A 574,306-nucleotide genomic window follows, 5' to 3' on the forward strand; every position below is an offset into this window, starting at 1 on the left:
GCAGGCAGTTAATGAGCTCTAACTCCTAAATTCAACACATGCATAAAACTCATATCTAGCCCCCATTCCTATTGGAGAAAATTCTTAGGAATGTTGCATCTCTCAATTACTCTTCAGTTTTTTTCTTCAGCCTTGGAACAGATTCCTGTTTCTTTGGTTGAATACCAGATGTACTTCAATTTACAAAGTCATGTCATGCAAAGAATGTTTACTCTAAAATTTACTACATAAATTTTATAAATGTATGGTACGGCAAGAGGCTAGAACTAATTTATTTTGGTACAAATTTGGATTCATGTTAAAGATTAAGTGCATTTGTGATGTGCAATTCCTCTGTAACAGTACTTCTAACATAGCTCTGCGCAAGGCACTATTCTAAGCACTTTAACATGATCACATTTCAAACTCAAAGAGTAATCTTATGAGGTGGGTACTACCGTATTACAGATGAGGAAACTAGGTACAGATCAAGTAACTTTCTCATGGTCAACCAGCCAGTATGTGATAGAGCTGGGATTTGAACCCAGGCAGTCTGGTCTTTTAGCCAATAACTATACTATCCCTTAAGAGATGTTAAGGGATTGAGTTCAGTTTTAAAATTCTACTGAACTTAAATATTCATCCCAATTTGTGAAAATACCATGTTGATTGAGTTTTATATAGACTTGTGTCTATCCAGTGAAGAGGTTTTCACTATTTTTCACTTTTTTTTGTAATGTAAACAAGTAAAGTCTGGATATAGGAACACTCTCATCTCTGATAGAAAGCACTCTTGACTTATAAACCAATTTTTTTCCCCTTCCTAGAAATATCCTTGAGTCTGTACAGACACATACCCCAAAATTAAAAAGTTCCATGAATATGAATAACTTCTGAAACTGATCTAAAAATTCTTCCTCATGTAGGTGGAAGGTAGTGGAGAGGAAAGCTATTGAAGGTGGCTTATTTAGTAAGTCTGTTGTGTGCCCAGTAAACAAGGTACCTATCTTAATTTATTCATTTAGTACTCTTTTAGAAGACAGAAGCCTGGGGCTCAAAAAACAATTTAGAGTTACGTCTAAGGTAACCTCAATTCTCCCAGGTTTTAAGAGAGATCAAGTTTTTAGGTCTTGGTGGTGTTTATTACAATTCCTTTCTACTGCATTCAGCAATGCAGAGTCCCAAAGGAATCTGGTATGTGGGGATTATGTATGTAAACAGAGAAGTCCATAGGTGGAAAGCCATTAAAGGTAAATGAAATTGTCCATAGGACAGGGGCCTTGTGCAAAGATGGTAGCCCTGTTACTTCAGTTCCCATCTAGTTAGGGAAAAACTAAACTGTTGTCTGATATGGGGAAATTCTAGTTATCTTGTTCCAGTATATGATATAGAACACAAAGATATATTAGAAACACACAGCTGTGTGTGCTGTTTGTTCAGTAATTTCTCCCCACCATCACTACAGGTTTTTAAAATAATTTTGTCAATAATATCCTGAGGTTTTTAAGTTTTCTGTTCATAGCATGGACTAGGGCTTTCTTTTAGTTGGGCCCAAAAGATGAACAAGATGCACCCTATACAAAACTCTCTTAGCTCAGCAACATTAGTTCCTTGCTGGTTGAAATCAAGAGCCCTGGAAGGAAAAGCTCCAAGTTTCCTCTTTGGCATATGGAGGACTCAGACTTGGGCTAGAAGCCTGCATGGACTGTCAGGAACTCTGCCATTGACTTAGTGCTAAAGCTTGGCCACAAGATGCTTTTGTTTACCAGTGACTTCTGGAATTGTATATTTGGAAAGACTCTAAATATAGAGTGTACTTTGCTGAGTAAAATCAAATAACCTTTTAGCTGGTTAGAGAGGTCTTTACGTGGTGATGGTCTTCATTTGGTTACAAGTGTGATGCTTCTGTAGTCCTTTGGGGGGATATTAGAGCTGACCTCAGGCTCCATCAACCTGAACCATTTAGTTGCCATTCTTCCTGGAATGCAGGAGGGCTTTTGTGGTGTCTTAAGGGCTGCCAAAGTGCAAGTGTAAGCACACTTAAGGCAGACCTCTTAATGCTGCTTCCTGTCTGAAGCCCTCTTCCCTTCCCCCTTTACAAACAAGGCCTTGTGCCAAGAATACTGCAGCCCACCAGCTAAATTGGACTAGCAGCACTTGAACAGAAGAATGTCAAAGGCAGCTCTTTGGCTGGCCTCTGCATAAAGTCATTCTACAAAACTTGAGTTGGGAGATTTTATGTTTTTATGTTTTATGTTTTTGTGTTGGTGCTAGTACAAAGACAACAGGAACAGGAAGCTTCTTGTTCTTATAACTATCCTGAGCAGAGAATAGGAAAGAATCCAGAGACTAGCTCATGGCTTCAGCTTCAGCTAAAGGCCTAGAATATCGCCTCCAAAGAAAATCTAGATTAGTGACCTTGCTGTATTGTAGTGGGCCTTGGCTATAGGACTGTACCTGCATGAGCACATAAGGCTGTGGTTTCAGATGGAGACTCCCTGGAACATCGGCTGGAAAGCTGCCTTTAGAATGAAGACTGTCAATCCCAGGGGTGGGTACAAGAGATCTCTCGCAAGCCAGAAAGATCAGCGAGGGCAGTACTGGGGCCTGGTGGTAAGTTGATGATACCATCTGTTAGGGAGAAAGTTTCCTTCCTAGCTTTCATTAGCCCTTACACATTGGTTCTTTGGCAGGGGCTGGATATTGTGCACAGAGCAGCTTGAGAACAGACCACGATCACCATGGCGCCCTCTCAAGACCTAAGTTTGAGGGATCAGGCTGTAAGAGCAACAATATAAGTACCAAAGATTGGAGCCAAACACTGGGAACTGCTCTCCAGATAACCTCTGGCAGTACATGCACAGGCCTAGGGAGGAGGCCAACAGGACAGCAGTGGACCTCCAAGAGTCCAAGCTCTGAATCCTCTGGGACACTCTTTAATTAGCGGCTTTGTTTTTTGTTATAAAAGTAGAACCTAGTCATAAAAAATAAATTTGGTAAGCACAAAGGTAGAAGGAAGCATGAGTCATTCTCACCACCTGAGAAGTTGAGAACAGCTGGTTTAAGGGGAAGCGAGGACTGTAGGTGTTGGTCCAAGCCCAAATGTTTCCAATAGTCTGGGGCCCAAAATTCACACCCAAAGTGATAAGGAATCTAGTCAGTTTACAGTGTGAGACTCCAGGGCAAGCCTTCTGCCAGGCAGCTATGTTCATGGAGAAAGGAGCAAACCCACAGCCTTTGCAAGCTCCAGACCCCTAGAGGTAGGGATTCCAAGGCTGGCCACGTGCTGACCCCTTTCCCCATCCTGCTTCTGCCCCCTGTCCAAAACAGCCTGGCATTTAATTTGTGCTGCATTGTTCAGTGCCTGCTGCCATTTGTTCTGTCAACATAACTACTGATACGTTGGCACCTAATGGGTGCCAAGCTGCATGTTAGGTCCACCCTTTTGCAGCTTTGGGAATGGAGACTGGTCTGGTGGGGTGATTATGGGTGGTCATTTTTATTTTATGTAAATTTTATTTGAAACATTTCATATCCTCCCAGCGTGGCCTCAAAGGGAAAGTAGGGCAGAAATGAAGCAATTCACTAAGTGCCAGGTACTTATACAGACATTGGTTTTTCTACGGAATCCTCCAATAAAGTAGGAATCATCCACACAGTGCAGATCCCTATACTGAGGAACTCAAGAGGAAGGAATTACTACCAGTTCACAACTGCTGGGGATAATTAAACATTCTTAATAAGAGAAAATGCTGAAGGGAAGGAAAAATGCAGCCCTAACAGCATGAGATTTTGGTGCATTCACAGCAAAGCAAGGACTTTAATCACTAGGCCCATGCAGTTCAAGGTTGACCTTACTGTTAATTGCCCCTCCACTAAAGCAGGGGTGGACCAAGACCTGCCTCAAGGGGCTTGCCTGGTGGTCTAGTGGTTAAGAATCCGCCTTGCAATGCAGGAGATGTGGGATCAATCCCTGGTCAGGGAACCAAGATCCCACATGCTGCAGGGCAGCTAAGCCCACGCGCTACAACTATTGAGCTTGCATGCCGCAACTAGAAAGAAGCCTGCGTGCCACAACTCAGACCCGACACAGCCAAAAATAAGATTAAAAAAGAAAAAAAAAGATCTGCCTCACGCCCCTAACAGCTTCTTTCTCCTAGGCAAATAAGTTCAAGGGCCATATTCAAGGATATTTTTGGTTCACTGGCCTTTTTTTTTTACTAGGCTGGGAAAGAAGGATGGGACTTGGGCTGTGACTACCTGGATTATGTTCTAAAGAGGTATCCTTGTCTGACAGCACTGTCAAGGAAAAAAGCTCTGGTTCACATGCCCAGGTCTAGAACAGGTAGGAATTAGCTCCATTCTAATAGGAGCTTAATAGTCTCAACTTTTACTTTCTATTTGATTTCCAAGGGAATCTGTTCAGGTGATGTAGTCTTTGTTACCCCACCTCCTCAGCTGGTACTCTTGTCTATGAGCAAGCCTTCAGGCCCACCTCCATCTCTGATAGGAGCACATGCAAAGGACTCTGCCTCTACTGCTGGCGGTGTGAAAAAAAACCTTCCAAACCAAAATGAGAAAGGCAGTCAATACTGCCACCCCTTGCCCTGGGTGTCATAACTTAGAAGGGACAGAGTAAACTTTGGGAAAGAAATTAGCAGCCTTGCTTTTCATTTAAATAAATAGGTTCTCTGGCTAGCTATTTTAATGAAAAGCAAGCCAGGCAAGGTTCTGTTTCTTAAGAGGGAGAGGGAGAGCATGCATTTATTTGTTGAAGGAAGCAATTTCCATACGACCACCAACCTGTTTAAGTTCTAAAATTCTTGCCTCTTAAGGATTATGTTTACTCTTATTCCTACAGAACTGAAAGGTATCCCTAAACTAGTCAAGAATGAGAGCCAGGACTAGATGATAAGATAACTAAATGACAGGCCTCAGACCCCAGAAGTTGACAGTCTCCTTCCAGACATAAGGGTACCCAGGCAGAGACTTTAGAGCTGGACAGCTGGGAAACAAGTCACCTGACGGTTAGGGTATATATATCTCATGTCAGATACAACAATGTGTATTTTCACTGCCATTTACTACAGATAGCAAAGCAAAAGAGGATGGGCAGTGATAGTTAATGTGATTCCTCCCAGTGCCCACAGAATAGGTAAGCCACAGGTCCAAATGGATCCTGGAAAAGTTCAGAGGGAATCCTTTCCTTTGCAAAGGCAGAATATTGATCAGATGGGCCACAGACTCTGAGGAATGTTTCAAAAAGCAACTTTCTGGATAACATAAAAGGGCATCACTATTAACTGAGCACCCTAAACTGTACCGTTAGTATAGGTCACCCAAACACAGGTCTGAAATGCACAGGTCCATTTATATGTAAATTGTTTTCAATAAATATGTACAGGATCTGCAGTTGGTTGAATCCATGGGTTGTTCAAGGATCAACTGTAGTTGCTTCTCAAAAGGTCTTGAGACTTAGGTCTTTAACAGATAAGATCCTCTCCTAGTCATTACTTGCAGTAATACTTTACCATGTCCCTTCCTGTGATCTCACTTGATCCTCACCCCATCTTGTGGAGGGCTGTATATATGAAGAGACCAGTAGCTTGCAGCTTATATCTGGTGTGAGCTCCAGTTTCAGATCTAAGAGTGGGCCATTTTACTTGCACAAGGAGTGCTGCAATGCAAATTTTAGATTTCTATGCCACTTTCCACTCCAAAAAAACAAAGGATAAAATTCTAAAATACTGATTAATTTCATAGGTGAGATAGCCACAGAGGTTGTGAAGGTAAGATGAAAAACAGGCAGCTTATCCTGGGAAGAGTAATGGGATCCTGAAACAGAAAAAGGATATTAAGTGAAAACTAAGGAAGTCTCAATGAAGTGTGGACATTAGTTAATAGTGTACCAATATTGGTTCATTAATTATAACAAATGTACCATACTAATGTAAGATGCTAGTAATAGGGGAAACTGTGCAGAGTATATGGGAACTCTGAACTATCTTTGCAGACTTCCTGTAAATCTAGAATTGTTTTAAAATAAAAGCTTATTTTTAAAAAGTTTAAAAAAAAGGGCAGCTTAAACTGAGGAAACAGAGAAAACCCACTAGAAAATGGCACCAGAAAATTTGATTAACTAGAGAAGTCTTCAAAAACTATAAAGACTGCAATGGATATGTTCCTGAGAGGACATTTTATTTTATATCTTATAGAGAGGCCAAGGCTCACTGAGCACCGTGCTTGGCCCTCTAACATCTTAATCCTTGCCATAGGTCTTTGTGGTAGGTATTTCTACGATCTTCATTTTCCAGGAAAGGCCACAGGAGAAAAGTGGCTTGTCAGAGGTCCTGAGGTCTTCATTTGGCCCACCCTAGTGGTCACTACAGATTAGAGCTAGAAGCTGCACAGAGATGTGGTATGCTGTTTGGCCTTAACCTTGAGCCATGGGTGAGAGTCGTCCTACTTCTCTGCTCCCAGACACCACGCTCCCACAGTTGCTCTCCTCTCAGCACTTCAGTGACCTGAGTTTACCAGTAGATTAAGCTAAGGCAGGTCCACTGTCGTATTCTGCCACCCTCTCCTGTACAGTGATAAGTGAATCCTGCTGTGACTGTTACATTGTTGCCCCCCAAATGAAGTCCCTCTCGGTATTTATGCCTGGAGGTAAGTGCTTAAGAGTGGGTATTAAATAAGAAAGAGGAACAGGGAGGGGGTAAGAAACACACATCAACTGAAAGGGGGAAATTAATAAAACCAGAATTTCTGAGCAAAGCAGCACTGCACTAATAAGCAAGTATTTCTTGAGGGACTTTGTACAAGGCAATTCCTCAAGCCTAGAATACTGAAGCCTCAGGCTCCCTGCAGAAAAAGAGAATATGGGCTTTATTCAGCGGCCTGGAAGGCTTTCTAGAGAACCTACAATCAACTGGCTGCCTGGAAAAGCTGTGGAATCTTGTGTCAATGAGTTTTAAAATAAGGCTTTTTTATAGGCTGCCTCTTCCCATGAGCTGGTAGATGCCTGAAGCCTATGATTTGATTTTCACTCAACTCTTTAAAAAAAGATGAAGTGTGTGTGGCAATAGGGTACATGGATGGTGTAAACTTCAGGTAGAAATAAGGGATATAGTTTACCTCAGTCGGCGGGGAAAAAAGACCATAAAGCAGAATCACACATAAAGGTACGTTGTTGAAAAATCCAAAGTGTAAAATTCACTACCTGCCATTATTACATCAACATTAAAAAAAAAAACAGGCATTTTTAACATTTTGACCAACATTCAAAACCTGAAAATAAAAAAGAGGGCATGATTTATAAATACATAAATATCCATGCATACTTTTACAATGATAGCTACTAGAAGAATGAGAACTTTTAAAACGTCAATCTAGACAGATTCCCTTTCATTCCAATTGCCTCTTTCCTACATGTTGTTAATATCAAGAGTCTTAAGAGAGCTGCTGAGGTCAATGTCATATTCATCCCAGCCTCCTTTCCAAGCCTGTAACTAATGATGAAAATGTGATGAATCTTCTGCCTTAGCTTTGATGCTAGGAAAAAAAGAAAAAGTTAGTAGCCATGTAGTCTAATGAATCAAACTCATAAATTAAAATACAGCAGTGATGCAATATTTATGTACTACCCAGATGGTAGGTAGACTCAGAAATTATTAAGATTTTACTACATACAGAAAATTCAGCAAAACACTGACCATACTACCCATTTGGAAGCCAGAGTCTAATTTTTTTGTCTTGTCACTTGTGATCTATAAATGTTCACAATTTAAAGTGATAACAGAAATACTTAAAAAATAACTTTTTCCATGGCATGCTCTGCAATGAAGGCTTCTAAAAACAGAATCACAGGGCTTCCCTGGTGGCGCAGTGGCTGAGAGTCTGCCTGCCAGTGCAGGGGACAAGGGTTCGAGCGCTGGTCTGGGAAGATCCCACATGCCGCAGAGCAACTGGGCCCACAACTACTGAGCCTGCGCGTCTGGAGCCTGTGCTCCGCAACAAGAGAGGCCACGATAGTGAGAGGCCCGCACACCACGATGAAGAGTGGCCCCCGCTTGCCACAACTAGGGGAAGCCCTCACACAGAAACGAAGACCCAACACAGCCATAAATTAATTAATTTAAAAAAAAAACAAAAAAAAAAACAGAATCACATAAACACTTATTGTTCTAAATTAAAATCAGTTGAATCCAGGTAGTAATTTACAACATTTCACATTGAGTCAGGATATTTAGGAGATGTGAAGGTTATAGGTTTCTGGATTTCACACTATTAGAAACTACAGAAACTGCATGTTTTCTAACAGTGGTGAACTGAAGCAGATATATTCTTTCTGGGTACTCTCTAGCACCATTGGTAAATTTAAACTTGGCTTTAGACAACTTTTTTTTTTTTTTTTTTTTTTAATTTTTTTAATGCTATTCTTGTCTGCTTACATTCTTTTTATTTATGTATGTATGTATGTATGTATGGCTTTGTTGGGTCTTTGTTTCTGTGCAAGGGCTTTCTCTAGTTGTGGCAAGCGGGGGCCACTCTTCATCACGGTGCGCGGGTCTCTCACTATCGCGGCCTCTCCCGTTGCGGAGCACAGGCTCCAGACGCGCAGGCTCAGTAGCTGTGGCTCACGGGCCCAGTTGCTCCGCGGCATGTGGGATCCTCCCAGACCAGGGCCCGAACCCGCGCCCCCTGCATTGGCAGGCAGACTCTCAACCACTGCACCACCAGGGAAGCCCCTAGACAACTTTTAAGCAGGGTGCAAAGAAATCATTTTGTCTGTCACCTTCTATTTGAATGGATTTCCTTAACATTTAGCAGTGCAAGTGAATCAGTCTGAGACACTTTTTAGTAAGCAGAGTTTTCAAGGTATGACCTATTTCCTAGCTTAAGCCTGTCACTCCAGTCTTTGAGAAGTGAAGAAGCGAAATTCCTCAGCAAAAGCAAAATATAAGAGGGCTTTGTCTTTTTAGGAGAATGCAGTATCACCTAAAGAATCCATCTTTAGTCCAAAAGGAAAGAGAATCCCCTAAGCCATCTCTCAAATTTCCAATAGGATAGACCAAGGCTATAGCAGAAGAGTTGCCACTGGCTTTGGCTGCTGCAAGTATGGTCTTTGACTCAAGGTGCTGGCAGGTGATTCACTCAGCCTGGGCACCAGGCAACAGACTGGCCTGTGGGGTCAGACAGAGCTTTTCTGGCTTCTTCTATTTCTGTGGATAAAGGGAAAAGAAAGGTAGCTCCATGGAGCATTTATCTTAGGATACAAGACAAAACCTGATTTAACTAATCTGACAAGCTGAAAAAAAATTTTTTTAAATACTCACAAATAGTTGCCATCGTATTAGAATCACATCTCCTTCCACCAATGGAGTGGCTGCTCCATTACTTTAGAGCTTGCCAAGACTGTATATAATGCACAAAAAGCCTCTTGAAAGGCAGGCACACTTGTTTTTCCAACTTCTCTTTCACATTTCATATTTAGTCACTTTCCATACTGCCACTTTCCCTCTTGGACAAAAATGTTCTTAGGGGGACTTCCCTGGTGGCGCAGTGGTTAAGAATACGCCTGCCAATGCAGGGGACCCAGGTTCGAGCCCTGGTCTGGGAAGATCCCACATGCTGCGGAGCAACTAAGCCCATGTGCCACAACGACTAAGCCTGCAGTCTAGAGCCCGTGTGCCACAACTACTGAAGCCTGCGCGCCTAAAGCCTGTGCTCTGCAACAAGACAAGCCACCGCAATTAGAAGCCCGCGCGCCACAATGAAGAGTAGCCCCTGCTCGCCGCAACTAGAGAAAGCCTGCGCGCAGCAACGAAGACTCAACGCAGCCAAAAATAAATAAAAGTAAATTTATAAAAAACAAATGTTCTTAGGAAAAATGGAGTAATTAAGTGGACAGATTTTTTGAGCCAATAATGATAGCTTCTTAGTCAATCACTCCTCTTTCTCCTTAAGACAATGCCTAGGAAATATAAACTCTGACAGTCTTAGTAATAACATCATTCCTGAGTGAGTGGCTGCTCTTTGTTAATTATTGCTCATTAATGGGTAAAGCCGGTTGGTCAATCACGAAGTCTGCTAGTAAGTACCTAGGGAGGGCTGTTAGATAACTGAGACTGTTCAATATATTTGTGTCTGAATCCCCCTTTTTCAAAAATAAATCATACACTACAAATATCTGACAAATACCACCTGTCAGAGACCAATGCTCATTTCTTTTCTCAGATTCCACATCCCCCTTTCCCCGCCAAAAAAAAAGAGTTGAACAGACCACAGAGGTGTACTACCCTTAAAACTGCAGAATAACCATGAAGTATTTTTAAAATCTTACTTTAAAGAACTTATGTCCCTAAGTTATCTTCACTATTCAGTCTCGGGATACCAATAATGCCAGGCGATTCATTTCCACTTGCTAGCTAGCTTCAAAACCCAACTGAAATAATTTTAGAGCTAGGGATCAAAGAACTATAACTGACCTTTTCAGGTGCATGGCTCAACATCAAAGATTTTTGGTTTTGTTTTTTGTTTCTGGGCTGGCAATGTTGCTTAATGTTTGCCAGCCTCTATCTATTACATGCAAAAACCTCAGGCAAGAAGACAAAAAAAAACTGCTGCAAAGCTCCCAGGGCGCTCTTTCCAGTGGGCTCTCAGGGTAGCCTTCAATAGAGAAGGGACAGCTTTCAACACAACACAATTCTGTCATGGCACACAGATCAGATGACTTGTTCTCAGGACAGGCTTATCTAAAAGACTCTTACCAACTGGCAAAACTCTACACATCCTCTAAGTATCTCACTTTTCAGGATCAACTTAGCTTCATTTTCAGTGACATCAACAGTCTAAAACGTGGTTACTAAGAAAACATAAGTTTTATTTGAAGGAAGTTCAAACATATATAATCAAAAAGTGCTATAGAAATACAGGCTCCCTGTAGGCTTCTTCCAGGTAGCTAGGTGCCAATCATCAGTCTGATGGCAGAGCTCATTTCAGGGATGCCAAAGTTCATTTCTGAGGACTCTTCTCTGGAGGCTGACGCTGTGCAGTTAAAGTGTCAAAAATGAACATCCCAGGACAGGGCTCCCTACATTTTTCAGGTTCAAGACCCCTTTACAATGTTTATAACAGTTTAGAAACTCTTCTCCTCAACACACATACATATACTTCTTCACACCAGCCTATGGATAATGTTAGGGATGTGCATATTAATTACAGAACCTCCTTAGTCTCTTCTGGAGTCTGAAGCCCAAATATCGTGAAGTGTTCTGACCTCTAACATCCCAGTATGACGGGAAAGAGACAGAGAAGTATAACAAAATTTATGTGAAAACGGATCTTACGGAGGGCAGAATACCTCTTAAGACCAAAAGGCCAAAGAAAGAATCAGCCATGAGCAGTCAGGAAGTAAAGGCTCATCCTATTCCCTGCCTGCCCCTGACGAATGGGGTGCAATCAGGTGGCCGGAAATTATCTAGACGCCCCATGCCTGGGCCCCAGGAACCTCACCGCTAGGATACTGAAGGACTTACTAGAGGTTTTTTAAAAATATTATATAAGAGAATCCAAAAAGTCACAAACTCCCAATTCACAACGGCTCCCGGGCTACAAACAATAGCCCTGTTAACAGATTTTAAAAACAAAATAGCCCCTTGAACACAACCTGAACTTTTGATTCCAGGTTCAATTAAAAAACAATACTTTTTTAAGGAAAAATATCTGAAATCAAGTGGGGTGTGCTGTTTGGGGCTGAAGTACTTTCTGGGCAGCTGAGGATTTGATTAGCTCCTGACACTCACACTGAAGGGAACCTTGTTATATGCCCAGCTTCCCAGAAAAAGACCCAGCTAGGGTGAAGCACGGGCTTACCTATGTTTCTGACGATAGAACTATAAGAGAGGCCAGCAGTCTTTACTCTTTTGCTTTGGTCAATTTTGTAAGCATTTTCTGAGCATCTTCTCTGGGTTATGCCTATACTAGGTTTTGGAATTAGAAGGACTAATATCTTAAGCACCATCTCTTCCCTCAAGAAGCTTACAATCTGCTCTTAAAAAGGTCTGGGTAAAGTGCTAAATAAATAAACTACGGGAGATGAGGAAGCAATTAATTTTGTTGCCTGAGGAGACCAGGGCAAATGAGAAAAACCATATCATATCTTGGGAGATTGTGAAAAGCAGTTGGGACACCCAGCCCCATCCTCTGAGCTTCCTTCTGCCACACTCTCCATGGCTCCAGCCAAAGGACCCAGATACAAGGCTCGACAGGCAGCAGCTCACCATGTAAAAAATCCACAGCCTCAGATCAGAACAAGCCTGGCAGAATAGGGAAAAGCTATGATGATATTACTCCATCTACATTTCCATCAGCAAGTCAGAGGGTCCAAACAGGTCTGGGGGGGTCCTCACCGATTGGGGTAAGGATGAGTTAATGTTACCAACAAGATTTTTTAATTAAGTGGGAAACTGTAGCACTCTAACCAACATTTTCTTAAAATTCAAGCAAAAAGCTCACAACAGAATTTTTCTAAAGGAACTGAAGAGGTTGAGTTTATGTGTTACTCTACCAACAATGCATAATTTATCTACTGAGTTGTTCTCTAGTTACGAAAAGGCTTATACCAATTACAGAGAAATAAAATGAAAGGGCTTAGATTGAGGTAGTAAACAAGAGCATTCAGAAAACAATATACTCTAATACATCATCATAAAGGCAGGGGCCGTTAGCTCTATACCATTTCAAATGCACTTGGAAATCCTGTTTACCTTTTTCATTAATTCACTTCTGGTAGTAAATTGTGGCAGGTCTTCCACTTCAATCCCATCAGCCATTTCCATCACCTTGTCTAAAAGGTCTTTGTTGTAACTGCACGATAAAAAGTAGTAAGATAAAAACCGTGGAAGAATTATTGTCACTGTGGGCTAAAAAGAAATTGCAGGTAGCTGGACTATAAACTCAACTCTCAGAGGAACGATCTGATACTACTGGGGAAACTGATAGATGTTCAGCTTCAAGTTAGAAAATAGTTCTTGCGCATGTGGATACAGAAGCAGCACTAGGGATGCCAATGGAGCAGGCGTTTTAAGATTTACAAAACAAACAAGACTTACAAAAATAGAGGCACTGTACCTCTGGCAGTATATATTCACGGATATGATATGAGGGCCAAAATTCTTTTTTATTTTTTTGAACATGTGGAGTATTGGTCTAACGAAAATAACATTATTTGTTCATTTGTCCAATTTTCTAACATTTGCCTAATCTTGGATCCTGTTAACCAGAATTTACTAGAGGAACCTGGAAGTCAGAAAAGGGAGGGATACAGCAGGCACTGCTTCCCCATATCCTGTTCTAATAACTCCCCAAATCTGAAAGCAAAACCAAGCAGCTTAGGGCTGGAGGGACCATGTGACCAGACAGCCATAAGGAGCACAGAAACCAGGACTAAGCCAAGTCATCTCATTATCCTAACACAATTTCAGGAAATGCTAAATAAAAGGATGTGGGAGCCTCAAGATTTGCCACCTGCTTCATGGAGTGGCAGAGGGAGTGCCATTTCAAAAAGTCCCTTGAAGGCATTTGTTATTTTGATAAAAGGAAAGGCAGAGAGGCAAAGACTGCTTCTTTGGGTCCAGCGGACTAGGACATGGGGAGAAAAAGACAAGGACCACAGATTACATCCTGCCATAAATGGTAAAATCCACCAATCCTGCTAGATGCTGCATGACCCCAGGTATGTCTCTTTCCCTCTCTCAGCTTCGTTGTAAACTGGAGATCTGAGTTTCTGTCCCTGCACGTTTGCCATGTGGAAGAAAGGAGCTAATGAACTTAAAATGCCCTCTGCAAAGGTGACAGTTTGAAGTAATTATAATAATAATATAAATAACAATGGCAACTCGAACGCCTAGCATGTATAGAGCTCTTGCGAGATGACAGCCTGTGCTAAGTGCTTTTCACCCTTTAATACTGTAGTCATCACAACTAATTTTCCATATGAGGAAACTAAAGCTCAGAGAGATTAAGTATCTTTCCAAAGGATTGGCTAGGGTGGAAACCTGCCTTAGGCCTGTCTAGTACGGTTGGAGTTTGGGGGCAGGGTCAGCCTTGGGCAGGGGTCAGCCCTGGGGGAGAACTGCGGATCGGGACAGGGTCAGCCAGCCGCCAGGGGTCCGCACCTGCAACCCAGGAAGAGGTGGTTGGCCCAGACCATGGAGAGGGATAGCAGCTGGTCCAGGCGGCCGCCGCCGTCTGGCGGGTCGCGGTAGTCGGGCAGGTGGCGCAGGATGAATTCCATGCGGGCCTTCCATTGCTTCTCGCTCTCCGAGTAGGAGCGGAACTGCTCAGCGAAGTCAGTCGCCTGCCGCACACCCGAAACCAGCTCCTCCACGGCTGCTGCCGCCTCACCACCCACCATGGCGCCCTCCGCCGCTGAGGGCCGGACCCGCCCACCGCCTTCCGTACACGCACTGCGCCACCTCCCCACGGCTAGAGGGGCCGCAGCGGCGAGCGACTGCTCAGGCGGACTGGTCTGGAGCGCCCTCGGCGGGCGCGGCGGCTTCACCCGGCCCGGCCCCTCAGACTTCTGCAGCGCGGCCCCTGGAGTGGGTCTACCCCGGGGCCTCAGGGGCAGTTCTCGGCCCACCCCGCGGGGAGCCTGAGGGAAACTGGGAAACTGAGTCCCTCCCAAGCACAGAGTAAGGGCGGCCCTCTCCAATTCGGCAGCCGGATGCCAGCCAGGACTGTACTGTGTCCTTGGCCTGGGAATTCCCCGGGCACCCGGCCCGCAGACCGATGCCCCCAGTTCTGAGGACGTATAGGTGTAGCTGCTCTGGATCCACTTTTATCGATTCCCAGAGGTCTCGACACTCCACCCAGGTTGTGGCCCGCCTTCCTGGAGCCAGTAATCCATCCAACTGAATACCTGCCAGACCCTTTGCTAGGTACTGGAGATGCAGTGAGAGCAAATTCAGAGCGCTGCTCTAATGAACTTTACAGTCGTGAATACTTAATTGCTCAAGGGTAACTTTTCAAAGTTGACAGCTTTTAATAAAGAAAGGCCCTGAGTGCTAGGACCATGAATAAGCAAGAGACCTGATCCAGACTTGGAGGTCAGGGAAATGATGCTGGAGAGCAGAGAGATGAACAAGAGTTAACTACATGAAAACGAGTAGGGCACTGCAAGAGAGCCTGGCCTGGAGAGAGAACTGCAAGATCTGTATGACAGATCCTAAAGTGGGGGACAGTGGAGGAGATGAGGCTGCAAAGATCACCAAGCACAGTAGGTCATGGAAGGAGTTGTGGTCTAGACCCTAAAAGGAATGGGGAGCCACTGAAGGATTTTAACCAGGCGTATCCAAAAGATGTTGGGAGGAGCCAAAATGGATGTGTCAAGAGGAGATGAGCAGGTGAGTTGGCCTAACTCTGCTGTCTGTCCTAGGGTCAGGTAGATCCATCGACAAACAGAAGAGCTTCCTCATAAGAGGTGCATTTCCCATCCCGTTCAAGTACAATAACTGGGAAACCACTTGAGCCTCCATCAGCCTTGGGAAATTATTGACCTAATAGGTTTCCCCATCATCCCCCATCAAATGTGGGGCAGAGTACAGAGCTGAGCCTAGAATCCAGGATCCAGGATTCCAGTGTAGGTCCTATATTGTGAATGAGGCCGAGGGGCAGAGCCACCTATGTGTTGTCTGCTGCTTCTGCAGCTTCTGATGAGACATCAGGGCCTCCAACAGGCAGAAACCCCATATAGAATGGAAATATCAGGCAGTCTTATGAGTAGACTGTGCCTGTAGAACCAGCACCAGGCTCAGTGACATCCCATTGTGGTTAAAAATAGGGAGGCATGCTACTCTCACCCTGGTGAGCAGGAAGAATGTGAACAGGGCTGTGAAACCAAAGACAGACTCAGCTACTCTACATCAGCCAGGAATAGGTGCGCAGAGCTGGGGCTCCCAAAACTGAGTGCAGATTATGTCTCCTGAGGGCCTTGTTAAAATAGCAGATTCCCAGGGAGTTTCCTGGTGCTCTAATGGTTAGGATTCGGCGCTTTCACTGCCGTGGCCCAGGTTCAGTCCCTGGTTGGGGAACTGAGATTCCACAAGCTGTGGGATGTGGCAAAAAAAAAAAAAAAAAAATAGTGGATTCCCAGGCCCATCACTGGATGTTGAGTCTAGGCTCCAGGTAATTGATTCCATCTGCAGCTGGCCAAACTTTGAAAAATGTTGATGAGGGTTCTTGAAACCAAATTCTGGGTCACCTGATTGTATGGTGGAGAGGTTGACCCAGAAATAGGAACCTGGGCTTTGTGACCAACAGCTGCAGCTACACAGCTAACTCCGCCCCCCGGGGTGTGAAAAAGCTAAGAGTTCATCCAGCAACTGGCTCATTTAGCATCATCTTTGATAATGATGAGACATATGCAGATGTGTACCTACATACAAACATATTCAGACATCCATGCAGGTTATAACAACTCAAAAGTACACAAATAGTAATTCTTTTTTTATAATATGATCTTGTTAACATTATACTTTCAAAATGTAAAGTAGCCTAAAATGATTAGATAATATTAACATTTTACCAGCCCCTACGTCAAGTCCAATTACTGCCCAGTTTATTGTTTCTAACTCGTTTCTGTGATTCAGGTTTTCTTAAAGTTACTTACTTATATAGACAAGGATCAGTTTTCCTCCTTCATCTTCGTTTTAAAACATCATTATTGATATATAATCCACATACCATAAAATTCACCAATTTAAAATACTCAATGGTTCTAGTATATTCACAGATTTGTGCAACCGTCAACACGAACTAAATATAGAACATTTTCATTACCCCAAAAAGAAACTCCATACCCATTAGCAATTGCTCCCCACTCCCTCAATCCCCTGGCAATAACTAATGAACTTTTTATCTCTATGGATTTCCTATTCTGGACGTCTAACGTAAATGGTTTCTTGTGACTAGCTCTTTCACTTACGGAATGTTTTCAAGATTCATCCATGTTGTAGCATGTGTCAGTACTTCACTCCTTTTTTATGGCTGAGTAACATTCCATTGTATGGATATACCTCATTTTGTTTATCTTTTCATCAGTTGCTAGACATTTGGGTTTTTGCTACATCTTGACTATTATGAATAATGCTGCTGTGAACATTCATGTACAAGTTTTTATGTGGACATATATTTTCAATTTTCTTGGTAGATAGTGGATTGCTAGGTCTATGTTTAGCTTTTTGAGGAACTAACAGATTGTTTTCCACAGTGTCTGCACCATTCTGCATTCCCACCAGCAATGTATGAGGGTTCCGATTTTTCTATATCCTTGTCAACTCTTATTATTTTCCCTTTTTTTGATTATAGCCATCTTAGTGGGTACAAGGCTGTATCACATTGTGGTTTTGTTTTGTATTTCCCTAAGGAATAATGATGTTGAGCATCTTTCATGTGTTTATTGGCCATTTGTATATCTTCTTTGTAGATATGTCTATTGAGATCCCTTGCCCCTGTTTTTAATATCTTTATTGGAGTATAATTGCTTTACAATGTTGTGTTAGTTTCTGCTGTACAACAAAGTGAATCAGCTATATGTATACATATATCCCCATATCCCCTCCCTCTTGAGCCTCCCTCCCACCCTCCCTATCCCACCCCTCCAGGTGGACACAAAGCATCGAGCTGATCTCCCTGTGCTATGCAGCAGCTTCCCACTAGCCATCCATTTTACATTTGGTAGTGTACATATGTCACTGCTACACTCTCACTTCGTCCCAGCTTCCCCTTCCCCTCTGTGTCCTCAAGTCCGTTCTCTACATCTGTGTCTTTATACCTGCCCTGCCGCTAGGTTCATCAGTACCGATTTTTTTAGATTCCATATATGTGCGTTAGCATACGGTATTTGTTTTTCTCTTTCTGACTTACTTCACTATGACAGACTCTAGGTCCATCCACCTCACTACAAATAACTCAATTTCGTTCCTTTTTATGGCTGAGTAATATTCCATTGTATATATGTGCCACATCTTCTTTATCCATTCATCTGTCGATGGACATTTAGGTTGCTTCCATGTCCTGGCTATTGTAAATAGAGCTACAATTAACATTGTGGTACATGACTCTGTTTGAATTATGGTTTTCTCAGGGTATATGCCCAGTAGCGGGATTGCTGGGTCATATGGTAGTTCTATTTTTAGTTTTTTAAGGAACTCTTCTCCATAGTGGCTGTATCAATTTACGTTCCCACCAACAGTGCAGGAGTGTTTCCCTTGCCCTTTTTTTAAAAAAAAAAAAAAATAGACTTTATTTTTTAGAGCAGTTTTTGGTTTACAGCAAAACTGAATGGAAAGTACAGAGAGTTTCCATATATCCCATCCTCCCCTGACCCCCACCACACACAGCCTCCTGCACTACCAACTGCTCTCACCAGAGACACATCTGTTACGTTGACACATCATTCTCATCGAAGTCCGCAGTTTACGTTAGAGTTCACACTTGGTGTTGTACATTCTGTGGGTTTTGACAAATGCATAATGACATATATCCATCATCATACTAACATGCGGAATAGTTTTACTGCCCTAAAAATCCTATCAGTGTTTTCTGAAGAGCAAAAGTTTTTAATTTTGATGAAATCAAATTTATTATTTTTTTTATGAGCCATGCTTTTTTGTCCTATCTAAGAAATCTTTGTCCTATCTAAGGACAAATCTTTGTCCTATCGAAGAAATCTTTGTCTAACTCAGTGACCTAAAAATTTCTGTATTCTTCTGGAAGTTTTATAGTTTTACGTTATACTTTTAGGTCTGTGATTCATTTCAAGTTAATTTTTGTATATGATGCAAGGTGTGAGTTGTCAAGAGCAGCAAAGAATATAAGATTTTATCCCACTTACAAGCTAATAGGTTACCCTTCCACAGTTTCAGTGGGTGCTAGCAAAATACTTAAGACTCCTAAAACAGAGACAAAGAACTTTGTGACTCAGAGCACAGCAAACATGAGTTTCATGTTTGTATTGGTTCCCCTTGTCCCCTAAGTCCCACAGGGGCTATGCCAAAGGGCCCAGGTAGATAAGGTACAAACAGGTACACACAGTGGGTTTGTATGACCACTGAGGAACCCCAAGTTTAAGGAACATCAATCTTTTTCTTTAAATTTATTTGGCTACGCTGGGTCTTAGTTGTGGCATGCAGGATCTTCAGTTGCGACATGTGGGATCTAGTTCCTTGACCAGGGATCGAACCCGGGCCCCCTGCATTGGGAGCATGGGGTCTTAGCCACTGGACCACCAGGGAAGTCCCAGGGAACATCAGTCTTTTATAAAGGACTGCAAGCAAACCTGCTCAACCTTTGCCCCAGAGCAATACATTATCTTTTTTATCTGGATGGTAAACAAATTTACCCTTTGCTCTGAAGGTAGACACTATCCCTAGGCTGCTTCATGGACAAAACATCCTTGAAAAGACAGTCTGGAACAAAAGGGCAGTTAGTGTCTAACTCTTAAGGTGTGCAGATACTTGAGAAACCCATGGAAAATTATTTCCCAGCATAGGTTGAGATTTTTTTTTGGCATATGGTTGTCTAATTGGTCCAGTACAATTTGTTGAAAAGATTATCTTTTTTCCATTCAATTACTTTGATACCTTTGTCAAGAATTAATTGACCATATATGTGTGAATCTATTAATGGACTCTCTATTCTGCTCCATTCATCTATGTGTCTATCTTTTTACAAATACCATAGTGTCTTGATTACTGTAGCTCAAGAGTTAGCAAGCTTTTTCTGTTAAGGGTGGGCTACATATAATTCCTGTTGTATACTTTTTTTTTTTTTGAATTTTAGAATTTTATTTATTTTTTTATACAGCAGGTTCTTATTAGTTATCCATTTTAAACATATTAGTGTGTATACTTTTCTTTGTTTCTTTTTTCAACCATTTAAAAACATAAAAAGCATTGTAGCTTATGGACCTTACAAAAATAAGCTGCAGGCTAATTTGGCCCATGCTGTAGCTTTATAGTCTTTCTTTTTTTTTTAATATTTATTTATTTTTTATTTGGTTGCACCGGGTCTTAGTTGCGGCACGCGGGCTCCTTAGTTGTGGTAGGTGAACTCTCATTTGCGGCATGCATGTCGAACCCAGGCACCCTGCATTGGGAGTGCAGAGTCTTATCCACTGTGCCACCAGGGAAGTCCCTATAAAGTCTTAAGATCAGGTCGTTTAAGGGGGCTTCCCTGGTGGCGCAGTGGTTAAGAATCTGCCTGCCAATGCAGGGGACACGGGTTCGAGCTCTGGTCTGGGAGGATCCCACATGCCGCGGAGCGACTAGGCCCGTGAGCCACAATTACTGAGCCTGCGCGTCTGGAGCCTGTGCTCCGCAACAAGAGAGGCCGCGATAGTGAGAGGCCCGCGCACCGCGATGAAGAGTGGCCCCCACTCACCGCAACTAGAGAAAGCCCTCGCACAGAAACGAAGACCCAACACAGCCATAAATAAATAAATAAAATTAAAAAAAAAAAAAAAGATCAGGTCGTTTAAGGACTTCCCTGATGGCTCAGTGGTTAAGAATCCTCCTGCCAATGCAGGGGACATGGGTTCAATCCCTGGTCCAGGAAGATCCCACATGCCACGGAGAAACTAAGGCCCATGCACCACAACTACTGAGCCTGTGCTCTAGAGCCCACAAGCCACAACTACTGAGCCTGCATGCCACAACTACTGAAGCCCGTGCGCCTAGAGCCCATGCTCCGCAACAAGAGAAGCCACCGCAATGAGAAGACCGTGCACTTAAACGAAGAGTAGCCCCTACTCACCACAACTAGAGAAAGCCCACGCACAGCAATGAAGACCCAACGCAGCCAAAAATAAATGAATAGATAAATAAGTTTATAAAAAAAAAAAAAGATCAGATCATTTGAGTTCTCCAGCTGTGTTCTTACACAAAATTGTTTTGGCTATTTTAATTTATTGCTTTTCAATACAAATTTTAGAATTAGTTTCTCAATTTTTAGAAAAACAAAGCTGCTAGGATTTTAACTGGGATTGTATTGAATCTATAAATCAACTGGGGGAGAATTAACATCTTAACAATATTGAATCTTCCAATTCATAAACATGGTATATTTCCATGTATTTAGGTCTTATTGTTATGGTATATTTTAAAATCCAATGAAATAGTAGATTTAAAACACACTTGCCACTTTATTTGTTCTTCCTTCATTCTCTACTTCTTACTTTCAATCTGTTTCATTTTTCTTCTACTTGAAAAATTTGTTAACATTTCCTTTAGTACAGGTCTGTTAGTGGCAAGCTCACTTTTTGTCAAGCTTAAAATGACTTTATTTTGCCTTCTGTATTAGTTGTATGGCTGCATAACAAACTACCCCAAAACTTAGTGTCTTAAAACAGTAACCATTTATTATCTCACGTTCTCCTTTTTTTAAAAAAAAATTTATTTATTTATTTGGCTGCTCCAGGTCTTAGTTGTGGCATGCAGGATCTTTAGTTGTGGCATGCAGGCTCTATAGTTGCAGCATGCACGATCTAGTTCCCTGACCAGGGATCAAATCCAGGACCCCTGCATTGGGAGTGCAGAGTCTTACCCACTGGACCACCAGGGAAGTCCCTCACAGTTTCTGTGAATTAGGAATTCAGCTATGGCTTAGCTGGGTGGTTCCGGTTCAGGGTCTCTGCTGAGGTTTCAGTACATTTGCTGGCAAGTACTTTAGTTATGTGAAGCCTTGTTTAGGGCCACAGGAGCCACCTCCAAGATGGCTCAGTCACTGAGTTGTTTGTCTCAGTTCTCAGTTTCTCACTACATGGACCTCTCCACAGGGCTGCTTGAGTGTCCTCACATGGCGGAGGTCTTCCTTCAGAGTAAGTGAACCAAGAAGGAGTAAGGCAGAGCCACAGTATCTTGTATGACATGGACTCATCAGTTACATACCATCACTCTAACCTATTTTGTTCATTAGAAGTAAATCACTAACTCCAGGGACTTCCCTGGTGGTCTGGTGGTTAAGACTTCACCTTCCAATGGAGGGGGTGCAGGTTCAATCCCTGGTCAGGGAACTAAGATCCCACATGCCTCACGGCCAAAAGACCAAAACATAAAACAGAAGCAATATTGTAACAAATTCAATAAAGACTTTAAAAATGGTCCACATCGGGCTTCCCTGGTGGCGCAGTGGTTGAGAATCTGCCTGCCAATGCAGGGGACGCGGGTTCGAGCCCTGGTCTGGGAAGATCCCACATGCCGCGGAGCAACTCGGCCCGTGAGCCACAATTACTGAGCCTGCACGTCTGGAGCCTGTGCTCGGCAACGAGAGGCCGCGATAGTGAGAGGCCCGCGCCCCGCGATGAAGAGTGGCCCCCGCACCGCGATGAAGAGTGGCCCCCGCTTGCCACAACTAGAGAAAGCCCTCGCACAGAAACGAAGACCCAACACAGCCATACATACATACATACATACATACATAAAAAGAATGTAAGCAGACAAGAATAGCATTAAAAAAAATTAAAAAAAAAAAATGGTCCACATCAAAAAAATCTTAAAAAAAAAAAAAGAAGTAAATCACTAAGTCCAGTACACATTTGAGGGCAAGGTGTTTTAGGCTCCATCTTTCAAATAGAGTGTCAAAGAATTTGTGAATGGATTTTATAAATTTATTTATTTATTTTATTTTTGGCTGCGTTGGTTCTTCATTGCTGCATGCGGGCTCTCTCTAGTTGCGGCAAGTGGGGGCTACTCTTTGTTGTGGAGCACAGGCTTCTTGTTGCGGTGCACAGGCTTCATGTTGCAGTGGCTTCTCTTGCTGCAGAGCGTGGGTTCTAGGCGCACGGGCCACAGTAGTTGTGGCACACAGACTCAGTAGCTGTGGCTCGCGGGCTCTGGAGCGCAGGCTCAGTAGTTGTGGTGCATGGGCTTAGTTGCTCCGCGGCATGTGGGATCTTCCTGGACCAGGGCTCAAACCCATGTCCCCTGCATTGGCAGGTGGATTCTTAACCACTGCGCCACCAGGGAAGCCCTGTGAATGGATTTTAAACCACCACATCTTCTTTTATTTAAAACATTTTTTTCTCTTCTCTTCTTTCCTCTTCTTCTCCTTCTTCCTCTTCTTCCTTTTTCTACCCCTCCTCTTTCCTCCTCCTCCTAAGATTATCTTCTAGAACATTCCTCACCAACTCTTTTAATCGTGGGCCTGGAAACCTTGAGAGAATTCTAGAAGATACTTTAGAAAATACTCTAGAATACTTCAATTCTTTTACCGCGAATTTATTTCTCATGTCTACATTGCATTGGTTAGTAAGTATAGCATATCCTAAATATTAGTGTCTCTAGTATTTCCTTGTTAAGTAAAGTTTTGCTTTTCTGCTGAAAGAAAAACCTATTTTTCCATTTTGAGGAAGTATCCATTGATTCCCAGTTTACTGAATGTCTTATTTTTAATCAAGAATAAGTATTTGATTTTATCAAATGCATTTTCAGTATTTATAAAGTAATTACATGATCTTCTATTTAGAACTATTAATATGATGATTTATATTGATAGATTTTCTAATATTGAACCTTATTTCCATTTCTAGAATAAACTCCATTTGGCCACTGTATATTATTCTTTCAGTGTGCTTCTCTGGATTCTGTTTGCTAGAATTTTATTTAGGGTTTTTTCATTGATATTTATGAGTGAGATAGGCCTTTTTTTTCTTTATCCTTATAATCTTTATTATATTTTAGTATTAATGTACTTATATTTGCTTTATGAAAATAATTTGTAAGCTTTTCTTCTTTTTTTAGGCTGTGGGGTGTTTTAGAAACCATTGGAATCATCTGTTCTTTTTTTTTTTTTAATGAAAGCTTATCTATTTATTTATTTATTTATTCATTTTTGGCTGTGTTGGGTCTTTGTTTCTGCGTGAGGGCTTTCCCCAGTTGTGGCAAGCGGGGGCCACCCTTCATCGCGGTGCGCGGGCCTCTCAGTATCGCGGCCTCTCTTGTTGCAGATCACAGGCTCCAGATGCACAAGCTCAGTAGCTGTGGCGCACGGGCCTAGCTGCTCTGCGGCATGTGGGATCTTCCCAGACCAGGGCTCGAACCCGTGTCCCCTGCATTGGCAGGCAGACTCTCAACCACTGAGCCACCAGGGAAGCCCTGTTCTTTAAAGATTAGTAGGCTTGTAGAATTCCCCTGTGCAATAATGAGCCTGGTGTTTCTTGGGGTTTTTTTGGGGGGGTGAAGGGTAAGTATTTGACAAGTTTTATCAATTTATTTTGACAAATTATCTAATAAATTATTTATTATAAATTATATATTACATCTGTATACATTATATTTATGTATAATATATTTCATTAAAATTATTTTGACAAATTATTTTAGGCAGATTGGTGTATTTTGGTTTTCTATCTTTAGTTTTCTGATAAAATTGTACATTTCATATAGGTTTTCAACTTTATTTGCATAAAATTGTATAATGTGTTCTGTTATGGTTTTTTGTTTTGTTTTTTACTTTCTAATGTTTGTTTGACTATTTCCCACCTGTAATTTCTTACTTGAGTTATTTGTATATTTCCTCTCCTTATTTAAATGATTAAATTCGCTTGAGACTGACCTAATTTACAGATTTTTTTTCTAAGAACAAGTTTATTTATTTATCAGTTCTACTTTATTTTTGTTATATTAACTAATTAATTTCTGTATTTGTCTTAACTTTCCTTTTGCTTGCCTTTGGTTTACTTTTAAATTATTTTTCTAGATTTTTGAATCAGCTGTTTAATTCACTTATTTTCTTTCATTTATGTTGATACAATCATTGGAGGCTATTAATTTTCCTTTGAGTACTACTTTAGCTATACTCATAGATTCTTCGATATGGTATATTCATTATTATTGTTTTCTAGAAATTCTACAGTTTTGAATTTGTATTTTCCCTTTGATCATGGAATTATTTTAGACCTCCCACACACCCCCAAATAGAAGGGCACTTTTTCTTTTCTGAATATGTTATAAATGTCAGTGTTTATTGTGTTATTATAGGATGCTATCTATATTCTTTTTACTGTGGGAATTTAATGAGGTTTGGTTTGTGGCCTAATTTATAATCTTGTGTGTATGCAGGAATATCCCAGAGCACTTGAGAAAAAAGTATGTTCTCGATTCTCAGGGCACAATATTTGATGCATATCAATAATATCTACATTTTTTATTGTGTTGGTTAGACTTCTAGATCCTCATTTAATTTTGACCACTTGATCTGTTTTGGATTGAGAAAAGTGAAATCAAAGCCTTCTATTATTAGTGTGTGTTGTGATGGGATTTCTTTTGTGTTATGATTCCTACTCATCTTGTGAGAAACTCATAGAATTTAAGCTGTGTTAAGTAGTTCAAAATGGAGTCACAGTGGCCAATGTGAATTTCCATATTAGTTGTTTTGAAACATCTGATGTAGGATTGTGAGTGTCTTAGTGTTAGAAACTAAGAGTGTTACTTTAGATAAGAAATTTGTTTGGTAACATCTTAGGAAAGACTTCACTGGAACAGAAGGTACATCAGATAGAGACTAGACTCCCTGTGATGTAACCATTATACCCTGCTGGTAGACTCCCTAAAATGAGACCCTTGAGTCAGGTGACTTGAAGGCTCTTTGCTGGAGGACCCACCTCCAGGCTGCTGAGAGCTGTTCTAGACTGACACTGCCAGAGACTGTCGGAGCAGAGGGCGACTTCTCACTCAGGCTTGTTGTGAGACCTGTTGAGGGACTGGGGACCACTGCTGAGATGCCTTCTTCTGAGGACTTCCCCTTGGAGTGGTTCATTACCCCTTTTCTATTTTCACTACTTTGACTAACCTGTGTTGTGCATTAATTGTGTGCAGTAGACCAAGTGATTGTGCATTGAGTATTGGCTATGTTTCATACATCTCCAGTCCTGTGTTCTTACCTAGCCTTACCGCTGGGCCCTACCACAATGTGTCTTTGTCTAAATCTCCTTGTATCTCTATAGTTCTATAATGTGAAAGTTCCTGCTGTGTTATTTGGTACATAGATATTCATAAGTTAAATTTTCATGATGAATTATAGCCTTTAGCATTTAAAAGTACTTCTCTTTACCTTGTTTAAAGCTTTTTGTCCTGAATTCTGTGTTGTCAGATATTAAGACTTTTAATGTTTGTATTTTTCTGGTATGCTTTTCTTTCCCCATCCTTTCATTATTAACCTTTCTGAATCATTTTGTGTATATAGTCTAGAGTTGGATTAGGCTTTGCAATCTACTTTGAAAACCATTTTTAAAATAGATGAGTTAAACCCACTTATATTTATTGAATAGACAGATATATTTCATTTCAACTCTGTCGTATTATTTTATGTTGTGTTTTCATTATATATTTTTGAATTTGCCCTTTTTATTAATGTAGTGTTTTTTGTTGTTGTTGTTTTTAAATTTATTTATTTATTTATTAATTCTTGGCTGTGTTGGGTCTTCGTTTCTGTGCAAGGGCTTTCTCCAGTTGCGGAGACCCGGGGCCACTCCTCATCGTGGTGCGCGGGCCTCACTGTCGCCGCCTCTCCCGTTGCGGAGCACAGGCTCCAGACGCGCAGGCTCAGTAGCTGTGGCTCACGGGCTTAGTTGCTCCGCGGCACGTGGGATCTTCCCAGACCAGGGCTCGAACCTGTGTCCCCCGCACTGGCAGGCAGACTCTCAACCACTGTGCCACCAGGGAAGCCCTATTAATGTAGTTCTGATATTCAGGAAGGTTTGTATTTTTGCTCTAAAAGTTACCTTTATAAAGTACCCTCAATCCACTCTTTTTGGGGACTGTATCTTGATTCCCTACTATGAGCAACAATAAAATTACCTTTTAATTTCATCCTCTCTGCCTCACCCCTCCTCCATCATTTAGTCAATAGAATTAACAATCTTAGTGTTTATGTTGCATATGATTAAGCTTCTACTTGATTTGGAAACTTTAAATACTATCCTTTGAATCAAGTAATTTGAGGTGATCAGTAAACTCATTCTTATTCCTATCTTCTCTCTTTCTTCTTCAATTTTGTATTAGTAATGAGAAATGTCTACAATATTAAGTAAGGCATGTAACATCTGCATTCTGATCTGTCACCCTAATCTCTATATTTGTTTTACTCTTATTCCTACAGTTTAATACATTCAGTGCTCAAGGAAGGTCCTTTTACCCTGATTTCCTCAGGCTTGCTTAGGGGTGCTGAGACTGCTGTCCCATAGTTCTAGCAGGTTCCTCTGAAAGGGCTCATGAGAATGATATCCTGACTTCTTACAGATTTTTAAATGTTTGTCTGCAGGGTTTATACCTGAAGATCAGTTTGGCTGGATAGAATTCTTGGTCTTGCAGGTGTGGCTCCACTGTTTGTGGTAGTGATTGTTGCCCTGGAGAAGTGGTGGAAGGGTGGAGAGGTGAGGCTGGGGGACCTCTCCGTTGCCACAGTCTTGGACTTCTGACATGGACTCCTTGAGAAGTCACCTGTTCTGTGGATTTCAGAGCTTGGTTGAGGAGCGCTTCTCTGTTTCCCAGATTTCTTTACAGCCTTTGTCTCTAGGAAAATGGACCCACTTTTAAAAGTTTTATTTTTTTCCAGTGCTTTCCAAGACTTTCCACTGTCCCCTGTAATCATGCTTTGTTCAAAATGACCTTGTTCTCACAGTTTCCTTTCAGAATAGGGTCCTTCCCTTCCAGAAGGGAATCATTGCTGGAGATTTCTGAGCTCTCTGAGGCTCTACATCCCCTCCTCACTCAAGGTTTTTCACCAGCTTTCCTGCTCATTTTCACCTCTGGCTGCTCTTAACAACACTTTGGAGGTTGCATTTTTCTCCTGGTTTCACCACATACGTAGTTGGCAGGTTTGTTGTTGTCCTTGTTGAGTGTGAGACAATTCAGAACTAAACTGCTGCCATGTTCCTTCTGAAATGGAACATTTTCCTATTTTTAAATTATAATAAATAATATTAATGCCACTAAAACATCCTTTCAACTAAACCTCAATGGACATCAGGGTTTTTTTTTTCCTTCTGAGAAACTCCTAAAAGTGAAATTCCTGGTTCAGAAGGGCATGCACACTTTTAAAGCTTTTACTATGTTTTGCCAAAGTACCCCCTAGAAAGTTTATACGTAAGTTTCCATATCTATCAGCCACAGGCTTCTTCTTTAAAGCCGGTGAACAGTTACTGCAATCACTGCTCGAACATTCTAATATTTCCAGACTGTCTTGAGCAAAACTTTCCTTCTCTTTGTGCAGGCCCCCACTTTGCGGCTGACACTCTGTAGAAGTCCCCCACCCAGAGGCCGTGGCATGGAGTCCTGAGGCTGGAAAAACAGCTTGTCATTATTTACCTTCCAACACTTTCAGCTCTTCTCTTCTGATCTTGGTCTTGAAAAGGGGGGTCAATCCAACAGGTGAAAACACTCCTGGAAATGGCTCAAGAAGGCCTCCTAGTGGGTGGTCAGATGAGAGCACTGAACCATGGACCCCCAGGGTTTCCTTTTTCTTAGCAAATAACCTAAATTCATAGCGGTCCTGGAGGTATCAAAGGGAAAAAAGTACCTAGTTCCCCTCCATACATGACAAAACTATTTCAAAATAGCCAAATGGACTGGAGAAGCGGTTTTATTCTTGCCCATCCTGCTTTGGAAAAGTTGAAAATGCAGGTGCATTAAAAATACCAAGTGGAGAGAGCTCTTGGATCTGGCTTCTCAAGCCTTTGTACAGGTTTTCCCAGCCAAAGCTGGGAAACATTAAAAGTTTTGAAACCCTGGGATCCATGGCTATTAAAGAAGTATCTAAATTCTAGATATTCCTCTCCTAGGGCTTCTCCCATATCCTGACTAGCTAACAGCAGAGGGCTCTCACAGGGACAAATAATATGCACAACTTGTTTTAGTCTGCTTATGATAATTGTCTCAAATTAACATCACAAGGCAGTGGAAATTACATTCCCCAAAGGCTTCCTACTGCAGGAAGTTACCCTGCTCCTTACTGCAAAGGTAGTAAAGATTAAAATCAGGTTAGCCTCTGTTTTGCAAAAGTTTGTTAATCCATCATTTATATTCATATAAGATGGTGTTTTTTATCAAAATGCATGAATGTTTTAACCTGTTGTAAATGTAAGCTTAAGTTTTTCCTGTTGAATTAGACAAGTCTTCTCTCTGCCAGAAACATTAAAACTGATATTCTTATAACAGCAGTTCAGCGGCTGCTTTAACCTAACTGAATGGATATTCAGCGCTCAGATCACAGAAAGTTCTAGTTCTTCACTATTTTGTATGCCTCGGGCCATACCAGGAGTTGAGTCTGAGTGCCTTATTTTAAGCACAGCACTGATGAACTGAAGTGCTCACAGGGAAGGAGATGGAGGAGGGGAGTCAGAGACCAGGTTATATGGGAGCAAAGGACACAGTTGGAGAGGCCCTAGGACTGTCTTCAGATCTTTGAAGGGCTGTTTTGTAGAATACGGCTCATTCTTCGTGGCTTTTCAAGGCAGGCATAAGGCCAAAGAGTGAGAGCTCTATAAAATTAGATTTAATCTTTAAATAGAAGAACTTTAAACAATTAGAGATGTCAGAAGAAAACAAAACGCTTCGTTGGGTTGAACCGAGCTCCCGGTCATCTCACATCTACACTAAATTCATGATTGAACTAGATACATAATTAAATATTTTACGATTAAAAAAATATGGCCACAGCTATTTGTTTTTAGGAAGACCTGAAAATGTTTAAGAAAAGCAGACTCTTTTGTTATTCTATTAGTTTTGCTGAATAGGACCCTGTGGCTGATCATCTTAATCCCAACTGGAGTTCTGAAACCTGTTGCCTGCCTGGCTGCCTTTGACATCTACTCACATAAGGAATAATTAATAGCAAAACAACAAAAATGCTTTATATTTGTGTTCTCCCTCATTTTTAAATATCTAAATTTTAGCTGTTTCTCTTTCTCTATATACATTTATGTATATGTATTTCCAAATTATGTATTTATATATTCCAGAAATAATTTTAGCTTTCAGGAGGACTCACATATCCTTTGTATTAATTCTATTAACCCCAAAGAACAGTTTCCCCAGCACAGAAGGGAGAAAATTATTACATTCCTACTGTTAGTCAGTGGTGGTAGAGGATTTCCCTACAGTTCAAGAACAAAATCCTCTTCTGAGAGTGAAACTCTTAAGTAAGCACACAGTACACTTTTTGTGTAAGAAATTTGCTTAAGGAGATAGTTTTTCCAGACAACCCAATCAAAAAATGGGCAGAAGACCTCAATAGACATTTCTCCAAAGAAGACATCCAGATGGCCAACAGGCATGAAAAGATGCTCAACATCACTAATTATAAGAGAAATGCAAATCAAAACTACATTGAGGTATCACCTCACACCAGTGAGAATGGCCATCATCAAAAAGTCTACAAATATTAAATGCTGGAGAGGGTGGAGAAAACGGAACCCTCCTACACCTTTGGTGGGAATGTAAATTGGAACAGCCACTATGGAGAACAGTATGGAGGTTCCTTAAAAAACTAAAAATAGAGTTACCATATGATACAGCAATCCCACTCCTAGGCATATATTCAGAAAAGATGAAAACTCTAATTTGAAAAAATATATGCACCCCAATGTTCATAGCAATACTATTTACAATAGCCAAGACATGGAAGCAACCTAAGTGTCCACTGACAGATGAATGGATAAAGATATGGAATATGGTACAATGGAATATTACTCAGCCATAAAAAAGAATGAAATAATGCCATTTACAGCAACATGAATGGACCTAGAGATTATCATACTGAGTGAAGTAAGTCAGACAGAGAAAGACAAATATCACAAGACATCACTCATATGTGGAATCTAAAAAAATGATACAAATGAACTTATTTACAAAACAGAAACAGACTCACAGATATAGAAAACAAACTTATGGTTACCAAAGGGGGAAGGGGAGGGGGAGGGATAAATTAGGAGCTTGGGATTAACAGATACACACTGCTGTATATAAAACAGATAAACAACAAGGAGCTACCATATAGCACAGGGAACTATATTCAATATCTTGTAATAACCTATAATGGAAAAGAATATATATATATATATATATATATATATATATATATATATATATACACATACACACATATATATGTATAACTTGATCACTTTGCTGTACACCTGAAACCAGCGCAACATTGTAAATCAACTATACTTCAATTAAAAAAAAAAAAAGAGAGATAGTTTTTCAATAAAAAGCAAGAAGGGGGAATTCCCTGGTGGTACAGTGGTTGGGACTCAGCACTTTCACTACTGGGCCCGAATTCAATCCCTGGTCGGGGAACTGAGATCCTGCAAGCCACACAGCCCGGCCAAAAAAAAAAATAAACTAGCAATTTTGGGGGTTTGGGTTTAAAAAAAAGCAAGAAGAGGTGATATGGATGTGGTTCCACTCTTGAATTTAGCTAAGTTAAATTTATTTTTTATCTTGCCCCACTCCTTCTCAAGAAAGAAAATGCAGCAAAGGGATGGTGATGACTGGCAAGAGCCCTGGGCTCATCTCCTGTGCCCTGAGGAACAGATGGAGGGAAGCAGCCAGGCATTGGACCCTGGGGTGGACACTGCTGCCAGTCACAGGGCAAGAACTGCACTCTTTTAATACTTTTGGACTCACCAAGACTGGCCAGGGACTGGTTGGCACCACACCACGACTAGATACCAGATTACTTCTCAGCATCTAACCAGGAAGTTCTGTCACCTGTTATACACTCTCCCACACTGTGAATATTAATTGCAGACAAACTTTCTGGTTCTGCCATCTCTTTAGCCACAGGATTAACCTGTGGGGCTAGTGAAAGGAGAACCACATTTTAGTGTGCCAGATTTAGCACACACAAAAAACTACTGGAAGCTAGCTTAAATTTGAATTTCAGATAAACAAATAATTTTTTAGTGTAAGTATATCCCAAATGTGTTTTCTCTGGCAACCTGCCACATTTTCCCAATCAATATTTAAGACTTTGAAAGAAAAATGAATGAGTGAATGATGAGGAAGATCAATAGGACAGAAACAAATCACAGAGGTGTAATTAATGCATATCTAACACTTTTAAAATTTCTGTTTTTGTCAATTTAAAATATTTTCTATTAATTTTTCTTAATTTTTAAATTTTCATAAAAATAACATATATACCCCCAAAATTAAAAAGTCAAGTAGTACTAAAAGAGACATGGTGAAAATAGCAGTCTCTTATCCCACCCAACCCCAGCTCCCTGTTTGATGCTCAGAGGTACCCAGTTAAATGCTTTCAGCTGTTTCTCTCAGTTTTAACCTCCTCTCCCATCTTTCTAAATCATATATTTATAGTGTTCTTTTGTTGATTTGTCAATTTTAAATATTACCCATTTTCTTGCAATCATGGGAGATGAGGATTGGTTTCTTTTACCTTCTTCCACCTACATCCTCCTTCCCTTTCCTCCAGCTTCCCAACACTGTATCACAGCCTTTGGTTAAATCAATAATCTGTGTTAACATTATTATGGCTCTGTAAATTTTTTTGTGTTGCGTTTATCTTTTACAGTTTTTGTGTTGTGGGGTTTTCTGTAGGTAGCAATTGCCTCAGATTTTTTATTGACTCAGTTTTTGGTAAACTTTTTCTCACAAACTTATTCTCACAACTAATTCTCACAACCATCTAATAGCCCCTCAACATAATTTTCCACCTAGTCACACCTGTTAGGTAATCCATCTGGCTCATCTCTGTCCTGAGTCCTCTATTCTCTGGCTCAGAGGGGGACATCCCTAGGCCTACTGCCCCCCTGGCATCCAGGTCTCCTTTACCATCATCCTGGGAATCCCTATGCCCTCTCCTGGGTATGTCTTCCTCATTCTTGGATTGTTCTCTTATTTGGGTGGAGAGCTTCCTGAGAAAGGGAGCATGAGAGGCAAATTACTTGTGATCTCCCATGTCTTCAAGTGTCTTTTATTCTACCATTTCTCTTAATGGTTTAGGTTTGGATTTCTAAGCTATAAATAATTCTCACTCAGAATTCTGAAGTCCTGACTCCATTATCTTCCATCTTCCAGTGTTGCTGCTGAGAAGTCTGGTGTCTTTCTGATCTTTTCCTGATCCTCTCAATTGACCTGTATTTCCTTTCTGAGTCCTTTTGGGGTCTTTTCTTTATCCCTGGTGTCCTGACATTTCATGAAAATGAACCTGGAGAGAGAAATCTTCTTTTCTTTCCCTGAAGATTTCATAGCATTTGTAAAGCTTTCTTCTCCTCTCTAAACTTATGCGTTCTTCCTCCCTCCCCCACACCTATCTCTCATGCCTGAGGCTTTCCTTAAATGTCTGGGGATCTTGGCTCTCAGATCATATTTAAGAGTCATGTGCTGAAGAGATGACTGGATGGTCAGCATGCTTGGGTAGAGCTTGTCTACCAGTGGATTGCCCTGTAGAAGGTGGCTGGTCATGAGCTGGCTCTTCTATTGGGCGTCTGTAACGGTATCATGTCTGTATCTGTAGGCCTTTCCCTTGAGTCTGCTCGGTTTCCTCAGAAGAGTTCTTGAGTCTTCAGCCTGGGGTGTGCCTGGTTGCCAGGCTTCCTAGAAGCAGGGTGAGGAAAAGGGGCTGGAAGTTTACCTCTTAGTATCAGGGTTTCCATTTATTCCCCATATTTTCAGTTCTGTACTCCATACTCACCCTCCATAGTGTCTGATGAGCTGACCCAAATTCCCCATGGGCACTTGAAGTCTCCTGCAGGAGCAAGCGAGGTGTGGCGACCCCACTGCCCACAGGGACTGTGCTCTCATGCAGTCTCCACCAGTTCCCCCCTCCGCACCCCATGTGCAGCTCTGCCCTCCCTGTCCCAGCAGTCTGCCCACTTCTCACCCAGAAGCCCTCTGTAGGCATCAGGCCTTCAGCCTCCCCCTTGCTGCCATGTGACTCGCCACTCCTTCCTCTGCTTCCTGCCTTCCAAAAATATGCTGACATCCTTCATCTGCTGCCATGTCCTCCCTTATTTGCATAAACCTTGTGGATTTGTAGCTCTTTTTACTCCTTTATGGTTGTTTGTAGTAGGGCTTTGGGAGGGAGCAGATGGAGATTCATGAGAGGCTCTTTTGTCACATTTAGCCAGAAGTTCTTTAGAGTCCATTTTCACTCTGAAGTACTTGAGGGGAACAATTTCCAGGCCACGTTCTGAAATGACTCCTGCTGTCAATCAACACACTTTTTATTACGTTTTGGGCTAGGTGTTTCTTTGTGGGAAATGGAGCAAAGTCCAAACACACACATTGTTTAATCATATTAGTAAAACACTTCTGACCTTTTGAACGAGATCCAAATGGGTTTCTCTGCTTTTGTCTAGGAATGGGGACAGAAAAGCATGAGAGGCACTTTGAAACATGGTCCCGGCCCCAGTGCTTACCAGACCTGCTCTGTCTTTTGGGCTTGAATAAAAGCAGGGAGAATGCTGAAATACCATCTTCTTTGAATTAATCATGAGCCCCACCTCTCCTGCTATCTTGTGTTTACACATTACTGCTATTGTGTTGTATCTGCTGGCGGATCTCCTTTCATCTGCAGCCACACAAACCCTCTTCATTTAAAGCTGCACACATGGCTCTTGAATTAAGAGGGCATTTTAGCAATGATTCCTCATTCCTCTTATTGAAGGGCTCAGAGTCTTAGGGGAGGATCACTGCTGTTTCGATTGACATCTAAAGTCCAGACAAGCTAAGGAGAGAGAGCAGGGCCAGGAGGCTGTCACAGGGAAACATGGCTCTGTGGGTGGGGCAAGGGGTTAGCAGGATGAGTAGATCAGGATGGAGAGGGCCTTGAATGCCACACCAAGGACTTTGCACTGGCCTACAGGCAGTGGGGAGCCACCAAGGAATCTTGAGCAGGACAGTGACCTGAGGTAAACTGTGCTTTAAGAAAATTAAGCTGATAGCTGTGGGTGGGAGGGTTTGGAACAGGGAGAGGCTGGAGTCTAGGTGGCCAGTTAGATAAAGTGGCTCTTAATCCTGGCTGCATAGACCACTGGGAGAGCTTTTTAAAAATCCAGAACCTGGCCTCCACCCTGCTAGATTGTTTCAGGTTTCTGGGAGGGGTGGGGACCAAGAATCTGTGTTCTAATACATTCATCAGGTGCAGCAGTGAGCTAGAAGGCTAATTTTTTAAAAATTTATTTATTTATTTTTGGCTATGTTGGGTCTTCGTTGCTGCACGCGGGCTTTCTCTAGTTGCAGCGAGCGGGGGCTACTCTCCGTTGCAGTGCGCAGGCTTCTCATTGCGGTGGCTTCTCTAGTTGTGGAGCACGGGCTCCAGGCGTGCGGGCTTCTGTAGTTGCGGCACACGGGCTCAGTAGTTGTGGCTCACGGGCTCTAGAGCACAGGCTCAGTAGTTGTGGCGCATGGGCCTTAGTTGCTCCGCGGCATGTGGGATCTTCCCAGACCAGGGATCGAACCCATGTCCCCGGCATTGGCAGGCGGATTCTTAACCACTGCGCCACCAGGGAAGCCCTAGAAGGCTATTGAGACATGCCAGTAAAGGGCTCCAGACCTCAAACACAGGGCTGTGGCTCTGGGAGGCAAAGGAGGACACAGATTGGAGTCAGGCTGCCTTCAGGGTGGGAAGTGGGGGGAGGGCAAAGGGGAGAGAGGGAGTCCCACCTGACCCCTGCCTGTTTCAGGACCTGAGGGGAGGGAGGCATGAGGAAGACCATCAAGTTGGGCCTGAAGAGCCAAATGGAGGCTGGGCCCCTCCTGCAGAAGAACCTAGAAGAAGATCAGATGTAGGAGAAGATAGCAACAGGGGACATTTAGGATGTCAAAGGGGCCTGGGACTTGGGGGAAGATGACTGCAAGCATCTGGCTCCCACTTGGAGGGGAGTATGTGAAGCTGGGAAAAGGAGACTACGATTCAGATCCCTCCAGTTGCACACGCACACGGACACACGCATGGCTACATATGGACACGGACGTGGACACACAAACAGTCTTCTTCGGCAGGAGGCAGAAAGTGTGGTGGTTCAGAGATTGGGCTCTGGAATCCAGCAGCCCTGTCCCTGTGACTCTGGGAGCCTCAGCCTCCTCACTGACAGAAAGCCAATGACGCTAGCAGTTAACTCAATATGGTTGTTGTGATGACTTGATGAGATGCTGTATGCCAAGGCTGGGCACAGAGCCTGGCACGCAGGGAACACTCCATAATGGTAGCTCTGAGTAATACTAAAAAAAATGTGATCTGACTTCTGAAGCCAAGGAGCCATAAAGTATTTCATTCAGTGTATCTCACTTCTGAAGCCAGAGAGTCATAAAGTATTTCATTCAGTGTTAGGAGACAAGTCCACGGGAAGGCATGAAACCTCTCATTTGTTGCTATCCACTCCGGGTGGCTTTCTCTGGGTGTGTCTTGATGAGTCCTTTGCCTTTTATTTCTAGGACTCCTGGAGAAATGACAGTCCCTTGCTGCTGCGTTTAATTGGAGAGGATCTCAGAGACCCGAGATTATAATTATGACACGTTAAATGCCGAGCTCTTCGAAAGTCTGCTGTTGTCCTAGCTGTCACCCTGAACAGCTCTGAGAACCCAAACCCTGCAGCCCCCAGAGTGTGCCTTGGGTCTCTCAGCCAGGCCTCACCTGGGAAATCTGAGTGATGGTGACGTGCAGGCAGCAGGAAGACACACAGTAAACCTAAGAGCCTGTGATGAGCTCAGGAGAGGTGAGTTGATGATATGCTATTTATAGCCCCACTAAGAGGCTCTGGCCGCCAGCTCCATGTGAGGCTGGGTGGAAATGATGCCTTTGTGGAGCTGAGAGCACAGAATGAAACTGGTGATTCATGGGCAGCAGCCACTTGAAATACAAACGCTCCCGCGTCCCAGCCCTGCTGGCCTTTCAGACGCCCACTTTGGAAGCATGTAGAACAGAGTTGCTAGCCTACTGTCTCCAATCTGCATGCCTTTGGACAGGATGCGAGGACAGGCAGGTTCTGCCTCACAAGGGACCTAAGAAGGGCAGCAGTGCTCCTCAGAGAACCCCAAGACCCTGAGCCCACCCCTCCCAGGGCCTGAGCCAGAGCCCAGGTCAGGGCTGAGTAAGAGGCAAGCCCTGGGCTCAGGAGGCCTGCAGGTCAGAGAGAAAGGACCATTCCTGCTCCTGCCCTCTGTCTCCAGGGGCAACACTGGCCACACAGCAGCTTCCTGATGACGCTTGTTCTGCTGAACATACAAATACGTACAATGAGGAAATCCTGGTAGTTTTAAAATTTCACCCCGCCTCCCCATTCCATAGCCCAGTACCTGTCACCTGAAATAGCTGTTGTTTATTTTCCTTGGTAATGTCTTGGCTTCCAGGCCAAAGTGTACTTGGAGGCCCCAACTCAACTCACACTCTGTGAGGAATGTGCTGGGGGTCTCTTAGCTTTGTCAACTAAGACTGGATTGAAAGGGTCGAACCAGGATAATGAGGCATAACTGAGCTCTGGAGCCAGACTGTCTGGGCTCAAATTCCATCTCCACACTTGCCAGCCATGTGGCCACCGTCACATTCTTCTCTTAGACCCAGTTTCCTCCCTGGTAAAGTGGCGGCAATAACAGAACTTACCTCAGTGGGTTGTGGGGAAGAGGAAGAGAAGGAATGTATGGGAAGCGGTCAGCGCAGTGCCTGGCCCATGGAAGGACTCAGTAAGTGGGAGCTGCCACTGCTGCGTGCTTGTTCTTGCTGCAGCGTCTCGGCCCTACACTGACACCATAGCCTGTGGCCCTGAGGCTCCTCATGGAGGTGGTGCCCTGAGCCTCAAGGGAGACCCTCTGTCCCTCACAAGCACAGCCCGCATCAGGCTGCCCGGCATGATGGAGTCCACCCCTGGCAGCTTGGCCCTTTGCGCTGCCTGCCCCTGCGCTTGCCTAGGAATCAAGTGCCTGTCTTTTGGGTTGGGCCTTGCCTGGGCTTGACCACTCTACTCTTCCACTCCTCTGGGCCTGGGGTGGCCCCTGGGGGCATTAACTATCACCGCCCAGTGGAGGACTTCACCTGAGGGCCCCAGGTATTAACTTGAGATCTGTAGCCAGCAGGTTGCCCACCAAGGTGGGGCCTGGACGGCAGACAGGTTGGGCCCACCTCACCTACCAGCTGGACATACAGCACAAACTGCTGAATCATGAAGGCCCATGAGGCCTTGGCTGTTTGTACGTTCTCTCATCTCTAGCTGTCAGCCAAAACATAATTGTAGCTGTCACTTTGGCAGCAAGATGCTGTGATGTGTCCTAATACAACTGCCTCTGCTCCATGGCAGTGAGCTTTGGGGAGGTGGGAGGAATCTGCAGCTGCTCCCATGGAGAGAGCCGTTCTGGAAAGTGACCTGTGTGACGTTCAGCCACGTGCAGCCTCAGGGGTGGTGTGAGCACCAGGGTAAGGCCCTGCATTAGAACAGGCACTGGCACGCCTGCTTCTGCATCTGTATAATGCAATTCTGAAATGAGGCATTTTGGGCAGCTACAAGGGCTTGGAAAACAGCCTTTAGACTTACACAGAAGTTGGACTCCAGTGTGCCTGGGCTGAATGAGTGGTTAGACAGGGGGGTACATGGTGTAGGGAGATGGTGCCAGAGGTATACCTAGGGCCAGATTGTGAAGCAAGGGGCTTGAAGGCCAGGCCATGGAGCTTGGACTTGATCCTGCAGGTAATGGGGAGCCACTGAAGGACTTAAGGGAGAGAGTGATGTAGTCATACGACATTGAGTGTCTGGGCTCAAACATCCAAAGTAGTGGCACTAGGCGTAAAGACCCCCCCCTCCCCACAGCAGTGGTGTGCTGCATAGGAGAGTGTTCTGGAGTGCATGGGGCAGCAGCCCCAGGATTCAGGGGTGACTGCAACTCTGTGCTTAGTGGGTAAGTGTGGGAAGGGTCAGCTCTAGTCAGGCTAGCTGCAGGTGTTCAGCACGTGAGAGGAGGCTCATGCCTTCCTTCTTCCTTGGTCCTCCTAGGCCAGAGTTCATTAATGAGGCACCTGTGTGCAGATGTGCCCAATGCAAGGGACTGCACACGCTCATGCCAAAGGTCAGGGGAGGCTCCTGGGGCTGAGAAATGGTCCCACTGCCTGTGGGTGTTGCCTCCCTCACCACACACACACTAAGAAAACAGCAGAGACAAATATCCAAGCTTGGGGAAATTCCCTAGAAGGAAGGTTCCATCCTCATGAACTTAAAAAAATGCCAATTCATAGGCTGGTTAATGAAGACAGAGAATATGAAGTGTTGGGAGCCATTACTAGTGGGTGAACCACCCATGAGCATGGAAGCCAGAGCATATCTGGACCATCATGTAAGTCAGGAGGAAGACAGGATTCAACTGACAAAAATTGTGTGTACCCTGCTCAGAAGTGCGTTGTTGTGCAAGCAGTGGTTTGGCAGTCATTCTTCCCTTTCAGCTGCAAGCCAGGGAGGGCGGGATGCCTCTCAGTTGTCAGGAGAGGAAGGGAAGGGGGAAGGAATGTTCCCATTCTGGAATGATCTTCCATCAGTGTTCCCTGAGTTGGGCTGCCAGGAAGGCGGAAGGGAGGGGATGCGACAGGTATTGAACAGTGAGGAAGGTCCCTCACCTGCACAGCCCCTGATACAAGGTGTGTGTGGAGGGAGGGTGCCTGGAACCCTTTGGCCTGTGGGTGGAGCCTGAAGCTTATCCTCTTCCCTGAGGACAGGCAGCACATTGTAACCACCACTGGCTGCCCAGGGCTGGCTTGGAGCAATATGCCAAGATGTAGTTTTTCCTATTTGGTTTGCTTTTTCCTTTAAATTTTAACATGTATCAGTTTTTTTTTTTTAATATAATATACAATCAGAAAAGTTCAAACAACCATATGTACAGCTTAACAAATAATTATAGTTAATGTTATAATTTTTTTTTAGAGAAAAGTATAAAAAAAGAAAACAGACGGCCCTTAAACCTTTGCCTGGCCAACCTCTACTGAAATTCTTTTAACATAGTTTAAAAATTAAAATAGTACAAAAAGATATAAAATGAAAAGTAAGTGCCTCCTCCCTCCCTCTTCCCCACAGGTGAACACTAACAGTTTCTTGTGTATCCTAAATTTTTTTCTCTGCATCAATAATATTTCTGGAGTATGTGATCACACAAGATTTGTCTGTATTTAACAATAAATTTTAAAAGAGGATATAATCATGTCTGTCCCAAGATATAAAATTAATATGTGTCAAAGATTTAGTTTAACTCATTAATTAATGAGAGAACCACTAAAACATTACAACCAATTCAAAGGAGAACTCAAACTATCACACATGATAGTCAGATAAGGAATGCTGAAATCATTTCAGAAATGGATGCAAAATTGGTCAGAATCCACAAGGCAATAGTCAATTGTCTTCCACTGGACACAATCTGTATAACTGTGAACAGGAATTATTTGCATTACTATCAAGGTTTTACAACTTCACTTCCATCTTTAGAGCTGAGAAATATCTAGTCAAAGACACGAAAGGCAGAAAGAACCTAGGTGGGTAAGTTATTCTGGACAACCACTAAATTTCAACATCTTTCACAGTTTTCCCTACACTTGTAATTGGCTCCCTACCTACATCCCTCCTTGGAATTCGCCTGCCGATAACCCCTGCTGCCCTGTTTGTACCAGTTGATATGCTGTACACGTTCCAGGTGATGGGCCAGGGCTGAAAGCCTAGCCTGGGAGAACCAACAATCACCCAGGCTGAGCCAGCCAAGTGCTCCCAAGGCCCTGACACTCTGCTTCTTTGGTTGCGGGCCCTGGAGTTGTGAGTCAGGCTGACTCAGAACTGGCGGTCATGTTGGGCCTTGTAAAAGATGGTTAAGGGTTTTGTGAAAAAGGGAAGAAATTAGAAATGCATGGAGAAAGGGCTTGTAGTCCAGCACAAAAGACAAAATGTTTGTCTAATGAGCTTCCAGTTCCTGGGATGACTTCGTGCATTTGGATTCTGTGAGAGTCCTCTTTATGCTGGCGTCAGCTTGGGTAGTGTCTGTTCCAATAATTCCTTACCCAAGGGAGTAGCTGACATGCAAGATGTATTATGACCTAAGGAGCTGGGGTGGTGTCTGAGGCAGTTTCCCACAGAGCCCAGGGTCTGTGTTGGCACCACGGGGCATTATGTCAGCTGCAGAGAGCAGGGGGCAGAGTGGGTCTATGATACAGTAGAAAAGAACAAATACGTGCCTCACTCTGCATCCTTGTACAATCACCTCATCTCCTATGAACAGGTTTTCTTATCTTAAAAATGGGGGACCATGCTCCTTTCTGGCTTCCTCCCTGGTCCCCATGGAGGTCCACTGGGAGGCATGGGTGTGAGTCTACTGCCCAGGCCAGTCATGTGGTAGGAACTAAGCCCACAGCACTGGCAGGATGGGAGAGCTCAGACCCTCTGTGCAAAGTGCTTTGGGAGAAGAGGTTTTGTGCAGAATGGCCAGTCATGATTAATTGATGGGAGGCTCTCAGGCAAAGGATCAGATTTCACAGATAAATACACACACACACACACACACACACACACACACACACACACACACTTTGGCTCTCTTGAGAAGGAAATGTTCATTCAGCATAAGGCAAGCATATCTAAATCAAGATTTTCCATACCTTCAACGGGTTCCTTTCCACCATCTTCATTCATTCACTGAGCATGTACTGAGCACCTACTGTATGATGAGCACTGTCCCAGACACTGAAATCATGAGACAAAGTGTTAGCTCCTGCCCTTGCAGTGTTGGGAAGCAGACACACAAAAAGAGCTTTACCAAGGAGTGTGATAAGAACAGAGAGAGGAAAACAAAGGATATTCTAGCAGCACTCACCCATGACCCCAGTGTGGCATCAAGGATCCTCAGGGCATGGCCAGAGGAAAGTCTAGTGTTGCTGGAGTGCCATGGAAAGTAAGGGGCTGGCTGCAGTGGGGCCAGTCATGTGGGGACTCGGGGGCCTCAGAAGAAAGTCCACACTTCACTCAAGAAACTGAGTGCTGTGGTCAGATTTGTACTGTAGAACTGTCACTCTGGCTGCCCGTGAAGAGTGGTTGGAGGGGAACAGACTAGAGGCATAAAGACCTGTTAGGAGGTGGCTACAGGCATCTGAGCAGGAAGTGATGACCTGAACTGAGTAAAACAAGTGGAGGGAACTGATTCAAGAAATGTTTTGGCCAGGATTTAACCTGAGAAATGAGACAACGATGACCGTCAGATTTTCAGCAAGGACAACCATGTGGTTAGGGTGTCGCCATCACAGGAGAAAGAAACCCCAGGAGGAGAAGCAGCTTTGGGGGAGGGGGATGGGCTGGACAATGGTGAGTTGAGTTTGAGACATGGTGAGTATGAAGGACCTATGTACATGCAGGTAGAAGCAGTCTGAGGCAGATGGACACACAGGTCTGAAATCTAGGGAGCAGTTCAGGCTGTGAAGCTGGAGGGAATGTGGGCACAGACAAATTTACATGAGTGTGGTTGGGGAGGAGAGGGCAGGGGAAGAAGTGGAGGGGTATCATGCCCTTCGGCCCTAAAATTCTCACCTGCTGAGAATGAGGGTGGGGAAGGGGCTGAGGGCAAAGGAGAGGATGCTTGGAACACCTGTTAGGGGAAATACCAGAGAATCTGACCTAGGCCTAGCAATACAGGGGCCCTGGTGGCTTTGGAGGTCATAAATCTGCATTGGCACTGACCTGTCCTCCTCAGGGTCTTCTCTAGGACATAGAAGGCAGGAAGGTTGGTCGGCCTGTAGTACTTGGGCTGCAGTCTTACAAGACAGTTGTGGCAGAAGGTTCATTTCCTTTTGAGTGTGTAGCAGAGAGAGCTAACTGTTCACCAAAAAAAAAAAGCGTATCCCTTGCCCTGCCACAGAACAGAGTTGAGGCTAGGAAGGGGCTTCCCAGCAGAGGCTACATTTCCCAGCATATACCCCTCCTCTCACATCTGTTACATCTGAGAGGAGTCAAGTGACACGTTCTTGCCAATGGAATGTTGATCAGGGATGACATGTATTTTCCAGCCCCAAATAGTTAAGAAGCAGATGTGCCTTCTCCACCCTTCTTTTTCTCTTCTAGTTTGAGGCCCCCTTGGAAACCACATGTTGGAGATGGCAGAGCCACAAGGTGGAAGGATCCCGGTCCCTAAATCATCACTTGGAGGACACACACCACTGATCAGGAACACGCACGTGAGTTGTTTGTGAACAAGAAATCAACTATATTGTCTGAGCCAATATACATTTGGGGATAGCATCTAGCATTATCCTAACTAATATAGGGTTTAAGAAAATTGTTGGTTGTTCAGATGACTCTGATGCGGCCAGACTGGAGAATCAATTGAAGCCTCTCGGGACAGAAAGTCTTTGTTAAAGTGCAAGGGCAGGAGTGGAGAGCAGACTGGAAAAATCTAGAAAGCAGGAGGTCAAGGCCTCTGGTAGAATTCAGGAGGCTAAGATTTCAGAGAGGCTATCCTGCAGTGTGGCAAGAGCCAATGGGAAAAGGTAAGGAACATTAAGCAGGTCCGGGAACTGTGATGCTGGGGGACAGGAATCATGTTGGATGGTTAGTCCACTTGGAAATTGTGGTCTGTGACAAAGCAAGACGTGGGGTGGAGAGAAAGTGTCAGAGGGCTGGCCACTGTCTTGCAACCAGGGCAATGGGAAGAAGTGCTTTAGTTAAAAACTAGACTAACCATCAGGACTGCCATCACTAAGCCCTGTCAGCTGCCATGGCTGAATGGATCTGAGCAGGGTGTCTCATCATTGGTGAGGATTTGTTCATTAGGCCACAGAGATGCACACCTGAAAGCTGGTCCATGAAAGGAACACCTGTAAATGCTGAGGCAGGCTAACTCCATCCAGAAACAGAAACAGCCAGACCCACAGCAAGAGTGCTTTCTTCAGTTGGTAGAGCAGCTTGGCACTCTCGAAATTGCTTATTTACACATCTGTTTGAGCCTCATGGACATCCCATATAAAGACAGTGTCCCTCTGTGCCAGGTAAGGTCACCAAAGTGTTAAATAAGTGATAGCACTCAGGAGGGAGTGGAGCCAAGGTCCCCTGATCTTTGGCCAGTGGTCCTCATTATAAAATTCCTTTTACAGACATTTTTAGACATTAACTACCCATCATCTTGGGAAGATTTAGGCCTCAACATGCCCCTGGCAGCAGGAATGACGGGGATGGCCTCCAAAGGCACTTCCAGCTAGCAATTCTTAAAAGAGTTTCTGAATGAGTAGTTCCAAAATAAGACTAGGAATAGGAATGACAGAAAACTCAAAATAATAGTTGTGAAAATAAGAGAAATTTATGTCTCTTAAAAAAAAGTCTGATGTAAATGTAAGGGTTGCTATGGCCCTCCACAATTTCAGAGGATCAAGGCTCCTTCTATTTTGTTTTTTTCCTCTGTTGTTGTGTAACAAATTACCTCAAAACTCAGTGGCTTATAACAACAATAAGCTTTTCTTACCTCACACTTTCTGTGTGTCAGGAATTCAGGAGTAATTTTGCTAGGTGATTCTGGCTTAAGCTCTCTCATAAGGTTGCAGTCAGGATGTCAGAATGGAGCTGTGGTCACCTGATGGCCTGACTGGCACTGCAACATTGGTTCTGGCTGATGGCAGGAAGCCTCAGTTCCTCACCACCTATAATGCTCCATAGGGTTGCTTGAGTGTGCTTACAACATGGCAGCTGGCTTCCACTAGCCTAGAACAAGTGCAGAAGCTGCAGTGTCCTTTATGAAGTAGTCTCAGAAATCACACTATCATTTCTGCAATATCCTGTTGGTCACACGGGTCAGTCCTGTTGAATATGGGAGAGAATGAAACAAGGACATACCAGTAGTTGAGAATTACTGGAGGCCATCTTGGAAGTTGGGCTACCACATCTGCCATCTTCAGAGAGTGGCTTCATCCTAATATTCTAATATGGCTGCTCTAACTCCAGCTATCACATCACAGAAGGTACTTTATGGCTGGCATGAAAAAAGGAGAAAGGAAGAAGGGCATGCCTTTCAAGAAGTTGCATACACTATCCTACTTATAGCTTATTGACCAAAACTTAGTCACATAGCTGGAAAGGAGGCTGGGAAATTTAGTATTTATTTTGGATGCCATATACTCAGCTAGACCAGATATTGGGGGACACTTGGCAGTCTCTGACACATCAGCAATGTCCTGTGTATATTTCAAAGGATGGTGTGGGGAGGGGAGCACAGAGGACATCACTATCTTGGGTTACTGACCTGGCTAAGGACTTCTGACCCATCTTGTCTGGGAAACGTGTGTGTGTGTGTGTGTGTGTGTGTGTGTGTGTGTGTGTTGCAGGGACAGGGGAGGAGTGCAGATAAGTGCTTTATCCTGTAATTAGTGAATCTCAGTGTCAAGAGAAAATAGTCCTTAGAAGAACTCAGGAGACAAATGAACATTAAAAACAGACTGAGTCCTAGAAACCCAGCCAAGAGTGGTCCCAAGAATTAAGATGATCCAGAAAATGAGAAGATCATCACAGGAGACACTGTGAGAGCAGCCTCATTCTGCACCCAGACCTGCAGGTTTAAATAAATTCTAGGCAGCCCAACTTATGATCCAAATGCAGAAGCCCAGATGGGCAACTCTACCAGCTGTGTTTTTAAAAGATCGTGTGATTCCTGATCAATGAACCAAAGAGACCAAATGCAAAAGTGTTTAGAGCTGAGCTGCAGATTTGCCCAGAGACCTCTTAGAGACCAGAGCCAAGGCTTGAGCAGCCAGCTGGGTGCTGACTCAAGCTGGGGGGTGAGCCCGACATTGGAGCCTGGCTAAGCAGAAGATGAGCCATCAGCCAGCCAGAGAATTCTAAGGCTTGAGAAGCCCACAGAAAAGCTGCCCTGGCAGAAGGAGGGCAAGGCTCTGACTTGGCCGAGTGGCCGGTGACAGAGGGCACTGTCATCCTAGAGGAATGCAAAGTCTGGAGCAAGAAGCCTACAGCTGGGGCATCCAAGGGGGCAGCTGGTACTGCCAAGGCCCCTGTGGCAGGGGCTGGCATTCTCTTCACTGCCAATGCCTGCCTGGACCTTGGATCCTTATCTTGAGGGTGGAAGAGATGGACTGAGGATTCAGAGGTGCTTGCTTCATGGAGGGTGACTACAGTCTCCTACCCGCCTGGCTAGTCTCGCGTGCCCTGCCCATAGCTCAAGCTGGATCACATCCTGGGTCCTGAGTCCACACCAGGCCATCTCCAGATGGGGTGTCGGGACACCCTGGGTAGGCAGCGTGCTCACTCACCCGGGTCACAACCCATGCTCCTTATCGTACATGGGTTGTCAATCATCGCCACATTGCTGCTGCACAAGGGTCAACCTCCAGAGCAGTGAGGGATCACCACGGTTCCAGCCTTCCCCGCTCTGCCTTGGCCCAAGTGCCAAGGTCACCGAGAATTTGGGGGACCTCTACAGACTGCTACTTTGAGGACCCTTTCAAGAAAGACACCTCCAGGTGTGGCTGACATCAGGCTCCAACCTCAGGTGGGGGTAGGGGGGTGTTGGAGGCTAAGGGTGGGCTGGTAGGGGGTAGTTAGGAAGGGTAAAGCATCCCAAAGTGGCCTGGAATTGGCTTGGGTAATCCAGGACTGTGCTTTGTGGCTCTGTTACAGCAATGCTTGGTGAGCACCTGCTCAATGAGGCAGACACTCGGCTACCCCCGGGGACACAGAGCAGAGGAAGGCTCATATGACATCACACCAGACCATAAATAAAGTAAAACAGCAGAGGGTGCAATATGCAGTGATAGGTTAAATACAAGACACAGAAACAACGGAGGAGGGGAATGTGCTGGTAGAGTGGTAAAGGGAAGCTTCACTTCACAGAAGAGGTGGTACCTGCAAGAAAGAACAGGAGTTCCTCAGCCACTATGGGGCCAGGTGAGGAAGGGAATCTAGGTGAGGGGAACAGCAAGCCCCAGAGCTCTTAGCTGTGAGACCACCAGCGGTAGAGGAAGAGATTTTCCTTGCCTGATGTGTTCATTAGACTCTGAAATTTCTGGGCCCTTTCAGGGTGCAGTAGCCTTGATCTCTTTCCATTAAACAACTCAGAGGAGTCAGAGAGGGGAGAAGATGCTCCCTCCCTGCTCGTCGGGTTTTCTTTCAACTTTGAGTCCTTGGTAGCTGGTCATAACAGGGGGGGGAACCATAATTATGAAGAGGAGAAGGGTTCTTTGATCTTGAAGAACCTGCCCAAGGCCCAGTCCGTCTCTATGTAGGTCCTCAAGTGACCCTGGATGGCCCCTTAGGCATGACTGCCCCCAGCAGCCTCTGATGGGGCAGGAGGCAGGGCTGGGAGGTCCACTGGGTGGGGCACTCTAGCCTACCCTCCCTGCTGTCAGACCCAGTCCGTTGAGGTGTCTGGGCCTCTCTGGAACCCTTGGGAATCCCCAGCATTGCCAAAGCACCGTCCTGCATCTTGCAGGTGGCCCTACAGTGTAAGAATCGTCATCTGGCTCATGCTGACACATCCTAGTAACTTTTTTGGTGGTGTACAGGTTTGCTTTTCCTCTAGGACCCAGGAAAACGTGATATGCAAATGAATCACCAGGTGACCCAAAATCAAACAGCTGCTCTGGAGTTCTTCTGTGAAGGCAAAAGGAACTGGAGGCCCCAAGAGGTCCACCTCCTTTCTGGGTCAAGGTGGGCAAGTGAGACTGAACCAGAGTTACACTGGGATGTCACCCTGTCTCTGGCTACAGGTGGACCAGGAACCTCAGGCAGAGCTGCCAGTGCCCAGCGAGGCTTTGGGAAGATTTGTGGTGCAGGTGGCGGGTGGGTCATCAGTGCTGAGGTCCTGGCCAGCCCAGCTCATTCATCCAGGAACCCCTTTCCCCTGACTGTTGCTCTTCTCACTGGGATATGCAAATAGCCTCCTGGCAGGCCTGGCCTTTCTCTCACCTATGCCAGCTCCAGCCCCAAGGCCTAGCTCAGGTCACATCTCTCTGGTTCAAAAACCCCTTAATATAAACTCCTTGGTCTGGCATCCAAGGCCCTACACACTACAGTACTAACTCACCTCTCACCAGTCTTCCATAAACTCCTCCTCCAGCCCAGTGTGTGCCCATCCTTTTTGTCCTCTTCCCCTAAAGCTCTCTCATCTTTGAGCCCTGGATCTTGCCTTTACCGGGTCCAAAGGTCCCCTTGCCGCTGCTGCCCTCCTGACCAGGCCCAGCTCCAGTGCCGTCTCACCTATCAAGTCTTCCTTGTCACCCTCTGCCCTCCGAACCTATGGCCTACAAGATGGAACTTTTTACTAGATTTGTATCGTTAATTATAGGAGTGATACATGCTTGTAAAAACATCCCCACATTATAGAAGCATACACAGTAAAATGACTGTGTCATCCCAACTCTCCTTTCCCTAGAACTCACCCCAGTCAACAGTCAGGCATGCACATGGGTGCCCGTTTTACACAACAGGAGAGGGGGCCCTTGAGAACTTTCCATCACCACTTGACATGGCGGTGGCAGGGTGGTGGTGGGGAGGAGCAGAGTTGGTGGAAGGTTTTAGAGAGTGGTGACTTGTGTTGACTTTGGAAAACATCACTGGCCTCGAGGTCAGTCTGTGGGACCCCTTGATTTCTTTCAAAGAACAGAGCCCCAGGGAGGCATTTCTAGTTCACGGGAGGATATTCATTCTGTTCACCCAAGAGCCAGACACTCAAGTTCAAAAGGCAGCCAGGCTGCTTGAGAATCCTCTTGGCCTAGCACAACCCCCACTATAAGCCCGGGCTGAGCTGAGCGGAAAGTCAGGCAGCTTTAATGGCACGGTCACTCGGTCAGATGGAGAGACGCAGAGTTTGAACGCTGGCCTGCCTTTCTCCAACGTGGGCCCTCGCCTGGCCCCTGTAGGTCCAGTGTTCTGGCTGGTCAGCCTGGAGCCCTCTACCCACCGTGTGCCCTGCTGGCGAAGCAGTGAGTCTCCTTACAGCATGGCTCAGAAGAAGAATCCGCCCAAGGGACTACTCACCCTCCTTAGAGTAGGAACTAGAGGAAGAAGCGGGGCTGCGCTGGCATCTCCTTCTCCAGAGGTTCCAGCCCATGTTTCTAGGCAGTTTGAGCAACAGGGGATAGACGTCTTCCTTAAATAACCCGAGGTACCACATCTTTCCCCCACACTCCAATTCAAATAAATATTTAAGGAAGAGAAGGGACTGTGGTACACTAAGGTGGGAACACCTAACCCCAATTTAGAGATGTCAGGGAAGGCTCCAAGGTATTGGCATATAAACTGACACTTAAAAAATAAGCAGGATGTGGCCAGGTGAAGGTGAGAACAGCATTCCACCCAGAAGGAACATCACTGGCAAAGGCCTAACAGTGAGAGGGAGCATGACTTTGGAGAAACTGGAAATTCACTGTGGCTGAGCCTAGTGTGTGAGGGGGACATGGAGTGGGTGGGCTTGGAGAGGTCGACTGCTTGGGTGTGCAAACCTCAGGGCTTTGTCCCAGTGGCCAAAGGGAGTCAAGGAAAGGTTTTAAGAAGATAAGTGACATTTCAGACAGATGACTCATAGACCATGAGCTGGAGGTGATAAGTTTGGAGGAAATGAATGCCTTTGGGTGAGCAATAATGGTAGCCTAGACTAGGGCAGGCACAGTGGAAGATGAGAGGAAATAGAATTCAACACAGCATGTGGGGGTGAGGAAGAGGAAGGCGACCCTGGCTTAGGTGTTGAGGACATAGATCACAGATCGACAGTCGCATTCAGCAAACAATTATTAACTGGACTGGACTCGGTGTAGGGATCTGGAGATCCCCGCACACTTTCATACATAAAGAATTGAAGGCCAGTGATAAGCCCCAATCTGGCCATCTAGCCTGCTGACATCAGTGCAGACCTGACTGGGCACCCAAATCTTGATTCGGGCATATCATGTATACACAGAGGCTGCTAGACACCATAATCCTGAAGCAGACACCCCAGGTCCACAGCCGACCACTCTCAGCCAACCCAGTGCTCCCCTGACCTACAAGCCAGATATCCCCAGTCAATCAGCAACACTCAGAAACTTTGTTTTTTGAATACAGAACAGAGATAGTTCATGACCAACCCCATTTCTCCCCCTTCCCCAACCTAGACTCTCTGCTGGAACAGTTTTTTGTTTGGCAGTAAAACTTTTCTACTCAGCACTCAATCTTTGGCCTCTAGTCTTAACTCAAGCCAGAGGCCTCCACCAGCCACAGGGCCTGAAGGGGCTTCAGCAAAGTTGGATACACCTTATATGTTCTTTGCACAATTCTGATATTCTGTACTCTGTGGTCCTTCTTTGAGCTCTCCTGGGCACCTGCGGGTGCAGTGAGCAGTCCAATAGGGGCTGAGGGTGTTATCTGAGGCCATGAAACATGTGGGCATTGGGCTGTGGCGTATGGTGGAAGAATACAGGTAGGAATCCCAAACCCTTGGTTATGGTCTCCAGCTCCCCAGGTGACCTTTCCTCTTTGGGCCTGTCCCTCCAGCCCCCAGGCCTTTGCACATGCTGTTCCCTCTACCTGGAATACTCTTCCCCTTCCCCTTTGTCTGTTTGACTCGTCCTTCAGGTCTCTGCTTTCTCAGGGAACACGTGACTTTTTTTTTTTAAATAAATTTATGTTTTTGTTGTATTTATTTTTGGCTGTGTTGGGTCTTCATTGCTGCATGGGGTTTCTCTAGTTGCGGTGAGCGGGGGCCACTCTTCGTTGCGGTGCATGGGCTTCTCATTGCGGTGGCTTCTCTTGTTGTGGAGCACGGGCTCTAGGCACAGGGGCTTCAGTAGTTGTGGCACGAGGGCTCAGCAGTTGTGGTTCGTGGGCTCTAGAGCACAGGCTCAGTAGTTGTAGCGCACGGGCTTAGTTGCTCTGTGGCATCTCACTGACTTCTTGATCCAGGTCAGATTCTTTAGTTAAATACTCCCATAGACCCATGTTCCATTACTTCTTTCCCTTCATTAGGGGTTTTTGTTTATTTGTTTGTTTGCTAGCATCTGCCTCCCCCAGCAGACTTCCATGAGAGAGAGTTTCTGTCCTACTCACTGTTGTATCCCCAGACCCTGGCAAGGGACCTCTCCAGTAGTAGGCACTGAATGAATGCATGAATGAACAGATGGATAGATTTCACTTGGTAAAACAAAAGCTCAATTGGATGAGACCCTTCCCAGCATTGACGTAACCTTCTAGGCCTCTATCGTCTCATCTCTGAAATAGGAAGAATGTTCCCTGCTGGCTGCTTTACTTCTGTATCTAAAATGACTCCAGTTAGCCTGATAAAGTTTGGGATGCTTTAAAAACAACTGGGATAAAGGTTCCTATTTGGCTCGAGGACCTTATTTTCTGACCCCTGGTCACATATATATGAACACTGAGAGAGAAATTCAGGCTGTGCCAGAAACCCCTGGGCCCTCTGTCAGAGTTGGAGTTAGACAACCCCTTCCAGAGAAGGATGCGTGGCCAGAAGCCCCAGCCATGCCTCCTAGAGTTACAGCGGTAAAGGCTCTCCTGTGTTCCCATGGCCCGGCAGGCAGGGTGGATGAGTGTCACAGCTTAGAACTGGGAATGGTGCCCCATCAGGGGCTCAGAGTCTACTCATTTATCCTTCTGTCTGTCTTCAGTGATGGACTGAGTGTAGGAGTTTTTCTGAGACAGAGCCAGAGGTATGGCTTAGGGCCCAGTGAATCATCTCCCAAGAGTCTAGGCTGCACAAGAAGGCTGCCTGTGTCCACCGTTGCTTTCACTGCTGCAGGTGGACCTCACCTGCTGAGGTCCAGATCTGCTTATAAGATGCACCAGGATGAGGACACCATCTTTATAATCTTCACGAAGAGATTCTGCCCAGCCATCCTCTCCCTGAGGGCCCAGAACTACACATTCCTATTCCCCACAGTCTTGAGGGAACTTGCTCCTCCTGGAAGGGGTAGCTGGCTGGACTGGAAGGATGACCTGGTCAGGGGCTGGAGTGAGACAGAGTCTCAGCCACATCAAAATTTGCGCTAATATCCCTAAGAGCCAGGATAGGGAGTACCAGGTCCTAATAAATCAATAAGGTTTTTCAAGAGCTGAAAAACCTAACCGAGGAAAAGGAGGAGGCATTTGATTCTGGAGGAGCCTTTTCAGTGGCTTAGGAATGCAATGCCCATTACACAAATGGGTAAACTCCTGCCATGGAGACCTGTCTCTGATGGAAACCTGGGAAGAGCCAAAGCTTTCAGTATTTTAAAGAAGGGTAGCCCCTTGCCCCCACTCTTCAATGTGCTAAGTCTGTGCCTTCTCCTTCTGCTCAGACCACCATTCATCCTTACTGCACTGCTGGTTCCTGGTCACCTTGGGACACCCTAGCTGGCCCAGGCCCTCCTTAAACAAACTCACAAGAGTCAATACAATCACTATCAAAATCCCAACAATGTTTTTTTCAGATATAGAAAAATCCATCTTAAAGTTCATATGGAATCTCAAGGGACCCTGAATAGCCAAAACGATCTTGAAAAAGAACAAACTTGGAGGTCTCGTATCACCTGATTTCAAAACTTACTTCAAAGCTATAGTAATCAAAAGAGTGTGGCACTGGCATAGAGACAGACATATAGACAAATGAAATATAATAGAGAACCAAGAAATAAATCCTCGCATATATAGTCAAATGGTTTTTGACAAGGGTGCCAAGACAATTTAACAAGGAAAGAACAGTCTTTTCAACAAACGGTATTGGGAAAACTGGATGTCTACATGCAAAAGAATGAAGTTGGATCTTTACTTTACACCATATACAAATATTAACTCAAAATGGATCAAAGAGCTAAACATAAGAGCTAAACTATAAAACTCTTAAAAGAGAACATAAGGGAAAATCTCCATGTCATGTCATTGGATTTGGCAATGATTTCTTGCAAATGACACCAAAATCACAGGCGACAAAAGGAAAAATAGATAAATTGGTCTTCATCAAAGTTAAAAACTTTTGTGCATCAAAGGACAATACCAATAGAGTGAAAAGGAAACCCATGGAATGGGAGAAATATTTGCAAATCATATAAGGGGTTAATATCCAGAATATATAAAGAACTCCCACAACTCAACAGCAAAAAACAAATGAACACCGAATTTAAAATTGGACAAAGGAATTAAACAGACACTTCTCCAAAGAAGATACACAGATGGCCAGTAAACACATGAAAAGGTGTTCAACATCACTAATTATTAGGAAATTCAAAATTAAAATCACTATGAGATACTAATTCACACCCATTTGGATGACTACTATTAAAAAACAAAAAACTAAACTGAACAGAAAATAACATGTGTTGGTAAGGATGTGGAGAAATTGGAACACTTGTGCATTGCCAGTGAGAATGTAAAATGATGCAGCTGCTGTGGGAAATGATATGGCAGTTTTTCAAACAATTAAAAAGAATTACCATATGATCCAGCAATTTTACTTCTGGGTATACACTTAAAAGAACTGAAAGTAAGGACTTGAACAGATGTTTTTACACTTGTGTTCATAGCAGTATAATTCATAATAGGCAAAAAGTGGTAATAACTCAACTGTACATCAGTGGATGAATGGACAAACGAAATGCGGTGTATACATAAAATGGAATATTATTCAGCCTTAAAAAGGAAGGCAGGGGCTTCCCTGGTGGTGCAGTGCTTAAGAATCCGCCTGCCAATGCAGGGGACACGGGTTCGAGCCCTGGTCCGGGAAGATCCCACATGCCACGATGCAGCTGAGCCCATGTGCCACAACTACTGAGCCTGCGCTCTAGAGCCCACATGCCACAACTACTGAAGCCCGTGTGCCTGGAGCCTGTGCTCCACAACAAGAGAAGCCACCACAGTGAGAAGCCTGTGCACTGCAAGGAAGAGTAGCCCCCGCTCGTTGCAACTGGAGAAAGCCTGCGTGCAGCAACGAAGACCCAACGCAGCCAAAAAATAAATAAATAAATTAATTAATTAATTAAAAAAAAAAAAAGGAAGGCAATTCTCATATATACTACACTATAGATGAACTTTGAAGACATTATGCTAGGTGAAATAAACCAGACACAAAAAAACAAATACTGTACGATTCCACTTGTATGAGCTATCTAGAGTAGAGTTCATAGAGACAGATAGTAGAATGGTGGTTGTGGGCTAGGGGGAGAAAGGTATGCAGAACTGTTGTTTAATGGGTACAGAGTTTCATTTTGGGATGATGAAAAAGTCCTGGAGATGGATGGTGATGATTGCTGTACAACAATGTGGATTTACTTAATGCCACTAAACTATACGCTTAAAAATAGCTAAAGTGGTAAATTTTATGTTATGTATATTTTACCACAATAAAAAAAGAAAAAGTTGAATGGGAGTAGGCACCTGAATCTGTAAGTGTCCTCTTCTGAGAGCTTACTCATGACCCTAGGAGATAGTGGGAGGGATGGGGGCAAAGGAAGGGGGCTGTCTGTTCCCCACCTCTACCACCAACCTCCCTTTATTTCTACCTCTCTAACTTGTGGTCATTTCACATGTCTTGTTCGATGTGTGTGGTCTAGATTGTGACTGTCATTCTCAAGTAGGTAGACTCAAGAATAAAGAAATGTGACAGCAAGAGGTGACAGGTGTTGGGGGGATAGATTCAGGTTCAGCAGGGATTCTCAGAGCCTTGGAGGGGGTTGGCAGATTGAAAAGTCTTCCTAGTCTTAAAAGATGAGTAAGTGACAGTTAAGAGGCCAGAGAGATGGAAGAATCATAGTCAAGCTAGGGGCACACAGAATGAGGCCACTGTAGCTGAGTTCTGTGGTCAAGGTAGCAGGAGATGGGGCTGGAGTCAGATTGGGCAAGACATTTACCCAAGGGGATCACAGCGCCCTGGAGGGTTTGTAGTAGGAGTGAGACCCATTTGACTTACATTTTGAGATGCTCACTCTGGCTGTTGGGTGAAGAATGGACAGCAGGGGGCATGGGTAGGAGCAAGCAGACAGTGAGAGGCTGCTGCAGGCATCCAGAAGAGAGGTGGCGGTGGCGTGGCCTGGGTGGTGGTAGTGGAGGTGGAGGGCTATGGACAGATTCTTAAGGTGTTGGGAGGGAGGGATGCCAAGGCCTGTGGCTAGATTGGACATGGGGCTGAGGGGCTCGCTGCCCAGGGGTCTTGGGTGGATAGGTGGCTGGTAATACCATTTACTGAGATCTAACCAGTGGCAGGACAGGTTGAAGGGACAAGTCTGGCACCTGGTTACTGAGAGATGAGTGGTCAGTTCACCTTTGCTGGTTACACATCACAGCTCTTATATTCAGAAAGTTCTTCGAGTCTAACCCTGACCTTCCAGCTGCAATTGGAGCTCCAGCCATTCCAGGTTGCCCTTGGTGAGTCTGCTCGGTGCTAAGAGGTGGTGGGACTGAGGCATGGGCTAGCGGCCAAGGGCTTGGGTGGCAGTTGTGCCTTTTGCATGACCGCTATTAAGCATATCAACCTGTGGTGCCTGTCAGACTCAGACCCAGGGAGCCCATGCCAAGGTGCGTGGGCTGGAGGACCCGGTACAGGAGCCTCCTGCCCCAAGCACTTCAGGTCCATACATGCCCCTCATCCTGCCTCTGGAGCCCTCTCTCAGATCAGAAGCATCCCCCAGGGCCCTCAAGAAGGGCTCTTCTTCATGATTCCTTCAGAGGTAGAAGGTGGAGAGCAAAACCTCTGATCTTGATGCCAGACACAAACTCCAAGAAATTACTCACCAGAGGGCAAAGCTTCAGAACCGCTAGAAAAGGGCCCTGCCCCACAGTCTGATCAGAATAGCTGGTCAGCAGGGGCTGCGGCACAGGGGGCTTTCAAGGTTGGGGCCAAGGCCCTGACCGGGCACAGCTCCTTCCAGAGCTGGGCTGCCCTACACCTCATCTTACCAAACTACAACTGTGACCAGGGAGCCATAGGCAGAAACCCCCTTGGATCTGCCCCCCTAGCTGACCAGTTGGGACCCTCAAAGCCCCCAGACCTACCCAAGACTGACTTGCCATGTGTTTGGGGTCCCATCAGTGGCTTCCTCATCCCTGATCCCTATCGTGCCCTTCTGGAAAGTGTCGATCAGTGCCGCAGCGGCCCCCATCCTGGAAGCCTGCTCCCTGACACCCTCAGGGAAGGGTCCCAGTATTGGCCTCTCATGAGCTTCCCATTCCCAGGAGCTGGGATCAGATGACCAGCCTACTCAGGTTTCCTTCTCCTGTCCACCCACCTACCGCTTAGCTCTCCTGGGCCTGGCTCACAGCCATGTCTGGTGTTAAGGCCTGCCAAAGGGTAAAGGGACGAGCACTGGGGAGGGAAGAGGTGACCGGGGTTCCAGCTGGCTGGGACAGAGCCAGGGAGTTGTCCCAGCAGAGATGACATTTTGGGAGTCATTAAATCTGAAGGAACAGAGTGGATTCACCAGGGTGGCAGCTCCCCACCTCCTGAGCAGAAGCTTGTGTGGTGTAGCCTTGAGAGGCAGGCCTCTAGGGGAGGAGCCCTTTGGCAGGGCGCTCTTTCCCCATGATGCCTCCTGTTCTGTGCTTTCGCAGCTTGAGTGGTGAGGACGCCTTCCTCATGGGAGCAGGGTCTCTAGGATGCTCAGCCCCAGGCCTGGTTCTGTCCTGAAGCCACACAGAAACGCCTGCCCCCGATCCTCCTCCCCACAATCCTGTGAGCTCCCTCAAACCACCCACTCCTGGCTGCGCTCCTAGATTTGCTCCAGAGAGCTGGACGGGGTAGGAGGGGCCTCACTAAGTGTCCAGGGTCCGTTTCAGGCAGGGGCTGGGCCTGGCCGTGTGCAGAAGTGTTGTGGGGTGAGGCCGGCCCGGGACCCACGAGAGGCGCCAAGAGAGGGGCTGATGGCTAGAGGGGTGGGCCATCGGGGGAGATTCAGCCAGTGTGCTCTCCCAACAGCCACCTCTGACGGCTCCAAGGGCTGCCCTAAATCCTACTGTCACCTTCATCTCCATTCTCAGCCACCGCCAAGAGCCCTGGTCTCTCAAGGGTGAGCCAGTAGGTGAGCTAGCGAAGTCGGGACCGCCCCCTCCCTTCCCGCCACCCTTCTGCCTCATGTTCTGGGCGTGGGACAGAAGTGCCCATCCCTGCTTGCCATCCTACTCTGTGTGGTAAACAATGTAACCCACATGCCAGGCCGCTTCTGCCCATGAGATTGTGTCCTGTGGCTCTCCTGGGGGCATTAGTGCTCCCCCTACTTCCATGTCCAGTCCCTGGCCAGGGTGTGCCCTCCATGCCTAGGGAGCCCCTCAGAGCTTTTCAGGGGTCAGGCCATTTGTCTCTCTGTTCCTGGTAATGCCCTGGGAGAGGAAACCCAAATTCCCTGAGGATAGAAGGCCAGGCAGTCAGGGAGAGATGGAGAAGGGCACATTACCGAGAGGAGTGAGTGGAAAGGTGCAGACCCTCTTCCCCTTGCCCCTTGTTCACCACCCTTCTCTGGCCAGGTGATTCTCCCACTTGCCACCACAGCAATCTCTGGGAGGAAAGAGGCTGAAATCTCTAGGGTCTCTGGATATTTGGAAAGATGGGGTCAGGGATAGGAGGACTGCTAGAAGAAACCTCCAGAGAACAACCATGACCTAGGATGGAGTCTCCATGGGCCTGTCAGCTTGCTCTGAAACTGGATGGAGGGCAGCTTCCATAGGGGCCTGAGGAACCCCCGCCCTCCCAAAGGATCCTGATCTTTGCTAGGTCCTGTAGGGTCAGGCTAATAACCCTGATACAGCCTCCCACGCTGTTAGATGAGCCCTCAGGGAGTCAAACATCTGGGCTTCAGTGTCACTTTGGCTACTTGCCAGAGCTTCGTGAGCTTCTGCCGCTCTCTGAGAGCCTCAGTTTCTGCATCTTTAAAATCGATATTATCATTCCAAGGGCTCAAAAGAAGTTGGCTTTGTTCCTAAATATCTCCTTTCTCTGCCAGTCATTCATTCCAAAAGCCCACTCTCCTTATTAGCGAGTTCTGGTTAAGCATTGCTCTAGTCAGATACTCTTGAAAGGTGGTTGGGGGCACAGTGAGTTTCTCATCTTTTGGGGAGGATGCATTTTTCTGATGCCATTGGGCCTTCCAGCCCCCTTCCCCAGTGCTGGCCATGCCCCCATAAATTGAGACCTCTATCTAGGCAGCACCCTTGCCAGCACCCTGTGCTATGCCCAGATGATTCCAATCCAACGGACTGCAGCCTGGGCAAAGATGTCAACACAACATTCCTTTGCTAATGGGAGCCTAAGCTGTCATTGGCCCAAGCAGGACTCTGACACTCAGCCATGCCACCCTCTATTTCAACTGACACCTGTTGGCTGAGTCCTTATTTTGCACCAGGCACCTTGATAGGCTAGGAGGCAGGGAGTGGGCAGAGAGGAAGGTTAGCCATTCCATTGCCCCGACCGGTCCCCAGAGACCAGTGGTATCCTCATACACATGGCACTGAGGTTCCATGCTAGCAAAATCCTCAAGGTGGGGACTTTCCCCTGAGAGCCAGTCAAGGAGGGCAGGGAGGGTTCAGCCAGGTCTCCAGACTCCCTCACACCCTTAATGAGGTGGCAGTGCCATCAGATGTCTGGTCCAGCAGGCTGAACAGACAGAGCAGTCCTCTCACATTTAAGAGAAAATAGGATGTTGGGTTTACTATCAGGCTCAAAAGCAGGGAGCTGGCAATAAATCAAGAACTGAAAAGCTATGTCAGTGCTTCAAACTAAATTTCCAAGCCCGGGAAACAATTGCACATTAAAATCCATTGGAGGAAAAAAAAAATCTATTAAGATTTCAGGAGAAATGCTTTGCTATAAATTAGATTTTTCTGCCAACCAGGATAATTCAATAATTTCCCCTTGACATTCCTGAGATTGCTTTTTGGGGGGAATTATGATGCTTTGAAGTTGGGAGCAATTTGTTTCCAAGAAAAGATGAAGAGTTGACTGGGAGTGGAGGTGAGAGGGCAAGGAGGGGACTCTTCTACTGAAGGGGAAGGGGGCCCCCTTTGGGGGCTCTGTGCCACTGGACAGAGATTTTCCAGGATGGCCAGGAGGACTGCAGGGCAGTGCTTTGACCAGGGGATGCCCCAGGCCAGACTTGACTCTGACAGGAGAGTGTGTGTATATGTGTGCGGGGGTGTTTGGGGAAGATCTTGGGGTCCTCCAATATCATCTTATAGTTAGGGCAGCCTCAAGTCTTACAGCTTTCCTAAATAACTGTCTAAAACCTTCCTCAACCCTGATGGAACCAGAGCTGCTTTCAGGTGCCCAAGGTCACTTCTTAGTTCTGCGTGCAGGGTAGGCAGAGGTGGCTGCCTGCCTCCCAGTCTTCCTTTCTTCCTTAGCTGTGCAAGATTCAGCACCAGCCAGGACCCCTCCCTCACATCTTATTTATCTCCTGTAATTTGAGGCTTTGATCCTAGCCCCTATCAACCCTGGTCTCTCTGTACAAGGTCCAACACAGCCATGATGCCAGACTGTCTCTGGTTGGCCAAAGCCACTCTGACTGGACAGGACAGCTGGCAGAGGAGGGTGCCAGGCAAGGGGAGGGATCTTGGAGGACTAGGCACAATCAGACAGGCCACTGGGTCCCAGCCTCCAAGACAGCTGTGGGGAAGGGGCAAGGGACCCAAGTCAGAACTTGGGTAGGACAGGGCTCCAAAGTCAGCCAGCCTGGCTGTGAATTCTGGCTCCTCCACTGGCAAGTGTCTTAACCTCTCTAAGCCTTGATATTGCTATCTGTAAAATGAGATAATACTAGTACCTACCTTATAGGTAGAACTAAATGTGACAGTGTGTGTGAAGCCCCTAGCACCATGCCTGGCACGCAGAAGTGATACACAGTAGTATCTTTAGGACAGCTCTTCCCACTGCAGGAAACCCATCCCCTGCAGCCCCTGCTCAGGCCCCCTTCTCTCTCCCTTCTCTCCCACCAAAACTTGCCTGTCCTTGCGGACTTACCTCCTCAAACAGAACCACGAAGAATGATGTTTGCCTGTAGAGCTGGGCTGCCCGCTGAGAGCCATCACACAATTGTGCTTGGGAAGACTTTACCCATGGTAGTCACTCATTGTTGCTACCAACTACCCTCACAGGAAGGTTGGTTGATGTTAAAATTCTCTCATTTTGCAGAGGACCTGGGAGGTAAAGTGACACTGTTCAAGGTCACATATCTGGGAGAAGAGGTTGGAGCTGGGACTAGGGCCCAGGTCAGACCAGCTCAACCGGAGGCAGTCATTCATCTTAAAATACATCCTTCTTTCCATCCTTCCTTCCTTCCTTTCCTCCTTCCTTTCTCCCATGAATCAGAGCCTCCCAGAGCCCACACAATGGCCACTGGGACAGAGTGGCAAACTGAGGCAGGGATGCATGGGCGTCATCTTCTTTCCAATATTCTCCGAGTCTCCAGAAGGAAGATCATGGAGCGCAGCAGAAAGAGGTCAAAGGGGAAGGAAGTGGGAGAGTCTGGGAAAGTTTCCATTAAAGCAGCTGTCAGAACAAGCCATTCACTTGGACACTGCCTGACTCATAGAATAGAGAAATTCGGGGTTTTAAAGGTCATCTCATCCCACCCTCTTTTTGAATCATTTCTTCCACAGGTGCTCCGCCACCCTAGATAACAGGGAGCTCACTACCTTCCAGGGCAGCCCCAGGGTGCTCTTTGCTCCTCCACCCCTTCTGGGGCTCAGACTTGGCTTTCTGTGGCACAGTCCTGGCCCTGACCCCACACAGGCAGGGGCCAGCCAGCAGCTTCTCACTTGGCAAGGTCCCAGGTTTGGGGAGCTAATCTGTGAGCAAGGCAGGGGCTTTCTGGAGACTGCGACTCTCCAGAGGACAGAGCTGGGTGCTGTCAGGCCAGTGTTCCCCGGGGATAGCCCTGTTCCTAGGAGTTTCCCCTCAAAGTGGAGGTCAAAGGGAAACCTAGGGCTGGGAAACTTTGCCGCCACCTGAAACCAGGCTGGGAGTTCAGCAGACACGTAATCAAGACCACTGCAATTGCCTCAAAATGATGAATATTTGAACTGAGTTAGCCCCAGACCAGGGGATGTCCAGGTTTCTGGTTTTGTCTAGGGAGGCACCCCCCAGGGGACCTGCTAGCACTTGGAGGGGCAGGACATGGGAGACATGGGAGCTGGGAAGGGGCAAGAGGTGTCTGGGGGTTTGGAAACTGTGGCCCTTACCATTCAGTAGCTGTGTGACCTTGAGCAAGTCGCTCGGCGTCTCTGAACCTCAGATTCCATGTCTCTTAATGGAGGTAATAGTGGCGCCTGCTCTGATGGAGGTAACAAGACACGATGCCGGCAAAGTGCCTAACACTTAGTGAGCGCTCTGAAAGTGCCAGCCTTTGTTACTATTTGCAGCAGATGGGGAAACCCGTGGGAAATCCGGACGCCTCTGGGAAGCTGGGGGTGGTGGGCCGGAACTTCCCGGAGCCCTGGGGCTGGGCGGGGCGTCCCGGGTTGGGCCCCGCCTCCTGTGTCCCGTTCCTCGGGGCCCGCAGAGCTTCCTTGCAGCCGCTGCAGCTGAGTCACTGCGGCCCGGCCGGCCGTTGGCCTTATCTCAAGACGTGTCTGCCCCTCGAAAGCCCCCGGCGTACCCGCCCGGCTACAGCTAATTTGCGCCAAGTCCCTCCGGCAGTTCTGGAAAAACTCCCAGGGTCCCATAGGTTTGGGGTCCTGAGGAAGGAGGGAACCTCCTTCCAGGCTGTCTGGAGGTATCCAGGAAGCCCCTTGCCTGGAAAAGTCTCCCTGTGCCTACCGGCACTGCTCCTTTCTTTCCACCATTAGCTAAACTTTCCTTGGGAGTAAGCATTGTCTTCTGCAGATTTCTCTTTTAAAATGTGCATTCCCACTCAATGCTTTAAAGGGGAAACCAGAAGACTGGAGAACGGGGCGGATAGACCCTAAGAGCCAAGAAGGGGAGGAGTACTGAGAGGCCGGCCTGGGATTTGGCTGCCTCCTAGGCTCCCTCAGGCCCCGCCTGCCGTCTCCCAGCCCCCTAGACTCTAGGGGAAGTGGTGGGAGGGGGAGGGGGAGGGGGGGGAGGGGGAAACAGAGCTGACAGACTCTGTAAACAGAGCTGGTTTGGGCCTCGGCCAAGGACTGGGTGTCCTGGCCCAGGCTGGGTGTGAGGCCCATCCGCGGCTCTCCAGGACACCCCGCCCTGCCCCGCTAACCCCGGAGGTGCCCGGCCCATAGCCAGCTCCAGCCAGGATGTGTCTTGAGTTTGGGGAAGTTGGCCAATTCCCACGTGGGAAATGTGTCCCGAACTGGGGGTAGGGGTTTCTCTCTAAGAACCATCATTGATCGTTCATTCACCAAGTGTCAGATTCAGGCATGGGGACAGCATCTGGTCCCTGCCCAGGGGAGAAGCTGGTACTGGGTTGTCACCCCACCCGCATCTCACCTCCGATCCCACCCTCTGCTCTTCTGCTGCCTGAGGCAGAGTCCCTGTGGGGTAGGAAGTTGAGTGAGGGGGCTCAGGTTCTGAGAACTCTTCAAGACCCAGTCCTGCCCCCTTGGCTTGTTGTCAGGTGTGGTATCCCATGCCCATAACCTCACAAGGGCAACTCAGAGAGCAGCAAGGAATGACCTGGAAAGGAGGAGGGAGGGAGAGAGGACAGGCATCCAGGGGTACTCAAGGATACTCAAGGTTGGAAGCAATAGCCAGCAGTGGGTATGAGGTGGGAAAAGGGGTCTTTGGGTGTTTAAGGGAACAGGTGGCTCCAGCAGGTGGAGACAGCTGTGGGCTATGCCTTGGAGGAGAAGAACATGCAAGATGTGGAGAGGACTGGTGGCAGGAGAGGAGAGAGGTTGACCAATGAAATCTGTAGGGTGGGCCCCAAATGCCAGTCATAAGTTCTGGACTTTACGGTTAGGGTGATGCGCCCCTGGATGATAGTGGGTGGGGTGGACAAAAAAAAGGGTCCCATGGAAAAATATGTTTGGGAAGCACTGCGGGCAAAAGACTTAAATACCATTTACTGTAGGCTTTATCAGAGCCTTTCTTCCATATGCTAATTAATAAACATCTTTGTTCTTCAAGAGGGGGACAGGGTATGCAGAAGGCCCTCTCCCACCTTAAGCGCAGCCCCATGGGACTTGGTGCTCTTCTGAAAACATTAGGGCCCAAGAGTATCTTACTCGCTGGCTCTGGTCCAGGTGGAATGGATGGCACATGTAGTCACCAAGGAAAACATGGTTTTCCTAGAAACCCAGATTCAATGACCATCTCCTCAAAGGGAGGTCAGCCTGTAGAAGCCCAGGCAAGGGGCAATGGTCATAAGAGAAATCTTTATGAATGAGTTTGGCAGATTCACGATTCTGGGTTACAGGCTCCAGTCAATATCCTGTTCCTCAAATCAGGTCCCCAGGTTAGCATCAGTGAATCAGGGATACCCGGTCATCGTTAGGGAATCCCATGGCCTATGCAGAGAACATACTGACTTCGAGGTTATAAGCAAGCTGTAGCATTAAGGCTGATTGAGGCTGCACTCCGTGTAGTTCCTCCACTAGGACATACCCTGAGCTAAGCTTCATATGGCCAAATGTCTGACTCCATAGAAAGCACAAGAGCAAAGGTAGTCCTTAAAAACTGGGCTTTCTCACTGCTTTAGTAAAGCAGTGACATCCAAGCTATACTGCTCAGGGACCCCTCTGACAAAGCGTAACCAACACCAACAAGACCTGCATCCTCACTGGGAGACAAGAGTGACCAGAAGATCAGCATAGGGAAGAGACAGCAGACCCTGCATGGGACCTTCCTGGACTATTCCAGAGCGTTCCCTGGGGCTCCCAGAAATCCTTGGGGCACCGAGCAGGGGGCTGCAGAAGCCCTGCTTGAGCAGGTGGGAGTTAAGAGTCAGGGATATATTAGCTGGAACCATGCCTGGGTCCCCTTGTCCTCACAGGCTAGGGAAGCAGTGTGTGTGTACCTGCATCCTCCCCATACTTGGAAGCTGCTCCAGTAAACTGTAAGATATAGTATGGTGAGGACATCTTGTGTGTAGTGTGAGCATGCTGAGAAGCAAGAGGTCAGTGGGAGCTAGCACCTCCAGGGAAGGGCTCCAAGATGAGGCAGGGTGTGTGGTAAGCCTTTCCAGGTGGCTAAGTTTTAGTGGTATAGAGAGGAGAGGACTGGCCTGGCCTGGCCAGTCCAGCCAACATCAGGATAGAGTCTGGAGAGGCCCACAGAGTCATCATCACCAACTTCTCTGAGGAACTGGATCTCAGGCTTAGGAATATAATGTGTCTCATGGGGGCCTGCAAACCCCTAAGCCCTCCCCTGCATCAGGCCTCACTCCTGCTCGTCGACAGATGAGTCTCCCCAGTCTTCTCCATGTATTTTCCTTTCTTCCTCGCTCACGTTACTCCCCAGCCTGTCACTTTTCAACACCCCGACATGGCACTGAAATGGCTTTGGCTGGGTGTCACCAGAGTCCTCCTGACTGTCAGATCCATTGAAGTTTTTTTTTTTTTTCCTAATTTTTATTTATTTATTTATGGCTGTGTTGGGTCTTCTTTGCTGCGCGAGGGCTTTCTCTAGTTGCGGCGAGTGGGGGCTATTCTTCGTCGTGGTGTGCAGGCTTCTCATTGCGGTGGCTTCTCTTGTTGTGGAGCACGGGCTCTAGGTGCGCAGGCTTCAGTAGTTGTGGCACTCAGGCTTAGTAGTTGCGGCACACAGGCTTAGTTGCTCAGCAGCATGTGGGATCTTCCCAGAATGGGGATCGAACCCGTGTCCCCTGCATTGGCAAGCGGATTCTTAACCACTCACCACCAGAGAAGTCCCAGATCCATTGAAGTTTTAAAAAATAAACAGCTTGCTTGAGATCTAATTCACACACCATACAATTCACCTATTTAAAGTATACAATTCAGTGGTTTTTAGGGTGTTCAGAGTTGTGCAACGATCACCACAATCAATTTCAGAACACTTCATCACCCTCCTCCTCAAAAACCATGCCCATTAGGAGTCATTTTACTTTTCCCCTCACACCCCACTTCTAGACCTAGATAACCACTAATCTACTTTCTGTCTTCATGGATTTGCCTATTCTGGATACTTCATTTACATGGACTCACACAGTATGTGGCTTCTTTCACTTACATAATGTTTTCAATGTTCACCCATGTTGTAGCATGTATTAAAATTTCATTCCTTTTTATGGCTGGATAATATTCCATTGTATGGATATATTTCATCTGGTTTATCCATTCATCTGTTCATGGCCATTTAGGTTGTTTCTACTTTTTGGATATTATGAATAATGCTGCTATGGAATTCATATACAAGTTTTTGTATGGGCATATATTTTCATTTCCTTGGGTATATTGCTAGGAGTAGAATTGCTAGGTTATATGGTAACTCTATGTATAATGTTCTGAGGACCTGTCATGTTGTTTTTCCAAAGCAGCTGCACTGTTTTACGTTCACATCAGCAGTGCGTGAGGGTTCCAATTTCTCCACATCCTTGCCAACATTTATTATTATCTGTCTTTTTTTTTTAATTGAGGTATAGTCGATTTACAGTGTTGTGTTAATTTCTGCAGTACAGCAAAGTGATTCGGTTATACGTATATATACATTATTTTTTTATATTCTTTTCCATCATGGTTTATCACAGGATATTGAATATAGTTCCCTGTGCTATAGAGTAGGACCTTGTTATTTGTCCATTCTACATTCTATATATAATAGTTTGCATCTACTAACCCCAAACTCTCACTCCATATATGTCCTTTTGATTATAGTCATCCAAGTAATGTGACATAGGATCTCATTATGGTTTGATTTGCTTTTCCCTGATGGCTAATGATGTTGAATGTTTTTTTCATGTGCTTATTGGCCATTTGCACTCTGTGTTCTTTGAAGAAATGTATATTCAGATCCTTTGCCCATTTTTTTAAACTGAGTATTTGTCTTTCTATTATTGAGTTGTAAGAGTCCTTTATATATTCTAGATACAAGTCTCTTGTCAGATACATGATTTGTAAAAATTTTCCACCATCATCTGGGTTGTTCTTTTTACTTTCTTGATGATGCTCTCTGCAGCACAAATTTTTTTTATTTTGATGAAGTCCAGTTTATCTCTTTCTTCTTTGGTTGCTTGTGCTTTTGATTTCATAGCTAAGAAGCCATTGCCTAATCCAAGTAACAAATATTTATTCCTATGTTTTCTTTTAAGAGTTTTACCTGTTACATTTAGGTCTTTGATCTGTTTTGAGTTAATTTTTCCATATGGTGTGAGGTAGGGCTCCAACTTGTTTCTGCATGTGAGTATTCAGTTGTGCCAGCACTATTTGTTGAAGACTGTTCTTCCCCTGTTGAACTGTCTTGATACCCTTGTCAAAAATCAGTTGACCTTAGGGAATTCCCTGGTGGCCCTGTGGTTAGGACTCTGTGCTTTTGCTGCTGAGGACCCAGGTTCAATCCCTGGTCGGGGAACTAAGGTCCTGCAAGCCATGTGGTGTGGCCAAAAAAAAAAAAAAATCAGTTGACCTTAAATGTAAGAGTTTATTTCTGAATTTTCAGTTCTATTCTGTTGATCTATATGTCTCATCCTTATGGCAGTATCACACAGTCTTGATTACTGTAGCTTTGTAATAAGTTTTGAAAGCAGGAGGTGTCAGTCCTCCTTTTTTGTTCCCCCAGCTTGTTTTGGTTGTTCTTGCTCCATTGCATTGCCACATGAATTTTAAGATCAGCTTGTCAGTTTCTGCAAAGAAGCCCATTGGAATTTGATGGGGATTGCATTCAATCTATAGAGTACCATCTCAACAACGTTAAGTCTTCTGATCCATGGACATGGGATGTCTTTCCACTTATTTAGATCTTTAATTTCTTTAAAAAATGCTTTGTAGTTTTCAGTATATATCTTACACTTCCTTGGTTAAATTTATTCCTAAGTATTTTATTCTTTGTGAATTGTTTTCTTAATTCATTTTTGGATTATGTTGTTAGTATATAGAAATACAATGGGTTTTTGTATATTGATCATTTTTTTTAAGATAATATTTTCTAAATATTTATTTATTTAGGCTGCACTGGGTCTTAGTTGTGGCATGCGGGCTTCTTAGTTGCAGCATGCATGCAGGATGTAGTTCCCCGACCAGGGATTGAACCTGGACCCCGCATTGGGAGCGTGGAGTCTTACTCACTGGACCACCAGGGAAGTCCCTGTTATTGATCTTATATCCTGAAAACTTGCTGACCTTATTTATTAGTTCTAATAGATGTTTAGTTGATTCCTTAGGATTTTCTATATACAAGATGGTGTCATCTGTGAATAAAGATGGTTTTTACTTCTTTCTGGTCCAGTGGCCTTTTATTTCTTTTTCTTGCCTAATTGCCCTGACTAGAAATTCCATTACAGTGTTGAATAGAAGTGATGAGAGTGGACATTCTTGTCTTATTTCTGATCTTCAGGGGAAAGCATTCAGCATCTCCTCATTAAATAGGATATTAGGGTTTTTTGTAGATGTTGTTTATCAGGCTGAGGAAGTTCCTGTCTATTCCTAGTTTGTTGAGTGCTTTTAGCATGAAGAGCTGTTGAATTTTGTCAAAAGTTGTTGAGATTATCATGTGGTTTTTTGTCCTTTATTCTATTGCTATAATATATACATTAATTGATTTTCAGATGTTAAACCAACCTGTGTTCCTGAAATAATCACATTTGATCATGGTTTATAAACCTTTTTATATGTTACTGGATTTGGTTTTCTAGTATTTGTTGAGGATTTTTATATCTATGTTCATTAAATATATTGGTCTATAGTTTTCTCGGTTTGATACCAGAGTAATACTGACCTCACAGAATGAGTTGGGAAGTGTTCCCTCATGTTTATATTTTTAAATGACTTGGTTTTCATATTGCAAAAATAAGAAAATACAGAAAACTACAAATAAAATTAAAGTTACTTATAATCCCACTAAGTAGAGGTAACCACTGTTAATATTTAAGTGCATTTCCTTCCCATTTTTCCTATGCTTATACATGTTAAAATACAAAATTGGCATCATGCTCTATATGGAGTTTGGTATGCTGTTTTGCTTTTTTTTTTTTTTAATGTTAAAATTACATTTGTGGGGACTTCCCTAGTGGCACAGTGGTTAAGAATCCACCTGCCAATGCAGGGGACACGGGTTCCAGTCCTGGTCCAGGAAGATCCCACATGCCATGGAGCAACTAAGCCCGTGCGCCACAACTACTGAGCCCGTGTGCCACAACTACTGAAGCCTGCACGCCTAGAGCCCGTGCTCCACAACAAGAGAAGGCACCACAATGAGAAGCCCCCGCACCACAATGAAGAGTAGCTCCCCTCACCACAACTGGAGAAAGCCTGCGTGCAGCAACAAAGACCCAATGCAGCCAAAAATGAATAAATAACTAAATATATTTATTTAAAAAAAAAATTACATTTGTGGGACTTCCCTGGTGGTCCAGTAGATAAGATTCCATGCTCCCAGTGTAGGGGCCTGGGTTCGATCCCGGGTCAGGGAACTAGATCCTGCATGCATGCCACGACTAAGAAATCTGCATGCCTCAACTAAAGATCCCACATGCCACAACTAAGACCTGGTGCAGCCAAAATAAATAAATAAATAAAATAAAATAAAGTAACATTTGTGAGCTACAGTGGAATATTATTCACCCATAAAAAGGAATGAAGTACTGACACATTCTGCAACATAGATGAACCTTAAAGACATCATGCTAAGTGAAAAACCAAACCCAAAAGGTCATATATTGTATGATTCCATTTATAGGAAATATCCATAAATTAAGGTAAATCCATAGAAACAATGCAGATTGGTGGTTGCCAGGGGCTAGAGAGTGTGTGTGTTTGGGAGGTGGGGGGAATGTGGAGTGGAGAGTATGGAATGCTTAGTGAGTACAGGGTTTCTTTTTGGGGTGAGGATAATGTTTGGAACTATTTAGAGGTGGTGGTTGCACGACATTGTGAATATACTAAATGCCACTGAATCGTTCATTTTAAAATGGTTATCTTCATGTTATGTGAATTTGACCCCAATAAAAAAAATTTCATTTGTGAGCATTAGTATATGTGATTTAAAGCTATTTAAAAGTGTGATTCTAAAATATTTTATTAGATTTTTAAAATTACAATATGTACATATTTTGTTGTTATGAAGTAAAGTAACAGTTAAGGTTTATGTGGAAATCCCAGAATCCCATAATGATTTCTCAGCAGCTACAAATATTTCATTAGAGATATACTTTGTTTTATTGTATATCTAAGTCATCTAAAATTATTATTATTATATATTATGCTATAATGAATATCCTTAAAATTGTTTCTTAGAAGTGAGTTATTATTTCCTAAGTTACTATTTCCTAAATGAGTTATCATTTACTTAGGATTGATTCCTAGAAGTGAGTGTTTGGGTCAAAAGGGAGGAATCAACATTTGTAAGATTATTCAAGTTCACTGCCAATTTTTTTACACAGCTTCAGCAATTATAATATTTTAAATAAATCTTTGCCAGAAAAGGCAAAAATATAAAGTTTTATAAGATACTATAGGAGAATATCTTCACAATTTCAGGAGAGAGAAGATTTTATTAAGCTAGACACACTCAAAAAAATAAAATTAATATGTAAATTGAATTATTCTCAAATTAAAATTTCCTGTTCATTAAAATATTACAAGAGTTAACTGGCAAGATACAGAGTCAGAGAAAATATCTGCAAAACATATAATTAGTAGATGGCTGTATCCAGAGTATATAAAGAACTTCTATAAATTCATAAGAAAAAGAACTGAGTAATAGCGAAAGTATTATGTATAAAAATTTTTGACTATACCTAAGGTAGTATTTAGAGGAAAATCTATAGCATTAAATGTATATATTTGAAAAGAATTGTTGAAAATATGAGCCAAGGATGCATTTCAGGAAGTTATATTCAAAATAGAAGAATGAACTAATAAACATAAGAGAAGAAATTAATGAAATAAAAACGAAACATACAATAAAATTTTTTAATATTAAAATTTATTTTTCAAAAAAATAAGGAAATTGAAATAACTATTATGAAGAAAAAAATAAAGAAAAAAGAGAGAATAAATAAATAATAGTAAGAATGAAGGAGGGGATATTACTAGAGATCAATACACATTTAGAAGATACTAAGAAGATATTAAGAACAACAATGCCAATAAATGTAAAAAGTTCAAATGAAATGGAAAAATCCCTAGAAATAATAATTTATCCAAGGTGGCTCATGAAGAAATGGAAAATCTGAATAGTCTCATAAATATTAAAGAGATTGAATCAGTATTTATCTATTTATTTTTTTAAATTGAAGTATAGTTGAGGCACAATATTACATAAGTTACACAATTCACAATTTTTAAAGGTTATATTCCATTTATAGTTACTACAAAATATTGACTATATTCCTTGCGTTGTACAATATATCCTTGTAGCTTATTTATGCATAATACTTTGTACCTCTTAATCCCCCTACCCCTATATTGCCCCTCCCCCCTTTCCCTCTTCCCACTGGTAACCACTAGTTTATTCTCTATATCTGTGTGTTTCTTTTTTGTTATATTCACTAGCTTGTTTTATTTTTTAGATTCCACGTATCAGAGATATCATACAGTATTTGTCTTTCTCGGTCTGACATTTCAGTTAGCATAATATCCTCCAAGTCCATCCATGTTATTGCAAATGGCAAAATGTAATTCCTTTTTTATGACTGAGTGGTATTTCACTGTGTGTATATGTGTACATATACATGTATATGTAAATATGTACACATCTCACATCTTCTTTATCCATTCTTCTGTTGATGGACATTTAGGTTGCTACCATATTTTGGCAATTGTAAATAATGCTGCTATGAACGTTGAGGTGCATATACCTTTTTGATTTAGTGTTTTTGTTTTTTATGGATATATACCCAGGAGTGGAATTGCCGAGTCATATGGTAGTTCTATTTTTAGTTTTTTGAGAAACCTCCATACTGTTTTACACAGTGGCTGCACTAATTTGCATCCCCACCAACAGTGTAGGAGGGTTCCCTTTTCTCCATATCCTCACCAACATTGTTATTTGTGTTCTTTTTGATGATAGCCATTCTGACAGGTGTGAGGTGATATCTCATTGTGGTTTTGATTTGCATTTCTCTGATGATTGATGATGTTGAGCATCTTTTCATGTGCAGGTTGGCCATCTGCATATCCTGTTTGGAAAAATGTCTATTCAGGTCTTCTGCCCATTTTTTAATCAAGTTGTTTGTTTTTTGGATGTTGAGTTGTATGAACTGTTTATATATTTTGGATATCAACACCTTATCAGTCATATCATTTGCAAATATTTTCTCCCATTCAGTAGGCTGTCTTTTTGTTTTATTGATGGTTTCCTTTGCTATGCAAAAGCTTTTCAGTTTAACTAGGTTCCATTGGTTTATTTTTGCTTTTATTGCCTTTGCTTTAGGAGACTGATCCAAAAAAATATTGCTATGATTTATGTCAAAGAGTGTTCTGCCTATGTTTTCTCCTAGGAGTTTTATGGTTTCTGGCCTAACATTTAGGTCTTTAATCCATTTTGAGTTTATTTTTGTATATGGTATTAGAGAATGTTCGAATTTCATTGTTTTACATGTAGATGTCCAGTTTCCCCAGCACCACTTATTGAAGAGACTGTCTTTTCTCCATTGTATATTCTGGCATCCTGTGTCATAGATTGTCTGACCATAACATGGGTTTATTTCTAGGCTCTCTATTCTGCTCCATTGAGCTATGTGTCTGTTTTTGTGCCAGTACCATACTGTTTGATTACTGTAGCTTTGTAGTATAGTCTGAAGTCAGGGAGCTGAAGTCATGATTCCTCCATCTCTATTCTTCTTTCTCAAGATTGTTTTGGCTGTTCGGGGTCTTTTGCATTTCCATACAAATTTTAAAATTATTTGTTCTAGTTCTGTGAAAAATGCCCTTGGTATTTTGATAGAGGTTGCATTGAATCTATAGATTGCCTTGGGTAGTATGGTCATTTTAACAATAATTAATTCTTCCAATCCATGAACACAGCTGTCTTTCCATCTGTTTGTGTCATCTTCAATTTCTTTCATCAGTATCTTATAGGTTTCCAAGTACAGGCCTTTTACCTCCTTATGTAGCTTTATTCCTAGATATTTTATTGAATCAGTAATTTAAAATCTTCCCACAAAGAAAACTTCAAATCCAGATAGCTTTACCTGTGAATTACAGTGAACATTCACAGAAAATAAAATTTCATTCATACACAAACTATTCTAGAAGTTTAGAAGTTTCTACTCTCAGAAAACCAAAGCTATCCTCCTCAACTCATTTCATGGAATTAATATGACCCTAACCCCCAAATCTGACAGGATCCATATAGGAAAATTAAGGGCCAATCTCACTTATGAACACAGATATAAAAAATGCTAACCGAAGTATTATTAAACAAAATTTAGGATCCTATGAAAAGTATTATTTAAAAAATTTAGGAGCGTCAAGCTTAGTAAGGCCTGGTAGGGCTTAGAGGCCCGGCTGGCTGCAGCCGGGGAGTCTGAGGCCAGGGCGTCGTGCGCAGGCGCTACTGGGCTGGGCCGTAAGCCGGCCGCAGCCTCGGCGAGGCCTTCCCGATGCCGGTTGGGGCTCTGCAGAGCAGAGCGGAGGCTGCGCCTGGGCCGCGGGCGGGGTAGCAGGCCAGTGGGCCAGCTCCCTCGCGCGCGGTGGATGCGGCCGCGGTGATGCATGCCCTAGAGGAAGAGAGCTTCGCGCTGTCCATCTCTTCCGCCTCTGCTGCAGAATTTGATGCTGTGGTTGGATATTTAGAGGACATTATCATGGATGATGAGTTCCAGTTATTACAGAGGAATTTCATGGACAAGTACTACCAGGAGTTTGAAGACACAAGAGAATAAGATCACCTACACACCTATTTTTATAGAATCTATTTCTTTGGTAGAAAAGTATATAGAAGAACAGCTGTTGGAGCAATTCCTGGATTTAACACGGCGGCTTTCAATTTTACAGCACCATAAAAATGAAGTGGCCGGTGATGTTTTCGACATCCTGCTCACGTTTATGGATCTTCTGGCTTTTAAAGAAATGTTTCTGGACTATTGAGCAGAAAAAGAAGACCGGGGACTGGGCTTAAGCAGCGGTTTAGTGGTGACTTCATTGTGCAAATCATCTTCTATGCCAGCTTCCCAGAACAATCTGTGGCCCTAGGTCCCATCTCCAGGTAGGTAATGGGATCTTTCTAGACATCACCAGCCCAATAGACTGGGAGAGGCTTTGGCTAATAATGTCAGAAGAATACATCTTGGAAAGACTGACTCTGTTCTGCAGCTCTTCATTAATGTTAAGTATTGATGGGTCAGAAGAAAATTAGCTGACCTTCCTGGGACACGTTCTTGTCTTCAGTAACCCTAGTACTCCTCCCCGAGTAGACACCTCTCTCAGGAGCTTCTGAGTCTGGCTCCTGCATCAAGCCCAAGTCCAGCATTCCACCTGGGGGGCACTTCCCCAGCATACATGTTGGTGTGTCCATGTTGGAAGAACCCACCATCATCAACTGTCTTGGCCCAGCAGGCCTTGCATGTCCCACGAGACTTTTTGTGCACTCACAGCTTTTTATATGGGTCAGAGTTTCAGTCCTGCAGTCTCAATGGGGTTTTTGACTGGGAGTATTTATCTAGGGTTTAACTCAAGCTAGCTGCCCATCTCAAGATTTTTGAAAATCCTACTATCACAGTTCATCTTGGCTGTAGGAATCAACTTAGAGAGATTTCCTTTACCTAAAAGGTACATGTGAAAATCAATTCCTGGTCTTACATGTACAGTCCTTGTATCACTTTCTGGTGGTCCTGATGTAGTCCCATTGTTTCTATAACTCTCGTTTACGTGTATTTTTTAAAATAAATTTATTTATTTATTTATTTTTGGCTGCATTGGGTCTTCGTTGCCGTGCACGGGCTTTCTCTAGTTGCAGCAAGCGGGGGCTACTCTTCGTTGTGGTGCACGTGCTTCTCACTGCAGTGGCTTCTCTTGTTGCGGAGCACAGGCTCTAGGCGCACGGGTTTCAGTAGTTGCAGCACACAGGCTCAGTAGTTCTGGTGCACGGTCTCCACAGTTGTGGCTCACAGGCTCAGTAGTTGTGGCTCGCAGGCTCTAGAGCACAGGCTCAGTAGGTGTGGCACACAGGCTTAGTTGCTCCGAGCCATGTGGGATCTTCCCGGACCAGGGATCAAACCCGTGTCCCCTGCATTGGCAGGCAGATTCTTAACCACTGCGCCACCAGGGAAGCCCGTTTATGTGTTTTTGGAAAAATATTTTTATAGATGAATACTCAGGCTAACCTAATGGATATAATCTTAGAACTTCCATGATTACCCACTTCAAGGTCAAAGTATTGGGGCTTCCTTGGTGGCACAGTGGTTGAGAATCTGCCTGCCAATGCAGGGGACACGGGTTCGAGCCCTGGTCTGGGAAGATCCCACATGCCGCGGAGCAACTAGGCCCGTGAGCCACAATTACTGAGCCTGCGCGTCTGGAGCCTGTGCTGCGCGACAAGAGAGGTCGCGATAGTGAGAGGCCCACGCACCGCGATGAAGAGTGGCCCCCACTTGCCGCAACTAGAGAAAGCCCTCGCACAGAAACGAAGACCCAACACAGCCATAAATAAATAAATAAAATTGAAAAAAAAAAAAAGATCAAAGTATTATATGCTGTGTGCTTTTTGGCTTTTAGTGCTATGAAAGCAAAAATGCTTTCTATGTTGGTGTTCCTATTTTACTGGGCACCAATGAATGTATGCTGGAAGTGGTCTAAAAGGTTTCCTTTTCTTAGAGCATGTTAGTATTTGGGCAGGTTTGCTTAAAACCCTTTCTTTGTAAATCAGCTCCTTAGGTTTTCTGTTGGGGTTGGGGCTCTGCACTTCCTTCTTTCTGTCAAAATAATCCTACCAAGACAGTGTTCCACTGGTCTAGCTCAGTAGGAGATAGCAAACAGCTTTACTGGCCATCTGTCTGCTTGGATTTAGTACACTGGTTTAGTACAATGTTTGATAGAACATTACTGACCAGAAAACATGGATGTCACATCTCTAGAAAGAAAAACTACAGTGGTTCAGTTCCTAATGTGTACCTTAGCTTTTTTTGTTTTGTTTTTTATTTTTTATTTCTAGTAAAAATAAGAATCTCTACTGACTTTTCACTTGGCTGTTCTGGTTTTAAAGGATGAGCTATATAGGCTGTGTGTTTTTCTGTACCAACGTGGTGCTTATTAAATACTTTTGTACCGTGAGTAAAATTTGAGGTGTTTTGCAAAAAGCAAAGGAAAAAAAAATAGGATCTTATGATCAAGTTATAATTAATTCTATGAATGCAAGTTTTGTTTAATATTCAAAAACATTAATTCATCACATTAACAGATTAAAGGAGAAAAATCTTATGGTTATCTCAATAGATGCAGAAAAAGCATTTGGTAAAACTCAACATCCACTGAATCAAATGGATGAATAATTTTTTAAAAATTTTGCCAAACTGGAACTGGAAAGAAAATTCCTTAATTTTCTAAGAGCTTCTTTTAAAAAATAACTAATGCAAACATCATACTTAGTGGTGAAACATTGAAAGTTTTTCCTTTGAGAATTGGAAAAAAACAAACATATCCATTACTACCACTTTTTTTCAACATTATACTGGAGGTTATGGCCAGCACAGTGAAGAAAGAAAAGGAATAAAGACTGGAAAAGGAAGAAACAAAACTACCATTATTTATAGATGATAGGATAGTTTACAGAGGAAATAAAAAATAATCTACCAATAATTAGAATTATTAAGAGAGTTCAGCAAGTGTCCTGGACTTTAAAAAAAATCAATGTACTTAATAGCAGCAACAAAGAGAAAATTTTAAAAGGATAGCATTTGTAATATCAATTAAAAATGCCAAATCACTAGGAATAAACCTAATAAAAGTTGAGTAAATCTCCAATGCAGAAAAAATGAAAGCATTATGGACAGAAATTAAAGATCTCAATAAGTGGAGATATGGTGTTCATGGATTGGAAGACTCAATATTACAAATATTGTCAGTTCTTTCCAAAGTGATCTACAGATTCAATTTTATTTCTAATAAAAACTCAAAAACTCATCAGGGGGCTTCCCTGGTGGCGCAGTGGTTGAGAGTCTGCCTGCCAGTGCAGGGGACACGGGTTCGGGCCCTGGTCTGGGAGGATCCCACATGCCGCGGAGCGACTGGGCCCGTGAGCCACAATTGCTGAGCCTGCGCGTCTGGAGCCTGTGCTCTGCAACGGGAGAGGCCGCGATGGTGGGGGGCCCGCGCGCCGCGATGAGGAGTGGCCCCCCGCTTGCCGCAGCTGGGGAGGGCCCTCTCGCGGAGGCGAGGACCCAGCACAGCCATAAAATAAATAAATAAATAAATAAAATTAAAAAAAAAAAAAACTCATCAGGATTTTTTTGTGGAACATGACAAGATGATTCTTAAATTTATATGGACATGCAAAAGGCCAAGAATAGCTAAGTCATTCTAGAGGAAGAACAAGGCTAGATGAATTGCTGTACCAGATTACTATACATTTGTAGTAATTAAGAGAGTATGGCATTGATTGGGGGATAGACAATTCAATGGAATAGAGAGGAAGTTATGCAAGCAGACCTGCACATCCAGATGCTTGATTTGTGACAGAGATGGCACGTGTAGCAGTGGCAAAAAGACAGACTCTCAATAGAGTTGGCTGGAACAATTCGATATCCATATCAAAAAAGAATGAAATTGGAGGGACTTCCCTGGTGGTGCAGGGGTTAAGAATCCGCCTGCCACTGCAGGAGACACAGGTCCGAGCCCTCGTCTGGGAACATCCCACATGCCGAGGAGCAAGTAAGCCCATGCGCCAGAACTACTGAGCCTGCGCTCTAGAGCCCTAGAGCGACAGCTACTGAGCCCACGTGTCAAACTACTGAAGCCCGCATGCCTAGACCCCATGCTCCACAGCAAGAGAAGCCACTGCAATGAGAAGCCCACGCACCGCAACTAAGAGTAGCCCCTGCTCGCCACAGCTAGAGAAAGCCCGCGCACAGCAACGAAGACCCAATGCAGCCAAAAATAATAAATAAATTAATTAATCAATTAATTAATTAATTAAAAAAAGAATGAAACTGGACCCCTATCTCACACCATACACCAAAATCAACTCCAGGGGCATATGGACCTAAATATAAAAGGGAAACCTGTAAAGTTTTAAAGTAATAATGTAGAAGAATATTTTCATAATCTTGGGTAAGGAAAGTTTTCTTAAACAAAACACAAAAAGCAGTACTACAAAAGAAAGATGAATAAAATGAAGAATTACCATTCATCAAAGACATTAAGGGAGTTAAAAGGCAAGCTACAGAATAGCAGAAGATAACTGCAACAGATAAGATTAACAAAGGGCTTTTATCCAGAATATATACAGAACTCATTAGAATTAATAATAAAAGACAACCTAATAGAAAAATGGGCAATTCAAACTCATCCAGTTGTATACATTAAATATGTACAGCTTTTTTTTATATCAGTCATACCTCAATAAAGTGGTTTTAAAAGAAATAAGTAATAATTTAAAAATAACTTGGCAGAAAGAAAAGGAAAATTGGACAAAAGATAGGCACTTTGAAAAATAAGAAACTCAAAGGCCAATAGCGTTAAAAAACAGTGCTCAACTTCTTTGATAATTAGGGAAAAGCAAATTAAAATCATGATGAGATACCCTTACACACTTATCAAATTGAATAAAATTTAGAAGTCACGATACCAAGGATTAGCAGAAATATTCATCCATGTAAATCTACACAAACTTGTGCAACCACTTTGGAAAACAGTTCAGCATTATTCAATTAAGCTGAAAATAACATACTCTAATGACCCAGCAATTCCACGCCTAGGCAAATATCCTACAGAAAGGAGTGCTTATAGGACAGGAAACATGGACAAGAATGATCATAGAAGCTGTGTTGTAATAGCCCTGTCATAGGTCAGGTTCCCAGGAAACAGATGCTGAGATGGAATTTGGGGTGCCAGAAGTTTATTAAGGATGTGAGGGATCAGCATCTATGAAAGGAAGGGAGAGAAGCAGGACTGAGCGGAAGAAGTCAAACTGTGATGCAGGGTCAGTGAAGTCTAGGCCATCTTGGTAGGGAACTCTGGAGCAAATATTCTGCATTTGAATACTCCTATAGCGGATAAAAATGGCCCAGACTCTATATCCTTCCTTTGTTCAGTCACACAATGCAGTCTGCTCTGGGAAGAGGCAAGGCACTATCTGCAGCTCAGGTGGACCCTGAAGAAGCTATGACTGATCACACTCCCTGCAACTGGACAGCAAATCCTTCCTTGAGGAGGGATCTGGGTGGCAGATCCAGATCTGCCACAAGGCCAAACTGGCAACAACCTAAATGTCTGTCAACTGAAGAGAGGTTAAACTCTGCTATGTTCATACAACATATGCATAATTCCCCAGTGTTTCCTCCTGTACCTCTGAGGCCCATCTGTTCTAGGGCAACCAATGATCCTATCCTTGCCAATACTTAATTTGGACGGCCCTTCTAGCATGTAGTTTTAATGAGTATTTCCCTAATGACAAATGATGTTTAGCATCTTCTCGTGTGTTTGTTATCTAAATATCTTCTTTGGTAAAGTCTTCTTCAGTTCTTCTGCCCATTTTAAAATTGAGTTGTGTATCATTTTTGTATCTTTGTATGTGTAATTTTGTATATGGCTCATACACATAAGCCTACAATCCATATCAAGCTAATTTTTGTATATGGTCTATGGTGTGAGTAAGGGTCAAGATTCATTACATTGCATATGGCTATCCAATAGTTCCAGCATGATTTGTTGGAAAGATTGTTTGCTCCCCGTTGGGTTGCCTTGGTACTGTTGAAAATCAATTGATCGGGTATGGTGTGGGTCTGTTTCTGTCTTTACACTAATATCACACTTTTTACACTAGCTTTTTAATTTACCTGAATTCATTTAGTATAAGATCTGAAGTTAAAATCTGGATTTGTTTTTTCTCAAACAGTTAACCAATTGTCCCTGGGGGGGGAAATATGCTTTCATCTCTACTGTTTTAAGGGCCAAGTTCATTATATACAGATTATACCCTATATAAGAGTCTATTTCTGGGCAATTCTCTTTCATTGACATGTCTGTGCTTTTACTCTCAGTTCTATGAAGAGTGTTTTGACTAATATTCCTACCTGGGAGTAAAGAGGGAGCCCAGAGCTCCAGCTGCTCTGGGAAGACTACCTCTCCTCAGACCTCCAGACCATCATCAGCAGGAGTGAAGAGGGCTCCTGACCTTTACTGTCTCCTCCCACCTCCCGACAAACCCAACCTGGCCACCACCCTCTGCCTCGGACTCCTCAGGCTGCTCTCATCAGTCCCTTCATCCCTGTTCATATCAGTCCCCACAAGAGGCCCAGAATTCTCAGGGCATCCCTCACCCCAGGACTCTAAGCCCCATATGGCTCTGTATTTCCCTCTTTGACCCCATTGCCCAGCCTACCCCATGTCCAGAAACCCTTTCACTGGACTCGCTGAAACTCATGATCTGGCATCAGTAAACTCCCCCATATCCTCAGACTTCATTTCGAAATGTCCCTTTTGCTTTCTTGCTCTAATGAAAAACTGCCTCTCCTGTAAGGACTCCACTCTCCCTACAGCCTCTCAAGTGGTGGCTGTTTTCCCTCTAATGGTCCTTGTGTCCCTGAGTCTAGGAGTGGGAGGTGCCCATTTTGCTCCTCAGTGCCACTTCTAGACAGTTTGCCCTCTTCCTTAGGAACACCCATGTTTGGAAGCCATGTCATCAGAGAAGACCACCCATTTCTCCCCCTTTTTGCAGTCACTTATAGACCTCCTTGTCACTCTCCATCATTCCTTCAAGATTGTAGCTCCTGGCCCACAGTCACCCTCTCCAAGGCCACTCCTGCCTTGGTTTTTTATTTCAGCATTCATGTAAATAAACAGACCCCTTGGCCTCCTCTTCATGATCTTGGCTTCCACAGTGCCTCAGCCTCTCACTCCCATACCCAGACTTTAAACTGGTTGTGATCTGTCAGTGCACTCCCTTCATCACCTCAGTTTCATGCATCCCACTCTCCAATAAACACTGCCTCTCTCTCCAGCTCACGCCATCTAGTACCCCCCCTCCAACAGTTCTTCCGGGAGTCAAGCAAGTGTTCATTGCCCCACTTCCCTCCTCACCCAGCTCAGAGTTCATGATCCAGTATTATACTCTCTCCCTTGCCCCTCACTGCACTATAGTCACCTGGCAAAACCACATCCCTGGTTAAACTCAACCCTCTAGCTACTCTCCACCTGCAGCCACAGGCTGCCCAGGACTGAAGAAAAACCTACAACTGAGCTGACCAGACTCGCTTTATTTATTTATTTATTAAAGTTGTTTAGAACCTTTTTAAAATGTTATTTTGTGAATTTGTATACAATTTTAAAAGGTTACTTTCCATTTACAGTTATTACAAAATATTGGCTCTATTCCCCGTGTTGTACAATACATCCTTGAACCTGTCTTGCATCCAGTAGTTTGTACCTCCTCCTCCCTCACCCCTATGTTGCCCCTCCCCCCCATTGGTAACCACTACTTTGTTCTCTATATCTGTGAGTCTGCTTCTTTTTTGTTACACAGCCTCACTTTAAATTAATACCACAACCCTCCCTAAGTGAGGCCTAAAAGCTTCCTAGCAATCATACTTCATCCCCAAGTCTCCTCACACCCTCTCTCCCAGCGGATTGCTCAGATCTCCTCCTCCACCTCACTCTCAGCTGACAACCTCTTCCTAGCTTAAGAAAATAGAAGAGAAGTTCCATGGGCTCCACCACTACTTCCTCCACCCACCTGCATCTGTGCTCATCAACTCTGCCTTCCATTTCGCTAATGTGGGTGAACCTTCCGTGCTCCTATTTAAGGACAGCCCTCTTTTTTGTGCACCAGATGCTATCTCTACCTGTTTACTCAAGGACTTCAGTCCAACATTTATTCCCCCTTCTCACCTGCGTCATCAAAATTCCCCTCTCTCCAGCATTATTCCCATCAACACACAAAAATACTGTAATTTTTCTACCTTAAAGAAAAACTTTCTCTTGGCCTTATATCCCCCTCAGACTGTCACCCTATTTCTCTGCTCCTATTTATGGCACAACGCCTGGAGGGAATTGACTCTTCTTGCTGCCTTCAAGTCCTTTCCTCCCTTCCTTTCTCCCATACACTCCCATCAGCCCTCACTGCTACGGCAAGACTGCCTCTGTCAAGGATTCTCCATGTTGTTGAATCTCAAGCCTCACTTTCCTTGCCTCTTCATTAGAATGTGAGAGTTCATCTGTCCCTCCTTGGCTCCCGGATTATCACCCCCCCTCTCCAGGTTTCCCTCCTGCCTCTCTGGTTGCTCCTTCACTAGCCCCTTTGCTGGCACTTCTTCATCTCTAAGGCTCAATCCCTAGACCCCTTATCTCCACTCACTCTGTTGTTAATCTCCCCCAGTGTCCTGGCTTTAAATATAATTTGGAAGTTGTTGACAACTTCCAAATTTATATCGCTGGCCTAAATCTTTTTCTGAATTCCCACTCATATTGTCTCTAGGCAGTCTCCTGAAGCTGAATCATGGCTGCCCCCCTCCAATCAGGCCCAAGCTTACCAAGTCTGCCTGGTCCAGAGCTCGCCCACATCCCATGTAGACATTTGAGTTTTAAACCCCATTAGAGGATGAAAGTTACGACTTTCCCTCTGCATGGGCCTTTGGAGCCAGGGCAGTTGGAGTGGCTGAGCAGCTCATGGGGAAGCACTCCTGGGTGGGTCAAGGTGGCCACTGTGGCTGCATCTTACATGTATACCGGTGCCTGCCCCTCGACACCTGTGCACTCTGCCTGCTCTGTGTCTCCTTCCTGCCTTCCTCCCCAGGTGCAGGGACATAGTGACTTTCCAGGAAGGCCCAATCCTGAGGACACTGCCCATCTACCTTGTGGCCTCGATGCATTGTCTCGCCTTTGGACTCCTTAGCTCTCCGGAACCCCATGGTGACCAGGACAAGTGCGGAGCTCTGTAAGACCCCTCTGGCTCCTTTCCTACCTTCTCTGGACTTACTCCTCTGGAGCCATACCTAACCTGGGGAACCCACCTAGGCTTTCATTTTTATTTAATTTTTTTTTAAATTTATTTTTGGCTGCGTTGGGTCTTTGTTGCTGCCCACAGGCTTTCTCTAGTTGTGGCGAGCAGGGGCTACTCTTCGTTGCAGTGCACGGCCTTCTCATTGCGGTGGCTTCTCTTGTTGTGGAGCACAGCCTCTAGGCGCGTGGGCTTCAGTAGTTGCAGCACGTGGGCTCAGTAGTTGTGGCACACAGGCCCTAGAGGGCACACGCTTCAGTAGTTGTGGCATGTGGGCTCAGTAGTTGCAGCACGCAGGCTCTAGGGCACACGGGCTTCAGTAGTTGCGACACATGGGCTTAGTTGCTCCGAGTCATGTGGGATCTTCCCGGACCAGGGATCAAACCCGTGTCCCCTGCATTGGCAGGCAGATTCTTAACCACTACACCACCAGGGAAGTCCCCCACCTGGGCTTTCAAGGTGGGTTACGGGTCCTCCCAGACCAGTACCCACAGATGGGAGGCCGAGAGCACTGTTCACTGCAGCAGGAGGCATCCATTTTCCAAGAAGCCTCCTGAGTGGGCTTCTTAACATCGGATGAGACATAGGGCAGTCTTCTCCTCCCCACACCACTCAAGGCTGCAATTTTGCAAACCAAGAATTAAAGGCTGCAATACTCAACGCCCTGCGGTCTCCCAAAGTGGGAGGATCCTAAAGGAGGATCAGCTTCCCTTAGAAGGCACATTGGCAGGAGGTACCCGGGTAAACAAGCAATCTTGAGGCAATGCTAATCTGCTTCTTCCTCTTCTTCAGAGTGTCTGGCTGAGTCTAAATTGAATTATTAATCTAGTCCTGTGTGCCCGTGTCACTTTTCCAGACAACCAGTTTATTCATGACTTGCCCACTATCAATTTCAACATGCAATTTGCAATGAAATTTGACTGATCAGCAATACCATAATTAGTTGCAAATGTCTGTGCTTGTATTTGTTTGGTGTAGGGGCTTTTTCATTAAAGTGACGAAGGCCAATAAATGCCATGACTTTGCTCTGGGATATAGGACTAGCAGCTGTTGTGTCTTGGGCCAGAAACAGGCGGGTTGGTAAAGAGACTGTGGGGATTTGAAGCTGCGGCACCAGGAGCTGTGTTTTCACCTTAATACGTTTCTGTTCACAAAGAGGAATCTGAGTTGGGCAGATGTGTAACCCTTGAGGAAGAAGGGAACTGGGGTTACTTTGCTTGGCCTCTCCCTCACTCTCCCCAGGTCTGCTTGTATACCTCCAGTAACGGGGGGCTTCCTACCAGGTGAGGCAGCTCTACTTAGAAATTGCTTCCTTGCCTGGGCTCCCACCTGCCAGTTGTATGTCTGTCCCACTTAGTCCAGGGTTCTGGTCTCAACACGGAAATTGGCACATTGCATGAGCTTGGGCCAGTCTCTGAGCCTCAATTTATCCATCTGGAAAAAGGGAATTATGCAGTTGTCTTATCTCAAGGATTATAACAGTCAGACTTTTTAGCTGCAAGCAACAGAAATTGACTCTTAACTTAAGCAGATCGACTTAATTGACTTAAGCTAAATTGATTTAAGCCAAAAAATAATAAGGGTGTTGAGCAGCTGAGAGAGTCGAGAATCTCTGGGCAGAACAGAGAAGCAGCTCCATAGACTACACAACTCCGAACAAAACCCCAGATCCCACTGCAGTACTCAGTCAGGACCTTGCTGCCATCACTGTCACCACTACCACCATGCACTAGGCTGTGCAGGCTGGGCTGCAGCATCCTGTCCATTCCCTCGGGTATCACAATCTCCACCACCCCAGAACGCGGACCTGCTGCACCCACGATAACCACCAAGTGCTTCTTTGGGCCTCTAGCTCCTGGGTCACAATCTGGAGCCTGTGTGTCTGACTGTCAGAGCCTAGGTCATGGGCCCTTGCCCAGCCACAGGGAGGCTGGGAAACAAATGCACGTGGTACTTTCAGCCTCTCTGGTGGGAAGTGGGCTCTGCCTCAGAATGAGGGGAATTCCCCATCACAGGAAGCGTGTTCAGATCCTGGGTAGCCAAAAAGAAGAACAAAGAATCAAATATGATAGTAGATGTTAAAGAGGTTTGAAAAGGTATCAAGCTCCACACACCTGCTAAAAGTTATTATTCCTTCTAAAAATATTTCTTCAGATACAGAGGGGAGAAAGTTGTGGTCTCTGCCCTCAGAGAGAACACAGTACAATCAGGGAGTAAGGGGGCATGGGCCAGATGACCCCTGCTCCAGGCAGGAACTGGTAACTCTTGTGGACTTCAGGGTGCCCACATTATACACTGATTAACTATGATGTACCTAGTCCCAGTGAAGTGGACAATATTTGGGGGTTTCTGATGCAATCCAACATTTTCTTGGAAGTGGCTGGTATCTCATATTCTCATTGTATCCTAGAGCTATGCATCAGTCCCCTGATGTCTTGTATAGACCCAGGCCCAAGGATTCCTGCCTATACACATCTACTCCCTGTTGAGAACTGTTGTGGTTCCCCTGCTTAGTATCCATTTCTCCTCTTCCGGTAACAGCCACCCAACTTTCACCTGAGGAACGACTCTTGTCATTTTCAGCCTGGGTACTTCAGGTGGTTAATTCCCTGTCTTGAGAGTCACATGTGAATCAGGCCTGGACAATCAGAGCAGCCTAATGCATTGTGCGCTATTCAGAGTTCCATAATAGTTGGTTTAGGGATGGGATGTGACACAAGCCAAGCCATGAGTTCTAATCGGAGCCATACCAGGTATTTGAGTGGCCTAGAAAAAGATGTTGTCCTTTCATGGACTTGGAGATGTGAGGGTGTCATCTTGGAGCTGTTTGCAGCTGTCTTGCCATCACAGTCTAAGAACAGGGTCAATTCTAAAGAAAGCAGAAATGAAGAATAGCCTGGTCCTCAACAAGGACCTACTGTATAGCACAGGGAACTATACTCAATATTTTGTAATAACCTATAAGGGAAAAGAATCTGAAAAAGAATATATATATGTATAAATGAATCACTTTGATGTATACATGAAACTAACACAACATTGTAAATCAACTATACTTCAAAAAAAAAAGGAATAACCTGGTCCTAATGGCATTTTTGAGACCCTGGACCAAGCTGTGCCTGAAGCCCCTGAACTTTTTCATTATGTAAACCAAACAAACAAACAAATAAATAGATCCCTTTTGCTTAAGCAAGTTTGGGTGAGTTTCATATTACTTAAAGCTAAAAAAGTCTAATTGATTCCCCCCCTACACACACACTCTGCTAAAGCACCAGCCTTGAGCCAACTCCTTAGGAATACCCACAATGAAATCAACAGAGGGCGTTCTCTCTGGTACTGTAGTTCTTCAGAGCCCCATGATAAGGCAAGTCTCCCAAATCATTCCATTTTACAGATAGGAACACAGAGAGACAACTAACCAACAGCCCCGGGTACACAGCATCAACCTAGAGGCCTATGAATGAGGGGACTCTGGTACCATCCCCCAACCTCCCCATATCTCAATCTCCCCAAATCTCAGAAGCCAGTCTGAGGATATATAGCTAGAAACGAGCTGATCATATGGCTGAGGCAATGGTTGGTAGGATATCCAACCAAGAACATACATGGTCTATGCAGAGTTCAAGAAACTAACCTAGATCTATTATAAAATTCTTCTTGGCATCAGGGTAATAATTAAACTGAAGGCCCCTGGCCACACCTGTCCAGGTCTTCTCAAAGACATCTCTAGGGCTTTCTCTCACAAGGCACCCCCACCACCACCCCAAAGGAGCCGTGTGTGCTGGTTGACCGTCATTGCTTTGAACAGTGAACATTAAGCTAACTATGGCGTTTGCTCTTAATGACCAGCCTTCAAAGCGTGGAAAGCATTACTCAAACTTTGAGCCGCCTTCTTTCCCAAGATACTGAGGGGAGCTTCTTTCAGAGGTGCAGTCAGCTCTGTCATTCCAGGGATTGAAGACCTGGACCAGGGAGAGTGACTTGAGGGCAGAATCTACCTCTGAGAAACCCTGCTTGAAGGTGTTGACAGTAGCATGGAATGGAGGTCCCATGAATTAGAAACTGCTCAGTAAGGGACCAGATGGGGACCTTCCTCACCAGGCTCTGAGAACAGCCTGCCAGCCCCCTAGCAGTCCTGAGCTGCTAAGTCAGTTACACAGGTGGACAAGACCTGTTCAGGCACGTGGAGCCCCTGTTGTATTTATGGCACCATATGACAATGTTGGGATGCCTAACCCTACATGGAATCTCACTGTTCTTACCCACAGTCAGAAAAATGGGTTTCCCAGAATGGTCCCAGCTTCAAATGTGCCGTCCAGTTGTCAGATCCCATGTTCCAATTTGGGCTTCTGAAATGGTAGGGCCCATTGATGCCTGAAAAGGACTCTGTTGCCTCTAGGGCCAAGGATTTGGTACTGCGTGTATCTTGCAAGTCCCAGTGCCCCCTACAAGCCCAAGCTCCGCAGAATTGTTAGCAGGCTGAGGGTAGGATCTGTGGGCCTGTGGGTATGGGGGCATCATTTCTGAATCGGTTTTGGAATTGGGCTGGCAAGTATTTGCAGCCTAAGAAATGGGTTGAGACATTGCCTTGAATCTCTCTCTCCTTCAGTTCTAAGTTTCTTCACAAAAGCATCACTGCCCACTCACACACACTCACACCCAGCCCAGGTCAGGCATCCATACCTTTTGCCTGCCTCTAGAACAGTGGCCTGCAAACTATTTGTGTACAGGGTCAGACAGTAAATATTTTAGACTTTGTGGTCCATAGGTCCATACTGTCTCTTGCAGCTACTCAACTCTGCCTTGTAATATGAAAGTAGCCAGAAACAATACATAAATTAATGGGCTTGGCTGTGTTCCTGTGTTTATGAACACTGAAATTTGAATTTCATATAATTTCTACTTGTCATGAAATACTGTTCTTCTTTAATTTTGTTTTCAACCATTAAAAAATATAAAAACAATTCTTAGCTCATGGGCTATACAAAATAGGCAGAGGGCCAGATGAGGCCCTCAGGCCATAGTTTGCCAATTCCCTGTTCTAGAATGTGCCATCCTGGGGCCCGGACTCCCAGAGTCACTGAGGCAGTTATGTCCTATAGAAATATGGGTGGTAATAAAGTAACCAACCCTTTGGTTTGCTCAGAACTGAGGGGTTTCCCAGGATGTGGGATTTTAGGTGCTAAAACCAGGACAGTTGGTCATCCTAGGTAGTAATCAATTACCCAAAGAGATGGGCTTCAGGAAGCAGCTGGCCAGGATTCCAGAGTGGCCCCTTAGAGCCTGCCCCATGCACTGCCTAGTCCTTGCGGTTTGTGGTGGGGCCTTGTCCCACTCTGCTTGGCCCTCAGCAGGGAGATGCCCCCTCCTCCAAGCGAGAAATCCTCTGTGGTCTGGGAGCTCTCAAAAGGCAGGAAGTTGAATCATCAGCTCTGGTAACGTCTCCGTCAGCCTGTGGGTCGGCCTGGGGAGCTCAGGGCTCCAGGCCCAGGGGGCTGGCTCCACACTTTGTTTGCTGTTTTCTCTGAAAGGAAAGCTCTAGAAGGAGGCTTCCATTGAGGTTTCTGAAGAAAAGAGAGCTGTTACATCAGGTGGGGGAGGAGAGCTGGATGGCAGGTCCATTGGGGCACTCACCCAGCTTTGGCCTGAGCTTGCTGCGTGACCTTCAGTTATTCTCTCACCCTCTCTGTTTCTTGGCTTTGGCATCTACCACAAAAATGCTGATTCTTGAAATCCCCTTGAATTAAGAGTGTGGATGGTGACCTAGGAGAGCATCCTAGGTTTCTGGAGGACTTATTCTAGCTTTACGACCAGGGATGAAGGATACTCAGATACACATCCTTGTCTCCCATTCACCTGGGAGCAGGACCTGACCAGCTACCCTGGTTCAGACTGCAGAGGCTTTAGGAAGGTGACAAGACTGGATTTAAGGGACTGGAGGAGAGGGGCAAAGGAGGAGTAGCAGATTAAAGAGGGATACCCACAGGTAATAACAGTGATACTCTCTACCACCTGTTCTTTATTAAGCACTCACTATGTGTCAGCCCCTGGATGATCTCATTTGATCCTCACAATGACCCTCTGAGATAACGACTATCATCATTTCCATTTTATAAGTGAGGTAAATAAGGTCCAGAGAGGTCAAGTACCTTGCCCATGTTCAAACAGCTGCCAAGTGGTGGAGCAGGCATTAACCACTTTGTTAGACTGAAGCTTTGAGGTTCGGGGGCTGTGGGCTGTACTCAGGAAGCCCACAGATGGCAGTGGGGAGGGATGAGCTTCCCAGAGAAGTCTAGGGTAGGGTGGGGGGAGAAAGTGTTCTTCCTTCCTGATACTGCACAAGGACCTCCAGAGAATACTTAGAAGTCTGGGGTTTGCTGGGCTGGGAGATCAAGCCCCTGGAGGAGACAAATGACACCCCACAGATTCTCCAGATGGTCTCCGTGGGCCTGGTGAGGAAATTGGACACACAGCAGGGTTTGCTGCAGAACCGAAGCAAAGAACAAAGACAGCCGGCCCTGCTCCAAAGGCAGCCCCTGGACACTCTGTATGCCCCTCCCCACCTGCGCGTGGGTGCCATACTCAGGGCTCAGACGGTGGGCCACAGGGTCCATGCCATGCCTTGCTGGGTTTCCCTTTTCCTCTGAAAGGAAGGGGACAATGGGAGATCAGCGGGTCTAGCCATGCTTAGCAGAGGACCAAGCCCAAGAGGGGCCACTGACAGGATGTACTTCCTGGAGTGGAGGCAGCCCCCAAATTAGGTGTCCTCAGTAACCCAGCTGGTAGATAGTCCTGGGGAAAGACACCAACCCAGCTATCCAAGCCACTGACTGGACCCCCAACATGGGCTCAGGCCAGGCCTAGAGATGCCTTCTCTGATCAGCAAGTAGGTTCCAAGCTAGGCTTAGCCAAACCTCTGAGCATACCTTATCCTCTCTGGGGCACCATGAAATTCTGCACGAATCCCTTAATCTAAAAATGGTTTTATTGATGTCCGCTATGTGGGCAGTGACTGGATTGGTAAGAGCAGGGATTTTAGAAGCTTCATTAGCTTAAGGACCTACTAGGGGCCAGGCCTGGACTGATGCCTTGGGGTGGAGGCAGGGGTTCTGGAGTCTGGGTGCAGGGGCTGAGGCTACCCTCCTGACACTTGGACATGTACTGGACCGTCACTCCCCCCTCACCCCCCTCCCCGCCACATAGGCCTCAGGAGCCAAACTCTCCTTGCAGACATTTGGCTTCTATCACCTGGCTATTTTAGACAGCCCCACTGAGCTAGACTGGATTATGGCAAAACTGAAATAGTTCCTTATTAGATGTGGCTGGCTCACCCTGCCAAAAGAGCCTTTTTAGGACCCTTGGGGTCTTACGGTGAGCACAGCCCTCACCCGACCCTCCAATCCCTCTGGCACGAATGGAGTAGCAGCCCAGGCAGCCCAGCCTCATCCAGGGCCTCCGGACAGAATAGGAGCTCCATGGGCACATGCGGGCCGGGGCAGCACAATGCTTCTGGCCCGGTCTGGGCCCTGCCCTCTTCCCTGCCCCCAGCTCCTCCCCACAGGAGAAAGGGCAGAACAGGACTGGCCGGTTGAGGACACTGTGGGACCGTGCCCTGGGAGGGACAGTTCTGGGCCTCTCCCTGCTTCCTGTGAGTGTCAGCCTGGGTGTGGGGCCTGGGAGGCCCTAGTCCTTCCCAGTCCAAAGGCCACTAACAGCCCCGGGGCGGCGTGTGGAGTAGGCTCTTCAGCCAGGGAAGTGCAGGGCGAAGGAGGGCGGGCTGGAGAGAAGGAAGAGACTGAGCTTAGTGCCCATCGTGGGGCCTGAGTGCGTCTGCCGCGGCTTTCCCTCACCCTGCAGTCTGGACAGAGCTCTGCAGAATAGTCCTTCTTCGGCTTCTCCTGCTCCTGGGTGGCACATCTCCTGTAGGACTTGAGTGAGATACCACCAGGCTGCCAGGCTCCGGAGGCAAGTCCTGCCCAGCTACTCCTGGCAAACAATCTCCCCTTCAGGGCATTTGTCCTTATCAGGGGTGAATGCTGTCAGACTTGCCAATGGTGGAATTTCTTACCCGGGGCAGGTGCGTGAGGGAGATGGGGATTGGGTCAAAGAGCGCTCTGTGGGACTTTCCTGGCAGTCCAGTGGTTAGGGCTCTGCACTTCCACTGCTGGGGGCGCAGGTTCGATCCCTGGTCTGGGAACTAAGATCCCACATGCCGCGCGGTGAGGCCAAAAAGTAAAAAAAAAACAAAAAAAAGAAGAGAGAGAGAGAGAGCCCTTTGCAAGCCCCTCCACTTGCCTCAGGTCGCCAGGGCTCCACTGTAACCCTGGTCACCGGTGGGGCCAAGTGGCGAGAGTGGGAGGACCTCAAAACTCCAAGGGATCTCCGGGGAGATGCCGTGTGGCCAGAGCAAGGGAGACGGCCACAATCCGGGCTGCTGGTGTGGGATGGTTCTGCTCCGGAGGTACTGAGTGCCCTGTCTTGGGGACAGTGAGGGGTGGTGAGGAGGGACCTTGGAAACGGCGGAGGGGCTAGCCTCAAGGCCCTCACCTGGGCACTGTGTCATAGACTAAATGAGTCCTTACTCAGACCGTGAGAGTCTCAGACTTCAGAGGAAGGTGCTGGCACTTCCAGGTCAGTGCCTGTGAGCACTTCCTGAAGACGTGGGCGTGCCAATATAGAAAGAAAAGCTCTTCAGACAGGGGGCCATGGGAGCAAAGAGTCTCGCGGTGGGAGCGTGCCCGGCAGGTGTCCGGACCAGTGAGACACCCGGGGGAAATGTGTACAAAGGTTGTGGGATTGAGGCAGCAAACAGTTGAGAGCTCTGGCCCTGAGCTCCATGCCCTTCCAAGCCTTTGCCCACTGTTAGGGTTGAATTGTGTCCCCACAAAAAGACATACTGGGGACTTCTCTGGTGGCGCAGTGGTTAAGAATCCACCTGCCAATGCAGGGGACATGGGTTCAATCCCTGGTCCGGGAAGATCCCACATGCCACGGAGCAAGTAAGCCCGTGCACCACAACTACTGAGCCTGCGCTCTAGAGCCCGCGAGCCATAACTACTGAGCCTGCGTGCCACAACTACTGAAGCCCACGCACCTAGAGCCCGTGCTCCGCAACAAGAAGCCACCGCAATGAGAAGTCCGCACACCACGACGAAGAGTAGCCCCCACTCGCCGCAACTAGAGAAAGCCCACGTGCAGCAACGAAGACCCAACACAGCCATAAATAAATAAATTAAATTAATTAAATACATTTTAAAAATAATAAAAAATTTAAAAAGACATACTGAAGTCCTAACTACCCCCCCCCCCCACCTGTGAATGTGACCTTATTTGGAAATAAGGTCTGTGCAGATTTAGTTAAGATGAGGTCATTAGGGTGGGCCCTAATCCCATACAACGCATATGCTTGTAAGACGAGGGAAATTTGGACACAGACACATGTGAAGAACACCACGTGAAGACGCAGAGACGCTTAGGCACAGAAGGAAGACAGCCTGGTGACGATGAAGGCAGAGATTGAAGTTATGCTGCCACAAGCCAAGGAACAGAGAAAAGGAAGAATCCTCCTTTAGAGGCTTTGGAGGGAGCCCGGCCTTGCCAACACCTTGATTTCGAACTTCTAGCCTCCAGAACTGTGAGAGAACCAATCTCCATTGTTTTAAGCCACTCAGTTTTCAGTACTTGGTTATGGCAGCCCCAGGAAACAAATGCACCAGGCTGGTTCTGCTGCCTGGATTACCCTTCCATCCTGTCTGTGCCCTTCTAGCTAGCCTGCTAACTGACTTCAAGTGCCACCACCTGCTCCACGTGGCAGAGTCTAATGTGGCTTCTCTGTGTCACCCGATGCTGAGACCTTGTCCAGTAGATCCGTAAGGTTTGCTGGCCAGCCTGCCTCCCAGACTAGACTGTTAGCTTCTTCAGGGCAGGGGCCTGGTACACAGTGGGTGCTCCGTCAGTGTGAGGTAAATGGAGGGGTCATCAGGACTGGCACGTGCCATCTGCTCCTTCACAGCCTAGCCCAGCTCAGGTGGGCACAGAGCTGGCCAGAGAGGTTTACAGCATCGTCCACACAGACCGCTCTCAGCTCCTCCACTCTACAGTTCCCTCCTGGTCCCACGTGAGTCTGAAGAACTTGGGGAAATTCCTAGCCTTCTCTTTCAAGGAGTTTGCTGCAACATCATTGCTCAGGTCCCTCCAACAAGGGGACTGTGTCTGTGGATTGATGACTCATGCACACTGCTCCATCCCGCAGCCTTGGGCGGGACCCAGGGCTGGGGATAATGCCAGCCAGAGCAGGCTAGGAGCTTGGACATCCCGTTGCCCCAGCCCAGTCCCAGGAACGGAGTGTTCTCAAGGCTTCGGGACAAAAATCTGGAAGCAGGGAAGCAACTCTCATTTGAACTGAGATCTGAGTGACAAAAAGGAGCAGGCAGAGGAAACAGTGTGTTCAAAGGCCCTGAGGTAGGAATGAGCTTGACATGATGAGGAACTGAACAGAAGGCAGGGGAGGCTGAAGCATGGTGAACGAGAGGTCAGTGGGAGAACATGTGATTAGATTGGGCCCATCTGGATAATACAGGATAACCCCTCCATCTCAGGTCCTTAATTTAATCATATCTGCAAAGTCCCTATTGCTATATAAGTAACATATTCCAGGTTCTGGGGAGCACAGCATAGACATCTTTAGGGGGCATTATTCTGCCTAACAGTATCTCTCTCATCCTTGTGTCTGTCTCTTTCACTCTTTCACTTCATTTCTGTTTTCCTTTCTACCTACCTATTTGGCCCTGGCCATGGATCTATTGACCTGTCACCTGGTCACAATTTATCTCTCTTCCTACCCCTTATCAGGTATCAGCAAGTTATTTACCAATCTGTCATTCCTCCATGGCTTTAATCTTTCAATCTAATAATTGCATCACCCCTCAGCCATCAATCTAATAAACTGACTTTTAAAGTCAATCTAGGGACTTCCTTGGTGGCCCAGCGGTTAAGAATCCGCCTGCCAATGCAGGGGACATGGGTTTGAGCCCTGGTCCGGGAAGATCCCACATGTGGTGGAGCAACTAAGCCCGTGTGCCACCACTACTGAGCCTGCACTCTAGAGCCCGCAAGCCACAACTACTGAGCCCGTGTGCCACAACTACTGAGCCCGCGTGCCACAACTACTGAAGCCCATGAGCCTAGAGCCTGTGTTCTGCATCAAAGACAAGCCACCACAATGAGAAGCCCGCGCACCGCAACGAAGAGTAGCTCCCGCTCGCCGCAACTAGAGAAAGCCCGTGCGCAGCAATGAAGACCCAACGCAGCCAATATATAAATAAATAAATAAATAAATAAATAAAGTCAATCTGTCATTTAGTTGTCCTCTGTCCATGATGAATTATTAATCATCTAGCTCCGTATTTGCACATGTGTCACATATGTGGACATTCTCAACGTCTGCAAATAAATTCAATGAATATTCGCTGGGTGCTTGCTATGTGCCCAATTTTATGTTGTGTATCGGTGAGATAAAGGGTTGATGACACCCCCCCAGTAGCTATATTTGGTTTGCTTTACCATCATCATCACCATCAATGCCATCAATGCCAATCCATGTGCACTGTTCAAATTTGTTATCCATATAGGGACCTTTTGTTAAAAATTTTATTTATTTATTTATTTATTTAGGCTGTGTAGGGTCTTCGCTGCTGCGCGCCAGCTTTTCTCTAGTTGGTGCGAGCCGTGGCTACTCTTCGTTGCGGTGCATGGGCTTCTCACTGCAGTAGCTTCTCTTGTTGCAGAGCACAGGCTCTAGGCGTGCGGGCTTCAGTAGTTGCGGCATGCGGGCTCCAGTAGTTGCGGCATGCGGGCTCCAGTAGTTGCAGCCTGCGGGCTCAGTAATTGTGGCTCGCAGGCTCTAGAGCACAGGCTCAGTAGTTGTGGCACACGGGCTTAGTTGCTCCACCGCATGTGGGATCTTCCCGGACCAGGGATCGAACCCATGTCCCCTGCATTGGCAGGTGGATTCTTAACCACTTGCACCACCAGGAAAGTCCATAGGGACCATTTTTATATGAACTTTCCAGACAAATCCAAGGTATTCTAGTCTGACTTTTGCTCACTAGCCATCCCATGTATGCATAAATAATGCAGACTCATTTTAACTTGATCTTAGATAAAGTGTTGGTAGAAAAGTATATCTGGCGGGCAAGCATGTTATGTATCAAATAACAAATCCTAAAGTTAAGTGGAAATTATTTTTAGGTTGTCTGGGCAAATAGCACAAAAGACAGGAACTCCAGAGATGTGGCATCAAGCATGTGTGGGTACATGCAGACACAATGACACAACACACACATACACATGGGTACACACAAATGCACACATGCACACCCAAGCACATGTGCACCCTCTCCCTTCCCTCTCTCCCCACATAACGGCTCCTTCCTTCCCCCCATGCGCACACAGGGCCAAAGCAGACACTTCTGCACTGACTCATGTCCTGCCTCATCTTGTTTCCACTCTAGGTATCTCACCTCCTTACCTGGGTTGTGAGATCTTCTGGGGCAAGGATGGTGCCTGCTCTTCCCTGGGCCTACCCTCCCTGCCTGGTTAGCCAGAGGACGGGGCACTTAAGAACTGCTTGCCTCTCCTTGAACTCTGAAAGTAGTTGGGGATCAGGGAGATAAGGAACTAGATGCCCAATGGCAGAAGCTCTCCAGCAGAGTCCCCATTGCTAAACACAGTTCCCCCTGCACCCTAGGAAACTGCCTTTCCTGCCCTAGCTGGATGCCAGGGTAATGCAGGGTTTCCTTCTTCTGTAGAACTCTCCTAAAGGACCTGTGTTAGGTGGATAAGCTGCCTGGAGCTGGCCTAGCTGGAGAGCAGCTCAACAAGAATACCCTTGTTTCCAAGCATCTCTGTTGCACAGGCATCCAGCGCCAATTCCTGTCCAAGCCTCTCCCCAGGGCCCTGGCAGGAGATCCAGCACATTTGGAAGCAGCTCGCCACCTGCCAGAGCTGTAGGTCCTAGATGTCCAGCAGTTATAGTGCCCAAGGTCACCCCAGGCTCACAAGTCACTTTGTCCATAGTCCTAAAGGAGGAATAGCTTGCTCATTAGTGCCTGCAGGAGGCTCTGAGGTAGCCACTTTGCACCCTGGAATACTTCCTGGCAATGGGAGGCTGGTCAAGGTCAGGAAGTCTTGACTGCGGTGAAGTCATTAATGAAGCCTTGACTGCGGTGAGGCATCTCAGAGCCAGCTGGCCTTGCTGCTTCTGGCTCCACATTGAGCCTTAATCCTATCTCCATATTTGACCCTATGCAAACCGGATGTATGCCCCTTCTACATCTGTGGTATCCTCAGGTCAGGGACCTCATGTAACACACCCCTGTAGCCTGAAGCCAGCCCAGACCAACCATAGGAATTGTATGCAGAACAGGTGTGCACCTGTGCACAGATCACACCAACATCCCACAGGCCCAGAGCCCAAGCCCTGGCCTCAGGCACCATCTACTTCTCTCACCCAAGCCAGAGCCCTCACTCAGTGGATTTCACTAACTGTTTAGGTACCACCAGGTAATGAATTATCCCTACATTTGTTCCCTAAGGAGACAAGCTGGACCAGGTATCCTCACGCCAGAAGTGTTGAGAAGAAAACATGCTCTACCTGTCAGAGAAGGGAGCTCCTCCCAGAGGCCATGCTGCTCAGAAACTTCTCTCTTCCCACACTGGTTCCCAGTCGCAGTCTGACTCATGCCCAAGTCTCAGCAGGCCAAAGGCCAAGTAGGGCTTTACCATGCCCTTCCTGGAGCTCAACCTCCATGGGAAGGGTCTGGAATAGACTTAGAATCTCAGACCGGGCCAGCTGGAGAAGTCCAAACAGGCTCCGGGCCACCCAGGAGTCAGCACTGGAGTTGGACCAGAGAGCAGGCTTCTTGTCCCTGCCTGCCAGGACCACAGTCTAACCATTGTTGGGCTTGGGGAGCACATCCCTCCACCCCACTGATGCTTCTGTTCTTAGAGAATTCTAAGCACCCATGGGGCAACCAGCACTGCCCAAGGGCAAAGGGCTTCTTGAGACTCCCCAACAACCACAGGGTCACCTCTTCCTCTCCATCTCCACAGCCCTACCCCAGCCCCTTACCCCTTCCCAACCTCACTCCTTATGCTCCAACATAGGCAACTGGTCATCACCAGACACTTCATTTTTTTCTATGAAATTACATATATCTGTGTGTCTGTGTTCAGATTAAAATGTAGACTTTTTAAGGTATTTTTTAAAGTAATTGGGATCATACTGTACATATTACCCTGAAACTTTCTTTTCACTTAACACTTATTAGGGTTCTTCCTACGTCAGACACACAATGCTTCTTAGTTTGATGCCTTCTTCTTTTTGCTCTTGGTTTATGTAGTGAGTTCTCTAGTGACAAATATTCAAGCTATTTCAAGTTTTCACTGTTATAAACAATACTGTAATGATGCTCTTAAACAGATCCTCTTGTGCCCACATCAGAGGATCTCTCTGGGGGAGATTCCTGGAAGTAGACTGTACATTCTCATCTCCTCCTTCCAACTTGGGACAGCCATAGGGTCTCACCTTTCAGCCTTAAGAAGCATACTAGTATATTTTCCTGTACAAAGGGTGGCTCCCTTTTCAGGAAGAATCTTGGGGCCAGCTATGAGCATCATGGTGTATACCGTACTGCACTGCTATAGACCAAGCAGACACTACCCATCTCTCTGGAACATCCTCCATCCTCTCATCATCTGAATTGCCATCTGTATGTAGGTCCATCTCCAGGCTCTTTTAAAGAAACTCTCTTGACCATTACACCTCACAGGCTCCAAGACAGTTTGTTTTACCTTGACCATCCCATCTATGCTTAAGGACTTGTCTTCCTAAATGGGCCTAGATCCATAGAAGACAGGATCTTGACCTGGAACTCACTGCCCTAAGACAGAGCCTTGTTTGTATAGGTGCTTGTAAAATGCTTGCTATTTCTAATAAAATCAAGTTACCTCCAGTATGGCTATGAACTCATCAGTAAATTCATGGGAAGGGTCTTTGTAAGGCTGCCACATTGGAGGGGGGTGCTTTGATTTATGAGAAACCCTGGGAAAAGTAGAAAGGGTTTTTCTTACACTGTTCAACTTGATTTGGAGCCAGTACCTTTGGTTCTTGGCGGTTCTTGGATTGGGCCAGACCCCTCAGCTCCGAGTGGGGTGTCTCACACTTTGACTCTGGTCAAGCTGGCCCCTGACTTGGCTGGAGTTACTGCCTGCTGCCAGTTTCTGGGGAGGTGTTTGGAGGCCCCAGGGATCTTCTTTGCCTTCTGCCATCTGTGGCCACTGGGCTGGGGCTGAGAGTCTGAGAACGGACAGGTGGCCTGGCTGGCACATCATCTAGACATCTCCTGGGGCTGGTCAATACCATCTCTAAACCAGCTGGCAAAGGCTCCAGAGGGGTTCCTCTCCCCAGCATGCATTTGTAGCACCACAGAAAAAGCCAAGGCTGGATCTTGCCAGGTCAGTGCCTTCAGCCACAGGCACAGCCCTGGGCAGCTTTTCTTTCTGTTCCAAACCCCAACTGCAGCCCCTGTTTAGAGCCTAGGAGGCAGAAGCTGCTGAATTTGTCCTCTCTTGAATGCCAAACTATGTGCTTTGCACAGGGCTTGACACAGAATAGGCAGCCAGGAAATATTTACTGAATGGCCAACAAAATTAATGTTCACCCTCCCTTAGGGGAGGCCACCTAATGCCACTGACTATATGTGGGAGGGTAAGGATTGGATTCCAGAAACAGAGGAGACAGAAGACAGTGTGAGTGAACCTCACTTATATCTATGCAATCTTCCCAGATTTCACTTTTTCCCTTCAGGATTCCCAAGAATTCTCCAGGAACTCCAATGTTAGGTTAAGTGTTGTGACCCACTTTTCCTAACCCTCTAAACTGTGCTGCTTCAAGCGTGATCCGTGGACCAGCAGCAGCAGCAGCATCTGGGAACTTGTTAGAGATGCAGAATCGCAGGCCCCACCCCAGACCTACAGAATCAGAATCTGCATTTGAACAAGATCCCAGGTGATTTATGTGCATGTTATGGTTGGACAAGTACTGCCTTAAGCAGCTAGTGAGTGAACATAGGACTTCTCACCTGGCACAGAGGTTGGCTGCTAGAGAGCAAGGCTAACTGCATCTGGGCTTCTGCCTACCTTAATGACTCAGACAAATTATTGAGTCAGATATTTTCTGTCTCTCCAGTCCTTGAATACTGTCTAGAACATAGTAGGCACTCAATAAATATTTGATAAATAAAGATTGAATAATTATCATGCTATTTTCTCAATTTAGGGTGCTTACAGTATGCTGGACCTCTGCTTCTGGACATAAATTGCAAGTTATTAGAAAGATTTTTTTTGTCTCCAATAAGAGCCCCAGGAAGAATGGCTATTATCAAATGAGCAATTAGTGAAATGCCAGGCTCATTCTTGATACCATGTGGGTAAGTTCTAAGTGTTTTAAAAAGTGTGGTTCAAGGCCAACAGCATCAAGCATGACTAGGTGCTTGTTAAAAATGCAGATCCTCAGGCCCTGTCCCAGACCTGCCCATTGAGACCCTTTAGGGATGAGGACCCAAAAATCTACATTTTTAACAAGCATCCCAGGCACACTAAAGTTTGGAAATTATTGCATCCTTAATTTACAGAGGAGGAAATTAAGGAAACTGATTTGTGCAAAGTCACAGAGCTGGTGAATGGTGGAGACAGGACCAAACCCACGACTGCCTGAATCTGGAGTCCAGTTTTAACCATATTGTCTGTTATACTGGAAAAACTGATGCCCAGGCTGTGTGTATTTAGCCACATATATCACTTTGTGTGTATTTCACGTGTCCACAAAGTTTGCTAGACTGGGAACTCTTAGGAAATCTTGGAAGACAGTGAATGTGTTTTATTTCTCTCAGTATCTGTAGCATCCATTACCATGCCTGGCAACTGGAATGTCCTCAACAAAAGTAGTTTCAATTGCATTTCTACACATATATAATTATCCATTTCTACAATCATGTATATACAGATTACCTCTCATTTTCAGGTAGTATCTTGGAATAAGCTGTAACAACTATAAATATTCCCACTGTCTTCACTCATTCAAACTTGTGCTCATGCCACTCTGTTGACATGGCTCTTGTCAAGATCACCAGTGGCCTCCATGTGGCTGAACCTAATGATCAATTGTCAGTCCTTACCTTACCTGACGCCTTTGCAGCTTTGGACATAGGGCTTTCCTCCCTCCTGAAACTCTCTTCACTTGGCTCCAGGATATTCCTTCTATCTCTCTGAATGCTGTTGCTCCTTTTTTCACTTTTTTTTTTCAATTTTTTTTTTAGTGTGGGAAAATATACATAACATAAATTTTACTATCTTAACCTTTTCTAAGTGTACAGTTCAGTGATATTAAGTCCATTCACACTGTTGTGCAACCATCACCACCATCCATCTCCAGGGCTCTTTCATCTTGTAAAATTGAAACTCTATATCCGTTAAACAATAACTCCCCATTTTCCCCTTTCCCCAGCCCCTGGCAACCACCATTCTACTTTCTGTCTCTATGAATTTCACTACTCTAGATATCTCGTACAAGCGGAATCATACAGCATTTGTCTTTTTGTGACTGGCTTATTTCACTCAGCATAAGGACCTCAAGGTCCATCCATGTTGTAGCCTACTGCAGAATTTCCTTCCTTTTTATTTTTTATTTTATTTATTTTATTATTTTTTAAAATTTTATTTATTTTTGGCTGCGTTGGGTCCTCGTTGCTGCGCGCGGGCTCTCTCTAGTTGCGGCGAGCGGGACCTACTCTTCATTGCGGTGCGCAGGTTTCTCACTGCGGTGGCTTCTCTTGTTACAGAGCATGGGCTCTAGGCGCGTGGGCTTCAGTAGTTATGGCACGCGGGCTTCAGTAGTTGCGGATCGCAGGCTCCAGAGCGCAGGCTCAGCAGTTGTGGCGCACGGGCCTAGTTGCTCCACAGCATGTAGGATCTTCCCGGACCAGGGCTCGACCCCGTGTCCCCTGCATTGGCAGGCGGATTCCCAACCACTGCACCACCGGGGAAGCCCCCTTCCTTGTTAAATTTGAAAAATATTCCATTCTGTATATATACCACATTTTGCTTATCCATTCATCCATCAGTAAACACTGGGTTTTTTCTACATTTTAGCTATTGTGAATAATGCTCTGTGAACACGAGTGTACAGATACCTGTTCAAGACCCTGCTTTCAATTCTTTTGAGTACATACCAGAAATGGAATTGCTGGATCATATGGTAATTCTATTTTGATTTTTTGAGGAATGGCCATACTGTTTTCTACAGTGGTTGTACTATTTTACATTCCCATCAACAGTGTACAATCATTCTAATTTCTCCACATCCTTGCCAACACTTGTTATTTTCTGTTCTTTATTTTATTTTTTTATTAATAGTAGCCATCCTAATGGGTGTAAGGCGGTACCTCAGTATAGCATTTCCTTAATGATTAGTGATGTTGAGCATCTTTTCTTGTGCTTATTGGTCATTTGTATCTCTTCTTTGGAGAAACATCTGGATACTTCTTTTTTAACACCATCTTGCTGATTCTTCTTCATCTTCCAGACCTCTTAACCTTGCAGTGCTCAAGGTTGCCATCCTTGGACCTCTTCTTTTTCTACACCCACTTCCTTGGTGATCTCAAACAGCCCTATAGCTTTAAATACCATTCACCTGCTGAAGACTCTCAAATGGTATCTTCCCCAGACCTCGTCCCTGGACTAAGGCTGCCATTTCTAGCTGCCTACAGGATGGCTGCATTTAGATACCTAATATGCATCTCAAGCTTAACATGTCTAATGCTGAGCTCCTTATTCTTCCCCCAAACCTACTCCTTCCACAGTTTCCCCCATCGAGGTTAATGGCAGCTCCCTCTTTGCATTGGTTCAAGGCAAAAACTCTTATTGTCATCTTTGACTTCTTGTTTTCTCACACCCCATCAACAAATCCTGTCAGAGCTATCTTCAAAATATATACAGAATTTGACCACTTCTACTGCTACTACTCTAGTCCAAGTTAACATCATCTCCCACCTGTTTTATTGTTATGACCTCCTAACTGATCTTCCTGCTTCAGCCTTTCCCCTTCAGTTTGTCCTTCATCTGGCAGCAGAGCGACCTGCAAAACCCAGTGTCAGAACATGTCATTCTTCTGCTCAAAACCCTCCATGTTATCCCTAGCAAAAGCCAAATTCCTAGCAATGCCCTATATAATCTCTTCCTTGTACGTGTACTTACTAAGCACATTCCTGCCTCAAGGTTTTTGCACTCACTGGTCTCTGTGTAGACAGTGGTTCTTAACCTTTATTTCATGCTATGGACCCCTTTGGCAGCCTGTGATGCCTGAGTATAATATCTTTAAATCCATAAAATAAGCTTCATAAATTATAAAGATGACCAACTATACTGAAATACAACTCTCAAAATATTTTTAAAATGTGTAATATAGTAAGGTATGTGTTTCTTATTAATTCATTAAATTACAAGAGCTATCAGCATAAGTTTGAAGTAGTGATGAGTGTCATGATATTTTAAGATATTTGCAACAGCTATAATGTGATATGAAAATATCTGTGATTTCTACTGGCAACAATGTCACAGGTGCTGCTAATATCACTGTGATTTGCTGTCTGCATTCATAATCAAAGAACACGCCAAATTTTAACTAGTGAAAATTAAAATATAGTTTGTTTTTGTTTCCTGTCTAAGGTTGAGACCCCCCTGAATTCTATACTCAGACCTCTGGAGGGAGGTGTCTATGACTCCAGGTTAAGAATCCCTAGCTTAGAATGCTCTTCCTCCATAAACTCTCACAGTTCATTCCTTCACCTCCTTTTACTCAAAAGCCACCTTCTCAGCCAGCTCTTCCCTGAGGACTCTATTTAAATTGCATCCTCACATTCCCTATCCCCCTTTCTACTTAATTTTTCTCCACAGCACTTACTCACCTTCAAATATAATATTTTTTTAACTTTAAAAAAAATTGTGTATTTCCTTTAACTAGAAAGTGAGTTGCATGAGAATACACATTTTTGTCTGTCATGTTTGTGCTGTGTTCCTAGCACCCAGAATGATGCCTGGCATACAGAAGGCACTCAATAAATATTTGTTGAAAAAAATGATTACATCTCCAAGGACACCACGTTTCTTCTCTCTTTTTTTTTTTTTTTCCTGTAAAAAGTTAATGAATGATTTGTGAAACTTTTAAGAAGGATTAAGGAGTTATAATTAGCTTTAATGCTATCATTCTATTTACATTTCCAAGGTTAACCTTAAACAGTAGCAGAGAGCTGTGGGAAGTCAAGGATTCTGATGGAGCGCCCGATCCTAAACAAGAAGTATCTTCCAAGGACCCTTTAGGTGACCTGGATCATACCCAAACTCAGGGAACCACCTCAGAAACAAAATGCTGCTCACAAAATTCTTTCTTGCCAATATAGCGATAAGGCTCCCATCCCCAATCAAACCAATAATACTAATACTTTTTATTTCTGGCAGTGTGGTAAAATGGAAAACACATAGGTCCTGGGGTCTGTTGGACTAGGTGCCAGTTCTGCCACCACTTGCTAGCTGTGTGACTGTTGGTAAGTTGCTAAACCTTTCTGAATAGGTAACATGGTTTTTGTGAGGATGAAATGGGATGACTAACAGTCCACAGCACAGAGCAGGTGCCCTATAAATGGTCATCCACTCCCTCTTCCTCCTCTAGGTCATTTTATAACTGCTTGCCATAGGATCCTGATGGCTAGGAGGAGGAGCCTGTCCAGTCCTCTCCTGCATGTAAACCCTCTGCAACTAGACCCAACAAGAGCAGTCCCCTTGAACTGGGCCACTGTAAATTGGTACCTCCACTCTCACCTCATATGTGTGGCTACCATCTGGATCTTGACCATGAAGGCCACAATCATTTACAGTTTTTTCTCCTGGCCTTCCCTTTTGCCCACGCTGGGAGATCTTGTGTATGTCCCTCAGTTTCTCAGTGCTAAGAGCTTTCAGGGAGTGTATTCACACCCTTCCAAAATGTAGGCACCAGGAAAAAGTGCTAATGTGCACTGCATACTCTGAGCCAGGCCCTGCTGTACACATATAGTGTGTGTGTATACACACACACACACACACACACACACACACACAGGGCCTCAGGAAGCCTCCAACTACCCCATTCTACAAAAGAGGAAAAAGAGATCCAGAGATGAATTCACTTGCCCACATGAAGCAGCCTCTGAACTGCAGAGCCAGGATTAGAGCCCAGGTATTTAACCATTTTGTTACATGCTCACAGCCTGCAACATCTGTTTCTAGGCACTGAGCTTGATGTTGGGAAAATCCTCCCAACTGACCACTAAAAGCTAGAACAGGTCTAATTGGGAGGTGATACCTAGCCCCTCAGTCTTGCCAGACAAGCCTCCCCAGACTTTGTGAATGAAGGCCAAGGAAATGTTGCAGTGACTCTCTTTGAGCTCGTATTTCTTTCCTGTTGCAAAAAGTGCTTATTTCAGCATCCATCATCTCCCTCTGTTGTGTAGACAATCCGCCCTGTCAGAGGATTTGTGCTGTTATTATGAGTTTGTATATTATTAGATTTATTTCTCCTATAAGCAAATGTGTTCACAACATTCCACCGGGGAATCTTCTTAATTGTCACATAAATGTCATCTTATGTAAATTGAATATTTATCTTTCCACACAAGGGGTGGAGGGGAAAGAAAGAATAAACAAACTTCAGTCTTGGAGAGGGAAGGTGGTTTCTGTCCCAGTTCACAACTCACCCACGTGCCTTCAAAGCCAAAGGTGAGGTGAAGAAATTATTGGACCATCTTTGAGGGGCAGCCAAAAAGGAGGGGGAAGAAAAAGTTGGCAATGATGCTTTGAGGATATTGGGCCAGGCTCCCAGGTCTTCCCCCCCCCCCCCTCCCAAACCCCGCCTGAGAGCAGACCACCCCCTCCCTAGCTGGGAGCATCTGAGAAGGCTGCAGCTTGCCCCCCACTTCTCCCCATCCAGAAGGCCAGCCCTGCTCCTTCCTCGAGAGAAGGTGAGCGCGGCGGGCGCAGCGGGTTGGGTGGGTGTGGCCCGCGGCTCCGGGAACGGACCCAAGGCCCCGCCACCGCCCGAGAGCCGCCCGACAGCCCGCCTGCCTGGCGAGCGCAAGCTCTTCTTCCAGAAACTGCGAGGATCCCAGCGCACTGTTTGTGCACCACAAGGTCAAGTCGGGAAGTGGAGCCGGAGGAGGAGGGGCGAGGAGGCGAAGGGTGGGGAGAGGGGCGCCCCGCTTCCTCGCCAAGTGCCAATCCTTGGAAGTTGCCCCTTGGTTTTTAACCCTTTAGGGGGACTGGGAAGGACGAGCAAGGGGGAGGTGGCTACCCCGGGGCAAACTCCTACCGGGCCCTGGACGTGCAGCCACCCACCCACCCATCACTGCGTTCCCTACCCCCCGGAAATGCGGGGCAGAGCTGGGCGCCAGGAGGCACTCGGGCGGGGGGAGGGGGCGACGAACCCAAGAGGGACCCTCTCTACGGACCGCCCCTCCTTCTTGAGGTCGCCCACAATTTCAAGTTTCCCCCGCCCGGCATGTTAGTTTCCATCTGCTGTGGGTGGGGGAGGAGAGCCGCGCCCCCTCCCCCAGACTCGCGCGCGCCCCTCCCCTCCGCTCCTGCCAGCACTTTCTGCTCACTTCTGGCGCTGCGAAACGCCACGCGATTTATTCGTTTCGCATTTTAAAACCAGCGATTCAGGATCAGGGCCTAGAGCGAGGGTCTTCCAGCGCTGGAACCCCGGGAGGCGGGGTGCTCAGTGCAAACCTCGTTCCCTCCGCGAGTGTCGCCTTCAGGCTGTTATTTGCAAAGAAACGTCTTTTTGACGCAGGGAGAAATGGCAAATTTTAAGTACGTCATTAATATGGCGCCAAAAGATTTTTTTAAGTATAAGCTTGCTTTTTTTTTTTTTTTTTTTTTAAGGTTGCGGGGGGCGCCGCCCGGGTCTGGGGCGCGAAGGGGGCGGGGTGTGAGCAGAAAGTGTGAGTGAGAGAGTGGAGGGGCGGGGTATGTGTGTGAGTGTGTGAAGTGTGAGCAGACCTGATGGGACTTGCACGGGCGCAGCCGCCGCTTGGGCCCGGCCCTGGGGACAGGGCGGGCTGGGGGCGCCCCAGAGCCCGTGGGGAGTCCAGGCCCGAGGTGCAGGCAAGAGGGCGGTCCGGCAGCGTACCCTCCCCCCGGAGGCCTGTAACGCTACCTGAACCCGCAGCTGAAGCCAAACAACTGGGCGGGGGGGTGGAGGGGTGAGGGGGGGGGTGTCAGGAGTGGAAATCCGAGTGAATAAGAAAAAAGTGGCTACTCCCCCTCCCTCGCTCCTCCCGCCCGCCCCCACCCCACCCCCACCCCAACACATTTTTTTTTTTTTCTAAAGAGATCACAAGGAAGTCTTGGTTTAAAAAGAAACAGAAACATACACAGGGGGGTTGGTGAATGGTGCCGACCGCGGCCATCGCAGTTGGAGGCTATTTGGGGGGGGTGGGTTAGAAGCGTCCATGGAGTTACTTTGCACCCACTCCTAGCGGCAAGGGCTTAGGTCTGGCGGGCTGACAGTCCCCGGCCGGGTGCGGTGCCGGGGACCCCACGGGCCCGGCCGCCTCCCTCGCCACGACCCCGGATGGATGCGCGCCCCCCGCCCGCCCGCGCCGGCCCCAGGAGCTCCGGGTTTCAGGAGCATCCTTCCCACGCCGGCCCCAGCCGCGGCGCGTAGCCGGGGGTAGCGGCCCTCGGAAGGGCACCGCGGAGCAAGGTAAGATCCAGCCCCCGGCGACTGGCCCTGCGCATCTCCACGGCGTTATTTTGTGTTTTTGCAACAGATCTCCAGCGCTCCTCGCTCCCTCGCGCTCTCTCTCTCTTGCTCGCTCGCTCCCTCTCTCTCCTGCTGGCTGCTTGTTCTAGGAAGCCAGCGCGCGCGGGGGGGGGGGGGGTGCCGATGCACAGCACAGGGGAGAGAGATTGCGCATGTTGGTCAGTCGTGTTTTAAAGAGTACATTGCGGGGAGGCTGAGAGGGGCGCATGCAACAACAACTTTTGGAAGGGTGAGCTTGGCGACCTTCTTTATTAATGACTGCGGCAAAGCGCCCCCGGGCCGGGGAGGGGGCGCGGGCGGGCGGGGGCGCGCCGGGGCTGCAACTTGCCCCGCGGGCTCTGGCAGGGCGGAGGGGCTGCGGCGGGAGACCTGTGCGGAGAGAAGGTCGCGCGGCCGGGTACGTGGGTTCGGAGGACCCGGGGCTATCTGCCCTCCTGTCTCCCCGAGTTTATTTTGTTGATACGCAGCACGTCCGGGCGCCGAACCGGGCTGAGCCGGTGCACATGACCCTGCGCTGGGCTCACGTGCAGCCGGTCCGGTCCCAGACACCTTCCGGGGGCCACCGCCTCCGCCCTGTCGCCCCCTCTCCGGGCTGGGTGCACGCGGGCTCTGCACGCGGGGGCAGCATGCTCAGCTCCCGGACGCGGAGGCTCTGCACAAATTAACCACAGTTTTTTGGAGGGGCGGGGGATACCCTTTCCAGGTGAGTATGGAGGGTGCGCAGTCCCAGCGCGGGGGCCACGGGCTGGGGGTCGGGGGCAGCCCCCCCTCCAGGGCTGCGCGGGAGTCCAGCGGGGGAGAAGCGCTGGGAGTGGAAATGTACCGGCGGCGGCCGGAGCGGCGGGTGCGCGCCCGCGGGGCGACGGCAGGGGGCGTGGCCCTTGTTTACCTTCTCCCAAGTCTGCCGGTTCGCGTCCCGCTCTGGGGACGGTTCTGCAGTCCCCTGCCGTCCGCCTCCACCCCTGAGTCCTGGGTAGTACCGGGAAGATGTAGGCAAGCGGCGGCCCGAGCCTGGGACCTACTCACCTGACTCCCAAATGAGTGACATTGCAGCCCCCGCCCCCACCAAGCACCGCTGCAGTCCCTCTCCCGGATCCCGGCCCCGCCCCGCCCCCGGCAGAGGCATCTTCCCGGCCTCACCTCCTTCCTCCCTCTCTCCCTCTCTCCCTCCCTCCTTCCCACCCACTCGCCTGCGCCTGCGGAGCCGCTCCTGCCCGCCTCCTCCCCGCCTGGGTGCAGACTTGTGGCTCCCTCCGGTCCATTCCCGCTTATCCCTGGGCCCTGAGACACCCTCTTCTTCAGGCCAAGGGATGAGAGGGGGTCAGCTTGATGACTCGTAGCTTTAATGTCAGAAAAGGGGAATGTCTGCGAGACAAGCAGGAAGCCTTCGCTATAGCTTCTAGAGGCCCAGGACACCCACCCTCCCTACACACACACCATCCTCACATACACAGCTGCCACCCCCAAGGGGCTCGGCTGCCCTCACCCGCTACGCCTCAGCCCCTCCTCCAGCCCCGGGGGCCAAGGCCACCTCCCGGCGCCACCCCGGGCCCGAACCGCTTCTTGCCCTTCCTTCGACTGGGCCGGAGCCCCCCGCAGCCACCTCCGGCTCCTCCTCCCAGCTCCCGCGGTCAGAATCACGCCGGCGCGCCTCCAGCCTGCTGTCCCCCGGACTGCCTTTAGGGGCAGGCTGGAGGCGCGCGCCACCCCCTCCCAATCCCCTTATCCTCTGCTGCCGGCCGGGACATTTTTCCTTAACACCTTGAACGCAGATCTCCTGCCCTGGGCTACTGGGAACGGGAAGGGCTGTGTTTCCCTTTTCTCGGTGCCAAGGGCAGGAAGCATGCGGCGCCTCTGGTCTCTGCAGACTCCCAAACCTTGCCCCGCGCTTAACATTCTCTCTCACTCCTTTACCCCATCCCCCCGCCGCCTCCATCTACTGCGGGATTCCAAGACACAAAGTTTCATATAGGGTCTGAGTTTTCAGGGTGTCCTCAGGAGGAGTCGTGTTTGCACTCCGAGCTGAGGAGCTGAGTGGGCACGACTGACCTGCCACCTTGCCTTTGTTGCAAGGGGGAGGAGCCCTGAGCTTTGAGTCCAGACAAACTGTGAGGATGTCCCTTTAACGTTTATGTTTGCAAACTGAGTCCTGGGCCTGGGTGGTGGTTGGGCTGCCTGGCCCCTCCTCCCAGGGTGGCATTAACTCCCTCCCTTCACTGGTAAAATTCCCAGTAGGACATTTGGCAGAAGATCTGGGCAGGGAGCTGCCAACCAGGCCTGGCCCTGTCTCCTGGGTTCCCAGGATGCTGGCTTCTCCCCTACCCTGACTTCTCCCACCTTAGGGCCCCAAGTGAAGGCACCATCCCTCCCATCCCATCTTCCTCAGGCGGGTTGGGACTCGCAAAGTGATCTAACAAGAAGAGAAGGAAAATAACAACAGAGTAACTGTAAGAGGAAGGAATGAGTAATAAAGCCGACCCAGGCAGGGAGGAGGGCTTTTATGTTTAAGAGATGCTATTTGCTTTTTAGGTCACAGGCTGCAAAAACAGGCTTTGATCCGAAGTGGGCGAATAATTTATTGAGAAAGTTTGCATGGTAGGGGAAAAAAGGGATGTTTGTTTGATCTGGAGGCCTCTCAGTTGTCCCAAGTGCTGTTGGCTGTTGTTTAGAGTGGAAAAGCATTTGGTTCCACAGCAAATGCCTCACCGAGGGAAGTCCTCGCCCCAGGCAGCAAGACTTGCAGTGAATGTTGGTTTTGAAATTGTTTAGCCAAGGGTCTCCCCAGCACTTTTGGAGTTGAAGTGTTTAAGGATAGAGTTGTTTGGGCTCGGGATGCAGCAAATGTGTCCAGAACATTTCCCATCCAATAGGCTTTTCCTTTCCCTAAATTGCCTGGCTAAACAGCCAATAACACTGATCCAAGAGGCTGTCAGAAATCTCCACGTAGCTTTCGTTGACAGGTGAGGTGGGACTGCTGATCCCCAGTCCCCAAGTCCTTCCAGAATCATGAGGTTAGGCTTTTGACACTGATTTCCACATCCTTGAGGTTGGGGGCAAGGTATTCTGGTTAATCAGTGTTCCAGTTAACAGGGAGGTACTTGTCTTATACCCAAGACCCAAGTCAGAGGCTTCTAGTCCAAATTCTTAACAGCTCATCCAGCAGGCTCTTTGTGGGGCTCACAGTTTTCCCTTTAGGTTCTCCAAGGGGAGGCCAAGTCAGAGTTATGAGGAGGAGGGTACCCCTTGCTTGCCCTGTCCTCCACATAGGACCCTCACTATGTGTCTCAAAGATGAGGAACCCGGGAAGATTCTCAGACAGCCCATAGGAATCTGGAATACCCCAGCCATACCTGGGAGTTGTAGGTCTGTGCACTGTACACTGTACCCCCTGGGGGGTGGGGAGGGGGGCAAGGTGCACTATTTGGAGCCAGACAGTCTAGGTTTGAATGCTAGCTTTGCAGTCACCAGCTGTGGCAATTGCTCTGTGCCTCAGTTTCTTCATCTACAATTGAGGTTAATAACAGTACCTACCTCATGGTGGGTGTGTGGATTAAACGATATATTGCATAAAGAAGACTAAGCACAAAGCCAGGCATGTGGTAAGCACTTGATTAGTATTAGCCATTCTTACTATTATTATTAATGACCTGGATAGGACCCAAATGCAGCTGACCTTTGATCTCTCCCCTTTAGGCTAGGCCAGAGAGCCAGCTCCCTTCTCTGAAGAAGGGATCAGAAGGACCCTGCAGTTGCCAATGGGCAGCCATCCATGGGAGTGAGTGGACTGAGCTTTGCCCTCTCTGAGGTGGAGGGTAGGGTGCGAAGGTGCTGAAGGACAAAGTAGACAAAGCCCCTTTCTGTCTCCCAGGATCCCCTTGGTATGTCCCCAGAACTGGGTCTGGAGGGTGGGTGTGGACAGTGTGTTCTAGGGGAGCTGGGTGCCTCCTGGGACACTTGGAATTGCAGGTGGGCAGTGGTGGGTGTTGGAGGAGGGTTAGGCTCCCGCATGATTGGAGAAGTAAGTTTGAGAATCTGTGTATACAGAATCATTTTTGTCATGGCAGTTGCTGTCCCCGAGAAGGCATCAAAGTTAATGAGAGATAGCAAAGAGTGGGGCTCTGACCCCCGTTTAAAATGGTTTAAGAGTGTGCAGCTCTTGCTTTCTGAATGTCTGGCCTTCCCGACACAAGCAGGCTCTGAGGACAGGTTTTCCAGCCGAAATATCATTAAATTGTATTAGCATCTTATTACACACACGCCTTAGTGGCCTGCCTCAGACAGGGAGAGTTTTTGTTTCTCTTTGAAAGATTGTGTCTGGAATGGTAAATTGCCTGCTTGAAAGCCTCCCCACCCCCCCTTTTTTTAAGGAGGAAGACGAAATCCTGCTGTGTGTGGTGGCAGGCTGGGTAGGCCTGGTGGCCCCCAGAGAGGAGAGGCCGGAGGCCAGGTTGGGGTGTTTTAACTGCCTAGGGAGCTGCTGCAGTAGCAGGCCTGAAAGGCCCACTGTTTCCAGGGTCAGCTGGAAGGGCGTTAATGGACGCCCAGGGTGTTTATTTGAGTTTATTTGTGGAGAGGTCTTTAAAAGGGGGCTGGCATTGGGCATTGGTGTTTCAAGTCCAGACCCGAGGCCCCCACTAAGACCAATGGCTAGTGTTGCCAAGAAAACATCTGCCACCAAATTGCTGCCCTATTACTGAGTTGACATTGATCATTAGCCAGGAGCCCAACCAAATAAAGCCTCCTGGAAAATGTGTGAGGTTAAGACAGGGAAGGCGGGCTATGCAAACGGGACGAAATCTTGGGCTGAGGTGTTTGCTCCCGCAAGCCGCGAGCAGGCCAGCTGGGCTGTGTGGTCCCACACTTCTAGAGGGAGGAGACAAGAACACACGCGGCACTCCATGTGTACCAAGCCCCTGTTATGTGCTGGGGCGCCAGCAAGGATCCAAACAGTTGCGCTTTTTACTCTCGTGGAACGTATTTTCCCAAGGAGAAGGACATTCAGCAAGTAGCTCAACAAACACAAATTATGATGGGTGCCCTGAAGAAGCGGACTGATTGGGTGGTGGGCTTTCTGTAGATAAGGCAGCTGGCATAGACCTCTGTGACGTTTAAGCCGAAACTTGAAGGATGAAAAGTCAGACGTGCCTAGGCTGCGTAGATCATCCCAGGCAGAGAGCACACCTGTGCACAGGTCTTGACCCATGGACTGTTTGGTTTGTTTCGGGAAATGAAAGGAGGCCAGTTTGGCTGGGAAGTGGTGGGGATGGGGGCGGTGGTCAGTATGTGGTAGGCAGGGGTAAGATCTCGTAGGGTCTTATGGTCAGAAGCTTGAGTTTTGCCCTTTGAGCAGCAGGAAGCCTTTGAAAGATTTTAAATAGGGCATGACATGATCTGATTTATGCTTTTTGAAGATTATTCTGGCTGCTGTGTGGATCTTGGATTATGAGGGAGCCATAGCGGAAGCTGGAAGATGAATGAGGAGTCCTGCAAGAGATGAGACTGGCTTGGACCAGTATGGTAGCAGTAGAGATAGGGGAAAGGTGGGTGGATTCTCACTGTGTCCTGGGGGGAGCGCCCACTGGACTTGCAAGGGTTGGCGGTGGGGCGGAGGAGGCTGTGGGCTGCTGCTCATTGAGGGGACTCAAAGAGGGGGCCCGAAGGAGAGCCGTGTGTGTCTCCGTGCTGGGGATGGTGTGGGAGTGCAAGTGGGCTGGTGGCAATGGCAGGAAAAGGGGACACTTTCTTTCCCAGAGTCTTCTTTGTAGGTAAGGTTTCAGGAGCACTTTCTGTCCCTAAAAGCAAGTGCCTTGTGACCCTGAGGTATTTTCCCAGAGCAGACCTTGCTTTGGGAGAGGTTGGGGGAGGCGGTGGAAAAGGAAACCCAGAGGCCAAGACCATGTCTTGGCACTCCCATCCCCCGCCTGCATGTATAGCCCTGGATTTCAGCTTTGGTAAAAGAGCCGTCTCTGTCCCCTTTGCTGGGTTGGAGAGGGCCTTCATGGGGCAAAGGGCTATGCCACAGGGGAGCCCAGGCCTCGTTTGGGGCTTCATTAGCCACTGACAGTAGAGGCTCACCTGCGGCAGGGAGGCCTTTGGAACAGACTTGGTTCAAAGGAAAGAAGCAAAGCAGTGGTTTCCCTCTGAAGCCTAGTTATTATTCAAGTTAAGCCACCGCAGATTCTGCTCCCTTAATAACACCCTGCTAAGGAGGACTCTGGGGTGTTTCACAGAGGGCAGGTTGGACGGGCGGCTGGCTGAGGGTGGGGTGCAGGTCTGCACGCTGACAGGGCACACTGGTCCTAGGCAGTGAGAAGGTCATTGGCAGTCAAGAGGTCCTGTTGTAGGGGACCTTGCTTACCGTACAGGCTCACTGCCTCGCTGAGGAGGCCTTCAGGTGGGCGCTGGTTAGGAGGACTATCCATCTGGCCCGAGTCCGCTGTGGAATTAAGAACCAGCACTCATACGGAGTGCCAGCCACTGTGCTAAGGGCTTTATACTGCTCTCATTTACTCACCAGCTGGTTCTGGCCCACAGATGTGTTTAGTTTGGCCCTCTCAGAGTGTTTTAAAAATCTGAATCAGTTGCCAACATTTTAAGTTCAGGAGATTTATGTAAAATTCCAGATCCAGTTTGTGTCCTTTGGGAGGTGTGTCTTTTCCAAGGTCCCTGGTCTAGTGAGGGGTGCAGGTAGTATTTGAACTTGGCCTCCCTGAATCCAGTGCTCCTGCTTTTATGCTATGAGAGAGCCTGGCTTGCAAGTGCCCCTTTGCTGGAAATGAAGAGAAATGCAATTCATGTAGAGGATTGCAGGAGAAAACAGGTGGATGCGCTTAGAGCACCTCTCCCCCTACTCCTGTTCCACCTGTGACAGGGCTGGGTTGGCAAGATGTAGGCTAGAGTCAGAGTTCTGCTAAAGTCACCTCATCACACTCAGACCCCGGAGGACAGCAAGGATGGGCAGCTGTGGGTGGTGGAGCATTATTGCCCCATTCAGTGTATGACCTGAGCCACTGGGCTGCTTGCACTCTGCTGCACAGAGGCAGGGTAACCTAAAGGTCAAGAACATGGTCTCCTGAGTCAGACCTCTTACGAGCACTGTGATCTTGGGCAAGTCACTTAACCTCTGAGCTTCATTTTCCTCAGCTGCAAAAGGGAAGCAGCCATCAGGCCCACCAGCACCAAAGGGCTGTTCTGAGGCCTCAGTGAGGCCTCAGTGAGGTCCCTCAGTGAGGACGCACCCCCTCCCCAAGCAATGGGTGCTTAGCAGTTTTAGCTCTTGTTCCTGCCTCCTTGGTGTCCATGCTACCACTAGGCATCCCTCCATACCCCCACACCCTCTAGAGAGTACTTTGCCTGCACCTTTGGAGCTGGGCAGCAAGCAGCCCCAGTGAACCTTCCTGTCATCCTGATCCTGCTACTGGGGACACAGGGGTGGAGAGAAGCTCCTGGCTAAGGTCAAGTATGAGGCAGGAGGGTACTTCTGAGTAGCTCAGAGTTCTGGGTAGTCACACCCCACCTTAGAGAGCCAATGCTCCCTGGTCTCTGCAGGGCCACAGTCAAATAAGGTGACCCCCAGGCTTGGGCATGAGCAGACTTGGGATGACAGCAGGTGGCAAATGGGATTCCGAGTGGGGGTGGGGAGCCTGGCTGGCCTGCAGCTGGGACGGGCAGCGGGGCTTTTTCCCTACTGACACTGGCTCCTTGTCCTTTGCTGTGGACAGTGAGGCGGCCCAGGGTCTAGACTGACAGGAGCACGGTGGGAAGCACTCTGGGCCCTGAGCCCCAGGTCTCTTCTCACATTAGGACTCGGCCACTGACTAGCTGCGAGACCCGGGGCAGGTTAACAAGCCACTCAGTGTGCTCCCCTCCAAGAGGGGACAAGAGCAGGCTCTGCCACCCAGGACTCTGCAGGATTAGAGGAAATAGTGGGTGGGAAAGCACTTCCAAGAGGCAGGAGCTGACAGGGGCACAAAGGCAGCTCAGTGTGGGCTCAGGGATCAGACCACGTGGATTCAAACCCCAGCTCAGCCAGTCACTAGCAGGACAAGGCACTGAGCCTCGTCAGTAAAAGAAGCTAATAGCTCACAACTCCCCAGGCTGTTAGGAGCTGAGATAGCATGGGGAGGGGAAAGAGCTCAGTATGGGAGAGCTGCCCTTCCTACCTCGAAGTTAAATACTGTCGTGGAGAGAAAGTTGGTTTTTACTTTTATCTGGAGAAGGCCATTGAGGGGAGGGAGGGCAGCCCAGCCCAGCCCATTCACCCTGGGCCTGGTGTGGCTCAGGGGCCCAGCTTGCAGCCTCCCTGCCCCCACCCCATTTCCACACCCCTCTGGCTGCTGCTCTCAGTATGTGCCCTCAGTGCTGTCTGGACTGGCTTGTCCCTCAACTCCGATAACCTGGTCCTCCTGGAAGAGTCAGTCTTGTTTCCTGTGCCCTCCCTCCTCAGCACCCAGCAGGGTACCACTTGTAACTTGTAGGTGAGAGTGGATTCTTCGGTGGGCCTGAGTTTCCTTGAGTAGAAGCTGGCACTGGGCAGGTCCTAGTCTCTGTTCATTCTGGGGCTGCTGACCCCCCTTGCCCTCCCTCACCTTTGACCAGACTCTCCGTTGTCTGAGGCTCTGGGCTCAGGAGGTGGGAGATGCCGCCCCCTCTCCCAGCCCCAGGGCCCTTGTAGGTGGGCGGGGAGAGGGAGAGGCTGGTGAGGAGAAGGCTAGGGCACGACCTTGTTCTCACTCTTTCTCTGCAGTGGGGTGAGCGTGGGGAGGTAGGTTATTGGGCAATTTTCTGAAAGATTGAGGATTTCCCAAGCCGCCTGTGAGTATAATGGGGCCTGCCTTTCATTGCAGATGGAAGAGAAGAGGCGAAAGTACTCCATCAGCAGCGACAACTCTGACACCACCGACAGTAAGGCCTTCCATCTCGGGCTCCTACAGGGAAAGTGTTTGCATAGTTATCAGGCCCACAGGCCCAGGTGGGGGGACACTGCCCCATGGTCTCAATGGTGATGAAAGCATAAATCAGGCCAGGTCCCTCTGCTCCTAAGAAAGTCCCCACACCACTATGGCCTCCAGGGCCTTGCCGTCCTCTTTACTCTACTCCCCTTTACCCTCTAGCTCTCAGCCCCATGTGTTTTGCTCTGGTTGGAACAGATCAACTCCCCCCTGGGCCTTTGCCTGTGCTGTTCTTGGCTGCTAGGAACACATCCCTCTCCCTCTGGCCCTGCCGTTGAGTCAGGGCCCTGTAGAAGTGTCCACACAACAGATAAAAAACCTGTCACTCTTCATTATAGTGACCTGATAAGTATCATTTCCCAACCAAGTATCATTTCCTTATTAAGGTAAGCTCCTTGATAAGAGGGGTCATGTCTTGCTGACGGCTGTATCCAGCTAGATTGGGCACATAATAGGTGATCAGTAAATGTTTGCTGAAAAAATTAATGAAAGAGTCTGACTTTCATGGGATCTTGGCAACAGAACCTCAGGGTAGACTTGTGCAGGGGCTGGGTGTGCCAGCCCTGGATGGGGGGGTGGGGCACTGTTACAGAGAAAATGAGGCTTAGGGAGCCTCTTCTGAAATACAGAGGCGAAAAGGGAGGTTTGTGTCAGGTGAGGGCTTCTTTCTGGTACTAGAAGGCAGCTCTTCTCAGATGCCCTAGGAACCTGGGCCTGCATGAGCCAGTCGGAGTAAAGAGTTCCATTCTGCCCTGTGTAGGAGAGACACTCTGCCAGGAAGATCCCACTTAGCGGTGCCCTCTGGTGAAAGCCCAGGCTGAGGAAGAGCCTGCACTGCCAGGGAGGCTGGGCCTGGAGCCCTGCAGCTGTAGACCTTAGTTTGTTCACGTATGTGGTGAGCAACTGGGATTGGGGAGATCTCCAAGGCCCCTTAGAGCTCCCGGAGTTCTCTGATCCCCCGGAGCCTGAGGACACATGCACTAGAATGAGAAATCAGGTCCCAGCCTCTTCTCTCCCTCCAGGTTTCACTCATTGTCCTTTGGGGTCTGTTTGCTCAGCTTGGCTCTGGTGTCTGACCTGGCCGGCTGTTCCTCCCTGCAGCAGTAGATCACAGTGTCCGGCCCTTTGTGGCTGCAGTCACACTGCCTGTGGCCTGTTTCAGTAGAGCCAGGAAGAACTGCATCCTCTGCTTCTAACTTTATTTCAGGCAAAGGAACTGTTGAGGGCCAGGCGCCCGCAAGGGAGAGCATCTGGGCAGCTGAGCCCTGTTTCTGCATTGGAGTTGGGCCAGGCTGAGGCATCCTCCCTTTTCACCAGTCCCCACCACTACCCATCCATAGCTGCTGCTCCTTTGACCCGTAGGAGCGGGGGCCAACCTGAGTGTAGTCCAGCGAGGGCCTCTAGACCCTAGTGATAATAGGTAGTCTTTATCAAGGCAGCGCTGTGTGCCAGGGACCGTGCTAAGACTTTACAGGCATGATGTCATTTAATTCTCACAACAACTCTTTGAAGATAGTTATTCTCTGCCCCCATTTTATAGAAAAGCAAGCTGAGGCTCAGAGAGACTAAGTCATTCGTCCAGGGCGAGGAGCTAGTAAGTGGCTGAGCCAGGGCTCAAGGTTAGTCTGTGGGTCTACTTTAGAGCAGCAGTCTTCCCACTACCTTGTCTCGCCTCTGCATACCCACTGGGCATCATCCCAGAGTGTCTAATCAGCAGTGGGGGTGGAGAGTGGCCACAGAAGGCTTATTATAGCCCTCCTTCACCAAGGAGGAAGCAGAGGACCAGAGAGGACAAGGGACTTGTCATGGATCACACACAGGAAGCTAATACTGAGTCCTTGTCCAACTGCCTTTCACCTCCCAGGCCTCTTCTGGTTGGTGAGTAGAGGAGGCATCATGTCCCCATTCATCGTTGGAAAGGCCCAGAGCAGGGTCAGTCCACCAGGTGCTTACAGAGGTCTCCACCTCCTGAACATTCAAGACAGAGCTTTCCTGACAGGCCTCCTTTCCTTGGACATGGGTGGGTGGTGTTCCTGGCCTTCCAGGGGCCCCTCATGGGCTGTGCTCTCTCTGCAGGTCACGCTACATCTGCATCAAGATGCTCCAAACTACCCAGCAGCACCAAATCAGGCTGGCCCCGGCAGAACGAAAAGAAACCCTCAGAGGTGGGTAGTGACAAGTATCCTGGAGAAAGATGAAACAGAGGTGGAAAGGAGAGGGCGGGATGTATGGGGGAAGTGCAGGTATATGGGGGGAGGGGAGAGGATTCCTGGCAGAGGGTGCAGTCATTGCAGAACAAGACCAGTATGGCTGAGTAGAGTGGATGGGAGGAAGGGGTGGGGGAGCCAGTTCTCATAACCTTGTAGGTTGTTGTGAAGATGTTCCTATTGATCTGAGTGAGAGGAGAAGCCTTTCAAGGATCATAAGCAGGGTAATAATGTAGTCTGCAGTTCTAATGAAAGATCCCACTGGCTGCTGTGAGGAGAGGGGAATATGAGGGGCAAGGGTGGGAGCGGGGAGGATTCTTTGGCAGTTGTCCAGGAGAGAAATGACGGTGGCTTAGAGCTGAGTGATGGCAGTAGGATAAGAAACAGTAAGACCTGGGACATTCTGGAGGTTGAGCCAAGAGTGACAGGATTTGCTGATGTAGGGATGAAGAGTGGAGTCCTCAAAGTCATCCAGTAGGTCATCCACTCCTTATTATGCCCATTTCACATGCATCTGCCCTTTAAGCCTTCCTTACTTTGACTCTGTTTCTTGGGACAGGTAGAGGTACTTATGGCCTCTGGAGCTGTGGAGAAGAGCTTTGGGGGTGGGTAGACAAATGGACATGCGATCCTGCCTCTGCAGCCCCTGAAAAATTGCATCCTAGAGCCTCATCGCTCCCTCTTAGGTCTTTAATGCATTGCACTGGGCACAAAAGAGACCCTTGGCACAAATGAGGCTGCCAGAGCCTTGAGTACCCAAGAAGGGGGTTGCTTTTGAATCTGACCCTTAAGAGAGAGATTGTTCTGCAGCCCAGAGAGTAGCCAGGCACTGGGCTAGACACTACTTTTTTAACCCTCCTGTTATAATGAGGAAATTGAGGATCCTAAGGTTATACAGCCAAGATGTGAGGTTCTTGGGGCCAACCGCGCCAAGGGTGGGAAGGCTTAGAGTTCTGGGGCAGAGCACTTGGCCCGGGTTGAGGGAGGATATCTTTGTTCTGAGCCTGGCAGCCTCCTCTCCCCTCCCTCACTGCAGGGGCCATCCTGGAGCTGCTATCATTAGCCAGTCCCCGGGGGGGGGGGGGGGGGGTCTTCCGAAGAACCTTGCATTTGAAAAAGGACTCCCCGCCTCCTCCGGGAGCTGGCCTACCCTGGGACTCTCCTTTTGTGGGGTTGGGGGTGGGGACACCTTTGAGACTTGAAACCTCCCATTCCCATCCCCCAACCAAGTGTCCTCCCTCGGCTCTATAGGGGAGCGGTGGAGATGGAAGGAGATATCTCCAGGAATGCAGTCAGGACTGGCATGAAAGCAGAGGGTGAGGTGGGCATGGGAGGATGCTGTTCTTGAGGCTCTTGGCACTTCCTGGTCTAGCCCTGCTCAGTGGGTGGAAGGCATGTGCTCATGTGCACTGGAAAGTAGGATGCAGAGTGTGCTGGGCCCTGGGGGTCCCTGGGACCACCCCTCCACCCCTCTACCCCCACCCCCATCTTGAGAGCTGCAGGGGCTCCCAATTACTACTAGGGTTGGATTAGTAAAACAATAGCCATCTTTTGTGCCTTTCTGGTCCTGGAAGGCAGGAATTGTTCTGCCTGTTTTGGAGCTGAGGAACCTGCCTCTCAGAATCCCACCTGCCCCCTGCTCTCAGGGGCTATTCAGATTGGAGAAAGGAGGGGAAGTTCTGGGGAGGCCCTGGGGCTGGCTTAATCCCTTCCCCTGACTCTCCCTTCATGCCCCAGTGGGAGGAAGGGCCTCCTCTCAGGGCGGAGATGCCTGGGGCAGTGCTGCCATCTACACCCGGGATAGGCAGGGGGCTGGGGGGAAACAGGTGTCAAGCAAAGGCTGAGGGGAAAGGGTGATTTGCATGGGGCTGAAAATTCCCCTGCCTCTTGGGTTTTCCAGCACAGGGCCTTTGAACCTTTCCCCACCTAAAAATAGAGTCAAACCATTGCAAGGGTGTTGATCCCCAGCCCTGCTGGGGACTGGCCATGCACGGCCCTGGGTTCAAACCCAGGAGCCTCTGCAGGGGGCTCTGAGGCCTGACTGGAGACACCCGCCCTCAAGTCTTAGGCTCCAGGAGAGCTGAGGAAGTCTTCCCCACCTTGAACTGTCGCCAAGGACAGGCTTTTCCTCCCACAGCAGGCTGGAGAGCAGCCTGCGAGGTTTCCCTCGTCCCCTAAGTGAGGAGGCTGAGCCATAGCCGGCATAAATTCCAAGTTATCGTGGGGCAGAGAGGAAACCATCAATGAAAGCTTCCAAATTATTTGGCTCATGAGAAGGCAGAGATGAAAGCGAGGATTTGGCGGCAGATAACGTTTGCAGTAAATCTCTTCACTGGGCTGTCCCTTCTCTTTCTGTGCATGGGCTGGAGAGAAAGGCCTTTATAATCTGCGGGGGCTGGGGGCCGAGGGCTGTGAACACCTGGTGAAAGGGCATCTGGAGTCCCTTCTGCTCAGTCCCCAGAGTAAGAAGCCGGAGGAGGGGGTGCTGGTTTTCAGGCTGCTCACACGGTCTGCTCCCAGTCTGGCCCAAGTTCCCAGCCTCAGTGCTTGCAACTTGAGATGTGTGTGGCGCAGGAGTCCCTTCCTGGCGGCCGCAGAGCCACGGGACCCGTGGTTTACTTCGTCTCCTCATCTGTGAAGGTGGACGGTGATGGGTGGAGATTTGAGGATTAGGAGTGTTTAGCGTAGCAGCAGCACTGGCACGTAGAGAAGCCACCAGCTATGGAAAGAGCTGGGGCTGGGTTTAGGCGACACTGGCAGGGCTGCCCCTGGAACGATCTGTGCACTCTGAGGGTGCAGATCAAGGAGCACCCTATACACCAGCGGGAGGTGCCCCAGGCTGGAACAAAGTGCTCTGACCAGGAGTCAGGACCCTGGACAGGGCCGAGGCCTTGAGGCCCAGCTTCCCTTCTGGCCCTTAACCAGTGGGTGGCCTCCCTCATCCTGAGTGAAAGGGGACTGCAGGCCTCAGTACTGGGGGCTGAAAGAACAGGCCCTGGGATTCCTGGGAGGCTGGGTTAGGATTTTTGGTGGAAGTACACTAAGTCTGCAGTTGGCCCGAGGATCCCATTTGGCAGTGGAGGGGAAAGGTGGGGCTGACCCCCAGAACACAGGCTGCTGCCTTCTTCTGCTCTGCCTGCCAGCGGGATCCCAACAAAGCTGAGATCTGACCCTTGGGGCTTAAGTCGGCCAGACTAGTCCTGAAGGAGAGGAAGGGATTAGCCTGGTTAGGGAGGTGATATTAGTACATAAACCGTGCTGAGGCGTTGGGTTTCTGGCCTGGCCTGTCTCACCAAATAGCATGAACATAACTTAGTGGGTCGTATCTGTGAGAGCCTGATAGAGATCACAGACCAGAGATTATTTTTTTAAATACCAATATCAGACCCCCATCCCTTATCATTCCCAAGAATTCTGACTTAAATGTTCTGGAGTAGGACCCCAGGTACCTGTACTTTTTAAAAGCCCTCCTGCTGGAAGCCAGGCTTAAGAACTACTGCCATAGGGTAGGAATAAAGACGCAGACGTAGAGAACGGACTTGAGGACACAGCGGGGGAAGGGGAAGCTGGGATGAAGTGAGAGAGTAGCAGTGACATATATACACTACCAAATGTAAAGTGGATGGCTAGTGGGAAGCAGCCGCATAGCACAGGGAGATCAGCTCGGTGCTTTGTGACCACCTAGAGGGGTGGGATAGGGAGGGTGGGAGGGAGGCTCAAGAGGGAGAGGATATGGGGATATATGTGTACATATAGCTGATTCACTTTGTTATACAGCAGAAACTGACACAACATTGTAAAGCAATTATACTCCAATAAAGATATTAAAAAAAAAAAAAAAAAGAACTACTGCCATAGACATTTTCTCCTGATCTGCTAAGACAGGAGTTTCTGGCTTGGTCCTCCCTGGAAGTTGAGGGAGGAAGGGAAGGCCTTCCAGCCTGGGTCTGTGACCTAAACAAAGGCTGGGAGTGTGGGTGGGGGCATCCCGCAGCTCACCCCTTCTCCCAAAGCAGCCAGGGGACTGACAGGTTTCTGCCAAGCCCTCCACCTAGCATAGGTGGGAAGGGCAGTTTGAGAAGAGACCCGGAGGCCGTCCTGTGGTTTGGAGGCTGCTGTTTGAAGCTGTATCTTCCTCAGGCCTGGGGCAGAGAGGCAGATGGAGGGGCAGGCCGAGAAGTAAGGGTTTCCCCTAGGCAGGCTGTCTTGAGGTAGAAAGCTGAAAGCTGTGTTTTCAGGAAGTCAGAGTCCCCAGAAGTCAGCCAGTGGGCAGGGACATAGGTCTTTAGGACCCTAGAACTAGTGATTAAACTCAGCAGACACTTGAGAGCACCTACTAGGCCCAGCCTACTGCTAGGGGCACAGAAAATGCAGGCCCTATCCCTGGGGAGCTTGTCCTCTGACTGTTAGCAGGATGCAGGTGCTATACAGGAAAGTGTCCGTTATGAGAGGTGCAGCCGCTTTGCCACTAAGGAGCTCTGTGACCTTGGGCAAGTAATAGTTTCTCTCTGAGCCTCAGGGTCATCATCTATAGAGCCCTGCCCTGCAGTTACTGTTCTGTAGATGTGACTGTCCTGTCCTGAGGCCTGTGGAGCCTGGGGGTGGGGGAGATCCCAGACGTGAGTGGAAGTGAAGCTTGCCTCCCTGGGATGGAAGCCTGGATGGTCCCAGAACAGGGTGGGCAGGAGCTGGCCTCCTTATTAGGCCCCGGTGACAAACTGTATATACCCCTAGATGAGAGAATGGGGCTTCTCTGCCTGTCCACAGGGGCCCTTCACCAGTGCTCAGCCTTTCACCTCTGGGACAGGGCCCAGGAGAAAGAGGTGACCCTGTGAACAGCCTCTGCCACCAGTGGAGTGTCTTCCTGACCCAGGGTCTGTGAAAGTTCCTCTATAAGGATGGCCTTCCCTAGGAAAGGCAGCGAGTGGAGAGTGAGAATGCAGTATATCTGCTTGACCCATTGCTTTTGAAAATGGACCCCTTCCTCCCTGGGTGAAGGCAAGGGTGACCAGATTGTGCTGGGGTGCGAAGCCACAGGATAAATAAGGTGCATTCTTGGAGGAGCCAGAGGTGTTACCCAAATGTTTGAAATAACATATTTTATATTAAAACAATGATGGCGTATGTTGTAGCAAAATGCTCCCAAACTTGAGAGGTAAAACAGGAGGCTCCAAAAAAAAAAAAAGTTTTTTGCTTGCCCCTGTGGTTTTGAGCGGTGTTTCTAGCCAGCAGTTCCTCTGCTACCCTGGGAAGCAGGCAGGCAGTGAAGGGGGAGCCCTTACGCTGGGCTAAGCGCCTGCTCTCTGAGCCTCCCACTGCCTTCCTCTGGGGTGGGGGGCAGAATCCACTTCTCGTATAGTTGGAAACATTGCTGCTCCCGCCAACTGGAAAGGCCTCCCGGCCTCTGGGACTTGTCTTGAAAAAGAAATGTGTGTAATAAATTCTCTTTAAGAGCAGGAAGTGCTGTTATCCTTGTGAAAGAGAAAGAGATGTTGAGTGTGTGTGTGTGTGTGTGTGTGTGTGTGTGTAAATGTCTGACCAAATTAGCCTAGTGGTAGCTTGAATGGGACTGGGAGGCTATTTCCAGAGCCCTTCTCTGGTGTTTTAGGCCTAATTTTAAGTATCTAAGTACGCTCTTGGTTGAGATAGTCTTTATCAGTTTCCAGCCCAAGAAAGAGATTTTTTTTAAAAGAAGAAATAGCTGACTGGTTTGCAGGCAGCATTACATTGGTTACAGGACAGTGCAGACCTTAGACAAGTGGTTTAACCTCTCTGAGTCTTGGCCTCCACATCTGTAAAGTGGGAGTAATATGAATTAGGTGAGATTGTATATATATAGCGTTTAGCACAGCACCTGGCATACTATAACAGGGCAATCACTTTTCACTATTAGCTGTTCTTTCTAATGAGATGAGGTGCTCAGAAAAAAACTGATTTCAAATGAGGTGCCGGTAATAATTTTACTTGGCTCTTTCAGGACAGACTGTCAAACATCCTTGGGGAGATTAGAGAGAGGGGGCACTCCTAGCTTTGCATTGGGACTTTTGATGTGGACAGAGTCAAGGAGAGGCAGTCCTGGCCAAAGCCATTTTCATTGGCTTTGGGACAGTGACCAAGACCAGTTCCTGAGTTCCACCTGGAAGAATCCTTTGGGCCAGCCCTCTGTCTCCACTCTCCCTGCTAGGAGGACAGGACAGGAAGTTTCAGAGTTTAGTCATACTTCAGACCAATCCTGGGGTTCATTCATTTACTCACTCACTTGTTCCACAAGCATTTCTTGAGTACCTGCCATGTGCCAGGCACTGTGCCACAAACAGGCACAATGATAAGCACGACACATGCAGTCTCTGCCTCTCTCAGCTTGATTATTAGAGGAGATGGACATTAAACAAATAATTACACAAATAATCATATTCTGTAATTATGATAGGTGTTGGAGCTTTTCCTTAAGTGACTGAACTTCCCCTTGTGCCTCTTGGTCTGAAATACACTATGATATAATACTTCACCCTTGAGAAAAGGAAACAGAAACTAAGGTCCCAGGATGAAATGTTCAAATAACATTCATAAATCTTGTGATCATATACAGAAACTCTTAGCATAGCAGAGTGAAAGTTGCCTGTTGTCATTGTCTTTATTTGCTTTTGGACATCATGTCAGACTCCAGATATGACATGCTTTCTGGCATAGCCTGTTTTTGGTTCTTCTGGGGAAATAGATACAGAAAGCTCAATAGACTTTTCAATGCCTGTGGTCTTCAGTCTTGGGAAAAGGAACTAGAGGGCAAGCCACGTGCAGTTTCCCCACGTCTGGGCAGAGCAGGGTCTTCAGCTCCCTTCAGAGCTGCATTGGCACCTCTGGCACTCACATTGGTTACTAGATTAGAGTTTTAGACCTTTAAACATTCTTCATACTGTTTGAAGAAGCTACAATTAACATCTCCCAAGCAGCTCAGCAGAACTTGGTTGCTAGGCAGCAGACCTTTAAAGACAATTTGTCAATTTCTGCCAAAAGAGAAAAATAGTAAACATTCACATTCTTAGAAAATTGCTTGTTTTCCAGCTTCCAACTTCCTTGCCATGGCAAGGCCTCCAGTTCATCAGTGTCCATTTTATTCCTTATTTAGTTTTCATAAATAATTCAGAGGCATTTTAGGAGAATAATCGAGCCTTTTTTTAAGCCTAACCTTTGGCAGTTCAAAACAGAAAGATGTTTGGGTTGCCGTATTTGTGGACAGGTTTTACATGAATGTACAGGGGTTCCTTTGGAAGGTACAGAGTACCGAGCTGTAGCCTTGGGCAGCTACCCAGAAAGGTGGTAGCAGATCCATGGGAGGCTCTTGAGTCATTCAGCCTTAGTTAGCACCTAGCATGTGTCAGGCCCTGCGTGCACTGCTGCAGCAAGAGACGAGGAGATTCCAGTACAGGGGCTGTGGAAGTTCAGAGGAGCCCAGAACTCAGCCTGGCATCAGGGAAGGCTTCCCAGAGCAGATGTGGGCTGGACTAATACCCTAAGCGTGAAACAGGCTGCCTCCACTTTGGCAGGGAGAAGAGTGTCCCAGCAGGGTCCTCTCATGTGCCAAGGGTGAAAGGTACTTGGGAGGGAGACTACCCGTGCATCCTTGTGGCCATGGGGCCTGGTAGACTCTGCAGCTCAGCCTGAGGGCAGTGGGAAGACAGTAGAAAGCCACTGGGGAACTTGGAACTTGCGAAGGTCACTGTCTGATTTGCATATTCCAGCCCTTGGGGAAACCACTTGATTCGGCTTAGGGTTAACTCAAGGGCATTGGCAATGAGCAGGTGGCCAAGAGGGGCTGGGGTTGTGCAGGGGTGCTGAATGGCTCCGGTGTTGTCTATCTGGGTTCCTTTGCCACTTCCAACATGAAGGACCTTGTGTAGGTTATTAAACTAACCTGAGTCCCGGGTTTCTCAACTGTAAAATAGGGATGATGGTAGCACCCACCTCACAGAGTTGGTATAGGGACTAATAATTCAAGAACAGCCATTAGACTGGCGCTGGGCACACAGTGCTCGTTAAGTGTTGACTGGTACCATTAAGATAGTGCTGCCCTTCCTGTGCTTCCATCAGTCCTCTGCCCAAAGGGGCCACTGGTGTCCAGTCTGCCCCCTGCTGCCTGAGTGACCGCAGATGAAACTTGCAACTCTCTTGGGACTGGACTCTTTTTTTTTTTCCTCTCTCTCTCTCTCTCTCTCTCCTGAATCTCCCTGACTGAATTGAGCACGGGATCCCTTCCAGCTCTGAGTTCTCAATGCCAAGCCTGTTCCTAGGTCAGGGCCACGTCTCCGCCCGCTGGTGTGGCTTGGCACTGTGTCTGTGCCTTACAGACTAGGGCTGCCTCTTGCTCCATTCAGTCCACGTGCTTGGGTTATTTCAGCTCTGGGTATATCCATGATGTGTATCACCTGTTCATGGGGGTTCAAAAAGCATTGCCAAGGAGCCAGCTGGGGGCCCTTTTATTCATTCATTCATTTAATCATCCACTCAGTCACTATTTATTGAGCACCTACTATGTGCCAGTCACCCTGCCAGGCATTGAGAATGTTGCAGAGAATAGGACAGGTGTGGCAGGAGAGATGACAAGAAGCAAGCAACATGCATACACCAGTTAATTTTCAGGAGTATAAGTACTGAGACGTGAGGCAGAATGATGGGCTGGAAAGTGGCTCTGTCGGGTGGTTGGCGGCCCTGAGTCAGGGTGATCAGGGTGATCCCTCAGAGGTGACATTTAAACTGCAGCCCAGGATCAGGGAACAGCAAGAGGTTTCAAACTCACCTGTGCCTTTTTGGAGGGGCACACAGTGACACTTGGCTCTTGAATGGTTGATTTCTGGTGCAAGATGACAGGCTTTCACTGTTGGGCGGTTCCTTTTGGCATCAGAGCAACAGGGCGTTAGATGTCGTACCACGTGGCTTGCCAGGGTTGGGAGAACTTTGAGACAGTCACCAGTACACTGTGGGTTCAGTTTACCCCCACCAGGTCCTATACTGGGCCCCAGAGGGAAATAACCCAGCCCCAGCCAGCAAAGGGAGGTGCCGAAGGATACCACAGAAGCACCCAGTACCTGAGTTTGTGTTCTTCTATCAGCCGTCTTGCTACTTGCTAGTAAGATATGCAAATTATCAGGGCTGTGAAATCTTTGCACATTTCATCTTCTGTTTAATTAGCATTTAATCGTAATCTCATTTTAATTTTTTCACACTGGCACCCTAATTAAATGTTAGGGTGTTAGTCTTAACAATTAAATTATATTGGCAAATAGAGTCTTCAAGAAACTTGACCTTTTGCAAGCCAGGGCCCTCTCTAGCTAGATGCAGACATTAATTAGTTTTCTGCAAGATGCTGCCTTGAGCCCCCTTGGTGCCCCCATTTCAGTTGTTTCCTTGTGGTTACAGCCCTAGGTTCAAGAGAGACACACAGCCAGCGGGTGGGGCCTCCTGCAGGCAGAGATTACCACTGAATGGCTTGTCACGAGCCTCTGGAAGGCCAGTGGATGCTGATTCTTCCAGGGAGGGAAGTGGGCTTGGAGCTGGGTCTGAGGCCTGGAGGACTCCTTGAAGTGGTTTCTCTTCTCTCCACAATGTGAACTCTCCTTTAACTTGTGATTCTCATGTGATGATCACTGGGAAAGTTGGTACCAAAGCAAGTCACATAGTGTCCAGTGCTGCCACCAGGTCCTACAGCAGCCCTTTGTGGAGGACCCAGTGAGGCCGAGCAGCCAGGGCAGGTGAGGCACTGCCAGTGCCACTGAGACTTGCCTTGGAGGTTGCTCTGGGGTGGGGGCAACAGACAGAATGTGGGAAGAGCTGTTTCCCCCCGAGTGAGCAGGTGCTCAAAAGAAAACCAAAGCACGAGGGTGCGTCCACTCACGGCCTAGCCCTGAGGGAATTTGGATGGGCGTGATTGAGAAGGAATTCAACACGATCCTCCTACCCCATCACAAACAGAGAATGGTACTTCAGAGCTCCCACCGAGCAGGGCTCATGGTATCCTTGTTCTTTTTTTTTTTTTTTTTTTTAATTTTTATTGGAGTAGAGCTGATTTACAATGTTATGTCAGTTTCAGGTGCACAGCAAAGTGAACCAGTTATACATATACATATATCCACTCTTCTTTAGGTTTTTTTTCCATAGATGCCATCACGGTATCCTTGTTCTTGAGAGACCACGGAGACCCTGACCCATGAGAGGCTGTTCTCTGGGCTGCCCCAAACCCTGGGCTCTCCCTCAGCTATCTGCATGAGGCCCTGGCACGTAGTTGCCTGGACTCTTTGACGCTTGTGACTGTGGTAGCAACAGCAAACATAACTTTGAATCTTCAGCAGAAATTTCTGAACAGTCACTTCACGGCAGTATTGCATTCACAGAAGCCTTTCTGCCATCTGATTTTTCCTCACTGTTTTTGCTTTTCTCGGCAAGTCTTTCCTCTTCTCTCTGAGGTCCACTACCGTCCATCACCAGATTCTGTCCTTGAGCAGGTCAGAGCACATAAATTCAGTCCAACACATTTATTGAAGATCTTCTGTGTGCAAAGCACTGTGCTGGGTTCAGAGAAGATGCATTCTTGTACTTATTGCTTTTGTGCCGTCTTCTTATTTTTGAGTGAGTGGGCTTTCTGCATTTGCCTTTTCCTGCCCTGGCCTGTGAAGCAGATCACACTGAGGCAATCTGAAGCCATTCTCTCTCCACCTTTGCTCCCCACAGGTTTTCCGGACAGACTTGATCACAGCCATGAAGATTCCAGACTCATACCAGCTCAGCCCGGATGACTACTATATCCTGGCAGACCCATGGCGACAGGAATGGGAGAAAGGTGTGCAGGTGCCCGCCGGGGCAGAGGCCATTCCAGAGCCCGTGGTGAGGTGAGCCGGGAAGCCCAGGCCAGGGGGGCCATAGGCAGGGGATGAAGGGGAGGCTAGGACCAGTCAAGGGATTCCTTTCTAGTGTGTCTCTATTCTTAGATTCTTTTGCCCTAAAAAAAACATTGCAGTGTTCCAGAAATACTGTAGCTTACCTCTGAGGCCAAGGGTTTGAGCTTGGGCTCAGCTCCGGAGCCAGACAGCCTGGGTTCAAATTGCCAGTCATATTCAGTGCGACCTTGGGCCAGAAATGTAACCTCCCTGGGTGTCAGTTTCCTTGTGTGTAAAATGGGAGCGATAACAATAGCACCTGCCCCATGCAGTGGTCGAGATGATGTAGAGAAACGATGCATGGAAGGTCCTGGACACAGGACCTGGCACACACGAGCACTCAGTGAAAACTGGCCGTGGATTAGCTTGATGTCGATCCAAACTGGGTCCCACCAGAGGATCTTCTCAGGGAAATCTCCAGGCTTTTAACTAGTCCTTAAGATAGGGATAAGCCATGCTCTTGACTTCTTAAACGTTTTTAAGGAGTTCTTAGCAGGACAGAATGCAGTGCCTGGCACACACATCAGATGTTCACGAAGCAGTTGCTCTGACCAGACTTTGAGGAGGCCCGCCTGCCAGGGCTAGGTCAGGGTTGGGTCAGGGATGAGTCCTCTTTGGGCTTTGGTGCCTTATGCTCTTGTAGGTCAGGGAGACTCCTGGTGCTCTTGTCAGGAGGTGGCCTTGTGGCCGTAAGCCTTGCATCCAGTGACAGAGTTCAGCCAAGTGCTTCTTTCTGCACCCCGGGAAACCCTCCAAGTCATGTCTTGGGATACAGGGGCCTACTGTCCTGGCCTCCTCTGCCCACCAGCTTGCCTGGGCTGGGCAGCTTGTGTTATTGGCAGTTCATTCCCGGCCTTGGCAGCCCTGTGGCTCTCACTTAGGCCCATTTTGACCAGGCCTGGGGCAAAGACCTCAGCTGTCACCTCCCTTGACGTTGGCACTGTTGCTTCCTGGCAGCCACACCTATGACTGGCTCACAGACACCCAGTGCCTGCCTGATGCCAGGCCTGTGCTGGGCATGGGATTACAGAGGCGAAGCAGACTCTAAGCCTCACTCGGTGCTCAGCGAGGATTGGGTGTTGGGCAGTGCTCAGCCTCCTGGGCTCCCAAGGGCTGAATGCCTACCAGCTCTTGTCTTCAGCCCTCTGAGAATCAGGGAAGCTCCAGGCCTCTCTGGACGGGAGTGTATGTGGGATTTAGAGAAAGAATTTATTCTACACATCCTCTGCCCAGGGCCAAAAAAACATGGGTCAGCCTCCTAGCCAGTTTCGCATCCTCACCTCTGCAGACTGAAGAACTGTTACTGACCTCTTTGAACCTCTTTCCTTCTCTGTAAAATGGGTCTAAAAACAGTACATGCCTGATACTGTGGTGGTGAGGATTAAATGAGAATTCACATGCCAAGGGCCCAGGATAATGAGGCAGAGGGGTGGGCCACCAGCTGGGCAGAGAGGAGTGAGCCCTGATTAGGCTCAGCCCAGCAGTCTGTCCTCTGTCCTTGATGTCAATGTCAGGTGGTTCCAGAAACATCCGCCGGCCTGGGTAATTACTTGCAGATGCCTCCACACCAGTAGCTTGGCTTCAGTTGGTGTTTTATCTGTTGACATCAAGACGAGAGCATGTGTTCAGACAGCTCTGGCTCTACTAGGTACATTCCCCACATACACATGGCTGCTCTAGGCTGACAGGGGCCAGGCACTCCTGGACTATCCATGCTCTTTGGAGAGGATAGACTGGAGGGGGAGAGATGCTCTCGTGGAGATACCTCTGTGCCCCATCTTTCCCTGTCTCCCTCCAGCCTGGTCCCTGCATCTTCTGGCGTGCCTTCCGCCACACAGCCCTCATCTGGAAGCCAGCACGGCAGCCACCGTGCTCAGAATTGTTATAGGAACCCTGTTCCTGAGAACTTGCTGTGCCGAGCCTGTTACTCTCATCTTCTCATTTAATTATCATGTTGGCCCTCTAAAGGGCATATTGCTGTCCCCATTCTGTAGATGAGGAAGTTGGGAAATTCTGGGGAATTCCCTGCCTGACCGCCGCCAGGGCCTTGTGGGCTGGGCCGGGAAAACACAGGCCACGGGAACAAGCCCTGGGTTGCCCCTGTGTGGCCCAAAGAGAGTCTTATGCCCTGATCACCCTGGCTTGCTGACTCTGCCCTCCCCTGCTGCTACCCTGGCTCCGTCCATCCCTCTCTCCTAGCCCAGTCCTCCCTGGCCCTTGAGCAGGTCTGCCCACCTCATGGTCTGAAACTTCTCTGGATAATGAGAACCTCTCACTCTCAGATCGTGAATTGAGGGAGGGCCTACACTGCTCCCTCGGTGTGGCCAAAAGACGCAGCTCAGGGCAAAACCAACCTCTGGTGTCTGTCTGGTCTCCTGGAGTAGAGAGCCCTCCCCTTCTCCGGATCCCAGCCCAGCCATCCACCTCCTCCCAGCTGACCTCAGTCTTACTGGCTGCAGCTGAGACTGAGGCCTTGGCCTAGGGTAAGGTCTGTCCACCGTTGATAGGAGTGTTTCCTCCATAGTCAGAGCCAGAAGAGGCCAAACAGATGAAGATGAGAGCCCCAGGAAGTACAGGAAATGCCTTTTTTGTTGTGAGCCCTTTAACCTCAGCTTCCCAGAGAAAGGAATGTGATCTTGGCCCCAAGAGGTCTGGCCAGGTGGCAGCTGACTGAGCACACAAGTGTGGGTAGTTACGCCAGTAGGTGGTGGGCATTCGGGCAAGAGTTATCCAAAACCCCAGCTAAGCATATGCTGGGGGGCACAAACAAGGCAGGGTCATGGCAAAATTATGGTGTTTTTCAAAGAATATGTTAATTTAAATAAAAGCCTCATGAGGAAAGGCAGAATTTTGTAGGACCAAGAGTACTAATATTCCTTCTATTTGGAATGATCTGGGGGTCAGGGGGCATCACATCATTATCTTTGCCTAAGACCTTCCTTTATCTGGGCATCTTGTGTGGGAAAAGGTGGTGCCAGGCCCTTTCCCTTTCTCCTTGGCTCCCTCAGTCTCCTCTGGGCCTCCCTCCTGCCTGGAGGCCATTCTGCCTCCCTGTCTCCTTCATCCTTCCTGCCCCCCTTGCTGACACCGGGGCATTTCCTGGCGCCCAGGAGCCCTCCCCACAGCTGAGCCACGTCTGTGCATCCAGAGCCCTGCCTTCTCCTCCCCAGTCGGCGCTGAGTCACAGCCCCTGGCAGCCCTGCCTTCGACCCCAGGAGGCCTCTCGGGCAAGTAAGGGGCCTCTCAGCCCTGGCAGGGCTGGCCAGATGGAGGCCAGGCTCCGCAGCAATAACCATGGCAACTGGTAGGGGGTGGGAAGAGCCGGCATTCTGAACTGGCATCAGGACCTGAGGGGCAGCACACAGCTGATCCAGGAGAGGAAGCTGTGCTCTCCCAAAAGGCAAAACACCCTCATATACCATTTCAGAAGAAGCGAAATGTATATCTTAAAATACACACTCACACACATACAGTGCTTACTACATGCCAGGCACAGTTCTAAGAGCTCTACATGTATTCATCCATTTAATCCTCATGCCAACTGTAGACGGTAGGTGCTGTTATCATTAGCCCATTTTCTGGGGCACAGAGAAGCTAAGTGGCTTACCCAGAGTCACCCATTAAGTGGTGGAGCTGGGCTTGGAGACCTCACCCTGCAGTCAGGGCACTTCCAAGCTGCCTCAGAGGCACAGCCATGGCCTGAGGGTGGGCTGACCTGGAGTGTGACCCTGAGACTGTAGCAGGTGCATCCTCTTCACCCCAGAGGAGCCCTGGCCTCAGTGCCCCTGAGGCTATTGGTGGAGGAGGGGCCAGAGCTTTTGAGGGCCTGGGAACAATCCCTGGCCTCTCCCCAGCTTTGAGGGGTATGCTGAAGGACCTGGAGGCCAGCTGGCTCTATCCTCCTGGTCCCAGAGTGGCTGGCACTGGGCATTGCCCAGGACAGCACTTGGAATGCCTCCTACAGCCTCTGCAGGGTGGGCAGGTGGGAGGAGGGAATGGAAGGAGGTGGGCCCTGCTCGGCATCGAAGTCTCACTCCTCACTTGCCCACTAGCTCCTCAGCCATGCTGGCCAACTTACTAAAGGCCCCCAGACGCAGCAAGAGTAGCAGGCTGAGGGCACCCTCCCCTCACACCTTCTCTTGATTTCCTAGGATTCTTCCACCATTGGAAGGCCCCCCTACCCAGGTGTCCCCTAGCGGCTCCGAACTTGGTGAGGGCTCCCAGCCTGATTGGCCAGGGGGCAGCCGCTATGACCTGGACGAGATTGACGCCTACTGGCTGGAACTCATCAACTCGGAGCTCAAGGAGATGGGTAGGTGACCCGCCAGCTGAGAATGGGGTGGGGGCAGGCCAAGGAGGGTTTTCTTCTGAACCCCAACATCCTCACCCTCAGAAGGGCAGTGGCCATCACTGGTCTTTGGCACTTCACAGGTCTGGGGGGAGAGTCCCTGCTGCATTACTGATTAGTGTGCTTCAATTTCTGTAGCTCTCAGATGGAGGCAATAATAGCATGTCATTTATACGGTTTGGGGGAATATTGTAGTAAGTGTGACTGTTGCATGAAGATTGAGTGAGCCCTGGGAGTCTAGGATTACAAATGGGGCCAGGGTCAGTTGGTATGGGCCTTCTGGCTGGAGCCTACCACGTCCCAAGAAGGGCCAGCTCTGCCATATTCAGCCACCTTCCCAGGTCCCCCCATACACATAGCTCAAGCAGTGGGTTCCCCACGGAGCCGGCTGCATCCCAGAGACACTTCCATGGTATCTGTGTGTACACAAGCATGTGTGTGGTCACAAGCAGGGTCTGAAGTCACAACACCACACCAGGCCCCGGGGGCCTTTGAGGTTGCGTGGTCCAGCCCAGTCAGTTTTTGGACCATGGAGCTGGGGTCCTGAGATAGTGCAACCAGTGAATGGGTGGAAACCCTCCTGTACATCTGCCCTGAGAGGCCAGGCTCCTGACACCCTGCCCTGCTGTCCTCACAGAGAGGCCAGAGCTGGATGAGCTGACGCTCGAGCGCGTGCTGGAGGAGCTGGAGACTCTGTGCCACCAGAACATGGCGCGGGCCATCGAGACGCAGGAGGGGCTGGGCATCGAGTATGATGAGGATGTCGTCTGTGACGTGTGCCGCTCTCCCGAGGGTGAAGATGGCAACGAGATGGTCTTCTGCGACAAATGCAACGTCTGCGTGCACCAGGTAGGCAGCCCCCATCGCCGTCACCATGCTGTGCGGGCAGGCCCCTGCCTGACCCGGTCACCCTGGCTGTAGGGGTGCAGCAGCACTGTGGGCACGGGCCCCTAAGAAGGAGGGCGAGGGGGTGGAAGGGAATGGCGTGAGTGCCCGTGGTGCCAGGGATACCCAGGGCCCCTCGGCTCAGCCCCCTCAGCCAGATTTGAGTAACGCCCATTGGATGGTCTTTCTGTCCTTTCCTGCCGGCGTCCCTCAGATTCCCCCCACTGAACACCCTACCCGCTCCTCCTCTGCTCCTCACCATCCTGAACTTACAACGAGGCAGCACGGTGTAGTGACTGAGGGCAGAGCCTGGAGCCAGGCCACCTGGTTTCAAACCATGGCTCTGCCCTTTTCAAGCTATTTGATTTTGGGTAAGTTTCTTAATCTCTCTGAGCCTCTGTTTCCTCAAGTGTAAATAAAAGTAAGTTGTTGTGAGGATTAAGTTCTTTGCTATGAGTCATTTGGTTAGAACGGTATGGTAAGAGTTGTTCGTGTTTGTTAACATTATTGGTATTACAAACCAGGTGCCGCCTGACTAGGCTCCCCTCTTGATCTTGGGCCCCAAGGCTCTAGGTCTGGGGCATCTCTGGGCCTTGTTTGTAGAAGATGTAGAAGACCTGACTGGAACCCAGTGGACCCACTCTGGCCCTGACTTTGAGGCCCTCCCTTACCCACTTCTGCTGGAATAGCACCCGGGGAGCTTAAAAGGGCTTCACCTGGCTGGCAGGTTGGTAGGCAGTGCACCACCCTCCTCATTCATCTACGTCCCTTATACCCAGCAGCTCTTAGGTCCATAAGCCCTGGGCATTACCAGAAGGGTGCCCAATCACAGATACCTGTGAAAAAAGATGAAAGCTCTGGGCCTTGTCCTCAGGCAGCATACATACCCAAATTTGTATTCAATTTAAGGGAGTTCATGGATGCCCCTGAAATCCATCACTGATTAGGAACCTCTGCTGAAGTGACTGTCCTCCCAGCAGAGGGCAGAGCTGAGCCCTTTCACAGAAGACTGTGAGATGGTGAAATTTCAGCGCACAACCCACGCAAAGAGAATCCCTGGAGCCCTTGCATTATAGTCCCTTAGGAGATCTCTTTGGCAGAGATGAGTAGCAGTGTCACTCTGCAGCTCCTAGCTTGGGCTGGGGCTAGGACTATTTGTAGCCGAATGCTGACCAGACGCGGATTGGCCAATGCCTCTGACCTGTGACCACCCTGCTGTCTCCCCAGGCATGCTACGGGATCCTCAAGGTGCCCACGGGCAGCTGGTTGTGCCGGACGTGTGCCCTGGGTGTCCAGCCGAAGTGCCTGCTCTGCCCCAAGCGAGGAGGAGCCTTGAAGCCCACTAGAAGTGGGACCAAGTGGGTGCACGTCAGCTGCGCTCTGTGGATTCCTGAGGTGGGCAGATGTGGGGCTGGGGCGGCCCTGGGGCACAGCCATGGGGAAGTGGGTCTGAACAGAACTCAGAACCCCGACGGCAGAGCACTAGGAAAAGAAGGTGATGGGCCACGTTAAATGGCGGATCTCAGGTGTCGAGCCTGGGAAGAGCTCAGGCAGCAGCCCACAGGGAACTTCACCCATGGACCTAGGCAGAACTTGGGTGGCTGTTTCCATGGGAAAATGGGATTATGAGCCACTGGGAGATCCAGGTGGTAGGTGTGAGAGCTGGACAGAAGTCAGGCAGCCGACTCTAGGGGAAAGTAGGTTGTGGGTCTACCCAAATCTAGGCGGTGGTCCCAACCAAAGTCAAGTGCTTTTTTTAAAACGAAAATAAGCCAAATGACCTAAAAGGAAATCAGGTGGGGAGCCTGATTAAAATCGGAGAGTAGGGCTGTGGCTGGAATGGGGGGAGGTGGGCCCAGGTCTGAGTCTAGGCTGGGGGGCGGGAACCATGGACGATGGGCTGGGCCCACAGTGAGTTAGCAGAGGCCCTGGGCTCCTGTCTTATTTGAAATGTGAAATGCTGACATTCACTGGCGTTTCAGCCCTCTCCCTGCTGTGTGCCCTGACCCAGAATGAGGCCCCACTCCAATGCTGCCTGTGCCCGGAAGCAAGCCAGGTGGCCCTGTCAGCAGGTGGCCCCTCCCCTTCCTGGGCTCGCAGTCTGAAAGTCCTTGCTGGGACCCACATCACAGGTTTCTGTGATCATAGTGGTTATGTCAGCAGTAGTCACTTGCTGCCACATCAGCATCTTGAAGTCTGGGACTACCTCTGAGTATACCCGGTCTGGGCACAGCAGGGACACAGAGGATCAACAAGGACCTACCATGGGGGCTCTTTGGTTCAGGATCTCTGGACAGGGGCCCTTTTTCCCTCCTTAGGCATGGGCAGTAGGAAGGCAAATGTACCCTGCCTCTGGGGCTGAGGAGTGGGCTGTGCCCAGGAGACGGGCATGATTATAGCCCTGTCTCCATAGGAGGGGCTAAACAAAGGCACATCCCCCTTGGCCAGGAAAGCCTTGGAGGTCCCCAGGAAGAGATCCTACCGTGGGGACCTATAGTCACCACCCAGAAAAATAAGTAAAATAAATTCAAGTTCTAATAAGAACTCTGAAGATGCTATTAACAAAGGCCTGAGGTACAGAAGAGAGGGGGACCTTGCATGTATTCATCTGCACATGGAAGCATCTCTGTCTTGAGACTCACATAGTCACAGGCACACATACACTCAGTCAGTTACACACACGGAAGCGCACTCTCCCAGTCACGGTTTAAGCCTGGCCGCTATAGAGCACACACTAACACTCACTCCATGGTCAACTTGGGAAGCCAGGAAGGACTTGGGACTCTCCCACTGCCGTGTCTGCTCACCGCCTGGTTTCAGCAGACGGGTCCCCCATTTAGGTGATCCCTGGAGGCAGGCTGGGGATGAGAGGCCTGATGCAGCTCCCTGTGTCCTGCCCCAGGTCAGCATCGGGTGCCCCGAGAAGATGGAGCCCATCACCAAGATCTCGCATATCCCAGCCAGCCGCTGGGCTCTGTCCTGCAGCCTCTGCAAGGAGTGCACGGGCACCTGCATCCAGGTACACAGCCCCTTCACCCCGCTGCTGCCCGGGAGCCCATGTAGGAGCCAGCTACACAGAGGGGTGTGTCTGGGACACCCTGTAAAACAGGCCACTGCCAGCACCCTCCACCTGCCCCATGGTGCTACAGACAGAAGCACTGATGCGCCTCGGACAGGGACCAGAGTCGGCACCCCACCTGCCAGGCACTCCTCCATCCCTAGTTCCACTAGGCACGGGGCACAGGCCTGGGGAGCCAGGCTCACCACCCCGTTACAGTACTGAGGGGGCTTTCCCCACGAGCAAGGGTCTGTGGGCTGAATAAATACGTTGACCTCTCTTCTGATGTCAAGCTTGACATGTGAGAGGGCTAAGAATCAAACTTTTCCTCCAACTAAGCTAACAGGCTCTCCCTACACAGGGCAGGGCTGTGTTAGTTTGTTGCCAGTAACGGTTCCCAAATTCTAGGGCTCATCACTATTACCCAGAGGACTTGTTAAAACACAGATTGCTTGGCCTACCCGCCAGAGGTCCTGATTCTGTAGATCTGTAGGTGGGGCTGAGAATTTGCATATTTCTAGCAAGCTCCCACGTGATATTGATGCTCCTGGCCTATAGGTTGGGAAGTGGGAGGGTCATCCTTTCTCTCCCTTGTCTCTTCAGGAACAGTTGTCATTGTAAACACTAGATGTACCTCTACCCATTTATAATACTTTCAGAGTTTGTGAGTGCAGTGTAAACGGCCACTAATATTTCGATGGGTTATTGCTGAAACAGTTGTCAGCTGCCCACAGCCATCATCCCAGGTAACCCAGGCCCTGAGTTGGCCCTAACTGCCTGGACAGGAGAAGAAGGAAGGGACCCAACTCTAGCCCCTCTTCCCAGAGGACAAGGGAGGGGCATAACTCCCCGTCTTAGATGACACTGCAGGAGTAGAGGAGGCAGGGACCCATCAACAGCCTCTTTCTTTTGATGCCTCAGATCCAAAGGCATTGTCCGCACAGAAATGCAGCTTGTCCCCAGAGGGGTTGTCAGTCATCTGATTGTTGACTTCCCCAGGGTACGTGATGCTGTCCAGCTCCCCCAGAGCTCCCCCTTCCCATCTTCCATGACTCCCTCCACAACCTGCAGGATGTTGGCAGCCCGTGCCATTTTGTTTAGGGTCTCACCAGCATTCTGCATTCTCAGTGTAACCCTGGGGGATGCCCCACATTCTTCTTCCCTCCCACCAGGGCTCCCTTCATACCTCACCCTGCCCTTCCTCTCCCTGCAGTGTTCCATGCCTTCCTGCGTCACGGCATTCCACGTCACATGCGCCTTTGACCACAGCCTGGAAATGAGGACTATATTAGCAGACAACGACGAGGTCAAGTTCAAGTCGTTCTGCCAGGAGCACAGTGATGGGGGCCCACGGGGTGAAACCACGTCCGAACCCGTGGAGCCCAGCCCAGCCAGCGAGGACCTGGAGAAGGTGACCCTGCGCAAGCAACGGCTGCAGCAGCTGGAGGAAGACTTCTATGAGCTGGTGGAGCCGGCCGAGGTGGCCGAGCGCCTGGACCTGGCTGAGGCGCTGGTCGACTTCATCTACCAGTACTGGAAGCTGAAGAGGAAAGCCAACGCCAACCAGCCACTGCTGACGCCCAAGACCGACGAGGTGGACAACCTGGCCCAGCAGGAGCAGGACGTCCTCTACCGCCGCCTGAAGCTCTTCACGCACCTGCGGCAGGACCTGGAGAGAGTGAGTCCCCCTGCCGCCCCCCAACCCGCCTGCCCGGTGGGCAGCCCAGGAGGCCTTTCCACCCCTCCCTCGCTGCCCTGGAGCAGCCATGGTTCACCAGGATTCAAATTGTGAGCTCTGGCCAAGGCGCTGAGGGCCTCCCGCTCTCAGACAGGGTTGGGGTAACTGAGAGTTTGTAGAACAGGGGAGGATCCAGCTCTGGGGTCTCTGAGTCCCTCTTGTCCCAGCCCTTTTGCAGACCTGGTGAAGGGTGGGGGCCCTGCCAGGACTGTGAGTCTGGGAAACACCAGGGCTGGGGCAAGGACCCAAGCTTCTGACTCCTAGTGGTCTCTGTGGGCCCTGCCTGGTCCCAACACACGTGCTTTGCTTGGAGCCGGAGGCAGGGGAGGAACTGGGAATCACAAGTGAGTTGAATCAGTGTAATAAGCACGTGCTGGGCCAAAGCAGGGAAGACAGGTGTGAGTGCAGCTCCTGGGGGTGCTGGATAGAGGGAACAGTGTGAGCAGAAGCACAGGGGTGTGAGGGTGGGCTGGAGACCAGCAGCGGCCTGTGTGGAGTGGAAGGATGGGGCTGGGTGGGTGGACCAAAGTGTGTCTGGAAGCTGCAGAAGTGTTTTAAGCTGGGACTGTCCTGCTGTGGTTGCAGGTTCCAAACGCTCACCCTGGAGGTGGAATCACAGGGCCCAGATGGAGTGAGTGGGTTGGCCAAAAGCCCTCAGCTGTGCCCTGGGAGGCAGGTGATCTTGCCTTGGTCCAGGCGCATCGCTTTGGGGGCTGAGTGAGATGTGGAAGATGTGCAGACACCTCGGTTTTGGGCTGGGCCGTGGAGGTTGGGGACCAGTGAGAGTTGCTTTCCTAGAGCATGGAGGCCCCCCAAAGCCTCTAATGCCTGCTGTTCCTCCCAGAAAGAAGGGGAAAGGATCCTGCCTTCTGTGGAACTTGGCTTTTTTGGTACCCCTCCCCTGACTCCTCCAGCTGATAAAGTACCACCCCCCAAGTTGGGGGCACCCCAAGGATGAAGCAGGGTGTTCCAAGTCCTTGATCCAGTCCTCTGAACCCCAAGTGCTGTTCTGGCCTCTCCTCTGGGGGACATTCAGTTCTAGGATTCGGAGTATGAGGGGTCATGTCAGGGGGACACAGACTCACATGCCCACCCGCTCCCCAGGCCATGCTGGGAAACAGCCGGGGTGGAAGCATCAAGGGGGCTTTGTGTGACTTAAGGCAAGCTGCTTTGCTTAGGCGTGTCTCAGTTGGCGAGTCTGGTTAGAGCAATTCAGCAGATGTTGTGCTGTGGGCTGTGTGGGGCGGGGCGGAGGGCATGGAGGTGGAGGCTCTGAAACTGGACCCGGCTTCTCCACCCTCCTGCACCCCACGCATCTGCCCTGAGGCCTGGTCACGTGGAAATGACCCTGCTGGCCTGGGAGGGAGCTTACTGCCTGACAGCCAGCCTGCCACCAGGTCAGAAGGTGGGGGGGCAGGGGGGTCACCAAATGTCCACGGCTCCAGCCAGGACAGAGAGCAAGGCCACCTACACTGCAGTCACCGCTTCCTGGGTAGCCCAGCCTCCTGTCTCCCAGGGCCATCAGGTACAAATCCTTCGAGACCAAAGCTGCTTCCACACTTGTCCTCAGGCCACCCTCGATTCTCCACCCCCAGGGTCTTGAGTACAGACACCCTGCTTTTAGCCCTCCTGTTTCCAAACGACTCAGCACATCTGACCTCCCTGGTCTGTGCTGCTCAGCCCACATGTCTGGCCCTGGCTAGGCTGCGTGGAGAGGTCAGGGGACGGTCTCACCTATTGAACCATCATCGTGGAAAAAGAGATGAGAGGTAGATAGTGCCATCCTTAAGGAGCAGATGGGGAAGGTGGGGCTCAGAGAGGTGAAGAAAGCCTTGGAGGAATGTGTGTTTTCTAGAGTTGAGTTGAATTGGGGCCTGAATAGGGGAGGAGTTTGTCAGAGTTGTTGGCTTATTCTCTATTCTGTACATTTCCTGGGCAAAAGTACCCCCTTATCAGTCCCCCGACCTTCCGACCCCATTGTCAACTGGTACAGGTGAAGCCAGGGGCTGAGGTTGTCATGGGCTAGGATACTGAGGTAGCTCTGGGGCTCCTGGGTCTGTTCCTCACAGACGCCTTTGGTTGAGGCACAAAGCCCTCCAAAGTCAGGTGTGAGTTGGTCCACTCTTCCCCAGGAAGAGGAGGCAGGGCCAGCCTTGGAGTCTGTGCAGCTTCTTAGGGCTCAGGAGGGCCCTGTCAAAATGCTGCTTCTCCAGCAGCCTCCAGGCTGGGCTGAAGGGCACCAGCTGAGTGCAAGGCCAGGGAGTACACAGCCCTGGCAGGCTGAGGAGAGGAGGTCAGACAGCCATGCGCCAGTTGACCCCCTCTGGTCCAGCCTCAGATCTTTTCACGGCCGTGCGTTGGTGACTCGAGTGAGTGAACAGGGCCGAGAACTATGCCATGGGGGAGGCTTTCTGCAAAGACCATGGCTGTTGGTGGCCTGGCCAGCAGGCCCAGTCTCTGACCATGACCCTGTGCCAACAGTCAAGAGTATCCAGCCTGTCACTGGGCACCACGCCAGCTTGGGCTGGATCCGTCGAGGATTCAAGGCAGGGGTTGAGACTGAGGCTGTGTGTAGCCTGGGTCTACATTCAGTTCCAGCACTTCCAGCTCTGTGCCTTCTGAGTTATAGTTTCTACTTCTCCGAGTTTCAGTTTCCTTGCCTGTAAAATGGGACTAAGGATCTAGCTGACCTTAGATCCCAGGAAAGATGGGGGACAGAGCTTAGCACACTACCGTCCATTGTTAGGGCTGGTTATTGTTGCTGTTCTGTCTCCTAGAAGGGTGGGCTGCTCAGATGGTGGGCTCCAGGGAGGACTGAAAGGGCAGGCCCAGTGCTAGGGCCCAGGAATCACGCATCCTCCCTGACTGATTTGCCTCCCAAGGCAGGAGTTTTGCTGAGAGAAGCAGGGGTCATGCTACCACCAGCATGAAATCCCATTTTACGGTCAGCCTAGAAGATGTGCTTTCCTAAAATTTCAGCCTTAGGCCTCAGCTGTGGCAGGCAGCACAGGAAAGCATGGCCACTGCAGCCTCCCAGAGTTATTCACAGCTGACAAAAAAATTGCAGCACTGATGATCAGCGATCAGCCCAACAAACACCGGCTGGTGTCCCCTAGCAACCGTGCTGGTAGTTTGGGCTACGCGGGGCCTCACTGCCTGTGGCTCTGGATCTGGTTACCAGGAGTTTATTGAAGGTTTTACCTGGCCTGAGAGGAGCCGAGAGGGCAGGGGCAGCTCTCAGACACACACGCCCCAGGGGATGGACATGTAGGAACTCCCCACAGCCTCATTCCCCATAGCTCTCTCCAGGAGAGGAAGGTTCTGCCCTCCCCCACACTCGCCACCTGTTTTCTCGGCAGTTGTCACACCCCGTTTACTCTGTCCTCAGTGCCTGGGTTGTGTCTCCTTGACCTCCCACCAAAGCCTATCTTGTCCGGGGCAGCCGTGGCCTCCAGCCTCCAGCTTGTCAACCCCATGGCTCCCAACTCTAGGATTTTTTCCAACCCATTAGCCCCTCTACCCACTCAAACCCTGTCACCCCCTCCAACTGCTTCGGGTCAGTAGCCCCAAATCCCCAATCCCCCTTCTTCACCACAGCCTCCCATTCTCCCTGCTCAGTTCCTCCTTCACTGTCCCCTGCTTTCTTCACTCCCACCCCATGTGGTATTAGCTCACTGCCAGTCCCTTGCACCTGTGCAAAGGCCACACCCCGGGCAGAGCCTCACCCAGTAGGAGGCACTCAGCCCACCAGGAGCGATCCTATAGCAGTGAGCAGGTGAGCCCCCCAGGGTGCCTGCCAGCCAGCCTTGTTGGGACACTAGCCAGCAGCATTCTGGGCCCCCCCATTACCACCTGTCTCCACCCCTGCCCCCCTCCCTCAGGGCTCTCCCGTCTCTTAGCAGACCTCACCTCCTGTTCCTCAGACCAGAACCCTCCAACTCCTTGCCCGGTGGTGCCCTCTGTACCCATTCTCTGCCCTTTTCTCCCATGTCCTCCCCTCCCCGTCCCCCCAGGGATCTCTTTCCAGCCCACACCCCGCAGCACAGGAGTATCTATCTTGTCTTCACCCCTTCTCCGTCTCCAGGATTCCTCCACTGTCCGAATTCATTTTACCTTCTCCCATCTTCAAAAACAAGTCCTCCCTCCGCATGTCCCTCTAGTCATGGGTTTCTCACCCTCGTTACTCTCTCCTTTTCTGTCATCCCTCACTGTTCTTACTTCTTTGCTTCTCACTCCGCCTAGGTTCCTGCCACCACCATATTCCAGAACCTTCCACCAGGGCCACCTACAGCCTCCATCTCCCGCTTCTCCATCCTCATCCCCCAGCCTTCTCAGCAGTGGTTGCCACAGTCAAGCATGCCCTTGGTCTTGAAACACTTTTCCTGTGGATGCTCTGACCAGATTCCCCCCGATACCCCAGTTCTGCTCCCTCTCTGAATCCTCCTTGGTCCCAGTGGTCATTCACCACACTAGGTCTGACCTCTCATTGCGCATCTGCTCCACAGCTTTACTCCCCATCAGGAGGCTGGCTCCAGCCCACACCTCCCTCCCCAGCTCCAGCATCTCGTGCCCAGTATGCCCTGTCCCCACCACAACCTCCCCAGGCTCCATAAATGCCCCCTACACTGGTCCATTCTAGCTCAAGATAACTGGCTGGGAGTCCTCCCTGCCCCTCTCCTCGCCTCAGCCCACATCCAGGTTCTCTTTGCAAAACTTGCTGTTATCAAAACAATTTTATCAAAAAGTAAAACCTGCTTTTATTACTGATCCCTGCTCTAGTTCAGGGGGACTTTTCCACTTGATTCTTTTTTGTACTCTTTGATTTTTTTTTTTTTTTTAAAGAGAACGTTTTGCCTTTATAATAAGAAAAAAACAATGTAAGGAGTCCGATAGCCTGGGTGGGCTTCTAAGGTGGTATCTATAGTTTTCCCCAAAAGCCATCAAGGAAGAGGAATTTTACAACATTCAGTAACATGTAGCTATATTACCAAGAATCTTGGGAGAAATTAGAGAAGTAATTGATGATTCCAGGGTGAAGTGGGAATAAGGGGTCACAATGTGACCAAAGTACCAACCAAAGAATGTGGGCACCATTGGGATTCTCACAGAATCTTCCATAGCAGGAATCTCCAGACATTAGTGATTGTGTAATGTAGGTACCCTTATCATGGAAAGAAAATTGAGCATTTACCTCCAATATATTGTATTTTTAATATCTCATTTATATCTTCCATGGTATATTATAAAAGCAAACCTAATCAGAATTTCTAATAGGACCAAAAAACCCCCCAACACTAGAAGTTCTAATATTTTCTTCCTATACTGTGATGAGCTGTCAAAATCAACAGCCCATGGAGCTCACTTTGGAGGCCCTCGGCCTAGGACAGTAGTTCTCAGGTTCCATGGTGCTATGTAAGATGTATACTTGAGGGCCCCCGCCTCCAGAGAGTTTGATATTCCCCCAAGCCTGCAAATCTGTATTTTTAACCAGCCACCCCAGGGATTTGGGGGTAATCTTGACCAGTAATTCATTTGAGCCTGCCTTGAGAAACCTTGCTCTAGTGTTTCGAAAAGATTTAAAAAAAGAAAGAAAGAAACTACATCTGTATTTTAATAGGAAGTAGACCTTGGCTGATCTGTTTTTAGGCTGGATATATTGACTGGTTTGTTCTTAGGCCTCCAAAGTAGCCACGAATCCATCCACCTCTCTTCATCCCTACTGTCCCCATGCGCACTTGGCCGCATGATTGCCAGGAGGAAAGAGACCAGGGTATGAGGAGAATAAGGTTGGGCTGCTTAGATGTGGTGGACAGGAATGCCCTCTGGAGGTGATATTTGAGCCAAGACCTGAAGGATGAGGTCTAGCCTTGGGAAGAGAGGGTTGAAGAGCATTATTTGGGGCCAAGAGTTGAATGTATATCAAGGCCCCAAGGCAGAAGTGGGCTGGACACAGAAAGAAGGGGACTGGAGGGCATTGCGGCTGGAGCTTGGAGAACCGTGGGACATAGACTGTGAGATGACAGTGGGAGGTCAAATTGGGCAAGGCTCTGAGCTGTGGCTCTGGTTTTTTTAAGTGTGACAGGAAGAAAGCTATATCTGTTTCCTAGGGCTACTGCGACAAAGTACTACAAACTCCGTGGCTTTAAACAACATAAATTTGTTTTCTCACAGTTCTAGAGGCCAGAAATTTTAGATCAAGGTGTTGGCAGGGTTGATTCCTCCTAGAGGCTCTGAGGCTGAAACCCTCCATACCTCTCTCCTAGCTTCTGGTGGTTGCTGGCAACCCTTGGCGTTCTGTGACTTGTAGACCCATGACTCCAGTCTCTGTCATCACATGGCATTCTCTCAGTATGTCTTCACATGGCCTTTTATAAGGACATTAGTCATTGCATTTAGGGCTCACTCATATCCAATGTGACCTCATCTTAACTAATTACATCCAAGGTTCCAGGTGGACATAAATTTTGGGAAAGGGCACCATTCAACCCAATGCAGAATCTATTGGAGATTTCAAGGGAAGGAGGATTTACATTTTAAGATTTACATTTGTATTTCAAGAATATTGCTCCAGGATAGCAGAGAGGTGAAAACAGCTGGCCATCCAGGTGAAGATGATGGGGGTGTCCAGGAGGTGGAGGGAGCTGTTGGGATGGGAGGGAGTCAAGTTCACCAGGAACGGGAATTCCCTGTGGTATTCCAGTCCAGTGGTTAGGACTCTGCGCTTTCACTGCCATGGGCCCGGCTTCGATCCCTGGTCAGGGAACTAAGATCCCGCAAGCTGTGCAGGGCGGCCAAAAAAAAAAAAGTTCACCAGGAAGGACTGATGGGACATACTGATGGATCAGCTGTGGGCGCAGATGAGGGGGAGCTGGGTCCTTAAGGATGACTCCTGGGTCTCAGCACTTACACATCCCTGCTCCCTGTCCCCACCACCACCAAAATCCCTCCACAGTTCCCGCTGACCTGGCTTAGTCAGTCCTCAGAGCCTGACACTCTAGCCACAAGGCCTTGCTCTCCTCTCCCCTACCTGGCCTTACTCTGGGTTCTTGTCTTCAGCCTGTGCCCCTCTGTGATCACCTCCCACCTGGCCTATCTGCCCCTTTCTCCAGGGAACCTTCTCCCCACCCCCAAGTCTGGGTCAGGGCTGCCTGGGTCAGTACTTGGTCAGCATCTCTCTGCTCTGCTGGGCAGCAAGCTCTCAGAAGAAAGGGGCCCTGGTGGCACTGCTCGCAGCTGAGCCCAGGGCCCAACACAAGCCTGTGCTTAGGGACATGTGGGAGGAGTCCAGGATCTGCGAGGAAGTCAGACGGTGCCAGTGAGCTGGAGCAAGGGCAGGCTGGGCCGGGTGGCTGCCCCTTGGGGAGGTGCTGGCCACAGGAGAGCCTGGTGTTCACAGTCTCGGCTGGGGTGCGGAGTGCTGCTGAGAGTCTGTGCAGAACCTGTTCTCCAGAGGCCTGCTAGCCTGGTTCAGGTGTTCCGGGGTCTCCTTCACCACTAGGCTCAGGAAGGAGAGGAGGGGGCCCACGCCAGCAGAGAGGTCTGATAACGGCTACCCCAGGGCAGTAGAAGTGATGGTCACGACGACAGGCAGGGGCTCTGGAACTCTCAAGTCATGCCCAGGCAGTTTAAGGATATGAAGACTGAACTCAGCCTTGAAGACGGAACCCAGCTGGAGGTAGAATCTGGCGGGACCCAGGATTCCAGTTCCGCACTTTCTGGCCAGCTGTCCCTGTTGCTGCTGGAGACTGTGACCAAGCTGAAGACAGTGCCAGAGCAAGGCAGTGTCCTGATGGGGAGGAGGCCTGGTCTTGTTCCCGGAGGTGTGATGCACCCTGGGAGCAGCTGGAGAGGGATGGCACACTGGGCAGAGGGAGGTGCCGGGTGGACAGGGAGCAACGTGGCCCATCCTTCAGGTGCTTCCAGACCAGCTACAGGGTGGGCCCTGTCCCATGGGCTAAGCAAGCTGGTCTCCCAGGCCCTAAGGGGCTCCTCCTAGCTGGCCTAAGGGAGTCAGAGAGGCCCTGCCCTTCCCCCTGAGGAGTTGGGTCTCTAGCCGAGCAAATATGGCTGAGTGCACTTGGGCCCTTGACCAGAGCAGCTGTGGGCCCGGCTCAGGGCCAGTGCAGCAAGTGGACACGGGTCAGCTGCAGGCTGGACCCCAGTGCATCAGGGACAGCCTGTCCGTTCAGAGCTGTTCTGCTGGAGCTCTCTCTACTTATGTGCCGGTCATTCGTGTCTCAGGATAGGAGGTGGTTTTTGCCCGGGTGCTTGTGGCTGAAGTTTCTTCAATGGAAAGAAGCCTTGGACAGGAGCCAAGGGGTGAACTTGGTGACCTCTCGAGGCCCCGACAAGCCTTGGGGCACTGTGTATACAGGGCAGGGCAGCCACGTTGGAAGGGCCTTGGGCGCTGGCATGACTCAGCCCGGAAGTTTAGGCCGAGAAGAGGAAGGCAGAGTTGACAGCCTGAGCTCCGCAGATGCTCTCCCTGCTGGCTCTGATCCAAAACACAGCCTTGGCCCCATGTTTTGGATCAGAGTATTGCAGCTCAGGGCTGAGGATGCATTCAGGGCCTGGGTATTGATTCCCAGATGTCCTGGGCAGGTCAGGCAGCGGTGGCCCCTCAGAGCTGGGAGGTCGGGGTGGTTGCTTGTGAGTAAGGTGGAAAACCTCTCTTGTGTTTCCTCAGGTTAGAAATCTGTGCTACATGGTGACAAGGCGCGAGAGAACGAAACACGCCATCTGCAAACTCCAGGAGCAGATATTCCACCTGCAGATGAAACTTATTGAACAGGATCTGTGTCGAGGTAGGCGCCCCCCCTGCCCGCCGCTGCCACCCCTCCTGTGCACACCCTCAAGGGGCTGGGTCCCAGGGAGGATGTGCATCTTCGGGGCCTGTTGTGGCATGTGTACAGGGTCAGGGGCCACTGGCCCCCACCCCTACCCTCTGTATCCAGTTAGTAGGCCCAGGCGGGGGCCTGCTGGGGTCCTAGGTGTGTGTTGGCAGGCAAGGAGCCAAAGATGCAAAGTGGGCATCGGGCCTGCCCTCGGGGAGCTTTCTGGTTCACAGGACGCTCAGGCAGTGCTGGGCCATAGTGGTTCAGGAGGAAAATGCATGTGAACAGGTACAAACCAGAAGTCCCAGCGGCTCTGTGCTGGTGGTGCTGGGGCAGGAAGGGCCCAAGCTGGCGAGCTTCCCTGAACCCCTGTGTGCCTGCATTTCGATTCTGAAGAAGGCAGCTGCCCCAGAGGTGGAAGAGGACCTGTGTATTTGTTCTCCCGGACCCTGTCTGACAGGATTCAGGCCCTGTGCCAACAGTTTTTTCCCTCTGTCTTATGCTTTTGCCATCACATGCATTTAACAGATCTGGAAATCAAAGGTCAAAGAAGCTCTGACAGTGTTCTTACTTATTAGTTGTGGATATTGCCGGACAACAGGGCCCTTCCTGGACTGTTTACATGTTAAGGAAGGCAGTGCATAGCCCAGAAAATGGTACTCTAATGTTGAATTGTATGCAGCAGAAATAGCTGGATGGAGAGATTTTTAAGCCAGGGGCTGCCACTGCCAGCTCAGCCTATGGATCAGGCTGGGCCTGGAGTAGAGAGAGGAGAGCTGCCGGGCCACCACCAAAGCCAATGACTGAGAACCTGCTACTGCCCCACCCCTGCCCAAGAGCTGAGCTGCCTCGACTGCGCTTTGGAATCACCACCCACTCTGGCCAGCACTTCCCAGGACAGGTGCTGGGTCATGGTGGGTCACAGCCATGTAGAGGTCAGGGCTGACCGTGTACCTCAAGGACTATGGCAGCTTCCTGGCTGCCCGACCTTTCCAGGCTCCCTGTCATCTGTCGGTTCCTTCGGCGAGCACTGATTGAGTGTAGACAGGATGCCAGGCTCTGTGCCGGGCACTGCGAGCACTCTGCCATGGACTGAATGGACAGGCTTCCTGTCCTCGTGGAGCTCACCATCTGGAAAGACAAAGGAAAGTGGTGTCCAAGGGGCTGCCATTGGTGCCAGTGCAGGGACAGAGGTATCAGGGATGGCTTCCTGGTGGTGGTGTTGCCGGAACATCTCAGCCTTCTTAGGACTCACTATGGCCACACATTCAACTGCAGGAAGGCAGCGGAGAGTGGTAAGGTGTGCAGTGCTCACAGGCACAGGATTCCAGAACCATGGTCAGGAGCTTGGAGGGTCGGCATCCCCGCATTGAGTCTGGAGACATTCGCAGCTCCTAGACCTGAGTGGCAGCAACAGGCCACCTTTTGGTCAGGGCAGGGCATTTGGAGAGAAGACCGATTTGCCTCTGCTTGAAGCTGGTGCCCTCAGTGTTGTGACGCTTGACCCATGGGGTGAGACATGGGCTACAGGCATATTGCTGAGGCCTGTCTGGCCAGAGGGCTAGAGAAGGTTTCCCAGGGGCGGTGTATTTAAGCTGTGAGCTGAACCAGGTGAAGGACAAGGCAAGGAAACTGCATATTTGGAGACCTGGAGGCCAGAGCTGTCTTGTTAGAGAAACTGGAAGGAAACTGGCATATCTGCAACTAGGGCAGAAGGAAAATGTCTGAAGTGAGGCCGAGGGGTTGCCAGGGTCATATGTGCAAGGTCTTGTGCCCTTGGAAGGAGCTCAGACCATGGTGAGGGCAGTGGGGGACTTGAGAAGCCTCTCTCTGAAGTATCTAGGCACTGGTCCCATGTGATAGATGAGAAGACTGAGGCCTGGCCTGAGGTTACACAGGGAATTAACAGCAGAGCTGGGAAGATTCCCGGAGTTGGGGCCACACTCCTCAACCTTCTCTTAAACGCTTACTCAGGAAGCCCTCCAGCCTCTGGCTGAAAAGCTGGGAGAAGATTCCTGGCAGCTCCCCACCACAACATGTCCCTCCCCTGCTCCATTGTGTTCTACGGCTCCCCAGACCCATGTGGTCGTGGACTAAAAGGATATGAGGGCCAGATGTGTACCCTGAGTCTCCCGTCAAAGCAGGCCAGGAGAGCAAGGCAGGGGACTTGCTCAAGGGGGCTGACCACTGTGTCAGGAGGGGAACCCAAGGCTCTTGACTCCTCAGAGTGTCCTGTCCACCTTCAGGTCTGGCTCCTTGGCCTGGCATTTAAGGCCCTGCCCTGTCCACTCACCTCCAGCCTTCCCACCCACCAGGACCCTGTGCTGAGATCTTTAGGCCATATAGATCAAACCGCAGTCCAGGTTCTACAAAGCGGTCTTCCACCCTCCGCGTGGCCCTGTGCCCCTCACCAAGCCCCTCAAGGGCAGTTACCCCACTCTCCCACACTAGCTACTCCCTGACTCACTGGAGCCCCAGTTATCCCAGGTCCCACATGGCTCAGAGCCTGGACCACAGAGGCAGGAGGAGGTGGCCTAGAAGGCAAGGCCCTGGGTGATGGGGAGGACTCCTTGGATGCCACACAGTGGTCTTAGTTCCGGCTGGGCTGCTTGGGGTAACCATCTCCCTCCTGCTCTCTCTTTCCCTGACGCAGAGCGGTCTGGGAGGAGAGCAAAGGGCAAGAAGAGCGACTCGAAAAGGAAAGGCCGCGAGGGTCCGAAGGGCAGCCCCGAGAAGAAAGAGAAAGTGAAGGCAGGGTCCGACTCAGTCCTGGGGCAGCTTGGTGAGTGGCCTGGTGCACACAGCCAGGCTCATGCCATCACTCCACTTGCAGCTCCCCACGAAAGGCCATGGGGACCACCAGCATCCCTGCTGCAGAGTGGGACACCCAAGAGGGGTAGCCAGGCCCTTGCTTGCCCACGCACTCCTTCCAGCCATAAAGGAGACTGGGATCTGGCATCCTGAGAGTTCCTCTTCTGTAGACTGGAGACTGGGCCCAAGAGCTCAGGGACTGCTAGGCCGTCCTGGCCCTTCCAGGAGCCCAGCATGCTGGGAGGTGAGGGCCTGCCATAATTCTCCGTCCCTGTCCCCCTCTGCCAGAATGTCCTCAAATGGGCCTCCCTTCTGCCCCAGCAAATCTTCTGGGAGCCACCCAGAGAGACCCATAGGAGTGGCCCTGGCCCAGCCCATCTCACTGTCACAGACCTATTTACTGCTGCCCCGTTAAGCACAGCAGTCCTAGAGGGACCCTCAGCCTTGGGCTTTGTCTCCTAGGATGTCACATGCTTCCTCTAGAGCACTTCTCAGGGCAGGCGTGGTGTCCCCTTCCCAACCTCACCTCTAGTGTAGAAGCCCCAGGTCATCTTTTATTTTCCTCAGTCTCAGGAAGGAAACAACTTGATATCTAATGGGAAGCCCAGTCTCACCAGCTGCCGCCTCCCAAGACCTCAGTGAAGGAGGGAGGACCCGTAGCTGGAGCTGGCCCTGGCATCCAAAAGGGACCTTCTACCCAGATATACCTTGCTATCCGGTTCATGCCTGATGCCCATATCCAAGTTACCTGCTTTGGAAGCTCTGAGTAGCGGCACATGAAAATCTAGTGCCCCCTGGTGGCCTGAGGGCGCTTTCCTCCTTTCCTCCATCCCTTATGCCCCCAGGATACAGGGTGATGGGCAGGCCTGGGCGTCCACCTTGTGCAATCTCGAAGGACCCTCTCTTGGTTTCATGCTCTGCTGTTGCCACTTTGAAATTCTTAATAATTTTTGAACAGGGAGCCCACATTTTCACTTTACGCTCTGCTTCTCAAACTGTGAAGCCGGTCCCAGGAGCAGGACGTCCTTCTGGGGAGATGGGTATTTGGTGTGGAGCCTGCTTTTTGGCAGTGTTGGCAGGATGGTTGGACGAAACAAGATAACTCAACAGGGTCTAGCACAGAGGGAAAGAGGGAGGAAGGCACGGTGGCGTGCAGGGGCGGGTCAGAGAGGGCTTCCTGAAGGAGAGTGGGACACACACCTGCTGGCATCTCACCTGCCTTCTTTCTCCCCTCGGCCAGGCCTGTCCACTTCATTCCCCATCGACGGCACCTTCTTCAACAGCTGGCTGGCGCAGTCGGTGCAGATCACGGCAGAGAACATGGCCATGAGCGAGTGGTCGTTAAACAATGGGCACCGCGAGGACCCTGCTCCGGGGCTGCTGTCGGAGGAGCTGCTGCAGGACGAGGAGACGCTGCTGAGCTTCATGCGGGACCCCTCACTGCGACCTGGCGACCCTGCCAGGAAGGCCCGTGGCCGCACCCGCCTGCCTGCCAAGAAGAAACCACCACAGGATGGGCCCGGTTCACGGACGACTCCAGACAAAACCCCCAAGAAGCCCTGGGGCCAGGATGCTGGCAGCGGCAAGGGGGGTCAGGGGCCACCTGCCAGGAAGCCACCACGGCGAACGCCTTCTCACCTGCCATCCAGTCCTACAGCCGAGGACTGTCCTATCCCAGCAGCTCCCGAGAGCCCCCCACCGCCGGCCCCCGAGACCCCGGACGAGGCAGCCCCAATAGCTGCCGACTCGAATGTCCAAGTGCCTGGCCCTACGGCGAGTTCCAAGCCCTCAGGCCGGCTCCGGCCGCCCCGCGAGAGCAGGGGAACCCGGAGATCGCCAAGTGCCAGGCCTGATGCCGGGACAGGACCGCCTTCTGCTGTGGCCGAGAGGCCAAAGGTCAGCCTACACTTTGACACTGAGACTGATGGCTACTTCTCTGACGGGGAGATGAGCGACTCAGATGTGGAGGCCGAGGACAGCGGGGTGCAGCGGGGTCCCCGGGAAGCAGGGGCTGAGGAGGTGGTCCGCATGGGGGTACTGGCCTCCTAAGTCACCCCCTACCCCTGTCCTGGGCCCTGCCCTGGTCCGCCCACGAGGCCTCAGCCCAGTCACAACTGCCATTTCCAATCTCTGCTGAGTGTCTCAGACCTTCGAGGCTGCCACTCTGTTGTGGTTTTATTTTTAATATAAAGAGAGTTTCGAATTCCACACTATTGTCTTTCCTCTGTGCTGGCCTAGGACATTAGGATTCCTTACATGGCTCTGGCCACAAGGACCACACCAGGTCCTGGGCACCATCCCTGCCGCGGCAGCATCCCCGCCCGGCCCACGCGGTATTGCTGGGCTCCTGGCTACACGTAGGCAAGGTGAAGAAGAGCTCAGGACTCCAGCCCGCTGCCACTGGGTGACACAGAGTGTCATTTGGGCATTATTATGGCAGATGGGCCAGCCCAGGGCCTGTCCCACCTTGCCCCCAAATCCCACTGGGGTCCATCTGGGGGGTCCTGCTGCACTCCACTGATCCCCAAGGAAGTATAATAAGTGATACCCAGCCAGAGTCTACTCACTGTCACAAGCACAACGAGCTTATACGAGAAAGCACTGAGGGGGCGAAGAGGGCCTGCTGGTTCCAAGGGAACCACAGCCGTTCCTGATCAACCCACATCATCTGAGGCCTGCCCGCCCACCCTGTGACCCTCCACTCCCTTGCTGCTCTGCCCCTGCCAGTGCCCAGCCCGGTGGCTCTGGGAAGGGCTTCCCAGAATCCTTCCTGAGCTGTGCCGTTTTCTCAGGGGACTCCCAGCCAGCCAGCCGCCAGTGCCGGCGGAGGGCTGCGAGGGAGGGCCAGTGCCCAGATGGGGGGCATGGGGCTCAGACTCGCCCACTGCAGAGAATCGCTCTGGGACTCCAACTTTCCTTCCTTCCTTTGGGGCCAGTCTCGGCCGAGGTCTGATCACTCCCAGATAGCTGACCAGACCAGACCACTTGCCTTTTCAAGTTTCCCAGTCCTGCTAAGAGATGAGCTTCTTCCTCGGTTTCCTTTTGGAAACTCCTCTTTCCAACAAGCAGTGGGATCCCGGGGCCCAGGACGTGTCAGTGACGGCCTGCTGGGGCTGTTTTAAGTCTTGCTGGATCTTCCTGGTTCCTCTCTCCCTCCGAGCCTTAACCCCCTTTCCCAGCCATTCCCTCCCTCCCCACCATCACCGTCCTGCCTTTCCCACCCCACCCTCTAGGTCCCAGGTAGTAGCTCTGAAGAGTTTCAGTGGAGTGGCCCCAGGGTGACAGCTCAGGGAACAAACAAAAAAAGGAATTCAGTGAAAATGTGTTTTTCTTTCTTTTATGAATTACTCGTGGATCACTTCTGCCACTGGTAAAGCCAGAACTTCTCCAACAAGAACCTTGCAAAAGTCCAGTGAATCAGTCGAATCATTCTGTGGATGCCAAAGAATATTTTGACCATAATACAGCACAGCCTGGACCTGACAACTTGTCACTTGGACTTTTTTTTAAATGGAGCTCTTTAGCAACCAAGTATAGAAACATGTTCATTGCACACGTCCAAGAGGCGAGCCCAAGCTCTTGGACGAGGATGCTGTTCTGCTGCTGGTGTTGGATTTCAGATCCCCGGGCTGGGCCCACTGTGAGCTCTCCTGAACTCTGAGACTCACTGTGGGAGGAGACTGATGGCGAAACCAGCGTGGCAAAAGTGTTACCATGGGGTTGCCCCCACGTGACACACAAAGCGCAAATCAGCGGGATGGGGAAGCAGCTCGAGCACCCATCCCCGACTCCAAATTTTCAAGGTACGACAGTGGCATGATCATCGACACTCAGTTTCATGTGAATTTTATCAAAACAGGAAACAAAGACAACGACTAAGTTTAAAGGGTCGGACAGATTTGTCCAGTCGGAGCAGACTCGGAGTGGGCTTCGAGGACTCTGGGCGTTGGGCTGGCATGAGCTACCATGTAGAGTTTAGTCTGCCTGCCCGCCCACCTTGGTAGTAGTGGCCAGTGCAGTGTCAGCATCAGCGTCCCAACCCCATTCTCTGTTTACTGCCTTTGAATAGACCTTCCTTCCCAGTGCTTCGGGTCACCTCGGGCCACAACCTTGTCTGTGCTGGATTGCTCGGTCTGACCTCACAGGAAGCAAAGGGACGAGCTTTCAAGAACAACCAAACTCTGCCGGGGGATGGGGGTGCCAGGAATGGCTCAGGTCCGGTAGACCCAGTACTTGCCTGTTTACCCTTCATCCATCCTGAGGCAGAGTCTGGGCTCCCTGGGGGTGAGGCTAGGGAGAGAACCAGGGTGGGAAGGTAGTGGGTCTGGCCAGGCTCTGGACTGGGTGGGCCAGGCCAGGCAGCCAGCACTCTTCAGAGGGGCTCTACTCAAGTCGGCCTCTGGATTCCGACCCTCTTCCCGATTGGCTCTTGCTTTGGATTGAACTATCCCCGGGGCCCACATCCTGCACGGAGTCCAAGTGTCTGTAAGGCTGGCTGGCCGGGGTCTCCCAGGCCACGCCCTAGAGCTGTCCTTGCCTGGCAGCTGTCCATCCCTAGGATGTCCACCGGGCTGCAAGAGGACAAGGATACCGGTTCCCACTGCTGGCCTTTCTGCTATTAGCCACGGCCCCTTCGCTCTTTTTCCAGCCTGCCGACGGCTTTGCCGCCTCGGAGGTTAAGATGGGAAGCTGGGAAGAAGGCAGCAGGCCTTTTCCAGACCAGAGGCTGAGGCAGATCTTTTGCTTGACCGTGTCTGCCCACACTCACTGGCCCTCCTCAGGGAGGGAGAAGCTGCTCTGGAACTCATCCGGGCTGTCACCACCCTCCCAGTCCCCACTGCCCACCTCCTTCCCCCTCATCACAGTGAGAGAGGATAATGTGCGAGGAAAGTATTTTTATGGATCATAAATGTATTTTAGAACAAATAAGGAGAAGAAAGGTAGAAGGGTTTATTTTACTAAATGAGCTCTGACTCAGTGACAGTGTGTGAGCATTTGCAGTGTAAAGGTCTCAGGTTCCTTGGAGAAGCCACCCAGGTTTCCAAACATGGGTGTTGGACTGTGGATGTGTGAGCCTGTTCCAGAGCACACCTTGTGTGTGTCCGAGTGCATGCGTATCTGTGTGTGTCGTGTATGGGCACACGATGGGACTTGGGGGACAATTTCTAGAGAATCACCTGCTCGATTCTAACAGACATTGGCAGCAGCTGGATTTGGCATTTCCTTGCTTACTGCCAGATGTGGCCAACCTCTGCCCATACCCGAAGCTCTGTAGAATGGCCTGGGTGCCTGTAGCAAGGCCCTTGGGGAAGCCACTTCCCATGCCCCTGGCCCAGCTGGCCACATTGGCCAAAGAGTCAGGCTGGAGTCTGGGACCTTTGGTTGTTCTTTAAGGCACTTCCTGCTACTTTGTCCCTCAGATGCACAACACTCTGTGCTCCACATCGGCTCGGGGTGGGGGGATGATATGAATGTCACAGGAGGAGACACCTTCTGTCTTTGTTTCAATGAAAGTGATGTGCCATTTGTTAATATACAAGAGAAATATTGAAAATATATTGAAAAGAGCAATTTTAAATTATTTTTGGCTTATGTTGCAATATTTATTTTCTTGTATTAGAAAAGATTCCTTTGTAGAGAAAAAAATGTATTTTTCATTAACGCAAAAACCTATTTCTCCTTTTTGTACATTGTCCATGTTCGCTACCCTTCACGAGCAATAGAATGTATGGCCGCCTGGGGGTGGCCGGTGCCCGCGTGCCCTGCATGATTCTGTGTTGCCGCTGCCGCGTAGCTCCCAGTCCCATCCTGTCCTGCTCACTCATGGGGGTCTTCCAGAGCCCAGCCCCCACTATGGCCCGTGTCTTCAGGACCCCTCTGCACTCCTCGTGTGTTGGCAAACGCAGTTAATAAAGCGATGTTTTCTGTGCTGGCTGGTGTGAGGCTCTGTTGCACCAGGGGCGGGGGGTAGGGGTTCAGTGAAACGGCGAGCGTTCCCTGGGTGTCCCAAGGGACGTAGCGAGTGCGCAGTACGCACCGGGGCTGGCGTATTTCATTTGCTCCGCACTGCTGTCGTCCCCTGGAGTTCCGAGTGGATGATGGAGCTTCCCAAAGCCACACCCCTGGTAAGAGGTGAAGTTCAGCGTTAAAGTCGGGACCCCTTGAGCCACCTACCTGGGGCAGTGGGAAGGTTTGGGAGGAAACTCGGGCCTCTGTCCCTAGATCAGGAAAGGCTTTTGCCCAGGCTTGTTTTTCACTCATTATTTCCTGAGTACTTACTCCGGACCAGGCTCTGTAAAGTGTGGGGAATGTAGCCACCATCTCTGCCCTGGGGGAGCTCACGGTCCAGCAGGGACACAATGAGGGAACTGGGAGGTACCATGGAGGCCTGGGCTGATTGGGCAGGGGTGCATTCAGGTTACTCTGAGGAAGCAACACCATTCGTTCATGCATGCATTCAATCATTCATTCATTCACTTGACAATTAGTCTACTGAGCATACATCTCGTTCTGCCAGCGTGCTGGGTCGTACACTGTGGATGGCACCAGGACCCTGCCCTCCCGGAGCTTCCAGGCTTCCAGGCGATGTAGACTTGAAGAATAACTAGTTGCTCGTCCAAGGGGAGCTGGCTGGGAGGAAGGGACAACAAGCCCTCTGGGTAGAGGGCTCGGCAAGCGCAAAGATGGATTAAGCTACGTGCAGAGGGGTTTTGAACCTCCTCTGAGAGCCCAAGGGGAGGCTGTGTGCAAAGGGGCTTGAATTGAGACTCAAGGAATCTAGCTTCTGGGGCCGCTGACTTAGTTGTTAACCACAGAGAACTGCCCCATTTCCTCACTGATGCAATAGAAGGTAAGTCCCCGAGGGCACCTCCAGATCCAAAGTTCTGTGATTCCCCCCGATGCAGAAAAGTGATGGAAAGAAACCTGGGGCGAGTGTATGTGCTTTGAACGCCTATGGAGGGAGGTGTCCCTCACCGAGGGGCCACATCCCTGCTGCTGGGACCTGGGAACCCTGTCTGACAGAGCTGTGTGAGTTCTTTCAGGGCATCCAGCTGAGAGTGAGAAGGGCTCACTCAGCATCCTCAACCGCAGTCAGCATGAGGTGCTGGTGGATCAGCCCCAGGGTTGAGGGGGCTCCTGCTCGGCCAGCCCCCCTAGCTGTGGTTTGGGGCTGTCAGCTCTCTGGGCCAGCTGCCCTGGGCTCGGCACCCCAGCCTCTCCCTCCTCCCAAATCCAGGCCCACTTGGCCACAGTGCTCCAGAAGAGTGATGCAGGGGCTCTGTGGCCAGGCCTGCAGCTGCAAAGCTGTGGGGCAGCAGAGGTCAAGGTACGTGTGGGTCCAAAGCAGCAATGGGCAGTAGAAATAAAGTGTGAGCCACATATGTAATTCTAGTAGCCACATTTTTAACAAGTAAAAAGAAACAGGTAAAATGAATTTTCATAACATATTTAATGCATTATATCCAAAATATGATCACTTGAACCTGTAATCAATATAAAATAATTACTAATGAGCCAGTGGCACAGGAATCCGAGGGGAGGCCAGGTGTCCACTCCCCCCGCTTCGTTCATGCACACATTGATTCAGCGCTCACGGGGCATCAGCTGCTAGGCCCTGAGGACTCTGGGATGACCACATGCCCCTGTGCAGAGACCAGGCCAGTGTAGGAGACAAACTTTAATCTGATAGTCCCAAAGCCATGTGCAATGACACACAGACTGCGTGGCAGCGGGGAGGGACTCTCGTGCCCACCCTGAACTTGCCTTGTTCTTGTGAAACTCCTGCAGGGTAGGATCTGGGACGCCATCTGCTGCCCAGCCCTGATGCCGGATGATATGTGGTTTTTTTGCCACAATTTTTTTAAAAAAAGAATACTATTTAGGAAAAAAAAAAGTAACCCTGCTACATTTAATAATGTATGACTGCTTTGCTGCAACAACAAACACAATGTTAAGGAAAAAGAAGCCATTCTAAAACATTAAAAAGAAAAAAGAGGGGATTCCCTGGCGGTCCAGTGGTTAGGTCTCTGTGTTCTCCCTGCCAGGGGCCCCGGCTACAATCCCAGGTTGGGGAACTATGATCTCACAAGCTGCGCAGTGCGGCCAAAAAAATTTTGTTAATTAAAAATAAAAAAGAGTTCACATTGGGCCTCTCTGCCTTTCCTAGAGCACCCATGACTCCCCTGGGCCCCCCAACTCAAACTCAAGTCTTCTTTTTATTTTAACCCAACCCTCACAGTTTTTTGCACAGCGCTGTAAGAAAATATGTCTGACCCAGGCTGAGGAAACCAGGGTTCTAGTCTTCTCTCTGCCGTTGACTTGATGTACCTCAGTTTTCCCATCTGTAAAATGGGAGAACAGGTTGGGGATACTGCTTTCTCTAGGTCCTGGGGGGGAGGGTCCATGGTCAGAGGATGTGGTCAGTGAGGATCAAGTGAGAGCCTGCCGGGGCCCTTCATTTTACCTTAAGGCCAGCTGGGTGAGGTGGGGCTGGCTGGCAGAGGGGGGCTACGTGAGCCTCCAGACTGAACTTGGACAGAGCAAGAGCAGGAAGACGCTCCAGGCTTTCACACAATCAGAATGACATCATGGCCGCTGATTCATCTGTCACCAGGTGAGGGGTCAGTAGGAGCATAGCATTAGCCATGGGTGTGATCATGAGGTGAGACACAAGGTCCGGTTGGGACGGTGACAGGGTTAAGCACTGAGCAGGGCCTGCAGGCACTGGAAGGAAGGTGAGTTGTCCATCCTCCAGGCTTGGGAATGGGACCGAGGCCTCCCTGGCAGGGCTGGGGGGGGGGGGGGGCTCTGTGATTTGGGTGACAGCAATTGTAGGGTGGGCTTGCCCAGGTCTAGGGGTTTGTGTTCAGTGGGCAATTCCCCCTTATTGTCCCTCCATCCTCAGTTAACATTAGCTGACTGTGGCCGTTCAGGTCCAGGGAATTCATCCATGAACACACCATAGAGGAGAAAGTGACTAGAAATGGATTCTTGTGGGCCTTGTGGTAATGGAGAATTAGGGACTGTGTTTTGGCCCTTTCTGGGCCTCAGTTTCCTCATCTGTCAAATGAGGATGAGAGTTCCTGCTGGGCCCACCATGCAGGGTGGCTGAGAGTCACAAAGTGGGCAAGGATGTGAAGGGAGCAGAATGAGGAACCACTGACTGGGTGAGGGGAGGGGGAACAGCGGTTTAGGCAGAGGGCGCTCTGACGCTGGCAGACTGACCAGAGGCCAGGAGACCAGAGGGATTTGTTTACTGACTCCCGGAATCCTAGAGGTGAAGCCGCGCTGTTTACAAGTTCTCACGGGCCTTCCTACGCCCAACCAGGACACCTGTGGTCTGGGGGCAGGGCAGGGACTGGCCACGTGCGGCCCGGGAGGGGCCGGCTAAGGGCGGGTTGTAAGCACCTGGTGTTCATCAGGGAAGCCACTCACGTGATGCCTGTGCCGGTCAGCTGCCTATGCCTGAGAAACACCCACCTTCCCAGCATTCCCGGTTCCTCGGTGGCCATCCTGAAACCTTGTAACCCAGGAGGCCCAAGGTAGCCGAATTCCTTCTGTCCCGCACCCTCACCGCCTTCTGCAAAGAAGGAACGTTCCATTGCTAGGGACTGAACGTTGGGAGCAACACGAAACTCAGAAGAGCGCCAGGGTTTGCAGGAGAAGCCAAGTAAGAAAAGTGACTCAGCAAAATAAACCATCACCTGTGGATATTCTGAACTGCTATCTTGGGACTCTGGGTGATTGCCCGGTTCTGGCGACAGGTGCTTGGTATACAAAACTTTGTTTCCCACATGCCAGCTGTAATATTCATGCTCATCAGCTTACAGAAGGAAGCCTAGCAGGCTTGGGAAGGAGCTGCCATGGACGGGCCTGATAGCTGCCTCGTCCAACGTAAGACTCCTAAATGGGTTCACGGCAAAGGGAGCAGTGTGCCCTGTAGGGACGTCAGGAACCAGAGGGGATGCTTAAATCTTAGGGACCCCTCTGCCCTCCAGGAGCACATCCTTCTGGTCAAGGAGGTGTATGGGACCAGTACCAACCTGCACCATCAGTCCTGGGTCCTACTTGGCCCTCATCCGGGGAGCTGCATCGGGGTGATAGGACCTCAGTGTTTAGAGGGGGGTGGAAAGCACATCTTGTCCACCACCTTCTCTAGGACAGCCTCTGAACTCTAGTGACAGAGAGCCTGTCACTTTATAAGCAACCCACTGCTAAGCCACCTGTATTAAATTAAAAAATGTCTTCCTTAAATTCAACTGTAATTGTCACTCTGAAATGATGTTTCTATTCACAGGCGGTTCTGAGCCCGGGAGCCACAGAAGTCAAGTCCAGTCCAGTGTTCGCTGGGCAGCCCTTGGGCTGTGTGATGAGTTAGGATACGCTGCCCACCTGACTTTTCAAGTTCAGGACTTTCCTAGGGGATGAGAAGGCAGGGTACTCGCCTCATCTACTCTATTACGCTTCTCCTGCTCGATGGATGGAACCACCAGATCCCCACACTGTGCAGGCAAAGCCAGTCCCAGGTAAGAGGTGCATGGAGAGGGGGGTCAGAGAGGGACAGATGTGGTCTCAGCTCCCCACTCCCAGCAGTACCCTCAGGGAGCCCCACTCCCTCAGCCCGATGTCTTGTAGGTTGTGTAGCTGTGTCAACAGCTCCAGCTTGTGTTTTATTTTGACCTCAAACATGCGTCTTCCCCGTTGTCAGCGCCACACATTCTGGTGCACATGCTCAGTGTGGCATTTTGGGGATACAAGTCTGTCCAGATGTTCTCAGCTTCAAATAGTGTATCCTGATCTGATGGCCCCATGAGCAGGCTCTCCTGGTGGATCCCCGGCTCCTGCCTTGGGTTGGAAAACATGGTCATACATCATAAAATGCTGGTTTGGGAATCAGTGTTAGAAGTAGCGTACTTATCATGACAGGTGAGAAGCAGGTTGAAAGATGGGAAAGATCAGCCCCGCTCTTCTGCCTCCTTCTCAGTTCAGGCCTCATGTTCTCGTCTTTCCCTCCACTGACATTTCCATCTAAGATGCTCTCCACACAGCACCTCTTCAGGCTCTGGGCTCCACCGGCCCCAAATCACAGCGTGCCCTTTTCTGCTGTGCCTCTGTCATTGCTGTTCTGTCTGCTCGCACTATCCTCTCTCACCCCTTCTCCACTAACCAGTTTATACACCTTCAAGATTCAGCTCTGGTGCCCCTTTTCTAGAAACCTCGATGGTGTTTGGGGGCCTTTCCCTTTTGCCTTCCATGGTGCCTTGGGCAGATCTCTGCCCGTTTTTCATCATTCCATGCCAGTCCCCAGCAGGCAGGTGTTGAGGAAATTCCTGCTGACTGACTGGTGGAAGGGCAGACAGAAAGTAAGGCCAAATGTCCCAACCTGAATCCAATACCAGCACAATACTTGCAAAGTCCCTGGTGATAACGGTTTTCCACACGTAAGGTTTTGTATATGAGAGAGAGAAAAAAAGAGAGAACCTGGTGAGTAGGGACCCCGCCTCCTATTTTGCCCAGCCCAGCCCTGCGCGTGGAGTGGTGGGCAAAGGCTGCTGCCCACATACCAGGTAATCAGAGGGTCAGGCACTGCTTCTCCAAAGATGGAAGGCAGATTGAGGCCCCAGAGAATCCAAGAGGGGTCCTCCTGCCACCCGACTGCCAGAGGCCTGTGGATTCTGAACCTGGCCCCACATAGAAGCTGAGGTGGAGAAAGACTCAGACTGTTCTCTGAATATCTTTGTGCCGCTGCCATCTGCTGCAGTCGGGAAAGAAAGCAGCGTTGTGTGGTTTCCTTCAGGAGCCGTCAGAGCTGTGTCCCCATGCAATAGAGCCCCTAGTTGTAAATAAGCTCTGGGGCCCAGAACAGGGCTGGAGCTCTCCTGTTCTGCACCTTACCCAAAGAGGGGCTCTTGGCCATTCAGATCTCGAAAGTGAAGTCCCTAGAATGGAGGAAAGTCAACGTGCTTTTCTCCAGACTGCAATCAATCTGGCGTGGCTTCCCAAACAAGAGGTGGATCTAGAGAGCTCAATCCAAACCCAAGGGCTAGGAGAAAACCCTAAAAATGGTGCTGTAACTTGGTAATGTTTATAATCTCTAGTTTCTGAGATTTTGCTAATCCCGGATGAAATGAGACTACATTTCCACTGATGAGGTTCACATTCAGTTCCTTTTAGCTCAAGAAAGTAGTAAACAAAAATCTCCATTTTTTTTTTTTTTAAATCTCCATTTTTGACCCCCAAGTGTTTCTCTGTCCACCTGTACCTCACCTCCAATTATTTCTTCCCTTTGTTTATTTTACCAGCCATGAAACATGACACCTGTGAAGATTTTTGACTGGAGGACTGTTACCCATTAACCCAGGCCCTTTCAATACAGTCAGGTAAGAAAGCTCTTCAGTTTCTTTTTGCAACATTACCAGCTTGTTTGTAGTGGCATAGTGCCATCACTGAAGTCACAGTGACTTTAATAAACATGTTAAATGGTTCACCGTAATGCCCCCAATCAAAATCCACATTCCAAAGCAAGGCTTCCTTTGTTTACTAAATAATAGCCAGAAAATTATTGTCTTGGTGTCTGATTTTAAATAAATTGAGTTAAGAGCCTTTGTAAACACAGGCTCTGACCTTTGTCAATTAACTGAATCCCCAGGTGAACCCTTTATAAGGGATGCAGCAGAAACAGGGCCTGTTTTAGGACCTTTGTTAATCATCAGGTTTCTAAGCTGTTGTTCTCACCTTTCAATTAGGAGGATGGTGGCCACCACCCAAAGGGCTTCTTTTACAGTTTCCTAGTTCCTCTATTCCCAAAAAGGTGCTTTTCACACTCTTTTAGGGGCTATGACATTGCATTACTTGTAGCTTTAGTACAAATATCAGATAGTCTAGTGGGATATTATATAGCTAAATTCAAGAAAATGAGCTAAATAAACTGGACTTTATTTTCTTAGCATTTATCCCTTCAGTGCATTCACTACCTACCTATTAGTTTCAGTTCAGCAAATAACTTGAGTCCATACTAAATCTCTATTTGATGGACCCAACTGTAATAGAATCATGATTGTTTATGTTAAGAGTTAGCACAAAGCTTGATGTCCTGCACACTGTTAGTGGGAAGGTTAAAGGGATGGCTGTAGAAAGGTTTTATATTTGGATTTAAGTCTCAAAAGTAGCTTGATAATCCTTAACAAAATGATAAAATTTTTCATTCGAATCACCTGAGGAGTTGAAAAAAGTCTGCTTCCTGAGGGCAGCCTGGGATTTGGGTAATTCTGAATTGCAGCCAAGGTTGAGAACCACCGACTACAGGTTACATCGACATAGGATTTACTAATAAATGAATTCTCAGGGGAAAAAAAGAAAAGATAAATCTTTTTCTTCACTGATTGGCCAATGACCATTTAGTGTTACTAGTATTTAGTGTTATATTACTGTTTTTCCTAAATGAAAATCCACACACTTTGGCACCAGAAAAACCTGAGAACCTTGTTGAAGATTCGGATTACTGCCCTCCACCCCACCCCGGATTTACTGAATCACAATTTTTGGTGGGATTTTTTTTCTTGTGTGTGTGTGTGTTTTAAAGCCAGCTCCCCCCTGGCCACACACACACACACACACAGGAGATTCCGATGCATACTAAAGCTAGAGAACCTTGATGTAGATAAAACCAACCAGCTGCCTTATTTTTCACATTTCAACTGAATTGGCATTGTGTAAGTCCTACTACAATGCGCCCATGAGTTGTTTTCAGTCTTACAAGGCAAATTAGGCCTCGGTACTTAATTTAAGCAAAGGTTCCTTGGAATCCTTGCACAAAGGGCACGTTCTATAATCTTGATAATTTCAAAGTCCAAGAAATTTCTAATAAGCACAATGAAAATTACAATTGGATGGTAAAAATGGGACTTGACACCAGAGTGTTTCAGAGACCAGGTAATCATTTTATTTTTCTATTACTGACACTCAAATTCATAGGGGGGTGAAAAGACAATAGAACATAATCAAAATAACACACAAACACAATTCAAGGACATTTAACCAACTATGATAGCTGTTCTTTGTAAAATATATAAAGGTAAACAAACATCTTTATATAAATTAATGCTTAACAATCTGTATACACTGTAAAACAATTGTTAAAATTCACACTAAGATGCTAGTGCAAGCAGTGGTGTACAAAAGTGCAAACAAGGTTAGTGATGAAAAACTTATCACTGACTTACCACTTCAACATACTCTGCATTCAGTCAAATACTGAAGGCCTCACCACGGAAAACACTTTGATCACTTTTAAAGTTATGTGACTACATTCACCCTGAGCGCTCTTGCCTCAGTATGGCAACTGATTACGAGTTCAGGTTAGGAGCAGCACCAGGGAATCCAGAAACCCATGTGAAGTTGGCCATTCTGATGTGAATCTTCATACTTGATAATGAAAACAATTTCAAGGACAACTTGTATGTCAGAAACTGTAGAACTGTCACCTCCCTTTACCCTGAAATATTTAAAACTAAAATTAAATCTAATTCCCCCGCTTCATTTAAAATACATGCTGAAGAAGAATTCATCCACTCCAGTGTGGCTTTTCCAGAGAAAATAATTCTGCATGAAATCACTCAAAAGCCTTTCCCATTTCTGTCCTAAGATCTATTTGGGGTGGGGGCACTCCTGAAACAAAGTTTACTTTGGATAAATTTGCTTACTTTACTGCGATTACTTTGGATTCTGTTTAAAAGTGTGGTCAAAGCCCGGAAAAATCAATCAGAGGTATTAAATATATTAGCTACTTAATGTTCTAAATTATGAGGACAAAAATTAGTTAGTTCAAAATTGCATCTTCAACAGACTCTGTAGATTCCCTTTATACTCAGGGATCTTTTTATCCAGGTGTGAGCTGGGGTATGTGAGGGGTAATGGTTTCAGGGTTCAAGAGTAGAAACATGGTTTTAACAAAATTCCAATCACTTTACACAGAGGCACAGTCCTATATTTTTAAGAGCTTGTTCTCTTTCTTTTCCTTTTCATCTTTTTTTCTGGTTAAAAAGCACTAATTTGCATTTCAAAAGGACAATGATGGAAATGACCAGAAATATAAATATGGAGCTTTGAAAATTTAGTCCTTAATTGAAGATATACTGTTTTCTGAACTCTTAACTATTTATTACAAAAAAAAAATTTTAATGTTTATAGAAAACCTTTAATTCCCTATTAATTTTGCATCCAGAAGTTTATATTTGCTAATCTCTATTTTTTTCATGCTCTCTTGGAGATTTGTTGAAGCTTCACCAACTTTTACATACGTTTAAAATGATCCAAACAGGGACTTCCCTGGCAGTCTCCACGATTCCAATGCAGGGGACACGGCGATCCCTGGTCGGGGAACTAAGATCCCGCATGCTGCACGGCACGGCCAGAAAAAAAAAAAAATCCAAACCATATACTCTAAATAAAATCAACACAAGATTTTTTGAGAGACTTCCTTTTATATTAGCTATTTTCAAGGTACTCTGGTCAAAATTTATTTGGCAATAGAAGTCTTGCAAACTTCAGTCCTGTAAGTGACTAAGACTGAAATGCTACATTGAGTCACATACCAAGTACAGTTTCAGAAAATGTAAACCTGTCTCCTGAAACTCTCAAATCATGTCAACTAGAGGTATTCTGTTTTTAAGGATGGAACTTGTGAAAATGCTGGGTTAATTAAATCATTTTGCAGAAGGCAAGAAACACTATTATCAAATATTACTCTATTTTAATGATTTACAAGTAGCTTATGTGCTGGAAAGTGCTACACAGAAGTGTGAGCCAGTTGAAAACTAAAGAAAAGAAATGTTCTGTGTATACATTGTAAACCACAGTAAATTTGTATAAGTACACAGGCACACAAAACTAAAATTTAGATCTATGCAGGCAATATCTGAATTCATACTTCTTTGGCTCTCAAAGATACTGGGTCAACTAAGCCAATGGTGAAGAATATTTTTTCATATGCTTTAGGAAATATCTGTGCCCCAATTTTTAAAAATGCTATAATCTTCAATCTAAAAATTCACCAAGATAAACTGGAATCCATCAATTTAAAGTGACACAAAAGTATAATTAACAGCAGTCATTGAAACAGGTGTGAGGTTAAGAAGCTCTTCTTTAAAAATATAAAAGCCAGCTGAGACCCTCTATTTTTCGTTTTGGACTTAAGATTTTAAAACATCTTTTGAACACTTCCTGATTTGTATGGAATCCAATCTTAACTTGTATACAATAGTGTTAATTACATTTTCACACTTTACAGTGGGAGGAACAAAATTAACCTATGTCCCCAATACTACCATTTACCCAAAAACTACTCCGCAAATGTACACACTTGCACAGGCACATACAGAGTATATGTTTTCCCCATGTGCTTTTACTGCTTCTTGGCATTCTCTTAACTTGCTTCTCCTGAAGGAAGCAGTGACTCAGTGTATATGCTCTGAGGAGCTCTCAGAGCTAGATGGTAAGCCCAGTGGCTGGGGAACTCCGAGGCCCATCTCCCTGGAGCTGGCAGGAAAGTGCAGCTTCATTTCCAGAGGTTCAGGCCATAAGACTCTTACATCATTGGGAAAATATCCACAGTTTAGCTGTGGTCCACAAAGTGACTTTGTTCCTTTGATCCCAGTGACAGACCTAGAATGAGAGTTCTGGAACAAGATATTTTGTACCAGAAAGCAAATCCCCTCTAGAGAAACCAGTAAGCTTTTTCCTTTATACCAACTTATAACACAAATAATTAACTTCTCAATTATCACAATAGATACTAGGAAATACTTGAAGAAAGGCATGTCCCTGTAAATATTGAAAAGGTACCATCAACAAGAGGCAATTACTTTTAATAAGGCTTAATTCTGTCTAGTCAAGATGTTAAAAATGAGTACTTTAAATATATCTGGCAGAATAAACCAAGAGGCTGAAATGTCATTTGCTACTTTTCCCATGGTGCTACTGACGTTTCTAGGCAGGGAGAAAGCTATTTATTTTTGTTTAGAAGGAAGCTGAAAGTGAAATAGAATAGGTGAATTCCTAAAACCAAATGTCATGGTGAAATGACCTTGTTGGTTTAGCTAACTGGTAATTCCTTCCAGGCATATCCTTCAATCCTTATTTGCTTCATATATTACATTATTGATGACAGAAAGGACTACAGTAACTCTGATTTGGACAATAGCTAGATAAAACACTAATTCTGATATTAAAATTACTCTTGATGGAATTGGAGCAATCTATTCTCAATGGAATTGGTTAAATATACTACAAAACCTTGGTTTATGACCAAGAGAGGAAACCTTAAGTTTGACAGTCTTTAAAAATAAATATTTGGCACTTGTCTTTCAGCTAATTATGGGAATCTCCGACATATGGAAAAAAAGAACTCAATTTCTCAGGAAATTAAAATGCTTTAAAAAGCTAACTAAAATCTTATCAGAAAGCCTATCAATGAGGCTTGCAGACACTATCACATGGCAAGAATTGTATCTAAAAACAAAAGCCTTTTGTGCTATAAAGTGAGAGCTAGCTGAGAATAACTAAAAAAAAAGAGAATTAAATACATGGATTCATTTTCTTTCCACCAAGAAATAAAATATGCCCAAAATGCAAAAGAGCTGTAGGACAGGAGCAAAATCCCCAAACATGTCAGTGACAAATGAAGGAGAATAGGCTCTTTTTCCTCAGATGCACGCCTCCACGATGAAACTGCGCACAAGACCCTACTTGTCGTTTGCCCTGGAGAGTACCATTAAGTATAAAGAGACTGGGGAGTACCTCTAAATGTGGGGAGACTGGTGCCTGTCACTACTTTTGGTGAAGAGGCACAGAATACCAAACCAGTAAGATGGAGCACTTCAGAATCAGACAACTGGAATGGGCCTATCAAACCAAAAATTAACCTTGGGTTGTACCAGAAGATGTGCTTTTTGGCAGAAGGCCGATCCCACAGGGACTAGGACATGGACCCCATCAGCACTGGTAATGGCAGTGTTACAGATAAAAATACACATGATTCAGAGATAAATGTGGTATAAGGTACAACCAAACACAACTTGTCTCCTGGAAAATGCAAAAGCCTCTAGGAACTTAAGCATTATTCTAAATATTCTGAAGCAGTCTCCTTTCCCAGTAACCCCCTCATATAGATAATAGTAAACATACAAAATTTCAGAGCATACTAGCCAGATAAGACACATTAAAATGAAACATTTGCCCAATAAGGGTGCCAAACATTAGGGTTTGCTTTATTGCATGACGTTTGCATAAGAAAAAATAATGAAAACTGTAAGGCATCATGCAATCATCAATAAGCTAATTATTAACTGTTCACTTAAGATAGGTGGACACATAATCTAAAATTTAAAAACTAGTTCCAAAAAAGTACATAAAAAGTTTAACATGATGAACTTTTAAATATGGTTTACATTTGTAGTTTCATATTGTTAAAAAGTGCTTCAAAGGTAGTCTGGAAAGTTGCTCTTTAAAAATGGTGCTGGGGGTAATGTTAGATTATAAACTGTAAAATCTAATTATTTTTATGGAATTAGAAAGCTACATTGTGATATTCAGCTTACTTGAATCAGTCTTCAATTCTCACTCAAATTAGGTTGATAAAATATTAATAATCTAAAAAACATCTGTTTTCTAACCAACAAGTCTATTGAGTTCAAGTTATGCATGTTGAGTGATCAAATCTCTGAGTAGGCCTGAATGGTGAGACCTTGAACTGATGCAGGCTGGTGTTAATCAATGTACTGAGCCATCCAGCGGAAGCCTTCTCCATAGCCTTGTCTTTTGAGCACACTACACATAAAAACTTCTAAGGGCCGGGCATTCAGTTCTTTCAGAGATACACTGCCCTAGAAGAGAAGATAGACATTATGTTGAATGACCCCTTAATGAAATAAAAGCTCCACTCCCCAGGAGAACTGCAGCTCGTACATCTTAGAACAAAGGGTGACTGTGATAAAGCCACGGCTGTTTGGCATCCGAGTACCCTCCCCTAAACACACAGGACGTCTCCTCTCACTCTACTGGAGGACAGGATGTCTGCTCAGTGGGACAGAGGTGAGCTTGTGAGGCACACAAGAATGAAAATAATCTGTGACTTAGAAAAAATTCAAGTTACCTGGGACAACTGGCTTCACTTATATTAAAAACAAACATTCTCTGAGTAGGTTTATGACTAAACAAGGCATTTCTTAAAATTAATGTGGAGCAGTGACTTTCCTGGCGGTCCAGTGGGTAAGACTCTGAGCTCCCAATGTGGGGGGCGCCAGTTCGACCCCTGGTTGGGGAACTAGGATCCCACATGCAATGCAGCATGGCAAAAAAAAAAAAAAAAAAATTAATGTGGAATTGAGTTATTAAAAAGAAGAAACAGAAAATAGACCAAAGTCTACCACATCTAACATAAGAGTCTCCTTCCATAGGCTGCAATATTTCTCTACTCTGGGATTTTTCAATACTAAGGTCCTTCCCCAAAACAAATACCAGTAAAAATGAATGCAAAAATAATGTGTCTTAAAGCTTATTATAAAGTATATGTTCAGAAAACCCCAACACTGCTATGGCCAAGTTTACATTTTATTTTTATCTCTGTTGAACTCAGGGCTTAAACACTGAACTGAGGGCCTAAATACACTACTGGTATGCTTAAACATTCAAGTATATTATTTAGTGGCTAATTCTGAAAAATTATGACAAATAAAACTTTGAAAGCTTTCATGTAGTTTCTCATAAGCATAGGCTTTGACATTTTTGATATCACCAAGAAAAGGTTTCATTTCATTCAGTGGTAGAAAGAAAATAAATGAGAACATTAAAAAAAGACCCAAATGTACAAATGACAGTTTTTAAGAAAAAAAATGAAAATGGGCTTATGAGGTAGGACAATAGTAATTTAAAGACATCTGGTTATACACCTGAAACTAGTATAATGTTGTATGTCAACTATACCCCAATTAAAAAAAAAAAAAAAGCCAGACTGTACCAATTAAACCGATAAGCATGATTACTGTTAGGGGTAGTGTGGGAACAAACTATTTCAGAAGATTAAAAATAAATAAAAAGATATTTATACTACTGAATGAAATATTCACACTTGTCAAAAATTTTCCTTTTTTTTTTTTACCTTTCCTGTTGTCTGACCATATAAACCAAACATCTCTCGCAACCTCTCTTCACTGATGGCTTCAGGTCTGTCAATCTTATTTCCAAGAATCAGTATAGGCACATTAGCAACAGTTTCATCTGTCATTAGTGACTGAAAAAACAAAACAAAACAAAATGAACAACAAGATGTTGATATGAAACCATCTAAAGGGTTCATTGTGACAAGCTACCAAATGGGTATCAAGGACTGATTCTCTATCATACCCGTCAGTTTGGCTAACTTTCTTTGGCAAACTCTCCCTACATTTTAAAGTGAGCTCAACAAACCCAAAGCTCAATTCTTCTGCCTCCCTAAGTCTCCTTCTGTAAATGCTCACTCTGTGAACAGACCCAACACTTAAAGCATGCAGACCTGGTTTCATTTCTAGTTCTGCTGCTTTTGAGTTGTGAGATCTTACACAAATAAGGCTCATTGAAGTTCAAAGAGAATTTGCAATAGTACCACCTACCTTATGGAGTTAATTTGAGAATTAAATGAGGTAATATGCACAGTGTCGGGCACAAAGTAGGAACTCAGGAATTCCCTGACCCTGTTCCATGACCAGAGAACCTATCTGGACTTTTCCACATGAATAAGTACTTGTTTGCTTGCTCTAGGCAGAGGCATGGTCAGGTCAACCTTCCATCAAATCATGGACCTGCTTTCTCTGTGGACCCAGATCTAGCACTGACCTTGCCTACTGCTTCTGAGCCCCTTTACGAAGCATGTGACCTGGGAGACGGGAGAGGAGGTGGCTACACATGGCCCTGATCACTCCTGGGAGCGGTGACAAAGATAGCATGTTATGCCATTTCCAGGTTCTGGCTAACTCCTAAAGAAACCAGCATCCTAGGAGGACCAGGGGCTTAAGACAAAGCCACTACAGGAATGTAGCAGACATGAAATATACTACAAGGGCACACTCTGCACAGAGTGAGCCCAAGCCTTCAGGAAGGAGGTCTGCATTAGTACCTCCTCAATAGCTACAATTACTCCAAGCTACTCCCCCTACATTCTAAGTAGAATAATCTCAGAACTCCACAAATTGTCAGGAGTTACATCAGAGGCTGCAAAAAAGCCACACTCTGATACCTACATATCCAACCTATTTCCTCAGGCTTACCAGTGATTCAACTATGTTTAGTTTTAATTATTTAACTTACATCAAGTTCTTCTTTTGATTCTAACAGCCTTTCATGGTCTGCACAATCCACCAGAAATACAATGCCATTGATAGCAGGAAGGTAGTTTTTCCACACTCTTCGAGCTAATAAAAACAATCAGGAGTTAGATTTTATTTGCTGGTCAAACCTAGCAGATAGTTTGAGGGAAGAGTCCAATAAGATATCAAGTGTAATTATCCCTTAGCTGCTGCTACTTCACTATATACTCAAGTTAATCTTTCACCCAATATTGCCAAAATCTTTCCAGGTGACCAAAGAAGAAATAACAGGTTTTCCTTGATTGTGGGCAAGTCAAATACTTCACTCTGCCCCAATTTTCCTATGTTAGAAGAAGAATTAATATTTGCTACTAATGGACAAGGATGCACATTAAGTTCATTGGAGGGACCACTACTATTTCTTATATGCAGTATTCATTTTTCTGACATTCCTGGTTTATCAGTTTTTTGCCAGTGATAAATCTGGAGTCAGTGACAGAAGGAAATTCGTATCGGGTACAGACTTGTTAAGTTAAAATAATAAAGCAAACTGTTCTACTCATAAGAGAAATTAAAGTTTATGAAACCATTAGGGTAATTTTTGCCATGACATTCTCTTTTAGAGGGGAAAACAGTTTTGGGGGTACCCTAGGGGAAGGTAACTTTTTTTTCTGACTTCAGTTTTATAATACACCTTAAAATAATATAGAAATGAAGTCTCAAACTCCATTAGGTTCTAAATCTAATCATTAAATTCCAGGAATTAGTTTATGTATATTTTAAACAATTGATATATGTCTCAAATGTGCTTTCACTAACCACAGGCTTTGTAATATTCATTATTTATGAATTACCATGTGGTGGATACTGCTAAGTCCTTTTGGGGATATTAAAAAATAACTAGGATTTCAGTCCCAGAAAGTTTAGTAGAGGAAATAAGACAGTCGTTCCAAACTTGCAGATATGTATACAAACGCACTAATTGCTACGTAAGTATAGTTGAGAGCACTCCCAGCTGGGAGTGGCTTCTCAGGGGAGGCAGCAGGACTTACACTGGGCCCTGAAGGTGGGTTACCTATGTGCAGATGGGGATGGCATAAGCACAGAGGTGGGAGAACACCAAGATGGTTTGGTTTGGTTGGAGTAAAGAGAATGGGAAAGGGTATAGTGGGAAATAAAGACTCAAAAAGTAAAGTGCGATCAGATCATAGAGATCCTGAGTGCCAGGTCAGTGAGTTTGGCCTTTATTTTACAGGTAATGAGTTAGCCACTGAAGGTTTTTCATACAGAGCAATAACATATTCATAACATGATTACGACAGTAAGCGAAAGGTGGACTGGAGCAGAGAAAGAATGGAGGCTAAATTTTACTCATATGCTTTACCACCAAAAGCAATTCAGACTTAAATTGGAGTACCATGAAAATCATCCTCTGCATTTAAAGCATTTATCTAGGGGTAATAACTCCGAAATTTTAAGTCTACTCTGGCTTTCTTTGAATAGAATGAGATTTCATGCACTGGAACATAATGGTCACATTTTTATTAAATAAAACAAAGCAACAGAATCTCACCTTGAATATGTCCACCCAGATCAAAAGTTGTAAATGTCATGCCAGCAATGGTTAGTTCTTCTGACGCTAAATAATAATACAAAATATTTTAACAACATGAAAATTAGAAATCCATTCCTGGTATATATTGCCACTTAAAGTTTGATTTACTTTAACTGCAAATAAGGTCAAATCAAAAAGGAATTCTCTGTTGTAACTACTATATTCCATTTCATATTGCCAATATAATGCACGTAAATGGTAATATTCATTTCTAGTATTCACTACCCACCACAAATCCAACACTTACTTATTTTTCCTTCTCTATCCTGCTGAAATTGACAATTATTTACTGTGAATTCAAGTGACTGCTCCAACCTAATAATTTTTCCTGTAATTCATCTTAAACGATAAAGGTGAAATAACAGTATTCTCTCATGGCTGTCATATTTGGCAGGAGACAGTCTTTAATGACAAACACAATTATAATAAAAAATTTGGCTATTATTTCTTCAAATATTTTTTCTGCTCCCTTCCTTCCCCTTCTGGGACTTCAATGATAGGTTTGCTAGACTACTTAATATTGTCCCACAAGTCACTGAGGCTCTGTTGATTTTTTTTTTCGTCATTTTTCTCTGTGTTTCTTTTAGTTTCTATTGCATTGACTTAAGTTCACTGGTCTTTCCTTCTGCAGTATTGGCACTAATTTGCTATTAATTCTTGGGACTTCCCTGGTGGTCCAGTGGTTAAGACTTGTGTTCCACTGCAGCGGGTGCGGGTTCAACCCCTGGTCGGAGAACTAAGATTCCACATGCCGTGCAGTGTGGGACACCCTCCACCCCACAAAAAAAATTGCTATTCATCCTATCTAGTGAAAATTTCATTTCAGATATTTTATTTTTCTTTTCTATAAGTTCCATTTGGTTCTGTCTTCTTTTTTTTTTTTTTTTTAAACAACAGCTCCTGTTTATTTTTTTAATTTTTATTTATTTATTTAATTTATGGCTGTGCTGGGTCTTCGTTTCTGTGTGAGGGCTTTCTCTAGTTGCGGCAAGTGGGGGCCACTCTTCATTGCGGTGCACGGGCCTCTCACTATCGCGGCCTCTCTTGTTGCGGAGCACAGGCTCCAGACGCGCAGGCTCAGCAATTGTGGCTCACGGGCCTAGTTGCTCCGTGGCATGTGGGATCCTCCCAGACCAGAGCTCGAACCCGTGTCCCCTGCATTGGCAGGCAGATTCTCAACCACTGCGCCACCAGGGAAGCCCTTGGTTCTGTCTTATATCTTCCATTTCTCTCCTCATTATGTTCATGTTTCCCTTAAATCCTTAAGCATATTCATAACAGCTATTTCAATGTCCTTATTTGCTAATTCCATCATCTTTTTTACTTCTGCCATCATCTTTGTTACAATCTGTTTTTACTGATTAATTTTTCTCCTGGTTATGGATCATACTTTCCTGCTTCTTTGCATGTCTAATAATTTTTTATTGAATGTTGGATTTTTTAAAAATTAATTAATTTATTTATTTTTGGCTGCACTGGGTCCTCCCTGCTGCGTGCAGGCTTTCTCTAGTTGCGGCGAGCGGGGGCTACTCTTCCTTGCAGTGCGTGGGCTTCTCATCGCGGTGGCTTCTCTTGTCGCAGAGCACGGGCTCTAGGCACACGGGCTTCAGTAGTTGTAGCTTGCGGGCTCTAGAGCACAGGCTCAGTAGTTGTGGCGCACTCGCGGGCTTAGCTGCTCCGCGGCATGTGGAATCTTCCCGGACCAGGGATCGAACCCGTGTCTCCTGCATTGGCAGGCGGATTCTTAACCACTGTGCCACCCGGGAAGTCCCTGGATGTTGTATTTTGTTGTACCCTTTTCAAGAAAGTTGGACTTTGGGAATTCCCTGGCGGTCCAGTGGTTAGGACTCAGCGCTCTCACTGCGGGGACCCTGGTCGGGAACTAAGATCCTGCAAGCCACGGGACACGGCCAAAAAAAAAAAAGAAAAGAAAGTTGGACTTTGTTCTGGCAGGCAGTTAAACTGCTTGCAGATCAGTTTTTAAGTTTTGTTAGGGCAGATCTAAAGTAACCTTTACTTTGGAGCTACTTTAGCCCCATTACTAAGATATGATCCTTTGGCGTATTCAACAAGGTCTCTCCTTTTTGGCTGGTGCGAACTTGGATTCCCGGCCCCATGTGAGCTCTGGGAATTATTTGGCTAACAACTCCACTATAACTGTTCTTCCAGAAATTATTCTTTGACTGGCCATGTGTAGTTTCACCCTATGTATGCACAGATTGGTATTCAGCCATGAAACTATCTGGAGTTCTGGGATTTCCCTGGTGGTTCAGTGGTTAAGACTCCGTACTTCTACTGCAGGGGGCCCAGGTTCAATCCCTGGTCAGGGAAATAGATCCCGAATGCATGCCACAACTAAGAGTTCGCATGCCACAACTAAGACCCGGCGCAGCCGAAATAAATATATATATATATTTAATTTCTGGAGTTCCTTCTTTGCAGAGCTCCTTCCTCTGTGGTAATCTGCCCAGCAAATTCTAGTCACCTCAGCCTCCCCAAATTCTGGTCTCTGTCTCCTCAAGTCAGTAAGACTACTGGGTTGTTTGGGTTTCCTCTCCCTACACCATGATCTGAAAATTACCTCCTGTGATAAAACTTGAATAGAGAAGTGTTTGTTTTTCTTCTCTCAGGAATCATAGCCCTGTGCTAGCTATTGCCCAATATCCGATAACAGTTGTAGTATATATTTTTGTCCAGTTTTCTAGTCATTTACAGTGGGATGGTAATTCCAGACTCTGTTATTCCCTCATGGCCAAAAGCAGAAGACCCCCTACAATTACAATGAAAGGTTCAGTATAATTGTTAACTATTCAGTATAACTATGAGACCCCAGAGTAGTTTATCTTGCTAAAAAATTCTGTATGAAGACTGCCAACTGAATGAATAAGTAATACAATTTGTGTTCAAAGCATGATCCTTTCCAATAAGGAAAAGATAATGCTTGGATGTGGTTGGCAAACTACCTCTATGGTTACAATCCTCAGTACACTCCCTGCTTTATAAAAGAAGTCCCAATTTGATTAATTAAGATACAGAACACTGTTAACATCCCAGCAAGTTCCCTCTTACCCATTCCCAGTCAGTCCACACCTCCACTCCCAGAAGCAAGCACTGATCTGAACTCTATCACCACAGGTTTGTTTTGCCTGTTTTAGAATTTTATATAAATGGTATCATATAGTATATAAATTTTGTGACCAGCCTCTTCCATGCAATATAATATGCATCGTATGTATCAGCAGTTTATTCCTCTTTCTTGTTGAGTAGAATTCCATTGTTTATCCATTCTTTTTTTGAAGGACATCTGAGCTGTTTCCAGTTTGGGGCTATTACAGATAAATAAAACTGGTATAATAAACATTCTTGTATGAGGATTTTGGTGAACACATGTTTTTCATTTCTCCTAGATAAATACCGAGCAATGGAACTGCCAGATCATAGGGTAGATATATGTTACCTTTTTCACATATGCTTTTTCTTTTTAAATTTTTATTGGAGTATAGTTGATTTGCAATGTTGTGTTAGTTTCAGGTGCACAGCAAAGTGAATCAGTTATACATATATACCCATTCTTTTTCAGATTCTTTTTTTTTAAAGATTTTTAAAAGATTTATTTTAAATATTTATTTATTATTTATTAATTTATTTTGGCTGCGCCAGGTCTTAGTTGCAGCACATGGGATCTTTGTTACCGCATGTGGGATCTTTAGTTGCGGCATACAGGATCTTTTGTTGCGGTATGCAGACTCCTTAGTTGTGGCATGTGGGCTCTAGTTCCCTGACCAGGGATCGAACCCGGGCCCCCTGCACTGGGAACACGGAATCTTACCCACTGGACCACCAGGGAAGTCCCTATTTATTTATTTATTTTGGCTGCGCCGGGTCTTAGTTGAGGCACGTGGGATCTTCGTTGCCAAGTGCAGGATCTTTAGTTCCGGCATGCGGAATCTTTCATTGCGGCATTTGAACTTTTAGTTGCGGCATGCATATGGGATCTAGTTCCCTGAACAGGGATTGAACCCGGGCCTCCTGCGTTGGGAGCGAGGCATCTTAGCTACTGGACCACCAGGGAAGTCCCCAAATTCTTTTCCCATATAGGTTATTACAGGATATTGAGTAGAGTTCCCTGTGCTATATAGTAGGTCCTTGTTAGTTATCTATTTTTTTAAATTTCTTTTTAAAAAATTAATTTATTTTTATTTTTGGCTGCATTGGGTCTTCATTGCTGCACGTGGGCTTTCTCTAGTTGCGGTGATTGGGGACTACTCTTCGTTGCGGTGCATGGGCTTCTCTTGTTGCGGAGCACGGGCTCTAGGCACGTGGGCTTCAGTAACTGTGGCATGCAGGCTCAGCACTTGTGGCTCGCGGGCTCTAGAGCGCAGGCTCAGTAGTTGTGGCGCACGGGTTAGTTGCTAAGCAGCATGTGGGATCTTCCTGGACCAGAGTTCAAACCTGTGTCCCCTGCATTGGGAGGCGGATTCTTTTTGTTTTTTTTTGAATTTTTGAATTTTATTTTATTTATTTTTTTATACAGCAGGTTCTTATTTGTTATCCATTTTATACCCATCAGTGTATACATGTCAATCCCAATCTCCCAATTCATCACACCTCCCCGCCCCCCAGCTGCCACTTTCCCCCCTTGGTATCCATATGTTTGTCCTCTACATCTGTGTCTCTATTTCTGCCCTGCAAACTGGTTCATCTGTACCATTCTTCTAGGTTCCACATATATGCATTAATATACGATATTTGTTTTTCTCTTTCTGACTTACTTCACTCTGTATGACAGTCTCTAGATCCATCCACGCCTCTACAAATGACGCAATTTCGTTCCTTTTTATGGCTGAGTAATATTCCATTGTATATATGTACCACATCTTTATCCATTTGTCTGTCAATGGGCATTTAGGTTGCTTCCATGACCTGGCTATTGTAAATAGTGCTGCAATGAACATTGGGGTGCATGTGTCTTTTTGAATTATGGTTTTCTCTGGGTATATGCCCAGTAGTGGGATTGCTGTGTCATATGCTAATTCTATTTTTAGTTTTTTAAGGAACCTCCATACTGTTCTCCATAGTGGCTGTATCAATTTACCTTCCCACCAACAGTGCAAGAAGGTTCCCTTTTCTCCATACCCTCTCCAGCATTTGTTATTTGTAGATTTTCTGATGATGCCCATTCTAACTGGTGTAAGGTGATACCTCACTGTAGTTTTAATTTTAATTTGCATTTCTCTAATAATTAGTGATGTTGAGCAGCTTTTCATGTGCTTCTTGGCCATCTGTATGTCTTCTTTGGAGAAATGTCTATTTAGGTCTTCTGCCCATTTTTGGATTGGGCTGTTTGTTTTTTTAATATTGAGCTGGCAGGCGGATTCTTTACCACTGCGCCACCAGGGAAGTCCATAGTTATCTATTTTATATATAGTAGTGTGTATATGTTAATCCCAATCTCCTAATTTATCACTTCCCCCCACGTTTCCCCTTTGGTAACCATAAGTTTGATTTCAAGATCTGTGAGTCTGTTTCTGTTTTGTAAATAAGTTCATTTGTATCATTTTTAAATTAGATTCCACATATAAGTGATATCATATATTTGTCTTTGTCTGACTTTACTTCACTTAGTATGATAATCTCTAGGTCCATCCATGCTGCTGCAAATGGCATTATTTTGTTCTTTTTTATGGCTAAGTAATATTCCACTGTATATATGTACCACATCTTCTTTATCCATTCCTCTGTCGATGGACATTTAAATTGCTTCTATGTCTTGGCTATTGAAAATAGTGCTGCAATGAACATTCAGGTTCATGTATCTTTTTGGATTATGGTTTTCTCCAGATATATACCCAGGAGTGGGATTGCTGGATCATACAGTAGTTCTATATTTAGTTTTTTAAGGAACCTCCATACTGTCCTCCATAGTGGCTGTACCAATTTACATTCCCACCAACAGTGCAAGACGGTTCCCTTTTCTCCAGACCCTCTCCAGTTCTTATTGTTTGTAGATATTTGATGATGGCTATTCTGACCAGTGTGAGGCGATACCTCATTGTAGTTTTGACTTGCATTTCTCTAATAATTAGTGATGTTGAACATCTTTTCTTGGGCTTTTTGACCATCTGTCTGTCTTCTTTGGAGAAATGTCTATTTAGATCTTCTGCCCATTTTTTGATTGGGTTGTTTGTTTTCTTGATATTGAGTGGCATGAGCTGTTTGTATATTCTGGAGATTAATCCCTTGTTGGTCTCTTCATTTGCAAATACTTTCTCCCATTCTGTGGGTTGTCTTTTTGTTTTGTTTATGGTTTCCTTTGCTGTGCAAAAGCTTTTACACTTAATTAGGTCCCATTTGTTTATTTTTGTTTTTATTTTCATTACTCTAGGAAGTGAATCAAAAAAGATATTGTGGGACTTCCCTGGTGGTGCAGTGGTTAAGAATCTGCCCGCCAACGCAGGGGACACAGGTTTGAGACCTGGTCCGGGAAGATCCCCCATGCTGCGGAGCAACTAAGCCCGTGAGCCACAACTACTGAGCCTGAGCTCTAGAGCCCGCAAGCCACAGCTACTGAGCCCGCGAGCCACAACTACTGAAGCCTGCACACCCTAGAGCCCGTGCTCCGCAACAAGAGAAGCCACTGCAATGAGAAGCCCACGCGCTGCAAACAAAGAGCAGCCCCTGCTCGCCACAACTAGAGAAAGCCTGCGCGTAGCAACAAAGACCCAACACAGCCAAAAATAAATTAATTAATTAATTTAAAAAATATATATATTGCTGAGATTTATGTCAAAGAGTGTTCTGCCTATGTTTTCCTCTAAGAGTTTTATAGTATCCAGCCTTACATTTAGGTCTTTAACCCATTTTGAGTTTATTTTTGTATATGATGTTAGAGAGTATTTTTAATTTCATTCTTAAAAATATGGAATGCTTCACGAATTTGTGTGTCATTCTTGTGCAGGGGCCATGCTAATCTTCTCTGTATCATTCCAATTTTAGTATATGTGCTGCTGAAGTGAGTACACATATGTTTTTTGATTAATTGAAAAATATTAGTTGAAATGACTGTGAGCCACAGGAAGGTTGAGATAGCATCTGTTTTGTGCCACTGCTTTTACTCCTAGTACTTAGAACAATGTCTGACATAGAGCAGGTGCTCAAAAACTATTTGTTGAATAAATTAAAAAGGGCAACATCATAAAATTTTTAAAATGACTTACACCTAATATAAGACCACTGTGTAATCTCTTCCATTTCTGTTGTTTTTGCAGATAATTTTATATACTCAATTTCACCATGATCATTTTTCTTTAACAGTATTGTTCTTGTATCAGAATCTTATTTGTCAAGCCCCACTTTCCTCTCCTAATATAAAAAAAAAAGTATCAATTTTACAAAGTCCTCCTTTTCCAACTTCACTCACTAACAGCTTTAGAGATAAAATGGTAATTTGTTTTGCTCTGTTTTCCTTCCTTGTTCTTTGTATATTTACTGAACTAAATTAACTATCATATTATTTACTTTTTAGTCCAGTTCTCAATTTTATACTCATTATTAAGGCCAACACTTATTATTTCATAATTAATCTATGGATTAACTTGTCTTTAAACTCTCTGTGTACTTGATTCATCGTCTTTTCAACAGTAAAAGTAAGTTCACAGGTATTTTAAGATTAGACTTCCGTTTCTAATAATTTTATCACTTTAACATTAACTTTACTTTCTCAAACAGTACCTATTACACAATCTTATATACAGGATGATATGTATTAAGTGATTTATAGAATCATTATTAATGTCTTTCAGGTAGTCTTTCTAAAAGGAAGCACAGTAAATTATTTTTTAATTATTTTAAAACTTTCTAGGGAATTCCCTGGTGGTCCAGTGGTTACAACTCGGCGCTTTCACTGCCGTGGGCCCAGATTCAGTCCCTGGTTGGGGAACTAAGATCCTGCAAGTCGTGGGGTGTGCTCAAAAAGAACACCAAAAACCAAAAAACAAAAACCTTTGTATAAGTGTATGAATACATGCCCTGTTTTTTGGAATAATTCTATGGTCTTTATATTAGAAATAGTTCAGGTTGTTAGGACTAGAAAAATAACTGGTTAATAAGTTGAGAGCTACCAGCAAAGTATAAGACTATAATCTGTCCATTGAATAATGATTAAAATAGTACAGTTCTAAAATTTGAAAGAAATTTAGGTTATGTAACAAGCTAATGGTGACTATTTATAACCTAAGCAATATGTTGTTGAATATCATATCATAATCCCTGAGACAATAACTTTTTAATTCCTCTAGCTGGACAATGGTATACTAACTGATAAGAAGATATGAGTATTATTTCAAGATCTAAATATACTCCCTAGAGTTGGGTCACTTATTATTTACTATACTATTTTAAGAACAGGTGAAATGACCTGATCATAATTTATCCACCAAAAAAACAAACAAAACCTTTTGGTTAGGGCCTATGAATTGGTATCACTTGATCAAGTAATATATTGTATGGGAGAATATACTTACTGGGATGTAACGTTGGGACATGTTGTCCAAGTCTATCATCTTTTAGCATGTGTAGCAATGTTGTTTTTCCCGCATTATCCAATCCAAGAAATACCAATTTACCAGTTTTCTTATATAATCCTGCAGAATAAGAGCTATGATTAGTCAAAGTGATATCTGACACAGACTACACAAATAAAATGACTTTAAATAAAAGTATAATATAATATTCACAATTTAGTTATTTAGATACTTTTCCTAATTACCCCAGATTTTTGATAAAGAAACACTTATTAACCTTTTGAACTTTTAAGATTTTATAAATTGGCCTGAAAAAGCTTGGATATCTAACCTATTTTTAGTTTTGAAGAGCTATTTTAAATCTATTATGATTTGGGAAGTCAAATCATTATAAAACTAAACTTTGCCCCGATCAATAAATGTGTGTGTGACCTAAACTTATCTTGCAATGCCAAAATGCCAATTCCCTTGACAATTTATCTTAAATCCTCTTTTATTTTATTTTCGTTTATCCCTTGATAAATATCTGTATCCTCTACTAGAGAAACACTCATAAAATACTTGACATCATGTATTTATAAAGCTAGACCAAAAGAAAAAGAGTATTTTTCCACAGATAAAAATAAATTAACCATTTTTGACAATAAAAATTACAGTGAGTTTTTTTCAGTAAAAAAGTTTAGTTCACTGTCAAATTTCCCTGAGAATAAAGTTAAACTATTCACATGATTGCATAACACTACGCAACAACAAAAATATCCAAGCACATAATTTTAAATATATCAATCAAGCATTGACAGATAAAGTGATAAACAGATAAAGACAGCATTGACCAATTTATAGTAGACTGGCATTTACTGCAAAATTCCATATTGAGCTATATATATATGTGTGTGTGTGTGTGTATGTGTGTATTTTAAAGACTTTTCTTAGAGCACTTTTAGGTTTACAACAAAACTGAAAGGAAGGTACAGAGATTTCCCATATACCTCTGTCCCCACACATACATATCCTCCCCCAAGAGGACAAAAGTTTAATGACACATATTCAACAGTATACAGAGTATTTTCACCACCCTAAAAAGTCCTCTGTGCTCTGCCTATACATCCCATCCCACCCAAGGCCCAGCAACCACTGATCTTTTTATTGTCTCCATATTTTTGCCTCTTCTAGAATGTCATGTAGTTGGAATCACTCAGTATGTAGCCTTTTCAGATTGGTTTCTTTCACTCAGTAATATGCATTTTAGTTTCTTCCATGTATTTTCATGGCTTGATAGTCCGCTTCTTTTTAGTGCTGAATAATATTCCATTGTCTGGCTATACCATAGTTTATCCATTCACCCACTAGAGGACATCTTGGTTGCTTCCAAGTTTTGGCAGTTATGACTAAAGCTGCTACAAACACCTGTGTGCAGGTTTTCGGGTGTACGTAGGTTTTCAGGTGGACGTAAGTTTTCAACTCCTTTGGGTAAATACCAAGGAGCACAACTGCTGGATTGAATGGTAAGAGTATGTTTAGTTTTATAAGAAACCAACAAACTGTCTTCCGAAGTAGCTGTACCATTTTTCATTCCCACCAGCAATGAATGAGAGTTTCTGTTGTTTCAGATCCTCACCAGCATTTGGTGTTGTCAGCGTCTGGATTTGGGGCATTCTAATAGGTGTGTAGTGGTATTGAACTTCATTTTTCATGTCTTTAATTGTCTAACACCCATGGAATTACATGAGGACAGGGAATACAGCAGCAGCTCAAAAAATACTTAATCAATAAATGAAATTTTTAAGACATTAGTCAATTACAGATTCAGGCCATCCATCTTCTAATAAGTTCATGCCAAAATTACATCTAGTTCTTTACCCACATTTAAGTTTAAGAAGTAAATTATTTAAGTCTTAATCTTTTGATCACATATTGACCAACAGTTCCAATCCTAAAGAGAAGACTGTTTTCCATATTTACTTGAGCTGGGATATTACATCTCTCCTTTAATTATAAATCTGACTAATAATCTCCTTAAACATTTCTATTTCTTAAAAGGTTTCTACATAGACTGTTTCTAACCAATGCACTCAATCTTACCACTCTTTCTTTTTTCTTAATATTTAATTTTATTTATTTTTGGCTGCATTGGGTCTTTGTTACTGTGCACGGGCTTTCTCTATTTGCGGTGAGTGGGGGCTACTCTTCGTTGCGGTGCACGGGCTTCTCATTGCGGTGGCTTCTCTTGTTGGGAGCACTGGCTCTAGGCATGCGGGCTTCAGTAGTTGTGGCTCGCGGGCTCTAGAGCGCAGGCTCAGTAGTTGTGGCACATGGGCTTAGTTGCTCCACGGCACGTGAGATCCTCCCGGACCAGGGATCAAACCTATGTCCCCTGTATTGGCAGGCAGATTCCTATCCACTGCACCACCAGGGAAGTCCCTACCACCCTAACTTTTAAATAGTAAAAGTGTACAGGATAATATACTAAAAGGGAACAACTAGAGCATTTAATCTTTAAACTGAGTTGGACTAAATTCTTATTTTGTGGTAGGCACTGTTAAGCACCTGCATACATTATTTCACTTAATCCTCAACTCTGTGAAGTAGCATTATTATTCTCTTTTTTACAGAGGGGAAATGAAGACTCAGAGTTAACTTGCTCAAATGCTGAAGTCAGATCTGAGATTTGAACCTATGTCTGATCCCAAAGCTTTGGTTCATTTTCATTTCTCTATACTGCTTCCTAAAGTTAGCACTATTAACCTTCTTGTTCCTGATTGTGATGCAATCTATTTTGCCTTTTCAACATAATTCAGCATAGATTCATTGTTCTATAAACTGAGATATAGATTCCAACATGTTATAACCCAAAGCCCCAGCAAAATAAAGTTTAAAAGCCTCTATTTCTGACCCAGTTCTTGCAAATATGTGACAAAATATTTCAGTCTGATAAAAAGATTTAAGAATTCTCTTGGAGGTAGTATAGAGAGATCTGACATTTGACCTGTAGTAGAGCAACAGTATAAAATAATGTGAGGAATTATATTTTTTAAAAGAAAAAAAAAACACTCTGGGTTTTAAAAAATTTGCAATTAAGGAAGGTTCAACTAAGAAATAAAAATACAGTGACAAAATTTGATCTTACATTTTTATCCTTTTAATATATAGTAGTCAAACAAAATTCATATTTCCCAATCAAAATTTATTTCCTCAGTCAAGATTATGTTTGTGGAGAAAGAAATATTTATATAGGAGATATCATTCCATAAGTATGGTTGTGGCCAGTTTAGAACTATGTTGACCACTCTGTAATTACATGAAATGCTTCTCTTTCTGCCAGTTTACAAGATGATGGTTATAAGGAGACTAAACTTAGGACAAAATTTGAAAATAGGAGACTAGAAATATTTTCATTAATTTTTACAATAATAAAATTGTGTATATCCCAACATAAAAGTTAATCAGAAGCCTGTTTCAGGGAAAAAAAAAAAAAAGCCTGTTTCACCGAAAAATGTGACAAGTCAAGGGTGTCAATAAAAGAATGGGAAGCAAAGATTTTTCCTATCTTTAAAATCTATAAAGAGAGGAAAATCACTAGTCAGAATTGCTGGGTAAACAAGACTCATTTAGTAGGTTATAAAATGCCATTTATAATATATGAGGTACTTTATGGAACATGCATTTTTATAATAATAATAAAAAAAGAAACAATGCATTGGATTCCTGTGAGAATTACATGAGGTAAAGCATGTAAAGCTCTTGTGCAAACTGGCTAATAAATGGTAGCTATTCCTGTTAACAATATGCTTATCAACAACCTTAAAAGATAGGAATTATTATTATTTTACAGATAAGGAAATTAAGGCTAAAGTGGAGAAAACAGTTTGTCTAAGATTACTTTGGAACAGGTAGAATGAGTAATTGAACATGTTTGTATGATTCCAGAGCCCACATTTGTAACTACTGGGTTACATACAAAGAGGCTCTGGGCAAATAAAAGATACTTTTATATAAGTAGGATTAAATGGGATAACAAAAGAGAACAAAGGGCCAACATTACCTAAAAACTGTAGCACACTGCTGAAACCACTGTAAATCCAGTCAAATATGAAGGACATAGCCAAATCTTATAGGGTCTGGAAAAAAAAGTGTTTTGAATTTAGTAGTCAACATTAAACACCAACAACATTAAACATCAACTGTGAGTAAATAATCCTACAACCTTACTACAAAGAATTAAACACTCTTTTCCATGCCAGTCTAACCTGATCTATACTGATGAATAAAAAACAAAATGTCATTAAAATACCAAGTAGAGACCATTCTTTGCCCCTCAAAGTAGCAAACATGAAAAAATTATAACAGTCAAGACTAGAAAAAATGTGGTAAAAGAAGCATTATTAGTGGCAGTATAAATTGGTACAAATCTTTTTCAAAACCAATTTGACAATAATGTATCTGTTGATACCATTTGACCCAAGAATTCTACTTTTAGAAATTGTCCTAAATATGGAAAAGCTTATGTATAAAGATGTTTATCAAAGTGTTCCATAAGAAAATTTTTAGAAATAATCTATGTTCAGTAGTAAATTAAATATAGTATCTATGGCATATGAAATATTTACCAAAACCTCGGAGTAGGGGACAGGAGAGAAGAGAGAAAAGAGGAGAAGAAAGGAAATTGATCATGAAATAAGTTTCCGAGTCTGATTTTACCGATGTGGAGTAAAAACCCTTTTTCTTTTGCTTTTGTTCTTTTGTAGCAGTTGGTACCAGATAGTAAATTTCTGGGTTTGTTATCTTTCTGCATTTTTCAAATTTTAATCATGTTACTAAATGTAAAAAAAAAAAAAAAAAAAAAAGATTAAATCACAGTAGAAAATACAGAGCATAGTTCAATTCATCATTTACTTGACATGTACTTGATAAACTAATATAGCTAATATGGAAAATATGAGAAAAAAAGCCTCTTTAGAAAAAAAAATCACTTATACAAAAATATGCTTTCAGATCAACAAAGTTCATTTTCTAGAGCTGAACAAAAAAACCCAGGCCCAAAACTTGGGCCAAGTCCAAAAAGTTTGAAGGGTTGTGCTATGTTTGATATTCTTCAGGCTAAGTATGACACACAACACTGCTTTCTATAACTGCCTCTCCCTCCAGTGGGCTGCCAAGCTGGACACAGATGGGCCCACCAAACTCAATATTCCTAGAGGGTAAGATGTTGAGAGCACATCACCTTGAGAGTCAGAAACAGAGAAAAGAGACAGCCTACCTCCAGTCTGTACAAGGCCTAGCAGTGTTTACTAGGAAATCCCCTGGATCCTGGCAATAGATTCTCCCCTCTTCTATTAACTTCTTACTTGAATTAGCATAAGCAGAATTTTGTTCTTGCAATCAGTTGATTCCTGATTAAGACAGAGTGGCTGGCAAACTATGAATAGTTTCATTTGTCAGTATCACAAGAATGAGAACTACAACAGCAACATAAATATATAAGAATCTATTATCTTAGAAGTTCTCATTTTACTCAAGTTGAAAATTATACCTCCTTCTACTATTATCATTTTAGGTCATGCAGGAATTGAAACTTAAAGTCAGAGAAAATATATACAGGTGGCTTGTCTTTTCTGAAGATTCTGAGGTATATGCTTTTCAAAGGGAATCATAATAATTTTCACTGTAGAGAATCAAATAAAGTAGTGGTGTGTTGAGATATTTTATTTAATTTAAAATACATTTACCTAGTTCATATTACATCCAAAGTCCTGAGCTAGACATCATGGGGAATACAAATATTGATGACAAACATGGCTCTTTCTCTCAAAAAGATTATAGAGTGATAAATTAGCTACACAAATGCAATTAAACTGAAAAATGTTAAAACTGAATAGGATATTATCTAAAATGGTCACAACTCACCCTATAGAGTTTCAAGACTTATTCAAACACAAGGGGAAAAAAATGTCCATACTGTAAATCCTAAGCTACTAGGGGAGTAATGATCATAAGAGCATAAAAACAAAATAATAAAAATAAATAACAGAGATATGAGGTATTTATGTGCATACCAACAGAAAGAGGTATGGTATGCTCACAAATACACTTTATATTTTGTATGAAAAAAGAAAACCAGTCCTGCTTGTCTCTACATCCGAAGTCCTATTTCCATAGTTCTATGGTGACACCAGGGTACAGCTAAGGAAAGGTTTCTTAGATGGTGTTTAGCCTGAATGGGTACAGCAAAAAGTTGGGAATTGTTAGATAATATGACTGGGGTTAAGGGACTGCAAACTGAGAGTAAAAAATCAACGGTGCTAATTAGTGATGCAGAAGCCAGATTGATAAAAAAATCTGAGACTAAATTTAGACATTAGGTCTTCATGCCTGCTACTTTTAATATATGGACATAAGAAATGATGCTGAATCCGCCTTTTAATTTAATAAAACAAAGCAAAACAAACAAACAAAAAATATCGGCTACCATTTATTGAACCCCTACGAGCATTATGGTCTAGAGGTTAAGAGCAGGAGCTCTGGTGCTAGGACTTTACTATCTACTTTAGGTAAGTTACTTCACTTTCCTCATCTGTAAAATGGGGATAACAATATTACCTGAGATGGTTATTATGAAGATTAATTACTACACGCAAAGCATTTAGTATTTCGCATGGAGGAAGCATTTAATTTTAGCTGCTGTTATTATTTCTTCTACTACATGGCCCACAGTACTAGACACTTTACAGATATCACCACTAAATACCCCAACAACCTTTCAGAGTACATATATTATTGTTCGCATTTTACAGAAGGAGCTGAGGTTACAGTAAGTAAAACTCAACTATCAGTGATAGGCACAACTAAGTTTCAAACATGAGTCGAACTTCCACGTCCATCCCCTTTCCCTTACGTTGCATTGGCTCTCTAAAGCTTTATAACAATAGTTTTAAAGGTTTAAATTTACTTAAGTCATTACATACCATTTTTAAATAACTCCAGCTCATGACTCTGACATGCAATTCCTTCCTCTCCCACACATCCCACACCCAGTCATTTCTTAGTTCTATCAATTTCTGCACTGAAGTCTCAAGCCTTCTTTGATTCTCACAGGAGCCACCTAGTCAAGAGCCTTATTGTCACTTTCCAAAACTACCGTCTTAACATCAAAATGTGTTTCTACCCATCTGTACATGCCCTCCAGAGTAGCTTCCCCAAAATGTCATCTTGGACTTGTTGCATAGTCAGGGTGACTATAACTCCCAGTTTGCTGGGGACAGTCTCAGCAAAGTTATTTCAGTGTAATTATTAACAGTGCTTCCTCTCACTCTCAAAAGGGTCCTGATTTAGGTTAAATTTTATGGCCACTCTATGCTTGTGGATGCAGAGCCACTGGAGGTTTGTTAGCTGAGAAATGATACAATCAAACTCCTAGGCCAGTATTCCACATTCCACTCTTAGCTACCTTTCCAAGTTTAATACATATTACTTCCCTACTTGTAGCTTTCCCCAGGCCAAAGTAAACTGCCTGCCATTCACCACTGGTGACCTGGACTTTACTACCTTAAAACCTCTGCTCATTATCCTTCCCAGCATCAGAATATTCTCCCACTATCTCTGCCTAAAGTCTCCTTGCCTCCAGCACCAGCCAAATGCTATGAAAGAAATTAATTCTCACTTGAGGGACAGATATAGGTGGAAGAACCAAAAGAACCCAGGAAGGGTAAAAGCACTAGAAGAGAGAGGCAAGGAAAGAAGTTAGCCACATTAAATGCAGAGATGTCACAGCTAGCTTTGGTGACAAGGAGACAACAGTTGACAGCATGAGTAGCCTGCAGTGGAGTGGTAGTACAGGAGAGCCTATGTCTGGTACTTAAAGCACAGCAGAGCTGTGTGACCTTGAACAAGTTAAAATCTCTCAGGGTGTTTTAAGAGCAAATGAGATACAATGCACAAAGTAAGTATCAATATTTAAAATCTGGCTTCTGTCATTATTGAGAAGAGAATGGGACAGGAGGTTAACAGGTGGATGGAGGCAGTGAGGAAATTCTTCTTTCAAAAAGTTTGAAATGGGATGAGGGAAATGAGATTTTCTTCTTAAGGAAGGGTGAGGCTTGAGAATGTTGATAAATTTAAAGGAAGGAGCTAGTGGCAAGGAAGAGATTAAAGATGAGAAAGAGAAGGAGTTAACCAAAAGGGTCAAAGGCTCAAGAGGAGCCTGGGCAGAGAGCACACTCTTTCTCTAAGATGAGAAGGAAGGAACCCAGGAAAGATGAAGAAGGGGTGTAACTACTGAGCCCGCGAGCCACAACTACTGAAGCCTGCATGCCTAGATCCCGTGCTCCGCAACAAGAGAAGCCACCGCAATGAGAAGCCTGCACACCGCAACAAAGAGCAGCCCCCGCTCGCCTCAACTAGAGAAAGCCTGCACAGCAACGAAGACCCAACACAGCCAAAAATAAATTAAATTAAATTAAATTAAAAAAAAAAAAAGAATAGCTATTGTGGGGAAAAGATCAAGTTAAAAGATTGCTAAAAAGAGCCAGGGACTTCCCTGGTGGCGCAGTGGTTAAGAATCCGCCTGCCAATGCAGGAGACGTGGGTTCGAGCCCTGGTCTGGGAAGATCCCACATGCCGCGGAGCAACTAAGCCCGTGCGCCACAGCTACTGAGCCTGCGCTCTAGAGCCCATAAGCCACAACTACTGAGCCCACATGCCACAACTACTGAAGCCTGCGTGCCTAGAACCCGTGCTCCGCAACAAGAGAAGCCACCGCAATGAGAAGCCTGCCTGCGCACCACAACGAAGAGTAGCCCGTAGCCCCCGCTCACCGCAACTAGAGAAAGCCCGCGCACAGCAACAAAGACCCAAGGCAGCCAAAAATAAATAAATAAAAAATAAATTAATTAAAAAAAAAAAAGCCAGTTGCTAGGGTTGAAAAACATTCACAGCAGTACCAACCTGTACTGATTTCTATACCCCACCCCCCCCACCCCCCAAGCAATGCTCAGCTTTAGAGAACAAGGAGCAAATGGGGTTTAGGGACTTCCAGAACAGCAAATGAAAAAAAGACAGGGGAGCAGAAATTTGACAGTACTAGCGACAGAGACTGAAGTAATCTGATCAGAAGTTCAGGCTGAGTGGATAAGGTATAAACGCAGATAGCACATGGAATGGGGTGGGGATCAAAGGCAGGCTCCTCACAGAACAGAAATGGAAGAATAGGGGAAGAGTCTTTAGCTAAATAGCAGGTGTAGATGTAGTAAAAGGGTGCGAGAAGTGAAAGGTGGGTCAGAATTGTGCCTGAACAGTGGAGGAAAATGTGGGGTTCAGAATTCAAGAAAGGATTGGGTCTGGGTGGTGGCCAGCTCCAAGGCCTGGCTCTGGCATGGGCAGCTGAAGAGAATTAGAGGTGAAGGATTCGGGAAGCTGGGCTATTCCACACTGACGGGCAGTGGAATCATCTAGAAGATTGGAGGGCAGGGTTTTAGAAAGCAAGACTGTGAATCAAGTGGCAAAATCCTTACTGAAGATGACTGTTGGTAGGTGAGAGCCACGAGGACTCAGGGAGGGTAGAATGGGTAAGCCATGCAGGTAAATGGATTTTTTGCATAAGGATGGTACCAATTTACTTTTGTATAATTTGTCCCAAGATAACTACTCTAATAACATATATGGGGAAACTCTTCTTTAGAAATTAATGAGATATTTACATTTCTATAAAGTCATGGTTTCTGAGATCCTTAAACAGAAACTCCTTAAGCTAGGAGTCATTAGTCATTTTAAAGTAGAGGGAGTGAAGTAAGTCAGAAAGAGAAAAACAAATACCGTACGCTAACACATATACATGGAATCTAAAAAAAAAATAAAAAGAAAAAGTTCTGATGAACCTAGGGGCAGGACAGGAATAAAGACGCCAACATAGAGAATGGACTTGAGGATGGTGCAGGGGGCGGAGTAAGCTGGGACAAAGTGAGAGAGTGGCATGGACATATATACACTACCAAATGTAAAATAGATAGCTAGTGGGAAGCAGCTGCATAGCACAGGGAGATCAGCTTGGTGCTTTGTGTCCACCTAGAGGGGTGGGATAGGGAGGGTGGGAGGGAGACGCAAGAGGGAGAGGATATGGGGATATATGTATATGTATAGCTGATTCACTTTGTTATACAGCAGAGACTAACACACCATTGTCAAGCAATTATACTCCAATAAAGATGTTAAAAAAAATAAAATAAAGTAGAGGTAAAAATGCCAACTAAGAATAAAAGTTACTTAGCCACAAACAGATACCTGAGCCCTGAGAACAGGTTACACAACACCATGAACACACTATTAAGACATGTGAAAAGCAAAGGTCAAGAACAAGGAAACATATACACGTCAGCAGATTTATTTATTGCATGAACAGCAAACAGGAAAAGTCGCTAAGCAGATTAGAAAAGTGATCTACTCAAGTAACATGAAAATCAGTGCAAAGGGTGTAATGGAACAGAAATTCTCAAATTACAAATAACTTCTGAAAGCCTTGCCTCATTAAACTCATAAGGACAATTCCATTTATATGAGATGTCCAGAATAGAACAGAATCTATTTAGAATAGATAGAATAGAATAGAATAGAATCTATTTAGAGTAAATAGGTTAGTGGTTTTCAGACTGGGGGGAAGGTGAAATGGGGAGTGGCTGCTAATAAGTACTGGGTTTCTTTTGGGGGTGATGAAAATGTTCTGAAGTTACTGGTTATGGTTGCACAACATGATGAACTAAAAAAACACTGAATTGTACACTTATAAAGGTAAGAAGTGTATGTACAAGTACCCTTTATGGTATGTACTCTCTCTCTCAATAAGGTTATTATTAAAAAACAAAGAAAATTAAATGTTGAAAATTTGCATGGACTTTTAATATTTATAAGTAATACAAGTAATTCAGCAAAATCATTTAGGTATGAACTTTTAAAAAATATACATAAGGAAAAAAAATACACATAAGATGACAAGATATAAATACTCCAAAAAGTAGTGCTGGTAGAAGATAAAAACTATTAATATTCTAAGGAGGTAAATCCTATTCAGAATAGAATTCTAGAATCAATACATTAATAACTTTGGGAAGCAAAGCATGGTAGAGCTGTGGTAAAATGGATGGAGTGCCTGTCCTAGAATTTAAAAAATCTAAACTGAATGCATCTTTTTTTTTTTTTTTTTTTGGCCACACCATGCAGCAAGGGGAACTTCCCCCACCAGGGATGAAACCTGTGCCCCCTGCAGTGGAAGCTCAGAGTCTTAACCACTGGACCACCAGGTAAGTCCTGAATGTGCATCTTTCGAAATACCATAATTTCATTCTGCGAAAGCCAATCTTTCTGAGTGCCAGTTTGCTTCTCCATATAAGGGAAATACCACCTGCCTCACAGAATGTTAAGAATGATTAACTATGATAATGTACATGAAAACACTTTGAATACTACCCCATATAAGGTGGTATTAATTCACTCAAACTAAATTAGTTAAAATTCAAAGCACAAAACTTTTAAATGCCAATTTTCAAGTTAACTTCAATATTAACAACTATTAATATGAAAAAGTATTTTTTCATAATGTTCTGATTTTACTTCAAATATTAATAGCACCATCACTGTCACCAGAAAAGGCATTAGAAGAGTTTCCTTCAAATCCAGGTAAGGAAATTTCACTAGGAGAGATTAATCACAATTTTCTACACAATTTTGTCAGGCTTATGATTAAAATATGTACAAATTCCATAAGATCAGTATACTATCTGTAAACTAATTTAGGAACTATACATACCTCTCTCTCAGATTCAAACAGTACTAGAAATACAAAGGCCAAACTCTGCTTGACCATGTTTTGTAGAATTTCAGCAAGGCCTTATGCCTTTCAGTCGTCCCTTGATGTCCTAGAGGATTGGTTCCAGGCCCCTACACCCCATCCTCAAGTTCCTTATATAAAATGTCATAGTATTTACATATAATCCACGCACATCCTCTAGTATACTTTAAATGATCTCTCAATTACTTATAATATCTAATACAATGTAAATAATAAGCGAATAGTTGTAAATACAATGTAAACGCCATGTAAATAGTCGCCAGCACTTGGCAAATTCAAGTTTTGCTTTTTCAAACTTTCTGAAATTTTTTCCCCCAAATATTTTCCATCCGTGGTTGAATCCTTAGAGTGGAACCCGTGGATACGGAGGGCCAACTCTGCTAAAAGTATGGACAGTGACAACGTTGAATGTTTTAAGACAATGTTACTTTATAAATACTCACCCCTAAAATTGTTAAATTTTCTTTTTACAACCTTTATTGAAACAGTGATGCAAATAAAAAAAAACTCTAGAAAACATTTTAGGATTGAATGTATAGCAATTATAATAATGGAACTAAAAACTAAACCTTTTAGTTCGTGTAATGAACAAAAAGTACATAATCAATTTTCCTTTAAGGGAAAGTGATGCTCGATTGAAATAAGGTTAAATCTATGACAAATATAAATAGGATTTTTTAAGAGGAAAGGAAAAAAACTCTATATTAAAAAAAGTTGTGCACCTGAGTACTGAACTTGCCTATAATGAATTAAGAAAAAAAAAAAACAACTGACATAAGCAATGACAAGTTCAATCATTAAAATACTTTTAACTCAAATTGTTCTAAAAGCTATATACAAGGAAGAGAAACTTTTCAATACCATGATTTGAAAATTATTTGCTTAGTAATATTTTGCAGAAAAATAATTTGAGTTTCAGCCAAGTGTACTTAAAGAAGAGGGTGGAAAAATAATGAATCATTACTACAGAATTCTGATTTATAAACTTCAAATGATGTGGCAGTGATTTTCATTTCTGATAGCCTACTCTTTGGTGTCAATTCTTGCTTGAAGTGCAAGGCAAAGGAGGGTTAAAATGTACCCTATTTAAACTGCTAATCTGCATAATTAATGACAATGCTTCTTTAATATTTCTAAAATGAAGGCAACACCGTCCTCTTCTGCAAACTCAGAAAACACCAATGAACTATCCTAAAGTTTTTAAAGTTCAAAATATTTTGGTGACGAACGCAAGCCCACTAAAACAACGTTTGATATACACATTGCTTTGAAATGTCAGCACCACTAATTATTGATAAAATGTAAACCTTCCTGTATTCCTCATGTGTAAAATAGAGATGATACTACTACTTCCTCACTGGATTGCTGTGTGCATAGCTAGCGCCTTACACATAGTAGAAAACAAATGTTCCTTTTCTTCTTTCATTTGCTTCATTTAGACTTACTCTAATTCGTATTCTAACACTCAACACTGAACACAGGACATTCTTCAGTGTGAGACACAGTGGTAGTATAGAACTTGATATATCAATAAAAACGTGCAACTAATATTAGGTTTAGTTTTTCAAATTAAAAGGATTTCTTCACCTCATTTTGCCCCATGTACCTAACACCTTAAATTCCTGACGAGTTCGGTTTTTTTGGTCAACAATGTCAGAGTTTTAGCTGTTGTCAGAATCAATTTCTATCTTGTTGGAAACTCTTGAAATAATCCCTAAATCATTGCAGTTTTCCCCCAACAGTGTATCTTTTTCCCAGTCAACTGGGACTTGGGCTATGGGAAGACGTTAACGACTAGTGGGAAAGGAAGTTCGATTTGTCCCCACACTAAGTGGGAGAGCTGAGAACAACACGCCGCGTCACAGCCTCTTGAGCTGTCAATGATCCCCGCCGCCTTCACCTTACTCGGTGAGGAAACTGAGGCCGAGGGGAAGGAAGGGCTTGCCTGCAGTTTAGAGTCATCTCGTTCATTCCTGAAATAACCCACCGTTTGACAGCAGCGGTGTCCTATCCGGATGACCGTCAGAGAGGCCCCGCGAAGCACGAAAGGAGCCCGTCCTCTTTCCCGCCGCCAGATTCCAGGGCAGAAAACAGGAGCCCCTTCCTCGCCCGGCTACAGGCAGGGGCATTGGGTGGGCCCAGGCCCGAAAGGCGCTCCTTCCCCGGGGCCCACAGCTGCCGCCCGCCGGTTCTCCGGGCAGGAGAGGCCGCCACTTACCTGCGATTGGAGAGAACACAATTCCTTGCTTGGCGTCGGCCCTACTCACTCCGACACCGAACTGCAAAGCGCGATGGCTGCCGCTGCCCTAGTCCGCGCTAGCTCCTTCCGGGCCGGTGGGTGCTTCTCTCCCGAAGGTTCGCAGGACAGCAGCGCCGCGCGCCTCCAGTTCCGCCTCCTGGCGGTTCCGCGGCCAGTCCTACCGCTGAATGCTCCCAGAGCTGGGGCCTGCTCCCCATACACGCCTGAAGGGGCTGCAGGGGCTGCAGGGGCTGAGGGCCTAGGCAGGGAAGGTAACACCGGTTCTTAGCTTGGGGAGATTATACGTGACATGCTTTCCTGAAAATATACATTTTCAAAGTGCACCTGTTTCTTGAGTTCAAGTAATTTACAAAATGTAACTATGAGCTTTAAACAAGACTGTCTTGACCCCGGCCGTTCTTTGCTCATGGATGTTACTTTTCTTAAACGTATTCAAATGGGAATACTTGGGTGCCTTGAATGAAAGTGTGATGATAGTGCTTCCAAGATTGCTCTTAAGCCTAGGATTCTAGGTGATGCGGACAGAACAAGGAGGTGTTTGGGGACTGAAGCGGAGTTATTTGATAGATTCCCAACAAAGCCTGTAACCGGCTCAGCTGGATCTCCCCCTCTTTCGTTCCAGCCTCAGGAAATGCCTTACCCCATTGGTCCTCCCTTCGCACTTGTTATTCTTTCTGCCAGAACTGCTTCCCCAAATCTCTCCTCTCCACCCAGGTAACTCCTATACACTCTTCAGGTCTCAGCACAGATAGCTCTCTCATCAAAGCCTCCCTCTCAGACTTGGTTAAGCCCTCTATTTCAGGTTTCCCCAGCAACTGTACAATTTACCTTATCATTGAAGTTATCTTGCTTATAATTTTACAGTTAAATATGTATGATTATTTATCTATAGCCTCCCCCAACAGGCATTCTAGAAACTTCCTTAGGTCAAGAACCATATCTGCCTTTCCCCTCTTAAACCGTTTTCAGTGCTTGGCATACAATAGGTGCTTAATACATATGAGCAAGTGATTCATTCATAATATGAAGGACTCCTAGCTACATTTTTGTCCTCAAGGGGTTAAAGAATTTCCCTGGAGTCCATTGGTCTGAGCTGGAGGAGCCTGCTGTTCCAGTCTGGGTTCACCTCTCTTCTCCTTTCCACTCACCTAGTCTTAAATTCAGTTTGGTTTAATAAATACTTTTAAGTAGCTTGAGGCACTTCACCAGGCTCCTCAAGAGTACTCCACAGCTCTTTTCCTGGATTGCCTTTCTTTCCTGATATCCCTGGCATTTTAGTGAGCCTTTAGATAGAAATCTAAATTATGATTCCTGCTGACTTCAGCAACAGATTGTAAATCCTCTAGGAATGGGGGAATGACAATAAGCAAGACAGTCTCTTTCCTCCAGGGCCTTTCGGTTTGGCAGGGAGATGTGTTCGTTCACAACTAACTATAAAAGAAGGTAGGAGGAGAGAAAGGATAGCAAAGTACAAACTTATGGTAGGGGTGAGGAGGTGGAGAGGCAGGAGATATCAGTGTTTGAGGAGAGTGTAAAGGATACATAAGATATTTACCCCCAATCTTTTTGAAGATTGTTATTGTTATAAAAGTAATACTTAGTCATGGTTAAAAAGTTTGGAAAATCCAGAAAAACATAATGGAAACAAAAATCACCCTCTGTCACACCTCACAGATATAACCAGTTTTATAAGATTATAATCATACTATGAACAGTTTTGTAAAACGTTTAAAATTAAAAACATTCCCATGTAATTAAGTATTCTTCTAAATCATGAATTTTAATGGCTGCATTTTTATTTATTTATTTATTTTTGGCTGTGTTGGGTCTTCATTGCTGTGCATGGGCTTTCTTTAGTTGAGGCGAGCGGGGGCTACTCTTCATAGTGGTGCACGGGCTTCTCATTGCGGTGGCTTCTCTTGTTGCGGAGCACGGGCTCTAGGCGCCCGGACTTCAATAGTTGTGGCTCGCAGGCTCCAGAACGCAGGCTCAGTAGTTGTGGCGCATGGGCCCAGTTGCTCCACAGCATGTGGGATCTTCCCGGACCAGGACTCAAACCCATGTCCCCTGCACTGGCAGGCAGATTCTTTTTATTATTTTTTTTTAATTTATTTATTTATCTATTTATGGCTGTGTTGGGTCTTCGTTTCTGTGCGAGGGCTTTCTCTAGTTGTGGCAAGCGGGGGCCACTCTTCCTCGCGGTGCGCGGGCCTCTCACTATCGCGGCCTCTCTTGTTGCGGAGCACAGGCTCAAGACGCGCAGGCTCAGTAATTGTGGCTCACGGGCCCAGCCGCTCTGCGGCATGTGGGATCTTCCCAGACCAGGGCTCGAACTCGTGTCCCCTGCATTGGCAGGCGGATTCTCAACCACTGTGCCACCAGGGAAGCCCTGGCAGGCAGATTCTTAACCACTGTGCCACCAGGAAAGCCCAATGGCTGCATTTTTAATAGAGTATAATAGTTAAGAGTACAACCCCCAGCTATAGACTATGGTTCTAACATTATTAGCCACTTGAAGTTTCAGTTCCTGTATATGTAATATGGGGATTAATATCCAGCAGGGATAATATATCATAATGAGAGAATAACATTCAGAAAGGAATAGAGATGGGAAAAGCATCAGGCAAGTATTATGGTTTGACTAAATAGCTTTCGACAGGACTACCAGGGACCTTGACTCCCAAACTGTAGAGCCTTTCGGAGGTTCTGAGCAGAACAGGAATATGGTCAGCCATATTTTTGAAAGTTTGCTCTGGCAGCAGTGCATGGGTTGTATTGGAACAGGTCAGGACTGAAAACTGAGATCAGTAATGAGACAGCTGCAATCACAGAGGTGAGAGGTAACGTGGGGCGGTGCTGGGTCAGTGGGAACAAAGAAATAGGGAGTCAGACATGACTCATTACATGTTGGTAGCAAAAGTAAAGGAAATACCAAAGTTCAAAGTTTTAACTTGGATTAGTGAGTCTACTTCTATCTCCACTACAACCACCTTACTGCAGGCCACCATCATCTGTGGCCTGAGTTACTGCAACAACTCTTCTTTCCCCACCAGTCAATTACCCTCACAGCTGTTGGACTGATTTTTTTTTTTAATGGATTCATCTTAAGGCATGAATTAGATCAAATTACTCTGCTGTTTACAACTCTTCAATTGCTTCCCAAAGTCTGTAAACTCTTTACAATGCCTTATAAGGCTCTTGCTGCTCTGCCTCCTGTATTTCTCGAATTTCACCTTGTGCCATTCTGCCTTGTTCACCACAGCAAGCTCATTCCTGCCTCTGGGCTTTTGTAGGTGCTGTTCCCTTTGCCCAGTGTCCTTCTTCTCCCCATCTTCTCCCTTTGTATGGCTAGCTTCCTTGTCCTTTGGATCACAGCTTAAATGTTACCTCATGTCCTAACCCTCCTATCCAAATCAGATCCCTGCTTCCTATTCTCTATGTCACTACCAATACCTCAACAGCACTTATCAAATTCGAAATTTATAAAGATATATTTATTTACATTTTTATTGCATTTCCTCCACTGTAAACTCCACAGAAGGAAGAGATCCTATCTATCCTGTTCTGTTTTTGCTTGGTGCCTGACATATGGAAGGAATTTAATCAATATTTGTTGAATGAATGAATAAATCAATGAAAGAGCTGATGAGTAGAAAGTACGATGAAAAGATAGGTTTAAAGGGGAATTTATATCTCAGATCTCTGATACCGTGGTGCCAGAGTGTGTGTAGATGGGGCAGGGACAGAGCGATATCTTCAGAGTTAGAAAAGGAAAAAGAGTTGGCATTTGATATTGTACCTCCAGCGCTACTCAGGGGAGATAGGGTCTGACCAGAGGCTAACACTATTTCAACTACACTACCAGGTCAGTATCAGATGGGACACGATGCAGCGTAATAGGTAAGAATAAAAGAATTAGAGAACAACATAGTTTAGAAACAAGTGCTAGTGGTGTGGTTTGGGCTACAGTTGCAATATGAACGTAGTGAATTAGTGAGGCTCAAAATATTCAGAATAGAAGATTGGAAGAGATGACGCTTTAAATTTATCCATTCAAAAATGTTTATTGAATACCTGTCAAGTGTGAGGCCCCAAGCCAAGTGCTGAGAATACAGAGGTAAATAGGACACTGGCCCTGGTCTCTACTTTCTTACAGTCTAAATAAGGAGACAGACATGAAATCAAAACGATTACCCTGGGCTTCCCTGGTGGCGCAGTGGTTAAGAATCCGCCTGCCAATGGAGTGGACACGGGGTTTGAGCCCTGGTCCGGGAAGATCCCACATCCTGCAGAGCAACAAAGCCCATGCGCCACAACTACTGAGCCTGTGCTCTAGAGCCCGTCAGCCACAACTACTAAAGCCCGCATGCCTAGAGCCCGTGCTCCACAACTAGAAGCCACCGCAATGAGAAGCCCGCTCACTGCAACAAAGAGTAGACCCCACTTGCCGCAACTAGAGAAAGCCCACGCACAGCAACAAAGACCCAATGCAGCCAAACATAACTAAATAAATAAAATAAACTTATATATAAAAAAAAGTTACCTTAGAATTGTCACGATATGTATAGAATTTTATTCCACTGAAGAAAGATAAACATAAACACAAGTATATAACAATGATGAGAAGTGCTATGAAGAAAAAAAGCAGGGTAAGAGGGATAGAAAGTGAGCACGGAGAGTATGTTGTTGTATAGGGTGTTCAGAAAAGGCCTCGCCATAAGGTATCATTTGACTAAAGAAGGGGTGAGAGATTGAGCTAGATGTGTGTCTTGAGGAAGAGCATCCCGGGTAATGGAAATAAGTATTAATGCAGACTTGTGCTTGGGTAGCTAGAGAGATAGCAAGTGCTGAGTGAGAGGGAGTGTAGAAGATGATGAGGGGAGAGAAGTAGCAATGTCAAGTCATCTGAGGCCTTGTAGGCTATGAGTAGGACTTCGGATTTTACTCAGAATGAGATGAGAAAAGCCATGCAGAGAAACTTTAACTTGATGGAGCAGGCAAAGGGAGCAATTACAGGTTTAGGGGTATAGGAAAATAAAAATGGAGTCAGTACTTAGGCGCTCCATTCAGCATGAAGGATGGATGGGAGAGATTGAAACCAATAAGACCATCCCAATAGCTCAGGTGCAAGATGATGATAACTGACCAGAGTGGGCAGTGAGAACTACATAAAGATGAAAAGTTTTCAAAGAAAGCAATGGGATTTACTGGTTTGGTGTGGGGTGACTGTACTTGTAATGTACCTTCAGAGCTACTGACTTCAGATACAGACAGATGTCCTGTGAGAGGCAAATGAGGCCAGAGGAACTGTTCCTAAAGTGGAGCCACAAGAGTTTCAGAACAAACCTGCTGTTTGTAATTGAAACTAGTTCTTTGTTTGTTTGAAATAGAAATAGAAAAAAAAACTCCAAAACTAGAAGACCTAATATAATTTCCTTTACCCTGAAAAGTAAACAGGATTGATCCTGCTTATCAGCTGACAATTCAAGAGTCATGAGCAGGCAGGCAAAGTGGACTTAGGCTGGTGTGAGCCTAAGTCCACTTCTGCAAATCAGCAAATTTTATTAGGAATGCATCTCCCTCTTTTGGGTCTAAATAAGTAATCAAATTTAATGAAATATTCTTTGTATAGTGTTGTCTCCTTACTCAAACACTTTTGTGTCACTTATTTTGTTGTATATAATTTTCTTAAATAGGGTTGAAGGCTCTGAAAATAATGTGCAGAAAATGTGATTCATAGATAAAAATATGAAGGGGCATATGCAGTAGAAGGGTCCTGTTGTTCTGAAAATCAAGGATAAGAAAGTAGAATATATTACTGACATTAGCTTAGAAAAGTGTATGGTAGTGTAGGGTAGATATAAATAATTGACCAAAGAAATATCGATACCCTTAACAACTGGTAATAGCACTAATAATTTTTCCATAAAATTTATGTGGCCAACTTAAAGAAGCCAGAGAAGGATTTGGTAATGTGTGGATAATATTTAATAGGAAAAGCACTTAAATGTTTAAATATGTTGTCTCACCTCAGTTATTTACACTTACCTTCCAACTATTCCTAAGGGTGTGCAGATGACAAATTATGCGTTTTTCCTCAATATTTTAAAGCTGACTACATTGAAAATGTAAAAAACACTTGAAAGACTGAACCATTAATTTTGTTTCTTGTTTTTGTTTTTGGAGTGGGGGTGATAATAGCAACAGGGATACTTAGGGGTGGAACACATTTTAGAAGAAGCACTGTTTACTTATTAGCAAATTATTTATGTTTATTTAACCTGATTTAACCAGAGGTTATTTACTTTTTAAAATGGCTAATTCTTCTTCATCAGTATTTTTTTTTCTCAATACAGATATTGCTTAAACAGAACAAAGTCCAGAGAAACCTTGATTTAACCAAATCAAATTCCTGTGCCAAGGTCAACAAACCAAGATCATTTAAAAGTTGAATTAAAAAAAAAAAAGACGAATTCAACTGAAGCAAGTTTGAGACCAGGCCTAAGGATCTGCTCTTTTGAAGAGCGACGCTGACTTTCTGTCTGACCTCAGGGAGGTTCAGTTTCTGAGGTCTATTTTCTCTTTAAACCATTAAGAGGCTTGTGTTTGTGTATCTTTTCAAGTGTTCTTGGGATATGTGATTTGGGATTTGGTTATAGGGGCTCTAAGCTGAAAACAGTTTGACCAAAAGTATCATCTTCATCTTAAAGAAGTCTTGTATATTGTACAAAGGAATTTAATTTTTCAATTTCATACACAGCAAACACATTTTTACACATCTGAGGCAAATGATAAAAAAAGGATAAAAGTTAACATTTAGTTATTTGAATTCTTACTCTTTTTCAGGCATCACACAACAGTTTAGTTCTTACTCTTTTTGTATGTAATATAACATTTCATAATAGGCATTTGATATTAAACGAATTAAGTAAGATGTATTTCACCCTTCACCGGTTTTGAAACTGTTGGCATGACATTTTAATGAACAGTACAAATCTGCAGTCTAAAGAAGGGCTTTATCATCAGCTCAGAACAGGAAAACCTAAGTATAATGAAGGTGGCTAAGATGACTACTGAGATCATTAATTATGTTGTCTAATCACTCCAGTTTCTACCTCCTTTTGGCCTCAAAAGTAAAAAAAAAAAATCTACTTGCAAGGAAAAAAAAAAGTCTCCTTGACTAGAAAGGAAGTTTGAATGTTGTACCTTACTGCAAACTCTTAGAAGAGGAAATAAAACTGCCATTTAAATATGTTGTTAATGAACTTTGGCGTGACTATGCTATATGAATCAGCGAGTTTCAAAATTAAAATTACTTCTGAATCCTCCGGTCAAAAAGCAAAGGCCTCCTCTTCGATTTGATTACTCTGAACACATGTACATAATTAACCACTCCTTTTTAAAAAATCTCTTACAATTTACACCTGGAATATGATGATGAAATGTGAAATGAAATACTGCGACGAACATTAATCGGCTCAGCTACTCGGCACAGTCTCAGCAGAGGACGATGACGTCTGTCCTCTCAGGTAATCTTCACAAAAACTCGAGGAGAGGAACTGTCATTCCCACCCCACGAAAGCTTCCACTGAAACCCTGACTGCACTCAGATCCCGGCCGTGTCGGCTAGATGACGTTCATCACGGCGGGGATTTCCGTATCGGTGACACACGCCACTTCCGGCCGACGGTGAAAGTGACGTGGCAGGAGAGGCCGAGCTCCGTCCTTCGGGCCGGGACACCCGGAGCTGTCAGGTGGCTTCAGGGCAGCCCTGCGGTGAGAGAAGAGCTTACCGATACCGGCGGCAGCTGCGAGCCCGGAGCCGGAAGTGCCACGTGTCCCGATTGCGCCTGCGCGGCCGAGGGCTGACAGGCAGTTCCGGCCAGGGCCTCCCTCCGTCTCTCTCCGCTTGGTTGCTGCCTACCAGCCCGGCGTTTTCGGCCCCACCGGCCCGACTTCCAAGCTTTAGCCCCCAGACCAGGCAGTCACCGCCGGCGGGCTAGGGAGAATGCGGCGCCATGCCTAGGGCTTCCTGCGCCGCCCTCTCTCTATCCCGCCTTCAGTCCTAAGTCGTTAGCCCCCCTCCCTCCGCTTCCAGCAGTCGTCTTTCAACTTTCGGCTTGGCGCTGCCGCAGACGCCAACCAGCCCCTTCCAACCCCGATAAACATCGTCGTCATGTCCCAGCCCGGGATACCGGCCTCTGGCGGCGCCCCCATCGGCCTCCAGGCCCAGAACGGGGCCGCCCGGGCCTCGGGGTCTCCCTACACCAACGGTAAGTGCCGCCCGGGGGTGGGAGGTGGGGACGGCGGGGGCGCTGGGGACGGCAAAGTTTGGGCCCCGGCTCGAGCTGACCTTTGGTTGCTGCCGCCGTCTGAGGGGAGGGTGACTTCCCTGCCCGGGTCAGGAACGGCTGGAGGTGGGAGGCTGAGCCACGGACACCGCGGCTCGTCTTTGTTTTTCATATTTATTTATTTATTCTTTCGTTCAGCACACAGTCGCTGAGCACTTGCTGTATGTAACGCCCTGGGTATACATGGGTGAAGAATACAGATTCGGTCCGTACTTCAAAACTGGCATACAAGGCTCATAGTGTCTGTTTATGTGCCTTTCCCCTCCTCGCCCCTATCACCCATGTCTTCTAGAGAGCAGGGTTTGGGGTCTGATTCATTTCGGTCCCGTCGGGCCTGCAGTGACTTGAGGGTCGTACTCAGTGTGAATTTAAGGAGACGAATGGATGATTGTGCCTTGGCGAGACCTCCTTAGGGCCTGCTTCATCTCTCCCTGAACCTTCCCCGAATTGTACTTAGGCCCCCTCGTTCAGTTTTTCAGCTTTAGAAGGGGAGGATCTCCTGTTTGATTTCCAGAGGTCTTTACATCACTTGGAAGGAGGTTGGACACAAGTCTCTGGACCTCTGACCAGAGTGTACATGTGGCACTATAATTTGTCATTTGGTGTGAGGGTGTCTTCTAATTTTATACCCCTTCTAGGATTCTTTAAATTGTCGTTATGTTGTGATTTGCTAAGTTTATTATAATCGTTATAATAAAGACAGATTTTCTGCCAACAGTTTGCCAAGTTACCAATTTACTTATAAATCTTTGGTTCTTGGAAACAAAACTGGTAGGATAATAGTAAATGTAATGCTTAAGTTGCCCATTGGAATCTACGATTGCTGTGAAGTTCGAGAAAATAATCAATGACTAAAATAGCTAATTTACATTGTTTTTAGAGACTACTGTTTTCTTTACAAAGAAGGCTCTAAAAGACTTTTAAAAATGTCTATGAGTAGGCAGGTATGTAGGCAGAAGCAAGAATAAGTGGGGGTAAGCACTGAAATGGTGTTAAGTTGAATCAATTGTTCTTTTTCAAATTTATGGTAACATTATGTAAACTACATTTTATTTTAGGCTCTTTAGTTACATTTTCACCGAGGATGAAATTATTTTAAGACATTTCACTTTAAGGTCAAAACTCTTAAGCAAGATGTCATATGACTGTGGCTTTTTCTTATAATCTATAAATTGCAGTTTTACATGCTTTAAATGGCAAATCCTGTAAATATGCATGTAAACTTATATGTAAGTATATTTTTGATAATTTTGAAATGTTAAAGCAATTTAGCCACTGTATGTACTGTATTGGAGATGTTGTCACTATGTTGATTTGATCCAGTCCAGCAGACATTTGTTGCACTCTTAAGTTCTGTCCTTGGGAATGTAAAAGAGAGTAAGAAAAGAGTCCCTGTACACAGGTTGCTCAGAGCCAATTCTGGAGTCAGATAGGGAAGGAAATCATAGGATTGCAAATATGTACCCCTGACTTTTTTTTTTGAAAAGATTTATTATTTATTTAATTTATTTTTGGCTGTGTTGGATCTTTGTTGAGGCACGTGGGATCTTTCTTTGCTGTGTGCGGGCTCTTCGTTGCAGTGCTCGGGCTTCTCTCTAGTTGTGGCATGCAGATTTTCTCTTCTCTAGTTGTGGCACGCAGGCTCCACGGCGTGTGGGCTCTAGTTGTGGCGTGTGGGTTCCAGAGCGCGTGGGCTCTGTAGTTTGTGGCACACGGGCTCTAGTTGAGGCGTGTGAGCACAGTAGTTGTGGCACGCAGGCTTTGTTGCCCCGCGACATGTGGGATCTTAGTTCCCTGACTAGGGATCGAACCTGAGTCCCCTGCATTGTAAGGTGGATTCTTTACCACTGGACCACCAGGGAAGTCCCTAGCCCCCACTTTTTAAAAAATAAGTTTCAAGTGTATAGCATTATAATTTGACATCTGTATACACTACAAAGTGATCACCACCACAAGTCTAGTTACCATCCATCACCATACACAGTTGACCCTTTCACCCATTTCATCCATCTCCCCAACCCCCTTCCCCTCTGGTAACCACTAATCTGATCTCTATATTGATGAGTTTTTGTTTTATTTTGTCTGTTCACTTGCTTTGTTTTTTTAGATTCCAAATATGAGTGAAATTTTATGGTATTTGTCTTTGTCTGCTTATTTCACTTAGCATAGTACCTTCAAGTTCCATCCACGTTCTTGTAAATGGCAGGATTTCATTCTTTTTATGGATGAGTAATATTCCATTGTGTGTGTGTATATTTATCACATCTTCTTTATCCATTCATCCATTGATGGACACTTAGGTTGTTTCCATATCTCGGCTGTTGTAAATAATGCTTCAGGGAACACAGGGGTACATATATCTGTCCGAATTAGTGTTTTTGTGTTCTTCAGATAAATGCCTGGAAGTGGAATAGCTGGGTCATATGGTATATACCCTTGTTAACATATAATTTTAACATTCTTTTTATAAGCCCCATTTCTAAAGTTTTTTGAAAAAGTATTCTCAGTAAAATGGCTAATGTCCTGTATTGGGTTCCTTTATTGTTCATCCCACTAATAATAAAGAGAGTAGGGATGTGGTGGAGAATTGGAGGGGAGGATATTTCTCTAGAAGGTGAAAAAAAAGTTCAGTGCTGGAATCTAATTTTTTTGGTTAATTCTTTCTAGGCACTTATTGCTGCTTAAATATTCTATTGAATTCTCTTACGCTTCAGGTTTGATGTAGCTTGCTTAAATTACATATTACAGTTTAGTTGGATCTTTTGTTTTGTTTTGTTTTTAGATTATAATCTGAAAGGTGACTGAGGAGTCACCTTTTTCATTTTTCTGTAACTTGCTTTCATATTGTATAGTGTCATTGTATTACAGAATGCCTCACATCTGGACATTTCTTTATGTGGTTGATTATTATATTGCACTACAATCCAAAGGTTGTCTAGACAGGTTTTTCTAAGTCTGTGTAGATTTGTGTACACTTATTTCCTTTGCAGAAATTGATGGTGAAATTGCAAGACTACTTAAACTGGCAGATCTTCATCTGATTACCATGTAATAAGGGTTAAAGGCAAATCGTGACTCCCACTTTTTAAAAAAATTAATTTATTTGCACAGGGTCTTAGTTGTGGCAGGCTAGCTCCTTAGTTGCAGCTCAAGGGCTCCTTAGTTGTGACATGCAAACTCCTAGTTGCGGCATGCACATGGAGTCTAGCTCCCTGGCCAGGGATTGAACCTGGGCCCCCTGCATTAGGAGCACAGAGTCTTAACCACAGCGCCACCAGGGAAGTCCCATGCCTCCAACTTCTAATTAGCTTCCTTATTGACTATTTGAGTCAATTTGCTAAGGCAGTTAGAAACTATAGTTTTATTAATAGTATTTTTTTGTAATATTATGTAATATTCAACTTTTCCCCTTATAGATTGAGTGAGGAGGATATTCTACACCCTCTCTCCCACCCAGATTACCCTGTTATAAAATAATACTAGTTTTCCCTCTAGACTGTAAGTCCTATGAGGACAAGAATATCTGTTTTTGCACATCATCCTCTCTCCAGTAGACTCACACGGTTTCTAGCACATTTAAGGAATTACCAGTTTTATCGAATGAATATCCTAGAATTGGGTATTTTGCAGTTTAGTTCACTAAACACGCATTAACTTGTTCATGATAAGATTTGAGCTCATTTTCAACTTCTTTTATTTTCTGGTGAAATTTTCTGTGGATTTTTGTACAATAGTATCAGCTAAAACACAGTAGAATATGGGGGGCTTGGTCATCAGTTTAAATGCTAGACTTGTGCTCATATCTCTATTTTAGGCATGACAGAAATGTAAATCTCTTTTAGTTTCACTATGAGGAAAACCATATTTATGATGTATTTTTAATATAGGAAGTCTTTAGTCGTGATCAAAGCATGTTGAGAATAACATGTGGTCTATAACACTGATTGTTGTGGCTGAGTTCCCCTTAATGTTTTCAGTGGGCACAGTAACTTTGGACTCTCATAAGACTCTTTGCATACCTCTAATAGAACTTACTGCATTGAGCTTCTGGTTAGTCTCTGCTGTTAGACTGGGAACTCCTGAAAGACATAAAATAGTAACAATAAGCATAACATTTACTGTTTACTTACTGTATGCCCAGTCACTGTGCTAGGTTGCATTATATGCGTCATTTCACTTAATCCTCACAACAGCCCTATGATAAGAGAACTGTTAGGTTTACTGACCAGGAAACTGAGATGAGTGGTCAAGCAACTGGTTCAAGGTCACACAGCTAATACGTTGTGGAACCTAGATTTAAACTAGGCAGTCTTATTTAACCACTGTTATTCAATTTACCTGGTAGTTATGCCTGAATCAAGGATCAGAACCTTCTCTTTGGTTTCTTTATGTAGGTGGATACATATAATTAGAGTAAACATTTGCTGATATTTTTTGAAATTGCCACCTAGCTTAGTTTCCTTTAGATTGTAATTAATATATGACCTGACCCTCACTTTTGTTAGTATTGAGTCCATTTCTTTGCTGTTTCAGTATCACATTTCATAAATGTCTCGTAGACCCTGAAATTGCCCATACCCCCACTTTGATTCTTAGCATTTGCTCTTCCCCTTTGATTGCTTTCTTAAAGCCGGTACGTATGTCTAGTGACTGACCCACAAGCTGTTTTCATGCAGTAGCATCCATTTGTTGCACTTATAGTTGCAATTGGTCAACTCTTTAAGTGATCAGAGTGTATTTTGATGTGCGGGATCTTTTTCCTCTTACCTTACTATTAAATTTATGTGAAAAGGTAGTTTATTCATTGTGTTCTTGTGACTGTTCAGTAGGCTTTCTTTTTTTTTTTTTTTTTTTATAAATTTATTTATTTATTTATTTATTTATGACTGTGTTGGGTCTTCGTTTCTGTGCGAGGGCTTTCTCTAGTTGCGGCAAGCGGGGGCCACTCTTCATCGCGGTGCGCAGGCCTCTCACTATCGCGGCCTCTCTTGTTGCGGAGCACAGGCTCCAGATGCGCAGGCTCAGTAATTGTGGCTCACGGGCCTAGTTGCTCCGCGGCATGTGGGATCTTCCCAGACCAGGGCTCGAACCCATGTCCCCTGCATTGGCAGGTGGATTCTCAACCACTACGCCACCAGGGAAGCCCCCCAGTAGGCTTTCTTGAAGAAACTTGTAAAGTTAACCTTTATTTTGTATTCATTGAGATAGTGTACCAGAAGTATCTTTTAATTTTTACATTCTAGATTTCATGAATAATAATATGTCAATCATTTTTATATGTCATTGGTTTCTAAAGTTCACAAAGTTCATTTTGAAGTATGTGAGAATCACCAGTACATGAAAATTTTATTAATGTAGATTCTGGGATTCCATTGAGTCCTATAGAATAGAAATTTACAAAGGTAGAACCTAGTATCTGTTTTTGAAGCTGCTGGTTGGGTGATTGAGAAGCAATCACCTGCATCTATTTTAATCTCTCATTTGTTTCTTTTCTACTGTTTCTAATTTGGCTTCTACTTCTATACATCCACCAAAACTGCCCTTAATAAGGCCACAAATGACTTCTTGGTTATTAAGTACGAAAAATATTTTTCATTCCTTTTTTTTTTTTAATTCTTTTTTTTTTTTATTTTTATTTATTTATTTATTTATTTATGGCTGTGTTGGGTGTTAGTTTCTGTGCGAGGGCTTTCTCTAGTTGTAGCAAGTGGGGGCCACTCTTCATCGTGGTGCGCGGGCCTCTCACTATCGTGGCCTCTCTTGTTGCGGAGCACAGGCTCCAGATGCGCAGGCTCAGTAATTGTGGCTCATGGGCTCAGTTGCTCTGCGGCATGTGGGATCTTCCCAGACCAGGACTCGAACCCGTGCCCCCTGCATTGGCAGGCAGATTCTCAACCACTGCGCCACCGGAAAGCCCTCATTCCTATCTTTTAATTGCTCTCTTTTACCTAAAATGTTGGTGTTCCTCAGAGCTTTCTGACCTGGTTCCCTTCTTTTTCTTCTTTTCTTAAAAAAAACAAAAAACAAAAAAACAATAAAGACAGTAAACATTTATTATTTCACATAGTTTCTGTGGCTGGCTCTTTTCTTACTCTGTACATACTCCCTGCATGATATTATTAATTCTCATGATAGCAAATATTGCACATATGCCAGTGAGTTCCAAAGTTATATCATAAGCTGAAACCCATCTAGATAGATGTCTTTCTATTGGACATTTCCACTTGAATCTCTTGGTGACACCTAAAGTATGTTGAAAATAATTCTTCATTCCCTCTTTCCTTTGCTATTCCCTGCTTTGTATATTCAGTCCCCATATTCAATTCCACATCAAATTCCATTGGTTCAGTTTTCTCTATCAGTTTTTTTTTTTTTTTTTGGCCACACTGCGTGGCTTGTGGGATCTTAGTTATATATACTATATACCATCTTAATAGGGGAAGGGGAGAGAGAGAAGGGTACTTATGGGAAAACAATTTTTAGGAAAGATAAATTGGTCCTTAGTAGAATAGATGGGAGACTTGATCATTTTGTGACAGTGTATGTTTAGGTGTGGTGTGGAGACTTCTCATCTCAGGTAATGAGGCAGTCTTCTCTGGTTGCTCCTGGGGAGGAGATTTATGACAACTTAATTCTTTTGAGTTCTTTTGGGAAGCTCTGCTTTTGGGCAGGTAAGTGATTCCCGAAACTCATGCCCTGTACTCAAAATAATTTTTATGCCATGGTGGTATATTCTGGACCCCTTTAATGTCTCTGATCTATTATTTTGATGGGCTACATAATTTATTAATGACTTCAAAATAATATTAAAATCCATTTAGTAAAAACTTCATTACGTATTTACTACTGCATTTCTAATGAACTATTGCAAGTTGATACATATAAAAATAAAAATTTCACATTATAAGTCACTCAAAATGGATCTATGATAATGACTACTACAAAGCAGGTTCTTTTGTATTTGTCTTTCTACTGTGTGGTCTTATGACTGCATATTCTTTTCATTTTCTTCATTGATATACTGTAAGACTTTTGCTTATTTTGTTCATTTTGATGATATTTGGCTTTCACTTGGGTGCACTTGGCTTGAAGGCCTCTAGCATGATTGGCCCGTGATAAAACAACAAATAAAATACGAGAGTGGGCCATGAAATCTTGTGGCAATACTAGGCTGTGAGATGTTGGTTTTTATCCAGATAACCCAGAATATGCTTATAAGTTAACTTTTTACAAATGTTTTCATTGATTCAAACACCTCTGTATTCCCACTGCTGCTGTTTAGTCAATTATTTCTTACCTGGATTACTGCTATAGACTCCAATCTCTTCCAATCTCTGATCTCTCCTCCAATCCCCAAGAGGTTCTTTTATGTCCTAACCTCCTGCCTCACTTCAGACATTTGACTCAGTCACTTGACTCTGCGGTGCCATACTGATTTTTCAGACTGCCCTTTCATGACCACAGGCGATTGCACATGTTGTTCCTTTTTCTTGCACATGTTGTTCCTTTTTCTGGGAACACCCTTGACAGTCCTTTTCCTGGGGCTAACTCCTATTATCTCTTAAGATTTCACTCTGTTTTGTCCCTACCTGGTTATATGTCTTCCTGTTTGGACTATAGCTACTTGAGGGCAGGGATGGAGTGGACCTTACTCACCTTGTGTCCTCAGTAGATATTTAGTAAAGTCTGTCTTTTCAATTAGTCAATGAATGGAGTGTTCCTAACCATTTGTAGTAAAATGAATGATTAGCCTAAATATAGTGTTGACAATAAAATTAATTAATAGTCTAAGATCTAAGAAAGAAATGAAAATTTTATTCCAACCAACCTGAGGATTATAACCCGGAAGACTGTGTTTTAGAGAGCTCTGAGGAATATTCCATCTGTTAGAGGTCAAAGTACAGTTATATACCTTTTTGAGACAAAGGAATATACATCAAATCACGTATTGACAGTTTACGTAATCCAGATCTGCATGTACAAAGCTAGTAGTAGAGTGTTCTTGGCAGAGTAAAAAGTGAAGAACCCTACAATAGAAGCATTTTTAAGCTTGTTGAAGGAACGTTAAGAAGGTGGATGTGGCTGGAGCTGAGCAGAGAGGAAGAGTAGGAAATTCTTTGAATAGCTTGCTAGTAACGGCCTTTGACCATTAAAACAGAGTAATTGGGGCTTCCCTGGTGGCACAGTGGTTGAGAATCTGCCTGCTAATGCAGGGGACACGGGTTTGAGCCCTGGTCTGGGAAGATCCCACATGCCGCGGAGCAACTAGGCCCGTGAGCCACAACTACTGAGCCTGCGCGTCTGGAGCCTGTGCTTCACAACAAGAGAGGCCACGATAGTGAGAGGCCCGTGCATTCGCGATGAAGAGTGGCCCCCCCTTGCCGCAACTAGAGAAAGCCCTCACAGAAACGAAGCCCCAACACAGCCAAAAATAAATAAATAAATAAATAAATAAAAAACAAACAAAAACAGAGTAATTGATGTCAGTTCACATAGTGGCCTTACCATAAGCAGTTACTAAACTCAAAGAATTGGTGTTCCATTATATGGACAGGGCTTTGAGTGTCTAGTGGAAATTATTCATTAAGCCATTTTGGATTGTATGATAAACTGTTATAAGGTAGAATTGTAAAGGTATGTGTTTATTTGGAACTGCAAGTCTGCTCCAAGTCGGCTTAAATACAGCCTGCATAGACATCTTTCCAAAGTTAGAGATATCAGATAAAAAGACCCCTTGGCCTATACAGATGAACAGATATTATTTACTAACAACAAAGTCAAATTAGGATGGAAACAGCCTAATAAGAGAAGAACCATGCATAATAAATACAACAAAGATAGAACTAATGAATCTGTGGTTCAAGACATTGGCTTATTGTCTGAGTTGACATAGTCTATGTTAAACCTAATCTTAAAGAAAAATTGAACTTTATATTAAAATTTGTTTAAAGAACAAGTAAAAAACAAATAGAATTAGAAGACGACAGGATACTTACTTCCAGATCAGAAAGAACGTATTATCCTGGCACTGTTCCATTAAAATGAAATGAACGTTCAATATTTTAAAAAAAGAAAGTCGGAAATGAGACCAGAAAGGAGGCCAGGGACATAGAGGATATTATAAGCTAAGATAAAGACTTTGAAAGTTTTGAGTAGGAAGTTGATATGATCCATGTTTTAAAAGGTAATAGGATGTGTAGGAAATAAATCATAGAGGGATAAAGGAGGATGCAAATGTATCAGTTGGTCACGGGCTTTCAGACTTTGACTATAATCTACAATAAATATTTTAGTGACCCAGTATATATATTCATATATGTATGTATTTGTAATGAAACCTTACAATACTTGCCTTATTACATGTAATGTCCTGCAATATTTTCCATTCTTAACTATGTTCTTTTTCATTACAGAAAAGATAGTTTGTAACTCATTGATATTTTCCTTTTTTTTTTTAATTAATTAATTTTATTTTTTGGCAGCATTGGGTCTTTGTTGCTGCACGCAGGGTTTCTCTAGTTGCGGTTAGCAGGGGCTACTTTTCATAGCGGTGTGCCTGCTTCTCAATGCAGTGGCTTCTCTTGTTACGGAGCACGGGCTCTAGGCGCGTGGGCTTCAGTAGTTGCGGCCCATGGGCTCAGTAGTTGTGGCTCACGGGCTCTAGAGCACAGGCTCAGTAGTTGTGGCGCACGGGCTTAGTTGCTCCGCGGCATGTGGGATCTTCCTGGACCAGGGCTCGAACCCGTGTCCCCTGCATTGGCAGGCGGATTCTTAACCACTGCTCCACCAGGGAAGCCCCTAAATTTAATTTAAATAAAGTATAAGACATCTTTACGAAAAAAGCATGAAATATAATTGGAAGATATAAAACAAGTTTTGAATAAATGGAGAGATACATACCATGTTTATGATAGAAAGGAAGCTGTTTTTGTTTTTGTTTCTTTCCTGCTGTGCTGCATGGCTTGTGGGATCTTAGTTCCCTGACCAGGGATTGAACCCTGGCCCTCGGCAGTGAAAGTGCAGAGTCCTAACCACTGGACCGCCAGGGAATTCCTGAAAGATTTTCTATCATAAAATGTCAAACAATCCAAAATGAGTATATAAATCAAATGTAATTCCTATTGACATTTTACTTTTTTTGTGTGGGAGACTGCATAGTCTTATATTTTTGTGTATGTCTGAAAATTTTCATAATAAAAAGGTTTATAAGAAAGGTATCATACTTACCTCTCTATAACTTCCTTTTTTTCTCTTGGTATTCTTTTTGTAATTTATTTCAGTTGGTAGATGTACATCTGGTTTATTCATTTTATTGATAATTAGCCCATTGTGTGACTAATCTACAAGTTATTTATTCAATCTCCTGCTGATGGATATTTAATTTGTTTCCAATTTTTCATTATTATAAACATTGCTGCAACTAACACATATGGATCTATTTCTTTTGTCCTGGAAGGATACCTGTTTTTTTTTTTGGTTTTTTTTTTTTGCAGAGCAATGCGTATAGACTCTCTCTCCCCAGCTACATATTACTTATGTGTGTATGCTTTTGTAGGCCTCCCAATCCTACCTCTCTTTCTATATGCATATGCTTATGTATGTTTGTATAAGTATTGTGTAATTTATGAAATGATTCAAATTAGGCTGATGATATTTGTACATTGGTTGCATGGATTGAGGGGGTATGATTGGAAGATATGTATTTTCTTTTTATACCTTTTGCATGTAAACAGTCCAAAGAAATTAGGTTTGTGTGCGTGCCATCTTTTAAAAAATATTCATCTTATTTCTTTTCATTGTTTTGTTTTATGGGCAAAAATGACAGCATATTCCTGAGAAGTGATTCTAGAGATTAATTTTTTAATAACAGCTTTAAAATGTACAGGTCAATGATTTTTAGTGTATTCACTGAAAATTGGAACCATCACTACAATCAGTTTTAAAATATCTTTATCACCCCAAAAAAAGAAACCCCATACCCATTAGCAGTTACTACCCATTCCCTCCTTCCAGCTGTTGTAACCACAAATCTACCTCTGTGTTTGTGGGTTTTCCTGTTCTGGACATTTTATATAAATGATTTATACAGTGTATGATCTTTTGTGACTAATGCCTTTCAGTTAGTATAAAGTTGGGACTTCCCTGGTGGTCCAGTGGTTAAGAATCCGTCTTGCAATGCAGGGGATGCCGGTTAGATCCCTGGTTGGGAAACTAAGATCCCACATGCCGCGAGGCAGCTAAGCCTGCAAGCCACAACTACTGAGCCCACACACCACAGCTAGAGAGCCCGTGTGCTGCAACTACAGAGCCCACACATTCTGGAGCCCGTGTGCCACAACTAGAGAGAAGCCCATGCACTGCAATGAAGAGCCCACGTGCCGCAACGAAGGATCCCACGAGCAACAACTAAGACCTGATGCAATAAATAAACAAATAAACATAAAATGTTAAAAAAAAACCCAAAACATTAATAATCTCAATAGTCTTTAAAAAAAAATAAAGTTTTCAAGGTTCGTCTGTATTATAGCATGTCATCAGTACTTCATTCCTGTTTATGACCAAATAATATTCTATTGTATGGTTATGCCTCTTTTGTTTATCTGTTCATTAGTTGATGGACATTTGGGTTGTTTCTCCTTTTTGGATACTACAAATAATGATGTTATGAACATTTGTGTACAAGGTTTTATGCAGACGAGGAGTGGAATTGCTGGATTGTATAACTATGTTTAACATTTGAAGAACTGCCAAACTATTTTCCAACGTAGTTGCACCGTTTTACATTTCCACTAGCAATGTATGAGCATTCCAATTTCTCCACATCCTTGTCAACATTTGTTACTTTCCAGCTTTTTATTTTTAACCATCCTAGTTGGTGTGAGTGGTATATCACTGTGGGTTTTTTTTCTTTTTTTTTTCTTGGCTGCATTGGGTCTTTGTTGCTGCGCGCGGGCTTTCTCTAGTTGTGGTGAGTGGGAGCTACTCTTCGTTGTGGTGTGCAGGCTTCTCGTTGCAATGGCTTCTCTTGTTGTGGAGCACGGGCTCTAGGTGTGCGGGCTTCAGTAGTTGCAGCACGTGGGCTTCAGTAGTTGTGGTTCCTGGGCTCTAGAGCACAGGCTCAGTAGTTGTGGTGCACAGGCTTAGTTGCTCTGTGGCATGTTGGATCTTCCTGGACCAGGGATCGAACCTGTGTGCCCTGCATTGGCAGGCGGATTCTTAACCACTGCGCCACCAGGGAAGTCCCTCATTGTGGTTTTGATTTGCAGTTCTCTAAATGACTAATAATGTTGAACATTTTTGCATGTGCTTACTGGCCATTTGTTTACCTCTTTGGAAATATATTTGAATGCTATTTAAAGCCTTTGCTCTTTTTTTTTTTAACATCTTTATTGGCGTATAATTGCTACACAATGGTGTGTTAGTTTCTGCTTTATAACAAAGTGAATCAGCTCTACATATACATATATCCCCGTATCTCCTCCCTCTTGCGTCTCCCTCCCACCCTCCCTATCCCACCCCTCTAGGTGGTCACAAATCACCGAGCTGATCTCCCTGTGTTATGTGGCTGCTTCCCACTAGCTATCTGTTTTACATTTGGTAGTGTATATATGTCCATGCCACTCTCTCACTTCGTCCCAGCTTACCCTTCCCCCTCCTGTGTCCTCAAGTCCATTCTCTACGTCTGCGTCTTTATTCCTGTCCTGCCCCTAGATTCATCAGAACCTTTTTTTTTTTTAGATTCCATATATATGTGTTAGCATACGGTATTTGTTTTTCTCTTTCTGGCTTACTTCATTCACTCTGTATGACAGACTGTAGGTCCATCCACCTCACTACAAATAACTCAATTTCGTTTCTTTTTATGGCTGAGTAATATTCCATTGTATATATGTGCCACATCTTTATCCATTCATCTGTTCTGTGGTCATTTTTAATTAGGTTATTTGTCTTTTCATTGTTGAGTTGTAAGAGCACCATATGTTTTACTGTATTTTTTAAAGTATTGCTTTATTTGTTTGTAAAACTAATTTTTCCTCCTCTTATTGGAAGGTCCTGTCCAAAATGCACTGATGTCTTCACAAGTGTCAGTGCGCCAAGGATATAATTCTCAGCTTCCAGGATCCTACCCTCATCTAATACCAGCAAAGACTTTGAATCCAGTCCCTGGACAGTCTAACTCTGGTGGTTCCCAGACTGTTTCTCCACTAAGTAATTATCAGGGACCTGGACAGACTGTTTATAGACCATCTGTGGCTTCTAATCCAGTGACACCTTCACTTTGTAGTGGTCCTGTTCCCCAAATGCCACTACCTACTTCTCAGAACCCAGCTGCTACACCAATGCCTTCTGGTAGCTTTCTTCCTGGAGCCAACATACCACCACCTTTGAATTGGCAATATAACTATTCGTCACAGACAAACCATTGTCCTCGGGCGTCATCCCAACCGACCACGTCTGGGAATACAAATTTGACAAGTCCTCAATATGTTTCTTCTGGAGATACTTCACTTCAAAACAACTTCATAAAATCAGGTAGAGTTCCTATAGGACTGCTTAAAATGTAGAGATGGGAAAATTTTGCTTGTTTAAATGTTTTTAAATTATTATTTCAACCTTAAAATCATATGGAAGGCTATTGATATTTTTGATCATTGTTAATCTTTAAATAGATTACTTCTGTAATCTTTGGGTCAACTTAAAATCATGATTGTTTCTGCTTTGCTTCTTTCCTTTGAAGGTATCCTCTGAATTTCTTTGAGTCACCCATGATATTTCAGGGTTTCAGGTATGCATGCAGAACCACTTACTTAAGTACTGGCCATTACTTTTATTAATGGGTTTTCATCTTGTATTCTAGGGAAGCTTAATCCCTGTGGTCTCTCTTTGGACTTGATCTGAGGCTTGGCTTGTCTAATTGTTATGGCATAGACAATTTTTGGCTCCAGAAACCAGAGAATCCTGGAAGGGCAGGTGAAAACAGACAGTACTTTTGGAGTGAGGAGTATTATTGAGCACATCCGTGGTCAGAAAGCAGTGCACAGAGATTTATCTCTGGTTTTTTTTTAGGAGTTTTATAACTTTAGTTCCTACATTTAGGTGTTTGATCAATTTTGAGTTAATTTTTGTGTATGGTGTTAGTAGGTAGGGATTCAGCTTCATTCTTGTGCATGTGGATATTACAGTTGTCCCAGGACTATTTGATGGAAAGACTATTCTTCCTCCCATTGAATAATCTTGACGCCCTTGTTGAAAATCAGTTGATCATAAATGTAGGGTTTATTTCTGTACTCTGAATTCTATTCCATTGATCTATATGTCTATTTTTATACTAGTACTAAACATCTTGATTAGTGTAGCTTTGTAGTAAGGTTTGAATTTGGAAAGATTGACTCCTCCACCTTTTTGGGTTTTTTTTCAAGATTGTTTTGGGTGTCCTAGGTCCCTTGCATTTCCATAAGAATTTTAGGATTAGCTTGTCAATTTTTGCAATAAAAAGACAACTGTGATTTTGATAGGGATTGTGCTGAATCTACATCAATTTGGGAAGAAAGCTATATACTCTTGGACTGACTTTGATCATTTTATTTTTTAACCTCAGTGCTTGGTCATATATGGTTCAAAAGTAGGTTCATTTAACCGTTTCACTATTCCCTTTTTTTATATTAAAATTTGTCTTAAACACTTATCAACATTAATAGTGTTACTTTGAAAAGCATTTCGGATTCTGTATTGGAATCTGCAGGTTGATTCTGCTCAGCAGACATCCTCAAGGAAATGAACTAGTAAAAGTTTCCAAGTGAAACAGTAATATCAGTCATTACCTTTTTATATTCATTTGTATTTCTGCATCTAGATACTACATGCACTTCATTAGTTTTGTAGTTTGTTAACTGCTGAAACTATTTTTCTTAGCCTCTTGACTAGCCACTGGCCCTGGTGAATGCATTTTGGACTTGTAAAGATTAAGGCTGCTTCTAGAAACTTAGTTTCTTTGGAGAGATCTTCTTATCCATAATTGTTAGACCGAAAATCCTTCTGATTACTTTTATTCTTATTCATTTGACACCATGAGTGAGCATCAGTCACTTGAAGTTAATGAACATTCACTTCTTTATTAAGGTAACATTTATTATATAGAATTTTAGGTCACATTTTAGGTAACATTTTTAGGTAACATTTATATAGGTATCATTTATTGAATGTTTGTTATTTTCCAGCAGTTTACCAAACTTTAATGTGTGTTATCTTATTTAATCTTTACAGCAGTACGTTTTTATTTATTATTTATTTATTATTTTTATATTTGGCTGTGTTGGGTCTTCGTTTCTGTGTGAGGGCTTTCTCCAGTTGCGGCGAGTGGGGGCCACTCTTCATCGCGGTGCGCGGGCCTCTCACTATCGTGGCCTCTCTTGTTGCAGAGCACAGGCTCCAGACGCGCAGGCTCAGTAGTTGTGGCTCACGGGCCCAGTTGCTCCGCGGCATGTGGGATCTTCCCAGACCAGGGCTCGAACCCGTGTCCCCTGCATTGGCAGGCAGATTCTCAACCACTGCGCCACCAGGGAAGCCCTACAGCAGTACGTTTTATAGATAAGAAATGTGAGGCTTGAATAATTTTCCCAAAGCCACAAGAGAATAGGTTGGGAAAAGGTACTATTTAAAAGTAGGTGTAGCCTCTCATTAAAAAGCACGTGATCAATAATCTGAAATATTTTTTTGTCTGTAACAGAAGCCCTCAGGTAGAGCACCTGATTACAGCACAGATGTGGTGAAAGAGACATAAGGAAGTGCCAAAACTTATGAAGGTTTCTATATAAAAGAAGGGGAAAGAAAGATACATAAACTAATAAAATGAACCTAAAAGAAATGTATGACTGCCCTTCTCTTTTCTTAATGAGAACTCTAAAAAAATTCACCAGTTTTTACCTCTGTTTTTTCATCATTGTTAGTAGGTGCCTGATTGTCTGATCTCAGAACTGTATCTAGGGATTTCCTTGGTGGTCCAGTGGTTGGGACTTCGCCTTCCAAAGCAGGGGGTGCCAGTTCTATCCCTGGTCAGGGAGCTAAGATCCCACATTCCTTGCAACCAAAAAACCAAAAAAACCCATAAAACAGAAGCAATATTGTAACAGATTCAATAAGGACTTTAAAAATGGTCCACATCAAAAAAATCTTTAAAACTCCCCCCCACCCCCGTATCTAAGTTATGCAAATTTCTAATTTGCATATTAAAATTCTCTGACTTTTTTTTCTAATGGGACGCCTTTTAGCATGTAATTAGTTTTAGGGATCTCAGAAGGCAGATTCTGAAACTCTAACTATTAGTGTTCTAAATAAGAGTCATTCAACTTGAAAAAAATAATGTCTATTTTATGAAATGTAGCCTATTCTGGATTCAACAATATTCCTCTTAAAGCTGTGAAAAATCTCTATCAGCTCACTTGTATTCTGTTAAACATTAGGTTGTTACATCTTTGTGGCCAGATGTATCAAACATTCTTATTCATGCTGAGTTGCAAATGTACCTTGCCCTTTTGTTCCTTTGACTTGTCTCTCTTGCCATAGATATGTATGGGTGCTTCTTTGATAAGGGAGTTACATGGCAGCAATCTTTGTCTTCACTTTTGACAACAGGGCACTGATTAGTCTTGTTGGGAGATCATTTTTCAATTTGGCCCTGGAGAATTGAACAGTATTGAAGAAACATTGAAATTTTTCATACTTGGGTCTTTATTCCTTTGATTTTACGAAATACAGGGTTTTACAAAATACAGGTAGAATATATTATATGTAAAATTTATTACCTATTTCACTTACAAATTCAGAGGATTAAAAGTCCTTGTAATGAAAAATTAAATCACATGTATTTTATCAGTAGTATTATCAGTAGTATTTTATCTACTTTGTAGACTTTGTTCCTCCTCTTTGGCAAATGAGACGGTGGAAGCAGTATTATTGGTTTGAATGAACAGGTGGTTGTGGGTTTTGGAACTTTCCATGTCACACAGAAGAATTTCCCCAAGAGTAACTGACAATGTTTTTACAGTAGTCAGAACTTACTGTCCTAATAGAAAATTGGTGAAATTGAGGCAGTGAGATACTGGTAGATACAAGGACAAATACCATGTCATTTCTTAGTTTAGTTTGATGGGTACTTTTAAACCTCTTGGATATCAGTGTTTCATAAGGTTTATACGTAAACTTTGGATCATTTCCTGATTTTTAAGCCTAGGGAGTGTTCTTAATATAGTATTTAAGCAATTATTGAAAGTAAACTACTTCTAATTATTATTAGGTAAACACTGAACAGTGTACACATTTATTATCTATTTTAACAGGCTATACCCCCCAAAAAATGAAACAAAATGAAATAAAACTTGGAGAATTTAGGATAACCACAGTAGTGTGTAGTTTTAGAAAGCTAACTCTAAACCTAATTGATGATAGTGAATGGACTATATTGATAGGTATTCATAAAGTTTTATTAATGTTAATTTCTACTGGAATATTTGATGTGGCCTGTTGAAACTGTGACCAGTTAATGAAAAATTAATCAATAAACAGGGCATTGTATCTACTCTATAAGTGATTTGATGCTGACTTTATACTGCTTTAATAATTGACAGGTAAAACTTATGGTAGGAGAGACTTGGAAATGTGTAAAGTATGCATATAAATTAGAAAGTCATTCATCTGGGAAGTTAACTTATTTCTAGTAATTTTTGGTTTGTAGTTGAAATATAGATTTGGAAGTTACTTAGATTCGGTAAAAGGCCGTTTTGGCTTTTTTCTTAAGTTCTTAAGTGACATGTGAAAAACCACTGTTTCCATAGGATCTGCACCCCCCTTAGTGAATCCACCTCTGCCTACCACTTTTCAACCAGGAGCTCCTCTTGGGCCCCCTCCAACTGGAGGACCACCTCCAGTGAGGGCCCTTACGCCTCAGAAATCAACACATAGAGCTGTGCCCCAGCCCACCTTTAATTCAGCTAGCAACCAAGAAGGTAAGCAAGACAAAAACCAAGTCACGTCCTAAAGTTTTGACTCAGGGTGGAAAGATGAATATTATCTGAATTCCGTGCATTCAAGTCATATTCTAACAGAAAATCTAGTTTTTTTGGTTAGGGATGCTCCTCAGGAATTTAGAGTTTAAAAAAGTTTCTCGGTATTCCACTGCCCTATCCTGGGCTGTGGAATAGCTTTTGGGATCACTGTTGACTTTTTTTGTTGCTGTGCAGATTTTAAAAATCATGGCTATAAAGTTACATGTCTATTGGGAGAGGGAGGCAAGAGAGGAACTTTTGCTTTTCTGGACAGGATGTTAGAACTATCCTTTTAATACATTGGCCCTTTTTTATGGAAGCAGTATTTTGCTTGCCACCCTTACTGTAAATGTAACAAATATTTATGAGCCTAAATAAAAAGTCAAATATACAAACATTTTGATGTTTTATAGTTTTAAAGCATTGTCTTCAGAGGTAACTTTAACATATAAGTTTATTAATTTAAACAAAATATTTTATAAAGTAAGAAATTTGATTTTAGCCGTAATATAACCATTGCAACAAGATTGGAAATAGGAAAACAGAAGAGGAGGGGAAAAAAACCACTGCTCATATCCTACTACTCAATATAATCAATATTATCATTTTTGTATTTTCTTCTACCATTTCCTTTTTTTAGTATTGTTAGTAGGGAAAAAACTGACCTGTGTATAATTTGAAAAGAATGGTGTTAACAATGAGTAACAAAATGATAAAGCCATGTCCCACTGGTTGCCACGTGATAATTTTGAATATCAAGCTACAATAAGTATTTAAACTTTTAACCAACTAAAAATATGCTCAATGTTTTTGTTTGTTTCTACAAAACAGTTTTACTAAGGTTTTCTGTATCAACTCATGGCTAAAGACCTGGTGGTCTTGAGAATTGGAAAGGAGTTACTAACTTTATTGAAACTATTAAACTTATCTATTTGGTGTTAAAACTGTTAAAAGTTAGCACCTTTATACTTAGGTGCTAGAGGTTGATGCTATTCATTGATTTTAGTTTCTTCTGTACCCAAATTAGAGCTAATAAATAGCAGAGGTACCTAATGATAAATTTTTATTATTCATTTTAGTGGTTGTTTGCCAGACCAAAGCAATTGTTCTAATTAATATATATCACCTTAAAGTTAACTCTAGATTCTACTCTGTTCCATATTTTTATTTTTTTAATTTATTTTCTTGTATTCTATTTTTTTTGAATTTTATTTTATTTATTTTTTTATACAGCAGGTTCTTATTAGTCATCCATTTTATACACATCAGTGTATACATGTCAGTCCCAATCTCCCAGTTCATCCCACCACCCCCACCCCACCCCACCCCCACCACTTTCCCCCCTTGGTGTCCATACGTTTGTTCTCTACATCTGTGTCTCAATTTCTGCCCTGCAAACCGGTTCATCTGTACCATTTTTCTAGGTTCCACATATATGCGTTAATATACGATATTTGTTTTTCTTTCTGACTTACTTACATATTTTTTAAAAAAGGTTTTTATCCTCATAAATTTATTTCATCCTTAAATAGTATTGATTTTGGTGACTTATTTTAGTGCGTACTGCTCCCTAGAAGTTTTTAATGCTGCTCTCACAACTGGTAAAATCTTTCAGACAGTATATAATTTTATAAACTACACAAAGTACCATTCTTTTTGGAAGCTTATAAAGTTATTTGAAACTTTTGTATATTTTGTATATTTAAAATCTTACATTGTTTGAAAATTTTATTTCAACATTTCACATTTCCTGGGCTGTGGTTTTAAACTATTTGTCATTTGGAAAGTTATCATAAATTTTAGACATTAGCTCAAATCTTGCAAAAATTATAATAATGGTTCTAATTTAAATATTGTTAATAAACTTCCTCCTTAGGTATTATACCAAATACCAATAATGGATCTATGGTGGTTCACAATAGTTATGATGAAATTGAAGGCGGTGGCTTCTTGGGTGAGATGCTATGAAAGTTTTTTTGTTTTTTTTGATATGTGTTCCTTGTAGGAAACAAAGAAGAAAACTTCATAATTATGTCACACAATGATACCTACTGTTAGCATTTTTTATCTCCATGCGTTTAGATTTTTTGTTAGGTTTTTTTCCCCTTTAGGATTGGGATTATGGGCTTTATTATTATTATGTTATGACCGAAGAGTATTTTTGTCAGTTAAATCTATTTAAATTTACTTATCCAGTTGAACATTTAGTATGTTTTAATTAAAGTTGTATTGACTTAAATTTTAGTCTGAATACAAAGTTTAGTACGTGATATGAGATATGAGAGTAAATTAATTATACTAAACTTATTTTTGTGTGTTTACAGCTATAGTCCACTTTAGCTAGATTTTAATCATTGCTCTTACTTTGTTACTAGTATTTATTTGTTTTATTTTACAAAATTGATGAATGAAAGTACTAAATTACCCAAAGGATTTTGGAGTTATAATTTCTATAATTTAATGGATCTGTGTGTTGATTTAAAGTACTCTGGAGTGTAAAATAGAACTTAAAAGTTATCTTGTTTCTAGCAACACCACAGCTTACTAATAAGAATCCTACAATGAGCCGAAGTGTTGGATATTCATATCCCTCCTTACCACCTGGTTATCAGAACACAATACCACCTAGTACAACAGGAATGCCACCCTCTTCCTTGAATTATCCAAGTGGTCCACAGGCATTTACTCAGGTATACTTTCTGTTTTTGTGTTTTTACCTGTATTCCACTTCAGTTTAAACTGTATTCACATGGAAAAATTTTAGGAAGGTATAATTAACATTTTTAACCAGTTAGAATGGTAATGAATATTTCATAAGGCCTTTGTCCTCTTATATATCTCCAGAACCAAAAAATTGACCAGGAAATCTAGATTACAGTGTTGTTATTTAGAGAGAAATTAAGTAACCAAGTCCTTATACTCTTCTCTTTTCAACTGAAGACATTATAAAGGCTACTTACTTTGAAATTATGTATCTTTAGACTCCCTTAGGTGCTAATCATTTACCTGCAAGCATGAGTGGATTAAGTCTACATCCAGAGGGGCTAAGGGTTATCAATCTACTTCAAGAAAGAAACATGCTTCCATTGACACCTTTGCAGCCTCCCGTTCCAAATTTGCATGAAGATATCCAGAAACTCAACTGTAACCCAGAGTAAGGCTTCAAACAGCGCTTCTTATTAAATATGACATTTTACTTGTTCTAAAATTCTTCCAGATTTTTTTTGAGCTTTATGTGTTACGAACAAGCTATACAAATGTATTAATTTATGAAAGTAGTTCTGCATGCAGAAAACAGCACTTTGTTAGTTGCTTACTTGATATTTGAAATGTTCTAAGTCAAGAAATAGAGTTGTAACCCCTGATCTGATAGCTACTCTTATCAGCTCTAATGGGACTATGATATTCATTATCATTATGGTGATTACATTATATTTTCAAAGTCCAAAGGACAGAGACTTGATTCTATATAATCCTTTATTTGCTCTCATTTTAAATTGTTTTTCATAACCAACATAATTATAATACTCTTTTCTCTCTTAAAATTGATTATGAGTTTAAGTGTATATGAAGACTTTCTGATAAATTGAATTTTGTTATTTTTATTTTTTATTTATTTTAAAAATTTATTATTTATTTGGCTGCATTGGGTCTTAGTTGCAGCATGTGGGATCTTCCGTTGCGGCGTGTGGGCTCTTCTCTAGTTGTTGTGCACAGGCTCCAGAGCGTGTGGGCTCAGTAGTTGCAGCACTCGGGCTCCAGAGTGCGTGGTCTCTCTGGTTATGGTGTGTGGGCTCCAGAGTGCATGGGCTTAGTTGCCCTGCAGTATGTGGGATCTTAGTTGCCCAACCAGGGATCGAACCATCGTCCCCTGCATTGGAAGGCGGATTCTTACCCACTGGACCACCAGGGAAGTCCCTAAATTTTTTTTTAAAAATTAATTAATTAATTAATTTTTATTTTTGGCTGCGTTGGATCTTCGTTGCTGCACGTGGGCTTTCTCTAGTTGTGGTGAGCTGGGGCTACTCTTTGTTGTGGTGTACGGGCTTCTCACTGCAGTGGCTTCTCTTGTTGCAGAGCACAGGCTCTAGGTGCACGGGCTTCAGTAGTTGTGGCACACGGGCTCAGTAGTTGTGGCACGGGGGCTCAGTAGTTGTGGCTCGCGGCTCTAGAGCGCAGGCTCAGTAGTTGTAGCACAGGGGCTTAGTTGCTCCGCGGCATGTGGGATCTTCCCAGACCAGGGCTCGAACCCATGTCCCCTGCATTGGCAGGCGGATTCTTTTTTTTTTTTTTTTTTAAATTAATAGACTTTTACTTTTTTTTTAAAAAAAAGTATTTATTTATTTATTTATGGCTGTGTTGGGTCTTCGTTTCTGTGCGAGGGCTTTCTCTAGTTGCGGCAAGCGGGGGCCACTCTTCATCGCGGTGTGCGGGCCTCTCACTATCATGGCCTCTCTTGTTGCGGAGCACAGGCTCCAGACGCGCAGGCTCAGTAATTATGGCTCACGGGCCTAGTTGCTCTGCGGCACGTGGGATCTTCCCAGACCAGGGCTCGAACCCGTGTCCCCTGCATTGGCAGGCAGACTCTCAACCACTGCACCACCAGGGAAGCCCCAGGCGGATTCTTAACCACTGTGCCACCAGGGAAACCCAATTTTGTTATTTTTAAGTAGTCTTTTTAAAACCTTCAGCAAAACTGAGCTCTTCAGTAATACACTTAACTTTTTTTTTTTTAAGATTTATTATTTATTTATTTAATTTATTTTTGGCTGCATCGGGTCTTAGTTGCAGTACTCAGAATCTTCCTTGAGGCATGCAGGATCCTTCATTTCAGTGCGTGGGCTCTTCCTTGTGGTGCACGGGCTTCTCTAATTGTGGCGAGTGGGTTTTCTCTTCTCTAGTGGCACGCAGGCTCCAGGGTGCATGGGCTCTGTAGTTGTGGCACGCAGGCTCTAGTTGAGGCGTGCGTGAGCTCAGTCGTTGTGGCACGCAGGCTTAGTTGCCCTGAGGCGTGTTGGATCTTAGTTCCCTGACCAGGGATTGAACCCATGTCCCCTGCATTGTAAGGCAGATTCTTTACCACTGGACCACCAGAGAAGTCCCAGTAATACACTTAACTTTGCATATGCAAATTTGGGTCATCACCTTGAAATTCCAGTGCAATCTAGATTTATATAAAGAAAAATAAGTTCTTTGATAGTCTAGACTGTCTTTGCACAAGCTGAGAAGAAAATATATTTTAGTTATATAAAATGGGATTATAACCGTCTTCCCTTTCTTTCTGAATAGGATTTAAATATTTAACAAGGATAAAATTTGTGAGGGCCTATTGAAATAACTTCATTTGTAATCTGATCCAGTGTTAAAATGTGTACCTTTTAATAAGTTTTTATTTTTGTCCAAAAATAGTCATGGTAACAACTGACACATGATTTTTACGTTGATATAGGTTATTTCGATGCACACTGACTAGCATTCCTCAGACTCAGGCCTTACTGAATAAAGCCAAACTTCCTTTGGGACTGCTGCTTCATCCTTTTAAAGACCTAGTGGTATGTTTTACTAGCGAAAGTAAATGTCTTGTGGAAAATTATCTTGGTGGTAAGGAATTTTTTATAATAGTGCAAGAATTTGTTTGAGCTATCTTTAGGAATTTGACCATTGGCCGATTATTTGTATTTCAACCAAAAATATTATTATCAAACACTTTCACAAAGAGATAAAATGAACATATTGTTGAAAAATTCAGGAGGTACTGAATAGAATAGAGGTACTGAAGAAAATAAATAAATGGACCATACTATTTTAACAAGTTGTAAATTGTTTACCCATTAAAATACTTTACCCATTCTCCCAGTTCTTCCATTCTTGGAGTAAATTCTGTTGCTTTAAGAAGCTGTTTCCAAAAAGAAGAAGAAAAGAAAATACGCCCTTCTACTTTTGTCCTAAGGCTCTGGGACCTTGACATGTGACCACATACGGTTTGAGAGAATCAGTCCATAAGTGAAGTGACTTTCCCATAACAAACCTCCTTTTGGTAATAGGATTGTATTGCCTTTACTGATTTTTGACTTTAACTTTAAATCTTTTAAAACGTAGGATAAACTTTAAATAGGAGCATAATTGCAAAGTCCAATAAAATATTTAAATATAATTTAACCATACCTTACTTTGTGACAATTCTTTTATGAGAACTTAGTAGCCTGTTAATATAACATGAAGAAACTTCCTAATGATTTAATTAGTCATTTTTTTAGAATATTGATCCTTCCTTCACCATTCAGCTCACAGATACGTTGTAAATTTACTATGTTGGTTTTGCAATGTAAACTTTTAATGAGAAAATAAATACTTTTTAAAAGGCAAAATTTAATGAGAATGGTCCTGGGGAAAATCACTAGGGTTTAAAAACCAATACATTTCATTACATAATTTTTTGTTTGGCAGCTTGGACACATTTTTTTACCTTAGTTTTTTCTCTAAAATTATAATATCCCAACAATTACTTGGAAGGTATGGATTAATTGCTTGACCTTTAGACATGATCATCATTGCCTTTAATAAATTAGTCCTTTTTTTTCAGCAATTGCCTGTGGTTACCTCTAGTACAATTGTGAGATGCCGTTCATGCAGGACATACATCAACCCTTTTGTCAGCTTTCTTGATCAAAGGAGATGGAAATGTAACTTATGTTACCGAGTCAATGATGGTATGTTTTTTTTTTTTTAAACGTTTAAACATTTCTACATGCGTTGTAGGGAAGTCAGATAACACAAATGTGAAGTTAAAAAACAAAACAAAACCTGGTCTTATTTACCCGTAATCTTTTCACTCAGATATAACTTCTTTTAACTTTTTTCTAGGCATTTATACTTATATATAAATAATTATATACTTCTTAAGCAAAAAATGTGATAATACTACTTTGATACCACTTTTTTACATTTATTCTATTGGGTATATAATAAATGGCATATTTCATGGTATTATTTAAGCCTGTAATTTAAGAAATATTTTTATTTAGAAATTGTCCCATGCCTTTTCTCTAGGGTGAAAGAAAATAAGTCCGCAGAGTAGCTGCCATTAGCTTCATTCACTGCTGTATGAAGGGAGGTGGGCAGTGCTAGAAGGTTAGTTGAATGTAGTTTTTTTAGTAACTGATGAGGAGGAGATCTTCTTCAGTAACTGTTTCACAATTTATATTTGAGGAATATCATCTAACCAACAACATTCTATTAGGATTAGAGAAGAAAAAAAGGGCATGCCGTTACCCACATTGAAAATTTGGTCTCTGTTTAGAAGGAAATTTCATTAAGCATTGGGAAATAGAGGAACTTGAGAGATTTTTTAAAACCATTTTTATTGTTTGTGTTTTTAGAGTAGAAGAAGTGAGGGTAGAAAAAGAGCATTCTTTTTACTCTGTAATGCAGAAAATATATGTATTTATAGTGTTTAGTACACCTTTAAAATCTTATGTATATATGCTTCAATATATGAAATTAAATTATAATAAGGATTGAAGTCACTTTTGTGTGCAGCCCAGACCATTTCATGAACTATGGCTTACCCTTTAGCATATATAGGAATTTTAATTTTTAAACAGTTACTGGGAAGACAGATGCAATGATAATTAACACATTATTGACGGGGGGATTTTTGCAGAAACTAACGCCTGTGGCCATAATATGTCTCTGGTCAAAAATGTGTTAATTTAGAAAATACTCTTTGAGCACTAGTGTTTTATAGGCAGTAGGCAACCGATATTCCATAGAGGTCTTATAACTATTGAAACTCACCATACCCTTAGGCTTTAACCTTTGAAGTATTTTACCTTAGCTTTCTAGGGGCAACCAGAGTCTGTACATTTCATATGTCAAATGTTATTATCCATGTACCACTGTGAAATTTAAGACAAAGTTTAGTCTTGCATTTAAGAAAATAATTGGCATTTAATGAATTTTTATTATCCTTTCAAACTACTTTAGGAAAGCAGCTTTCCAAGAATTAAGAGAAAAAAGGGTATTAGAAGATAGGGAAAGAAAAATCATAGTGCTTGTGGTTGTAAAAGCAAAACATACTTAGTGCCATTCAGTGTGGAGGGGAATTGAATGGGACTCAAAAACAAAGTGTATTTAGCCCTTAATATTTAGTCTATATTGAATTATTTATAAATTCCTAAATTAAGAAAACAGCCAAATACAAGCTATATTAAACTTAATCCTTTCAGTTTTAACATTATATATTGTTAACTCACATAGTTCCTGAAGAATTCATGTACAACCCTTTGACCAGAGTCTATGGAGAACCTCACAGAAGACCTGAAGTTCAAAATGCTACTATTGAGTTTATGGCTCCTTCAGAATACATGGTAAACTTTCATTTTTTATGTAGCACAAATATTTCATTATACCTGGTTTTAAATAAAATATAAAGTCCTTTAACCAAAATTTTATATTTTTAATTTATAAAAGTTATCCTTGTTCATTATAAAAGTAGTTAATTTGTATATAAGGGTAAGTTTGAAAAGTAAAAGTGTATGTAAAGTTCCACTTACGTTTCTTGGGCATCCATCCAGAAACTTGCAATATAATATTGGGATCATACTTACTTTTAGGTCACTTCCAGTTTTTTTCTGTTACAAATAATGATGTGATGCACATCCTCTTTGCAACTACTTTTATACACTTGTGTGAATATCTGAGGTCTTGCATTTGAAAAGATAATAATTATGCCTAATGTTTAACTAGCACTATGCATTTTATAAAGCACATATATTTTTGATCATCACAAATAACTCTTAATTAAGCTGTTAATCCTGTTTTACGGATGTGAAACAAATTTAGTTAGGTGACTTTCCAGATCTTCTTTAGCAGGTGCTAGAGGTCTCATAAAAATTTAGGACTTTTGACTTGATTTCTCTTTCCCCATGCAATAATTGCCTCTAAGGAAAGGGAATATGTAGATAAGATTTAATACCAACTTTTAATATTTTATTTTAGTATATTTTTGTGGGATAGTCTCTATCTGGTCAATTGGGGACATTTTAGTATAGATATTACAAAGATTCAGTCTCTTTTCATCACATAGAAATTTCAGTGTAGAAAACATTTTTGTGACACTTAAATGGCTGGTGATCGCTTTCTGTAGTGTAGCTGTCCCTCTGTTGAATTAAAACCAAAAAATCAGAAGCATTTGTTCTTTTTAATTGGCCTTCCTGGGTTTCTTTAACTCCCAGGTTTTGTAAAAATGGCTTCCTTTAAATTTGGAAATTTGCCTGTAGCAAGAGGTTTTCTTCCTTCCTGACTTACCTCTTGGGCAACAGGTTCTATGGATTTTGCAAGTGATATGTACAAAAAAATATAAAAGTTAGTATACTACACGTGGAGTTCTGATTGTGGTTATTTGGTGCTTTTTATTTTATTATTATTTTTATTGAAAACAAAATACTTTTTATTTTGAGATAATTTTAGATTTATAGAAGGGTTTCAAAAATAGCACAAAGAGTTCACCCAGCTACCCCTAATGTAAACATTTTACGTAGCTCTAGGACAATCATCAAGCTTAAATTAACACTAGCACAACACTATGAATGAAACTACGGACTTTACTTGGATTTCACTAGTTTTTCCGCTTAACATCCTTTCCCTGTCCCAGGATTCAATCCACGTTGCATTTAGTTTCTGTTCCTTTAGTCTCCTCCCATCTGTGGCAGTTCCTTAGCTTTTCCTTGTCTTTCATGACCTTGAGCTTTTTTTTTTTAATTAATTTTTATTGGAATATAGTTGTTTTACAATGTTGTGTTAGTTTCTGCTGTACAGCAAAGTGAATCAGTTATACGTATACGTATATCCCCTCTTTTTTAGATTTCCTTCCCATTTAGGTCACCACAGATCACTGAGTAGGGTTCCCTGTGCTAAACAGCAGGTGCTCATTAGTTATCTATTTTATGCACAGTAGTGTATATATGTCAATCCCAATCTCCCAATTCGTACCTGCCTCCCCACCCTCCCCGGCTTTTTATTGAATTGAAAACAAATCTTTGAACTTGGAAGTTTAAAATATACTTGTACATTTTTCTGGAACTTGGCTGAAATGTGTTGGTTAAATAACCAGCTCAGGCTAACTTGATTTGTCATTTTCAGAGCTGTACATTTCCCTAAATTGTGAAATATAATGTACATATGGAAAAGCCTATGAAACATAAATATATAGGTTACCAAATAATCATAGCACCACTGTTGCACCACACAGATCAAGAAATTGAACATTGCCGATACTCATAAATGCCTTTCTGATCACATTTCTTCCTCTTCCTGTCCTAGAAAAGATACTCTTCTGACCTATGATAATCATATCCTCATTGTCCTTTTTCTAAGTATGCATCTGAAAAAAACTTCTTTATATATTATTTTCTTAATGTATTATTATTTATTGTGGTCTCCACTTAATCTGTAAATAATGCTTATTTTATTGTTTTGCTATATATAGACACGACAAATGGTAAGTTTAAATTTAATTCTGTTAATTGTATTTAATGAGATCCTTTTTCTCCTTCAGTTACGACCACCTCAACCTCCAGTGTACCTTTTTGTATTTGATGTGTCTCACAATGCAGTTGAAACTGGATACTTGAATTCAGTTTGCCAGAGTTTGTTAGACAATCTGGATTTGTAAGTATCTTAATTCAGGTTAAATTATAAACTAACAGTGTTTGTAAAGTGAATAAGTAGTTTCAAACGATATTTTAAAAGTTATGTAATTATGTTCTAAAAGTCCACTTAAATCAGTACATAACTTTAGGCCTCACTTTCTCTGAGAAACATTAATTTATTTTAACTTTTTATTATGGAAAAATCTCAAATATGTAGTAAATAGAAAGAATGTAATGAAGTTCCAGGTACCCAGCCTTCAACTTCAATATTTTTAGCATTCAGCTGTTCTTGCCTCATCTAACCCTTCCCTTCCCCCTTTTTTCCCTAGAGTATTTTAATACAAATCTCAGTCAGTATATCATTTACCTAGAAATACTTGGAATTATTTTTAACCCTAACTAAAATATGAGAATCACATCAAACAAAATTAGCAATAATTCCATAATGTGATATAATACCCAGTTCAATTTTTGTTCCTGGTTGTCTCCAGAATGTCTTTTTACTGTGGGTTTGTTGAAATAAGAATCTAAACAGTATCTACACATTGCATTTGCTGGTCATATCTCTTAAGCCTCTTAAAATAACTGTACTTTAAGTGGTTCTTAGATACTTAGTGTAACACGTAAAAGCCAGTGTGACCTTTCAGTGTAATGAAATACTATTGTGCTCTTGTGTGTAAGGAAGAATGTGTAGGACCAAATCTCATCAGAAGTGGACTAACTCCCTCACCTTGGCGAAAGGCATTCTTGTTCTTATCAGCATTTGTATTTTTAATGTTGTAGGTTATGTATGGGGATTGTCTGTTGATGAGAGAGTTCACTGACTCACCCAAACATGAACAACAAAAATGAAAACTAGTTTGTCTTTCCCCTTATGAAACTATGGTCTACATATTTAAGTTCTTCAAAAACAGATCTTTTTGTTGATCTTCTTAAATGAATGCATTAAACAATAATTGAAAAGAGGTTTGGGCAATTTTTGTTTTAAAGATATGCAGTTCATAAATTTATATTACATTTTAGAGTTGGTGTATGGTAATTTTTTTGAAGTATTTTTTATAAATTAAAATCATCCTCAAACTTTTGTATATACTTTCCAGTATTTTTTATATATCATTTCCTAAGTGATTGATATAACTTTATATAGGTGTAATTAGTTTTGGATTGCTGTATTATTGCTGGGTTTTGTTGATTATTTGACTTATATATAGTGTTTTCTTTTGAGTAGTGTATGTTTTCATGGTGATTAAACATTGCACGGGTTAAAAACATTTATGTTGGGGCAGTTTTCATAACACAGAAGTAGATATTTGTATTTAACTCTTTGCAGATATTTTAGGTATATATGTATATGGGAAAACTATAAAATACTCTTCTGAATTTGTTTTTAGGCTTCCTGGCAACACTAGGACAAAAATTGGCTTCATAACATTTGATAGTACAATCCACTTCTACAGCCTTCAAGAAGGTCTATCTCAACCTCAGATGCTAATAGTTTCAGATATTGAAGGTATATATTATATACTTAAAATTATTGAACTGCCTGAGGAGTTTTTAGTTTTAGAAATATTTCATGACTGTTCAACAAACTAGCAGCATATGGTATGATTCTACTATACTGAGGAAAACCTTGAGTATAAAATCATAAGATTTTTGGAATTGTAAGAGTCCCTCAGTCAAATCTCTCATTTTATAGAAGAGGAAACAGAATTATGGAGGTAAAGTGAGTTCTGAACAAGTCAACAAAAAACAAGTTCATGTTAAAGCTCATTCAAGAAGTGTTTGAGGATAGACCTAGATTAATTGAACAGAATAGAGAGCCCAGAAATAAGCCCTCACATATATGTTCAGTTGATTTTTGATAAGGACGCCAAGACCATTCAATGGGGAAAAGACAGTCTTTTCAACAAATGGTTCTGGGAAAACCAAACATGCAAAAGAATGAAGTTAGATCCTTACCATAAACCATATAAAAAAAAATTAACTCAGTGGATCAAAGACCTAAACTTAAGAACTAAAACTGTAAAACTCTTAGAAGGAAACATAGGGGAAAATCTTAATGACATTGGGTTTGGCAGTGATTTCTTGGATATGACACTAAAAGCAGAAGCAACAAAAGAAAAAATAAATAAATTGGATGTTATCACTGTTAAAATACTTTTGTACATGAAAGAAAACTGTCAAGAGAGTAAAAAGAAGTCACAGAATGGGAGAAGATATATGCATATGCAAATCACACATATGATGAAGGATTAATATAAAGAGCCTCTCAACTCAGCAGCAACAACAAAAAAACACAATTCAAAAATGGACGAAGGACTTGAATAGACAATTCTCCAAAGATGTACAAATGGTCAGTAAACACATGAAAAAATGCTCAACATCATTAGTCACTAGAGAAATGCAAATCAAAATCACGAGATACCACTTCACATCCATTAGAATGGTTATTATTTTTTTAAAAATGGAAAATAACAAGGGCTGGCAAGGATGTGGAAACATTGGAACTGTCGTATATTGCTGGTGGGAATGTAGAATGGTGCAGTATTATGGAAAACAATTTGGCAGTTCCTCAAAAAGTTAGACATAGAATTACCATTATGAGCTACCAATTCTGCTTCCCAGTATATACCTAAAAGAGTTGAAAGCAAAAACTCAAACAAATACTCATACACCAATGTTCATAGCAACATTATTCACAATAGCCAAAAGTTGGAAACAACTTAAGTATCCATCAAGAGATGATTGGTTAAATAATGTGGTATATACATATAATGGAATATTATTCATCCCTAAGAATGAAATTCTGATGCATGCTACAACATGAATGAACCTTGAAAACATTATATCAATACTAAGTGAAATAAACCAGACGCAAAAGGACAAAGATTATATGATTCCGCTTATATGAGGTACCGGGAATGGGTGAATTCATAGAGATATAGGTTAGAAAGTAGATTATAGATTACCAGGAGCTTGGGGGAAGGGAGAAATTATTTAATGGGTACTGTTTAGGATGATGAAAAGGTTCTGAAAATACATAATGATGATGGTTGCACAACATTGTGAATGTACTTAATAGTACTGAATTGTACACTTAAAAATGATTAAGGTGGAGCTTCCCTGGTGGCGCAGTGGTTGAGAATCTGCCTGCCAATGCAGGGGAAACGGGTTCGAGCCCTGGTCTGGGAAGATCCCACATGCCGCAGAGCAAGTAGGCCCGTGAGCCACAATTACTGAGCCTGCGCGTCTGGAGTCTGCTCCGCAACAAGAGAGGCCGCGATAATGAGAGGCTCGTGCACCATGATGAAGAGTGGCCCCCACTTGCCGCAACCGGAGAAAGCCCTCGCACAGAAACGAAGACCCAACACAGCCATAAATAAATAAAAAATAAAAAAATAAAAAAAAATTTAAAAGTATCTTCTAAAAAAAAAAAAGATTAAGTATATTTTGTATATTTTGTATATTTTACCACAGTTTAAAAAATTAACTCCAAATGGATCATAGATCTGAGTATGAGACTAAAACTATAAAACTGTTAAAACACAAAAGTCTTCGTGACCTTGAATTAGGCAGTGATTTCTTAGATACAACACCAAAAGCACAAACACCAAAAGAAAAAACAGATAAGTTGGGCTTCCTAACAATTAAAAACTTTTGGATAAACAGCAAGGTCCTGCAGTATAGCACAGGGAACTATATTCAATATCCTGTGATAAACCATAATGGAAAAGAATATGGAAAAGAATATGTATATGTATAACTGAATCACTTTGCTGTACAGCAGAAATTAGCACAACATTGTAAATCAACTATACTTCAATAAACTAAAAAAAATTAAAATTTTTAAAAATTAAAAAAGATTAAAACCTTTTGTGTTTCAAAGGATGCCATCATGAAAGTGAAGAATGAGAGAGTGAGAGAAAATATTTGCGAGTTACGTATCTGATCAAAATATATATCTAGATTATGTAAAAAACTTCTACAACTTATTAAAAAGACAACCTAATTAAAAAGTGGGCAAAGGATTTGAATAGACATGTCTCTATTCAATACACCATACTCAATATTCTGTATATGCAGTTGGCTTACAATCCCTTGAAAAGATGCTCCATATCATGAGTTATCAGGGAAATGCAGATGAAAAACCACAGTGAAATGACACATCACACCAGTTAAAAAAAATTCTCAAAACCAAAATTTTTTGCTGCTCTGAGCATATCTGAATAGCTGGGAAGGTTCCATGAGTATTGGTTTTGGGGTTACAAATAAATTTTAATAAGTAGGCAAGTTTGCAACTATAAAATCTATGAATTAGGGGGATTGACTGTACAACTTTAAAATGAAATAGTTGAATAGAGCCCCCTTCTGTCTTGGTTGTTCCAGGTCTCACAACAGAGCAGCCAAGTCAGTCATTCATTTCCCTTATCTATTTACCCAGGTACTTATTTGGCATAAAATAAAATCACTGAACAGGTGATTCTGATGATGGGCCAAGTTGTGAATTTAATGATATGGTCCAGCCTCTCAATTTTGTACATGAGCTGATAAATGGAATATCCCTTGCTGGATGTCACATAGCAAAACTTTTTTTAAAGGACAGTGACAAGTATTTGCAAGGATGTGGAGAAATCGGAACCCTCATTAACTAGTAGTAGGAATGGAAAATGGTGCCGCCATTAGGGAAATCATTTTGTCAGTTCCTCTGTAAGTTAAACATAGAGTTACCATATAACCAGCAATTTTACTTAATAGGTATATGCTCAAGAAAATTAAAAACATGTCTATACTGTAAAAGCAACTACACTTCAATTTTTAAAAATTGCTAAATATGAATTATTAAAAATAAAACAATACAGAACATGTCCACACAAAAATGTGTACATGAATGTTGGTAGCAACTCAGCCAAGAAGTGGAAACAACCCAACATAAACAAAATGTAGAATATCCATACAATGAAATGTTTTGTTACTCAGCAATAAAAAAGAATAAAGTACTGATAAATGCTACAACATGGATGAACCTTGAACACATGAAGCTAAGTGTAAGAAGCCAGTCACAAAGGACCTCATAGTGTGACTCCATTAATATGAAATGTCGAGAATAGGCCAATCCAGAGACAGAAAGTGGCTGCCTAGAGCTGTGGGAGTTGACGGGGAATTGAGGAATGACTGTTAATTGGTGTGGGGTTCCCTTTTGGGATGATGAAAAGGATCTAGAATTAGATAGTGGTGGTAGCTGTACTACTCTGTGCATATATTAAAAAATCACTGAATTGTATCTTCTGCAAGGATAAATTTTATGGTATGTGAATTATATCGTAAAACTTTTATTAAAATCTGTTTAATTTTAAAGAAAAAGGAAGAAATCTAAAGAATAGTACATTTTTTATATGATAGTTAAAGTAAATATTTAATGTTTCAAATTATTTGTTGGTGTTATTTTTCATGAACATTATGATGAGCCTTATTTTTGTAATTTTTTAATAAAAAATAAACAGTACACAGATGTAGAAAGTGAGACCCCTCATAATCCTGCATCACCACCCACATTTCCTTCACAGTTTGCTTCCTTCTAAGAAAGGATATTTAATTCCTAAGAAAGAACAAATTTGAATCCTGAGAAGCTCTTCTGATGTGGCCATTTAGCATACCTCCTGATTCACTTGACTTTATAGTCCCATAAGTAGAATGGGGGCCTTCTTTATGAGAAAGTACGTGCTTTATGAATGACAGAGCTGTTGGTGGGCTGTATTACTTCCATGTCAAGACGCAGAATTCTTGTGTGTCATCTTAGTCAACTTTTTTTTTTAATGCCAAGAGTGTTTCTTTGGCTGGCTTCTGGGGCTAAGCAAGAATTCTAAAGCAGGATTCTAAATTGTCTTTAACCTAAGAAGCAGAGTACTTGTACAAGCCCTTACTGAGTGCTTGTGGGTCAGTATTTTCTATTTGGGAGGCTATTTACCTTTTACATGGTAATAGATAAGCTGCAGTAAAAGCCTAAATCAGTGCTCTTTTGGTGACCCTGAACATACGTAGACATTGCTGTACAAATGGAGGAGGTGGCTCTTCTCTAAGTATGGGGGTGGTTAATTATATCACTGTTAATGTATTTGGAACATCTTTAACAATTAAGTTTTGTTTAAGAGAAATATTTATTTGTTCTTTCAGATGTTTTTATACCTATGCCAGAGAACTTATTAGTAAATTTAAATGAAAGTAAAGAGGTAAGGGACACTTTCCTATCTGACATGTTTAATTGAAATGTTGAAGGAATATATTTTTAAAATGAACTTTAAGTAGAATTTTGCTTCTCTCTGTGACATTTCTAAGATGTGTAGCATTTTATATTTGCAGTTAGTTAAAATTCATCAGATGAACAGCTTTTGATTTTGCCCTTGAACTGATTGCTTTTAAGTTTAATGTATCCATTTGTAGTAGGGTAGAAGATAAGCCTATTCCATAAATGAGAGAAACCTGAAGGAAACCTGCCTTGCCAGCCATTTGGGAAATTGGGAGGGTTGCTGAGATAAGCTTCTGGTCACTACATAGAAGCACTTTAGGCTGCTTTCAGTGCCCTTTGCTTTTCTGATTCACAGAGTGTCATTGGGGTCAGTTCAGAAGAAACTCTTATTACCTGCCTGGAAATTGCCATGACATAATACAGTGAGAGGTGAACAGAATGTGTCTGAAGGGGGGATGTTGTCTACCCTGTACATGCATATATGCCGTAGGGGTAACATTTTAACTAGCAAGTCTATGGTCTCAGCTCTTGGCAACGGTGACTTCGCCATAGTGTGAAGTATTTTTTTCCCATTAACTCTCTTTATTTGTACAACCTAACCTGAATAGGTAGTTGTTTTTTGTTTTGTTTTTCTTTTGTAGTAATATTACTAGTTGGCAAATTTACTGGCTATCTTAGATTTTGCAATAGGGAAGAGTTAAACGCACTTTGGAACTGAAAAGAATAAAGTGTATAGAGGTGATTGAGAAGGCCATATTTCATGGCATTTAAATATGTAAAATCTCTAAACTGATGGTTCTTTTGGATACATTTGGACTTATAGTCTTGCTGGACTACTGCATGTGCAAGAACTGTAAGGCCCCAATTTTGATTTGTCTTGCTTGCCAATTTATAATGTTGACTTAAAATGGCTTTCTTGTCATTTGACCAACTTCATTGTTTACTGTACTGTCTGTAGATTCTCTGACCATCATCATGACTCAATGTCTTGTCTATTGTATGAGTCAGTGACTTAATGTGAAAAAAATTTTTTTTATTGTAACACTCTTGAGTTTTCTTGCTTTATTTCACAAGCTCGTCCAAGATTTACTGAAAACTTTGCCGCAAATGTTCACCAAGACCCTGGAGACCCAGAGTGCCTTGGGTCCAGCCCTTCAGGCTGCCTTTAAGCTGATGTCCCCAACTGGTGGTCGAATGTCTGTTTTTCAAACACAACTCCCAACTCTTGGAGTGGGAGCCCTGAAACCACGAGAGGAACCCAACCAAAGGTCGTCTGCTAAGGTTAGAAAGTCATCAAGTGCATGATAAGATTTATGCTGGTGCTTTGTCCCTTTGAGTACAGAGCTTATTTCAAATTTATTTTTCAGTTGTGAAAAGGAGGGAATATAAGGAAATGGATAAAGCGTTTCTCCTCTTTTATGTAGACATTTCTATTTTATTACATTATTTTCTATCTGATTCACCCATACCTTATGTATAGATCTTTAGCAGGCCATAGCAATGCCACCTGCCTTTGATGAGAAAGTCAGGCAGACTAAGAGAATGCTTGCCAGGGACAAAGTAGAACCTGGATGATGAATAAAAAGTAGTCATGGTTTGGTATATTGACTGCCATGGATTGCTTTTGAGCACCTTGTGTGTGTAAACTTAGTTTGAGATGTGTATTTCTCAAAAGATTATGATAGTGTGGCCATATACTGTAATGATTAGGGTGTCAGTCTTGGAATAAGTCTGCCTAAGTCTCACTGCTTTTTAGATGTGTGAGCTTGAATAGTTATATAATTTCTTTGCCCCTCTTTTTCCTTATATTTATAAAATGAAAATATCGATAGTACCCATCTCTTATGATAGATGAAAAGTATTACATATGAATTTAGAAGCTTCCAGAATAATAATCATTTAATAGATTATCAAAATTAGTATAATAGATGTATTTCTTTTTAAAAGTAAAACAAAATAGTAAATTCTTAAGCAGGACATGTTTCATACTGAAAAAAGAGGAAATAACACAAAAGGATTTTGTAGAATGCCCAAGGATAATTGTTAACCCTTGGTATATATGGATAGGTGTATAAATTTTATGACAATTTAATGATTTAAAATTTTTTCTCTTCGTAATTATGAATAGGAAATTCACTTGACACCATCAACTGACTTCTATAAGAAATTAGCCTTGGACTGTTCTGGTCAGCAGGTAGCTGTTGACTTATTCCTTCTCAGTGGACAGTATTCTGATTTGGCTTCTCTGGGTAAGTTCTTCCTAGTGATTATTTTTCTCATGTGAATGTCAAAATGGTATTTTTATGATGATATGTTAAAGAGAGGACAGAGTGAAAGAATTCTTATTCCCTTGGGAAGTTAGTTTAGTTTATAATAAACTTTATAGTCTTCTACTCTGAATATTTATAATAGAGAAATTTCTATATTACTATTTAAAGGGATGAAATAATTCTTTTTTGCCAATATCTTAGGAGGCTAAGGAAAGATTGATTCAAATGCTTGTAGTTACTCTGGTGTAGTAATAGTAGTTAATAGCAGAATTTAAAAGGAGTATGTGTTCTCTTCCAGGTTGTATTTCTCGGTATTCAGCAGGTAGTGTCTATTATTATCCCTCTTACCACCATCAGCACAACCCAGTGCAAGTGCAGAAATTACAGAAGGAACTACAGAGATACCTCACTCGGAAGATTGGCTTTGAGGCAGTCATGAGGATTCGGTGTACCAAAGGTGGGGGCACTTCTTTTTTTTTACACTTACAAAGGCGTAAATGTTGCTTTTGATATGAATAAATATACACATATTTTTACCTAGTCTTTTCTCATAAGATTTGTTCTTCTAAGGTATTGTACTTACTTTGATGGACTATGCAATTAAGAATAGAGAAGATACATATTGAAAAACTAAGCACTATTTTTTTTTATAGGAATTGCTATTTTTAAAAATTTATTATTTTATTTATTTATTAATTTATTTATTTTGGCTGCGTTGGGTCTTCGTTGCTGCAAGCGGGCTTTCTCTAGTTGCAGCGAGCGGACTTCTCATTGCGGTGGCTTCTCTTGTTGCGGAGCGCAGGCTCTAGGTGTGCGGGCTTCAGTAGTTGGTGGCTTGCAGGCTCTAGAGCACAGGCTCAGTAGCTGTGGCACATGGGCTTAGTTGCTCCGCGGCATGTGGGATCTTCCCAGACCAGGGCTCGAATCCGCGTCCCCTGCGTTGGCTGTCGGATTCTTAACCACTGCGCCACCTGGGAAGCCCTAGGGACTATTTTGAATATACTAAAAACCACTAAATTGTACACTTGAAAAGTGTGGGGGTTTTTGTATGTGAATTGTATCTCAGTGAAAAAATATCTCATCCCCAAACAAAATAAAACATATTACTGATGGATTTTTATTCCACTTATTGAACAGTAGTAGTGGAAGATCTTTTTTTTTTAACAACTGTTTTTTAAAATTGTGGTAAAACAGACATAACATAAAATTTACCATTTTACAGGACTTCCCTGGTGGTCCAGTGGTTAAGACTCCATGCTTCCGATGCAGGGGGCGCAGGTTCAATCCCTGGTCGGGGGACTAAGATCCCACATGCTGCACAGTGCAGCCAAAAAATTAAAAATTAAAAAAAATTTTTACCGTTTTACCATTTTTAAGTATACATTTGAGTGGCATTAAGTACATTCTCATTGTTGTGCAGCCATCACCACCATCCATCACCAGAAGTAGGGTATCTTTTAGTTTGTGTTCTTCTCATTCTGCACCTGCTACTAATACCTTGCCACACTGTTGCTTTGGAAATAGTCTCACAGTTTCAGAATGCGTATGTTCAATGTGTTTTTCAGGATAAATGTTTTGTGGTTGCTAAATGTGACAACTATTTTCTTATGAAAGTGGGAAATTATAATTCTTGATATTTCATTTCTTCGCATTATCAACCTGTTTCTACTCTTTTATTCGGATTTTAAAATATTACTGCTCTGTAAAAGGGTGTGAAGCAATAATTTTTTACAGTGGAAAGATTATGTGAAATATGTAGCAAAAAATAGGTATCAAAAGATAAGTATCCACAAACCTGTCCACTGGATAGATGTTAAAATCTGTTGATCAAATGACGTGTCAAATGAAGTATCAGATAAACACTTAAGAGGTTGCCACGTCTCCAAACAGCGCACAGATATTGGTGTCACCCATAACCGATCAGTTTCCACAATAGCATTCTGTTTCCTTTTTTTTAATAGAAGCTTTATTGAGATAAAATTTACATATCATACAATCTACCCATTTGAAATGTACAATTCAGTGCTTTTAAATATATTCACCACGATATTACCACGATCAATTTTAGAACACTTTCATCATTCCCAAAAGCTACCCTGTACTGATTAGGAGTCACTTTTCATTCCCCCACCTAGGCGACTGCCAGTCTGCTTTCTGTCTCTGGACTCGCCTGTTCTGGGTATTTCATATTAATGGAGTCATACAATATGAGGTCCTCTGTAACTGGCTTCTTACACTTTAATGTTTTCAAGGTTCATCCATGTTGTAGCATATATCAGTATTTCATTACCCCCCCCTTAAAAAAATATTTCGTTTTTATTTCTCATAGTATTCCATTGTATAGATACCTCATTTTGTTTATCCTTTTATCAGTTGATGAATATTTGGGTTGTTTCCACTTTTTGGATATTATGAATAGTATTGCTATGAACTTTTTTTTTTTTTTTTTTTTTTAAATTTTGGCCACGCTGTGTAGCATGTGGGATCTTAGTTCCCCAAGCAGGGGTCGAACCCACGCCCCCTGCAGTGGAAGCGCAGAGCCCTAACCACTGGACCGCCAGGGATGTCCCTTGCTATGAACATTTGTGTAGAGGGTTTTGGACCTGTTTTCATTTCTCTCAGGTCTATACCTAAGGTATATACTTGAGTCATATGGTAACTATGTTTAGCTTTTTGAGGAACAGCCAGACTGTCTTCTAGAAGTTGCACCATTTTACATTCCCACTAACAGTGAAAGTACTGATTTCTTCACATCCTTTTCAATACTTGTTATTGTCCTGTTTTGTTTTTTTTTTTTTTAGCCATCTTAGTGGGTGTGATGTGGTATCTTGTTGAGGTTTTGATTTGTATTTCCCTATTCATGAATGAGGTTGAACATCTTTTCTTGTGCTTATTGGTTTTATTTATCTTCTTTGGAGAAATGTCTATTCAGATCCTTTTTCCATTTCAAAACTTGATTTGTTTGTCTTTTTATTATTGAGGTTTTTTAAAAAAATAAATTTATTTATTTATTTATTAAACTAATTAATTTTTGTCTGTGTTGGGTCTTCATTTCTGTGCGAGGGCTTTCTCTAGTCGTGGCGAGCGGGGGCCACTCTTCATCGTGGTGTGCAGGCCTCTCACTGTCGTGGCCTCTCTTGTTGCGGAGCACAGGCTCCAGACGCACAGGCTCAGTAGTTGTGGGCCCAGTTGCTCTGCGGCATGTGGGATCTTCCCAGACCAGGGCTCGAACCCGTTTCCCCTGCATTGGCAGGCAGATTCTCAACCACTGCGCCACCAGGGAAGCCCTATTATTGAGTTTTAAGTGTTCCTTATATATTTTTAGATACAAGGCCTCTATCAAATATATGATTTGCAAAATTCTTTCTCCATTTTGTGGGTTGCCTTTTTCACTTTCCTAATGGTATCCTTTAAGGCACAATTGTTTTTAATTTTGGTGATGTCCCATTTATCAACTTCTTCTGTTTGTGTTTTTGGTATCTTATTGTAGCATTAAACCACTGCTTAATCCAAGGTCATGAACATTTATACATATGTTGTCTTCTAAGACTTTTATAGTTACAATTCTTATATTTAAGTCTTTGATTTATTTTTAGTTAATTTTTGTATTTGATGAGGAAGGTGTTTGACTTCATTCTTTTGCATCTGGATATGCATTTGTCCCAGCACCTTTTGTTAAAAAGACTATTCTCTCCCTGTTGAATTGTCTTGGTGTCCATGGCCCCTTGTTGAAAATTAGTTGATCATAAATGTGAGGGTTTGCTTTTGGATTCTGAATTTTATTCTTTTAATCTGTCTATCTTATGCCAGTACCAAACTTTCTTGACTGTTGTGACTTTGTAATAAGTTTGAAATTAGGAAGTATGAGTCCTCCCAACTTTTCTCTTCCTTACCAAGATTGTTATGATATTCTGGGTCCCTTGCATTTCTGTATGAATTTTAATTTCATCTTGTCAATTTCTGCAAAGAAGCCAGCTGGTATTGGATAGGAATTGTATTTAATAGGTAAATTTGGGGAATATTGGCATCTTAACAATAATAAGTCTTCCCATCCAAAAACATGGTATGTCTCTTCTTTAATTTTTTCAACAATATTTTGCAGTTTTCAGAATGTAAGTTTTGCATTTCTTTTGTTAAATTTATTCCTAAATATTTTTTTCCATTATATTGTAAATAGAATTATTTTTAAAATTTCTTTCTCCTATAAATATAATTAATTCTTTGTATACTGATCTTGTATCCAGCAACCTTGTTGAACTTGCTTGTTAATTCTAATAGTTTTTTAGTATTTATGTTTTAAAGGGCCCATTTGTTGTATCCCATTCATTCAAGATTGATGGACCTCAGAAATGATTATTTCTGCAGATATTAGCTCTAAATTAAGGGGAATGTATATCCTAAAAGTGCTTTTAAGACTTTTTCTATTTAGCAGGACAGAAGCTATTTTATATGTACCTAACTTTGCATAAAGAGCTTGGACATAGAAACCAACCTATGCCCTCTTTCTAGAGTGCTTAATTTACTAAATCTTTGTGGTTAATTTGCTTAGGTTTCTCTCTCTTTTAATGATAAATTACATTAAATTCATATTACATGAAATAATATGCTCTTGGTAAAGCTACAAAAAAAAAAGGTACAGTACAAAAAGATATAAAATGAGAAATTAAACTTAAGCCAGTATAGTCTACCTCAGAGTTTCTCATATGCCCTTGAAAAAGTTTTCCCATGCATATATAAGCATGGGAATATATTTTTGCCTTCAAATAAAAGCAGCGAGGATCACATCTGGCTTCTTTTTCTGTACATACTTTGTTTTCGTATGTACAGAACTACATCCTCCTTTTTTTCCTGATTACTGTTGTAAAGTTGGTTTTTATTTCACAAGCAAAATATATACCTGTTATTGTAAAAAATGAAAACATTATTGATAAAGCTAAAGTCCTCTTGCATAAGCTTGTGTGTGTTATTTCACTTTCACTCCGTCCTTATGTAGTCACTATTACCACATTGCGGTAATGCTAAGTTTTTCTATACATTTACATACATATGTACCTCTCCATGGAAAATATATAGTACAGTGTAGTAGCATAAATAACATTGTACATGTTTTCAGCAAGTCTTGAAGATCTAATAATATTAGTTTATGTAGATCTGTCTCATGCTTTTTAACTTCTACCCAGTATTCAGTAGAATGTAAACATCACAATTTAGTTATTTTCCTACTGGTTGTCATTGAAGATATTTCTGATTTTTTTTGTTACGCTTAATTTTTTTTTGCACATATAAATTTGGCACTTAATTGTATCTATAGAATAAATTTTTTTTTTTTTGAGTTGTCAGTGTGAGCAAATACCAGTTGTGAGATTTGTTAGTAGAAACACTGTTATGAGGATATTTTACAAGGATATTCTAGGATAAATTCTTAGTTATGGAATGACTGGAGTCGAAATAAGTACCCATTTAGAATTTTGGTAGATATTGCCAAATTATTATCGAAAAAAGTTTTTTGAAAATTTGAATTCATTTAAGAAGATATCTTTTATTCCTTCCCCACTCTCACTAACTACTTATATGATTCTGCTTCCAGTTACAATGTGTGGGTTGTTTTTCTCCACACTACCAAGCAGTTAACTCAGTTCTGACATCGTCTATGTAGAGCTAGCATCAGATCTCACAGGTTATGGGTTCAGTCTCACAAGACCGTCTCCCATCCTTCCCCCCACACCACCCCATTTCAGAAGCCAGTTGCAAGTCCAGTTTGTTAACCTGTGCTTCTGACCAACTGGCTATAGATTGGATGTTCCAACGAATCCCTCCTTTGGTTGAAATTATTGGCTAGAGTGGCTTATAGAACTCAGAGAAACATTTTAATTACTAGATTACTGGTTTATTTTAAAAGGATATAACTCAAGAACAGCAAAATAGAAAAGATGCATAGAGCAAGATATAGGGAAAGGGAAAGGGCATGGAGCTTCTGGAGATTCCTTGCTCTCTTTGAGAGCTTCACTCTCCCCAAATCTCCATGTATTCACAATCCCAGAGCTCTCTAAAGGACCCCATCCTTTTGGGTTTTTATGGAGGCTTTATTACATAGTCATGACTGATAAATCACTGACATTTGGTGATTGATTCAACCTCTAGCGCCTCTCCCTCCCTGGAGGTAGTGGTGGGGGGGTTGAACTGGAAGATCTAACCCTCTTATCATATGGTTGAATCCTCTGACAACCAGCCCCCATCCTTAGGTTACCTAAGTGCTTTCCAAAAGCCACTTTGTTAACATAGCAAAAGATACCTTTATGACTCTCAGCACTTAGGGAATTCTAAGGGTTTTAGGAGCTCTGTGCCAGAAACTGGTGAAGACCAAGTATATATTTCTTATAAACCACAATATCACATCTAAACTTTTTAATTTACTCTGTGCTATTCTGATAAGTGACAAGGATAAAATGTAAATATCTATATGTAGGTATATATAAATCATTTTGATGTATTTTTCTTTTCTAGGTCTTTCCATTCATACTTTCCATGGGAACTTCTTTGTTCGGTCCACAGACTTACTGTCTTTACCCAATGTAAACCCAGATGCTGGGTATGCAGTACAGATGTCGGTGGAAGAGAGTCTTACTGACACTCAGTTGGTTTCCTTTCAGTCAGCACTCTTGTATACATCCAGCAAAGGTAAGTTTTTTTGTTTGTTTTACTGTGGCAAAAACACATAACATGAGATCTATCCTCTTAACAAAATTTAAGTCTAAAATACCGTATTGTTAACTATAAGCACAATGATATAGCAAAGGTAAGATTTTTGATTTGGCCATGTAGTCTATGGCTTGTGATAAACTCCTTGAGAGTCTAGTTAGTGTCTGAAATATGTTCTGGTAATAACAACAGTCAATAAAACTGAATTAAAAACCTTTTTCTCATAGTGCTTATTCTAGTAGGGGAGACAAACAATAAAGAGGATACATAAGTAAAATAGTAGTATGTTACATAGTAATATCAGTTAAGGAGAAACAGAAAGCAGGTGAAGGGTTTAAGAAGTGCTGAGGGGATGGTTTTTAAAGATAGGGTTGCCAGGAAAGGTCTCACAGAGGGTGACGTTTGAGTTAAGTTTTGAAGGAGCTCAAATGGAAGATAAACACTTTTTAAGGGTATAATTTGTTTAGTACTAATTAATTTATAATGTGTTTTGTCCTAAAGATGATGTGAAGGCTGGTTAAATTTATTTTTATTATTTTAAAGATTCACAGCTCTCACCCTATTCTGTTTTGTCTCCTTAAAAAAGGTTTTGGAAGTGTTTCTGTGCTATGTCTACTGACCTTCACAGCCCCACCAAAATCTATAAAAAGTGTATAATACAGATATTTTAATGAAAACCTTTAGTATGAGAGAAGTCCAGTTTTTGTACTATGATTGTAATACTGCATACCATAAATGTAAAAGTAAGATGGCTTTCTGTCTCTAGGTATCATTTTTTATTTGACAGAAGAACATCCCAATCCTTTTTCTGCTCATTGATTTTTCTTAACATTTTTAAAAAAAACTAATATATAATTGACCTATGGTAAAAATCTACCATTTTAATATATAGTTCCACAAGTTTTGACAAATGTGTGTGTGACCACCACCACAATTTAGGTATCACAATCTGTTCTATTACCCCTCAAATCTCCTCGTGTTTTTGTAGTCATTCCTCTCCCATCCCCAGCCCCTAGCAACCATTGATCTGTTTTCTGACCCTGTAGTTTTGCCTTTGTAAGACTGTCTTGTGAATAGAATCATACAGTAGGTAGCCTTTTGTATCTGGCTCTTTCACTTAGCATAGTGCATTTGAGATTCATCCATATTGTTTCATCCAGCAGTAGTTGTTATTTTTTATTCCTAAGTAGTATTCCATTGTACCCAGTTTGTTTATTCACTTTCCAGTTGAGGTACATTTGGGTTGTTTCCAGTTTTTGGCAGTTTCAAATATAGCCCCTATGAACATTTGCATGTGGATTTTTGTGTGAGCATAAATTGTGATTTCACTTCGGTTAATACTTTTTTAGTGTTTTCGACGGATGGCTAGGTTGTATGGTGAGCTTATGTTTAACTTTTTAGGAAGTTGCCAAACTGTTTCCTAAGTGGCTGTACCATTTTGCATTCTCACCAGCAGTGTATGAGAGTTCCAGCTGCTCTGCATCCTCACCAGCATTTGCTGTTATCAGTGTTGAGTTTTTGTTTGTTGTGTTTGGTTTGAGGTTTTCTGTTTGTTTTGTTTGTCTGTTTTGCCATTTTACTAAAGTATAATGATATCACTTTTATTTCATGTTTCCCAAATAACTAACATTGGATATCTTTTTATATATTTACTATTTGAAATTTAGTTTATTTCTAATGTTTTGTTTTTATGGAAAATGTGATTATAATATCTATCCATGTCCACAAATCTTTGTCATTTCTGAAAATTTCCCTAAGATGGATTTCTAGGATTGGAAATAAAAAGTATAGAGATCAACTGTTTAGAAAAATCTTGGTATTGCCAGATTGCTTTTCAGAAATATTTTACCAATTTGTAGTCCCATCCAGTGCCCTTTTCATTTCAGCCTCTGATTTTGTGTGCGTGTATCTGTGTGTGTCTGTATCTATGTGTGTAATAGTTGTTGTTGCCAATATGATAGGCTAAATATTGTATCTTATTTCTTTTAGTTATGAATGTTTTTATCTAGACTAGAAGCACTAAACAATGTTACCCTTTTTTGTAGATATCACTTCTTCTCTTTAAAAATAATTTGTATGAGCTCCTCCTAGATACAATTTCGTTAGTCTTCATGTGTCCCTGCAGGTTGTAGTGTGGATATCCTGTCTAGTTTTTTTACTTGTTCTTTTTCTTTGTTGTTCAAGGTGTTGCTCATTAGAAATTTTTTAAAGATTGACATGATATTTGATATTTTATGGCTCTCAAAAGATTTTCATTTTTGTTTCTTGTATTTATTGATTTTTATTGTTGTGGGTAATTACCAAAGAGGAAGTATTGTGACTTTTAGTTGATTTCTTTCTCTTTTTTTTTTTTTTAATGAAAGCTTTATTTGTTTGTCTGTTTGTTTATAATTTGGCTGTGCTGAGCGGCTTTAGTCTATTTCTTTTAAATTTTTTTCCTGTGATTAAAAAGAAACAAAATTTCTCTGGACTTAAAATATCAAAACAAACTCTAGAACACATCTTGGAGTAGTGTTGTTTTACAGTATGTATATTTTCCCAAAATTGTTTTTGCGAAAAAGGATAAAGTAACCAAAAAATTCAGAAAAGAAATTTTTAAGAAGCTAGCATGTTACCATCATTTGGATATGATCCCTGTGGTCTTTTCAGTAATACCTTGAAGAAAAATAATTTTGTAGTAAAAAAAAATAAAAGAAATAATGCTTTAGAGTTTTCACGAATTAAAGTTTTGATACTGTCCCTGCTTACTATATATAACCCTGTTTGGTTCCAAATTCAAAAGAACTGATTTTTCCGAGTAACTTTAATACAAACTTTTTTTATAGTGCTGTCCCTCACTATCATTTGTGTGTTTTGTCCAAAGGTGAAAGAAGAATTCGTGTTCATACTTTGTGTTTGCCGGTAGTTTCAACTCTAAATGAAGTCTTTCTTGGAGCTGATGTTCAAGCAATTTCAGGGTTATTGGCCAATATGGGTAAGAATTGTTATCATCTATTGCAAATATGTTGCAAGTAGTAACATTTGAAATATCCACATAGTTTTGTTTTCCTTTAAATAATTAACTTTACAATTTCAATATTTTGGATCCGGTGTATGCCTGCTAAGTAAATGGATCTGCTACAGATAACCTGATCCTTTTTTTTTTTTTTTTTTTTTTTTTAATTTAAACAGCTTTATTGAAATGTAGTTTCAGTTTATTGAGATACAAGTGATACAACAATCACTTAACCCATTTAAGTATACAATTCCATTGTTTTGAGTATATATATACAGATTTGTGTGGCCATCACCTCAATCCAGTTTTAGAACATTTCTGTCACCCCCAAAAGAACCTCATGTCCATTAACACTTACTGCTCACTCCCTTCTTCTTCCCTCACTGGCCTTAGGCAACCACTAAACTGTTTTCTGCCTCACAATCTGCCTGCTGTGGACTTAAATAACCATGTTTTCCTTAATATCTTCCATCTCAGATAGAGTTGCTTTCTTGGATTTTTTTTTTTTTTTTGGATCCTTTTTTCAAATACATAGAGCTTAACATCATTTTGTTTCTTGCTCCCTTTCTCCTTCAGGGATGACTACCAGTGGGTCCATTTACTTCAAACTCAAATCTGCCTATAATAGGAATAATTACCTATTTTCTTGAATTTCCTATTGGGAAAATTTTTCTTTAATGGAACATGGTAAAGATTCTAACCTCACTTTAGTCTCATGTGTTGTCAAAACTTAAAAATTGTGACCTAAGAAATTTGAGGGTCATTGCCTTTATATTTTGTTGAACTGGTATGTTTTGGTAACAATGTGATTATTATTATTTTCAGTAACAACTATATATCAGGCAGTATTTGTGGATTTTAAAAAAATCTTCACAACAAATATTAGTTCTGTTATTAAATTTGGTTGATCCCAATAGGCACTTTTTTTTCACATTTTGTCAAAATCTTTAAAATCAAGATGTCTTCAGTTGATAGAGTCTTAGAGTTACTGTTGATCAGGTAACAGTAGTCTTCATTCTTTCTTGCTTGTGTACAAATTTGGTCATAGCAGTTAATAACATCACTTCATTGAGTGTATTTTTGATAGCACATGAATTGAGTGTAGTAGTAGTTTGAGAAGTCTTCAAAACAATTATGGTGTTTTTAGTATTGAAGAAATTTTTTGAGTATAAAGAAAAGCATAAAATAGTGGCATGACAAATGATGAAGATCATCTAAATAGCCAAGTGTTCTTTCAATAAATATGAAATTAAAATTCTCTGTGTTAAGAAAGCATGTGTGTTTAATTGCAGAGTTTTTTCTTTCTCAATGATACATAAAATAAAATGGTGGGTTACAATTAATAACATCTTAGATTTGGCGAAATACAGTTTTCCCATTTTACAGGTAAGGATACTGAGGCTCATGAAGGTTAAATTACTTGCCAAATATTCATACTGCTAGGAAATAGCAGAACAACATTTCAACACAGGTTGGTTTGATTTTCCAAAGTGTGTGCTTTTAACTGCTATGTTTGGTTCCTTGTGTATGTAATAACTTGAGAGAGAATTTGTATAATTAAAAAAAACTTTTCTTTCCTTAACAGTGGGGTAGCTAAACTTCTATCATTTTTCTCTTTTGTCCCTACCTCAACCTCTGTTAGCTGTTGACAGGTCTGTGACTGCCAGTCTGAGTGATGCTCGGGACGCCCTAGTGAATGCTGTCATAGACTCTCTTTCAGCTTATCGTTCTTCAGTCCTAAGTAACCAGCAGCATGGACTTATGGTTCCTTTTTCTTTGCGGCTTTTCCCACTGTTTGTGTTGGCTCTCCTTAAACAGGTAAAAGAATCAGAATCAGAAACTAACACAGTGAAAATGTCAACAGCCAAAGTTTTTGTCCTGTGAACCACTAAACATTGTATATATAACTTTACATCAGTTAAGTTTTCTGAGGACAGGGACCTTAACTCCTATTGTATCTTAAAGGATTTGTAACCAAAAAAATTTACAAAATACTGATTTAAAGTATGTGCTTTCTTTGTAAGAGATGCTCACTGATGAAGTATTCACTGATGTTATCAAAGATGCAAATGATCAGTTTTCCAGTTTTTCAAAACAGGAGCTGTATATTTTACTGCTAGAGCAACAAGTCACACACAAGACTCTTCTTATGATGCTTTCCTGCTCCCTACAATATTTCAGCCATATTTCATTTCTTGTTTTTTGTAATGCAATTACTATTTATTTATTTAGGCTGCGTTGGGTCTTCGTTGCTGCGCACAGGCTTTCTCTAGTTGCAGCGAGCGGGGGCTACTCTTCATTGCGGTGCATGGGCTTCTCGTTGCAGTGGCTTCTCTTGTTGAGCACAGGCTCTGGGCGCACGGGCTCAGTAGTTGTGGCACACAGGCTTAGTTGCTCTGCAACATGTGGGATCTTCCTGGAGCAGGGCTCAAACCTGTGTCCCCTGCATTGGCCGGCGGGTTCTTTAACCACTGCGCCACCAGGGAAGTCCCACATTTCATTCCTTAATCTTACAGATGCCTTCTCATACATGTGTACCTATTTCCATGATCTGCATTATGCTTTCCTATCCTTGTCTTTGAGCTCAAATGTCGTCTCTCTGGCAGTTGCCTTTCCTTCTGTGACCCAGTAGCTCTTTGTGCATATATTTATTTATAGAGGACTTTTTAAAAATATATTTATTTTTTTATTTTTTATATTATTATTTATTTGTCTCCCCTGCCTACCTTTTGCCCATACCCCTGGCTCCTGAAAAAAGAAAAAAAGGAAACTCTAGCCTGGTGGAGGAGGCTTATTTTTCTAATGTCCAAAATATAATGTCCTTAGAAAACAAACATGGTTACCAAAGGGGATAGCATGCATTGCGGGGGAGATAATTAGGAGTTTGGGATTAACATACACACTACTATATATAAGATAGGTAAATAACAAGGACCTACCGTATAGCACAGGGAACTATACTTAATATCTTATAATAACCTATACGGGGCTTCCCTGGTGGCGCAGTGGTTAAGAATCTGCCTGCCAATGTAGGGGACATGGGTTCCAGCCCTGGTTCAGGAAGATCCCACATGCCGTGGAGCAACTAAGCCCGTGCGCCACAACTACTGAGCCCGCGCGCCTAGAGCCTGTGCTCCACGACAAGAGAAGCCACCGCAATGAGAAGCCCGTGCACCACAACGAAGAGTAGCCCCCACTCGCCGCAACTAGAGAAAGCCTGCGCACAGCAACGAAGACCCAATGCAGCCAAAAATAAATAAATAAAATAAATTTATATGTATAAAAAAGTAACCTATACTGGAAAAGAATCTGAAAAAGAGGAAACTGAATCACTTTGCTGCACACTTGAAACTAACACATTGTAAATTAACTACAGTTAATAAAAAAATGTCTAAACTTGTAGACTTAGTATAACTTTCCCTTATAAAAGTTTATTAAAAAGCTCATGTTAACAGATCACCTGGGGAACCATCCCAGATTCCAGGATGAATTAAGGACTGCTCTTGTCAATTTGTATACTTTCTGAACTCCAGCATTGGCCTGTCAGGTGTATGTTGTCTCTTCCAGGCAAGAAGGGCAACCTGTTACACATTGATAGAAATAGCTTTTGAATCTACTTCTAGTTTCTTTAACTCAAATTATGTATTTCCACTTCTGAATATAATGTAAATGCACAGAGGTTACATAAATACTTAAATTTTAACATTTAAGAATCTGAGCTCTTCCCTCTTCAGGTCTTTCATTAAATGCTGTCCTTCACTGAGGCCTGCCGCCCCTCATCTCCCCATTTAATATGCAGTACTCTCATCCCATCTCACCCTGACATTCTTTATCTCTCTTTCCTCCTTTGTTTTTCTCCATAGCACTTAACACTGAAATACCACATATTTTGCTTGTTTATTATTTACTTCTCCCTTACTAGGATTTTTGTCCACAAGGACAAGGATTTTTAACTTGTTTGTCTACCACTTTGTCCCTGCATCTAGAACAGTTCTTAGTACATAGTAGGCCCTCAGTAGATATATTTTGAGTGAATAAATGGAACTTCTTTCATTTCCCATAGTACTCTTTCTTTAAGAACCTTTTCTCTTGCTTATTTATAGTCAGTGCATTTGGTTTTTTTTATTTGTTTTATAAAAAATATTTATTTATTTATTTGGCTGCACTGGGTCTTCATTGCGGCATGCAAGATCTTCGTTGAGGCATGCGGGATCCTTAGTTGTGGAATGCAGGATCTAGTTCCCTGACCAGGGATTGAACCCAGGACCCCTGCATAGGGAGCACAGAGTCTTAGCCACTGGACCACTAGGGAAGTCCCAGTGCATTTGTTTTAAGGCATACTTTCACTGCTGTTATCTCTCTGCCTCTTTCTATTCCTTTCCATCAATAGAAATGGCTAAAACTTTACCTCAGAACTTCATTATTCTTCATGGAGCTAATATTCCAGTTGAAACTCACAAGTACTTATTATCTGTATTCTGCTAAGCAGTTGTCTTCAAATTATTAATTTTCCTGATTGATTTGTGAGCTTTGTTACATTAATTTCTCTAACTGTGGGAGAAACAAGGATAGTTAACCACCATTAATCATCACCCAGCTTTTACAGAAACTTAGATCTTTGGTCCTTTATATTTCATACGTGTCTTTATTTTGTCATCTGCAATATAACTTTATCCTTCTTGCGATGTTATTTAGATTTTTACATCACTATTGCTATATGGTAGATAGAGTGTTTAGATCGATTTCATTGATTAGGAAACAAATGCTGGAGAGATTAAATGACTTTGCCATGGTCAGATAATTTGTCAAGACTTTCAGGTGAGGATATAGCCACAGTTTAATAGATGTGTGTAACTTATTAAGGTGTATATATATATATCTATATATATATCTATATCTATATATATATATATATATTTTTTTTTTTTTTTTTTTGGCTGCGTTGAGTCTTCGTTGCTGCACGTGGGCTTTCTCTAGTTGTAGTGAGCAGAGGCTACTCTTCGTTGTGGTGCACGTGCTTCTCATGCGGTGGCTTCTCGTTGTGGAGCACAGGCTCTAGGCGTGCGGGCTTCAGTAGTTGTGGCTTGCGGGCTCTAGAGTGCAGGCTCAGTAGCTGTGGGCTTAGTTGCTCTGCGGCATGTGGGATCTTCCCGGACCAGGAATGGAACCCATGTACCCTGCGTTGGCAGGCGGATTCTTAACCACTGTGCCACCAGTGAAGCCCCAAGATATATTTTTGAAAGAATAATTAACGGTAAATTTGTTAATTCTGTCTGAAGATATTCTTTTAACAACTGATATTTGCAAAATTTTTTATGTATTTGTTAAATACCTTTTCTTTTTTTTAATGGGGGTGTATTTTTTTGTTATAGAAATCATTTCAGACTGGGACAAATGCATGTCTAGATGAACGCGTTTTTGCTATGTGTCAAGTGAAAAATCAGCCTTTGGTTTACCTTATGCTCACAACTCATCCCAGTTTGTATAGAGTTGACAATCTCTCCGATGAGGTAAGATTGATTCATTTTTTAGTTGCTTTTACTTGAAGGTTTATAAGCCTAATTATATTGAATCCACTGCAGAAATGAAGAAAGGTGTTTTCTTTTTTAAAGCTTCTCATTTTATTCCTATATAAAGAAATTTTGGTTTGGGGAAGCTCCTGAAAATAGTACCTTTATTTAAGTTATTAAAATAATAAGCTTTACTGTTTATTTAAGACAAATCTTTAGAGCAGATCTAAGTAAATGAAGAGATTGTCAGATTGACCAGAGCAACCTATGATTTATTTATTTAAGCAAATTGATCTGAAAGGAGTATCCCTAGAGTAAAATTACTCTTAATTTAAATACCTCAGGTCAATGTTTAGTGTAATGGTGTTCCTGAATTAAAGAGAAAATATTTATCTAAGTTGTAACATTATTTTCCCTTGATAGGAAATTAACCTGAGTTAAAGCTACAAGCATGAAAATGTTAAATCATAACCTTTCTTCCTACATTGTGATCAAATTAGGATATATATGTTGGAAGTAATATTTTGGTTAAAACCTTTTTGGAGTTTAAAGATTTTAGGATACCTTGCATAATAAAGGAGAAATTGCCTGTGAAATTTGAGGTAACTTTTTAGCAAATGAAAACTGTTGATGACATTATTAGTTTGTATTACAAAAATAATAACTCAAGATTAATCCTGTGTTTGACAAGTTCAACTAACTGGACCTATCTTTTTCTCACATTAAAAAAAAGGCAAATTAACATAAAAATACAAATGCAATATATTAGATGTGTATAATATGGAAACCACTAGAAAGAAGAAAAATAAATCACTCATATACATTCAAAGACAAGCACTACTAGGACTTTCGGTGGTGTATTTATCAGGACTCTCTTTTTTGCAAGTAAGCTTAGGAAGGAAAGGGGACTGATGTGGCACTCAAACACAAACCACACGAAAGGCTAGGGTATAACTAAACTCAGGTCTAGCTCAGATTCATAGACTCTCTAGCATTGCCTCGTTCTTTCAGATTAGCCTTTTCTACAAGACTAGAAAACAGAGCCACTGATAGCTTCCCATCTTTATCACCAGAGAAGGACAAGGCTCTCTTTTCCTAGTTCACATTAATTTCTGAATGGCTGTATTTAAGTTATAGTCTCTCTTGCTGCCCACACACCCTAAGGCCAGAGGTCTTAAGGTGCTGTGATTAATAGTTCCTGGTAGAGCTAAAGCCTTATCAAGGTAGTACCCCTTGACAGGTCAGTACTTTATTTACTTTCTCCTTTAGATAAGGTTAATTAAGTACCAAGTTTTAGTACTTAAATCATCTTTTGGTCAAAAATGAATCGTTATAAATATTTAAAGGTGTGTGTTTGTGTGTGTCTGTTTTAAGATGGCAGTACTATACTCAATTATAACTGAAAACCTTCCATTTCTGGCCTTAATAAATATTAAATTGGAGAGAACTATTAAAAACTCATTTGCATTAGACTTACTCTTCCCTCAGAATGTGTACATTGATCTAAGCCACGCAATCATCTGTTATTATTAACTAAATTCCAGACTTTATTTGGATCTCACTAATGTCATTTATCCATTTAGGATACGTGAATATTGATTGCATTTATTGTATTAGTTTTTAAAATAATAATTAAGATCAGAAATTATTTTGGCTTTATTGGGATTCATGGTGACTTTGTTTAGATAAGTGTTACATATTTCTTCCTCTTCTTTTTATTTAAATATGAATAATTGTGATTTACCTAAATAAGTTCCAAAGTCTCAGAGGTAACACTCATTAAAATTTTTGTTTGTTTAATTGTGGCTCCCTATTACCTGTATCTAAAAGCTTTAACCTTTTTTTTTACTTTATTTATTTATGTATTTATTTTTAACATCTTTATTGGAGTATAATTGCTTTACAATGGTGTGTTAGTTTCTGTTGTATAACAAAGTGAATCAGCTATATGTATACATATATCCTCATATCCCCTCCCTCTTGCATCTCCCTCCCACCCTCCCTATCCCACCCCTCTAGGTGGTCACAAAGCACCGAGCTGATCTCCCTGTGCTATGCGGCTGCTTCCCACTAGCTATCTGTTTTACATTTGGTAGTGTATATATGTCAATGCCACTCTCTCACTTCGTCCCAGCTTACCCTTCCCCCTCCCCGTGTCCTCAAGTCCATTCTCTACGTCTGTGTCTTTATTCCTGTCCTGCCCCTAGGTTCTTCAGACCTTTTTTTTTAGATTCCATATATATGTGTTAGCATATGTATTTGTTTTTCTCTTTCTGACTTACTTCACTCTGTATGACAGACTCTGTGTCCCTCCACCTCACTACAAATAACTCAATTTTGTTTCTTTTTATGGCTGAGTAATTTTCCATTGTATATATGTGCGACATCTTTATTCATTCATCTGTTGATGGACAGTTAGGTTGCTTCCATGTCCTGGCTATTGTAAATACTGCTGCAGTGAACATTGTGGTACATGATTAAAAGCTTTAATCTTTTGCTTAATTCTTTAGGGCGCAGTCAACATCAATGATCGCACTATACCTCAGCCACCTATTCTTCAGCTTTCAGTGGAGAAGCTGAGCAGGGATGGAGCTTTCCTCATGGATGCAGGCTCTGTGAGTAGTCTTGACTGTGCTGGATTCTTCTCTCTGCATACTGTTACCTTCATTCCATTTAATATTTCTCTTCCTTAACAGATTATATGCTATTTAATCTGTGTATTTTTGTATTAGCCACTTCTCCCTCCATAGTCTCCTTTCATGCCAAGCATAAAATGTCTCATCATGGTAAATAGTAGTTATCATTACTTCAGTTGAAGGCTGTACAATCTCAGTAAACATACTCATCTTTCTGATCTTTTGAAACATAGTCAGTGGTTAAAGGTAAGTCAACAGCTCACTGTTAAACTACATCTCAAAATAGTTTTCTTCCCATCCCTAGGTACTAATGCTTTGGGTTGGAAGAAATTGTGGACAGAATTTTCTCAGTCAAGTTCTAGGAGTTGAAAACTATGCATTAATTCCACAGACTATGGTAAGATTATGTAATTATAGTGATTGTAGTAGGCTTAAAGGCATTTCAAATGTGGCAAAACATGAACATCCTATTTTGAAATCATAGCTATATTTTAAAGGCATTCTTTAGGTTATTTTGCATCTTTGACTGACTTATTCTTATGCGTGTGTACTATTTTAGGGAGAAAGTAAGGAATTTAGTTAATGGCCAAAAAAGTTTGCTGCTGTTGGCATTAGTGTTAGGGCTCTTTTGTTTCTGTGTTTTGTGTTTTTGCAAGAGATTTCATTGTTCTTTGGCAGGGTCCTTTTAACCACTGCTTTGGAGTAAGAACTAAGCTAATTTCCACACAAGCAAATGACTTGTGACCAGTGTCAGTTGGATTTATATTGATTATTGGACAATGTAATAGTGGACTCTCTGTCACTAGCTCTGTGACCTTGGTCAAGTCACTAACCTGGACTTGACCAGGTTTGTCAAACCTGGTCAAGCCTCGTTTGTAAAATAAGAATGCTATTGCTTATGGAGGAGTATTTGAAATAACACCTGAGAAAGCCTGTGTGAAACTATGTACCATTTGGATAGCTGTGAATTTTAAAGTTAGAATTAATTATAACATGGTCTTATTTCACATCACATTTTTCAATTTCAACTCTCAGTTTGTCACCAGCTTTGGAATATGTTTTATGTCAGCATCTTTTCATATTTATGGGTTTAACTTCATTTATAAAAGTCTTTAGGAGATTTATATATTTAAAAGACGTATATGTCAGGATTCTATCTAGGATAAGCAGTAGCTTAAAGGCTGGTCTGGATGACTAGGCATTTTAGATAATGAGGAGATAAGAAATGGTTATATTTGTAATAACTGCCTGAATGGATCAGTTAATTCTAGATGTCATAATGTATAGTCTATGGCTACTTCAGTGGAACAGTGGCAGAGTTGAGAATTGCAACAGAGACCAAATGACCTGCAAACCTAAAATATTTATTATCTGTCCCTTTAAGAAGTTTCCAACCCCTTACTAGAAAACTGTGGTATGCAGAATCTCAGGCTCCTCCCCAGACCTCCTAAATCAATGTCTGCAGTTCAGCAAGATCCCCAGGTGATTCATATACAAGATGAAGTTTGAAAAACACTGTAGATGATTAGAATAAGTTGGATGTTGCTGGTTTTTGTTTAATAGACAGACCTTCCAGAACTTGATACACCAGAATCTGCCAGAACAATAGCTTTCATCTCTTGGCTTAGAGAACAGAGACCATTTTACCCAATACTTTATGTAATAAGGTAAGTTGAATTTGTCATTTACTGATAGTGAAACAATTTGGCCTTGCAAGGATCTGTTTTGAGTCCTTGTGACTCAAATATGTGTGACCTTTTGCTTAAGCAAACTCTTTATTGATTGATTGATTTGGCCACACCGAGCAGCTTACAGGATGTTAGTTCCCTGACCAGGGTGGGAACCCGGGCCCCGGCAGTGAAAGTGCAAAGTCCTACCCACTGGGCCGCCAGGGAATTCCCGCAAACTCTTTAGAAGAATATAGAAAAAAAAATTTTTTTTAATAAATAGTACTAAGTTATGCTTTATATCCAGTTATTAACAAAATGTGTGTCAAAAGCTTTGTGACAAATCCACTGTTTATGTTACTATTACATTTTTGTCTAACGTATGTAAATATTTGTCTTTTATTCCTAAGGGATGAGAGTCCAATGAAAGCAAACTTCCTTCAAAACATGGTAGAAGACAGAACAGAATCTGCATTATCATATTATGAATTCCTCTTGCATATACAACAGCAAGTGAATAAATGAACAAATGAAGATACTTAGTAATTTCTAAGGAAAGTTACAATAATGCAGAACACCTGAAAATGTGTAATACTTTCCTTTCCTATTAGGTTTGTGGACTAATGTGATGATTATATGTTCTCACTGTGATCTCAACAAACTATAGCAAATAAAGGAACACAGCAAACATGCAACTCTGAAATACTGTATTTTTCAAATCAAAATATATCTACATATGATTGGATACCTTTTTTCCTTTGCTGCCAATTATGTTTGAGTTGTTATGGATCGAAATAAGACAGTATTACAGAGGCAAAGTACATTTTGTAAAATAAAGACTTCTGTGTTCCAAATGTATATTTCTCATTTTTTTCTGAATTTTTGGCTGCTACATTTAAAACCTCACAAGACTAAGTGTTGCAGGGAAGTTACAAATCCATTGATAATGATCTTTTTAAAATCAAAAAATTTCTTAAGTAAATAATATGTTAGAAAACTAGAATCCATCCCCCACAATTGTTTTTTTAAGGAAGAAAAAGGATCATTATGTTAACTAAAACTAGAGTAAACTAACTCTAGTCTAGCTTGAGAAGACAAGTGATACAGTCAAGCTTTAAAATCTGTCAGTATTCTCTATACTTGAAGAACAAAGTCACTGATTTGAAGTGAAAACTATATGTGGTTTTCTGATTTGACTGCAGAAGACTTGGTTGGACACACTGTCTTATTCTGCAGTGAAAAGAATCTGAGCTGTCTTCATAAATACGTTGGGACTGGCAATGATAATAAGGAGATGAGAAACTTAGTTATCTTGATCCTTTAAGTGGGTTTTATTTGGTACATTTTTGCTCTGTGATGTATAATAAAAGCATTATATTGGTGAAATGAGTATGAATGAAAAAAATTAAAGGTTTCTTAAATGCTGTCTCAAATGCATCAGTAACATTTTTCTAAGGCGTTTAATAATTAAATTGGAAGCTGCTCATAAGATTTATTCTTGGATATTAAAAATTAAAGCATGAATGCCACTGTTTGGTTTAGTGGATATTAAGATTATACAAATCTGATATATGAAAATTACAAAAGAAACTTGGTTTCTGAACATGCTCAAGACACTGCTTTTTTTGATTTGGCCAGAGAAATATTATAGTCAAAACTATTCAGTGAATTTTGTTTACAAATAGGTAAATTATACATCTGTATGTTTAAAGTGCCGTGATAGAATATCTTTAAAAGAGTTTGGTCCAGTTTTCACAGATTCATCTTGTCTTATATGAACTTCTTAAAGTAAAAGTTGTTCATGAGTAGTACTTGATGAAAAGATTTTTGTTTCTTTGTTTTAATGGGTTAGAAAAATGTGTTTACAATCTTGATCTCATATGATCACCAATGAAATAGTAACTTTTAGGTTTACATCAATATGAGCTGACTTTAACTGAATTGTTTTGAGGTAGCGAAGAAACAGGTCCCACTAGAGTATATACTACTGCTTGCCAGCAAGATCAAAATAATTGTGTTCTATAAAAATATTATCTCCCTTAAGCAGTGTTAAGGTTTATTTTCAGTATGCAAGTGGTACATTGAACTGGAAATTTTCTTGAAAGCTGCTTCATTTATTAGGAAGCAATTTTCAAATTGTAGCTGGTTAGAATACATTTATATTTTCCCCTCTTCTGAAGAAACTGAGAGTCATTATTATGCACTGATGTTTCTTAAAATAACTAAAATTCTGTTCATAATGTGAATTTTAAATGTTGATATTGTAGGCTCTTTTTTAATAGTAGTAAAGAATCTTCCAGAGGGAAAAGTTTGTGCTCCTAGGGACAATAATCTTCCTTGTGCCTCACTTTTATCCCTAAGTGTGTATGACTCTTGTTATTACAACATGCTTTGTTAGTGTATTACACAAATTTACTTTAAAAAATTATTTTAGATATTGCATAACATGTGCAATCCAGAATAATTTTATAATAGCCAGGTCATAAAAAACATAACTTTAGTAAGGATTCACAATATTTGTTCTCCCAGTAATGAGGGAATGAATGAAACTTTTGGAGATATTGATATTAAGCAATTATTTTTTGCAATATTGAATGTGTTGTTTAGTTTTGTTTTTTTTTTAATAGGGCACTACCTGCTATCTCATCTTGTATTACTTTTTGATGTAAAGCAACTAATATTTACACTATGCCATATTTTTTTTATTGTAGTTGTAAATTATGAAAGATCCTTGAATTTTCTACAGATCTGCAACTACTAAAATAACTGACAAGGGCAATCTTGTTATTTAAATCTGAGCATGGCAATTCTACCATAAAAAGTACTCTATTTTTCTAATTTCTAGGATTTTTAAAATAACATTTCTGTAAGTCTGGCACATTAATATTCCCTCAAGCTGTAGCATTTATTTTAGTTTGCATATATTTTATTGTTTTAATTTAATGTAATATATTGAGTCTAATAGACTGTTTTACAATAATTAGAATAAAAGATTTTCTTCTAATCAAAGATGAATAACAGCTGTTATCTAGGGGACCACCAAATGTGATTTCAAGATTTCGTTAACTATTACAAATATAATCCTTATATAGAAATTTTAATTTTGTAAAGTAGTGTATAATATTGTAACATTAAATTCTTGTTTTCAAATTCAAAAATGTATTGATCTTCAATGTGCTGTGTTAAATCTTGCTTCTCTGAAACGTTAGAGACAAGATGTCTTCCTTTTTACAGTTTGTAATTTTCACTGTTTTATTCCTGTAAAAAAAAAAGTCATTTGTAACCCATGCAAATAACCGTTTGAACTGTGCTAACTTATCAATTTGGCTATTCAATAAAGTTAATTGAAAGAGCTTACATACTGTGATTAGTTATTTAAATTGGTATGAATAACTTGACAGTCACTGAGTAGTGCTATGTTTTGCACCCAAATTAAGTAAATGGAAAACTATTGCTGAAGGTTCTTTAAACCTGAGTCAGTGTCTGGGAAGTCATAATCCAAATTCTGGATGCTCACTCTTCAAGAACAGCTAGGTTTAAAATTCTAGATTGAAAGGGTTTTCAATTTCTTTATTCTCAATATGTTTAAGATACTACTCCACTGTCTTGTGGACCCTTTTGTTACTGATAAGATGCCTACTGTAAGTCTAATTGTTGTTTATTTGAAGATAATCTGTTAGCTTTTAAGATTTTTCTTTTATCCTTAATATTCTATAGTTTTAATACTCTGAGTTTACTGTTTACCCTGCTTGCTTTTCAGAGCATGCTTTAATCTGGAGATCCTTGTCTATCTTCAATTCTGGAAAATTCTCAGTTATTTTTAAAATTTTTATTTATTTTTAAAATTTAGGTATAATTGACATATATTTTCTCTTAAAATATTTGTTTCTGTCATTCCCTCTATTCTTTTCTTACCTTCAGAATTCCTTTTTAAAAAAATATTTATATATTTATTTATTTTAAAATTTATTTTGGCTGCTCGGGTCTTAGTTGCGGCACACGGGCTCTTTGTTGCGGCATGCAGACTTCTTAGTTGTGGCATGCGTGAGGGATCTAGTTCCTTGACCAGAGATGGGACCCGGGCCCCGGGAGTGCATTGGGAGTGCAGAGTCTTACCCACTAGACCACCAGGGAAGTCTCCAGAATTCCTCTTGTGACTAATTCCTCTGTGACTATGTCCAGTTGGAGTTTAATCTCATCTATTGATTTTTATATTTGTATAACTAACTATTTTTGATTAATTTCTGCCTATTTTGTTCAATAATGTATTAAAATTGTTCTATAAAATTCTTTCTGGAGTGAATTCCAATTTTTAATTTGGCTGGCAGAATTTAAATGTTGTATTTCTTCATGTTTGTTAGAATTTGGGTTTCTAGGCTTATTTGATTGGGAGGGTTGTTATTTTCATTTTAGCACATCTCTCTCTGTCCAAGCTTTCCCCCTCCCTGTCTATGGGTTTTCTAGTTGCATTTTCCCAAAACTAGGGCTCATTGAGGTGTTTTAGGGCTCCTGTCCAGTGATTTGGGGATATCACCATTCCAGTCACCAACAGTGGGAAGTCTAGTTTTTGCCCTCTCTTCTGCCTCTCTGTTTATTAAGCTGAAGTCCAATAGCAAATGATATTTTGAATATTTTTCAGGGAGGGCAGACCTCAAGCAGCGAGTTTGTCCTGTTCATCCCTTTGTCTCACGTGGAGCACTTTCAGGTCCTCTTACACATAGAATGTGCTACCATTGCCTGCTTCTGGATCTGCAGCCCAACAGGCACCTGACTTTAGCTCCACTGTGCTGTTTCTGATACTTTGATCTGCTGAGATGTTTCTCTTGTTTTTGAGGCCAGCTATTTCTTTTTTTTCCCTTTATGTTTTTTTTTTAATATTTATTTATTTATTTGGCTGCGTCGGGTCTTAGTTGCGGTGCACGGGATGTTCGTTGCGGTGCGTGGGCTCAGTTGTTGTGGCATGTGGGCTTAGTTGCTCCGTGGCATGTGGGATCCTAGTTCCCCGACCAGGGATTGAACCCGCATCCCCTGCATTGGAAGGCGGATTCTTAACCACTGGACCACCAGGGAAGTCCCTCCCTTTATGTTTTTAACTGTTACTGATTGCTATGTGTAGTAGAGAGGTGTCCAAGCATGAACTTACTGTCTATATTTAACCCCAGAATTTGAATTCTACTTTTATTACTTATGACTCAATATGTTCATACATATTTGTCAGTTTGTAGCTACAATTTGTCAATAAAGTATTAATATTAGCCTACCTAAACAATGCTGGGATCAAATAAAAATTATACATAAAACTCATTGAAAATGCCAAGATTTGGCACAAAAGAAAAATTTCTGCAACTATTCAGGTAAATTTATTCTAGTGCTCTCAGTGCTAAGCATGGGGCAAAGTGGTCAATTTTTAAAAATGGAAAAAAAAATAATTTAAAAAATTTAAAAATTTTTTAAAGGAAAAAAAACGAAACAAAAAAATCACACACAAGAAAAAAAGATGGAGGTGGGCTTGCCCTTGTAAAGTCTATAGTGAGGGAGATAAAAATTAAGACAAGAATCGTTAAGTATGCACATCATTTAGCAAGGAATCATATACCACTGAGAAGCACAAGGAAATCTAATAACTATGGAAACCCCACAGGGAAATGGTTTCCCAGAAATAAGTAAGCATGTAATATGAAATCTTGACACTTTAAATTCTTACCTGACTCTATCAGCCATCATACATCAACACATCTATCTAAAGAATCAAAATATCCATTTGGTTTCTATGTGCTATCTCAAGTGAAAAAAATATTTTGTTTACCCTGGAACTGTTTTTGGTCTTGACTCATCAGGACTTTACCTCATCAAGTTCTGCACATTTATTACTAGTACTTAATTATTTCAATTGTAGAAGTTTTTAAGGCACAGTCTGGGCCTCAGAGATGTAGATCTGTACAGATATGCAGGGAAACCTTTTCTAATGCTTTAAAATTACTAGCTAGGGCATGTCCCTGAGATTTAGCTATCCAATCAAGAGGGAATGTTCAATGTTTATACCTGAGCTCCTTACATTGTTGAACCCAAAAGATAAGTTGCTGTTTGTTTTTACACTTTTTTTTCAAAATCCTTTTCTGTCTGAGACAGGGTCAGGTGACTAACAGTTAAAAATAGTATTTTATTACCTTCTACCTAAGCAGGGTTTCACCCACTTGCTGACTTTGAGCAGGCTTCATTGCAGGGGACACACTAGGCTGCCTCACCCCCTGCAGCCTCAGGTATGAACTGGCCATGGTGTCCTCTCAGCAAGGGTTGACAAGGGATTCAATTCCTTCATTCATTTATTCATTCACTTAGTCATTACTGTGCACCAGGGCTGCATTATGACTTTTGTGGGCTGTAGATATTTTGCTTTCGTGGGCTCCTTCCTCTATAAAAGCATATTTAAAATTATATTTTATGACTGTGTTAGTATGAGAATGACTACAATCTAGGCTGGATTCATCATTATACAAAAATTATTACTACACTTTTCTTCTGATTTAAAAAAAAATTCAAATAAATGAACTTATTTAGAAAACAAACAGACTCAACAAAGAAAACAAACTCATGGTTACCAAAGGGCAAGGGAGGGATAAATTGGGAGTATGGGGTTAACAGATGCACACTTCCATATATAAAACAGATAAACAGCAAGGGTTTACTGTATAGCTCAGGGAACTATATTCAATATCTTGTAACAAACTATAATGGAAAAGAATAATTTAAAAAAGAACATAGACATGTACATACATATATATCAATATGTATAACCAGATCACCTTGCTGTACACCTGAAACTAACACAATATTGTAAATCAACTATACTTCCATCAAAAAAAATTCAAAATAAAACATTTTCTTGGGCCCCTATTGTGGGCCCTCACCATGGCCTAATGGATAAAGCAACCCTGTTGAGCGCTCACACTGTTCTAGGAGTTGCAGCCGTGAACAAAACACATTACTTGTCTTAATGGAGCTTACATTTTAGTAAGAAGCAGATAATAAACACAAGAAGTACATTCAGCTTTCGAGTCGGTTATAACTGTTAAGGAGAAAAGGCAGATAAGGAGAATAAGGAGTGTTGAGAGGGGACGGAAAGGGAAGGCTTCACTGGGAAAGTCTTGAACAAAGACATGAGGAAAGCCTGGAATGAACCAGGTGTGTATTTGGTAGTAGCACTGCTGAAGATGAGGAATCAGCACCAATAACAAATCCCAACCGCAAGGGTCCCTAAAGCGTCGCTCTCGGAGTTACGCATTCCCGAAGCCTATAAGCGAGGCCGAAGAAGATCACTGGAAACCAGTGCCTGCCGCTGCAATCTCCATTTTGCTTCCTGGCACCAGGTGGGAGGAGTTTATTCCTCGGTCCCATACGTTTTCCGTGCGTCAGGCTAGGTGCCGGTTTTCTTCACTTCCGAGGGATCGCCACCGGGTCCCGCTGGCGCGGGGAGAGGAGCAACGCGGGCCAGCCCAGGTGGGAGGAACTGAAGCTTCCAGCGATGCCCTCACTCAAGATGGCGGCGCAAGGCTCGCGCTTGGTCCCGTCAGGCGGCGCGCGTGCTTAGGCTGCATTTGCGGCCAAGCTCTAGGGAAGGGGGCGGGTCCACAGAGGTAGAGGGACGCTCGTCCTGCGGCCCGGTCAGGACTCTTCGTCGCCGCGGCTCCCGCTGCTGTCACCGTCACCACTCCCGGATTGTGGAGGGGAAGATGGAATCGGTCACCATCGCTACCGACAGCGGGGACCGGCCGGGGGCCCCGGCGGGCTCAGGCCTGTCGGCTTCCCAGCGTCGGGCCGAGCTGCGGCGGAGAAAGCTGCTCATGAACTCGGAACAGCGCATCAACCGAATCATGGGCTTTCACAGGCCGGGGAGCGGCGCCGGTGAGAACCTCCGTTTCCCCACAGTCTCCTGCCCATCCCTTTTGAGTCTTCGGGATCATTCTTCCTTTCCCTCCTCCACCCTGCTGACCTTTTTGACCAAACCCTGCTCTCTGACCTCCCCTCTGGCCCCATCCCTTTGATGATATCCTCAGTTCTCACTTAACCCCACGACGTTTCTAGTCTCTTTCCTCAGTTTTCCGGGGGCTCCGCCCTTAGGTTGTCCCCACCTCCGCCGCCGGCTGCGAAACTCTCGCTCCTGAGACCCTGTGCCGTGGTGCCCTCTGCCCAGTTACCCTGAGACGGCCCCCTTCCTCCTTCCCCACTCCCTCGCCTCTCTTGAAGGGCGCACATTTTATCCCCAGACTGCTCTGTCTATTGTGCCCGTCGGGAAGATTGCCTGCCTTTATTTCCTTTCCAAATGCTTTCCCTTCCAGTGCCTTCCCTGGCTTGTACCTTCTTTTGCCTTTGGCTGTAACTCTGTCGGCCTGCATGAGCTTGTCTTTACTGAACTGCCCCCTGGTTCTTCCTACGTGGATCAGAGACTCTTACGGTCAAATCCTAGTGTCTGTGTTCGGTGCTCTCCACACTGTCATCTACAGGCCTTCTTAAACAGGTGAAAAAAATTGGAGGGACCATTTTTTAGAAACCCAACAAGTGGGACATGCCCATCTGAGGCGTTATCTCCTAGTGTGCTGAGATTGATGTGAGTGATGTCAGGAACTGCATTTAACACTGAAGAGAGTTCCTCGTTTCTCCCCCGATGACATGTACAATGAGTTTCTTAAAAATTTTTTTCATGTGAATATTTACTGAACACTCAGTATGAGCTAGTGTTCTCTAAATTACCATTGGGCGTCGCCTTTAATATTTGGCCTTTAGTCACTGATTGCACGTTCCTTAGATCCTTGTGATTTCTGCTCTGTGGGGCTTTAGATATATAGCTCTGAACTTTTAGACAGTTAACAGGTTTGCGACTGAAAACTGCCAAGAGAGGTAAGAGCCCTATTTCAAATTCTAGAACAATCATTAGGAGACACATTTTCCCCTTTAATGATTAGTAGTAGAATATTTATTCTTTCCCAAAACGTCTACTTTGTTATTTTGCTTTGAAATTTTTATTTTATCTGTCATTAAAGGTTTTTTTCCCCTTTGTTTTGTTTTAAACCAGAACAGCATCCTAAAACTGCTTAAATACCTGCTAATGGCTGCCAGATTACAGTAGAAGAATTACGTAAACCGTAGCTGTAGTATATGCCACACCCTATGCTGACAGGACTCTGGATTCAGAAATGTAATATTAAAAATACAGATTTTTAAAAATCTCCATCCCTAACTGTCTTTCCCAATTTGTCTAATAGCGTTATCTTCTACCCCCAAAGTTTGGGGTATATCCTCTGAAGGAATACTCTTTTTGACATTTTGAGTGTGTAGAGGAAGGAACTAGTTTGTCTTATGAAGAATCAGTATTAATTAAATTCAGAGGCTGTGAAGTTCTAGCTCTAGTGGCATATTTTTAAATACTAATAAGAAAGGTGTCTGCCAGTACGTAATACTTAAGGCTTCTAAATTTCTTTTCTCAGAAGAAGAAAGTCAAACAAAATCAAAGCAGCAGGACAGTGATAAACTGAACTCCCTCACCATTCCTTCAGTTTCAAAGCGAGTAGTGCTGGGTGATTCGGTCAGTACAGGAACAACTGACCAGCAGAGTGGTGTGGCCGAGGTAAAGGGGACTCAGCTGGGAGACAAATTGGACTCTTTCATTAAACCTCCTGAGTGCAGTATTGATGTAAGCCTTGAGCTCCGGCAGCGCAACAGAGGAGACCTGACAGCAGACACTGTCCAGAGGGGTTCTCGCCATGGCCTAGAACAGTACCTCTCCAGATTTGAAGAAGCAATGAAGCTAAGGAAACAGTTGATTAGTGAAAAACCCAACCAAGAGGATGGAAATACAACTGAAGAATTTGACTCTTTTCGAATATTTAGATTGGTGGGATGTGCTCTTCTTGCCTTTGGAGTCAGAGCTTTTGTTTGCAAATATTTGGTAAGAAACAGTGGAAAATGCAAACTGATGATAATAATGAGTGCTTTTGTAAGATTCATTGCCAACAGTAACTTAATATTTACCAGATTCGTGTGGATGTTTGGAGATGTGTTATAAACTGCTATTCGCCTTAGGTATAGAATGAGGTGTTCTGGTTAAATACAGAGCCTGATAATAATTGCTAAAATCTTTCTACATGCTAAGTAACGTTCTAAGTGCTTTACATATATTAATTCATTTAACCTCATCCTTATGAACCAGGTATCATTTTTTTTTAACATCTTTATTGGAGTATAATTGCTTTATAATGGTGTGTTAGTTTCTGCTGTATAGCAAAGTGAATCAGCTATACATATACATATATCCCCATATCCCCTCCCTCTTGCGTCTCCCTCCCACCCTCCCTATCCCACCCCTCTAGGTGGTCACAGAGCACCAAGCTGATCTCCCTGTGCTATGCGGCTGCTTCCCACTAGCTATCTATTTTACATTTGGTAGTATATATAAGTCCATGCCACTCTCTCACTTCGTTGCAGCTTACCCTTCCCCCTCCCAGTGTCCTCAAGTCCATTCTCTATGTCTGCGTCTTTTTTCCTGTCCTGCCCCTAGTGAACCAGGTATCATTTGAATCTGTTTTATAGATGAGGGAATGAAGACTCAGAGAGGTGAAATCATTTGTCCAGGGTCACACTACTAAGTGACAGCTGGGATTAAACCCAGGCACTTTGATTCCAAAACCAAAGGGTAAATTACCTACATATACTATATATTAATTACCACTTTTCAAATTTGAAATATTAAAATGCAGTTCCTATGGTCCTGAATGTGATGTAACTTTTTTATGGTTCAGAAGGCATTCTGCATTTTATAGTGTAGTATTATCATAGGAGCAGTTCATTTTTTTTTTTTTTTAATTTTTATTTATTTATTTATTTATTTTTGGCTGTGTTGGGTCTTCGTTTCTGTGCGAGGGCTTTCTCCAGTTGCGGCAAGCGGGGGCCACTCTTCATCGCGGTGCGCGGGCCTCTCACTATCGCGGCCTCTCTTGTTGGGGAGCACAGGCTCCAGACGCGCAGGCTCAGTAATTGTGGCTCACGGGCCCAGCTGCTACGCGGCATGTGGGATCTTCCCAGACCAGGGCTCGAACCCGTGTCGCGCAGAATCTCAACCACTGCGCCACCAGGGAAGCCCCAGCAGTTCATTTTTGTTGTACCTTCATATGCCATGGCTGTTCAGTGAAAGTTGGGATTTTTTGGTCCTTTTGTTTCATAGTATGTGGAGGAAAGAAGAAAAGCATAACAGTGTCTTGCTCTTTGAGGTATTTCCATTCAGTAGACATTTTAAGAATACCTACCAAGTACCAGCCACATAAGTAAATTTTCAGATAATTAAGGTTTATGTTATTAAGAAAAAAAGGGTTTTTTATTATTATTATTTTTTAAATTTATTTATTTTATTTATTTATTTTTGGCTGCATTGGGTCTTCGTTGCTGCACACGGGCTTTCTCTAGTTAGGGCGATCGGGGGCTACTCTTCGTTGCGGTGCTTGGGCTTCTCATTGTGGTGGCTTCTCTTGCTGCGGAACACAGGCTCCAGGCACGTGGACTTCACTAGTTGTGGCACGCAGGCTCAGTAGTTGTGGCTCGCGGGCTCTAGAGCACAGGCTCAGTAGTTGTGGTGCATAGGCTTAGTTGCTCCGCGGCATGTGGGATCTTCCCAGACCAGGGCTCAAACCCGTGTCCCCTGCATTGGCAGGTGGATTCTTAACCACTGTGCCCCCAGGGAAGCCCAGAAAAAAGTTTTTAAAAGCCTATTTTTTTAATGGAAATTCCCATCTTTTTAAAAAAAAATTTATTTATTTATTTTTGCCTGCATTGGGTCTTTGTTGCTGCACGTAGCCTTTCTCTAGTTGCGGCAAGTGGGGGCTATTCTTCTTTGTGGTGTGCATGCTTCTCATTGCGGTGGCTTCTCTTGTTACGGAGCATGGGCTCTAGGCACGTGGGCTTCAATAGTTGTGGCATGTGGGCTCAGTAGTTGTGGCTCACGGGCTCAGTAGTTGTGGCACACAGGCTTGGTTGCTCCACGGCATGTGAGATCTTCCCGGACCAAGGCTCGAACCCGTGTCCCCTGCGTTGGCAGGCGGATTCTTAACCACTGCGCCACCAACGAATTCCCTAAAAGTCTATTTTTATGCCAGTTTTTTCTTAAAGAGAATCTGTTGAACAGATTAGATTTTTTTTTTTTTCCTGATGATAAATTAGCATCATAGCTTTCAGCGTTTAGTGAGATGTATAGCTACTTTTTTTGTCTTATCTAAGGGGCTCTGTACTTCCATGCTTTTAAAATTATGTCCTATTTTTGTGTCTCATTTTTTGTGAGGTTTTTTGGCTTTCTGGGCTTTTTTTTTTTGCTGTCAGATTTTCAGCTATTAATCACTGCTCTCACTATTCTTCCATCTAGTAATATTTGCTCCTTCACTCCCTATTTTAACTTTAGAAATAAATGTAAATTAGGTATTATTTGGATCTTTTCTGTTTTTTTGTGTGAGAAGTGAGATAACCAAGCCATTTTATCTATAATAAAAACACCTCGGGCTTCCCTGGTGGCGCAGTGGTTGAGAATCTGCCTGCCAATGCAGGGGACACGGGTTCGAGCCCTGGTCTGGGAAGATCCCACATGCCGCGGGGCAACAGGGCCCGTGAGCCACAACTACTGAGCCTGCGCATCTGGAGCCTGTGCTCCGCAACGAGAGAGGCCGCGACAGTGAGAGGCCCACGCACCACGATGAAGAGTGGCCCCGGCTCGCAGCAACTAGAGAAAGCCCTCGCACAGAAACGAAGACCCAACACAGCCAAAAATAAATAAATAAAAATAAATAAATTTATTAAAAAAAAAAAAAAACACCTCGTCATTTGAGGGCCAGAGATGAATTCATTTCTTGCCCCGAAGTGTGAGTGAGGTATGTATGGCATCTCTTTTGCGTATTGAGCGTTTTAGGTATGCTTTCAAATTGTCAGTTAATTACCTCTAGTTGAGAGAGATGTTACTGCACGATGATTATACATCAAATCACCGCTGAGAAGTTACCTTTTAAATTATTTAAAAGGTAAGTTTTTAAGAGAGAGGGAATTTTGGGGGATGTTGAAAGAATGTGACTTGACTTGAGAAACATGTTTTATGTTAAGGAAATCAAATCTCTTTATTTTTGTCACTCATTTGCAGAAACAAGAATCCTTTCAGCCACTAAAATTAAATATTTTATTACAGTTTTTTTGCTTGGAATTTTATAACTGCTGTTAGTTTGATTTATTGTGATTTGAACGATTATGTTGGAAATATGTAACTTTATCTTCTGTCTTCACAGTCCATATTTGCTCCATTTCTTACTTTACAACTCGCATACATGGGACTATACAAATATTTTCCTAAGGTAAATTAAAATTTTTTCTGAATTATGGTGATATATTTAGATTAACAACTAGATGATTTTAAGAACTTAAAAAAAATTACTTATACTTATGGTCTGAATCAGTGCTATTCAAAGAGTGATTGGCTCACAAGTGCAGATCTTCAAACTATTTGTTTCTGTTTGTAATAAGTTCAGTTCAGAAAGTAAGTAATTAGAAACTTGTATAGCAATATGACATTGCCATAACATTTTTGTCATATTTTACAAAAATGTTGGTCCACCATGGAATAGGGGAAAAGCCTCATGACAGAGTCTGAATAGTACTTGTCTAAGAAAGTGTTCAACTTAATTACTTAGTAAATTTAGTAATATATTTTGTTTTTAACAAAGGAAGTTATTTTAAAAATGGGTTCAGTTATCTTACTGTGCTCCTTACGGAACACTTAATGACAGTGCACTTTATCTTTAATGCCAAGGGTCTGATATTTGTAAGAAATATTTGGCCATACTTACAGAACAGAATCATGGGGAGTATCAGTGTTTATCTGGTCAGCTTGACTCCAATTATACTATACAGTTTTATGGAACTTGCCTTGCCAGTAGAGAAGATAACCTTACTTGTGTAATTGAGTTTTTGTGTGAGATTTTTGCTGAAAAATGGCTACTTGACTGTTTGCTTAGTCATTTGTAATGCACTGATAGACCTCATGTGTGTGTTTAATGGGTTTGAAACATTTTTTTGAGGGGTCAAATAGTCAAATCCACAAAGTAAAAGAGTAAAGAAAGATATGTAATTTTATTTATTTACTTATTTATTATTTTATTTTTTTAATATATTTATCTATTTATTTATTTTAGGTCTGGCTGCGTTGGGTCTTTACTGTGCGCGGGCTTTCTTTAGTTGCGGCGGGTGGGGGCTACTCTTCGTTGCGGTTCGTGGGCCTCTCATTGCGGTGGCTTCTCTTGTTGCGGAGCACCGGCTCTAGGCGTGCGGGCTTCAGTAGTTGTGGCATGCAGGCTCAGTAGCTGTGGCTCGTGGGCTCTAGAGCGCAGGCTCAGTAGTTGTGGCGCATGGGCTTAGTTGCCCCGCGGCATGTGGGATCTTCCTGGACCAGGGCTCGAACCCGTGTCCCCTGCACTGGCAGGCGGATTCTTAACCACTGTGCCACCAGGGAAGCCCTGTAATTTTATTTTTTAATTAAAACTTTTTTTATGATTAGATGTATATTCATTGATCCCCTCCAAAAATGTAATTTTAATTAAAGCATTTGTTTAGAAATTTACCCTTGAAACATTGATTTTAGTTTTGCAATAGCAAAAGTTTGGAAACAACCTAAATGTCTACTAATAAGTGACTAGTTAAAAAAAATTATGGCCTATCCATTCAGAATGATAAAGGTCTCCATGTACCATGTACTGATAATGTTAAGCTCGCCAAGAAATATTAAGATATAAAAATACAGAATAGCATCTATAGTATACTCCTTTTTTTTGTAAAAAGGAGGAAAATCCTATGTATTTGATTTTGCTTGTATATGTGTAAAGAAACTCTGGAAGAATATTACATGAAATTTTTAACAGTGGTTATTTGTGATAGAGTGTGTATCGGTTACTAGGTAAACGGGGAGAGAAAAGGAAGGGAGATTACTGTATAATTTTCTTTCAACAAAACATTTTGTTGTTAATAGGTTTCAACAGAAAAGTTGAAAGAATTGTGCAGTGAACACCCGTTTATGCTTACCACCTAGATTCTGTAGTGAACATTTCATTGTATTTATCATATATTCACCCAATTTTCTATCCATTTTCAATACATCTTTTTTTAATACATCTTTTTTTTCTTGATGCATTTCAAAGTATGTTGTAGATGAAGACATCAGTAGATTTTACCCCTACACATTTCAGTTTATATATCAACTACAATTCAGTGTTTCTTTATGGTTCTTTTTAGTTATTTTGAGGTAAAATTTTCATACAGTGAAATGCTCTAGTCTTTATTATACCATTTAATGAGTTTTGACAACCTGTGAAACCCAAATCCTTTAAGATTTAGAACATTACTGTCAGGAAGTTCCATCATGTCCTTTTCCAGGCAGTCCCAACTCCTGCACCATGAAGGTCTGATTTTCTTTTTCCCACTGTAGATTAGTTTTGGTTGTTTTAGTACTTATTTTAAATGGGATCATTCCTGTATGTACTTCTTTGTGCAAGGCTTCTTTCATTCTGCATCATATTTTTGATAGTCATTCATATTGTTGAGTGCATAAGTAGTTCATTCTCTTTCTCTCTCTCTCTCTCTTTTTTTTTTTGCTGAGTAATACTCCATTGAGTGAGTATATCCATTAATTTGTCTAATTACCTATTGCTGGATGTCTTGGTTGTTTCCAATTTTTGGTTAATATGTCTAAAGCAACAAAGAACTTTCCTGAGTGGGTTTTTTTTGTGGACATAGGCTTTGATTTCTGTTGGGTAACTATAGCTTTTTATATTTAAAATGTTTTGAACCATGTGATTGGATTTGGTGATACCAAATCAATAAATTAAATGAAAATTCAGCCTTGAATCTCTTAAAGAATGAGACTAGAAAATTATATTAGGAAATAAATGTTCAGTGATATTCTGCTGCATATGTAAACAAATGTGAATTCCTTTGGATGGCAATTAGGGCTGACTCTACAGAATGTTCCTTTGATTCTGTTACAAATTATTCACTGTCCTCCAGTACACCTATCACTCTTCTGACTTTCGTTGTCATGAGACTTAACCTTACAATAAGATTTATCCTCTCACTTTTGCTCAACTTAATCTTGCTCATTCTTAAATGCCTGTTTTTAATTCCACTTCTTGTGAAATCCTTCCCTGTGCTTTACTTATATGTAAAACCCTGGAGTAATTTCTGTCTTCTTTGAGCCACTATAGCACACGTCATCCATGTCGTTCATTTAGCAATTATTTATGTCCTGTCTGGTAATGCTTTTCCTGTTTTTGTCTTGAGCTTTTGTATGTATCTTAAATTATTATTTATATCTTGCCTCCAAGATAAGACTTTTTTAAAAAGTTTTGATAGCAAGAATGGTGTCTTTTCCCTATTGCCTAGCAGTTTGCTGCTTTACATATTATATGCTCAGTAAATGTTTCTTCATATATTATTGATTGATATTTTGAAACTTCATTAACAGTTTTGAAATCAGTTAGGCAAAAATAGCAGCACTGATGTTTTTATAGAGCTTAAGTAGTCTTCTGAAAGCTGTAAGATTTATTGAAGTCTTTCTCTATGCAGGGTGAAAAGAAGATAAAGACAACAGTACTAACAGCTGCACTTCTATTATCTGGAATTCCTGCTGAAGTAATAAATCGATCAATGGATACTTACAGCAAAATGGGCGAAGTTTTCACAGATCTCTGTGTCTACTTTTTCACTTTTATCTTTTGTCATGAACTGCTTGATTATTGGGGCTCTGAAGTACCATGAAGCCTGCAGAACTCAGAAAGAGAAGCTTACAAAAAAAAATTTCTCTTCCATATTGCAGTGACTCTAAAGGAAGCATATTGGTTTACACCTTTATGAAATTCTTTTACTTTTTGAGGTTGTAAAACCACTTGATTAGGAATGGAATGGCAGGTTCCCTGACTGGAAAGGGTTGAGTTTGTATTAATACTGATGTGAAGATTAGAGTACCAATGTCAGTAATCGATTTTTCTTGTTTAATTAGAAATCCTAGTCTACACCTTTCCCTAACTTCTCAGATTTGTAATTCCTCTTTGAGAGCTGAGCTAGTGCTTTTAGGAGAGCAGATGAATGTCGTCTCAGCCAGTCCCAAGGACTGCATCTTGTATTTGTATTGTTCTGTCCTGAGAAATGGAGCCATCTTAAAAATAAAATGAAAGAAATTGAATTGTCTAGTGTTAAGTTTGCACATTTTAACTTATAAGGGCTGAATAAGGTAGCCAATTTTATCTTTTCTCGTTGAGTCAGTATCTTAATTTTTATTTCAGCATAAATATTTAATGGAGGAAATGATTAAGATTCATACATGTGAAATTAAAAGGTATTTATGAAATCTTTATTAATTTTAATTTATGAAAAATTTTATTACCAAACTCAGAATTGGAAATTTTTACTGTTGAGTTTTAGATTTTCAGAAGTATGTTTTTTAAGCAATAAGCATAGAATAATTAGATATAAAAATGGAATTTGAAGAATTGACTGACGTATTCAACCCAATAGCATAAATACCCTTTTAACTAACGTGGTAACACTGTCATATTTGGAAGGTTTGACTTAAAAGAGTATAAAGCATAAGTGTTTTATCACTTGGTATTACATTTCCCTAGTTTTTTTGTATCGTCTGTTTGATTAATTCTTGTGATATAGACTTTTTTTTTATTACTCACAAAGTTTTTTTATTTTGAACCACAGTGATGGAGAATAAGTATAACAATTTAAGTCTATTCGTTTGACTTAGGGTAAGATTACAAGCACACATTTTTCCTAATTCCATACAAATCTAATATCCAGAGGATTGGATAGTATTCTTGAATTTGTCACACTCTCCCCAATCCCTGGGAAGACACTAGGGATTTTCAATTGCACATTTTATTTCTTCCATTTTGTCACTTTACACATGCAAAGTTTTAGTAATTGTAGGTCATTATCAAATTTATTTCAAAGAGAAGACATGAGTATTTGCTTAAGCATGTTGAATAATATCAAATGGAAATGCAGGTTTATTAGTGTTTGGAATAAATAAGAAGAATTTTTTTTACTTAGAAATTTCAGGGAGGGCTTCCCTGGTGGCACAGTGGTTAAGAACCTGCCTGCCAATGCAGGGAACACGGGTTCGAGCCCTGATCCGGGAAGATCCCACATGCCATGGAGCAACTAAGCCCGTGCACCACAACTACTGAGCCTGTGCTCTAGAGCCTGTGAGCCACAACTACTGAGCCCACGTGCTGCAACTACTGAAGCCCGTACGGCCTAGAGCCCGTGCTCAGCAACAAGAGAAGTCACCGCAATGAGAAGCCTGCACACTGCAATGAAGAGTAGCCCCCGCTCACCACAACTAGAGAAAGCCCGCGCGCAGCAACAAAGACCCAATGCAACCAAATATAACTAATAAATTAATAAAAAAAAAAAGAAATTTCAGGGATTTGAAATGTTTATGAGTTAAAACTAGATTGCCAAGGATGGTTGTTGAGGACTTCCCTGGTGGTCCGGTGGTTAAGGCTCTGCGCTTCCACTGCAGGGGGCGCGGGTTCTGTCTGGGAAGTTCCTCATGCCGTGAGGTGCAGCCAAAAAAAGAAAAAACAACAACAACAAAGGATGGTTGTTGAGAGGTGACATCTTTGACCAGTAGATTTTTAGTCTTATTAGCTGTATAAGCGGATGTGTGTACACACAGTTGGTGTTAAAAACAGCAAGAGGGTTATGAGATTCAGAACTAGGTTAGTTAGAATCAAAATCTGCTTTGGAAGCCGGGGCAGTTTGCTAAATAAGTGATGTATTGGAGACATAGTAGACTATAATTAACTTCTTTCACCTCTGCTAATAGATAAAAGTAGTTTCTTCAAGGACATAGAAATGCTGTGAACTTACCGTAAATATGCTGTGGGCACAAAAAGCCAGTTAGAATTGTCACGTGAATATGTTCTCTTAAAAGGGAGTTAGAGGTACTTCCCTGGTGGTCCAGTGGTTAAGACTCTGCACTCTCAGTGTGGGGGGCCGGGGTTCGATCCCTGGTCAGGGAACTAGATCCTGCATGCATGCTGCAACTGAAGATCCTGCATGCTGCAACTAAAGACCTAGGGCAGCCACTAAATAAATGAATATTAAAAAAGAAAATAAAACTATTAAAAAAAAAAAGGGAGTTAGAAATGAAGTATCTTGGAAAGAGCTCTGGCCTGGGTATCAGATGCCTGGGTTCTGGTTCCAGTTTAGATTCCAAGAAGATTAGTGATCTGGGATTAAATTTGTTTCCCATGTCTCAGTACTCTCCCTTAAAATCAAGAAATTTGAATAACTGATTTAAAAAATCTGTTCCAGCTATATCAATTTTTGCATGGCCTCATCCAGTTCCTTGGCTTCAAATACCATATACAGAAAGTCCCTGAGTTAGGGTGGTTTGACTTACAATTTTTTGACTTTATGGTGATGTAAAAGTGACACATTCGTGGGCTTCCCTGGTGGCTCAGTGATTAAGAATCCGCCTGCCAACACAGGGGACACGGGTTCAAGCCCTGGTCCGGGAAGATCCCACATGCCGCGGAGCAACTAAGCCCATGCGCCACAACTACTGAGCCTGTGCTCTAGAACCCGTGAGCCACAACTACTGAAGCCCACATGCCACAACTACTGAGCCCTCGTGCCATAACTACTGAAGCCCATTCACCTAGAGCCCATGCTCTGCAACAAGAGAAGCCACCTCAATGAGAAGCCCGCACACCACAACGAAGAGTAGACCCCACTCGCCGCAACTAGAGAAAGCCCGCGCACAGCAACGAAGACCCAACGCAGCCAAAAATAAATAAATAAAATAAATTAATTAAAAAAAAAAGTGACACATTTGTTAGAAACCGTGCTTTGAATTTTGAATTTTGATCTCTTCCTGGGCTAGCCATCTGCAGTATGATACTCTCTAGTGATGCTGGGCAGTGGCAGAGAGCTGCAGCTCCCAGTCCATGATGATCCACTTAAAACCGTTCTGCTTTTCACTTTCAGTATAGTATTCAATAAATTACATGAGATATTCAACACTTTATTATAAAATAGGCTTTGTGTTAGATGATTCTGCCCAACTGCAGGCTAATGTGTGTGTTCTGACACGTTTAAGGTAGGCTAGGCTAAGTTATGATGGGTAGGTTAGGTATATTAAAATGCATTTTCCCCTTGCAGTGTTTTAAATTTACGATGGGTTTTATCAGGATGTAATCCCATCCTAAGTTGAGGAAGATCTGTATTATACATTCTATAAAGTGCTTATGACCCTTATCTCTCCAATCTCTATTTCTCCTTTGAACTCCAGACTCATATATTTCCTTTCAGCCATTATCTCCTTCTGGATATCTAGTAGGCAGAAACACTGATTTTCTCTCCTTTTCCCACCAAATCTGCTGCACCCAGGCCTTTTTCATCTCCACAAATTCACCACAATCCAGAGTAGCTCTGTTCAAAACCTGGGAGTCATCTTTATTCCTCCCTTACCCTTGCAGTTCACATCCATTTTATCAATTAGTGTTTGGAAAGCTGCCTGTGGAATACATCCAGAATCTGACCACTTGTCAGTGTCTCCACACTCCTTACCTTCAGCCCACATACAAGCAATTTACAATGGCTCTCATACCTGACCCTCATTGGTGTCCATTCTGTCATATATTGGCTCAGGCCTTCCTTACCCTTGGCATGGTCTGCCCTGCAGCCACAGGTGGGCAATAAATCACAGAGGAAGAGCAGAAGCCAGTCTTAGAGTCTTAAACTCGTTGGTTTCATTTTTAAAAAATTCAAATTTATCGAGGTAAGATTTACATACAATAAAACACACCAATTTAAAGCATACAGTTCAGGGAACTCACTGGCAGTCCAGTGGTTAGGACTCCACGCTTCCACTGCAGGGCCCCGGGTTGGGGAGCTAAGATACCGCAGGCTGTGGGGCACGGCCAAAAAAAATAACAATAAAATAAAAATAAAGCGTACAGTTCAATGAATCTTGACAAACATCCATGCAATGACTGCCACAGTCAAAATATGGAACTTTTCTAACATCCTTATGTGTAAGGACATAAAATAGTACAGAGGCACGTAAAGTAAGTGAGAGCCTGTCCCCAACTCCTTTACAGCTTTCTGCTAAAACAACTGAACATTGCAGCGTAAGTTCCACTAGGCGAGTCGTTCTTCGCCTTGACCAGACTGTACTTCACAATCACCTGGGAAGCTTTAAAATTCCCAATGCACTGGAAGCACTCCAGACCAATCAAATCAGAATATCAGAATGGAACACACGCATCCGTATATGTATTTTCAAGCTCCCAAGCGCAGGCAATGTTGAGAGCCATTATCTTGTGTAACGTATTTTTAGCTCTTCGTCCTCTTCACCAAGTTAACTCCTACTCAGTCTTCAAATCATACCTCAAAGTTCACTTCCTTAGGGAACTCTTTTTCTGAACCCCTTTCCTATGGTAGAATCTCTTTTCTGTTACATTACATCTGCTTATGTTTTTGTTAATGCCTATATCTGCCACGAGATTGAAAGCTCGTTGGAAGGTAGAACATGCCTGACATGTAACAATATGTTTAAATGAATGCATGTAGAAATGATGAGAGTGAATGGAGATGTTTGTAGCATCGCTTAGATGTCAGTACACTTCCTGGGACAGCTCGGGGTTGCTTATGGCGTTTCAGTGCCCGCTGTAGGAAAGACCCTCCCAGGGCTTGCATGGCTGAGGCATCACCCTCTACCTCACCAAGCCTAGGGGGCTTCCGCGGCTGTGCAGGGAAAACCCGGCCGAGGCAACCTCTTTAGGCGCAGCCGGCACTGTGCGGCCTCCAGCCGAGAGGGGGCGCTGTGGAGCGATAGCCGCTTCCGGCCCGCTTTTTCCTTCCTCCTGCCGCTGGCGCCAGCACGTCCTGTTTTCGTTGGCCGCGTTCGGATGGTGCCTGCTGCTGTGGCTGCTGCAGCTTGTTAGTGCTGCTCCTCGCCCGGCGTGCTGAGGGCTGTGCGGCCTCTTACTTTGTCCGGTTCTCCTGCGCGTGGTCCCGAAGGGCGCCGCTTTCCTGCGGCCTGCGGCATGGGCCGGGAGTCACGGTGAGGCGGCGCGCTGGGCGTGCGAGCGGGAGAGTCTCTTCCTCAGGCGGGAGTCGAGGTGGCCGCAGGGTCGGGCCTGGCTCGGTGCGGCCCCACGTGCGGCCAGCGCTGCCCGCGGCTACTGGAGGGGCTGGGGGACCTCGGCTGAGGCAGTGGGTGTGCTTGGGTCGGCGGCGGGCACAGGGTTCCCTTGCACGGCCATCGGCCGGTTCGAGTCCTTGGAGCGGGAACACACCTCCGGGACTTCGACTACATCCCGCCATTTCCGCGGAGCTTACCCGTATAGCCTCAGTCAGTAGCGATCCCAGTTAAATTTCTCACCACTTCGCGTTTGCAACATTTCTTTGGCCCCTGTCGCTCTCTACTTTAGTTTTTTGTGCGCGTGTGGTATTTTCTTAACTGAAAGGAGCGTGTGGCCAAACATTTTTACATCGCCTACTATACTACGTGACTAGGTTTGTTTTAGGCTACAATAAATGCTTGTTGCATGGGCATTTATTTCGCACATAGATTTAAAATTTCTTTGTTATGTGTTTTTTATCCTTTTTAAACTGAGAACTGGGAGGTCTTATTAGAACTCTGATATCTCTTCAACATTTCAGATTGTTACCTGGTTTGGGACCTTGAGATTTTTATCTTAAATGTGCGTATTTGCTTAATGTTTAGCTGTGACTGAAAGATCATTTATATCTAGGATATAAATAATAAGTAAGTAAGGTAATAGTAGTTTACTGAGGTATAATTAATATTCAGGGAAATGGACAACGCTTAAGGGTAGAGCTTGGTGAAATTTAGCTCATATATAAGCCGTGTAACCATCACCTGGATAAAGAGTATTTCCATAACTACAGAAAATTCGTGTAAAGGTCATTTAAATCTCCGTGAAAGCATTGCTGTTCATCTGGCCACCCAGACCAGAAACCTGGAAGTGATATTTGTTTGACTGGTTCTTCTCTCTCGCTGCCTACATCCAGTTAGATACTGCACCCTGTCACCATTCCTGCTCTCCCTGACTTAATTCAGGCCCTAATCATTTATTACTCAGACTGCTACACCTGCCTCAAGTTATCTTCCTCTGATCTTGCTCTCCCAGTTGATTCCACACTGCAGCCAGAGTGACACTTGTGAAATTAACATAAGATTATGTCATTTCCTTGCTTTCATGTCTGTTGGTTCTTACTGCTTCCAAGATGAAGTGAGACTCTTCAGCACAGCCTTTAGGGCCCTTCCCAGGAAGGTCCTTTCCATCTCTTCGGCCTTCTCCCCCACTTCTCTGCCTTGCCTTGCTTGTGTACTAGATTTGCTGTTGCACTTGACATTTAATTAGTCATTAAAATGTCCAGATTTTGACACTTCTCAACAACTCTACACATGACATTCTGATCCAAGCCAACGCTGTCTCTTACTTGGACGATTGCTGTAGCATTCTACCTGTTTTCCCTGCTTCTGTCCTTGCCTTTCTTTGGTTTGTTCTCCCCTCAGCAGCCAGAGTAATGCTTTAAAAATAGTAGGGAGGTTATGTCATTCCTCTGCTTAAAATCTTCCAGTAGCTTCTCATCTTTTCTCAAAGTAAAAGAGAAAGTCCTTATAATGGCATATAAGGCTCTCCACATTTGGCTACCATGCTGTACCTCTGACCCCATCTCATGACACTTTCTCTCACTCATTCAACTCCAAGCACATCTGGTTCCTTGCTGTTCCTTAAACACACCAATCAAGGTTCCTTTTCAGGGTCTTTGCACTTACTGTGCCTTTTGCCTGGAAAGTTTCTCCCTCACATATCTCCATGGTTCCTTCCTTTACTTCCTTTAAACCTCTGAAATGGCACTTTATTAGTGAGGCCTTCTCTAATCACCTGGTGTAAAGGAGCAAACTTCCTACCTCCCACTGTCTCTCTTTTTCCTTTACCTTCATCTGTTTTTCTCCGTAGCACCAAATACATATTGTATACTTACTTCTTTACTTGCCTGTCCTCTCTTCCTTTACCAGAATGCAAGCTGCTTGAGGCCCAAAGGCAGGAACTAGGTCTCTTTGGCTTACTGTCCTTCCTTCTTTTCCAGGACAGTGTGCTGTAGCAGAAGAGTTCATTCTTTCCCCCTAATTTTAAAAAAGTTTACGTATAAGAAGTCCTTTCAATGTTTAATTTATCTGCTGAGATTTTTTTTAGAAAATAATAAAATAAATAAAATGTAATAGAAGCTGTGTTTGCTAAGCTTAATCTTTAACTTAATAATCTAGCCACTATCGGAAGCGATCAGCATCACGGGGACGCTCTGGAAGTCGATCTAGAAGTCGCTCACCCTCAGACAAAAGAAGTAAACGTGGAGATGACAGAAGGTCTAGAAGCAGGGATAGAGATAGAAGGAGAGAGAGATCTCGTAGCAGGGATAAAAGAAGATCTCGGTCAAGAGACAGGAAGCGTCTGAGGTAAGACATTAATCTCCACAGGACTCTTGTTAAATTGGACCTTCTCAGCTAAATCAGGCTTCTTCAAAAATTTTGGACTAGAATTTAGTGGCCCTTTTGCAGGCCCTCTGCTTTACCCCAGCTTGTTTGATTAGGTACAGAAGTGATTTGCCTAGAACAAAAACTTACAGTATTTTTTTTTTTTCCCTTTCCACTGTCATTTTCAAACAGTGAAGTAAAAGCTAAGGTAATATGCCATCAGGGGGGTTCTAGTCTAATCCTGTCCCAAGAAAGCTGACCCCTGTGTTCAGAGCAACCGCTAGAGCCGACAGGAGAAGGAAACAGGGCAGAGCCATCTCCATACTCTGTTTGAAACTATTTTAAAGAACTTTTTTAGATTTAACCAAAGAACATCCTAATTTTTTTAAACTTGATTAAATATTCCATGGTACCACCCAAGCAGCCATAACTTTTCTGGAGGTAGAAAACAGTCTCTAAATAAAAATAATCTTCCCCACACCAAAAAAAGATTTCTAATAAAGTTTCTCATTAAAATGGGAAAGAGGACAAGGTTATACAGGTGCTGTGAACTGATCACAGAAAGAACTTTGACTTTATCTTTTTCAGACCTTGGAAGGAGAGATTGCCTAAGTGTCACCTGGTACTTAGGGAACATACTTACCCGTTACAATGTGGATAACGCTAACTTATTCAATTTTATATTATGAGGTACCAGGAACAGTTTCATACAATTCAGTCAAGTACTTGTTAAGTGAAATTGGTCATTTAAGATTTGGCCTTTGACTTTTTGGTGTGAAAGAATCACAAGATTTTAGAGCAAGAAGGATTTTGAGATTATTTGGTGAAGTCTCCATATTTTACAGATGAGGAAACTGAGACCCAGAGAGTTGATCTGCCCTATGTATGTCACTAATTAGTAGCACCAGGGTAGAAATTCTTATCTCTTAATTTTTCATATCTGTGATCTTTCCACAGCCCCATTCTGCCCATCCTTATACTTAGGTTTCGGCTGTCTTTGAAATTTAGATTTTCTGCTATAGGTCATAAATTTCAAACAGCTCTTGTTACATATTTCCTCTGTTTTTCACCAAACATCACTTTGAAATTAGTATCATTTATTTCATTGACCACTTGTAAGGAATGGCTTTACTTGTTCCCTGTTTAGCTGATTTGATAGTTAATTGAAATCTGTCTTTAATAATGGTAATAATTAAGAAGCTTCTTTCAACATGAGGCAGAACCATGGTCTGAAGTAGACGTTCCACTTGGTCATAGAATAAATGAAGTGTCCCCTTTCAGGCGTTCCAGAAGTAGAGAGAGAGATCGAAGTCGAGAGCGAAGAAGATCTCGAAGTCGAGACAGGAGACGTTCGAGGAGTAGAAGCCGCGGCCGGAGATCCCGATCCTCCAGTCCCGGCAATAAAAGCAAGAAAGCTGAGAATAGGTAGGTTGGGAACTGACTCTCTTCCCTACAGTTTTTTAAAAAAATCTTTATAAATACTGAATTTGGCTGCTGCCATTAGCTGTTAGCTGAATTATTTCAATAGGTTATAAAGCTTGTAATGCTTTTAGAAAATGCTAGATTCTATTAGTTTTAACACTCATAATGCATTGTTCTTTTATTTAATATCTGCTATTAATGGTCAGAAATGCATTTTGTATACATCTTTGTGGGAACTATGTTTTTTCCTTTGAAATTATTTTCTTGGCATTTCCGATGTTGATTGACAAATAACTTTTTTACTCATGGTGTGTATTGCTGAATTGCTATTCATAATGGGTGAACTTTGCTTTTGTAAGTTAAATGTACCTGTTTCCTTAAGATGTTAGTACCATTCAATTTTGAGATATTATTTATGTCTATTAGACATAATACGTTTACTCTTTTTGTTTCTCTTGTTAGTGGTTTGTTCTTTGCCTATTATTGTTTCTAAAGTGGTGTCATGGGATGTATGGATTTGTTCTGTGTTCTCTGTTTTCTCCATATTAGTTAATGAGGATTTTTGCCATGTCATTTATTATACTTTATAAATTTTACTTTTATTTTGTCAAGGTCAGTGTAATAATGCCCATTGGGATTATTTTAAATTTTAAAATATAAATGCAGAGAAATGAGTGAAATATAAACATGCAGCTTATTAAATAATTATAAAGCAAGATCCACGTAACCACCACCAAAGTCAAGAAATAGAACATTTTCTGTACCCCCGGAAGCCCTCCATTTCCCTTCTCTAACCCAGCTCCCTCCTTCCCTATATAAAATCACTCCTGACTTTTGTGCTAGTAATTTATGTCCTGATTGTTTCCTTATAGTTTTACGACCTGTGTGTATAACTGGAAAAAGAATAGTCTAGATTTATATGTTTTTTTTTTTTTTTTTTTTTTTTTTAGATTTATATGTTTTTAAACTAACTTTACATGAATGAGTCTTGTCTTCTTTTGCGTTTTTGCTCAACATTGAGAGTTATCTGTGTTGCTCATAACAGTAGTTTATTTTTATTGCTGAATATTATGCTGTGGTATAAATATACCACTATTTATTTATCCATTCTACTGAGATGGATGTTTGGGTTGTTTTAACTTTGGGGCTATTATGAACATTTTTGTATATATATCCTAGTATACGTGTGTATGAGTTTCCCTTGGGTATATAACTAGGAGTGAAGTTACATGGTCATAGAATAAACATAGCTTCATTTTAACTAAGTAATCCGAAATGCTTTCCAAGGAGTTTATACTAATTATACTTCCAGCAGTATATGAGAATTGTATCCCTCCATACCTTTGCCAGTATTAGGTATTGTCAATCCTTTTAATTTTTGTTTATTTGTTAGACATGTAATAGCAATATCATTGTGGTTTTAATTTGCATTTCCTTGATTACTAATGAAGTTGAACACTTTTTCATGTGGTTCTTGGTCATTCAGATTTCCTCTTTTCTAAAGTACATGTTTAAATGTTTTGCTCATTTTCCTATTGGGTTGTTTCTGTCGTTAAAAATTGATTTATAGGGGGTTTTTGTTTTTAAATATTTTGGATAGTTGTTTTTTGTCATTTATGTGAGGGGCAGATATATTGCTCTGGTTTGTCTTTTTACTCTGTAATGATACTTTTGAGGGACAAAGACTTAAGAAAGAAGAAACATGCATAAAATGAAGAAAATTAATAAGATGATAGAGGAAAACCTGACAAGGCAGTGTGCAAAAAGAAGATTATAGGCTATACTCAGTCTAAACATAAAGGATTAGCATGCTGCTTTTAACAATATATAAAAAAGATAATACAATCATAAACTAGTTGGATTTATTCCAGGAATGGAAGGTTAGTTTAACATTGGAAAATCAATCAGTATGGTCCTCTACATTAATAAGATTCAAGGAGAAAAGTCTTGGTTATCTAAGTAGATTCAGGAAAAGCATCTTATTAACTTCAACATATATTGATGTTTAAAAGTTCTTAGCAGACATGAATAGAAAAGTATTTGATAAACTGATTATAAAATTAGGAATGCAATGAAAAATATGAAAGTGAAATTAAGAAAACACTCCCGTTTACCATTGCAACAAAAAGAATAAAATATCTAGGAATAAACCTACCTAAGGAGACAAAAGACCTGTATGCAGAAAATTATAGGACACTGATGAAAGAAATTAAAGATGATACAAATAGATGGAGAGATATACCATGTTCTTGGATTGGAAGAATCAACATTGTGAAAATGACTCTACTACCCAAAGCAATCTACAGATTCAATGCAATCCCTATCAAACTACCACTGGCATTTTTCACAGAACTAGAACAAAAAATTTCACAATTTGTATGGAAACACAAAAGACCCCGAATAGCCAAAGCAATCTTGAGAACGAAAAATGGAGCTGGAGGAATCAGGCTCCCTGACTTCAGACTATATTACAAAGCTACAGTAATCAAGACAGTTTGGTACTGGCACAAAAACAGAAATATAGATCAATGGAACAGGATAGAAAGCCCAGAGATAAACCCACGCACATAAGGTCACCTTATCTTTGATAAAGGAGGCAAGCATATACAGTGGAGAAAAGACAGCCTCTTCAATAAGTGGTGCTGGGAAAATTGGACAGGTACATGTAAAAGTATGAAATTAGAACACTCCCTGACACCATACACAAAAATAAGCTCAAAATGGATTAAAGACCTAAGGGTAAGGCCAGACACTATCAAACTCTTAGAGGAAAACATAGGCAGAACACTCTATGACATAAATCACAGCAAGATCCTTTTTGACACAGCTCCTAGAGAAATGGAAATAAAAACACAAATAAACAAATGGGACCTAATGAAACTTAAAAGCTTTTGCACAGCAAAGGAAACCATAAACAAGACCAAAAGACAACCCTCAGAATGGGAGAAAATATTTGCAAATGAAGCAACTGACAAAGGATTAATCTCCAAGATTTACAAGCAGCTCATGCAGCTCAATAACAAAAAAACAAACAACCCAATCCAAAAATGGGCAGAAGACCTACATAGACATTTCTCCAAAGAAGATACACAGATTGCCAACAGACACATGAAAGAATGCTCAACATCATTAATCATTAGAGAAATGCAAATCAAAACTACAATGAGCTATCACCTCACACCAGTCCGAATGGCCATCATCAAAAAATCTACAAACAATAAATGCTGGAGAGGGTGGGGAGAAAAGGGAACACTCTTGCACTGTTGGTGGGAATGTAAATTGATACAGCCACTATGGAGAACAGTATGGCGGTTCCTTAAAAAACTACAAATAGTACTACCATACAACCCAGCAATCCCACTACTGGGCATATACCCTGAGAAAACCATAATTCAAAAAGAGTCATGTACCAAAATGTTCATTGCAGCTCTATTTACAATAGCCAGGACATGGAAGCAACCTAAGTGTCCATCATCGGATGAATGGATAAAGAAGATGTGGCACATATATACAATGGAATATTACTCAGCCATAAAAAGAAATGAAATGGAGGTATTTGTAGTGAGGTGGATGGAGTTAGAGTGAAGTAAGTCAGAAAAACAAATACAGTATGCTAACACATATATATGGAATCTAAGGGGAAAAAAAAGGCCATGAAGAACCTAGTGGCAAGACGGGAATAAAGACACAGACCTACTAGAGAATGGACTTGAGGAGATGGGGAGAGGGAGGGGTGAGATGTGACAGGGTGAGAGAGTGGCATGGACATATATACACTACCAAATGTAAAATAGATAGCTAGTGGGAAGCAGCCACATAGCACAGGGAGATCAGCTCTGTGCTATGTGACCACCTAGAGGGATGGGATAGGGAGGGTGGGAGGGAGGGAGATGCAAGAGGGAAGAGATATGGGAACATATGTATATGTATAACTGATTCACTTTGTTATAAAGCAGAAACTAACACACCATTGTAAAGCAATTATACTCCAATAAAGATGTTTAAAAAAAAAAAATTAGGAATGCAAAGGGCATAAACACTTTTGAAGAACAAGTTATGAGGGCTTGCACTACCAGGTATCAAGACTTGTCATAAAGTTATAGAAATTAAGAGTGTTGCTTTATTGTAAGGATAGACAAGTAGATCACTGGAACCATATCAAGAACTCAGAATCAGATCCACACATATAAGGTCGTTTGATAAATGACAGTGGTGACATTGTAAATAGTAGGAAAAAGTTTTTCCAATAAATGGTGTTAGGGACATTTGCTGTCCTTTAATAAAATAGGACCGGCTACTTCATTCTGTGCACAAAAAGCATTTCCAAACAGATTAAAAACCAAATTAGATGGCAAAGCTATAAACTTTAGGAGTTTGTACTAGAGAATATCTTCTTTACCTCTTGAGTATCTTCATCAAAGTTGGAAAAATTTCTAAGATGCTTTAAAAAGTACCAATCATAAAGGAGGGAAAAAGGTCGACTAATTTGATTACATTACAGTTAAGGGATTTTATTCATTATTAGATGCCCTAAGTAGGGTCAAAATGCAAGCCTATTGAGATTTTGAATATTATTACATATATCAATTGTCTTGTAGACTATTAATGTCTTCGTGTATTTCTCCATTTGTTAAATTTTAACTTGTTATTTAAATTTTGTAATTATTTTTATATGCTGGGTCCAGTTTTCCTTTGGTCAATTTCCAGATATCTAATCATATTTGCAGTTAGTGTCATGGGGATTAATTCTTCATTTTATTTCCAGAGTGTTTATATATATATATATATATATATATATATATATATATATATATATATATACATAAAAATTCAGTTGACTCTTGGAAGTTTATTTCTTACATAAAGAGTAAAATACAAGTCTAAGTATTCTAAAATTAATGTTTCCAAAAACAAATAGATGATGTCCCTCTCTTTCTCTCTCTTTTTTGGTAGGTCTAGGTCCAAAGAGAAAACAGATAGTGGGGAAAGTTCTAAAGAGAAGAAAAAAGACAAAGATGACAAAGAGGATGAAAAAGAAAAGGATGCCGGTGTATGTTTACTAACATAAGTAATCGTATAATATCAAATTTGTTTCTATAGTGACAAATTCTTGTTTTTTAATGCTGTGTGTTTTATTTTTAAGTAAATGATAATAGATTTGTAAAATAAACAGGTAAAATAATAGTTGTCCCATGAGAAAATTTTTCAGAAAAAAGTTGCATATCTATACAAATTATCTAATTTTATGTGCAAAATGTGATCGTACTATATGCACTATTCTGTGCCTTGCTTTTTGTCACTTTTAAATTATGAATTGTTTTATCAATATATAAGGTCTTAAGAGTAATAAGTAGCAGTATACGAACTATCTAACGTAAGAAGTAGAATGCCTTTCTGTTTTCATTTGTTAAATATTGGATATCTTTCTGTAGCTGCATACAGAGGTAGAGCTTGTTGTTTGTAATGCTTGCATAGTGTTTTGTTGAAAAAAGGTAGATGGATATTTAGTCTGTCTCCAGTCTGTAGTTATAAACAATGGTATATTAATCCTTGTACACATGTGTTTTGTGAATATAGTGTAGGGTAAATTGGTATCAGTGAAATAAATGACTTTGTCAATGGGTATATATATAGCTTTCCCTCGGTATCCTGGGGGGATTGGTTATAGGACCCCTGCAGATACCAAAATCTTCACATGTTCAAGTCCCTTATGTAAAATGATATAGTATAACTTACTCATATCCTCCCCGCATACATTGTCATCTCTAGATTTCTTATGATACCTAATATGACGTAAATGCTGTGTGAATAGTTGTAAACATAATGTAAATGCTATGTGAACAGTTGCCAGCATGGGGCAAATTCAAGTTTTGATTTTTGGAACTTTCTGGAATTTTTTTTCCTGAATACTTTTGATCCACAGTTTGTTGAATTCTGAGGATGTGAACTCACAGACACAGAGGGCTGGCCATATACATTTAACATTTTGATGAATAGTATCAAATTGCTCTCCAAAAAAGGTGTATAAGTTTTATGATTTTAGACATATGAAAATGTCTGTTTCTTCACATTCTTGCTAACATGGGTATTTCAAAATTTAATTTTTGCCAGTGTAATTGGTTTCTTGTTATTTTGAGTTGCATATCTTTAAATATGAGTAAATATTTTTAAATGCTGTGAACATAATGTAAACTAATAATTAAATAAGGTATTTTAAGTTTATTTACTATTTGCACTTTTCTTTGAATGCCTAGTCATATCTTTTGCCCATTTTAGAATATATTATAGCTTCACCTTTTTTTCTTTTTTTTTTTGAGTTCTATTTGTTTAGTGGTTTTTTTTTTTAAGGGACCTGCTTTCTGAGCAGTGTATCTAAGAAAAGATATAACACAAGAAGTCTGGGAGTCTGGTTTCTGATCTAGTTTCTACTAGTCTTGAATGAGTGGGTGATCTTGAGAAAAACATAAGCTTTCTGGGGCTCATCTTCAGAGAGGATGGAATTATTATAAAGGGTATAAATTCAGGAGCAAAGCTTTTTGTTTGTTTAAGAAATAAACTTATTTTAAAAATACAAACATAATATAACCGTATTATAAAATACTTGGAAAGTCAGAAATAATTCTCTGTAATCCCAGATGCCCAAAATGCCATCATCATTATAATTTATTAATATTTTCTTTGACTTTTATACATGTGTATTTCCATACCTACCTGTAAGGTAGCGTGTCTAAAATTTTGATTTCTATAATGCTTAATCTTTAAGTCCCTGATTATGACTGTGCAAATGATTTGCTCTCTCCTTTTAAGAGTAGTATTAATAGTCTTGATACAGGCTTTAGAATGGCTGTTCCTAGGAAACCTAGACCTAAAGACTAAAGATCAAAACTTCTTAATCATGTTGATAAATAGCTTTCATTTACTCAGTAATTTGTAATAGAAAATTGCTTTTCATGGAGGCAATCTTGGAGGAGTTTGCAGGATTTAAAGTTGAGAATAATAACTAGAGCACTTTGCTTGCTAGTTGATTTAGTTTCCACTTAGAGGGAGAAATTGAATTCATGTGTGCATATTGCTTGTAACTAAAATGAGATTAATTTATGGTGTTTGAAGTCTGTCTGCTTTCTTAGTTGAAGATGCTTTTTATTGTGATTTCATTTTGCTAGTTTATTCCTGAATATATTTAAAAGATGTGTGATCTAAATCTGGTCTAAGTTTAGGAGTTTTGTGTACATCTATTTTTAGGAGTTTTGTGTACATCTATTTTTCCTTTTTTTATACTTTGGAGAAGTTATCTGGAATGTCACTTAGAGTAAAATTGATGATCCTTATTTCCCTCTCTCTACTTCTCTTTTTTTTCCCCCAAGAACTTTGACCAGAATAAGCTAGAAGAAGAAATGAGAAAACGAAAAGAAAGGGTAGAGAAATGGCGGGAAGAGCAACGTAAAAAGGCCATGGAAAACATAGGGGAACTGAAAAAGGAAATTGAAGAGATGAAACAAGGGAAAAAATGGAGTTTAGAAGATGATGATGGTATATTCATTTGTTAGACTAATAGACTATATAACAATTCATGTAGAATATTCTAGAATTATGAGTAATAGACCATTTTTATTGTGGAAAAATATACATGATGTTTACTATTTTAACCATTTTTAAGTGTACAATTCAGTGACAATTAAGCACATTCACAGTGTTGTGCAGCCATCACCACTGTCCATTTCCAGAACTAAACAAAAACTCTGTACCTCATTCAACAATAATTCTCCATCCTGTCCCCCTCCCCCCCATTTCTGATAACTTCTAATCCACTTTCTGATTCTGTGAATTGCCTATTTTAGGTACCTCATAAAAGTGGAATCATACAATATTTGTCTTTTTGTGTCTGGCTTATTTCACTTAGCAAAGTGTCTTCAAGTTTCATCCATTTTGTAGCATGTATCAGAATTTCCTTCTTTTTTAAGGCTGGATGGTATGACATGGTACATATATACTGCATTTTGTTTACCTATTCATCTGTTGCTGCATATATAAGTTTCCATCTTTTAGGTATTGTGAATAATGCTTCTATGAGAATTGGTGTGCAAGTATCTGATTGAGTCCCAACTTCCAGTTCTTTTGGGTATATACCTAGAAGTGGAATCACTAGGTTCATTTTGAGATTTTTAAATGCCCCTTTTAATGTTTACATTAAATTTTAAGTTGTATAGTAGTGTTTGGTAAGGATCACTGATTTTACCTTAGAGTGGAGAGTTAGGTGCTTATGGGCATAGTCAGTAAATAACTCTTTAATTTTTTACTTCAAATGTTAGTAATGAGGGTAAGTTAAGGGCATGTTTTCAAGTCCCTCTGATTTTTTCATAAATTATAAGAGAAACATTTCCCCTCCACATCTGATATTGATGTTTAAGATTTTAGTAAAGTGGAAGAGTGTGAGATATTATAGGAAAAGGGAATTTTGCTCCATTTTCTGTGAAAATTCCTGTGAATTTTTCATTTTCTGTGAAAGTTGAACTAAATAGATGAATGGATTGTACCTTTAAGTGGTGATGGTATCTTAGTTATGTAAAAAACATTAGATTGTCTTTAATTAAGAATGTGCTATTATTTTTTCTTTGTGTGATTTAAAGAAAGATAATTGCAAGAAATAAACATACCATTTTAGCAGACAGAGTTTTTAGTTCTGCTTCTGCTAGTGTAGTTGTAAAACAATACCGGAGATCCATTTTTTAGACATATTAGTCTTTCTTCCTCTTTTCAGTTTAATAATTTCTAATTTATTTCTTTTATTATTAGTATTATTCAAAACTAATACCTGCTGGATTTAAAACCTTGCCAGTGTGAGTATTTGAACTGCGTTGTGCCTGGGTTAATTGGTAAGGAAGGTGTTTGGGTAGTAAGAGAAAAGGCTTTAATGGGGGGGGCAGTGTGGTCTCATTGTGAAGTATTTCCTTTTGAAACACAAATTCAAAGAAAGTGTATTCTGATATTTTAGATGATGAAGATGATCCTGCAGAGGCTGAAAAGGAAGGAAATGAAATGGAGGGTGAGGAGTTAGATCCATTAGATGCTTACATGGAAGAAGTGAAAGAGGAAGTAAAAAAGTTTAATATGAGAAGTGTGAAAGGTGGTGGGGGAAATGAAAAGGTATGGAATTTTCTCCTATTTTTAAAAATTTACATTCCTAATTGGGTAACTTGAATTCATTGTTGCATTGATCTACTACTGACATGCATGGCTTTATAAAGTTAATGATTTTGTTTCCTTCCCCGTCTCAGAAGTGTCAATACTTTTTCTAAATAGCAGAGATACTAGTGAATTTTAACTGCAAATGTTCTTTTAGAAGTCACTGTTAACTACCATCATCTTTGTTTAGTATTTTTTCTTACTTGTTGCCTTCTCAGTAGGTCCTCTTCAGTGGGTCCTCTTCAATAAGCCCCGAATAGGTCCTTCTCCAGCACTCGCATCTTTTATACTCCTGATCCTCTTTACTCTAGTTTTTCTTTTTCTTAATAGCATTTATTACCTTTTGAAAAATTATATAAATTAATTTTTTGTTGTGTTTATTGTTTGTTCCTTCTTCTAAAAACTTCCCAAGAGCAGTGATCTTTACCTTACCTGTCTTGTTTATTGATTTATCCTAAGGTCCCAGAATAGTATTTGGCTTGTTGAATGAGTGAAAAGTACCATTTAGTAGTATTTTTAAAATAAATTATATTACATAATATTATATTAAATTATGTATTATATACCACATTACCTATATATTAATGTGTTACAAAATATAATGCAATTGTATTACATTTTTTTAAAAAGTTTTAAAAAATATTTGCATCGGGTCTTAGTTGTGGCATGCAGGATCTTCGTTGCGGTGTGTGGGTTTCTCTAGTTGCGGTGTGTGGGCTTCTCTAGTTGTGGCGCGCAGGCTCAGTAGTTGCGGCATGTGGGATCTTAGTTCCCCGACCAGGGATCAAACCTACATCCCCTGCATTGGAAGGTGGATTCTTTTTTAATTTATTTATTTATTTATTTATTTATTTATTTATTTATTTATTTATTTTTGGCTGTGTTGGGTCTTCATTGCTGCATGTGGGCTTTCTCCAGTTGCTGCGAGCTGGGGCTACTCTTCGTGGTGGTGTGCGGGCTTCTCATTGCGGTGGCTTCTCTTGTTGCGGAGCACAGGCTCTAGGTGCGCGGGCTTCAGTAGTTGTGGCGTGTGGGCTCTAGAGCGCAGGCTCAGTAGTGGCTCACGGGCTTAGTTGCTCCGTGGCATGTGGGATCTTCCCAGACCAGGGCTTGAACCCGTGTCCCCTGCATTGGCAGGCGGACTCTTAACCACTGCGCCACCAGGGAAGTCCCTGGAAGGTGGATTCTTAACCACTGGACCACCAGGGAAGTACCCACACTTTTAAATTCAAGCAAGTCAGTAAGGAGAAAGCAGACTACTTTTTTTTTTTTTTTTTAATTTTAATTAATTTATTTTTTGGCTGTGTTGGGTCTTCGTTTCTGTGCGAGGGCTTTCTCTAGTTGCGGCAAGTAGGGGCCACTCTTCATCGTGGTGCATGGGCCTCTCACTATCATGGCCTCTCGTTGTGGAGCACAGGCTCCAGACGCACAGGCTCAGTAGTTGTGGCTCACGGGCCTAGTTGCTCCACAGCATGTGGGATCTTCCCAGACCAGGGCTCGAACCCGTGTCCCCTGCATTAGCAAGCAGACTCTCAACCACTGCACCACCAGGGAAGCCCCAGACTACTTTTTGTTTTTTCATTAGGTTGTCACTAACAACTAAGTTAATTCAAATTATAAATTGTGACAGTTATCATTGTGTTTCATTTGGTGTATAATTTGTGTTTCAACTTTACAATGTTTTATATTCTTTTTTTAGAAGTCTGGGCCAACAGTCACAAAAGTTGTCACTGTTGTCACAACCAAAAAAGCAGTCGTAGATTCTGATAAGAAGAAAGGTGAGCTAATGGAGAATGACCAGGATGCCATGGAGGTAATTCTTCATTAATTTTTATTTATTTATTTATTTATTTATGGCTGTGTTGGGTCTTTGTTGCTGTGTGCGGGCCTTCTCCAGTTGCGGTGAGTGGGGGCTACTCCCTGCTGTGGTGCACGGGCCTCTCATTGCGGTGGCTTCTCTTGCTGCAGAGCATGGGCTCTAGGCGCCCAGGCCTCAGGAGTTGGGGCTCGCGGGCTCTGGAGCACAGGCTCAGTAGTTGTGGCACACGGGCTTAGTTGCTCCACGGCATGTGGGATCCTCCCAGACCAGGGCTCGAACCCATGTCCCCTGCATTGGCAGATGGACTCTCAACCACTGCGCCACCAGGGAAGCCCCCTTCATTAATTTTTGACTTTGTTCGCGATACTGTCCTAGAAGTATTTATAAGAAAGCATTGATGGAAGTGTGCTTTTCAGTTACTCTTAGGAGAAATTCTTGCTATTCTCAACATTATTGTAGCCGAATATTCAAATTGGTAGAACATTCTAACATCTTTGACCTCTTGCTGTATGCCTACTTTTTTTTTTTTTTAATTGAAGTATAGTTGATTTATAATACAGTGTTAGTTTCAAGTATACAGCAAAGTGATTCAGATATATATATCTATCTATAGGTATATTTACATATATATACACATACACACAAACACATACCTATATACACACATATGTATATATATATTTGTTTTTTTAGATTCTTTTCCATTTTAGGTTATTACATGATATTGCATATAGTTCCCTGTGCTATACAGTGAATCCTTGTTGTTTATTTTATGTATAGCAGTTTGTGTCTGTTAATCCCATACTCCTAATTTATCCCTCCCCTTCCCCTTTCCCCTTTGATAGCCCTAAATTTGTTTTCTGTGTCTGTGAGTCTGTTTCTGTTTTGCAAATAAATTCATTTGTATTATTTTTTAGATTCCATGTATAAGTGATCTCATATAATATTTGTCTTTCTCTGTCTGATTAAATTCACATAGTATGATATTCTCTAGGTTCATCCGTGTTGCTGCTCAAGTGTATGCCCACTTTTTTTTTTTTAAATTAATTAATTAATTAATTAATTTATTTATTTATTTATTTATGGCTGTGTTGGGTCTTCGTTTCTGTGCGAGGGCTTTCTCTAGTTGCGGCAAGCGGGGGCCACTCTTCATCGCGGTGCGCGGGCCTCTCACTGTCGCGGCCTCTCTTGTTGCGGAGCACAGGCTCCAGACGCGCAGGCTCAGCAGTTGTGGCTCACGGGCCTAGTCGCTCCATGGCATGTGGGATCTTCCCAGATCAGGGCTCGAACCCATGTCCCCTGCATTGGCAGGCAGATTCTCAACCACTGCGCCACCAGGGAAGCCCTATGCCCACTTTTTGATTCCCCCTTGTCCCTCATCAGCTCATCCCAGACATAGAATAGGGAGAGAAGAAATGAAGTGACAGAATAAATTAAATTTTTTTCCTATTAGCACTCATTGTAAAGATTTATATAGAGAAAACTATAGGAAAACTTTATTAAAGCCGTGTTGAAATTATTTTTTTATTTTAGCTTTATATTGTTATTATAGCTTTCTATAAGGGCAAAGAAGAAATAAACTAAGTTGGAAAATTCAGAAAATAAAATAAAAGCCAAAGAATATTTTCTAGGAGAGGAGGATCTTTAAAACTAGGAATATTTCTTCCCATAGGAGAAAGTAGTAATGGATTTAGCTCTTAATTTTTCTTTTTTAATTGTAGTATTCTTCAGAGGAGGAAGAAGTTGATCTTCAGACTGCCCTTACAGGTTATCAGACAAAGCAGAGAAAGCTTCTAGAACCAGTGGATCATGGAAAAATTGAATATGAACAATTCAGAAAAAACTTTTATGTTGAAGTTCCAGAACTGGCAAAAATGTCTCAAGAGGGTAGAATTTTTTTATTCATTTATTGGTTATTGTGGGAACAGAGGGAGTACACTTCACCTTGCCTGCGAGGAATGTTGATAGGCCTGTGAGTTGATGCATGAGTAGGAGGAATTTGCCTGGCTTACCTGGAGAAATGAGAGGGAACTAGAAGGCAAGAAGTCATTCTAGAGAGTAGGACAACATCCACAAAGATTTGGAGCAGTGAAGAATTAGTGTGTTTTTGGAAACATTAAAAAAAAAGAGCAAAAATTAGTTTGGCTCATGTAGTTGATATTTTTAGCATTGAAAATACTCTTCATGTGAAGTTAGCAAATAAAATATTGTTAACCTTTTCTGATATTTGAGAGTTAGGAACCAATGTGAATCTGTGTGATATTGATAGAATAAGGATAATCTGGGCAACCCTTGCTTGAAGAACAAGTGGTTGTATTACTTGTCAATCATTGTTCTTTTATTGCTGGTTCAATTTAAGTCAAAATAAAAGCCAAATTGTAGAAATTGGAGTGTTTCTTTTGTTCCTAATTGGTTGCAACAGTAATCACTTTAGTTGTCTCTCTGAGCTGTTCAGTGCTTTGTCACGTAGCTTTTCTATGGAATTACCTTCAGGAGCACTAGAAAAGAATTGAAAATTCTTAATCTTACCATGCCTCATTGAAAAGTAGAAGGCACTAATAGAACAATATTTAAGAGTTTTTAATCTGGATTTTGTTTTGTAGAGGTGAATGTATTTCGGTTGGAAATGGAGGGCATTATTGTCAAGGGAAAAGGTTGCCCCAAACCAATTAAATCTTGGGTTCAGTGTGGGATTTCTATGAAGATCTTAAACTCTCTCAAAAAGTAAGTGTTCAGTGGTTGTCCACATTTTTCAATATCTTGCTACTAAAAATAGCCCTTTACACAAATAATTCCTTTGCTTACATTTTTACTCTAATGGAAAAACTTGATTTTTTTTCTTAAACAGTTTTATTGAGATATAATTTACATACCATAAAATTTACCCTTTAAGTTTACAATTTGATGATTTTTAGTATATTTATGGAGTTGTGCAGTCATTACCATAATCTAATTTTAGAATATTTTCATTATCCCCGAAAGAGGCCTGGATCCATTAGTAGTCAGTTTTCTCCTTTCTCCTCCACATTAGGCAACCTCTCATCTATTTTTATAGATTTTTCTATTCTGGACATTTCATATAAATAAGATCATACTAATATAGTCTTTTGTGACTGGCTTCTTTCAATTAGCGTAGTATTTTCAAATATTTCTACATCATCCATGATGTAGAATGTCTCAGTACTTCATTCCTTTTCATTGTATGGATATACATTTTGGAAAACTTTTACAGTTTGAGGGACCCAGAGATCACAGTTCTTACCTTGTCTTCCTTTGGTTTGCTTTTTAAGGCATGGTTATGAAAAGCCTACGCCAATCCAAACCCAGGCGATTCCTGCTATAATGTCTGGACGAGATTTGATTGGTATTGCCAAGACAGGAAGTGGAAAGACCATTGCCTTTCTGTTGCCCATGTTTAGACACATCATGGATCAGAGGTCATTAGAAGAAGGAGAGGGGCCAATAGGTACAATTCCTTTCATTAAACTATTTTTTCAGTTAACAACTTTGTTGTCAGTTAATCAGAAAGACCTGATGCTTTGTAATGTTAATTATAACAATAAAGATGTCTTTATGTACATTTCCTTTATAAATTTGGCACTTTGGGGCTGATTTCCCCTTACCAGCAGGTGGAGTGAGAATCTTCAGAGCTCTGGAGTGACATCTCAGAAGTACAAAAACAGCCTCTCCTGGCACAGCTCAGTTTTTAAACTCTGACTCGGCAGGTAGACTCCTCGTGCATCTATCTGTTTATTTATGTTGAGGTTTGTTCTTAGCCCATATCAATGGATCTATAAACTCAACATAGAAGATTGTAGGGAAGTGTATTTTTCTTTTCTTTTTTTTTTTGGCCTTAAAAGGCTGTAGTGCCAACATTTCATTCAGGATTAGGTCTTTAGATTCAGTTTTGTTGATTCATTTGGCAGAGATCTCTTCTCCAAATTTTAGTAGGGTTTTGGAAAGTTGTTCAACTCCTCTCTTGGCAACAGAGGGCACAGTATATTTCTCCTCTGTGTGTGCCCCTCAGACCAAGGTTGTTTCCGGAAGCCACGGCATGGCTCTTCAGCACAGTGAGTCACTTGATTATCTTTGCTCTGTGATTTGCAGTTGAGAATGATTTGCATTCTTTTCAACCAAGTATTTTCCTGATGGTTGAGTAAGGTATTTAACTCTCATTTATCTTCCTATAGCATGTTCTTAAAATCTTCTTAAAATTATCTTTCACCACAATCTCTGCTATTACAGAACTTTTGAAATAGGATTTTCAAAGGTGCATAAAACAAATTAAAACAAAAATTAGACTAAGATCTGAACTTGATTGCAGAGGTTAAATTTAACACTATAAAGCTTAGCCTCTCAAGAATTTTGGTGGTTAGGCTTTTGACATATTTATCTTTTCAGCTGTCATCATGACTCCAACTCGAGAACTGGCTTTACAAATTACTAAAGAATGTAAGAAGTTTTCGAAGACCTTGGGCCTTAGAGTGGTCTGTGTTTATGGAGGAACAGGAATCAGTGAGCAGGTAGTTATAAAAGGAACATTCCGTTTTTCCAATCTTTTTAAAAATTGAATGACTTAATAATGTAAAAGTGATTTTTTGCTTTAGTGTTTTCTGTATTGATTGCTTCTAAAATCTTTAAAATGAGGTGTGAAAATAATAGTAAGAATGAATTATATTAAAGTTATATTTTAGAATTTTTGAGCCATTTTCATATCTTAGCTTTCCTGTGCTTGTCTTTCCCCGCTCAAGGAAGCAGATTATTTTTTCCATTTTACAGATGTTCAGAAAGGTTAAGTTGACCAAAGTCTTTAGCTTAGTAAGACTTTGTCCTAGAATCTAGGTCTTATGATTCCTGGACCAACGTTTATTTTCTCTAATCTAAATGGCATCTTTAAAACGTGGTTTTCAGTGGGATGTATTAATATCAGAGTTTCATCTGCATTCTTAAATGATTTTAGTGAGAATTATTTAAACATACCTTCATTCACTCTCTTTAGATTGGCATTTCTCCATGTGTCTTCTAAAGAATGCTAGTCATCAGATATTTTGTTTTAACTAGAAGAAGGAAAAATCCTGGGTTCTGTGGTCAAATAAGTTTTGGAAATGTTGGACTATGCAAAGTTAAAATTTTCTTTCCTGCAAGACTTCTTAGTTGATAATAAGCTAATGTATATTGTGATGCTAGAAAAAATGGGATAAATTCAGTGGCGTTTTCTGAACATATTTAACCCCAAAACCCTTTCTGAGGACTTGTCTTCTCAGATTTTAGACACATCTTGGGAATATTCGCTTTTGTTATCCCAATGCTATTTTAAACACTTGAACTTAGTTTTCTGAGTTTATCTGTGTCAGTTTTTTTGGCCATAGCCTATAGTAAATACAGTTACAAAATAAGCTGGTACATGCATGCATATTTATATAGAAGTCAAACAAAGTTTTATGATGTCTAACAAAGTCTGGTGTTTTCCATTCTATTTCATTTTTATAAATTTATTTATTTATTTATTTATGGCTGTGTTGGGTCTTCGTTTCTGTGTGAGGGCTTTCTCCAGTTCTGGCAAGCAGGGGCCACTCCTCATCGCGGTGCGTGGGCCTCTCACTGCCACGGCCTCTCCCATTGCGGAGCACAGGCTCCAGACGCGCAGGCTCAGTAGTTGTGGCCCACGGGCCCAGCCGCTCTGTGGCATGTGGGATCTTCCCAGACCAGGGCTCGAACCCATGTGCCCGGCATTGGCAGGCAGATTCTCAACCACTGCGCCACCAGGGAAGCCCCTATTTCATTTTTAAAACGCAGGTTGTGACTTACTGATTTTGTGATTCACTAATGGAAACAAATCTCAATTTGAAAAACATTGATCTATCAAATTTCTTTTTTTTTTTTTTAATTTATTTTATTTATGGCTGTGTTGGGTCTTCGTTTCTGTGTGAGGGCTTTCTCTAGTTGTGGCAAGTGGGGGCCACTATTCATCGCGGTGCACGGGCCTGTCACTATCGCGGCCTCTCTTGTTGCGGAGCACAGGCTCCAGACGTGCAGGCTCAGTAATTGTGGCTCACGGGCCCAGCTGCTCCGTGGCATGTGGGATCTTCCCAGACCAGGACTCGAACCCGTGTCCCCTGCATTGGCAGGCAGATTCTCAACCACTGCGCCACCAGGGAAGCCCTCAAATTTCTTTATTTACTGCTCTCTCATATTCCTTTCTTGGTTTTGAGGAGTTGTGTCAAATTAAAATTGGTAAAAACCTCTGGTTTTCATTGATTTCAAAGTTACAGCATCATGTGGTCTTTCTGCTGCTTCCTATTCCTTTAGTAGTGCTCCAGCATTCCAAAGAATTAAGCAGGAGGCTTTGGTGTCTTCTAATCAGACCTGGCTGTCTTACCTTATGGAGCTCTGCAAGGACCTCAGTATTTTCAACTCTGTAAAGAAGCATTAGTGATAAATACACTATAAAATTTCATCTTTTCTTATTAGATTGCTGAGCTGAAAAGAGGTGCTGAAATTATTGTTTGCACACCTGGTCGAATGATTGACATGTTAGCAGCTAACAGTGGTAAGTCAGGGGTGTTGGGGGTTTTTTGTTGTTGTTGTTTGTTTTTTTGTTCTCTTTTCTCCTTTTTGAATTCTGTACATTTTTTTAAAGCAGATACAAGAAACAAGAAACCACCAAAGGGTTTCTACATTTCTTCTTGAAGCTGTAATATCTTGAAATTTGTATTGTAACAAGCTTTTGTTGCAAGTATTCATAATATTTTTGCAATTTAATTAAAAAAATTTTTTTCACAACTACTCCATCTGATTTTTTTTTTTTTTTTTTTTAAGCACTTAACGTGGATTCTTAATTCAGTTTTGGCCTAGCTTTGCTTTTAACAGGGTGGGAGACTGTATTTTTTTAATTGTACAATTTAGACTTTTTCTCCATAGGAGCTAGTACAACTCTTACAATACTAGATAAGTTAAGATCTTGCAGCTTCAAGAAAATTTATCTTTTGTAAATTTGCATGTTTTTAGCTCAAATATTGTGCTTTGTTAAATTATTCCCTATCAAAACTGTTACTAAACTGTTGACATTATTTAACTTCTGTGGAGAAAGGCCCTTCAAGATTTATAGAACTGGGCTTCCGAGACTTAAACCATCAAAGGTAGGTAATTTAATGCTGTTCCCAAACCTGCAAAACTAATTGGGGCTGCACATGTTAGTATGGAATACTTAAATATTAGAAAGCATTTATTTTGGCACATTTCTGTTTTTTGAAGAAAATGCTTTCAAAGGTTTCCATTGTAGTATTCAGTGTATATATATCGTAGAGTATTTAAAACTTTGAGTAATGCATGTTTCTAATAGCATTTTGCTTGGATTTCTGTGTACACTTAATTCTAATTCTACATGAAGTTGGTAAAGTGACATTGGTATTGATAAGTCATTGTGCTTGTATAGCATATGAAAAGTTTTGGGTTGAATGCTGATGAAATAATTCCGTGTTTTTTCTCAATGCTGCATTGATTGTCTCCTCCTGAAATTCATCTTCATTAATTTTATCTTTTCCCTTTATCTGTCCTTTTGGTTTATATTTAATAACTGTTTTATACATGTTTTTGCCAGGTGATTGAATCAACAATTGATAGAAATGCTTGTGTTAATCCTTTAGAAAGGGTTTCCTGTCTATGTATTTAGTTTTTTCTGGCTAAGAAGCCAGTTGCATTTATTTAAACCAGTGGGAGCACTGTGTAAAACAGGATTTATATCTTTGTATAGAAAAATGTATCTATGTAATACATTGATTTTTAAAATTTTTGTGTAATATGTTAGTTACCTAGTGATATTGAATAGCTTCTTATTTATGTTTTGACATGCCCATTAGAAGCTTCTAACTGTATATAAGTAGGTTATGTACTACATAAAGTATTGTAAAGAGGTTTTCTGCGTCTGAAGTAGTTAGCACTGGAACTTGCTTTCCACACATACGCTGTAATCTCTAATATGTTTTTTCCTAGGTGATGCTGTGAGATAATGGCTGATGTGGCTCGATGCTCCATCTCAGTCTTAGTTTTATGATGTGTTTTGGAGAGGGCTGTTTTCTGAATTTTACAGGTTCTTCAGGCCCTATGATGGTATGCAAGAGACGAGTTTGACAAAATAAAGGGCCTCATATACCCATTGTCAGAAAGTATTTGCCAGTAGATTAAGATATTGTAAACCAAAATTTCTTTTCACTGTTTAAAGATACCTAACTCACCCCTCTGGTTAAGTCAGGCATTTTAGTTCCCTTTACAGTTTTTTAAAGATTTTGGTAGTCATAAAATGAATTGTGACTGATTTTTAGTTTTCTTTTTGTCTTTATTTTTTTTCCTCATGTTAGGTCGGGTTACAAATCTTCGAAGAGTGACTTATGTTGTTTTAGATGAAGCAGACAGAATGTTTGACATGGGTTTTGAACCACAGGTATTTATTAAATTTCTTAGTGTTTTGAACTATAAAGTAAACCTTGTAACTGCCATGAGCATGAAATATTTGTATGGTTTCTGAAATTCTCACACACATTTCTGTTGTGTGGTCATACAGTGGATTGAGGACGTAGGGAATTGAAATAGATATTTATGTTTTGGATTCTTCATTAAACTTGTTCAGGAGGTATTTGTGCAGGCTTTCCTAAGCCATCTAAAACCATCATTGGTAAAATTAGAAGTGGAGTCCTAATAGAAACTTAAGCTTTCATATTTTATAGTTTTCATTGTACTTCCAAATAAATTGCTTTAATTCATGCTTTTCACTACCTCATGATCTAGATAGCACAGGTTGTTTACATTCTCCAAATGTAAAAACTAAGGCCCAAAGCATTTGTCTAGCTTAGATTTTATATTCTTCATATGTGCAGTTTCCTTCAATACAAAATTTTAGTGATAAAAGCCTAAAGGCTACAAAAAAAAAAAAAAGCCTAAAGAAAAACATGTTAAAAGGTGATAGAGGGACTTCCCCGGTGGTCCAGTGGGTAAGACTTCATGCTTCCAATGCATGGTGCCCAGGTTCGATCCCTGGTTGGGGAACTAGATCCCACATGCATGCTGCAACTAAGAGCCGGCATGCCACAACTAAGACCCGGCTCAGCAATCAATCAATCTACCAGTCAATAAGTAAATAAAAAAATAAATAAGTTAATTAATTAATTAATTAATTAATTGTTTAAAAAGGTGGTAGAAAGTTTTCTTAGCAAGAGGAGCTGTATGAGTTGTCAGTGTGCTATGGATGCCAAAAAAATGCTTTTAAATCACAAACTGCAGTAATAGAAATGGAATATTGGAAAGGGATATGGTTAAAGTGTTCATTCTTTTCTGTTTATTCATGTATTCTCCAAATATGTATTACCTGTCATATGATAGTGCATGTATTGTGTTTAGATTTAGGGACCACATTCTAAATGAGATACAGAGGAGCATATAAGAATAAACAGGACTATTTATATTTATAAGGACTAATACTTGAGCCATGTGAGAAACAGTTAAAGGAATGAGGAATATTTAGCTTGAAGTAGGGGATTTGGTAGCATCCTTTAACTCTTTGAATAAAGTCTATCACTTGAAAGAAGCATTAAATTTATCCTTTGGGTCCCAACAAGTTGGACTGGGATAGTGGGGAAGCTATAGGGAGCTTGATCTGAGCGTAATGTGAAAAAGGACTGGATAAGCATTTTGGGGAGATTAAACAGGTTACTTTGTAGGAGGGAGATATTGAATATGCTTTTTATCTTTGTGTTCTAGTAGAGGCAGCAGGTCCATTTGTAGAAAGAGAGTAGAGGGAGTTGAAGAAATCAGGTGGAATATGGAGCTAGGTGCCCTTTCCCAGTCAGTTCAGTGGTTTTTATTGTATTCCTGGAACTTTACAACCATCACCACTATCCAATATCCGAACATTTTCATGCCCCCTCACCAAAACTCTGTCCTAATTAGTTGCTTTTGTTTTGAGACATATCATTGTGAATTTTAAAAAATCTCCTTTCTATAATGTTTTGTCATTCTGGAGTGTGTAAAAATAGATGCATGTGTTCAATCTTTCATTTTTAACCAGAAATTGATCTCTCTGGTATATTCCTTTGTTTATGGACTGCTTTTTCAGTAGAAAGTGCTTGGAAGTACATTCTTTGAGTCTTTGCATGTCTGGAAAGTCTTTGGTCTACCCTCACATTTATTTGACATTTAGCCAGATATGAGGTGAGGATTATTTTCCCTCAGAATTTCTTTTTGTCTCCATTGGTTTTCTTTCTTCTTTTTCTTTCTTTTATTTTCTTTTTTAAAAAATATTTATTTATTTATTTATTTATTTGGCTGCGCTGGGTCTCAGTTTCAGCATACGGGATCTTTAGTTGTGGCATGTGGGATCTAGTTCCCTGACCAGGGATTGAACCCGGGCCCGCTGCATTGGGAGTGTGGAGTCTTAGCCACTGGACCACCAGGGAAGTCCCTCTATTGGTTTTCTTGAGAAATTCAGTGTTACTCAGTTATTAACCTTTTGTATTTAATTTGTACTTTTTGTCTTGAAACTTTTTGGATCTTTATCCTAATGTTCTATGTCATTTAGGTTTGTTTTCTTCAACTAGTGTCCTGACTACTTGGTGGGTTCTTTCCATCTAGAAACTCAAATCCTTCCGTTTTGAGAAATTTTCTTGAATTACTTTTTGATAATTTCTTTCTCTTTGTTTTCTGGAACTCTTATTATTTGAATGTTGGACCTTTTGGACTCATCCTTTAATTTTCTTAATTTTTCTTAAGTATTTTGCATCTCTATCATTTTGCCGTACTAGGAGATTTCCTAAACTCTTAAGCTTTCAACCTTTCTGTTGAATTTTTAAATTCTGCTTTCATAGTTTTAATTTCTAAATGTTCTTTTATTTTCTGTGAATTTTTATTTTAAATGGCATCCTGTTCTTGTCTCATAGATACAGAAATTTCTTAAGTTTCCCTGGATATTGATAGTTTTTTGAAATTTTCATCTCCTTGCATAGTCTCTTTCTCCCTTCTTGCTTTTTTTTTTTTTTTTTCTGTGTTTGCCAGTACATTTCAAAGCTTTAGGTTAAACAGATTCAAGAACACTAAAATAGTCTTACATTTGTTAAAGAAATCAACTTTTAATTTTCCTACAAGGAAAACACCAGTTCCTGACTATTTTTTACTAGCAAGTTTTACCAGACATTCAAGGAGTAAATAATTATGTTCCTAATCATACTTTATTTCAAAGTATAAAAAAGAGGGAATACTCATCAATTTATAAGGTCATTGTAATCTTTTACTTTTAAAAGAGCTCTGTTAAGGTCTAATTATATACCATAGAACTCACTTTATTAAAGTGTGTAATAAAATGGGTTTTAGTACACATACAGGTTTGTTCAGCCATCACCACAATTCAGTTTTAGAAGATTTCTTTCACCAGAAAAATGTCTTGTGCCTGTCTGCATTCATTTCCTGTTTCCATCTCAGCCCGAGGCAGCCACTAATTTGCTTTCTGTCTTAAAAGATTTGCCTTTTCTGGACATTTTATATAAATGGAATCATACAGGGAGTTCCCTAGTGGTCCAGTGGTTAGGACTCAGTGCTTTCACTGCCATAGTCCGGGTTCAGTCCCTGGTCAGGGAACTAAGATCCCGCAAGCCGTGCTGTGGGGGGTGGAGGGGGGTGGAGAATCATACAGTATACATCTAGCTTGTATTTATTTCACTTATGATATGTGTTTGAGCTTCATTTGTGTCCTAGCATTTGTCAGTACTTTATTCCTTTAATTGCTGAGTAATTAATATTCCATCATATGAATATATGTCATATTTTGTTTCTCCGTTAGCCAGCTGATGAACATTTGGATTATTTCCATGATTAGGAATAATGCTGCTAGGAACATTTGTATACAAGTCTGTGTATGGACATACGTCTTCGTATATTTTGAATAGATTACCTAGGAGTAGAATTCCTGATTGTATGGTAATTTATGTTTAACTTTCTAAGAAACTGCCAAACTTTTCCATAGTAGCTATTCCATTTTATAGGCCAATATAATATTGATACAGAAATCAAACGTTATGTTACAGTTTTATGTACAATGATGCAAAACCCCTAAAAAATATATTAAGGAACCAAATATAACAATGTTTAAAATAGATAATTAATCATATCGAAGTTAGTATCCTTTGGATGCACGGCTGGTTTAACATTAGAAAAATCAAGTAATGTAATCCACCCTGTTACCAGAATAGAGGGAAAAACCATACTATTATCTCAAATAATATAGAAAAGCATTTGATAAAATTTCACTGATGGTTTAAAAATTCAGCACACTAGGACTAGTAGGGAGCTACCAGAATAAGTCTATAGCAAACCTTACACCTAATGGTGCAACTTTGAAGCTTTTAACATAAGAAAGAAAATTAAGTAGTGAACACTCACTCAACACTTTGCTGGAGGTCCTAGCACAGTAAGCAAGAAAAAGGTATAATATTTAGAAAGGAAGAAACAAGTGTTATCTGCAGATGATATGACTATCTTTGTAGAAGACTCAAAATAATCTACAGATAAATTATTAGAATTGATAAAGAGAATAGTAAAATTCCTGGACACAAAGTCAGTAAAGAAAAGTCATTTTCAGTTCTTTTCCCAGTAAGTTAGAAAATGTTCTTCAGAAATCATATAATTAACAAAAGCTTGAAAAAATAAACTTGACAAAGATGTGTAATATGTATCTGGAGAAAACTGTGAAACTTCACTGGAAAACATTAAAGAAAACTTAACTGAAATTTATGTAAAGATCAAGTGGTAAAGAGCAATCCTCCTGAAGAAGAGAAACAGGATAGGGTGTAAGAGAAGCCACTTCTTGAAAGTCTAGTTCATTCCCATTTTAGGATTTAGTTTTCTTTGGTCTGCTAAGTCAGGTACCACTTAATCAAAATGTTGTTGCTATCATGTCCTGTCTTATTTTCTTTGTCTTTGTTGGTTTGTGTAATTTATTTATTTATTTATTTATTTTTGGCTGTGTTGGGTCTTCGTTTCTGTGCGAGGGCTTTCTCTAGTTGTGGCAAGCGGGGGCCACTCTTCATCGCAGTGCGTGGGCCTCTCACTATCGTGGCCTCTCTTGTTGCGGAGCACAGGCTCCAGACGCTCAGGCTCAGTAGTTGTGGCACACGGGCTTAGTTGCTCCGCGGCATGTGGGATCTTCCCAGACCAGGGCTCGAACCCGTGTCCCCTGCATTGGCAGGCAGATTCTCAACCACTGCGCCACCAGGGAAGCCCTGTGTAATTTTTTAAAACAATCCCTGTATTGTTACATTTTACAGGGTTTTTCAAGGGAAGAGAAGTAAGTGTGTGTGGTCAACACTGAAACATTTTTAACTGAAAATACTGGCATAAGTTTTAAAGCCATCATTTTGGCTGCTGGGTGGAGAATAGATTTCAGATTGGACAGGAGTAAAGGCAGGAAAACCTGGTAGGAGACAATTGAAATAATCCAGATGAGAGATGGTTGAGGTTTGGACCAGGAGCCCAGGATTTCCACATGCCTTGGGTAGGGCAGCCCCTTTCACAGATATCACATCATCTTTGATTGGAGTAAAAATGTGGTCCTGTGTATTCCTGGCAAGACCTTTACCCTTTACAGTTTCCAACCACTCACCCCTGTCTCTCTTGAAACCATCATTAATAATTTATTCATTATGTCTTTTTTTTCTTGTTTATGCCATAAGAATCCTAGAACTCCCTGATTCCTCCAGGGCTCTTTAGACACTGAGGTAGTTAATTGGTACCTGAATCCCACTCCCTCAACAGTATGTCCACCATCATTGTTCTTTGTTTTCCTGTAGCTCTTATTACCATTTGTAACATAATATATTTGTTTATCCATCCTCATTAGAATATAAGCTCTATTAAGACAAGTTTTTCTCTATTTTTATTGCATATTCCAAGCACTTAGAACAATGCCTGGCACATAATGGTTGCTCAGTAAAAATGTGTTGAATAAATGAAGGAAAACAGAAATAGCAGTGAGGCATAGTTGCATTGTAGGTTTAGTTTGAAGATCAAGACTACTGAATTTGTTGATGGATTGGGTGTGAGATGAGTAAGAGAGAGAGTAGTTACGGATGGCTCCTAGATTTTTGGCATAAACCAAAATGACTAGAGTTGCCATTTCTTGAGAGGGGGAAACTATGAGAGGGGCAAATTTTAGGGTAAAATCAATTATAATATTCTAAGGTAACACATTTAAAAGTCACTGAATAGATGTTCTTAAAAGTTCCTTCTACTTGGTTTTACTGTCCTACAATTTTTGGAGACTACCCTCACCATGCTTATTTGTAATGTTTTCTCAGGTCATGCGCATTGTGGATAATGTTCGTCCTGACCGACAGACAGTTATGTTTTCAGCTACTTTCCCCAGAGCTATGGAGGCCTTGGCTCGCAGAATCCTGAGTAAACCCATTGAAGTGCAGGTTGGAGGCAGAAGTGTGGTTTGCTCAGATGTGGAGCAACAAGTGGTGGGTACAGTCCTTAGGAAACCCCCAGTTCCCTGTATGTTTAGGCACTGTGTCATCCTTTTGGAATCGTTGTGATGTAGGCAGATAATTTCTAAAATTAAGTAGTACACATCAACTGCAGCCTTTAACATTTTACCAAATATATATATATATATTTTTTTTTAAATTTTTATTTACTTATTCATTTATTTCTGCATTGGGTCTTCATTGCTGCGTGCAGGCTTTCTCTAGTTGTGGTGAGTGGGGGCTACTCTTCGTTGCGGTGCGTGGGCTTCTCATTGTGGTGGTTTCTCTCGTGGAGCACGGGCTCTAGGTGCGCAGGCTTCAGTAGTTGTGGCTCACGTGCTCTAGAGCGCAGGCTCAGTAGTTGTGGTACACGGGCTTAGTTGCTCCACAGCATGTGGGATCTTCCTGGACCAGGGCTTGAACCCGTGCCCGCTGCATTGGCAGGCAGATTCTTAACCACTGTGCCACCAGGGAAGCCCTACCAAATATATTTGAATTTGCTCTTCCATGGAACTGTCTGTTTAAATGCTCTTTTAGTATTTTTCACCAGAAGTGGTGGGCTGGTGATAAAATGTCACATACCTATGTTATTCTTTGGTTAATAGGATGTGAAGTTAAGAGTCAGAGAGAGAACAGATGATCATCTGTCCGCATTTGTAAGCCTCTTAGTCTCTGAAAAGTTACAATTTTTCTTTTGGTCTTAGTGGTTTATCAATTAAAATCAACATTTTCCTACCCCTTCCTAAAGTTATAGGAAGATGTTTGTTGTTTATATATTTGCCACAAATAAAATGAATATTTTTGTTCATGAAATGTATTTGGATTTTTACTCCATTAACTTGGTACAATGTGTTGTTTTCAGATTGTGATTGAAGAAGAAAAGAAATTCTTGAAGCTACTTGAACTTCTAGGCCATTATCAAGAATCAGGATCTGTCATTATATTTGTGGATAAGCAGGAACATGCTGATGGTCTTCTGAAAGATTTAATGAGAGCTTCTTACCCTTGCATGTCTCTTCATGGAGGTAATGTTTAATGAAGTCTCTGTTAAGTACTTAACTTAGCCAAGCACTGTGCTGTGTACTTCCTTTGTCTCTAATTTAGCAGTAAATTTTATGTCATCCATGTCAGTTTTCATTCACAACAGTTCTGTGGGGGGGTAAGCATTATTTTATTTCATCTTAGCGTTAAAGAAAATAAGACAACAACACATTGGTTTGATCAAATTCTATAACCATTAATCAGCTAAGGAGGAATTGAACTTAAAAATTTTTTTTTCAGCCCAAACCCCCAATATTTATTTACAAGTTATTTATATGTACAACTAATGTAATATGCTCTTTATAAACATTAACACACAAACAAGAAATTAAAAAACACAAAAATTAGAAATATTCTAGTATTTTCTTCCACTCCCCCAACGTATCATATCACACACACCCTATGTTACCTCTCCCCCCACCACCCCCTCACCCTCCACCATCACTTCGGAGCCCCTGCTGTAATCAAAGGGAGCCTTTGGAGTTTCTGAAACAGAGGAGGGACATGGTTTCTGATGACTTTCCCGAATCCGCAAACTAAAAACAGACTGAGACATCAAAGAACTGCAGTTGCCTTAGAGCGCTTTCCACGTGCCAGGAAATGCCTCAGTGCTTTAGTATAACTCATTTAATCCCCAAAACAGCCCTATGCTGTACGTACCATTATTGTCTTTTAAGATATTTTTATCTTAAGATGGAACCGAGACATAGTGAGGTTAAGAAACTTTGCCAGGGTGACACAGAAATGGTGGAGCCAGAACTGGAACCCACCCTGGGTGGGTCCACGTTCCATGAGCTTAACCGCTACTGGAGGGAGATGAGGGGGGCTCCCTTGGTCAAGTCCCTCACCAGTCACTGCTGTCATGAGAATCCCAGGTACTGTGTGAGGAGGCAGGAGGAAATCACTAACCACCGGGGTACCTCTCACTCGGTTGTCTAGGCAAGGTTGGCTTATCTGCAGTCTCCAGAGGCCAACTCAGCTGGTCACTCAGGTGCAGATCGATAGGCTTGGTTTCTATGAACTTAAAATTTTTGATTTATGTTCTATTCTTTCCATCGTACCATGCTACCTAGAGGTTTTTATTATGATTCACATTAGAGCTTTAATTAATTTCTGTGTAATATCGCCATTGTTATATATATGTGGGACTTAGAACACTAAACATATGGAACAGAGACAGTTTGAATTAAACTCACTAACCAAGTGTTCTGGCAATATGGCTTTGTGACAAACCACCCCCAAATTTAGTGGCAACAGTCGTATTTTTTTTTTCTTTTTTAATGAATCTGCAATTTGTGTAGCTCTTAGCACACATAACTAGTCTTTCTTTCATGCTCTGTCTACTTGGATGGCTCAGTTGGGGTTAGGGATCCATTTCCAATTTGCCTTACTTAGGCAGCTGACAAGTTGGTACTGGCTCTTGACTGAGAGCTCAGTCAGGCTGTTGGCCACGAGTCCTGACTCTTTCCCTTGTGAGCCTCTCTGTGAGGCTGCTTGGCCAGAAGGCAAGAACCAGAAGCTGCCAAGACAGTTAAGGAGGATAATGGGAAGTGGTGGAAATTTTATTTCCACCATATTCTATAGGTCAAAATAGTCACTAGACTGGCCCACATTCAAAGGAATGGAGGCATAGACTCCACCGCCTTATGGGAATATGTCATTCGATATGCAGAAGAGCATGTGGGATAGGACATGCTTTTGCTGCTGTCTTTGGAAAATACAATCTACCACACAAGGCTTCATGTGGAATGCAATTAAAAGGGCTTTGAGGATATGTATTTGGTTAACTTTTAATGTTTGAAAATGACTCGTGTTTTCCTTTTCATTTATTTATTTTTAAAGTTGTGAGTTACATTTTTTAAAAGCTATATTTATTTATTTATTTATTTATTTTTGGCTGTGTTGGGTCTTCGTTGCTGCGTGCGGGCTTTCTCCAGTTGTGCTGAGTGGGGGCTACGCTTCGTTGTGGTGCACGGGCTTCTCATTGCAGTGGCTTCTCTTGTTGTGGAGCACGGGCTCTACATGCCCGGGCTTCAGTAGTTGTGGCACGTGGACTCAGCAGTTGTGGCTCGCGGGCTCTAGAGCGCAGGCTCAGTAGTTGTGGTGCACAGGCTTAGTTGTTCCGCAGCATGAAATTATGTAGGGCTTTTGAAGAATTATTTTTTTTAAAGGTGTAACCATGAAATTCCTAATGTGCACATGTAATTAATGTGCATTTCATGCATAATACATAATGTAATGGCATTAGTTGTGAGAAGTATGGGTGTTAGTATGTCTGAAATGCATACAATTTTGTGCCCCTTTAGAAGAAAAAAGAATACAAACTACAAAACATTTAGTCCATTCTTCCTGCTAGGATTATTGCAGCTGCAAGATGCTGCTCACTCTGGATTGTGACCAAATGACAGAAAATCCTGGACTTGTTTATTTGTAGGATGGAGATTATGGTATTTCTGTTCTTCTAAGATTGACCTCCGTAAAGGGGCAGTCAGGCTGATTTGCAGAACCTATCGCTTAATGGAATAATAGCTGTTTATTCCTGCTTACTCTTCTGAATAGTGAGAAGGAAGCTCAGAGACACTCTGAGTGCTGCCACTTCCAGAGCCACCTGTAGTTCTCTAGTCTTCAGGTCTAGTGGAGGGAGAAAGGGAGGCAGGAGGTTGGAGAGTGGATGTGTTCTGCCCACTCCTGGTTTTGTTAACCTGAGACAATTTTCTCAGTTCAACAATTAGAGCATTCCACAGTTGCTTGACTTTTTTGTTAGAGCACAAAGGCCAGGTAATTGTAGTTTATGAACAAAATATATGGAGAGCATATTGTTCTTAATACTCTATTTTTGATTTATCACATACCTGCATTCCTCTAAACTTTCCTCTAAACTGGGTTAAAAAATGAAAGAAGAAATCTGAAAATACTGTCATTAAACCATGGCTATAATTTCTATTCTGTCAGTCATCCATTTCTTCATTTTTGCACTAATAATGAAGAATTTAAAAATTCCTTAAAGACGCAACCTGCATTTAATACGGTAAATATTGCTGAAATTAGGAAAGTAGCACAATGGTTTCTACTTTCAGGTGTTTATGATATATGAAAACAGACATTTTAAAATAGGGCAAAATGCTTCAATGAGACTTTTGACATGTACTATTAATATCAGTTACTTTTTCTTTTGGTTCTCTGCAAGTAACAGAAAATATGAACTCAGCTGCTATAAATCATGGGGAATATTTACTATTTTACAAAACATGAAATCCCATGGTCGAACGATTCCAGGGGACTTCCCTGGCGGTCCAGTGGTTAAGACTCCGTGCTTCCACTGCGGGGGGCCTGGGTTCTATCCCTGGTTGGGGAACTAAGAGGCCACATGCTGCACGGTGCATCCAAAGGAAAAAAAAAAACGGAAAACGATTCCAGGATTGCTTCACTCAGCAGTAGCTCAGTGTTACCATATTGTAGTTTCTATACTGCCATCTTGAGCATAATAACTTAGTTATTAAGCTAAGCTTTCTTTATGGCAGCAAAAAGCCTTCTGCAGGCTCAGTCATCACTTCCAGATCTGACAACTTCCAGAGGAGGAAGACTGTTTTCCATATATCTATGGCTTTTCTTCCCCCTCATTTTTATTACCAAAATTTTCAAACACAGAAAATCTGAGAAAACTATATCGTGAACACCCTTGAATATCTAATACTAGATTCTACAATTAACATTTTGTTACATTTATCTGTCACATCTTTAGCCATCTGTCCTTTTACCCACTCCTCAATTTTTCTTAGTTTTTTTAAAAAATAAATTTCTTTCTTTTTATTTATTTATTTTTGGCTGCGTTGGGTCTTTGTTGCTGCGCGCGGGCTTTCTCTAGTTGCAGCGAGCGGGGGCTACTCTTCGTTGTGGTGCGCGGGCTTCTCATTGCGGTGGCCTCTCTTGTTGTGGAGCACAGGCTCTTGGCGCGCGGCCTTCAGTAGTTGTGGCTTGCAGGCTCTAGAGCGCAAGCTCAGTAGTTGTGGCACACGGGCTTAGTTGCTCCGTGGCATGTGGGATCTTCCCAGACCAGGGCTGGAACCTGTGTCCCCTGCATTGGCAGGGGGATTCTTAACCACTGCGCCACCAGGGAAGCCCTTTCTTAGTTTTTTGATACATTTCAGAATACGTTGCAGCATCAGCACATTTCACTTCAGTGTGCACATGATTAACACTAGTTAAAAATTTTTTTAAATAAAAAATCTGTAAGTAAACTATAGTGAAATATACAGATTCTGAGTGTACCATTTGATGAGTTTTGACAAATGCATGTAAGTTGTGAAACCCAAACCTCTGTTAAGATGTAACCTCAGAAATTTCCCTCAGTCCCTGCACCCACTTCTTACATTTTTTTCCCAACTTTACCTGTTTTAGAATTTCAGATAAATGGAACCATACATTATGGACTGTTTTGTATCAGGTATCTTTGACTCTGCATATATTTTTGAGTTTTCATCCATGTTGGATGTAACAGCTCTTCCCTTTTATTGCTGAGTAATACTCCAGTGTATAAATATATCATAGTTTGTTTAGTCATTTCTGTTGGTCACCTAGGCTACTTCCAGTTTTTTGGCTGTTTTAACCATCCCAAAGGATTCACCATAATCAGGATACAGAATAGTTCCCTCACCCCGCAAAACTCCCTTGTCCTATCCCTATGCAGAGTAACTCTAAGGTTCTCTTTCCTCTTGTACATAGCTCCTTGAAACCACTGATGTGCTCTTATAAGAATGTTTATAAATGCAGTCATACATTATACAGCTTTTTGCAGTTGGCTTTTTTTTCACTCAGCGTGATGGCTTTGAGATCCATTCAAGTTGTTGCATTGTTCATTTCTTTTTATTATCTAATAGTATATTTTGTGTGGATGTACCACTGTTTGTGTATTTCTTTATCTGTTGAAGGACATTTGGGTTGTTTCCAGTTTTAGACAATTATGAATAGAGTTGCTATTAAATATGTAAGTCCAGATTTTTGTGTGAACATTTCATTTCTCAAGGGTAGATAACCAGGAATGGGATAGCTGGGTCGTATGGTAAGTTGATTTAGATATGATTTTCTTTGTATTCATTCTCCTTGGGGTTTACCGCCTCCTAGAATCTGTAAATTTATGTCTTGCATCTAATTTGGGAAATTCTTGGCTGTTATTTCTTTTTTAAAAAAATTAATTACTTAATTAATTAATTTGGTTGCACCAGGTCTTAGTTGCGGAAGGCAGGCTCCTTAGTTGTGGCATGCAAACTGTTAGTCGCGGCATGCGTGTGGGATCTAGTTCCCTTAACAGGGATCGAACCTGGGCCCCCTGCACTGGGAGTGTGGAGTCTTATCCACTGCGCCACCAGGGAAGTCCCTTGACTGTTATTTCTTGATTTATTGATTGATTGATTGTTTTACTGCCCTATTTTCTTCTCTCTTTTTGGGACTCCAATTGTGTGTATGTTAAGCCTTTTGATTCTGTCTCACATATCACTGATGGTATGTTCAGTCTTTGTTTTTCAATCTTTTTTCTCTCTAAGACTGAATAATTTCTTTGACTCTGTCTTCAAGTTCACTGTGTGTTTTTGGTCATCTCTTATCTGCTAATAATAAGCCCATTCAGTGAATTTTTAAATTCAATTATTGTATTTTTTTTAGTTCTAGAATTTCCAGTTGGCTCTCTTTTATATTTTACTGATTCTCTAATTAAATTTCCTAGCCATTCATTATAAGCATTTAAAAGTTTTTTTCCTTGATCACAATTATAATAGTTGCTTTAAAATCTTTGACTATTAATTATAATGTCTTGGTCATCTGAAGTCAGTTTCTATTATCTTTTCTTTTGATTTTGTTTTATAGTTTTCTGTTTCTTTGTATGTCTAGTAATTTTGGTTTGTATACTGGCATTTGTGAATGATACCTTGTAGAGTCTGAATTATGTTTTATTTAAGTTTTTTTTTTTTTTTTTTTTTTTAAATAGGGCATTAACTTGGCTGGGCCCATATTTGAAACTGTCTTTCTTGTAATGGGCAGCCTCTGAAATTTCTAATAATTTCTTTCAGCCAGAGCTGGGCTACTTGGATTCTGCCGCATGTGTGTATAGTTTAGGTGTCAGATATTTGGGCAGCGTTTTTTTTGTTTTTAATTTTATTCCTTCCTCCCTCCCTCCCTTCCTCGTTTCTGCACCCAGGCTTTCTCTAGTTGCAGTGAGCGGGGGCTTTGTTGCAGTGCGGAGGCTTCTCTTGTTGCGCAGCACGGGTTCTAGATGCATGAGCTTCAGTACTTGCGGCATGTGGGCTCAGTAGTTGCGGTGCGTGGGCTCTAGGGCGCATGGGCATCAGTAGTTGTGGTGCATGGACTTATTTGCTCCGCGGCATGTGGGATCTTCCCGGACCTGGGCTCGAACCCATGTCCCCTACCTTGGCAGGCAGATTCTTAACCACTGTGCCACCAGGGGAGTCCTTGGACAATGTTTTTATGCACTGTTGGATGTGCCTGCTCTGTTGTTCTTTCTGGGATTTATCCCCTCTTTTCTGGTCCTGAGTTTATCCTGAATGCTTTCTTCTTGTTTCTTCTTGTCAGTAAGACTGTTTCTGTTCAGGTTTTGACTTCCCTACCTGGGCTGCTCAGGGCCCGCTCCCAAACAGAAAGTTTAAAATAAAGAAGTAAAATCCTGTAAACTCAACCAGTGCCATTGCATTCTTCCAGGTGTCAACTCCCTTCCAGTTTCTGCCTTCTTTTAGTCACTCTCTGGTGCCTTCAGGTAGTTAGTTTTTTATATTTTGTCCAGAATTCATAGTTGTTACCCACAGGAGGGTTAGTCTGTAAGATTTCCCCTACCTTGATGTAAATGTGTATTTTTTTATATATGTAAGGAAATTTTTCCCCATAATCCCCTGTCTGTACTTCATTTTTTTGGTCAGAATTGCTTCACATGCTTATGCCTAATTCATTCAAAGACAAGGGAATGACAAATGGTTCTTAATGTATTATCCTTGCACCCCTGAGGTTTCTGAGATTTTCAGGGGTTTCATGAGGTCAAAAATATTTCCATAATAACCCCGCCAAGTTATTTGCCTTTTTCACTTTCATTCTTTCATCAGTGTATATGTAGTATAGCTTTCTAGAGGTTGCACAGCGTGTTAAATTGCAACAGATTGAATGCAGAAGATATGAGACTCCAACTATCTTCTATTAAGCCAGACATCAAAGAGATTTGCAAAAATGTGAAGCACCTTATTTTTATTGTTTTGGAAAAGTTACTTCACAAAAATATATTTTTTTAGCATGTAATTGTTTTATTATTTTTTAAAAAGTTAATAAATATTTAAAATTTTCCTCAGTTCTAGTTTCTAATACATTAAATATTGATAGAGATGACCTAGATAAACTAAAGCTCTCTGGGTCTGGTTCTTATTAATTTTAAGAGTGCACAGACAACCTGAGCACAGAAAGTTTGAGAAGGGCTAGTTTACACTAATCATTACTCACCTCCTGAGACTGAGAATTAGGCTCATCTCTGGTTTGATATATGTGACCATGTGTTGGGTGGATAACAAAATTGAGGTCATGTTAAAAAGGAAGAGGGTTAATGGTTGCTGCCATTAACTACTAACTCTACTGCACATGTGTCAGGATACCTCAGTCTACAGTAAAAGTTGTGGTATTTTTAAATTATAAACTTAATGTATATTGTTACTGATTCCACTGATTTTTCTTACGAGGTTTTTGGGTACAGTGTTGGATCCTAGTTTCCTTGAGATAAGATCCAAATATTTTCCATAATTCAATCTTTGAAGAGTACATTTAAAACTTCAGGTAATATAAATTAATATTGATAAATATTTAGATGCTAAATGTTCTGTATATGTTAAACACAGGTTTTATACGGAATGTTAGAATATCTCTTGCTGCAAAAATGAATTTCAAGGTTTGAGAATTTATCCCATTCCCTTCTCTGATTACTAGAGATTCCCAGGTACCCCATCATAAAGTATATTTGTGGCCTGGACATTTTGTAAAAGAACATTTTGGTATTTTATGCTCTGCTTTGTCACTCATCCTGAGGCTCTTTGAGTAACAAATTTTAAGAGAGATCCAGTTGGGTACTTTTTAAGCAGTGCACCATAAACTTTAATGTGCATATGTAATCACCTATGGATCTTGTTAAAATGCAGAATCTGACTCAGTAGTTTGGGGTAGGATCTGAGATTCTGCATTTCTAACAAGCTCTCATGTGATGCTGCTCCTGGTCCTTGGGACAAAACTGTGAGTAGCAAGGCTCTAAATAACCTATGAGAGAATTAGAAAGATCTGAATCCTGTCAATATAGGCTGAATGTACCTGCCTTTTTCCCATTTGCCCCCATAAGAGATATAGGTTAGTGATTCTGAGGTTGGGCTTCTGGAGTGATAAGCCTTATATATAAGAAAGGGGGCAAAACAGGGCAGATTTGGAATTCATAAATAGCAGTAACTTTTGATCTTGCCATTAAATTTCCTTAGTCTTTTTTTTTTTTTTTTAATTTTTTATTGAAATGTAGTTGATTTACAGTGTTGTGTTTCAGGTGCACAACAAAATGATTCAGTTATATATTATATCTATTCTCTTTTAGTTTCTTTTCATTTATAGGTTATTATAAGATGTTGAGTATAGTTTCCTATGCTATACTGTAGATCCTTGTTGGTTATCTATTTTATATATAGTAGTGTGTATATTTTAATCCCAAACTCCTAATTTATCACTCCTCACCAACCCCCCGCCCCAAGTCTTTTACTTTCTATATGGTAGTTGTTGGACATGTGGTCAATATAAGTTGGATTTGTTCTTTACCCTGTGTTTAACTTCTTTGTCTGAATGTCAGAGGAAATGGAAAATTTAATTTGAATATGTGGTTTTACAACTCTTTAATTTACTTGCAGGCATTGATCAATATGACAGAGATAGCATCATAAATGATTTTAAGAATGGGACCTGCAAACTTCTTGTTGCTACGTCTGTTGCTGCCCGAGGCCTAGATGTGAAACATCTGATTCTTGTAGTAAATTATAGCTGCCCCAACCATTATGAGGATTATGTGCACAGAGCAGGACGGACTGGAAGAGCAGGCAACAAAGTAAAAATAATTGCTTTTAAAGTTGATTTCTATTATGTTAAAATACAAGTGTTTCTTTATGATTATAAAGAGGAGATAATAGGAGTTATGGGGACATTCTGAAAATCCTTCATCATCAGAGTATGGGGAATAGTTGATGTTCATCATTTATATACATATACATGTCTTAAGTGCTGTTCTCTGTAGGCAGATAGTGTTAACCATTTGTGTCCCCAAAAGGTATTTTTCCCCACCTAAAAATTTCTGTATATACATACATGCATATAGTTCAAGATCTTTCATTGCTTTTTTTAAAATAAGGGATCATGAAATACACTCAGCCCACACCTATCACCCCTGTTCTCACCCCCCCATACACATGAATATTATTTGCTTTTTTGACTTATCTGTATTCTGTTAAGTATATAGTTCTAACTCATTCTTTTTGAAGGCAGCAGAATATTCCATTGTTGGAAGCACTGATGGTGATATATTTGATATTACAACCATGGACATTTCTACATACTGAAGAAATAATAATATTAATAGGTTATATTTATGGAGTATTTATTAAATGCCCACCACTGTTCTGAGTGCTTTACATATATCATCTCATTTTATTCTCACAAATTCCTTTTGAGGTGGATAATATTACCCCTTTCAACAGATGAGAAAAGTTGAGGCACACTGACATTGTTACTTGCCAAATTTACATAGCTAATAAGTAGTGATGGCATTTATTCTTTTAACCTGAGTTATTCTGTGGATTTGGGAAATTTTTTGTGTAAAGGGCCAGGTAGTTAAAATTGTAGCCTTTTTGGGCCACACACAGTCTCTGTCACATCGTGTGTGTGTGTGTGTGTGTGTGTGTGTGTGTATACACAACCCTAAAAAATGTAATACCACTTTTAGTTCATGGGTCGTATAAAAGTAGGCCATGGGTCAAATCTGGTAACTAGGTACTCCTGAAATAAAATATTAAATCATGTTTTAAAATTTATAGCAGTTCACTGGTAGGGTAGAGCTTTTTGTGAAGATGGCAATCTAATTGTAGTTTGCTGTTCCTCTACTTACAACTCCAGTCTTTCTCTTGCCTGAACCAAAGAGCTGCTGGGGACACCTGCATCCTTAGGCTTTAGAGAATCCCAGGGAAGTGAGGTAGCTGACTTCATTTTTGTATATGTTAAAAACATACCAGATATACATGTGTGTATGTTTTTATATCTTTTAATTGGTCTTTAAAAAATATGGGAAGCTGTATTCTAGGACGTTAATACAGGTTAGCTGGGGTAGAGAGGTGCAGTAGGTAGTGGAGGAAGGGAATGCAAGCAAAAAGGGAGAAATAAGATATATTAAAGTTAATACTTATGACAGTGGAGTTGTGCATTTATGTAAAAATCACATGTATTTCCCTTTATGCATAAAGAGATTAGAAATTTTCTGGTTTTGCTTATTTTTAAATATTAAACTTAGGTATTTCACTTTCAACCATTAAAGAATTTAGTAGGACTCTTTTGTGGGCTTTGAAATTCTTTAGTAATGGAGTCATCTTAAAGAGGGTATATTAGGTGACTCAGATTTTATCTTATTTGTGATCTAAGGAGGATTCATCTTGTTAGTGTTTAATAGTACCACTTTTTCATCATTCACTAGGGCTACGCCTATACTTTCATCACAGAAGATCAGGCTCGGTATGCTGGTGACATAATTAAAGCCCTTGAATTGTCAGGGACTGCAGTGCCACCTGATCTAGAGAAACTTTGGAGTGATTTCAAAGATCAACAGAAAGCTGTGAGTTTTTTAACTCTCATTTTTATGCAAGTCATTGTGTTCTAAATCTTGAATATTTAATACCTGTAAATCTTGATAGGATTATTTTCATTTATCTCTTTAGAGAGGAAGGGAAAGGAGTGAAAACAAAATGCTCCCTTTTGCTTCAACTTAGTATTTTTTGTAGTCTACATAGAGTTCTTTTTTCTCACATGCTAGATGAAATGTTTTTGTTACATTGTCATACACCGCCTTGAGAAATATTTAATTGCCATAAATTCCTGAACATTAAAGTTTTTTATTATGAAATTAACTTTCTTGTTTTTCCTTGAAAGGAAGGGAAAATAATTAAAAAGAGTAGTGGGTTCTCTGGTAAGGGATTCAAGTTTGATGAAACAGAACAAGCTTTGGCAAATGAGAGAAAGAAGTTACAAAAAGCTGCTCTTGGTCTTCAAGATTCAGATGATGAGGATGCTGCAGTTGATGTAAGTATTGTTGTTCTAAGCCTTATTCTTACCAGTTGAAGCAGTTATTCCTTTTGTACTGGAGGTTTTACCATAGGCTTGTTTAGTTAGCAAGTTACTGGAAACTTTTCGTTATGTACCCTTCTCAGTTTTTTTCTATGTATACAGACGTATTCACATATGCCTGTATTTCTGTATTTTCATAAAAATGAGATCATACTGCTTTATAATCTTCTTTACAATAGTCCTATGTTGAAATCTTCCCTTTTAGTAAATTCACTCTTATGCTATTCTTTGGTTACATATTTCATTATATGGATGTTCCACAGTTTAATGAATCAAATCCCTATTTTTGAATATATGGAAACAAACATGTTTGTTTCCATATATTCTTTATTTGGAATATACTTTAGTTCGTCGCTCATTCTTGAACATTAAACCTTGCACATTCGTCGCATTAAGTCTTGAGGATGAATGTATAAATGGAATTTGCTAGGCCAAAGGGTATATCTAATTTGGTCTTAAAACGTTGTCAGATTGTTCTCCTGCAAGGTGAGTACCGATTTGCACTCACAGTAGTGTTATATAAGAGTGCCTGGCTCCTTGTGTCTTTAACATCATTGGTACTAATATTGTTTTTTAATCTTTTACAATTTAATTGTTATACAATATCCTTATTAATAATAATAGTCAGCATTTATTGAGTGCTACTAAGTGCCATGTCCTGTGCAAAGGGCTTTACAGGGATTGTTTCATTTACTTCCTCACAATAGCCAGATGAGTGGATACTCAGAGTATTCCCATTTTATAATTGAGACCGAGGCTTAGGAAGAAATAATAACCTTTTCAGATTTGCATAGCTGTTATGGGGAGGAGCTGGGATCTATACCCGTTCTGTTCTTACTTCAAAGCCCGTGTTCTTAGCTTACGGAATTATTTGTAACCCAGTGAAAAGGGACCCTGAGGACTCAGCAAGTTAAGGGTTTCACAGAGTATTCTTTGGAGCCCTAATCCCAGGAGCTTGAGCTTTAGATGTTTTCATTATAAAATAATTTTGGAAAATCTGCCTAATATATACCACTATTAGTGGTATCCTATCAAAGGATGTGAAAAGTCATTAATAAAATAATCTTATTTAACTTTATTTGACCCAGAAATCTTCCAACATATTTGATATTTGATCATAGAACTTTTTTTTTGTTTTTGAAACATACCCGGTTAAACCTTAGCTCAGAACACAATTTAGGAAATCAGGAATTCAATCTGATCTTGTCATTTCAGGAAATGACCACACTGGCTGTTAAGCACAGCCAGGACCAGAACCAGGGTCTCCTATTAACTCTAGGCCATTTCTTACTAGCATACCATACTGGCTTAAAATTCCATTAAGTCAATATTTTAGTTATTTGTTACCATGTAACAAATCAATCCAAAACTTAGTAGGTTAAAACAATAAACATTTATTATCTCATGATTCCTGAGGGTTAGGAAATCAGGAGCAGTTTAGCCAAGTAGTTCTTACTTAGGGTCTCATGAGGTTGCAGTCAAGCTGTTGTCCCAGGTTGCAGTTATCTGAAGGCTTCACTGATGCAGGACCATCTTCTTCCAAGATGGCTTAGTCACTTTAATGTTGGGAGGATGCCTCTGTTCTTCACTTTGCATTTGTGTCCTTACAGCATGGCAGCTGGCTGCCCCAGAATGAGTGATCCAAGAGAGAGCAAAGAGGAAAGCCTTAGTACCTTTTATGACTAGTCTCTGAGGTTACATACTGGCTTTTCCACTTTTTTTTGTCTGTTTGAAACAAGTCACTAAGTCCAGCCCACATTTAAGGAGAGGCTCCACCTCTTGGAGGGAAGAGTATTAAATAATATGTGGCTTTGTTTTTAAAACCACCTCAGTTTTTTTATGTTACTTAAACATTTTAAAAAAATCTCATAATGAAATATGTTGATTTTTTTCCTTCTTGTTAAAATATTATATAAGTTTTGTAAAAAAATAGAGCAATACTAAAGTGAATAAAGTTAAAAGTAAAGTTACCCCTGTCAACTAGCTCCATATACCTTCCCCATTCCTGATTTATGCATTTGTTTTGGATTTTAACGCCATGTATGCTGTTTAATTTAAAAGGGTTAATTAAATGTTAGTTTAAAAGTAGTTGGTAACTCAAACCCCTTATTAGATAACAAATATTTTAAAAAGAAGATAAGTTGTCTGTTTCCATTTCAGTAAAAGGTCTTTCTAAATTAACCTAATTAATTTTAAACCCTGAAAAAAGCTTGCTCCTCATTTGAGATTTAAAATATTAGCCTAATTTTCAGCATTGCTCTTGCTTTGATGGGGAAACCAACCTTCATTTCTTTCCTTCCTTGAAGGAAAAAAACAATAAAGGCTTTTTTTCCTGATTCTCTTACCCAGTTTTTTGGTAAATCCAATTGCATTTTTGGAGTTGGGAAGAATTTTAGGAACCCTGTTGCAGCATTTCCCCTGTGAACCACTGACTGTATTTTTAGATGTCCACTGGTCTTGAGTTATTGCCCTTCGTCCAGCCTCTTTCATTGCAGTGTATGTAATGTGGCCTTAAGGCCGTGGCCCTGGAGCAGCTCAGCTGCATCAAGTTGTCTGCTCTGTCTTGACAGCACATGTTCTTCATTTACTGAATTGGGATGTATCTGTACCACTCAGGAGTCTGCTGAAGTGGTTCTTGCAGCCTTGTATCTGTTTCTTTCTTTCCATCCTTCCTCCCTCCCTCTCTCCCCTCTCCTCCCTTTCCTTTCCCCGTCCCCTCCTCTTCTCCCTCTATAAATTGGTATTTTTAATTAGATTTTTACTAATCCTTTTTCTTCTTGTTTAGATTGATGAACAAATTGAAAGCATGTTTAATTCAAAGAAGAGAGTGAAGGATATGGCTGCTCCTGGAACATCTAGTGTTCCTGCTCCAACTGCAGGAAATGCTGAGAAGTTAGAAATTGCAAAGAGATTGGCTCTTAGAATCAATGCTCAGAAGAATTTGGGCATTGAGTCTCAGGTATTAAGTAATTTGTTCCAAGTCTTAGTACTTCTTGTAAGTTCTTTGATTTAAATGCTTTTCAGGAATTATGTCAGCACAAGTGAACAAGAAGTTATTTTAGACATTGAGGTAGTAAGCATTTAACATTATTCTCAATACAGAATTCTTCAATTATTATATTTGGGTGATTTCTCTAGTGTGGTTAACTGAGGTCTTAATGCCTATTCTGGAAGGCCTAACTGTTAAGCATGTTAACCATGGATAATTTTATAAAGTAGTATTCTGATTGATCTTACCAAAATCCTAAAGAAATAACTCTCTTTTCTTTCTTTTCTGTTTATATTAGGTGGGTTATTGGGCACACAAACAATGCCTTGGAAGTACGAATATCCAGTTACATAACTGAAACTAACATGGGTTTAGACAGTGGGAAAATGTGTTAAATATTTCACTTGCCTTGTTTCTCTTGGGAGTTTTTTGGTTAACTTAATTTTTTTTTTTTTTTTGAAATATAGTTGATTTATAGTGTTGTGATAGTTTTTGCTGTACAGCAAAGTGATTCAGTTGTACATATATATATATTCGTACTCTTTTCCATTATGGTTTATTACAGGATATTGAATATAGTTCCCTCTGCTATACAATAGGACCTTCTTTACCCATTCTCTATATAATAGTTTGCATCTGCTAATCCCAAACTCCCAATCCATCCCTCCCCCACCCCCCTCCCCCTTGGCAACCACAAACAAGTCTGTTCTCTATGTCTGAGTCTGTTTCTGTTTTGTAGATAGGTTCATTTGTGTCATATTTTAGATTCCACATATAAGTAATATCATATGGTATTTGTCTTTCTCTTCCTGACTTACTTTGCTTAGTATGATAATCTCTAGGTTCATCATGTTGCTGCAAATGGCATTATTTCATTCTTTTTTATGGCTGAGTAGTATTCCATTGTGTGTATGTATATATGTACATATATGTACGTGTGTGTGTGTGTTTGTATACACATACCATATCTTCTTTATCCATTCCTGGACATTTAGGTTGTTTCCATGTCTTGGCTATTGTAAATAGTGCTGCTATGAACATAAGGGTGCATGTATCTTTTTGAATTATAGTTTTGTCCAGATATATTCCCAGGAGTGGGATTGCTGGATCATATGGCAACTCTACTTTTAGTTTTTTGAGGAACCTCCATACTGTTCTCCATAGTTGCTGCACCAGTTTACATTCGCACCAACAGTGTAGGAGGGTTCCCTTTTCTCCACACCCTCTCCAGCATTTTGGTTAACTTAATTTTTAACTAAGGTTAAATTTTCATAGCATTCCTAAAGAACAATTTGTTAATTTTGACAGTATTTTTAAGATTTTGAGAGTTTGGGGACCTGCAGGGCCCTGTGTCCAGTAGCCTGTATAGGTTCAGGTCGGTATTGTCCAAGTGGGATGACCAAGCTAGAGGCCAGTGGGCTGACCCAGTGAGGCAGCCACAATCAAGGTTTAGAGCCTTGGGTCTCTGCATCTGTTTTATTTAGCCAGTGAGTTACTATGAAGTGTTTACTATACTCAAGCCTGTGCCTCTTCTGACAACGGACACAGCACCTCACCTAATATTGTCTTGGATTATTGCTACTAATAACTCTTTATTGTGAAAGCAAATGGCTCTAACTTTTCGCTGTTGTTGGAAGAGCTTGAGGTGTGAGTCGTGTATTACCCACAGAAGAATTAACTCTGCATTAGGCACATAGTAAAATTAAGTTCAAATTTAAAAAAATGTGTTGAGTAAAGTCATTTACTGTAATTTATAGAATGTTGGGTTGGTCCGTGGAGGGAGGAAGAGCTCAGTGGTGGTAGTGGGCAAAGATTCTGATTCAGAGGAAACTCCTAGTAGCCACAAAGTATGTAAATGATTTTAAATTTTATTTATTTATTTATTTATTTATTTATTTATTTATTTATGGCTGTGTTGGGTCTTCGTTTCTGTGCGAGGGCTTTCTCTAGTTGTGGCAAGCGGGGGCCACTCTTCATCGCTGTGCGCGGGCCTCTCACTGTCGCGGCCTCTCTTGTTGCGGAGCGCAGGCTCCAGATGCGCAGGCTCAGCAGTTGTGGCTCACGGGCCTAGTTGCTCCGCGGCATGTGGGATCTTCCCAGACCAGGGCTCGAACCCGTGTCCCCTGCATTGGCAGGCAGATTCTCAACCACTGCACCACCAGGGAAGCCCTGTAAATGATTTTAGAAATATTATACTATATTTGATATCAAGAGTTACCTAATTATCTAAGATTCAGTAGAATTTTTAATGTAGAATTGAATATTCTTGTTTTCTCATCAAGTAAGGGAGATATATTAAACTGTCTGTTATAAATATATGCTGTTAAATTGCACTTATGGGTAGCACTCTACATTAGAAAGATGCTTTTAGTTAGTGGCTTTCCAGAGAATACTTTGTGGTGGGATCTTTGGTCTTGTCTCTTCCCTCATTTGAGATTTGACTGTAGGTCTTCTTTAACTGCAGGATGTGATGCAGCAGGCCACCAATGCAATTCTCAGAGGTGGCACCATCCTGGCTCCCACTGTCTCTGCAAAAACCATTGCAGAGCAACTTGCTGAAAAGATCAATGCCAAGCTTAATTATGTGCCTTTGGAGAAACAAGAAGAGGAGAGACAGGATGGTGGACAGAATGAATCTTTTAAGAGATACGAAGAAGAATTAGAGATCAATGACTTCCCACAGGCAAGTAACAGATTTAAACTTTTTTTTTTTATTGTAGAGTAGAAACTCCTTTTTTAGGAGCGAAAATGCCTTGTTTAAAACCCATGAACATTTAAATGGCTGCTTTACTTTTTATCTAGATGGGGAGACAACACTAGAAATTCCATTTTTATGATTATGTTCTAGTTACATTAGAATCTAAATGAATTTATGATGTAGGTGTTAATTATAATCTTAATATTGACCATAATATGATTTAGTTAACCTATTCTTTGTCAGTACATCAGGTTTCTTTATTCTGTTGTAAAGTGATTTTCCCCCCCACTCTTTTTTATTTTATTTATTTATTTATTTTTTTAACATCTTTATTGGAGTATAATTGTCCCCCCACTCTTTATTTCATAGACTGCTAGGTGGAAAGTTACCTCTAAGGAAGCTCTGCAGAGAATCAGTGAATATTCTGAAGCTGCAATTACAATCAGAGGAACATACTTCCCACCTGGCAAAGAACCCAAGGAAGGAGAGCGGAAAATTTACTTGGCAATTGAAAGTATGTACTGTTCGTTCTGTTTCAATCTTGAGTTAGATCACAGTTGATATAGATGTAATAGACACAGAAAGAATATGAGGTCAGTTCTAGAGAGGACTGAAAATGAGGAACACCTATAAGAAAAAAAATAGTTTCATCTATCATTGTGGTCTTTATTTAGAAGTTTAGTACATATATAGAGGTGAACGATCTGTGTTTGGGACTCTTTCAGTTTTGACGATTTGGTCAAATTGAAAATCACTCTATAAGAAAACGTGTATTTTCGGGACTGGTCTGTTTATGCTTCCAGTAAGTAGAATGTTCAGGCCAAAGTTTAGGTTAGAAAGTAAATCAACTATATATAATAGTCCACTTAATGCTTGTTTATCCAAGCAAATATTGCCTCTGATTTTATGCCTAAAAGTTCATACATACCTTTTTAAAAAATAGAATAGGACAATTAATACCATAACTCACAGGGTATATTTACTTTTTTATTTTTGGCTGAGTTGGGTCTTCGTTGCTGTGCTCGGGCTTTCTCTAGTTGTGGCCATCGGGGGCTACTCTTTGTTGCGGTGTGCAGGCTTCTCATTGCGGTGGCTTCTCTTGTTGTGGAGCATGGGCTCTAGGCGGGTAGGCTTCAGTAGTTGCAGCACGCGGGTTGTAGAGCACAGGCCTCAGTAGTTGTGGCGCACGGGCTTAGTTGCTCTGCAACATGTGGGATCTTCCCGGACCAGGGCTCGAACCCATGTCCCCTGCATTGGCAGGCGGATTCTTAACCACTGCGCCACCAAGGAAGTCCCTCAAAGGGTATAAGTAATGCGTTATCTAAGAGTGATCAAGTGTGTTTTTAAACCTTATTTTATACATTCATGAATGAATTCAAAAGACAGTTTCCAGTTTGATTTTTTTCCTACTTTGTTATCTACTGCATGGTAGATAACTTGTCTCCCTTCATTTATATTTAATTTGAACATTTTTATAATAGATTTTTAAGCATAAACCAGCCACAGATCCATTTCTTCTATTTAATGAACTAAATATTTTTTGAACACTGGTGTTGGAGCTGTGAAGAGGTTTTACTCCGTGTGTCATGTAAATCCAGAGTCTGCATACCTACTGCTTAAATGGCTTAGTTGGCTGCAAAGGAGCTCTCCCACACCTTGTATAATCTTAAACACCAGTCTAGTCCTTCGAGTTATACACATCACTTCTAACAAGGAAGCCTTACTTGATCTCATTTCACCACTCTGTAGCTCTTTACTTGCTTTGTTTTTCTTCACAGTACTCATTACATAGAAATTATAGTATATTTTTACTTGTTTCTGTCTCCCCTACTAGAGCTCTGTGAATGCAGTGACTTTATCATCTGCTGTATTCCCAGTGTCTTGACACATGGTAGGCACTTGATAAATTTTCTGAATAATGCATCTGATCATGCTCTAGAGCCACTTCTGTTCTGCACACAAAATATTATTTGACAGGCATATCCATGTGATCTCTCTAAAGCCGCACTGTCCAATAAAAACTCTGATGGCTATGGAGCACTTGAAATATGGCCAGTGTGACCAAGAAATTTTAAATTTAATTTAATTTTTATTAACTTAAATCTAAATAGCCACGTAGCTGATGGCTACTGAATTGGCTAGCTCAGCTCTTAAGTTTGTTGCTGGAAAGATCAATGGAAGTATAAACTGAAAGTATATCGTAAATAAGGTTTATCACTAGTTAGTATTTTCTTGTTATATTTTGGCATTCCTTTGATTGTTGTGAAGACTTTATAACTGTAGGTAAGTTCCTTACTGAAATAAATATAAACTAAAAATGATTTAAATATATATGAGGACTTATTTTTAGGGTTTGATTCTTTCCTGGCCAAAACAAAGAGAATTTCACAGATGTGAAAGTAAGTTAGTACTGTGCCTGTTTACTTTACTTTTAACTGGTGACCTCAAATTGTTTTTGTGTGACTTCTTAACATAAAGACTACAAGAAGAGAAATGCACGTGCAGTGTGCATCCCATTTACCCTAAGTAGAAGTTGTTTCCTGGTCAAAATGCTTGATAGGATCAGAGTAAGTTAAAAAACAGAAAAGTTTTGTTACCAGGATTGAGCTGGGTTTTTGTTTTTGTTTTTTCCTCCTTTAATAAGGGTTTGCCTGGTTGATGTAAGGTTTTTATTAGTTTCTGAGTTCTGATAAAATTGATTTTAACAGTTTTTGCAAGTTTATTCACTGCTTTTGTGGAGGGACAGGCTTTTGAAGTTCCCTCTTGTGCCATTTTCACTGATATCACTCTCACTTTTGGACTTTTTAAAATGAATAATGATGAATTGTGGCAAAGGTAAAACTCAAATATAGCCTTTATGTTTTCCATATTATTGAAATTCTACCTTTACAGTACAGTAAGATTCATACATATGTTAAATGGTGTGCAAAGAATGTGGGTCCAGAACTAGGCAAGTCGTATTTTTTTATTTGTGATTGTGACTTTGAGAACCTGGATCATATCTATTTCAAACCAGGTTTTTAAATGGCACCCTTTTATGTATCCTGAAAGACTTTTGCTCTGCCAGTGACTCAGTGTGTTTCTGAATCATGTGACACTGTTCCTTATTGTGAGGTAAAATGTGGGTTGCTGGCACCTCAGCGTTCAAGGAGAGAAAATTACACTGACATCTTTCTGCACTTGGAACTGGACAGCTTTCCCTTACTACTGTGTTCATTAGGCCATACAGGATGTCATTCAGTAGAATCTGATGATAAAACCTTTGGTAAACATGGAGTCATCCTTGTATATTCAGCTTGAATGTCATAGGTGTCATTTAAGCAAAACCAGTATTGTATTTTATTTTTATTATTATTTTTTGCAATAACATAACTGTAGTTTATTCTGACTATCTCTAAGATTTCAAAACCAGTATTTTAAATGACTGCCTTTTAAAGAGGTAAATCAGAGATGATTGTTTGCTTTGAAAAAGGATCCCATATATAATTTATTAATTTAAAGGTAATTATACTTATTTAGTGTAGTATAATTAATGTATGCCAGGTTTAATTTGTATATAACTTTATCAGAACACATCTCCTGTACTACCAAGTGAAGTGAAATGAGAAGCCCACAGCTTCTGCTGACTTTTCTATCCACCTAAAATGGTTCTGGGCGCTTCTTTCCACTGTCAACTTGTACTTAGGAAGTAACATCTAATTTTTATAATCTAAGCAAGGTTTTTCTCCCCCAGTAAAAAGATAACCTTGTCAGAAATGAATCTTGAGAATTCTGGCGACATAAATATGCTAAATAAGAGCTGGAGATTGGTAATTAAAATGACGTAAAGCTTTGAGAATTTTCATAGATGATTAGATTTAAAGGATCTTTTAGTTTTTGAAACTCCAACCAAATCAACTGAACACTAATAGGATGAAAACAGGTGTTGGAAGGAGCCTAGTGTCATCTGTTTCTAGTTCTGTAATTGGAGGGACCCCACTGCCTGGCTGCTTAGAGGCTCTGTGTGGCTCAGCAGCTCCCGGCAGCGCGAAGGAGAACAGGAAGGACGTACGTGCCTAGCCAGCCTGTATAATTTATAGCCTGTTTTGTGACCCTCTGTTTTTACTAGTGGAGAATCCCTTAAAAGCAGCCAGAGTTGTTTTGGGACCAATGAAAGGAAATGCCACTTTTTCATGACAGCTTATAAACATATGTAACCTATTACCTAAAGAAGCTGTGTCAGTCAAAAATTTAAACTGGTCCAAATGGTCAGGCTCTAACTAACGCAGGAAAATTGCTCTTCACTTGGAGCTGGGTGGGAGTATCATTTTCCTTCTTTTTAAAACAGCAGAGAATGTCAACAGGCTACACATCAACTCATGCCAAGTAGCACATTTTCCTCCTGAATTTCATTTTTTTAATAATTTTCATTCTGGCTTGGCTCTTGATTATACCCTTGGCTTCACATTCATCCACCTCTCTTCCCTTCCAGCACCCACAGCTTTAAAATGTTGTGGTCAGTGGCTGGTCGAGGTGTAGGAGTTAAATTAGATATGTTGCTATGACTTCACAGCCATACTCATGGCCCTTTCCTTCCTGTTGTTAAACTGTTTCTTTTTCTTCCTCCTTCTTCTCCTCCTCTTCTTTCTCCACTTCCTCCTCCTCCCCTCCCCCCTCCCGTTTCTTTTCCTCTTCTCCCTCCCACTCCTCCCTTCCTCCTTTCCTCTCCTCTCCTCTCCTCTCTATGGGTTTGAAAAAGTTAGCATATCTAATATGGGGGGAAATTTTCCCATTTCTTGTGAATTGTTTTCCTTATTTGATTTTCTTATATAAAATGATAAAAACAGGACTTCCCTGGTGGTTCAGTGGTTAAGACTTCGAGCTTCTACTGCAGGGGACATGGGTTCGATCTCTGGTCAGGGAAGTTCCACATGCCATGTGGGGCAACCAAAAAAAAAAAATTTTTTTTTTTTTAAATGATAAAAACATAGTTCTCTACAACCCCAGTTCTTCTTTTATTCTTTGACATTTCACTCCTAGTCCTTAATCTCTAGTCTACTTCTTTGGTCCAGCTCTATTCCTTTTATAGGTGTGCACCGTGTTACCTCTCTAGATGTACCTACTTCCTGGCATTGTCCCCTGGCTTCAAATCCCTCCACACTTACCCTTGATGGCTCTCTAATCTCCATCTCTCCTCTACTTCTGCTCCTTGTTTCCATTGGCCTTACTGAAATTTCCAACTTGGTGTCCCCTGAGCACCTCAGCCACAACGGTCTCAGAATCGAATTTCATCCACTATCACTGCTAATAGTAGCACCTGTTCTTCGTCTTGGATTCAATATCTCCTTTATTACCTGTTATTTTCTTTACTTGGTACTCAACTCTTAGCATCTTTGTTCCTCTTCTTCACTGTTCACATCTAGTCAGAAAAAAACGTCTTGTCCATTCTGCCTTAAAAATGTGCTTTCAGGGACTTCCCTGGCCGTCCAGTGGTTAAGACTCCACGCTTCCACTGCTGGGGGCAGGGGTTCAATTCCTTCTCAGGGAACTAAGATTCCGCATGCCACACGTGTGGCCAAAAAAAAAAAAATGTGGTTTAATGATGGTATGAACACAATCCTGTGAGAGCCCTGAGGGAGAAAACACTTAACCCCACCTGGAGAAGTTAGGGAAAGATTCTTGGAAGAAGTGATACTTAAAAGTTGCTCTGGGGACTTCCCTGGTGGCGCAGTGGTTAAGACTCTGCCTGCCAGTGCAGGGGACACGGGTTCGAGACCTGGTCTGGGAAGATCCCACATGCTGTAGAGCAACTAAGCCCATGTGCCACAACTACCGAGCCTGCACTCTAGAGCCCGCGAGCCACAACTACTGAGCCCGCGTGCCACAACTACTGAAGCCCGCGCACCTAGAGCCTGTGCCCTGCAACAAGAGAAGCCACCACAATGAGAAGCCTGCGCACTGCAATGAAGAGTAGCCCCCGCTTGCCACAGCTAGAGAAAGCCTGCGCGCAGCAATGAAGACCCAATGCAGTGAAAAACAAATAAATAAAATTTTATTTAAAAATAAAATAAAAGTTGCTCTGGTAGATGACTTACTACCTACTCATCTTGCTGTAATATCTTTACAAGTTTGTTTTTCTAGTAGCCTACAAGATCATAAAGAGATGAATGAGTACTTTGTATAATGAATCTCTTATAGTATAGCATACATGGTGGGTGCTTAATGTTTCTTGAATTTATAACTATACAGATGTCTCCAGCCTACCTCATCTACTTGGCTATCTTGCTGTGTTCTTTCACACACTTTAAAAAATTTTTCAACCATGCTGTACTTCTCTTACTTTTCAGTAGTTAAGCATGACTTTCTTAATCTGTACCATTACACACATGATTCCCTTTGTAAAATACTTTTCATGTCATCTCTCCTCCTCCAACTTGGCTAGTCCTCCATTCATCTTTTAAGACTTTGCTCAGGTGACACTTTTCCAAAACATTTGCTGACTTTAAAGAGCATAATAAACATCCAATAAATATTTGCTAAATAAATGAACCGAGGAAGTTATATTTTCCTTTTACTTTTTCTTCTCTTCTGGACAAATTGCGAATTATCTTTTCTTTGCATACCAACATAACAAGAACTTGTAACACTAGTACCTCACTAACCTTAACACTCTTAACACTAACCTCACTGGCTACATTTGAAACTCTAAAAGTAATCATAATAATAAGCAGCCATGATACAATGTAGATGATGTTCCACCAGGTATTGAAAGACTATCTTGGCAAGTAGTACAATGTTGCTGAAAGTCACCTACCGATCTCTATGAAGTAGATAAACATCCAGCATAATTCTAGTAATACAAATAATGTTCTCCACTCACTCACCAGGTGCCAATGAACTGGCTGTGCAGAAAGCAAAGGCAGAAATCACCAGGCTTATAAAAGAAGAACTGATCCGGCTGGTGAGTGAAAACCTCAAGGACTTATTTATTTAACAAATGTTTTATTGAACTATAATGTAAATAAGAAAAGTAGACAAATGATATACATATAGTTTGATGAATTTTCACAAAATAAGCACACTGATGTGATCACTACCCAGTTGAAGAAATACAGAACATCACCAGTATCCCAGAAGCCCTGCTCATGCCCCTCCTTGTCACTATTCATTGCTCCCAAATGTAACATTATTCTGACTTTCAACATTGCAGATTAGTTTCGCCTATTTTTGAACTCCATATAAGTGGAATCAAATGCTGTGTACTCTTTTATATCTCATCTCTTTCACTCAACATTACTTTGAGGAAATCAATAGTATTAAATAGTATAGTATTTAAGCATGTGAATATACCACAGTTAATTTATGTTTTAGACTTTGAGGTCATTTTAGTTTTTGGTTTTATGAATAATGCTTCTATGAACATTCTTCCACGTCTCTTTGGTACACGTTAGTATATTTTTTTCTTGAGTATATACCTTGGAGTAGAATTGCTAGTTATAGGATATGTGTAGTTTAGCAGAGTAGTTATACCAGTTTACATTACCTTCAGCAGTGTATGAAAATTCCAGTTTCTCTACATTTTTGCCAGTGTTTTTAAACTTAGGTGTTTTGAGTGTTTTTAAACTTAGATGAGGACTTAATTTTTGGATAAAGCGGCCTTTTATAGACCACCTTTCCAAAGGAAGCAGACACATCCCTGTAAACTCTCCCTACAATGTGCACATTGGGATGAGGACCCTTTGAAAGGAAACTTTATCCTTTTTCTAAGAATGTGTTTTTGAGGGCTTTTCTCAAATTTCCCTTACAGAACATTCTTTCGGGTGGATAAAAAATTTAAAGAATAGAAGGTACACAAAACAAGAGGGAAGAATAAAAACAACGTTTAAATCAAGTGACTTTCACCAAGGAGTGATAGAAAAAGAATGTCACCACCATTAAGTTGGTTCAGAACCGTTGTTAAGGAGCAGTCGAGTGAACACAGGGAGATGGTTGTTGAATAGTTCTTTCTTCCTCAATATAATAGTAATATTTTTTATTTTAAATATCTGATAGTTTTATAAGTTTGTAAAGGAAATTACTTAACATATTTCTTTTTTTTTCCTCCCTTTTACTGATCATATGCCTTTTATTTTCTCTTGTAGCAAAATTCATACCAACCAACAAATAAAGGAAGATACAAAGTCTTATAAAACATCTGGAAAAAACTTTTTACCTGTGCTGGTCTGTGATACATGTGGCAATTGTCTACAGTTTACAGTGTATTTTAAGTTAAGATTTTTGAAATTCTGTCTTGCTGATTTTTATTTTTTAAATACAAGAAACCAGTATTTGCTAACGAATCTTCTTTCAGTAAGTATCCCCAGAATTATCAAACTATATTTAAAGTTTTCATTAAAGTGCCCTTTAATGTAAATCTGGATAATATTCCAGAAGCGTAAGAAAATTAAAATATTTGGACTTTCCATTGAAGGAAATAAAGCATGTAAGTCGTTAAGGGGCTATTCACCTTATCTTCTTGCAGTGAAATTGTGATAATCTCCTCAGAAAAGGTAAAGTTCTCTAATTTTGTGACCACCTTGAGCTTAAATCTTACTTGACTCAGTGGAACAATATGAACTAGATTTGAGAATATTATAATAGAATTTTTACAAAATGGGCTCACAGTTTTTGTTTCAATTTTTATTATCATGTATGGGCCATAGTTGGACTGGTTTTTGGTTTTGTAAAATTAAAAATTTGTAGTATAAGAATTTTTTGCATTCTTTTACACTGCTAAGAGTTTTAGTATTTACTCCTTTTAGGTTCCCCTCACAACCTCTGGCTCTGTGCCTAGCTACTAACTCTTTTCTAATCTTCCTTAAAAGAAAGTGATTTGTAGCCTATAAATATTAATATGATTGTTTTTTCCCCCTGAAAGTGTTCGTTTATGCATCTGTACATGCAAACACCATACCAATCTGATTTTTCTTCAGGATTATTGAGTAGGTTGTGAATTTTCTTTCTTAAAAAAAGCATAATGGCACTCACATTTTAAACTTAGACTTTAAGCATTTCTCAGTGAAATTTAGTTCACAAAGAATCATAAATTATATTTTTGAGCCTTCAGATATATTTCCTGAATATTCTAATTTAAATTGTTATAATTGGATCACCTAATTTTTTTCAAGACTCCTGGTGTATTAGAACTTCATATTGTTGTCACTCCTTGAAAAAATAAAATTTTCAGGAATTAAATAGATGTATTTCTTAAATTAAAAGATACAGAAGTTCCTTTGAGTATTCTTGACTTAGAGTTTTTAAAAGAGAAAAAAAACAAAGAATATTATAGCTGTTAAATTATTTTAATAGTACGTTAGGTGGTTAAAGTGACAAGGAGTATCAATCATGATTTCTTCAATATAAAGTTATCCTTTATGAAAATCTAAGGTATAACTTGGAAATATTCTTGGATCCCTCGCATATCCTCTTTTTTTCTTAGAGGAAGAAGACAGACACAACACAGGTAACAACAGAACCAAATAAACCATTTACTATAAGATTTCAGGCATCTTGGGCTCCTCCCCCCTCCCCCCATTTTATTTATATCCTTATTTTTGTTACCTAGTGATAGTTTGTTTCTTTTGATAGAATATGTTACAGCCCCACATTGATGGCAATTGGTGCTCCCTTCAGCCTGCTCTATCACTTGGAGATTCAGAGTTTTACATCGTTTTAGCATTATTACCTTTATGTTTGTATATCTAGTTGTAATAAGCCACTGATAGTATTTTGTTAAAATGAAGCACATTTCTCTTGTTATTACATTTTTTTAGTGTCACACTCTTTGATTTTTGAGATTTGAATGACGTACAGGTTAATTTGTTTTTTTAATGCAATATCAGTATTTGCTCATGTTTTCTAAATTCCTTATAAAATAAAGTTAATTTAGTCTGAGTTTTCCTAAAATTATCTTTGCTGAAATGTTTTCTGCTGTTTATCTAATTTTGTTTACATTGCTAGGCATGTGAGAGAGGTATTATACTCTCTGTATCTTTATTAAAAAATTCTAGCAACACAAAATATATAGTTCTATCCAAAAATATCTTCCTGAAGAAGGCTCTTAGTCTTTGATGGTGTTTGTATTTGGCATAAGATAGGCTGTAGGTGAAATAATGGGTTCATGTGCCAGTTGGTGTTTTATCACAGTGACACTCATTCTTAGAAAATGGAAGTATAGAATGAAATGATAATGGCTAGATTCTCTCCAACTCCTTTTAGACCGTTTATTATCTGATATATTTCATACCTTACTAGCCTTGTTGGTATGCACATGGTATTGAACTGGTAGTCACAGTATACCTGTGACTGCAGTCCTTCTTTTGAGGGAGGCAGCCCCTATGTGCAAAGAAGTTTTTGTTTGAGCAGAACCAGCTCTTGAGTACCTGGGATTTATAAATCCTATGAGGCCAGCTGTGGAGCCCACTTCTAAATAATTCATCAGCACCTTAAGAATCAAATGCTAGAGAGCAGAGCCTCCAAAGTTATAACTTGTCTGTGTGTGAGCTCTTTTTCCTATGATGCCTTGCTTTGCTTTATAAAACCGTCAGCTAAAGTCCTTTAGTGGCAGATAACATAGCACTTGTTTAAGATAAGAGCTGGGGGTCAATATCAAAAAAAACAACCCAATCCAAAAATGGGCGGAAGACCTAAATAGACATTTCTCCAAAGAAGATATGCAGATTGCCAACAAACACATGAAAGGACGCTCAACATCACTAATCATTAGAGAAATGCAAATCAAACCACAATGAGGTATCACCTCACACCGGTCAGAATGGCCATCATCAAAAAATCTACAGGGACTTCCCTGGTGGCGCAGTGGTTAAGACTCTGCCTGCCAATGCAGGGGACATGGGTTTGAGCCCTGGTCCAGGGAGATCCCGAATGCCGTGGAGCAACTAAGCCTGTGCGCCATAACTACTGAGCCTGCTCTCTAGAGCCCGCAAGCCACAACTACTGAGCCCATGTGCCACAACTACTGAAGCCCACGTGCCTAGAGCCCATGCTTTGCAACAAGAGAAGCCACCGCAGTGAGAAACCCGCGAGCCGCAATGAAGAGTAGCCCCTGCTCGCCACAACTAGAGAAAGCCTGTGCCCAGCAACAAAAACCCAACGCAGCCAAAAAATAAAGAAATTTAAAAAAAAAAATCTACAAACAATAAATGCTGGAGAGGGTGTGGAGAAAAGGGAACTCTCTTGCACTGTTGGTGGGAATGTAAATTAATACAGCCACTATGGAGAACAGTATGGAGGTTCCTTAAAAAACCAAAAATAGAACTACCATATGACCCAGCAATCCCACTACTGGGCATATACCCTGAGAAAACCATAATTCAAAAAGAGACATGTGGGCTTCCCTGGTGGCGCAGTGGTTGAGAATCCGCCTGCCAATGCAGGGGACACGGGTTCGAGCCCTGGTCTGGGAAGATCCCACATGCCGCGGAGCAGCTGGGCCCGTGAGCCACAACTACTGAGCCTGCGCGTCTGGAGCCTGTGCTCCGTAACGAGAGGCCGTGACAGAGGCCCGCGCACTGCGATGAAGAGTGGCCCCCGCTTGCCGCAACTAGAGAAAGCCCTCGCACAGAAATGAAGACCCAACACAGCCAAAAATAAATAAATAAATAAATTTAAAAAAGAAGACTGCTATCTTTAAAAAAAAAAAAAAAAAAAAGACATGTACCCCAGTGTTCATTGCAGCACTATTTACAATAGCCAGGACATGGAACCAACCCAAGTGTCCATTGATGGATGAATGGAAAAAGAAGGTGTGGCACATATATACAATGGAATATTACTCAGCCATAAAAAGGAATGAAATTGAGTTATTTGTAGGGAGGAGGATGGACCTCGAGTCTGTCATAAAGAGGGAAGTAAGTCAGAAAAAGAAAAACATACTGTATGCTAACATATATATATGGACTCTAAAAAAGAAATGGTTCTGATGAACCTAGGGGCAGGACAGGAATAAAGACACAGATGTAGAGAATGGACTTGAGGACACGGGGAGGGGGAAGGGTAAGCTGGGACGAAGTGAGAGGAGCACTGACATATATATACTACCAAATGTAAAACAGATAGCTAGTGGGAAGCAGCTGCATAGCACAGGGAGATCAGGTCGGTGCTTTGTGACCACCTAGAGGGGTGGGATAGGGAGGGTGGGAGGGAGGCGCAAGAGGGAGGAGGGGATATGGGGGTATATGTATACATATAGCTGATTCACTTTGTTATACAGCAGAAACTAACACAACATTGTAAAGCAGTTATACTCCAATAAAGATGTTTAAAAAAATTTAAAAATAAAAAGGAGCTGGGGGGAAAATGGTAGTTGAAGTCCAGGGTAAAAAACTATATTTTGTATAGTAAAATGCCCCATTCTGGTCCTTTTTAGATGATGGATGCTAAGTTCATGTAGCAGGCGTGAATTCTGAGTGGCTAGCCCAATGTGGTCAATGAGAATACTCTTCCTCTTAGAAGTGAGTCTGGAGCTACCAGTTCTTCACATTGTGGTACATAGTTTTATGTAAGAATTGGAATCTATTGACATTTTCTTATGCCTTCTGCTTCTGGCATAAAAAGCTGAAGTTAATCTTTAAAAAAGGTGTGTATGTAAATACAAAGACAGAAAGAGAACGGATGAATGTGTGTGGATAGGTAGAGGGGATATCTTAACGTTTTATTCAGTTTAGGTGTTGTAACCACCATTAAACCTTAATAAAATCTCACTGGAGTGAGGCATTTGACTTGGAGTATAGCAACATCTCACATGTTGCTTAGTGAAACATATGCTGTGTTCTCAGGCCAGCTCTCTGGAGCTAAAGGTGGCTACATTTCCATCACTAGGTAAAGATTCCCTGGTGTATTACCAACTGCAGATATTTGAAGGTCCTTTTTTTTCTGTATCAACTTATAATTTTACTTGAGCAGGAGTCCAAGTAGAGACATGAAGAAAAAGGGTAAGCAAGTGAATTCTTTGCAATATCCCAACAATATCAGTGGTCTCACCTTTCTGGGGCTTTATGGCCAAACTGGTATGTAAGTGCATACCATCAAATCACATGACGAGTGAGGAATTTACTTTTGATTATTTTTCTTGACCTTGTTCTCTTCCAAATATGGCATAAGCTTATAGAAGTTCATGATTTTGAAGCTCAAGCCTTTAAAAATTCTATATTTGTGTTAACCTTGTTCTTTTAGAGGGGTAAAAATGTGAAATAAAAGTTTTAACCCCTTTGGAAAACTGGAACTCAGTTACTCTCTCAGATACCATTATGATTACTGTAAAAGCTATAGAGTTTCAGAATTTAAGAAAATCCTAATTATCTTTAACAAATGGAAATACGTGATAGTTCATGTTTTGAGTATTAGTCCCTTTTCACAATTTTGCCTATTATAGAATAAAGAAAATGTGAGGATTCAGTATGAAAAATGTGCTCTATGACCACAGAAAAAGCATGTCATTTCAACTTGGCACTTGGTAGTAGGTGGATTTTTTTGCAGCCTGTCAACTCCCAGCAGTTCTATCAGCCTTGGGTGTTAAAGTGTCCTTGGCCTTTATTCCTAAATTCCTAGGAGGCTCTCAGGTGCCTGTGTCCAGCCAGTGCAAGGTAATATCGAAGGTAATACTTTCTTTCCATGCCTTTGCCTGAGGGAGGCTTCTGGGAGCTGAGATCCTAGAACTCTACTGTAGACTTTTGAAAAAGAGTCCTCCCCGTCCCCCAAGTCAGCCCACGGCCCAAGTCTCAGATTTGGAAAGCTCCATGGAAAGAGCAGGGGAGTGGATGTCTTTAAAGAGAGCACAAGTTCCCCTGTAACTTTTTACAGTCTAGAGTTGCTATTATAAGTGTGTTTGGGATGGTACTAATTCTGTGATACATATTCAAGTTTGAAAGCCACTGATAATCTTCACTTTGTTTTGTTCTTGGATTTTGACTGCCTATCATCTAAAGCAGTGGTCTTCAAAGTGGGGCACATGTATAGTAAGCCATTAGAAAAAGGGAGAAAACACTGGATCCTCTATTTGTATTTCTTCTTTAAAATCTCATCTTTTAGGTTCCCACATGCCATGGGGCAGCTAAGCCCACGCACCACAGCTACCGAGCCCACGGGCCGCAAACTACAGAGCCTACGCGCTCTGGAGCCTGCGCGCCGCAACTAGAGAAGAGAAAACCCGCACGCCACAACAAGAGAGAAGCCTGAGCGCTGCAACGAAGAGCCTGCGTGCCGCAACTAAGACCCGACACAGCCAAAAAAAAAAAAAAAAAAGTCCACATTAAATCTCATCCTGTAAATTTTTTGAGTAGATTTTAAATATGTTGTTACATGATATATCATGTATAATATTATTACAGTTTAGAATAACAGTTCATGTACATAATTACAAATAAATTCACATATTGGGTGATACTTGGACAACCTTAGGCAAGTTGCTTAAATGCTTTAAAATGTCTCACTTTTTTCATACATAAAATAGAGATAATACCTATCTGTTTTTGTGAGGATAAGATGAAATAATACATGTAAAGCATTAAAGCATATAAAAACTGCCTGGCATATGGTAAGCATTCAATAACTATTAGTACTCTTATTATAATGGGTGAATGGGAGTGCATTTTCTTAGGCTATCTTTCAATATTGCTGTATCTTTCAATATTGCTATAAGCTGTATATCTAGCAAGGACAGTCAGTGGCTACTGATAAACTAAAATCTAGAAAGTGAGATTCATTCTTCCTATGGATATCTTTCAGTTCAAATGAATAGCATTTAAGAACACTTGTTGCCTTAATTGAAAGGTCTTTAGAGGCAGCCAGTTTCCCACTCTAGTCGAATATTCCTGTTATGGCCTTCCTTTCACATGTATACAATCACCGCTTATCATGCAAAAGTCTTATTAACTAGTGGTTTGTCTATATTATCTGGCCTACTTTGGGCCAGGCTGAGGCTTTTGGAGAAGGAATGAAAAATGTCGAATTGAGTCCAAATCGTATTTCACAGGTATACGCTTTTGAAGAAGATATGTTTGGAGGTAAGTCAAATAGTGTGACACTTAATTAAAAGTGTGCTCTTTTTGCAAATGAAGTGATGATAAATGGATATGCTCTTGAAAAAGCATATCCATTTATCTACCCATGTTATGTGCACTATAGCACCTCATGAAGACCAACCTGAGATAATTATCCGAAAACACCAGATCGTTGCATTTAACACTGTATTTTGATTATGTATTTGAGTTTTTGCCTACCGCACCAGAATGTAAACTTCCTGATGTTAGGGACCTTGTCTGTCCTGCATCGCTTGTACTTTGAATTCAATAAATATGTTGAATTAACTAGTTACTTGTCCATAGTCACACAGCTAGTAAGTGGTAGACTGAGGATTTAAATCCACATCTTTCTTTACCTATTAGCTCATTTTATTTCACAGCCCTACAAGAAAGACATCTTCATTTCACACATATGGAAACTTCTGGAAAAAGCAGTGACTTGTCCGAGGTACCATAGGAGGTGAATGGCAGAAAGACATTCAAACCCGGGAATGTCTGACTTCCTCTATTACTCTGGCTACTTCCCCATTGGGCCTGCAAATCATTTGACCTTATTAGTGTGAAAGTTTTTTTTTGGCCGCGCCTTGCAGCTTGCGGGGATCTTAGTTCCCCGACCAGGGATTGAACCCTGGGCCCTTGGCGGTGAAAGTGGGGAGTCCTAACCACTGGACCACCAGGGAATTCACAAAAGTTTTTTTCTTAAGTGGTTTTATGTACAAATGCCATTTCAGTTGAAAGTTTAAAGTTACGGATCTGGAATAGTCATGGTATGGCAGCACAGCAGTGCATTCTCACATTTCCCTTCAAGAATAAAAAAGAAACCTTCCTTAGAGAAAACTTGTTTTCAAAAAGTTTTTTGGAAGGCTACTTAATATCCCCTAAAATCTGTGTACATATTTTAGCTGTTTTCTATATTGGTATTCTCCTTTTATATATGAACAATACTAGTATGATCAGTCCTGTTTTCTAGTATTCTATAGGAGTAATTAGAATGATACTTAGAATCATTTTACAAAACCCTGCTTGCCAGAAAATGATTGAGCTTGCTTGTTCTATGTACTGTATTTGGTTTGCCTCCTGGCTTGTGTACTCACCCAGAAAAGTTGTTGCTCTTTATTTCCTGCTGACGGCATCACTGGGCCAAATGCTGTGCTCATGGTGCAATTCAGTGTTAAGAATTATCTCCTCAAACAGTCTTCATTGCATGGGCAAAAGGGATAAGCACCTGCCTCCGGCCTCTTCATGCTGTCAAAGAAGTGTCTTCCTGGGAATCCCCTGGCGGTCCAGTGGTTAGGACTCTGCGCTTTCACTGCTGGGGCTGGGAACTAGGATCTGGCAAGCAGCAGAGCCTGGCCGGAAAAAAAAAAGTTTAAAAATTTAAAATAAAACAACCATGCTTTATTTTTTTTAAAAAAAAGTGTATTCCTCTCGGCAGCCTTCCTAATTCTGGATCCTCTCCTTTCTGACATTTTAGAACTAACGGACCGAAGACCCGGGGAAACTAATCCCTTCTGCTAAGTGGCTTGTATGGGGTGACCCATATGCCAGAAATCTCGCAACAGCTACATAAAAGGGGAGATTTTGTAAGCAAGCTAATTCTTGTCCCATCCCTTCCTGTGATGGTGGAATGAAGAATATGGTAATTCAGAGGAGGTCATGGATATAAAAACTTGTTAAACTTTTAATATTAGCTTCACAAAATGAGGCTTTTCATTATTACATGGTGCTAGGACTGAGGGCCCAAACACCTCATGTTATTTGAATATTCCCCATTTTATTTGCAGGTGGAGATCTCACCCCACCCATTCGTAAGTAACTAAAAGTGAGAGGCTGAATCCTTTTAATATTCTTTGGGCAGCAGCTAGCACAATAAGGGATTAATAAATCTTTTTGCCAACGGTGATTAAAAGCACAGTTTCTGGAACAAGAATGCTGGGTTCAAATCCTGACTCCACCATTTAGTAGTCCTGTAATCTGAAAAATGGGGTCGGTAGTAGATCCAGCATCACAGGATTGGGTTGAAAAATCCACGTTAGGAAGTTATTTTCCCTTTGGGCGCGCGATCTGCACCAGAGCCTAAGTAGCTCCTTCATAAGCCCCACCTCCTGTCGTCCCCGTGCCGCGCAAGCGCAGCCCGGCTCCCTGGGCTACTCTCCCCAGGCTTGCGTGCTGGTCGTCGGCGGGAGATTGGGTCTCGCGACGTGCGTGTGCGTGTGCGTGCGCGGTACTCGCGAGCTCGCGCACGCCGCTCCTTGCTCCACGGGGCTGTGGTGGTCTCTTCCTGCTCGGTCCGGTGCTGCGCTGTGAGCGGTGGCTGAGGTCGGAGCTGGGAACCAGCGTCCGCTTCGCCGCTGCCGCCGCCCTGCCTGCTTTTCCCTCTGTCTTGGGCTCTCCGCGCAGTGTAGAGGCGCCGGGCTGGAAAGAGAGCGGCGCCAGCGTGAGGTTCCCAGCCGATGGGCAGCCCCTGGGCGCGCTGAGGGGCCGGGCTTCTGGCGGCTGAGGTAGGTGGGCGCGCGGGGGTTTGTCAGACTGGCCGGGAGCAGAGGCGGGGCGGCGAGTGCTCGTGGAGAAGGCAAGGAGGGGGCCAGAATGAGGGCCTAGCCAGCTGGTGAGAAGAGGTCTCCGACCCGCGCCTGAGAAGGGGCTCTGGCCTAGCCCAGAGCAAGAGGAGGGGCCCCGGTCGTAGCCTGCTCTTCTCCGGGCTTGAAGCCATTATTTGGGGAAAATTCCTCCTGCGGCGGGGGGAGGGGTCACCCTTTCTTTTCTTTGCGAGGTCAGAATCCTCAGTTCTCCCCGCCATCACTTTAAATTAATGCTTGCCGGCTTCGAGATGGACGTCTAGATGGAGTGGCCTGTGGACTTGACCAGCTTGCAGAACTCCGGTGCACGGCAGCGGGCTATCAGTTATGATTATCGGAGAGGGTTCACAACACTCTCTCTAGTGTGGGCGTGTATTTTCTGCAAAGTTCTTATTGCTGATACATTAATAATCGCTTTCGGGCACAACAGGTAATGCATTTTTAAACGCCTCTTGTCAAATAAGGATTCCGGCACTGGGGAAACTGCGCCGTGGAGGCACAATTAAAGAGTAGAAAGAAGACAAAGAAGACCGTTATTTATGTTCTCTCCTAGTATCAGAACTTTCCGTGGTGGGGCAGGATGCGTCGCTACTGGCATTTGTTTTAGCCTTTGCTGAATAGACTTTCTGAGTGATTGAGGTCGATCACCAATGGACTTTCATTTAGGATTATAAAATCGCATATGATTTTAGCTAGTTGTTACAAGTCAAATGACCTGAAATAACCTCTGAGAATTATGTGGTGTTCGCCCCTCGGAAGAGAGCAGAACTTGGTTTTCTTGAAAGGAAGATTTTCTCCATGTTTAAAAATGAATGCGTTGTGAAGTTACTAAAAATAGTTATAGTTCTTTATGTTGATAGTGATGACTGCCACATTCAGGAGAAGGAAAAGGAATTATTTCGGAAAGAACAGCTCACGGAAAGACTTCAGTGGTTAAACACAGAGTAAAACAGCTTCAGGGATGGCAAGTTTTAGCATATGCTTCAAGAATTCTAATTTAGGCATAGTTAAAATATATCAAAGCTCTTAGTTGATTCCCTTATATTTAGTGAACTATTTTAAAAGATTATTAACCTTTGCTAGTTCTGTATTCTTGGATTTCGTTCAGCCCAAACTTTCTAGAAATGTAGTATTCATTCTGACTCTATTGAGAAATGTGGCCTGCATGCTTTCAATGAACTCTGTACTATAGTATGGGAAGCGTCTTTCAAGAAAGAACAGTTAGCTGGCGAGCCCTGAGGTGGAACCAGGGAGGTGTTATTAAATGTAGGATTAATGCTTGTATATGCACATACTGCATACAAACATACAAATTCTGCATGCGCCTGCCTGTGTGTGCGCGTGTGTTTATGTATGATGGTTATGCACACAAGGATCTAATGGTGCTGACTCCCATCTTAAAAAGTTGACACCTGAAAGTAGAAAGGGATTGGTTTTAGCTCTGTTTCTTGTTTCAGTTAACTTTTTTTTAAAAAAATAAATTTACTTATTTATTTATTTTTGGCTGTGTTGGGTCTTTGTTGCTGCGTGCGGGCTTTCTCTAGTTGCGGCGAGCGGGGGCTACTCTTCGTTGCTGTGTGCGGGCTTCTCATTGCAGTGACTTCTCTTGTTGCGGAGCACGGGCTCTAGGCGCGTGGGCTTCAGTAGTTGTGGCACACCGGCTCTAGAGTACGGGCTCAGTAGTTGTGGCGCACGGGATTAGTTGCTCCGTGGCATGTGGGATCTTCCTGGACCAGGGCTCGAACCCATGTCTGCTGCATTGGCAGGCAGATTCTTAACCACTGAGCCACCAGGGAAGCCCCTTTAGTTAACTATTTACATGAGTAACAGTCATAGTAAATTTTTTGTCCAGCTTTTTAATCAGTAATTGAGTAAGCAGAATACTGTACTGATTTCTTGGTGGTAGCAGGGAAGGAAAATATAGAACATATAGAAAGACTTGCCCTTTAGAAATGTTCTTTAAGTCAGTATTTTACTGTCTTCCCTGGGATTAACAGCTTTAATCCTGTCTATTTTGTGTCCTGATGCTTAGAATAGTGTTTTGCATGGAGTTGGCCCTCAATAAATGTGAGCAGTGTCAGAAGTTAATTAACATAATACAAACCAAATTAATAAATTCCTGGAGAAGATTAAAGTAGTTGAAGATGGGTGGATTTTTTTTTTTTTTTAATTGCAGGTCTACTGTTTGGTGTGTTTTTCTTCAGTGTTGGTTGTCTGAGTAAAGGATATATGGCAGAATCTGCTTCTGAAAGCCTAACATAATGTAAGCTGAGACTGTATATCCTGGGTGATAATAGATGGTGAATGTTCTGATATATTAAGAGAAAATGAAGTTAAAGGAAGTAAGGTCCAGAGGGAAGGTTTTGGTAAGTTAGTGATAGGAACTTAAAAGGCATGAGCTATAAACCATTGAAACAGATTATAGGAAAAAACATTTTCTCCCTTTACTGGCAGTGCTACTTGTGGAAGAGAACTGGTACCTTTCTATCTCTTTATACTAGAGCTTTCCAGCAGGGTGATTTCTGAATAATAAAATTGAAAAAGGGATCACTTTGGGAATTCCTTGACAGTCCAGTGGTTAAGACTCTTGGCACTTTCACTGTGTGGTCCAAGCCTCAGGGCACGGCTGAAAGAAAAAGTGATCACTTTTTCTCTTATAATCTGCTCAAAGGTTTGAATGTGTTTCTCTTCATATTTGCATGTGGTCTCTAGTCTAGTTTTATTGGCAATAAACTAGTATTTTGATTCCTATCTAATTCCTGTGTATATTTCTCAGTTAGTTTATAACTTGTAGGGGAGAGGAATGTGGTTGGTCCCTTCACAAATCCCAACGCTGGCTTTTCTTCAATTTGGAAAACAAACCTATTTGAGTTAGATGTTGTAGATGTTATCAGTAGAAAGGTTCTGTGGATATTTGGAGAGGTTATCAACAGAACGGTTTTATGATTATTTGGAGAAGTTATCAACGAATTTTATGGATATTTGGAGAGGTAGGAGCTTAAGAGGTGAATAAAAACTTCAATAGGAGTGTTTTATTTTTTTATAAATTTATTTATTTATTTATTTTTGGCTGAGTTAGGTCTTTGTTGCTGTGCGCGGGCTTTCTCTAGTTGCAGTGAGCGGGGGCTACTCTTCGCTGCGGTGCACAGGCTTCTCATTGCGGTGGCTTCTCTTCTTGCGGAGCACGAACTCTAGGCACGTGGGCTTCAGTAGTTGTGGCTCACGGGCTCTAGAGCGCAGGCTCAGTAGTTGTGGCGCCTGGGCTTAGTTGCTCCACGGCATGTGGGATCTTCCCGGGCCAGGGCTCGAACCCGTGTCCCCTGCATTGGCAGGTGAATTCTTAACCACTGTGCCACCAGGGAAGACCAACAGGAGTATTTGAAATTGAGTTTTCTGTTTTCATTTTAGTATAGCTGAGTGATTCTCATGATAAGTGGCAGATTTTGCCCCCCAAGGAATATTTGGCAATGTCTGGAGAATATTTTGGTTGTCACAGATTGGGAGGGTAAAGAGGAGGGTGTAGCTACTGACATCAAGAGGGTGGAGTGGGTAGACGCCAGGGATGCTGCTAAGCATCTTAAAATGCACAGGACAACCCCATCCTCCACCCGCCCCCACCCTAAAGAATTATCTGATTCAAATGATAGTGGTGCTGTTGAGAACCCCGGCTGGTTCTGAAATCAGATTATCTGAATTTGTATTTGGCTTTACCATTTCCTAATGTGTGACCCTGGCAAGTTGCTTAAAGTTCCTGCCTCAGTTTCTGTAAAACAGAGCTAACAGTATGTTCCCCATAGAGTTGAATTGTAGTGATGATTAAGTCAGATAATGTGCAAAGTGCCAAACTTATTACCTGGCACATAGCAAAATCTCAAAAAACTCTCAGCTAATATCATTACACTTGGAACACATCTTGATGATCTCTTCTTATTTCTCATCTGAAATTAGGATTTGAGCAAATGAAGTGATAATAAACTCATTCTCTATCCTTGGGGAATAAGTGATGAATCACTCCATTTAATATTTGTGTTTAGCTCACTCTTGTTTTATGTTTTCAAGTCTATAAGGCTTCTGCTATAAACAAGTAGCTTCTCATTGTAAATGTTTTTCCTTCATAGTTAAGACTTTAAGCTAGCTGGCCAGTGGCTCTATATCTGTTGATTCTCAGCAAATATTTAGTAATGTAACTGAATTCAGTTCTTTGACTTCATTTCCTTTTACCTTTATAACTGAAATAAATTTGCAGTGGTTTTGGCTCACATTGATTATCTATTCTTAGCCTCTGGGAGTAACTATTTTCATAACTGAGGTTTTGGTACAATTTTACATTTATGAAAGGTGCAGGTGAACGTCTAACAACTTGGGGCTGGACCTTTGTATACATTTGTGACTCTTTCGAAATATGAATTGGAACCCATGTGGTTTTTTTGTTTTTTTTGTTTTTTACCTTATTGAAATATAATACTGTAGTCTGTATAGACTCTCATTTTCTGTGTGTCTAAATGATATGGCTAAATTGAGAAACAATTCACAGGGATGTCTTCACAGATAGAGAGTTTGGACTGTTTGTTAAAAGCCACAGAGCTCTTGTAAGGGAAGAAGATCCACATCATTATTTATGGTCAAGGGAGAAAGCAGTGTTGCACGTTCAACTTTTTGTCTTGATAACCACACTTTAAAAATAGAAAGTGGGGCTTCCCTGGTGGCGCAGTGGTTGAGAATCTGCCTGCCAATGCAGGGGACACGGGTTCGAGCCCTGGTCTGGGAAGATCCCACATGCCGCGGAGCAACTGGGCCCGTGAGCCACAACTACTGAGCCTGCGCGTCTGGAGCCTGTGCCCCGCAACAAGAGAGGCCGCGATAGTGAGAGGCCCGCGCACTGCGATGAAGAGTGGCCCCCACTTGCCGCAACTAGAGAAAGCCCTCACACAGAAACGAAGACCCAACACAGCCATAAATAAATTAAAAAAAAAAAATAGAAAGTATTTTATTATGATTGTTACACATATTTTTGTAGTATAAGTCTCTGTAGTTTGTATAAATGTTCACTTATTTTAGCTAATGGAAACCTTTGTTTACCCTTTATGTTGTTATTACCTCCTGTTTGGATAGAATAGTTTAAAGGGAGTCAGTACCTTTGGCCAACAGATTGTGTTCTTTCCTTGGTACATTCTATCTTTTGTAAAGTGTAACATACACTCAGGATTCTGTATAAATAATAAATGAAGATAATGATAAGGAAGTGTCCACCTTGTGAAAACTGGCCAGATCAGAAGTATACATGTGGGAAATATAATGAAAGGCCCAAGGAAGACATTCTAAGAATGCTAGGGAAACTTAAGAAAGAAAAAAAAAAGAATCATGTTAATAACAATGCTTGTCTTTATTATTATCTTTTTAGGATTTAGTAGTCTAGAAGAAAAGAGCCTACAAAATGTAACATTTCATGTACACACTTTTCTAATTCCTAAGTAGAGAACATTATAACGACAAAATCAGTACTAGAGTTATCTTGCATGGCATTTGTGCCTGCCAGTGATTAAATTGAGAAAAAAAAAAGTATCTGAATCTGCTGATGTGTGTTTGTTTATAAGTGGTCTGGAGTCCTGCCTGTCAGCTAATTTTAGAGAGCCTGCATAGTTGTTGGAAGACAGACTGTTTTCCCACTAAATGCTGTCATACAGATATATATTTGTATATGTGTATTTATGCATATTTGTCTTTTATTTTTGGTAGAAAATGATGCATCCCGTTGCCAGCAGTAATCCAGCTTTTTGTGGGCCTGGCAAACCTTCCTGCCTCAGTGAAGATGCCATGAGAGCTGCTGATCAGTTTGACATATATTCCTCCCAGCAAAACAAATACAGCCACACAGTCAGCCACAAACCAATGGCTTGTCAGAGGCAAGACCCATTAAATGAAACACACTTGCAGACTACAAGTGGCAGAAGCATAGAGATAAAAGATGAACTAAAGAAAAAGAAAAATCTCAACCGATCTGGTAAGCGTGGCCGGCCTTCAGGAACCACCAAATCAGCAGGATACCGGACCAGCACGGGCAGACCCCTGGGAACCACCAAAGCGGCTGGATTTAAGACAAGTCCAGGCAGACCTTTGGGTACAACTAAAGCTGCGGGATACAAAGTCAGCCCAGGGAGACCTCCAGGTAGCATTAAAGCTCTATCCCGTCTTGCCGATCTTGGTTATGGCTGTGGGACTGCTGCTTTTCCTTACCCTATGATGCATGGTAGAGCAGTTCATGGCGTAGAGGAAACCAGCAGCGAAATCAAGCCACCCAATGAGTGAATGAGGCAGGAAAGGAGGGCCAGGTTTAGAAGGAAGATTGTGAATAATCCCAAAGCTTCTTGGTTTTATTTTGACATACATGATTTTATGGCCTGGGCTTTCCAAATTTGTTTTCCCATTTGATTTTTTTTTTTCCTGCTTTTGCTCAGAAACTGTCATATGCTGACAGATGCACTCAGGGCATAGCAGTGGTATTGTATTTGTACATAGGTTCAAGTGTAACACCTATCTAAATCATTTTTGCTTTTCCTTTAGAGTTATGGTTGTGTCTCATTACTACTTTTGGGTCATTCTAAATAGATGCTTCATGTGCTAAACAACTGAAACCATTATACCTATTAGTTTGTGAAGTAAGCTTACAATATAATAAAGATAATGTCGAAGGTATTTTTAACTGATGGAACAAAGCAAACTAATGATTCAGGATTACTTGAGGTAGTGGCTGTGAGGTTTTTTGTAACATGTTCATGAGACAAGACACATATTTGTATGCTTTGGCATTTATTTAGATTTCATATGTTAAAAATCTTATTTTTAATGTTCTAGGTTTAAGCAGCTTCCTATTTATTGATCTACATGGCATTAATTGATTTAACTATTATTCCTTTAAAAATTCTTCAGTGTTTGCCTTTCAGCCATGTTAGGTTGTGTATTTTTTAATTGCCTAAGAGCATGTATACCAAACACTACAAACAATTCATATTTACAAAAAAAATAAACTTTTTAATAAAAACTGCACATTACATTTTTGGTGAAATATTGACTACAGTGCATTCTGAGAATAGCATATTTAATATAATAGGAAAAGAAATATTCTTAAGGTCTGCATGTTGCTGTAGTTACTACATTTTGTCTTTCATATACTTAGTTTTAAAGCATTGTGCTTAAAACACTTATTAATGTTCATTTATTAAGAATATTTTTTAGTTTTTTCTGATAAATTGTCCCATTGCATTAGCAGTTACTGTGGTTTCAGGTCTGTATCTACCAAAGGACAAAAATTGAATGGTAGACCGTAAAACTGGTATAAACAAAATGTAGTTTTCTGACTGTCAGAACCCAAATATTAAAAAGTATATAGGAATCCATCTATGCATGAAACATGTAAGAAATATGTTGGTTAGTTTAATTAAAAATCTCATGGTGGCTCTAGTGAGACCACTTCGTTCAAAATAAATTTTTTTCTGACAGTGTTTGCTTTAGAAGCAAAATAGATAGGAAAGAAAAAAACGTATTAGGTAGATACGTATAGAAGGGACAGGAGGATATCTCTCTTCCCTCTTTCTGAAAGTAATATTCTTTGTTAATATACATTTTATTTATTCTGAGTTTGTTCTAAATAAAATAAACTATTATAAACTTCGGATTTGGAAAAAAAAATTCCACTGAACTTTACAATGTATGTATTTGTGAGCTTAAATGCCTTTGAGATTATAATGTAGATTTGCAAGACTCCAAAACTTTTAAAATAATTAAAATTTTAAAAGGGCACATACTGTGTTTGGGCTTGCTCTCAGTTACTGCAGACTCTGACTGCAAATGGATGTCATGTTTCATACCTTTTTTATCAGGAAAAAAGCAGCAAGCCTTCAGGTGTTCCAGTGATGCCTGACACAATGAGCTGGACTTTATGCTGCTCTTTACAGTAAGAGGTGTTGCATTGTATGTGGGGACTGTGTGTGCACTGGCATCTAAGACAGTGACCTCAACAATTTTAGCGTTGCACAAAGCATAGAGAACAGTGTTGGATGACTACATAATCAGTTGTAACATTCTGGCAGCTAAATTGCTACAAGAGTTTCTTCTTGCAGAAGCTTAAAATATAAAACTTTTAAAATAATTTACTTAGAACAGTATAACTTCTGACACACACAGATGCTTACATCTTTATTCATATGTTCATCCATCCACTTTTATTATGTATCTGTCATATGTTCATCCATCCACTTTTATTATGTATCTGTCATTTAGTTGTTTCTCAAGATGATGTTCAGCAGTTGGCTGCTTAGAAATCCTGTTTTGAATTCCTGAAAACAGTTGTTTAATTAAATGTTCTTCCATGGAATTATATATATCATTGTCAAGGGTTTGGTTGCAGGTTGTGTTTTGTAGTACGCCCATTTGACATTTCCCTTTCAGTTTATTTGCTTTCCTGATTTTATTATACATGCTTTTTCTCCCTGCCTTTTTCTACATTCATTCCCCTCCCCCTTTCTCCATCCTCCAGCACATCTACTCAGTGGTGCTGTGCTGTGTGTCAGAAGATAAAGCAGGTGTGTTAATGTATAATGAATCTTATATACAAGTTAATGAAATGGTGAAATCAACTAAAGGAAGTATGTTCATAACAGTGTTTATTAACATCAGGAGCTATGTCCCAGGAAAAAAAGGGGGGCGAATGGCTACTTTTGTGAATGGATAACATCATTTAAAAAGCTGAATTTTCTGTGTTCATGTGAGTTGTTACCTGGAGTATTAGATCTGTATGTTGATGAGCATCTCCTGATTCCACTTCCTTTTCTCCTTGTGAACAGTTTGTTGGTGCCATGGTGAAGAGAAAGACATCTAAATGATAACATGAATGAAGTCTTAAAATACAAAATATTTTTACTTCTCTATAAAGACTACATTGTGCATCTTTTGTAACACTGTCTCTTGTCATGATAAACACTGAAATAGCATGTTAAACAATTGCCTATACTTTAATATAATCAGTTGGGGAAAACTGGCCTTTTCCTCCCACTGTATGATTGTTCCTTGAAAGGTAAATTAGTAATCTTATATTGTGTAATTCTGTTCTTCACAAAATAGGTTTCACTATATTAAAACTTTGGTCAGAAAATGATCTGCTCTTCAAGTAAGTTTGCTTTTACTTTTTTCTTTAAAAAATATTTTAACATGCCTTATTTATTCTTATATTAACAAATTAGGAGCTAATACAGAAGAAACTTTCATTTTTTGACAGCTATAACCTTGCATAACTAATCTTTAGCGTGGGATGATTTTGATACTATCTTTGGAGTTTTGCACTGGATATTTAAAAAAATGCTAGCACAGTGTATTGGAAGAAAATAAGTGATCAATTTTTAATATTTGGGGATGTTTTAAAAATCAGTATTTCAGTTAGGCTAAAAAATTCTTTATATTTTTTATTTACTTTTTAAAAGAAACATCTGTTAAAGTAGTAAAAGTAATATTCATTCCAAACTAATGTTTGTGTGAATTTATGTGTATATTTTCATGGAATAAGAATAGCGTTTCTTTGAATTGAGGAAAAAAAATTATCTGGATCCATTTATTAGGTTAAAGGTGATTCATCCAATGTAAGAAAAACCAGTGTATGAGCTAAAGAAAAAAAAAGTTTCTCTTTTATATTCTAAGAAGCTTTAAAAGAACAATTCAGGGGATATTGACAATAACTGCTACTCTGCCAGTCATTGTCTATATATGCAGTAAAATTTCATGATCCCTTTATAGTAAAATATCAATATAAGAATTCACAACAGTTCAAAACGTTTTTTCCCTTGAACATAAGATATTTTGATGCTATTATGTTTTTGTTTTTATTATAGCTTAACTATATGCTATTAAACTCTAGGATGTATCTAAATCTTTCCTTTGCTTTTCCCCCCTACTCCCAAGTAGATAAATCTGTGCTCTCACAAATAATGTATTTAATTTTTGGAAAATTTAATGCTATAGTAAATCAAGTGTGTGATTTATAGTAATCAGACCACTTTGATTCTTTGAGTTTCACAGTTTCCTTTTTCCACAGGTAATTATGGAGAAAATAATTACCAGTTAACTGATATAAGCACGCTGTTCTCTGCTGTAAAAAGTCTGAATAGATACTGTGTATGTTTTTATGTCCATGAACTTGAGCTACTCGTGTGCAATTATGTGTATGGGAATGGAGTAGTGTTCATGATTTGTATCTACATCATCATATGGATGTATATTTATTAATAAAGTCATTACTTTAAAACCAACTATGTTTACTGCTTTATTTCTTAGCAAAGTATTTTCCAAGTAGGGTAATTGTAAATGGTAAAACCTCTTTCATGATTGGTGGTCTTGTATTTTCCTTGGGTTGTGCTTTCTGAAATCTGCCTCTCTCTACTTGTTTTTCTCAAAATAGTAATTATTTATATATTTGTAATTTAAACTTCTAACTTATAAATGAATCTCATTTTCTTCCAATTATTAAGATACTTCAGGCTAATGGTTCTACTAAAGGCTTAAGTTATTATTATTTTTTAATAAATTTATTTATTTATTTTTGGCTGCATTGGTTCTTTGTTGCTACGCACGAGCTTTCTCTAGTTGCGGCGAGTGGGGGCTGCTCTTCGTTGCAGTACGCGGGCTTCTCATTGTGGTGGCTTCTCTTGTTGTGGAGCATGGGCTCTAGGCACACGGGCTTCAGTAGTTGTGGCACGTGGGCTCAGTAGTTGTGGCTCACAGGCTTAGTTGCTCCACAGCATGTGGGATCTTCCTGGACCAGGGCTTGAATCTGTGTCCCCTGCATTGGCAGGCGGATTCTTAACCACTGCGCCACCAGGGAAGCCCTAAAGGCTTAAATTTAAATGTGATTGATCCTTTTAGTTTGAAAAGTTTAGATATTAAACGTGGCTAACTTTTTTAGTGTTAACCTTAGGGATAGCAGCATGTGCATATTTTGTAACTGTCAAATACTGGAGATATAAAAAGAAAAACACTTTCTCCTAATTATTCGAATATCTAATTACCTTTTCCATTTTCTCTGAATCCTGCATATCATCTGGAACAGAGGTTGGCAAACTAAGACCCACTGCCTGTTTTTGTAGTTTTATTGGATTAGCCATTCCCATTTGTTTATATATTGTCTCTGGCTGCTTTTGCACTACAATGGCAGACTTGAGTAGTTGTGACATAAGTCCTGCAAAGCCTAAAATATTTACTGATTATTCCTTTCCTTACAGAAAAGTTTGCTGACCCCCCTTATCTAGAAGGATAAATTGGAGTAGGAAACAGCAAATACAATTTGAAATTGAATTTCAAAACCTGAGCAAGTGATGGTTTTGGGGTTTTTTTTTTTCTGGCCACACCACATGGCATGTGGAACTTCACTGACCAGGGATGGAACCCACACTCCCTGCAGTGGAAGTGCAGAATCTTAACCACTGGACCACCAGGGAAGTCTAGTGATGGCTTTTTTTTTTCTTTTTTTAGTAGTTTTATTATTTATTTATTGGCTGCATTGGGTCTTCGTTGCTGCGCATGGGCTTTCTGTCTAGTTGCGGTGAGTGGGGGCTACTCTTCATTGTGGCACGCGGGCCTCTCATTGCGGTGGCCTCTTGTTGCGGAGCACAGGCTCTAGACGCACAGGTTTCAGTAGTTGTGGCATGCGGGCTCAGTAGTTGTGACTCGCAGGCTCTAGAGTGCAGGCTCAGTAGTTGAGTCTTAAACTCAGGTTTAAGTTAGGTTCCTAACTTAAAGGAAACTTGTAACTGCTTCAAAATCAGTGTCAACTATAAATGTTATCTAAAAAACAAAGTACAAACCCCATTGGAGTGAAAGTATAAACAGGTATAGTAATAATGGCTTCTTAGTACAGTGCTTGCCATAAATAAATACATGATTTATTTTGTTAAACCATTGCAGTTTTATTGAATGGTGTCAAAGGAGTTGGGATATCCCTTTACTGGTAAGAAAACTTGAACCCCAGAGAGGTTAAATAATTTACCCAGAGTCATGACACCCAGTAAGTGGTAAGAGTCAGCATCTGAACCCATGAAAAACTGGGGCTCTTAAGCTTCTACTCACCATTGGAAAAATTTTAAAAAGAGGTTCTGCTTTTAGTAGGTATTTTTGTGCTGGCCCTGAAATAGATAAATGTGGCCATGGAATTCTAATACATTTGTTTTGTCTCCTTGCCAGTGGCCATTCTTTTCTGAGAACCTAAGGGATCTTGAAGTAGCTTCTTTGTAAGGAGGGTGACAGAGCCTTTTTTTTTTAAGTTTTCTCGGTCATTTTTCTCATTACTCTCAAAATCTTTAAAGATTTTTTTTTTTTTAAATTTATTTCGCTGCATTGGGTCTTAGTTGCGGCACCCAGGATCTTCGTTGCGGCATACTGGATCTTTCAATGCAGCGTGCGGGCTCTTTGCTGCAGCGCGTGGACTTCTCTCTAGTTGTAGCGCCACAGGCTCAGTAGCTGCAGTGCACGGGCTTAGTTGTTCCACAGCATGTGGGATCTTAGTTCCCCGACCAGGGATTGAACCTGCTTCCCCTGCATTGGAAGGCGGATTCTTAACCACTGGACCACGAGGGAAGTCCCCCATAAAATCTTTAAAGTTTTTAAGTCTTCAGAAATCTTTCAAAATCTTCATTCTGTTAGGCATTTATTTCCATATGAGCAGGGCATGTTTTTTAAGTACAGAATCTGCCCATTTTGTCTTTGAGCTGCCTGGTGCTGGTCTGTGACCTCTGAAGTTGGTTTGTGATCTGTTGTCTATCATTTGTCGCATTATCCTTGGGCTAGATTTTCTTGGGATAAGAAGTTGCATGTAGAATGGCAGTCACCCTAGTTGCTGACTTATAGCTGCACATGACCTATGGGCACCACAGACATGTAAGTTCTTTTTCCTTGTCTCTTTCGTATTGTTTTTACCTGCTGATTTTGTTAATTTGCCTCAGATAACATATCAATTCTTTATATATATATGTGTGTGTGTGTGTGTGTGTGTACACACACACACACACACACACACACACTTATTTATTTATTTTTGGCTGCGTTGGGTCTTTGTTGCCGCGCCCGGGCTTTCTCTAGTTGCAGTGAGTGGGAGCCGCTCTTTGTTGTGGTGCACGGGCTTCTCATTGCGGTGGCTTCTCTTGTTGCGGAGCATGAGCTCTAAGCACGTGAGCTTCAGTAGTTGTGGCACGTGGGCTCAGTAGTTGTGGCTTGCGGGCTCTAGAGTGCGGCCTCAGTAGTTGTGGGGCACGGGCTTAGTTGCTCTGCGGCATGTGGGATCTTCCCAGACCAGAGCTTGAACCCGTGTCCCCTGCATTGGCAGACGGATTCTTAACCACTGCGCCACCAGGGAAGTCCCAACATATCAATTCTTTCTCATTAAGGAAGATATTTTTAACTAGTTTCAAAAATTACTGGTTTCTATGTTTATATGACTCTTGGTTCGTAATCTGTTTTTGATATTGGAAATTTTAATCTTTATTTTATTCGGTCTATGTAGTTTTTCTGAAAATCTGAAGTCTCTCATTTCACCTGCCTTTCTGTATCCTGTGTATTAGGCCTTATAGTAGTTATAGTTGTAACAAAGAGACCCCAAAATGTGATGGCTCTGATAGGGCTAGCACATTTCTCACCACTTAAGTGTCCTGTGCTGTCCTCCATGCAGTCTTTCAAGGACCTGGGCTCTAACTGACTTTGCTGTTTTCAAAATATGGCTTCTGAGATTACTCAGTTGTTTTCATTTTAGCCCCTGAATTGATGGGCTTTGGAAGTCTAAGCCGTTTTAAGTAAATAAGTTATATAACTTCTCACATTCTTTTGACAGTAGGTTGGTCACATGAATACATATAGCTGCAAGAGGCACTGGGAAGTGTAGTCTCTACTTGGGCAGCCAGGTCTAGTTACGCAAGGAGAGAATGGATTTTAGTGGCAATCTCTACCACATCTCTATAGGTGAGTAAGGGTTGTGGGCTGAAGTTGGGGTAGAATGAAGAAGCAAAATCCTACAGGTTACATGAAACCAAATTGAGGGTTCTGAAGCTAATTTAAGTGATTATTAGGTGTCATTTTAAAAAAAATTGTTAATTTACTGAATATTTGCATAACATCGTTGAGCCAAACACTCTTCTGGGTGCACTAGACTACTGGTTTGTAGTCTAATGAAAGATTTGGACAAGTAATCAGAAAATTATACAATATGATGAATACTGTTTCTGGGGTAAATGAGGTGGGCTATGAGAGTGCTCAAAATGACGTTTAAGCTGGGAGCTGAAAGATGGATTGGTGTGTGGAGGAGGGGGAGAGTATTAGGGACAGGAAAAACAACATACACATACACAGACCTGGAAGAATTGTGTATATGAAATTCTTTAAACAAATTATTGTGTATGGTAAGTGGTGGTGGTGAACAAGGGTTGAGAAGTGGAGATGAAATGGACCAGATCATAGAAGAGCCCTGAAAATCAATTTAAAGAGTTTCTGTTTCCTTTTGAGGACAATGGCAAGCCATTGGAAGGTTTTAAATAAGGGAATGACACTCGCAGTTGTAGTTTAGGTTGGCTTGGAGGAGGAAAATCAGAGGCAGGCACAGTGGTAAAGCCTCATTTGAGTTGAGATATTCAGATTAAGATCAGGCAGTGAGGAAGAGAGAAGTGGACAGACTGATCTGAAATAGGTAGTTAATAGAACTTGGTGTCAGTAATGGAAAGAGAGGAGTCAATGAGTGGTGACATAGTATTAAGTAGGCTAGGGAGCATGTGAGTGTGTGCATGCATATGCACACATGGTAGGGGGAGTTGGTTAGATAGAGTATATCCAAGCCAAATACATACGACAGATTAAGATGCCCCTGCCTATATCGAGGGGTTATATTTCTCCTGGTATAGCTCAAGATCTATCCCTTTGTAAATGAAAGTAAATACTGTTTTTAATTGCTGGTGGAGGGTGTGGGGCCAAAAGGAGCTACTCTTTTTTTTTTTAACATATTAGTTTCAGGTGTACAACATACTGATTTGCTATTTGTATATATTGTGAAATGATCACAGTAAGTCTAGTTAACATCCATCATCATCCATAGTTGCAGAATTCTTTTTTTCTTGTGATGAGAACTTTTTTAAAATCTAGCAACTTTCAAATATGCAACATAATATTATTATGTTCACCATGCTGCACATTACATCCCCGTGACTTATTTATTTTATAACTGGAAGTTGGTACCTTTTGACTCCACTCACCCCTTTAGCCCACACCCCACCCCCTACCAATCTGTCGCACACCAGTCTGTTCTCTGTAAGCTTGGTTTTGATTTTTGTTTCTTAGGTTCCACGTAAAAGTGAGATCTTACAGTATTTGTCTTTCTCTGTCTGACTTATTTCACTCAGCTTAATACCCTAAGGGTCCATCCATGTTGTCGCAAATGGCAAGATTTTATTCTATTTTATGACTGAATAATATTTCGGTGTATAGATAAACATATAGATTTCTATTTCTATATGCCATGTTTTCTTTATCCATTCTTCTGTCAGTGGACTCTTAGGTTGTTTCCATATCTTGGCCATTGTAAATAATGCGGCAGTGAACATGGGAGTGCATGTATCTTTTCATGTTAATGTTTTCACTTTCTTTGGATAAATAGCCAGAGTGGAATTACGAGATCACGTGGTAGTTCTATTTTTAATTTTTTGAGGAACCTCCATACTGTTTTCCACAGTGGCTGCAGCAGTTTACGTTCCCACTGACAGTGCACAAGTGTTCCCTTTTCTCCACATCCTCTCCAATGCTTGTTATTTCTTGTCTTTTTGATAATAGCTATTCTAACAGATGTGGGGACCACTTCTGAAAATAGTTTATTATATTTTAGGTAAAAAAACCCCCCACTTTAATTGGTAATTTTCCCAAACTTTCAACTGACCTAATAAATTCAACAACCTTAGTAACTGTTGAGCATCTCCTGTACAATGTAGCAGCTCACATACTGAACAAGACACAAGTCCCTAACCTCTAGGAACGCATACTAGAAAACAGATGCCTTAATATGTAGAACTTAAACCATGTAATGCAATTTTTATTTGTTCTGAATTGATATTTTAACATGCTTTATCTCTCAAACTAGCTAATTAATTTTAGCACAGAGCCAGTGAAACTCCAGCCCATCTGCTTAGTCCTAAGCTTTAGGCTTGTTTTTAGATGAATTTCCACAGAAAAACTGGTTATTGTGCTTATTCTCTTATAAGCTCAGAAGTATCAGATAATCCTGTAACAAACCATAATGGAAAAGAATATGAAAAAGTGTATATGTATAACTGAATTACTTTGCTATACACTAGAAACTAACACAACATTGTACATCAACTATACTTCAATAAAAAGTAAATTAAGAAAAGAAGTATCAGATAAGAGATCATTCATAGATCGTGATGACTCTGACTTTTAGATCATGTTGGGAGCTACTTCTGTGGCTGTTGTGCTCCCTCTGTCACATGAAGAAACAAATAACAACTGCAAAGTGTTATGCACCCTCAATATGCCAGGTGCAGAGTGGCTGATGACTGAAACTGATCATGATTTTTTTGGAGTAACTGTAGGACTGTAACAAAAACAGCACATACAGAAGAAGTCTTTGTAAAAATTCTGTTTAATTTTGGAAATTACAAACTTTCACAAAACTTAGTAAAAATAAGAGTATAATGACCCTCCATGTGGCCATCACCAAGCTTTAGTAATTAAAAATTCAAGACCTGTCTTTTGTTTTTTAATCTATATCCCTACCCACTCTCTTTCCCCCTCAATTATTTTGAAGCAAATTCTCCAAATCATATCATGTCATCCTAAAATATGTCAATACATAAATCTAAAACTAAAGACTTTCTAAAACACATAAGCATGATACCATTATTACACTTTGAAAAATAATAATTCCTAGATATCACCAAGTATCCAGACAGTGTTAAAATTGTCCTAATTTCAGAATTCCCTAGCGGCCCATTGGTTAGGACTCAGCGCTTCCACTGCCGGGGACCCCGGTTCAATCCCTGGTCAGGGAACTAAGATCCCGCAAGCTATACGGTGTGGACAAAAACAAAAAAATTGTCCTAATTTTCCGATAATTGTAAGAAAAAATTATTTAATTGCTGTCTCTTTATTGAAGTATAATTTACATATCAAAAAATTCACCCATTGTAAGTGTACAGTTCATTGTATTTTGTATGTCTAACCGATTATTCCAGCACCGTAAGACTATCCTTTCCCCCACTGAATTACTTTGGCATGTTTATTGAGAATCAATTGACCATAAATGTATAAGTTTATATCTGGCCTTTCTTGTCTATCCCATTGATTTATATGCTAGTACTTATGCCAGTACTACACTTCCTTGATTTATATAGTTTTATAATAAGTTTTGAAATCAGGTAGTGTAAGTCTTTGTACTTTTGTTTTTCTTCCTTAAAATTGTTTTGGCTATTTTGGTCTTTATGTTTCCTTATAGATTTTAGGATACAATTGTCAGTTTCTACAAATCCCCATTATTTTGTTAGGGATTATATTGTATCTATAGATTAATTTGGAAAGATGTGCCATCATAACAATATTCCAATTTAAGAACATGGTATATCTCTCCATTGGCTTAGGTGTTCCTTGATTTCTCTCAGCAGTGTTTTATAGATTTCAGTGTATAAAACTTCCACTTATTTTGTTAAATTTATTCCTAGATATTTTATTATTTTTTTAAAAAATATTTATTTATTTATTTATTTGGCTGCGCTGGGTCTTAGTTGCAGCACGCGGGATCCTTAGTGGTGGCATGCGGGATCCTTTCTTTTTTAGTTGCAGCACGCGGGCTCTTAGTTGCAGCATGCGGGATCTAGTTCCCTGACCAGGGATCAAATCCCGGACCCCCTGCATTGGGAGCGCGGAGTCTTAACCGCTGGACCACCAGGGAAGTCCCAATATTTTATTATTTTTGATGATATTATAAATGGAATTGTTTTCTTTATTTCACTTTAAGTATTGTTTGTTGCTCGTATGCAGAAATACAGTCCATTTTGTATATTGATCTTGTATCTGGCAACCTTGCTAAACTTACATAGCATTTCTGGTAGTTTTCTGGGGAGTTTCCATAGGATTTTCTGCATACAAAATCATGCCATCCCTGAATAAGGACAGTTGTTCTTTCTTTCCAAACTCTACACCTTTAATTTCTTTTCATTGCTTACTGCACTGGCTAGAACCTTCAGTACGGTGTTGAATAGAAATAGAGTGGACATCATTGCCTTATTCCTGTTGTTAGCAGGAAAACATTCAGTCTTTCGTCGTTAAGTGTAATGTTAGCTGTATGTTTATGGTAGATATTTTTAAGAGGAAGTTCCCTTTGTTCCTAGTTTTTTGAAAGTTTTTTTTTAAATCATGATTGGGTGTGGAATTTTGTAAATGCTTTTTCTGCATCAATTGATCATGTGGTTTATTCTACATTATTGAACAAATAGTTCAATATGGTATATTACATTAATAGATTTTTTTGGGTGTTAAACCATTTTTGTATTCCTGGGACCCATGGTTTATAATTCCTTTTATATATTGCTGGATTTTGTTTGCTAATATTTTCTTAATAATTTTTGTCACATAAGTGTTAGAACTACCATCCAAACAAGGTGCCCAACTGCATTCAATCTCTGTGTCTCTTAAGTCTCTCTTATGGATTCCATTTCTCTTTTTCCCCTCTTGTAATTTATTTGTTGAAGAAACTAGGTCATTTCCCCCCAAATTCTGAATTTTGTTGATTGCATTTTCATGGTGTTATTTATTTATTTATTATTTAAAAAAAAATTTATTTATTTTTTGGTTGTATTGGGTCTTCGTTACTGCGTGCGGGCTTTCTCTAGTTGCGGCGAGCGGGGGCTCCTCTTTGTTGCAGTGGGCGGGCTTCTCATTGCGGTGGCTTCTCTTGTTGCGGAGCATGGGCTCTAGGCATGTGGGCTTCAGTAGTTGCAGCATGTGGGCTCAGTAGTTGTGGCTCATGGGCTCTAGAGCGCAGGCTAAGTAGTTGTGGTGCATGGGCTTAGTTGCTCCACGGCATGTGGGAGCTTCCAGGACCAGGGATCAAACCCGTGTCCCCTGCATTGGCAGGCGGATTCCTAACCACTGTGCCACCCAGGAAGTCCCTCCCATGGTGTTATTTGAAGTTCTCTAACTCCTGTATTTTCTGTAAATTGGTAGTGAGCTCTAGAGGTGTGATGAGATTCCATGTTGATTTTTTGTCCATCTTAGGTAGTGTTTTGCACTTCCTATTTCATCATATTAGTTTGTCCATAATAACTGATTGTCTTTTATGGTGATATTAAAGTGTTCTTAGCCTGATTCATCCATTTAAAAATTCCTCTTCAGCTTTTCACTTAATGGTTTTAATAGCTATAGATAGATAGATAGATAAAGATATATTACAGGAATTGGCTTATGAGATTAAGGAGGCCAAGAAGTTCCATGATCTGCCATCTGCAAGCTAGAGAACCAGGAAGCTGGTGGTGTAATTCAGTCTGATTCTAAAGGCCTGAAAACCAGGGAGCCAGGGGTTTTAGTCCCAGTCCAAAGGCTCAAGAATCGGGGGGCCAATGATGCAAGTCCTGCTCCAAGTCCAAAGACCTGAAAACCAGGAGCGCCAATGTCTGAGGACAAGAAAAAATGGATGTCCCAGCTCAAGTTAAAAAGAAAATTTGCCCTATTTCTACCACTTTCTTCTATTCAAATCCTCAACAGACTGGACGATGCCCACCTGCACTGGTGAGGGTGATCTTTTCTCAGTCTACCTAGTCAAATGCTAATCTCGTCCAGAGACACCCTTGCAGCCACACCCAGAAATAATGTTTTACCTGCTCTCTGGGCATCCCTTAGCCCAGGCAAGTTGACACGTAAAATTAACCATCATAGTAGCCTTTGATGATGGCCTAGCTTCATTATTTCATTAGGGGTTGCTAAATGGCAATTTAAAATTCTATTGTTTCTTTAATTGGCTCAAATACTTCTATACAAATAAGCTTCCCCTTGTCAAATATTTGGTTACCCTGAAATAAACTTTGTGTGGGAAGGACACATAAACACCTAATTCTTTCCTTTTACCCATCAGTTTTCAGAATAATGAGTTAGTTCTCTAGCATCTTCCAAAGGTGATTAGGTGGTTAAAATTTCTTTTTTACCAGTGGGGAGAGGGAAGGCGGGAGAGGCAAATAAGGGTATAGGGTTAAGAGATACAAACTACTATGTATAAAATAAATAAACAAGGGTATATTGTATAGCACATGGAAATATAGCCATTATTTTGTAATAACTTTATTTTTAAAAAATTTTTATTGGAGTATATTTCATTTACAATGTTGTGTTAGTTTCAGGTGTACAGCAAGGTGAATCAGTTATACATATACATATATCCACTCTTTTTTTTTTTTTTTTTAGATTCTTTTCCCATATAGGCCATTACAGAGTATTGAATAGAGTTCCCTGTGCTATACAGCAGGTTCTTATTAGTTACCCGTTTTACATATAGTAGTGTGTATGTGTCAATCCCAGTCTCCCAAATTATCCTCCCCGCCATCCCTCCCCTTATCCCCTGGTAACCATAAGTTTGTTTTCTACATCCGTGACTCTACTTCTGTTTTGTAAATAAGTTCAGTTGTACCCTTTTTTTTTAGATTCCACATATAAGCGATATCATGTGATATTTGTCTTTCTGTGTCTGACATACTTCACTCAGTATGACAATCTCTAAGTCCATCCACATTGCTGCAAATGGCATTATTTTGTTCTCTTTATGACTGAGTAATATTCCACTGTATATACGTACCACATCTTCTTTATCCATTCCTCAGTTGATGGACATTTAGGTTGCTTCCATATCCTGGCTATTGTAAATAGTTCTGCAATGAACATTGGTGTGCATGTATTTTTTCGAATTATGGTTTTCTCTAGGTATATGCCCAGGAGTGGGATTGCTGGGTCATATGGTAGTTCTACTTTTAGTCTTTTAAGGAACCTCCATACTGTTCTCCATAGTGGCTGTATCAATTTACATTCCCACCAACAGTGTAGAAGGGTTCCCTTTTCTCCACACCCTCTCCAGCATTTATTGTTTGTAGATTTTTTGATGATGGCCGTTGTGACTGGTGTGAGGTGATACCTCATTGCAGTTTTGATTTGCATTTCTCTAGTAATTAGTGACGTTGAGCATCTTTTCATGTGCTTTTTGCCCATCTGTCTCTCTTCTTTAGAGAAATGTCTATTTAGATCCTCTGCCAATTTTTGGATTGGGTTGTTTGTTTTTTTTTTATATTGAGCTGCATGAGCTGTTTGTATATTTTGGAAATTAATCCCTTGTCGGTCACTTCATTTGCAAATACTTTCTCCCATTCTGTGGGTTGTCTTTTTGTTTTGTTTATGGTTTCCTTTGCTGTGCAAAAGCTTTTACATTTAATTAGGTCCCATTTGTTTATTTTTATTTTCATTACTCCAGTAGGTGGATCAAAAAAGATCTTGCTGTGATTTACGTCAGAGTGTTCTGCCTTTGTTTGTAATAACTTTATTTTATTTTATTTTATTTTATTTTAATTTTTTGGCTGCACTGTGTAGCATGCGGGATTTTAGTTCCCTGACCAGGGATCGAATCCGTGCCCCCTGCAGTGGAAGCATGGAGCCCTAACCACTGGACCGCCAGGGAAGTCCTGTAACAACTTTAAATGGAGTATAATCTATAAAATGTTGAATCCCTATGTTATACACCTTAAACTAACATATATTGTAAATCAACTACACTTCAATTAAAAACAAAAAAAACAAAAACAAACCAAAAAACCATACTCATTTGCAGATCAGTATTGAAGTGTGAACTCTGGTCCAGGCATGGATACAGGTGTTTCTCTTTAAAGAAGTTATTAAATCCTAAAAGTTCCTTCATTCCATTTTCAGCAACAGAGAGTGAGCATGCTGTCTTCACTGGTCACTAGCTGAGGGTGCTGGAGACTTCTGAGCCCCACATTCTCAGTATAGGTTGGCTGCTTTCACCTAAATGAGCCTCACTCAAGAGACAGCAGGACCTAACCTGGCTGATAGTGTAGGTGAGAACACCTAGTTCATGAAATGATAGGGAAACCAGTCAAATAATCATTATTTCTCTACTTTCAAACAGAAACTGAGAATCACTGACATAATTTTGGTTCATTAAAGGTTTAAAAATATTTTTCAATATGAACTCATGGATTCTAACATATATGATATATCTCCTTCTATTGAAATTATTCATTTTTATGCTCAAATTGTTCCATCTTTGGCTTGTAGGAGCCAGTTTGGCTCCTCAATCATTTTGGCATAGCCCTAGTATTCTTTGTCTGCTTCCTTGCATTTTTGTATAAGATGTCCCAGACTCACAAAAAAGCGTCTTTTGACTTAGCAAGGCAGTTTAGGGAAGCAATGTGCTCTACTTTGAATTTTAGGGTGTATGGGTTTTAGAAGAATTTTCTTTATTTTCTAGAATTGCTATTTTACAAAATATTTAAACTGTTTGAAAGAATCCTTACAATGACACTATTATCTTTAAAAAGATTTTTATAAACAGAGGATATTTAAAGAAAGGTGGGATGAGGAAGGAAAGCAAAGAGGAAAAAAAAGGCACTAGTTTGAAGTACAACATCTGGCCTGAGATCTGTTCCAAGTAAACTTCAGATTCTTGGGTATCCCTTTGAGCAGACTTTAGAAGTGTGAATGAAATATGGCTAAACATATTACCTTTGTTTTCAAATTATAGTCCTCCTCTGCACACGGATGTCTTACCAATGGCCAGTTTCCTGCTCTTGTAAAGCATCCTCTAAACCTTTTTCTCTCTCCCCTTCACCCCTGCATAGCACCCCACACAGCAGCTTCCCAATGAGAGCAGAGGTATTTGAATAAAGATCTGTTCTCTTCATGGCATTTGACAAAGTAATACTTTTGTTGCAGTTAGCTTATATGAAGTTAGATATTATTGATCTGGCGTTTGTGAAAAGTTTGAACCCTGATTTGGAATAGATATATTGACTACTGGTAAAATGTTGTTCTAGGGCACTCACTGCCTATTTCAGTAAATTATTTGTTTCATATTCCTAATTTGATATTTATAATATGTGTTACTTTTAATTTCTATGTTTATAGCAAAACACATTGGATTCAGAGATGGACCTGGATTTGAGTCCCTGCACAGCCACTCAGTAGTTTATGACCTTTCTCAGGTTGTTGCTTAATCTTTCTAAGCCTCAGAGATGGGTTTGTAGTGAGAATTAAATGAGAATACAGTAAGTCCCCTACATACGAACCTTCAAGTTGCGAACTTTCAACGAAGCAAACGTGGGTTCACATGTTGAATCACTTAATTAGTACACATGTCTGGTGTACATTGTCACACGCGTGCGTCCTCTACAAGTGGTTGTGTTTTCGTATACTGTACAGTACTGTATAGAGTACAGTAGTACAGTATCTTTATTTCAAGCCCGGGATGTCCGGAAGCAAGCGTAAAAGCAGCGGTGATGTAGCTGGTACAGTACTAACCAGACATCGCTGGATCGGTTTTTCAAGAGGGTAGATAGAATTGAATCTAGCAAGGAACCAGAACCTGTGCCATCAGCGTCAGGTGTGAGTGAAATTGCAGCTGGCCCTCTGTCTCGCATTGCTGACGATCCTTCAGCTCTACCGTCTCCCACCTCCTCTCCCTCTTCCAGTCAGTAACTCTTCTTGCCTGTTCCCTCGATGCCAGGCCATGTATGCCAGCTGTTGTACTGTACTACTGTACTTGTCAAGGTACTGTACTGTAAGATTAAAAATGTTTTCTGTATTTTTTGTGTTTGTTTTTTGTGTATTATTTGTGTGAAAATTATTATAAACCTATTACAGTGCAGTACTACATAGCCGATTGTGTTAGTTGAGTACCTAGGCTAATTTGTTGGACTTAGGAACAAATTGGACTTACGAACGTGCTCTCGGAATGGAACTCCTTCATATGTAGGGGACTTACTAATGCATTTGGGCAATTTGGCATACTGACAGAGTTTAGTTTTGGGTTCAAATTCAAGCTCTGCCATTTAACGTGGGACCTGAGGCAAATTATTTACTCTTTTATTTTCTTCATTTAAAAAAATGTATATAATGTCTATGCCAGAGGTATTGCAAGAATTATATGGGATATATAACCAAACTAAAATACTTAACCCGTCACCTGACATATTTTAGTATGATAATTTTAACTTTTGCTATACATTCTAAAAGGTCTTTTAACATGAAAGTATCTTAATAAAATGAAAGCAGATGTTGAATTTTCAAATTTGTAAAACATGCCCATTGATTTGGGCATTTTGTTATCTGTATTAGCAGAACATCAGGCAATATCACAAGATATTCCTTTAACTTTCACATTATCTGAAGGTTATCTGGAGTGGGGAATGGACAAGAGAAAGAAGAGGAACATCAATTGATGCACAGTTCTTTTTTTTTTTCCTTTGGCTGCGACTTGCGGCTTGTGGGATCTTAGTTCCCCAACCAGTGATCGAACCCGCGCCCTCAGCAGTGAAAGCGCCGAGTCCCAACCACTGGACCGCCAGGGAATTCTCTGCACAGTTATTATTATATTTTTTAATATTTATTTATTTGGCAGTGCCGGGTCTTAGTTGCGGCATGAGGGATCATTTTTAGTTGCGGCACCTGGGATCTTTTTTTTTTAAAAATAAGTTTATTTATTTTATTTTATTTATTTCTTTTTGGCTGCGTTGGGTCTTCATTGCTGCATGCGGTCTTTCTCTAGTTGTAGCGAGTGGGGACTACTCTTCATTGTGGTGCGCGGGCTTCTTATTGCGGTGGCTTCTCTTGTTGCGGAGCACGGGCTCGAGGCACGCAGGCTCAGTAGTTGTGGCTTGCGGGCTCTAGAGTGCAGGCTCAGTAGTTGTGGCGCATGGGCTTAGTTGCACTGCAGCATGTGGGATCTTCCTGGACCAGGGCTCGAACCCGTGTCTCCTGCATTGGCAGGGGGATTCTTAACCACTGCGCCACCAGGGAAGTCTCTGGGATCTTTTTTAGTTGCGGTATGTGGGATCTTTAGTTGTGGCATGCTGGATCTTAGTTGTGGCATGTGGGATCTAATTCCCTGACCAGGGATTGAACCTGGGCCCCCTGCATTGGGAGCTCAGAGTCCTAGCCACTGGACCACCAGGGTAGTCCCTGCACAGTTATTCTTGCTTGGAAGACTTGACTGTAAGGATACTTCCAAGACTTGAATGATTTTATTTTCCTTCTTAAGAATTGCATGTACTGTTTTTTTTGTTTACTTGTTGAAAGATTGAGATATAGTTGATGTACAGTATTATATAAGTTACAGGTGTACAACACAGTAATCCACAATTTTTAAAGGTTATATTCCATTTATAGTTATAAAATATTGGCTATCTTCCCTGTATTGTACAATATATCCTTGTAACTTGTTTATTTTATACATAATAGTTTGTATTATGCCCTCTTAATGCCCTACCCCTGTCGTGCCCCTCCCCCTTCCCTCTCCCCACTGATAACCACTAGTTTGTTCTCTATATCTGTGAATCTGTTTCCTTTTTGTTATATTCACTAGTTTGTATTATTTTTTAGATTCCACTTATAAGTGATATTATACAGTATTTGTCTTTCTCTGTATGACATATTTCACTTACCATAATACCCTCCAAGTCCATCCATGTTGTTGCAAATGGCAAAAATTCTTTTTTATGGCTGAGTAGTATTCCATCGTACATATATACACCACATCTTCTTTATCCATTCGTCTGCTGATGGACACTTAGGCTGCTTCCATATCTTGGCAACTGTAAATAATGCTGCTGTAAACATTGAGGTGCATGTATCTTTTCAAATTAGTGTTTTTGTTTTTTTCAGATATATACCCAGGAGTGGAAGTGCTGGGTCATATGGTAGTTCTGTTTTTAGTTTTTTGGGAAACATACTGTTTTCCACAGCGGTTGCTCCAGTTTACGTTCCCACCAACAGTGTATGAGAGCTCTCTTTTCTCCATATCCTTGCCAACATTTGTTATTTGTGGTCTTTTTGATGGCAGCCATCCTGTCAGGTGTGAGGTGATATCTCATTGTAGTTTTAATTTGCAATTCTCTGATGATTAATGACATTGAGCATCTTTTCATGTGCCTGTTGGTCATCAGTATGTCTTCTCTGAAATGTCTATTCATGTCTTCTGCTCATTTTTTAATTGGGTTGTTTGTTTCTTGATGTTGAGTTCTATGAGCTGTTTATATATTTTGGATATTAATCCCTTATCAGTCATATCATACGCAAATATTTTCTCCCATTCAGTTGGTTGTTGATGATTTCCTTTGCTCTGCAAAAGCTTTTAAGTCTGATTAGCCCCACTTGTTTATTTTGCTTTTATTTCCTTTGCTTTAAGAGATAGACCCAAAAAAATATCGCTATAATTTATGTCAAAGAGTATTCTAGCATGTGCTAGAAAGCATGTGTTAGTTTTTAAAACAAAAGATATATAGCCTATTGTCCTTTTGGGTTTTTTTGGCCATGCCATGGGGCTTGTGGAATCTTAGTTCCCCGACCAGGGATTGAACCCCAGGCCATGGTAGTGAAAGTCCTGAGTCCTAACCCTTGGACCACCAGGGAACTCCCTGTCCTTTTTTATAGTCACCATTTTTATGTCAGTTTTAATATTTTGAAGGTGGGATTAGTGAATCAGTATCTCTAAATGCTGTGTTGGGTATACTATCAAACACAGTAAGTTGAATCATAATTTATGGATTTCTTTATTGCTTGAGGATTTGGCATTTCCTAAACAGAACTTCTCAAATCTGTTGTAAGCTCAAGTACATCTCAAAAAAATCAGATTCAATGAACTGAAAAGGGGAGGAAGAACATATTAGGTAAGTAGGTAATTGACCATTAGGTAATGGCTTGGATAAGTATTTTTTATGTTATTTTCTTCTTATTATAACATCATCAAGTATTAATACTATAGGTATTCACATCTTATTACTCAGTTGTGGTAAGCCAGCCTCCCATATGGCTCCTAGTGATCCTCACCTCCCGGTATTTATGTCCTTGTGTTGTCCCCTCCTACATTGTACATGGTAAAATGTATAGCCAATAGGATATTGCAGAAATGATGATGTGTGATTTCTTTTTCAAAATTTATTTTATTTATTTATTTTTGGCTGCGTTGGGTCTTTGTTGCTGTGTGCGGGCTTTCTCTAGTTGTGGCGCACGGGCTTCTCATTGCGGTGGCTTCTCTCGTTGCGGAGCACAGGCTCTAGGCACATGGGCTTCAGTAGTTGTGGGATGCGGGCTCAGTAGTTGTGGCTCGCGGGCTCAGTAGTTGTGGCACATGGGATTAGTTGCTCTGTGGCATGTGGGATCTTCCTGGACCAGGGATCGAACCCATGTTCCCTGCATTGGCAGGCAGATTCTTAACCACTGCACCACCAGGGAAGTCCCGATGTGTGATTTTTGAGTCTAGGACATAATAGACTGCATTTAGCATTGCTCCCTTGGATCACTTTGTCTGGGGGAAGCCATCTGTCATATAATTAGAACATAGAAACTCTCCTATGGAGAGATCCACATGGTTAAGAACTGAGCCATCCTACCAACAGTCAGTGTCAACTTGCCATCTTGGAAGCAGATCTTCCAGCCTCAGTCAAACCTACAAATAACTGCAGCCCAAGCCAACATCTCGATTGCAATCGCATGAGAGATCCTGAGCTAGAACCACCCAGCTAAGCCATTTCTGAATTCCTTACCCACATAAATGGTGTGAGATAATAAATGATTATTACTATTTTAAGACAAAGTTTTGGGTAATTTGTTATGCAACACTAGATAATCAATACACTGATTGTACGTGATTGTTAGGTTATACTAAGTACTCACGTACCTAAGGAATAACCAACTCATAAGATTTCCCTTTCAAACTGATGTTAAGACACAACTATACTGATAAGGACATTAGCAACTATCATTATCTTCAACTAACTCCCCCCTACCCCTTGCCGCGGACTTTCCATCATGCAAGCCTGGCAAAACACTAACTCTGGGCTAATTCTGGCTCCCTTTTACTCCAGGGCTGCTAAATGCTATTGGAGAAAAATGCTTAACTGCCATTTGCCACTATAAATTCCTGCTTTGCAACCACAGCTGGATCCCCAGCACTATCTTAGCAGTATCCTTAGTCAGCTCTCGTGCCGTTCTTTATTTAGGTTATTTCAGATTTCCACTCTCCACTCTCCTTAGATACTTAGATTACCACATGCTCTCTCTCAGCAGACCACCTTTCTTCTTGACACAGAAAATAGCTTATCTGCATTCATCCTTTCCTCCTATTACAATGGAGGAAATATTCCTCTTACTGTCTCTAGTTTATCCCTCTTTGGATCCCACCGTACTTTTTCCTCAGAAATTATCCTCTCTCCTGTATCTGAAACCTCTCTCAGTAGGATCCTTCTCATTAGCTTTTAAACACAATCAATTTAGTTAAATCTAATATTTATTACACAAGCTATTATGAAGTATTGGTTAACAGTGTGATAACATTTGAAATGGGTTACTGGTTGTATATCAGTGTAAAAAGTTTTGAATTCAGATTGATTTTCTAGCTTCAGCTCTGTCAGAAACTCCCTATGTGACACTGACCCATTTTCTCTGGCTTTAGTTTCCTAATGAGTCAAATAAGAATGATATCTCTGGGAGAAAGCCATCTGAGTGAAATCATAAATGCCAAGGGCTTAATACCCAGATCAGAAATGCAGAGGTTGGGGCTTCCCTGGTGGAGCAGTGGTTAAGAATCTGCCTGCCAATGCAGGGGACAGGGGTTCGAGCCCTGGTCCAGGAAGATCCCACATGCTGCGGAGCAACTAAGCCCGTGCACCACAACTACTGAGCCTGTGCTCTAGAGCCCGTGCTCCGCAACAAGAGAAGCCACCGCAATGAGAAGCCCGTGCACCGCAATGAAGAGTAGCCCCCGCTCTCTGCAGCTAGAGAAAGCCTGCGCACAGCAACGAAGACCCAATGCAGCCAAAAATAAATAAATAAAATAAATAAATTAAAAAAAAAAGAAAACATTAAAAAAAAAAAAGAAATGCAGAGGTCTCCTTTTTTTACAGTTGAGGTTTATACTTGTGATTATGCCAGGTAGCATCTCATGTACATCAAAGTAAAGCATGGTTTTGATTAGGAATGAAACTTAGGGTATGGCCTGTGATTTTTTTTTTTTTTTTAGAGTTTTCTTAACTACTATACATTGCCTGATCTACCTTGTGCTTCAGGACACAAGTCTCTTAAATATCTTGGGAGGCTACTTAATTATTGAAGGAGCTTAGTTTAATCTCCTTTTGTTATAACTACAAAGCATATCCAGTATTGATGAAATAATAATGAGTACATTGGGTCATCTTAAGTCCATCAAAATACAAAATTAAAATGATAAAGACAGGAAAGGAGCTTGGAAGAATAACTATGTGAATACATGCCCAAAGTATTGATTTATTAAATTAATTAAATACCCTTTTCAGATTAAAGGTATTACATTACAAAATAACACAATCCAGTTATCTATTCTATTTAAAAAATCACCAAAAACTTAGTGACTTAAAATAACAATTTTTTTTCAACATCTTTATTGGAGTATAATTGCTCTACAATGGTGCATTAGCTTCTGCTTTATAACAAAGTGAATCAGCCATACGTATACACATATCCCCATATCCCCTTCTCTCCTGCGTCTCCCTCCCACCCTCCCTATCCCACCCCTCTAGGTGGACACAAAGCACCAAGCTGATCTCCCTGTGCTATGTGGCTGCTTCCCACTAGCTATCTGTTTTACATTTGGTAGTGTATATATAAGTCCATGCCACTCTCTCACTTTGTCCCAGCTTACCCTTCCCCCTCCCTTTGTCCTCAAGTCCATTCTCTACGTCTGCATCTTTATTCCTGTCCTGCCCCTAGGTTCTTCAGAACCATTTTTAAAATGACATTTTTAAAATTTCTGTTTCTGTGGGTCAGGGATTTGGAAAGAGCTCAAGCTGTGCATCTCTGGCTATGGTCTCTCAGGCAGTAGTAGTCCAATAGTTGCCAAAGCTGCAACAGAATGGGGCCAGGCTCAGCTGGTGATGGTGGGCATCTCTCTTCTTGAAGTGTCACGGCTTCCCTATGCAAGCTAGTTTGAACTTCCTCAGAGCATACAGCCTCAGGACAGTCCATCTACTTACTTAGTGGCTCAGAACGCCTGTGCAAACCTTCCAGCAAAAAAGGATAAAGCTGTGTAGCCTCAGAAGTCATACAGGATCATTTCATACACTGCCACATTCTCTTGGTTATATGTGAATCACAGGACCACCCAGATTCAAGGGGAGGGGAATTAGATTCTACCTATTGATGGGGCAGTGGCAAAATTACATTGCACAGCAGCATGTGGGATGGGGAATATTTTTGTGGCAAGCTTTGGAGAATACACTTTGCCACAGTGATCTAAATGAAAGTAAATACTTGTCTGTTGATGAGAGAGAGGGAGGGAGAGAGACAAAGAGGTCCTCATGACTCAATAGATTAAAAAAATTTAGGCAAACCTATCAAGGGGGACAAAACACCAGGAGTGCAGGTGTGTAGCTGTGAAGAACAATTCCAATTATTATCAGATTCTTGTATGAACAATTCCCAGGCTGTATGGTGTTGGTGTATAGAGTTCATCTCAGCCAAAGGAAGAGGATGATGTCAACTTTTTTACCCCCTAGAAACGAAAGTAAAATCAAAGTTTCAAACCTGAATGCAATTTTCTCACTACAAATAAGTGCATGTGCCACCTGGTGGCGAGACAGTCAAATTCGCATTCTATCCTGTTGGCTGTATTTATTGAGTTTCCATCAGAGATTGTATATATAGTATTTATCGAAAGGCAACAAGTCTAACATCTGTAAGTGCATCTGTCCAAACAAACAACTAAAACACAGAGAGGGAAAAGGACATAACAAAAAGGAAGGAGTTGTAACCACAGAGCATCCACGTTGGAGTGTCCAGATGAGTCAAATCAGCCTCCTTTTCATTAAGCCTAAATCCGCTTAATCCTCTGTCCCATTGGTTTTATCATGACCTTCAAAACCAGTATGGAGGGTATGGGAGAGAATAATTTAAAGAAGAAAATATTTGCTACTACAATTTTTGGGGGAGAGTGAGGTTGTTGGCCAAAAGATGAATGTAGTGATCAAGAATGTGGGCTCTTCCACCCATGTTGTCCACTGTGTCAGATCCTCCTGGAACCACTAGAAAATTTACTATAGCAAAACTACCGCAGCCTAGCCTCGGTCGGTCTCTTATAGTAAAAATTATTCCTTGTTTATGTGAAATTCAAATTTAACTGGGCATCCTGTGTTTTATCTGGCAACCTGGTAAGGATAATATGGGTGAGGAAAGGGATCTGACCCTGGATGGGGCACTCCAGGAGGACGCTTCCAGGCCTTTCGGGCCCGGGAACGAAGCGCTGGGCGGGCGCAGGGTGTGCTGCCGGCCGCCCGGCCCCGATTGCCGGGTGAAGAAAGACGGCAACGGGCCTCTGCCGGAACCCCGCCCAGGACCTGAGGGTCAGGAAACTTCGAAAAGACCTGAGATGGCGGGCGCTTGGCTCCCAAACAGCCCCGAGCCCCACGGCACAGGCCACAGACCAGAGGCGGCCGCCCGGCTCCAAGATGGCGCCCGCGGCAGCTGCCAGCTGCTAAGATGGCGGCGCGGGGCCGCGCCCGCGCTCCCGGGCTCTCCTCCCCAAGCCTTCCGCCGGCAAGGAGCGCGACTCGCGTCGCTGGGCGCCGGTTGCCCTTCGGCCTGGGTGGTGGGGCCGCTGCCCGCCGTGCACCATGCGGCTCCTTGGCTGGTGGCAGGTACTGCTGTGGGTGCTGGGGCCTCCCGCCCGCGGCCAGGAGGGTGAGTGCGGGCTGGGGCCGTGGGCGGCGGCGCGGGCGGCTGTGCGTGAAATGACCGGCGAGGTGGCTGTCTCCCCGGGCGACGCTCTTCTACCTGCGCGAAGGCCCGCGCTGCGCGCCTCGCCTCTTCCTGGCGCCCCCTAGAGCGCCTCTCCCCGGGTTATCCCGACCTCCTTCCCCCGGTGGTCCCCGCTCGCGGTCCGGGGTAGGGGACGGCGGGGCGGGATGCCCGGGCCATGTTCAGGCCCCTGAGCAGGTGACTCAGTCGGGAGGAACCGTGTATTAGCGCTTACTGAGGCGTACCCCCATGTGCTGAGCACTTTATTATTAATGATAATCATCATAACGAATAGCCGACCTCTAGGGTGCCCTTATTAGGAGCCAGGAACTGTGCATAGTGCTTTCTATCATTATCTTATTTAGCCCTTCCACCGATCCTATGAGATAGATTCCGTGAGTATCCGTGTTTTACAGATGAAGATGCTGAGCTCAGAGAGGCTAAGTAGTCTGCCTACGTTTGCGATTCTGCTAATTGGCAGAGCCTGTACCTCTGACTGCAAAGCCCATGCTTTACTTTGCAGCCTGCTGGACCACTTTCCTAAGAAGGTCACTTTTGCTCAGGTGCTTGTGAAGGACAGATGAGAAAAACACAGCAGACTCCCAGGGTAACTTGCTGCTTGCCAGAGCATGCTCTCAGGGTCCCTCCGTGGGGAAGGCAGCCACCTGGAGGCATGGCTGGGCCCAGGAGTGGAGGCCTCACTCCCATTGCTTCTTTGCCCCACTCCGCAGAGCCCTATTAAAGTCCAGACCCTTTGGCCTTTCTTGTCATTCAAAACTTAACAGGAATACACAGATCCTTCCTTTCCCTGCCGTGTCCTGGAAAGAGGCAGGGGAGCCGGCTTGCTGAGTAATGAAAAGTAATGAAAACACTCATTATGTGCCAGGCAGTGTGCTTAGTGCTTTTTGAGCATCATCTTATTTAGTCTTTAAATGCTTATGAAATGTATGTTGTTATTGTCCCCATTTGATGGATGAGTAAACTGAGACTCAGCATCCCCTAAGTCTTTTACCAAGGTCCAACAGCAGAAGTTGAGAAGCTACAATTCAAGCCTCTGTCTGCCTGACCTCACAGTCAAACCTCTGTACTACATTTCTCTGTCGCTACACTTAACCACCAGCCTCAGAGAGGGGACAGCATGTGCTGGATATCTTCTGTTTGTCTCTCAGATCATTCTTCAGCCTTCTCCACCCTGCTCTGTGCCCTGAGTAGCTGTCCGGTATGGAATAAACAACTGGCTCTTCTGTCTTCTGGCTTCTGTTGTGTTGGCATGAAGGGAGAGTGAGGTCAGGGTATTGATTCTCTCAGCTCCCTCCCTTGGGGATATCACAGGTTGGCTGTGTCCCTCCACTGAAAGTTAGGGCTTCTAGAAGGCTGTCCTCTCTGTTTCAAGGCTTCTGCCTCTGGACTCTTAAGGTCTATGAGTGGTAACTGGCTCCCCCTCTGCTGTTATTGACCTTGGGATTCCTTACCGTTGCTTTTGGTTTCTCTACACCCAGCTCACATGTTGGAGGTACCTTTATTAAGTTCTCCTCCAATTGTCCAAGTTGCGTGTGCTGTTTCCTGGCAGAACCCTGGCTGATTCGGCAGTCAGTGAGCCTACCTGGCAGGGAGGGTCACGTCATACAGACCTGAGGATAACACCAGCCATGGGGTGGGTCACTGGTCATCATGGCCAGGCCATGAATGGGGTGAGGACTGAGGAAGCTTCACCAGCTGGTTCCTTTTGGGGGTGGCTGAAAATCCAAGGCTTTTATTCTGCAGAGGATACCACTGGCAAATTAGCAACTGGAGGTGGCAGTGCTGTCCAGGTGTCAAGGAACGGGTGCCAATCCTGGACTTCAACACCCCACACCTGTCTTCACTAGACAGTCAACTAGCAGATTCTGACTGAGCACCCGTCATATGCCATATGCTCTGTTAGGCACTCTGGGTGCAGTGGAGAGCAAGCAGAGAAATACATCCACCCTCCTGTCTGATGGGGAAGGCAGGCATTAAATGACCACAAATAATTAAGTAAATTTTCCACAAGAGTGGAAAATGCTTCAAGGAGAGCCCCAGGGCATTATGGAATGCTGTAATGGGAGACCCTTCTGGTATGAGGGTCTAGGAGGGTGAAGTTCACAGAAGTGAAGTTTAGGGTGAGATCTGAAGGATGTGTCAGATTAGCCAGAAGAAGAGAGGGAGTGGAGGGAGGGCTCCTGGCAGAGAAACAGCCCTCAGGACAGTTCTGAGGTATGGGGAGGAGGGTGTGAGTGATCAGGGACCAGAAATGTCTAGTGGCACCTGTTGGGAGTATGGACAGAGGCTTTATCACCTGGGGCCTGGTAGTCATGCTACAGAGCATGGATTCATTCACAGCGTAGGGGGAAGCCACTGAAAGTGTTTTAGCAGGGGAGTGACATGATCACATTTGCCTTTGACTTTCATTTTCACTTGGATGCTGTGAGGAGAAGGGTTTGGAGAGGGGGTAGAGGGCCAACCAGGAAGACCATTTTGGTGGTTGCAGCAGTTGTCCAAGTGAGAGATGACTGTGGCCTGGGCTGAGGGGTGTGAGTGGGTTGGGAGAAGTGGATGGATCCAGAGCGTATTTAGCAGAGGAATTAATAGGACCTGGTTGTGGTTCCCGTCCATCTCTTTGAATTGTAAACATCAGTCATAACCATTATCATCATCATCACCATCACTGTAGCCATTTATGGAGTGCTTACCATGTGCCAGGGACCATATACGTCTTTTCTCATTTAATCTGCATGGTAGCCCTATGAATGTCTGCCTTTCAGTGGTAGTTTCTCCATTTGTTAGATGCACACACTGAAAATTTCCTATGGAAAGTACGGGTTGCTGCCCCTCTAACCCCCAGCTGATTTTGGTCCTCCCCAGTCGGCTCCCCTGCCACAGAAGCCATTCTGGAAAAAAACCTGTGGCTGGTAGAGAGTCTTTTGAGAACAACTGGAAGGGTACGAAGGAGCTGACCCAGGCTAGGGCTCCTTGGCAAGAGTTGGAGTGGTGCCCTCGCCCCTGTTCTCCAAACATATTCCTTGCTGCCAGGAGTGCAATAATTTCCACTTTATGCATGGCTCAAACTATAATCAGATTATTGACATTGCGAAGCAATCTCTTTTAAAAGGCGCATTACCATGGGAGGGTTCAATGGCTCTCACACGGTAGGTCATTTCTTAGAGTGGAATAATTCAATGTTTCCTTTCTTCCCAATGCTTAAATGATAAAAATGGTACCTGAGGGTGTGAGAATTTTTTTTTTTTGTTCCTAATTTGTCCTCTCTACTTAAATATCTTCACAGGAGGGAAAAACAACACTCCTGACTCAAAATTCTAGCTCTCTGCATCACTCAGACTTCCTTTTGATTTTCTGTAAGGGACATCTATCCAGTTTTACATGAAGGTGATCAGAAGGACCAGATTCTATTTTGTGCCCTGATTTTTTTCTCTTGAGATTCTTTTAGGATATTGGCATTCTCCATTTACTTTAGAGGACCTAGAATGTTGATTAGGTTCAGAGAGAGAAGATCTCTGCAGAGCTGGTGCATTTGGGAGTAGAGTTGTTCCCAAATCTGGCACCCTTTGTTCTTCTCCAGACTTTTAGCCTCTCTGGCTTCATTTCCTGCTCTGACTTAAGGACGATCTAGTAAACATGTTTGTTTGTTTTTACTTATGATTATACAAGCAGTACATGTTTATCAACCAAAGGCTACAGAAAGACTGCCATCCGCACCCCATTGACAGAGCTCCTTGCCCAGGCACCCAGCCCCTTGTCTAGGTCATAGGCAAAGAAGTGCTTGACCCTCTTCTGTCAAGGACCTATCTTGCTTCTCAAGCCCTGTACTCTGCCCTCTCTAACCTGTATTGTCACCTCTCCCTGCTTACTCACTTTCCCATGAGCTTTATATATCCTTAAATTTCTCCTGTGTCCTAAAAACCAAAATGAAAATTTCCCTTAGTCCCCTGCCTGCCCATAACAACTACTGGGTCTTTCTTTTCCCCTTCAGAGCTAGACTTTCAGAAAGAATTGTATATATTTATTTATGTAGTTACCATTTCTGATGCTATTCATTCTTTTGTGTGGATCCACATTTCCATCTGGTATCATTTTTCTATTGCCTGAATAAGTTCATTTCAGATTCTTGTCATGTAGGTCTGCTGGTTATGAATTGTTTCAGCTTTTGTATGTCTGAAAACGTATTTATTTTGCCTTTGTTTTTGAAAGATATTTTTGCTGGGTATAGAATTCTAGGTTTATAGTTTTTTTCCTTTCAGTACTTTAAAGATGCTGCTCTTCTTGCTTGCAGTTTCCAATGAGAAATCTGCTGTCATCCTTGTCTTTGTTCCTCTATACATAGCATGTCTTTTTTCTCCGGCTGCTTTTAAGATTTTTTCTTTGTCACTGGTTTTGATCAGTTTGATTATGATGTATCTTGGTGTAGTTTGTTGAGTTTCTTGGATCTATGGATTTATAGTTTTCATCAGGTTTGTAAAGGTTTTGGTTATTGTTTCTTCAATTACTTTTTCTGTTTTCCCCCATTTACTTCTCTCTTTTGGGTACTCCAATTATCTGTACATGAGACCACTTGAAATTGTCCCACAGCTCACTGTCACTCTTAATTTGGGGGGAGATTCTTTTTTTCATTGTGTATTTCATTTTGTATTGGTTCTATTGCTATGCCTTAAGTTAACTACTCTTTTCTTCTGTAATGTCTAATCTGCTATGAATCCCATCCAGTGCAGTTTTCATCTCAGACCTTGTAATTTTCATTGCTAGAAGTATAATTTGGGTCTTTTAAAAAATTATTATTGAGATATAGTTGATATATAACATTATAGTAGTTTCAGTTGTACAGCATAATCATTCGATATATATATATATTGTAAAATGATCACCACAATAAGTCTGGTTAAAATCCACCATCACACACAGTTATACAATTTTTTTCTTTGGATGAGACCTTTTAAGGTTTACTACTCTCTTAGCAACTTTCAAATATACAGTATAGTATAATTAACTATAGTTACCATTCTGTGCATTCTATCCCCATGACTTACTTATTTTATAACTGGAAGTTTGTACTTTTTGACCATCTTCACCCATTTTGCCCACCCCCTACCCACCACCTCTGTCAACCACCAAACTGTTTTCTGTATGCGCTTGTGGGTTTTTTGTTGTTGTTTGTTGGTTTTTAGATTCTACATTTAAGTGAGATAATACAGTATTTGTCTTTCTCTGATTTATTTCACTTAGCATAATGCCCTCAAGGTCTGTACATCTTGTCGCAAATGGCAAGATTTCTTGTTTTTAAATGGCTGAATAATATTCTTTTTATATATACATATACATATATATACACATAATACATATACATATATATATATACACACACATATACATATACAAATATATGTATATATATCTCACATTTTCTTTACCTATGCATCTATCAATTGCTTCCATGTCTTGGCTTTTGTAAATAATGCTGCAGTGAACATGGGGGTGCATGTACCTTTTCAGGTGAGTGTTTTCATTTTCTTTGGATAAATGCCCAGAAGTGGAATTGCTGGATCATATGGTAGTTCTGTTTTTTATTTTTTGAGGAACTTCCATACTGTTTTCCTTAGTGGCTGCACCAATTTACGTTCTCACTGATAGTGCACAAGGGTTCCCCTTTGTCCACATGCATACCAACATTTGTCATTTCTTGTCTTTTTTTTTTTTTTTTTATTCCCCAGGACACCCCAGCCTAGCTCTTTTTTTTTTTTTTTTTTAAAGATTTATTGATTGATTGATTGATTGCTATGTTGGGTCTTCGTTTCTGTGCCAGGGCTTATTCTAGTTGCGGCAAGCCGGGGCCACTCTTCATCGCGGTGCGCGGGCCTCTCACTATCGCAGCCTCTCTCGTTGCGGAGCACAGGCTCCAGACGCGCAGGCTCAGTAGTTGTGGCTCACGGGCCCAGTTGCTCCGCGGCATGTGGGATCTTCCCAGACCAGGGCTCGAACCCGTGTCCCCTGCATTAGCAGGCAGATTCTCAACCACTGCGCCACCAGGAAAGCCCGATTTCTTGTCTTTTTGATAATAGCCATTCTAACATGTGTGAGGTGATATCTCATTGTGGTTTTGATATGCATTTTGATTTGGGTCTTTTTTTGTATGTTATGTTCTCTATATCTACTTAACTTTTTAAACATATGTAATGCAGTTATTGCTGTTTTGATAGCCTCATCTAATAATTCTGACATCTGTACAAGTTCTGGGTCAGGTTTGGTTGATTATTCTCATTATAGATAATGAGAATTTCCCTGCTTCTTTGCATGCCTGGTAATCTTTGATTGGATGCCAGAAGTAAATTTTACCTGGTTGAGTGCTAGATATTTTAGTATTCCTATAAATATTCTTGAGCTTTGTTCTGGGATACAGTTAAGTTACTTGAACACAGTTTGATTCTCACTTTTAAGGTTTGCTAGATGGAAGCAGAGCTGTATTTACTTTAGGGTTAATTGGGCCCCACTGCTGAGGCAAGTCCCTTCCGCGTACTCTCCCCAGTGCCCTGTGACTTAGGAGGTTTCCCAGGCTAGTGGGTGGGGACAGGTACTATTCCCAGCTTTCTGTGGCTGTTGGGTACTGTTACCTCTAATCCCTTTGAGTGGTTCTTTCCCTGGCTTGGGGTAGTTCACTTACAGGCATGTGCGGACCAGTATACTCAAGGCGGGGCCCCCTCCACGGATCTCCAGAGTCCTCTTTCTGCAGCTCTCCCATCTCCAGTATTCTGTCCTGCAAACTCTAGCTTCTTGGTCTTTCTGGACCCTCAGTTCCATCTCAACTCGAGAAGTCAGCTGGGCCCTCCCTGAGACAGGGCAGGAACTCTCTCAGGCAGTAAGCTAGAGCATTTGTAGGGCTCTTCTCATTTGCTTCCTGTTCACTGTCCTTCCTTGTCTCATTGCTAGTCTCCTGAAACTGTTGTTTCACATATTTGGCTGTTTTTTGGGTCGTTTCAGGAGGGAGAGTAAATCTGGTTCCTGTTATTCCGCTTAGCCTGAAGCAAATTCCCAGAGAGTGTTTTTGAATTGCTGAATGAACCTGCAAACATCTATGGAGATATTCTTTGAGATGTTATACAAATGTGCATACCTTAGGAAGTTCCCAGATCCCTCCCCAGCTTTGAAGCCAGTTGGTCATTCACACTCTGCTAGACATGCTGTTTGCAAGCAGAGCTCATTATACAGCTGGTGGCTCCCCAGCCATATGGTGGGCTTGTCTGAGTGCAGCTGGGCTCATTCGTTTCCCCTGGTCAGTGCCTGGCTTGGAGTCTGGCGGCTGTCATTGAGATCATGAGAGGTGGAGGGCAGGAGTCATTGTACAGAGGTGAGTGGAGCTTGCTGGATGGATGTATGAGACTGTCCAGGACTCTCCCCTTACCTGAACTTTTGGCCCAAGCCGCATCTAGTGGCTCCAAAGTGAGAGGAAAATCCTCCTCCTCTTCTCCCTGCTGCTGCCCCTGCTCTGCTTGGTGCACCTTTAGCACTCCTGAGGGCAGTAGCCCAAGGGCAGCAGGCAGGAGAGCAGAGGTCAGCTGTAGAGGCCACCTCGGGAAGGAGCTGGCTCTAGTAGCATTCTTCGGGCAGTGTGGCCCAGCAGCCCACCGAGGTATCATGTGGGGAGGGTAAGGCCCGCTCTGGAGTAGCAGTCAGAAGACTTCGCTCTTAGACCTGGCTCTGCTGCTTACTGGCTGTGTGCCGTTGGGCATTACACTGAACCTCTCGGTACCTCATCTGTTAAGTCGGGATGATAACCCTTGTGCTGCCCATCTCACAGAGCTGTTATAATGGGTGCAAAGATGCTTTGCCATGGTAGAGTCTTCCATAAAGCCATCATTATTTTCTTGGATAGTCTCATCAAAGAAACTAAATTGTTAAAGTGTTTGTATTATATTTTCCTAATTGGATGTCTGCAGTGGAATGTTTTTGCTTGTAATCCGCATGGCAAGCAGCAGGTTTTGCATGAAGCTATGTGTTTGTCCACTTCTTGGCATTCATTAATCTCGTATCTCCTTGTGATCTTCTTCATGACCTGGAGAATGATGGGTGGCTCTGTGATAGTTTAATGGGAAGGTAACTTTTTACTCTGGAGGGGAAAATTTCATATCTGAGAACTGTAATTCTTTGGGATTCATTTATTTTGAAGTTAGATGTGACTGTGAACATAGTGGCATGTTTTAGTTGCAGAGAAAAGAGGTCACTTATGGTCAGAGGAGCAGCCTGCTTACCCATTCCAGGTGGGGGCTGGGTACACGAGTGAGGAGGTGCCTTCCCGTGACCCAGTGGGCCAGGACCTGTCTGCAGAAGAGGCCGAGGCAGTGCTGGGGCTGGACGCTGATGGTGAACACATGGTAATGTTGTCTGTGATTCCTGGGGAAGCCGAGGACAAACTGAGCCCAGAGCCCGGCGGCGGCACCTGCAGGGCTGGAGGGGAGGAGGACTCGAGGTGCAACCCCCGGGAGAGCCTCTTCTCTCTGGACAGCGCTGGAGCCAGCTTCCCGGAGAGAGAAGAGGAGTACTACGCAGAGCCCGAAGTGGTGGAATCTGACCCACCCCCGACAGAGGACGCCAACACCACCGAAAGTCTGAAATCCCCGAAGGTGAACTGTGAGGAGAGGAATGTGACGGGATTAGAAAATTTCACTCTGAAAATTTTAAATATGTCACAGGTAAGACAAAAGTATTTAGTGCTTTTCTCCTTTTCTGCACATTGATTTTACGATTTAATACTCTATCAGCTTTCAAATGGGGAGTCATAATCTTTATCATATTGTAAGTGGGATAGCATTTAATGGCTGCATCAGTGAAAATTCACCTGGCTTTCTGTGATGTTTGTAGGAAAAGGAGGAGATATAACTAGGGTCGAATATGCTTTTTAGGCGGCCTAAACCTAGTCAGCCTTGGGTTAATCTCACCACCAAGTCTCATGATAAAAATCCCGGTGGACAGATAGGTGCTTGGTATCAGAATCATAACATTCTTCTTCTTCTAAATGAGGTATTTGTTATGGAGGCATAAAAATAAAATATCTGAATTACTAAAATTGTAATTTAGCATTGTTTAGACTAGTCATCTCCCTGAGAAGTATGTTTTATACATATATATATATATATATATTTTTTTTTTTTAACATCTTTACTGGAGTATAATTGCTTTACAATGTTGTGTTAGTTTCTGCTGTATAACAAAGTGAATCAGCTATACATATACATATATCCCCATGTCCCCTCCCTCTTGTGTCTCCCTCCCTCCCTCTTTCCCTATCCCACCCCTCTAGGTGGTCACAAAGCACCGAGCTGATCTCCCTGTGCTATGCGGCTGCTTCCCACTAGCTATCTGTTATACATTTGGTAGTGTATATATGTCAATGTTACTCTCTCACTTCGTCCCAGCTTACCCTTCCCCCTCCTGTGTCCTCAAGTCCATTCTCTATGTCTGCATCTTTATTCCTGTCCTGCCCCTAGGTTCTTCAGAACCATTTTTTTTTTTTTTAGATTCCATATATATGAGTTAGCATATGGTATTTGTTTTTCTCTTTCTGACTTACTTCACTCTGTATGACAGACTCTAGGTCCATCCACCTCACTACAAATAACTCACTTTCATTTCTTTTTATGGCTGAGTAATATTCCATTGTATATATGTGCTACATCTTCTTTATACATTCATCTGTCGATGGACACTTAGGTTGCGAAGTATGGTTTTTTTTTTGTTTGTTTTATTTTTTAAATTTTTTTTTATACAGCAGGTTCTTATTAGTCATCAGTTTTATACACATCAGTGTATACATGTCAATCCCAATCGCCCAATTCATCACACCACCACCACCACCCCCGGCCCCCGCCACTTCCCCCCTTGGTGTCCATACGTTTGTTCTCTACATCTGTGTCTCAATTTCTGCCCTGCAAACTGGTTCATCTGTACCATTTTTCTAGGTTCCACATATATGTGTTAATATACAATATTTGTTTTTCTCTTTGTGACTCACTTCACTCTGTATGACAGTCTCTAGATCCATCCATGTTGCAACAAATGACCCAATTTCATTCCTTTTTATGGCTGAGTAATATTCCATTGTATATATGTACCACATCTTCTTTATCCATTCGTCTGTCGATGGGCATTTAGGTTGCTTCCATGACCTGGCTATTGTAAATAGTGCTGCAGTGAACATTGGGGTGCATGTGCCTTTTTGAATTACGGTTTTCTCTGGGTATATGCCCAGTAGTGGGATTGCTGGATCATACGGTAATTCTATCTTTAGTTTTTTAAGGAACCTCCATACTGTTCTCCATAGTGGCTGTATCAATTTACATTCCCACCAATAGTGCAAGAGTGTTCCCTTTTCTCCACACCCTCTCCAGCATTTATTGTTTGTAGATTTTCTGATGGTGCCCATTCTAACTGGTGTGAAGTGATACCTCACTGTAGTTTTGATTTGCATTTCTCTAATAATTAGTGATGTTGAGCAGCTTTTCATGTGCTTGTTGGCCATCTGTCTCTCTTCTTTGGAGAAATGTCTATTTAGGTCTTCTGCCCATTTTTGGATTCGGTTGTTTGTTTTTTTAATATTGAGCTGCATGAGCTGTTTATATATTTTGGAGATTAATCCTTTGTCCGTTGATTCGTTTGCAAATATTTTCCCCCATTCTGAGGGTTGTCTTTTCATCTTGTTTATGGTTTCCTTTGCTGTGCAAAAGCTTTGAAGTTTCATTAGGTCCCATTTGTTTATTTTTGTTTTTATTTCCATTACTGTAGGAGGTGGATCAAAAAAGATCTTGCTGTGATTTATGTCAAAGAGTGTTCTTCCTATGTTTTCCTCTAAGAGTTTTATAGTGTCTGGTCTTACATTTAGGGCTCGAATCCATTTTGAGTTTATTTTTGTGTATGGTGTTAGGGAGTGTTCTAATTTCATTCTTTTACATGTAACTGCCCAGTTTTCCCAGCACCACTTATTGAAGAGACCGTCTTTTCTCCATTGTATATCCTTGCCTCCTTTGTCATAGATTAGTTGCCCATAGGTGTGTGGGTTTATCTCTGTGCTTTCTATCTTGTTCCATTGATCTTTGTTTCTGTTTTTGTGCCAGTACCATATTGTCTTGATTACCGTAGCTTTGTAATATAGTCTGAAGTCAGGGAGTCTGATTCCTCCAGCTTGGTTTTTTTCCCTCAAGACTGCTTTGGCTATTTGGGGTCTTTTGTGTCTCCATACAAATTTTAAGATTTTTTGTTCTAGTTCCGTAAAAAATGCCATTGGTAATTTGATAGGGATTGCATTGAATCTGTAGATTGCTTTGGGTAGTAGAGTCATTTTCACAATATTGATTCTTCCAATCCAAGAACATGGTATATCTCTCCATCTGTAGGTATCATTAATTTCTTTCATTAGTGTCTTGTAGTTTTCTGCATACAGGTCTTTTGTCTCCCTAGGTAGGTTTATTCCTAGGTATTTTATTCTCTTTGTTGCAGTGGTAAATGGGAGTGTTTCCTTAATTTCTCTTTCAGATTTTTCATCATTAGTGTATAGGAATGCAAGAGATTTCTGTGCATTAATTTTGTATCCTGCAACTTTACCAAATTCACTGGTTAGCCCTAGTAGTTTTCTGGTGGCATCTTTAGGATTCCCTATGTATAGTATCATGTCATCTGCAAACAGTGACAGTTTTACTTCTTCTTTTCCAATTTGTATTCCTTTTACTTCTTTTTCTTCTCTGATTGCCGTGGCTAGGTCTTCCAAAACTATGTTGAATAATAGTGGTGAGAGTGGACATCCTTCTCCTTTCCTCATCTTAGAGGAAATGCTTTCAGTTTTTCACCACTGAGAATGATGTTTGCTGTGGGTTTGTCATATATGGACTTTATTATGTTGAGGTAGGTTCCCTCTGTGCCCACTTTCTGGAGAGTTTTTATCATAAATGGGTGTTGAATTTTGTCAAAAGCTTTTTCTGCATCTGTTGAGATGATCATATGGTTTTTCTTCAATTTGTTAAGATGGTGTATCACATTGATTGATTTGTGTATATTGAAGAATCCTTGCATCCCTGGGATAAATCCCACTTGATCATGGTGTATGATCCTTTTAATGCGTTGTTGGATTCTGTTTGCTAGTATCTTGTTGAGGATTTTTGCATCTATATTCATCAGTGCTAATGGTCTGTAATTTTCTTTTTTTGTAGTATCTTTGTCTGGTTTTGGTGTCAGGGTGATGGTGGCCTCATAGAATGAGTTTGGGAGTGTTCCTTCCTCTGCAATTTTTTGGAAGAGTTTGAGAAGGATAGGTGTTAGCTTTTCTCTAAATGTTTGATAGAATTCACCTGTGAGGTCCTGGACTTTGTTTGTTGGAAGATTTTTAATCAGTTTCAATTTCATTACTTGTGATTGGTCTCTTCATATTTTCTATTTCTTCCTAGTTCAGTCTTGGAAGGTTATACCTTTCTAAGAATTTGTCCATTTCTTCCAGGTTGTCCATTTTATTGGCATAGAGTTGCTTGTAGTAATCTCTTAGGATGCTTTGTATTTCTGCGGTGTCTGTTGTAATGTCTCCTTTTTCATTTCTAATTTTATTGATTTGACTCCTCTCCCTCTTTTTCTTGATGAGTCTGGCTAATGGTTTATCAATTTTGTTTATCTTCTCAAAGAACCAGCTTTTAGTTTTATTGATCTTTGCTATTGTTTTCTTTGTTTCTATTTCATTTATTTTTGCTCTGATCTTTATGATTTCTTTCCTTTTGCTAACTTTGGGTTTTGTTTGTTCTTCTTTCTCTAGTTCCTTTAGGTGTAAGGTTAGATTGTTTATTTGAGATTTTTCTTGTTTCTTGAGGTAGGCTTGTATAGCTATAAACTTCACTCTTAGAACTGCTTTTGCTGCATCCCATAGGTTTTGGATCGTCATGTTTTCATTGTCATTTGTCGCTAGGTATTTTTTGATTTCCTCTTTGATTTCTTCAGTGATCTCTTGGTTATTTAGTAATGTATTGTTTAGCCTCCATGTGTTTGTGTTTTTTACTTTTTTTTCCATGTAATTCATTTCTAATCTCATAGCATTGTGGTCAGAAAAGATGCTTGATATGATTTCAATTTTCTTAAATTTACTGAGGCTTGATTTGTGACCCAAGATGTGATCTATCCTGGAGAATGTTCCATGCGCACTTGAGAAGAAAGTGTAATCTGCTGTTTTTGGATGGAATGTCCTATAAATATCAATTAAATCTATCTGGTCTATTGTGTCATTTAAAGCTTCTGTTTCCATATTTATTTTCATTTTGTATGATTTGTCCATTGGTGTAAGTGAGGTGTTAATGTCCCCCACTATTATTGTGTTACTGTCGATTTTCTCTTTTATAGCTGTTAGCAGTTGCCTTATGTATTGAGGTGCTCCTATGTTGGGTGCATATATATTTATAATTGTTATATCTTCTTCTTGGATTGATCCCTTGACCATTATGTAGTGTCCCTCCTTGTCTCTTGTAGCATTCTTTAAAGTCTATTTTATCTGATATGAGTATTGCTACTCCAGCTTTCTTTTGATTTACATTTGCATGGAAGTACCTTTTTCCATCCCCTCACTTTCGGTCTATATGTGTCCCTAGGTCTGAAGTGGATCTCTTGTAGACAGCATGTATATGGGTCTTGTTTTTGTATCCATTCAGCAAGTCTTTGTCTTTTGGTTGGAGCATTTAATCCATTCACGTTTAAGGTAATTATCGATATGTATGTTCCTATGACCATTTTCTTAATTGTTTTGGGTTTGTTTTTGTAGGTCCTTTTCTTCTCTTGTGTTTCCCACTTAGAGAAGTTCCTTTAGCATTTGTTGTAGAGCTGGTTTGGTGGTGCTGAATTCTCTTAGCTTTTGCTTGTCTGTAAAGCTTTTGATTTCTCCATTGAATCTGAATGAGATCCTTGCTGGGTAGAGTAATCTTGGTTGTAGTTTCTTCCCTTTCATCACTTTGAGTATATCAGGCCACTCCCTTCTGGCTTGTAGAGTTTCTGCTGAGAAATCAGCTGTTAACCTTATGGGAGTTCCCTTGTATGTTATTTGTCATTTTTCCCTTGCTGCTTTCAGGAATTTTTCTTTGGCTTTAATTTTTGCCAATTTGATGACTATGTGTCTCGGCATGTTTCTCCTTGGGTTTATCCTGTATGGGAGTCTCTGCGCTTCCTGGACTTGGGTGGCTATTTCCTTTCCCATGTTAGGGAAGTTTTCAACTATAATCTCTTCAAATATTTTCTCGGGTCCTTTCTCTCTCTCTTCTCCTTCTAGGACCCATGTAATGCGAATGTTGTTGCATTTAATGTTGTCCCAGAGGTCTCTTAGGCTGTCTTCATTTCTTTTCATTCTTTTTTCTTTATTCTGTTCCACAGCAGTGAATTCCACCATTCTGTCTTCCAGGTCACTTATCCGTTCTTCTGTCTCAGTTATTCTGCTATTGATTCCTTCTAGTGTAGTTTTCATTTTAGTTATTGTATTGTTCATCTCTGTTTGTTTGTTCTTTAATTCTTCTAGGTCTTTGCTAAACATTTCTTGCATCTTCTCGATCTTTGCTTCCATTCATTTTCCGAGGTCCTGGATCACCTTCACTATCATTATTCTGAATTCTTTTTCTGGAAGGTTGCCTATCTCCACTTCATTTAGTTGTTTTTCTGGGGTTTTATCTTGTTCGTTCATCTGGTACATAGCCCTCTGCCTTTTCATCTTGTTTGTCTTTCTGTGAATGTGGTTTTTGTTCCACAAGGTGCAGGATTGTAGTTCTTCTTGCTTCTGCTGTCTGCCCTCTGGTGGATGAGGCTGAGAGGCTTGAGCAAGTTTCCTGATGGGAGGGACTGGTGGTGGGTAGAGCTGGGTGTTGCTCTGGTGGGCACAGCTCAGTAAAACTTTAATCTGCTTGTCTGCTTATGTGTGGGGCTGGGTTCCCTCCCTGTTGGTTGTTTGGCCTGAGGCGACCCAACACTGGAGCCTACCCTACTCTTTGGTGGGGCTAATGGCAGATTCTGGGAAGGCTCACGCCAAGAAGTACTTCCCAGAACTTCTGCTGCCAGTGTCCTTGTCCCCATGGTGAGCCACAGCCACCCCCTGCCTCTGCCCGAGACCCTCCAACACTAGCAGGTAGGTCTGGTTCACTGGGTCACTGCTCCTTCCCCTGGGTCCCGATGTGCACACTACTTTGTGTGTGCCCTCCAAGAGTGGAGTTTCTGTTTCCCCCAGTCCTGTCAGAGTCCTGTAGTCAAATCCCGCTAGGCTTCAAAGCCTGATTCTCTAGGAATTCCTCCTCCCACTGCTGGACCCCCAGGTTGGGAAGCCTGACGTGGGGCTCAGAGCCTTCACTCCAGGGGGTGGACTTCTGTGGTATAAGTGTTCTCCAGTTTGTGAGTCACCCACCCAGCAGTTATGGGATTTGATTTTACTGTGATTGCGCCCCTCCTACCGTCTCACTGTGGCTTCTCCTTTGTCTTTGGATGTGGGGTATCTTTTTTGGTGAGTTCCAGTGTCTTCCTGTCGATGATTGTTCAGCAGTTAGTTGTGATTCTGGTGTTCTCACAAGAAGGAGTGAGATCATGTCCTTGTACTCGACCATCTTGGTTCTATACCTCCGTGAAGTATGTTATATTGGTGAAAAGTTTTTTTTCCTCCAAAGAGTGTGAATCTAGTGTTTACTCTGGACTGAGAGCTGACCAATTTGTCCAGCCCAGCCATGCTTTTCCAGCTAGTTGGCTAAATGGTGAGTCTAAAGACAATACTGGGATACTGACTGACATTTTCTGTAAGATTGTTAAAGCCAGAGAGCAGAATGAATTCAGGCTGCTTATGTAAGAGAAGAATCCTAGCTCTGAGACGTGTGATTCCTTATTTTAAATGAGGGTACATATGGTATGTTGAGTGCCCCTCCGAGGCAGGTGTCAGCACTGGCCTTGCACCCTCCCCTCAGTGCCTGGTGAATGCTGTGCCTCAGCTCTGTGGCCTTTTAATGGGTGTCACACACATGACCAGGAGAAAGCAGTTTGAGCAGTCTGAGTTTTGGTGGTGGCATGGATGGTGCACCCTCAAACTGAACTAACCTTTGCTCAAATACATGGATCTGACTGCTTAGTACAGACTTGGAGCTGCTGAGATGATAGTTTGGGCCTGAGACCACAGTGCTTTAATAATGTTGTTAGATTGTATGAGACGCAGAATTCCAAAGTTGGGACCGTGGCCTGTACCCTGTGAGTACTTAGTATATGAGTTGATGAATTATGAAAAATATTAAAATTGCTCTATAGTAATATTAAGAAAGCCTAGAGGAAGACCCCTCCTACACTCTTGGTGGGAATGTAAATTGGTGCAGCCACTATGGAGACAGTATGGAGGTTCCTCAAAAAACTAAAAATACAACTACCATATGATCCAGCAATCCCACTACTGGGCATATATCCAGACAAAACTATAATTCAAAAAAATACATGCTGGGACTTCCCTGGCGGTCCAGTGGTTAAGACTCCATGCTTCCACTGCAGGGGGTGCAGGTTCAATTCATGGTTGGGGAACTAAGATCCTGCATGCTGCATAGTGCAGCCAAAAAAAAAAAAAAGAACGTACATGCACCCCTATGTTCATAGCAGCACTATTCACAATAGCCAAGACATGGAAACAGCCTAAATGTCCACTGACAGAGGAATGGATAAAGAAGATGTGGTACATATATACAATGGAATATTACTCAGCCATAAAAAAGAATGAAATAATGCCATTTGCAGCAATATAGATGGACCTAGAGATTATTAGACTAAGTGAAGTAAGTCAGAAAGAGAAAGACAAATATCATATGCTATCACTTATATGTGGAATCTAAAATACAACGTAAATGAACCTATCCACGAAACAGAAACAGACTCACAGACATAGGGGACAGACTTGTGGTTGCCAAGGAAGAAGGGGGTGGGGGAGGGATAGACTGGGAGTTTGTGATTAGTAGACGCAAACTATCACATAGAGATTAGATAAACAACAACGTCCTGCTGTATAGCACAGGAAACTGTATTTAATATCCTCTGATAAACCATAATGGAAAAGAAATGAACACAACATTGTAAATCAACTATATACTTCAATAAAAAAAAATAAAAAGAAACCTTGGAGGAAAGTTTATAACATGTCATTTGATAGTACTTTTCTGCTGACCCATGGATCCCTATGGTTCCAATCCAGAAGGTTCTTCGGGAGCTGTACTACTGTCTCCCTCCCGTCCCTGCCCCTACCTCCTCTCCCTTGACGGCAGCGGTGGTTCCTGTTTCTTGTGTATCCTTCCAGAAAAAGTACACATCCTGTACTGCTGACTTTAACACTTTGTTTCTTTTGCCACAGGACCTTATGGATTTTCTCAACCCAAACGGTAGTGACTGCACTCTAGTCCTGTTTTACACCCCTTGGTGCCGATTTTCTGCCAGTTTGGCTCCTCATTTTAACTCTCTGCCCCGGGCGTTTCCAGCTCTTCACTTTTTGGCACTGGATGCGTCTCAGCACAGCAGGTATCTTGCCTTAGTATCTTCTCTTAGTGGAGTTTCTGCCTCATCCTGTTGGATGATGGTTGCAGTTACTTGGAGGTCATAATCAGTTAAGTTAGGAGCAGAGGAAGTAGGTTTGAGCTTGAGCTTTGAAATGGAACCGAGGGAGGGAGAAACAAGTGTGACTAGTGAGGATTGTCACATTCCCGAGGGAGACTTTCTGGAGGCCCCTTGAGAAGAAAGACTGTTCTCTGCGTGGTGGAATTCAGTGATGGCTCTGCCTGATGGCAGGGGTGGGGGCAGAGGATGTTTTAGGGTCTGGGCCAGACTGAATTAGCAAAATTAGCATCCTAAGTAGGGTCTTCCTTTGTGACTTTCATCTGCAGCTTAGGTTCCCACCCTGGCAGCCTAACTCTCGGCACCCGTTTTATGTCTACTGATTTCTTTCTTTCCTTTTTATTTTTTCTTTCCTTCTTTCCCTCCTTCCTTTTCTTTCTTCATGCTTACATTTATTCTTGCATGCGTGTTCTTAGTAGACATTCAATAAATTTGACGAATTATTTTAGGCCTTTGAAATACATTTACCCTTGCTTTATATTCTTTCATATTGTTCAGTGGGGTTTTGTCTTTTCTGAATGTTCAGTAAGGTAAGTTACAAAGAACTTTGTGCAGATGTTGTATATTTCCCCTGTGACTGTGCCTGGGGTTATAAACTGTGTACTCCCCTCCTCCTCTAAGTCAGATGCTGCTTATTAGCAGGTCACAAGGAGGTTGTGTATGAATAAATTTGGAAAGTCTGGAAGATAGTCAAGTTGGTGGTGAAAATGAGGCACTGATTTTCAGGGTGGGTAATGGAACTGCCAGTGTTTACCTGAAATTGTTTATGAAGAAAGAAATTGCTCAACAAATTAGTAATTCCCACAAAGCCTTCAGGGAAAGATCTCAGTGGCCAGGCCGAAGGTTACAGACTGATTGGAAGGACATTCAAGGTCATTGTCCAGCTTTGACTGGGCTCTTCACTGCCTCCAAGCCAGCAGGACTGGCTCCAAGCACCTGCTCAGTACTGTTTGGTTATGGGCCTGATGCTAACCCCCATGTCCCCCAATCCCTGCAGGCTTTTATCATCTCCTCTGTTCCTTCTTCATCTCCATGCGTCCTTCTCAGTGCCTGGTATGGTGCCTCAATTATGGAGAATAGAGGATACTCGCTCTTACTGTATGGCATGGGACATGTGTTTGCCTCATATGTTAATATTTATGTTACAGCATGTTTACAAAAGAAAAAATCCTGATCATACGATATTACCATTTTACTTCTGGGGGTAACTGAGGCTTAAAAAGGTTAAATAATCTGCCCAAAGGTCACACAGCTGGTTCAGTGGCAGAACTGAGGCTTGAATCCTGAGCGTTTTGACTCTGGAGCTTATACCACTACTCTGTATTCTGTAAAAGTGAAACAGGACTGCTCAGGTCCTATTAATTCTGAATTGTCCTGCCTTAATTGTGAACTTCCTGGTGTGTTTGTTAGGTTGTAGATTCCTTTGCACCAACTCACTAACCTAAATGCTTAAGTTGAATCTTTTATGAGGGTTGGAGATGGGCATTCTGCAGTCTGAAATTTCTTCTGTTAGGTAAATTGACATAGTGTGCTTTGTTCATAAATTAGAATTTTCTGGTCTGATCTATTTTGGCTGTTAAAAACAGAACTAGTGGAATAATTGTGTCATGGGCAGCTCCATGTTGTAATAGAAAGCAACTCAGAACAGAACACGAATGCCCCCAACCATGACCCACGAGGAAGGCTGTCAGGAGAAACTACAAGCCTATTGTTTCAATATCAGAAGCCTCCATAGGCCACAGGAAATTGATCCTTTCTCATTTATTTCCATCCATTCTGATATGGTAATTGTGTGAGGAAGCCCACTGTCAATTCAGGTTTTCTGACTGACTTCTCTCTCTTGTAGCCTTTCTACGAGGTTTGGCACTGTAGCTGTACCTAACATCTTGTTATTTCAAGGGGCTAAACCAATGGCTAGATTTAATCATACAGACCGAACATTGGAAACGCTGAAAATCTTCATTTTTAACCAGACAGGTATGTAGAACACTGTAGAAGAAGACATTTTATTGCTGGAGGAATGTGCCTTCTGTGGGTTCGCATCTGCTACAGTATTATCCTTAAGTGAAGGATTCAAGATTGGCTTTGGGATATAAAACTTCTTTTCTAATGAAATGTTAAGATCCTGTTAAATGTCTCCCAGTCAGTGGCAAGCTTAACATGAATAGGTAATACTAATATGATTACAGATACCTTTAAAAAATATAACAGCTTTATTGAGATAAAATTCACATACTATATACCTCTAGATACTGTTTTACATACATTATTCATTTAAGTATAATATTTACACAAAAATATGCATCAATCACTAGTGTACGTGGCATTGAATTTTCAGAGTGAACACCCTGAGTAACCAGTACTCAGAAAGAGAACATCACCAGTCCCCTTTCAGCACTGTCACTCCTGTCCTCCCCAAGGATAACCACCATCTTCACTCCTAACACCATAGTTAGTGTTCCTTGTTTTTGACCTTTTTATATTAATGGTGACCTACAGTATGGATCCTTCCATGTCTGGCTGATTTCACTGACCATTATGTTTATGGGATTCATCTGCATTGTTGTGTATGGTTGTGTTTTATTCATGTTTATTGCTGTATAGAGTTCTATTTATTAATTCATTTGTAGATGCTGTTTTAATTCCTTAATATTTGCCGAAACATAGGGCTTTATTTTTATCCTGTAAAACTTTGAGCACTGTACATTGATGAAATTTCCTTTGTTGGAAAATTCATTCCTCAAAAGCTTTAATGCCTCAGTTATGAGCACCCCTCTACTTCCTGAAATATATTCACTGGAAGTAAATAAAAATTATAACATACCTTCCATATATTCTTAGCTGCATGTAATGACTTATATCTAACACAGAAGAACAAAGAACTGAGTTACCTCATAGGAATAAAAGGCTTCTTACCAGGTAGTTAGTTATTCCAAGTCTTGTCCTGGACCCCTGGTTGTCGTTTAGATTGATATGGACAGGGGGAGCCATTTTGCTCAGTGCTCTCAGAAAACTTAGAACCAAATGAAATCTAGGAGTCACAGCATCTTTGGTAATCACTGATCCCAGTGGTGGTTAGTTGTTCTAACAATTCTTCTTTTTTTTTTTTTTTAAATGAGCTCAGCTTAACTCTTTTTTTTGTTTGTTTTGGCCGTGCCACATGGCATGCGGGATCTTAGTTCCTCGACCAGGGAATGAACCCGCACCCTGCAGTGGAAGCGTGGAGTCTTAAGCACTGGACTGCCAGGGAAGTCCCCTAACAATTCTTTCAGTAAATTATTTAAAAGCATTTTGAATTTAGCATTACTTACCCTGTGAAAACATTCTGTAGACTCCTGAGAATAGCTTTACTAGTTGTTGAACATTGGTCTTGAAGGAGAACAAAAGACAACTCATACAGTGCACTAAGACCTTTCTGGTGAGTTCACTGAAATTCTAGTGTTTTAGCTTTGAACAGCTGAATGGATTCCTGCTTCTTTGATGTGGTGGGGTGAAGGGCACTGACAGGCAAGTGAAACCCATCCCAGATATACTAGCTGTGGTGTTTATTTTAAGACTGCATATCATTTTGCATACCATGCAGAATACTTAAGAAAATTCTGTAGCGGGTATGTTTTCTATCTCATTTGAAACAACTGATTTCTCTTCCAGGTATAGAAGCCAAGAAAAATGTGGTGGTAACTCAAGCTGACCAAATAGGTCCTCTTCCCAGCACTTTGATAAAAAATGTAGACTGGTTGCTTGTATTTTCCTTATTCTTTTTAATTAGTTTTATTATGTATGCTACCGTTCGAACTGAGAGTATTCGATGGCTAATTCCAGGACAAGAGCAGGAACATGCGGAGTAGTGATAGACTCAAAGGAGAGTTGGAAAGAAGAATTTCAATCCTTCATTTCAGAAATTAACGCTGCAATTTCATACATTTTCTCCAGTGAAGCGCTGACTTACAACCTCAGTCAGATTGAAAGAATCATGTGTTTGTTGAACTGTTGAATGTGTAAAAAATTATAAACTGTTGTTTCTAACTAGTATTATAATAAGCAAATACAAAAATATTCCATAACATTCAGTAAAAATTCTTGTTTTTACTACTTGAACATTACCCAGTACTTAAGTGAGTAATCCAGTTTGACATGTGAAGATGTATTCTGGTGGAATAGTGAGTAGAATGACAGTATGCTTACTATATAGAGGCAGAAATAGGACTTTCAGATTATAGTTTTAGAAGACTTGATTTCTTGTATATGTCTAAGAAAGTTGGTTTTCTGTTCATTTGCCATTTCTCTCCCAGAGTCAGTAAGCAGGAAAGTGTTCTTTTATGGGAAGAATAATTAGGATCGATAAGTGTGCCCTTACAAGTAGCAACCAATGGGAAAATAAAGAGTCAAATACCTTGGTGTTCATGATCTCTGATTTTACTGAAAGCATTTGAAGTGGTTTAAGAAGTTGTTTCTGGGTAAGGCAGATATTAATCAGCATGCACTAATTAAACCTTAAAATGTTCTTGGAATTGTGCTAGGTTTAGTGAGACTCAAAAGAAATATAAAGTACTGTTGTTGCCCACAAGTTGATTCTAGTCTAGTTTAGGATACATGTAGAAAAGAGATAACATGTAATTTACATAAACTTTTTGAAAAGCTGTTTCTAAAAGATCCCTTAAATTCAGATATGACAGCTGACTACATAATGATAAACTACTTTTATACTGATCATTTCCAGAGCTTTAGATAGAATAGTTCATAAGGCATCCTAAATTCTATGAAAACAGAACCTTAGATGAGTCTCCTTCTCAGAGTGTAACATTGGTTGAGAGTTTCCAATGTTATGTGTCATGCTGTGGACAGCTCTGGCTGGGGTAGTCACTGGCAGGAGGGGACTATAGCTCAGAACAGTACCATTATTACTTCCATTTTACAAACGAGCAAACAGGCATATTGAGGTTAAATAACTTACCTAGGTTACATACACAGTACATTGATGAAGCTGGGATTTGAACCTTCACGTGTATGTTTATCTGTACGTATAAGAAAAGAAACCTCTAGTTATTCCATCTCTTATAATAATAACCAACATTTGAATATTACTGTGTGTGCCAGCTACTGTTTGAGGTGCTTGACATACACCGTTTCATTTATCTGTACAATAGCCCTCTGAGATTGACACCACTCTAAAATGAGTAAATGAGGCCCTAAATAACTTGCTCTTGGTTATACAGCTTCCAGTGGTGGAACCCAGCTTCAAACCTAAGCATTCTGACTCCAGAGCCTCTATGTGGGTTGGTACCCAGTCCTACCTCTCTGCCATGGCTCAGGCAACCATAGTATGCCCATCACTCCAGTCTTTCTCTTATGTGTGTTTCCCATACTTGTAGTCATGATAGTGTCTTTTTTTTTCTTCTTTTGCTTAACAGATGATAAATATTTCACTGTTGGTAATAGTTTTCCTAACCGTGGCTACATAATAGGCCTTTGAATAGATTCAGCATTACTTATCTAACCTGTCCTCTTTTGCTGGATTTATGGTTGTGTATATAGTCTTATTTCCTCGGGGGCAAATTCCAAGAGTGGGAGTTATCCTATCAAGGATACAGGAATTTCCATATTGTTTGATATGTAATGGGGCCCTGTTCTAGTCTGGAGGGTGAGGAAAGGCTCCCAGGATGACCAGCAGATCCATGGCTTTGCTTCTGACACGTAGCTCAGACAAGCTACAGAGCTTCCCCTGGAGGGAAATGTGGAGCAGGGCTGCTCCCTGGAGGGGGGGTTCAAGTGTAGAGGGTCAGCCGGGAAGCACTGGTGTTGAGGGAAAGGGAAGTAGACGGGGGAAGGAAGTGGTCCAAGACCAGCTAAACCACCCCAAGCCAAACATGTCTGTCGAGAACACCGTGTCCGAGGAACCAATGCCAGGAGGGGACTGCAACTACGTGGAGGGCAGCAAGGATCACCACAATGCCAGCCACCAGGGATATAAGTCCAAACACTTCTGTCCATGACTTCTTGGTATCAGAGTTGCCAAGGAAAACCACATGGTCAAGCACTGGGTGGAAGTGTTTTTATTCACTTAGAGACAGCAAGATCAGTCACAGTAGTGTGCAGAGTGGCTCATGGGTGTCCCTCACCCCCAGCCTATGTCTAAAGAGCACCCCTCTAGTGCCATAGCATTGTGTGCCCCAAGGTCATTGACATCCATGCTTAAGCAGAACAAAGGAGCACACATTCAGTCTGAAAGAGGGAAGGATACCTTCACAGGCTGATAAGCCTGGCACAGTCTGTGTGGGCTCTTTTTTGGTAAGGAAGTGTTCCAGGTCCAAGGCCTATTTTTATGTGAAAGACTGTGAGCAGGAGACTGCTTTTCTCAACAGTGTCCATTACAGAGGATGTGGCCAGTAAATCTTTGCTAAGGGACTTAAATCCTGCTGAGAGACCTACATGTGAGGGCAGGGCATTCACAGCCCCTACTGGTGGGCATCACTTCCCCTGGGCCCTAACTAGCATCCTGCTGCTGCTTCATGACTGCAGCTGACATGCCACAGTCTCGTTCAGTGGTGTTAGGGAAGGAGAATGATGAAAGCAAACTACTGAAAATGATGAGGGGTCTCCAACTTGTTACCTCACAACTACCAGTTCATTTCTCAGTTCTCACTTTAATGAGCAAGTTTCTATAGCATTTTTCATGATCCTAAAAACCCAAAGTAAATATTGGAAATACAATTTCTAATTCCAACCCTTGTCTCTGTCCACCTAAGGCATCAGGCAAAGGAAACTAGAATGTCTTAGATAAATGCCTTGAGACCAGTGACATCTGATGAAGGTCTACAGCAAGATTGCTCTGCTGAGTTTTCATCAAGTGGGCAAAAGCGAAGAAGATGGGTTGGGCCATAAGTCTGAATTTTAGACTTTTGGGTAAAAAGGTTTTATTTTTTCCAAGTCCACATGAGAAATAAAACCAAATGCTAGCAACTGCTAAGTTGAACTTAAATGGACTCGTTTTAAAAAAATATTCTTGAGTGTATTGCTATGTCCTCTGCAAAACTGCTTATATTATTAATTTGCTTAAACTATTTAGTAAAAAAAGATACAAGTGAATATACTAAAAACCACTGAATTGTACACTTTAAAGGGTGAATTTTATGGTATGTGAATTACACCTCAAAAAGAAAAAAAGGCAAAAAAAGGAGGAATGATGATAAGAGAATAAAATACTAATACAAATATAAAAAAGAAAGAATACTACTTTTGTCGAAAAATAAATATATAAAAAAAATTTATCTAAATCTGTCCACATGTATCTCCGAGGTGCCTAACTGTGTACCGTACGTGTGCTACCTTTTAGAGAGCACTATGAGCTAGGTTTTCCAAATTATTTTATCTAGGCAAAGACAGATGAGCCAGTTTGCCCAGGGCAAATAACAGAGCAGAGCTCACTTTCCAACCGGCGGCTCCCTGCCTTATAAGGCCCTTATGTGGATCACTATGGTTCACTCAACCGCGAGCAGAGGGGAGTGGTCCCCAATCACCCCCCGCCCCTCTGCAGCTCATCTGTTCCTGCCCCTGCCTGCGCAGACTGTTCGCCCCACCGCCCAGAAGGGAGCCCAGCGCGGTCAGACGGTCGGCGACAACCCGAGGCCCGGACACTGGAGAGCGAAGCGGAGGTCCATCCGCATCGCCTCGCCAGCCTGCCTACCGCTCTCGCACAGGCGGGAAAGCCGGCACCGGGCGGGGATGACGGGGATGGGCCGCAGAGCCGGGGCTGACAGCATCTGGGCCTGCGGAGGCCTGCCGGGGGCCTGCCGCGCGTCCGCCTAGATGCCAGCAGCGTCGCCGGCCATTGAAGCACCTGGGGGCCTTCCGGGGCAGGTCCGCGTCTGGGCCTGCGCGGCGCGGGGCCGGGTTGTGCGGGAAGTCCTGGGCCGTGGCTGGGAGCTGCCCGCTCGGCCCCTGACTCCCGGCAGGGGCGGGCAGGCAGCGCGCCGGGCAGCCCTCGGCCAGAGATTATGGCTGCGGCGCTGGGGGCGCGAGGGGCGACGCGGCGTTGGTTCGCGGCGCTGCGGGGCAGGAGCCAGAGCCTCGCGGCCATGGTGAGTGCCGAGGGCTCGCGGTGCGGGAGGAGGGCGAGGCCCCGGCGTGCCGGCCGAGGGGCGGAGGGACCGGGGCAGGCCCCGAAGTGGGCCGGGCCTTCGGGCTCGGACTTTGGGTAGCCACGTTGGGCACCTGGCACCTGCCCGACGCGCTGGTCTGAGACAAGGGTGGCCGCAGCATCTGACAGTTTTCCCTTGGCCTAGAATTTCGTTGTAGCCTACGAAATTGCCAACCGGAAAACAAACCAGGACGACTTTCGTTAAAAAAAAAAAAAAGTGAACACGAAAAGTAGTTGTGAAAATATTTCACGGTTAGGGACTCTTTATGTGATTAAGGTGGCGTTGGATCCTCTAGATTGTGCGCTCGGTGAGAGCAGACACCGTCTCCGTCTCGGCTCGCTTGCTGTGAACGGGGCACTGAATGTTGAATTAACTCATTTGCCTTGGTGTTAATTTTTTTGAGGAATTACCAATAAATTATTTTTTTGGTTGCACATTGATTCTTTCCTCTTCCGAGGGGCGTCCTGTCCGTTTCCCCGCTTTAGAAGTTAACATATTGGGGGGTAAGTTAACTCGAGGGAAAGTTTTAACTTGCAGCACCACCTAGTGGGAAAATACTGCATTAAACTCACCATTTCATTTTCTTAGATTGCTTGCCAGAGCCCATTTGGCAGTTTACGGTGAGAACGCAAGATGAGTGCTTACTGTCACCTAGGCGTGTCCCAAGGCATACCTGTGTCTAGGGAGCTGGTGATCAAGTAAAATTATGGGGTTTGGGTAGGGATGAATGAGCAGCCGCGATTGGAGTGGCTGCCACGTGCCAGGCTCCCTGCTGGGTGCCTTCACACTTAAGATCTCTTTAAGCCTTTAAAAAATCTGGGCAGGTGGATATTGTAACATCCCCACTGTAGAACGCTGCTACTCAGTGAGAGGCTAAGTGATTAATTTAGCACCCACAGCTGAAAGTAACAAAGCTAGGCTTCGAATCAAGGTTGCTCTCCAAATCCTATGCTTTCCCCTGTCTCTCCCCACACCTCCCACAGGAAAAAAAAAAAGTCCACCACAAAGGGTTCTGCAGAGGGTATGTCCCCAAGGGGACCATTTGTGTTATGTAGGTGAAGTGCCTCCATTTCACAGTCCTGAACACGGTCCCTGTTCCTAGGCAGACATCTGTGGTGAGCACACATTGACCTCGCTGGGGATGTGGATGGTGGAGAGGGCAGAGGAAAACAGCTCAGCGTGTGCTCCACAGACTCCGGGTGACTGCGGCATTGCCCACAACATGGTTCATAGTTTTCTTTGCAGCTACTCAGTGATTCCAAAATAGTTTGAGTTGAGTTAAAATATTTATTTAATAAAAATGTTAGCTTATTTCCTGTAGCAGGTCTTTATGTGAAATTTTTCAGAGCTGTCATTGTAAAGCTAATCGATACATTGGTTCTTAATAGTAAATGGTTTTTGATAACAAGCCTTTAAATGTTTTTCTTTAATTAAGAGGTATTCTCACTTTCTCTTTTGTTAGTTGTAGGGAAGGGAAGCTGGCCTAGCAAGGAAGAGAAACTAGAAAATTGGCTCATTAGCATCCTTTTGTCCTCCTTGTAGAATAAGTTGTCTTTAAGGTTACTTACTTTGCCTTCTTAATTACATTGATGTCCGTGATAAAGGGTTGTAGGATTTCTGAAGTGGGAATGAGTTGAAGTTTCATGGCAGAGGATACAGCTCAGCCCCCGGTTGCCCTTTGATAAGGAGCCCTCACATTAGTTCAGTCTTTCTGGGTGCCAGTCCCTCCCTCATCTGAGACGATGGTAACCCTGCATATAGGGAAGGCAGGAGGTACTGGTGGGCACTTAATGCCAGAGCGAGAGCATAGCTCTTCTGACTTCTCCTGGAGTGTCCTTATCTTCTGTCATGCTGCTTAGAGTTCTTTCAGTTAAAAAACAAATAGCATGGAAAGTGTGGGCCTGTTAACCAATAGAATTCCGGATTTGGGAATATCATCACCAGGATGAGTAGGAACAAGGTGGACAGTTGCGCACAAGTGCTTACGACTGGGCAGTGCTCTGGCCAGACAGTTGAGGGAGTTTGTCTTACCGGTGTTTCTGAGAAAACTCACTCCACTAAAGCAGGGGCTTTTTACCTGTAGTCCAGAGGGTCTGTGGACACCCAGAAGTTATTATACAAAATCCCCTGTAAATGTGCATTTGTTTTTTCCTCTTTGAGGGTTGGTTTTCATTACAATTGAAAGGGGATGGTGAACCCAGATAGTTGAGACTCATGTGAGTAAGGACTGAAGGCTACTAAGGTGCTGTGGGACCATCCAAAGAGCAGCAGACCAGGAGTTTAGAGCCCTGGGTTCCAATCCTGGTTCTGCCGATGGACTTGCAGGGTTTCCTCGGGTGGGTGTGTTGGCCGCAGTTTCCCAAGTCCTGGAGTGCTGGCCATTGGTGATGATCTTTGGTAAGATGGACAAATGGTTGATCTCAGCTGTGTCTGTAATAAACCAGAGAAGCTGAATTGTACAGTTTGAGGCATATGTAAGGGGTGATAAACCCACATACAATGGAGACAGCTAATTCTGTACAGAGCTAGCCTTGTTTTTGTCTGTTTTTTGAGAATTTTGTATTTTGAGAACAAAGGAATCAAAGATGGTTAGAAGTTGTTGCCCTTAAGACTTTTTTCCACATCTCTACATAAGGTAAAGAGCAGTAAATTTATTTGAATTTAACCAAACCTCTACATTTCAGGTATTAAATGTGTTCTTTTCATAGTCAGCAGATGCTCACTGGTTGACAGCAGAGGAGAGGAACCGAGTTATACTTGACCTTAAAGCAGCAGGATGGTCGGAATTAAGTGAGAGAGATGCCATCTACAAAGAGTTCTCTTTCAAAAATTTTAATCAGGTAATTATTACATATTCCTGCTTGTGCCATGGTCTATTTTTGTCACCTTAGACTGTAACTCTTTCTAATACTACTGGTTGTCTGATGCCCTGTGGATCCAAGATCCAAATCCTTTCTTCCTTAAGAATTCAGTGATAGTTACTCCTTCCTTGTTGACAGTTGCTACCACCCAACTGGGTGATTCTCAGCTCTAGGGGAAGAGGGTGATTTGTGTGATTTGGAAAATCATATTCTGAAACCACTATTGCTCTGATTTGGTGTTGGTTAGGATATTTAATTTCCTTTCAAATTTTGAATAACATTAACAGAGAGTGTGAGCTTTTTATACTGATCAGAAGGGGACATGAGTAGAAACGGTTGAGAAACATACACCTGCTTGACTGATTTCCCCTACTTTTCTTGGATGGTTGTCAAGTTTTCTTTCTCCTTATAGTTGCATTTCTGTCTCTAAATCATCTCCCAAGCTGCACCCTCTTCTCAGATTGGCTCATTTTCTCCAAGCCCAATAGCCAGCCCTTGAAGCTTTTCTTTCTTTCTTTTTTCTTTTTAATAAATTTATTTATTTATTTATTTATTTATTTATGGCTGTGTTGGGTCTTCGTTGCTGTGCGTGGGCTTTCTCTAGTTGTGGTGAGCGGGGGCTACTCTTCGTTGCGGTGTGCGGGCTTCTCATTGCAGTGGCTTCTCTTGTTGCAGAGCATGGGCTCTAGGCACGTGGGCTTAAGTAGTTGTGGCTCGCAGGCTCTAGAGCGCAGACTCAGTAGCTGTGGCGCACGGGCTTAGTTACTCCGCGGCCTATGGGATCTTTCCGGACCAGGGCTCGAACCCGTGTCCCCTGCATTGGCAGGCAGATTCTTAACCACTGCGCCACCAGGGAAGTCCTGAAGCTTTTCTTAAAAGCTGGTCCCTGCCTTGGATATTCAGCCTTAACAGGGGAACTGTTCCATTAGGGCCCCACCCTGTTTAGAGAGTCATCTCCCATCAGTTCTTACTCCATTGCATTTATATAAGGTCAGTGCTTTAGACTATTCCATGATTGTTCAGTTAGTTTGATAATCCTCTGGACAGATTTATTGTTTTTATTTATATTAGGTGTCAGCATCTAGAAGGCAGAGATCCTGTTGGCTTAAATAACTGTCTGTTGTACATAACACAGTTCTGGGTACAAACAAGCATTTGATAAATGCAGACATTGATTACAGTGTTTGCTCGTTTCTGGAAGGGTGTGTGAGGACCAGATTTCCACCAAAGAAACCTTGACATGTTTTCCTAGTAAATGCCGTTGGCTCCACTGTGCTGCATGCCCTATTCTGGTCTCCATCCATCTGGCTACCAGCCTTCTGCTGTGTCTCCAGCTCCTGAGGAAACCTGGACCAAGCCGACTCCTTGTCCCTGCTGCGCCACATGCTCAATGGCTCTTGTCAGGGGCTTAGCACTCTGTGGCTGGTGGCAGGGAATCCCATTGGTACAGTAAGCTTGTGCATAAGCTCTAGGTAGCATTTTCCAAGCTTATTAAAATTCTTTAAGCCTGGGCTAATTTATTGGGCTTGAACATGTGGCTTAAAGTACTTGAGTAGTGTTGCCTTAGACTCTGCCCATGAGTCAGTCATCCAGCCCCACTCTAACCTTGTGTTCAGGGTACTTTCGGAAATGGTGGGGGGAAGGGAAGCTGTGCAGGGTATCCTTGATTAATTGTAACGTTATTCACCAGGACATTTAATTTTCTTGGCTTGCCCCCCCCCCCCCCCACCCAACTCACCTTTTAGGAGAAAGAGGCAGACGACAAGAAAATCAGCTGATGTCAGGGAATGTATTCAGAGAACCAGCACTGATATTATATCCTGGGGTTGGTTTTCTAGCCAGGCTCCTATGACTTCTGCATGTAATGGCCTGTAGTGGCAACTGATGTCATGACAAGTGTCAGTGCCCACCAGCCAAAGACCACCAGGAACATACCAATAGCTGAACAAGTTAGGCTTATTGCTTGTTGCGGTGAGGAAGGGTGCACATCATAGGGAACTGTGGGGCATCTCAGGAAGACGGTGTTGGAAAGACTTACTACCGGGTTTGGGCTGGTGTTGGTGATTTTGGAGTCTTTAAGGATCAGAGCTTTGCTCTGGGTTGGGTGCTGTCTGCACATGGGCTCTTCTATGATTCACTATTTTAATAAATCTTACCTAGAGGGAGAATGGACTAAAGTGGGGCCAAAGCTGAAACTGGTAAAGAAGCAACAGTCACTTGTTAGCCAGGAGAGGCGGGTGTTTGGTATTTTGTGATTTGGACAATGTTCGTGTTTTGTTTGTGTTGAGATATCATTGCAGAGTGATATCTGTGATACTCCGCATTACATTATTGTCATGATTACAATAATCATTACAAGAGTGGTTTTATTTTTGTCCTAATCCTTCATGGTCACAGAGTGGCCTTGTCTGATGTTGCTGTTGCTGTTCAGCACCAAGGCCTAGGTTTGAGTACCCGGCTGGCTCCTAGCAACTTGGAGGCCTAGGTGGTAGTCCAGGCCAGCTCCCAGGTGTCAGGGCTGCTTTTCCCTTTTTCGCAACTAATGTTTAGAGTGATGACCCTCTGGCACTGATGGATCCTCACTTATCTTTCATTTATTTTTCAATACAGAAAAGGTATTTTTTAAAATTATAAAGCAATGATATAAAACATTAAAATAGGATGGTGTAAATAAAAATTTTCCCATTGCAACTACTTCCATCTTTTTACCTATTCTCTTCTAGTCTTTCTCCATATGTATAGTTTATTCACAATGTGGCAATTGTACAGGCAATTAAATTTTTTTAAAGTAGTTTAATTTTTATTGTAAAAGTAATATTCATTAACAGATATTTATTAAGCACCTTCTCTGTGCCAGGCACTATTCTAAGCTCATGTAGCTCCCTCTCTAGCAGAGAAGATAGACAATAAACAAATGAACAAATAATATAACTTCACATAGTGATTAAGTCATGAGGGAGAATAAAGTAGAATATTGGGATGGAGAGTGACAGAGGGGTGAGCACACTATTTAAGATGGGGGGGGGGCTGGAAAGGCCTCTCTGGGGAGGGAACATCTGAGACCTGTGTAATGTGAGGGAGCTGAGCATGTGAAGACCAAAGGAAGAGCATTTCTGGTGGAGAGACAGCAAGTACCAAATTCCTGGAGCAGGAGTGATCTTGGTGTGATTGAGGAAGAGCCAGGGGGCCAGTTTCTGGAGCGGACAGAAAGGAGAAGAGGCCGAAGAGAGGGAGGGGCCAGAGCACTGGAGCCTTGTGCAAGGAGTTGGATTTTATTCTGTGAAGGAAAGCTCTTGGAGGATTTCAGGCAGGGAAGTGCCATTATTCAGTTTTTGTTCTAAAAAGATCACCCTGGCTGTTCTGCTGTGAACAGATGGTAGAAGGGCAAGAGTGGCAGCAGGCAGAATGTATAGGTTGCCATGTGATAGGCTAGGCAAGAGATGGTGAGAGACTATGGGGGAAGCAGTGGAATGTGGAGAGAAACGCAGAATTTCCCATTTATTTTAAAGATAGAACAGTCCAGACTTGCTGTTAGATTGGATGTGGGGGAAGGAGAGGGTCAAGGATGATCCCAAGGTTTTGGTTCAAGCTGTAGGGTAAAGGGTGGTGCCACTGGTACCATTTACTTGGCTGGGGAAAGTGGAGTGGAGAGCAGGGTAGGGAATTAAGAATTCCGTTTTGGACATGTCAGGTTTGAGATACTTACCAGTCACCCAAGTGGCAATATTGGATCGGCAGTTGGTGATATGAGGTCAGAGTTCAGGCTGGGGATAACAGTTTGAGAGCCGTCAGAGGGGATAATTGTCCTGGATCGGCAAAAGAGGGCAGGTGGAGGTGCAGGCACGGTACATCCATTGTGATAGGAAAGAGGCTGAGTGTATGTGTACAGATGCAGGTAGGTTGCCACGTTTGTCTTGGGAAGAAGAGGTAGTTTTCTCTTCTGATTGCTTCTATTTTTTTTAGTGAAGTCATCAGTTGAGAATGAGTCGGGGTGGGAGGGAGGAGTGTTGGAGATCTGGGAAAATAGGAAAAGGCATGAAATAGTCCTCTTAGAGACTGACAGTGAAGGAACTGTGAAATGTGGTCGGTTGCTGGGCAGTTCTCAGTGTCACTGGAGATTTATGGGCGAACATTTAAGGTGAAGATCTTGTGTGTTTTGTCCAGCCATGTTCAGCTGCTTGGGCACAGGCTTGGAGTAGGTGCAGGGTTGGGCTTAACAAGGGCTGAACTTTTTTTTTTTTTTTTAATTTATTTTATTGAGGTATAGTTGATTTACAATGTTGTGTTAATTTCTGCTGTATGGTGATTCAGCTGTATACACGCGTGCACGTGCACACACACACATACATATTCTTTTTCAAATTCTTTTCTATTATGGTTTATCACAGGATATCCCTGTGCTGTACAGTAGGACCTTGTTGTTTATCTACTCTCTATGTAATAGTTTGCGTCTATTAAACACAAACTCCCAGTCTATCCCTCCCCCACCCCCTTCTTCCTTGGCAACCACAAGTCTGTCCTCTATGTCTCTGAGTCTGTTTCTGTTTCGTGGATAGGTTCATTTATGTTGTATTTTAGATTCCACATATAAGTGATAGCATATGATATTTGTCTTTCTCTTTCTGACTTTCTTCACTTAGTATAATAATCTCTAGGTCCATCCACGTTGTTGCAAATGGCATTATTTCATTCTTTTTTATGGCTGAGTAATATTCCATTGTAGATATGTACCACATCTTCTTTATCCATTCATCTGTCAGGGGACATTTACGTTGTTTCCATGTCTTGACTATTGTAAATAGTGCTGCAATGAACATCGGGGGATGCATGTATCCTTTTGAATTATAGTTTTGTCCTGATATATGCTCAGGAGTGGGATTGCTGGATCATATGGCAACTCTATTTTTAGTTTTTCTGAGGAACCTCCAAACTGTTTTCCATAGTGGCTGCACCAATTTACATTCCCACTAACAGTGTAGGAAGGTTTCGTTTTCTCCACACCCTCTCCAGCATTTGTTATTTGTAGACTTTATCATGGTGGCCATTCTTACTGGTGTGAGGTGGTACCTCATTGTAGTTTTGATTTGCATTTCTCTAATAAGTAACGATGTTGAGCATCTTTTCATGTGCCTGTTGGCCATCTGTATGTCTTCTTTGGAGAAACGTCTATTTAGGTCTTCAGCCCATTTTTCGAATGGGTTGTTTGTTTTCTTTGTTATTGAGTTGTATGAGCTGTTCACAAGGGCTGAACTTTGCCAGATGAGTACAGTGGAGGAACAGGGGGCAAGGAAACTAAGGATGTGTGCAAGGGAGGGTCAAAACATTGGACTCTGGAGTCTCAGCTGGTGAGGAGGGAAGTGCAGTCGTGATGTGGGAGATGGTGAGTGAAGAGGTCGGAGTGTCAAGTAATATAACCTTTTTGGAGAGCAATTGGGTGATGTCTATCAACTTTTAAAATACCCGTTGTCCAACAATACCCATTGTACGAATCTAGAAATTTATCTTCTAGGTACCGTCCCCTGTGTATGCCAGATGGGTATGAGAAGATGTCCACTCTAGCCTGTGAACCTGTAGCTTTTTATCGTGAGCAGGCATTTCCACATGCGTGTGTGTGCCTTGCTAAGACCATGTCTCCCACACTGCAGCCCTGCCCTTAGCAGGAGTTAGGGGAGGCCCACTGTGCTGCATGTGACAGCACCTCTCCTGGCCTCAGCTTTACACGCTGGAGGGAGCTGTGGTCAGAGCTGATGACCCCCATCTCCCCTATGAGACTTCACACTGGGTATTAGCATGTATTTTTTTTTAGTCTTTGCTGAATATATAGGTAAAAAATGTTCTGTTTTGTTTGCTCAATAGGGTAAGAACATTTTCCAGTTCTTTACATAGTCTTGTCTTTTTACTTACAGTAAATCTTCAGGAGTAAGATTACACTTGTTGGGTGTTACTGTTTTTTTTTTTTTTGGCCGTGCCTCGCAGCATGTGGGATGTTAGTTCCCCGACCAGGGATGGAACCCGCGCCCCCTGCAGTGGAAGCGCGGAATCTCAACCATTGGACCACCTGGGAAGTCCGGGGTGTTAGAGTTTTTAAGTGGTTTGCTTATGTAGCGTGTGTGAAATGGTATTATAAGTTTGCTTTAGAATCCATTTCTTTTATTACTATAGAAATTGAACCATACATTTTAGAAACCTTTTCATTGACCCTGGATGGAAAAGCTACCTCTCAAAGCTTTGGGTTATTCTAGGTTTTACCATAAGAAGTAGCTAGTAAAATATATTTGGACTTTTTTCCTCTTAGAGGTTTTATTCCAAGATATGGTTAGTTCCAAAGAGTCCACATGCATTTGATAGCTCAGATCGGCGCAAATACTTAGCGAATATAAATGTGAAAATTCCCGAGGGATCCTAATGGCGTAGGTGGATGAAGTGGCCGTGGGTTTTGGTTGCTGTCAGCCCACTGTCTTTCCTCGGTGGCGGTGCAAAGGTAATGGTGAGACTCCGTGAGTATTCCGAGCATGGCAGTGCCAGGGCCGAGGCAGGAAGTTGCGACACTTGGAGTACTTGGACTTAGGGTGGGGTTGGCATTTGTAAAGGAGTTTTGCTTTTCTTCTGTTCATGTAGACATGAGGAGGGAGAGGTCTCTGAGTGACATGTAAACGTATTCTTAGGTGTTTGGCAACTGCAGGGTGATAGTGTTGAAAGAACAAAATGTCAGTTAGAAATGTGGGTGTGAGCCTTCCATAAAGATACATTTTGTTAGGCATTGTCATGTGGGGACAAGTGGGAAGCTTACAAAATCAGAGGAAATGGGTTTTCCTGGTGACGCAGTGGTTAAGAATCCGCCTGCCAATGCAGGGGACACGGGTTCGAGCCCTGGTCTGGGAAGATCCCACATGCCGTGGAGCAACTAAGCCCTTGTGCCACGACTGCTGAGCCTGCACTCTAGAGCCCGCGAGCCACAACTACTGAGCCTGCAAGCCACAACTACTGAAGCCCACGTGCCTAGAGCCCGTGCTCTGCAACAAGAGAAGCCACTGCAGTGAGAAGCCCGCGCACCGCAACAAAGAGTAGCCCCCACTCGCCGCAACTAGAGAAAGCCTGTGGGCAGCAACGAAGACCCAAAGCAGCCAAAAATTTAAAAAAAAAAAAAAAATCAGAGGAAATTTTATGCTTTGGAAGCAGGTTTAGAAGATGAGGCTTTGAACCCAGGCAACAGCTACTCCAGATGCCAGCAGGTGGAGCCCTCCAGGGCAGGAGCCCAGGTGGGCCAGGCGGCATCACAGCCCCCTGGGAAGGCTGTCCCCAGTCTCTCATTCTTGGATACTGGACCACCCCTGTTCAGCGCAGAAACAAACTTAGTATCAGGAATAGGTAAGAGTGGGGGTGGGGCAGCTGACCTAGTTTGGTACCTTCTGGGTGAATGAAGAGTTCTGGGTGGAGGAGATAAGGAGTTTCCACTTGGTAATGGAGAGCAGGTTTGATTCATGAGAGAGGGACTGAGCTTTGTGAGAAAGAACTGTAATTCTCTGCATTCCAGGAGGAGCTCCTGTACCCTGTCTGTGCTTTATTAGGGGGGCCTGCCTGCAGGGTATTCGATTTTGTTAGATGGAATCTTATGAACTGGCTGATATTCAGCCAGATTTGACCTACAAAAATGGCTCTTTTATATGGTTCAGTCTAATAGCTTGTCCAAGTTGAGTATCTCTCACAGGGCAGGGTCCAAGCTCTATTTGTGCTATGTCTTGTTCAGCACATTTTGGTTAATGTAACTGCTGCTGTTAAAAGATTTCTGGCGCTGGAGTAGGGAGAGGGCTTCTGAATGGCCTCGGTGGTGGTGACGATGGTGGAGGAGTGGGGTTCTGTGTGTCTAGCAGCAGTAACACCCACCATATGTGAGTTTGGGGTTTGTAAAATGGTTTCTATTCCTGTGCCTGGAGCTCCTGCTGTAGAGCAGTTGAAAGTTACTGTTGCTGACTTACTTTGTAAAGATGTTTTATTGAGGAATTTGATAATAGGCTTATGGTTAACATTCTGAAACACTTAGTGAAGTCAAAGGCTTGTTGATACCAGGAGACAGACAACTGTTAATGAAAATCTTAACGATCCTCGCAGGACATGGGTGGAGGTCTCAGGCACTCTCCTTGTGAACGAATTAGTTCAGTTTTTATTGTTCATTAAGTTATGAGTCAGTAATTCAGTAATATAAATGTCACATCTGAGCGCTCTTGAAAGTGGATATTCACTGCCTGGTGAGGGTAAAGAAACACTCTCAGTGAGGGTGCTCCTAAGGCTTTGGCATCATATAGGTTAGAAAGTGTCATTTTGCTTTTAAAGTTTAGGCTATTATCTGTGTGTCTGGGAGCCAGGGAAAGTGAAAACTTGTCTGATTATCACACCAGTTGCTTGCTCTTAACATGTGCCCACTGATGGGCTTTTTTAGCCAACTAGAAACCTGAGAAAGTGTTCACAGTTGTCATTGGTGTAGAGAGTAGAGACACTACCTTTTAGTAAACTTTACCTGAAATTTGGGAAGCTAGTAAGAATATCTGCGTGGTGTATTCATGTTGGTTTTCACTTTGAAGTTATTGCTGGAGTCCCGGGGAGCCCCGGGCAGGACACGCTGATGTTGTCAGGTGGTGGCTGGGACGCTGGTTTGGTATCCACCAGGGTAGGGAAATTAGAGCCTAAAATGTTATCATTTGGAGTCTTGCTTCTGCTGTTTATGTCATAGAAGAGGTTTAGAGCTGATGTGTATTTGTAAAAACACATGTGATAGATAGATGAGGGGAAATGTAAAACAGGTGTAAAAAATGCAAATATGACACCACACTGCAATGTGAAAATGCTGTGGTCATTACACCATCCTTTAATAAAAATGGACTTTTAACTGCATCGTTTTTTCTTAGTAGTATAGTAAACCTTCTGTTTACACAACTTCGCCTGAGTATTTTGTAAAAGTCAAACAGCCAAGAAATATAATTTCCTCAAAAGTCTTTGTCTTGCCCTTTTACAGATGGCGTAAAATCAGGTGTGTAAAAAATAAAAAGCAGTTTGAGCTGACGTGAAAGGTATTTCAGATTTATGCTTTGCAGATGATATTGGTATGATTAATGCATTCATTACTTTTTTTTATTGCTTTTCACAGATAATGTACATGATGCATGGAAAATGTTGTGGATTTAAATCTTTGCCAGGTTTAGACTGTGACTATCAACAGATGTTATCATATAAGTACTATAATTATTATAAAATAAAAAATTTGTCATGAAATGCATTGACATAAATTTCATTTATGTAAATTGCTTTCATTAGTATAAAACCTTAGTGTAGCTGTTAGGGTTTGTGAAGCACTTTAGATGAGATTAACTTGGTATAATGTGGTCACAAATGGGCTGCTTTAAATTTAACTGACAAGAAAATAACACTCAAAAGTTAGGAAATTACTGAGGCATTTGTTTTCAGCCTGCGTTGCTGGTACCGCTTAAATAGGCTGAATATGAATTAATAACAATGGACTGCTGGCTCGATAATTACGGAAAATAATTTAAGGAGACCTTAAGTAATCACTTAAAAGTATTTTGGTCTTGTTTTCTGTTCTGTTTCTGTTTTTCTTTGGTATGCCACTCCATTGTTTCAGTACAGCCATTATCAATAGTGTTTAGGTTTGCACAGCAAGAGTTTTGTCAATAGAGTTTTGGTGCATTAGGGCCATGACATAGAAACTTGCATTCAGCTGTTTTGAAATACGGACCTTGGTTGCCTGATGAAGAGGCTTTATCAACTCTTTATCAGCTCTTTCGAGCAGCAGCTACAACGCTGCACTCACGTTTCTGTGGCCAGGTGGTGACCAGTGGCTTTCTCACCTCAGGAGGCACGTGGCCTACCAGAGCTCACCCTGGCTCTGAGCTCTCTGTGTGTTGCTCTTTTCTCTACATCCTTTTAAACAAAACAAAGCAATGCATCCTCTTCCCTGTTTTGCAGATAATTTACCATCATATTGCCCTTCTGATCCAGGCTGGAATGGGCCATTCTAACTAATTCACTAAAATTAGTCCTCTGAATTTTACAGAAGGACACTGAACCAGACTGTGATCATGGACTTGCTGTGGTCACACGGGGTCATGTCACAGTTAGTAGGCGCCAGACTCATCTCTGGTTCCCACAGCAACATTTTTAGATCCTACTGTGATATAGAAAGGTGTTTTTGTTTATTTTTTGATTTCTTCTGGGAGATATCTTGTTTTCCAAGGACTGCTTGTTGGATTTCTTTTCTGCCTTAGATGGGTTTGACAATACTTCCCTGAGAAAGGGGCTGTTCACCAGCTAGGACAAACAAAGCTGTGCTTGTGCGGGAGCAACCCGGGTATCACTGTTGATCAGACGTCATTTAATTGTATCGTTAAAATCAGTCTTATCAAAACAGCAAATGCCACTAATGAATCAGTTTGCTCCTGTGCTCTCAGCCAGTAAGGCAGGATTGTGGCCTTCTACCATATCATTCATCAAACTGACTTCAAATGCCCTGTCCTCGCCACTGCAGCACTGGCCATGGACATGCACCAGGTGCCTGGAGCAGACCCAGTCGGGGCTGGGCTGGGAGCCACGTGGTCTCCCCATTGAGAGCCAGAGGGCCTGGCTCTGTCAGGATCAGAGAGCGTAGTGAGGTTCTTGAGCCAGCAACCACTGAGGGGCTGGCACTGCTCTGGGCCCAAGGCGTGGAAGGAGGAAGATGCAAAAGAAGCAACTGATTCCGTTCCCGCCCAGAAGAATTCCCAGTTTTCTTGGGGAGGTGGAACATCTGCCTTGTATAAGATATTGATAGTTGATTTTTAAAAATATTTATCTATTTATTTATTTATTTCGGTTGTGCCGGGTCTTAGTTGTGGCATGCGGGATCTTTACTTGTGGCACGCGGACTTCTTAGTTGTGGCATGCATGCGGGATCTAGTTCCCTGACCAGGGATCAAACCCGGGCCCCCTGAATTGAGAGCACGGAGTCTTACCTGCTGGACCACCAGGGAAGTCCTGATAGTTGATTTTTAAAATTGTCATGCTAACTGGGCACTAAAATCTGAAATACTAAGAAGCTGAAAGGTGCAATCCAGGAAGTTTGCCTGGAGAGGGGGAGTTTTGATAGGTCTGATAGGTTTTTTTGAAGGAAGGAGCTACGGGGGAGGGGTCAGCAGGTGGTCAGGGACAGGGAGAAAGAGGGCACGTCTTATTTGTAATGTGTGGGGGAAGTGAGGGCCCTAAGATTGGTTCAGTGAGCTGGGCTAAAGATTGGCATGGAGGGTCCTTGTGGTGCTCTCTCCCTCGTTCAGCATTGCCTCAGCTTTAAGGTATCTGAAAGCAAACTCTTGTCTTTCTGTCTTTCCTACAAGAAAGTTTCCTAAAAGAAACTTGTTTGTGTCAGCAGGACCACCATTCTCTCAAGCACCCAGACGTGAAACTGAGGAATTATCTTGGTGATCAGTCACCAGGAGCTGGTCAGGGACTGTGCTTGGTCTGGGTGCACCTCTCCTCCCCCTAGCGCTCCGGTAGGAGCTTCCTCATGGCTTTTTACTTCTAGGCCCTCTCTGCCTTCATTGGCCTGCATGCTGTTTTACTGTGACCAAGTTGGTCTCTGCTCAGAAAATCCCAGTTCCTTTCTGTTACGTCTTACAAGACATCATCTTCTCAGAGGTTTTCAAAGCTGCCCACAGTCTCTAACCTTACCTCTCATTACTTCTCTGTAAGAGGCCTCTTTAGTCTGTTAGAGATTAGAACTGTAAGGTACCTGAGAGGTCAGCTAGTCGTCCCTTTCACTGAAGAAGTGGGGAAGCCAAGGACAGGGGGGCAAAAACATTAGTGGCCATACTGGAACTGGAGCTAACACTTATAGTATAGTAGGGGAGGGAGAGCATAAGCAAAGAAAATAATGCATATATAATTGCCAGTTACGGTAAGTGCCATGAAGAAACATCCTAATAGCTAATGCTTAATGAACACTCCAACTTTGGGCCAGGCACTATGATGTAAGGACTTTACATGTATTTATTCATTTAATCCTCACAAAACCCTGTCTTGAAGAGGATATTTACCTCATTTTACAGATAAGGGTACCAAAGTTTAGATTAAGTGACTTGCCCAGGGCCCCACAGTGGAGCTGGGATTTGATCCAGGCAACCCCTTCCACTTGCCAGTGTGGATACTGCCTCTGCAGCAGAAGAGACAGCTGAGAGAGAGAACGTGGGAAAACCGAGTGCAGCTGGAGGAGAGCTGTCAGGGAAGGCCTCTCTAAGGAACTGATCAGCTGATGCATTTTCTTTTTCTTTTATTTCCTTTGTCCATTGAGGCATTTCATTTGCACGTGTGTACTACATCCCTAGGAAAAGAATCCCGGGATTTTCTTTCCTGTGTTTTGTTTTGCTGCTTCTCTGTCCATGATGCCAGCTGAGGTTGTCAGTATAATGAAACCAAATGGGCAATTTGCCATTTTTTTAGATCTTTGAGTTGCACATCAAATCTGGGACTGATCACTCCACACTTGTTTAACCTGCCCATGAGGTTCACAACAGTTTTCCCAGCTCTGTGGTCATCAGTGATTTCAAATTCGCCAGTGTAACCATTCTTCGTTATTACTGTTAGAAACTGGACGATGACTTTGGAGCACAGTCTAGTAAGAAGCTGGTGTTTGCATCTCTTTGGCATCATTGATGTTCTTGAGAGCATCAGCCAGGACATTCACATGCACCAATATGGCGGCCCAGAAAGGTGACAGGAAGAGGACAGGAGGGGTGAGGCCATGGTGTTATGGGAAGTGGGCAGGCTGTTTGAGGACTTAGAGGATGAAGTGGAGGTGGGAGGGGGCAAAAAATCACATGAGGAGAATAGTAAGGAGGCTGTTGCATTCATCCAGGTGAGACATCATCACTAGGTGGACACAGCAGGAGATTCTGGACTGGATAGTGACAGAGGGGAAGCAGAGAGGTATAGAGGTTGGAGCTGCTTTTAGTAGTTTATATGAGCAGGAACCAATGATGCCACACATAACACTTACAGGGAATAAAAATATCAAGAGAAAACCCAAGTTTCTCTACAAGGGAGGAGTGGTGATGGGTGGTGAGGAAGAAGAGCAGGGAGTGTTAAGTATGACTTCCAGGTTTAGGACCTGAGGAACTGGGTGGTTGGAAGGGACATTTACTGAGCTGGGGAGGTGTGGGAAAGGAACAGGATTGGTGTGCAGGGATCAAGGTTTCTGGTATGGATATTGTTACGTGTGCGTTGCTATGAGACATCCCAGTGTCAACCCTAAGAAGGTAGTTTTGTGTCTGGGTTGTAGATAATTGGGGAGACATAGGTGTGTATGGAACCAAACCAATGTAATAGATGAGGTTACCCAGGCAGAAATTATAGTGTGAGAAGAGAAGAGGGCTCAGAACTCAGTCCATTTAGGGGTTGGATAGACGAGGAAGTGTTGGCAGAAGACTGAGAAAGACTTTATAGTGAAATAGGAAGAAAATCAGGCCAGTGTTGTACACAGAATCCAGAAGAAGATGATGTTTTAAAAGGGAGAGAGGGGGCTTCCCTGGTGGCGCGGTGGTTAAGAATCTGCCTCCCAATGCAGGGGACACGGGTTCGAGCCCTGGTCTGGGAAGATCCCACATGCCACGGAACAACTAAGCCCATGTGCCACAACTACTTAGCCTGTGCTCTAGAGCCCATGAGCCACAACTACTGAGCCCGCGTGCCACAACTACTGAAGCCTGCGAGCCTAGAGCCTGTGCTCTGCAACAAGAGAAGCCACTGCAATGAGAAGCCTGCACTCTGCAACGAAAGGGTAGCCCCCGCTCGCTGCAACTAGAGAAAGCCCGTGCACAGCAATGAAAATCCAATGCAGCCAAAAATAAACAAATTAAATAAATAAATTTTTTCAAAAAAGGGAGAGAGGAATCAGTTCTGCTGACACTCCAAGTAAGATGAGTACCAAAAGGTGATCACGCATTAAGCAACATGGAGGTCATCAGTGGCCATAGGAAGGATGGTTTGTGTGGGATGGGGGTGCAGGGCGGACTGGAGAGGAAGTGGAGCTCATGTGCCTTACATAGATCTTTGTAGCCACAGACATTAGTCTCTTGTCTGTTCTTTCTGTTTGTAATTCAGCCCTTGCATTATCCTATTTGTTTGTGGTTTTCTTTCAGCCTTGTTTTGATATTAAACCTGTGAACATTAGCGCTAGGACAGATGAGGCTATTGAGGCCCAGTGGTGAAGTTGACAGTGAACCAGTGGCGGAATTAGGATGTAAGTGCAGCTTAAATCATGCAACAGAGGAATGTGACTACTTACTTTTGTCTCTCTGCATCTAACATATACGTGCCTTGAGGGCGAAGACTTGGGTTGTGCTTGTGTACCTCTCCTACAGTGCCCTCCCAGTGTTACCTAGGTAATTTGAATACACGAAGCCCCTTGATTGGGCTCACATAGGTGATCCTAGTCAGCGCCCTTAGCCCCAGGGGAGCATAGCGCTTTTGTCTCCTACAGGTCACTGCCTAAAACCCTTTCTCACCAGGGACTTCTCCTCTCTCTCGTTTCCTTACTCCTTAAACACAGATGTTTCCTAACAGTGACCAACTTACTTGGCTGCTAAGTTGTTATGTATGATGGGATGATCTTTAGGGCCGTGGCACCCTTCCCAGAAGAACAGCATTGATTGTGCCTCTGTTCTGCAGGCAGTTTTGAAGTGTCGGAGAAAGAAATGGGCCACTTGTGGCATCGCTAGTAAATCACCTCCAACAAGGAGAGGCTGAGGTTGGCACTTACTCGGTATTGTGGCTCCACAGCTTCGACCACCCACACCCAGTCTTTTGTAAATCTCGGTGTCCTGAGGGACCGCGGCGGGTTCTGCCAGGACTCCACAGAGCGTCACGCTGCCTCAGGCCTTCTACCTGTTACCCATTAGGCACTCATTTTTGTTTCACGACAGTTCTTTTAATGTCAGATTCCTTTCCTTTTCTGGGACCACTGGTCCAGCCCTCTTGGCTGATTTTCTTTTCTTTTTCTTTTCTTTTCTTTCTTTTTTTTTAAATCATAACTTGGTGGCGTTCCAGATAGAAAAGTTTTAAAAGTTTATTTGATACATTTTTTAAGGAATTATTTAAAAAGTTTTTGATGTAAAAATGTTGCCTTAAGGTCACTCTGTAATACAGGTTTTTAAGGTCATACCTGTAATACAGGTAACTCTTTAATGTTGCATTATTTACCAGAAATGCAGCCAAGTCAGTTTTCTTTCTGACAGTTTGGAGAGTCACAAAGTATTTTATGAACTAATGAGTGTTTTTCAGGAGTTAGTAGCTCATTGTTGGGTGACCTGGGAAATAACGTAGGTGGTTTCATTGAAGCTTTCCAGCAGCCTTGCAGGGTTGGGTATTAGGAAGCCCAGGTTACTAATGGTAAGAAGGAACCTGCTCAAACGTACAGATGAAGCAGTGAGGCGCCGTCCTTCCAAGGCCAGGCTTCCCACTTACTCTAAGGCCACAGCCCTTCTCTAACCCAAGTCTATATTTTGAAGGGTTGTGGGGTAATTCAGGATATGGATTGCTGTTCTATTTAGGAATGTCCTAGACCTTTGAATGAACAACTCTGCTGTTCAAAATTGAGTCTGTTTCTTTGTTCTATTTAGGAAACAGTGTTTATTTTGGAGGGCTTAAAAGAGGCAATGTGTTCTTTGCATATTTTGAAGAAAAGGATAGCCAGCTACTGATAGGAACTTGACCTGTAAATTGCTACATGGTTCCCATGCCCTGCCCTGAAAGCATTAGTTTATAATACTTGATTGATCAGTTATTTGTCCTAAGTCAGTTACAGATTGGAGGTCAACTTCTACCTGGAGGGGGAAGTCTCTTCCAGATAAAAGGTCTGCAAAGAGTAGCTAAAAACTTAACTTGGCAAATTAGAACTCGGTGTAGAGAAGATGAACTTCTGCACTGAGAGACCCCAGCTTTCTGAGCAACTGACCATACAGTTGTGGATACAGGTGTGTAGAAGAGAGGGCCATTGTAATTCTAAATGTCTTAAACTGTGATTCTGTTGTGTAAGCTTGAGAATGAGTCTCTTCCATCTTCCTATTTGTTTAAAACTGCAAGCTTTAAATAGAAGGGTTTAACGTTTATGGATTACTCATACTCCACAGAGATCAGCCAGGCCTCTCTCTCTTACGGGAATGATAGCACCCTGTTTCGTTTGTGTGGTCTGTTTAGCTTGTTAATAAATACATTTTTTTTTTTCTGACTGCATAGTATGTTTTATAATTAGGAAGACACAGAAAAGTACAAAGAAGAAAAATATACCTTCTGCCCACTTAAAAAGCAGTATGTGTGAATGTGTATTTTGTGAGTATGTATGTATGTACATATGTTTGTATATATATTTGGAGTCATATTGTAGATGCTTTTTTGCTCAGTTGCTTTTCCTCACTTTATGTATGGTGACCATTTTTCCCTGTAAGTAAAGTATTTTACTTCATGATTTTTAATGGTGGGATATATAGAGTATTCCACTGAAAGGAAAGGCCATATTTAATTTAACCAGTGCCTTTCTATCATAACTAACCACAGATGAGACTCTGTGAGCCTACCTTTTCTAAATGCTCCGTATAAATGCCGTCCATTGATCACAAAAGTATCAGGGAATCATACCAGGTTCTTCTTGCTAAAGACACTCAGGATCTTGATGCCCATTGAGATCAGGCATAGATCCAATTACTTGTTAAAGTAAATAGAAATCATCATCTAGATTGAATTGATCTGTTGAAGCTAAAAAATCAAGCCCTTCAAGTTACTTGAGAAGGTCAGAAGGAAAATGTTATGTTATAGGGCTTTGTAGCTACCATTCTCACAGCTTAGGGCAATGGTGTAGGGAATATTTTCATAGAAATATTTCTCTTTTAGAGATTTTTTTCAGATAACGAAGGCTTGTTTAATTTGGGAAGAGTTATTTCATAGGAAATTCAATCTTTGTAAATCCTCTATCACATTTCCACACTTGCCAGTTCTCTAGCAAATGATGGGTTTTGAGTGGTTCAGAAAGGGTTTCTTAAAAGGAAACAATCGTATATTTTATACATATTCTTCTTTTTATTTTTGAATTGGGTAGGTAAGAGAAACTTGTGTTTTTCTCTTTGTATTTGTCTGTGGTGATATTGCTGGTTCTCAGACTTAGAATGGTGACTACTTGTAATGATTTTTAAAAAATTTCACCTCATGAGAATGTTTTCTTGGGCGTGATGAATGGCTCCAAAGAACTTTAAAAACCCAACCAGTGATGTTGGCCAGGCGCTGGAGAGTTGCTGCTTAGAGATCAGTAATTGTTACATCTTGGTTTGGTATGCTTGGTGGTATCTAATCATGTTTTGTGCTTGGGAACCATGAAAGAATTTTCTTTTCAAGTCTTAGTGCATCATTTTTCCCGACATTGATCAAAGGATGGAAAACTAGTATTATATACGTAGCCAGGGTATTCATAACTGACTTACATTCTTAATCTTTTGGCTGTTTGGTTGAAGTATATCTACGCCTCTTAAATATTGAAAGCATAATATCTTTTAACCTACAACTGCAGAGTTAAAATGAATTTTATGTGAAATATTTAGTTGTGGACCACATCTTCAGCTTTTTATATGCCACAGTGGTCTTGATTTTTCCCTTCCATTGTCTGATAGTGAGGTCATTTTCAGTCCTCTGAGAAATTCTATTCCCAGCCAGATGCGGCTCATATATTAAAAGTAGCACCTGTGGCTAATATCACAGCAGCTTACCATAAATTTACATGGTAACTAGGATTATATCTGTCAAGACTGTTAAAAAACATCTAGATTTAATTTGATTTCCAGTATTGTAGAAGCTATCCAACATTTTGCTTCATAACTATATTTTAAAAGTTAAAAATCACTCCATTGTTAAGTTTTATAGCACTCCTAGTGCCCATTAAGTTGATTTGTTCAATAGAGGTCAGAGTAAAGCAACTTGGCTACATTAAGATCGGAAACCAACCCATTTGTGACAAATTTAGTCCTTTCGTGTGAATCTTCTCAACGTCTCTGCACTGATTGGATTCAGGTGTAGCTTATGTCAGTAGCATTTAACCTCAAAAGAATGAGCAGTGTGATTGGGTTGTTGTAAATTATGGAGCATTTTGCCTTTGCTTGTTTAAACGTAACTGTTGACTCTGCTGCCCATGCCTGACTGCTCCACTGCGTCTGCCTTTAAACGAGTAGTTTGGTTTTAAAGACATCTTGGAAAGTTGCGGTACGTGCCCTCGCTCCTTTCCCTTTTTTATGTGACCCTTCCTAAACTGTTTTATTCCCCATTATCCTTTGAGTCATCTCCCACATGTTATGATTTGCACACCTGCAGTTATAAAATTATTTTGGGGTGTCATTATATCATGTTGTTCACCAGCTCTTCAGCATTTATGAATACAATAATGATTCACCGTAAATCAAAATAATTTACAGGTTACAGAGAATCTGCTCCTACAAATAAGAATTCAGTGATGAATTTCTTCAGTGTCCTCCCATTAGAACATGGGTCCTTAAAAAGAAACCGGTAACAACATATTTCTTTGTATTTGTGAAAACTTAGCTCACAGTCCAGAACTGAATTAAAGTATAAGTTCAACCTTCTGGACATCTGTTTTTAAGACGTGTAAACAAATATAAACCAATTAAGAAATAGCAGCATCTCTTTCGTGATCAGTAGTTGTAATTGCCTTAGCAATAATCTTGCTCCTGAGTGAGAGAATCCTAAGTGTTGGCACTGAGGGTGGGGCACATGCACCTCAGCACAGGGTCCCTAACCCTGAGTGGGCATGCCCATTTTAAGTTGGAGCTCAGTGTGGGGCACTTCCCACTCTGTCGGTAATCTTTCTGGAGGGAAGTTCGTAAGCTTCTTTGAGCCTGAGCCTCACGAAGGAAGTGGAATGGTGGCCAAGAATTATTATGCTGAAAAGGTTGTGGTGATGGAAAAAGCGATTAGGAGTGAAGCTAAAATTATATACACTTAGTGTTACCAGGTGTAATCAGTCACTTAACAGTATAAGAAAATACCTTACTGACCAATTTGGAACCTTCTAAAATATGTTTTTGGTGAATTACACATCTCTTCTTTATTCGTGTACCTTGGATAAATTTAGCTCCTATGGGAAATTAGGTGCTCTACTGGTGAATCTGGCTTGCTATTGCATCTGTGGAAAAGAGGGGTGAAAATAGAAGATGGACATGCCCAGCACCACTTGCTCACACAGCCTCTCTTGCTTGCTTCCCCTCTACCTCCTTTACTTCTCGCCAGGTCTTCATGGCCGATTATCTGCCCTCTCCTACCGCGCTGTAAGCTCCTTAAAGGTCAGGGGCTGTGTCCCAGGGCTTAGAGACCAGGAAGGTGGTTGGTAAATGTGTACATTCCATACTTTCAGAAGCAGACTGTTAGGGAGATTCTGAATCTTCCAAATATGCTGAAGGTTTTGTTTTCAGATCCTGTATGGAAAGCAGAAACGTAAGAAATAGGTAACTTGTTTTGCCGACCTTGATTCTTTTTTCTCCTCAGCCTTCCGTTGCAGTCAGTAGCACATGTGACTTTGTTTCTGAAGGTGTCAGTGCACACTCTGGAGGGGATAGGAATCATGAGGTTGCTGGCAATGAGGCTACCCTTGCCATGTAGCCCCCTTCAAGATTTCTGTATTTAGTCTGCAAAGGGCCCAGGAGCTGCGTCTGTCCAGTGGCCAGAGATACAACCTTAGAAGGCTGATTCTGAGAATAGAAGTAAAACTTATTGTAGAAGATCTGCTTATTTTCAGAGAGAAGTATTATTTCCCCTCAACTCAGAAATGAGTTAAATCCTGAAATAATCATGGAAGTGCACAGTGCCAGCTTTTATCACTCATTAATGCCATATTACCTCAAGTGGTTTAGATATGGGAGAAATGACTTATTTAAAGCCAAATGAACCAATTTTATAACACTAAATTTGTATAAAGCACTTTTGCATGCATTGGCTTATAAGGCAGTATTTAGTTTGGTTCTTTCATAAGTTTCATTGAAAAATGAAAGCTGGTATTAACTGCATTTTTATTTAGAATTTTGTTTTAAGCCATGCAAAATAGTATTGTGTAATTAGCTTTTCATATTATAATATGTGAGTAAATTATACATTTCTTGTAATGAAATTCTCATTTGGCAAATTTTGGCTTTTATAATACAGTTGCTATTGGTGAACAAATGTATTCATTTTACATGAAAAATTTTTTCATTCATTATATCAACAAACGTTTTAAAAATATATGTAACTTTTCCTTCACTAAATTATTAAAAATAAGTTTTATTTCAAAAACAAGGACTTTCTTATAATGAGGCCGTGTTATAAGCCTAACATTGTAATATTCTGGAACTCTAATTAAGAATGGGTTCTGCTGGTAAATGTTGGGAAGAGGCAAGGAAGAAAGTTACAATACATTGCCTATTTACAAATTAACCATTACCTGCCAAAAGCACATCAGACCCACACAGCGGACATCCGCTAATCCAGTGGTTAGCCGTTCCGGGCTCTAATGCACACTGTTTTACACGTTAACGGTTTTGAAGTTCCAGGCCAAAGCTGACCTTTCACATGTGCTCCGTTCACAGTAGGAATCTCCACTCACTGCTTCCTGTCAAAATGGATTATGGTGACACAGCCCAGGGCTCACTTTGGCTGCAATTAAGTTTTTGATCAGAATTATTTCGTTCACAAACAATCACATTTGTTAAAATGTTACATCTGCCCTGAAAACCACTGGCAGCCTCTCAGTTTATCAGTGTGATGTGAGTGTAATTCTTCATTTGTTTTTCATAAAATGGCAAGCCATCTTATATATGTTATTTAATTTTTTTTTTTTTTTTCGTTTGCTGGTTTCTGCCTTTCATTTCATTGGGTTTGGAAGGAAACTATGTCTTGAAATTAGTACGAATCTGCTCATAGACTTTGGGAATTTGAATGGAATTGGTTTTGGTGCAGAACAAAATTATCCAGTTGAGCCAAGATTCAAATATTATTTCCAAAAATTGTTAGTGGTAGTTCTCTTCCTCACATGAGGAAACGTTTTAGCTCTGTGAGTGTGGGGTTCGAGGTTTTGATTCTGGTCTGCAGTTCCTGGAGTCTTCATGCCTACGATGTTGCTACCTTTCCGTGTTGATCGTCACGCATGTTTCGGGATCCATCACTGCTGCCATAGACTCTGGGTGCCAGAAGTGAAACCAGCAGTGGCTCTGTTAGCCTTACCTCTCATGGTTCTTTGACTAGCTTTTAAAAGTCATTTCCTCACAAAGAAATGGCAGTAGAGATATACTGAAGTAGTTTTTTCGCTGACTAACCATTTTATGTCTATAGTATGGTGTGGGTATCTGTGGAATTTTTGAGTTTTATAGCTGATTTTCACTATTTGTCGAGTGTTGTCACCCTTTTACGAACTTCCCACTTTGGAGAAGACTGCATGATAGTTTTGTGTATTGGGTGGGGTACTTTGGGAGCACAGGATTAGAGTTTGGATTAGAGTTTGACTTAGAATGGAAATTAACCTTTGACTTGCTTCTGTGTGAGAGTGGAGGCTGGGAAGTGGTGCTGAGCTGAGGTAGTGTGGGGCGGAGAGGGGGAAGGAATAGAGTTAGGAGGCTGTCAAGTTAGGAATACTTGAATTCTGTCTGAAATTCAAACATTATGTTTGGAAATTTTAATTACTTTAAAAAATATATATTTAGAGTGCTGTGAAGGAACTTATGAGCTTTTAAAAAATTGCATCAAAACCCAAACCATTTCCCATTTGTTTTGCTGTAACCAAAGTCATTTATTACTAACTCATAAAATTATAAGTGGCAAAAGAAAGGTGTTGCACCAAAAAGAAAAAAAACCTCTTTATTTAGCGTTAATTTTTGAAATTTTTAAAATAAAATAGAGCCTACCTCTACTTCTAAAATCAAAAAACTTTATTTAAATGGAATGATACAAATGCTGGCTATAATAATTTAACCTTCATTTTCTCTATTGTCGGATTTGTGAGCAGATTTTTCTTAAATCCATTATTATAAGTATCCTTTTAGTCTTTAAAAAAAAATCTTATTTGGAATATACCTGACCATATTTGATGTTTAAAGGAAATATAGTGGAAGAAAATACTGAATAGTATTGAATTTTGAGAGAAAACACCAACCTTGAACCTTCTAAAAAAGGCATATGTGTGTCTTTTAGTTGTCATTATTCAGTATGGCCCTGCCTTCTTAGAAAGTGGTACACAATAAGAAGGTGGCCAGATAGAATTTCTAACTTTATTACATGCTTATATTAATGTAGTCATGATTTTCTTATATTCAGGTTTTGGATTTTGTTTCTGTTTGTTTTTTGAGATTCTGGAATTTTTAGAACCTTGTATCCATAACCTGTTAATGCCTGTGTAATATGTAAGGGGCATCTTCTGGGTCGTAGGAAGCTTCATCATTTTTGACAGGGGTTTTACCAAAATCTGAGGCAGTCAGGAGAAAGGGTGATGCAGAGCGCCCCAGTCTGTGCCAAAACGCAGAGACCACTTAAATCCTGTGCAGCATCTATCATGTGAAGACACGATCTCTAGGCCTAAAACCTCTGATGCATCTAAAGAAGGAAACAAACACATAAGAAAAACACATAAGGTGGTTCAAAAGTGCTCTCTGTGAAAGGCTGAGACAGACATTTGTGACTTGGGGTCTGCTCTCACAATATATGAAACTGAAAGATAAATTGGACACTTAACTACCTTAAAGTTCTACTGGAGCTTGTAAAAACACTTCTGAGGTCCCAAATAGGTCATTTATGCCAGACAGAGAACTCTAGGTTCTTTCCTAACTACCATGAAGAAACAAACTCTCACTTCCTAAACAATATGGTTGCTGGCTTAGGAAAACCCCAGTCTGTGCAATGAGAAGAATCCTTTTTGTTTTTTTTTAATCACCAGGGAACACAGCACTTATCTCCTTATGCTGGTCGTCATCACACAGTGGGAGGAGCCCTGCCATCACTGGTCTACCCTCTTCCTCCCACGTGAGGAGGCCAGGGCTGAGAGGGAGGAGTAACTATCCAAGGTGGGAGTTCTCACTTTCCCTTCTGGGTCTTTCTGTATCACAGGACTTTTCGGGCACTTTTCCATATCATACTGCATGAGTCCAGAGAGATTTAAAGTTAAAGCAGCACACCTTTTTTTGTAAAGAAAACAAATTCAAACTAAAAATTGTAAGGCATGTTTTTCTGAGCCTTGGGGATTTGGGCTACAGTCCCTGCCAGTTCCGACCCTGTTGGTCTCGTGAAACATGGCTCTCTGGATTGTGCCTTTCTTTCAGAACCACCCCCTGTTTATTTCTGACCTCATGCCCACTCCCCATATTTATAGATCAGCATATTTTTTGTTTTATTATAACCCGGGATTTGCAACTGGCCATAACTCTCAAGGCTTCCATGAAGAATACATCTCAGAAACCAGGGTAGGCATGGCCCCAAGTTTTCACTGGGTGCTTGAGGGAGATTAGGCAAACCAAGAGGGTAATGGAGACTTTGACTTCATTATGAAACTCAACCAATATCATAATTTTGAAAACTTAAGATGCAGGTCATTTCAGAGCAGTACTCTGTTCTCTAGGCACTAAAGACGAAAACAGAGCTCTTTTGTATCCTGACTCCTGGGCCTTCTCTCTGCCCCTCAGTGAGTAGTCTTCTCCTGGGCAAATTGGGGAGCTCAGTGTGAAAGTTGGGTGGTGGGAATTTCCCACCAGCAGGTAGTGCTCCGTGCTCTCACTGCTGGGGGCCCGGGTTCGATCCCTGGTTGGGAAACTAAGATCTCATAAGCTGCGTTGCGCGGCCAAAAAAAAAAAAAAAAGGGAAAAAAAGAAAGTTGGGTGGTGTGCCCACAGTCACATGTGGCTGGGAGAAATATTTGAGGATAAGAACTCAGGTCCCAGAGAAGGCTACTCTGGGGATCTTTCCACAGGGCACACTGCCTGCACACTGGAGGATTTGATGACCCTGCCGTTTCCAGTTTGGTGGGTGGAGTATTTGTTCTAACAGTTTCAGTTGTCATGGTTTTGGCACAGCAGACAGTTAATACCTGAACTAATCGGTTGCTTTAATAAGCGCTCAGTTAAAGAAGACTTTATTATGCAGTCTACTGTTCTCACTGGACTTTGAAAAAAAGGATTTAAAAAAAGGCTTCTCATTTGTTCCATAAACCCCCAGTTATACAGTTGTTCCTCAGTTTTACCTCTGAAATTCCACAATGTGCATTGTTAGAGAATTCAAAGAATCTTTTCAATATCTTGTAATAACCTATAATGGAAAAGAATCTGAAAAAGAATATATATATATACACACAACTGAATCACTTTGCTGTACACGTGAAACATAAACTGTACTTCAGTTAAAAAAAAGAATCTATGTTCAGAAGGCTTGGCTTAAAAAGACGTATTTGTATACATGTCTCTCTTCTACATGATTGAACTATTTACGTGAAATAGTTTCTATAAGAGAAAGTTATCCATTCTATGCAGCTTCTAAAAATAAGTAAAGAAGACCATGGAGCCACATGGAAAATGGGTAGGATGTTTTAATGTAATAAGATGGTTCAGGATCCACAGTATAAAAGAATATTATCATGACAGTTGTGGGAAAAAGGGCACAGGGAAAAAATAAAAACAAAATATATAATAGTTTTTTACTTCTTTCTCTAAACCTTCTATAATGCTTTATTTTTCTCTTGTAATTAAGTTTTTAGAATAAAAATTACAGGAAACTTAGTTTTGCTATAATTAGCTTTTAGGTAAAAGGAAGAAATGGAAAAAGTATAATCTGACATGAGAGATTTGTCCTGAACCCACACGGAGGCTTTGGAGTTGGGCATGCTTGAATTCGAATCCCAGCCTCACTTTTTGTTAGGTGGTTGACTCATCTTGGAGCCTCAGTTCTCTCCTCTGCAAAACAGGAAGGGTCAGCCTGTTTGCGGGGTTGTGTGAATGCCTGGCCTGGAGTGGTTGTTTTTTTAAATGCCCTTTGGGTTTTCCCCTTTCCTTCTTTATCCAGAATGGAACAGTGAGAATCAGTGGTATTTCAGCCCCTGCGATAGACTATGATCCATACATAATCAGCAAGAATTAATTATGTTCAGAGGGTGCTACTTAATCAGAAAGGAGTCTACTCAGGTGTATCCAAGTAAATGATAAAACAATTTATGGTTAATGCTGAAATAATCAGGAAGTAATCAGAGGTAAATTGTTCCTTGTGGCTATTAGGTGGTGCTATTATTATTATTATTGTTATCATTTAAAAATTTATTGAAGTATAGTTGTTTACATTGTTGTGTTAATTTTGGCTATACAGCAAAGTGATTCAGTTATACATATATGTGTACTCTTTTTCATATTTTTTTCCATTATGGTTTATCACAGGATATTGAATATGGTTCCCTGTGCTATACAGTAGGACCTTGTCGTGTATCCATCCTCTATATAATAGTTTGCATCTGCTCACCCCAAACTCCCATTCCATCCTTCCCCCACCCCCCTTCCTCCTTGGTGAGCACAAGTCTGTTCTTTATGTCTGTGACTCCGTTTCTGTTTCGTAGATAAGTTCCTTTGTGACATATTTTATTTTATTATTATTTGTGTCATATTTTAGATTCCACATATAAGTGATAGCATACAGTATTTGTTTTTCTCTTTCTGACTTACTTCACTTAGTATGATAATCTCTAGGTCCATCCATGTTGTTGCTGCACATGGCATTATTTCATTATTTTTTATGGCTGTGTAGTTATTCCATTGTATGCTGCTGCTATTCTTATTAGCTAATATTCTTTTTCATTGAACTTGACTGTGTGTGTGAGGGCACTGTGCTATGCAGTTGGTACACATCATCTCCCTATGTCCAGATGGGAATCTCAACCTAGCCAAGACATGTAGCTTGCTCAAGGTCTGGGTCTAGAACCCAGGTTTTGGATTCTTGGACTGATAGTCTTTACATCTCATTGTATGCTTCTGTTACAGTAGATGTGTTTTGTTTTTTTTAGTTTTTTAAATTTTTTAAATTTTTTTTAAGTGTGTTTTTAAAATGTTCTTTTCCTCTGCAAATCAATTTAAAAATTAAATAAGTTACCCACAGTTGATCTATTTCCCTATTGATGGGTATTTGTTCTTTCTGATGTTCATTACTACAGTAAGTTTTGTAACATGCATCCTTATATTTCCTTGTGGACAGGTGTGAGAGTGTCCTTAAGGTATAGATCTAAAAATGGAATTGCTGGGATAACCTTCTGGTATACAGATTAATAAAAAATTAAGGTTCAGGATTGTGCAAAGGTCAGGGCTTGGGGACAGTCACATAGTAGCCCAGTGACAAGGCTCTTTGTCCTTAGAGAACCCCCGTCCATGCATGAAGCCAGTGACATGGTGACCTAAGCCCTTGTGACTTCAGAGCAGCATGAGCTGATTTTGAAGTGGTTCTGGAAATCTGCGAGGGTGTACATAAGGTGCAAAGATGGAGTGCAAGTGGGGCCTCAGTCCAGGTAGTGAGTACTTTAGGGCAGAAAAGATCTACTTTTTACCACAATTCACTGTTGATAGCACTTACTTGGAATGTCACCCATGATACTGCAGATTTGTAATTTATTACCTTAAATTTTTATAAATGTGCAATAGTGTTCAAACCTAAGTTATTTTATGTCTATTGCCTGAAAAAGGATATTCCAAAATGGTATTTTCCCTTTAATTTCGCAAATCAAAAAAGCTCCAGATTGTGATGGAAATGTAACTACTTGCTGTCTCCTTTCCTCTGCAGATACGGGTGAGACTGAAAAATGGTGCTAGTCAAGTTGGCTTAGCTTCTGCACATTCAGGGACTGGTGGACTTGAGTTAGGATGTTGTAGTGTGGACTTCAGTGGAGCTGGGGTTGGGATGCAGTTGCCTAGTATCTGCTAGTTCTGTCTCATCCACTTGTGTTTAAGTAATCTCATTGCTTTCAGTGGAGGAATCCTATTTTACACTGGTCTTCATGGGCAAAGATAATTAAATATATTTGCCTGGGTAAGCAAATCGATAAACTTATAATAAAGTGTATCAGACGATTTCTTTGGCTGGACCAACCAGAACAGCTTGTGAAGCAGAGCTGTTTCCAATGGAGCATGAAAAGCTTTGAAAATTCTCAGTAATAGCAGAAAGCAATATTTGAAACCACCCTTATACAATTGTTTGTTTTCCTCTTCCCCAACCAAGTTTATAAAAATTTGGTCAGACAGGCGTTTTGTTTTGATTTAAAATATTTTCAGTGAATTGTTATCTGCTGAATGCACATGTGTTCCTGCACTTTTTCTTTCACGATTGAAACTTTAAACCTTCCCTTAAGTCCCCCTGAAAACCTCCCTCTGCCCAGTAAGGTTTGCATATGGGAGGAGGGTGAAGGGATTTGGACCCTGGAGAAACCTCACAATTTGAAATCTGCCTGTGCAGTTGTGTACCAGAAATGGCCATGGTTAGTGCCGTATATGGGTTCTTTGTCTTTCTCTTCTATCAAGATTCCTCCTCCCCAAAATATGTTGGTTAATTTGGTCATTTCAGTTTGGTTAATCAGATCATGAGTGCCTGTGAGCATGGCAAGAGGCATGATTGAAGCATTTATAAAAATTTGGCTCATAGTAAGCCCCATAATTTGTTTTAAAAAATTACCTCTTCAGTGACATTATAAAAAAAAAAAAAAGCCCAAAGATTGTGGTTTATAACACCACACCTGGTCCAGATTGTACTGGATGAATCCATATTTGCTTCACTGTAAATGATTTTGAGGGTGGAATTCTTGGATTGTTTTCTGTCTTGTAAGCCCTTGACATTGTACTGGTACCTGTGTGCGCACAAACCTCCTGACATGGGAAAGGCCAGCTCAGCCTCCCACTGAAATGCAGGTTGGCTGCATTTATTCTGCATGTTCCTAGAATGAGGAAATGATATGACAATAAACAGAAATGCCCTTGCTGAAGAGAGAAGGGAAGCTGGTGTTTATCTGGTCAGGTGGTTTAGATTAGCCATGATGCGGCTCTGTATTATGTTACTTTAAATCATTGTGTCCCAACAGGACATAAATTATGAAGATTGTTACAGTATGTTTCATCCTATGTAAGATCAACAAATTGGAATAATTTTTTTATAGGAAAATCACAGTGCTTTTGGCAAGGCTATTGAAGCCTTTAATTTGACTTGAGTATTTCTCAAATATTATTGCCTAATATATAAAGTATGATTTGCATAGGTATGAAATAATAAACTTATAAAAGCAAAAGGGAAGAATTTCTCTTTCGCAGTTGCATCAAATGGCAAAGCACTCTCACTCCATCAGGATCTGTATGCTTTCTTTGTCCTAGTGTTTTAGAGCTAGTTGTGTTCTTTTCCTCTGATGGGATTGTAAGTGAGCTGTGCAGGTCTTGGTGCGGAGATGGAGCTTTGCTGTGTGCTGCCTGCCCATCAGCCCTCACCTGCACAGAGAAGGCAACTGCTCTGTGGTGGAACCGTATGGGAGCCTGCTCTAAGGAGGAGAAAAACTTTCCCATTTACATACGCCAAGGAAAACAAACCGTTTTTTTTTCTTTCAGGATTTTGTGAGTTATTTTAAAAAAAGCAAAAAAACCACCCAAACCCCAAAACCCTACTTGATCAACAGCTGAAGTTAAGGTAATTTATGTAAGAATATTACAAAAAGAATTGATTTAAGTAACCATTTATTCTTTTAAATGTTTCCTCTATTCATTACTGTCTTCTCAGTTATTAGAGTTATTTGTGAATTTTAAACACAGAGAGTTTTTCATTTGTATTCAGGATGCATCTAAATTTATTTGGCTACACAGAGCAAATTTTCTAGATTAAAAAAATGGAGTAAAATTACTTTGTGTAGGATTCAAGCAAATTGGAACCTTTTCAGTGTTCCACAGTAGCACATTTTTTGTGCAAAGCACTCTGCGTGTTCTTATGAGACCTCCGTACACTTACAGTGAACTTAAGAAGTAGTAGAGCCTCCGATTTACAAAGGCTGGGAGAAGTGAGACAGATTTAGGATTTGCTTAAGGCCATAGAATGAGGCAGAGCTGGGATTAGAACTTTTCGGGATACGATGACACCCCCCACCAGACCTTGTGATCTTTTGATACCAAAAATAGGGTAAGTGCTAAGCTTTTTTTACTCTCTTTGTGCCTCAAGCCCTGATATTTTTCTTTTAATTCTTTAGTAATACTGTTTAGAACACAAAACCAAAAAAGTACCTAGTTTCAATCAGTAAGGGTAGGAAGAGAGCTCTCCTTAAGCCTCATCATAACAGATTGAGGATAAATTCGGAATATATTTGTGGTTTGCTTCAGCTCAGTGTCTGAAGACTGACAGGTTCAGGGACCTTTCCAAGTTCATAGCCTGTGTGTGCACTTTGAAACAAATAAATACAGACGACTTATGGGATGGTGTGTTTCCACAGCGGGCTTCTTCTGCATTGGCATCGTTTTCCGAGAAGCGGGTCTGGCAGGCTGTTTTCTTCCAGTGATGCATTGCAGCCGTCTGTCACTGGATGTCCTCTGTGGAATGATCAGGATGTCTGATGGGGCTTGAATATTTGGGTGATGTATTTTTCCTACAGAAGATATTGGCAAATGTTGCTAAAACTGTACCTAAAAACTCTTACAAGGAGACTTGATTCTTGTTTAAAAATAAGTAAAAGAAAGGATAAGTATGAATTCACCAATGTGCAGACCTTTTTATACCATCGGATATTTTGTGAAGTGGAATGAGACTGTTTTACAAAATGTGTACCGCTTGTAGAAAATGTATTTACTGTACCATTAAGCCAGATCAGATACTGCTTTGTTTCTTTAAAATGCTTTTTGAGTGTCCCCACGCCCAGATGGTAGGGGAGTGGGTGTTCTTTTTGCCCTGAGCCCTTGTTTTCTTCCTCCACCCTTTTGGTTATTGTTACCGGATCTTGACTTTCAGTTTAATATAACACATCCCAGTTTGGGCAGAAAGAAACCATTTTGTCTTTTCTCTCTTTCTCTTTTTAAAATTAGGTGCATATACAACCTTATATATATAATAAGGCAAGGCAGTTTCCCGTCAGATATAAACTGGAATTATATAGTGTAAGTACTAGTTGCATCTCTTAAAAGGAACCAGTTGATTATAAAGAAGAAAAGATAGGGAGTAGGCTGCCATTTTGCATATTATTCCATTTTTTTATTCCATTAAAAAAAATGTATTTGGCCAGATACTCCATATATCGTAGTGGTTTGGATGCATGAAGTTGAAGCCTAGGGATATTTTTCTATATAAATTTGAATTTTTATAAATTTTATAATGATCACAATATGAAGGAGTGTAAATTGTGATTCTTACAGGGTTGCTAAAACAAAACAAACAAAAAACCTTGGTAGTCTTTGCCATACCTCTCCCCCGTAAGACTCCTGAAAGCTAATAAATATGGATTATCAGCAGATTAGGAAAGAAAACCTCCAACAGGACTTTTCTGAGGCAACTGATTGGCAATAATGAATAGCAGCAGTGAACAGTGAGGCATCAGAAGTTATTTTGACATTAGGGAAATCAGTGTTAATGGCTTCTCTGGTGGATTCCTCTCGGGTGATTTTGAAACCATTGTTTTGGTCCGCTTTAGGGGGAAAGGATGGATAGAAAGCTGGTGAAATGTGCTGATTCCAAGAGAGCAAAACTAAAGGATTGTGAGAAATTCTAGAAAGAGCTAATCAGATTTAGCTGTTGGTCTGCCCAGTAGTAGCTGATCATGATATGGGGAAATGTAATTTAAATATATGCGCAGAGGAATTCGGAAATGAGTGGTGTCTTTTCAGGGAAGAGGTATTCTCAGCTTGTGGTCATCTTGGTCAGAACGTCTTTTTGGCACAGAAAGCTGTGTGAAACTTATCTAGTTAGAGAAGTTTCACTGAAAATGGAACAAAAACGAAGGACTCTTAGGTAAAATTGTGTGTACAGGTGTTTATGTTGCTTAACTCTCCTGCCTTGAGAAGAGTGGATTCATAGTAGTAGACCTTTATCAAACAGTAGTCTCCCTAGGAATTCAGGAGGAGTTTACTAATGTAATTATAAATCCTGATTCTGCAAAGAAAACTGTTTTGCACCTTGCTTTTTCATTTAACAGTATACATTGAGGGTAGTACCATGTAATTAGCTAAAAGAGCTGCCTTATTTTTCAAAGTGGCCTAATTAGGATATTATGATTATTGCAAAAAAAAATGGTGACTTAGGAACTTATTTTAACGGCTCTAAAATATTATGGTTCTGTGAGTACAGCTTTTGAAAGTAACGTTTAGAAGTGAGTGTGCTCTCTCACAGGTGGTGTACTTATTGCCACAACTGAGGGGGCACTAATTCAGCCTAAGGCACAGAAGAGCGGGCTGCTCTTTCAGTAGCTTGTGGACATTGTCTCAAGTGCCTGGGGAAGCCAGTTTTAGCTTCAGAGTTGGGTATTCTTGGCCTGAGTTGTTGGAAATGTTGGGCTCTGCAGTAGAGCGCGTAGAAGGCAGGTAGCCTAGGGGCCCTGGATCGGCGGGGGTTGTCTGCCCAGACACACACACACCGGACTGCCTAGGGGATGGTCTGCAGGCAAGGCCTTTAGTTTGGCTTCTCAAGGAGATGTGAGTCACCTGTTTGGCTAAGAAGCTCACTGACAGATTGCCAGTTCCACTGGAAATCTTCTTCTGAGGATACATCGAGAAACCGTTCTAAATATGTTTCTGGTTTTCTCAGCCTTGCAAAGGTGGATTTCTTTGGCCTTCCTATTGTTCTTGTACTGGGTTTGGAAAGGAATTCTTCCTTTCCAGGCCATAGACACTATAATGTTAAAGTGTTGTTGATGATAATAAACACTAGCATTAACTGAGTGCCTAATAGAATGCCTGGCATACTGTAAAGTTTGTTACATGAATTATCCCCTTTAAACATATGAGGAAACTGAGACTCATTTCAAATGTTAAGCAATGTCTCTGAGGTCACATAGCTAGTGAATAGCAGAGCCAGGACTTGAACCTAGGTCTCTGACCCTAAAGCCTCTGCAATTGACCACTGTGTCAAAATACCAGTGACAGTTTGGAGAAAAAAAGCATGATCAAACACATCTTTGGTTGGATCTGCTCCTCACATTTCTCCTGTTGCAAGTTGAGAATATTCGTCTGTTGCCTGCAGATTAAGATCTGATGTTCCCTTTGCAGTGGCTAGAACAGTTGAGTGTTTTTCAGAGAAAGTCATCGTGAGACATGTAATCATATTCTGGGGGCAAAGAATGCCTTTCCTTGGTGCACCAAGCAGTGTTTATGTGATTGATCAGTCACCAACACCAAGGGAAGGTCCTGTCCTGTGACATGTGCGTGCTTGGCAATGATCTTGCTGTGCATTTTGCTTAATAATTTTCATTATTTTTAATTAAAGTTGAAGAAGTGCAGACTCTAGCTGAAATTAAGGTAGGTTGTGTTGCCGGAATTTGGTAATTACTTTAATTGATCACAAGATAGTTTCCTTGATCACCAATTAGACTAAATTGCCGATCATGTTTCAAGACGTGAAGAAATGCCCAAACTGATTTATGTAATAGTGTTTTCATTTCTAATCAGACATAAATATCGTTTCCTTCCATAGCAATTGTATTTTATAAAAGAAGGGTTATAGGCCTACAAACATAAAGGTGATTCATAAACAATAGAGTTCTAATTCATTGAATTAGTAAAGGAAGTATTTAGAGGCTTAATGGAGATTGTACTGGGGAAATTACTTTGGAGTTGCTGGTGCTCATTTTCTTAGTGGGAGATATGTTCTTTTTTAGTGCATAATTAAAATAGTCTATAATCAAAATATAAAAGGCAGCTGATTTAAAGAACATATCAAAGAGAATTGCTCTGAGTAATGACAGATTCATATTGTAAATATGTGCTAGAAGTTAAGTCTTAGAACTTTAATAAATCATGTTATTTGGACTGAAGCTGCGTTTTAAATTCAGGGTGCTGTTAAACATTTCACAGATCAATACAGGATTTTTGTTTCGGTTTTGTGCATCTGATAGTCTTTCATATTTTCATGGAATAAACTGAAACAAAAGGAACTTTAAGAAAAATTAAACTTCCCAAAGAATACTTGATTTGGGGTTCATGGAAAAATCTTTTAATTGCTGATGGTTTGGAGATTTCCAAATGACAAACTTCATTGGCCCAATTTACTGTGATTGTAATGCTTACATTCCATAAAATGGCAGAGTGACTTAAAAAGTCATACTTCATCATGCATTCATGGACTTGTTCATAAAACGTTTGTAATTTGCAATAGAGGAAAGACTGAAACCATTATCAGCCATTATATGCTATTTGTTGGACATATGTTTGTTTGAAATGGCCGTGGCTCAACAGAACATGGCTCATAGACAAACTATGCTATAAATTGGCACTAAAAACCCACCTAAACAGGTAGGCATATGTTAAGAAGTTAATGTGAGCCAAAATATTTTAATATGAACCAGGTTACATACATCGCAGGATCCCAGCTCCCTTTACAGTGAGACCTTCATTTGCATGGCTTCTTCATTTTTTCCCAAGCTGACTAACTTTTAAAGTAGATCATGTATATATTGGTTCAAAAGTCAAAAGGTACCAAGGAGTATAGTAAGCCTCTTCCTGTTCCTGATTCTCAACCACCCAGTTCTCCCTCTCCACCCCCCATCATTCACTATTCCCAGATCCTTATATATCATTCCAGAGATATTAATGCACATACTTTCTTTTCTTTTCTTTTTATACAATTTATAGACTATTGTTATGCATTTTTTCCCGTTTAGTAATATATCTCGGAGGTATTTCTAGTCAGAGGATAAAGAGTTTTCTCTTTCTTCTTAATGGCTACATAGTATTCCAGTGAATAAATGTACCATAATACATTTTAATCAGCTCTCTATCGATGGACATTTGGCTCTTTCGAGACTGTCGCTGTACAGGCTGTGCTGCAGTGACCATTCTTAGAATTTATGTGTGAGTATGTCTGCAGGACAAATTCCTAGAAGTGGAATTGCTTGGCTGAAAGACGTAATATATTTTTTCCTAAGGGCATAGGCATTTTTAATTTTGATAAATGTTGTTGTATTCTCTTCCATAGTGATTATTATATCAATTTATTTTCACCAAAAATATGAGAGTGCCTTTTCTCCTGTATCTTCACTAACAGAATATTATCAAACTTTTTGATCTTTGCCAAACTGATAGGTTTAACTTAGTTCCCTCCACCCCGATTTGTTGAGATAAAATTGACATATAACTTATTTTAATTTGTACTCCTCTTACGTATGAGATGGAGCAGTTTTTATGTTTAAGAACCATTTGATTTCTTTTCTCTGTTATCTATTATGTCCTTTGCCCACTTAGAAAAAATTGGGTGTTTGGTCTTTTTCTTATTAATTTGTATAAGATCTCTTGATATGCTAAGGAAATGTATACTGCAAATACAGTTTGTTGTCTTTTAATTTGTTGACTTTTATTGTCACACAGAAAAAAATTTAGTGTAGTAAGATTTATCTATTTTATAAAAATTTATTTATTTATTTTTATTTATTTTTGGCTGCGTTAGGTCTTCGTTGCTGTGTGCAGGCTTTCTCTAGTTGTGGTGAGTGGGGGCTACCCTTTGTTGCGGTGCGCGGGCTTCTCATTGTGGTGGCTTCTTTTGTTGTGGAGCACGGGCTCCAGGTGCACGGTCTTCAGTAGTTGTGGCACGTGGGCTGAGTAGTTGTGGCTCACGGGCTCTAGAGCGCAGGCTCTAGTTGTGGCGCACAGGCTCAGTTGCTCCATGGCATGTGGGATCTTCCCGGACCAGGGCTCAAACCCGTGTCCCCTGCAATGGCAGGAGGATTCTTAACCACTGCGCCACCACCTAGTTTTTAGTAGTGGTTTAAAGTTTTTTGCATGTAGAATTTATGCATTTCTTATTAAGGTTACTCCTAGATAATTTTTGGTGCCATTTTAGATGGGAACTTTTCTTCCAGTGTATTTTCTAATTCATTGTGTTTATAAGAAGGCTATTGACATTTTTTTGGCTTCTTTTATTCTTGACTTCAATGGGAATTCTTCCAGTGTTTCCCCATTAAGAAAGATGTTGCCTTTTGAACTGTCATTTAAGGAGGGGCCCATATATTCTTATTTCGTTAAGAACTTTAATACATAATAAATACTGAATTTATCAAATATCTTCTCAGAATTTATGGAAGTCATATATGATTTTTCTCTTTTGATTTATTAATATGGTAAATTATATTAATAATTCCCTAATATTGAACCATCCTTGCATTCTTAAAATATATCCTATTTGGTCATTGTGTTTGTTCTTTCAGTGTACTGCAAAGTTCTGTTTATTAGGATTTCAATTAATATGGGATCAATCTGTAGTTTCATTACTATATGCCATCTCTGTGAGAATTTGGAGACAATGTTATGATAGTTTATAAAAATAATTTGGAAATATCCTTCGTTTTCTTTGCTCTGGAACAGTTTAATCAGTATTAGAGTTAACTGTTCCATATAGGTTTGGTAGAATTCCTCTGTGAAATGATTGGGAAATGTTACTTTTTGGTGTCACTCTTAGACACATTTCTCTTTTACAGTTATTTAATTATTTAGATTTATTTCTCTTCTAGGGTCAGTTTTGATAATTTTTATTTCTCAGAGAACTATCTTACCTATGTTTTAAAATTTATTTGTATACACTTTGTATTTGTTCAAAATTCATTTATTGTATGTTTTAAAATTTCTCTTGTAACTGTAGTTTCTTCCCCATTCTCATTTCCTGTTTTGTTTATCTGTACTTTCTCTCCCTATCTTTCTGTTTGTTTGTTTTTATAGGAAGCAGCCAATTTTCTATTATATAATTCTTCCAGATACAGCTTCTGGATTCAGTAGTTATACCATTTTTTTCTCTTTCCTAATTAATTTACATTTGCTTTTCCCTTTATTTATATTCATTCCTGCTCTCCTCTCTAAATTTATTTTCTTGTTATTTATCTACTTTCTTGATTGGATATTTAATTAATTTATTTTAATTCTTTAAAGTTCATTAATTTAAGATAATTTAAGTATTTAAAGAAGTTTACTCTGATTATTGCTTTAGATGTATCCATATGTAATGCTTACATTACTAATTTCTATTAAATAATAGAAATAATAATTAATAATAATTATTTTCTATTTAGTATTGATTTCTTTTTTGACCTGAGTTTTTCTTTTTTTTCTTTTGTTTTGTTTTGTTTTTCTGATTTTTTTCAGCTACTTTAATTAAAAAAAATTTTTTTTAATAGATCTTTATTGGAGTATAATTGCTTCACAATACTGTGTTAGTTTCTGTTGCACAACAAAGCGAATCAGCCATATGCATACACATGCCCCATATCCCCTCCCTCTTGAGCTTCCCTCCCATCCTCCCTATCCCACCCCTCTAGGTCAATGCAAAGCACGGAGCCAATCTCCCTGTGCCATGCTGCTGCTTCCCACCAGCCAACTATTTTACATTTGGTAGTGTATATATGTCGATGCTACTCTCACTTCACCCCAGCTTCGCCCTCCCACCCCATGTCTTCAAGTCCATTCTCTATGTCTGCCTCTTTATTCCTGCCCTGCAACTAGGTTCATCAGTACCATTTTTTTTTTTTTAAGATTCCATATGTATACGTTAGCATACGGTATATGTTTTTCTCTTTCTGACTTACTTCACTCTGTATGATAGACTCTAGGTCCATCCACCTCACTACAAATAACTCAGTTTTGCTTCTTTTTATGGCTGAGTAATATTCCATTGTATATGTATGTCACATCTTCTTTATCCATTCACCTGTCGATGGATGTTTAGGTAGGTTCCATGTCCTGGCTATTGTAAATAGTGCTGCAATGAACATTGACCCAAGAGTTTTAAAAGAAGGATTTAAAATTTCTTCAGGTAGTACTTTTTGCTACATTAGTGTCCTAGTTTTGTTTTTAATTTTATTGGAGAATGTTATCAGTACTATTTCTACTTTTTGATTATTAAGATTTTCTCTGTGGGGTAACATATATTCGGTTTCTGTGCATGTTCGAAATATATTTTAAAAGCTATAGTCTCAAGTTTTAGAGTTTAAAATACATCAATTACATCTACCTTTTAAATTATGTTTTTAAGTAGTCCGTATCCTTACTTTTATTCACTTAATCTGCCGTGGCTTAAGAGATGTGAATTAAAGTCTCCATCTACAAATATTTCTCTTTGGCCCATGAGCCCTGTCATTTATGTCTCATTGATTCTGATGCTATGTTATTGCAATATAGATATTCACAGTTATTCAGTCTTCATCCTCATTGTGGATATACTTTATAATTTAAATTACCCTTATGATTTCTTAAAAGAAATTACATTTGCCAATGTCCTTTTATTTCTAGTGGCTGAGTTTTGCTTTGTGATCCACTGTAACGTTCTCTCTTCTTTTAACTGGTTGGATTTAGGCTCTTTACATTTATTGATTGGAAAGATGTTTGGTCTTATAAAACATGACAGAACCAATATACTCTTTTCTCCCTTATCTTAAATCATTATACGGATTGTGGGGGGTTTTTTGTTGCATTTTAATTGTGTTTTCCTTTACTTAATTGTGAATTAAGTTGTTTTGTGCTTGTTTTCTTCTAAATTTTGTTCTTCTTGTGGATACTATTAAACGTATAGTTTTACCTAGCAAATGTAATCGTCCATTTCTTTTTTTTTTTTAAATGTTATTTTATTTATTTATTTATTCATTTGGCCTTACTGCACAGCATGTGGGATCTTAGTTCCCTGACCAGGGATCAAACCTATGCCCCTTGCATTGCAAGCGCGGAGCCTTAACCACTGGACCACCAGGGAAGTCCCCCTCCATTTCTTTAGATAGCATTTAGCTAGCATTTCTTTAGATAGTGGTCTCCCCGCTAAGCAATATCAAAATTACACTTCTACTTTTTCCTACTTTCCGTTTAGGAACTAAAATTTTAGTTCATATTGTTTTTTAGTTCTAGTGCTTATGTTTTATACTTTTAAATATAAGTATATCTTTAACACTTGATCTTTCAGCTTTTAAAGATTTTTTTTTAACTTTCATCTACCTTCCCTATTTCTATTATCTTTAACCCTTTTAATAGTTTATAACATTTACATTTTATTCTGTAACTATAATCCCCACAGTTGTTTAAAATGCATTTCTAGAGCTGAGTGAATTTATTACTCACTGTCAATACCTTTGGTATAGTTTCCGCATTCATCTCAGTTACTTATATTTCATCCTTTAATAAAAATTTCCTCAAGAAGGGTGAATGGAAATTATTCCCTGAGTTACTGCATTTAAAAAACATATGTCTCTTGCATTAATTTTGAACAACAGTTTAGCTGGGTATAAAATTCTTTTTTAAAAAAATTATTTATTTATTTATTTTTGGCTGCATTGGGTCTTCGTTGCTATGCGCGGGCTTTCTCTAGTTGCGGCAAGCGGGGGCTACTCTTCGTTGCGGTGCGCAGGCTTCTCACTGCAGTGGCTTCTCTTGTTGCAGAGCATTGGCTCTAGGCATGCGGGCTTCAGTAGTTGTGGAACGCAGGCTCAGTAGTTGTGGCTCACGGGCTCTAGAGCACAGGCTCAGTAGTTGTGGTGCACGGGCTTAGTTGCTCCGCTGCATGTGGGATCTTCCCGGACCAGGGCTCGAACCTGTGTCCCCTGCATTGGCAGGCGGATTCTTAACCACTGAACCACCAGGGAAGTCTATGGGTATAAAATTCTTCACACTTTCATTTTCTAAAGTCTTTATAGGCATTGCTCCTCTAACTTGTATGTTGAATGTTGATATGTGGAAGTTTGAAGTCAGCCAGATTCTTTTCAACATTATAGGTGAGTTGATTTTATTTGACTAGATGCCAAAAGAATTTTTTTATCTTCATAGTTCACTGACTTCACTAGAATGTGTAGACATGGCTGAATTCTTACAATCTATAGACTTAAATCTTTTGTTTCTGGAAATTTTTCTTGAGTTACATGTCCAGTTTTTTTCTTTCTTCTGTTTTTTTTTTTTTTTTAAAGTTGTTCTCTTATTGACAACAATTATCTGTATGTTAGATGTATTTCGTTTTCTGTATTTATTATTTTCTAATTATTTTAAACTCGTGTTGATTTCTACTTCATTTGTCCATTTTCTCAGTCCTGTTCTCTAAGCTTCTTACTGGGTTGCTGGTATCTATTTTGCCTTGGGCTGTTAGCAGATTTCTTTGATGGAATGGTTTAGAAAGCCTGTACTTTTAGCTAGCTCAAGGCTTTTAGATTCCAACTGGCATCCTGGTAACAAGTAGCTAGGGCTATAAAAATAAATCTTTGAAAGAAGGGACAGATGCTTTTCACTGTCTGCCAAGTTTGCTGTTTAGTCATATTCCTTCTTTATTGTAGTCCATATAATCAAAATTCCCCTTTGAGGTTTTGCTTTTTTCCTCTCCTACCTACTCATCTAACTGCCTTGCAGAAATTCTTTTACTTTAATTTGAATGTGTACTGTTATGGATGTTGTTAATTTGTGGATTTAGAAATAAATGTTTGGGGCTTCCCTGGTGGTGCAGTGGTTAAGAATCCGCCTGCCAATGCAGGGGACACGGGTTCGAGCCCTGGTCCGGGAAGATCCCACATGCTGCGGAGCAACTAAGCCCATGCGCCACAACTACTGAACCTGCGCTCTAGAGCATGCGAGACACAATTACCGAGCCTGTGTGCCACAACTACTGAAGCCTGCGCACCTAGAGCCTGTGCTCTGCAACAAGAGAAGCCACCTCAATGAGAAGCCCGCGCACAACAACAAAGGGTAGCCCCCGCTCGCCACAGCTAGGGAAAGCCTGCGTGCAGCAACAAAGACACAACACAGCCAAAAAATAATAATAAAAAAATAAATTAAATAAATAAATTTATTTAAAAAATTAAATGTTTGGAGGATTAATTTGTTCTGTTATATGGAAGAAGGATTTGGAATTATCTTTTTGCTCCCACAACAGATAGAGTATTCTTTCCCTAAGGAAGAATTAGGATCCTGTGTAAATGGTTTATCAGGCTTTTTGATATTTTATTAAATGTAAATATTAGGTGACAGTTGAAGGGAAATATGCAAAACTGAGGAAAATACAAACTTGGAGGGTGTTTGGATGTACTTTTTATGTTTTAACATTGTATGTAGATAGGGTAGATGCTTTTTCTTTGATCAATGTACCTCTTAGGATATGGATGTTCTCTTTTAAGTCACATTTGTGATGGAATAGATTTTACTACTATACTGATAGCATGCTGGTGGTCAGAGATTTGAGGAGCACTTCTGATCATGTTCAGATCATCCACTCAGTAGATCCATTTGGCTCTTGGGCAATGTTAAAGGATTCTGAGCATCACTTTGGACCTTTTAGGATAGCTTGGTTCAAAGAAATTGTGGCTACAGGGCTTAAGAACTTAGACAGTGCACCTGATTTCTTGTTATTCAGCTGTTTTCCCCAATCAGTCTGCATCAAGGTGTTATTCCACAGTATATTATCTCTTTGTCTAGTATATGTGTGTCAGTCTCTGTTTATGGCACATGGGAAAAGGAGAGAGCCATTCTTCTGAGAGAAAGCAACTGGAATCTTAGATTCTCAAGTCTGTGGGAGGGCTTTTCATTTACCATTGTTTTGTGAGGTTTACGGTATGTAGTTTGGCCAGAAGCAGTAGTGGTAGCAGTATGTGCATTCTGTGCCAGGTGCTGTGCTAAGTGTTCTTATATCCCCATCTCTCTCTTTTTTTTTAATAAAAATAATTACATGACCTTTTTATTATTATCACCATTTTATTGATAAGAAAATTGAGGCTCAGAGTTAAATCACATGACAGTTGAGTAGTAGAATTGGGATTTGAATCCCTGGCTCAGAAATCCATGTCCTTGGGACTTCCCTGGTGGTCCAGTGGTTAAAACTCCACATTCCCAATGCAGGGAGCCTGGGTTCAGTCTGTGGTCAGGGAACTAGATCCTGCATGCTGCAACCAAGAGCCCGCATGCCGCAACTAAAGATTCCACATGCTGCAACTAAAAGATCCCGCGTGCTGCAACTAAAGATACTGCATGCCACAACTAAAAGATCCTGTGTGCCGCAACTAAAGATCCCGCATGCCACAACTAAAAGATCCCACGTGCCACAGCTAAAGACCCTGTGCAGCCAAATAAATAAATATTTTTTTAAAAAAAGAAAGAAATCCATGTCTTTAATGTCTCTCAGGGTGGTGATGAAATTGTAAATCTTCTAAAACTAAACGAGAATAAGGCATTATAGGCAAACAGGGTAAAAATTCTCAAATAATTTAATACAGGTTAACTCTGTGTTTGAATATTTAAAACAAACTTTCTCATTTGACTTGTTCCTTCCCCTCACATAGAGAATCAAATTATGAAATGAGAAGGGGTGGGAGAGTGAATATTGTTTTCCTACTGATAATTCCATACATAGTTAAATGGATTTTTCTTGAACTTCCTTCCTTTCCCTAATAGGGAAGACCTTCAGGCATTAAGTGTCAAAATGGAAATCTTTATCCTGAATTAAAGCGATTCTGAGATAGGAACCATTATGAATGACAGAATTGTTTGAAAATGGCGTCTTCCATATTTCTGTTAACTTGGAAATGCACTCTTATGTCATTTGGTGATCCAAAAAACATAGCCCAACTAACATCAGATTGGTTTTTCTGGATAGGGGTAAAGAAGTTAAATATTTATTTATGTGGCTGTAATGGGTAATGCCTGTGAATTCCACTGTAACTTTGTAATTAATGTACCACTTCCTTAGAGTCTTACCAAGTATTTCTGCCTTCTGGACACGAAAGAGACAAACTCTCCTACTGTTTGCAATTACCCTCATAAAAATTTGAAAGCAAGCAAAAAAAATGTTTTTTTTCCTCTCAGGACAAGTTTGCCTTCTGCTTAACAAAATTAGGTTTGCACTTTCCCTGTGGTATGAAGACAGTGCCCTACAGGCCCCCACTTATGCCTGTGGCTGGCTCTGCAGCCCTCTGCCCCGAGGCGGAGTGCTTTCTCCTCGAAATGGCAGCGCTGGGCAGTAGCAAGAAGACCCTGAGTGGGCAAGCCCATCTTTTCTGTTACACTCTGGATGTCAATGAAAACAGTCTCTCATCCCCTTCTGTCCTGCCTGGGGGATGGGATGGTTGTTCATTTCTACCGGAGCTTTGACTTAAGACACACTCACAAGACATTTTCCCATAGTCTTTGTGGTCGATGCCTTAGTTAGCAACCCAGTCACTAAAAACAAAAGGAGCAGTGCTGCAAGAAAAGTGACTTCTAAGATTTGGGGCCAGGTAGTGAGATCCAGGACACTGAATTAAAGGGAAATTATTCCTTCTTTTGGAGAGTCTCGTCCTGAGGAAAATTAAACAGCCCAGACAGGTCACTGGGTGAGACCAATTTCCCGGTTTGTTTATTTGAGCCTGATTGTTTTTCACCATCCAGCAGCAGGTCACAGTCTTGCTACACTGCTTCCCCAGCTCTGTGGAGAACATTCGCTTTCATATTTGATTCTCCAGGCTTCCCTAAGGATTCTAGCCATGTCTTTTCTGGTCGGGTTGCTCTGGTATCTCTCTCAGGTCCAGGGCAGGGGGCACTGTCAGTCATCACTTTCGACTTCATCTTATGCAGGCTTTTGGCTTTATGTCCCGAGTTGCCCTACAAGCAGAGAAGATGAATCATCACCCGGAGTGGTTCAATGTGTACAACAAGGTAACTGAATTGCCTGATTTTGGAATCACCATAATTCTGGAGTTTAAGAAACTTCTTTCTTCCTTTCTTGCTTGTGATCCTGTGCAGCTAAGTGTCATTGTGCTTAGGAAAATATTCTCTTATTCTTTCTCTCAGAATCCCTGTGTATTACTGCAAATTAGTAAAAAAATTTTCAGATCTACTCAAGACAACAGTGACTAAGTTCTTTATTTTCACGCTTACCTTCTACAGACACTAGTATGGAAAAGTTGGGTCAAATTAGACTCCTGAATTAAACTTGAATATCTGTCATGTAGATAAATTTTTAAACCCTCTTAAGGTAAATTATTGAAAGAGATGGTAGCAAATAAGAAAGATATGGCCTTATTTAATAAATTTGCTCAAGAACTATTTATTAAATTCTCTATTCTCAGTGGGAACTGACCTTCTTAAGAGAAAGAGCAGACTGAAAAGACTTCATCAAGTAGTTTTAAGGGGGCACAGTGAGAAGAACCACATTTGCCCAAAAAGTGTCCTTGTCTTGGTGATCATGCCATGTGGAATTTCTTATCATCTAGATTTCTGTGAGGTTTCTATTATCTCTTTGAAAGTCCTCTTTGAAAAAAGAAAATTTCACATTTTTGTGATTTAATTGGAATAATTCAGAGCATACAGGTACCAGCATAAACTTTTATTTCCTAGTTGCCTCTCTTTGCCCATAATTTTGTTTTTGCTTTTTAATTGATTTGTCAAGAGGCAACAGTCTGTTCCTCCACCCCACCCCCCTTCCCTAATTTGGAAATGGGCTTTTTTTTAACATGGTTGCTAAGATATTACATTTGATAGCTTAGTTTTTCTCAGTGGCCTGAAAATAGCTGGTGTAATTAAAGTAATGGGAGTTAAAGTGGTACCTCAGTATCTCTCTCTCTCTCTTTTTTTTTTTTCCCCAAGAGTCAAGATTTGAGATTCTGATAGCTCATTTGCCCTTCTTATGAGAGAACTTTTTTATCCCTAGGAGGCTGCTGGAGTTTACTGGGTTTTGGAAATGCATTGCTTATTCATAATGTAGTATTTTCTAAATCATTTAATCTCCTCAATTCTCAAAGATAAATATTGAGTAATAGATTGATTTCTGAACTACCAAAGGAGAGCATCATGAATTGCAACTCAGGGTTTTTCAAAGCTGCTTCTCTCTTTCTTAGGTTCAGATAACTCTCACATCGCATGACTGCGGAGGACTGACCAAAAGAGATGTGAAACTGGCGAAGTTTATTGAAAAAGCAGCTGCTTCTGTGTGATTTCTTCCAAAACGCATGTAAAATCTTATATACACATCTAGCTCCAATGTATTTTGAAGGCAGTTTATCAACACATGAACAAATTAAGCTGTAAATTTAGTTCACCTTTTGAACGATCACATTTTGTAAAATCAGTGCTTAAATAAAAATGATTTAAACTTGAGCCTGAGGTACTTTTCATTATATCTAATCACATATATAAGGTAAATCAACCCGGGTAATTCTATTAATAATATTAAAAAAGAGAAATAACATTTTTAAAGACCAGAAATGGGTATGGGGGAGCATTCACACATTTTTATAACCCAGAAATTCAAGTGATTATGGTGACTTTAGAAATGCATTGTGTTGGAGAGCAGTTGTAAGGTAGAAAAAGAATGATGAACTCTATAGGTGAAGGGTTTAACTGTATGTAACGATTCTTATGATGCTAAAGTTGATTTGGATTTTAGCTGTTGTTACTACTTAAGTAGTTACTTAATTTACAGAGATCTCAAAAACTGGGTGAGCTGTCTAGTGTTTTATCCTTCCTTTTCAGACAGGGAGAAAGAAGAAGACAAGTGTCTTGTCCAAGGCTTCCAGTAAGGTGAGACAATAAAAGGATTCACTGTCACAGTGACCAACTTGCCAGGTCATTATTTGACATACTGAGGGAAGGAGGAACCAAGGGTCATTTTTTCCCATCATTTGCATGTTGTGACCCCTGAACTGAGGGTATGTAGCCACTGAGCTAGAAGCTACTTGGGTATTATCCAGTAATGAGCTCTGTTTACTCCATGTGTCACTGACATGAGTAAAATAGAATATAAAGTAAGCTATTATTTAAAAATTGCAGTAACTGTTCTTTGAAGGAACTCAGGAAGGTAGTTATTAATGAGATTAAAATGTAGATTAAAAGAATGTGTATGTATCTATCCAAGGAACATGCCTTATAGTAGTAGGATTTAACAAGGATCATCTTTATACCCTGCCTTACATCAGAGGCCAGAAAAATCACTCTGTGTTACAACAAGCAAAGCTTCTCATCCTCCCCACTCCCCACCAACCCTGACCCCTAGTCTGAGAAGCCATATGGGAATATGATAAGGAGGCTGAGCTCTCTGAAGCCAGTTTTTGGCTGGTTCTGTTGGCCTGGCAGGTATAGTCATTTTGCCCTGCGGGTGTGGAGTGTACACGGGGGGTGGGGGAAAGAGAGAGAAGAGTCACCCCAGACTCTGTGGCTGCTGGGAGATCCAGAGCCTGGACACTAGAAGTTGTACTTCTTTGAAATTTTTAAGAGGAAAAGGCAGGGACTTTCCCTGGTGGCGCAGTGGTTAAGAATCTACCTGCCAATGCAGGGGACACGGGTTCGATCCCTGGTCCTGGAAGATACCACATGCCGCGGAGCAACTAAGCCCGTGCACCACAACTACTGAGCCTGTGCTCTAGAGCCCGCGTGCTGCAACTACTGAGCCCACGCACTGCAACTACTGAAGCCCACGCGACTAGAGCCTGTGCTCTGCAACGGGAAGGCCACTGCAATGAGAAGCCCTTGCATTGCAACAAAGAGTCGCCCCTGCTCACTACAACTAGAGAAAGCCCGCGCACAGCAATGAAGATCCGATGCAGCCAAAAGTAAATAAGTAAGTAAATAAATAAATAAATTAATTAAATAACATTTTTTAAAAAAAGAGGAAAAAGCAAAGCCATGTGTTTTTATAAACTTCTTCCCATATTATAGATTTGGGAGCTTTTATACATTTTATTACCAAAGATTTCTAGCCCAGTGCTTCAAATTTTTCTACATGAATTTTTAAACATGAAAAAAATGTAGACATATTTTAAAATAGAGTAAATAGGGCATTCAACCCTTATGTACTGATCACCCAGATTTAACAGTTACCAAGATCTTGCCAGTTACATCATATAATCTCCCATTTCCTTTTTCTTTGCTAAAGTATTTAAAAGCAAATCCCAGATAGCATGTCATTTTACCCCTACATCCTCCAGTAAACATCTCTAGAAAATATGGTCATTTTCTTATAGAAACCAGAATGCCATTATCACACCAAACAAAATAAACTATGATTTCTTGGTATCACCTAATACCAAATCAAATTGTTCTGAAGGTCAAGAATGTCTTTGGACAGTAATTTTGTTCTAATCAGTGATCCACATGAAGTCCACCCATCACATCTGGTTGTTGTGTCTCTTTAAGCTTTCAATCTAGAGCGAGCAAGCCTCCTGCCCTCAATTCCCTCTTTCTCTCCATATCATTGACTTACTGTAAAAACCGAGTCCTGTAGAATATTCCACCTTCTGGATTTGTTTGTTTGCTCCCTTGTGGTGTCACTTAAATTGTTTCACTGTACCTTGAATGGAAACCTTTCCCCCTATTTTGAATGTAAGTCTGAGAGGCTTAGAAACTATTAACCTGTACTGTGTATGGCACAGTGGAGAGAGCAGGGTACAGCTAATAATTGCAGTTGTCAGGACCTGAGAATGTAGCTACTAATTAGCATCTATGTGAGGATTTGACATAAGGTCCATGTTAAGGGGTGTTGCATCTGCTGGAACTCATGAACTTTAGAGAATCAAAGATCCCATATCAGAAGTCTGTGGTAGTACTCCTTGTGGTAAATTCCAACAGGATAAATCCCCAGACTTGCTCTGAGTACCTGACATTTCAACTTAAAAGAGACATTGCCAAAGTTGGAGGCCCCAACTTTTCTTCTGTTCCAAATCTTTGTGATGACAGTGGTTTCTCTGATGTGGCAAGCTTTGGGTTCCCTCCATTTTCCTTTTAAATGATCACTGGAGTAGAGGAGGTTTAAATAGATATGACCTATGACCCTTTGCATGACCTCCATAGATAATAAATCAGGGCAGCACATTTGACAGTGTCCTTTTCTAAAATGAAGTTAGTGAAAGTTCTGAAAATTGTGGTTACTCTCTGACGTTGATAGAATTTAGGAAATCTTCAGATAAATAGAATAAGCATGATTCTTTATGTTTTTGCTTGAGACAAAAAGCAGCAACATGTATGTTGCATATGGACACACACCTGACCTTTGGTAGTGTGCTGAGGTATTGGACTACTAGTGTTAATGTGGAGCAGTCTGTGTACGTTCTAATCCAGAGTTTAAAAATATACTAGTTGAACTCTATAACTTTCAGTTTTGTAAAATTTCTGCAAAACAGCAAGAGCTGTAATAGGGTTTGGATATAATATGTGAGCTTTGTGTTTCAATTCTAGTTACATGTAACTAGGAATGACTCTTGGTCAGAAGACTTGAGTCACCAAGCTGCCGTGCCTACTGACTGTGTGCGGCTGAGGTGGTGCTGCCCAAGTCAGGGAGAGTGTGAGTTGCTGCTAAAAGGGCAGAAGAGGTGGCCCTTTAGCTTCTCATCCAGGGTGCCTGTCCCGCCCACCTATCCACGAGAAGATACGGGTGATTTCAGTAGGCCTGGATAAGCTGGTTACCTCTGAGTCCACTCATCAGCTGAAGTTCCAGTCTCAGACTAGATTTCTTCATCAGTGACTTCAGAAAACACATTCAGGGGCTCCCCTGGTGGCGCAGTGGTTAAGAATCTGCCTGCCAATGCAGGGGACACGGGTTCGAGCCCTGGTCTGGGAAGATCCCACATGCCACAGAGCAGCTAAGCCCGTGCACCACAACTACTGAGCCTGTGCTCTAGAGCCTGCGAGCCACAACTACTGAGCCCATGAGCTACAACTACTGAGCCCACGTGCCACAACTACTGAACACCTAGAGCCCGTGCTCCGCAACAAGAGAAGCCACCGCAATGAGAAGCCTGCGCATTGCAACTAAGAGTAGCCCCTGCTCGCCACAACTAGAGAAAGCCCGCATGCACCAATGAAGACCCAACGCAGCCAAAAATAAATACATAAATTAATTAATTAAAAAAAAAAGAAAACATTCAGCTGTGGTTGGCTGTGCTGATACTGTACACCAAGAACAACTGGTCTCTTCTTGACTGCTTCCAGCTAGCCATCTTTCCTCACCCCTCCAAGCATCGTGAAATAATTTTTTACATTCTTAATCTCTTCTTCATTTCTCCCCAGAAGTGTGCTTTGGAGCTTAAGGAGCAGAAGCATAGTAGTGTATCCTTGGGATTCCTGGAAATAGAATCCCACTAGGCTCAGCTACTTGAGTGAGCATAAGGATCCCTGAGGCATATTCACACAGCACACATTTACCGAGGGCCTCCTATATGGCCCGGCGGGATTAGGCACACTGATGAACTGGGGCGGGTGGAAACAGAGATGGAGAACTGATTCAGGCTCTCTCTGAGCAGCTGCTCCAGTAGGCCACTGTCAGGGTGTGGGCAGGAGCCCAGAAGGCATCAGGGGTCATATGACCAAAGGAGGCAGTAGGAGGAGCTTGATCCCTGAGGGAGAGAATATAGAATAAGACAGTGAGGCCAAGATTTGAAGCCTGGGGACATTAATCAAAGTGTTAAAGCTTTGCTGTTGATGATTTTAAGTGGAGAGATTGATAAGATGTTATTTCCCAGTTCAGTATACCGCTTGCCTACAAGAGTATTTTTCTGTGTGAGATGGTCATATACACTTGTTTCAGAACACCTTGGGGCAGTGGAGGTGGTGAGGTGGTTACCTCCTTTTATTATGGCCCAAGGGATTAAGTTTCCAGGAATTTGACCAATTTGGCCAACTAAACATTTAATTCAACACAGGGCTACCCAGAAGCCTCTGTCTTGATTTGCCTTGGAAGTCAAAGGGGCTAGGAGAAGGAGAACGAGAGAATATATTAATCCCAAGAATTGAGCAGAGCAAAAATCCCTATTGCTCTTGTACCTAAAACATCTCTACCCCAAGGCTCGTCCCTTACACTCTCTTTAGGTGGTTCATATGTGCACATTCTGTGTCCCCAATTAGCCAGTGCTGGGCATGGATAACCTCTGCTCCTCCTGTTTCTTGTGTTCTAGCCCCAAAACCATCAAAATCTTTCCTTGTCCTTCCAGGTGTCTCCAGTGCTGTGCCCTGGCTGTGTGCTCTTGCTCTTAGAAGCCCAGAGAATTTTGCTTTCCCCTCTTCCATGACTCTTAACCTGTTCTAACACATTATTAATGGCCTCTGTCTGTCAGTTGGGAGCACTTCCTGAAGGAGGGGCTTTTGTCTGGCCTGTCTCTCAGCTTTAGCCCGGAGCGTCACAGTTGCAGGGTGCTCGTGACTCTTTTGCTGAACAGAGGTGCTCGGTCTCCTTGGCAAGAGAGGATCTGTGGGTAGACCAATGGGGAGCTCTCCCCTCCAGGGGCCTGCCGGCTAGTAACATACCAGAATGTCCAAGAGTGACTTCATAAAGCAACGATGCCCTCTGTGGACCCTTCTCTGAGGCCTCTTGGAATCTAGATGCTGAGGAGATTCCTAAGCAGAGATTTTCTGTTGGATGGTAAAAGCAAGGAATAAAAATTGAAAATTTGGAAAATGTCTCAACACTTTTATCACCAGAACCACACAAGAGTCATTTCTAGCTCACCGTTAGAGAACGTGTCGCTGCTGTTCTATGAGACGTTATGGAAATTTCAGTAAATACTCTTTATTTCTCTTGCTTGTTAAGTGTGCAAATGGCAGTGTTGGGTCTCGTAGCCTCTTCCCACAGGCACTCATCCACTTCCCAGACTGAGGGGCTCGTCCTGGATAATCTGATTTCTCCAACTGGTGAGGCTGGTGAAATCTCAGCCAAACAGTTGTTTCCTCTGCTTTCATATCACAATTGGCTGGTTAATCAAACATTTAGTCACACTCTTATTTGACCTGTAGGCTGAATGACTAGTTTGACTCCATTTTGTCCTTTTTTATTGGCTACTATGTTAGATAATTTGAAGCCTTATTTTGGGGTAATAGACCTGATTTCAAATCAGATAATGAAAATTATATATCTTGTTTTTAATAGGTTATAAAAGTATATAAATCTATATTTTTTTACTGCATGAGACTGGGTTCATTTGTTACATATAATGGGGAAAAAGTAATACATACTCTCTGAGAAAAATTGGAAAGCACAGATAAATATAAATAAACAGGAAAAAGAATTACCTATATAACCTCACTATCCGTAGGCAGACACAATCAACATTTTGGCATACTTCATGCTGAATTTTTTTCTACCTATTTTGCACAGTTGGGATAATTTTGAGTAGAGAATTTTTATCTTGCTTTGTTTCTGTTTTGCTATCCAGTGGATCATAAACATTTTTCTAAATCATGAAAAATGCATAGACATGTTGTAGTGTCTGTATAATATTCCATGAAATGGATATGCCATGATGTACTTAACCTGTCTTTTTTTGGTTAGACTTTTAAATTGTTTCCAAATTCTCACAGCAGATATTGCTGGGATAAACATGTTTGGCTAAAGTCACTGTTTGCATTTCAGATTGTGTTCTCTTGGGGTAGATTCCTTGGGTGTGAGGATACAAACAGAACTAAGGCTTTTCAGAAAAGTTGGTCAATTTACATTCCCCTGGCAGTTGATGAGACTGCTCCGTCGCACTACACTCTTGCCAGCACTAAATGTTATCACATTTAAGCCTTTGCTAATTTTATAAGCAAAATTACTGGTTTTACTTAATTTGTACCTCCCCGATTAGTAGTGCTACTGAACATTTTGGAGGGAACTTCATGCCATTATATTTCTTTAATGAGTTGACTGTGTGTTTGCCCATTTTTTCTTAGGGTGGTCAGTTTTTTATAATTGATTTGTAAGCACTTGTATGGCTGATTATTTGATTAGCAGTTTTCCCTACTAGACTGACAATATTTAATTTTGCTTACCTGTATCCCAAGTGCCTACTGTATTGCCTGGCATGTAGTAGTCATTCAATAAAAACTTGTTGAATGAATAAATGAGTGAGTTGAACAGTAGTCACTTAATAAAAATTTGTTGAATGAGTAAATGAAGATGGTGCTTTGTTTTGCTTGAGATGGAGTGGTAACCATTCTTTTTCACAGGTCTAGAGAGGACCTGTGAGTCCTCTCTAGTAACTGAGTGGGGACAGACCCACCCAGTAATCGTCATACATATTTCAGTGGTCATTTAGTCAGCATTGCATTGCAATTTTAAAGTATATGTAGACTTATATTCACAGAAGGGGGAAAGCAGACCCTAGTCCCTAAAAAAAGTGTGCATTGTGCATTACCTTACAACAGAGCTATAAGATAATCATACCTCTTATTCAAATTTTTGACAGGAGGAAAGATACTCAGTGTCAGGCATTTGTGAAGAGAGTTATAATGAGTCGTCTCTTTAAGATAATTATGATTAGCACCGTCTCAACGAATGCCTTTTTTATGGTCTTGTGGACTGATTATAAAACAAGATACAACTTGTTCAGACTTTTTGAGGTAAGCAGACAAAATGGGTCCATTTTCTTCTGTTTTACCTGTTTTATTTCTGAAAATGTTATAAGATTTTTAAGGCATTTTGTTCAAAAGTTTTTTCTGTAGAAAGATTCTAAGGACTATTAAAATATACTCTAATATCTGGGAAGATGGTGGCAGCAGTAGTAGCAGTGACATGGTTTTTTAATCTCCCTGAATCCCCTCTTAAAAAAACAGAGCAACTAGATAGCAAAACTAAAAACCCATGGACAGGATTTATATCAAAACTAGTTAACAAGAGATCCTTACCAAGAGCCACACTGCATAGTATTAGCATCTGTAGGAGAGGAAGCAGAGGGAAGTCAGTAAGTATTCATTGGAAAGTATGATGGGCTGATGTGAGAACAGCAGTTGATATTAGGAAGGGTGTTGCCTAATCAAATACTGGAATAGCACAAGAGGTTCCTGAAATTTATGAAGGGGCTAGAACAGTCCAGACCCTATAAACTTTTAAAACTGACTCTCCACAGCTCTTTTCAAGGACAGTGCTCCACACTTAGGAGAAGTATTGGGAGTGGAATGAAAATTGAACAGGTTAGAGACCCAAAGATGGAGGAAGAGAGGTTCAGATAAAATTGGAAGAGGGGAACAGCACCAGGAAACCTTAAAAATCAAGCTACCACATTTTAAATCAAGGGGGAATATTTGAAGTTAGAATCACATTTTCTCCTAAAAGTCCAAGAAAATTAATTTAACATAAAAAAGTGCAATAGGAGAAGATTGAGGTAAAATCCCATACAAAATTATTATAAGGAAAAAGAGAGTAAAGTGGAAAATAATATCATTGTAGATAATGAAAACCCACCACAAAGACATGTTCACAAAACAGATAAAAACTGTACCGTATTATTTCAGAACAAGGTAAATGTTTTAAGAAAATGATGTTAGATAGGAAAGAAAAGAGTGAGGTGACAAATCTCAGGAAAGAATTAGAAATAAAAGAAACTCATTTCAAAAATGAAGACTGAATTAGACTAAGAACAATTAGATACAGCAGATAATAGCTTAAGAGAAATATAAGATTAAGTGGGGGAAATTCTTAAAAATCAGTAAGAAATGAAGAGATAAAAAGGATTCAAGAGAAAATGATGAAAATTGAAGATTGGGGAAAAATGACCCAACTTAAGGATAATAGGAGTCCCTGAATTTGAAACAGAAACAGAAACAAAGTAAAGGAACAGAATAAACACTAAAATCTAGGGACTTCCCTGGTGGTCCAGTGGTAAAGAATCCACCTTCCAATGCAGTGGACGTGGGTTTTATCCCTGGTCAGGGAACTAAGATCCCACATGCCACAGCGCAACTAAGCCTGTGCACCACAACTACTGAGCTCGTGCACCTCAACGAGAGAGCCTGTATGCTGCAAACTACAGAACCCATGTGCCCTGGAGCCCGCATGCCACAACTAGAGAGAAGCCCGCATGCCGCAACTAAGACCAACATAGCCAAAAAAAAAAAAATCTAAAATCTAAGAAAAGTTACCTGAAATGAAAGAATTGAAACTATATTTTGAAAGTTGCATATTGAGAATATGGACTTATACAACAAACACCAGAACATATTCTAATAAAATTATTGGACTTCAAAGGAAAGAGGTGTGGAGGAAATTGTAAGCATCTAGTCAAAGTGGCTTATAAGGAAAAGAAAATTAATTATTATCACACTTTGCTATAGTAATGCTTTATGCTAAAAGAAAATGGAGTAAAACATTTAAGATACTTCAGGAAAGAAAATGTGAACCAAGAATTCTAGATCCAGCAAAACTGACTTTCAAGTATAAAGGACATAGACAACCTATCATCAATGTTAAAAAGCTTGGCTAATATTGTTCCCATGAGCCCTTCCTTAGGAATCTAGTAAAGAATAATTTCAGCCAACCAAAATGACTAAAGAAGTATCAACATTAGGACTGGCAATGGACATTAAAAAATATGATTATTTATAGAACTAATCATAATTATGGGTGAACAAGGAGATAATGTAGCACCTAATGAATATATCCTCTGACAATGAAGATATAGTATTGATTAAAAATGGGTAAGAATGGGGAGAGTCAATGCCAAAAAAATTTTTAACCATTTTCGGAAATCAGCTTTGTGGTGATGCTATTAGTAGTATTATTCTGAGACTGTTGTGTGTGTAACACAAGGATATTATGGGACAGTTTAATTCTGTTATCCTCTGTGTTATTGAGAACCAGGTTACTCATGGCAAAAAGGAGATATGGATGTAATATAGACAAAATTAAGTGAAAGCACTGTAGTTCTGCATTTAAATTGGAAGTATCAATATAAAGTATTTTACCTTTATCCATTGAAAAACCTAGAACAATGACCAACTTAACAATTGTGCATCCTTAGTGCCCATAATGTGATTGTTTTTAAAATTAATTAATTAATTAATTTTTGGCTGCGTTGGGTCTTCGTTGCTGCGTGCGGGCTTTCTGTAGTTGTGTCGAGTGGGGGCTACACTTCTTTGAGGTACGCGGGCTTCTCATTGCGGTGGCTTCTCTTACTGCAGAGCACGGGCTCTAGGCGCGTTGGCTTCAGTAGTTGCAGAGCATGGGCTCAGTAGTGGCACACGGGCTTAGTTGCTCCGTGGCATGTGGGATCTTTCCGGACCAGGGATCGAACCTGTGTCCCCTGCATTGGCAGACGGATTCTTAACCACTGCACCACCAGGGAAGTCCCATAATGTGATGTTGAAATACCATTTCTCACTAAAAGAAACTAGGGATTCTTAGAGAAATGGCTGATTGCAGGTCTAGGGCAGAAAATATACCAGATGAGCTAGGAATATCTTGTCGTACACATAGCAAGGAAGCTATCAAAGATTACTGGGGTCATGTCAAAAGGGCTCAGGGGACAACTTGAAGAGGCTCCTACTGGCCAAAGATGGGACACTTTGAGCTCAATAAGGATAATAATTACATTGGATTTTGAAATTCATCAAATAATCCGTAAGTTTATAATTATACTAAAAAAGCTAACAGGTCACTTTTGGATGGTGACAAGGACCTAATACTTTATCTCAAAAACTGTTAAATTAAGGGAAAAAATCAAGTATTACTGACCTTTCTTATATGAACTGTATTACTGAGTAACCACATAGTAGGTAAGGGGGAACATGTCTTTATAGAAATATCCCAGTTAATAAATGAAAAAGAAATGATAGAATATCACAATTTTTCAACCCCCAGTGAATTATAGGACTTAGGCATTTTGACCATTAGTGACTGCTTCCCTCATAAAAAGAGACAACCAGACATTATATGCCTCTTATGAAAGAACAGAACCTATAATCTTTTTTTTTTTTTAATTTATTTTATTTTTGGCTGCGTTGGGTCTTCATTGGTGCACACGGGCTTTCTCTAGTTGTGGCGAGCAGGGGCTACTGTTCATTGCGGTGCATGGGCTTCTCATTGTGGTGGCTTCTCTTGTTGCGGAGCACAGGCTCTAGGCATGCAGGCTTCAATTGTTGCAGCACGTGGGCTCAGTAGTTGTGGCCTGTGGGCTCTAGAGCGCAGACTCAGTAGTTGGCGCATGGGCTTAGTTACTCTGCGGCATGTGGGATCTTCCCAGACCAGGGCTCAAACCCATGTCCCCTGCATTGGCAGGCGGATTCTTAACCACTGTGCCACCAGGGAAGTCCCAGAACCTATAATCTTGCCAAAAAGATCAAACCTGAATCTGATCAAGGCTTTTCATCCAGCTGCCTATTTTCAGGAAATAGAGGACAGAGGAACATGAGTGTGCAGTCAGCACGATCCAGACTGGGAAATTCTGCAAGTCAAGAAAAGTTTCTATTGATAGCTTTTTTTCTTGTGTAAAGACCATACATTCTTGTTTCTCTGCATGTCTCATGATTTCTTTTTTGGGGGGTTGAAAATTGGACACTTTAAATCACATAAGACTGGAAACTCTGGAAACCAGATACTCCCCCCTCCCTAGGGTTTTATCGTTGTTGCCATTCCATTTTTTTTTTAATTAATTTATTTATTTTTGGTTGTGTTGGGTCTTCGTTTCTGTGCGAGGGCTTTCTCTAGTTGTGGCAAGTGGGGGCCACTCTTCATCGCGGTGCGCGGGCCTCTCACTATTGCAGCCTCTCTTGTTGCGGAGCACAGGCTCCAGACGTGCAGGCTAAGTAGTTGTGGCTCACGGGCTTAGTTGCTCCACGGCACGTGGGATCTTCCCAGACCAGGGCTTGAACCTGTGTCCCCTGCATTGGCAGGCAGATTCTCAACCACTGCGCCACCAGGGAAGCCCCTTTTTTAAAGTGACTTTCCTGAACTAATTTGATAAAGTGTATATTCTTTGTCATGTGTGGCCACCAAAGTCTCTGCTCAGTTAGCTTGATGGTCTGCTAATGATTGAACAGAGTATTCCTTAAATGCCTGGAACGAATAAGTCTCCCAGCCTTTGCCAAGGCATGTATTTAATGCCTCAGCAGTTTACAAGTCTGCCTTAGCCTTCATTTGCTGCTTGCAAAGAATCTTAAGATTAGTTAGAAGTGACAGATCAGGGCCTTCTCAGTACTTTCCTGGTACCTTCATTGGGATCCCTAAGAGTCTTAATAACTTCTCAGTTTTATAGTTAGCCAGGGGCTTTCATACATGTTATTTTCAATGATCTCAACAGCCACCCTGGAAGGTGTGTATTAATAACACTATTTTACAAATGTTGTAAGGAAGCCCATCTGTTGGACTTAGGATTTCAAACCAGCTGTTATAAATATGTTCAAAGAACTGAAAAAAAAAAACCCCCAAATCTAAAGAACTAAAGGAAAGTATGAGAGCAGTGTCTCACCAAATAGAGAATATGAGTAAAGAGAAATTATTAAAAAGAGCCAAACAAAAATCCTGTAGTTGAAAAGTACAATAATTGAAATGAAGAATTCACGAGAGGACTTCAACAGCAGATTTGAGCTAGTGGTAGAAAGAATTAAAGAACAGAAAGATAGGTCAATTGAGATTTCCAGTGTGAGGAACAGAAAGTAAAATGAATAAATAAAAATGAGCAGAGAACCATGAAACACCATCAAGCATACAAACATGCATGCAATAGGTGTCACAGAAGGAGAGGAGAGAAAGGGTAGAAAGAATATGTGAAGAAATAATGGCCAAAAACTCCCCAGGTTTTATGAAAAATATTAATCTGCACATGCAAGAAGATCAACAAACTCCTAGTAGGATAAACTCAGAGATCCACCTAGACACACTATAAACAATTTGTTGAAAGACAAAGACAAAGGGAGAATTTGAGACCATCAATAGAGAAGTGATTCATTACATAAAAGGGATCCTCAATAAAAGGAATAGCTGATTTCTCATCCGAAACCACAGGGGCCAGAAGGCAAGGGATGTCATATTCAAAGTGCTGAAAGAAAGACTGTCAAACAAGAATTCAATACCTAGAAAAAACTGTCCTTCAAAAATGGAGAGGAAAAAAAGAAAAACTGGAGAGGAGTGATGTCAGTGAAAATGCACAGTAGGTAGCTCCAAGAGGCCATCAGTCCACAGAAACACCTAAAAAGGGGGCAAAACTGTCAGAACTCTGGAAAATAGCCAAAGGTTTATAGTAACTGAGTGAACACTGAATCAAGAAAGGTGCAACTTAAAAAAGGTAGGAAAACTTTGTAGCATTTTTACTTGTCTTTGGCCCACACCCCTCCTCAGCATGGTGATGGTTCTGAAGATGGCAGCCTGTGTTCCCCATGTGGGACCAGAAACAACAGAGCAGACTTTGTTCTTAAACAATTGTTTGTCTGTTTTGACCTATCTGAGGGCTGACTGAAGGACTGATCCAAAGCTATTCTCTTTGTTTTGGATAATCTGGAACTTTCTCAGGACAGAAAGGTGGCTATGCAGAGGGTATTTCTCAAAACCACTGAAAGACAAATGAATGACCCACTGCCACCTGGAGCAAAAAAATAACACTCGAGGCAAAAAATAGATATGCTGAAAGCCTGAGAGGAAAATCCAGGGAGAGAGATTCTTTGGAAAAAGAGGACATTGAAAAACTCCCATGTATGCCATACATTCACAGGACAAGACACATGCTTAGGAAATAACTGAGAACATCCCAAGCTTTCACTGTGACTGATCTTTAGGCTCAGCACAAGGCCAAAGTGAATGCTAACGTACAGTTGTAAGTGGCCTGGCTTAGCACTAAAGGAATTCCTCAACACAGAGCCCATCTGCAAAGACCAGGAGAGTTTTTCTTCTCCCTCCCTTCCTCTCTCCTTTTCTCTTCCTTCCTTCTTTCCTTCCTTACTTTCTTTCTCTCTTTCTTCTTTCTCCTTCCCTCCCTTCCCTCTTTTTGCCTGAGGCATTTAAGAAAATCTCTGTTTACTAGCTGACCAGAAACTACAGAAGAAGAGACTTCAGAGACCATGCATTACAAAGAATACAGTCTTTACAAAAATTGTTTAGACAAGTCACTAAACAAACAGCTACTATCCACAAAAAGCAACAAAAACAAACCCTGAGGAGAGGGAAGAATTTAATTTCCAGAGTTACCACATTGTACAATTCAAAATGTACAGTTTTCAAAAAAATATTATGAAGCATGCAAAGAAACAAGAAAGGATGGCTTTTACACGGGAGAAATGAACAGAAACTGTCCCTGAGGAACCACAGACATTGGAATTACTAGACAGAGACTTAAAGTCAACTATGTAAAATATGCTCAGAGACCTAAAGGAAACCACAGGCAAAGAGCGAAAGGTAACCAGGAGAACAGTGTTTCAGGAAATAGAGTATGTCAGTAAATAGAAATTATAAAAAGGAATGAAACAAATTCTGGAGCTGAAAATATAATAATTAAAAAATTCACTAGAGGGTTCAAGAGCAGATTTGAGCAGCCAGAAGAAATAATCAGTGAAATAATCAGGGAACTTGAAGACAAATCAGTTGGACTTACTCAGCCTGAGGAGCAGAAAGAAAAAAGAATGATGAAAAATGAACAGAGTCTAAGAAACTTGAGGGACGCCATCAAGCATATCAACATACACACGCATTCCAGAAGGAGAGGAGAGAGAGAAAGAGGAAGAACGAATATTTGATGAAATAATGGCCCAAAACCTTGCAAATTTGATAAAGAATATATACATCCAAGAATCTCAGTGAATTCCAAGAAGGAGAAACAAAGAGATCCACACTGAGACACATTATAATCAAGCTGTCAAAAGTCAAAGACAAAGACAGAATCCTGAAAGCAGCAAGAGAGAAGCAACTTGTTACATACAAGGAATCCTCCATAAGATTAACAGCTGATTTCTCCTCAGAAACTGTGAGGACAGTGGCAGTGAAATGACATATTTAAAGTACTGAAAGAAAAATATTGTCAACCAAGAATTCTATATCCAGCAAAACTATCCTTCAAAAAATGATGAAGAAATTAAGATATTTCCAGATAAACAAAAGCTGAGGGAGTTTGCTTCTGGTAGACCTGTGCTACAAGAAATGCTAAAGATAGTCCTTTAGGTGGAAATGAAACTAGATAGTAACTTAAGCCCTATGACAAAATAAAGAACACTGATAAATGTAACTACATAGGTGAATATAAAAGCCAGTATTGTATTTTGGGTTCGTAACTCCTTTCTTTGTATGGTTTAAAATATGAATGCATAAAACAATAATTATAGATAGTTAATGGGCACTCAGTGTATTCAGATGTATTTTGTGACAACAGAAACATGAAGAGGGGGATGGAGCTGTGTAGGAACAGAATTGTTAATATACTATTGAAGCTAAGGTTGTATTAGTTAAAAATGGATTATTGTACATTTAAGAGGTTGAATGTAATCTCAAGGATAACCACCAAGAAAATAACTTAAAAATGCAGAAATAGAAATGAGAAAAGAATCATAGTGGTACACTACAAAAAAAAAAAAACCCCCAAAACACCAAAGAAAGCAGTAATGGAGGAGCTGAGGAACAAAAAAGATGTGACATATATTAAATAAATAGCAAAATGGCAGAAGTAGTTTCTTCCTTATCAGTAATTACTTTAAATGTAAATGAATTAAACTGTCCAATTAAGACAGAATTGATTCTTAAAAAAATCCAAGTATATTCTGTCTACAAGAGATTCACTTGAGATCCAGATACAAATAGGTTGAAAGTGAAAAATACAAGAAGGTATTCCATGCAAATAGAAACCGAAAGAGAGCTGGGTTGGGTATACTCATATCAGACAAAATAGACATTAAAGTAAAATGTTACAAGAGACAAAGAAGGACATTATGTATTGACAATAGGGTCAGTTCATCAATAAGATATAATAGTTTTTCTCAAGTACCTATGGAGCATTCTACAGGATAGACCATATGTTAGGGAACAAAACAAGTCTCAGTAAATTAAAAAATATTGAAATCATACAGAGTATTTTTTCTGACAACTATGGAGTAAAACTAAAAATCAGCAACAGCAGGAAAACTGGAAAATTTCCAAATATATGGAATTTAAACAACACATTCTTAAATAACCAATAGGTCAAAGAAGAAATCACAAAGGAATTTAGAAAATACTTTAAGACAAATGAACATGAAAATACAACATAATGAAACTTACAGGTTGCAACAGAAGCAGTGCTCAGAGTGATATTTATACCCGTAAATGCCTGCATTAGAAAAGAAGAAAGATCTCAAATTAATAACCTAATTTTACACCTTAAGGAACTAGAAAAAGAGGAGCAAACTATACCCAAAACTAGCAGAAGAAAGGAAATGAAAAAGATTAGAGTGAGAAACAAAATAGAGAAATAATAGAGGAAAGTCAATAAAATAAAAATTCAGTTCTTTGAAAAGATCAACAAAATTCATAAGCCTTTAGCTAGATTGACTAAGAAAAAGAAGACTTAAATTACTAATAACAGAAATGAAAGTTGGGACATTACAAATGACCTTATAGAAAAGAAAAGTTTTATAGCAGAATACTATGAACACTTTGTACACCAACAAATTAGATAACCTAGATGAAATGGACAAAATCCTGGAAACATACCAACTACCAAACTGACTCAAGAAGAAACAGAAAACAGACATACTGAAACAGACCTATAAATAAAGAGATAGAATCACTAATCAAAAAAACCTCCCAACAAAGCAATGCACAGGACCAGACGTCTTCACTAGTTAATTTTACTCTGCATTTAAAAAAGAATGAACGCCAATCCTTCTCAAACTCTTCCAAAAATAGAAAAGGAGGGAATATTTCTGAATTCATTCCGTGAGGCCAACATTACCCTGAGACCAAAGCCAAAGACATCACAAGAAAACTAGAGACCAACATCCCCTATGAATATAGGTGCAATAATACTTGAGATACTTACATCTGAACCCAGCAGCATGCTTAAAAAGATTATACACCATGACCAAGTGGGATTTATCCCAGGAATGCAAGGGTGGTTCAACATAGAAAAAGTCAATGAATGTAATACATCAATAGGATGAAGGAAACAATTGATATAATTATCTCAGTAGATGCTGAAAAAGCATTTGGCAAAATCCAACACCCTTTCATGATTAAAAAACCAACCAAACAAACAATTTGAACTAGAAATAGAAGGAAAATTTCTTGACCTGATAATGGGTAATTATGAAGAAATCCATAACTAACATCATACTCAATGGTGGAAGACTGAAAATCTTTCCCCTAAGATCAGGAACAAGACAGATGCCTGCTTTCATCATTATTCAACATTGTACTGGAAGTTCTAGCCAGAGCATTTAGGCAAGAAAAAGAGCTAAAAGTTATCCAAATTGGAAAGGAAGAACTGAAATTATCTTTATTTGTAGATGACTTGATCTTATATATAGAAAATCCTAAAGAATGCACACATATACAAACTCAACTATTAGAGCTATTAAATGAATTCAGCACAGTTGCAGGATACAAGATTAACAACAAAAATTAGTTGTATTTCTATACACTAATATGAACAATCTGAAAAGGAAATTAAGAAAATTCCATTTATAATAGCATTCAAAATAATAAAATACCTAGGAATAAATTTAGCCAAGGAGATGAGAGATGTATATACTGAAAATTATACAACTTTGCTGAAAGAAATTAAATAAGACCTAAATAAATGGAAAGACATCCTATATTCATGGATTACAAAACTTGTTAAGAGGACTATCCAAAGTGATCTACAAATTCAATTCAATCCCTATCAAAATTTCAACAGCCTTTACAAAAAGAAATTGAAAAGCAGATCCTTAAATTCATATGAATGTGAATAGCCAAGACAACATTGAAAATGAAGAACAAAATTGGAGGACTTGCACTTTCTGACTTCAAAACTTACTACAAAGATACAATAATGAAAAGAGTGTGGTACTCACATAAGGACAGACATAGACCTATGGAATAGAATTGAGATTCTAGAAATAAATCCAAATATCTATGGCCAATTGACTTTTGACAAGGGTGCCAAGACTTTTCAGGGGGAGAAAAATAATCTTTTCATCAAATGGTGGTAGGACAACTTGATATCCACATGCAAAAGAGTAAAGTTAGACCCCTGCCTCACACTATATATAAAAATTAACTTGGGGCTTCCCTGGTGGTGCAGTGGTTAAGAATCTGCCTGCCAATGCAGGGGACACAGGTTCGATCCCTGGTCCAGGAAGATCCCACATATTGTGGAGCAAGTAAGCCCTTGCACCACAACTACAGAGCCTGCTCTCTAGAGCCCGCAAGCCACAACTACTGAGCCCACATGCCACATCTACTGAAGCCTGCATGCCTGGAGCCCGTGCTCCACAACAAGAGAAGCCACTGCAATGAGAAGCCCTCACACTGCAACAAAGAGTAGCCCCCACTTGCCGCAACTAGAGAAAGCCCACGTGCAGCAACAAAGACCCAATGCAGCCACACACACACAAAAATTAACTGAAAATGGATCAAAATCCAAAATATATAAGCTAGAAGAAACTCTTAGAAGAAAACATAGGGGTAAATCTTTATGACCTTGGATTTGGCAATGGATTCTTAGATATGACATCAAAAGCACAGGAAACAAAAGAAAAAATAGATAAATTGGACTTCATCAAAATTAAAAACATTTGTGAATCTAAGGATACAATCAAGAGAGTAAACATATGACCCACAGAATAGGAGAAAATATTTGCAAATTATATATCTGGTAAGGGATTAATATCTAGAATATATAAAGAATTTCCACAACTCAACAACAACAACAACAAAAACCCAATTCAAAAACAGGCAAAGGACTTGAATAGGCATTTCTCCAAAGCAGATATACAAATGACCAGTAAGCGCATGAAAAGATGTTCAACATCACTAGTCATTAGAATTGGAAATGCAAATCAAAACCACAATGAGATACAACTTCACACCCATTAGGACAGCTAGTATAAAAACAAACAAAACCCCTCCCCCCATAAAATGGAAAATAACAGGTGTTGATGAGAATGTGGAGAAATTAGAACCCTTGTGCATTGCTGATTGGAATGTGATATCATGCAGCCACTATAGAAACTAGTTTGGTATTTCCTCAAAAAGTTAATCATAGAATTACCATATGATCCAGCAATTCCACTTCCAGGTGTATACCCCCAAAAATTGAAAACAGGGACTCATACAGATAGTTGCACACCAATGTTCATAGGAGCGTTATTCTCAATAGCCAAAAGGTGGGAGCAACCCATGTATCCATCAACCAGTGAATGGATAAAGAAGATGTGGTATATTCATAAAATGGAATATTATTCAGCCCTAAAAAGGAAAGCAATTGTGATACATGCTACAATGTGGGTGAACCTTGAAAGCATCATGCTGAGTGATATATAAACTAGACACACAAAGGGCAAAAATTATATGGTTGCACTTATATGAAGTACCTAGAATAGGCAAATTCATACAGAAAGTAGAATAGAGTTTACTATGAGGTGGCTAGAGAGGAGAATGGGAATTATTGTTTATTAGATACAGAGTTTTTGTTTAGGATGGTGAAATAGTTCTTGGAGTGGATAGTGGGGATAATTGCATAATAATGTGAATGTACTTAATACCACTGAATTAGTTGTATACCTAAAAATGCTTTAAAATTATCAATTTCATGGTATGTATATTTTACCACAATCAAAACCTAAAGATAATAAATACTCAAAATGAACCCCCTCCCCACTGAATTCTACACTTTAAAATGATGAATTTTATGGTACATGAATTATATCTCAATTTTAAAAATTATTGAGCTGACCTGTTGGAAAAGAGCAACAGAATAAAATCCAAAGGGAGAAAAAGGAAGGAAAAGTATTGGAAAAAAAAAGGAAAGTAGAAAAAAGGAAATAGGTAAGAGCAAAAATTAATGAAATGGAAAACAAAGATTCAACACAAACAGATCAACAAAGCCAAAAGTTAGATCATAGAAAATAATTATAAAATAACTTTATTGATGAGACAATCATGATAAGTTGTCAGTCAAGCCCTGAATCATGTTAGGGATTAAAATGAGAAATTGCGTTTACCACTATTTACAATAGATGTCAGAAATCTAATAATTTTATGGCAATAAATTTGAAAACCTAGCTGAAATAAGATAATTTTATAGAAAAAAATTATAAAACTCTCAATAAAAAAGGAAATACTTGAAAAAATATGTGTTCATATATGTCCTTTAGTGTTTATAAAGCATTGGATTAGTAGTGAAAATTTTCCATCTCCTAAAACAAAAATAAACTCACTTGAACCAGATGGTTTTACGTTCATGGAAGATATAATTCCAAACATATAAAATGCTTTTAGTGATTAGATAAATGAGCATATCTGCCCCGCCCACAGACAGTTCATTTTGTTAAGCCAGTACTGTTGGCCCTATGTATCGTGGTTTCCAAATCCGTGGATTCAACCAACCAGGGATCAAAAGTATTCTAAGAAAAAAAGTTACAGAAAATTTCAAAAAGCAAAATTTGAATTTGCCGCTTGCCTGGCAACTAGTTACATAGAATTTACATTGTACTTACCACTATTTAGATAGCATTTATGTTGTATTAGTATTAGATTACTATATGTAATCTAGATCGCTTCTCGGCCTTTTGGCTAAGGTCAAGTATAGTACTATAAGTAATCTAGAGATGTTTTAAAGTACGTGGGGAGGATGTGCATAGGTTATATACAAATACTGTGCCTTTTTATATGAGGGACTTGAGCATCCTTGGATTTTGGTATCCATGGGAGGGGAGTCCTGGAACCAATCCTCTGGGAATACCAAGGGACAACCGTATATCCGTCATGCCAAAACAAAACTAGACAATGACCATATGAAAAAGGAAAATTACACCAAGTGTCATGAGCTTGGGCATAAAAATCCCAAACAGAATATTAGGAAACTGAATTTAAAAAAATATATGAGGAAAGTAATATAGCATTGCCAAGTTGGGGTTTTCCAGGAATGTGAATGTTAGAAAAATCTAGAAATTTTATTAACCAGCTTAAAATATTAAGAGTAAAAACCCCAATAAAATCACTTTAAGAGATGTAGAAAAAAGTTTATCATGAATATCTTTCATGATAAAAATTTAGCAAACTAGGAGTAGAAAGGATTTGTTTTAAGTGATTAAGAGTACCTATGAAAAACCTACATCAAAATTCACACTCAGTGGTGAAACTGTAACAGTATTCCCTTTAAAGGTGTAGTCCAGTTATTACTGACAAGATTTGTATTAGCGTCTTAGCCAATGTATAATACAAGGAAAAGGAATAAAAAACATTAAGGATTAGAAACAAAGTTTTAAAAGACTGTCATTATTCACAGGTGTTATGATTTCTGTATAGAAATCCCAAAAGAATCTGGAAGAATTATTAATAAAGTTAATACAATTAATGAAGTTAATAAATGATTAATAAATAAAATATATTTAATATGTCAGCAACAAAAATGATAGCACTTCTAATAAAATACAGAAAGTAGGGCTTCCCTGGTGGCGCAGTGGTTGAGAATCTGCCTGCCAATGCAGGGGACACGGGTTCGAGCCCTGGTCTGGGAAGATCCCACATGCCGCGGAGCAACTAAGCCCGTGAGCCACAACTACTGAGCCTGCACATCTGGAGCCTGTGCTCCGCAACAAGAGAGGCCGCGACAGTGAGAGGCCCGCGCACCGCGATGAAGAGTGGCCCCCGCTCACCGCAACTGGAGAAAGCCCTTGCACAGAAACGAAGACCCAACACAGCCAAAAATAAATAAATAAATAAATTTATTTATTAAAAAAAAAAAATACAGAAAGTACTTAGAGGCAAAGCTAATTAAAGTTTTGTGTGATTTTTAAGGAGGAAAAAATCTATAAAGGTCATTAAAGAAGACAAAGAAATGGAAGGGTATATCAGATCATGCATAGAAAGGCTTAGTTTCTTCAAGATGCAGTCTTCCCTAATTAAGCTATTATATCAATAAAATTCCAATAAGAAGTCTGGCAGGATTTTTTTATGGGTCGCCAAAAGCTGATGCTAAAATTTAGATAAAAGAATGAAATATAAAAAACCAAGATGGTTTTGAAAGTGAAAAGGGGAGAAGTCTTGACTTACCAGGTAATAAGACTTCCTATAATGCTGCAGTAATTAAAGCAGGGTGATGATGCGTGGATAGACAAATAGACCAATGGAACAGGATAGAGTGCTCAGAAACAGACCTGGCTTGTATGAAAACCTGGCCCCTGTCAGATGGCACTGCAAATGAGTGGTGGAAGATAAATTCTTCATTAAACAGTACATGTGGAGAGAAAAAACACAATTGGATATTTACCTTCCAGCATACACAGCTAAAAGACCTAACTTGAAAAGTGAAACTTTAAAATTTTTAGAAGAAAATATAGATTTATATGATCTCAGGAGGGAAAGGTATCTTAAGGTACGAAATACATAAGCCATGGAGAAAAAGTTTGGTTAATTTGATTCCGTTAAAACTTTAAATTTCTATTCATCAAAAGATCATTAAAGAGGTGAAAAGATAAATCAGTGTAGGAGATGCTATTTGAAACACATATAACAGGTAAAGGATTAGGATTCAAAGTATGTGATATATTGTCTTCCAAATCAATAAGAAAAAGACAAAACAATCTAGCAGAAAATTTGGCAACAGATTAGGAACAGGCAATTTACAATTTAAACATATAAAAAGATGCCCAACTTCATTAATAATTAGAGAAATGACAAAATGAAAAATAAGATACCATTTCATATTCATCAGATTGACAAAAATTAAGAAGTCCAACTGTAGGAAGTATTGGTAAGGATGTTAAAAAAAAAATAAAGCATTGTTCAGAAGTAAGTCAGAAAGAGAAAAACAAATATTGTATAATATCGCTTACATGTGGAATCTAGAAAAATGGTACAGATGAACTTATTTGCAAAGCAGAAATAGAGACACAGATGTAGAGAACAAACTTATGGATACCAAGGCGGGGAGGGGTGGGGGTGGGATGAATTGGGAGATTGGGATAGACATATATATATACTACTATGTATAAAATAGATAACTAATGAGAACCTAATGTATAGCACAGGGAACTCTACTCAATGCTCTGTGGTGACCTAAATGGGAAGGAAATCTAAAAAAGAGGGGATATATGTATACGTATAACTGATTCACTTTGCTGTACAGCAGAAACTAACATAACATTGCGAAACAACTATACTCCAATAGAAATTAAAAAAAAAAAGGAGGGGCTTTCCTGGTGGCGCAGCGGTTGAGAATCTGCCTGCCAATGCAGGGGACACGGGTTCGAGCTGTGGTCTGGGAAGATCCCACATGCCACAGAGCAACTAGGCCCGTGAGCCACAACTACTGAGCCTGCGCATCTGGAGCCTGTGCTCCGCAACAAGAGAGGCCGAGATAGTGAGAGGCCTGTGCACCGCGATGAAGAGTGGCCCCCGCTTGCCGCAACTAGAGAAAGCCCTCGCACAGAAACGAAGACCCAACACAGCTAAAAATAAAATAAATATTTTTTTAAAAATGCTAAAAAAAAAAAAAAAAGGAGCATTGTTGATATTAAAGTAAGTTAGTACCATAGCTTCAGAAAACAATTTGGCAATATCCAGTGAAGCTGAAGATGCTCATATTCTACAACCAGGTAATTCCACTCCTAGGTGCGTAACAGAGAAAAACTACCCATGTGTACAGTAAAACATGGGGCTACGAGTTGGTTGGGAGTGTTGTAAGGGCAGGGGGTTATTTTGATGGAGGTGTTATTTGCAGGTTTCAGAGAGAAATGAAGGGAGTTCAACTACAGCTGGCAATCTGCAGGGTTAGTGGGGCAGCTGTGTCTGCTGCCTCAAGGGGAAGGTAACGCGGGCATCATGGCCACGTAGGCACCCAGCGATTAGACGCAGTACTCCTGTGATGATTTTGGAGTGGTTTCTTCTCTCAACAAGGACAACGATTGAGTGATCAGGTAGAGGATGACCACTATGTGGTTTTGGAAGAAATCACTCCAAGGCCAGTTGATAGCCTATGTCTCGGTGTGCAGGTAACACACATGGATGATAAAGAATATAGCAGCAAAGATCATCATCAATCAGCAATCGAGGCAGATCAGAATCACCAGGCACAATAGAATCTTAGCAAACAGGAGAATTCCATTTTGGGTGCTCCAGAAGTTGGTGCTGGCGGCCCAGCACCTGGGAGCCCAAGGGGTGCTCAGAATCTGCTGTGGCAGGGGCTGGAGTCCCTAGGGGCACAGAGGATCTGCTCATGGGTTCGAGGATGCTGCACACCCAGCCATCTTGCCCACAATCTGGCTGGGAAGAGGGCCCAGGGGCAAAGGACCTTAAGTCCGCTTTTCAAATGGCCCTGCAGCCTGACTCAAACTTTTTGTACTTTTATACTCTTTGCAGTAGTAAAAAATTACAAAGAAGCGAAATATCACTCAGTGGGTAACTGGATAAAGAAATCATAGTATTTTCATAAGTGGAATTGCTAAATAGTGGTGAAACACTAAACTAGGTTTACATATATCAACATGGATGAATCTTATAATTTTAAATGAAAAAAATCACCCAAAGAAAACTGTAATGTATATGCAATTTATGTAGTGTATAAAAAATGCAAAACCATACTGTGTACTTTTAGGGATACGTATGTGGTAAAAGTATAAAATACACTAGCAAGACCTACTGAAGATTTAAAATAGGATTACTTTTGTGGGAAGGGAAGGGGATCTGATCAATGCGAGGCTCTGCCTGTAATGGTAATATTTTATTTCTTAAGCTGGGTGGTGGTATATGGTTGTTCATTATATTATTCTTTATACCTTTTTGTGTATATTAAATGTTTCATTGTAGTTAACAAACATAAAAGTGTATGTAAATGGTTGCCATGTGGAGACCACAAATATAAGTATACGTGTTTTCCAAATGGACAGTTGTGGCTTTGAGTTACAATTTCCAGTGACAGCATCTGACATATTTAAAAGGTGGTGTATCTCAAAAACTTTTCTATTTCCCTCTAGAAATGGAAATAGAAACTCTCTCTAGCCCCCCTTCACCCCACCCCAAACTCATCTCAGTTAAAGGTATCGGCGTTTACCCAGTTGCTCTGTGTGAAGCACTAGAGTCTTCCTTGCCTTCTCTCTACCCTGTGCATCCCTGAGTCCATCAGCAAGTCCTGTCATTACTGCCCTCAAAATACTTCCGGGATCTGTCCTCTTCTCTTCAGCTCCACACTGTCCCCCACTCCAATACAATCTAACCTCGTCTCTTGCCTGGATGATGATTCTTCTACTATCTATCACCTCCTCCCTAACTTGCCTCCCAGTTGCTATTCCTGCCAGTTCCCCCACGGTCTCTTTTCCACGGAGATCTCTTAAAAATGTAAATCAGTTCACATCACTCCCTTGCTCAAACTCCTCCAAGGCTGAGGTTAAAGTTCACAGCCCTCACCAGGCCTACAAGGCCCTCCCTACATGGCCCGCCCCTCCAACTGCATCTCCTGCTCTGCTCACCCCTTTCTGTTCTGCCACGCTGGCTTTGCTGTTCCTTTCTCCCCTTAGGGTCCTTGTACTCGCCATTGGGGAGTAATCTCCCAGTTTTTATCATGGCTCCATCCCTGGCTTTAGCAAGGCCTCCACTCAGCACCTTTTCTAAAGTAGCTGCCATGCCGGCCCCTCCGCACCCTGGCCAGCCCCTCTCTCCCCTTTGGCTGTTTCACTTTCCTTCCTGTCTGATGTTATGTATGTATTTGTCTAAACATTCATTTCCGTCTCCCCTACTAGACTGTCAGCTTCCTCGGCGTGCTGTGGTGATCTATCCTGCAGACCCTCATTCTCGTAGCCGTCGGCGTCGGGCAGATACGACACCCCAAGAGCTTCTTGGAAGCCAGGAAGCTGGTGTGGCCGTCCCAGGCTTCCCAGGCCATCCTTCCTCCCTGGCTGGGGAAGCAAGGGCCTCCTGGACTCATTTCTCTCTGGCAGGATGCCTGGTCCCCAGCCGTGGGTGTCTGCGGGGGAGAGGGGCCACAGCACAAGCTGAGGGCAGCAGCTTGGCTGGCTAACACTGAACAGGTGGCAGGGTAAATGCCTGCCCCCTCCCCTGGGCCCTTTGCAGTAATCTGGTGAAGCCACTGGGAGCCCTACTGACACCTCAGAATCACAGTGTTACCGATCAGGGATGTGAGCCTGTTGTCTGGGGGGACTGGGGGGAGGGAGTGGGTGGGCAAGCCAGTCTTCCTTCTGTCTTCCTTTCCTAACTTGGGATTTTGAGCAGGTTGGGGCGTGATTCCCTGCCACCCAGAAAACCTCGCTATTCCCTCCTTGGGCCTAGACCCAGCCTGCTGATCCGGGGTGTGTGTGTCAGTTGAGGGTGGGGTAGAGGGAGTTGCAGTGTGTGCCCTGAGGTTGACCCCGGGTTCTTCACATGGTTGTTCTTTTGGGGACTAGAGAAACTGGGGTTAGGCCAAATAGATGCCTTGGTGCTGGTTGGGGATGGGGCCTGCAGAGTCTTAGTTACTGATTTTCATTTTCAATAAGTTTAGGTTTGTTACATTGGTTTCCCAATAAAAAAAAAGTAACTTCTAAAAAAAAAAAAAATGAGACTGTCTCATTGACTGTCTCATTTCCCTGTGCCTGAAACAGTGCTTGCTTGGCATGTGGTAGATGCTTAATCAAAGCTTCCTCACTGAATGAATTCACTGATTATAAGGAAAAACTTAGATGACTCAAAAAGTACCTTTTGGTAAAATCAAAGCCACTGGAGTTGTAGATGCATGAGAAGAATTTGAATAAGATTGTTTCATAAAGTATAAAAGTGGAAAAAAAAAACCAGAATGTTCTTCAGAAGTAGATTAATTAACTGATTTTAAGTATGTGTGATAATAGAGTAAATAAAGTAGATGTGTGAGTAGTTCATCTCCTTTCCCAAAAGTCTGGGTATTCAGGTTGGCCAGAAGGCTCTTGGGATCTTCTCTTTGGAAATCCAGGTTGCCTGATGTGCACCTCCCACCGGGCCTCAATAGTCATTCTGTCCATCGGTCAGTCAGTCATTCCCAAGCTATCTGAGTCAAACCCAGCCCTAAGCTCAGGACCACAGGATAGGCAAGACACAGAAAGAGAAGGGAATCAGGCACATTGTGTCCACTGTGTGCCAGGGACTCTGCCTGGGTTTCTCTGTCTTGTGGCTGACTTAGGAGCACCCGCTCCCACCCTCGCCCCGCCAACACACACACCTGATAGGGTGGCCCAGGCAGGGGGAAGGTCTACAGCTTGGTCTGACCCTCTCACCCTTACCACCCCTTTAGGTCTCAGAGCTCATCTTTGTGTCCATCTATAGCTCCGAGTTCTGCATGAAGCTCTACGTGGACCCCATCAACTACTGGAAGGATGGCTACAACCTGCTAGATGTGATCATTATCATCATCATCTTCATCCCCTACAGTCTCCGCAAGATCAAGGGCAAGCACTACCCCTACCTCAACATCGCCGATGGCGTACAGTCCCTGCGCATTCTCAAGCTTGTCACCTATAGCCGCGGCATCCGGGTGAGTGACATGGGATGCCGTGGTTCTGGGAGTGCAGGTGATAGGGCCAGTCTGCCCATCAGCCCCTGATGGAATGATAATTCTGCTACTCTCATGCAGTGACTGAGTCCTCTTGTGTGGCAGGTTGATGTTTACCTGTGTTATCTCATTTAATCTTAAAACGATTCTAGGAAAGGTACTAGCTCCATTTTACAGATGAAGAAATTGAGACCCAAGGTCACTCAGCAGTTAGATGCTGGAGCTGAGCTTCGAAAGGTGTGTCTGACTCAAGACCATCTGATCTTTTCCTCTCTCCCATGTTGCAAAGTGACTGATTTTCTTATGGTCCAGACCCTTTGGACTACATGCCCAGGAGTCTCCAGCTTTTTGGTGGCTTCGGCCACTCACTGCTTTCCCCGAACGATTGAAAAATCTGCTGCTTCTCTTGATGGGAAGGGTCTCATGACTTGTTCAGGCAGCTCTGGAAGTGCTGCTCCTGCTGAGAGGGCAGAGGGTGGCCAGTCTTTACTTGGCTCAGAGGTTTCAGAACAAACCTCAGAGGTGCCCCAAACATGCCCTCAGGTATTCATCCTGGACATGGTGTGTTTGCCCTGGCTCTGGTCAGTACCCGTGCTTCTCCAGGAAGGGGCTGGTTTGGACCTATTCGACAAGTTAGGGTGTGTCAGCCTGTTCTGCTGAGAGGTTGCCCCTAGCCCAGCCTGGTGTCTGTCTGTCTAGGGCTTAGGTCCGACACTCAGGGAGCCCATGGGAGCCCAAGGGAGCCCCAGGCCTGAGTGGAGAATAAGCGCATGTTAAAGAGCTCCCCCTCCTGCAGACCCCGTCCATTCAGGTCTTGTTCTCATGTGGTCACGTACCTGTGTGCGTCCCCTCCCAAACAGCATGGTCCCATCCTCCTGCTCCTCTTCACGGCAAGGCTCCTGGAAGGGGTGTCTGTTCTCCCAGTCCCTCTTCCTTACCTGTCATTTGTGTCCGGGCTTCCTCCCTCCTCTCCCCAGTAACTAGCCCCTCTGAGGTTGCCAGCAACCTCCTGTCACCGCTTTCTCTTGGTTTCCCTCCAGCCTCTTAGGCATAACTTCTCAGGTGCGTGTTTTCTTTGCCTTGCCCATGAGTGTGGTTTTCTCAGGACTGTGTCCTGAGTTCTCTTCTCTTCTCACTCTATATTCTCTTTGGGTGACCTTTTGCACTTTTCAGGGGTCTTCACCTGCCCACGCCTCTTTCTTTGAACTTCAGACCTAACTGCTTCCCGGATAGCTCACATACTCCTCAAACTCAACGTGTCTAAGCTGGAAGTCTTCACTCTCCTCCCACCCCCACCCTCAAATCCCAAGACCTGGCTCCTCCTCCTGTATTTTGTCTGTTGGTGATGGGTGCCTCCTGTCAAGTCAACTGCCAAGTCATAAATTTGAGTGTCGGCTTTGAGCTCTCTCTCTCTCAAAGTCCTATAGCTTGGCCTCCTAGATAGTTCTTGGCTTGTTCACACCTTTTCACTCCAACAGCCATCATTGTTTCTCCATCACCATTCACCTTTCCATGGGTTCCTGCTATAGCTTCCCACACGACTGAGAGCCCTGGAGCAGAAATGCCTCAGCAGCTGGAGGAATCTCTAAAGTGCACCTGGAATCATGGCACCACTCCTTTTACACTTGAGAGTGACTCCCCTTGTTCGTGGGCTAGAGGCAGACCCTATAATGTGTCCCAGAAGTGGGGAAGGGAGTGTTTGAGGTGCTGGGCTATGGAGTCTATGTCAGGGAGGGATGAGAGTAAAGCAGGTGGACAGGAAAGAAGACTGGAGCTCTCTGGGAGGTGAATGCCAGGTGACGGGCACCTCGGAGTGAGGGAGTAATCAGACATTGGGGGCTGTAGCCATTTTTTCGGGTATGGGGCACCAAGGGAGCAGGGGCCTAAAGTGATTCAAGGGTCGCTGGAGATGAGGAAGTCAAGGGACGAAGAGGCCTGGGGGTTGGTGGGTGTCCACAGAGATGCTGAAGGCCCCCAGGATGACAGCAGGGTAGGGTGGAGCCGTTCCGAGATGCAACAGGGCGTGGGAAGGTGGAAGGTTGGCCCTGCCCAGAGGCAGGGCCTTTGCCCATGGAGGCTGGGGCTCCGAGGATAAAGTAGGGGATGACCTCCTGATTCAGGTGAGTGGGGGATGGGCAGCCTCCCTCTAGAGGGCTGCTGCGGAGCAATGTCCTCAGGCAAGAGACGCTTTACAGGGAAGGCCAGGAGAGAGATCACTGTGGAATGAAGGTGCCGGAGACCTGCGGGAGTCATGAGAGGAAGGTGGTGATGGTGGTGGGCTGAGGGAAAGGAAGTCCAGGGCTATACAGGGAGGAGGAAGCAGAAAGGACTGGTGGCAAGAGGGGCTTCCATCTTGGGGAGTGGGGGAAGGGTCAGTGACCCAGATTGTCCCTTGTGAGGCTGAGGGCACGAGCCGCCTGCTGAGTGCATTGTGTGGTGGCAGCCTGGTCAGAGGGGAAGGCCTGGAGGTGCCTGGGTCTTGGCGCCCGGCAGGGACAGCCCAGGGATCCAGTGAAGGGCACACAGCCCTCCCCACTGGCCAAGGCCTATCCCAGAGCTCAGCCTGGCTTGCTTGGTGACCGAAGGCCTCTGCTTGGCCTTTGGCCCATGTGGTCATGCAGACACCCATGGGCACGCAGACACAGCATGTTCATACACATACAGTCCATGTTTGACCTCAAGGTCTTTCTGTCATTAAGCAGAGCCTTGTATCCAAAAGTTGTTCCCTGGGGAACCATCAGACCCACGGGTTGTAGCTCTTCTATGGGTTTTGGGATGTCACTGGACCCCAAAAGTGACTCTGGATTACATGCCCTCTGTACACCAGCCTGGCCAGCTGGCCAGGGGAGCTGGAGGTGCCAACGGTGGGGCCTTGCACCTCTGTGCTGATTTATATTCATTGAGGTCTAGATGAGGCTCTAACAGAGCTGCAGCTCAGTGCCCAGAGCTGGCACTCTGGCACATTCTTGACTCCTGTTCCCTGATGAATTAAAATGACATTCTGCCTTCCACCTCATGGCAATAAACCTGCACCATGAGGAAATAGTTCTTTGCTGTTTTGCACACAGAGAAGCTCTGTTAGCTGGGCAACGAAGGGCCACACTGTCCTTGTTCATCTGCATTTCAGCCTGAAGAACCACCTTCAGACACTGGGCTGCAGTGAGAACATCAGCCTCGCCTCCCTCCCTGCCTGCTGCTCTTTGGGGTGCATCACTTGCCACCCATCAGAGCGGCAGGGCCCAAGTACCTGCCCTGACAAGAGGTCCTCTCCATGCCCAGAATGCCCCAAGGCCAGGAGGGCAGCTCTAGCTTGATTCAGAGCCCAGGACAGCTGAACTGGGGGCTAGGAGTTGCTTCCCCAAAGAATTTGGGAATTCAGAATCAGGCACCTACAGGGGGCCAGGCTGTAGGCCTAGAAAGTGCAGAACTTGCTCAGGGAAGGAGCTACCAGCCTATGGGGATCTGGGTAAACATCCATGGGACTAGATTTCTTTTTTTTTTTATACATCTTTATTAGAGTATAACTGCTTTACGATGTTGTGTTAGTTTCTGCTGTACAACAAAGCGAATCAGCTATATGAATAAATATATCCCCATATCCCCTCCCTCTTGAGCCTCCCTCCCACCCCTCTAGGTGGTCACAAAGCACTGAGCTGATCTCCCTATGCTATGCAGCTGCTTCCCACTAGCTAGCTATTATACATTTGGTAGTGTATATATGTCCATGCCACTCTCTCACTACATCCCAGCCTCCCTTTCCCCCACTGTGTCCTCAAGTCCATTCTCTACATCTCTGTCTTTATTCCTGCCCTGCCACTAGGTTCATCAGTACCATTTTTCTAGATTCCAAATATATGCTTTAGCATACAGTATTTGTTCTACTCTTTCTGAGTTACTTCACTCTGTATGACAGTCTCTAAGTCCATCCACCTCACTACAAATAACTCAATTTCATTCCTTTTTATGGCTGAGTAATATTCCATTGTATATATGTGCCACATCTTCTTTATCCATTCATCTGTCGATGGACATTTAGGTTGGTTCCATGTCCTGGCTATTGTAAATAGTGCTGCAATGAACATTGGGGTGCATGTGTCTTTTTGAATTATGGTTTTCTTAGGGTATATGCCCAGTAGTGGGATTGCTGGGTCATATGGTAATTCTATTTTTAGTTTTTAAAGGAACGTCCATACTGTTCTCCATAGTGGCTGTATCAATTTACATTCCCACCAACAGTGCAGGAGGGTTCCCTTTTCTCCACACCCTCTCCAGCATTTATTGTTCCTAGATTTTTTGATGATGGCCATTCTGACTGGTGTGAGGTGATACCTCATTGTAGTTTTGATTTGCATTTCTCTAATGATTAATGATGTTGAGCATCTTTTCATGTGTTTGTTGGCCACCTGTATGTCTTCTTTGGAGAAATGTCTATTTAGGTCTTCTGCCCATTTTTGCATTGGGTTGTTTGTTTTTTTGATATTGAGCTGCATGAACTGCTTGTATATTTTGGAGATTAATCCTTTGTCAGTTGCTTCGTTTCCAAATATTTTCTCCCATTCTGAGGGTTGTCTTTTTGTCTTATTTATGGTTTCCTTTGCTGTGCAAAAGCTTTTAAGTTTCATTAGGTCCCATTTGTTTATTTTTGTTTTTATTTCCATTACTCTAGGAGGTGGGTCACAAAGGATCTTGCTGTGATTTATGTAATAGAGTGTTCTGCCAATGTTTTCCCCTAAGAGTTTTATAGTGTCTGGCCTTACATTTAGGTCCTTAATTCATTTTGACTTTACTTTTGTGTATGGTGTTAGGAAGTGTTCTAATTTCATTCTTTTACATGTAGCTGTCCAGTTTTCCCGCACCACTTATTGAAGAGACTGTCTTTTCTCCACTGTATATTCTTGCCTCCTTTGTCAAAGATAAGGTGACCATATGTGCGTGAGTTTATCTCTGGGCTTTCTTTTTTTTTTTAATAGTAACTTTATTTATTTATGTATTTTTATATCTTTAATGGAGTATAATTACTTTACACTGTTGTGTTAGTTTCTGCTGCACAACAAAGTGAATCACCTATATGTATACATATACCCCCATATCCCCTCCTTCTTGAGTCTCCCTCCCACCCTCCCTATCCCACCCCTCTAGGTGGTCACAAAGCACCGAGCTGATCTCCCTGTGCTATGCGGCTGCTTCCCACTAGCCATCCACTTTACGTTTGGTAGTGTATATATGTCAATGCTACTCTCTCACTTCATCCCAGCTTCCCTTTCCCCCGCTGTGTCCTCAAGTCCATTCTCTACATCTGTGTCTTTATTCCTGCCCTGCCACTAGGTTCATCAATACCGTTTTTTAGTTCCATATATGTGCGTTAGCATACAGTATTTGTTTTTCTCTTTCTGACTTATTACTTCACTCTGTATGACAGACTCTAGGTCCATCCACCTCATTACAAATAACTCAATTTCATTCCTTTTTATGGCTGAGTAATATTCCATTGTATATATGTGCCACATCTTCTTTATCCATTCATCTGTCGATGGACATTTAGGTTGGTTCCATGTCCTGGCTATTGTAAATAGTGCTGCAATGAACACTGTGGTACATGTATCTTTCATTTTTATTTATTTTTTTAACATCTTTATTGGAGTATAATTGCTTTACAGTGGTGTGTTAGTTTCTGCTTTATAACAAAGTGAATCAGCTATACATATACATATATCCCCATATCTCCTCCCTCTTGTGTCTCCCTCCCACCCTCCCTATCCCACCCTTCTAGGTGGTCACAAAGCACCGAGCTGATCTCCCTGTGCTATGTGGCTGCTTCCCACTAGCTAGCTATTTTACGTTTGGTAGTGTATATATGTCCATGCTACTCCCTCAATTCATCCCAGCTTACCCTCCCCCCACCATGTCCTCAAGTCCATTCTCTCCGTCTGAGTCTTTATTCCTGTCCTGCCCCTAGGTTCATCAGAACCTTTTTCTTTTTTTAGATTCCATATATATGTGTTAGCATACGGTATTTGTTTTTCTCTTTCTGACTTACTTCACTCTGTATGACAGACTCTAGGTCCATCCACCTCACTACAAATAACTCAATTTCGTTTCTTTTTATGGCTGAGTAATATTCCATTGTATATATGTGCCACATCTTTTTTATCCATTCATCTGTCGATGGACACTTAGGTTGCTTCCATGTCCTGGTTATTGTAAATAGAGCTGCAATGAACATTGTGGTACATGACTCTGTTTGAAATATGGTTTTCTCAGGGTATATGCCCAGTAGTGGGATTGCTGGGTCATATGGTAGTTCTATTTTTAGTTTTTTTAAAAATTTTGCTTTATTTATTTTTTTTTATACAGCAGGTTCTTATTAGTTATGTTTTATATATATTAGTTTATATATGTCAATCCCAATCTCCCAATTCATCCCACCACCACCGCCCCCCCCATTTTCCCCCCTTGGTGTCCATACATTTGTTCTCTACATCTGTGTCTCTATCTGCCTTGCAAACTGGTGAATCTATACCATTTTTCTAGATTCCACATATATGCATTAATATACAATATTTGTTTTTCTCTTTGTGACTTACTTCACTCTGTATGACAGTCTCTAGGTCCATCCACATCTCTACAAATGACCCAGTTTCATTCCTTTCTATGACTGAGTAATATTCCATTGTATATATGTACCACATCTTCTTTATCCATTCGTCTGTCGATGGGCATTTAGGTGGCTTCCATGACCTGGCTATTGTAAATAGTGCTGCAATGAACATTGGGGTGCATGTGACTTTTTGAATTATGGTTTTCTTAGGGTATATGCCCAGTAGTGGGATTGCTGGGTCATATGGTAGTTCTATTTTTAGTTTTTAAAGGAACCTCCATACTATTCTCCATAGTGGCTGTACCAATTTACATTCCCACCAACAGTGCAAGAGGGTTCCCTTTTCTCCACACCCTCTCCAGCATTTGTTGTTTGTAGATTTTATGATGATGCCCATTCTGACTGGTGTGAGGTGATACCTCATTGTAGTTTTGATTTGCATTTCTCTAATAAGTAGTGATGTTGAGCGGCTTTTCATGTGCCTCTTGGCCATCTGTATGTCTTCTTTGGAGAGATGTCTATTTAGGTCTTCTGCCCACTTTTTGATTGGGTTGGTTTTTTTTTTTAATATTGAGCTGCATGAGCTGTTTATATATTTTAGAGATTAATCTTTTGTCCGTTGATTCATTTGCAAATATTTTCTCCCATTCTGAGGGTTGTCTTTTCGTCTTGTTTATAGTTTCCTTTGCTGTGCAAAAGCTTTTAAGTTTCATTAGGTCCCATTTGTTTACTTTTGTTTTTATTTCCATTGCTCTAGAGGTGGGTCAAAAAAAGATCTTGCTGTGATTTATGTCAAAGAGTGTTCTTCCTATGTTTTCCTCTAAGAGTTTTATAATGCCCAGTCTTACATTTATGTCTTTAATCCATTTGAGTTTATTTTTGTGCATGGTGTTAGAGAGTGTTCTAATTTCACTCTTTTACATGTAGCTGTCCAGTTTTCCCAGCACCACTTATTGAAGAGAGTGTCTTTTCTCCATTGTATATCCTTTCCTCCTTGTCATAGATTAGTTGACCATAGGTATGTGGGTTTATCTCTGGGCTTTCTATCCTATTCCATTGATCTATATTTCTGTTTTTGTGCCAGTACCATATTGTCTTGATTACTGTAGCTTTGTAGTATAGTCTGAAATCAGGGAGTCTGATTCTTCCAGTTCCGTTTTTTTTTCCCCTCAAGATTGTTTTGGCTGTTCGGGATGTTTTGTGTCTCCATACAAATTTTAAGATTTTTTTTCTGGTTCTGTAAAAAATGCCATGGGTGATTTGATAGGGATTGCATTAAATCTGTAGATTGGGTATTATAGTCATTTTCACAATATTGATTCTTCCAATCTAAGAACATGGTATATCTCTCCATCTGTTTGTGTCATTTTTGATTTCTTTCATCAGTGTCTTATAGGTTTCTGAGTACAGGTCTTTTACCTCCTTAGGTAGGTTTTTTCCTAGATATTTTATTCTTTTTGTTGCAATGGTGAATGGGTTGTTTCCTTAATTTCTCTTTCTGATCTTTCGTTGTCAGTGTATAGGAATGCCAGAGATTTCTGTGCATTAATTTTGTATCCTGCAACTTTACCAAATTCATTGATTAGCTCTAGTAGTTTTCTGGTGTCTTTGTTAGGATTCTCTATGTATAGTATCATGTCATCTGCAAACAGTGACAGTTTTACTTCTTCTTTTCCAATTTGTATTCCTTTTACTGCTTTTTCTTCTCTGATTGCCGTGGCTAGGACTTCCAAACTATGTTGAATAATAGTGGTGAGAGTGGACATCCTTCTCTTTTCCTGATCTTAGAGGAAATGCTTTCAGTTTTTCACCATTGAGAATGATATTTGCTGTGGGTTTGTCGTATATGGCCTTTCTTATGTTGAGATAGGTTCCCTCTATGCCCACTTTTTGGAGAGTTTTTATCATAAATGGGTGTTGAATTTTGTCAAAAGCTTTTTCTGCATCTATTGAGATGATCATATGATTTTTATTCTTCAATTTGTTAATATGGTGTATCACATTGATTGACTTGCATATATTGAAGAATCCTTGCATCTCTGGGATAAATCCCACTTGATCATGGTGTATGATCGTTTTAATGTATTGTTGGATTCTGTTTGCTAGTATTTTATTGAGGATTTTTGCATCTATATTCATCAGTGATATTGGTCTTTAATTTTCTTTTTTTGTAGTGTCTCTGTCTGGTTTTGGTATCAGGGTGATGGTGACCTCATAGAATGAGTTTGGGAGTGTTCCTCCCTCTGCTATGTTTTGGAAGAGTTTTAGAAGGATATGTGTTAGCTCGTCTCTAAATGCTTGATAGAATTCACCTGTGAAGCCATCTGGCCCTGGGCTTTTGTTTGTTGGAGGATTTTTAATCACAGTTTCAATTTCAGTGCTCATGATTGGTCTGTTCATATTTTCTATTTCTTCCTGATTCAGTCTTGGAAGGTTGTACTTTTCTAAGAATTTGTCCATTTCTTCCAGGTTGTCCATTTTACTGGCATATAGTTGCTTATAGTAGTCTCTCATGTTCCTTTGTATTTCTGCAGTGTCAGTTGTTACTTCTTTTTCATTTCTAATTCTTTTGACTTGAGTCTTCTCTCTTTTTTTCCTGATGAGTCTGGCTAATGGTTTATCCATTTTGTTTATCTTCCAAAGAACCAGCTTTTAGTTTTATTAATCTTTACTATTGTTTCCTTCATTTCTTTTTCATTTATTTCTGATCTGATCTCTTTGATTTCTTTCCTTCTGCTAGCTTTGGGTTTTTTTTTTTGTTCTTCTTTCTCTAATTGCTTTAGGTGTAAGGTTATGTTGTTTATTTGAGATTTTTCTTGTTTCTTTTTCTTTCCTTTTTTTTTTGGCTCCGTTGGGTCTTCGTTGCTGCATGTGGGCTTTCTCTAGTTGCGGTGAGCAGGGGCTACTCTTCATTGCCGTGCACGGGCTTCTCATGGCAGTGGCTTCTCTTGTTGTGGAGCATGGGCTGTATCTAGGTACACGGGCTTCAGTAGTTGTGGCACGAGGGCTTAGTAGTTGTGGCTTCCGTGGCACAGGGACTTAGTTGCTCCGTGGCATGTGGGATCTTCCCGGACCAGGGATTGAACTCGTGTCCCCTGCATTGGCAGGCACATTCTTAACCACTGTGCCACCAGGGAAGTCCCTCTTGTTTCTTGAGGTAGGATTGTATTGCTGTCAACTTCCCTCTTAGAACTGCTTTTGCTGCATCCCATAGGTTTTGAGTCATTGTGTTTTCATTGTCATTTGTTTCTAGGTAGTTTTTGATTTCCTGTTTGATTTCTTCAGTGATCTCTTGGTTATTTAGTAGCGTGCTGTTTAACCTCCATGTGTTTGTATTTTTTACAGTTTTTTTCCCTGTAATTGATATCTAGTCTCATAGCGTTGTGGTTGGAAAAGATGCTTGATACAATTTCAATTTTCTTAAATTTACCAAGGCTTGATTTGTGACCCAAGATGTGATCTATCCTGGAGAACGTTCCATGTGCACTTGAGAAGAAAGTGTATTCTATTGTTTCTGGATGGAATGTCCTATAAATATCAGTTAAGTCCATCTGATCTAATGTGTCATTTAAAGCTTTTGTTTCCTTATTTATTTTCTGTTTGGATGATCTGTCTATTGGTGTAAGTGGGGTGTTGAAGTCCCCTGCTATTATTGTGTTACTGTTGATTTCCACTTTTATGGCTCTTAGCATTTGCCTTATGTATTGAGGTGCTCCTATGTTGGGTGCATAAAGATTTACAATTGTTATATCTTCTTCTTGGATTGATCCCTTGATCATTATGTAGTGTCCTTCCTTGTCTCTTGTAAGAGTGTTTTTTTTAAAGTCTATTTTGTCTGATATGAGTATTGCTACTCCAGCTTTCTTTTGATTTCCATTTGTATGGAATATCTTTTTCCATCCCCTCACTTTCAGTCTGTATGTGTCCCTTGGTCTGAAGTGGGTCTTTTGTAGACAGCATATAAACGGGTCTTGTTTTTGTATCCATTCAGCCAGTCTGTGTGTTTTGGTTGGAGCATTTAGTCCATTCACATTTAAGGTAATTATCGATATGTATGTCCCTATTACCAATTTCTTAACTGTTTCAAGTTTGTTTTTGTAGGTCCTTTTCTTCTCTTGTGTTTCCTGCTTAGAGAAGTTCCTTTAGCGTTTGCCGTAGAGCTGGTTTTGTGGTGCTGAATTCTCTTAGCTTTTGCTTGTCTGTAAAGGTTTTAATTTCTCCGTCGAATCTGAATGAGATCCTTGCTGGGTAGAGTAATCTTGGTTGTAGGTTTCTCCCCTTCATCATTTTAAATATATCCTGCCATTCCCTTCTGGCCTGCAGAGTTTCTGCTGAAAAATCATCTGATAACCTTATGGGGATTCCCTTGTATGTTATCTGCTGCTTTTCCCTTGCTGCTTTAATATTTTTTCTTTGTATTTAATTTTTGACAGTTTGATTAATATGTGTCTCAGCGTGTTTCTCCTTGGGTTTATCCTGTAAGGGACTCTCTGTGCTTCCTGGATTTGATTGACTCTTTCCTTTCCCATGTTAGGGAAGTTTTCGACTATAATCACTTCAAATATTTTCTCAGACCCTTTCTTTTTCTCTTCTTCTTCTTGGACCCCTATACTTCGAATGTTGGTGCATTTAATGTTGTCCCAGAGGTCTCTGAGACTGTCCTCAATTCTTTTCATTCTTTTTTCTTTATTCTGCCCCATGGCAGTTATTTCCACCATTTTATCTTCCAGCTCACTTATCCGTTCTTCTATCTCAGTTATTCTGCTATTGATTCCTTCTAGAGTATTTTTAATTTCTGTTATTGTGTTGTTCATCACTGTTTGTTTGCTCTTTAGTTCTTCTAGCTCCTTGTTAAACATTTATTGTATTTTCTCCATTCTATTTCCAAGACTTTGGATCATCTTTACTATCATTACTCTGAATTCTTTTTCAGATAGACTGCCTGTCTCCTCTTCATTTGTTTGGTCTTGTGGGTTTTTACCTTGCTCTTCATCTGCTGCATATTTCTCTGTCTTCTCATTTTGTTTAACTTACTGTGTTTGGAGTATCCTTTATGCAGGCTGCAGGATCATAGTTCCTCTTACTTCTGTTGTCTGCCCCCAGTGGGTGAGGTTGGTCCAGTGACTTGTGTAGGCTTCCTGGTGGGGGCGACTGGTGCCTGTATTCTGGTGGGTGGGGCTGTATCTTGTCCCTCTGATGGACAGTGCTGCACCTGGTGGTGTGTTTTGGGGTGTCTGTGAGCTTAGTATGACTTTAGGCTGCCTGACTGCTAATGGGTGGGGTTGTGTTCCTGTCTTGCCAGTTGTTTGGCATGAGGCGTCCAGCACTGGAACTTGCTGGCCCTTGGATGGAGTCGGGTCTTAGTGTTGGGGTGGAGACCTCTTGGAGAGTTCTCACCAATTAATATTCCACGGGGCTGGGAGTTCTCTGGTGGTCCAACATCCTGGACTCGGCTCTCCCACCTTGGAGGCTCATTCCTGGGACTAGATTTCTGAACCTTCTAGACTGCAGAATAATGGGGCCTGTCTGGATGTTGCTTGAAGAACATGGCCAAGACCAACAGTCAGGAGTCAGTCCCACACAGGCTTCTGGAGAGCGTGACTTTTTCTGCACAGCTGTTTCCGAGGCTGCTTGGCTTTGACCTCAGGTGGCACTGGGCCTGTGCACTAGCCTGGAAGTGGGAGACCCAGCCGGGGCCTCTCCCTCATCCTTCCAAGGTACCTCAGGTTCTTCCACGTGGCCCTGCCCCTCCCCATCCTGAAGACCTCACCTGCAGACTGCGTCCCATTGCAGCATTTTTCATGAGTTCTTACCTCTTCAGTCTTAGCAGTCTTGGGAAAGAAGTTCTGTCTCTCTTGCAGGATTGGAGGCAATTTTTTACAGCTCAGTTCTTTTGGAATTAATCCCTAAACACTGATTTTTCTTCCCCCAAGGAGGGGAGGGGGGGCGTCGGGTGTGCATTCACCCCTGCAGGCAGCTGCCAAAGTGGTCCACATACAGGGCAGCCCCAGTGCTCCTGGGTTGTCTCTCTGTTTTGCACTTTACCCCAGACTGTCAAAACTTCACTGTCCTGTGTCCCAGCTCCACCAGTACCTCCTTTCCTACTGCTAAGTCAATAAATAGTATCTTGTATCAGCTCGGTGCTTTGTGACCACCTAGAGGGGTGGGATGGGGAGGGTGGGAGGGAGGGAGATGCAAGAGGGAAGAGAAATGGGAACATATTGTATATGTATAACTGATTCACTTTGTTATAAAGCAGAAGCTAACACACCATTGTAAGGCAATTATACTTCAATAAAGATGTTTAAAAAAAAAAATAAATAAATAAATAAATAAATAGTATCTTGGCTTTGAAAGAGGGGCTTTTGTGGTTGACTGTGGTGGCACAAGGCAAGGGGCTGGAGAATGTGTTCCAGCTCTGCCGTTCTATCGGAGTGTGACTGTGACCAAGGCATTTTGCTTCTTTGAGCCTCTGATCCTGCATCTTGAAATGGGAACATCTTCCTACCTTGACATGGTATCTGTGACAGTATCAAGGTAGCTGAACATGTATATGCAAGACTCCAGGGCGTGGAGAATGAACGATGAGGCATGGGAGATAAGGCAAACACCCATCTCATGGGGGAAGACTGAGGTCACAAGATGGAGACCTGCCTGTGAAATAGGGCCCAGAAAAATTGAGAAGTCCTATTCCTCTCAGCCTTCTTCATTCCCACTCCCAGGGTAGTTCCCGTACTCCTCCTCGGCCTGGAAGAGCATTCAGGGCTGGCCCTCAGCTGAGGAGCAGGGCAGGACACCTTAGGATGACCACAAAGGCAGGCTGGGGTTCACGTGGAGTGCTTAGTGGTGCTGATGGGGAGACTACACGAGACCTGGGGCACCATGGGCGATCCACCCATGGGTAACTGAGCGTGGAGGCCAGGCATTGGTGAACCACTGTTAGGTTGGTCCAGCCCTCAGTCTGGGCACAGTTCCCATTCATTCACTCATTCATTCATCCAACCATTTATGGAGCATCTGCCATGTGCCAGGCAAGGCACTGGATGCTGGGGCAGCTGGTGTTGGGACAGGCTGGACCTCTGTCCTCTGAGTCCAACCCAGCCTTGCAGCCTGGCCTAGCCCCAGTGCCTCTGCCTTGCAGACGCTCATCACCGCTGTGGGGCAGACAGCCTACACCGTGGCCTCTGTGCTCATCCTGCTCTTCGTCCTGATGTACATCTTCGCTGTCCTGGGCTTCTGCCTATTTGGAGTTCCAGAGAGGGCTGACCTGAATAACTGGGGGAACCTGGCTATGGCCTTCTTTACCCTCTTCAGCTTGGCCACGGTACCGTGTTTGGGAACAGTGGTAGGGGCAGGGGCTTGAGAAGGGACTGGCAGCTGGTGTGAGCGTGTGGACCTGCTGGGCCTCCCTTGGAGCCTTTCCCATGTTCAGACACTTAGCTGGGCTGAGGAAGCTGGGGGCTGGCCTCCTAGGACTAAGGATAGGCCAGTGCCCTGGCCAGGAGTTCATCACTATCTCTAATCTTGTGACTCCCTAGAGCATTCTTATTTGTCCCACGGGGGTGTAAAACTTTCAAAAAGTTTTCAAAAGATAATTCATTCAGATTAAGTTTAATTTAGAAGGGAAACCCATGTCACATAGCCTTTTTGGGAACAGGCTGTCACAAATCCACCCAGAAGAAGCCTGCAAAGCCCAAGTCTCAAAGTCTAGATTCTGCTGGACTCTGGAAAGATTGGGGTCTTTCCAAAGGAGGGCCTGGCAGAGAAGCATTGTCTTTTGGGGAAGGATGGAAGGCCTTTTGGAGGAGAGCCCTTAGGGTACCTTGATCAGAAGTGTCCCCACCCAGTGGTGCCATGCAGCTCCAGGCCAGCATGTATGCCCTGGAGTCAGAGGATTAGGGGGTGTTGCAGGGCTGATGTGGAAGGAAGCCGGCCTGCTCCTCGGTGGGGCTGGGGCTCCCCACGGTAGGTGAGAGGAGGCCTGCCGCTCTGGGCCTCGGCGCTCAGCATACTCTGCCTTGCCTGAGCAGGTCGATGGCTGGACAGACCTGCAGCAGCAGCTGGATGCCCGGAATTTTATTCTGAGCCGTTCGTTCACCATCATCTTCATCTTGCTTGCCTCCTTCGTCTTCCTTAGCATGTTCGTGGGTGTGATGATCATTCACACTCAGGTGAGGTGGTGCTTGTAAGGATGGGGGAGTGGTAAGTGTGGCAGGTGGATGGGCCAAGTCTCAAGGGAGGACACTGAACTATCTCCCTCCCGAAGTGGAGGGGGGGTGACCAGGTGCGTGCCTCTCTACCCCACCCTGACTCTTTTCCCTGAGCCCTGCATTTTCCCTCGCTCATGATAGTGGCCTGCAGGATAGGTGCTTGGGAAGTCACTGCAGCTACAGTTGGCAGCTTGAGCTGGGGGCTGGCCTGTGAGGGAATCCTCCTGCTGAGGGGCCTGAGCAGCAGCGGGAGACTGGGGAAGAAGGAAGACGGGAGTGGTGCGCACTGAGAGCCCACATCTTACCTCCATCCTCCCACCCTCTAGGACTCTGTCAAAAAGTTTGAGCGGGAGCTGATGCTAGAGAGACACATGACACTCATGGAAGAGAAGCATGTGATTTTGAAGCGGCAACAGGAGGAGGTCAGCAAGCTGATGCAGACACAGGTAGGTGGTCTCCACGGGCCGGCGGACAAACAGAGGGACAGTCAGGGCTGAAGGAATGGTCAGGAAGATGGGCCTTGGGGCCTGCGTGGAGGGCGGGTGGCCTTAGGCATCTGTGGCATTTGGTAAGTCAGCTACTCACCCCCCCTGTACTTTTCAGAGTCAGATGTTATTCTCTGCATTTTTGTATTTCTCTGGACCTCTTCAAGTGTTGAGTGTTGTGATTATAATATTTCCCTCCTTCATGGGCAAAACTCCATTGTTGGGCCTTTTGCCTGGAGCTCTCTTGTTCCTGAGGACTCGCTGGGCGCCAGGCAGGCTTGGTCCCCGTCCGCTGAGTGGGCGAAGCCACGGAGGCCCTGACAGGTGTTACTAACCTCAGTTTTTCTAAACTGGAACAAGAATGAGCACAGTGGGCTGGAGATTTTCTGTCAAGCATGATGCAACTGTGAGGGGCTGGAGGAGAGTCCTCTCTTTTCAGCCGAAGTGCTCTGAGCTGCCGGGGTGCTCGGCCGGGTCCTGAACAGCATGCTGCCCCTTTCTCCCCCAAGTGGCCGGTGCCTCCCTCCTCAGCCTCCTCTCTGAGGTGGAGACACCCGCCTGTCTTGGTGTGCCCCAGGTTTGTCCAGAACAGGGTGAAATGCTGAGCCACGCTCCGGCTCTCACCGATTCCGTCCCGTGTCACCTGTCCTCACGTCAGGGATGGTGGCTCACCAGGTGACCTCAGTTGGGGGGCCCAGGCCCAGAAGGGGTTGGGGTGAACTGTGATTGGACTCAGGCCTCTGCCTGGGCCCCACATGGAGGGTCCCCAGGTCCCTGTGCAGTCCGGTCACCACCTCCTCATCCTTGCTCTCTTTATGCTTCCCTCTCCAGAAGAACGTTGACCACAAAAGTTTCACTGAGCTGGTGGAGAAGTTTAAGAAGACCCTGCGGCACACTGACCCCATGGTCTTGGATGATTTTGGCACGAGCCTACCCTTCATTGATGTCTACTTGTCCACTCTGGACAACCAGGATGCTACCATCTACAAGTCAGTCCCAGCCCCGCTGACCCTGGCCCCAGGCCCAGGGGGGCAATGGCTGATGTGCAGGGTGGGTAGGGCGAGGCCCTTCCTGGCGGTGCGCAGGGGCTGGGCTGCTGTGCGGACGGGCCTGTGGCTGGGGGAGGCTCTGCCCACTGGCCCTCCCCAGCCCACCCTGACCTGTTTTTAAATACTGGCTCCTCTGACTCTCCAAGACCCTCCTCACCAAGCACTTTTCGGAGGGCCGAGAGAACACCGCTGGCTGGCAAGTCAGAAGCTGCAGCTCCTGGCTTGGTGCTGTGTGACTCTGGCAAAATCTTTGTCCCTTTCCTACCTGGCACAGGAGGGGCTGACTCTATGGAAGCAATGTGTGTGAAGCTCTGAGCTTGGCCTGGCCCAGGGCTGTGCTCAGTGTGAGTTAGCTGGGGTCATTCTGGCCATTACTTGCAGGAAGGGGAGGAGCACGATTAGCCTGGTTTCTCAACAAAAGCTGCCTTGAGGGCTTCGTAGACAGGAGGAACTAAAAGGAGGGCATCTAGGAATGCCCAGTGTTGGCCCAAGCGTGGATCAGGCAGCGTCTGGGCACCTCCACGTGCTCACCTCACTCCGAGCCCAGGAGTCTGTTGCCTCCCACCTGACACATGTGGTGAAATGACTTTACTCCTGGGGCCACAGGTAGGGTGGCACAGCCAGGCTTCCAGCCCAGCCCTATGTGGCTCCGAAGTCCTTGCTCTTCCCTGACCCCACACCTACCAGGAGTGATGAACGTGCAGGTGCGAGAGTGCCGTGGGCAGGGCCAGGGTGGCATGGACCCCCTTCGTGAGCTCAGGCCTCCTCTCCGCCTCCATTTCCAGGCTTCAGGAGCTGTACTACGAGATCGTGCACGTGCTGAGCCTGATGCTTGAAGACTTGCCCCAGAAGAAGCAGTCCCAGTCCTTGGAGAAGGTCGAGGAGAAGTAGCTGGATGTGGGCACCCAGGCACTGAGGGCCTCGCAGGCTGTGACACCCTGTCCCGCCAATTAAACACAGGTTTTCTGAGTTGGCCTCTTCACGGCTGCTGTGATCATGGCATTTCTCCACCTTTGGGAACTGGGCCTGAGTAGATGCCCATGAAGTCTGATTACCCCCTCACGTGACACAGCCAGACCTTGGAAGTAGGGAGTGGGGAGAGAGAGGCTCAAGGCCCACCCTGACCAGAAGACACACCTAGGGTCCACACTGGCTCTCTCCTCCTTTGACCTCAGCATCAAGGACCCACCGGGTTCCTGGGAAGGCCACCTGAGGACCCCGGACCAAGAAGGGCTTCCAGCGGCCCCATAAGAGTGCGTGGCTCCTTTGAGCTGGTGTGGCCCTGTGATCCTGGAAGCTCTGCTGCGCTCATCTTTGTGGGCGTGCCCACACCTGGCAGAGCTACAGCTCTCTCTGTGCACCCAGAGCCCTGGAGGCCCCTCTTTGGAGTTCTACTCTGCTTCTCCCAGGCTCGCAGTGATGGTGGTACCCCAGGGGTGCAGCCGTGACTGGAAGGATACTGTTGTGTGGCATGCAGCTCAGGGGGGCACCTCATGCAGGGGCCACAGGAGTGGCAGCATTGGGCGCTTTGGGCTGCTCCCTCCCCTTAAGTTAGTTAGAACTCTTTACTCGAAAGGTGCCATTTTCTGTGTCATCCCTGGCCAAATGACTGCCACATTTGGCAAGGTCCTGGCACCACCCCAGTCCAGCCATCATGGAGCCATCTGAAGGCCCAGGTGGGGCAGGGTGGCTGGCACCCGTTGCTCCCGACTGGCCAGACCAGAGGCCCGGCAGTGCCCCCTCTGCTCCCATTTCTGGGGAGTGTTCTTGAGGCCTGTCACCTTGGTGGTGCCCTATTCTTAGAGGAGAAATGAGTTCTGGGGTGGGACTCCAGCTGGGGTGGGAAACCAGCATCTGTAGCTGGGTGCCCAGGCCCACCCTGGGGAGTCAGTTCAGTAGAAAACACGTAGAATTGAGAATGGCTGGACAAGGGTCCCATGGGGGCCCCGTGGTCTCCAGGCCTGGATGATGGCACCCCTGAAGCCAGAGGACAAGGGCTGGTGGAAGCTGTTACTCATGGTTTCATTCACCCGACTACTATTTCCTGAGCTGTGCAGGGTGCTGGGGGTTCTGTGACGAGAAAGCCACAGTCTCGTCCTGGCCCTCTTGGTGCCCACGGTTATCTAGGGGAGACAGTCATCCGGCCAGAACAGAGGAGAGAAAATTTCCCTGAGGAAGTGACAATAATTGTTTGAATGCAGAGAGCATGTGTCTTGTAAGATACTCAGATCATTTCCATTTGCAGATGATCACACTCAGGACCAAACTGAGAACTGTGTGAAACGGTGCCCAGAAGGATTGCTCTGGAGCGTGAGACCCATCGCCATGCAGTGGGGGAGCCCTCTGAGGGCAGGGCGTCAGGCCTCGCTCCTTCCTCGGGTGGAGAGAACTTTGTGCCAGTGCCCTGGGAGATGGCCCTGAAGTAAGCGGGGTGTACACCCAGTACCTAACTGTGAAGGGGGTGACTCTTGGCTGGGGGCTTCCGGGGGGACTCTGATGGGTGCAGCCCAGTCAGCCCAGGATGCAGGCCTCAGGCAGTGGCTCCGATTCAGGGCTGGGATAAAGCAGACGTTGCCAACTGCCCACACTGGATGTGCCAGTGTTGCATGGGGGAATGCGGAAACACCTCCACCTCCGCCTGCTGTCACTAGGAATCGTGGGAATTGCCCTAGGCCTCTGGGAGTGAACAAAAGATTTAAAAATTTCTGCAGGGGGGCAAGTTAGTGAGTGCCATGGTTTTAGAGTCAGGAGACTTGGATTCCTTAATCAGGTGACCTCGGGCAAGGTGTCTGGTCTTTTGAAACCTCAGCTATTTCGTCTGAGAAATGGGCTGATAAAACTGATAAAACTGTTCAGCTATAAAGATCAAATAAAATACATGTGACAGTGTAAAAAAAAGAAAGACATAGTCAACTATGGTTCGTGCTTTCTGGCTGTCAGCTCTGCCTCTGCTGTCAGGCCAGCTGCAGTGGGCTGTCCTGATCAGGGGCTGAGAGGGTCTGGGCCAGTGACAAGATGGCCGGGGCGGGGGGGCGGGAGAGGTGCAAGCATGGAGCTGAGAGCAGGAAGCAGAGATCAGGAACCTGGGGGTGGGGGGAATGCGTGTCCAGGTGGAGCTGGTACGGGATGGCCGGTTGCACCTGCAGGGCCTGGTCCCAGCAGGGAAGCCCAGGCACGGGCTGTGGGGCTGTGGTGTGGGAGGGCAAGCTTCCTTTAAGGGCACAAGCAGAAGGCTTTCACAGAGCAGGGAGCTGGGAGAGGGTGATGTGCAGAGGGCTGGCTCAGCGCTGCTGGCAGAACAAGCCACTGGATATTTGGTGTAAAGTCCCAGAGCAGCATTTCTGTTTGGCTCTCTTTGCCTGCAGAGCAAACACTGGCAGATTGGAATTCCCACTTGGGCTCTCACCAACTCAAACAGGCTTGGCCAAGGCTTTCAATTGATTTGCTTGGGGCAGAAGTGGCTCTGCTTGCCCAGGCCTGGCTGTGGAAAGCAGGACCCTCCTCCTCCTCCCCCCAGCGCCAGGATCCAGCAGAGCTGTCCCCAAATGGCTCGCCCATCTCCGTCCTGCCAGCTGGGTGGTTTGGGGCGGCAGTGGGATACCCAGGACCTGGGTCTGAGTCTTCTGGTCACACCCAGCCTCTCCCCCAGCTCTTGTAAGAAGGATATGGAATCCAAGGCTAGGGGTGTTTGGAAGGTGGCTGGATTTTTTTTTTTTTTTAAACTGCTTGTTGATTCCACCAGCAGGAAGCAGTCTCTATAATATGGAAATCCAGGCAGGACTGAGAATATAAGTGCTCCTCTTCAGTCCAACAGTCCCTAAAAATCCAATACTGAGACGCTGGAAACTGCACATCTTGATGTTTTCCCCAAATGTGGGTGAGACAGGACACCTTGTAAAACGAACCGCCCTTCACCAGGTCAGGAGAAGACGGGTCTGAATTCCTAACTAGGCTACTCAGAAAGGAGAGGTAATTGTTGCTGATTCTAGTCACAGGGGTTGGGAAATTAGGAGAAAGGAGCTCAGTGTGATGGGGTGAGAGTTACCAACACACGAGCACCCCACTCTTCCCCACGCTCTGCACCAAGAATTTCGTCTGTGCTTGGTCAGCCACATGCCTGCCGCACCTTCCCCGAGTTCTAGCTCTGATTTCACTTGAGGCTTGGTGTGATGCAGGCCTAGGGGGATGGGGGAGGCAGGGCTGGAGAGCTGGAAGGAAAGGGGAGCATCTGTGCTTTCTCGGTTGGCTCCTGGCTCCTCCTTCACTGTGGAGAAGCAGGGTAATGGGCAAGGCTCATTGGACCTACACGATAGGAGCCGGGACATGGAGGAGGAAGGAAGTAAAAGCCAAGGCTGGGAGTCAGAGACTTTGGACAGAGGCTCCGACCCAGCTGGAGGGTGAGAATGGAAAGGGGACAAATGGAGACAGCAAGTATCCTTGTAGGGTGACAACTGGATATTCCTTGAGAGAGGCAAATAATGATGGGAATTATTTAGGGATGATTTTTGGTTGCTGAACTGTGTCTTTTATTTATTTGTTTTTATTTTTAAAAATTAATTAATTTATTTATTTTTGGCTGTGCTGGGTCTTTGTTGCTGCGCAAGGGCTCTCTCTAGTTGCAGTGAGCGGGGACTAATCTTCATTGCGGTGTGCGGGCTTCTCATTGCGGTGGCTTCTCTTGTTGCGGTGGCTTCTCTTGTTGCGGAGCACAGGCTCTAGGCACGCGGGCTTCAGTTGTTGTGGCACACGGGCTCAGTAGTTGTGGCACACGGGCTTAGTTGCTCCGCGGCATGTGGGATCTTCCCGGACCAGGGCTCGAACCCGTGTCCCCTGCATTGGCAGACGGATTCTTAACCACTGCGCCACCAGGGAAGGCCTGAACTGTGTCTTTTAAAAATGGAGCCCTATGAAGAGATTCAACCATGTGGGGTCTGCATCATGTTTGGGTGACGTAAAGATGGCTGTGTGTAATAAGGACCTCTTAGGCTAAAATTGGGATATGTTTAGAGGGCTTTACGAACCACTGACTGAGCCTCCAGCTGTGATCTGAGGCATCTAGGTGAAGTACCCCTGAGGGTGGTGGCACCAAATGTGACTGGCATTTTACAAAATGAAACTGAGGTCTCAAAAGGAAGTGTGGAAGAGGCCAGAAGGGGATGAAGAGTCTGCTCGAAAACTCTGAGGAAACTGGAGGTTGACCCCAACTTTTGTAAACTGGTGATGGGGCAATGACCTTTCACAGCAGAGGCACCCCACTGCCCAGAGCTCAGTGTCCTGAGAGCACAGCTGCCCCTTGACTCCCTCCTTACCCACTGGGGTCTTGATGCCTGGGATTGGGGCATGAGATGAAAAGACTCTTCAAAACATGCTGCTGGGCCAGCGAAGGAGGAGTCCAAGCAGAGGTCAGGCTGAGGCTCCAAAGGTATGGCCTGTTCTCTTTGGCTGTGGAAAATACCACCTTCTGTTTTATCAGTAGTTCTGTTTAAGACACTTTGACATATATGATTTGAATCTCATAACAACACTTAGGTACTTTCATTATCCCCATTAAACAGGTGGCAAAACTGAGGTTCGAAGAGGCAATGTAACCTACCCAAGGCTGTATAACTAAGGGGGAAGAACCAAGCGTGTCTGGCTCTAACTGCCCTGCTATAATACGGTGCAACGTCCTCTAGGGAATTGTTATCCTCATCTTATAGGTGGGCAAGTGGCGCTCAGAGGGATTGTAACTTGGCAAGATCATCACTGGAGGGCAGTTAGTATTTGAATGCAGACCACACATGTCCCCCTCTGCTCTACTGTCTCACAGCAACCTTGTTCCTTCTTATCAAAGCTATTTTTTGAACCTTAAAAATCAAACCCTAATTCCCTCCTGAGCAGGGCCTGCCTCTGGGAGGAGGGAAGGTGGTCCCTCAAACGGGTCTCATTTAGCCAGTTTCCTGGCACTTTCTTGCTGCCTGGTGGAAGCTCTGAAGTCTGCTGGTCCAGCGGCTCCTGGCTCAGGAGCCCTGGGAGCCCCGGAGATGGAAAGGGCAGCAGGAAGCAATCAGTGTGTGGCACTTAATCAGGAAATTATAGCCTGGGCAGAAGAGGGGTTTGGCTTAGAAGTCACCCTTCCCTGGGTTTCAGTCAAGCAGGCCCACAGGGAGGCTTGGCCGGCCGATGGGATGTGCTGAGCAGGCGTGAGCTCAGCAGGCAGGATAAGCCAGCCTCGTCATTGCTGCCCAGGAGGCTGGCTTCCTAGGTGGGGATGCTGTATTCCATCCTTTCTGGCCCCCTGCCTGCTCCTGTACCCACTGATACCTCAGCAGCAAGAGGAGAAGCTGTGGGCATCAGAGGGGGTACTTTGGGAGGTTCTTGACCTGATTCAGTGACTTTTTACCTGATTCTTGAATAAGCAAGTGGAAAAGGTGTGAAAGAAGTGTCAGGTGGAAAAAGCCAGGTGCAGAACTGTACATACGTGACACCATTTGTATTTTAAAAAAAAGAAAGTGAGAAATAAATAAAACCACACACACAGTGGCAGTGAGATATTCTCTTTCAGGTGGCAAGGACGATAGACGAAACCTAGTATTGGCCAGGGTATGGAGATGGCACCACCGTTCACTTTGGCAGTGCAAATAGGTGTGGCTTTTTCAGAAAGCAATATGGATTAGATTTTATGCATGTGTTCCTATGGCCCAACAGTTCTGCTTATGAAATTATCCTGAAGAGCCAAATGACAAATGCACAGAGATGCAGGGATAAGGATGTTTACTGTGGCCTGTTGTGATAGAAACACAGCAAAAGAAATCAAGGAATTACCTAATGCCCACTGGTGAGGCGACTGGTTGAATTAGTATGAGTCCATACATGTGGCCCCTAAAAGAGTGATTTGTTGATAAGAATAGATGTTCTTGATATTATATGATTGAAAAAGTGGCTTCTAAAGCAACATGTGATCTGACGTCCTTTATGTAACACTGAGTGAGTGTATGTAGCATATGTGTACATGCACGTGTGTGTGCTGAGCGATGTCTGGAAGGATAATCATATTAGTAGTGGTTTGGTGGTCTTGACTTTGTCCTCACACTTTTCTGAACTTTTTGAATTTTAAGAATCAATATGTATTTTATAATCAGGAGAAACAACACAATTTTCATCTTGAAAAAAATGCTGGGAATTCCCTGGCGGGTCAGTGGTTAGGACTCCGCACTTTCACTACTGGGGCCCGCATTCGATCCCTGGTCGGGAACTAAGATCCTGCATGCTGCACGGTGTGGCCAAAAAAAAAAAAAAAAAAAAAGTTAAGCAGTGTGCGTGGGTGTGTGCGCGTGTGCGTGTGTGTGCATGCACAGCTGTGCCGGTGGTAGGTGGAAGGGCATTCCAGGCAGAAGGAACCACAGGCACAAAAGAAAGAGGGTGGGAGCTGCGAAGCTGGTGTGGCCACAGCCTGCAGTATGGGCGAGGTGGGGGGGAGATTGGGGAAGTACATTGAGCATGATGCTGAGTACCGCAGCTTGGCAATTTTGAAGCAGGGCAGTGACCTGGCCAGATTTGATTCTTGCTTCCTCTCTGAGAATGGCCTGCTCCCCCTCACCTGGCATTTAAGGCTTCTCTATTCTGTCTCCCCCTTCCTCTCCCCATGTCTTCCAGGGCTCCCCTTTGCCCAGCTCATTCTCACCTCCACTCCTGCACACCCATTCCCATCTACCTGTCCTTCAAGACTCAGCATTAAGCTCCCTCTAACAGGAAGCCTTCCCAGATTGCTCCGGTTAGCCTTGATATCTCCTTTTTCATACTCTCACCCTTGAACTTTCATACCTGACCTTAAATCAGATCATAATTCCTCTAGAACCAGGAGGAGGGCCGTGGACTGAGAGGTTATGCTGTAACACCTGGATGCCAGTGATGGATGGGCTGACATCTGCCAGCATTAGAGTCCTGATGGGGGAGGAAGAAAGCAGGCAGCAGAGACCCAGGAGTTATTTTGAGCCTATCATGTCACAGGCACAGTGCCAAACATTGCACATAGCTTTTCACATTTATCCTCATTGTACAGATGAGGAAACTGAGGCTTAGAGAGGTTATGTGGCAGTAAGTGGTACGGCTCTGAGTAGAACCCAGGCTCTGTCTCACTCCAGAGCCCACACTCTTAACCTCTGTGACCTACTTGTCTCTGGTTCTCATCCCCCCAGAGGTTGGCAGGGCTGGGCCTGTCGTGGGGCCTTCTTGTGCCTTGCTGCCCCAGACCCAGTGGAAGTGGATTTCAGGGTGGGAGGGTGATGCCATCTCACTCAAGTGGTAGCTCCTGACCCAGTGGAGGATCTGGGGCAGTGCAGCATCCCTGCTGAGGCCTTGGGAGTGCCACTGTCCCCAGTGACATAAAGCGAGATATTTCCCTGTGGGCCAGCTGGCAGGGGCACTGTGGGGGAATCTGGAGGGGAGGAGGCTGGGCATGTTGACCAAGGAAGAGCTTTCCCACTCAGAGATTCTCTAGCAGCAGGAGGTCAGTGAGATGATAAAGGACAATTTTGTGCCTCTGAAGCAACAGCACACCTGAAAGCCTTACATACTGTTCACGTCCATGGTCTCTTCAAAGCCTGACAGCAAACCCCAAGAGGCAAGCAGGCAGACCCAGTGCCCGCTGACAGAAGAGGAAACTCGGGCTCTGGGAAGGGACAGCCAGACCCCAGGGAGGAGCCCAGCCCAGGGGCTAGAATCCAGAGGGGCCCTGGCCTCTCCCGGGCACCTCCCCCAGCCTAGGCTCAGTGGGTATCCTTGCCTTGATGGGCTGGGCCAGTCTCTGTGAGCCTGGGGGGCTGCCCGGGGGTGGCCTCAGCAGAGACTGAGGAAGAAGCAAGAAGCTTTAGAGGCGTGGGCACCAAGCTCAGGAGAAGCCATGAACTGTGTGTGCCTGTACTCAGGACCAGTTTCCGAGACTCAGCAGGAGTGCTAGTTTGGGAGATGGAGGGGGGGTCCTTGGCCACACTGTCTTGTGTGTGTGTGTGTGTGTGTGTGTGTGTGTGTGTTTTGTCCAAATATAGCCTTTATTAGATCATGTCTACCCAGAGGAAGAGAGAGGTGTGTGCATGAAAAGGCTGCAGTAAGGGTGGGGATCAGCATCCATTCTAGTGTGTCCTGGAAAGTTCCCAGCGAGGCCACAGCGGGAACGGTTTGGGGAAACCCTTGCTGGCCCCGCCACCGCCTGGCAAGCGGCAAAGTGGCCGGCTGCTTTGTGGCTGCAGTGTCTTGGAGGGTTTTCCAAGCACTTTCCGTGAAGTCACTGGGGCGTTAAGCTCTTTGTTCAATTAAATGGGTTAATGTGCTTTGTCTGATTCTGACGAATACTAATAATATAATGTGATAATGGCGGTAATGGTGCTCTCAGCTCTGATTATCACATGTGCCGCACTGTCCCAGGCACAGAGGGAGGTGAAGCTCACATTCCCGCACACTCAGGCTTCATTTTCCACTCATAAAACCCCATTCTTCAAAGCTTTTCCAGCCCAACTCCCTATATCCATTTTCGGGACAAATTACCAACACTTAAAAAAATTGGTCCATTTTGCGTAAAAGCCAAGTCCAAATTACTGTTACTTTCCCCTCTATGTTTTGAAATTTCAAAAAGAGAAGGGTGGGGAGCTGAGGGGGACACAGGGGATGGAGAGAGGAGGCAGAAGGGGAAAGAGGGAGAAGAGTGTATGAACAGGGAAGGAAAAATCAAGCTTTCTTGTTTCAGTAAAAACGTATTTGTGGAATGATGTTTCAGTTTACTCAGGCAGAAAAATCAGAAATGGTGTGCTTATTAAACAGGCTAAGTAAGCATGACTATTTTTAGTAGTGCAGTAAAACCTTGGTAATTTGGACCTCTTTAATAAAGATTCCATGATCATGCTGGCTGGCAGGCACAGTGTGTGCGTGCATGCGTGTGGGTGCACGTGTGTGTGTGAAAGCAAGGTAAGAGTGTAAATAGGTTGCTGAGTTGGAGGATTAGGAGGGCGGGGCTGGGGGATGCAGCGAGGGGACAAATGGGACAGGGATGGGCGCCCTTACGGCTTAGGAGAGCCGTTTTTAAACTGAGTTCTCTCTGCTTTGCAATATACAAGATCATTACAAATTCTTCTTCTCTCTGAACACTCCTCTTGGCACCTACTAATTTGGCATCTGTTTAAAGAAGAAAGTATTTGAAAACAAAAATTTCACTTCTATACAAATCTGTAAAGGTTTACTTGACACCACCTGTCACACTGGCCTGCCCCCAGCGTGAGGCTGAATCCTGGGGGTTGACACATTATCCCAGGGAGGTGATGACTGACCCCTCTGGGGTGAGGACAGGGACCTGTAGGCAGAAGGCCACTCCCTGTCCTACAGATCACAGTTCTTTGCATTTTTAAAATAATATTTGATGTTTCATTCCATCATGACAAAAGTAATACATGCTTAGTGCAAAAAACATGGAAAGGAAAAATGAAAAAAAAAAAAATCCCTTATTTCCCACCACCCAAAGGTAGCTGGTGTTAACACTTTGTTAACACATCCAGTAATTTCTCTGTACATGTGTAAAAATAAAAATGGTACCGTGCTTATATAATGTTCTGTAGCTTGCCTTGTTTAGTGTTTTGACAAAGAAGCTCAGTTTTTAAAAAAAGGCAATGGCAAACCTATTATTTAATTTTATGCTAAACTTATAGAGAAGTCATCGGCCCCATTTACTTTCTCTTGGCCATATAGTAGACACTTAGTAGGGGACGTGTCCTTAATGGGGTCCCACTGCTATGCTGCACAGAGGGATGGAGGATGGGTGAGGGCCACAAGGGGGTTCAGCTGTAACTGGGGCCTCAAAGGGTACCAGTTGAAGAGGGCGGCAAGGAAAGGTTTTCCAGCAAGCACCACACCAGCTCTGGTAGTGGGTTCAGCCCCCAGGAGTCCTGGGCACCAGTCTCTGAATGCCTCTCTGGATAAGGTAGAGGCATAGACACAGATATACTTTTTTTTTTTTAAAGTGTGACAAAATGCACATAACATGAAATTTACCATTTTAACCTTTTTTAAAGTGCACAGTTCAGTGACATTGAGCACATTCATATTGTTGTGCAACCATCACCACCATCCATCTCCAGAACCTTTTCATCATCCCAAAATGAAGCTCTATACCCATTAAACACTAACTCCCCATTCCCCTCTCCTCCCTGCCCCTGGCAACCACCATCCTACTTTCTGTCTGTATGAGTTTGCCTATTCCAGGTACCTCATATAAGTGCAATCATACAATGTTTGTCCTTTTGTGTCTGGCCTATTTCATTTAGCATAATGTCTTCAAGGTTCATCCATGTAGTAGGGTCTGTCAGAATTTCCTTCTGTTTCAAGGCTGAATAGTACTCCATTGTATGTACATACCACATTTTGTTTATTCATCTGTTGATGGGCATGGGTTGCTCCTACCTTTAGGCTATTGTCAATAATTCTGCTATGAACATGGGTGTACAAATATGTGTTTGAGTCCCTGCTTTTGTTTCTTTTCGGTATGTACCCAGAAGTGGAATTTCTGGATCATATAGTAATTCTATGTTTATTTTTTTTAGGGAATCACCATACTGTTTTCCACAGTGGCACCATTTTGCATTCCTACCAGCAATGCACAAAGGTTCTAATTTCTCCACATCCTTACCAACACTTGTTATTTTCTGCTTTTTTGGTAAGAGCCGTCGTAATGGATGTGTAGTGGTATCTCATTGTGGTTTTGATTTGCATTTCCCTAACGACTAGTGATGTTGAGCATCTTTTCGTGTGTTTATTGGCCATTTGTCTTCTTTGGGGAAATGTCTGTTCAAAGTCCTTTGCCCATTTTTGAATTGTTGTTGTTGTTGTTGTTCAGATACACTTTTAAAAGCAGCGCCAGAAGCTGCCTGTGCTGAGACGGGGGGAGGGAGGGAGTGAGAGGAGGAGGGAAAGAAACAAGAGAAGAGAGAAAGGAGTGGGGAGAGGGAGGAAGGCCAGGATATGTCTTGTGGAGTGAGGTATAAAGGAAGGCAGCCCTTCACTTCTTTTATTCAGCAGATCGTTACTGAGCACTGACTGTGTGCAGACACTCTCCACACATTGCTGTCCACACCTGTTTGCCGCTACATCCTGGCTCTCGGGGGCTGCAGCAACCCTGCCTGCGGGAGGCCGTGCCCACAGAAGTTAAGCCACAGGCTCTGCCTGCAGTCAGACAGGCTGGGATCCAAGGCTCTAAAGCTGCGTGCCTTTGGACAGGTCACATGACACCCCGAGCCTTAGCTTCCTCATCTAGAAAACGAGGCTCACAAGATAGATAAAACACGTACAGCGCACAGCAGGGGACGGCGCATAGTGAGGTGTGCGACCACGTGACCGATCACCCAGAGAAGCTTTCATCTGCCACGAAGGCCATCCTGCCCTCTGCCTCCACCCTGCTCCAAATGCAGCTTCCTGCACCCTGACCTGCTCCTCGGCAGCGTCCTGATTCACGGGATCGCAAGCTCCCCAACCTGGCTGAGCGCTGGCACTGTGTCTCCTTGGTGCCCTGCAGCCTCTCGATCAGTGGGCACCGGCTCTGGGTTACACAGCTAGTTGGGAGGCAAGGCCCAGGGCCCTGCGAAGGCAACACAGGAGTGTGAAGACTGGGGTTCCTGTGGGGAGAGGGGCAAGGAGGCAGACCGTCAAGGGCTGAGAGGAAGCCTGGGAGGCAGACTGGAAGCGCCCATCTAGGAAACGAGAAGCTCGTAACACTGAACGAGACAGGAGTTTGGATTTCATGGTTGATATTCCAGGGCCCTGCCTTCACCAGGAAGCTTCTCTGTGTCCCCGCCTGCCCACCTCATTCTGCTGCCCACACCGAGGGCTTCCTCAGTCCCAGCTGTCACCTGTGTCCTCCGTTCCTCTCCCACCTAGCCGAAGGAGCTTGGCAAAGGCAAATCCTGGGGCCTGGGGCCCTTTTTCTCTCTCCCAGAGCACAGCTGAGTCCAGCCTGGACACGAATTATAATTTTCTCCCTCGCCACCCCCACTCCCTAGCCCAACACCAATGTGATTCCCATCAGGAGAGTTACAGAGGGCCCTAGGCTGGGTTACTGGGGGCCCAAGTCTAGGATGGTTCCAGGGGTGGGATGAAGTGGGGAAGGTAAGGCAGGTGGGGAAATCAGCAGGACTGTCAATCATGACTCACATTCATGGCACCCAGCAAAGCTGGAGGGAAATCCAAGTTGGGCCCCAAATGACATTTTCAGAAATGACCTGTTGAGAATCTTAAGAGATGCCCTATTAATGTGGAAAGTGGGGGACAGGGCCCTCAGGAGGAGAGGCAAGACATCTCACTTTAATAATAATAACATCAACAATAACAATTCCAACATCAATAACAATTTACTGATCACTTACTATGTGCCAGCACTTTATGTGCATTATCCCATTTAATCCTTTAGACAGCTGTGTGAAGTGACTGTTGTTATTCCCTTTTACTGAAGAGGAAACAGGCTCAGAGACCTTAATTAAGCCTCTTGTCCAGGGCAACTCAGAAGTAGCGCCAGAACTCAAACTCTCGCTCTCAAAGACCACAGCAAAAGTTCCTGTGGATGCCTGAGCCAAGTAACTGGCCCAGGAAATGGGGAGGTCCCTGGGCAGAAAACCACCCTCACTCTCATTTCCCAGACTGGCCCTCTTGGCGACTGAGGTCCCACTGCTATTTCATGGGGCAGCAGCAGGCTGAGGCATGTGGAGCTGAAGGGCCACCCAGAGCCACCTCTAGGGCTTGGACTCCCCAGGCAATGCCCCTCTGCAAGGCAGCTTTTCCAGCTGTGATTTCCCCCTCCCCCTCCAGGTGACTCTGGTGGCCCAGAGGGAGGGCCATAAAGCTAGGGGAGGTGACTCGGCTCCTCTCCCTCAATGACCAGGCACTACAGGGGTTGCACACAGTGGCTCACCCCATTCTCCTTTGGTGCCCACAGTGCCTTCAAACCAGTGCTGGGCACCAGCCTCTTGCCCTCTTGTCCCTAATTCATGGCCCCTCTAAATCTGCAGCAGCCCTTTAGGGGTCACTTTGTCAGTACCAAGTAAGAACAAATCTGCTTTTCTATTTCCTGCGGGCCAGTCCTGTGTGGCCAGCAGAAATTATGATCTCTTCAAGGTCAGGCACGCTCCCCTGCCATGTTGCCCATGGTGCTTGGCATGGGGCAGCCCACTGCGGAAGGTAGAGAGTGGGGAGTGACTGGGTTTGAATCCTGCTGTGTGGCTTCTTTAAGCCTCAGGGGCCTCATCAGGGAAAGGGGATAATGAGGATCGTTCTCATAGGGCTGCAGTGCAGGTAAAAGGGGCTCATCTATGAGAAGCGTGCCCTTAGCAGAGGGCCCTGGACCCCGAATGGGCTCAGTATATGATACCGCTTGCCACTGAAGACGGAGATGGCGCCACCTCCCCCTGAACAGCCTTGCCTGACTATCCTGTTTGAAGCAGGACTTTCATTTTTTCTTACTCACAACACCATGTTCTTTTTCTTCAAAAGCACTCAGCCCAGTTTGTAATTATACGTGTTTGTTTACTTGTCCATGAGAGCAGGGACTGTGTCTGTTTCCCACTTCTCCATCCCCAGCACCAAGGGCAGGAGCACAGTATATGAAGCCTCCCCAGTCTTCTTCGGGCAGAGCAGGACTAGGACTTTCTGCCTTTTCTCAGAGGACGTGACTTTCAGAACCCCGTGTGTTCCTCATCCCACCCTCCAGAGATGACCCTGCAGTTGGTGTAGCTAGGGAGGGTTGGGTACTGTCTGCAGGCACAGAATAGATGGGGGGGCCCAAGGCTGGGTCCTACACTCACCTTGTTGGCCGTGGTCCTTGATGGATGATGGGGTCATTCTGCACTGCTTCTGCCTTTCCTCCTGGCTGCAGCTGTTTGGCCTGTGGCCCCACCTCCACACTAAGTCTCTACCAGAGCTCCTCTTCGGCCCTCCTCTCACCTGAGCCCGGGCCTGACTTTCAGAGAGGCCTCTCTGCCTCCCACTTCTCTCCAGTCCCACCTCCTTCTAGGTCTCCCCTGCCTCCTGCTCTCAGCTGAGACCAGGGCCCCCTGGCCTTGGCAGATGTGTGAGGCTGGGGGAGGCACTCTGAGTCCAGATGTGATTGTGTTTATGTTTCCAGAGAGTGAGGGGTCGGAGCTCTGGACTGCAGCCGTTGGGGGAGGGGTGGTCTGGCTCCAGCCCCCTGCCCCAACCTTCCCTCCCCCCTCCTCCCTCCTCCAGCCTGTGTATCTGGCCCTGTCCTTCTCAGAACCCTTCACTCCAAGTCCTACAGCATCAGGCTGAGCCATCCTCCAGCAAGGACCCCTCACTCCTCATCTGAAGGTGAGAAGACCAGTGGAAAGATGCCTGGCTTTGGAATCCGTGTGACCTTGGCCCAGTGCATGGTGTGATGGAGCCTTGGTTCCATCATCTGTATAATAGGGACAACACTCCTGACCTCAGAGGCAGTGTTGACCCAGTTTAGGCATGTGTGCATAGGGTTCTCCAGCTATTAGCTCATGACTAAGCCCATGGCTGTGCCCCACTCCCATCTAGGGCTTGCCTGGGTCCAGCTCCGGGGCAGTGACAATCACAAGGTGATTCTAAAGCAGAATACCAACCCCTCCTTCCTCCCCCGCTACAGCTGCAGACATTTTGTTTTGCCATTAGAAGTGACTTACTTAAGGGAAGCAGAATTTACAGGCAGTTTACAGGCTGGTATTGTTCAGTAGTTTCCAAAAGTCGGGGGAGGGTGGCGGCGGCGGCGGAAGCAACCGATAAGTTGGCATGGAAAGTAAGTGAGAAGTGAGTTCTGTGTGATGGACACTTCCACCGGAACAGTCATACGCCCCTGGGTGGGATTTCGATGTGGAGGCCCTGGCTCGACTCTGGCGGATCCAGCACCCTTAGTCCTCCTGGAACAGCCAGAGCAGGGCTCAAGGTGGGGGCACCGGGCCTATAGGAGAACAGGCAACCCCAGGTCTAAAGAGGCTCTCAGCGGCTCCCACCGCCAAGCTCCCAGCAGACAAAGGCCGCGAAGCACCCTAAAAGCCTGGAGGGTCACTGAAGACCCAGTCTGGGAAGAGCCTGCAGAATCCGGCGGTCGGGTAGGGCGGGTGGTCCAGGCTAGAGCGGCCCGCGCGCGGCGCCGGGGGGCTGAGCCGCACCGCCGATGAGTATCGGGCGCGCGCCTGTGCGCGCGCGCGCGCAAAGGGAGCTCGGAGCGCCGGGCTGCGCCCTCAAGGGAGCCGGGTTGAACTGGTCTGGAATGGTGGTGGGCAAGTGGGGGTAGGGTCCTCTGGCGGGGTCGGCCTCGGCTCTTCTCTCCTACTTGCAGGGCCCACGGGGGTGCAGTTCCCTTTCTACCCGCCTTCCCTCCAAGACCGAATGAAGCAGTCAGGGCTCGGCAGTGGTTAGCACGCTCGTACTATGGTTTTAATAGATGTACATGGACAAGTCGATATAGACAGATTTATAATTCTATACAGTCAGTCCGACATACACAAGGACGCTGTAAACAGGGGCGCGGGCCGGAGAGCGGGTGTGCAAAGTGGGCACGGCGTGGGGCCCTGGCCGCTCCCCGAGCTCTCCCGGCTCGACTCTTGCACGGCGGGCGGTGAGGAGGCGGCTCCTCGCCGGACAGGCGGGCCACCTTCTAGCCGGGAGCTGAGGAGAGGGCCTGGGCTTGCGGCGAAGCTTGGGGGCTGGGATGCTCCGAGACGAGCACTCCGCATGCTCCCGCCTCGTCCGCACCGCCAGCTGCGGCTCCTTGGCCTTAAAGTAAGCCTCCGGGGCGCGGGGCAGGCAAGGGCTCTTCGAGGCGCGCCGGGGCCATTAGTACGGCTCCACGGTGAGATCCCGACCCTGGACTGGGTACCGTCATCCCTGGCCCAACGCCCGCTCCAACTTGGATCCGAATCGAGCTAAGGTATGCTCGGCCGGGCCCAGCTCGGAGGGGGCGTCTTGGTTCGCACCTGGCCGGGGCCCAGGGTTGCCGGGGTTCTGCGCTCCAGTTCGCAGGCGGGAACGCGGGCTACGGGGCGTCTCCTCCGGGCCGCCGGCCTCGGCGCTCGCCTCCCGCGCCGCGTCCCCTCCGGAGAGTGGCCCACCGGGCCCCGAGCGAGCGGGCGAGCGAGCACGCACCACCCGCGCCATCCCGAGGAAAATTGCAACTCATCCGTTTTTTCGCGGCACTTTTCTCCGACGTCTTTTTGCTTTGTCTCGTTTTGGAGGGCAGAGTGGGGTCCAGGAAAGCAAACACAAAACCAAGCCGGAGGTGGGGAGGTGGGGAGCAGGGGGCCGCGCAGGCGCCAGGTCCTCCGCGCCCGCACCCGACCCGGTCCCGGCCCCGGCGCTGTGCCGGCCGCCGGCCCGCGTGGCCCGGCTGGGCGGTCAGCTGTTGTACTGGCACGCATTGAGGCCCGAGGCCGGGCCCTGCAGGCCGCCGTAGCCGAACGACGAGTGCTGCTTTGACTTGAGCCGCAGGCTGGCTAGGCTCGAGTTGCACGTGTCCCGGTAGACGCTGTAGGGCGAGGCGGGTGTGCCGTACGGGCAGGCGCCCGGTGACATGGCCGAGTTAAGCGAGGAGCCGGTGAGGTTGTTGATGTTGTTGAGGCCCGAGTTGGGCATGCCGGGCACAGCGCCCGGGCCCATGCTCGACGGCATGGTCATGGAGGAGATGGAGCTGGGGGCCGAGAACATGGACTGCGACGACAGCGGGCTCATGGAGTTGAAGAAGGTGAAGCTCTTGGTGGAGAGCGGCGCTGGTGCCAGGCTCTTAGCGGCCCAGTTGTTGTAGGAGTAGCCAGCGGCGTACACGTCCTCGTAGGGCTGCACCAAGCCGCTGAACTGCGGCACGTAGCCGCCCTTGCACAGGTCCAGCTGCTGGTTACGCTCGCGCTTCCGCCACTTGGCTCTCCGGTTCTTGAACCAGACCTAGGGGAGGGGGACAGGAGAAGGGTCAGGGCTGCCGAGGGCGGGAAGACGCCTCCACCTCCCCCGCCCCACCCCGAGGCCTCCGCCCGCTTCCTTCTCTTCGAATACCGTTTCTTTTCTTCGATATTTCCACCCCTGCCTTCTCTCCATAATGGTTCCGTTTCTGTCTCCAGAAAATATTAGTCTTTTCCTTTTTCTGATCTTTATCCTCTTCCCCCAATTAAATCCGGTTTCTTCTCCTAATACGGATCCTCTTTTTAATTTTTTTTAACAAATATTTGTTTTCTTTCTTCCTCTCTCAACCAGTTCATCTTCTGCCTTCTCCCGCAAACGGTTCCCCATCTATCTCCTAAATACTCCATCCATTTTCTTCTTCCTCGAATACAAAAGGTAGTTTTCTTTCCTGAAAAATAGGACCTTGCGACTCCTCTCATTCTTCAGTCTATTTTTCATTCCTCAGATAGTCTGTTTCCATCTTTATTGGTAATATTTAATATTATCATTTCTGCCTCAAATGTTTATTTTCATTCCGTCCACCCCACTATCTGAACCACTTTCTTCTCCCTCAAACAGTCCATTTTTCTTCATTATCCCCCCTTTTTGATCCTTTTGATTCTTCTGCAAATATTTAGTTTTTTTCTTCTTTCCAGACATCTGACCTTCACTGTTTCTCTTAAATGGTTGATTCTTTAGTTTTCTCAAATACTTGATCCTTTTGCTTCTCCCTTAAATATTTAATTTCTTTCCTGCTACCTAAATATATGCCAAATATGTTTTTCTGCAAATATTTAATTTCCTTTCACTTCTTACTAGTCTCTCTCTACTCTCCTCCTTCACTTTTCCTCACAAAATTCAGTGAGAACCTCTTCTTTCCCAACTCCCAGTGCTTGCTGATCCTCATCTAGTCCCAATCCTTTGCCCTCTGCAGCCCTCCACCAGCCCCGGGCTGTATCCCGACCTCTCTTGCTGGACCCCTGCATCTCAGCCTTCTCCATCCCCAGCACTAACATTGCCTGATTCCACCCCCACCCCACCTGTACCACCGTAAACCCCAGGCAGGATTAGTGAGTTCAGGATTACTGAGTGCTGTCTTCACTCTCTATCCCACTGGGCTGGCCAGCCTGACTGGGGAGGGGTGAGAGCTGGGGTTATAGCAGGGAGTCTGTGGCCCAGGTGGGACTTTGGTTTAGCTTGGAACGTGCTCCCAATATCTGATTAAATATTTGCAGTACCCAGAGAAGAAGTGATTCTCTTGCTGCTCTGGCAGGAAAGCCATGTTTTCACTGGGAACCAAGGGGTGAGAAGAGGGAGGGTGCAGTCCTGTCTTGAGTTGGAGACCTTACATCTCCAAAGGGATTCGGCCTGAGGCTCACTCATCCACCAGAGCTGCCCCCCTCCTCACCTGAACCCAGCCCTACGGGAAAGGGCATTAGGGAAAGGGTTCAGCTACAGACTGGCCGAATGGCTGAGAAAGAGTCAGGTGGAGAATATCCTGAGATTTTGGAGAAGCAGCGTGCGGGTGGGACCACTGCCCTAGGAAGTTCTGAGACCCCCCCCCCCCCCAAGCCTATGCTCTTAAAAGGCCTCTCTCAGGCTGCCAGGCAGGATCTGCCTTTCCCTTTCGTTTTCGCGGGAAGGCGCCAGCCGCTCGGAGGTCCCCAGCGGCGGGGAATCCTCTGCTCAGTTTAGGGGGTAACAGCGGAGCGGGTTCTGGGCTCTGCAGGGCAGGGGAACGTCCCTCGGGGACACAGGTCTTTGGGCGGGGGCTTCGGTAGAGCCCGAGGGTCAGGTAGGATGCGGGTCAGAGGCATCCGAGGCGGCAGCAGCCGGGGGGTGCTAGCACCGAACGGCTCTGCAGCAGCTGGGTAGACCGAGGCCTAAGGTGGAATCGCCTCCGGTGGAGGGAGGGAGCAGGTCTGAGTGTGGGAAAGAGTGATAGTCTGAGCGCAGGTCTAAGCTTTCAAGGGCTGCGCTGGGCCGGCTGGCAGCCTTCTGCGCGGGTCCCCTTAGGCGCGCACCCCGCGCTCACCCTCACGCGTGGCTCGGTGAGGTTGGTCCACACGGCGATCTCCTCCCGCATGCTCATGTCCGGGTAGCGGTTCCTCTGGAACGTGGCCTCCAGCTCTTGCAATTGCTGGCTTGTGAAGTGCGTGCGTTGCCGCCGCTGCTTCTTTTTCTTGGCGGGGTCCTCAACACCGCCGCAGCCTGCGCCGCCCGCACTGCTGTCCTCGGGCCCCTTGGGTTCCCCGCTGCGCTCCTTCTCTGAAGCAGGCAGGATGGGGCGCCGGTCACCTCGGGCTTATGCCCTTTTGCACCCCATCCCGGCTCCACCGAAGCGCCCGTGGTCAGCCCTGGTGGGGCCCGCCCTCCCGCCAGGGGCCCTGGAATTGTACCCATTGGAAAAAGCCCGCCTGTGCCGGGTAGGGTAGGCAGTAGTCACCTCTGAACAGGCTCGTCTGGGAGAAGAGCCCAGGAGTCGGAGACGTGGGCCTAGGTTCCTAGCTGCACAGGGCCTGCTCTCACAGCTCGGCTCATGCTGGAGCTCTGCTGTTGATGTCACCCGAAAATGTACATTTTTTAGGGCTCTTGGGGTTCTAAATCAGAGGGGATCTCTGCTTTTCTGAACTAGGATCAAATCTTTCTAGCCTGAAGCTGGGGGGTGGGTGGAGCAAGAGCCAGGCAGTGGCCTGCAGCCCCTCCAATTTCTTCTCCCCAGGGCCGTGTGGGAGCCCCACCGGGCAGGCACAACACAGCCGGGTTCTCGGCCTTAGCTCCAGGCCTCAAGTCCCAAGGCACAGAAAATCCCTCTGGCGGCAGCCAGGCAGCCCAGACCCACAGACTCTGTCTAGGTGACCTGGGGGCTCTAGCCTCTCTCTCTTTGAAGCTACACAAACAACATGCAGTTATAGAAACATTGAAACATAAAGAAAAAGAATTTAAAAACAAAACACAGAAGCCCAGAAAAGCTCACAGCTCTATGCCTAAAAACATAGAAAGGGTCACAAATTCTTAAAAATAGGCAGGTAGAAACACAGCAAATGCAAATTAAGAAGCCAGAAACCTCCGTGCAAACACACCCCTAACTAAATACAGTGCTGTTAAGTGTATAAACTCCAGGCAGACACAGGCATTTATTTATCTGGGATTTAAAAAAAATCAATATACTGTTGTAGATAGATTTTTTTTAACCCCTTCCCGATAATGCCCTTCTAGAGATAATTTTTAAATCCCAGGGAAATACAACACTATAGTTAGATAACTTAAATTCCCCAAATAACATCACTGTAAATGGATTTTGAGAAAATCCCGGAGAAAAGCGCCATTTTGGATTGACTTTTTAAAATCTCCCGAAGAATAATGTTGCATGTAGATATTTTAAATTAGAGAGAAATATATCTAGTATAGCAATTCTTTCTATAACGAAAAATACAGTTAATTTTAAAAATTTATTCTCATAGACTTGGGTTTTTAAAGCAATCTATGACTATGTATTTCTCTGGGTTTAAAAAATAAAAAACAACCAAAGGCCACGGTTAAAACTTTTGAAAACAGAAGTACCGTCCAGCGTTGATTGTTTTTTTTAACCAAGCAAACAGAACCTCTCAGAGAAAGTCACTTAGGGATGCAAAACAGAAATAAATAGAGATTAAAAACTCGTAGAGAAACACTCAGCGGTGGATTAAGAAATGAACGCAGAAGAGGCGCCCACGGCCGTGGGAGTGGGGAGCTCGGCGGCGGCGCCGAACTAGGACCGCGAGCGCGGGAGCCGTTCGGAGACCCCGGACCCCGGGCAGGGCCGGGTACTGGCCTCATCACTGCCCGCGCCGCCCACCCGCCGGCCCAGTAGCTGGCGCAGGGAAAAAAGCTTGAGCTCGGGCAAAAAGGCAGCGCGGAAGGAGACTTGGCCGAGCAGAGTCGGAGCCCTGGACCCGCGGCCTGGCGGCTCCGGGCTCCGGCGGAGCACGTGGGGCAGGGATCCTTCTTTTAGGGGGTCCTAACCGGAGCCGGGTCGCCCCTCTTGGCCCACTCGCCCTCGCTGTCCTCTCTTTTCCCTTTACTTAAGGTTGTTTTTCTTCCCCCCCAGTTTGCTTTTCCGACTTTTCCCGCCACCTTCTCTTAGGTCTCTCCCTCTCAGTCAGTCGCCCACAGTCTGTCGGGGTGTCTGTACTCCCTCTCTCTGGGCACTTTCTCTCGCCCGCCGCCCATTCCTTTCTGATCTGCTCCTCTCCTTCGGTCCAAGCGGCCCTTCGACAACCATTTGCCCAAGCCTAACTTTTCTCCCCGTTCTATTTGCTCCCGATCAAGAGGGGCTGTCATTCCGACCCTCCGGTTGTAGGTTCGTGCATCTGCAGGTCACTTGGCGCGTGGGCACCGCGTGGAAGTGCCTTCGAAAAGCACTATATTTCCGCTTCATAAAGCGCCTACTTGTCCGCGTTCAACGTCAGGTGGAGAATGGGAAAAGGAAAGGTCCTGAGGCTTCCTGGGGCGTAGAGCGAGCGTGACTGTGCGGCGCGGGCGCCAGGCCCTGCTCCCGGCTCCCCGCGCCCTGCACCCGGGTAGGCTCCGTGCGCGCCTCGCGGGGAGCCGCGCTTACCTGGCAGCTCCGTGTCGGACGACTCGCTGGCGGAGTTCTCGAGCGGCTCGCGGGGGTCGGCGGCGCGGGCTAGGTGGAAGGCGGGCCCCATGTCGTGCGGCGGCGGCGGCGGCGGCCGGAGCCCCTCCGGCAGCCGCTCCAGGCTCATGCCCCCCTTGAAGGCGTCCATGGAGGCGGGGACCGCGGCGGGCGCTCCGGCGGCCGGAGCTGGGCGCGCCCGGCTGCCCTGGCTGCGACCTGCGAGGACAAGAGCGCAGCGCCTAAGCGGCCGCCCCCCAGGGCTGCCCGCGCCCGCAACGACGCCGCGCCCGCCCCATGGACCGCCCGGGGCTGCGGGGCCAGGCGGGCGGCAGCGGCAGCGGTTTCCCGCGACCGGGAGCCCGGCTTCGCGCTCCGCGCTGCCCTCCCGCCGCTCGGGCCTCAGCCGCCCGCCCGGCCCCGGTTCCGGCTCCCGATCCGGGGCCGGTTTCTAAGGCTCCGGACGGCGCCGGCAGAGTCTGTCTTAAAGCGACAGCGCGCACGCCAGGTTCCAGCAGTCCCTGCGCCAGGGGTGGTGGGTGGGGTGGGCCTGGGTGGGAGGGGGCTGGGAGGGAGGGAGGGGGCTGGGAGGGAAGGAGGGAGCGAACGAGCGAGCGAGCGAGGGAGCGCGGGCGGAATCCAGCCCCGAGCCGCCCGCGCCGCCGCGCCCTCTCTGCCGCCCTCCCTCCCTCCCTCACTGCCTCGCCCGCGCCCTCCCCCTCTGCAGCCACCTTCCCGCCGCCTCCCCCCTCCCGCGGCCTCGCCGCGCCTCACCCTCCTTCCCCGGTGACACACTGAGTTCTCCCGCGGCCGCACAAAAGAAACGCATCTGGCCTGCAAGTCCCGCGCGGCTCATGCCCACCTCAAGCCCGAAATGACTTGTTTCGCTCAGAATCAACTCCTGTCTGGGCCGCCTCGAAGTCCCGAGCCCCCGGCAAGAACAGCCCAGGATGAGTGAATGTTCACCAAGGAGGATCGCACCGACCGGGCGCCTGCGAGCCAGCGCCAGGGTGGGGGCAGAGCCCGGGGCTCGTTCTGGCAGCTCCCAGCAGCGTCCTCGTCGAGGGGCCGTGGCCCCTCCTTACCCGGCCTCTTCTCCCGGGACCTGAGCCAGGCTGAGTGACAGCAGCCTGCGCTCTAATGGGCCCCCGGATGCTGCCTCCTAATTAGCTTGGACCCTCTCCCCCAAGGCTGCTTCTCAGGCCTCCCCCTCTGCACCGCAGTCAATTTTCTGGGATTGGGATAGAACTGATGGCTTCTAATCAGATGAAGCGTTTCTGTTGGCTCCAGGCCGCTGGCGAGTGCAGCAGGAGACCCCAAGAGCCCTGCCAGGCCCCAGAGCCTCTTCAGTAGGGCTGTCTCCCCTTGTTTTGCACCTTCAATGGTCTGGCCAAATCCGCCAGGCCCGGCCTTGGCTGCCACAGGATGGGGCTCTGCCCCCTTCAGGACACGTTCGCAGGGCCTGGGGCCTCACTTTGGCTTCCCAGAGCTTCAGGCACAGGCCTGGCAGGCCAGGTGACTGCAGTTTTCAAGCCTAGGCCAGCAGCCCAGGAAGCCTAGGATGGTCTTTGAGCTTCTGTCCTACACAGTGGTAGCTAAGCTGCGGCACCAGTGGGCACTCTATGAGCACAGGCAAAGACATTCCCCTTCCCACCCCTAAGAATGAGTCCCTCGTTGAATCCTCCTACTTCAGTAAAGTTTGCTGAAGGATTTTGCTTAACAATTGTTAACTGGTCTTGAGACATCAGAGTCCTGAGCAAACAGGTGACAGCTCGGGTGGTAGGGTGCGACCCTGACCTGTTCCTCTAGCCACAGCTGGACCCCAGGCTGCCCTCTGCCCCTCATCTGTCTGCTCCACCAGACAGAAGCAACACTGGGCAGGACAGCGGCCTGGGGGTGAAGCATTGTAGTAATCTCCAGGCCCAGTACCTCACCCTAGGGCCTAGTGCATTCTCATGTCCTCCTGGGGTCTCTGTTTGGGACTGACTGTGCAGGCTGTCAGGGTCTGGGACCCTCTTCAGTCCCTGCCCTCACCTGGCTCCCTATCAGAGGAAGGCACCCCCGCCCCAGGCTGAGCTCCTTGGTAAGGATTATGAGGGCAGGGGCGTGGGCAGGGTGGAACCAGGCCTGCCTCTTGCTCCCTTGGCCTCAGCCCAAGGCCCCCAGCTCTGGACCCTGGGGAAAAAGCACAGTTCCTTAGGGTTGGCCCACTCTCACTGGGTGCCTGAGGCCACAGGGGCCAAGGTCTGAGGCTGGGGCCAGAGGGAGGATGCATCCCAGGAGTTTGGGTTGGGGGAGGGCCTCAGTAACTCCAGCCTTTTCCTCCGAAAGGGAAGTTTCTCCAAGTTGAGACCCCCAGGGTGAAAACAGACTTGGTGTGTAGGGGGATGGTGGGAGGGGTACATGGGGGGTATGGTCGCCTAGCATTTGCCCTCAGCCCCATCTTTTACCACATTTTTTAGCTGAATCTCCTGAAGCAGCAGATACCTCCTTTCAAGGAGGTATTCAGGTGCTGCAGCGTGCCAGGGAGTGCCCCTTCACACTCCGTCTTCCGTTTAGCCACCTTACCCCGACTGGACAGTGTGCCCCCCAGGCTGCCTGGATATAGACAGGTCACAAAAGCATGCACGTACTCATACGTACTGCATACCCATACAGGTGTGCTGTGCACACACAGACACACACATACTGCGCCCACACAGGGGACTGCCGAGTACAGTCACATATGTGTACACACAGCCAGGCCTCTGGGTCCCAGAACACTGATGCTATTTGGCGCAAAATCTGGCTGACAGGGGTGTGTTCTAAGCCCACCAAGTGTCGGGCCAAGGTGGGAAACACAGTGCCCCTCTGGAGGGGGACATGGAATGAATGGTCTGCCTACGGGCATCCAGAGGCTGAGGGTCACAGGCCCCCACTCCCCAAAGGGGCTAAAGAGGCCTTCCATGGATGGGGACTGTTTTGTGACTCTGCAGCTCTAGCTATTCACTCTGAGGGGCTTGTATCTCACTGTTAATGCATTTAATGCAGTGATTGAGCACCTGCTGTGTGCCCCTCTGGATCCAAGCCTCTGGCAGTGCTCCAGGCAGTCACAATAATCCCTATGTTTGGAAATCTTAATGCCTGCTGTGTGGTTGGAAAGGTGCTCAGAATATTGCCGGTGAAGCTCAATATCCCAGGGGCCCTGAGCCCTAGAGAGGGGCTGAGACTAGTGGGGGCTGCCCAGGGGAGTCTTTTCTGCTAGACCTGGGCAGTGCTGAATGAGCAGGGGTGAGGAAGTGATTGATCTAGAGGAGGCCCTGGCCTGATTCTGGGTGTTGGCTGGAGAAGGGACCTGGGCTTTCTCTTTTCTTCCTCAGCCACTCGCTCCGCTGGCTGCTATCCCAGGCAGAGTAGGGGCTTCTTGCACACTCATATCACACGCCACACACACACACACACACACACACACACACACACACGAGACAGGAGGCAGCTGTCTTTCAGGAATAAGAGCAGGGGTTCAATGTTCCCCTGGCTTTGCTGTCTGACCTTCGAAAAGGCTTGACCTGCACTGTGTGCCAGTTCCCATGTCTGACATGGGACACAGCGATCCCTGACTGCTGCTTCAGCCTCCACCTCACCTGATGATGTGACATGAGGAGAGAAGGGAAGGGGGCTTACTGGAGCTGGAGCCATGTGCCCCATCCCTCCAGGCCACACAGAGCTAGCAATGATTCTGTGACTTTCAGGAAATTTGGGGCTTAGAGTCCTGGCTGGGCTCAGCAGAGAAGCCTGGGCTGTTGTCGGGTTGAAATAATCACCATAGGGACTCTTCCTGAGACTGGGCTTACAGAAAACAGACTCTGTGCCCAAGAATGGCTTAGTAATTTTATTTGGGAAGGGTGGTTGGAGGGTCCTCATGGAGGGCATCCTTCCACCCACTCACAGGGGTACCTTGTCCTAATCTTTGCACCAGAATCAAGGGATTTTAGAAGGAAAGGAATGTGCCATGGCTTGCCCCAGGGGCCATCCATGACTCTCTGGGACATTCCAGCCCTAAGCCTCTTAGGCTGTGGAGAAGTTCAAACTAGAAAACCCAGTTTTGGGAGTGCAGCCCGGACCACCTACCTCCTCTGCCAGATCTAACACCCCCTTCCCAATAAAAACTCTTGTTTCTTTGATTGCAAGCAATCTCTGAGTGATGGGAAAAGGGGTGCTCAGGTAGGGGCTGGGAATGATCTCACTGGATCCTTTAGGCTTTTAGGTCCCCAGCCTGTGACTTCCTTTCAGTCGGGGTTCCCCAGCCTGTCCTGGTGGGAAGAGCTGAGATGTATTCAGGCAGTATGGCTGAGTGGGGTGCTGATGGGAGCATGAAACTCAGAACTCTCCGTAAGCAGCTGGTAGGGCCCATCGCTCTCCAGGCTCATGGCTCACCGGAGCCCACTGGTCGCTGTATAGTTCCTGAGAATGGCTGAGCCAGGGGAAGAGAAGGCTAGGAAAGTGGCAATGGCTGGTCACACAACTGGGAAGCAGAGGGTCAGCTTCTGCTGTACACAGCCTCCTCTTTCCAGCAGCTGCTTTCCTGATAGAAGGGCACCCTGAACCTGGCCTGAAGGTCAACAAAAGCCACCTCTACATCCTAGCGTCCAGGCAGCCGGGTCTGTATGCCCCAGTCCACTTCTTTTCCTTTTCTGAGCAAAGGTGAGGAGTTCCAAAGCAGTCTGAGGAAAAGGCAGGAGGCCAGCAAGACCCCTCCTGTGCTGCCCCTGCTGCCTGTAGCTTTTGTCATTACCCTAGACCTGTAGCCTCTGCCGAGTGGACAGCAACCTGCGGTTGCCTCCCTCTGGCCCTGGTGGCTGTCAGAGGCCACTGGGCTGCCAAGAGAATGCCTGAGCCTTAGTTTCTCAGAAAAGTGGATTCAAATATTTTGATTAAGGGAATTCCTAAATCGGAAAACCTTGGAACCAGGATTCCGGCCTGGGGTTCCCATTTCTGCGATCCCGGCCACCAGGCCCTCGCTTAACCACGGTGGAATCGGCTGAGATTTAGGAGGCTGGTCAATTTCAGAATTCCGAGACCCGGTTCTAGAGAAGCGGCTGTGTGCTCCGGAACCCAGAGTCAACAACCAAACCCTGGAGAAGCTGCGGGAATGTCTTTATTGGATTTTGCAAAGAGCATTTGGGGTTTCTCTCAGGTAAGGAAAAGCCTGACCGGTGGCGGCTCCGGCAGGCCGCTTTGGGCTGGGGGCGCCTCCAAGCACTGCGGCGGGACGTCGGGGTGCGCGGCGAAGACAGCCGGGGCTCCGGCCGACGTCTGTTGCTTTGCTGCGGCACAGCTGCCCGAATGAACGAACGAACGAACGAATGAAGCGGTTTCGTTTAGGAAAAATACCCTCTTGACGCGAAACTAAGGCCGAAGTCCCCGCGCGTGCAGAGGGGCCAGCGCTTCCGCTCGTTCTGGGGCCCCCATTCCTGGGTGCTGCGGGGAGCGGCGGGCGGCCCTCTCGCTTGCCCTTTCTCCCAGAGGTCCCCAGCGGTCCGCGCCACCACGAGGGGCTGCGAAGGGCGTCCAGGGCTGTGCCCTTCGCAGGGCTGGGGCCCGCACCCCCGAAACTCTTGCCCTCTTAGGGTGCCCAGGGCTAAAGCGTGGCGTGGGTCCACCGGTTAGGTGAGGTAGCGCCCGACGATGGCAGTTGTGATTGTGCGCTGGGCGCGGGAACGAACTCCTGGAGCTGCCTTGATGGCGCCTGGCCTTCGCGATGTGCTCAGTCCCGCGCCACCGGCTGGACCCCACCTACTCCCGGAGCAAGCAGCGCGCAACTCGACCACCACCTCCTTGCGCCCCAACACTGCGGGGACCCAGCGCCCCTAGCCCAAAGACTCTTACCTGACCCGGGCTGCGCGGCGCGTGCGGCTCCTCGGCTCCGGGCTCGCTCGCCACGGACTCTGGCTTAGGTTTCGACTCTGGCTAGGGCCCCGGATCCAGCTGCGTCTCCGGCTCTGCGCGCAGCTTCGGCCCCTTCTGGTTCGCTACATCCCAGCGTGCAAGGACGCGGCTGCCGCTGCTCGGCCCGCTCCTCCCGCTGCCCAGCCGCCGCCGCCCGTCGCCCGCGGGGAAGGCGGGGACACTAGCTGGGGAGGCGGGAAGGGGGGAGGGGAAGCGAGGCTCTCGCCGGGACCAGCGCGGAGGGGACGGCGAGCAGTCACGCCGGCTAGGGATCCCGGCCTCCCTCGGGGCGCAGGCAGGGGTCTGCGCGGCTCGTGGCCCGGGCCCTAGGCCGTTGAGCGCGCCCCGGGACTGCGCACGCCGAGGCGGGGCCTGGCCGCTTGCGGACGAAGTCTCTGCGAGTCCCGGCCTGGCCCCCGTAGGCTTTCTCTCCCCGGGCTCAGTTTCCCACCTGACACGTGAGGGGCTGAGCCCGATCTCGGTTTAGTCGGGGTCTGGTCGGAGTTTCCCCACGTCCCGCTAGGTGACGGTTGAGCCGGGGTTGTGAGAGTCGACCTTTCCTCCTTTCTGCTCAGCCTGCGGGAGGGAGCTGCGCTTGCATATTGACAGGGGGAGTCCGCTGCGCAGAGCTTGGCAGCCAAGGGAGGTTGAGGACAGACTCTAGAGTTTCTCTGTGTATGGGGGGGGGGGGTTACTAGGGAGGGACAACCTCCCGATCTGCTCTGCTTGGAGGATTCTCCCCCCACCCCTTCCTCCTCAGGGGTTGGGCTGTTGAGGAAAGGAGAGACCGACCCCACGAGGACAGACTTCTGAGGCCCCTTGTCCAGCCCCTTGCCTGCACACCCTCCAGCAGTCGTCCTGCTTGGTCTTTCCACAGGGGAGGACTCAACCTATGTGGCCTGGTTGGTGGCTATCCCTGGCTGGTGGCTACTGGGAGATGGGCCGGACTGAGGGGAGCTGGGTTCCATCCGCAGACGACTGGGTTCTTCACCCATGGCCAGATATCCCGCGTGAAGCCTTGTGCCGGAAACCAATTGGACAAACAGGCTCCTGCTTCCCCCAAGTGCCCAGTCTGAGCCTGCTGCTGCTGGGGCCATGGGATGGGACACAGGGTCTGGCGGGCAGTCAGTCTGGGACTACCCCCGGGGACAGGAGCACCTGAGCCTGCCCCCGACGGCCAAGGGACTCAGGGCTGCCGCTTTGGCTCAAGGTGCCGGGAGATGGCAGTGCAGCGGCCGGGCATCGATGTTTCATGAGGTGCCGTCACCGGCGGTGCCTCCCTGCCTGGTTCTCTCCGAGAGCTGCTGCGGGAGAGGCCACGGCCCCCTGCGCCCGCCCTGGCACCCTCTGGTCCTCGCTTCCAAGGCTACCCGGCCGGCAACGCGGAGACCCCGGACGCCCTCCTAACACCCAAAGCTGGAAGCCTGCCGGACCAAGGCTCGCAGAGGCCGCGGCACTCGGGCCCTCAAGGCGGCCCCTGCACCCTGTCCTGCTGTTGCGGGAATCCACAGCCTCCCCTCAACCCTCAACAGCGGCAACACCTCTTTGGTGGGTGTGTGGGGCTTGGTGCACACAGGATCGTAAGGGTGAAGAGCTGAGTTCCTGACACCCCCGATTTCAGACTTGGAACGCAATCTCGCGGCTTGGACCCTGCCCTTCAGGAATTCTAACCTCTGCTTCTCCCGCTGCCACGAGTTTGGCTGTTTTATGTGTGAAACTGGTTTGTTGGCCAGTCTGGGCCCGTGGGCTGCTAACCTGAGATGCTACCGACCTTGTCTCAGGCAGCCTCCTCCCACACCCTGGGCGCCTGGGCATCTTTGGGCATAAATGTAACCGCTGGGCCCTTACTACGTATGGAGGGCCAGACGTTTGTCTAGCTGCGGTGGCATTCACTCTGGTGCTTGCGCTGGGAAATCAAACCTTTCTCCTCCTGCACAACAGTGATTTTCTGCGTTTTGTTCTCAGTGGTGATTGGGCCCATGAATGTGATTCTCTGTAAGTCCTTGTTCCCAGGCGGAGCCTGTGGTGTCAAAAAGCTGCCTCTGAGACCCGATGGTCAGAGCTGGAGTCTTGTCTGTCTTTTACTAACTGTGTGGCCTTGGGCAAATCACGTAACATCTCCCAGCTTCAGCTTCCCTACCTGTGAAATGGGAGAATAATAAGAGTTTTCACTTCATTGATAAATCTAGGAGATGGTGGAGGTGAGGGGTGTGGCCTGGTGTAGGGGTGGGCAGCAGGCTCAAAGTGGTGATACCTGCCGGGTAGCTTTGCTCTTTAAAAGAGTTTGCTCTCATTTTTGTTTCCTTCTTTCCCCAGGGTGGTCACGTTGGTTGAATCAGGCAAGAGGAGGCTCATTCTCTGATTTAGTAGACCTGCTACTCATCCCCTGCTTAGCTGCTTGGAAGTTTTGAATCAGGGAAGCTGAGCAGGCAGGTCGGGTGGGGTGGTGTGGGATCAGGGCCTGAAAGCCTAGAAGTTCTTGGTGAACTGGAGTAGGTCAAAAATGCTTTTTATGATCATATTTTCACTTCTTCCAAAAAGAATTTTTCACATTTTCCCTTTAGATTTTGACATCTTGGGGGCATACACATTTCTACTTTAAAGGCAGAGGAATCAGGCATCAGAGAGAGGAAGGTTAGAGTTGGATCTACCAGGAACAGAAGTGACACAGTCCTTGTACCTTAGTATCAGTTTAGCTTTGAGCTTCCGGGCACCTAACCAAAAAAGGTCAGCAGAATTGTCTGATGCATTTGCTTTGTCTTTCCTTCCAAACTGACATGCTTCTTCTAGTCCGGAGTTTTTCTCCGTAGTACAAAACTCTGAGCTGAATTTGTCACATGAATTCATACTAAGCATAATGGGCAAATGTCTTCTGCCACAGTTATGCAGAAAGGCATAACGATTCTTCAAGTGGTATTTCTTATTTCAATATCTAGTAAAAGCAGGGAGCATGTCCTTTCCCTTCATAGCTCTTATTTCAATAGTATTGAAATCAGTATTTATGTAATGATTGATTAAAACCTATTGCCCCTACCACCTGTAAGCTCCTTGAGAGCAGGGCTGAGCCTCTCTTGCCAACCACAGGACCCTCCCTGGGGGGGGGGGCAAAGGAATTTGGCTATGCTGATTGGCTGGGTGCAGCTTGCATGCTCACTGCTGAACCAATCAATTTGTGGAGAAGAGTGGCTCAGGGCTGTGGCTGGCCAGGCTAGGGTCACAGGCTCCACCCCAGAAGGATGGGACAGGGAGCACCACCATGTTAGGGACTCCTCATCGTACTCCCTCCAAAATACTGGCTGCTGTCCTGCAACAAGTCCTCTGAGGTGCAAGTGGAGGGGAATGGGTTAGTTCCCAAAGAAGTCCCTGCCCTGTGAAGGTTCTCAGAGGGCTGCTGATGGTGTTGGTAAGAAGTTCACTCCAATGTAGTGGGGAGGCACTGGCTTTGTTGAGAGTCTGAAGTCCATCAGGATTGTTCCTGCATTCATCTATGGGGAGAGGTAGAGGACTACCAGAAAGTCTGAGGGCAGGCTCAGAGTCTACTGACTCACGTATAGGGATGGATCATTAGATCAAGGAAGGGCATCTATTTGTACTCCCTTTTTCATCTGTGAGGAGGGAATTAGAGGCTCTAAAGGTAGAGAGGAACCCCTAGGATCAGGTAAGATATTAATTACGTTGAGCATTATTATATTGCACTTTGAGCTTCCTGGCAGCCAAAGCAAAAATAGAAACCATTTGGGCATCTCAAGTACTTTTTTCATTGCAGACCTATCAGCATTTATATGGAATAATGGAAAGAGCCCTGGTCTGGAAACTTCCTGGACAGGCCTCTGTCAAGTCAGCAGAAGTTTAGAGATCACATATTCTGTACCTGTGATTGCAGACACACAAAGGCTGATATCTCCTGCTCATTTGGGTTGAGCCAAGGAGGCAGATACAGCCACCCATAACCATATTTGGAGCACAGTGCTGGAGAGGAAATTTGCCTGGTGTTGAAGGGCCCTGGATGACATACAGGCTTTGAGTTTGCCTGGAACAGTTCTCCCCCTCTCCCCTCCCACTGTGGACTAGCACTGGAACAGGTGGTAAGGCGTAGAATGGGGGAAGAGGAAGTTGGAGAATTAAGTGGGAAGCAGATACCACAGGGCTTCACAATCCTTGTTAGGAGGATGGGATGTTCTCCTGAAGGCAAACAGGAGCAGGTGAAGGGTTTAAACAGTGAGAGATCTGGTCAGATTGATATTAGAAAGATCACTCCCTCTGGGTAGTGGAGGATGGATCTGAGGAGGTGATATAGGAGCAGAATACTGCAATAGCATTCACTCGGCCACTTCGTCCGTCTCTTTCTTGGTCCATCAGTCTATCCATCTGCCTGGAGCACAGGAGGCTACAGCTTGGCTTGGGAAATATGAAGGTGAGAAGTTGAGGCCCCTGCTTTCTGGAGCTGCCCTTTAGAGGGCCTCCGTTTACCCTTCTGTAGGCCTGGTCTGTGTCCCTCATCCTCACAGGCTCTGTGGCTTGTGCTTCAGGAGCCTTCCAGGTGTCTGCTGCTGAGTGCTGGGGACACAGGGCATTCAGGGTCCGAAGGGGCACAGCCACTGCCGCAAACAGACAATCTGGGGAACCAGCGCAGTGAGCAGCCCTGTTGGAAGCTTTTAAAATAATTACCCCTGCCTCCTCTGGCTGACTGGCTGAGGGCAACCTATTAGCCCTGAGTTGGAAATTCTGAATTGTTTCATGACAATTGAAAACACGATTGGAGGCCAGGAGGGAGCTGCCCATGAAATATTGATGCTTCCTCAGTGTTGCGGGGCTGCCCCCCTCAGATGGGAACCTTGGATGCATAGAGCTGGTGGCTGCAAAGTGACTGCCGTTTTCCCCGGGCTTCTCAGGCTGACTGCCCTGCGGGGAGATGGGAGTGTGTTTTGGTGCAGAGTTGTGATGGTTGTTTGGGGACCTGCACCTCTAATTCTTCTCTCTAAGCTATGCCCCCCAGCACTCCAGCCCCACTTCCAGGGCTGAGTGGGTTAGAACCTGGGGACTTGAGATATCCTGTGTGCTCACTTTTGGCCCAGGTCCTCCTCGGCACTCAAGGCTCATCTGGAGGCGGAGTGGGTGGGAATCGCAGTTCTGGCCCCTTATCATTGTGAGCCTCACTTTCTCAGCCGTTCAATGGGAGATGCCATGAGTTACTGCCTAGCAGGGCTGGGATGCGTAGGGATGGCCACATGTGCAGGGCCTGGCCTCAGCCACAGGCTCATGAGCTCATCAGGAGCAGCCCTTGGTAGGTCCTGGAGTCAGCTCAGGGCTGGCTACAGGGGCCCCTGCTGGATCCCCAGGGCTTTGTGGTCCCTTCTCCCCTGTGGAGTGCTTTGAAGCATTTTGTGTTTCCCCCCTCTGCAAATCCTATGTAAATATTAGTGCTGAGAAGGTGCGTGCTGGCCTGGCAGGCACCTCTGATGGGTGAGGTGCCCTGAGGTCTTGGTAAGGGACCCAGCATGGCCAGCCCAGGCCTCTGCTCATTGAGGTGAACCTCTGCCATGGCAGAGGAACCTGGTGATAATGCCTGGCTGCCTGCCCTCAGAACCGCCCAGGGCAGCAGGAGAAAGACTTCTGCTGTTTGAGACCTTGACTTACCGGTCATTATTCTCATTGTGGGAGGTGGTATTCACCCATTTTACAGATTAGGACAGTGGAGGTTGTACACCATTCCGTTTGTGAACAGGCAATTCATCAGGCAATTTCAATAGCACCCACTCCATGTGCTGGCACTGTTTGGGGTGCCGGGGACTCAGGGGTCACAGACATAGACAATCTTGGTGCAATCCTTCATGAGGGATTGGATCTAAAGATGAATGCATCTTTAGAAGTGGGGCAGGTTAGGGGCTGTGGGAGATAGAACAGGGGCAGCAAACCTAACCTAGGGGTCAGGGCAGGCTTCCTGGAGAAAGTGAACTTCCCACTGAGGTGTGGGTGTAGCAGGAGTTTGCCCTGGAGCTGGGGTAGGGGCAGGGCCATGACAAAGCTAGCGAAGGGCAGGCTCAGCCTGGATGTTCTTATCCACCTGAGGAAGGGGCACAGCCCCCTATATCCCTCTTGCCCCATCTGCCACGAGGAGCAGCATAAAGAGCTACCAAAAAGGGCCTCCACAGCTGCAGGGTGCTGGGTTCCTGGCCCCTTGGGACTCTCTGGGCTTTATTTTCTTCATGTGAAAAACAAGAAGTTGAATTACTTCTAGCAGAAGGGTACATTTTTCAGATGAAACTTTACCAGGACTCCTAAATAGATGAATGCAGTGCTGCTCTGATTGAGGGTAGGTGTAGAAGTGGGCTCATCTGCCCTCCCCCCACATTCCTTTCTGGCCCTACAGGCACCCCGAGGAGCCCCAGGGCTCCCTGGGCCACAGTTTGCAAGCTGCAGAGTAAGGAGCCTCTCCACGAGGCTGTCCAGCCCGTCTCCCAGGGTCCTGGACCCTGGGGGTGCCGAGGTGTGGCCTTCCATCCTGATGGAAGAACCTCCATGGGTCAGCTGTTCCTCGCTCCTTTAAAATTTCCTGTTCGCTGTTTGTGATTCAAGTCAGCAAGCACCAATTAAATACCTACTGGATTCGCGTAGAGGGCCTGCTGCTTTTTTAACACCAGCTGGATGCTAGGCCTGTGTGGGGCTCTTTGTATCAGGGCGTTTCCTCATCACAACCAGCTGTCAGCCCGCTTTATAGATGAGGGAGAGGAGAACTTGGAAGAGGCTCAGCGACTTGCCCAAGATGGCGAGTGATAGTAACAATAACACCAGCTCCTGTGGATTAAGGCCCAGGTGTGTGCCGGGCCTTTGCCAACATCTTTCTGTGCATGAGCTCCTTTTGTTCTCAGAGCAAATCTGTAAAGCAGGCACTGTTTCCATCCCCAGGAATCAAACAAGTGCAGGCCTAGAGAGGTGAAGGATGTGGGCCTGGGCCCTGGACTCTCTGTCCCCCGGGCCTCCCCCTCTGTCCTGCCCTGCGCTGTGGGGTCTGAGGCAGCTTCCTGTGTGGCTCCAGGCTGATGAACTCTCTCCCTCGGGGTTCGCACTGTGCGTATAGGGAAACTGAGGCCTAGAGACTCAGTCCGCTCAGAACATCTCTGCCCTCTGGGCCCTCCATCCGGCACAGGCCTCCATCTGTCTGCTCCCTGGCATTGACTATGAAATCTGAGGCTGGCATCTCTGCAGAGTACCTGCCTTTTTGGAGGCTGCCTGCCCAGCTGGCGGCTTTGATCAGGGCACACTGACCTCGGCTGGCTGGGTGGCACCATCCTGAGTTCAGGACACGTGGAGGTGGTAAGCCGGTGGCAGCAGCTGCTGCCTCTCCTTCCCTCTCCTTGTGTTGGGTTCTGGCTCACACTCAGCCCCCTCAACACAAACCTTGAGTCCGCACAGGCTCCCCCTTCTCCCCTCTCCCAGACACCTCAAACTCACTGCCACTAGGTGTGACTGTCTGACTGACAGGGCCCGCATGGGGTTCTTGCCCTGGGGGGCACGCGTGAGACTGAGGATGGGGTGACATTTCAGGCAGGGTGGCACGAGGCTGGACTTCCGGTGGATGGAGAGACTCCATCCCGCTATGCCTGCAGCTGGGGCCTCGGGGCTGCAGAACGTGGGGACCCCCGCCGAGCCCCAGGGGTGACGCTTGTCTGTGCACAGAGCCCAGATCCCTGCCGCGGAGACAAACACAAAGTGAGGGACGAGTCTTGACAAATGTTTGCCAAGTCCCTGGCTGACTTGGAAGTCAGGAGTGAGCTTGTTTGGCAGAACAAAGGGGAAAGCAGCCTCCAGAGGGCCATAAATAGTGAGGAAGGAGGAGCAGTCCAGCCTGAAGGCTCCATGGGACCTTGTCCCGGCTGTGCTCTCTGCCGAAGGAGACCTCCATTCTCTCACGCTTTGGACCGGTTGGCCGGGGCCTGGACCATGCTGGTGGCAGCCTTCTTGCCCCATGAGCTGCATCTCCCTGGGAACCCCTAGGTGCTGGGTCATCTGAGAGGGCCTGGGTAGGCTGGGAGGTCAGTGTGACTGGCACATCTCAAGGTCCCTCTTCCTCTAGGAACCAGGAAGTTTGGCTATAGTCAACAGTGGTAGGGCTTCCAAGGAGGCAGAGCTGGTCTGGCACTAGACTCTGGGAGCTTGTGATACTTGGATATACCCAGGCTGGAGGGGGTCCAGCCCCCTCCCCCCTTCCAGGAGCGTGCAAGGTGACCTCCCTCTCTCTGCTCACAGTCTTCAAAGGAGGAGGGCAGAAGCAAAGAGGTACAGGGCGGCCACGCAAGACACTTCCCCTACTTGGGCCTCAGGTTCCTCACCTTACTATGGGATCTTTATACTTGGCCAGCCCCGCACCCCTGGGTCACTGTGGCCGACAGGTGAAGTAGAGCGGGCCTGCAGATCGGAGAAGGCTCTCTAGAGGAGCTAATTTTTATACTGGCTCTTGAGACATGGGCAAGATTTCCGCCAGAGCAGATGGGGAAGCTGTATGGGCAAGTGGACAGGATAGGTGAACACACGCAGGCAGGGGATGTGGGGAGCGTTTGGGAAGCTGTTAAGTTCAGTTTAGTTGAGGGTGGCCGAGCCTGAGTGCTTACGGGGCTGTGATGGGAACTGGGCTGCAGAGGCCATCTGGGCTCTGAATGTCAGCACAGGGGATCCCCCAGGGGAAGGGGGAGCCCCTGAGGGTGACTGAGCTGGGAAGAGGCCAGAGCAGGGCTCTGCTCTAGGATGGTGGGCAGGGGGCAAGAGACAGTTGAGGCAGGTCTGGGTGAGGGGTGGGAGGTGGACTACAGAGGGCCCTGGCTTTCTCCTCTGGGCTGGGGAAGGAGGTGCTGGAATTGTGGTGGGGGGAGGCCAAATCCCTGCCTTCATTCCAGTGATCTGGCTGACTTCGCAGGGCTGAGCTCCTTTCTGAGTGGATGCAGCTCTGGATCCCTGGGCTCTGGATCCCCAGGCCCTCGATCCCCGGGCCCTGGATCCCTGGACCCTGGATCCCTGGACCCTGGATCCCTGGGCCCTCGATCCCTGCACCCTGTATCCCTGGGATCTGGATCCCTGGGCCCTGGATCCCTGGGATCTGGATCCCTGGGCCCTGGATCCCTGGGCCCCACACCAGAGGGCTGGCCTGAGCTCCCAGTGCCTCCTTCTGTCTCTCCACGCCCATTGAGTCTGTAGCCCCTGTACCCAACATTCTCCAAGGAGCCCGCTCCAGGGGCCCTCAGGAAGGGGAGAGGTGGCCGGGAGGCCTGGTGGATGAAATTTAGACGCTGACCCCCTTCCTGGGTCCTTTCACAGGCCCACCCAGAGTTATCATCCAAACTTCCCTGGCTGTGCTTCTACCTTACTTTGGGGTTGGGGCCGGGGGCCTCAGGGCCTAAGAGGGGAAGGGACTCACCAGGGTCATATATGCTCCTTCATTCAGCAACCTGTGGGGCCCCCACCTGGCCAGGGGTCCCTCTGTGGCAATGGTGAGGCAATGGAGAAGCCCCTTTCAGCCTTCAAGGAGGGGAAGAAGGGACTTGGGTGGTAGCTGGGCTGCAGGTGGTAGGGGAGCTGCCTTGGTTCACTGAAGGCTGGTGGCTCACCCTGTTGGGGGCATGGAGAAATGTAGGGCCCTGACCTTTCTGGAGCGGGGTTCTGGGTCCATGTGTCTGGGTTCCTCGCTGCCCTTTCACGCTTCTGTTTCTCCCTCCACTCTCTGGCGACCCTGGGTGTGGCAGGAGAGTGGGAAGAGGGAAACAAGGTTCGTTTTACCCCACCTGCCTCTTTGCTCCAGTGTGGACTGTTTGACTAGTGCGTCTGATGCTAAATCTCTTGACTTCAGTCTCCATTCCCCACCCTGATTTGGTTTTTTAAAAAAGTTTTATCGTATGTACTTTAAATTAAAAAAAAAAAGCCGTCTCAAAGATTGGGCTGATGGAACTGTTCAGTATCTTGATTTTGGTGGTGATTTCATGAATCTACACATGTGAGAAAATGAGAACTACACATGCTTTATAGCAGTGTTAGTTTCCTAGGGTTGGTGTTGTACTATAGTAATGTAAGATGCAACCATGGGGGAAACGGGGAGGGGCTCACAGGCCTGTCTGTATTATCTGGGCAACTTCCTGTGAATCTGTATTATTCCAAAATATAATGTTTTAAAAAAAGAAGCCAGGTTGGGGTTCTGCTTGGGGGTGGATGGAGGGTATGTCCCCGCAGAGCACATAGCTGTTGGGGGACCCTTGGAAAGGATGGAGGGCGAGGGTCCAGGGCGTTGGACGGGGAGATGAGTTGCTGGGCCAGGGAACTAGGAGTGCGCTCTGAACCATGCTGGAGCCCAGCCAGGGCTGTGGCTGATGGACCCACAGGCCTCCGGTGGCTGCATGCACAGTCTTAGGGGAGCCTGGTGCAGCTGGGCTGAGCTGGGAGCAGGGAGGAAAAAGCATGTAGTTTTGCCTCCAAAGTACCTCGGAAGCGAGGGCCTGGGTGTCGTCTGAGAAGAGGAGAGGCACATGTTGGGTGTCTGTGCCGTGAGGGGCCTGGGTTGCCCAGCAGCGGGTGACTGCCTCCAGGCCTGGGGTGGCTGTGGCACCAGCGGGGCTCTGGAGATGCCAGGGCTGCGTTCGGGCACCTGGCTCTGATCTCTTGGACGCCTTTGAGAAGCAGGTCTGCGGTGGGCGCAATGGTCAGGCCACGTGGCTCTACAGGAGGGCAGGCTCTCTGGTTCCACGGGGGCAGCTCTGAGTGAGCCAGATTCCTGGGCATTCCCCCTGCTGTGCCCTCGTCACCTGCTTTCTTGTTCATTCTCCTCCAAGACCCTATTCTCCCTGTCGTCCTCGGCTGTGGCCCAAGAGTGGTTCCCCCAAAGCAGTCTAAACTGATGTTGTTACCTGGCCCACACCCTTTACCTGCCCTGGGCCGCAGCTTTGGCACCTTTAGCACTAGGCTGGGGCTGCCCAGCCGCCATTCAAGGCTCTTCTAAGTGGAGGCTGGTCCACTGTTTCCTCTTACCCTCTGCTGCCTGGGCCTGCTGCCTCCCCTCCATGGGGCTCACCTGCTACGAATTACCAGCCATTAATTGACTAGGGAATGGTTTCCTTCTCCTTCTCTTTCTCTTGGCAAACTCCTACTCACTCCTTCAGGCCCAGCCCAGAGACCCATCTTCTGAGTAGCTCCTCCAGGCCCCCTCCCCGACCATGCTTGTTATCTACTGTCCTGCTCCCTTGGCACCATCTCCGAGTTTTGCACTTCGCATATCCTGAATCTGTAGGCTTATTTTTGGCCACAGACTGTGGACTCCCTGGGCGTCAGGACTATATCTTTCTCCATTTCTGTAACACTGTCCCCTACCCCCAAGCACAGTGGCTCATGTTAGGAGCCCAGTAAGGTTTGCCATACGTGTGGGGCCGGGGCTTGGGCCACCATCATTCAGGTGAGGCTGACAGGAAGGTTTCAGGCTTCCAGAGCATGGCCAGTCTAGGAAGATGAGCCGTGAACACTGGCATCTTGACTACTTTTGCTGCTGGGACGTCCAGGCACCCAATTTGAAGACTGTTCCTGTCTGCTGAGCCCCTTCTGTGTGTCCCGTTCTGCAAGGTTAGGGACTGATTGCACCGACCATTTAACGGATGAGAAAACCAAGGCCCAGAGGGAGTTACCGCCCCAGGTAGCAAGGGGAGGAGCTGGGATTCAGAACTGGTTGCTTGACGGAAGAGTCCTTCTCTACCCCATATTGTTAACCATTACATAATGCTGGAAAGTTCAGGGGGGTGAGAATGGTAGATCCCCAGCCTCAACCTGGGTGTGAGTCTGGGAAGCTGTCCTAGCCCCAGGCCCAGCAGGAAGCACCAGGTTATGCTGGAGGAGGAACCCCAAGACACCCCTCCTGATGTCAGTGGGTTTTGGGATAAGGGATCCAGAGTGTCCTGATGGGGCTACCTAGTGGTCTCAGGAGGACCCCAGTCCCAGCACTGTTGTCGTGTGGCTGCAGCACAGTCGGGGCTGCCCAAGGGCCTGGCTCTGCAAATGTACTGCCGTGCTCAGGAATTCCTTGTCCACCCCAGATCTGGGCGTCTGGGGCACAGCTGCCTGGATTGGGAGGCACACTGGGGTTATCTTGATCTCCAGAGGAGGTGGGATCTGCTCGTGGAGTTGCCAGGGAAGGCTTTTTGTCTTGGATCTTGCTCGCTGTCTCCTTCCGGCCCCTGATAAAGGGTCCCAAACACAGGGCCGTAAAGGTAGCCATAAAAGCAGAAGAAACGCTGGCGCAGCTGGCTTATCAAAGCTCATCTCAGACACCAACCAGGTTTCCCTACTTCAAGTTTATTTCTCCTCCTCTGCTTTCTCTCAGAAGGTGTCTCGTAAACATCTAAGAGGGTCATTTATAAATGTCTCCTGCCTTGCCCGCTCCGCACAGACGCTGCCGCTTTGCTCTTTCTATTCCTCCGGGTGGTAAAGGGATGGTCCCGGCACTCCCTTCTCCCAGGGGACGGCAGAGATGAGACGTGGAAGCCCGAGGGGTCCCCGCATCCCCGGATAGGGGTGAGGCTCCCAAAGGTGAGTGACGGTGACGTCTTTGACCCTGGTTCTGCCAACACCTCCTCTGTGACTCCCATCAAATTGATGGGGGAGGGGTCGAGCTGACCTCTGAGAAGGGGCACCTTGCCTTGGGCTGGCCTCGGTAGTCGACCCCCATCACAGAATCTGTCCTATGGCATCAGAGCTGAAGGGACTTTAGAGACTGCCTTGTATAAGTCCCTCCCGATTCCAGTGAGGCCCAGGGAGGGGTGGCACTTCCCTGGGGTCTCAGAGCAGTTGGAGGTGGAGCCAGGAGCGGGATGTGGGTCTCTGCCTCCTCGTCGATGTAGGGGAAGCACAGCCTTCTAACCACAGCAGCCATCGTCCCTTCTGCTTATGGATGTGTTTCAAGACGCGGAAGGCCTCGATGGCCCCCACTTTGTCTGATCTTGGCAGTGACTCTTTGGGCAGAGAGCATAATTCCCATTTTACAGATCGGTGCTGGGTGACTGGCTTGCCTGGAGCTCTGTTAACCACAGCACAGCTGTGTTCTCTCTTTGCCCCTTCCATTTCGCACAGGGGTTTCCTTGTTGAGTTTCTTCTCATTCATTTTCCAGAGAGGTTCATGGTCATTAAAACAGAGCCCTTAACACCCCAGTCCTCCCGTCCTAACCTCCTGTCAAGCCCCCAGCTTCATAGCCCTGAGACGAAGCAGAGGTAGTCTCCTAAGCATTTTCCCCTTCCTCACTGGGGGTGTTTGGGTTCCTGCCGCTGGGGGGCTTGCGAGTGGGCTTGGGTGAAGCCCCCCAGATGGTGAAAGGCAGTGAAGACCCTGGGTCATGGCTGAGAGGCCCCCAGCTGTTGAAGGTAGGTAGGTGGGTGGGTGGGTAGGTGGGTGGGGGTGGTCCGAGGGGGTGTGAGAGGAACCTTGGCGGTGGGAGCACGAATCTCGTCTGAGTTCCTGTCTCCCTGGCGGCAGCCCAGGGCTTGGCATGCAGCAGGCTAATTGCACAAATTAGCCCAGCCTCAGGTGGCCAGGGTAACTGCCCCCGCCTTGGCCAGAGCTGGGCTGTCTCTGTGCTGTATCCCTTTCTGTGAAAAGGTAGCTGTGTATTATGTCATATCTGTTTGGAACCCACGCCCGCCCCAGTCAGGTCAGGGTGTCTCCACGTTGTTGCTCCTCAACACAGCAGCACTTGGAGGGTTTTGCTCTCTGCTCGTCCATCTCTTGTACGGCACTGGGAGCTGAGTCTGCATCTCTGCTCTTCCTGGGTTATCACTGTCCAGAGCTGATTCCTTCATGTGGCCTGATTTGATACATGAGCAGTCCTCTGAAAATAGGGACTCCATGTTTCAGGAGACTAGGTACTCCCCTCGTTCAGGAGAAAACAGAGGCTTCCCGTGCTTGGGTCACTTTGCTGGGGTGGCACAGAGGGCTGGCGGCAGTGCCAGAGTTCTAATCCTGGCCTCAGTGTCTCTTCTTTCCCCTTGTTTCTTGTTCTTTCCTGGTAAGACTTGCTGAGTGTTTAGGGGAATGGGCAGCATGTAGGCTGCTGCGGTGGAGACCCTTGTGAGGCCTGGGGGAGTTCCGGGAGCAGAGGTAGGGGCCCTTGTGTCTGCCTGGTGCCTGTAATATATTTGAATTATCTCCACAGATGAGCCTGATTTAGCAAACAGTCTAGAGTAAACCTCAGCTGGAAGACAAATACAATTGACACTGGGCTTGAGTGGTTCAAAGGTTATTGACACAAAACTGTCGGCTTTGTTTAACCAAGGGACTGTATTTATGACGGGTGATACGGCAGTGCCATCCATAACTTGCCAGCAGTGAGGCTGACGTCGGACCAGAGACAGCCTATTTACACTGAGCCTGGAGTTTAGTTTCTCTGCTGGGAAATGCAAAGGCAATTTGATTCTTGGCCAAGTTGCTTTATGGGTTGCTGTCTTAGGTCTGGTGTCATAATTTGGGTCATCAGTTAACCTTGTTGGGGATGGACAGCATCACTGAAGAGAATTGTTTCCTGGGTGTGTGCAGCGGGGTGAGCTGGGGTAGGAGAGGTCGCTGGGGCTGTTTGGAAGGACCAGATCAACGGGTTTCACTTTGACCCCTAATTTAAGGCCCACATACACAGGAGTAGCTACTCTGAGTCCCTGGGTCCTTCATTACTTCCTGTGTCTCCTGGATGCTGTGGTTAGTTTAGGAAAAAGGAACTGCCGCTAAGTGTTGCACTGAACAGACGCTTTTGTCTGCAGTGTTAGACAAGCAAGCGTTACAGACACAAACTTCCTTGGAGAGGAATGATCCCAGGAATGAGCAAACTGTGGATGGAAGGAGCTGTGGCCAGAGCTGGCAGAGGAATGTGTGGGGAGGCGTTTTGGAAAGGAGCAGGCAGTCTGTATCAAGAGCCTGAACATATGCTTCTCTTGTGACCCATTCATTCCACTGCTGGCAATCCACCCTGAGGAGATCAGCATAGATGTGGACAAAGATTCATGTGCCTAGGTGTTTACTGCAGTGTTTTTTTATAATAGCGCAAAAGGGGAAATAACTTCAACGATAGGGGATTTCTTTGGCATATTAATAAAATGGAATACTGTACATTGATTCAAATTGATGCATGTGAAGAATTTTTAATGATTTGTCAGAATGATTCTAGGTAGAGGAAGGGAACATTTTATAAGCTGTAAATTGTGTTTTCTGTTGTGTAAAACAGTCTGCAAAGAAGGAGGGAGATATATTAGAATAAGTGGAAGTTAGCTCAGGTGATGGGATTGTGGTTTTCAAATTCTCATCTCTTCATGGAATATATTTTAAATTTCTACTAGGGGTATGTATTACTTTTCATCCTCAAGGACAATTCCTAAAGGAATAAACAAAAATCCAAGTTCTCACCCCTTCAGTGATTCCTGCTCTTCTCCAGGCCTCAGTTTCCCTGGGTGTAAAAGGACACTGGGCTGCCCTTGTTCTGCCCTGCCTCGGGTCCTGGGCTGGGAGGAGTGACCCTCTGGGCAGCTTTGGCAGCCTGCCCGTGATCACCATGTCCTGGGTCTGATGGGTCACCTAATTTTAGTGTCTGCTGGGGCAGCTGCCTAAGTGTGGCCCAGCCTCCAGGCAGATGGTCAGGATGGTCTTGGCAGTGCTGGCAGCACCTCTGCCAGGCTGGTGAGGTAGGAGCACAGCTTGATCCGTGGAGGGTTCTCAAGTGTCCGTGACGCAGAACATCACAACCTGCATTTAGGAAGAAATGTACTAGCCAGGATAAGCTGGGCTGAGTGGAAAGGAAGGGGGCACCTAGGAGGGGGGAGGGAGAAGTAAGAGCCACAGGCCCTAAGTGCTGAAAAGTCAGTTCTCTGGAATTCCAGAAGCCAGCCTGCCATAGGTTTTTCCAATGTATGGCTAAAACTCGTCTCTCAGCCAGTTCCATCTGTCAGCTGGGGACTTGCATGGAGACGTGAACATTTCCCCAAAAGGTCTTGGCTGAGGGCCCCTTCTGATAGCAGGCAGCTGTGGGCGCCGTGTCCTTAACTAGAATAGCTGGGAGTGTGGGGTCTCTGGGGGTGTGAACTTGAGAACATCTCTACCAGGAAGAAAGTTCAAGGGCAAATGGAGAGCAGGGCTCAGTTGATGAGTGAAGACAGGGCTTCCATGACCTCCTCCCTGGTCTGCTGTCTTCAGTCTTGTGTCACCTGCTTTGCAAATCAAGCCATTTTTCTAAACCCAGCTCTGATTTGTCACTTCTCCTCTGACATGGCCCTGTAGAGCCTGGAATAAAGCCAAGACCCCTGAGTATGGCATTCAAGACCTTTCCCCAACTTGGCCTCAACTTATTTTTCTGCTTGTAAACTTCCTGCTCTGGCTAAACTATGTCCTGTCACTTCTCTATCCTTGAACACACTGTAAATCCTCAGTTCCCTTGGGCTGGAATGCCCAATGCCTACTCTGCCTCATTTAAGCGCTAGCTATTTATGGAACACCTGCTTCGGACAGGGTAAGATTCAACTGATAAACTCCTATTCAACCCTCAAAGCCCAAACGTCTTATCGTCTGATATACCTGTACCAGCATGATTTCCCAGGTCACTCTTTCTCCACTGATGATGATGTCTTGTGTTTCATTTTCTTAGAGTGTTGTATCTGCTTTTCCCACTGGGCCTTGGTAACTTTCCTTTGTATTCCTGGCACAAGGCTTAATTCTCTGTAAATAGCTGTTGAGTATTGTCATACAGAGAAAAGCCATTAGTGAATGCCAACAAAGCAAGTGGGAGGATCTATTCCCTGGAGTTGTAAGGATATGGAATAATGAAAGCAAATAGTGTCAGCTTATACTTACCAAGCATGTACCATGTACCAGGCACTGTACTGAGTGCTTACCATGTATTAGCCCACTGAATCCTCCCACAGTCTGAGAGATAGGTGTGGTTACCCCTTCATCTTACAGATGAGGAAACTGAGGCATGGGAAAGGTAAATCACTCGTTCAGGGTCATACAGCCAGTAAGCAGCCAAGCTAGGATTTGAACCTATGCAGACAGGCTCTCAAGCTCTACATGCTTGCTTCCTGCGTGGCCTCACGACCCTGAGAAGGCCTTGGGAGAGGCAATATGATCAAAGATGACTGAGGGGGTGGGAAGCTTTTCCTCTTAGAATTGTAAATGGCATCTGTGGAGGAATCCTTTTAAGGGATGAAAGCAGTTTTTAAAAAGACATTAATCTCCTCACTCACTTCCTTCTGATGGCTGGAGATGAGTGACAAGCCTCGTAATTGAAGATGGTGGTGCTGATAATTCAGTGGTAGCCTGGGGAGGGATGTCTCCGGCTGTGAATCACTGCACACTACACAGATCCGAGTGTCTCTCTGATGGTATCTCCCAGGACCTTGGAGCCTCTTGCTGCCGCATAAAGACACACATGCATGTGAAGGCTTGAGTTGAGCTGGTTGTCAGGATGCCCAGATGCAGCTTCCTGGCCCAGGGAAGTTTTCTTGGGAGCAACTGCTGCAGCAGGCAGTAGAATTGAGTGCCTACTGTGCATGGGCACTGTGCCAGGGGCTGGACAGAGAATGCCTGGTGCATAGTAGGTGTTTGATAGATGTCTGTTGAATGGGAGCGTGGAAAGATGAGGGTAGGAGCCTCGGACACTTAGACCAAACCCACACGAGCCCCCCACCTCTGCCCAGTGCTTTCCTCAGTGCCCCTCACAGTGGCTTAGAGGGTGCAAGCAGCTCTGAGCTCATGGGGGATCCTTTGCCCAGGATGGTGCTGGGTGGGTGTGGGGACCTAGGGGAAACCTTTCTGTTGTAAATGCCTGTGGCCCCATGCTTGTGCTACTGTATTTGGATCCCTTACCCTGAGCTGAACCTGTGGGCTGAAAGAGAATGCTTTGACAGCAGTCAGATAGGCAGGCAGCAGAGAACAGAGAGGAAGCTGAGAAAGGGCTTACAGACACACAGACACTGGGGAGCCCCTGACCTGCACCCAACCCCATTCATTGGCTTTGGTGGCCGATGGCTGGTAGGTGTTGCTAGCACCTCGGACAGGTCCAGCCCTGAGCTGGGCAGGATCTGAGGAGAGGAGATGAGTGAGAGCCTCTTCACTCCACTCCTGCCCCAAACACTTCCAGTGTGGGTGTTGAGGGGCCCTAGAAAGTGTGGATCTCAGAGGTGTGCTATGGGCAGTGTGCTGAGAGGCTAAGGAGGTGATCTGGGGCTACTGTGTGTGTGTGTGTGTGTGTGTGTGTGTGTGTGTGTGTGTAGGTAGGTAGGAAGTATTCAGTCATTCAATTATCCATTCAAAAGTGCCGGTCATCATGTTTGATTCTGGGGTTCCGAGGTGGGAACAAAACTGACCTGGTCCCCGCTGTCATGGAGCTCACAGTCTATAGAGGGGGACAGATGTGATTCCCACAATCACACCTATAGATGCAAAAGTACTGATGCTGCTGGGGGAGGTGAGGTGTGAGGGGAGGGGACTCTGTGCTGAGTTTTGTCACTGGTTTGTGACTTTTTCCTGCATGCCACCATATTTACACTTCTTCTCTATATGAAGACCCCTTTGTTAAAGTGAACTCTTGCTTGTACGCGACTGTAGAACAGCTGGGGGCATTTCTGATCCCCATTCACCTGCCCTTCAGGCCGTCCCCACCCCCTTCCCCAGGGACCTCAGGGTTCTGGGAAACACAGTTTGTATGTCACTGCTCTAGGCCTTGGGGAGCTAGGGAAAGTCTTGCAGCAGGGCAGTGAGGTGTTGAAATTGCTGTTTCAGGAAGATGCACGTGGCAGGGTGATGTGAGATTAACTGTGCCCACGATGAGAGGCTGGGTGGTCCAGACCCCTGTGGAAGGATGACTGGGCCCGGGCCCATGCCAGATACGAGGAGACTGAGCTGGCTGATGGGAGAAGGTTCTGCTGTGGAGCACGGGCCTGTCGGGGCCCCTGGGGAAGGGGTGGGAGGCCGGGGCTACCTGTGGGCTTGGACTGCTCGAAGCATAGACTTAGGTGCTTACTCAGAGAGCAGAGGCTGCAGCAGCCACAGAGCTGAGCTCTTTCAGCAGCTTCCCATGGGGAGACCCTTCTGTCGAGAAGCATGAGGAGGCGGAAGGGCAGGGCGGCTGAGGGCTCTGGGGCAGTATTAGTTTTCTATTGTTGCTGTAATACATTACAAGAGATTCAGGGGCTTAAAGCAACACAAATTTATCATCTTACAGTTCTGTAAGTCAGAGGCTGACAGGGTCTCACTGTGTTAAGATCAAGGTGTTGGCAGGGCTGTGCTCCATCTGGAGGCTCTAGGGGACAGTCTGTTTTCCTGCCTTTTCCAGCTTCCAGAGGCTGCTTGCATTTCTTGGCTCATGGCCCCTTCCTCCACCTTCAAAGCCAGCAACATTGCATTTCTCTGACAGTCCTTTCATCATCACTCTTCTCTCTCACCACAGCAGGGAGATGCTCCCCACTTTTAAGGACTGGTGTCATTAGATTGGGTCCCACCAGGCAATCCAGGCTAATTTCCCCATTTCAAGACTGTTGAACTTAATCACATTTGCAGAAACCCCCCTTTGCCATGTAACTTACATAATGGAAAGTTCTGGGGATTAGGATATGGGCACCTTTGGGGCAGGTGGCGGGGTGGGAGGGGTTCATCACTGTGCCCATCACAGAGTCCCAGGGATCTCCATAGCCAGAAACAAAGGAGCGTGGGTTTCTCTTTGGCTTCCAAGGTGGAGGTCCCCACAAGACTTGCAACCATGGAAACTCTGCTAACCAGAAACGGGTGTGGAGAAGCCTCTTCTCAGGTGGCCACCTTACTATGCCTCACCTGCCTCCCCCATGCCTGGACCCTGGTACCTGCAGTTCCCTAAACGTGCCAGGCTCCCTCTTGCTTCTGGAACCCCCTCTCCCTTCCATCCTACCCTCACCCCAAACTGGTGAAAACCTGCTTGTCCCCGGTTAGCCTCCTGGAGGGCCTCCCTGCCCCCTTGCCTGCCCTCCGCTGCTTCTGGCTGGGTTAGGTGGCTCCCATGTCCCCCTCGCTGTGGCCTCAAGGCCTGAGCTTGTCTTCGCCTCCTGCATCTGACTGTGAGCTTCTGAAGGTGGAGCAGGACTGCTTCATCTCTGAGGCCAGCCTGGGGTCTGGCCCTGAGACCGTGAACATGACCCTTGTGAAAGAAATGAGTAAAAGAGTGATTCAGCTGAGGGGAAAGAAAGGCCTGGAATGAGGCCAGGGTGGCCGGAATAACGATGGGGGAATGTGGGTGGGTCCCCCCAGCTGCCCAGGGCAGGGCCAATGGCTGGTTCATGCGTGGTCCTTCCAGATGCATGAGGCTGGGCACCCATATCTGAGTGGGAGAGAAGCATAGGTGCTCCAAGGTACATCTTCTCCTTATCCCATCCCTAGATACCGATAGGCTGCATTGACCTCTGGATACTTCTTTCTCCAGGAAGGCCCTCAGGGATGGACGATGACCTTCTCTGTGAGTCCTCACTCGGGGAGACATTGCTAAGGGGTGACGGAGATTCCTCCAGTGCAGAGGATGGGCTGGGGGAGCCACCTCCCACCCCCCCGACAACCCCAGTCCAAGTGGCCTTCTTAGCAATGCCATGTTGAGCCATATTGGAACCTAAGGCAAAGGAAAAATCAGCAGTACTGATCTTGTATTTACTTAGAATATTGGTATTCATCATGGATTTTGGCCTTAATTATTTTTTTCTTGACCTTAATTTTGATTTTTAAAAACATTGCGTGGAGGAGATTGGTTCAGGATGGTGGAGTAGAAGGACGTGTGCTCACTCCCTCTTGTGAGAGCACCGGAATCACAACTAACTGAACAGTCATTGACAGGAAGACACTGGAACTCACCAAAAAAGATACCCCACATCCAAAGACAAAGGAGAAGCCACAGTGAGACGGTAGGATGGGCGCAATCACAATGAAATCAAATCCCATAACTGCTGGGTGGGTGACTCACAAACTGGAGAACACTTACACCACAGAATTCCATCCACTGGAGTGAAGGTTCTGAGCCCCACGTCAGGCTTCCCAACCTGGGGGTCCAGCAATGAAAGGAGGAATTCCCAGAGAATCAGACTTTGAAGACTAGCAGGATTTGATTGCAGGACTTTGACAAGACTGGGGGAAACAGAGACTCAGAGACACTAACAAAGTAGTGTACACATCAGGACCCAGGGGGAAGGAGCAGTGACTCTATAGGAGACTGAACCAGACCTTCCTGCTAGTGTTGGAGGGTCTCCTGCAGAGGCAGGGGGGCAGCTGTGGCTCACCGGGAGGACAAGGACACTGGCAGCAGAAGTTCTGGGGAGTACTCCTTGGTGTGAGCCCTCCCGGAATCCGCCATTAGCCCCACCAAAGACCCAGGTAGGCTCCGGTGCTGGGTCGCCTCAGGCCAAACAACCAACAAGGAGGGAACCCAGCCCCACCCATTATCAGACAAGCGGTTTAAAGTGTTACTGAGCTCTGCCCACCAGAGCAACACCCAGCTCTACCCACCACCAGTCCCTCCCATCAGGAAGCTTGCACAAACCTCTTAGATAGCCTCATCCACCAGAGGGCAGACAGCAGAAGCAAGAATTACAGTTCTGCAGCCTGTGGAACGAAGACCACGTTCACAGAAAGATAGACAAAATGAAAAGGCAGAGGACTATGTACCAGATGAAGGAACAAGATAAAAACCCCAGAAAAACAACTAAATGAAAAATATTGCATGGAAACATTGTTAATCTTGATGGCTGAGTTTTTTGGGACCCGCTTACATTTTGTGCCCCTAAAAGTTTGGGCCTCACTCACCTCCCCCTAGTCCTGGCCCTGCTTCTAGGACAGGGCCCTGGGGTTCTCCCTGTCCCCGGAAGCTCACTCTGGCCTCTAGTCCTCTCTTCTGAGGAAGAAGGTGAGAGTGAGCTGGGCGCTCAGGAGAGAAGGGGCTGGTGCCATGGCCATCTTGCGTTTTTAGAATCTGCCACAGCTACCAGCAGGCGTGAGTACGGGCTGAGCCCAGGAGGCCCTGCCGGCAGGGCTTTCTCCTGGGTCTGCCCCAGCCCAGCCCTGAGCAAATCCTCCCCCAACCTCGTGGGGTTGGAGGCCCAGCCCCTGGAATGTCTGGCTGCCCAGACTAAAGATGTCGTCCTCCTGGGATGTGTGAGAGGCCCAGGGGCATGGGCTGCTGCGGCTGAGGACAGGAGAGGAGGGTCTCGGAGGCTGGGTCCCCAGCAGCCAGCCCCGGCAGCTGGGTGTGTATCTTGGTGGCCGAGGAACCGTGTCATGCAGGCTGTCTGACTGTAAGCCGTGTTGGCAGGGCCTGGGCTCCCAGGCCTGAGGCTCAGCACGCTGTCAGCACTCAGCAAATAATAAATAATAATAATATCTCCAGCATGTGGGGAGAGCCCGAGGAGAGAAGGAACACAGGAAACATGTGTTCTCTCTCATGGCGGGGGCTGGGAAGCCAAAGTCTGTTCAGTGCCTCTCTTTGAGCGGGATGTGGGGGGAGCTCATCCTCACGCCCCCCACGGCTTAGCACGGGAGGAGGGTGAGCAAGCAGCTGGGGCCTGCACTGGGACCTGGGAGCTCAGGGAGACTTCTCCGGGGGGGGGGGGGTCTCCCTGAATTGCCCTTTGTAAAGAGCCCAGACTGCCTTCAGATGTCCTCTGGGATTTAGAGATGATCAGACTTGGGTTTAAATCCTGGATCTACCACTTCAGACAAGTCACTTAACCTCTCAGGGCCTCCTTGGTTTTCTCACTTGTAAAATGGGACGGTTACAGCAACTGTTAGGTGGGGATCACGAGAGCGAGAGTGGCTACAAAGTGCTTACATGGGGACGGCAACGGATCAGTGGGGAGCGTTGTCGGTGTTCTAGCTCAGTCGGCCGTGTCTCTGGTCCTCAGTGTGAGGCCTGAATTTGGTCCCATGGGGGGAGACCTGGGGACCATGGGAATTGCGGGGCTGAGTGGCTGGTGGGGAGAACGCTGCAGACCCTGTGTCTGCGGCAGGGTGCTCCAGTGCGCGAGCGCAACAAATTACTGTTTGTTGGCAGATTGCGAGCTTTCGCGGGGCAGGGGCTGGAGGTCGAGTGCTTGGTGTTGAAGCCTGCTGGGGACTGGGCGGCAGGGATGAAGTCCCCGCGGCAGTCCCTGCACGTGGGGCTCAATGCCGACGTCTTGAGTTGCAGCTCCCCGGGGTCTGGGAAAGCTGAGTTGGGCTGAGACGGTGGGGCTGGAGAAGGCCCTGGGCACAGACCCCCACGACCCCCATTGTCTCCGTGGCCTGCTTCCTCAGGAGGGGGGGAGGCGCTGGAGGCTCACCGTAGGAGCAGGAGGAAGCGGGCTGCTGCGTTTCTCCACCTGCTCAGGCCTCTCCCAGAGGGTGCCTCGCTGCGCCCTGCATCTGCCGTCCGGCTGCTGCACCGGATGAGGGAGTCTCAGGGAGCAGACATCCAATGGCCTGCCCAGCCTCCCCCCGTCCAGGGCCCTGTGGGACCTCTTCTCGCAAACAGGTCGTTGTCCTCCTTACCGCAGACTCCTGCCTCCTGCCCTGAGTGAGGGCTCCTTCCAGGTGGCCCCGCGAGGCCCAGCCACGTCCCCCTTGGCCTGGCTCAGTGTGGTGCCGCAGGGGACGGGCCACTCGTCAAATGCTCTTGTTTAATTTTTCTCACTCAGAGTCTGCTTGTTCCAACACCCTGCAATGACACGGGTGTTAACCGAACACCAGGAACTATAATTATAGGGGTTGAGAGACAAGAATCTCCTGTTGGTGTAGCCGCTGCAGACGGGAGCACCGCCTGACCTGTCCCCGGGGAGGAGCCGCTGCAACCTGACTTGTGTCTGAGGAGCTACTGGGTGCGTGCCCTTCGCCCTCCAGCTTGTCTGTCGGTGGCCCCGCGGGGATTCTTCCCCCGTAGGTCCCCACGGCCTCGCGGTGGGGCCGACGTGTGGATGTTATTGGGTCGAGTGTGGCTGGGAGTGTCTGAGTGGGGCCGGGCAGCTTGTGTGGCCTTGTTGATGGGCCGGTGAGGCTGCTGGGCTGGGAAGGGGCAGCGCTCGACCACATGGGTGCTGAGGAGGCTGGGTGGGCACCCTGGGGCCACAGCTAGCGAGCAGGACTTTACCTGGGAGAAGTGTGAAGTGCTGTGTTTAGGTTCAGAAGATCAGTTTTTGAATTCTGTCCACCGTGGGACAGAGTAGACTCAGCAGCAGAGATTCTGGCTACAAAGCTGGTGTCAACTTGTGTCACATTTTATGGTTGCTTAATCAACATCTCTGAAGGCCACCTCTAAACGCATGGATAGACGTTCAGTGTCCTGATTGGTTAAGGGGACAGCGGGTCCTCCTGTGGGTGGTGCCTCATTGTAAGAGTCCTGGGCAGCCTGGCGCCGTGAGGAGATGGGCACCTCGCCGTATGGGAATGCTCTGGGATCTGGGGAAAGGATGCTTACCTGTGTTCAGGTGTGTGAAGGGCACACGTGAGGAGGAAGCAGCAGGTCGCAGGGCTTGGCTCTGGAGAGGAAGGTTTGGGCTCAGCATTCATTGTGGTGACCCAGGATGGAGAGGGTTGGGTTGTCAGGGCTGGAGTCCCCATTCATCGGGGTCCCTGGTAGGCAGAGGTAGGGTGGCTGCTGTTGACATGTGGAGAGAACAGCTTCTGCCTGGGGAGGGCAGAGCCTCAGGCTGAGTCTCATTCCCTGACCATGGGGTCTCTAGCCCTGAGGCTAAGCTTGGCTCTGCCACTAACTGGTACCCACTCTCTGGGTTTGTTTCTTCCCTTCTCTGTGCCTCTGTGCTCCTACCTGGGACAGAAGTAAGGTCCTGCTTCCCCTTGGCTTTGTCCTGTGCGTGGTGTCAGGGGGATGTGGGCAGTGGGGTGCTGACAGGGGCACTGGGAGCTTTCGTGGGCACACTGGGCCAGGGTGCCGCAGAGCCATGGAGGTCAGGGTTTGTGGATGGAACACTTTCTCCTAAGACTTGTGGTTCCCCAGTGAGACCTCGGGATGCTGTGGCCTTGGGAACACGATGGTCCATCATGAGTCTGTACCGTCGGGGCTGGCGTCGGGACCCAGGACTGGGAGAGCTGTCAGAGGCCGCGGGGTGGGGGAGGAGGAAGCCCTCATCAAGTCTTCTCTTGGCCGAGATCCCATGAGCGCTGGCGTTGGCCGAGTGCATAATAGGCCCTTTCTCGCTTAGCATGTTCAGTGGGTTCTACCAGTGGCATAGCCCTCCCTGCTGACAGGTGAGCCTAACTTCTGGGAGCCAAAGATGGGCTTGCTGAGCGTCCCCGGGCTTCTGGGCTTGCTCCGGAGCCAGAGGATGGGGTCTGGGGAGGAAGGAGAAACTGGCGCTCCCAGGGAGCATCAAAGGGCTGTTGCGAGGTTTATTGGGACCTTTACTGTCCTAGTTTTCATTATTTACACCCTGTTGATTCTAGGAGTTCCCATTAAACATGTAATAAATATAAAAATATTTTACAGGCCAGTGAAAATTCCACAGCAAAAATAACTCTATAAAGGGGGATTTTGCCCTGCTCTGCCCACTGCCGAATTCTGTGTGGCATTCCTCTGAGCCTGTTGGCTGGCAGCAGGGCGATGAGGTGGCTGGGTTTCCTGGTCCTGGGGGCTGGGGGCGTGGGCCGGGTGTTTAATTACCCCCTTTACCAGCCTGTGAATGAAGTCGCTCCTCCCTGGGCTGAGCCTGCCAACTCTCCCAGGTGGTGGTGGGTGAGAGTGGGCTGGAGTGGAGCCTGGGTCCTAGGTTGGGCTGTGGCAGTCTGGGCAGCTGAGAGGAGGAGGAAGGGAGCCAGTTAAAGCTGTTCTCCTGGCACCTCCCTGCCCTCCTAGACAGTTTGAGATGTAGCCAAAGGGATAGGTGGAAAGGGTGGGGCTGATAAGGCAGTGTAGAGCAGCGATTAGGAGCAAGGGCTCTGGGTTCAGACTGCCTGGGTTCCAATCCCATTTCTACCACCTAGTAGCTGTGTGAGCTTGGGCAGATGACTTGCCCTCTCTGTGCCTCAGTTTTCTCCTTTGTAAAATCCTATCTCACATGATTATTGTGAGGCATTTGCCTGGTCATAGGAAGGACCCAATAAAAGACCATAATTAGTATCCTTATGCTCGATAATTATAATTATTTTTAATAGAGAGCAAGGCATTCACAGTTTTAAACTTGGAAAATTAGGTGTAAGGAGGAGGATGCCTGCTGCTTCTGTCAGACCAGCACTATCCAGTTCAGTAGCTACTAGCCACATGATGGCCACTGAGCACTTGAGAGGTAGCTGGTCCAGGTTGAGATGTACAGTGAGACATACCCAGACTTCCAAATACTTGGTGTGAAAAAAATGCTCTAAAATATCTCATTAATAATTTAAAAATATTGATTATATGTTGACTTGGTATGCTCTGTATCTTGGGTTAAATGAGATATACTATTAAATTTAATTTCACATGTTTCTTTTTACTTTTTTTTAAAAACGTGGCTAGTAGGAAATGTAAAATTATATATGTGGCTTGTACTGGTGGCCTGTGTTGTATTTCAGTTGGACAGCTCTGCCTTTCTCTGCACTGGGCAGGCCTGAAGCCCTTGGACTCTCATGTCCTATCCCAGCCCAGCCACCCTTGTTCTAGAAAGGGAGCCACAAGCTACAGAGGGCAGTGACGTCCCTGAAGTCACCACTGTTTGGGGTCAAACTGCTCCACAACTCAAGACGCTTTGGAAGGCAGCTTTGCTCGGAGCTATGCTCGCCGCTGTGCTACCAACGCGCACAAGTCAAGACACCTTGGATCTCAGAGAGATGGTGATTGTTTGCCTTGCTCCTTCCCTCTTCTGGTTATTGGGAAAATTAGATCCAGGGAGTTCTGACAAATGTGTGTTTGCAGCTTTGTTAAATGACGTCTGTGGTGTTTGGTGAATTCCGGGCATGTTTAGGGGCACACAGCTGCACGATGGGGACTGAGAGAAAGACAGGTGGCTCATTGGCCTGATGGAGCACAGATGGACTGGTGCTGCCTCTCGGAGGTGCCCCGCCTCCCTGAGAGCCCACTGTTGCTTGGGTACGAGGCAGGGTAGTCGGAGAGAGGTTTCTGAGTAGTGGTGAGACCCCGCATTTACTGCACACTGACACATGCTAGGCCTGTAAGCTGTTCTAAACCTCACAACAGCCCCACAAGAGCTTGGGACGAGAGCATCTCCACTTTAGAGAGGAGGAAATGGAGAGCTAGTAGGTGGCGGACTTAAAATATAGATCTCAATCTGTTTTGTTTTAAGGCTTGTGCTTGGATCTCAGCTCATGCTAACCTACCGTCTGTCTCGCCCACTCACCTGCTGAGGGCCCTTTGCCCTTCTGGTCCTCATGGCTACAGTGAGGGAAGGGCTGGCCTAGGTGGTCCAGGTGGCCTTGGTGGCCTTGGTACAGACTCTGGAGTTAGGGCGTTGCCACTTCTTGGCTGTGTGACTCAGGGTAATTCACTTCACCTCTCTGAGCCTTGTCTTCTTTCTTTGTAAAATGAGGGTAATACTAATACCTGCCTTCTAGTGCTAGCTAAATGAAATGATGTGCTCCTGGCACACAGCGAGCACTCAATAAATAGTTGTGGCACAGTGAAGATGCTCATGTCAGCAATTTGGTGAGGACCATATAGCATGGACGTCCTCTTAAAAAATGGTCTTCAGAGTGGAAACAGATTAGAATTTTCTTTGAATTCACTTTAGAAGTGTGTCTCATGTTTGCTCTTGTCCCATCAGGTGGAGGAACCACATGGTCCAGGGTCATCCTCAAGAGGCTGGCCAGTGGGGCCTGAGGGTTGTTTCTGAGCATGGCTGTGGCCTCACCATCACTCCCAGTGCCTGCTGAGCCTTGGCTCTGAATGCTCTGGGTGGCTGGTCACTCTCCTTCTCACCCCAGTTTCTCTGCTGGGCTCCTGCGTCCATTCTGCGCTGCTTGAAGAGCTGGGGCAGGACTGGAGCCTTCACTCCTGCAGCTCTGCTCAGGGGGCCTGGCCTCAGTTGGTGACCAGGCCACCAGTGGCTGCAGAGAAATGGCCCTGTAGTCGGGATGCTGACCGGGTGGGTCTCAAGGTCTTTGCTACTTGTCACCTCCTTTGATGTGATCTACTGCCCTGGGGGAGGCGATAAAGAGTGGCTGTTGCCCCATTTTGTAGATGAGGAAACTGAGGCCTGGGGTATGACTGTTTCTGGGGTCTGTTTAGGGTAGAGTCTTCTGCTGGGAAACTGAGGACCTTTCCTTTAGGACAGCTGCTTCCTGGCTGGGCAGAGGGACTCAGGGACGTGCTTGGATGCTGCTCTAACTCAGGACAACCCCACCTTGGGACTGTGGATTCTTTTCCCACCGGCCTTGGCCCCTTCTATTGAGGTCCCCCAGAACCCTGGACCTGCTACCATTTGGACAGGGACAATTCTAGGACTCTCACTTGTGACTGGGTTTCGTCCCTGTTTTCCCTGACTTCCCTGTCTCTGCCTGTCCTAACCCTCAAAAGAGCCCTGTGCGGGGATTGGTTAGGATTGGGAGTGGGGTAGTGAAGAGTGGAGACAGCACCTTCAACCCCACCTGACAGTGGGGCTACGCCCCTAGGCCCAGGGGTGGGGTGGAAAGAGGACTGCAGAGCGCCAGCCTCCCTGTGGCCGCCCCGTGAAGGCTGGCTGTCCCAGCACAGGCCCTTCTGTGGGTAGAGTGGGGATGGTGGGATGGGGAGGCTTTGTGACAGCCAGCATGCACTGGGCTGGGCATGAGCCAGGCTCTATGCCACAGCCTTTACACACTCTCCCTTTACACACATGCAACTCGGAGAGGCAGGTGCTATTGTGATTCCCATTTTAGAGATGTGAACACTGAGGCAGGGAGGTTTGGTAACTTGTAGCAGGGAAGGCCGTGGGACTGAAATTTGAAGCCAGGTGCTCTGAGCCTAGACCAGACTCCTTATCACAGGGCTGCTTGCCTGTTTGCCGGTGAGGTGGAGGCTGCCCCACTCCAGGAAGTGCAGCTTCAGGGCTATTTTCCCCGGTGCTCCGCCCTTCCCAGGCGTGGCCAAGCCTCCCACCATCCCTACTCCTTTGATGCTCTACCTTTTCCTTGCCACCCAGGAAAGCAAATTGGAAAGCCAGTGATGAAAGGGATGTTATAGGAACTTCCTTAACTCTGCTCTAAATCTACAGAAACAGTAAGTTGTTCCCAAATTTGGGTACTTAATCTTAGCCACAGGCTGGACACACATCCATGAGAATCAGAGCCTACTAAAAAGAAGGAGCCCCAGAGGGAGAGCCGCACGTGTATTCTGAGCGGTGTGCTGTCACTCCCCCGCACTGTCTCTTCCTTTACCTTTGAGGTGGGGCTTACAGCTGTGACCATTTCACAGGTGAGGAAACTGAGGCCCTGAGGACGTTATTTTATTGCTGTTGTTACAACAGGTGGAATGATGCTTTGTCATGCTCTCCAACGGATGGAGCTAATTTGGTGTTTCCGGTGTTTCCTTGGCTCTCAGCATGGCCTGGACCCCAGGCAACAGGTTGCCAGCCCAGAGCTCCCCTCCCTGCTGTGGTGTCCACCAGCAGGGCTAGCTGTGTAGACACTGGGGCAGTGAGAAGTGCTGGCTGTGTAGTCCTGGCGAGTGTCTGCCCCTTGGGCTTGGTGTGCCCATCACAGCCTGAGGGGGTCTGGCTGGGGGCACCCACCAGGCACTGACCACCGGGACAGATGGTACAGGTGCAGTGCTGGGACCTCAGCAGGGCCAGGAATGCAGAGGGTCTCAGGGCTGCTGGGTTGGTGGCCACATCAAAGGCGGCATGGCGAGGGCCTCAAGTAGGGCTTAGGGGCTGAGGGGTCTGGGCCCCCTCAACATGGGGGTGCTCCCCTGCCACTGGTCCAGAGGCCCCTTGCTCAGGTCTGCAGTCCAGGTTGTGCTGCTGTCCATCCTTGAGGCCGGTGGGTGTGCAGGACCCCAGGTTTGTAGGGGCTGCAGGACAGGGTGGATGGGACGTGTGTCAGACCCTGCATCTTCCCGGCCTAATCTGCTTCTTCATGGCAGGGCAGGGGCAAAGCTGGGAGACCCTTCCCCTTGGCAGACCCTTCCTTGACTCGTCTGTCCTGTTTTGCTCCCTCCCCTCTGCTAGCCCACACCTTTGGAACCACCCATTTCAGTCGGAGAAATTGTGCTTCTAGTACTGTGAGTCTTGGCCATGAATCTTAACTCCCAAACTAGGCCAGATCCTGGGAAGCTGGGATCCCTGTCTTTCCCTCTATGCACGTGGGATGGGATTGGGGGGCATTCTAGAGCATTGGGGTGAAATTGCCCAAACAGAATACCTGGTCCATAGTAACAATAGCCTTTGCCAGCTGCCCTTCCCTGGGGCCGGCGCACACCTTAGCAGAAGCAGTGCTGGGGCTTGCCCTGGGATTCTCTGAGGCTCGCTGCCCGGTATCTTTAGGAGGTGATCATGGGTTTTTCCAGTTGTGGTTTGGGAGGGCCATGACAGGGGCGGGGGTGGGGATGATTGGCTTTAGGGTGAGAGGCACCCCCATCAGGTTGTGGTCTCAGGCAGAGGCCCAGATGAGACCCCTTTGGTTCACCACGCCTGGCTCTGCCTCCGCCATCTCAGCCAGGTGGCTTACTCTGCCCAGGTGAGCGGGCCTTTGCTGCAGAGAAGGTGGTAACGTGAGGTGTGTGACTGCCTTCTGGGACGGTGGCCACCGTGTAAGAAGGCTTGAGTAGGCAAGAGGATGGCAGGTGCTGGGACCGTCTGGAGGTCCGGCTTCTTCTTGGTACTAGACAGCCTTCCTCGTTGCGAGGCGTTGTGCAGTAGACTCAGAATTTCTCGCAGGTCCTGGCTGCCGCGTACCTGGCCACCTCTTCTCGTGGGGGCCTCTGGAGGGGCGCTCCTCCCGGCCCTGGGTGTGGCTTGTGGCGGCCTCCACTTTCAGGACGCAGACTTGGCCTCGCTGGCCTGTGTCAGGCAGTCTTTAATCCTTCTTTTGTGTCGTCACAGGCTGACATGAGAGTTCACAAGAGAAGAGAGTACCTGGGCTATGTAATTAAGTCGCACACTTGGCACGGAGAGCCAGTTTTAACGCACGTATCCCATTTGCTGGCTTTTCCAGTCCTTTGTCCCCGGCCCAGGCCCACGGACTAATTACAAGGTGTGGGCTCTGGGGCGGTTCAGTGGCCTGGCCGGCCGCGCTGAGTCGTGCCTGCTCCCGGGTGCTGCGCTGGCTGTGCTGGGAGGGGCCGTGGCCCACCTGCTGGGAGCGACCTCCGTGATGGACGTGTGGATCTGCCCTGGGGAGGGGGGTGTGGGAGCCCAGGTTGGGGGGTCATCGCTGGGGGAGATGTATGAATTCTCCCATGCACGAGCAGGTTGGGCTGGCCTGTGGGGTGGGCTGCAGCGGTCCAAGGGGAAGAAGGAAGGCAGAGCAGGGGCAGAGCTCCTGCCAGGGCGCTGGGGATGTGAGGAAGTGCATCCTGGGGAGGCGGGCTCTCTGGTGACCATGGGGTGGTTCCCAGAAGTGACCCTGCCCTGGCTGAGCCTCTCTGTTTGGGGCTTTGTGGAGGGGACTCCTTTCTTCCCAGAGGCAGGCGCAGAGGGAGTAGAGCATTGGACTCACGATCACAGCATATCACGGGGGAAGAGCCCATCAAGCCCCTGTCATGGTGAATCCCAGGGGTCGATCGTACACGGGGAGTCTGGGTACTGTGCGTGTGCACGGGGCACCAAGAACAGCTCCCCCGGCTCCTGGACTTGGTTCTGGATGAATATTAGTTGTCACGTGCATTACACTCCACATTTCCTACTGTCTTACTTGCCTTAGATTTTAGAATAGACTTGAGGGATGGTCTGCCTGGCTCAAGTCTCTTAAATAAAGTGTCCATAAAATTTGAATGAAATGTTTTCCTCCCAGAGCTATCCCACCAATAAGCGAGACACGTTCATGGTTGTTTCTATTGGTTCCTGAGTGTGCCTGGAGTGGGGGCAGATAAGCAGTGTTGCTTGGGGGGCCCATGACATTCTCCACTGGCATTTCACCCCCTGAGGAGTACTGGAGTAGTAACAGCTAACATTACTGAGAGCCAGACTGTGCCAGGACCTCCTGGGCTCTCGATGTTCCTTATTTTAATCCTCAGACAACATCTTGAGGTAGGGGCTATCAGGCGAGGCGGCTGAGGCACAGAGAGGGTAAGTGACATGCCTCAGATCACATAGTAAGGAAACAGTGGTCCAGGATTGGGAGGTGGGCTGTCAGTTGCCAGATGGTCTCCACAAGGCAGGGCTGAGCAACATCCTTACCTGGCTTATCCTGGTTCCCCGAGCCCCGTGGAGCCGAGCTCCAGGATGGCTGTCGGCGGCCCCACTGACAAAGGCCCAAGCAGAGACCCTTGCACGGTCTCTACACCTCTGTGCCCTGAGATCCTCGAGTAACCAGGCCCAGCTCTCCTGTCCTGTCCCCTGGCTGCCTGCCTCTTACAAAACCAGGTGCAGGAGGACAGTTCACCTATTCCGAGAAAGGCTTTAGACTAGAAACTAACTGTGCTTTAAAAGTATGAACGCGAACCTCAGTCCCACAGAGAGCAGCTGGACCCTTACAGGTGCAGCTGGTGCTCCTGCTTATGGCGCAGCCGGCCCCTGTGCCAGGCGACACAGCCACAGTGGGCAGCTGTGTGTGTGGCAGGGAAGAGCTGTCCAGGCAGAGGGCCGGCCTCGCCAGGGAGCCCCCTGAGCTCTGGGCCCGCAGCCGTGAACACCTTGGCTGAAGCAGGCAGGCTCTGCCCGAGTCCCATGGTCTGGGCGGGGACTCTGGGATTCCTGAGCCAGGCGGAGGGTCTAATTCAGTTTGTGTGCCCCATGGGACCCAGCCCAGAGCTGCCTTGGGCCTCAGTAAGCACTTGTTTCTAGATGTTTATTTTGGGGTTTAATGAAAAGCAAACGAGATAATCCCTTCACTTGTATAGGGGCCAAGTTCTCAGTGTCCTTTGGTGGGCAGATTGTCCTCATCCTCACAGGGGTCCGGCGAGAGTGCCTCAACTTACACGCCCCTCACCAGCTCCTCAGACCTCTGCACCTTTGCACACGCCATTCCCTCTGCCTGGACTGCCTTCCCATCTCCGGTCCTTGACCTGGGCTGGTTATCACCTACCTGGCCTTCAGGTCTCAACTGGGGTGTCTCTTCCTCCCAGGGCTTTCTCTGATCCCCACTAAGTCTGGATCGGGCCCCTCCCCTGGGCTCTCAAGGACCCAGTGCAAAGCCTAAGTGGGCGGTTCCCCCCTCTAGGTGACAAGGACTGTCTCGTCTTCACTGTTGGATCCCGAGTTTGTCGTGTGATTGTAAGAACAAGTGACAGTTGCAACAATAACGATCATAAGCACTCCATAAACGTCAGCTCTGTGCCAGGCACTGTTCTCAGCGTTTGACAGATGTTTACTTCTCACATCACCCCCGGGAGGCAGGTACTCTTCTTATCTCCATTTGGCACATAGGGAAACAGGCGTGAGGTCTCTAACTTGCCCACAGTGGTACAGCTAGTAAGGACTGGAGCTGGGATCCAAACCCATGACTACTGTCCTCTTAACCACATGCCAGGCTGCCTCCCATGGGTGGCATCTGGAGACATTTGATCAATATCTCATCATTCAACAGAATAGTTCTGTCCACCTCTCCAGATAAGGGCTGAGGCTCAGGGTGAAGGGGCTTGGCTAAGATCATGTTACTGGCAGTGAGTAGCAGGGTAACTCCAGCCCACCCTGGACCACAAGCTCCTGAGGGCAGGAACTCAGACCACTTTCTCCTTCTGTGTGTCACCAGCTTCTGGCTTGGAGTCTGGGGCATAGAAGGGGCTCATCTCTAGGGATGACAACCTGTCAGTTACATCTGTACTCCCAGCGCTGGGAAGTGGGCCTCCTGATTGGGAGCCTCTGCAAAGAGGTGTTTTGGGTCGAAGGCTGTCGGATGAATGGCCTTGGACTTGGCAGGCAGGCAGGGGCCATGGTGCAGGGGTCTGAGGTGGAGGGAAGACCCACGCTTCTGCTTCCGGCCTTGTGTGGGGCTTTCCTTCTGGCGGGACCTGAGTTCACCTTTGTCTGAGAGCATCGCTATCTGGGAATGCCCGCAGGGATCTGGGGCTGGAGACTTTCTTAGCAGCCCCCAGCAGGAAAGGAGGTGCCTGTCTCAGAAGGTAAGGTTTTGTTTTCCGGGTAGCCTGGAGTGAAGAGACATTTGTGAACTCCCCATAGGCCTGGAGGCCCCTCCCCCTGGCGGTGAGCAAACACGGGCGCCGCAGGTAGATGCGCGGTGGTGTGGTCTTTTGTTGGGCACACCTGGCTCAAACATCTCACAGGATGGGAGTGACTCTGTCAGTCCCTCTGCCCTGCATAGCAGCACGGAGTCATTTCAGACACTCTCGTCTGGGCTCTGACAGCTGTGTCAGCTTCTGGCCTCACTCAGAGGTGAAAGGCACGTCGAAAACGAGGTTTCAACCTGCAGCCTGCGGCCTTCCTGCCTGTCCGAGTCCTGCTGCCCCGGCCCCTGCCGCATGTCTGTCCTCTCTGCTTGCCTTAGCACCAGTGTCCAAGGCCCAGCCCATCACACGTTCCTTGATAGGCCCCAGACAAAGAATAACCTCGTGTGTCATGCACTCTTTTCTCCAGAGAAGTCCAGAGCCCTCTTTAAACAGGAATTGAAAAGTTAGTGTCACCAGGTTAAATCATTATACCAAATGCCCTGCAAGGGACACTGACCACAGTCAGGGTGGATTTCCTCATCATGCACGCCGAGGTCAGCAGCAAGCCAGAAAAAGGGCAGATCAAATGTTGTTCTCGCCGGCCCTTGAGCCGAGAATTGAGAAATCTGTAATTAAGCTGTTCAATAAAATCATTTTTGATAATTCTCTTTTGTACTAATAAGTCACGTCACCTGCTGAAAACTCAAGCTTTGCTCACCTTAGGCTTATTATTATAATAATAACTGGAGGGATCACCTCCTCTTTGTAAACTAGCAGCACAATGGCTGTTAAATCAAAAAGAGAGCTGTAATTTACTTTAAGATTCAGGGATTTTGTATGTGCAAGTAGGCTGCAATTATGAAACAAATACTATAATTATAACCGCTCTAGAAAAGTGAATGAGGCAGTAACTAGCTGAGATGTGTTTTTTGGTTAGAAAATACATTATCTCAGTTCTGAGCAAACTCTGCTGGGCCTCCTGTCCCTGGGTTCTTGGGAGCTGAACCCAAGAACGATTAAAAGTCTGAAAAGCTCCATCTCCACCTGGTTTTCTGAGGGAGCAAGAGGCTGACACTTTCATGGATGAGCAGGGATGTCCCCCGGAAGTCAGGCAGGTGAGGGGCTGAAGGACTGGGAGCCAAAGCCAGCAGGGAGGCAGTTACCTGCTCTGCCCTCCAATTGCCTCTCCTCCACCTGCGCCCCACAGGAGGGCCAGGTGTGTAGCCTGCCCCCATCCCTGCTGAACTGGTTGAGTTTTGTCCTTGAGTGTCAGAGCTGCCCTGCATTTGGAGCCTCCACTGGGCTCTGCCAGATCAGATCTCCTGCTGGTGACACATGCCCAGGAGAGCACGGCACTCCTTTCTTGTTTCCCCTTTTGGAATATACTCTAGAACCCACAATTAGAACCCACAAAATGAGTTCTCTTTATCCAGGGTTGTGTTTTTCTAAGAGACAGTTTTAACTCCTGGTACAACGTTTTTGAGGGCATCACCGAAACATCTCAGGACTTGCTAGATGTCTTGAGACCTCTCTGGATTCTTGGTGGGTGGTCTGACACTCAAAGTTTTCCCACGGCTGCATGGTAGGAATTCAGAAATGTTGAACATAGACTGACATCTGACCTGCCTGGGGTAACACAGAGACAGAAGATAGGACCCAGTGTTAGAATTCATGGGTCACTTTTCTCATTATAGAACCAAATTCAGGGTCATGTGGCTTTTTTAATAGGTATATTGATTGGAAACAAGGTTTAAGTATTTGAGAAAAATCAGACTCTTGACAAAAGTGTGAAGTTAAAAGGACTTTGCCACCTTGATTAAGAAACACATCAGCAAAAGCAAAATTCCTTATTAGAATGTGAGCTCTGTGAGGTTAAGCACCTGCCTGTTCTGTCTGTTCACTGCTGCTTCTCCAGCCCTTGGAACAGTATTTAGATCGTATAAATGCTTAATAAATAAGAATGAACATCCTTAAGAATAATTGGGCTTACTTTAAGTCTTCCCTGTCAGAATGAGACGTGCAGCATGGATACGCATTTGTGGTTAGGGTCCAAGGTCCCGTGGAAAATACTTCCTTTGGAGGGAAAGAGAAAGGACCGAAGTGCCTGTGTTCACCAAGTGGACCTTCCAGGTCTTGTTGCCCAGGAATCGCAGAAGCAACAGCTGTTGATTTTTAAGGGTGCTGCTTTAGTGAGAACCACGCTGCAGATTTTTGTTTAACACTTCCCAGCCTCTTTGGGTAGTGTTAGTATCAGTTGTCTAACGTAAACCTCAGCCAGAGTTTGTACTGTAGTCATGTATGTCTAAATATGTCTGTATTTATTTATGTACATAGATAGCAAAGATCAATATAGGCTGAGAATTTAAAGCATTAATTTTATAAGTATCATAGTAGATTGTGTTGTACTGTCTGCTCATCTGAGCTCATGTCAGATATGTAACTGAGTAAATATAACTCATTTTCAGGGATGCAAATGGGGCTTGCCTGTTGTTTGTTGCTCTGTAGGTCCAAGGCATCGGATCACACAGCTGTAAATCATACCCTTGAATCCTGGCTACGGTGTGCGTGTGCAGTTGCACCCTTCTTGCCCCATGGGACTTGTGCTCTGAGGCTGCAAATGAATATGTGTGTATTTTTCTTTTTTAAATGGGCTTCTAGAGAAGAATTTCTGTTTGAGGGTTCAGTAAATGACTTGGCATTGATCGGGACAGACTAGGTCTTCTGTGGGTGTGGTTGACCCTAGGTGTGGACATGGGAGTCTCTGAGAGGTTTTGAGCCAGCCTCCCTGAGCCTCACATTCACCAGGGGGGCAGCTTGAAGCTAGCTGGGAGCTGCTGACCCTGGGTTCTTAGGGTCTCACTACCCTATGTACCCACGGAGCAGAGTTAAGGCCCCCAGCCTTCTCCCACTTTGAGGTTCTTGCTCTGGACTGGCATGGGTGCTTCCTGCAAGGGTATCTCAAGACCCTTGGCTCTCTTCTCTCCAGGGCAGACATGCTGGCAGAGGATTGGTTTCTGAACCACCAGGCTTTGGTTGGGCCGATTGATCAGAATAAACACCCAACACATCCTATCAGTCATTGGGGCCCTTTTCCTCTCCCTCTGAATGCTAAGGGTTTCGTCTGCATTAATACAGCTATTGTGGGCCTGATAAATGGGAAAGAGGCACCAGCAGTCTGAAAGGTCTCGTGGTGACAGAAGCTGCCTGCAGGATGCACAGCTCGGGTGGGGTGTACACAGTGAGGGTTCGGGCCCAGGTGAATCAGCGCCAGCCCGGGAAATGCAGCGGCGTTGATGGATGGCCAGGGTTCTCGGATGCACCCCTGACACTATTTGCGCAAACAGGGAACTCAAATGAATGGGGTTTTCACGAGCTTATATAAGTTAGTTGGCAACGCACAGTGCCCCAGCTGTGTGGCGTGACAGGACAGGGCCTTGCGTTCCTGTTTAGAGACAGGTGACTTTAAGAACCAGTTTGCCTGTGTCAGGACTTGAAATGGTTTGCTCTGCCCTTCTGTTGTCATAACCCCCCTTTTCTCTTTGCCTTTATCTTTGTCAAAACTTTCTTTGCAAAGGGATTCTTATAACTGGGACAGTAAGGCTACTGTTGCTTCCAGCAGCTACCCAAGAGGTTTGCTTTTCTCTGGGACACTGACTTCCTTGAAAGACGTGTCAGGGAGGGGACAGCAGGTGTGTGTGGCTGCGTGCTCTGAGAGGTGGTGGTGGGGGGATGGGTGCAGGGTGGGGCTGGGCTGGAAACCCACCTCGGTGCATTCCTGGGATCATCTCCAGCTGTCTGTCTTGGCTCCGTGAGTCGGGCGTGGAATCCACAGGGAATAAACTCACGCTCACACAACACTCCCCCAGTGCCTGGCACGTAGTAGGCCTCTCATATGCTCCTTCCATCCGCCTATTGTAAGGTAGGCAGGGCAGGAGTTATTGTCACGTGTAAAGGTAACAGAGTTGGAGAGGGGATGTGACCCTTGCAAGTTCCCCTGGCCTGCCAGAGCAGGACTGGCCTGGAATCCTGGTCCAGGGCATTTCAGGGCCATGCCCCTGCTGCCACCTTCCTGGCCTGGCACGTGGCCCTCTGCCCTACTGGCCTCCTGGAGGCCCAGGGGCAGAGAGAGAGGGACTCCTGAGATGCGGAACCTGTTATTTTGAGAACACATCCATGTGTGGGCAAGCCCTTTTGTCAAAGCTAGGGCATCATCTCGTCCCTTGGTGCTTTGGAACATGCTTATAGTAATTCAAATCTGACTGCATTCCACAACTGAGTCTTTTTTTTTTAATAAATCCATGATATATTATTGCTTTATTTTACCTTGTTCAGGAAATTCCTTAAGCTGTCTTAGTTCAGAAGCAGACTGAGTGATTTATACAGCCTCAGGTTTTTGTTAGATAACAATAAGCATCTTACAGACAGGCAAATTCAGTATTATTTATTTATTTTTATTTTTTTATTTTTGGCTGTGTCGGGTCTTAGTTGCGGCACGTGGGATCTTTCGTTGCAGTGCGTGGGCTTCTCTCTAGTTGTGGCGTGCGGGTTTTCTCTTCTCTAGTTGTGGCGTGGGCTCCAGAGCGCGTGGGCTCTGTAGTTTGCAGCATGTGGGCTCTAGTTGAGGCGCGAGCTCAGTAGTTGTGGCGCACAGGCTTAGTTGCCCCGCAGCATGTGGGATCTTAGTTCCCTGACCAGGGATTGAACCCACATCCCCTGCATTGGAAGGCTGATTCTTAACCACTGGACCACCAGGGAAGTCCCATGACTGAGTCTTTTTATCACTAGTGAGATTATGGAAACCATTAGTTTTATACAGAGGCAAGCATCTCATCCAAGCCTTTGTACTAAATTTATCATTTATGTGTAAGAAAAAACTGATTTTTTCCTTATTAAAAAGCAGTATATGATTATTGTGGAAAGTTAGAAAATTCAGAGAGAGAAAAATTTTTAGTGATCGCACCACCTTGGTATATAAGATGAGATCGTGCTAACTACATGACATTTTGTAACCTGGATTTTCCTCTTATTTAATTGTGAATGTTTGTGACTGCCATTGGATATTCCTGAACATCTTCTCTAGGGCTGCAGACCATCCTCTCATTGGTTGGAACTGTATTTTGTGGATGGATATGTATAGGCTGCTTTTACGTTTGTGTTCTCAACATGAGTGAACATCCTTATGGCTAAGGATGGTTAAGACTCTGCTTACATTTATTATTCAACAAATATTTGTTGAGCGCAAGGCACATTTTTTTTGTTGTTGAGATAAATTCTTAGAAGTGGGTTTTCTGAGTTAAATCATATGAGTGCTTTTATTTATTTTTATTTATTTATTTATTTATATTTATTTTTTTATGAGTGAAAAGTTTAAAGAGTGCAAGAAGGAATAGAGTGAAAACTTGAAGACCCTCAACCTCTGCTCTCTAAAAATAACCACTGTTAACAGCTTCTAGGTATCCTTGTGTGTGTATGTGGTATCCTTTTTAATATAAATTGATTAATTACTTTTATAACAGCATGAACAGTGATTGTTCTACTTAATAATGTGTCCTGGGCAACTTCACAGCATGACATCAGCACGGCAGCTTCATGGCATAGCTGTATCAGTCTCTTATCAATGAACTTTTTTTTTTTTTTATTACAGAGCATGCCTCAGTGAACATCCTTATGTCTTGGTTTAGTTGTGCAAGTATAACTGTAGGAGAAATGCTAGAAGTAGAATTGCTGCGTTGGAGAGCTATGCCCATTTATAATTTTTACAGCTGTTGCTAAATCAATGCGCATGTTTGAAATTGTCACATGTATTGCTAATCATTTTCCAGAAAGGCTCTATCTGTTTACACTCTTATCAGCAGAGTCTAAGAATGTCTGTTTCCCAACATCTTTCACTAACTGTGGATTATCAATTTAAAAAATGTCTATTTATTAGGTAAAAAAGAAGGCATTTAATATTAATACATTGATTTGTATTCCTCCGTTATTAGCATGACGTCCTCCTTATAGCTGAGATAGTGCTTCAGAGCAAACTTTTTTTTTTTTTTTTTAAAGGCTAAATTCATTTGCTAACTGGGTAGCTTGGGGCAAATTACATTGAACGTCAGTTTCCTTATCTGCAAAATGGGGATAATGATATCTACCTCTCAGGGTTGCGGAGCAAACATCTTGTGAATGCTTCGTCCTGCCTTCCTGACAGGAAGGGTCACCTTGTGCAGTCCAAGGAATGGTCCCCACTTCTACATGTAAGCCTGTGGTTTGCCTCTGCCTTTGGAAGGTCATCCTGGTAACAGCCCTGTGCCTTTCTGGTGAGGTGCCTTCTGGTGTTGTGTTTTTACCCAACGTTGTCATTCTTTCAAGTTGTCAGCTCCTCCAATCACCTCCCCGGCCTCCCCCCTCCCCTGGTGCCTGAGGCCCCAGGATCACTTTAGCTTTGGCTCGTTTTGAAGGGGGGTGGGGACATGAGCTACCTTGTGGTGGGCAAGTCTTAGGACCCCTTTCTGAAAACAGGATAGGGCTTTGCTGAGCGCCTACCAGGCACCAGGCACTGTGCTGGCTACTTAACATGGCTTATTCCAATGACTCCTTCTGGAAGGCCTGCCATGAGGACGTTATTATCTTCGTTCACAGAGGTTTAGAGTGGTCACGGACTTTCCCAGAGTCACACAGCTAGTTGGCAGCGGAGCCCAGAGCCTGTGCTCCTTCGGTCACTGCACGCTGCTGAGGACCGGTGGGTCCCCAGCTTATGCCTATTAGGAGTCTGGAACCCCACCACCAGGGGAGCTCTGTTAGTCAAGACCGGAAGGGTGCTTGGGCCTCATGCAGGCTGCAAAGGACAGGTCCCAGGCAAGGGACAGAACTCCCCCACTTAACTGCAATGGTGACCATCACCCCAGCCTCACTAGGTCCAGGCCAGCTAGGTCCCTCTCCAGGTCCCAGCCAAGTGTTCCAAAGTGGGCCTCTGGGGTGCAGTCACGTGGTGCCAGGGAGATAGAGTCCTGCTCCCAACGGGACAGACACTTCAGGGCCAGCACAGCCTGCCAGCGACTGTGGCCAAGGTTCCCAGCTCAGGAAGCAGGGAGTGGGATCCACTCACAGGCTCCCAGCTTTCTGGAGTGGTCCCTCCCTAGCCCGTGTTGACTGGGCCACACACTCTCCTATATTCTCTGGATGATATTTTATTTCTAAAAATGAAAACAAGTTCGAATTATTTTAGTATTTATTTTTCCGTATTTCTAAATCTTTGTTTTTTTCTGCTGATACTCAGTATAAAAAGTCCAAACAATAGAGTACATAACATATTTACGTGTTCAATAAATACTTGAAGAACAAATGAATGTAATATAGAAAGTGTAAGTTGCCTTGGTCTCTCTCCCAGAAACAACCATTGTCAGTAGCTGGTTGAATACAGTTCAACATTTTTTCTAGGATATATTATATATACTTGTTATTTACACGAATGGACTCATATGACACATATTGTTTCGCATTCATTTGGTAACACCTTGGGCATCTTTCTACATCATCTGCACACAAAGCTCCACCTCCTTGCACATACCTGTTTTGTGTTTCGCTGTATGCATGGCTTACAATTTATTTAAGTCCTTTATTGATGAACACTGGGATGTTTCCAACTTTTCATTTTTTCAAACAATGTTGCAAATGGTGTAATATTTTGAATGGTCTCCGAAATGAATAGAAAAATTCTGGAGCATGTTAACTCTCTACTAGAAATGATTGATCACCTGCTTTTCAGAAGCCTTTGCTGACCCAGCCACTCGGAATTCAGTCCCTGTCTCCTGGGTCCCACTGCCCATGACTTGCTTCTTTACTCTCTACTTGTTCCACAGCCTGGCATGGCTAGGCGTCTGAGCTGTCAACAGTGGCAAGCTCGCTGCTTTCTCTATCTTTCTTTTCCTTTTTTGGTGGTGGTGGTGGAATTTGTTTTTGCTTTTTAAATTTAGTTTTCATTTGTTACTGAAGTTCAACATGAATTAAATACTTACACAACACTTGTTATGAAAAAGAAGCTCCCCTTACCCTACATACTCATCTATCCTCATTTCCACTTCCTAGGGACAGCCAATTTCAACCTTTTATCTGATTTTTTTGGGTATTGACTTCTGTAACTCTACCAAACATGTTTGTATTGCTACTTTAACTTTTTTCAGTTTTAAGCTTTGTCTATTGACTTCTCACCGTGGAAGGCGAGCATTTATACTTCTTGTTCACGTGTTACACACGTGTCCTCTTATAGTGCCCCACATGCTCCCAGGAGAGTTACATTGTATGTTTGATAGATCAGCATTCAGTGTTTACATTATTTGGCCTATGTCATATGAAACTATGAGTATTTTCCTTTGGCTACACAATGTTTTGTGTTTCACCACAATTAATAATTGTTGTTTTTATTTGTGTAATTTTCTATGCATTCATCACTATTTTGTCTTTACACTATACCCTAGTTATGTAAATCTCCTTAGTATATTCAGACACATGAGTATTTTACGAGGTTCATCTCCCTGAGAAAGTCTCCCCTGGAGCCTTCTGACTTGCCGTGGTCTGGACTGGCTCTCCTCTGTGTTTGGTATACATCCTGAGCTTTTCCTTCACCATCACCATGGGAATTGGTTGCACTTCTCTTCTAAGTAGGATTTCCTGTCTCTCGTATCCCATGCCTTTGGCAGAGCACAGTCTCTGTGGCTTCCTGATAAAGTGTGTGGTGGAGGTAAGGTTTTTTAAACCTTGTACATGTTACAAACTCTTTATTTTCCCTTCACACTTAGCTTGATAGTTTGGCTGGGTATAGAACTCTAATTTGGAAATAATTTTCCTTAAGAATTCTGAAGGCTTTGCCCATTGCCTTTTAGCTTCTGAAGTTGCTGTTGAAAATTCTGATGCCATTTTGGTGCTCCACATCTTTCGTGTGAAACCTGTTGCTATTTCCTCTCTAGAAGCTTCTAGGAACTTTGTTTTTTAAAATAAATAAATTTATTTATTTATTTATTTATGGCTGCATTGGGTCTTTGTTGCTGTGCACGGGCTTTCTCTAGTTGCAGCGAGTGGGGGCTACTCTTTGTTGCAGTGCACGGGCTTCTCATTGTGGTGGCTTCTCTTGTTGCAGAGCACGGGCTCTAGGCGCGTGGGCTTCAGTAGTTGTGGCATGTGGGCTCAGTAGTTGTGGCTCGCGGACTCTAGAGTGCATGCTCAGTAGTTGTGGCTCATGGGCTTAGTTGCTCTGCGGCCTGTGGGATCTTCCTGGACCAGGGCTCGAACCGGTGTCCCCTGCATTGGCAGGCGGATTCTTAACCACTGCACTACCAGGGAAGTCCCGGAACTTCTTTTTTTTAAAAAAAGTTATTGGGCTTCCCTGGTGGCTCAGTGGTTGAGAATCTGCCTGCCAATGCAGGGGACACGGGTTCGAGCCCTGGTCTGGGAAGATCCCACATGCCACGGAGCGACTAGGCCCGTGAGCCACAACTGCTGAGCCTGCGCGTCTGGAGCCTGTGCTCTGCAACAAGAGAGGCCGCGACAGTGAGAGGCCCGCGCACTGCGATGAAGAGTGGCCCCCGCTCGCCGCAACTGGAGAGGGCCCTTGCACAGAAACGAAGACCCAACACAGCCATAAATAAATAAATAAATAATTAAAAAAAAAAAAAAAAAGAAAAAAAAAGTTATTTATTTATTTATTTGGTGTTGGGTCTTTGTTGCGGCACATGGGACCTTCGTTGCTGTGTGTGGGATCTGCATCGCGGCATGTGGGATCTTTAGTTGCGGCATGTGGGATCTTTTTTTTTTTAGTTGTGGCATGCAGGATCTTTAGTTGAGACATGCAGGGTCTTTAGTTGCGGCATGTGGGATCTAGTTCCCTGACCAGGGATTGAACCCGGGCCCCCTGCATTGGGAGTGTGGAGTCTTAGCCATTGGACCACCAGGGGAGTCCCTAGGAACTTTTGGTTCCCAGTGATTTGGAATTGATATTTGTTGTGATTTTTGGTATACTTCTATTTCCTTTCATCTGCTGGATGCTTAGTGGGCTATTCAATCTAGAAACTTTTGTCCTTTACTTTTAGGAAATCTATGAGAATTATTTATTTTATGATATCTTCCTATCCTTTCTGATTCTTTTTTTTTTTTTTTATCTCTTATGCGGTCAGTTGCAGAAATAGCTTCTTCCTTGTATCCATGTTCCTTGCCATGTAACTTCGTGATTCTTCCTTCTCCGATTCTGGGCTGAGACATATGGCTCACTTTGGGCCAGTGGGATGATGGTAATCATGATACAGGCAAAGGACTGAAAGCCATTTGTGGGATTGAGATTGCTTGCTTTTGCTTGCTGCCATCACCATGAGAAGAACACACCCAGGTTAGCCACTGGTTCCAGGAGGAGGATGAGAGACATGTGGAGCAGAGCCAATCCTCAGCCAACATCAGCAACCATCCCAGGTGCATGAGCAATAAATGCTTATTCTTGTGTGCTACTGAGGTATCAGTTGTTTATTATTGAGCGTTGTTGTGGTAATAACTGATACATCTGATTATTTAGATGCTGAACCTCTTAGCGTAGCCCTTTACTTTTCTTTTTACTGTTCTTTCTGGGAGATTCTCTCAACAATATCTCTCATCCCTTCTACTGAGTTTTTCATTTCTGCTGTCATATTTTTAATTTCCAAGAACTCTTTGGTTCTCTGCATGCTGTTGCTTTGTTGCATCCTATTCTGGTTTCATGGAAGCATCATTTCTTATTGCATTAACTATTATTCTTTAAAGTTTTACTCTCCTTGCATTGTGTCTTTCCTCCAAGTTGCCTTTTTATTCTGTTTATTTTGTCCTCTATCTTTTCTTTTAAAATAAATCTATTTATTTATGTATTTATTTTTGGCTGCATTGGGTCTTCGTTGCTGTGCGTGGGCTTTCTCTAGTTGCGGCGAGCGGGAGCTACTCTTCGTTGTGGTGCATGGGCTTCTCATTGCAGTGGCTTCTCTTGTTGTGGAGCACAGGCTCTAGGTGCGTGGGCTTCAGTGGTTGTGGTGTGTAGGCTCAATAGTTGTGGCTCGTGGGATCTAGAGCACAGGCTCAGTAGTTGTGGTGCACGGGCTTAGTTGCTCCGTGGCGTGTGGGATCTTCCCGGACCAGGGCTCGAACCCATGTCCCCTGCATTGGCAGGCGGATTCTTAACCACTGCACCACCAGGGAAGTCCCTGTCCTCTATCTTTGATAGCAGAGAATTTCCTCTCATGTCTCATAATCCTTGCCTGTCCACTCATACTCACTAAAAAGCGAGTTGGAAGCTGTGTACATGTGCTGTTCACAGAACAACAGTCCTTTTGTAGGACTTCTGACTCTTTTCTCTAGAGCTAGAGGGATGACCCAGGGAAGCCACCTCCATTCTGCAGCTTTGAGGATGTCTGCCAGGCTCCCAGCATTCTGGGAATCTGATGGGGGAAGAAGGGGAGGGGTCTCAGCATTCAGAGTGTAAACTGTCACTTAATTCCTCGGTTTTTGGTATGGTATTCCTGCTCTCACCCGTGCTTGGTGTCCCTAAGCCAGAGTCCCTGTGCTAAACCCTTCACAGAAAAGAATCCCCCCATCTTCTGCCAGCAAGGAGAGTGCAGTAACCTGGCTGCAGGGAGTTGGAGAGGGGATCTGTACACCCAAAAGCGGGTTATAAGGGCTTTCAGCCAGCCGTCCTGCTCTCAGCCTTACCTTTCACAGGCCCCTGGTGCCTCTAATTCCTAAGGCTTTGTATAATTCTAGAGTGAACATCAGTTAGCTTTTTGGCTTTCTTCACTGCTGATGTAGGATTTAGTTTACTTAGATCTGTGAAGTCAGTTCCTCTCATCCATCTGCTTTCTAGTTTCCAGAATTTTGTTGCTGTCATTTCTTCTCTTGTTCTTCCTGTCCACGGGGGTGTAGGCCTGTTTTTTTCTTACGTAGTTCTTTATTGGAATGGGATATCGTTATTACCTCTTTGATAATGCATAATTGTTATAAAAATTTAAAGCAATCCAAAGTCACCGAAACTCCCTCATAGTCTGCCTTCTCCATCCATAGCTGCTCAAGTATTTATCCTTCCAATAGTTTTGCCTTTGTGAATTATGCGCGTGTGTATGCCAAAATACTCACATGTATAAACACACACACACACTTCACATATACGTGAAACCATGCTATACTGTACTATTCTGTAACCCGTCCTTCCCCCCCCCTTACTAGATCTTGGACATCTTTCACTCATAAATTAGGAGCTACTGCTTTCTCTTTACCAAGCTGCATCGTGTTCTGTTATACTATAACTTATAAATCCAGGCCGTTATTAATGGACAGTTAGAATGTTTCCAATTTTTTGTTACTGTAAAGAGAGCTGCTCTGATTATCAGTGTACCCAAATCTTTGCATGCCTGTGTTTTTGTCTCCTTAGGTATTTCCTTGAAATGAATTGCCAAATGGACATGCACTGATAAGATACTGGCAGATAGTGCCAGATTGCCCTCCAGAGGCATGTGCAATTTATACTCTGCTCCTAGGTAAGTGAGGGACTTTTTTCCTTGCCTCTTTACCTGCTCCTGTCTTATCACCCTTTAACTGTTGCCAATAGGTTGGGTGAAAAGGGTATCTTATTGCTGCTTTGATTTGCATTTCTTTGAAGAGTGAGGCTGAGCCTTTCTGTGTGTCGTGGCCATTGTGTGAACTGCTTGCTTTCTGTGTGGTGTTTTATTTTCTCTTCTGAAGGAAGTCCTCAGATCCCGGTTCATCCCCAGTTTTGCTACCTGGACGTCGTGGGTTCCCGGGGTCCAGAGACCGGCAGGCTGTGTGGCGGTGGGAAGAGGCACAGTGCTGGTGGGTGGGGGGGGGGTGGTCCAGAGAGCAGTGTGCCCTCCCCAGGTTCTCCCCTCTCCCCCCCACAAAAGCACTTAATTGGAGATGGGCACAGCCTTGTCCCCCATCAGCACAGGCCTGCCGCTGACAGGTCCCAGGGGCAGCGTGACCCTCTGGGCTGCTTGACTCATGGGGCTGCTCTGCACAGGGCCCGGTGAGCAGCCAAGTCCTGGGTGGTGATTCTGGCACCGGTCTGAGGTTTGGCATTTGCCAGGGTTTACATTCCACAAAGACGGTTACCTTTTCTTTTTTTAACCTTTAAGAAATTGTGAAATGCAACACATATAGAAAATGTTCAGTTTAACAAATTATTATAAAGCAAACAGCCGTGTAACCACCTCCCTGGGAGACAGTTGACTTTTAACGACACTGTGGTAACTGGAGCTGGCACCTTGCCCCTTGACTGTTGGGCTGTCCGTGCCCCTCCGGCCCACCCCAGGTCTCGGGGCCAGGGCGGGGCTGCCCCTGGTCGTCGGAGGACCCCTCAGGTGTGGCAGCTCTGGAGTAGGGCGCTGGAGTCTGGCTGGTGGGGGGAGGATGGGTCTGTGACTTGTGTTTCCTCTCTCAGCTCCCCATCACTGACCTGTGTCCTGACAGACTCAAGGAACATTCAGACCTTAGGAATTTGAGTGGAACCCAGGGAGCAAGAGGAGTCCAGAGATCCGGAGTGTGAAGCCCTGGGCAGGCCTGAAGGCCAGGTCTGGCTGGCTCGGGGTTGGGGGTCTAGCCACGAAGCATTGACCCTCCGCGGCGGAGCCTGGCCCTCCTGCCTAGCCTGACAGGGAGAAAGGCCGGGTAGGGTGGGTGCAGCCTCCCTCTCACTGGGAGGGTTTGGAGGGGATTGCCCTCCATGTGAGAGATTGCCCTCCTGGATTGGACTGGGAGGGAAGACGGGCACTGTGTGCTTGGTACTCTGGGATGGGCCAGCTGAAGAGCATTCCTGTCCCTGGTGGGGACGCCTTCCCTTTGCTGTACCAGCCCTGTGGTTCTTCTCTAGATGGGATGTCTTCCCCCGATGGGCAGCCCCCAAGTGGAAGGCCCTTGTCCATTAAAGCGCAGCCCTTACACACGGGAGATGGGCCTCGCCCACTTGCCTGCCTCTGCTTCTTTCCCTCTCGGCTGCCCCCTCACCTGTTCAGCCCACATGGAGCTTCCCACTGTCTTCCAGGCACTGGGTGGCAGTGAGGGGCAGGACAGACACTGTCCCTGCCCTTGTGGGGCTAATGGTCCAGGGCAGCGCTGTCCAGTAGACTTGTCTGTGATGGAGTGTTCCCTCTGGCACTGGGTGGTGCAGGGAGGAGATGGAGAGAAGGAAGTGGGACCCTCCGGGCTGTTGGGGGCACAGGGCTTGGCATGGAGCAGTGCTGGCCGGGGAAGGCTTCCTGCACAAACTAGTCCTCATGGCAAGCCCAGCGGAGGGGCCAGGAAGTGAGATCAAGGTGGGGGGAACGGCATGTGCAAATGTGTGGTGAGCAGGGGTGGTCCGCACTGCTGAATGGATGGAAGGGCAGCACCGCCGGGGGGGGGGGTGCGAGGGAGGGCCCAGGAGAGGGGTGGCGGTGGGCGCTGGGAGAGGTGGGCAGGGGGAGAACCGGTGAGTCACACAGAGGGCTTTACCTGCACGGGCATTTGGTTACGGACCTGACAGGGGCAGATCTGCATTTTAAGAAGAGCGCCCTGGCCGCTGTGGGGAAGGAGAAGGGTCTGGAGGGAGGGACCAGGTAGGAAGCTGATGTGGTCATCCTGGCGGGAGGCAGTGGCAGCAGGTGGGAGGGACAGAACTGGAGGCGGAATCGGCACGACTTGCTGATGGAGTGGATGCTGAGGGGGAGGGAAAAGGAGGGGACGTGAGCTTGACTCCCTCAAGCTTCTTGCTTGACAACACGGGTGAGGAGGAGCCACCCCTGGAGCTGGGCAGTCCTGCTGGAGGAGCAGGTGTGCAGGGGAAAATGTTGAGTTCCATTTGGGTGAGCTGGGCTTGAGGTTCCTGAGGGCCACCCAGTAGGCCTTTGGATGGAGGAGTCTGGGGCTAGTGGAGACTTCTGGGCTGGGGAAAGAACTGAGAGCGTCACCGGCCTGGGGTCCACCATCATGGGTCTGCTCACCTCTGGTTCTGCCCCCTAAGCTGTCACTCTCAAGGTACCCTGGACCAGCCCAGCCTGGGGAAAGTGTGGTCCCGACCAGGGTGTGGACATAGCTCACTGATGTCTACTTGGGATGCGTCTGTGTGGGCGCCTGTGTGTACCTGTGTGTAGTGGGGGCTTTTGCATGCAAATTAGGGTGAAGGGGGCTGGGGGCAGAGGAGGGAGGAGCAAGAAGGTGCAAAGTGCAGCTTGTCCCGGAAAGATGAATTTTGCTGTGCGGGGTTGGGCTCTCCTCATGGATGCCCGCTGATCCTGGAGGCTCTGGGCATTTGGCTGATGGGAGAAGAG

General features: G+C 43.6%; 11 protein-coding genes, 4 long non-coding RNA genes, 3 other non-coding genes and 2 pseudogenes across 47 annotated transcripts; 13 read left to right on the forward strand and 7 right to left on the reverse strand.

The window, feature by feature from the left end:
* Positions 1-7,148: 7,148 nt before the first annotated feature.
* On the reverse strand, positions 7,149-14,421 carry CDKN2AIPNL (CDKN2A interacting protein N-terminal like). Of its 2 annotated transcripts, none has more exons than XM_059917094.1 (3): positions 14,157-14,421; positions 12,747-12,846; positions 7,149-7,530 (listed from the first exon to the last, which is right to left on the reverse strand). In XM_059917094.1, exons 1-3 carry the CDS (start codon positions 14,393-14,395, stop codon positions 7,519-7,521), a joined length of 351 nt encoding a protein of 116 aa, XP_059773077.1. In that variant the 5' UTR covers positions 14,396-14,421; the 3' UTR covers positions 7,149-7,518. The 2 variants fall into 2 exon arrangements, with proteins under 2 accessions (XP_059773077.1, XP_059773078.1); XM_059917095.1 differs by lacking the exon at positions 7,149-7,530 and adding an exon at positions 8,737-9,200.
* A 27,217-nt stretch (positions 14,422-41,638) lies between these two features.
* LOC132363785 (uncharacterized) lies at positions 41,639-61,176 on the reverse strand. Its single transcript, XR_009502655.1, has 3 exons — positions 61,133-61,176; positions 59,913-60,088; positions 41,639-41,707 (listed from the first exon to the last, which is right to left on the reverse strand). It is a non-coding gene; the product is annotated as an uncharacterized LOC132363785 (long non-coding RNA).
* Positions 61,177-72,681: 11,505 nt separating this feature from the next.
* LOC132363786 (ADP-ribosylation factor-like protein 2-binding protein) lies at positions 72,682-73,177 on the forward strand (annotated as a pseudogene).
* A 31,140-nt stretch (positions 73,178-104,317) lies between these two features.
* On the forward strand, positions 104,318-155,736 carry JADE2 (jade family PHD finger 2). 12 transcript variants are annotated; one of them, XM_059917098.1, is made up of 15 exons: positions 104,318-104,411; positions 109,741-109,925; positions 111,459-111,587; positions 114,894-114,951; positions 117,075-117,163; positions 127,928-128,085; positions 132,285-132,445; positions 133,119-133,330; positions 134,594-134,761; positions 136,269-136,385; positions 137,638-138,102; positions 146,849-146,966; positions 149,650-149,778; positions 151,048-151,703; positions 153,184-155,736. In XM_059917098.1, exons 3-15 carry the CDS (start codon positions 111,522-111,524, stop codon positions 153,466-153,468), a joined length of 2,682 nt encoding a protein of 893 aa, XP_059773081.1. In that variant the 5' UTR covers positions 104,318-104,411; positions 109,741-109,925; positions 111,459-111,521; the 3' UTR covers positions 153,469-155,736. The 12 variants fall into 12 exon arrangements, with proteins under 12 accessions (XP_059773081.1, XP_059773086.1, XP_059773080.1 ...); XM_059917097.1 differs by lacking the exon at positions 104,318-104,411 and adding an exon at positions 105,260-105,987; XM_059917096.1 differs by lacking the exon at positions 104,318-104,411 and adding an exon at positions 107,775-109,646.
* LOC132362506 (uncharacterized) lies at positions 106,278-107,127 on the reverse strand. Its single transcript, XR_009502385.1, has 2 exons — positions 106,937-107,127; positions 106,278-106,699 (listed from the first exon to the last, which is right to left on the reverse strand). It is a non-coding gene; the product is annotated as an uncharacterized LOC132362506 (long non-coding RNA).
* Positions 155,737-159,315: 3,579 nt separating the features above from the next.
* Positions 159,316-202,699, forward strand: LOC132362508 (uncharacterized). Of its 5 annotated transcripts, none has more exons than XR_009502386.1 (5): positions 159,316-159,477; positions 160,105-160,333; positions 162,110-162,187; positions 192,488-192,567; positions 201,732-202,699. It is a non-coding gene; the product is annotated as an uncharacterized LOC132362508 (long non-coding RNA). The 5 variants fall into 5 exon arrangements; XR_009502389.1 differs by lacking the exon at positions 201,732-202,699 and adding an exon at positions 194,858-195,014; XR_009502388.1 differs by lacking the exon at positions 201,732-202,699 and adding an exon at positions 192,893-192,917.
* Positions 163,727-195,455, reverse strand: SAR1B (secretion associated Ras related GTPase 1B). The gene is made up of 7 exons (XM_059917110.1): positions 195,334-195,455; positions 185,325-185,400; positions 181,283-181,402; positions 172,719-172,784; positions 171,147-171,250; positions 169,963-170,094; positions 163,727-168,688 (listed from the first exon to the last, which is right to left on the reverse strand). The coding sequence occupies exons 2-7, from the start codon at positions 185,380-185,382 to the stop codon at positions 168,572-168,574; spliced, it is 597 nt and encodes a 198-aa protein (XP_059773093.1). The 5' UTR covers positions 185,383-185,400; positions 195,334-195,455; the 3' UTR covers positions 163,727-168,571.
* TRNAR-UCU (transfer RNA arginine (anticodon UCU)) lies at positions 175,019-175,091 on the forward strand. The gene has a single exon. It is a non-coding gene; the product is annotated as a tRNA-Arg (tRNA).
* LOC132364254 (U6 spliceosomal RNA) lies at positions 179,674-179,780 on the reverse strand. Its single transcript, XR_009502793.1, has one exon. It is a non-coding gene; the product is annotated as a U6 spliceosomal RNA (small nuclear RNA).
* A 123-nt stretch (positions 202,700-202,822) lies between the features above and the next one.
* SEC24A (SEC24 homolog A, COPII coat complex component) lies at positions 202,823-263,797 on the forward strand. Of its 4 annotated transcripts, XM_059917111.1 has the most exons (23): positions 202,825-203,648; positions 216,777-217,259; positions 221,558-221,728; positions 223,644-223,721; positions 224,297-224,457; positions 224,749-224,921; positions 227,217-227,319; positions 228,351-228,477; positions 230,027-230,136; positions 232,326-232,438; positions 233,811-233,929; positions 238,591-238,646; positions 239,738-239,944; positions 240,792-240,912; positions 241,232-241,390; positions 247,438-247,611; positions 250,496-250,606; positions 252,270-252,445; positions 256,000-256,137; positions 258,648-258,752; positions 259,078-259,170; positions 260,337-260,440; positions 260,851-263,797. In XM_059917111.1, the coding sequence occupies exons 1-23, from the start codon at positions 203,552-203,554 to the stop codon at positions 260,963-260,965; spliced, it is 3,294 nt and encodes a 1,097-aa protein (XP_059773094.1). In that variant the 5' UTR covers positions 202,825-203,551; the 3' UTR covers positions 260,966-263,797. The 4 variants fall into 4 exon arrangements, with proteins under 4 accessions (XP_059773096.1, XP_059773097.1, XP_059773094.1 ...); XM_059917112.1 differs by lacking the exon at positions 223,644-223,721; XM_059917113.1 differs by lacking the exons at positions 256,000-256,137; positions 258,648-258,752; positions 259,078-259,170; positions 260,337-260,440; positions 260,851-263,797 and adding an exon at positions 252,860-253,630 and having other exon boundaries at positions 202,823-203,648.
* Positions 263,798-267,972: 4,175 nt separating this feature from the next.
* CAMLG (calcium modulating ligand) lies at positions 267,973-277,841 on the forward strand. Its single transcript, XM_059919479.1, has 4 exons — positions 267,973-268,342; positions 269,923-270,383; positions 273,748-273,813; positions 277,073-277,841. Exons 1-4 carry the CDS (start codon positions 268,171-268,173, stop codon positions 277,262-277,264), a joined length of 891 nt encoding a protein of 296 aa, XP_059775462.1. The 5' UTR covers positions 267,973-268,170; the 3' UTR covers positions 277,265-277,841.
* Positions 277,842-282,410: 4,569 nt separating this feature from the next.
* Positions 282,411-345,435, forward strand: DDX46 (DEAD-box helicase 46). Of its 5 annotated transcripts, none has more exons than XR_009502393.1 (25): positions 282,411-282,590; positions 284,829-285,017; positions 286,317-286,460; positions 291,411-291,507; positions 293,822-293,987; positions 295,450-295,601; positions 297,340-297,453; positions 299,181-299,346; positions 300,063-300,183; positions 300,750-300,925; positions 301,861-301,982; positions 303,931-304,009; positions 305,817-305,899; positions 311,796-311,960; positions 312,829-312,991; positions 321,929-322,122; positions 323,755-323,892; positions 324,207-324,356; positions 327,187-327,363; positions 329,855-330,073; positions 330,458-330,602; positions 336,955-337,028; positions 338,209-338,416; positions 342,495-342,612; positions 344,156-345,435. XR_009502393.1 is itself a non-coding variant. In XM_059917116.1 (23 exons), exons 1-23 carry the CDS (start codon positions 282,574-282,576, stop codon positions 338,254-338,256), a joined length of 3,099 nt encoding a protein of 1,032 aa, XP_059773099.1. In that variant the 5' UTR covers positions 282,411-282,573; the 3' UTR covers positions 338,257-338,983. The 5 variants fall into 5 exon arrangements, 2 of the variants coding, with proteins under 2 accessions (XP_059773099.1, XP_059773100.1); XR_009502392.1 differs by having other exon boundaries at positions 342,495-342,579; XR_009502391.1 differs by lacking the exon at positions 342,495-342,612.
* On the forward strand, positions 306,429-306,501 carry TRNAW-CCA (transfer RNA tryptophan (anticodon CCA)). The gene has a single exon. It is a non-coding gene; the product is annotated as a tRNA-Trp (tRNA).
* A 1,882-nt stretch (positions 345,436-347,317) lies between the features above and the next one.
* On the forward strand, positions 347,318-358,021 carry C3H5orf24 (chromosome 3 C5orf24 homolog). 4 transcript variants are annotated; one of them, XR_009502394.1, is made up of 4 exons: positions 347,318-347,648; positions 353,463-355,677; positions 356,844-356,889; positions 357,808-358,021. XR_009502394.1 is itself a non-coding variant. In XM_059917119.1 (4 exons), exons 2-3 carry the CDS (start codon positions 353,466-353,468, stop codon positions 355,642-355,644), a joined length of 468 nt encoding a protein of 155 aa, XP_059773102.1. In that variant the 5' UTR covers positions 347,318-347,648; positions 353,463-353,465; the 3' UTR covers positions 355,645-355,677; positions 356,844-358,021. The 4 variants fall into 4 exon arrangements, 3 of the variants coding, with proteins under 3 accessions (XP_059773102.1, XP_059773103.1, XP_059773101.1); XM_059917119.1 differs by having other exon boundaries at positions 353,463-353,892; positions 355,604-355,677; positions 356,844-358,021; XM_059917120.1 differs by lacking the exons at positions 356,844-356,889; positions 357,808-358,021 and adding an exon at positions 356,567-356,831 and having other exon boundaries at positions 353,463-353,892; positions 355,604-355,677.
* Positions 358,022-379,416: 21,395 nt separating this feature from the next.
* TXNDC15 (thioredoxin domain containing 15) lies at positions 379,417-401,818 on the forward strand. 4 transcript variants are annotated; one of them, XM_059917121.1, is made up of 5 exons: positions 379,417-379,684; positions 388,011-388,498; positions 397,168-397,331; positions 399,271-399,401; positions 401,076-401,818. In XM_059917121.1, exons 1-5 carry the CDS (start codon positions 379,417-379,419, stop codon positions 401,270-401,272), a joined length of 1,248 nt encoding a protein of 415 aa, XP_059773104.1. In that variant the 3' UTR covers positions 401,273-401,818. The 4 variants fall into 4 exon arrangements, with proteins under 4 accessions (XP_059773104.1, XP_059773105.1, XP_059773108.1 ...); XM_059917122.1 differs by having other exon boundaries at positions 379,491-379,727; positions 388,067-388,498; XM_059917125.1 differs by having other exon boundaries at positions 379,550-379,727.
* A 3,471-nt stretch (positions 401,819-405,289) lies between these two features.
* On the forward strand, positions 405,290-452,720 carry PCBD2 (pterin-4 alpha-carbinolamine dehydratase 2). The gene is made up of 4 exons (XM_059919480.1): positions 405,290-405,502; positions 408,271-408,402; positions 451,200-451,280; positions 452,462-452,720. Exons 1-4 carry the CDS (start codon positions 405,419-405,421, stop codon positions 452,555-452,557), a joined length of 393 nt encoding a protein of 130 aa, XP_059775463.1. The 5' UTR covers positions 405,290-405,418; the 3' UTR covers positions 452,558-452,720.
* On the reverse strand, positions 420,785-421,207 carry LOC132362065 (small ribosomal subunit protein uS8-like; annotated as a pseudogene).
* Positions 452,721-453,098: 378 nt separating the features above from the next.
* On the forward strand, positions 453,099-455,879 carry LOC132363790 (uncharacterized). The gene is made up of 3 exons (XR_009502656.1): positions 453,099-453,143; positions 453,895-454,179; positions 455,793-455,879. It is a non-coding gene; the product is annotated as an uncharacterized LOC132363790 (long non-coding RNA).
* A 2,072-nt stretch (positions 455,880-457,951) lies between these two features.
* On the forward strand, positions 457,952-497,481 carry CATSPER3 (cation channel sperm associated 3). Its single transcript, XM_059919481.1, has 8 exons — positions 457,952-458,107; positions 459,773-459,926; positions 479,717-479,956; positions 493,714-493,896; positions 494,603-494,743; positions 495,109-495,228; positions 496,099-496,256; positions 497,102-497,481. The coding sequence occupies exons 1-8, from the start codon at positions 458,007-458,009 to the stop codon at positions 497,205-497,207; spliced, it is 1,203 nt and encodes a 400-aa protein (XP_059775464.1). The 5' UTR covers positions 457,952-458,006; the 3' UTR covers positions 497,208-497,481.
* A 15,235-nt stretch (positions 497,482-512,716) lies between these two features.
* Positions 512,717-519,488, reverse strand: PITX1 (paired like homeodomain 1). Its single transcript, XM_059919482.1, has 3 exons — positions 518,836-519,488; positions 516,271-516,503; positions 512,717-514,241 (listed from the first exon to the last, which is right to left on the reverse strand). Exons 1-3 carry the CDS (start codon positions 519,002-519,004, stop codon positions 513,699-513,701), a joined length of 945 nt encoding a protein of 314 aa, XP_059775465.1. The 5' UTR covers positions 519,005-519,488; the 3' UTR covers positions 512,717-513,698.
* Positions 519,489-574,306: the final 54,818 nt, after the last annotated feature.

Source organism: Balaenoptera ricei, chromosome 3 (assembly GCF_028023285.1).
Source record: "Balaenoptera ricei isolate mBalRic1 chromosome 3, mBalRic1.hap2, whole genome shotgun sequence".
Taxonomy (NCBI): Eukaryota; Metazoa; Chordata; class Mammalia; order Artiodactyla; family Balaenopteridae; genus Balaenoptera; species Balaenoptera ricei.

Coding starts and splice junctions, on each gene's coding strand:
- CDKN2AIPNL (XM_059917094.1), bottom strand. CDS start 14,395: ATGGTGGGTGGTGAGGCGGCAGCAGCCGTGGAGGAGCTGGTTTCGGGT. Junction 12,847..14,156: donor CACCTCTTCCTGGGTTGCAG/GTGCGGACCCCT, acceptor TTTATCGTGCAG/TTACAACAAAGACCTTTTAG.
- JADE2 (XM_059917098.1), top strand. CDS start 111,522: ATGAGGAGTCCTGCAAGAGATGAGACTGGCTTGGACCAGTATGGTAGC. Junction 132,446..133,118: donor CTCGGAGCTCAAGGAGATGG/GTAGGTGACCCG, acceptor CTGTCCTCACAG/AGAGGCCAGAGCTGGATGAG. Junction 133,331..134,593: donor GCAACGTCTGCGTGCACCAG/GTAGGCAGCCCC, acceptor CTGTCTCCCCAG/GCATGCTACGGGATCCTCAA.
- SAR1B (XM_059917110.1), bottom strand. CDS start 185,382: ATGTCCTTCATATTTGACTGGATTTACAGTGGTTTCAGCAGTGTGCTA. Junction 172,785..181,282: donor TGTCCCAACGTTACATCCCA/GTAAGTATATTC, acceptor ATTATTATTTAG/CGTCAGAAGAACTAACCATT. Junction 171,251..172,718: donor TCTGGGTGGACATATTCAAG/GTGAGATTCTGT, acceptor TGTTTTTATTAG/CTCGAAGAGTGTGGAAAAAC.
- SEC24A (XM_059917111.1), top strand. CDS start 203,552: ATGTCCCAGCCCGGGATACCGGCCTCTGGCGGCGCCCCCATCGGCCTC. Junction 241,391..247,437: donor GAGGATTCGGTGTACCAAAG/GTGGGGGCACTT, acceptor TTTCTTTTCTAG/GTCTTTCCATTCATACTTTC. Junction 260,441..260,850: donor CCAATACTTTATGTAATAAG/GTAAGTTGAATT, acceptor TTTATTCCTAAG/GGATGAGAGTCCAATGAAAG.
- CAMLG (XM_059919479.1), top strand. CDS start 268,171: ATGGAATCGGTCACCATCGCTACCGACAGCGGGGACCGGCCGGGGGCC. Junction 270,384..273,747: donor CTTTTGTTTGCAAATATTTG/GTAAGAAACAGT, acceptor CTGTCTTCACAG/TCCATATTTGCTCCATTTCT. Junction 273,814..277,072: donor TATACAAATATTTTCCTAAG/GTAAATTAAAAT, acceptor TTCTCTATGCAG/GGTGAAAAGAAGATAAAGAC.
- DDX46 (XM_059917116.1), top strand. Junction 312,992..321,928: donor TTGCATGTCTCTTCATGGAG/GTAATGTTTAAT, acceptor ATTTACTTGCAG/GCATTGATCAATATGACAGA. Junction 337,029..338,208: donor AAGAAGAACTGATCCGGCTG/GTGAGTGAAAAC, acceptor TTTCTCTTGTAG/CAAAATTCATACCAACCAAC.
- C3H5orf24 (XM_059917118.1), top strand. CDS start 353,466: ATGATGCATCCCGTTGCCAGCAGTAATCCAGCTTTTTGTGGGCCTGGC.
- TXNDC15 (XM_059917121.1), top strand. CDS start 379,417: ATGGCGGGCGCTTGGCTCCCAAACAGCCCCGAGCCCCACGGCACAGGC. Junction 379,685..388,010: donor GGCTCCTTGGCTGGTGGCAG/GTACTGCTGTGG, acceptor GGCATGTTTTAG/TTGCAGAGAAAAGAGGTCAC. Junction 399,402..401,075: donor CTTCATTTTTAACCAGACAG/GTATGTAGAACA, acceptor TTTCTCTTCCAG/GTATAGAAGCCAAGAAAAAT.
- PCBD2 (XM_059919480.1), top strand. CDS start 405,419: ATGGCTGCGGCGCTGGGGGCGCGAGGGGCGACGCGGCGTTGGTTCGCG. Junction 405,503..408,270: donor GCCAGAGCCTCGCGGCCATG/GTGAGTGCCGAG, acceptor TTCTTTTCATAG/TCAGCAGATGCTCACTGGTT. Junction 408,403..451,199: donor CTTTCAAAAATTTTAATCAG/GTAATTATTACA, acceptor CATCTTATGCAG/GCTTTTGGCTTTATGTCCCG.
- CATSPER3 (XM_059919481.1), top strand. CDS start 458,007: ATGTCTCAACACTTTTATCACCAGAACCACACAAGAGTCATTTCTAGC. Junction 494,744..495,108: donor TGATGATCATTCACACTCAG/GTGAGGTGGTGC, acceptor CCCACCCTCTAG/GACTCTGTCAAAAAGTTTGA. Junction 496,257..497,101: donor CAGGATGCTACCATCTACAA/GTCAGTCCCAGC, acceptor CTCCATTTCCAG/GCTTCAGGAGCTGTACTACG.
- PITX1 (XM_059919482.1), bottom strand. CDS start 519,004: ATGGACGCCTTCAAGGGGGGCATGAGCCTGGAGCGGCTGCCGGAGGGG. Junction 516,504..518,835: donor GTCCGACACGGAGCTGCCAG/GTAAGCGCGGCT, acceptor TGCCTGCTTCAG/AGAAGGAGCGCAGCGGGGAA. Junction 514,242..516,270: donor TCACCGAGCCACGCGTGAGG/GTGAGCGCGGGG, acceptor CCCCTCCCCTAG/GTCTGGTTCAAGAACCGGAG.